Source organism: Mustelus asterias, chromosome 5 (genome assembly GCF_964213995.1).
Source record: "Mustelus asterias chromosome 5, sMusAst1.hap1.1, whole genome shotgun sequence".
In the NCBI taxonomy this organism is placed as follows: Eukaryota; Metazoa; Chordata; class Chondrichthyes; order Carcharhiniformes; family Triakidae; genus Mustelus; species Mustelus asterias.
The window spans coordinates 103695062-104271777 of NC_135805.1; the positions used below are offsets into that span (position 1 = coordinate 103695062).

A 576716-nucleotide genomic window follows, 5' to 3' on the forward strand; every position below is an offset into this window, starting at 1 on the left:
TCTGGGTCACTCTCTGGTGAGCACGACACATCTGATAATGTACATCCGGTGGAAGAGGGAACGTCCGAGGCCTCTGGCGTGCGGGGGCCTGCGGAAGTGAGGACTCAGCTGGCCCCAGGCTACATGCTGGGCCTCTGAGATCACTTCTCCCTCAGCTGCTGGAGATGCAGCAACAGAGACAGGGAATGCAGGAGGGGCTGACGGCCACACTGGACTGACTGCGAGGCTGTTGGGAAGAGTCCCCAAAGCTTTCAGCCGGACCAGCTATTGCCTGTCTTGCGTGGTTCTCAGGCCAACACTGCAAGGGTGACAGTCTGTGGTGAAAGCCTGGGTCAGGGGATCCTCACCATGAGTGGCAGGGTCCAAGTGATGGCCGAGTCACAAAAGTCACGGTGGAGTCCCAGAGGACCACGGCTGAGTCACAGCGGGCCACAGCTGGGGGCCTCAACAGGCTTCTCGAGATCCTGTGGCCCATGGTTGAGAGGCTCAAGAGCTTGCAGGAGACCCAGCGGGACAGTGCTGAGACACAGCAGGTGATGGCTACAGCCTTTGAGAACATGGCCCAGTCACAGAGGGTCATGTCTGAGAGGTTGCATGGCAAGAACGGAGATGGTCCTCCAGGACTGGCAGGGCCAGGTAATCACAGTAAGAGTTTTAACAACATCAGGTTAAAGTCCAACAGGTCTAAATATATAGGTCACGGGCATTCAGCCTCTGATCTTCGGGTAAGCGTTCTCCAAGGCGGCCTTCACGACACACGACAGCACAGAGTCGCTGAGCAGAAACTGATAGCCAAGTTCTGCACACATGAGGACAGCCTAAACCGGGATCTTGGGTTCATGTCACACTATCAGTAACCCCCACAGCTTGCCCCCTGGACTTGCAGAATCTCACTGGCTGTCCTGTCTGGAGACAATACACATCTCTTTAACCTGTGCTTAATGCTCCCTCCACTCACATTGTCTGTATCTTTAAAACCTAGTTGGCTGTAGAGATTCGCATTCTAATCAGTATTCTGTAACTTGATTTTGTGTCTCTGTGTGCCCTGTTTGAGAGCAGATATCCACTCCATCTGACGAAGGAGCAGCGTTCCAAAAGCTAATGGCATTTGCTACCAAATAAACCTGTTGGACTTTAACCTGGTGTTGTTAAAACTCTTACTGTGTTTACCCCAGCCCAACGCCGGCATCTCCACATCATGAGGGCCAGGTAATGCCAGAGCTTCTGGAGCTCACTGCAGCATCACCGCCGTCCCTTGAAATGACCAAGTGGGGCGGCATGGTGGCACAGTGGTTAGCACTGCTACCTCACAGCGCCAGGGACCCAGGTTCGATTTCCAGCTTGGGTCACTGTCTGTGTGGAGTTCGCACGTTCTCCACGTGTCTGCGTGGGTTTCCTCCAGATGCTCTGGTTTCCTCCCACAGTCCAAAGATGTGCGAGTTAGGTTGATTGGCCATACTAAACTTCCCCTTGGTGTCAGGAGGACTAGCTAGGGTAAATGTATGGGGTTTTGGGGATAGGGTCTGAGTGGGATTGTGGTCAGTACAGACTTGATGGGCCAAATGGCCTCCTTCTGCACTGTAGGGATTCCGTGATTCTATGATTCTATGACCCTGGGGCTCACAGAAACCTCGAGGAAGGAGCAACACAGGCCCCTCGTGACCAAAGCGCTTGGTGATCAGGGCTTCCCTCGCCTCCCGCTCATACCTGACCCTTGCTGCCACCAGTTCTCCAGCACCTGGGTGGTATTGCTCATCGTCATCCTCCTTCACCTCCTCTTCCTCTTCTTCCTCCTTCTGCTGGGTGGCCTCCTCCTCAGCATTGCCCGCCTGGTCGGCCTCCATGTTCTCCACCTCCATAAGGTCTGCTCGCTGCTGTGCCAGGTTGTGTAAGGCACAGCACACCACCACAGTGCAGGACGATATCAGGGGCTATATTGGAGGGCCCTGCCAGAGCGGTCCAGGCACCAGAACCGCATTTTGAGGAGCCCTATATATCGCTCCACTATTGAATGGGTGACAATGTGGGCCTTATTATATCGAGTCGTCAACTCAGTCACAGGCTTCCTCACAGGAATCATCAGCCATGTTGGAAGCAGGTACCCCATGTCCCCCACAAGCCATCCCTGCACCCTGGGCTCCTCCTCAAAGACCTCCAGGACATTGGAACTCCTCAATATAAAATTGTCATGCACGCTGCCGGGATGTTTGGCACAGACATGCATAATGTTCAGCTCATGGTCACACACCAACTGCACATTTATGGAAGCCCTGGATTCTTCACCGGGGCCTTGAGGGTAACAGGAGTACAGTCTGTAGCTCCCTGCACAATTGGCATCCCCGCGATGGCTGTGAATCCTGCAGCCCAGGCTTCCTGCTGGGCCTTGGTCCAGGTCAAATTTAATACACTGGCCAGCCAAGGTGTACAGGGTATCTGTGACCTCCTTCACACATTGTGGACGGATGGTTGGGAAATGCCACAAAGGTCTCCACTGTTGGTCTGGAAGGACCCGGTGGCATGAAGGTTTAAGGTGACCGTCTCTTCCACAGCTACCTGGAATGGGTGCCCCCCTGTGTCCCAAGATGTCAGGACCTGCAACAAATGACACAGGTGTCGCACTGTCTCCTTTGGGAGCCGGAACCGTCGGCAGCACGCAATGTCCGACAGTTTGTCAAAGGACACTCACGTATGGAACTGGCGGGGTCTCGACTCCCTCCTTCTCCTGCCTCCGCCCCCCACCTCCCCCCCCCCCCCCCCCCCCCCCCCCACCCCCCGCGCCACCCTTGGGGCAAATGGCAGCCACGCCCTGCCTGCAGTGGCCGTCTCCCTCTACTCCTGCAAGTGGTAAGGCCTGGGCCTCCTGTGCCCGCAATTCATCCTCCTGCTCCTCCTCCTCGACTCCAACAGCAACCAAAAGAACAGCAAGATCAATGAATTGCATCGCAAAAGCCACCTCGTCAATCTAAAGAGCTGGTGGAGGGGAGTTTGGGGAAGGGGAGCGACAGATGGAGAGATTAAAGAACTCTGCTTGCCCCAGGCCAGAAACACACACACCCCATACACCCCCACAGCCCCCCACCAACACACACTCCCCATACACCCCCACAGCCCCCCACCAACACACACTCTCCATACACCCCCACAGCAACACACACTTCCCATAACCCCCCCACAGACCCCACCAACACACACTCCACACACCCCCTACAGACCCCCACCAACACACACTTCCCATACACCCCCACACATTCCACACACTCTCCATACCCCACCCCCTGCAGCCTCCAGAATGGCAACACAGCCCTCCTCCCTCCTCCTCCTCCCATTCACAAACACACACCCAGAACCCATGCAGTAGAGGCCACAGACAGTGCTGCTTGACAAACCCTGACGCAGCACTTCCACTTCAGAGAGTTTCCAGCCCATCCCCCACCAGCAACAGTGCTTGCTGCTGCCAGCACTAGGACCCAGAGTCAGCGCTAAGCCCTGAGGTCAGCGCTGTGACCCGGGCTGTCCTGAGAGGCCGAATTCGGACCCCGTGAACAACAGCAGCCCCCCACCTCCCACATGGTCGCAGGGCCCCCCCACCTGAAACACAACATGGCCACCATGAAACAACCCACCCCATCAGCAGCAGGGAGCAGTTTGAAAGCAGAGACTTACCTCCTCACTCACCCTCTCTGCTCAGGCGCCTGAAGGCGACTTTTATACTTGAGGTGTTTTTCAGACTGATCCAGCTGCAGTGAACGAGGTCGTTGCGTTAAGGCCGGTGAGTTGGGACGATTGGGAGTGAAGCTCACTAATGATATTGTGATGAATGCAAAAAAATGCAAATTGATGTTTCACCCATTTTGGGCGGGGTCCCGATTGTGACGATTTTTTTTTTCTTGGTAAAATGGGAATTGGCGCAAAAACAGGCGCCATTCCCGCTAGTCATTTCACCCCTGATTTTATAACTTTTTCCCACCACAAAACGATGTGCGATGGGGTCATAAAATTCCACCCAGTGTCTTGCTCAATGGGAACATAGATCAGAAAATTGGTCGGTATCGTGATTTTCCAGTTGTTGATTTTGATGTTTCGGAAAATCGGGACCAATCTGAATCATGGTTGAATCATCAATCCTTTCACCTTATTCTTTCAATCTGCTTCTACTAAAATGTACCCATTGATGTTAATGAATAAAAGGGGTGATTTTAACTCCTCACTGGGAAGCTGATGAAGTATACAGGCCACCCACCCGAGAACAACAGTGGGAGGTCTGCTCGATGATGTTAATGACTGGGCCTCATTATTGCACCAGCCAACTTCCCTCCCAAAACAAATGTGCGGAAGCAACCTTCAAGAATTAAGCCAACAAACCTTAGGCAGTCCAAGTGTTGCCAAGTCAGCCTGGCCTTTTGCAGAAAGCTGTGCAAATACACTACTGAAAAATGATGGTGCTGTTGTAATTTTTAAAGCGGCACAGTCATTTAAAAGGAAAGCGGCTACATGTGGCCGGGAGTTAGGTGAAAGATCTTACAGCCTTTGAAAAGCTTCAATAAATATTTGAAGCACAAGCAAGGCTGAAGATGAAGGAAGGAGAAATAAAAAGAAAAAGAAAAAAAATGGAAGTAAACCAATGTATTAGAACAATATAAAGTTTGGATCATCTCAACACCTGACTCCTGCTTCATGACTTGCATGTTTGATATTATATGCAGTAAGAAGTTTAACAACACCAGGTTAAAGTCCAACAGGTTTATTTGGTAGCAAAAGCCACACAAGCTTTCGGAGCTCTGAGCCCCTTCTTCAGGTGAAGAAGGGGCTCAGAGCTCCGAAAGCTTGTGTGGCTTTTGCTACCAAATAAACCTGTTGGACTTTAACCTGGTGTTGTTAAACTTCTTACTGTGTTTACCCCAGTCCAACGCCGGCATCTCCACATCATGATATTATATGCACAGTGGCAGACGGACTGGCCCCTTTAACGCTTCACGGTCCTCTCCCTGAAGTAAAGTTAAAGTTTATTTGTTAGTCACAAGTAGGCTTACATTAACACTGCAATGAAGTTACTGTGAAATTCCCCTAGTCGCCACACTTCGGCGCCTGTTCGTGTGCACTAAGGGAGAATTTAACATGGCCCAATGCTACCCAGCACATCTTTCGGACTGTGGGAGGAAATCGGAGCACCCGGAGGAAACCCAACAGACATGCCGTGAATGTGAATGTCCACACAGACAGTTACCCAAGCCGGGAATCGAACCTGGATCCCTGGCGCTGCGAGGCAGCAGTGCTAATCACAGCCATTGTGCTGCCCAAAGTCCAAGTTAAGAAGGGTGTGGGCTAAACTGACCTTCACATCCACTGGCAATATTGCTACTCATGATGTGGAGATGCCAGTGTTGGACTGGGGTAAAAACAGTAAGAGTTTTAACATCACCCGGTTAAAGTCCAACAGGTTTATTTGGTAGCAAATGCCATTAGCTTTTGGAGCGCTGCTCCTTCGTCAGATGGAGTGGATATCTGCTCTCAAACAGGGCAATACAGAGACACAAAATCAAGTTACAGAATACTGATTAGAATGCGAATCTCTACAGCCAACCAGGTCTTAAAGATACGGACCATGTGAGTGGAGGGAGCATTAAGCACAGGTTAAAGAGATGTATATTGTCTCCAGACAGGACAGCCAGTGAGATTCTGCAAGTCCAGGGGGCAAGCTGTGGGGGTTACTGATAGTGTGACATAAACCCAAGATCCCGGTTTAGGCCGTCCTCATGTGTGCGGAACTTGGCTATCAGTTTCTGCTCAGCGACTCTGCGCTGTCGTGTGTCGTGAAGGCCGCCTTGGAGAACGCTTACCCAAAGATCAGAGGCTGAATGCCCATGACCGTTGAAGTGCTCCCCCACAGGAAGACAACAGTCTTGCCTGGTGATTGTCGAGCGGTGTTCATTCATCCGTTGTCGTAGCGTCTGCATGGTTTCCCCAGTGTACCATGCCTCGGGACATCCTTTCCTGCAACGTATCAGGTAGACAACGTTGGCCGAGTTGCAAGAGTATGTACCGTGTACCTGGTGGATGGTGTTCTCACGTGAGATGATGGCACCTGTGTCGATGATCCGGCACGGCTTGCAGAGGTTGCTGTGGCAGGGCTGTGTGGTGTCGTGGTCACTGTTCTCCTGAAGGCTGGGTAGTTTGCTGCGGACAATGGTCTGTTTGAGGTTGTGCGGTTGTTTGAAGGCAAGAAGTGGGGGTGTGGGGATGGCCTTGGCGAGATGTTCGTCTTCATCAATGACATGTTGAAGGCTCCGGAGGAGATGTCGTAGCTTCTCCGCTCCGGGGAAGTACTGGATGACGAAGGGTACTCTGTCCACCGTGTCCCGTGTTTGTCTTCTGAGGAGGTCGGTGCGGTTTTCGCTGTGGCGCGTCGGAACTGTCGATCGATGAGTCCAGCGCCATATCCTGTTCTTATGAGGGCATCTTTCAGCGTCTGGAGGTGTCTGTTGCGATCCCCCTCATCCGAGCAGAATCTGTGTATACGGAGGGCTTGTCCATAGGGGATGGCTTGTTTAACGTGTTTAGGGTGTAAGCTGGAGCAGTGGAGCATCGTGAGGTTATCCATGGGCTTGCGGTACAGTGAGGTGCTATTCTTGGACGCACGCATCTCCATTAAGGACGGTCACCTCAGCAGAAATCCCACCTGCAACCTATGAACAGCCAACTGACCCTTAAATGACAGCTGGGCAGCTGTTCTTCTCGGGTAAGAGCTCCCCATTAACTATTTAGCCAGGGTGGGGGAGGGAAACAGAGACTTTAGTGCCCCTCCAAAATCCATCCCTTAGTATTATCAAGAGAGCTAGCAAGGCGCTGAGTCGCATTATTTTTTGCATCTGAGAAGATACCTTCTGATCAAGTTAAAGCCAACCTCATTGCCTTCCTGCTAGTGTACAATTTTACTTTCAATACATTAAATTGTTAGCTGATAATTCAGCCGTCTGAAGAGTACAACAAACTACAAAATATAGAAAAACAATTTGTGACAACTCCAGCCAGGTATTTCTAGAAACAAGGATATTTTGTTCAACATACAGACAATACAACATTGTCAGACATCAGGAATATTGGATCAAAGGGAGTGAGTAATGGGGGTGCACTTTGACACTGAACATGAGAGAACTTACCTGGTCAAACCGGTAAATCATATGATAATACTGTGAAACACACTGTAGAAATATTAAAAAATGGAAGAAAGATTGGCTATAAAGAACATGTAGGTTATCAATTAGTAATGACCACTGTACAGAATGGACATGATGTGGAAATGCCTGTGTTGAACTGGGGTGAGAGGTCACACCACTGGGTTATAGTCCAACAGGTTTATTTGAAACCACAAGCTTTCGGATCTCTGCTCTTTCATTAGGTGAAGTCAGATTGCAAGAATAGATTCCAAATATGCAGAACTTACATAATTGCAGATTATGAAATATTATTAGAACTTCAACAGGTGGCTATTTTGAATGAAATGGAAGTAGCCATGACATTAACATTTAGGGTATGTGAATGAACACTTTAATGGTCCTTTGCTTTGGGACATACTTTTGCTTGTACATGAACTAGTCTACATTTCATAAATTCTTTCCTAAATTTCAATAAAATTCTATGGTACAGATTTGGCTGCAGTACAGCATCTAAACATAACTGCTATTAATTAGGTTTGTCCAGGGATATTTCAGCTCAAAACAAATGTGTGCATGAAGCTGCTGGAGGTGTGAACTCATAATGACGCAGCAAAGGAAGCAGACATCTGGGACCTGAGCGAACAGGGAAACTAAAGCATGGACAGAGCTTCACACAGCCTGGCATGGTGGGAAACGTGGAAGCCATACACCCACTTAATTCTTGGATGGTGGTGGATGTGGGGGGATGTAGGAAACATGCGTAATCGCAGCAGGATGTCAATTAGGCTGATTAATGAGCCGATGGACGCCGATTATTCTTGTAGCTACCCAAATTTAGGTCGGTAAAATACAAATCTCTCTGATGGCAAATCAGTCAGCAAAGCCTCAGCTGAAAAGGAAGCAGGACAGCGTCTCAGCTAAACAGCACAACATTGGAGTCTCAAAAACAACTATTCAACTGCTGAAGCCACTGGAATCATGAATCTCAAACAGCCTTTCACCATCGACTCCTCACGGACAAGCCAAAGACTGATTCGTATCTCCTTTTTAAACTTATTTTTGGACCCGAATCTCATTACTAATTTCTGTGCATGCATGTTGTGTTTTACTGTTTTTCTCATGTTTATTAGCTAATAAACTCACCCTGTGCTGTCAAATGCCGGAAAACCAGAAAAATACATCCCTAATGAAGACTTATTTAAATTGGCTGCCCACCCCTGTTCAGCGGGCAGTGATCCACATTCCGATTGCCTCTGGGAAACTTTCCTGGCGCGATTGTTTCAGGGAGCCATCCAGATGTGACCCTCCACAGTGCTCCCAATTCTTTACCCCAGCTGGTAGAATCACACGAGAGCCGAGAAATCAGGATCGCGCCCGATTTCACGGCTCTCGCGATCTTACGAGAGCCAGATTCCCAGCGCGGTCCGCCTCTCACCGAAAATGGGGGAGAGGCTGAATAAATTATTTAAATTTTTAACAATGTTAATTTACATGGCATTAGCGAGCCTGGCGTTCAAGTGTCCAGGCTCACTTGTCTCACTTGCCGGAAGAGGTTCTCTCCGGCGAGGAAAACACCTGCTCCCCATGTCCGGGGAACAGTCGTGTTGGCCTCACCATTAGAACTGGAGGTCATTGAGCCCCCCCCACCACCCCCCCCCGAGAAGCTGAGGGCAAGGGGGGTGCCCCTTGGGTTGTGCCAGCCTGGCAGTGCCAACCTGGCATCTTGGTCATGCCTACTGGGCAGTGCCAGGTGGTGGGGCCTGTGGATGAGGCTTATAGGGGTGGGGCCTATGGGGACAGGGCCTATGGGAGTGGGGTCTATGGGGGTGGGACTTATAGAGATGGGGCTTAAATGGGGCAGGGTTTGAAGGGGCGGCCTAATCGAGGAGGTAGGGGGTGCCGCTGCCACTCTGCAGGTGATCGGCAGGGGAGAGTGAGGGGGCCCGCTCTGCATTGCGATCATTGCAGTGGGGGGGGACATTCGGTCTGCGCAGCAGTGCGGAGGTGGGGGGGCTGCATTTCGAGTGGTGTGGGGATTGTGATTGGCCGTGGCCACCTGTGATTGCTGGGGTTGGAGTTTGTTGAGGCTGCCTGCAGCAGCAAGGGTCTGGCAGCCCTCTCTCTGTCTGTCAGACCTCTGCTGCTGCTGTTATTGTGCATGTGCTGAATCAGAGGTCTGCACATGTGCAATAGCTCCTTCTGCAGTTGCTATTGCACATATGCAGGCGTAGAGGTCTATGCATGTGCAATAGCTCCCTCTGCAGGCTGGCTGGTGAACTAAGCCCAACCCACTGCCTGCAGCAGCTAGAAACAGCCTAGACCATTTTTCCATGCACTATGTGCACAAGATTGGGCATGAATACTCGCCCAAAAAAAGGATCTGCTACTCTCCCATTTTCATGCTAGCTGGATGCTTAGAATCATTCTTGTAAACCTCTGTCTAATGGGTGCGATCTTGTGCTGGCAAGATCTTAGTTTGGGATCTTCCCTGCCTGCTGCTGGTGACGTGATCAGTTTCACTCCCAGTGAGGGCTTGAACTTGATTACTGTGAGTTTACAAAAACTTTAATATAATTAAAGGGCTTGACATTGTAGTGTCTGCCCATGTCGTATTCTTCTTCTGTCACCTCTCACCGCTCCCCCTAGTGACGTGATATCATGCTGGTGCGAATCACTGCTGGTTTTCAAAAACGAAAGTTGTGGTGACCATGCCAAGGGTGCTGAGGTCCCTGGAGGCTGGGGGCCAAGGCTGGCATTTTCCCCTGGACCCTTGGGAGTGGGGCACTGTCAAGTGGGCATTGCCCCAGGCAGTGTCCAGGGGTCTCTGGCAGGGGGAGTAACCCTCCTCCGTTGGGGAGGTGTCCCCTTATGTGTGAAGGGAGGGGGAGGGGAGAGCCAGCCCTGATGGCTGCAAGGGCAGTTGCCCCGATGTTGGCGTTGTGGTGGGGGGAGTGGGAGGATCCCTTAAATGTAACATTGAGATCACGGTGCCATTTAAAAATGGCTCATTGATCTCTGAATCGTGGTGTTGCTGGCCTAGTTCTCTTGAACTTATCCCAATGCCCTGCTATACCTTCTTCAATAATAGCTTCAAACCCTACAACAGATGTTAAGTCTATAGTTTCCCACTTTCTTTCACCCTCCATTTTTGAATAATACATTTGTTATCTTCCAATCTAATGGGACCTTCCCTGAATCTAAGGAGTTTTGGAAACTTAAATCAATGCATCAACTATCTCACTACACATTTCTTTTAAGACCCTAGGATGATGCCCATCAAGACCCGAGCTCTTGTCAACCCACTGCTCCAACAATTTATTTAGTATTACTTCTCTGGTGACTGTAATTTTCCTGAATGCCTCCCTCCATTCTAATTCCTGGTTTATAGCTGTATGTGAGATGCTACTGGTGAAAACTGATGCAAACTATCTGTTCAATTCATCCACCATTCCCTTGTTTTCCATCATCAATGCTCCAGACTCACTTTCTATAGGACAAATACTCACTTTGTTAAACTCTTTTTAAAGACTCTTATTATCTTTTTTAAAATTTCTGGCTATGTTGCGTACAAATAAGTTAACCCCTTGAGTTCATCCAATCTTGAGTTTGCTATGGGGTTATTAATAGAAATTGGATCGCACACCAAAACTGAGAGATTGGGAAATATGCCACTGCTTATAAAGGGGGGTGGGGGGTGGGTGGGGGGAGCGGGGGGGGGTAGAATCACAATACCTTTCCGCTTAGGGAGGGGTGGTGGGAGGTGAAATTAGTGCTGTTTAAATTAACCCCCCTCCTGTCCGTAACAAGGCAGTATTATTATGAAAGATTCATGGCCAGTCAGCTTCAGTGAGCAATTTGATTATAATGCCACCACACTACGGAAGGTAAATGGAGGTAAATTAGCTCAGGTAGGATTGTGCAACACCATCGCCTCTGGGAGTGGCTCGGTGAGACCATTGAAAATAAAGGAAGGGTTGTTTTCCTAAATCCTCACACTGAAGTGGTGGAGGCGGACACACTGGGAACGTTTAAGACTTATCTAGACAGCTATATGAACGGAGTGGGAATGGAGGGATACAAAAGAGTGGTCTAGTTTGGACCAGGGAGCGGCGCGGGCTAATTGTTCCTTGTTTCTCGTTTCAAGGCTTCATTCTATGATCATCTTGCTGGTGCCAGTACAGAGCGAGACTGCGGATAGTTGGGAACCTGTCTCGGGGGCAGGGAATTCATATGGTGTTCGTGGAAGTGGAAATGACTAGGGTTGGGAAGCATTTTCCGATCAGGGCCATTGTGATCTCCTGGACTCGTTTCGATCGCCTCAGGGGGTCGGAGAGGAATTTCCCAGATTTTTTTTTCCCCATATTGGCCCTGGGGTTTTTCACTCTGGGTTTTCGCCTCTCCCTGGAGATCACATGGTCTGGAATGGGGGGGTGGGGGTGAGTTAATAGGTTGTAATGAACAAAGCATCGTAGCTGTGAGGGACAGCTCGGTGGATAGGATATTGGTATGTAGATAGGCTGGAAAATTGGGCGGGGATCCTGGATTCAGGATTCAATCCTGGACCGGGGAGCGGCGCGGGCTTGGAGGGCCGAAGGGCCTGTTCCTGTGCTGTATTGTTCTTTGTTCTTTGTTCTTTGTTCTTTGAATGCAATCCCATGGATCACAACTAACTGAGCTAACTAACTCAGACAAGAAGGAAACGGATAGGTAAAATGGAACCACAGCAATGAAAAGGATTTGAAGACAGATTGAGGGTAAAACTCACCTTGAATGATTGTGTAATTATGAGTACTCTTGAATGAGTGCTAACAAATCAATAGCTCATTTTACACATCACCTGATTTCAATGGAAAAGTTCATCGGACACGGTATAAAACAGATTGCTGAGTCACTCTCGCTCATTCGGCCCAGGACAAACTTCAGGCCCAGTTACAGATATTTTTACAATTTAGACAGAAAATATTCTTGGATCACAGAATGAATAGTAACCAGTAAATCGAAGTGTGTTTACCATTATATTCAGGTGGACGCATTTAAATATTGTTTCATGTTTTGCAATAATCTCAATATTGGCTAACTACAATTAGTGTTTAGTTGAAGCCTGTTACGTTACAGGTGTTAATGTGCATTTTTAATCCCTTATCTTACTCACTTCAAAAGAATGGATTAATTATTAGTAATTTTGTATTATGTTCCAGTTATTCCTTCACTGTGGATTTCATCTTGAGTCAATAATAAGGAATGTCATGGGCATAGGTGTTCTTTGATCACTCAATGGCAGGCATTATAAAGTGAATTAAAACTGCCCACCATAGTGTTCATTAGTTTAAAAATGATAGGTGACATTGGAGTGATTTAAAAGATGTTCCTGAATAAAATATCATTTGTGGAAAGAAGATTCTGTGTGAAAATATTCACTCAGCAGTCACTATAAAATTTCATGCTTTTTCTTGGAAGCCACTACAAAGCGCAGCAAACCCTGGACAACTAAATGTAATGATTCCTAATAAAAATTAATTGGCTTAGCTAACAACAACGCAAAAGACCTCTTCGAATTTTCTACTCATGTTGACCATCTAGCATGCAATAAAGTATGTTAAGGGAAAGCTAGCTAAGTACATATGGGTAAAAGGAATGAGTGATTATGCTGATGGAATTAGGTAACGTAGTGTGGGAAGAGGCACATGTAGAACATATACACCAGCATAGCCTTATTGGGCCAAATGACAGGTTTCTGTGCTGCAAACTCCATGTGTATCATGAATGAACAGGTCTGTCAAGATCAATTTGATTTATGTTTCTTTAATGTTTTGGGTTTCTGAATTTTAGTAATAGTGAATGGAATATTGACCTGCTTTCTGCTAAGATGATTAGTTTTTAATCGGAAGTAGTAATGCATGTATTGGCAGGTTGTGTCATCACCGTTTCATCTCAGCAATTTCAACATTTGGCAATTATTTTTGATTTTATTTTGGCAGCGGTGAGTGTGGATGTGTCTGATATTTGGGTGCATTTCACAGCCAAACATATACATTCCAATGAGGCATAAACCTGACTGCAAGCAAGGTGTGTGAATAATGTCCATCGCATCCATAACATGCTGAGCCATGAGTATTCCTCAGGATTAATACCATTTGAAAAGTGTGAGCAATCTTTCAGTGTGTAGAGTGGCTTTGACTAGTGGCTCACTCATGGACGGCTGATTAATCGCGTACTCCAGCAAGCACGTCAAGTGACAAGCAAAAACAATCTGCAAGCTGTAAAAATGCCGGAGAGCACCTCATTCTTAATTGAAATATTCTGGTAGAAAATGAGGACCTTTTTAGTACTGGGGCTGCTAGAAAGAGCAGCCCATGAGGAACAGTACCAGGATGCCTCGAGGGTGAATATTATTAGAGACAATGTGGTGTTATGCCTTATGGTTCCCAGAAGTATGAAATAATCACACTTTCAGACACAAAATGCTGGAGGTCTCTTCAAACATATTTCTCCGATCACACCATGTGGCACGTTGTTGCTTGGCAGCTGACTGTAGTGCAGTGGTTAGTGATGTGGTATTCTGGATATATACGTGCATAACAATATAGTTCCTAACTTTTTATGAATAATATAAGACAACATTTGATTTTCTTTTTTAAAAAGCCTCGTTATATCAATGTAGCTGTTGCAACCATTAATGGTGTCTAAATGAAAGAAGGTAGCATTTTATAATTAAATTGAATACTTTAAGAGTTTGTTAACACTTGTTTTCTTTTCTCAGAAACATTATTGCTGGTGTTGCTTGGGTGTTAGGAAGTTGTGCCTCCATCCTGTAGATTTGGCATTCATTGCTCTCACTGATGAGTTGGCATCTTATACTGACTATGTTGTGCCTGGTGTTGTTAGGAGTTGTGCAGGCTGCTGATGATGTTGTGTCACTTGCTAGTGATGTTGTTGATGCACTATATGTGCTGATGCTGTTAATGTTGTCTCGTTTGTTACTCACATCGTTGGTGTTGTTGACAAGCTTTTCCAGCTTGGGTACAGGTTGAATATGGATTCTGTTCCTCTTCACTTGCTCACTGCTTTCAGTCTTGATGATGCTAGCCAGAATAGAAATGCATGGCTTGAAGCAGGGTGCAGGAGGGAGGGCTTCTGGGAACTGGGACCAATTCTAGGGCAAGAGGCACCTATTAAAAAGGGACGGATTGCACCCCAGCAGGACTGGGACAAATGTCCTCGCAGGGAAGTTCACTAGTGAGATTGGGAAGGATTTAAACTAAATTGGGAGGGGGATGGATGCCAGCGCATAGAAATAGAAAAGAAAAATAAGGTGAATAATATGAGAGTGTTGGACAGTTAGACATGGGAGTAGTTTCATATTGGATAGGAGTGGACTCAGAAAGATTACGAGGTATACAAAGACAGCACATGCATATAAATGCACAAAGTGTGGTGAACAATGTTGATGAGTTACAAGCACAAGTAGCATGTGTGGGAATAAGGTTTAGCAGCAATAATGGAAATATGGTTTTAAATGGTGAGGATCAGGGCTTAATGTATGAATATAAAGGCCTGGATTTTCAGTCCCAAGGCAGGTATGTAAAGTCAGGAAATGTCCCAACTCGCCGCATCCACCTTAGAAAAATTTCCCCTCTATTAATAGGGTTTTCAATGAAAATTTCCCTTCAATTAATATCTAAGAGATGGTTTTTTGGAGCAGCTTGTGACAGAGCCTATTAGGGAACAGGCAATTCTGGTTTTGGTGATGTGTAATGAGGCAGACTTGATTAGGGAACTTAAGGTGAAGGAACCCTTAGGGAGCAGTGACCACAACGTTTTTGATTAGGGAACTTAAGGTGAAGGAACCCTTAGGGAGCAGTGACCACAACGTTTTAGAATTAACCCTGCAGTTTGAGAGGGAGAAGCTGGAATTAGATGTAATGCTTTTACAATTAAATAAAGGTAACTACAAAGACATAGGAAGGAGTTGGCTGGAGTTGATTGGGAAGGGAGCCTAGCAGGGCAGACAGTGGAGCAGCAATGGCAGGAGTTTTGGGGGGTTATTCGGGAGGCACAACAGAAATTCATCCCAAGGAGGAGGAAACATGCTAAGGGGAGAATGAGGCATCCATGGTTGACGAGGGAAGTCAAGGACAGCATAAAAGCAAAAGAAAAAGCATACAAAGTGGCGAGGATTAGTGGGAAGTCAGATGATTGGGAAGCCTTTAAAAGTGAGCAGAGGACAACTAAAAAAGCAATAAGAGGGGAGAAGATGAAATATGAGTGTAAGCCAGCTAGTAATATGAAAGATGATAGGAAGAGTTTTTTTCAATATATAAAAGATAAGAGAGAGGCAAAAATAGACTTGGATCATTGGAAAATGAGGCTGGAGAAGTAATAATAGGAAACAAAGAAATGATAGAGAAATGGAATAGTTACTTTGCATCAGTCTTCATGGTGGAAGACACCAGTGGGATGCCAGAGCTCCAGGAGAATCAGGGGACACAGGCAAGTGTAGTGGCCATTACTAAGGAGAAGGTTCTGGGGAAACTGAAAGGTCTGAAGGATGGACTACACCCCAGGGTTCTAAAAGAGATAGCTGAGGAAATTGTGGAGGCATGGGGGTTATCTTTCAGGAATCACAGGAGGCAGGGTGTATCCCAGAGGACTGGAAAGTAGCTAATGTAACGCCGCTGTTTAAGAAGGGAGGGAGGCAGTAGATGGGAAATTATAGGCTGGCTAGCCTGACTTCGGTCATTGGCAAGATTTTAGAGTCCATTATTAAAGATGAGATTGCAAGGTACTTGGAAATGCATGATAAAGTAGGACTGAGTCAGCACGGCTTTGTCAAGGGGAGGTCATGTCTGACAAATCTGTTAGAGTTCTTTGAGGAGGTAACAAGGAAGTTAGATAAACAGCGAACCAGTGGACGTGATTTATTTTTTAGATTTCCAGAAGGCCTTTGACAAGGTGCCACATGGGAGACTGTTAAATAAGTTAAGTGCCCATTGTGTTAAAGATAAGATCCTGGCATGGATAGAGGATTGGCTGACTGACAGAAGGCAGAGAGTGGGGATAAAGGGGTCTTTTTCAGGATGGCAGCAGGTGACTAGTGGTGTGCCTCAGGGGTCAGTGCTGGGACCACAAATTTTCACAATATGCATTAACGATTTGGAGGAAGGAACTGAAGGCACTGTTGCTAAGTTTGCAGATGATACAAAGATATGTAGAGGGACAGGTAGTATTGAGGAAGCAGGGGGGCTGCAGAAGGACTTGGACAGGTTAGGAGAGTGGGCAAAGAAGTGGCAGATGGAATACAATGTGGAAACGTGTAAGGTTATGCACTTTGGAGGAAGGAATGGGGGCATAGACTATTTTCAAAATGGGGAAATGCTTAGGAAATTAGAAGCACAAAGGGACTTGGGAGTCCTTGTTCAAGATTCTCTTAAGGTTAATGTGCAGGTTCAGTCAGCAGTTAGGAAGGCAAATGCAATGTTCACATTTATGTTGAGAGGGCTAGAATACAAGGGCAGGGATGTTCTTCTGAGGCTGTATAAGGCTCTGGTCAGACCCCATTTGGAGTATTGTGAGCAGTTTTGGGCCCCATATCTAAGGGTGGATGTGCTGGCCTTGGAAAGGGTCCAGAGGAGGTTCACAAGAATGATCCCTGGAATGAAGAGCTTGTTGTATGAGGAACAGCTGAGGACTCTGGTCTGTACTCGTTGGAGTTTAGAAAGATATGGGGGGATCTTATTGAAACTTACAGAATACTGCGAGGCCTGGATAGAGTGGACATGGAAAGGATATTTCCACTAGTAGGAAAAACTAGAACCAGAAGGCACAACCTCAGGCGGAAGGAACGATCCTTTAAAACAGAGTTGAGGAGGAATTTCTTCAGCTAGAGATGGTGAAACTGTGGAACTCTTTGCCGCAGAAGGCTGTGGAGGCCAGGTCATTGAGTGTCTTTAAGACAAAGATAGATAGGTTCTTGATTAATAAGGGGATCAGGGGTTATGGGGAAAAGCAGGAGAATGGGGATGAGAAAAATATCAGCCATTATTGAATGGAGGAGCAGACCCAATGGGCCGAGTGGCCTAATTCTGCTCCTATGTCTTATGTTCTTATTTTCATTCTGCTAGGTTGGTGGAAGCAAAAATAATTATTGATTTCAAAGGAAATTGGATGGGCACCTACAAAAATAAACATGCTGGGCTATAGGGAATGGGCGGGGGTTAGGATTGACTAGATTGCTACGCAGAGAGCTGCAAACTCAATCCGCCTCCTTCTGTGCTGTAAATGACTCTATGACACGATACATGACTTTGGAGTCTCAGCTTCACCAACAACTTTCCTGGGATCCAGGTTTTCATGATTGGATCCTATACATGTCCAGTCAGTCCTCTCTACAATTCATGCAACTCAGGGATTTGGCCTGTTTATTGAAGTGTTGACCTCCTTCTACTTATGCATCAGCCATTTGTTACATAGAGTCCTACAGTGCAGAAGGAGGCCATTTGGCCCATCAAGTCTGCACTGACCACAATCCGCATGACTCCATGCATTTACCTTAGCTAGTTCCCCTGACACTAAGGGGCAATTTAGCATGGCCAATCCACCTAACCCATACATCTTTGGACTGTGGGAGGAAATTGGAGCACCTGGAGGAAACCCACGTCGACACGGGGAGAATGTGCAAACTCCACACAGACAGTGACTCAAGCCAGGAATGGAACCCAGGTCCCTGGCGCTGTGAGGCAGCAGCGCTAACCACTGTGCCGCCCCGTTCTTGTTGCCTTACTTCCTCCTGGTCATTTGGATGGTGTATCTTGCTTGGCAAAAGTTGTCTTGCACTTTCTGCCACTGAGTAACTCTGCAGGCAATTTCATGTCAGCCATGAGCGATGGAGGTTGGAGTGACATTACATAAAAGTTTAGGTCTTTCTTTATCTCTCGGCCTTCCATGAGAGCTCTCTTGACCACCTGGGCATGTCTTCCTATAAACCCACATCCTCTTGGATAATGTTGTAATGAGGTGATGATATTGAACCTATACTGTTCAGCAATTTCCTTAAAAGAGAAGGTGAATCATACTTCTTCATTATATCTTACTCTTCCAGGAATCCCTTGCTCAGCAAACAGAACTTGCAGTGTGAGATGATTGCTGTAGCTCCCAAATCTTTCACTATTCTGATAAAGAGGAACTTTGGGTAGTAATCTATCATCAGGGGGTTGCATTCACTCAGTGATGGATCCTCATACCTAGACTTTTTCTCTCATGCGTCTCCGGGGTGATAACTGAGATAGTACATCTGCCAGCATAATTTCTCTCCCTGGTGTGTACTTCAGAGTGGAACATAATTCTGAAGTCTCAAGATTAACCTCTGCAGTCTTGCTGATGTTCTACACAGGTTTTGCTTGGAGATCTGCTCCAGTAGACGATGGTCACTCTCCACTGTGAACTTTCTCCCACAGAGATATGTCTGAGATTTCTCACATACACGCCTGTCAAAAGTTCTCTATGTTGGCATATCTGGTCTCAGTTGGTGTTAGGGATTTGGATGTGAATGCTATCAGCTTTTCACCTTGCACCAAAACCGCTCTCAGTCCTTTTGCAGAAGCATTGCGCAGAGCGACAGGTTTCTTTCTGCTGTAGTATAGCAGACTTGCCTCCTGGCACACTAATTCTTTGAACTTACTGAAACTCCTCTCATGTGACTCTGAGCACTGAAACCCAATATCCTCTCTCATCAGCTCTTGTCGGTTTGTGTGTTTTGACATGTGAGGTATGAAAGAACTCATGTACTAGATCAAGTAAACTTCTTATCACTTGCTGGTCTCTTGGAGCTTCTACTTCAGAGATAGATATACCTTATCAGGACTCAGCTAGACTCCATCAGGTGTGCACACCATTCTAAAGAACGGACTTTCTGTCATCTTCAAAATGCATAATGCATTAGTTTGCGTTTAGCTTGATCCAGCTTCCCTTGTTCTCCCTATGGCTTTGTGTAGATGGTAATTACGATCTTTTTCATCCACACCACAGCTCTGGATATTATTAGCTATGATGACTGCTCCTTTACATTCTCTATATGTCTCACCCGCTATCTGCTGGAACACATCCTGGCTCACTTTAAGATCAGGACATGGATGCAGTAATTTGTGTCATCCAACATTAATGTTGTCAACAACAACAGTTCCTCATCAAGCTTTTCATTCCACTAGCCATTTCTGGCACCAAGCTCACTTACCAGTGCTGGCATGATCGCTTTTAGTGTTGACTTCTCTCTCACCATGATGACATTTACCCAATCTGTCGGCTTTATGAGTGTGGTGATCATTTTCTTTTCTTCTATCTCTTTGGAGCTCTCATTCAAGCTTTCCTTTCAGTTCTACAGTACTTTATGTGGAGGGTAAATCACTAGTTTTTTCTCTGGATCAATGGTAATGTGATACACTCTGGATACATTCAGACCAGATACTCCTTGCTTCTGATTGGGTGGCATTTCCAATGAGTGCACTATCTTTAACCCCTGGTAATGCCTCCTTCATCTCATGATTTACTAAGACCAGCTACAGTGTTTCACAATGCTCAACTCCAGGATAGCAGGACCACCTGTTTCTGTGAGGTAGAGCATGCCTTTCCTTTGAGTGTCTTTCTTATTTGGGTTGTTCCTAGCTGTCGACTCAGTTCCTCCATGTGCCATTAGCATGGAGTTGTTTGGTTTCCAGGTGCCTTTCCTTGAGGAACCATGTTCTTTCATATTTTCATGAAAGATCCTTTGGTACTGTCTGAGTGGGGTGATGCTGCTCTGTGCTCAACAAAGCTTCAACTTTCGCATTATGGTAGTGGGCTGATTCCTCACCCTCTTCCTGATCCAAATGGCTTTGTGAATTTCTTTTCTCTGGCAACTATCACATCCAGACATTTCACGCAGTTGTATGGTTCCATCCTACCTGAGGCTGCGCACCATTAATGCCAGTGACACCTACCCCATCTACACAAATATCCTTTACCCTGGAAAATAGGACAAGATCACAGGTGCAACCAACCACTGGATGGTTAGAGCTTGTGGTCTATCCGCACTCCATCCCAAAAGACTTCTTACAGATATTCAGTCCAATTTACTAATCTGTGAGCGTGTGGAAATCACCTTCAGAACAATCAAATTTAATTAAAGCTGAAATGTGTTTCTACATTGGTTTGGCTTCCTAACATTCAATTTCGAACCACCAAAAATCACAAGAACCTGCTTTAGCCAAGGGCCAAAATACAAATCTCCACTAATTAGATATAAGCGCTAATCTGGTTCTTTTTTTACATCACAATTTGATTAGTGTAGTGTGCAATATAATTAAGGAATATAAATCAGTTATTTTTGCTCTCCAATTATCGAGAAAGTTTGTTGATATTGCCAACAACATTCGTCAGCTGCAGTCAGGCCACATTCAGAACGCTCGGAAAGGAATGAGGAAATATATAAAATTTCCTTTTGGAGGTGTGTGAACATAGGATTAACAATGATCTGTTGTTCCCAGCGTTTATGTATTATGACAAAGGTTGTTGCTCCACCCTCAAGAATGTTGAGAAGTGATTCATTAAAAATATCTGTCGCTTATCTGAGATGAAAGGTCATTTTTGTTGGCCATACCATGTGCAAATATTAAAGAAATGGTTGCCAGATGTAGGTATTATTTACAGGAATGCCTTGGATAAGTGCATATTTTCCATTGTTGAACTTAAAAGCAAAAAGGTTCGCTGTGATTATCAGTATGATAACTTGTCCAATCCTGGCTATTCATCACAGAGTTCTGCAACCAATTAGAATGGGATGAGATTAACACTATGCATTCAGTTTAGTGAGGCAACTTAGTTTGGTATGTATCCATTGTGGATATTTTTTCCATGCATTGAATGGGCCTGGCTCAAAATCTTCAGAATATTATGTTTGTGTCAATGTAAAGTTGGCCTGTAGCATGGTGATAAAAGTTCAGCAGTACAGACTCAAAGAAACCAATAATTTTGCTAAATAAACCTGTTTACAGTTGTTCTATACATAGTTAAGGGAAAATAAATGACAGATACATCATCAAATGTGTACCTTTAGGAAATTGTTGAATTGAATTTAATCACCTGTGTAAAATAGCAAATCAAGCAAATGTGACTGTTCAACACTTGATAAACGACATTCTCCATTTGGCTGGGATGCCACAATATCTGCGTCATTTTTGCTATTATTTAATCCTTATCCCACCAAGTAAGTAGGAACTCCAGAGTCCTAGCACAATACAAGATATATTAGATGAAAAATAGAAATCCATGTATTATTGTGAAGGTCAATCAAGCCTGCTGTCAGAATCATAGAATCCATACAGTGCAGAAGAGGCCATTCAGCCCACTGAGTCTGTAATGTCTCTTTAACAGAGTATCTTAGAAGCAGTACGGTGGCACAGTGGTTAGCACTGCTGCCTCACAGCGCCAGAGACCTGGGTTTGATTCCTGGCTTGGGTCAGTGTCTGTGTGGAGTTTGCACATGCTCCCTGTGTCTGCGTGGGTTCCCTTTGGATGCTCTGATTTTCTCCCACAGTTTGAAAGATATGCTGGTTAGGTGCATTGACACAAACAGGCGCTGGAATGTGGTGACTAGGAGACTTTCGCAGTAACTTCATTGTAGAGTTAATGTAAGCCTTACTTATGACTAATAAATAAACTTTACTTTTACCCAGACCCTCTGTCCCCACCCTCTGCCCCACCCTACCCCTGTAACCCCACACATTTACCATGGCTAATTGTTATGGTTCAAGTCAGAACCTCCAAAGTGTTTTAGGAGCCAGCCTGGATCATAAGTTTTGTATCTTCAATTTGGCTAGGATAAGCATGATAGGTTTCACTTCAGGCATGATTCAAATGATCCACTAAGGAACTTTTATCAAACAAAGTTTATTTAAAAATATAATTAACATGTATAGTAAGAAAATTGGCAAAAACTCTTATCAATTACAAACAAGAAACAAAACAACCACTACAATGTATAACCCTTAACAAATATATCTATTGTGTTCCAATCAAACCAATCCCATAGACAAAAGACCCTTTTGTCTAACACAGGTTTAACACAGCAAAATCTAATGCTCATGTGACACTGGACTTGAGACTTTTGGATGAAGTCTGCAGTTTTCTGGACAGACTCAGAACAATTTGAAGTCAGAACAGCTTCCGAGAACACCAGGGACTTTAGGCAAGCTGCCAACAGCTGACTCCTCCCTTCAGAAAGGCAAGACCTTCCTTTCAGCTAACCCGCAGAATTTCCAAAACCAGGGACAGAGGGAGACTTCTTTTCAGCTTGATGCCCCTTCTAAAACTAAAACTCAAACCTGCACCTCCAAACTAAAAATGAAAAAAAACTCCTATCGCCTGACTTGCCAACCAGTTTTTCTCCTAACAATGAAAGTCATAAACAGCCCAGTAAAAATAAACAAACCCCCGTTTAAGCAGCAATATAAAGATTCTCGTAGACAGCCCAACAACAATGAGAAAAACAAACTGAAAAAGTTTGCTTACAACTGCAGAGTAAATGATTTTAGAGAAACACTTCTTAAAGGTACATTAACATCACACTAATCCATCTAACCTGCACATCTTTGAACTTCACTTACATATAGACTAGCTTGGCCTTTGCCACAGCCTGCTCTGGAAACCGCATTGTCTTTTCTGCAAGGCTGTTAAATACCCATGTCTCAGAGTGCAGAACTTCCTGAAAACAAGATTGACAAACATTGTAAGCATCTGGCACCTCTTCTCAAGATGTGGGCTCCCCGAGTGTATTGTTTTCAATGGCTGCAGACAAATGCTTACTAGTGCATTCCTTGTCTCCCTCAGTGGCCTCAGAAATGGTGATGGTCTGTGAAATACACGGAGTGGATCTCAATTTTGGCAGTTTACCTGTGAAGACAAAAGGATCCAAAACTATTTGCTCTATTCACAAGGAACTGTAAACAAATAGCTGCAGATAGTATTTTAAGAGACTTGCAAGTGCTGCGCAATCATGGAGCTTGGTGCATAGCACTGCAGTCAAACATATTACGTATATAAAACTTGCATACTTACTACAATTTAGAGCAGTGTGGCAGCTCATTGAGATCAGTGCTGGTGCTTATGCTGGGGCACAGCTCCACACAAGTCTTCTTTCACCTTACATAATCTAACCCTAACTACATATCCTCTATTTCGCTCTCATTTACTTACCGAACTGTCCCTTAAGCATGTCCAAGCTATTTGTGTCAATTACTTCATTTGATACTTCACTTGGGGTGGCACGGTGGCACAGTGGTATAGTGGTTAGCACTGCTGCCTCACAGCGCCAGGGACCCAAGTTCAATTCCGGCCTCAGGTCACTGTCTGTGTGAAGTTTTCATGTTCTCCCCACGTCTGCATGGATTTCCCTTGGGTGCTCATGTTTCCTTCCACAGTCCAAAAGACATGCTGGTTTAGGTGCATTGGCCATGCTAAATTCTCCCTCAGTGTACCTAAACAGATGCTGGAGTGTGGCGACTAGGGGATTTTCACAGGCACGGTAGCACAGTGGTTAGCACTGCTGCTTCACAGCTCCAGGGACCTGGGTTCGATTCCCGGCTTGGGTCACTGTCTGTGTGGAGTTTGCACATTCTCCTCGTGTCTGCGTGGGTTTCCTCCGGGTGCTCCAGTTTCCTCCCACAGTCCAAAGATGTGCGGGTTAGGTTGATTGGCCAGGTTAAAAATTGCCCCTCAGAGTCCTGAGATGCATAGGTTAGAGGGATTAGCGGGTAAATATGTGGGGGTAGGGCCTGGGTGGGATTGTGATCGGTGCAGACTCGATGGGCCGAATGGCCTCCTTCTGCACTGTAGGGTTTCTATGATTTCTATGATTTCTAACTTCATTGCAGTGTTAATGTAAGTCTACTTGTGACACTAATAAATAAAACTTTGAAGGCAGTTAATGCTGAATATTTTCATTAATTTATGAGTATTTCCAACCACTTTTACTAAAAAACTGATGTTTCCCCAAACCACATACTCATACCTTTAGCAGCATTACCATCCATTATAGAGGTTTTAGGCCATGCAGTGGGAATATATATTCCAAAATCTTTAAACTGATGCCGTGTAAGATTGTATAAACAGCTCTCCAGTATTGCGGTAGAAATACCAAAACTCTACGGTGATCCAATCGATTATTTTCTAGTGAAATTAACTCAAATTAACTGCAGTTCAGAGAGGTTTTTTTCTGATGATATAAATTAGTGGTGTGGTTTTCTTCATATTAAATATTAACGCAGCGTGTAAAATTCTCCATTTAGCAGTGAACTCAAGTGGTGAACTCTAGATTAAATAAAGGAGCAGAGTAGGATCACCGTCTGGGTATAAAAACCAAACATAAATCTTACTCTTGAAAAGAGTGAAAATAACTAGGAAAGCTTAAACACCCAAAACCTCTCAAACAAGTCTTTAGGCAACAGCAAATTCTGTGGAATTATGGAAGGCTTGTACTCAAAGGCAGTTCCAACAGATGTAATGTCATTCTCCTCTCACTGATTAACTGCTCAAGGATCGAAATGAGGTGCTCAAACATTCTGAATCTAGCTCCCGGCAGAAACAAAACTGGCTTTAATTTGGATGATTGTTTAAACAATGCCATTCATACAACTGCTCCATGGATTGAGGTGACATGGGACCATAAATCCAATTGTTGTACATTGGTTTGCAGTGCTGCGGTTAGTATGAGCAAGCACTAATGCTTAATCCAGTCACGTTGCTGTATTTTAATCTGGATGGAACTCAAATATGTCCTCAGGCTGAATTTAACTTCCACAACACCAGGTTAAAGTCCAACAGGTTTATTTGGAATCATGAGCTTTCGGAGAGCTGCTCCTTCATCAGGTGAATTTCCTGATGAAGAAGTAGTGCTCTGAAAGCTCGTGAATCCAAATAAACTTGTTGGACTTTAACCTGGTGTTGTGATACCTCTTACTGTGCCCACCCCAGTTCAACACCGGCATCTCCACATCATGAATTTAACTTGCAATGGCAGGAAACAAGTATTAGCAGATTTATCGTTTATTATGAGAAAATGATGCGAGATACATAATGGAGGCTGAGCCGTTACTGCTGGTTCTTACTGAAAACCATTGCGTTCCTTTACTTTTAGTCAATTTTTACAGATAGCAAAATAAATAATTGGGACGTGAAGCTGGGATTAGGGTAGAAACTACTTTTAAAAATGTTGAATTTTTATCAGAATGGAGAAATTTGACATTACACAAATTGAAAACTAGTTTTCAGTGCTAGAGATGTTTTTCAGCAGTAGTTATGATCATAGTACATCACTAAAGACGCAGTTATACCTCACTCAACAAGGTATAACTTTTTCAAGAATTTTTGCAGTGACACTATAGCATAAAAGAGCAAGTTTGTAGCAGTTCAGTGATTTCTACTTGATTGCAATCTAGGTGAACTTCAATATTCAATTGATTCTATGCAGAATCATAGAATCAATTACAGCACTTCTTGGATCTCCATGTTTAACTCCACATGTGCAGACTCCAGACGTTGCTGTTAGCTTCAGAGAAGTAATAACAGCAAACACTGACAGATTCACCATCATTACTGCTGCAACATCTGGACCAATGTTTCACAAGAACAAAATCATGCTAATGGTGATAATCTGAATTTTAAACAAAAATGCTGGAAGCATTCATCAGATCATGGCGCGGCTGTAGAGAGACAAATAGAGTAATGTATAATGAGGTAAAGTCGCCATAGTCCCAGATGACAATAGGCTGCTCTCCCCTTTAACGGGAGACAAGACTGGTGGTGATTTAACCTGAGGATCACCACACCTCAGGCAAGGGGCAAGGTTGAGAAGGCAGACCTTCATGAATAACCTCAGCCGGTATGGGATTTGAACCCATGCTGTAGACATCATTCTGCATCAGCTCAGGTTTAGCTCAGTTGGCTGACCAGCTGGCTAGTGATGCAGGGTGATGCTAACAACATGAGCTCAATTCCTGTTCAGGTTGAGGTTATTCAAGAAGGCTCAACCTTGCCCCTTGCCTGAGGCGTGGTGATCCTCAGGTTAAATCACCACCAGTCATCTCTCCCCATCAATGGGGGAGAGAAGCCTATGATCATCTGGGACTATGATGACTTTATCTAATGAATTTTGTTTAACATTTGTGCTACTATTTATCAATTGCAATAAAAGAAGAAAATTGGGCAAGGTGTAAAATGATTGCTGATTTACTGTTAGTTGTAGACTGAAGATCACTTTCACCCATGCTTTGAAAGATGTGCATGTCCCGACTTTGGTACTTTAGGATTGTGATTTCACTTTGGCTTTGAGTTTTGCTCTATATGAAACAAATTCAAAGGTGCCCCCTCTATATGGAATTCTCTCACTCAGATCCTTGCTCCCCAACTTAAATGAGAATGCAGAACCATAGAATCCCTACAGTGCAGAAGGAGACCATTCGGCCTCCAATAGAGCATCTTAACCAGGCCCACCCCCTGCCCTATCCCTGTAACTCCGTGCATTTACCATGGCTAATCCTCCTAACCTACACATCTTTGGACACTAAGGGACAATTTAGCATGGTCAATCCACTTAACCTGCACATCTTTGGACTGTGGGAAGAAACTATGAAGACACAGGGAGAAGGTGCAAATTCCACACAGATATTCACCCAAGGCCAGAATCAAACCCAGGACCCTGGTGTTGTGAGGCAGCAGTGCTAACTGCTGAGCCACCCTAGTGATCACTATTTCATCAATGCACATCCGAAACCCCTATTTTGTCAATGTAATATACACTTCAGCTACAGTATAGCATTATGAAAATGAGCAGAATGCTCCGCAGATTAATTGTTAAACCAGTCATCACACTCAAGTCTTGAATAATTGAAACATAGGAAATAGGAGCAGAAGTAGGCCATTCAGCCCATTGAGCCTGCTCTACCATTCAATGTGATCATGGCTAATTCTCAGATATATCGAAACACCATACTCCTGCTGTCTCCCCCTAGCCCTTGATGTCTTCAGAGTCTAGAAATGTATCTCTTTCTTAATTACATCCAATCATTTGGTCTCCACAGCTTTTTGTGGCAAAGAGTTCCACAGGTTCACCACCCTGAGTGAAGCAGTTTCTGCTCATCTCAGTCCTAACCCGTATTCTAAGACCGTGATCCATTGTTCTAGACCCCTCCCCCAACCTGGGGAAGCATCATCCTTGCATCCAGTCTCTCCAATCCTGTCAGGATTTTATACATATCAATGAAATTCCCTCTCATTCTTCTAAACTCAAGTGAATATAGTCTTAGTCGACTGAATCTCTCCTCATACAACAATCCTGTCACCTCAGGAATAAGTCTGGTGATCCTTCGCTGCATTCCTTCTATGGAAAATATATATTTTCTTACGTAAGGAGATCAATACTGCACACACAATGCTCCAGGTCTCAACAAGGCCCTGTACAGCTGCAGTAAGATATCTTTGCTCCTGTATTCAAATTCTCGTGTAATGAAGGCCAACATGCCTTCCTAACTGCTTGCTGTACCTGCATGCTTGCTTTCAGTGACTAGTGTACAAGGGCACCCATCTCCCTTTATACATCAACATTCCTAATCTATCATTATTTAAATAATACTCTGCCACTCTGTTTTTCCAATCGCAGTGGATAACTTCACACTTAACCACATTATACTGCATCTGCCATGTACTTGTCCCTCACTCAACTTCTCTAAATCATCTTCAAGCCTCTTTAATTCCTCCTCACCACTCACAATTCCACCTAGTTTAATATCGACAGCAAACTAGGAAATATTGCATTTGATTCCCTCAACCAAATCATTGATGTATATTATGAATATCTGGGGCCAAGCACTGACCTTGTGGTACCCCAGTAGTCACCGCCTCCACTCTCGCTTTTCCCTGTTTGCTAACCAATTTTCAATCCATGCCAATGTATTACCCCCACTCCCATATACTTTAATTTTGTACAATAAACTCTTACATGGGACTTCATTAAAAGCTTTCTGAAAATCCAAACATACTAGTTCCATTGGTTCTCCCTTAACTATTCGACTAGTTATGTTCTCAAAAAACTCCTGTAGGTTATGATTTCCCTTTAATTAATCCATGTTGACTTTCTCTAATCCTGTGGTATTTTCTAAGTATCCTGTTATCGCATAACAGCCTCTAGCATTTTCCCTCCTACTGATGTTAGGCTACCCAGTCTGCAATTCCCTACTTTCCCCCTTCTTCATTTCTTAAATATTGGGTTTACAGTTTCCACTCTCCAATCTGCCAAAACTGTTCCAGAATCTACAGGATTTTGGAAGGTGACAGCCAACACATCCGCCATTTCCATGACCACCTCCTTTCGTACCTATTAATTTCTCCAGCACTGTTTTTTTATTCGTACTGATTTCCTTCAATTCCTTCTTCTCACTTGCTTCCCTGGCATTACTGGAAAGTTATTGGTGTCTCCTTCTGTGAAGACAGAACATGGCATGTCCGCTACAACTCTCATCAGCTTTTACAGAAGCACCATAGAAAGCATTCTTTCCGGTTGCATCACAGCTAGGTATGGCTCCTGCTCTGCCCAAGACTGCAAAAAACTACAAAGGGTCATGAACAAAATCCAGTCCATCACGCAAACCAGCCTCCCATCCATTGACTCTGTCTACACTTCACGCTGCCTCGGAAATGCAGCCAGCATAAATAATCAAGGGCTCCACACACTCAGGACATACTCTCTTCCACCTTTTTCCATCAGGAAAAATATACAAAAGTCTGAGGACACATGCCAACCGACTCAAAAAGAGCTCCTTCCCTGCTGCCATCAGACTTTTGAATGGACCTACCTTGCACTACGTTGATCTTTCTCTACACCCTAGCTATGACTGCAACAGTACATTCTGCATCCTCTCCTTTCCTTCTCTATGTACGATATGCTTTGTCTGTGTGGCGTGCAAGAAACAATACTTTTCACTGTATACTAATACATGTGACAATAATAAATCAAATCAAATCAAACTAATGTAATTGTTTAATTCCTCCACCATTTCCTTGTTCTCCATGATCAATTCTCCCATTTTGGTTTGTAAGGGACCTACAGTTGTCTTCACTAATCTTTTTATTTTTCTATATTTATAAAAGCTTTTACAATCCACTACTATGTTCCTTGCAAGTTTACTCTCATTGTCTATTTTTCTCCTCTTAACCAATCTCTTTGCCCTACTTTACAGAATTCTGAACTGCTCCCAATCCTCAGGCTTGGAAGTTTCTCCAACAACTTTATCTGACTTCTCTTTGCATCTTATTCTAACTAGCCTTAATTTATTTTGTTAGCTGTGGTTAGGTCACTTTGCCTGTTGTGTTTTTGCACCAGGAATGCATAATGCATGATTGTTGTAATGCATACATTTGTTGTTAAATATTAGCCATTGTCTATCCATCGCCATGCGTTTCCAAGCCATCACAGCCAACTCATCCCTCATATTTTTGTAGTTTCCTTTGTTTAGATTTAAGACCCTAGTTTCAGGTTGGGCTACTTCACTTTCTATCCCAATGAAGAATTCTATCATGTTATGATCACGCTTACCTAGAGGACACCGCACAACAAAATTATTGATCAATCCCTTCTCATTGCACAACACCAAATCAAGGATAGCCTCTTCCCTAGTTGTTTCCTCAGCACATAGGTCTAAATAAACATCCTGTACACACTCAAGGAATTCATCCGCCACAGAATTATTGAATATGTGGTTTGCCCAGTTCATATATAGATTAAAGTCATCCATGATTACTATAGTACCCTTGTCATATGCCCCTCTAATTTCCTGTTTAATGTCAAACCTTACCATACCACCTATGTTTGGAGACCTACAGACAACTCCCACTAATGATTTCCACCCCTTGTTACTTCTTAGCTCCAACCAGACTGATTCTACATCAAGGGGATCAGGGGTTATGGAGAAAAGGCAGGAGAATGGGGATGAGAAAAATATCAGCCATGATTGAATGGCGGAGCAGACTCAATGGGCCATGTGGCCTAATTCTGCTCCTATGTCTTATGGTCTAAAATCCCTACAGTACAGAAGGAGGCCATTCGGCCCATCGAGTCTGCACCAACCACAATCCCACCCAGGTCCTATCCCTGTAACCCCACATATTTACTCTGCTAATCCCCTGACACTAGGGTCAATTTAGCATGGCCAATCAACCTAATCCGCACATCTTTGGACTGTGGGAGGCAACCGGAGCAAACCCACACAGACACAGGGAGAGCGTGTAAACTCCACACAGACAGTGATCCGAGGCCAGAATTGAACCTGGATCCCTGTTGCTGTGAGGCAGCAGTGCTAACCACTGTGCCATTGTGCAGTCTAAGAGTTTCTGAGCCAATATCTTTTCTCATTATTAAACGGATTTCATCCTTTACTAACAATGCCACCCATTCTCATTTTCCTTTTTGCCTAACCTTCCTAAATATTGAATACCCTTGGATATTTAGTTCCCAGCCCTGGTCACCTTGCAGCTATGTCTTTGTTATCACAATTATATTTTACCCATTTACAACTTGCACTTTTAATCCTTCTACCTTATTGCAAATGCCTCATACATTCAGATACACGACCTTTCGATTTGTCTTTGAAACATTACTACACATCTTATTTTGTATTACAGCTCTGTTTGCTGCTAGCCCTTATTTCCTCGATTCCACTTTTGCTTTCTACTTTTCTACCTTTCATTCCTATCTTTGAGAATATAAAACTTACGTTTGGAATGCCAACAGCGCTATTAAAAATTGGCCTAATATATACGCTCAGGAAAGCAACATCATCTCTTTCTGCTTGCCCATTCATTTTGCAAGAAGTAATTAATTACCTTGTTAATTGAAAATCTTTATCATAGTTCTTCATCAAAATTAATGTACCTTTCTTTTTTAATTATTGGCTATTAAAGGGCATGTTCGTTTAACATGAATAATGTAATTTAATCTTTAATGTGAAATAACTCAACAGAACACTTTCAAGCAAGAATAAAAATGCATTTTATGTCCTTTATGGATATTATGACCTTCGTCTCAAGTTGATATAACAATTCTTAAGAAACTGACATGAAACAATTTGTTTTAGGTGGCATTCTTGGGCAATATTTCATTGCCATAGAGGTTTCAGAGATCGATTCTGGGACAAGAATTATTTCCACCCAGATTGGCAGTTATGTAAATTCTGATCATGCTTGGGTATTAGTACATTCATTAACTGACTCTGCGGGGACCATGCTGGGGTTGAAACAATGGATGTAATTTCACACAGAGCCAGTGGCCCCAACTCCCAGGGCAGCACAGTGACACAGTTAGCACTGCTGCCTTACAGCGCCAGAGACCCGGGTTCAATTCCAGCCTCGGGTGACTGTCTGTGTGGAGTTTGCACATTCTCCCTGTGTCCGCGTGGGTTTCCTCCAGGTGCTCCGGTTTCCTCCCACAGTCCAAAGATATGCAGGTTAGGTTGACTGGCCATGCTAAATTGCCCTTTAGTGTCAGGGGGATTAGGACTGTAAATATGTGGTGTTGCGGGGATGGGACCTGGATGGGATTGTGGTCGGTGCAGGCTCAATGACTGAATGGCCTCCTTCTGCACTGTTGATCCTATGATAACTCCCTGACTGAAAAGTCAGGGGTGGACCCGCCTCCCATGGTCAGGTTGCCCAGCTGTGATTTGACGGCCACAGGGTCATTAGTTGGCCCAGGACAAGATTTCCCCCCCCCCCGCCGCCTTCTAGAAGGAAGTCCCTCCTCAGGGAGCTGCTGACCAATCAACTGGCTGGCAGGATCTCTGTTCCCAGCAACACAACCGGTCTATTGTCGAGGGTGTCGGACACCTGGCCCCTGAAAGGAGTGACGGGATGGCAGGGGCCTGGGTTCAGGAGGACTGGAGTGGGGGAACAACAAACTGGGCAAGGAAATTCTGTGTAGTGGAGCTCCCCACTGGGCACATGGTGCCCAAACAGAAGGGATAACCCCAGCCCCCAACAAGTTCATCAGGTTGTTTTCACACTCCCGCCCCCTTCCCCCCAACCCAAAATAGCTGCGATAGTGGGAGGAGGCCCTTAAGTGGCCATTAATTGGTTACTTAAAGGCTTCAATTGAACCAAGAGTGGGCAGGCTACCCAATGCCTCACCTGCTGCTGGGAAAATACCAGTGGAGGTGAGGTGGTCATAGGCAGGGTGCCCCCATCAACCCATTTGACCCGATGACACCTTCGCCTGCCAGCCTGTCCTGGGGTGAGGGGTGGGGAGGGTAATAAAATTCCACCCAATATGAATGAAGTGCATCTGTTGTCAGTGTCAGCTGAGACCCGAGGAATTGCTTCACTTTGAAGCCAGGAGCCTGATTGCTGGAGTTACAGAAGTACTTTTAAAGTGTTTTATCTCTTGCTTTGAACCTGAATAAAGCTGAACATATCCCAGTGCTCTCTGAGGGAGACAGCAGCATAGTGGTAATAATACTGGACTAATAATCCAGTGACACCCTATAATGCTCCGGGAACACGAGCTCACATCCCAAAGCAACTGGAGGAATTTAAATCTAATTAATAAATACATATGGAAGAGAATGTGAGTCTCACTAATAATGAGCCTGAAATTACTGGATTATGGGTATAACCCAATCTGGTTCACTACTGTCCTTCAGGATAAGGAATGCACTGCTCTTACCTGATTTGAATGCAGTATCGCTACCAACTGTCCTCTCTTTCTTCAGTAGAACAACTCAATTCTCCAATCTGTCCATGCACCTGAAATCCCTCATACCTGGAACCATTCTCATGAATCTTTTCTGCACCCTATCTAAAGTCTTTACATCCTCCATATCGTGCAGTGCCCAGAATCAGACATAATACTCCAGTTGAAGCAGTGTTTCACAAAGGTTCATCATAAGTTCTATGAGCCAATTTTTTGCAAGGTGGGATGATTCTGGAGGACTTTAAAAATGGTGGGCGTGACCTGATCTCAGGATTACAGCTCCCATTTCTTTAATTAAATAAAAATGCGAAAGGAAAGATACTGATCACTATCTCCAACTGCTTTCCTTCACATATATCAGTTTCCCCAAAACCTAGCTGATGGCATAGCCTGAACATGAGGTAAGGAGGCGAGCGACACCTCTATCATTCGTACATTGCGCCTTGAGGTCATTGAACTTCCTCCTGCTTTATGTGACAGAGATTGACAACAACTTGCCTCCATATGGAGTGAGAGGCCTTTCCCTTCAAGCCCTAAACTTCAGCTAGTGCAATGCCGATCGATGGATTTGAGATACAGTGAGCCATTCCATCCATTGATGTCCCCACTCCTGAGATGGGCGGCACGGTAGCACAGTGGCTAGCACTGCTGCTTCACAGCTCCAGGGACCTGGGGTCGATTCCTGGTTCGGGTCACCGTCTGTGTGGAGTTTGCACATTCTCCTCGTGTCTGCGTTGGTTTCCTCCGGGTGCTCTGGTTTCCTCCCACAGTCCAAAGCTGTGCGGGTTAGGTTGATTGGCCATGCTAAAGTTGCCCCTTAGTGTCCTAAGATGTGTAGGTTAGAGGGATTAGTGGGTAAAATATGTAGGGATATGGGGGTAGGGTCTGGGTGGGATTGTGGCTGGTGCAGACTCGATGGGCCGAATGGCCTCTTTCTGCACTGTAGGGTTCTATGATTCTAATCATCTAACAACATTCATTCTTCAGAGGATGGTGGGCCTTCTGGACCTCACTCCAACTGCTCCTCTATCCCATGGTGGACCACCAGGCCCGTTGGGCACACAAAGGGATGAGGATTATCTGGTGCACAGCCCAAGGCCTTTCACCCAGGAGACCCTGGCGGTGTCCAGCCTATCTAAGTCCCTCCTTCCTGTAAGCGGCACATCTCCTGCCCCACATACCAATGAGGGCAGCACTGCAATACCCTGCCCGAAAGCTGGCCAGGCCCTCAAGGTCCAGGACCCCCAGGGAGTGCCTGCCAAGGTCATCCCTGGCAACAGGGAATGGAAGTCAGCAGGCCTCTTCAACCTCAGCTGTGGATCCTGGGAAAGCACCTAGACTTAGTGGGAGGGTGAGGAAGAGTAAGAAGTGATGGACAACTAGTTGGTATGGGTGAAAGAAGACACTAGTATCGAGAGGTCACCGCCGTATATAGTTACAAATAATAACTCACTCTGTCCACTCTCAGAGCCTCCACCCTGTCATTTTGTGCCGCCAAGCTCAGCAGACCCATGCACACCCAGCGCTTCATTGCTGTGGAGAGTGAGAATGGCTGTGATATGTCTCTCCCACACCGAGGACCGGGTAAAGAAGCCCTGCTGCAGAAAACTCCGCCTCCCCAACCCTCGGCCAGCCTTCCCGGAAGGAGAAAAACCCCTCCCACCCATCCATCAGGACTACAGCAGTTTAGTTTTGCAGCTCTTCACCTGAGCGGGGGAGGCCAAGGGACCCTCGAGGTGCTGATTCCCTGTCCACCTCGGGTGTAAGGTGAATGTGAAAATCTGGCCAAGTTCTTTGAGGGGCCTGCAGTGCCTGAGGTGACTTATTCCAGCTTTGCTGAACCCCATGATGTTCCCGTTCATTGGCAGGGCCCATGCAGCTCCCTGTTAGGCAGGAGTCAGACGTATCGCTGAGGATGAGAGAAGCAGCACTTTGTCCTCGCTGCAAAGTCACCATCATTTTCCTTCAGAGTCCGGCCAATGGCCACCATCCCCTGCCATTGAAATGTGCAGCCTGATGGTGAGATAATGGTGGCATTACACAATTGGTTTGACCTTACACCCACGTGGGAGACCTCATCACCTGCTGCTCCTGCTCCTCCCTGAAACATGAGGCAATCAGGGCAGCCCTTGCTTGACGCCCAATTCTGGCCCTGTCCACTGCCCAGTGAGATTTCTCCTTCTCCTCAGCATCGTCAGGCCCACCAACCTCCTCAACATCCTCCTCATCTGAGGATATCTGGCACTGGCCCATCTCCTCCAGGTTTAGGTTGTCTCCCCTCTGAAGCACTAGGTTGTGGAGAGCACAGCAGACCACTTATAATGTGGGAGACTGTCTGTGTGGAGTTTGCACATTCTCCTCGTGTCTGCGTGGGTTTCCTCCGGGTGCTCCGGTTTCCTCCCACAGTCCAAAGATGTGCGGGTTAGGTTGATTGGCCAGGTTAAAAATTTCCCCTTAGAGTCCTGAGATGCGTAGGTTAGAGGGATTAGCAGGTAAATATGTGGGGGTAGGGCCTGGGTGGGATTGTGGTCGGTGCAGACTCGATGGGCCGAATGGCCTCCTTCTGCACTGTAGGGTTTCTATGATTTCTATGATTTCTATGAGACCCTCTGGGGGCTGTATTGTGGGGCACTCCCCGATCCATCCAGGCACCGGACCTCATTTTCAACAATCTGATCGCCTCTCCACTGACACGCACGTGAGCCTCATCGTAACGGTTCTCTGCTGGTGTTTGTGGCCTCCACACTGGCATCATCTGCCACCTTCTGAGTTGGTACCCTTTGTCCCCAAGGAGCCATCCCTCCAGCCGCCACTCTCCCTCAAAGACAACTTGGATAATCAGTGGCCCATGATGTAACTGTCAAAGACGCCACCTGGGATACGGGCACACACCTGTATGACGTGCATTGTGTGGTCGCAGACGAGTTGGATGTTGAGGGAATGGAATCCCTTGCGGTTCCTGAATGTCGCCGCATGCCGCCATGGTGTTTTAAGAGCCACGTGATGGAATCTATCAGGGGCATCCCTGCTGGGTGGGCAAAGCCCATGGCCCTGGTGTCGTGGCTCACCTGGTCCCAGTCCAAGTTGATAAATATTTCAGCCCTGGCATAAAGGGTATCTGTCATCTCCCTAATACATTTGTGAGTGGTAGACTGGGAGATGCCACAGACTGTGCTGCCCTGGAATGTACCGTTAGCATAAATGTTCAGAGCGGCTGTAACTTTAAAGGCCAGAAGCATTGGGTGTCCTCTGGTTCCATGGGGTTGCCAGCTCATGCAGTATGTGACAGAGGTAGTCCACTGTCTCCCAAGAAGGTGCAGTCTTCTCCAGCACTGCAGCCTGGACAACTGAAGGTAGGAACATGGATGTAAGAACATCGACACGGCCGGTAATATCTCCGACATTGTTCCTCCAGGTGCTCCCTGAGTAGATGCAGGCGGCTGTACTATAGGAAAAGAAAGGGCAAAGGGATGTAGTCAGAATGTACACAAAGTTTAAATTGAGATGCAGCTGACTTACTCTGTTTAAACAGCATACAGAGCTATGGGCTGGAATTCTCCGACCTCACCTGTGGCTGGGATTCTCCAGTCCCGCTGCAGCGAATGGAGTTTTGACTGAGAGCCAAATTCTCTGTTCTCGCCGGCAGCGGTGGTGGGGTGAACGAGATCGGAGAATCCCGGCTGCGCTTTCATGATTCAGGTGTACCCGAACCGGAGAAGAAAGCCATAAAAATTCATCCCGCAGTTGGGAATGAAGGTCTACACAGGCTTGACATGTCAGGATTAACAGCAGAGGTGTTAAAGAATCCCCAAAAGATATGGATGACATTGGAATACCGGTTCAGAATCAAGGCAAACCCCTGCATTCATTGACAAGAGCTCATGTCATTTTGACAACAACCTACAGAATCCATAGACAAGACCAAAATGTACAGCAGCAAAGAGCTACTCAGGGATGGATGTAAGTACAGAGCGATCCCCACAGGTCAATGAAGTTTATAGGTCCCAAGTACAACCCCAGTTGTTGATGCACTTACTAAAACATCCAAATTGAGCAAGTCATGTGGAAGGTGTGACCTCCTGCAGGCACCAAGGAAATTCCCAGCTTCCCACCGATTCTGCAAGACATGTGGCTAAAAGGGCCATTGGCAGTAGCAGTGCAATAGAGCAAAGGCTGACACAGCTACAAAGAGCTTTCTACCTTTGTATGCAGGATCCCATGTGCCCATTCTAAATATAGGAACCCGCAACATGTTTACAGAATCTATTATGAGCAATCCGTATTTATATCATCACAACAACATGACACTAGATGTCACCCCCGGTGATTCATTCAGTAAATATGTGGCCAAGGTGGGGCAGAGCAATACAGTCTAGAAAAGTCTAGTACTTGCAGCCTGTACTACGTTAGCTGTTCTCAGTCTAGCAGAACTTGTTGGTGTTGCAATCAAACAGCACCCATTGAAACACAGAAATAGTATGGGTGGGATTTTATGGCCTCGCTCATCCTGAAACCGTAAAATCCCGGCGGAGGTCAACGGACCTTCCCATTGTCCGCCCCTCACCCGCCCCGATTCCCGTGGCAGGCGGGGTGGTAAAATTCCGATGTGTGAGTTAGCACCTTTAGGAAATGAGGATATAAATTTGGAAAGGCAAATCAATTAATTCCTGGAACGGTCTTCCTTTTCTTGTTTGTTAACTTACTTACTCTTTCTGTAGTTCAGAAATTTTTATAAAGTAGGAATGTGGAATTTGAGGCTGTTCAGCACTGGGCACAAGATGATTTGTTTTTGCTCCATAGCTGAGGCTTTAGATCTTCTTATATTGTTGGACCTTCTCAGGAAACTTTTATCTTCCCAGGCCAATATTCTCGAAATTAGTTCAATATGGTTATTGCACTGCTAACAGTGCACTGCTATTGTTGTTCCGCAAGAGTGAATGAGTCATACTGAGGTCTTTCTCAGGAGTGCAAGTACAATGGAAATGCACCATCACTGATGTGGTATTTTGGTTTGGCTCTGGTTAAGTTAATTCTCAAGCCATTTAATAATGAAAAGAACAATGCAATGGGATAAATAATATTTCATAATGTTGTTCAGATATGGAGGACAGTTTGGTTCTTTTAGACTGTGCTGGAAATCTCTTTTAATTCCAATCTTCAAAAATCTCCTGTATTGCAACACAAATTCTAATTTATAATAACAAGATCATTGGCAGATAAATTCCCTCGAGGTGAATTGGTTGTAAGCAAGTGCCTCCTGTCTCAAGGCAGCCAGCTAGTTCACCATTCCATTTCCTGCATTTCTGCTTTTACTACCTGCCCTCCCTCTCAGAGCCATGATGGTCTTCCCCTTTTTCTCACACTCCAAGGTACCATATTTACACTTCCATATTTACTCTCCATCACCTCCAATGCCATGCCAAACACATATTCCCATCCCTTTCAGCATTCTGTAGGATCATTCCCTCCACAACACTCTGATCCACTCCTCCATCACCTCCAACACAACACAACACAACTCCCCCACCTCCCTGCCAACTCCCTGTACAGTAAGAAGTTTAACAACACCAGGTTAAAGTCCAACAGGTTTATTTGGTAGCAAAAGCCACACAAGCTTTCGGAGCACCAAGCCCCTTCTTCAGGTGAGTGGGGATTCTGTTCACAAACAGGGCATATAAAGACACAGACTCAATTTACATGAATAATGGTTGGAATGCGAATACTTACAACTAATCAAGCCTTTAAGATACAGACAACATGAGTGGAGAGAGCATCAAGACAGGCTAAAAAGATGTGTATTGTCTCCAGACAAGACAGCCAGTGAAACTCTGCAGCTCCAGGCAAGCTGTGGGGGTTACAAATAGTGTGACATGAACCCAATATCCCGGTTGAGGCCGTCCTCGTGTGTGCGGAACTTGGCTATCAGTTTCTGCTCAGCAATTCTGCGCCATCATGTGTCGTGAAGGCCGCCTTGGAGAACGCTTACCCGAATATCAGAGGCCGAATGCTGCAGGAAAGGATGTCCCGAGGCATGATACATTGGGGAAACTATGCAGACGTTGCGACAACGGATGAATGAACACCGCTCGACAATCACCAGGCAAGACTGTTCTCTTCCTGTTGGGGAGCACTTCAGCGGTCACGGGCATTCGGCCTCTGATATTCGGGTAAGCGTTCTCCAAGGCAGCCTTCATGACACACGACGGCGCAGAGTCGCTGAGCAGAAACTGATAGCCAAGTTCCGCACACACGAGGACGGCCTCAACCGGGATATTGGGTTCATGTCACACTATTTATAACCCCCACAGCTTGCCTGGACCTGCAGAGTTTCACTGGCTGTCTTGTCTGGAGATAATACACATCTTTTTAGCCTGTCTTGATGCTCTCTCCACTCACGTTGCTTGTATCTTAAAGACTTGATTCGCTGTAGGTATTCGCATTCCAACCATTATTCATGTAAATTGAGTTTGTGTCTTTATATGCTCTGTTTGTGAACAGAATTCCCACTCACCTGAAGAAGGGGCTAGGAGCTCCGAAAGCTTGTGTGGCTTTTGCTACCAAATAAACCTGTTGGACTTTAACCTGGTGTTGTTAAACTTCTTACTGTGTTCACCCCAGTCCAACGCCGGCATCGCCACATCATAACTCCCTGTACAAGCAAAGGAGAGACCACACATCTCACTTTCCACCCAGGACCCCAAACACTTCGTCCAAGTGAAACAGTGACCTCCTTGTACTTCTTTCAAGGTAATATATTGTATTCACTGCTCATAATGCAGCCTCCTTTACATTGAGGAGAGCAAATGCAGGTTGAGTGATGCATTGCGGAACAGTCCACAAGCAATATCCTGAGATTCTGATTGGCTGTAATTTTAATTCTCACCGCCTCACCCACTGGAATCCCTCTGCTTGTGTCCTGAGTGTCCCAACATAAATTCATGGAGCAACTTCTCATTTTTTACAATTAGGCAACTTAAAGCCTTCTGGACTCAACACTAATAGAAATCATAGAAACCCTACAGTACAGAAAGAGGCCATTTGGCCCATCGAGTCTGCACCGACCACAATCCCACCCAGGCCCTATCCCCATATCCCTACATATTTTACCCACGAATCCCTCTAACCTACACATGTCAGGACACTAAGGGGCAATTTAATCATGGCCAATCAACCTAACCCGCACATCTTTGGACTGTGGGAGGAAACCGGAGCACCCGGAGGAAACCCACGCAGACACGAGGAGAATGTGCAAACTCCACACAGACAGTGACCTAAGCCGGGAATCGAACCCAGGTCCCTGGAGCTGTGAAGCAGCAGTGCTAACCACTGTGCTACCGTGCCGCCCCTCAATAACTTCAATAACTTCCAATCATTACCCCTTCCCCCACCAGAGAGCAGCTGTCAGTAATGATTTTACTATTGCCATTTACACCTCCTCTAGACCCATCTTTTGTTGTTTTACTTGTAGAGTACAATCCCTGTTTGTCTTGCAGCATCAACTCTTTTGTCATTTATTCTCTCCTGTTTATCACTGATGTTCCGTTCTGCTTTCCACCTCCCACACATCACCCCCCCCCCTCCCTCCCGCCCCCCGCCAAACACTTCCTGCCTCTATTCTTGCTGAAATTCTGTCACATCTCTAACTTTTTCCCAGTCATGGCAAATCATCAACCTGAAACACTAACTTTGTTTCACCCTCCGCGGACGCTGTGAGGCTTGTAATTTCCTGTTTTTGACTTCTGTCATCCCTTTCTACTTTCACTACCGATTTACTTCAGTCATCTAAAAGCAATGTCTGCATTCCTACGCACTTTTATTGATAGATCATAGAAGCCCTACAGTGCAGAAGGAGGTCATTCGGCCCATTGAGTCTGCACCGACTCTTACCCAGGCCCTATCCCCATAACCATGCATATTTTACCTGGCTTACCCCGCCCCCCCCAACTTATATGTATCTTGAGGGAGAATTTAGCATGGCCAATCCACCTAACCAGCTCGCCTTTCAAACTGTGGGAGGAATCCAGAGCACCCGGAGGAAACCCACACAGAAACAAGGAGATCGTGCAAACTCCACACAGACTGGCATCTAAGGCAGTAATTGAACCCGGGTCCCCGGCGCTGCGAGGCAGCAGTGCTAACCACTGTGCCACCGTGCCGCCTTTCCACCAAACAAAATCCACTTCAAACTTTCCACTAACTGATATCTTTCAATCTTCCCCTAATCTATGACCTTTGACTTTTATAAATGCTCTTCCATGTTGTTTAATCAGAGACATCCATGACCACTGGTTTTATAGCCTAGCTGATTGCCACCATCTACTCCGCGTAGTCCTGGCATCCTGGCCCTTTCAAATCAGAACACTTCCAGTTGAGAGGAGCAGTAGGCTGCAATGCAAGGTAAGAAAGGGAAAAGATGCTTCAAGATGGCGGTGCTCTTTCCCCAATTCTTTATGATCAATTTTTTTTTTAATTAAGCAGCCAGTGCCACCACAGCGGGGAGTGGGCAGGTCACCTCTACAGGGCGGTCTGTAACTACTCCTGCATGCTGGTGGCTGGGGGGGCACTAATGAATTTCAGTAAGCCTCAGTTAGGCTCTTAAAGAGCTCACCAGCACCTTCGGGCAGGTACCCTCCTGATACGCCACCACAACAAGGCTCAGAAATGGGATGGCACGAGGGAACAGCACGTGGCACAGTGGTTAGCACTGCTGCCTCATGACGCCAGGGACCCGTGTTCGATTCCCAGCTGGGTCATTGTCTGTGTGGTTTTCCTCCGGGTGCCCTGGTTTCCTCCCACAGTCCGAAAGTCGTGCTGGTTAGGTGCATTGGCCATGTTAAATTCTCCCTCAGTGTACCCGAACAGGTGCGGGAATGTGGCGACTAAGGGATTTTCACCTTAACTTCATTGCAGTGTTAATGTAAGCCTACTTGAAACACTAATAAATAACCTTTACCTGGCATGCCAGCTAATGGGGCTGTTTTTAGCTTCCAATCTCAGCCCTGGAAGGGCTTAAATTCCAACGGTCACTATCACCAGATTGGTATGTTTCAAGTCATCACCTGATCAGCTCTGACCATCAAAGTGTGCTGATGGTGGAGCAATATAAAGGAGGAATTAAGCAGAACTAAGGGAGACTCAGTTAAAGGCCCAACTATTTTTCGACCTTTTGTTAGACAGCAAATGCTGGGATATTCAATGATGCTTCATTTTTCTTTTAAAAAAGTGTTTTTTAAGTAAGAGATCAAAATGATCATATCTAAAGAATCATCCATCAAAACAGCAAATCAAATTGAACTGCTTTCTTATCCTTACTTTCTCTCTGTGCAATCCTGGTGTCCTTGGATGAACCTCTGTATTGAAGCAATTGTCACACTTGCTCCAGTTCTTTTGTAGAAAAGATGCCATTTGCATTCTGGAAGCAATCCTATTCCTTAGGCTTTTGAAATAAGATGAAAGCCTTGAATTGGTTTGTGATGCTGTGGCACATTTATTGTTTGTGAATTTTCTCTGCAGATTTTCATATGGCCAAATTCGTTCTAATCTTTAACTGGGCAAAACATGATCAAATCAGAGCCACCATTTCATTGGTGTGGTTTTGTTGCATATCATTTCCAGAGAGGACACTTTAGCTGTGGGCATCTGCCCAAGAGATGGGAACAGGGGATGCAGAACTGAATGTCAAGCATCAAAAGTATTGGAACGTCTTAAGATATTTTTGGCGGGTTTTATTGTTTTGTTCCAAACTTCCAAAGCATTTTGGAAAGAAAAAGTACAACAATGAAGTGAGCCTGCCCTCACTGAGGACCCCAGTCAACTAACATTTTTTCTGCTAAAAGACTAAGTGGTTAGCACTGCTGTCTCACACCACCAGGGACTCGGGTTCGATTCCCGGCTTGGGTCATTGTGTGGAGTTTGCATGTTCTCTCCGGGTACTCTGATTTCCTCCTACAGTCCAAAGATGTGCGGGGTTAGGTGAATTGGCCATGCTAAATTGCCCCTTAGTGTCAGGGGAACTAGCTAAGTTAAATGTATGAGGTTATGGGGATAGGGTCTGGGTGGGATTGTCGGTGCAGACTTGATGTACCGAATGGCCTCCTTCTGCACTGTAGGATTCTATGATTCTATGATTCTATAATACTAATGAAAGAATATCGGGGAGAAAATGGGAACAGGATATTGAATTTGATGATCAGCCATGATCAAATTAAATGGCAGAGCAGGCTCAAAGGGCCGAATGGCCTACTCCTGCTTCTAAATTACTATGTTTCTATGAATCTTTCAGCTTTCAATGCTGAATTTCATGTGAAGTATGCAGTTCTTTACGAAGCACCTCAGTGTCAATTTTGCAACATGATGAAGATGGCATGTTTTCTTCATTTTGAATGTATGTTGAAAACATTATCCTTGTTCAATAAAGTCACTGAGGGCCCACTCCTTTTCTGTGATGAATGAACCATTCACTATCAAGAAGAATAGACTATTGCAAAAAGAGAAGTTTTATTTTCCCTCTTGAAAAGAAATGCTGGGATGACACACGGCAAACCTAAATGTTTTTTTCAGAACATCCTGAGATCTAACCAAACCACAGGATATTACGGACCTCGGGGAAAGTGAGCAACTCCTCTGTGGAAAGTCACTGGATTGCTTCCAGCATCCTCAAGGCAGCCAGGCATAAAATTCCTCACACAGCCACAAAAGGCTGCAGAGGAAGCAAAGTCCTATATGATAACGGGGGGAGGACTCGGCAACCACGGGAGCCAAACAAACGAAGCCAAGGACCTGCCAAGTGATGCAATATATGGAAGAAGGGGTAAAGAAAACATTGCTTCCAAGTGGAAGCATTCATCATTCACCCTGACCTTCCAGGAATGTGCTGACAGATGCAAAGTGTTTTGCATGACATTCTCTCAGTGAACCAGAACTATTTATTCAACGTGACAGCTTCCTGTCAAAATAGCACCACCTGCAGTATTTCAAATTAAAAGGAGAAAAGTTATCTGGCATGAATGAATTGGTTTTGAACACTCAATAATGTTTAAGACCTATTCAGGTTGAGTGACTCGAAGGGGTATGTTTGGGGGAAGGGAGGAGGGGCGGTGGATTGGGTGGGGGCGTGGCAGGGGTGATGGCAGGGAGGGTGAAGTTGGGCATGAAAAATAGCTGGTGCCAAAAAAAAAATCATCAAGACTTAACAAGCGTAGCTGGATAAAAGAATATTGCTGCCAAAAGTGAAAATGGTGTTGTCATGACCTTCAACCACAGGGGGTAAAGTGAGTTACTAAGCATATCTTCAGTGAAAAGATATTTATTTTTAAACCTCTACTGAAACAATTATTTTCTAACCTCAATGAAGATGATTGTGTTCTGTTCTCTCAAGAAAAAAAATTTAATTTATTGAAGAAAAATTGAATTGGTTGCAATTTCATTCACTGGGCTGCCACCTGGCCATTAAGATTAAAGCGGAAATCAAAATGGTCTGGGAGCTGGGCAAAATCATCAATGTGGTTTTGCCTGGACAGGAGAGGCCCAGGGCAGCACCATGGCATCGTGCTTAGCTCTGCTGCCTCACACAGCCAGGGACCGAGATTAAATTCCAGACTCGGGCCACTGTCTGTGTGGAGTTTGCACATTCTCTGCGTGTCTGCGCGGGTTTCCCCCGGGTGCTCCGGCTTCCTCCCACAGTCCAAAGATGTGCGGATTAGGTGAATTGGCCATGCTAAGTTGACCCTCGTATCAGGGGGATCAGCAGGGTAATTGAGGGTTACAGGAATAGAGCCTTGATGGGATTGTGGTCGGTACAGACTTGATGGGCCGAATGGCCGCCTCCTGTACTGTAGAGATTCAATGAAAGCAGCCCGTCTAACAGTAGTTTTGTTAAAAGGATGTTACTAACTCTGTACTAACCCTGCAGTGGAAATGGAGACTGAATATGGGGTGCATTTACCATACAACTGAACTGATGCTGGAGAGTAACAAAATGAAGCTCCTTTTAAGTAAACATCTCACTAAGCTCAGCCTCAGGGATTGTTCGGCCTTTACACCTGATTTACGCTTCCTGGGTGGAATTTACTGTAATTGAGGCTGGTCCAGACCACCGGTTCTCCAGGTGGTGGGAAACCCCAGGCCGTTTCTGAAGGGGAAGCCATACTGAATTATAAATGGCCAGTGTGGGAGTTCGCCAGGATTTAGGATCCTGGGGCGGAGGTCCCGCCCACCGAGAGCTGCTGGACAGTCAGAGGCTGGCATCTTCCCATTGCTGGCAGCGCCACCGAGAGAGGTGGCTGTTGCCAGTAATGCTGCAGGGTCTTCACCAGGGATCATCGTACATTCAGGTGAGTGAGAGAGGATGAGAGTCATGGGAGAGGAGGGACCAAAGGGGTCGGGCAAGTGCAGGGGATGATTTTCAATGGCTACCCTTCTTCCTTATTCCATGTCCCCCCGATTAGGCACAGAGTGCCTTTAGAAGAGTGGACTCCCCAGAAGGCTGCAGGCAAGCCCATTTGCCTGGTGACCTTTTGGAGGTACGGGAAAGCCATGCCAACTCAAATTTAATGCCCAAATTCCAGCTGGCTCGGGGATAATTGACGACAATTGACTCAATAATGAGCATAATTGACAGCTTACTGCTAGCGGACACATTTCCTCCAAGGTCCCTTCCGTCCTTAACTGTGAAGGTTTTACCCCCTCTGGAAGAATGACATTAAGCTTCTCCCTCAATTAAATGGGCCCGGCTGCCCTTGTTACCCACCAAGGCAGGCTGCATTAAATCCATCTCACAATTTTAGTATTGGTGGTAAGGTGGCACAGTGGTTAGCACTGCTGCCTCACTGCACCAAGGAGCCGGGTTCAATTCCAGCCTCGGGTGACTGTGTGGAGTTTGTACATTCTCCCCCTGTCTACGTGGGTTTCCTCCGGGTGCTCCGGTTTCCTCCCACAGTTCAAAAATGCACTGGTTAAGCTGATTGGCCATACTAAATTGCCCCTTAGTGCCAAAGGGACTAGCAGGGTAAATATCTGGGGTTACGGGAATAGGGCCTGGGTGAGATTGTTGTCGGTGCAGGCTCGATGGGCCAAATGGCCTCCATCTGCACTGTAGGGATTCTATGGTTCTAATGTCCGTCATGGTACTTTATAAACTCATAAACAGATATTATTGATGCAAGGAGATGTACTTCAAAACAAAATGTGCCAGATTTATATGTGAAGTGGCAACGGAAAACCTATTATTGAGGAGAGATCAAGCAGATGTGGAATGCAGTCTTTTGAATTTGACTTACTTATTATTGTCACATGTATTAGTATCCAGTGAAAAGTATTGTTTCTTGCACGCTTTACAGAGAAAGCATACTGTTCATAGAGTACACAGGAGAGAAGGAAAGGAGAGAGTGCAGAACAGAATTTATTCTCAGCTTTGACCTTCAAGTTTCTCCTTCATTTGTTTGCATGAGCCTCCCTAACATTTTGCTGTTCCATAAGAAACTCATTCAACCTCAATGACTCTTAGACTTAGCTCATCACATTGAAAGCAGCATGAGAGTCTGCTTGATGAACAGTTGGCCACAGCTGCATGGTTAAGGAGGTTTACAACTTTAAGCATCAGAGCGAGGAAACTCAAAGACAGGGTGGGATGACAGGGAACTCATCATTAAATTTTTGAGGGTGTTTTTCTGAATGCACACTGGCAATAGGCAAAGTCCACCATCACCAGCATGTACTGGAAACATTTAGGCCAGCGTCTACATCAGTAGTTGTTATTACTCTAATTAGAGTCAGAAAAAATATCTAGGGGTAAATGAACCAAACTGGGAAATAAGAATTCATGGGGTAATGATTCACAGGTGGCCAATAAACCAGAAAACATGAAAAGAATAAAACCTCATTTATATCTGCAAGATAAATGCTGTCTCCCGCGAAGTTTGCTGCCAGTTTGACGCTGAGCAGGAATTTATTGGAAATTTTAAAGTAAATTACAAGTTTGATATGAATTATAATGCAGCTGCCAAGAAAACTGCTGCAGGTGGTGTTCATAAACTTTTCAAATTGTGGACACTGAGTTTGATATCTTTCAGCCCCTACGAGTTCCCTTCAGCTTCTCAATGGCCAACAATGACAAAACCCATTTATTTGATGGAACAATAATTTTATGTTTTAAATGAATCACTATAAGTGATTCCCTGGCACCAGGGAGGCAACGTATCATCCTGGAGTCACATCCACACCCACAGGGTGGAATGGTGGCACGGTGGGTTAGCGCTGCTGCCTCACAGCACCAGGGACCTGGGTTCGATTCCCAGTTTGGGTCACTGTCCGTGCAGAGTCTGCATGTTCTCCCCATGTCTGCGTGGGTTTCCTCCGGGTGCTCCGGTTTCCTCCCACAGTCAGAAAGATGTGCTGGTTAGGTGCATTGGCCATGCTAAATTCTCCGTCAGTGTACAGGCACCAGAGTGTGGTGATTAGTGGATTTTCACAGTAACTTCATTGCAGTGTTAATGTAAACCTACTTGTGAACACTAATAAATAAACTTAAAAATATCTGAATGTTCTTATGACTAATAAATCCCCTATCACTAGCGTTCTTTTTCCTCCCCTCCTGTACAACCGAGTCACTTGTGGCACCACAAACCTGCCCCTGACTGTACTCCTCTAATGAAGCAGCTTCCAAAATGAAAAACCGATTTCTGAGTGGGACTTCAGAGGTCTCCTGCACTACCTGCCTGGTTCTCTTGGGCAGCTTGGCAGTCACCTACTCTGTCTCTGCCTCCAGGCCCTTAAAGCTGGGGTGTGATCACCTCTCTGAATGTGCTATCCACATAGCTCTCAGCTTTGCAGATACACTACTGTTACTCCAGCCACCCACCTGAGCTCTGAAACCCAGAGCTCAGGTTTCTGCAGCTGGCAGCATTTCCTGCACATATGATCATCTAGAACATTGGTAGTGTCCATGACTTTGCACATATTACAGGACAGGACTCCACTTGACCGAGCTGCCCTGTCATGTCTTATTTTTACTTCTCTTGCATTAACTCTACTCTATTTTGGATTACTTGTATTACCCTACTGGGTAGGCCCTAGCAGTCCCTTATTTCAGACGCTAGTTTTTCACACACTGAGTACTTACCAGCCGACCAACTTAACAGTTTCCTGTGACGTTACGCTTGTGTGTTTTTTTTCCTTTTTTTTCCCTACTGCTTCCTCACAGCAGCTGAAATACTTACCAAATAACTAGCTTCTACTCCTGTAACAGGGCATTCAGGACTAATTAGGGGCAGCACAGTAGCACAGTGGTTAGCACTGCTGCTTCACAGCTCCAGGGTCCCGGGTTCGATTCCCAGCTCGGGTCACTGTCTGTGTGGAGTTTGCACATTCTCCTCGTGTCTGCGTGGGTTTCCTCCGGGTGCTCCGGTTTCCTCCCACAGTCCAAAGATATGCGGGTTAGGTTGATTGGCCAGGTTAAAAATCTCCCCTTAGAGTCCTGAGATGCGTAGGTTAGAGGGATTAGCAGGTAAATATGTGGGGGTAGGGCCTGGGTGGGATTGTGGTCGGTGCAGACTCGATGGGCCGAATGGCCTCCTTTTGCACTGTAGGGTTTCTATGATTCTATGACTAGAAAATTCACCCATCTATTGAGAATTAATTCTTTTTAGCAATTGCTTTTATTAAATATTTCACATTTTTGTACAATTTTTTTTTCAATAACTACTTCCAATGTATATTCAATATATTAGCACTGCTGCCTCACAGGGCCAGGGACCCGGGTTCGATTCCAGCCTCAGGTGACTGTCCGTGTGGAGTTTGCACGTTCTCCCCGTGTCTGCTTGGGTTTCCTCCCACACTCCAAAAATGTGCAGGTCAGATGGATTGGCCATGTTAGATTGCCTCTTAGTGTCACAAGATGTGTAGGTTGGGGGATTAGTGGGGTAAATGCAAGGGGTCAAGGGGATAGGGCCTGGGTAAGATGCTCTGTCGAAGAGTCAGTGCAGACTCGATGGGCTGAATGGACTCCTTCTACAAGGTAGATTCTATGATATTTTAGTCAGTCAATATTTAAAACTCCAGCATGTTGCTCTCTAGCTCGTGGTGCTTTCCATCTATTTATAGGTATAACGTTCATGAGGAAGAAGAGTGTGTAGTTTATGAGGTTCTCAGCTCTGCTGAGAGATTTCTGTGTTGTGGGGTGTAGTCTCAATTCTTACAAGATCTATGTGTATATGTGGGAGGTTCGGTCTTATCTTTCTGGCTCAACTCTGTAATATTGAGGTAACCTTAGGAATTGTGTTAGGAGAAACGTTGAAGCTTTATAAGACAGGAAGGTTTTTGCATTCCCCAGAAGTTTCTTTCGAAATTAACTTTGTGACTGCGAACTACTGACCAAAAGAACAGAAATGTTAGTGGGCAGGATAGTAATAAATTGAGAAGATTCACTAAAAAGATTAGCGTTGCAGGAAGTTAGTAAGAAATATAGTTCAAATAGAATGCATTATAGTTTATGGATGGAAGCAAAGACAGACATAAGTTACGGCCAAGTGAGAAGGGTATTTACTCAAGGTCCATACTTAATTATTTATGTGCTCGTCGCAAAGAAACTAGTCTGGCAGAGTTTCTTGAGTTTTAAATATAAAGGAGTTCATTTTTATTGAGATAAACTGTAATAGAGATAAGACTTTAACTTGGGAGAGAAGGAAAGAACAGGAGTGTTACTGCTCACACAAAAACAGAAAATGCTGGAGAAACTCAGCAGGTCTGACAGCATCTGTGGAGAGAGAATAGAGTCAACGTTTCAAGTCTGGATGGCCCTTCGTCAGAGCTCTGCTTAGCAGCTTGCACGCTGTAATAAAAGACATTCAGAAAATGGTTCATTCTGTCACATGACCTCTTTGCCCATAAGGATTTCAGAAGGTATTTGCTTGGCTAATGTCTGAACTAACCATGGCTGTTGTCCTATCATCTACAACATCCAAACAATTCGCTTCTTAATGAGACAAACACCTTTCCTTACTGCAAGTGTGCAATATGGAGGCAGATGCAGAAATCTGATTGGAGGATTTCAAACATGGAATTTCAGGAAAGATAGGCACGAATTTGAGAGGCAACAACATGTTCAAGGACTTTGGAGAAGAAAGGACAGCTGGAGATAGAATTATAGAATCTGAGAACCCTACAGTACAGAAGGAGGCCATTAGGCTGATCGATTCTGTACCAATGGCAATCCCACCCTATTCCTGCAACACCACACATTTACTCTGTTAATCTCCCTGACACTAAGGTCAATTTAGCATGGCCAATCAACCTAACCCGCACATCTTTGGACTGTGGGAGGAAACCGAAGCACTCAGAGGAAATCCACTTAGACACGGGGAGAATGTGCAACCTCCACACAGACAGTGACCCAAGCCGGAATTGAACCTGGGTCCCTGGTGCTGTGAGGCCCACCGTGCCCACCATGGGGCAATATTTTGCAAGGACAGTGGAGTCTGGGTTTTTTTATGCAAAGGGGGGGATAACAGCAGATTTAAAGGAAGGTAGGAACAGCCCTGATGACAGCAAACAATATCAGCTAACACGGGGACCAAGAGGGGAAATTGGATGTTCATTCGCGAAAATAGGGTCAAGGGAACAGGAAGTGGGCATTATGGACAAGATGAGCTTGGATAGCACATGACAGGAGATGGAAGAGAAACTGGAGATTCACAAGTTCAGGGCTTGGGTGGGCAGGGCTTCAGAGGATGCTTGGCCTGGTAACCTCACGGCAGGGATAGAAGTGGCAGAGGCAGATGGTTGAATGGTCTCAATTTTAGTGACAAAGATGTCCTCACACTTGTTGGAAGTAAGGGTGATAGAGACAGGAAAGAAAGATTCAGAAAATGGATTGCAGTTGAGAAAAGAATCTAGGGTTATCTTTGCATTCCTGGATGATCCTGGAATAGTGAGCAGTTTTAGCAGACAAGGGCAGGACCCAATAGTCCTTTATGTGCGCCAACAAAATCTAGCAGTGAATGGTTAAGCCAGTTGTGTGCCATATCTGTTCAAGTCTCCCTCCCTTGGACTTTCAGGAGTGAAGATGAGGGCCATACCAAGAGGAACGACCAGGCTGAGGAACAATTGGGAGCATCAAGTGACCGACCATTATAACATTTTTAATCCCCTCAATTTCAGCCTGAAGCACCTATTCTCTTCCAATTTGAGACAACTCTGTTCCACACATTGATTGTTCCCTGAATTCTTTTTCGAGTCATTAACAACCATGAAAAAGCAGAAGCAGTTACCTGCTGGGCAGTAAAATTATTAGTTTACCAACTGAAAATAACTGTTTGCCAATGTCGTCACCATTTGGACAGCAGTCCAGTGTGGGGGAAGATTGAAATGTGTTTCATTAAGTTGAAGTCAAAGTTTTGGATTACGTTTTGGGTCAAAATCCTGGATTTCCCTCCCTAACAGCATTTGTGGGTCAACCCACAGTACGTGGACTGCAGCGATTCAAGAAGACAACTCACCACCACCTACTCAAGAGCAACTAAGGATGGGCAATAAATGCTGGCCAGCCAGCGACGCCCATATCCTACGAATGAATAAAAAAAAGTTTAAGTTAGGATACGTTTCTATCAGCACAAAGTGCATGTTGAATAACACAAAATGAAACAAGTCACGGTGAAAGTTAACTACAGAGAGCAAAAGAAAGCATTTTGGGCACAAACTGGGATGGAATGACAGAGAGGCCAGAAAGTGGAAGGAAGGACATTCTTCCTAAGCATGTACAATAATCTGGAGAAAGGGGGGGTTGATGTGGCTTGGGTAACATCTGTTGAATGTCGAATAAATGAACACTCAATCAATCGTTGGTATGAATTCCAGATGGCAAGGAAGAAAGGGGCCAAGTTAAACTCTATTGGCACCACATTGCAGAAACAGGCCGCAAGGAAATTAAAACGCCCCGAAGGAGGAAAAAGGAAGTGCTGAGTACTAGAGGATACAAATAAAAGTAGCTTCTTTGTATTTGACCACAGAGAATTTGAGTCTACAGCAGTTGGAAATAATGCATGGAATCTGTGATTTGCTTTAGTGAAACAAATTTGAAATTGTTGAATATATAGAAAATCTATATATATACACACAAAGGAAAAATCAATTACTAATATTTACTGTAGGTTTGTTGAAGTAAATATTCTAATATTTGAGATTCTATCATTTTATTAAAGTTGCAGCAATTCTCATTTGCCTGCCAATCAATTCGATATATTCAAACCAACCAGCCAGCTGTTTATCAGGCTGATTTAGCAGCAGGGTCATTATTATAGTGATTAATAAGGTGATATCCTGTTATAATGCTTACAGAAAATAATAAACACAAAATCCTTTCTCTTTTGTCCAATTGTACTTTGGATTTCCACAACCTGGGGATAATTTTATCGACAAAATGAGTGAGTCAACAAATTGTCCATTGGACATTCTGCCAATTTTGTTTTCCATCTCTGTTATTGTGGGTTTATTACAATTTTTTTTCATTCGTTCATGGCCGTCGCTGTCTGTCCAGAACTTATTGCCCATCCCTAGTTGCCCAAGGACAGCTGAGAGTCAACCACGTTGCTGTGGCTTTGGAGTTACATGTAGGCCAGACCAGATAAGGACGGTAGATTCCCTTCCCTAAAGGACGTTAGTGAACTAAATGGCTTTTTCCGACAATCAACAATGGTTTCATGGTCATCGATAGATTCTTAATTCCAGATATTTTTATTGAATTCAAATTTCACCATCTGCCGCGGTGGGATTCAAACCCAGGTCCCCAGAACATTAGTTGAGTTTCTGGATTAATAGTCTAACGATAATGCCACTAGGCCATCATCTCCCATTTTAGAAGAGACCTTGCTGGGGACAATGGTCTTTTGTTCAAAAGCATTTATCTACATGTTACAAAGATTGAACAAGACCAAGACATAGTTGCAGCTTCTCTCTGAGGTAGTTCACATTCATCTCCCAGTGACTGACATCATTGTGACATACCTCCTCATGCACATGCTCAGTAGCTATCATTACCTTTATTCCACACCATTGAGTGGGTGTGAAACAGGCAGTTCTTGCCATTTTCACCTGGCATTGAAAGGTATAATTTCCCCCCCACCACACACAATTAATTATTCATGTCCCTCTCTACCTCTCCTTCTGACTTTCAGTTTGTTTTCAACTCTTTTTTTCTTTGCCAGCCTGTTGCTCTCACCATTGTAGCTCTAATTCTGTTTGTCCACATCTCCTGTTTTTACTCTTTATTTGATCCCATTCACTCAATCTTACTTCTCTTCTGTGTTTCTAATCTTTCTGAATGTATGTTGCACATCTCCTTTCTTTGCATATCTCTCTCCCTGTCTACTTTCCCCTTTCTGTTTGTATTTCATTTCACTGCTTCACATCCACCCCCACCCACCAACTCTCTCCACCATCCTTTCTCTCTCGATCTCTCTCTCAATCACTCCCACTTTCTGCCTCCCTTGTTCTTTCAATATTTCTCTTAGACTTTGTTTTTCCTGCAGAGTAAAGGGTTAATGTTGGAGATCATGTGGGACAATGGGTAGTGTCCCTGCCTCTGAGCTCTGGTTTCAAGTCCCACCCCAGGACTCAATGGCCAAGGAAGGTGCATTCATAACGTGGTCAGACAGGTTGTGTGTGTGTCAATCTGCAAATCCTTCCAACATGCCAATGTCTGGCAGTGAGTGGGAGAGACTCCTGGTCAGCACACTTGATGTGGAGTGTTGCCCGTCAACTATAAGCCTCTGGCGACAGACTGGCAACCTATTGCAGGGATAGCTAACTATGGAAACAGACAAAAACCTGCCTTAGTGCAACATTAGGTGCAGGAAGAGAACTGAAATGGGAAAGGTTAATGACTATGTTAATTACACAATGATGTTAATGATGATCAAGACATAACATCAGGAACCAAGAGAACAAGACACAGAATAGTCCATGTCCATGGAAACAAGTATTTAAGATGAATATGTTATAAATAAATAGTTTCAAGAAAACATATATACCAACTATCTCCAATCACTCATGGGCCAGAACCTTCCAGCCCTTCACTCAGGCAGAATATTCTGGTCCTGCCAATATAACAGAGATTCCAATGGCTCACTGGCAGCTGGAATATTCCGGCCAGAGAGTGAGACCTCATCAAAACATTTCCTTTCACCAAATATGTCTTGTCTCTCCATGAGAGAAGCATGGGTCATCCTGCTGAGCTTGTATGTATGTTCTATATCATGGAGACATGGCAACTGCAGTCCAGTCCATCCCAGTTCACAGACTATTCCATGCTGGAACTGTCGGCTAAATGGAGGGTAAGCTTGAATGAGTGAGTAGGAAGAAAGCAGGAGTTTCAGAGCTGGGAAAATCTGCATTGTGGAGGAGGGAAAGAACAGAGAAGTCAGGGCTCATCCTGGGCCAGGAGGGACTAAGTGGAAGAGCTGGCTTCCACGTGCAACTTCAAGGATGGACAGGCTCAGAGGGAGCCAGAAGAGAATAAGCAAGTTCATAAGTTCATAAGATATAGGAGCAGAATTAGGCCATTCGGCCCATCGAGTCTGCTCCGCTGTTCAATCATGGCTGCTATGCTCCTCATCCCCATTTTCCTGCCTTCTCCTCATAACCCTTCAACCCATTACCAATTAAAAATCTGTCTAACTCCTCCTTAAATTTACTCACTGTTCCAGCATCCATCGCACTTTGGGGTAGCGAATTCCACAGATTCACAACCTTTTGGGAGAAGTAGTTTCTCCTCAACTCTGTTTTAAATTTGCTACCCCTTACCTTAAGACTGTGACCTCTCGTCCTAGAATGCCCTACAAGAGGAAGCATCCGTTCCATGTCTACTTTATCCATATCTTTTATCATCTTATATACCTCAACTTGATCTCCCCCTCATTCTTCTAAATTCCAGAGAGTATAGGACTAAACTGTTCAATCTCTCTTCATACGACAAGCCCCTCATCTCTGGAATCAATCTAGTGAACTGCCTCTGAACTGCCTCCAATGCCACTACATCCTTCCCCAAATAAGGGACCAAAACTGTGCACAATACTCCAGCAAGGAGACTAAGAATGAGAAAAGTTGAATGAATGCTGTGATAGCAGTTAAGCATCTTTCTCTTTCATGCATGGAACCCACACAAAATCCACACGGGCACTTTAAAGAGATGAAACTGTTCTTTGGCAAGAGTGTGAAATGGGTTAATGATGCATCAACTGCCTCTTTCACATCACCGCCATGTCTTTCTGCCAATTGGAATCATGCTTTTTCTTCTAGCGACTCTAACTGAAATATAACCAGCAGCATCTTAATTTTTAGCATTAACCTGTGGCTGCTTCTCTCAGCAGATTTCCAAACTGATCTCGAACGTGTGGCTGTTCCTTCTTTTGTTGTCAATATTTACAGGAGGAACTTTTCCTGTCCAGGGGTTCATCAGTGGAACTGCCAAATCAATTGGCCACCACCATCGCACGAGTGGGTTTCTGCCAATGAGTCCCATGCTGTCTGCACAGAAGGAGCTTTTCCCAGCACCTCATGTGCTATTAGTGCCTTTGGGAGGCATGTGGAATGAGATAACAAACCTATTATTCCACATCATTATGGGTGAGAATTTCAATGAATGGCTCATTAACCCTCGGGTGAGCTCATTAACTTTCAATTTGTCTCAGTGGCATCAGTCTGTTTCTCACCACTGAGATGACAGAGGGAGTGCTGGAAGTTTGAGTACTAACTCATAAAAAGTGGCAGCAGTCTTCTGTAGACCACAAGGTCATTAAGTGAGAACCAAGACGCAATATAGCTGATTGCCTCATGTCTCATTCTTCCTCCAGAAATGACCTGCCTTCCCCACTGCTGTAAAACAGCTTTCTCATCACCAGAACACTAGGACACCATAGCTATGGCTACTAACATGAACTTTGATTTTAAACAATCCTGAATACTGTACAGCATTCATGCCTCAGGCTGATTCATAACATAATTGAAATTCAGCCCATGTCAACTTGAATGTGTTACCAAGGGTGCAAAACATCAAGTTCAGCAAGTAAGTAATATTACTGAATCATAGTACTAAACGTATTAGTTATTAATGTCAGTCTAAGACAGAGCTGTTTGCCTTTGAGATATCCACCAGGCTGAAATTAACATCTGTTTAAAGCAGAATGGGAGAAATGTGCCCAGAAGCGTAAATGTAGGAAAATGTAACTTTAGATGATGATAAAAGTCGGGTGTTAGCCTATGGAATTCTCTTCCCACATAGAGCAGTGGAGGCTGGATCAGTCAATTTATTCAAGGCTGAGTTAGACAGATTTTTGATGGATAAGGGAGTCATGGGTTATGGCGGGGCGGCGGGGGGGGGGGGGGGGGGGGGGGGGGGGCAGACAGGAAGGTGGAGCTAAGTCCACAACCAGATCAGTCATGGCTCTATGGAATGGCAGAGCAGATTCAAAGGACCAGATGGCCTACTCTTGCTCCTAGGTCCTATGTTCCTATTTCAGATCAGCCATATAAATGTAACGAGAAATCAAGGCAGCTATTTAGTGAGCAGCCAATTCAATATTGATTGTTTTATAACATTACCTCAGGTTCAAATTGCACCCATTGCTTTTGCTTTGGTTTTAGGAGAATTAATATCTCTATTTTCAGGTCAGCTAACAGTGATATACTTCCATATGAAAACCCTACAATCCATTTTCGACCTTTCATAATTTTGATGTGAATATTAAAGTGGAAATCTGTCCAATCGTAACTCACATTTTTGAACTGATTCCTGTAACACTTGGTGGAGTTACGTCAAGGCTACCATGACTGGAAACCACCAACTTATAGAAGCAGGATTTTCCACCCTCTTTATAGTGCGGTTATGACAGTGGGAGTGGGAGCAGCTGGGAGGAAGTTGCCAGCCACAAAGAAAGATCATTTCCTGAGCAGGTTTCTGTGCATACTTGTAGATGAGCCTCCTTTTAGGTGTGCAGGAGTTAACGTCATACATCAGGCCATACATCAGGGAGGCAAAATTGGTCCAGGTGGCAACCATTTTACCAGGATTAATAAGGGCAGCACGGTGGCAGCACCGTGGTTAGCACTGCTGCCTCACAGCACTGGGGAACCAGGTTTGATTCCGACCTTGGATGACTGCCTGCGTGGATTTCCTCTGGGGGCTTCGGTTTCATCCCACAGTCCATAGATGTGTAGGTTAGGTGGATTACGAGATAGAGCGGAGGGGAGGACCTGGGTGAGATGCTCTTGGTGCAGACTCAGTTGGCCTCTTTCTGCAGTGTGGGGATTCTATGAGTTAATTTTCACAACATGTCTGATATCATATTGCTTCAAGCCCTGTAAGGGAGGCCCTAGTGTAAGCCTTAACAGCGACCCGGACCTAAAAAGGGGCTGAGCGCCTGTTGCAGAGACCATTCACAAATTGGTCAGAAGACTAGGCAGAGATTGTCAAGTACAAGTGTTGACTCGTTTTTTGCAGTTAATGGCATTGCCAGCAATCACGGGAGGAACCATACTAGAGGCCACCAAAGAAGAGATATATTTATGGCTTTAAAATTCTTTAAACTTAGCTCAGTGTGGAGACTAAAGGAGCAGGAATATTCCTCCTGTCTCCACAGTAATGTAATGGAACCTCCCTTGATTACCTTGACCGTCTTACCTCACCCTTCTCCAGATTCATTGAATCACCCAACATTTATCTTTATTTTGCTAGTAAGCTCCGAGAGGATACACCTGTACACATCTACAACTCACCATTCTTATTAAAATGTTCCCTAAACCCATTGCTGATCAGGCCTTAGGCTGGCCTATTCCAAATCACGTCAATCATTTTGTGTACAGGTCCACCTTCTATTTTCCTGACGTGCAATTTCTTAGAAGGTAAATCTTCAGGGTTGGGAAATTCAAATTAAACATATAATTGTAATGCAATCCTGAAGAAAGTCATTCAGATTCAAGGGCTCAAAGGAGAGATGCGTACCATAAATTAATCCATGGGAACTTGCCCCCTCCATCCTGCGGTGGATGGGAGAAATGTGAAATTTCAGGGAAATGATTCATTCCAGGTTCCTGTCCTCCCAACCTCACATTGACTTAACGCTGGGTCAGGAAAGGCCTCAGATGGGAATCCCACCCATGCCCCAATTGAGGCTCTTGAGTGGCCAGGCTGTTTCCCACTCAGCTGCAATATCTAGGGTGGTGGGTGGGATTGAAGCTCCATGGAAGAAACACAAAGATAAAGTCAATCTTGGGTAGAGAATGGGGGGATTCCATCAGAAGCCCCCTTTGTTGTGAGGGCACCCTCCCCTTAACCTCTGGTGACCTCCAGACCTTCCTCTCCACCTCCCAGCCTATCCACTGGAGGCAGAAGTTTATGGTGCAGTTATGCTAACATTTTTGTGTCACTGCGGAGGATCGTCTGTGGTGTAAGACCTCCTCAGTGTGACTGCCAAGCACAGATCAAGCTTTGTGCATCATGGGCTACAATTCCAACATGGTGTAAAGCCAGCTTTGAAAGGTGTTGCTGCCTTCTAAAGCTGAGCAATTTTCTTAATGATTGAAAAGTGTCTAATTTGCCAGTTGGACCTTCTTGCGCATACAAGAGCACAATTTCAGAAAAGCCACACAAATAACATACTGCAACCAGAAGCTAATTTTGTAGCTATCAGTCTCAAACCAGTATGACAGTATAACTCCACGTTTAATGAGACAGAAAGGGTTCTGCATAGTAACACACATTAGTGTTAAATAAATGTTGTTACTAATTAAAACATTAGGCTGCCTGTGTCTGCTCTGCAAACCTCGAGGGATATCAGCATATGCTCATGTTGATGAGTTACTGGTGAGATACAAGACAACAGTGGGTGAGGAGACGAGGCTGATCTCATTGCAACAAACACTAAATAAATATCCAAGTGCAGCAGCTCAAGAGTAGAAGACAGCAGTCGAATGCTGTTCCTGTGTTCATGCTAGCAGCTTCAGAGGGCAGATGTAGCATCTCCTTCCCCTGCTTTTTCACTGCTGCTTGCTGATCAGAATTCAATCTTCTGCCAATCATAAATTGCATTGCATACATAACACTATCACTATTTGTCCACTTGTTCTTGGGGACATACATGATGTAGCCACAAGACACATCAAGGCGTGTTACTGAGGAGAGAGAGTGGAGGAGAATGGGTTTTACAAAGGTACAAAGAGAACACCAAGATTGTACACCAATAGATTGAAGCTGAATTGACAGCCAACAGAAGTAATTTATTTATTTTTTAAAATTCATTTTTACACGATGTGGGCATCGCTAGGCCAGCATTTATTGCCCATTCCTAACTACCCTCCATTTTAGAGGGCATTTAAGAGTCAGCCACATTGTTGTAGGTCTGGAATCATGTGTAGGCCAGACCAGGTAAGGACGGCAGATTTAATTCCCCAAGGACATTGGTGAACCAGATTTTTTTTTCACAAGAATCGAGAATGGTTTCTTGGTCATTGTTAGACTTTTAATTCCAGGTTTGTTTATTGAATTCAAATTTCACCATCTGCCGTGGTGGGATTCGACGGGTCCCCAGAGCATTACCCTGGGTCTCTGGATTGCTAGTCCAGTGATAATTCCACTGTGCCACTGCCTCTCCAGTCAGAACCCGGGGCAGGTAGGTGTTGGCAACTACAGAAGAAGGTGGCATTATCTTGTCAAGTTTTAGTTCAGCCAGAACTCGTTGTGAGACAGGCAGTTGTCTAGTATGGTAACAGCTCTGGAACCATTGTTAGCACAGTAAGAGTTTTAACAACACCAGGTTAAAGTCCAACAGGTTTATTTGGTAGCAAAAGCCACAAGCTTTCGGAACCTTAAGCCCCTTCTTCAGGTGAGTGGGAATTCTGTTCACAAACAGGGCATATAAAGACACAAACTCAATTTACAGAATAATGGTTGGAATGCAAATACTTACAGCTAATCAAGTCTTTAAGGTACAAACAATGTGAGTGGGGAGAGCATTAAGACAGGTTAAAGAGATGTATATTATCTCCAGACAGGACAGCCAGTGAGACTCTGCAGGTCCAGGCAAGCTGTGGGGATTACAGATAGTGTGACATGAACCCAATATCCCGGTTGAGGCCGTCCTCATGTGTGCGGAACTTGGCTATCAGTTTTTGCTCAGCGACTCTGCGCCATCGTGTGTCGTGAAGGCCGCTTTGGAGAACACTTACCCGAATATATCAGATATATTACCCAGATATCAGAAGGACATATTTTACACAGAGGGTCGTGGGGGCCTGGAATGTGTTGCCGGGCAAGGTGGTGGAGGTGGACACACTGGGAACGTTTAAGACTTATCTAGACAGCTATATGAACGGAGTGGGAATGGAGGGATACAAAAGAGTGGTCTAGTTTGGACCGGGGAGCGGCGCGAGCTAATTGTTCTTTGTTTCTCGTTTCAAGGCTTCATTCTATGATCATCTTGCTGGTGCCAGTACAGAGCGAGACTGCGGATAGTTGGGAACCTGTCTCGGGGGCAGGGAATTCAGATGGTGTTTGTAAAGCAGAAGTGGAAATGAAGAGGGTTGGGAAGCATTTTCTGATCAGGGCCAGTGTGATCTCCTGGACTCGTTTCGATCGCCTCAGGGGGTCGGAGAGGAATTTCCCAGATTTTCTTTCCCCATATTGGCCCTGGGGTTTTCACTCTGGGTTTTCGCCTCTCCCTGGAGATCACATGGTCTGGAATGGGGGGGTGGGGGTGAGCTAATAGGTTGTGATGAACAAAGCATCGTAGCTGTGAGGGACAGCTCGGTGGATAGGATATTAGGATGTAGATAGGCCGTAAAATTGGGCGGGGATCCTGGATTCAGGATTCAATCCTGGACCGGGGAGCGGCGCGGGCTTGGGGGGCCGAAGGGCCTGTTCCTGTGCTGTATTGTTCTTTGTTCTTTGTTCTTTGTTTGAATATCAGAGGCCGAATGCCCGTGACCGCTGAAGTGCTCCCCAACTGGAAGAGAACAGTCTTGCCTGGTTCCGACGCGCCACAGCGAAAAACCGCACTGACCTCCTCAGAAGACAAACACGGGACACGATGGACAGAGTACCCTTCGTCGTCCAGTACTTCCCCGGAGTGGAGAAGCTACGGCATCTCCTCCGAAGCCTTCAACATGTCACTGATGAAGACGAATATCTCGCCAAGGCCATCCCCACACCCCCACTTCTTGCCTTCAAACAACCGCACAACCTCAAACAGACGATTGTCCGCAGCAAACTACCCAGCCTTCAGGAGAACAGTGACCACGACACCACACATCCCTGCCACAGCAACCTCTGCAAGACGTGCCGGATCATCGACACAGATGCCATCATCTCACGTGAGAACACCATCCACCAGGTACACGGTACATACTCTTGCAACTCGGCCAACGTTGTCTACCTGATACGCTGCAGGAAAGGATGTCCCGAGGCATGGTACATTGGGGAAACCATGCAGACGCTGAGACAACGGATGAATGAACACTGCTCGACAATCACCAGGCAAGACTGTTCTCTTCCAGTTGGGGAGCACTTCAGCGGTCACGGGCATTCAGCCTCTGATCTTCGGGTAAGCGTTCTCCAAGGCAGCCTTCACGACACACGATGGCGCAGAGTCGCTGAGCAGAAACTGATAGCCAAGTTCCGCACACATGAGGACGGCCTCAACCGGGATATTGGGTTCATGTCACACTATCTGTAATCCCCACAGCTTGCCTGGACTTGCAAAGTCTCACTGGCTGTCCTGTCTGGAGACAATACACATCTCTTTAACCTGTCTTAATGCTCTCTCCACTTACATTGTTTGTACCTTAAAGACTTGATTAGCTGTAAGTATTCGCATTCCAACCATTATTCTGTAAATTGAGTTTGTGTCTTTATATGCCCTGTTTGTGAACAGAATTCCCACTCACCTGAAGAAGGGGCTTAAGGCTCTGAAAGCTTGTGGCTTTTGCTACCAAATAAACCTGTTGGACTTTAACCTGGTGTTGTTAAACTTCTTACTGTGTTTACCCCAGTCCAACGCCGGCATCTCCACATCATGACCATTGTTAGCAGCAGAATGACAGAGTCGAGAATCATAGGTGTAGCATGTCAAAGCTGTCTTAATGCTTATAGGTAGGTCATCAGGAGGTAGCATAAAAATGATGATTAGTAGCAGAGCTCAGAGGCCTGAGACACTTTGAAAGTAATCGTCCAAGCACAGGAAGAGAAGCAATCGGCGAAGATGTACAACAATTGTCAGAGTGGAAGCACCAAGAGTGCAATGCTAAGGAACTCAACCTTGAAGTCGAAGCAGGGGAGAAAATGATCGAATGGCCAACAGAATCAAAGAGAGCTGAACAAAGATGAGGAAGGGCTATGATAGTCACTGGCAACTTTTTGTTATATGCAATTCAGGAATCAGGATGGAAGGACTTGAAGAGAAGTCAGTGGGAAAGTATGCACTCTTAACTGATTTTGTTTATTCCCCAAACAACTAAGCAAATGAGGCAGCAAGTCCAGAAAACCAGGATAAATTACTCTATTTTGCTAATGTCTGCTCCAGTTTGGTTCAGCGCCTTGCTGTGGTTAATGAAAATAAGGGCTTCACCAATACCTATGAAATATGAGCCTCAGACCAACCTAACTTTAGTCTTACCTCATGTAGCCGTTTGTAGTTAGCAACAAGGATATTGATGTCTAGACAGTGTTACCATCCCCTCAGGCCTGCATTAAAACAAACAATGGTGATTTGCTTTAATACCTTGTGCCATCCAACTAGGTGCATGTTGGAAATACATGGATTGCTCTTTTAATGCTACATTGACAGATTAACAAAAATATACTTTGCACAAAAGAATATAGGTTTTATATTTATTTTATAAATACACATCTATATTTTTTTATCTGAAAAACATTATGTAACTATGTAAAAGAGTAATAGTGGATCATTAGCTGTGAATATTTTCCTGTTTGGTATTTTCCTAAATGAGGAAATTACTGATAAACTAGGGGTATGATATAATGATCTCAATAGCATGCCTAGACCTCAAAAGCCCAATAAATCACTGAGAATCAGAAGCAGTCTGACTGCATTTTATAAAATATCCCACGGCAGTGTTTAGAATGGACACTGAGCATGCCTGCAGTAGAATTGATTCTGCGTCATTGGAACTGAGGAGCCAAGCAGTGGAAAACAATTACTCGCTGTCTGTGGCTTTCAGACAAACCAAGTCAAGTATACCCATTTTGAAATAAATGCTTATATATGTGTGGGGTTCTTTGTGGGGCCTCATTACATCCAGAATAATGGATACCTGGGAACAATTACAAGGCTTTGAGAGATTAGATGATAGCATTGGGGATTTTCACAGTGACTTCATTGCAGTGTTAATGTAAGCCTATTTGTGACTAATAAATAAATTTAACTTAAACTGTATGAACAAGATTGGTGTGGTTCATTTGAACCCCACAACAAGATTGCAGACCTGCAATCCCTCCAGAGCATCTATTGTACTTTTAATTTTACAATTTTGCTCACAGCCTTGGATGGACTAGTTCCTGAATACTGGCAGAACATTAATGACATATTTAGCAACCAAAAGAATGACTCATCAAAGTAAAACCAAATATAAGTCAACCTGTTTGCAAATGCTAATGGTTTGGGACACAGGAATTAGTTTGGAAAATATCAATGCATAATGAATTAGCATTTGGACAATAATCAGCAATGTAAACTTTTCATTAAATAGATTACATCAGGAATAAAACAAAATGTAACATATTTTTGAAAAGAACCACAGGGCCCTGAGGATTTGGCACTGGTCTGGGGGATAGTGGTTCCCAATGTGAGGTTGTTTAATGTCTATTTACTGATTTAAATTAGTGTAAAGTTGCTATTTTTAAGCTGCCAATGGAAGCTGGTGTTTTCTATTTAGTCAATGGGGATACGAACGACATGTTGACTCAAGATTAAAAGACTGTGTGCAGGTTTTGGGTGAGGCAGGAGCGAGGTTTTGAGGGGACAGATCAACAACAATTTGCATTTATATAGCATCTTTGATACAGAAAACCATTACAAGGTGTTTCACAAGGCCGTTATTAAACTAATATTGACACCAAGCCACATATGGAGATATTGGCAAGTGTTATCAAAAACTTGGTCAAACGGGTAGGTTTTAAGGAACATCTTACAAGAGGAGAGGCAGAGACACGGAGAGTTGTAGGGAGGGTATTCGAGAGCTTGGAGCTCAGGCAGCTACGGGTCTGGCTGCAATGGTGGAGTAATTAAAATTAAGACACCAGAATTAGAACTGTACAAAGATCTTTGGGAGGGCTGTAGGTCAGGTGGAAAGATGGGTGGACCTGGAACAGAAATGGACAGAATGCAGAGCAGACAGTAGTATCAGCAGGTAGGAATCACAATGTGGGCATTGAGTGTCATCCGTTGGAATGCTTTATAGTACTTTAGTACTGCAGTCCAAAGATGTGCAGGTTAGGTTGATTGGCCATGATAAATTAACCCTAATGTCAGGAGGATTAGCAAGGTAAATACGTGGGGTTACGGGAATAGGGCCTGGGTGGGATTGTGGTCGGTACAGACTCAATGGGCCGAATGGCCTCCTTCTGTACTGTAGGGATTCTATGATTCTTGAGTTGGCAGAGACTGAAGATGAATCGGTGATAAAGTCGATAAAGAACTCCTCCTGCTGGTGCTTGCAAAGCTTTATAAAGCCACATACAGAAGGCCTAAAAGTTTCAACTGTACAGATGCTCCTACCCACGCTCTGTAAGCACCTGAAACTACCCAAGGATAACCTCTACTGGGCAAAATAACAGCAGCTGCCAAACGGTGCAACAAGATATTGCCTAACTAAAGCCGAACCAGTCTCAAATCAGGAATCAGTGATATAAATGCAGCATTTTTGTTTATGAAGTATTCACACTGAAGACTTAACAGTTCTTAGCCGAGAACATCTGCTGCAACTTAATCCCTCTTCAGCAAACATAATGGCAAGACACATGACTTTTAGCAGCAGACTGTGCCTGGAGCTGACCCTGCTTGAAAATCCCCAGATCAAACAACAGCATCTCTTTAGGAAGGACAGTTCCCCAGCTTTCAAAAGGAAAGTAGACTTGCACTGTCGCATGCTCTTAACGTATAAAGATCATAACAAGGCAAGGATCACTTGGCCCATTGAGCTCATCCCCTTTTGTAGAAAATATGCAAGTCAGCATGTTTTTAACTCTGATTAATTTAACAATCTAATCGTTCCAGAAACATACACTCCAATTTCTAATCATTACACAATATTCTAAATGCATTAATTTATCCTTACATCACAATTCCACAATGGTTTATACCGCTCTCCACGAACAAAACTGTTGCTGCAAATAGCAGTTGGAATGTCCTGTGGAGTATTTGATCTTCTAAGGTTATATCCATTGCTTTAGCTTCCAGTCTCATTTCCAACCACATTTTGTCAACTCCTTTTGAAGGATTTCATCAGCTCGGCCTTAACTGTTTTAGCGTAACAACATTTAGCTTAATTCAATGATCTTGACCTATAAATCCATTACAGCTCAGTGAACATACACAGCTATATGCAGACTGCTGCCACCCTCTTCCCCACTACACACCCCGACACTGCAGGAAATGTGCAAGGAAAGAAATGTTTGAGTGCTTAGTTGCAAAAGTGGGGAATAAAGAGATTGATACGATGACCCATGAAAGGGAATGTTCCCTGATTAAATGCAAGCTAAAGTCTAATTGAGATCCCTGGAAACATTAGAATCCCTTTTTATCAGATTATATAGGTGAAGAAAAACACATCAGCACTGTACATTGGAAATCAAAAGTTGAAAAAAATTACCCCTTAAAGAAATGTCCCTATCCATCGTACTTCCATTAACTAATGTCAACTATAACTGCGATTTATCTTCCTTCTTCCATTTCTTTTAAATTAATACCATATTCTGAGAATCTAAATTTTAAAAAAAGAATGAAAATAAAATTGGTCTATATATCGTTTAAAGATGCCAGTATATTCAGGAACAGAGAGGTTCGATTTAAATTTAAAACAAAACCACAGTCTCCGGTCTGGGAAACACAGGATGAGTCACAGGAAGAAGCCATACAGTTGCAGAACTCATTAAAAGTAATGTTAGACAAAATGGATTTCCTGTATCAAAAATAGATTGCTGTCAGTGGAGAGGTCAACTGATATAGGCTTGGGAATTTGCTGCAATGTGAATGAAGAATGAAATGCTGATGAAAAATAAAATGTTGGTGTATTGTTTGTGAATGGAGCACGCAGTTTTAATGCACAACAAAGGAAGTGCCAATAGTTCGACTAATGGATCAGGTATTCTGCACTGCCTGAAGAATCAGAACATCCAATTTATCATGTATCCCCTAATCAAAGGAAGAGAATGTCCTCGTTATTAACACTGCCTCCACAGTGTGGGCACGGGGAACAGGTTCAAGGAGTTTCAATCGTACTGCAAAAACCATTAACGATCTGGTTTATTTGATGATATAAGTTCCAATTTCAGAACAGTAAAACAAAAGATCCACTAAAGGGGAACTGGGCCCTGACAGTGAAATCACAGGTTTCCTTTTATCTCTGCTTAATTACTGGAACCAGAATCACCCTATCACCCGATCCTATTATATAATCACTGCCTTTACATGCCATTGGCATGAAGCCTCTTCAGAATGCCCATTTTATCGGGCAGCAACATTCAATCACCAGACCAGAACCGGGGGGTGGGGAGGCAGGAAAGGAGGCGAATACCTATGGGAAAAGCTTAAGTAGAAGGAAAAGAGAATGTCAGCTTAAATGGACAAGAGTGAGGTCACCATGTGCTGGGAGGAAGAAATAAGAAACATCAAGTGGAGAGGCAAAGGCGAAAGTCAATATGAACTGAAGAGCAAGGAGAAAGAAGAGTGCTGGTGCAAACTAAAGCTTGTACAGAGGTCAGTACAAAGTCAAGTTGAAAGGGAAGTTGGATGATGAGTGCCAGTACAAGCTGAATGAGCATGAGGAGTGCTGTGTTCAAAAGGGGGAGGAGGTAACCAAAAGACCATAAGATGTAGAGCAGAAGTAGGCCATTTGGCCCATCAAGTCTGCTCTGCCATTCATTGAGATCATGACTGATGTGATAAAGTCGATTAGTTTTCAATAAAATAGACTAAATGTCACATTTTAAAGTAAAAGTGAAATGCATATTCCAAAATACTAGAAAATACACTAAAAAAATCTTCGGCCATTTTTCAGGTATAAGGTGGTTCCAGGCCCATGAATTTCAGTCACAACCTTCCAGATCCAAGTTATGGGGGGCAACTTTGAGCCCGCACTCTCTGTCTGCGGGAACGGCAGCACGTGCTCAAAATCCAGAGAGCATGGTTCACGCTGGAAAGTTTCCAAGTTCTGATCTTCCAGGTGCCTCGCTGGTGGAGTGGTGGGAAACACGCCAGGAAACTCATTTGAATACATTAGCATGTCATTAGCGAGCACTCTCTCCGGGACTTTCCCGCCTCCCCCACCCCCTGCCCTCAACAGATGTTCAGCGGGCGCAGAAGTGCCATTTGCTTGTGTTAATTTGGGTCTGGGTGAGTGCCATTTACAACATGTTCACCAAAATGTGAGCCCGTAGTGGGAATCTCCCCAGGATTGGAATGGTAACTGTAGCCCCTGTGGCCTGGCAATGCCCCTAGGTACAGGTTGGCACTGCCAGGTTTTCACTATGCCAACCTGGCAGTGCCAACCTGGCAGTGCCAAGGGGTGGTCCCCAGTGGGAGTCTTGTGGGGGGGGAGGAAGATTTATTCCGATTTGGTTGTGAGCTGGGAGCGATGGAAGAGCTGGTGATGCCGGAGATGGCCATTGTGGAGGTGAGGTGGGGTGGGGTGAGGTGGGGTGAGGTGGGGTGGGGTGAGGTGCGGGGCTGATGATGAACGGGGGGAAGAGAAGTGCCGACTCCAATTGGGAATGGGGACGGAATCCCCTGACACCTTTAGGCTGGGGGAAGGTTTATTCCCGTTATGATCGGCACGCTCTTTAAATATGGTGCCCCGATCTCAGTACAGCGGGTTTTGACAACGTGTCAAGGCACCCCCCCCACCTCTCCCACCAACCGCCCCCCCTCCCCCCCTCCCCCCGCATGACAGTGTGAAGCCTGCCCTCTTGATTTCTTTAGACAGAATGTCATAAGATTTCCCTGGAGAGAAACACGCCGGTTTTCTCGCCGGAAACATTTATTGGTAAGATTCTTTCCATCGTCCTCAAACTTCCTTCCTGATATTTGATTGAGACAGAAGCATGTGAGCAACAGACCCAAATTAACACAAGTCAATTTTAGGACGGTTTGCAGTCCAATTTCAAGTACGCTGTCACCAAGCCTCTATATAATCACTTCTCTACTTTTCAACTCCATTCCTCTCAAAGGAATCCCAATACTTTGAGTTCAGTTCTATCAGTTCAGTTCACTTAAACATATGTTTGCAGTTTCCAGTGTGTGGCACACCACATGGATCAGTGCCAACTGCCTGTTGAAATAGTCCTATTATTACAGGGAGGCTCTTTCGTTTTCATAAGCATTGGTCTCAAGATGCACATATATATATATCTCAGAATAGAGCACCATACTGGACCCATTGACCCCCCTGTGTCACAGTCTCAGATCAGTACTGCTCCTGGAGTTGAGGAGTAAAGGGATTTCCTTCCCCCTGGTGCCACACACCAGTGTCTAGCTGGACAGCACTGTGCTGCAGGACGCATGTAACATAGGTCCAAAGTTCAACCAGAGGTGGAGTGTGAAGTGAGGCAGCGATGAGGCGGTGGCCTGACAAAGACAAGGGGGCCAGTGTGGAAGGAGGGTTTTTCAAGGAGCAGAGGCAAGGGTTCACACGGTGGTGGATGAGGAAGACGGACAACGGAAGACAGTGAGGAGAGAAGCTGGACCCTGAGGAGCTGCATGAAAAACTCACAAATAATGGATTCAAAGGGATCCCACATTGTTTACTGAAAGGAGATGCACAAAGGCTGCAGGTGCGGTTGGTGGAGGTCCAAGTGGGGTCTGGGTGCTCGCAGGTGAAAAAGAAAATCTGGAATTAAAAATCTAACGATAGCCATGAAACCATTGCCAACGTTGTAAAAACCCATCTTTTTTCACTAATGTCCTATAGGGAAGGAAATCTGCCATTGTCATAGACTTTGGGTACAGACAACACTTAAACCCAGACAAGTGAGAACACAACGCAATGCCCAGCATTGCAGGGTGTTCTGCTGATTCATACAGAAAATGCAATAGTTACAGTTAATTACAGCAAATGAGAAATTAACAACTTTCTAACCCTTCATTTGCATACACATCCATCAATCATAGCATAGCCTTTTGCCCTTTCTTATCCAATAGAAAACTGTCTCCTGCCAATCCTTCATTAGCACAATATGTCCCCATATCTTGCTATTTGGTAATTGTCATGGTAACTCATCCTGTGTCCTAGCCTGGAATGCAGTGTTTATGGAACAAGGTTTTAGATTTAGTCACTTATCCTGAGTATGTAAGCACTGGCCTTACTGAAAGCCAGACTGAAGGTCTTATTTGGCTAATAATCATTTTCCATTACTTGACAGAGTTGTTTGTCATAACCTAATTTCCACAATTGTTGTAACTTAAATTTTTCCATACCAGCTTTTGCATTTTGTAACTGCTTTTAACTATAGTTTCACTATATTTATTGCTTTATTTGAAGTGAGCATCCTTAATCTTGCAGAACAAAGTGATTTACGTATTTGGCCGTAGCTGGAATTACAACTTAGTTTCCATACCATCCTTACCTGGTCTGGCCTACATGTGACTCCAAACTCACAGGAGTGTGGTTGACTCCTAACTGTCTTCTGAAAAGGTCAAGTGAGATACTCAGTTCAAGGGCAATTAGGGATGGCAAACAAATGTTGGCCCAGCCAGCAACACCTACATCCCGTGAAAGATTTTTTAAAAAATCAGATTACAGCACAGAGAAACGGCAAATAGATTTCAATAGTTCACTGGTAACTATCCATAATCACTGCCTAATTCTTTCCAAAAATTGCCTTGTTACCTGTGGATGAGAACTGTGGTAATACGCTTTAAATTCTAATTTCACATTTTTCTTTGAGTTGAATCCAGGCTTTTTGGATCTCCGGTTCCATTCACACCATGAGCCAATGATATAGATTACAAAGGTGGCTCGCATGCCTGACAGAGTGCTTCCATTGATTGGATTGGAATGGAAATGAGCAGTTTGCGTCTGGTTGCACATTGAATTGCAGGCTCCCTCTACCAGAGAAGGTTAGGATTTTTGGCAGTAACAACACAGAACATGTCTATCGTAAGAATCAACAGGAAAGCAGTGATCGCCTCAAAGTAACACGGTCTCAGATTAGTTCTGATTTCAGATCTCTGTGTTCGCATTCTTCTGCCATGTGGTATGGGTCACCGTTAAAGGGATCGAAAGGCTTCCAGGCTACTAGACTGTCCTGTTAAACTTGGCATGGTCCAAGGCCTTATTGGATCACAGTTTGAAAAAGAGGTCAAAAGATTTTAAAACATCTTCAGACTTAGCAGATAATTCATCTATGGCTTGCCTGCCAATGATATCATCTGCAATTGGCCCAACTGAATAAAGTAATGCACAAACCTGTTCTGCCACTGACTTTGCATTTAATCCTGCAGCTGCGCTATGTCTGCATAACCTTGTTCTCCAATAGGTCCAATTGTGAGATTGTTCTGGACCACAGATAAGGCAGATTGGTGGTGGCAAAGACAAATTGAAATCCATAGAGTCATAGAGGTTTCCAGCGTGGAAACAGGCCCTTCGGCCCAACTTGTCCATGCCACCATTTTTTTTTAAACCCCTAAGCTAATCCCAATTGCCCGCATTTGGCCCATATCCCTCTATACCTATCTTATCCATGTAACTATCTAAATGCTTTTTAAAAGACAAAATTGTACCCGCTTCTACTACTACCTCTGACAGCTTGTTCCAGACACTCACCATCCTCTGTGTGAAAAAATTGCCCCTCTGGACGCTTTTGTATCTTCCCCTCTCAGCTTAAATCTATGCCCCCTAGTTTTAGACTCCCCTACCTTTGGGAAAAGATATTGACTATCTACCTTATCTATGCCCCTCATTATTTTATAGACCTCTATAAGGTCACCCCTCAGCCCCCTACGCTCCAGAGAAAAAAGTCCCAGTCTATCCAGCCTCTCCTTATAACTCAAAGCATTAAGTCCCGGTAGCATCCTAGTAAATCTTTTCTGCACTCTTTCTAGTTTAATGATATCATTTCTAAAGTAGGGTGACCAGAACTGCACACAGTATTCCAAGTGTAGCCTTAACAATGTGTTGTACAACTTCAACAAGATGTCCCAACTCCTGTATTCAATGTTCTGACCGATGAAACCAAGCAAGCCGAATGCCTTCTTCACCACTCTGTCTACCTGTGACTCCACTTTCAAGGAGCTATGAACATGTACCCTAGATCTCTTTGTTCTGTAATTCTCCCCAACGCCCTACCATTAACTGAGTAAGTCCTGCCCTGGTTCAATCTACCAAAATGCATCACCTCATATTTGTCTAAATTAAACTCCATCTGCCATTCGTCAGCCCACTGGCCCAATTGATCAAGATCCCGTTGCGATCGGAGATAACTTTCTTCACTGTCCACTATGCCACCAATCTTGGTATCATCTACAAACTTACTAACCATGCCTCCTACATTCTCATCCAAGTCATTAATATAAATGACAAATAACAGTGAACCCAGCACTGATCCCTGAGGCACACCACTGGTCACAGGCCTCCAGTTTGAAAAACAACCCTCTACAACCACCCTCTGGCTTCTGTCAAGAAGCCAATTTTGTATCTATTTAGATACTTCACCCTGGATCCCGTGAGATTTAACCTTATGCAACAACCTACCACGTGGCACCTTGTCAAAGGCTTTGCTAAAGTCCATGTAGACAACATCAACTGCACTGCCTTCATCTACCTTCTTGGTTACCCCTTCAAAAAACTCAATCAAATTTGTGAGACATGATTTTCCACTCACAAAGTCATGCAGACTATTCCTAATCAGTCCTTGCGTCTATAAATGCTTTGCATCTCTAAATATTGTGGGTGCCCCTTTAAAAGATCCGAGGATTTCAAAATGGCAACACCAGTATTGCCAATGGGAAGACGATTGTGTGCTTTGGACTATTGGCTCAACTTTTAAAATGTGGCGACAAGTCAGGAATAGGAGGAAGCTGCAAAATAGCCACAGGCCAAGTCGCAACTGTGGGCTAGTGGAATGGTGTCGGCTTGCCACAGATCAGACCCAAGTTCAAAGGGCAGAAGTCTCGCTGACTGGGAGGCCGAGAATGTGGTGAGGCACTGGAGGTTCCATTTAAACAGGGTTTCTGTATGTTCAATGATTCTTTATGTAGCTCTCTGAAGGCAGGGGCCACGTTAATGGAGGGCCGAGCTGGAGGTCAGGTTAGCAATGGGCACACAACTGAATTTTCTAGCAGACTGAAACTACTTCCACAGGGATCCAGTGTTGACCTTAGCTTGAGCTTAATTTCTGTCTTGTTTTCTGCTACCAGAATCTTTTGTTTCTGGAGATTTTCAGATGGGATTTTCTCAGCTTCTTGAGGGAGGTTTTCTCATAGCATAAATTTGTTGCTATGGTCCTTTTCTTGATTTCTTCATTCTATTTGTAGAGGATGTGGATTGTTGTCTCCTGCTGCCACCATGTTTTGTTGGGTTGTCGCTACCGATGGTGTATTGATTAGACAACATTTAAGCAGTCTTGCAGAAGTTACCAAGAAGTCTTTATTAGCATCACTGAACTATGTGCATAGTTACAGAGGGTATTGATATGGAGAGGAAACTGGCATGTCTTTCCATGTTGCTACCGAGCTCTACAGGTGTCTTCTATCACTGATAGGTGGCACTGTACTCAGTCCCAGGTTAACCTTTAATAACCAGATCTTTCTACTACAGTAAGCGCTTGACAATAAGGCCCTAGAAAAATTGTATCTGTGACCTGTTACTTGAGCGATATGATGTGGAGATGCCGGCGTTGGACTGGGGTAAACACAGTAAGAAGTTTAACAACACCAGGTTAAAGTACAACAGGTTTATTTGGTAGCAAAAGCCAAGCCACCTTTTGCTACCAAATAAACCTGTTGGACTTTAACCTGGTGTTGTTAAACTTCTTACTTGAGAGATATGGCAGCATTTTTACTTTAACCGAATCCAATTTGATAAAAGCTCGTTGCATGTGTCTGCACTTGACCTCAGAAAGTATGGTGGGGTTAATGGGCATGTTTGGCTGGTCAGCCACTGGCGGGTTAAAAAACATAAGTTTTCTTAAAGAAATATGTTAGAAGGGCCGTAAAAGAAAATTGTCATCTTCATGTTTTCCCTTTGAAGTTTAACCAAGGTTCCTTGAAAATAGCATTGTCCATCCAGTTTGATTGCTTTAAGCATCAAAGCAACAATGGCATCTTGCTCCTGACAATGACGCTAATCCTTAACCACATTGCACAATGGATCTCAGTTTGTTTAGTGGTTATGGGAACAAAGAGCTATTTGCATCGAGCAGCTAACTTGCCCAGCCCTGCTAAAATTGCTCACACACCAGTCGCACACTTGTCTGGGAAGCTAATCATGTAATTATCGTTTTAAATGGACTTTCTTCTTCAAAGGGAACCTTTAAATCATCTAATTCTGGGGCTCTAATCCAGATAAAGCATTTCTTATTAGCTGTTACTGGGTTCAGAACAGGGCCTGGAATTTATTTTAGGGCTTACCACAATTTTAAAATGTTACATGTGAAAGAGAAATAAATCAGATGAAATGGAAGTACTATTTTCATCTTTTCTAAATTGCTGTGTTCTTAAATAATTGAATTTAAATCAAAATAAAATTAGATGCTATATTGTAACTTTGTGGAGAATTTTGTAATCAACCAACCCATGGGTGAGGTATAGATGCTGGTATCACTGCCAGCTGTGTGGCTGTCATAAACATCATGTGTGTAATTTTTACATTATGCAATGAGTACGTGAAAGATTCGTGAGGCTTCTCTTGATCTCCCACCATAGCTGCCTCAGCACCTTGGCCGAAAGTTCCACCAAACTGGGGTAAATGGCTTTTTATTTTATTTCTCACTAACTTTTCACAATTTTCCACTTAAGTTACATAGGAGTTTGGAAATGTTTGCTGAAGTTCCAGGTGGACAATGCCAGAGGACAGAAGGAACCATATGACCCTCATCATAGGAACACAAGGCTTAGGAACAGGAGTAGGCCATTCAGCCCATTGTGCATGTTCCACATTAACAAAGATATGGCTGATCTGCTTATTGTCTCGACTCCACTTTTCTGTTTGCCTCTCATTGACTTTCAAAAATCTATCCAAATCATCCTTGGATAAATTCAATGATCCGGCATCCACTGCTTTTTAGAGAAGAGAATTTCACATACTAATGGCCCTTGAGGGAAAAAATTTAAAAGGGAGACGTGTTACTCTTAACCTATGTCCCCTTGTACTAGTCTCCCTCACAAGTGGAAAGAGGGAGACTAGAACTACAGGACACAGTCCTCTCAGGATCTTGTATGTTTCAATAAGGTCACCTCTCAATCTTTTAAATTCCAATGGGTACAGGTCCAGGCTTTCCAACCTTTCCATAAAAGATATTCCCTTCATCCTAGAAACCAGTCAAATGAAACTTCTCTGAACTACTTCCAACACACCTACATCCTTTTTCAAATAAGGAGACCAAAACTAAAGTACTCAAGATGTGCTGTCACTAAGGCCCTGTATAGCTGCAGTAAAGCTTCCCTACTTTTATATTCCATTTCACTTACAGTAACTTGCTGCACTTGCATTTTTCTGATTCATGCACAAGGACACCTGATCCCTCTGTCTCTCCGAGTTCTGCAATCTCTCACCATTTCAGTAGAATCTTGCTCTTCTATTCTTCCTGACAAAGTGGACAAATTCACATTTTCCCACATTATACTTCTTGAAAACTTACATTCCTATCTAGATGTCATCAGCACACCACATCTACAGATTCCCCTATATCCACCTGGCTTGTTACTTCTCCAAAGAAAACCTAATAAATAAGTTAAACAGAACTTTCCTTTTATAAAACCATGTTGACTCTGTCTGATCTCATTATAATTTTCTAAGTATCCTGCTAGAACCCGCTTAATAATAGATTCAGGCCATTTTCCTATGACAGTTGTTAGGATAACTGACCTATAATTTCCTGTCTTCTGTCTCCCTCTTTCCTTAAATAAAGATGTTACATTTGCTATTTTGCAATCCACTGGGATTCTTCCAGACTCTAAGGAGTTCTGTAAGATTTGAACCAATACCTACTTTCTCTGTCGTAATTTCCTTTAAGACGCAGGAAGCAAGCCATTCTTGTTCTGGGGACTTGTTAGGCTTTATGTCTAATAATTTTCCCAGCACCTTTCTCCCTGGTGATGGTGACTGTTTTAATTTGCTCCCTGTTTTTCACCTCTTGATTTTCAAGCATTTTGGGAAGTTTTCTAAAGTCTTCTACAGTGAGGACAGAATACCTGTCCCCGCCTCTGCTATTTCCTTGTTTTTTTTCATGATCAATTCTCCAGACTCACTTTCTTGAGGACCAACACTAACTTTAGTTGCTCTTTCCCTATTTAAATACTAGTAGAAACTCTTACTGTTTTTATATTACGACAGTAAGAAGTCTCACAACACCAGGTTAAAGTCCAACAGGTTTATTTGGTAGCAAATACCATAAGCTTTCGAAGCGCTGCTCCTTCGTCAGATGGAGTGGAAATGTGCACATTTCCACTCCATCTGACGAAGGAGCAGTGCTCCGAAAGCTTATGGTATTTGCTACCAAATAAACCTGTTGGACTTTAACCTGGTGTTGTGAGACTTCTTACTGTGTTCACCCCAGTCCAACGCCGGCATCTCCACATCATTTATATTACGAGACAGGTTTCTCTCATACTCTACTTCCTCTCTCTTTATTTTTTTAGTCATTGTTTACTGGTTCTTAAAATCTATTCAGTCTTCCAACCTTTGCAATCTTTCTTTCAATTTGACACAACCCTTAACTTTCTTATTTAGCCACAGGTGAATGGATCTCCAAATTAGGCTTACATCCGGTTAGATCACCACACTGCAATTTGGTGTGGTGTACATATTGGCTTTGGCTGCTTGATACAGGAGGCATTTCATCACATCAACAAGAAGCAGGCAGCGTTAATGAAGGCCCTACCTTCAGTTGGCTGCATTGTATACAGACAGCTGAGTAAAGCTCCATGGGGCAGGTGGAGGCACTGGGGACACAACTAGTGATGCATGTCAACTTCTTTTAACATTGTACTAGTTAGGACCATTCATTACTGATTTAATGTATTGTTTTTGTCCCATCCAAGGTTGTTTTGCTGGTTAAGCCTTATGATTTCTGGTCACGAACATTTGAAGATGATTCTAGAAAGCACATATTGGTTGATTTTATCTGATAAATTGTCCTAAATTTGGGTAAAAATTCCATTTGAACATTAAAATAATTTGAAACTTCAAAACAATAAAACATCCTAAAGAATTCACAGAGGCAAACATGGATATTTAAGAATACTGAAGATTTAGGGAAGGTGACTGAAAAGTTTAAAGTTTATTTATTAGTGTCACAAGTAGTTTACATTAATGCTGTAATTAAGTTACTGTGAAAATGTAATGTGGGAAATGCAGCAGGCAATTTGCACACAGGAAGACCCACAAATCGCAAAGTGATAATGATTAATCTATTTTTTGTAATGTTAGTTGAAGGATAGCGATTGCCCAAGACACCAGGAATCACTCCTCTGCCCTTCTTTCAAAGAGTGGCATGTGGTCTTTTACAAGCAACTAAGCAGGCCTGCTCTTTCACCCACACTATCAGGCCCCTCAAGCCCTTGATGCCAAGCTCTGTCCTTCAACCCACCCTCTCTATCCCCTCATGCCCCCCATGTCAAACTCTGTCTTTCCAACAACGCTTTCATGACTCTCATGGATCCTATGCCAAGCTCTGGCCCTTCTATGCCCATTGACTCACAGTACACTTCCTAGAGCCAGGGAACACCAGAGTGTATGGTGATATGTGTAAACAAAAAGCTTAGAAAAAACATAATCTATTGCTAACTTTCTCCTGCATTTGAAAAAAAGTTTGAACCAAGCTAATAAAAGTGTCAATCATCTGGGCCCTTTGCAGTTTCAAAAAACAGGGAGGACAAATCCCTGAAACCATTTGATGTGTGTCAACAAACATTGTGGAATTGACTGCAGAGATCAGAGAACCTGAGCTATTATTTCCTCAGGGGAGTAGGTGTTGTAGTATTGTAATAGCCTTCTGGGCTCTCAGCTAAGTCTCATTATATTTGCTTGACTGAGTGCCCCTAAAGCTACTAAAATATAAGATTACATTTTTCAAAACCAAAGAGTAGGAGGCGTTGTGGAAGGGCAGAAGTTGGAATAGGGGCCATAAAGGGCCTGACGGGTTAGGTGCAAAAGCTTGGCATAAGGGGCATGAGAGAACATCGGGGGTGGATGGAAGGCATGTGTGGTATGAGTGGGAGATGGGAAATATTTGGAGGTGTAGGCGATTGACAGGCAGTCAAGGAGGTGAGTGAAGAATCAATGCCTACTCCAGGATAGGATACAAGTGATGAAGATTTGGATAATTAGTTGTTTATGCCGGAGGGCACTTTAGTGCATATCATACGGCAAAATTAATGCTCAAATGTTTGTTTGTAAAATATACAGCAATTTATTGATTAAAGTGAAGTCATGTTTAAAATAGCAAAAAAGAGACTACAATGAGTATTTAGCTATTATAGACAGGCTGAACAATTCATATAACAGATGTACAATGTGACCTCGTGATTTATTTTGTCAAGCAGAACACAGATGAAAAACAAAATACTGACAATGGGTAGAAGGTGAATCTCCTCTGAATATCATCATAGAAGCAACTGTTTGTTGTTTTAATGCTGCAAATGCTCACAGATGAAAATTGGCAATGAATTTTCAACTCCTCCTTCATGGTTTTTGCCGATCGATGCTGATAATCCTTGGTTTTTCAGCACTTTATCTTTTTTGGCACCACCTAGTCCACAGATGCCTGCCTGAATCACAGCAATTTGAAGATCAGACACATAAAACCATGAAGCATTTCAGCAAGGAGATTGAAAATTACTACATTCCATCAGTAGCCATGTGGGTCACTAAATATTATCCAACGGGAGTTCCGATGTCTGGTTTAAATGCAAAATAAATGAATCCATTGATATTAATTGGATGTACTATGCTTCTGATTTGCCTCATGGATTTAAGTGAAAGCACTGTAAACTCATTGATGCCTCTTAGTCCTTCCGCATTCCTGTGCTTTAAGCTTTTTAAACTGTTGGCTACAAGAATCCTGGGAATTAGCATTTTATGCTGAGTCCCCTCTCAATCAGATCATTAAACTGGTTGAAATGTTTACAGCTAACTGTCTGACTACACAATGCCACCGAAAAGGGGATTGTGCACAGATGTTAGCTTTCATGTTGCTTCTAACCAGCAATTTAAAACATAAAACTTAGGAATAAGGTATGATTGAGAGGCTCCATTAAGTACAACAGTGAGGATTGTGCAGCAATTTTCCTTTGCACGAGAAGAGTTTTCAAACAGCAGGATTTAGTGTGTCAGTCCTGCAACATTGCTTTACTGCTTAAAACCTTTCCAGTCGCAACACAAAACGCATGACCCAGTTACAGCGGTTGCTCTCATATATGTGCAGTGAATTTCAAGATGTCAGATGCTGTTCTTCAGTCAGTTATTATCTGTCAAGGGTGAGCAGAGTTTATTAACCTTTGGAGATTTTGAAGCCTCCAGGCATAAAGCCAGTAGCATTAGGAAACACCGGCATCTGCGTTTTCAGACAGGATAAACTCTTGCATGAAAACACTTCCATATGCAAACATGTGATTGATGCACGACAATCGAGCACGAGACACAAGGCTTCAGTAATTGAAGGCTTTTATTGTCTAACAATGGAACTATTTAAACACGAGTACACCATTCCAGACTGGAGGGGTCCCGCCTGAGCAGAGGGTCTTATACCTCTCCCAGGAGGCGGGGCCCGACTGGGATGTGCCATAACAGCATCCACCACAGGTATATTAATCCCACAGTGTAAACACCCTAGCCCAACAACAACATTATAACAACCCCACAGTGTAAACACCCTAGCCCAACAACAACATTAGAACAACCCCACAGTATGAACACCCTAGCCCAACAACAACATTAGAATAACCCCACAGTGGTAACCAACGATGGTTCACCACATTCACCCCTCTTTTGAGAACAAAGGCCGGCAGGGTGCGAAAACAGACTACATATATACAAAAAAAATCTACAAGTCCAGACGGTCTGGAGGACCGCACCGTCGTTGTGACCTCCTCAATACCGGCTGTGACACCGGAGCAGGTGCTTGCGGTGGCGTTCTCTCCAAAACAGCGTCCGGCTGTCCCCTCGAGGACTCACGGGCTGGTTGACCCTGATGAAGCGGTAGTGCAGGGGATCCCGGTACCTTCTGCGATGGCGCCGATCTCCGAGTCTCAGGCAAGCTGTACAGTGGAGTATAACTGTTATGCACTGGTCCCGGTGCTGACCGCGCCACGTCCGGGGGAGAAATAAGAGATAGGGGATTCGTGACTGGGGGTATGGGAGCGACAGGAGTTGCTACGTCCCCTGCGGGCGCCAGGTCTCGGATCGAGACTGTGTCCTCTCGCCCATCAGGATATGCCACATAGGCATACTGAGGGTTGGCGTGGAGGAGGTGGACCGGTTCGACCAAGGGGTCGGACTTGCGGGCCCTTACATGTCGCCGCAGAAGGACGGGTCCTGGGTACGTCAACCAGGCTGGTAAAGATATCCCCGAGGACGACTTCCGAGGGAATGTGAACATCCTCTCGTGGGGAGTAGCATTGGTTGCCGTACACAGGAGGGAGCGAATGGAGTGAAGCGCATTTGGGAGGACCTCCTGCCAATGGGAGACTGGAAGGCCTTTGGAATTCAGCGCCAATAGGACAGCCTTCCAGACTGTAGCATTCTCTCTCTCCACCTGTCCGTTGCCCCTAGGGTTGTAACTCGTGGTTCTACTAGAGGCAATCCCGTATGAGAGCAGGAATTGCCTCAAGTCGTTACTCATGAACGACGAGCCCCTGTCGCTATGTATATAGCAGGGGTACCCGAACAGGGTAAAAAGATCACGGAATGCCTTGATCACCGTGGCAGTCGACGTGTCCGCACAGGGGACAACAAACGGGAACCGGGAGTACTCGTCTATGATGTTAAGAAAGTACACGTTCCGGTCTGTTGAGGGAAGGGGGCCCTTAAAATCCACACTCAGCCTCTCGAAGGGGCGAGTGGCCTTGACCAAATGTGCCCGGTCAGGTCGGTAAAAGTGCGGTTTGCATTCCGCGCAAATCCGACAGCTCCTTGTTACTGACCTGACATCCTCCACCGAGTAGGGCAGGTTGCGGGCTTTGATGAAGTGGTAGAGCCGAGTGACCCCAGGATGGCACAGGTCATTATGGAGGGCGTTCAAGCGGTCCTCCTGCATAGTAGCACATGTTCCGCGCGAGAGGGCATCCAAGGGCTCATTGAGTTTCCCTGGACGATACATAATATCATAATTATAGGTGGAGAGCTCAATTCTCCACCGCAAGATCTTGTCATTCTTGATCTTGCCCCTCTGCGTATTATTGAACATAAACGCCACGGACCGCTGGTCCGTGATCAGGGTGAACCGCTTCCCCGCCAGGTAATGGCGCCAGTGCCTGACGGCCTCCGCAATAGCCTGGGCCTCCTTTTCCACCGCTGAATGCCGAATTTCGGGACCTTGAAGGGTGCGGGAAAAAAACGCGACGGGCCTGCCTGCCTGGTTTAGTGTGGCGGCCAGGGCGAAATCAGATGCATCACTTTCCACCTGAAAAGGGATGGATTCATCCACCGCGTGCATCGTGGCTTTCGCAATGTCGCTTTTCAATGCCTTGAAGGCCAATTGGGCCTCTGGCGTGAGTGGAAAAGTCGTGGACTTAATAAGCGGACGGGCTTTGTCCGCGTAGTTGGGGACCCACTGCGCATAATAGGAGAAGAAGCCTAGGCATCTCCTCAGTGCTTTTGCGCTAGCGGGCAAAGGAAGTTCAGCAAGGGGGCGCATATGGTCGGGATCGGGGCCAATGACCCCGTTTTCCACTACGTATCCCAGGATGGCTAACCGGCGCGTACGGAATACACACTTCTCCCTGTTGTAGGTCAGATTCAGGCGAGATGCAGTGCGCAAAAAGTTCTGGAGATTTGTGTCATGGTCCTGCTGATCATGGCCGCAGATGGTGACATTATCCAGGTACAGGAAGGTAGCCCGCAGCCCGTTCTGGTCCACCATTCGGTCCATAGCACGCTGGAAGACCGAGACCCCATTGGTGACACCAAATGGAACCCTAAGAAACTGATACAGACGACCATCCGCCTCAAAGGCCATGTAATGTCGGTCCTCTGTGCGGATGGGGAGTTGGTGGTAGGCGGACTTAAGGTCTATGGTGGAGAACACCCGGTACTGCGCAATCTGATTGACCATATCAGATATGCGCGGGAGAGGATACGCATCCAGCTGCGTATATCGATTAATGGTCTGACTGTAGTCAATGACCATCCGGGGTTTGTTCCCGCTCTTAACCACCACGACCTGTGCTCTCCACGGACTAATGCTAGGCTGTATGATCCCTTCCTTGAGGAGCCGCTGAACCTCAGATCTGATGAAGATCCGATCTTCAGCACTGTAACGCCTACTTTTAGTAGCGATGGGCTTGCAGCCTGGTACCAGATTCTTAAATAAGGAGGGAGTGGTGATCTTTAGTGTGGAAAGATTGCATGCAGGGCGCTTTGGACAATTTGGAGGCTGCGGCTGATCCCCTACTGTCAGCGAAGGGAGTGGCCCACCGTACTGTAGGATCACACTCTTCATGTGGACCATAAAGTTTAGTCCGAGGAGAATTGGCGCGCAAAGATGCGGCAACACAAGGAGCCTATATCGCTCGTAAATTGTGCCCTGCACTTCTAGAGTTACCACACAACGTCCTTGGATTGGTACAGACCGGGACCGTGATGCCATAGAAATTGTCTGTTTGGCAGGTAGAACACGGAGTCCACACCTCTTTGCAGTGTCAGGGTGAATAAAGCTCTGTGCTCCCGCTGTCAAACAGACAATAAACAGTACGACCATTTACCTTAATGTTCATCATTGAACAGTCAAGCCTGTGGTGCTTAGCCTGGTCCAGGGTGATCGACGCCACCGTTGGCCCTTGGACGTCACTGCAGGCAGCCGAGGTTGATGCTGAGGACCCCTGCTGGTCGCTCCTGGTCGTCGTCGACCAAGATGGCCGCCCCCATGAATCGCACATGGTTGAGGGCGCCAAGCGTAGCGACTCCTGGTGGTCATCCTCCTCCGACTCCGCCAACCACAATGGCGTCGTCCTGGGCTCGCACGTGGACGGACCTCGTGGGTACTGCGACGTCGATGGAGGTGATCTCCGTTCTGGAGGGTCACAGGCTGCACTGCCGTTCTTGGGCTTCGATCTGCAGACTTTCGCGTAGTGCCCCTTTTTACCGCATTGATTGCAGACCACCGCTTTAGCAGGACACTGTTGCCGTGGATGCTTGGCTCCTCCGCAGAAATAGCACCGCGGGCCGCCTGGGGCTGCCGCCGTCGTCGGGTTGATATGGGAGCGCGAGCCCGTGGGGCGAGGAGGGATTTGTGACTGCTCCTGCCACGTTGTCTCCACATGGTCCTCCGGATACAGGGCCAAGCTCTTCGACGCCGCCTCCAGCATTTCAGCCATCTCCATAGCTTGGGTCAGGTTGAGATTCCCCTTCTCCAACAGCTTGAGCCGGATGTACGAAGACCCTACCCCTGCCACAAATGCATCTCGGGCGAGGTCGTACATGTACTGCTCAGCCGACACAGCTTTGCAGTCGCAGCCCCTGGCAAGCTGCAAGAGCTCATTGGCGTAATCCTCCATGGTTTCGCCCGACTGCCGACGTCGTGTAGCGAGGAGGTAACGAGCGTGGATCTCGTTGGGAGGTCTCGTGTAGCGCTTTTTCAAAAGCTCGAGGGCCCTCGGGTAAGTGGTGGCCGCACGAATCGCGAGGTAGACAGTGTCGCTTACCCTCGCATGGAGGACCTGGAGTCTGTCGTTATCCGTGGTGACTGCTGCAGAGGCTGCCAGGTAGTCCTCAAAACACTTCAGCCAGTGGTCGAAGGTGTTAGAGGCGCCGACTGCACGTGGATCCAGCGTCAGACGCTCTGGCTTTAGCATTTGTTCCATACTCTCCTTTCTGTCGAGAGTTTCGTGTTAGACAATAAAATTGATGCACGACAATCGAGCACGAAACACAAGGCTTCAGTAATTGAAGGCTTTTATTGTCTAACAATGGAACTATTTAAACACGAGTACACCATTCCAGACTGGAGGGGTCCCGCCCGAGCAGAGGGTCTTATACCTCTCCCAGGAGGCGGGGCCCGACTGGGATGTGCCACAACAGCAACCACCACAGGTATATTAATCCCACAGTGTAAACACCCTAGCCCAACAACAACATTATAACAACCCCACAGTATGAACACCCTAGCCCAACAACAACATTAGAATAACCCCACAGTGGTAACCAACGATGGTTCACCACAGTGATAATGTCACTTCCATATTTCCTTCAGTGCAGTAAGATTCATACTAGAACTCGGTTCAGTTAGAAGAGTGGCACTTTTAGTTTTAGTCTCATCTAAATTTGTTTGATTTAATTTTTTTTTTTAAAAGACACACGGTATTGTACTCTCTGTCTTTGTCCTGTTTGAAAATTCAAATCGGGGTGAAGTGGTAGAAACATCACATCTGTTCCAATTACATATGTTGCCATAGAAATGGTTCAGTCTAAATGCATGGTTGCATTTCCCTTGTTCGAATGCTTCTAAAATGGCTGCTTCACAAATGGAAGCAAAGCATCCCTTTCTCAGTAACATCACGGTAGAAATTGGAAGCACTAACCAAATTATTTGTACTAATTATGTACTCTTCAACATACTAAAAATGGGCATTTTATTTAAAGATTATTTTCAGCCAGTCTATGATGAATATGAATTATTCTGTGGTTAAATATATGTTCAAATACATTGCAGCCAACTTTTCAAGGGTAATATGTAGGGCCTGTATGTATGGAGAAATGCCTCTGCACAGGCCACTTATACTCAGCATACACTATTACTATACTGACACATACATGCCTACCCCATTTCCTTTTGTTTGCATATTGCAGTGGGGCAAAAATATCTTTTAGTTTTGCATGGTGTATTCAAATATTCTTACCTATATCTCAAATTTGAACATGAGTCAGAGGATTAACACGGCAACCCTAGTTTGCCCAGAGATCTTCTTTGATCATCGTTCCTTGCATTTTACTTTGTTGCCTGGTTCACTGCTCTTTAGAATTTATTGTAACAAAGTTAGTTAGTATGAGGTGTCATTTGTATAATTGGCATTAGAAATTATAACAGCATGACGACCTTAAAAATAATCACCATGTTCTTTCTTGGTGCGCATGCCTGATTTTAATGTTTGATTCTGGAAAGCCACTTTAGCATCTTTAGGCACTTTAACCTGTCATTTCTACCCAAGTCCTTGGCTTCAGGCGATATTGGGTTTTCTTGACCGTTTTGCATTGAGATAAGGACTGTTATTATTAAAGTCCCTGACTGAAAATGGACCAATGCACTTTCTGAACAACATACATCACTTTCTGTGGAATCTGCTGCAGCAGTTGGAGGACATCAATGTCATCTTTGTAGCAGACTGTGAAGACACGTGAGCCTACACAATTGGGGGCATACAAACTATGTTGGAACTGGAAACATAATTTCACATGTAATGTAGTTTGACTTCAAATGATCCATGAAAAAATTCCATTGTTGCCCCTTTCGCTACTTCATCTGTTTCTAACCCTTCATTTCTTTCTTCATCCATTTGTTGCTATTGCTGTATTGCATTTCACATTTACTCATATTTATTGTCATATATCATGCCAGGTAAAAGCATGTCCTATCTGTAACTTCAAACAGGGGCTGTATTCATGACTGTATTGTGCTTAGAATTGCCTTTGCTTCTTAAAATGGATACTAAAAGCCTGCTAAATGGTAACTGAGGTGGCTTTTGCAATTTCTTCATAAATACCAAAGTATCTCACATCTCCATAAAGTTCCTACTTGAAAGTAATAAGACTACAAACAACTAACTTTGTGACCTACTAAAAAATTCACCTCTTTGAGGGAAGCCTTCAACAACTTTGATATATGGCTTTGGATATTGAACTTTCAAGCTACACTTCAATAAGCCTGCACTAAAATGGGCTAATCACATGACTTACTCACCATTCTTTTGATTGAAACTTAGAATTTAAGTTTTCATTTTTATTAGTGTCACAAGTAGGCTTACATTAACACTGCAATGAAGTTACTGTGAATATCTCCTAGTCGCCACATTCCGGCGCCTGTTCGGGTACACTGTGGGAGAATTTAGCATGGTCAATGCTAACCAGCACCGTCTTTCGGACTGTGGGAGGAAACCGGAGCACCCAGAGGAAACCCACACAGACACAGAGAGAACGTGCAGACTCCACACAGACAGTCACCCAAGCTGGGAATCGAACCAGGATCCCTGGCGTTGTGAAGCAGCAGTGCTAATCAGCGTGCCACTGTAGTGCACTTACAGAAGTGCACTATCCTCTTTAATTTTATTTAAATTCATTTACGGGATGTGGGCAATCCTGGCCAGGCCAGCATTTATTGCCCATCCCTAAGTATCGTGTGAAGGTAGTAGTAGTAAGCTACCTTCTTGAACCACTGCAATCCCTGTGGTGTAACTATTTTCTGAGTATGCGAGTGGTGAGCAAGTGACTTGGTATTAGATAATCCTTTTTATTTAGACCCACAAAAAGCATGCTGCTGGTATTCAAATTGACCATTGGCACAGGAATTTAGAAACGCACACATCTTCCTTTTCAGAAACATGCTGATTACGGATAATGTGGGCAGGGAATAGGAGTTTCAGTTCACTCTCATCCCTGTCTGAAACATATAACAACTTGCATTTATAAAGCGCCGTTAGCATAATAAAACTTTTCTGGGCACTTCTCAGGAGAGTTACAAAGCAAACTTTGATAGCGAACCACATAAGGACATATTAGGACAGATGAGAAGTATCTTAAAAGAAGAAATAAAGCTAGAGAGGTGTTGAGGTTTAGGAAGGGATTTCCAAAGCTTAGGTTCATGATAGCGAGAGGCATGGCCTCCAATGATGGACAAATTAAAATTGGGGCTATTTGGGAGGCTGGTAGTGGAGCACGGATATCTTGGAAATTTGTCAGATGGAAGAGATTTCAGGAATAGGGAGGGGCAGGGCAGTATTGCAATTTAAAAACAAAGGCGAATTTTTTAAAACCAAAGTATTGCTTAACAGGGAACCAATCTAGTCTGTGAGCACAGGAGTGATGGTTGTACAGAATAGTGCAAGTTAGGATACAGGGAACATTTGTGCATCATAAGTTGTCCATTGAAATAAAAGCAAAATGCTGTGGATACTGCAAATCTGAAATAAAAACAAGAAATGCGAGGAAAGCATAGCAGGTTTGGCAGCATCAGTGGAGAGAAACAGAGTTAATATTTCCAGTCAAATATGGCTCCTCTCCAGAATTGAAGAGAAGCAGAAATGTGATGGGTTTTACGCTGTTGAAAGGGGATGGGGAGCAGATACAAAAGGGAAGGTCTCGCATAGGGTAGAGGGAGGAAGAGATTAAATAGCAACGGTGTCATGTAACAAAAGGCAAAGAGAATGGTAACATTGGTAGTAAAGAACCTAAGCATTGGTTGAGAGTTAGTATTAATGGCCGAATAATGAGCACCATCTCGTCTTCTAAAGAAGGGAACTTGTGTGAAGATGCAGAAGCTTTGCGAAGAGTCTTAAATGAATTGTTTTGTCTCTGTATTCACAAAGGAAAGGGATGATGAGTAATCCAAGATGAGCAGCATTATTTGTTGGATAAAAGAATCATAATGGGGAAGTGTTAGAGGAGTTGGAATCCTTGAAAGTGGAAAAGTTGCCAGGGCCGGATGGATTGTTCCCTAGGATGTTGAAGGAGGTCAGGGAGGAAATAGTAGATGCTCTGAAGTTTATTTTAGGATCTCCAATAGACACGAGTGAGGTGCCGGAGGACTGAAGAAATGCAAATGTGGTTCTGCTGTTTAAAAAAGGTATGAAGGAAATGGCAAACAGTTAGAGGCCAGTTCGTATTACTTTGGTGGTAGGCAAATTGTTAGAATCAATCATGAGAGATTGGATGAACTGTCACTTAGAAAAACATGGAATAGTCAGGGATAGCCAGCATGGCTTTGTTAAAGGAAGGTCATGCCTTATAAATTTGATTGAATTCTTTGAGGAAGTGACAAGGAGGATTGATGAGGGTGGTGCGGTGGATGTTGTCCACATGGATTTTAGTAAGGTATTTGACAAGGTCCCACATAGCAGACTGGTCAAAAAGGTAAAGGCCCTTGTGATACAGGGTAATGTAGCGAATTGGATCCAAAGTTGGCTAGTAACAGGAAACAAAGGGTAATGGTCAATGGCTGTCCTTGCGAATGGAAGGTTGTTTCAAGTGGTGTTCTGCAGGGCTCAGTATTGAGACCCCTGCTGTTTGTTTTAACAATCTGGACTTGAACATGGGCGGCATTAGGAAACTTGCAGATGACACAAAAAGTGGCTGTGTGGTGGATAGTGTAGAGGATAGCTGTGAGCTCCAAAATGATATAGATAGGTTGGTGGAGTGGGCAGGAAAGTGGCAGATGGAGTTCAACTCTGATAAGTATGATGTAAAGCATTTAGGGAAGTTAAACAGTAAAAGGGAATACACAGTAAACGGGAATATACTGAGAGGGGTAGATGAAGTGAGAGATCTTGGCGTGCAAGTGCGCAGGTTCCTGAAGATAGCAGTACAGGTAGATAGCGTTGTAAAGAAGATACGTGGAATACTCGCCTTCATGGGCAGAGGTATAGAATATAAATGTAGTTATATAATGATGAAACTGTACAAGACACTGGTGAGGCACAACTAGAGTATTGTGTGCAGTTCAGGTCACCACATTACAGGAAGGATGTAATTGCTCTGGGAAAAGTGCAGAGAATCTTTACTAGAATATCACCAGGGCTAGAAATTGTAGCTATCAGGAGAGATTGGAGAGGTTTGGATTGTTTTCCTTGGAACAGAAAAGGCTGAGGGGTGACATGATTGAGGTAGACAAAATTGAGAGGGATAAGGAGAGAGCAGACAGGAGAAACCTGCTTCCCTTGGCAGAGAGTTCATAAACCAGGGGTCATAGGTTCAAGATAAGTGGCAGAAGGATTAGAGGGGACATGAGGCAAAGATTTTTTATGCAGAGGGTGGTGGGTGTCTGGCTTTCTGGTTGTATCACAGCTTGGTATGGCTCCTGCTCTGCCCAAGACTGCAAGGATCTACAAAAAGTCATGAATGTAGCCTAATCTATCACTCAAACCAGCCTCCCATCCATTGACTCTGTTTACACTTCCCGCTGCCTCGGCAAAGCAGGCAGCATAATTAAGGACCCCACGTACCCCGGACATTCTCTCTTCCACCTTCTTCCTTCGGGAAAAAGATACAAAAGTCTGAGGTCACGTACCAACCGACTCAACAACAGCTTCTTCCTTGCTGCTGTCAGACTTTTGAATGGACTTGCCTTGCATTAAGTTGATCTTTCTCTACACCTTAGCTATGACTGTAACACTACATTCTGCACTCTCTCACTTCCTTACCTATGAACGGTATGTTTTGTCTGTACAGTGCGCAAGAAACAATACTTTTCATTGTATGATAACACGTGACAATAATAAATCAAATCAAAATCAAAAAAATTCACTGCCTGAGTTGGCGGTGGAGGCAGAGACCCTAAACTCATTTAAAGAGTACCTGGACCTGCACCTTCAGTGTTGTAGGTTGCAGGGCTATGGGCCATGTGCAGGAAGATGGGATTAGAAAGGGCACCTGGGTGTCATTGGGCCAGCATGAACAAGGTGGGCGGAATGACCTCCTTCTATGCTGTACCATTTCTATGGTTCTGATTAGGCACTTAACAGCCTTCTGGACTCAAATTCAATAAATTCAGACTATAAACTCTATTTCATTTTATTTCTTTTCCTTTTGCCAAGTGCCGGTCTGGATCTTGTTTCATGTTCTTGCTTTCAGATGGCAGCATGGCGGCACATTGGTTAACACTATTGCCTCACAATGCCAGGGACCCCCGGGTTCGATTCTGGCCTTGGGTGACTGTCTTGTGGAGTTTGCATGTTCTCTCTGTGTCTGCATAGGTTCCCTTCGGATGCTCTGGTTTTCTTTCGCAGTCCAAAGATGTGCAGGTTAGATGAATTGGTTATGCCTAAATTGCCCCTTCGTGTCCAACGATGTGTAGGCTAGGTGGATTAGGCAGGATTACAGGCATGGTGCAGAGGGGTGGCCCTGGGTGGTATGCTCTTTCGGAGAGTTGATTCAGACTCGATGGGCCGAATGGCCTCCTTCTGCACTGTAGGGATTCTATGGTTCAGACCCAGGGTGGGATTGTTCTGCCGTGCTCTCCCCAAAAACGTAAAATCCCACCCGAGGTCAACGGAGTTTTACATGGGTCACCCTGATTCCCATGGCAGGTGGGATGGGAAAATTCTCCCCCTAGTGTATAATCACACTGTACAGCACTCTATGGAACCCAGTAGAGACCCAATGTGTAATCGCGTTCAGACAGTTGTTCATTATTCTGCCTTTAATACTCACCGAGTTCTGGCACTCAGAAATTACCTCATACCCACCTGGTTGGAAGGTCTCTGATCCAGTTTGACTACAAATAGAAGTTAGAACATAGATACAGGCACTATAGGGCTAGTTTCAGCTTTAATGGTGAGAAAAACCCAGCAGGGTATAAAGCATGACACTAATCCATACTTACCAGCTTTCCGCTGGGAGTGTTTGGTCAACATTATCCCAGTAAGCCAGGTCTTTGTACAGAAAGTTATGGGACAGTCACATCTTGCCAATATGAAGAAAAATAGAAATGCTGGGGTGGCAGGGGAGCCATTCAGTGCCATGTTGATTAGGCTTTGTTTGAATGACCACTGATGTGAGGTACTCTGGTGTACTTGTTTTTTATACTTTATACTAGGTTGAACAAGGTGAATTCAACCTTAACAGCTCTACATGTTCACATTACTGTGAAATTGAGCTACTTACTGATTTGTATCTGGTTGTATTTTACTATCAACCCTTTATGCTCATTAAAATAAAGGTTATTGATGTAATTCTTTTGAAAAATATTTGAATTACTTTATTATAGGTAAAAATTCTGCAAAGCTGACACTGCAACTAATTGCCACTAACCACTCATTGATAGGTGCTTAAAGTAGACTGTCAAAGCACTACCAAGAATCTTAATGGTGAATAAAGCGGGTTCATTCATGGATGTTCTTAATCTTTAAATATCTATTACACTGAGTGAGTGAGGATGAAATTTGAATTATTCATCATAATACTGCAATGCAATAGTGTAATGTTTGCTTTATGTACTGTTGCATTAAACAATTGGGATCAGATTTTATTCAAAGGGTTAGACATCTTGCTTGCTAAGCTGATATGAAATGTTGGCTTTTTTTGTAAAATTGAGATATTTGTCAATTCAGAAACTAAGTTCTCTAATTAGTCACCTGCATGGGCTCCTAAACAAAATGATATAGTGTAGCAATTATTATTTTATTTAAATGATTAAAATTATTTATATTTAATATCACCTTCTGAAGTGAAACTCTCAATGGATAAATATTTAGGTTTATTCAGACTCAAACGTGGCTAATGTTCTAGGCATTTACATTATTTCGAGCACATAGATCAGTAAAGACATAAGAACATAAGAAATAGGAGCAGAAGTAAGCCATCTGGCCCTTCGAGCCTGCCCCGCCATTCAACAAGATCATGGCTGATCTGAAGCGAATCAGTTCCACTTACCCGCCTGCTCCCCATAACCCCTAATTCCCTTATCGATCAGAAAACTATCTACCCGTGATTTAAACATAGTTCTGGTTTCCCTTCTAAGTGGAAAGAATCTCTCCACCTCTACCCTATCCAGCCCCTTCATTATCTTATATGTCTCTATAAGATCACCCCTCATCCTTCTAAACTCCAACGAGTACAGACCCAATCTGTTTAATCTCTCCTCATAAGCTACACCCCTCATCTCCGGTATCAACCTGGTGAACCTTCTCTGCACTCCCTCCAAGGCCAATATATCCTTTCGCAAATAAGGGGACCAGAACTGTACACAGTACTCCAGTTGCGGCCTCACCAGTGCCTTGTACAGTTGCAGCAAGACCTCCCTGCTTTTATATTCTATTCCCCTCGCGATAAAGGCCAACATTCCATTCGCCTTCTTGATCACCTGCTGCACCTGCAGACTGAGTTTTTGCGATTCGTGCACAAGGACCCCCAGGTCCCTCTGCACAGTCGCACGATGTAATTTTTCTCCATTTAAATAATATTCCAATTTACTATTATTTCTTCCAAAGTGGATAACCTCACATTTGCTAACGTTATATTCCATCTGCCAGATCCTCACCCACTCGCTCAGCCTATCCAAATCTCTCTGCAGACTTTCCGCGTCCTCCACGCAATTCGCTTTCCCACTCACCTTCGTGTCATCAGCAAACTTGAATACCCTACATTCAGTCCCCTCCTCCAGATCATCTATGTAAATGGTAAACAATTGAGGCCCCAGCACCGATCCCTGCGGCACGCCACTGGTCACCAACTGCCAACCAGAAAAGCACCCATTTATCCCAACTCTCTGCTTCCTGTTAGATAGCCAATCCCCAATCCACGCCAACACCTTACCCCTAACTCCGTGTACCCCAATCTTCTGCAGCAACCTTTTGTGAGGCACCTTATCGAACGCCTTCTGGAAATCCAAAAACACCACATCCACCGGTTCCCCTCTGTCAACCGCACTAGTGACATCTTCATAAAAGTCCAGTAGATTCGTCAAACACGACTTTCCCTTCATGAATCCATGCTGCGTCTGCTTGATCGAACCATTCTTATTCAGGTGCTCTGTTATTTCCTCTTTAATAATGGACTCTAGCATCTTCCCAACTACGGACGTTAAGCTAACCGGCCTGTAGTTACCCGCCTTTTGTCTACTTCCTTTTTTAAACAGCGGCGTAACAGTAGCTGTTTTCCAGTCAGCCGGCACTACCCCAGAGTCCAGCGAATTTTGATAAATTACTACTAACGCATCTGCTATTACCTCAGCCATTTCTTTCAGTACCCTGGGATGCATTCCATCCGGGCCCGAGGACTTGTCTACCTTCAGTCCTATTAGTCTACCAAGCACCACCTCCTTAGTAACAGTAATTGTATTCAGGACCTCCCCTCCCACCAACTCTCGATCTCTAATATTCGGCAAACTATTTGTGTCTTCCACCGTGAAGACCGACACAAAGAACTTATTTAAAGTCTCAGCCATTTCCTCGTTTTCCACTATTAAATCCCCCCTCTCATCTTCCAAGGGTCCAACATTCACTCTAGCCACTCTATTCCTTTTTATATACTTGTAAAAACTTTTACTATCATTTTTTATATTTTGAGCTAGTTTAGTTTCATAATCTATCTTTCCTTTCTTAATCGCTTTCTTAGTCGTTCTTTGTTTTTCTTTAAAGCTTTCCCAATCCACTAATTCTCCACTATTTTTGGCCACTCTGTACACATCTGATTTTATTTTAATACTCTCCTTTGTTTCCTTCATTATCCACGTCCGGTTATCCTTTTTCGTACAGTCCTTCTTTATCACCGGAATATATTTTTGCTGAGTACTTTTAAAAATCTCCTTAAAAATCCTCCACTGTTCCTCAGCTGTCCTACCTACCCGTCTGCTCGCCCAGTCTACATTAGCCAATTCCACCCTCATCCTATCGTACTCCCCTCTGTTCAAGCAGAGGACACTGGTTTGGGATCCTACTTTCTCACCCTCCATCTGTATAGAAATTCCACCATATTATGATCACTCATCCCAAGAGGATCCTTCACAAGAAGATCCTTAATCCTACCCGTCTCATTGCACAGAACCAGATCCAAGATAGCTCGCTCTCTCGTAGGTTCTGTAACATACTGTTCAATGAAACAATCCCGACAGCATTCCAAGAATTCTTCCTCAAGCCCTCCACGTCCAATTTGAGTCGACCAATCAATATGTAGGTTAAAATCTCCCATGATTATTGCCGTTCCACTTTTGCACGCATCCATTATTTGCTTGTTTATAGCCCTCCCCACCTCTAAGTTATTATTTGGGGGCCTATAGACCAGGCCTACCAGTGTCTTTCTCCCCCTACTATTCCTTATCTCCACCCACAACGATTCCACGTTTTGCTCCTTAGAGCCTATGTCGTCTCTCACTACCGTCCTGATATTATCCTTTATTAACAAAGCTACCCCACCTCCTTTTTCTACCTGTCTATCCTTCCTAAATGCCTGATAACCCTGTATATTCAGTTCCCAGTCCCTGTCACCCTGCAACCACGTTTCTGTGATGGACACTAGATCATATTCATTTGTATGGATTTGTGCCATCAACTCATTTACTTTGTTTCGAATGCTTCGTGCATTCAGGCAAAGTGTCTTTATGCCAGCCTTTATCTGGACCCGGTTTGTTGAAGCACTACTAACATCTCCCAAGCCCTCTCCTCCTTTAGCTAGTTGTTTATTCACTATACTCCTGGCATTAGAGTAGACACATCTCAATCCTATGGTCTGACCTCTCCCCTTCTCTGTTCCCAGTCCACCTGCCCTCTTGCACTGCCTATAACCCTTCTCTGTTTGCGAGCTACCTTCCTCACTCTCAGTCACGTCACTTTGATCCCCTCCCCCCAACCTATCTAGTTTAAACTCTCCCCAGTAGCCTTAGCCAACCTTCCTGCCAGGATATTGGTCCCCCTGGGATTCAAGTGCCACCCGTTTTTAGTATACAGGTCACACCTGCCCCTAAAGAGGTCCCAATGGTCCAGGAACCTGAATCCCTGCCCCCTGCACCATTCCCTCAGCCACACATTCATCCTCCACCTCACTCCATTCCTTTCCTCACCTTCCCGTGGCACAGGCAGCAATCCCAAGATTACTACCTTTGCTTTCCTCCTTCTCAGCTGTCTCCCTAATTCCCTATACTCTTTTTTCATGTTCCCTTCCCCCTTCTTACCCAGATCAGCGGTACCAATATGTACCGCTACCTCCGGCTCCTCTCCCTCCCACCTCAGGATTTCTGGGCGACATCCTGGATCCCAGCCCCAGGGAGGCAGACCACCATGCGAGACTCCCACCTGCCTCCGCAAAATCGCCTGTCCGTCCCCCTGACTGTCGAGTCCCCGATTAATACCGCCTTCCTCCTCCTTTCCTTAGCCCTCTGAGTTACCGGGCCGGACTCCACCCCGGAGACACGGCCACTGCTGCTTCCCCCAGATGGGCTGTCCCCCCCAACAGTACTCAGACAGGAGTACTTGTTATGTAGGGGCACTTCCACCGGGGTGCTCTCAATCACCCGTGTTTTACCCTTCCTGGCTGTCACCCACTTGGCCTCCTCCCGTGGCCCTGGTGTGACCACCTGATGATAGCTCTTGTCTATCACCTCCTCATTCTCCCTCACCCGCCTAAGATCATCAAGCTGCAGTTCCAGCTCCCTAACACGGGCCCTCAGGAACCGCAGCTCGACACACCCCTCACAGATGTGGATGTCCGGGAGACCAGGTGCCTCCAGGACCTCCCACATACTGCACTGCGAGCAACACACTGGCTTAACACTCATATTTCACCCTTTCTTCCAAGGTACACAGAGAAAAGTAAATTATAAATTAAAAAAAAAGAAACTCACCCCTGCTCGCCCTTTCTGCCTAAGCCCGATGAGCCAAAGCCCCTCAGTTCTCACTCAGCTCCCTCTCACTCCGCTGCCCGCTCCCAACGCTGCCCGTTAGATAGTGGGGCCTGCCTTTTAAACCTCCCGTGCACTAAAAAAAACTCAAAAGACCCTTCCCAGTAAACCCCGCGGCCACTGCCGGTTTCGCGCCAAAATTTAAAAATAATTAAATAAATAAATAACACCCGCGAAAAAGTACTTTAAATTGGCAAATGTATGCAATTGGCTTATCCCATGGTACACTAATGTTTGCTTGCATAATCATTTATCGCTAAACTACCAAGAAGTAGATTCTTCACATTATGCTATCAACAATGGGATTTAGCGAGTTGGATGCCATTTCTTACTGAAATGTTTAAACTGTAACTTCTTACCAGTGATTTTTGATGATAGGAAATGTATATGTTTTTTATTTATTCATAGGCCTTGGGATGTCACTGCATTTATTTCTCATCCTTAATTACCTGAGTAGGTGATGATGGTGAACCATCTTCTTGAACCATTGCATTCCTGGTGATGGAGGCACGCCAACAATGTTGTTAAGAGGAAGTTCCAGGATTCTGACCAAGCCCACAATGAAGAAACAGCAACATATTTCCAAGGCAGAATAGGAAGGGAGCTTGGAGGTTACGGTGCTCCCATGCACCGGTTGTCCTACCTTACTGTCGTGGACAGTGCAATGTGGACTCCATTCCAACTTTCTCAGCAAGCTAGCCTAAAAGGCAGTTTGTCCTAAAAAATGCTAGCTGGTAGACACCCTGGGTTTAAAAGGTGCTGTCAGGGAAATCTTAGAGAGTTGCTGCAGTGCATCTTGTAGATGGTACACGGTGCTGCAAATGTGCCCCAGTGCTGGAGGATTGCTTGCGTAAGGTGGTAATTGAGGTGCCAATCAAGTGGGCTGCTTTGCCCCGGATGGCATTGAGCTACTTGTGCATTGTTGAAGCAGCACCCATTCATAGAAACATAGAAAATAAGAGCATGAGGCAGCCATTCAGCCCGCTTCACCATTCATTATCATGGTTGATCATCCAACTCAGTAGTCTGATCACACCTTCCCCCATATCCTTTGATCCCCTTCGCCCCAAGTTCAGGCAAGTGAAGGGTATTCCTGACATGTGCCTTGTTGATAATGACATTGAGAGGTCAGGTGGTGAATTAGTCACTATGGAAATCCCAGCATTTGACCCGGTCTTGCAGCCAAAGTATTTATCTGGCTGGTCCAGTTAAGTTTCTGGTCAATGTTATAATATTCTTGGTCTCTGCGTTAATACAGAGTCTGCTGAGTTAAGGCAAACACTACATTTATTAACAGACGGTGACTTCATCTTGCTATGAAGTTCTAGGAGAGCAAGATCACGTGATGTTACATCACTTGATTTGTACAGTGTCTCATTAGCATATCACAGTTAGAATGAATCTCTTATACTACAATAGTACTGCCCAGGATTTTGATGGTAAAGAATTTGACTATGGAAATGTTGTTGAATGGCAAGGGGTTATGATTAGACTCTCACTGGTGTGACATGAATGTAACAAGCCACTTAGCCCATGTCTAAATGCTGCCCAGGACTGGCTGCATGCAGGCACACATTGCTTCAACAGGTGAGCACACATTGTTTCAATAGGGTTGTTAAGAAGGTGTACAGTGTGTTAGCTTTTATTGGTAGAGGGATTGAGTTTCGGAGCCAGGAGGTCATGTTGCAACTGTACAAAACTCTGGTGCGGTCGCACTTGGAGTATTGCGTACAGTTCTGGTCGCCGCATTATAGGAAGGATGGGGAAGTGTTGGAAAGGGTGCAGAGGAGATTTACCAGGATGTTGCCTGGTATGGTGGGAAAATCGTATGAGGAAAGGCTGAGGGGCTTGAGGTTGTTTTCATTAGAGAGAAGAAGGTTAAGAGGAGACTTAATAGAGGCATATAAGATGATCAGAGGATTAGATAGGGTGGATAGTGAGAGCCTTTTTCCTCGGATGGTGATGTCTAACACGAGGGGACATAGCTTTAAATTGAGGGGTGATAGATATAGGACAGATGTTAGAGGTAGGTTCTTTACTCAGAGTAGTAAGGGCGTGGAATGCCCTGCCTGCAGCAGTAGTGGACTCGTCAACATTAAGAGCATTCAAATGGTTATTGGATAAACGTATGGATGATATTGGAATAGTGTAGGTTAGATGGGCTTTAGATTGGTTTCACTGGTCGGCGCAACATCGAGAGCCGAAGGGCCTGTACTGCGCTGTAATGTTCCATGTTCTATGTGAACAGTTGTTAACTGAACACGATACAAACATCAAATATTGGCACATCTGGTTTATGATAGAGGAAAGGTTGATGAAGCAGCTGAAGAATGGGCCCAGAATACTGTCCTGAGGAATGCCTACAGCAATTTCCTGCGCTGAAATGATTGGCTTTGAACGATCACAATTATCTTCCTTTGTGCAAAGTATCACTCCTACTAGCACATATCTATGGGCGCAAGCTGGAGCTATGATCTTATTGAATGGAGAAGTAGGCTCAAGGGACCAAATGCCTTACTCCTGCTCCTAATTCTTATGATCTTATAAAGCATAAATCAGAAGTGTGATGGAATACACTTTCCTTGATGAGTGCAGTTCCGACAATATTTAAGAAGTTTGACACTATCCAGGAAAAGCATCCCTCTGGAATGGCATCCCATGACTACCTTCACTTCCTCCAGTGGCAGAAATGTGTACCATCTACAAGTAGCACTGCAGCAAACTGCTAAGGCTCTTTCACCCACATCTTCTATATCAATCTCTACCACCTAGAATGGGCGGCAGAAATATGGGAACACTACCACCTGCAAGTTTCAAACAGAAAGAACCACAGAAACAGCCAGAAAAAAATTACCAGCAGCAAACCTGTCATTTGTTGATGATCTCTTTAAGTAACATTGGTGCGACGTTCTTTCCTACTGTTGGTCAAAGGAGAAAGTGTCAATGAAGAGCTGGGTGCCCATTTTCAAACTGGATTTTACATAGAGGGTGGTCTGACACTGGGCGGAACTAATAACCCCAGGGTCACCTGATCCATACCCTTAAAGGGGAAGTCTATACCCCAAACCACAACTACACATATGTACATGTATCTCACTAGACCAGGTCTGGTCTTGCCTTGAAGTTGACTTTCCACAGTTAATTATCCTTTTTCTGGTGTCCCCCTATTGACATGTGACCCACTCATTCCAAGAAGCAGGTCCAGCAGTGCCTCCTTTTTTATAGGATCATTACAGTGCAAAAGGAGACCATTCGGCTCATTGAGCCCACACGGACAACAATCCCAGGCCTTATTCCCGTAACCCCATGTATTTACCCTGCTGATCCCCTGACACTAAGGGGCAATTTAGCATGGCCAATCCACCTAACCAGCATGTCTTTCGGACTATGGGAAGAAACTGGAGCACCCGGAGGAAACCCATATAGACAGGGGGAGAATGTGCAAATTCCACACAGTGACCAGAGGCCAAAATTGAACCTGGGTCCCTAGCGCTTTGAGGCAGCAGTGCTAACCACTGTGCCACCACGTTTCATTGGACAGGAAACATATCGTTGTACAAAATTCTCCTGAACACTCAAGAAACTGTTACTCTTCTCTCCATTTTACACTGCTATTGCAGTTTCTATTATGAAAGTATAAGGTTCCCCATGATAACTATATAATTCTTACACTTTTTGGTAATTTCCTTGCACGTTTGTTCCCCTACATCTTTCCCACTAGTTGGTGGCCTATAGACTACATCAAGCAATGAATTTGCACCTTTTTAGTCCAATTACTCACTATTCTATTGTTGTTTAAATACAGGGAAGTTAATTGAAATGAATTACTTCTTATTTCCTCGCAACTTAAGGTAACATCCTAAAATTGCAGGAACATAAACAAAGGTACAAAATTCACAAATCAACTCACCGCTTTCTTGGGATGTCAAAATTTGATTTTCTACTCTCATCTCAGTGATCCCAATATGCCCCGCACTTGTCCTGGTCTGTTTCACAGTGATCCCAATCTCCTGCACATTTCTCCCAGTCAGCTTCAGTTATTTCAAACTACTGCACCCTCCTCCCGGTCTGCTTCACAGTGATGCTGAGCTGCTGCCAATCTCCTTTGATCAATTTGTGACACTGTCAGGGCATTTGGTCAACATCGAATCTGAAAAGAAGATAATTTTGCCCCAGGTATAAACATTGGAAAACAACAGAACTACCATCTTGGAACACAACCCAAGACCCCTTAACCACTTGCATTGACTCCATCACGTTGCTGACTGGTATCTCTTTCTGAACCAAAGTTAGTGCTTTGGTCATCACTGCCCCCCCGCTCCCCAGCCCCCCAACAGTTACGCCAGAGCTCTCCAGCTGACTGCCCAACCTTCAAATTGCATGACCTTCAGCCTAAAATTATTTGGCCTGTATCCTATCCAGCACCAATTCCTACTCAGCAATCATTCAACTTCTTACTGATCTACATTGGCTGCCGGTTAAATTAATTCAAGTCCTCACTCTCTGCTATTTTTGTCATCTTCCCCAGCCATTTAACCCATCCTGACCTCTCCATTCATCAAATTTAGCTTCATGCACGTTTCCCTTGCCCTTTGCTCATTTTTGGAACCCTAATCCAAAGGAATTCCTTGAGCTTTCCACCACCTTCGCCCTTGAAGACACTCCTTAAAATGCATACCTTTGACTATTGATCAACCCTTCTAATCAATGGCTCAAGGTCCAGGACATTTTTCTACTCACAAGTGCTATCGTTGAATAAAGGCAAACTGTAGAACCAGTGATAGGACACAGTCTTATATGTTGCATAATATTTGGCTTTTATTGATTGTGTAACATCATTTTACCTACAGTAACATTGCAATTCATTACACAGTGGTTGTGCGACGATAGCTGTAATAATTGTAACAAAAGCTAAGATTTGAAAACAAAACCTCAATTTTTTAATCTTTCATAGAAAGAAAATACTCTTTACATTACGCTCTGGGCCCGATTTTCCTCCATTTTAGTTACAGCTAAAGAGAAACAGGCATGCATCGCAATAATGGCACCTTCCAAATTTGTGGCCAGGCCATCAGAAAATGAGATAAAATACAAAATAATTCAATTATGGATGTATTGTACTTGTGCTTTCGAGGTGTCACTTATGTTGACGCATTTTATATCTCCCCAATTCAATTGGTTGAGATAGTACCACTGAATGAAACTTTAAAGGGCTCAGAAATAATACATTTAAGTGAAAGGAACTCTGTCTAATGAAGTACAATGTATAAGATTTTCCTTTCTAGGTAAATAAAATCTTAAAAAGTGTTTCTTTGCACACAGTTGAAGCCATGTCCAGATTTGTGAAATTTCCATTTGATTGTTGGATTTACAATAGACGCAGATGGTTGGAGGAGTTTGATGCAGTTCACCCACCAACCAAATGTCACATTGCAGTTGTTGGCACGGGTCAGGGAACACAAACACCACTTGCAAAGGGCAGTATTATAATTGGCTGCGACAAGCCTACAATCCAATTGCATTGATATAAACGGCATCAGCAAACCCAACATCAAAGGAAAAATATAATTCGTAAAAACAGAAAACACAGGAAATATTCAGAGGCTCTAGCAGCATCCGAGGAGGGAGAGACGTTGTTTCAGATTAATGACCTTTAATCAGAACTCAGTCTGAAGTTAACCTTGTTCCTCCCTCCACAGATGTCACCCGACCTGCTGAGCTTTTCCAACATTTTCTATTTTCATTCCAAATTTCCAGCCTCCGCAGTATTTTGCTTTTGGAAATTGCAAACCTCCATTTCAACTATCAAAAACTTTTGCAAGTTGTTAATGGGAAAAACATTTCAGAATTTATATCAGCAAGATGCTTTAATTTTTGCGAGAATAGATGGTAAATTAGCTCAGTTATTAGGATATGCAATAATTGGATTCATAAATTATAAATAAAAAACCTGCCCCCTCAGAGCAACACTTCGGTCAAATAATTGTTTACAGTCTTAATAATTCATCAGTAATCTCTTAATAGATTAATGAGCAAATGCACAGGCCAGAGAGGTCCCAGGTTCAATGTGTGTACACCGTTTTGAACCAGGGTGAAGCTGGTGCACAACAATTCAGTGTTCTTCAGCTACAGAACATTATTCAAGATTTTCATCGTCAACCATTGTCCCTGCTGAGATGCAAAGGCGGAGATGGTGTCCATGCAAATAGCAGCCACAGAACTATAGCCCAGTAGGAGTCACCGCCCTTGGAAGGAAAAAAAAGGGGTGGGAGGAAAGCACTGGGCGGAGACAAATGATTAAGCCTTTGAAAATGTACTGTTTACTTTAGGTGCAAGCTGCATCGCAATTTGGAGTTAAGCTAATTAATCTAGCACACATACTATAAATAATTCATTTGAAAATTAATAAATCTGTTTGATCACAAATGAGTGCTTAGGAGTAGACAGTGATTTTAAAGTAACAGTGGAACTTGGAACACATGCACAGAAAACGTGAACAACCGAAGTTATTTTTTTCACAAGAAATCTAGTGCTTAAAACATAACACACCTCTAAGTGACTACACTCTTAACCCTGTAACAAAATCCTTACACAAGGACAGTTAATGGGATAAAATGCTCAGCAACAGGATCACAGTTTTCGTACTGCATTCACTTTCAACTTAATACCAATGTGAGCAGTGGCTGATAGCACTTAAAAGGAATAAAAATCATTTTGCAATGTGCAGTAATGTTTAATCCTGGGATTCTTTCAGGTCCTGGTTTTCCACAGTTGGCAGTTGCTCTCTCCAGAATGTGAACTGGCTGTAGGTATCTGAGCAAGGGAAGTCGGAGGAACGCTCTCGCTTTAGCAGAGGGAACACATGATCAACTATTTCACTCAGCCTCACGTAACTGGAAAAGGAAACAGAATTGTTTTACACAAGAAACGGAATACATCATATTAACATAGGCTGTGTAAGCAAATAATTTACTGGTTTGTTTCTCTATGCATGCTTCTGGAAAATATTATGTATCAGTTTTATGTAGTATGCCTCTGTCCTGAGGAAATTCTGGGTATTGGGTAATGAAAGGGCAAGTATAAATGACAAACAGTCAAGGTTTTCCTTCGTGGTGCATTTTATTTGTCTATCCCATCTCCTGACAGCTCCAATATCATGTACAAGTCTGATCCCAACAGGAACATTAGTCCCAACCCTTGCAAGTCTAGTTGTGGAGAATGCAGTTTTAAGTTGGCAATAACATTGCATCCTACATTTTTTCTGATCCACTGGAGACCCTGTCAACCAATGTTTTACAGTAAGAAGTTTAACAACACCAGGTTAAAGTCCAACAGGTTTATTTGGTAGCCTGTTGGACTTTAACCTGGTGTTGTTAAACTTCTTACTGTGTTTACCCCAGTCCAACGCCGGCATCTCCACATCATGACAAACAATGTTTTATCCAGAAGAGAGTATTAGACTGATTGATGTTCATAGGGGATGGAGTGTCAAAATCCAGAATCAAAAGCTTGCTTCTCATGTGCTGCCTCAAATGTGAAGTGTAAACGTAATTACAGTAGAATGAATATTTGTTAAGGACACAAGTTGACTTATACTATTTATTTCTGATGACTATTAGTTAAAAACATGTGTTCATTGAATTTTTAGAAATGTTTTACCCACTGTGAACTTTAGGAATATCTAGAAATAAAAGACTTATCATCCAGTCATAAGTGGAGGCTAGGCGTCAGGATCATGCAGCTGGAAGATCAGACTATAATGGGATGACCAACAATAACTGAAGGTATATTAAGAATATTACTTCTATAAAATGTCCTGGATGTACCTTCATCCCATACTTTGCCTCCACAAAGAAATTGGTCATTTGGTTCAATTGAAGTGTGCCACTGTTTATGTCCATAAGCCTCTTTCCTAGCCCTTCATCTAACCTCATCACCATAACCTTCTTTCCCTTGATACTTTACTGTAAAAGCCTCATTTCAACCTTTTTCAAAAAAAATCCAATTCCTATAACTCTTGTACAGGCCATAAAGTTGTTCTCACCAGGAAGCATTGACTGATTGCATCATAAGATTTAGCCAAATGTACAATTACTTTGTGGTTAAAAAAACTTCCCCATTCACTGGTCAGAATGACTTGGTTCTGGGACAATTTGAGGTGAAGCAAATTGCAACTTCAGAAATCATTTTAAAATACGGCAACCATGACTTAAAACAAGCTGCAAGTATGTTGCTGCTTGTACTTCATTTGGCTGATGCCATTTTACCCAGAAATCATCTCTTTTACAGTCCAACTACATCTATACCTCCGCCTTCAGAAGAAAGAGTGGGATAATCTGGGCTGTAGATTTGCCCCATATCAACAGACATAGATGTTTGTAGCAGTGTAAATTAAGTCTAAATTCTGGTGTTTTTGCTGGTAAATCCCTTTTCTCGCTGAGAATCTTGATATTTAAAGGGCTCAGCAAAGCTTACCTATGGAAGATAATGGAGCATAAATACAGTAGAAATTTGGCTTGGGCCCATTATATGAAAGCTCAAATCTGATCATTACGTACTTTAAAAAAAATTGTATCAGGACATATGGTTTTGGACTATTTACATTTTAAACAACATTTGTATTGCCCATGAGTGGAGTCATGATCACAGATTCCATCGAAATAGGAGTCGTCCATTTAGCCTTTTTATCATAGAATTATTACGATGCAGGAGGCCATGCGGCCCATCAGGTCTGCACCAACACCTACCGTATTCCCATAACCCCATGTTTTTACCCCACTAATTCCCCTAATCTACGCACCTTGGAACACTAGGGGGCAATTTAGCAGGACCAATCCACCTAACCTGTACTTCTTTGGACTGTTGGAGGAAACCGGAGCACCCGGAGGAACCCCACACAGACACAGGGAGAATGTACAAGACTGTTTCCTCTAATAGCTCATGGCTCATTTGGACCTTGGCTCTATTTTGGCAGTGCACGCCTTGCTTCACATCTCGTTGCTTGAGAAATAGCAACAATTAGGTCTTAATAATCATTGGAGAGGGTGCAAAAGTCTTAATTTTGTGAGCTTGGCATAATGCCCGCCAGTGTCACGCTGCCAAAATAGCAATGCAATTGGGTATTTAAAAGTTAAGCGAATTAAATGAGGGAGGTGGTGGAAGCAGATACGATAGTGACTTTTAAGGGGCATCTTGACAAATACATGAATAGGATGGGAATAGAGGGATATGGTCCCCAGAAGGGTAGGGGGTTTTAGTTCAGTCGGGCAGCATGGTCGGTGCAGGCTTGGAGGGCCAAAGGACCTGTTCCTGTGCTGCAATTTTCTTTGTTCTAAATTATTTGAACAGGGGGTCAGCCTGGATTATATGCTTTGCTTTGGACTCAAGATAATGTGAGTGCTACAATTGAGCCACAGATGACATATAACCATATACAAGATTTTGTTTTTCTTGTTTAAGGGGAATGTTTAATGTTTCAGATTTATTTTGCTGGCAGCCAGTGTGTCTGGAAAACATTTAGCTCAATGGTGTGAAAGTTAACTCATTTTCAGCTAGGAATTTGTTACTTAGAGCTAATGGACTTTTGTTAATACGAGAAGTTCCTCTGGGATTTCAGATTCAAGTTGATTGACAGGGTCTTGTGATAAACTGAGTCTGGAGCAGAGAGAAAGGAGGTTTTGCCGTTTTAGAGGTGCAGTCCTAGTTGGGAGTCTGCTGAAGACAGAGGTGTATAAACTGCTCTAAAACTCAGTTTCTCTCTGAAAGCTTCAAGATTGTCAACAATTTATAGCAAGTATATGCATGGTTGCTGACTATATTTAAAGTGGCATTCAAGTCTCCAAGAGGTATGTTGCTTATTTGGAATTGAAACAGTCATAAGTCAGAAGGTAAAATTGTTTCTTTTCAATTTTAAATATTGTTCAACTGTTAATAGTTAAGCTGCTTTATTTGTTAGAGTTATATTCAAACTGTTATTAAATAAAGTTTGCTTTATATAAAAGATACCAAGTTTGTCAGTGGAATCATTCCTGGAATACCAAAATAGAAAAGTTGTTGGGCTCTAATCTGGCGTCCTGATATAACTTGTGATTCTGGTCCAGCACCCTAACATTACATATGAATAAAAACAAAGCAAATGAATTGAAAATTATGAACTTTTGTGCTGAAATGTTTCAATATTACAAAAGGGAATTCAAGTTAAATGAATGCGAACGTTAATGGATATGTATTTAGAGAATAACTAGTGTGTGTGGGGAATGTATACTCACAACAAGGAATGTGGACTATTTTGTACACATATAAAAAGATTTGTTTACTCTTTGTACAGATTGTGTGCTGAGATGGAAGGAAGGGTTGTATTTAATATTGGTGTGTGTTTTAATAGTATGAGCATCAGGAGAAGTATTTGGAAGATATGCTTTCTTATCCAGGGAATGGATTATTTTAGAGTTTGCCACAACAAGCGTTGTGCGAGTGTCAAGCTTAATGTGCATGGGTAATATGGAGAGGATTGACAAGTCTGAATTAAATGGTGAAACAGTAGAAGTATTATTACAGGTGCAGATAGGTTTGTGGTAGTGAGTGGGCAAGAAATTAGTGACGATAAGTGAGAGTTTGCAGGTTTAAATGGCATAAATGATGAAAGGTCAGTGATAAAGAAGAAGGGGCAGTAGAGAATTGCAAAATTTAATGCTAGCATGAAAAGAGATTGGTGGCCTGAAGTGAGGGTGGCAACAGGAGAATCAGGATGCTAAAGAAAGAAAATGGCGAAAGGGAAAGGAGAGGGGATTCCACACCTCCACCCCCGGGTTGCAGTAGGCTAGAGATTACAGAGCATACTAGAGATGGAAATGTGCTGCTAGGATGTATAAGTAGTAACAGATATTTGGAGTGGTTTCACGATATGGGGAGGGGGAAAGGAGGGGGGCAGGTTTGGGGAGGGCTGGTTGCACCTGCGTGCGGGCTTGGTTGCACCATGATAAAGTTGTTCAAGCATTGGGGCTCAGATTTCCACTGATTCAGAAGGACTCGGGAACCATTTAAAAATGCAATTGCAGGATTCCCATTTTTCGCTGGTACAGGATAAGGATGAGAGTGGTGAACCGACACCCAGCATCCCCAAGCTGGCCAGCTCCAGTGCAGAGGTAGGCATCTCCCAGCCTCCAACCACTTCAATTAGTAGAGTCAGCTTCTCCTATTTGTGGTTCATGGATCTCTGCGTTGTCGTGAAACATAGTCTGGAATCAGAAACCTTTTGAATAGTATGTTCAAAAGATTTTAACCATACCACGTCTCGATGTTTACTTACCCAAGATTAAGAGGTGTGAAATGATTAAAGCTCCTCTTTTGGGGCTTTTAATGGTCCGTTTGACAAATGTAGAAGGTTATAGGAGCATCAGTAGTTTTACCAATTAAGATTGAGGAGAATGGACGTACTTTTAAACAGTTCCACACGTCATTGTTACTTCAGGGTTCAATGTGTATACTAGATAAATGAGTATGCAAGAGCTATGATTTGGCATGGGGTGTTGGTAGAAAGGGCATGGAAGCTGGCATGAGTTGGCATGAAGACAGCATGGTGAGTTGTTGGGCCTGTGAGGAGATGTGTAGGCATGGGCTAGAGGGCCTAAAATGTCACAATACAACTGGGATGATGTCCATGAGCACCAGGGTACGCATTTTAATCAGCCTACTTCAGCACCTGGCTACCCTGGGTCACCTAACCTCTGCTACTGGGGTGGCGATCCCGACTCTCTCTCATACCTTCCCACAACCTCCCCATCACTGGAGCTAAGACTGCATCATTCAGAGGCCTATGTACTCAGGCAGGGACAGCTAGCTGGGAAAGTTCCCCAACTTGAGCTACCTGCTTCAAAAGCAAAAATATGGGCCTGGGCATTGGAGTATGGGGCTACAGGGAATGAGAGTGCTTGGAAAAGAGGATTCAGGGTGTTTGAACTAGGAGGGTAGTCCTGGAAAGTTGGAGGAATAAGGAGGAGTGCAAACATTTGTAAGTATAGTCAAAGAGAAATAGGAGGGGTTTATTGGCATTTTTGGGTGTAGGGGCAGAGTCAAAGTGCAAGAGGGATCTTGGTTAATGAGAACACTGCAATTGCAGTGATACAGATATCATGAGGCAGGCTTTTAAAGTTTGGAAGTAGTGTGTTGGAGTGTGGCAGCGATAGGTAGATGATGCTGGGTTGTGATATTCAGATACGGCACAACTGGACATGAGGTCCTGAGATGTAGTGAAACTGGGAACAGGGTTCACATGATCTACCAGCATTGACTTAGATATAATAGTCAGAATGAATTAGGAGAATAGTAACAGGCAATATTTCAGGAAGGGAGCAGGATACTCAGGGTCCTTGTTGTGGAGGAACTGGCCTAACAATTGGCGGTTTTGTGAAGGACTTTTGATTTTGTGTAACTGGTGAGCAGTGAAGAGCAGAGGCAGCAAAACCCAGCAAGAGGAAATGGAAGGGTTGACGTACTATTGTTTGGAATAGAGAGCATCAACCTGTGGCAAGAATGAGCATGGAGTGAAAAGCAGGCCAGCTGGCACAGGAGTTATGACAAATGGCAGGGAGGGAGAAAAGGCAATGTTACCCAGGGTGGCAAGAGACAGGAATAGTGGTTGGGGATGGCACAGATGTGGAGTAGTAAAACACAGGAGGAGAGATTTGAGAAAGGCTTGCTGTTTAGTAGGTCTATCAAGACATGTAGAAACAACAACTTGTGAAAATATAGGCAAAATATATTCAAGCACCAGGAAATACAGTTACGGACATAAATGCAAAATATTCAACATCATCAATAATTTATTTAAGACACAATTCGCCGCTAATAAATGAGAGAAATGAATGTTCACTCACGATGAGACATTGGTCTTTGCATGCTCCTGTATCAATTCACCTTTGGGATTGACTGTAAAAATTCTATTTATTGGTACACCAACTTGTTTATAAGAGTAAACATCCTGTGGAGGGAGAAAAAGTATTAAGCGTTTACGATCTTGGGTCAAATTCACCGCTGATGCAGTTCTATCATTGCAGATTTAAATGTTTCTGATGATTTGTAACACTTGGAAATTGAATAATTCAGAACACAGTGGGGGAGGAGGGAAGGAAATTATAATACCAAATGGATAATTAAATCAACATCAAAAACTGGGGTTGAAATAATTAAGGCAGTAAGGCTTGATGAACACCAGAAATATATTAAAACAGCCCCAACCATTTTTTTACCACGAGGAGTTGAGAGAATTTCCTCAGAATTGGGAACAGACAGCCACAGAGGAGCTCTCTCGAATGTAAGAGACAAGTCAAGAAAGCTCCCAATTTCCTGCAATGGCAGCTGTTCCGACTCTTGTTGGAGCTCTCCTGTGTTCCTGCTGTGACATTCGTTCTCCAAGAGGAAGCCAGGGCTAATAGTGACAAGTCGATCCTAAACTGCCTGGCACACCCACACACTGAACACCACTTCTGCCTCAGCCGGGCCACTACCCTAATTATATATATTTTTTAAAAACACAGGCAAACAACATTCCTCACAGGCATCAATCTCACCCACTAAGTATTTAAGAGAAAAAAAAAGCAACTGTATTTTGAGCAGCTGGGATTTCCTAAAGAGTGCTGCAAAAAAAAAGTTGATTTCAAGTGGCTAATTTTATATGTGGTTAACAAATGTGAAATTGTTTTTAAACTTGCAAAGGAAGCTGCAAAATTGCTGCAGCCAGATGATATTAATTTAACACCATCTTGCAACATGAAAGAGCTTGTCGGTACTGAATATTCTTCATTACAAGCAAAATATTTATATGGGATTTAAAGAGTCTATTCCAAAACCATGTTGGAAAAGGCACCAAGGAAAAGGGGGTCAGATTTTCAATGTGGGGGTTTGCAGAAGGGGAGTCGGAGCAGCTGGGGGAAGACGGGTATCCATAGAAATTAAACATTATATTTCCAGCACAATATTTACAAAGTTTTCAAAGCCACCACTTGCGGGTTAGCAAAAGCAAACAGACACCTTCAACTTTAACTCAAATTCAAAACAGAAAAATTTAAATTACTTCTTTAAATAGACAATGAAAATAGCCATTGGCCGGGATCTTCCGGCCCAGCCGAAGACAATGGCCATTTGCATTGCTTGCTGGTTAATGGTGACCCATGAAAACCCACCATGGGGTGGGGGGGGGGGGGGGGGGGGTGAAATCCTGGCCATTGTTTTAAGAACAAAAACAGGAGAGATAAAACATGGCACATAAACCAGTAAGTGTCATGGTGGAATGCCAGCGGTTACACTGGATCATTCAGTGCCCTCCAGTTTACAGGAGGGCAGCTCATTTGCATTTCACTAGCAGCTAGGAAATTACTTCTTTAGCAACAAGGTAGCTGGGCAACAACTCTGGGATAGGAATCCAACATTATTTGGACTCCACTTCAAGGGAGAGTAGGGAGGAGAAAAACCCAGTATCTGCCATTGCCAAAGGGAACATGTAATTGGGAAGAAAATTGCAAGACATCTCGGAGAGATTGACATTTTTATGATATAGAAGCTGAGTGGAGGATTAGAGGTGGGGAAGGAGGAATTTCACATTTTCATCGGCTTTTTGTCTTATGGGGACTTAATGAGGGAGATGGCTGTATGGAGATGCATTTATTTAAGAGGATGAGGTTGAGGGATAAGAGTTGGGTAGATTACAAAAAGAGATGGGCGATGACAGATACTATCACATACTCAGTTTATCATTAAACATGGTTTCCTCAGCAATGGACGAGCTGCAGCCTAGGCTCTACCCGTCTTCCTCCTAACACATTCCCATGCTTCAGGACCATTCTCTTTTCTAGATTTTCTGAGCTTCCCTCACCCTTTGCCATTCAGCTGCTACCATTCACAACCCGTCTGTCTACACATTGTGTCGCATACTCATCATTATCACCCCCTTTGCCCTTGCACAATTTCACTTTTGCCCATTTAAATCACTCCCAATCTTCCCATCACCTGACCTCTTCTTTGACATCCCTTGCCCCACTATTCCCCGAACTCAAATGAAAGCAAAATACTGTGGATGCTAGAATCTGAAACAAAAACAGAAAATGCTGGAAAATCTCAGCAGGTCTGGCAGCATCTGTGGGGAGAGAATAGAGCCAACATTTCAAGCCTGGATGACCCTTTGTCAGAGCGGAGAACAAATGAGGAAGGAAATATGGCTGTGAAATTCCCCCAACTCTATTTGCTTAAAAATGGCTCAAACATTTTCCAGCTGTGATGCAAGTGCACTGGCTTGGATCGGTAACTCCATCGCTCTCTCCACATATGCTGTCTGAATTGCTGAGTGTTTCCAAGATTTTGTGTCTCTCTTTCACCATTTCATTTCCATTTATTCTATGCCATACAATTCACCACTTCGAACCCACAGAAAGGGATATCATGCATCATATAAAACTAAATTTGAATGGATGATTATTCGAATGCCTCACATTTCCCTCACCAAAAATTCCACTTCTAACATAACACATTTCAGGAGACATTTGAATTTTTTGCATGCAAGCTTACAATCTCATGCAATATTGAGAACAGTCATTTTGTATAACTCATTCCTCTAAATTAGTGAGCCAAGAACCAGAATCACAGGAGTAGAGTCAGAATAACTGGCAAACACAATGCAAGAAAGAGCGCTATCTAAATATCTTTGAAATATCATATACACACACAATTTCTCCCAAGTTAACCAGTCTTAGTACTGTGTTTACATGAAATATTGCACCTTTAATTTGAATGGCTGTTCTATTTGGTTACAGCTGTGCATTCTGACATGCTTCATTGTGTTTGTGTTTCAGTGGATGGAGGTTTGACTTACATTGGAGCGGTTTCCAAAAGCTGCATAGAAGGGTTCTTTATTTGGGTAAAAGAGGTTCCTGATGTCTGTTAGGCACTGGATCTTAAACTTTTCTGGCTTCTTTTCAATCACCTCTCTGAAATGAAAAATGATCAAGGAATAAACTAGGGATGATAATTTGGGAAAATACTTGAAATGACTTAAAGTTTATTTATTAGTGTCACAAGTAGGCTTACATTAACACTGCAATAAAGTTACTGTGAAAATCCCCTCGTCGCCACACTCCGGCGCCTCTTCGGGTACACCGAGGGAGAATTTACTATGGCCAATGCACCTAACTAGCCCATCTTTCGGACTGTGGGAGGAAACCGGAGCAAACACGTGCAGACTCCGCACCGACAAGCCGGGAATTGAACCTAGATCCCTGGTGCTGTGTGACAGCAATGCTAACCACTGTGCCACTGTGAGTGGCATCATAATTGTGAAGGATCAAAGTGGAAACTTGACCATTAAAAGTTGGTTTTAGACAAAATAAGCTTACACCAAGCGTCAAAAGGTTGCACTGAATTATCTCGTCCATTTTAATGTCTGGCTTCTGTACTACAGTAGAATTTTAATGAATTAATGCATCAAATTCAACCATTTACAGGTTAACAAACATAAATCTGTTCCACACTAGCAATCAGACTTCTAACGCTCAAATTAAATTTGAAAGGGGAGGGTAATCTGTTCAGTCTAAGCTGATATTATTAGCAGCAATATCAACATCCACTTGCAATCTTATGAACACTATTTAGGAAGAGGTTAAACGTGGTCTTCTCCTGGGAGTTTGATTTTCTACATCGTCACACCAACTGCTAAAAAGATCCATTCACCTTAAGAACGCAACTGAAAAACAAGACGTTAATAAAAGCAATAAGAGAAACCTTACCTGTGCAATGCTGAGAACACACTACTGGGACACAGTAACAAAGGGCCTTTTGGCAACACTGTTCCCTTTTCATTAACCCAGTGCAAATATCCGCGAGTCATGTGAGCCATTCCAATAGCACGTGCTGAGCAATACAGGAACTTGTACCCATTTCTGCAAGTAGAATTCAAATATTTATAGCACTCAATGATTATATAGTCAGCCATTGTGTTTTCTTAAACTTCATTCATGGCCTGGGAAACTAAGGAATTTGATAGAGGAAAGGGAAAGCAAGAGGACATGATCTTAAAATGAGAAGATCTTATAGAAGCGAAAATCAGAAGCAATTTATGACAGAAAGACTGGTGGAAATCAGGAATTTTCTCACCTAAAAGGCTTGGATGTTGGGTCAACTAATTTTTTTAAAAGTAAGATCGTTAAGATGTTTGTTCATATTAAAGGTGGGTAGATGGAGTTAGGGAGTAGGTAACTTGGGGGAAATATCCCTGGTGTTCTGGCCAATATTTATCCCTCAATCGACATCACGAATAAAACGGAATTGGATCACTGTTTTTGGGAGCTTACTACGATCGGCGATCGTGTTTCCTACACGGACATCAGTGGCACAGTGGTTAGCACTACTGCCACATAGCTCGAGGGACCAGGGTTCAATTCCAGCCTCAGGTCAGTGTGTGTGTGTGTGGAGTTTGCACGTTCTCTCTGTGGGTTTCCTCCGGGTGCTCCGGTTTCCTCCCACAGTCCAAAGATGTGCGAGTTAGGTCGATTGACCATGATAAATTGCCCCTTAGTGTGAGGGGATTAGTTAGGTTATGGGGATAGGGCTTGGGTGGGATTGTGGTCGGTGCAGACTCGATGGGCTGAATGGCCTCTTACTGCACTGTAGGATTTTATGATTCTAAGTTAGGCGCATTGGCCATGCTAAATTGCCCCTTCATGTGTAGGGTAGATGGATTAGCCATGGGAAATGTGTGGGGTTATGACCCGGGTAAGGTGCTCTGTCAGAGAGTCGGTGCTGACTCGATGGGCTGAATGGCCTCTTGTGCGCGGTAGGGATTCTATGATTACAACAGTGACTACACATTAAAGTTTTTCACTGGCTGTAATGCCCAATGTTTCTGAAAGTCATTGTAAGGAGGTAAGTCTCCCTTTCATCTTTTGGAATTCTGTTTTGTGAAACGCCTGCAAAACTTCAACTCAATTCTGAAGATTGCTCATGTCCCAAACTGAAAATGTGCACTCCAATTGCCCCTTGTTTGGCAAAATCATATTAGAGCAGACATTGATCGTTTAGGAGATTAAAAATTCACAAGAACATGGCAATGTTCGTGAGGCTGGGTTTTCAGCCTGTTTCATACCTACGTGTACAATGTTTCATCTCAAGAATTGCTCTCCAACAGTTTAATTAATTGCACCAAGATATACGATTGTAACTTAATACATGGAATGTGCACTTTCGAGCCAGTCCCATGTGTAATGCGGTGCGAATGTCACTAAACTTCTGTCATTATAATTTATCCTCTACATAAGGCTATGGTAGGGAAGTTTTGATCTACTGAAACTATTCACATTATTTATGAGACCAAAATACAAAGTTTGAATAACATCTTAGCCCAAGGTCACCACAAATAAATGGTCTTCTTCATTCCTCACCTAGACCCCCACAAACCATTCTAATTTCCTGTTCTGATGTTTTGAGACTAGAGAATGTCCATCTTGAGAGAATTTAATACGGATAATACAAAATGCAATTAAATGTTTTATTTTCCAGTACTTCCATCAGTCACCGTGAGGAATTCAAAAACAGAAAAGCTATTGTTTTAACAGATAGAATAAAAAGTTACTTTATTAGGGCGGCATAGTGGTCGGCACTACTGCCTCACCGCTCCAGGGACCTGGGTTCGATTCCTGGCTTGGGTCACTGTCTGTGTGGAGTTTGCACATTCGCCTCGTGTCTGCGTGGGTTTCCTCCGGTTTCCTCCCACACTCCAAAGATGTGCGGGTTAGGTGCATTGGCCATGCTAAATTGCCCCTTAGTGTCCCGGGATGCACAGGTTAGAGGGATTAGCAGGGTAAATGTGTGGGATTACAGGGATAGGGCCTGGGTGGGATTGTTGTCGGTGCAGACTCAATGGGCCAAATGGCCTCCTTGTGCACTGTAGGGTATCTATGATTTCTACTGTATGAACACTTGCATTCTAGTGTATTAATGTAGCATTATTACAGAACTCTTTCTTGCTCTCACCAATCACAGGAGATGCAGATAATTGAACAGACATCGCAGGCCTCCTATACATGGCTTTTCTTCATGAGCATGCTTAGGCCAAGTCGAGAGGCTAGGGGCACAACATTATTCCACTGTACAGAGTATCACAACTAAGCCTAGACCCACCCATACCACATCCAGCAGGGATCCCAAGTAATTTTCATGAACTTAGGAAAGCAGGATAGAATAGCAACATAATTATGTCCCTGATTTTTCTGCGCATTAGCAAAGCAATTCTTAACTCCCAGAAACAACAATGAGAGCTGATTTTGTTTCCTTTTCAGTGCTTAGGGGCATAGAAGCAAATTGTGGTGGCCGCTGGGTACCCTGGAGGGTAAAGTTCAACTGTACCAAGCATCAAAGATGTCAGCTCCCTAGCCTATATGGCCAACAGCAGACAGTAGTTTCAATGCAGCCATCTTGGGAAGAATATTGTGGATTTTAAATCAAATGATTAGAAGAATTGCTGGAATATTTTTTTTTTAAAGAGTTGATGGAAAAATACTTCCATCATCGACTTATTACCATTTCTCAACCTCTAAATTTGTGAACCGATGCCATGTCCACAGGTTAAGATCTGAAGTGCTCGCCTCATCCAGTGGTTCGCAATTTGCCTAAAGCAATAGCTTATTGTAACAAGCCCCATTTTAGGGACTTGAGCACACAATCTTCAGTGAATACTGAGTCAGTGCTGCATTGTCAGAGATTGTGTCTTTCAGATAACAATATGTCAAAACAAGGTCCGATCTGCCTATACAGGCGAAGTTAAGGAATCCCATAGACCTATTTAAAGTAGGGGAATTCTGCCAATGTCACAACCAACACCACAGAACAGACTCTCTGATGCCATTTGAGAGTCATTACTGGGTGTAAGCAGATTGCTGCATCTTTCTACACAACAATGCCTACATTTTAAGATAGTTCATTGGCTATGTAGGCAATGGAATGTTCTGAAAACAGTACTTTCATGTTGCCATGAAGATAGAATCCAGAGAATCATAGAATGGAGACGGCACAGACGGAGGCCTTTTGGCCCAATGTGTCCATGCCATCCCTCTGCAAGAGCAACTCAGGTAGTCCCATTCCCTCACTTTTTCCCCCATAGTGCTGCAATTCCTCTGTCTTTGAATAATTATCCAAATCTCTTTTGAAAGCCATGATTCACTCTCAGGTAGTGCCTCACAGAACTTAAACTACTCGTTGTGTACACAATTATTTTTCTCATGTTGCCTGTGGCTCTTTTTCCCCTCCAATCTTGCCCACTGGTTCTCAGCCCTACTGTTGATGGGAACAGTTTCTCCTTAATTACTCTGCCCAGATCCCTCAAGATCTTGAACATCAGTCAAATCTCCTTTCAACCTCCTCTTCACCAAGGAAAACAGCCCCAGCTTCTCCAATCTATCCACATAACTGAAGTTTCTCATTCCTGGAATCATTCTCCTTCCCAGAATTGGACACAATACTTCAGTGTAGGCCAAATCAGTGTTTTATAAAGGTTCGCTTAACCTTCCGAATTTTGTACTCTAAGCCTCTAGTTAGAGAAGCCAGGGTCCTATATGTCTCATTACCACTTTCTTAACCTACTCTGCACAGGTAGCTCCAGTTTCCTTTGCTCCTACTTTCCCTTTCGAATTGTATCCTTTATTTTATATTCCCCTTCATCATTCTTCCTCCCAAAATGTATCAGTCCACACAACCCTACCTTACATTTCACCTGTCATGTGTCCAACCATTCCACCCACCTATGTTTTCTTGAAGTCTCTCTCAATCCTCCTCACAGTTCACAATGCATCCACTTTATGTCATCTGCAAATTTTGAAACTATGTCCTCTACTCCCATCCCTAGGTCATTAATATAGATGAAAAAAAAAGCAGCGAGTGCTTCAATACTCAGTGCTGGTATTTTCTGTGGTAGCCTGCATGAATTCAAACAGATAAAAAAAAAGCAAATATATCCAAGGTATAATTTATCAGAATGAGTGCAGACTTCTGCAAAAGTACCCACAAGACTTACTGGCTAACTTTGTGGTAGAGTTTTGCTATGCCTTGATGCGTCCAATCCTTACCAAGTGTTGGTAAAATATGACCCAAGGCATCAGATCTGTACGAGTATAAAGGAAAACATTGTTCAGAATCCTATTGTCTGTATTTGGAAAATAAATGCTCCTTACTTTAAACACATCTAATAACTACTTGGAAGCACGTACCTTGTAATTGTTCCATCAATATCAGAAATAACAATTTTGTCATTCCAATTCCAGAGGTAGATGGTACCTTCACAACGACACGTGCCCTGGTATTGCGTCGTGACACTAAACACAACATCATTCGGACCTTCCTTTAGTTGGAGACTCTTCTGTTAATTCAGAAAATAGGCTTTAATAACTTGGTGTCAGGTGGCTTTGTTTCCTGGGATCTCTTAAAATCACCAGTTTGTGCACTATGATTTTATCAATTCTCATCATATACAACAAAGGGGAGTGAAATTAACTGCAGCAACAAAGAAAAGTGCCTCAGTTTAAATCTAGTGGCAGAATTCATACTGGTCCAGGCAAAGTGGTATAGCAGAATAGAGGGGCGCCTAATATGGTGATTATATCACACCTGTCAGAAGGATGTTCAATACAAGATACAATGAGAAAGCAGAACAGAATTATGACAGCCACCAGGAAGATTTTTCTTTTAAAAACAGACGTGCTGGAGGCAGCGTAATATTTCTCAGCTCATGAGAATAAAGAGTTGGCAAAGAAAAGATGGAGATACATCGTACTGCACAGGGAGTTGTATGCTAGAGCTTTTAGAATGGGCCAGATGTATCACAACTCTTGCATGCTCGATGCACTTTTACAACGACATGCACATAAAACAGTTTTGTGTGGCAATACAACTGCACCCCAGAAAGTATTTAAAATAGCACTGTGATTAACACTGCTGCCTCAATGCCAGGGACCCGGGTCCAATTCCGGCCTCAGGTCACTGTCTGTGTGGAGTTTACGCATTCTCCCTGTGTCTGCCTGGGTTTCCTCCAGGTGCTCCAGTTTCCTCCCACAGTCCAAAGATGTGCGGGTTAAGTTGATTGGCCATGCTAAATTGATCCTAGTGTCAGGGGGATTAGCAGGGTAAATGTGTGGGGTTACAGGAATAGGGCCTGGGTGGGATCATGGTTGGTACAGACTTGATGGACCAAATGGCCTCTTTCTGTACCGTAGAAATTCTATTCTATTCTAAAATAAGCCAATAATAAAGCATTATCTTTTAGCATTTCTTCAACAGACATGTTTTTGCAATTGTATGAGGTATTATGTAGAAATAACTCAAACAAACTGTGGAGCTCATCAGTTCATATTGGTATTTAGTCTCTACATGAGCTTCAGTCCTCAGTCCATATGCTTACCCTGTTGCCATATTCCTTGCACCGCCTTTCTTAAAGCTGGCACGAACTCTGCTTCAATCCCTCACTCCTGTATTGCATTCCACAACTTCAAATTCCTTTGGAAAAATCACTCTCCTGCTCGCTGCCCTAAATCCTTCACATTTAATTTTGTATCCGTCTCCCTCAATCTAAACCGTACAATTCCTGGGGGTAATCTGTTTCAGTTTACTTTGCCTCATCATAATATTAAGCAACACTACTAAATCACTCCTTAATCTCCTTGTTCTAATGAAAACAGTCCCAGATTTTCAGGTCTTTCCTCATATTGGTACTTCCTTTTACCCAATTATCCTCCAACAACTCACTGGTCTCTTCTCTCAGGATTCCACCTTATAATTAACAATTCTCTTCCTACCCATATATTTGTAGAATACTTCAGTTTGTTAATATTATTTGGAGATTCTCTTCTCATACTCTATCCTTTCCTTAACATCTTTCTTCATTTTCTTGTATTCTTACATCCATATTTAAAGATTACCTATAAAACCAAATCTCCACATTTGCCCCCTTCCTCCGGTTTAGCTTGTTTCTAACCTCCATTTACCCACAACATTTCAAACTTGAAGTCGTTTCCTTTTAGGAAAGACTAGAAGATATGAAAATGATCTCAACGGTGCAGTTCACAATTTTCAGGTCACAGTAAGAGCAGATCACGGAATTGGTCAGTTGTACCAGATGAGTACTTATATCTCGTCAGTATTAACAAATTTGTTTTTTTAAACAAAGCAAGTTCAGAATGCGAGAAAACTGGATGCCTTTTGCTCAGAAAGATGGCAGTAACTTTCAAATAGCTATGACCCAGAACCTATCCTGCAGTTATGGGTGTCTATGTTAGTCTTTATTTCCATATTCTAGTCAACATAACATTTTAGTTAGTCCAAAACATAATAATTAGAACTCTTTTGCATTTGGTGCATTTTTAAATATTTCTAATACCCCAAATAACAATGATAGGAAGTTATTTCGTACTCTGTGGCCCATTGTTACAAGGCCATATTGTACAGCCTGCCTAGGATGGAGCACCAGGGACCTTGGTTCAATCATAGCTTTGGGTGACCATCTGCACGGAGTTTGTTGAAAGTTTTTGTAATAGTGTTACAAGTAGGCTTACATTAACACTGCAATGAAGTTACTGTGAAAATCCCTGTGTCAGCATGGGTTTCCTTCAGGTGCTCCCCTTTCCTCCCACAGTCAAAAGATGTTCAGGTTAGGTTGATTGGCCATGGTAAATTCTCCCTTAGTGTCCCAATATGTGTAGGGAATTAGTAGGGTAAAATTCATGGCGTTGCAGGGTTAGGGCCTGGGTAAGCTGCTCTGTCAGAGAGTCAGTACAGACTCAACGGACTAAATGGCCTCCTCCTGCACTGTAGGATTTGAATCAGAACAGGTTTTTGAGTTATTTGATTCAAGCCAAGTAGCACTAGAAATTCAAGTTAAATGCTAAACATTACCAAAAAAAAACTATTTTACCATAAAGTAGTGAGTAAAACTGACCCTTTGATAAGTAGATCTTAAAAACAAATACATGATGGTAGACCTCTGGTTCAACAATTAGAAGGTAGCAACCTATATCACTAACCATATGATATTAATACGGATCATGAGAAACTATATCCAAAAAAGTATTTTGTACTTACAAGCTGATCAGAGCCGAGTCGAAGGGATTTCACATATGAAACATACGATAAAGCTGACAGATTGTGATCTTGCTGGCTTGCGCTACAATTTTGGTTGATCATCCGAACATCTTCATCACTTGATGATGATTCATCTTCTAACCTAACAAAGGTTCAAGAACAGTACAGTACCGAATAGCTACAGCATCATTCACTTTCTTTAAAGGAAAGCAAGTTGAACTATACACATCATCATCCTATGGAAACTAAGGTTAAGCCTTAGGTCGGACACCTACACCATCGCTTTGTGAATTGTTTTTAATTTATTGGCGACCATCAGCTTTCATAGGACCACATTTTAAATCTGCCTCCCCAATTTACAGAAGGTAAATGCCTCAAGGTATTACATCAGAAATAATAATTAGTTAATTTGTAAGCTGCAAGGAACATTTTCATAGAATCACAGAACCCTAATAGTGCGGGAGGCAGCCATTCAACCCATCGAGGCAGCACTGACAACAATTCCATACTGCCCTATCCCTGCAACCCCATATATTTACCCTGCCACTCGGGGGTAATTTGACATGGCAAATCCACCAAAACCACACATCTTTTGGACTGTGGGAGGAAGCCGGGGTACCCAGGAGGAAACCCACGTAGATACAGGGAGAATGTGCAAACTCCACACAGCCACCCAAGGTCGGAATTGAACCCGGATCCCTGGTGCTGTGAGGCAGCAGTGTTAACCACTGTGCCACCCAATTTTGTCCCAGATAAGACACTGAAACGTGTGGACCTGTTCTCTTAATAGAAAAGATGGCTGACAGTTCCCCTGATGTGGAGATGCCGGCATTGGACTGGGGTAAGCACAGTAAGAACTTACTGTGACAGTTCCCCACCAGTGACAGAAAGACAAAATTCAGGAATGTAGGTCAGAGTAAGAATCAGGTCAGAATCTCTACAGTTTATTACCTGCTTCCAGGGTGTGCAGACTGCTGTCTTGCATCCTGGCCAATTTGAGTCTGTTCAATTTCTGGTTCCTTTAAAATGGAGCAATGCAGATAGTTTAGACTTATGCTTCATCTTTCACAGTGGTAACATTACCTTTCCTGTATGACCTCCATTACAAATAAAAGTATCATATCTCTGTTGCGTTAGTACCACATTCTTCCAAGAAGCAGTTTGAAGGAATCGGTCCTCAGAAATTTCCTGATGAAAACAGTTTTTAAAAAATGAATCTACTACTTTGCCAATTATGAAGAGTGGTCATAATGAGCAGTACATCTCAGTCAGTGTCATGTATAGTGTGTGATAAACAATGCAATACCCAGAAATATCACCAGGTTATGCAAAGATTTTTAACCAGCTCTCCATTCACATAGTTAATGATCATAGCCAGCATAATTATAGTTGAATGCAGTTGAAAACAGGAATTATATCCAAGATCCATGAATATCAATGAGATTGTGCGTTTTTGCTAAATAAAAGGACATTCAAATGAACAAGTATTTGAAGGAACATTTAATAAGATGTACCCGATATCTGAATATTTATTTAAAATGTTCCCTTTCTCCATTGCACGCCTATTATTGTTCATGATGAGTCAGAGAATAATGATTGTACAGATAGCTGTAACACAGATCATGAAGGAGCTGGCGAGTTTCAGAGTCGATACTTAATCTCACAGGAGCTTGCAACAGATGTTTATTGCAAGACTTTGCAGCTGTGTGTTTAAGGCTGCAAAGGCTGGAAACTAACGTAGATTCTAATCATAGTGTTTTTGCTTGTGCACACTCAACACCAATCCATTTGCTAACAAACACCAGTTAACGTTTGCCTCCAACAATGTCTATCAACTGCTCACTTAGTACCACTCCCAACGTGATTCAGGAGAAAATTCCAGAGAAAATGTTTGGTGCATTTTCTATTGTTCTCCAATATGGTGGCACAGCTGTTAGCACTGCTGCCTCACAGCTCCAAGGACCCGAGCTTGATTCCCAGCTTGGATCACTGTCTGTGCAGAGTCTGCACATTCTCCGTGTGCTTGTTCCGGTTTCCTCCCACAGTCTGAAAGACGGTGCTGGTTAGGTGCATTGGCCACGCTAAATTCTCCCTCAGGTGTACCCGAACAGGCACCAGAGTGTGGCGACTAGGGGGTTTTCACAGTAACTTCATTGCAGTGTTAATATAAACCTACTTGTGACACTAATAAATAGACTTTTAAAAAATCAAAGAAGCTTCTTTTAAATAGTAAATATATGTAGTATTCTTGAATACCCACGTGTACAGAAAATTAATCAAGTGAAATTAGACCTAATTAAGGGGCCCAAGTTTATAACTTGGAAATTTGTTATGATACATTTCCCACCACCATCTTGCTGCTTTTGCTAATCACAAAACATGAAGGTACCAATATTCAGATCATAAAGGGAGAAAAACCTTTCAAGCTGTTCCTCAAAAAGTAGCTCGCTTGCACCATCTGGTGTCCATGGCCTACTAAGCAGCTCAATTTTCCTTTATTCATGACGATCGATTGTGACATCTCAAATATTAGTTTTAAGTGACTTGTAATTCACCTGGTGAACGTCAACACAAATCCCAAGCATTTTTTCCCCCCACAGATGAAGATTTATTGAATGAATGACACTTTTCAGGATGCACGGCTGAAGTAGGTTGGCAGTTACTGATACAAAAACAGAAAATGCTGGAAAATCTCAGCAGGCTCTGTGGAGAGGGAATGGAGCCAATGTTTCGAGTCTGGATTACCCTTTTGATGAAGGGTCATCCAGACTCAAAATGTTGGCTCTACTCTGTCTCCACAGATGCTGTCAGACGTGCTGAGATTTTTCAGCATTTTCTGTTTTTGTTTCAGATTCCAGCATCTGCAGTATTTTGCCTTTATCCGGTAGTTACTGACGTTAGTTATCTTTAATAAAGTAAAGATGCAGTGTAGGGGAATCCAGCAGATAATCTCCCTCCAAAAATATACACAGAGATAAATTGAGAATTCTACATGGAACCATTAAAACTACATTTATTTAAATTGTGTTCATTTTGTCAAAATCCAATAGAAATTTTGTTGAACACATTTTTTAAAAATCCATTAAAAAAAAGTTCAAAAACTACTTCCAATGCTTTGACCTTCCATACTGCTTGGCATTTGAGAGATATGTTCAAACATCCAGTGCCAGCAAATAGATTTCTTGACGATCCTGATCGTGAGTTATGGCAGTGGTTTCTATATCATGCTTAAGTAGTGAAAATTAGAGCAAAAATCAACCTGCAATTTTATCATAGAATCATAGAAAATCATAGAAAACAAAATCACATCAGGTCAAACATTTAAACAGAAAATCAGCAAGGGCATAAAGAGACATCAGCATGTTCAGATCTCGATGTTCACGGAAGAAAGAATTGGCTGGGGGGTTTCTATAAAAAGGATGGCTGAACTTCAATGTTAGCGCTATGATCCCATTAGGGACAATTAACGTTTTGAGAAGAAATCCAAATACAGAACTATGCTACAAAATTTCAAGTTTTAAACAAAACAAAATTATTTTTGATATGCAAGAAAAGCAAGAGAGGTTTATGAAGACTAGTACTATAAACTGAGTTCTCCTCTCTATTTCCCTTATCTTATGAAACTTTAAGGTTCACTCACTTCCTGGGACCAACCCAAAAGGTACACCACAGCTGTTCGGAATTTGGAAGTTAACGAGGTTAATTGAACGGGAGATGAAAACAAAATAACAAAGGAGTAACAGGATTAGCAGATGTCAAGAGGAATACGGACATCGGATTTGCCCAGTAACAAGATTGGCAGGCGTCTAGAAAAATTCAGGTATGATTTGCCATATCGGAAACACTTTACCAGAAATCAGTGGGGCTATACAAGAGGATAACCTCTAAAGGCAAGACATTTGAGATAGACAGCTGAATCCACACAGTGGGATATCAAAGCAGCTGAACCGTACAACTTCTAGCACCCTCTTTGGGGAAGGAGGCTAGTTTTCCGTCCAACAGTTAGACAGGCCAAAATCTTGAGAGGCCAATTTCATCTATAATCAGAGCCATGGAGGCCTGTTCCATTTAACATTTAGAGCCATGAGATTGTAGATATTCTCCTCCAAAAGGCCATTTTGAACCTTCCCTGAAACAGCAAAATACATTTTTCCAGACTTGATCATCCAAGCTCTATTGTACGGTAACTATGAGCTGGATTTGACTTAGAGTTACTAAAGTGGGTGCTGTATGAGGGGGATATCTTAGTGAGTTCAGGAACATGGGTATATATTGAACAATGGGTAATTTCAGATAAAACGGTGCGGTTAGTTATTCATACACTTGAGTAACAGCGTTTTGTCTTTGTCATGTTTTTTTTAACTTTAATAAATACTATTAATTGTTCACACAATGACAGGACTGGTGCCTCACTGGGTTGTACGTTGTTCCTCACATTATTCTAAACAAATATACACCACTAGCAACCATTTTTCTTTATCCTTCAGAGTTTTCAGACACTCTCCCATCCAACATCAGAGAGGTTCTTAATACAGCTCTCTGGGAATCTCAGATTTCTCCTTGAAGAGATTCCCTCTTTTCACCAATTTCTTTACCAACCTCAAGATTCTGGATTCCGCAATCCAGCCTGGGCCTCTACGCGACTCTTGTCCGGTGGCTTAAAACATTAGAAAACACCCTTGGTTTATAACTGCCCACTATTCTGGTTTCAAACTGCAACCAAGCTGATTACTTCCAGAACTCCAATTGCAACAGATTAACTAACTACCTTTCATCGAGAGGATTACTGTAGATTTCCTCCAGCAGCTAAACAAGTCGTCTAGTCATTTTACCCCTTTCCAACTTTATCTGATATAGAATGCCAGTTCCCAATCACAGGCTGCATCACGGACAATAAATCCACTAATTACCCTACCTCATGTGTAGATCTGGTTTATCGTGAGACTTTCAAGGAGCTACAAGCTACTCAAGACACAAAGTTGACAGCCTCTCTGCCGCTTTCCTCTACCAGTCTTGCCTGCTGACTAGAGCCGAACTGGATTTACAAATATAAACTCAAAGCAAAGAATCTGCTTAAGATACACCCATCCCCATGGCAACGTGACACACACAGAATGTTCCCAGGTACAAAGGCAAATTAACCATCTTTTAATTCCAAAGCTTTTCCTTATTCGTGTGGTTTACCAGAATTACTTATCCTTTTTACTGGAATAACTGAGGAAGTCAAGTCTCTACTTCTTTAAGTGTGCTTACCTGCCATTTTATGACTCACCCTTTCACTGACATTACCCAATAAACACAAGTTACCTTTTGAACTGTAATTATTTTGAATCTGTGTGGTTCGTCAGCCTCTAGATGCTTACTAGGGTCCATCCGTTCACACCCTCCCCCCCCAAACTAGACTTGAATTTAAAATTCAAATTCAAAAGCTATATCTCCAAAACATATGAACTATAACGTCTGGCAAACTGAACTATAGTCTTACGCGCAGGTCAGAAGATGATTAAAATGCAAAGAGTCAATCTCAATCAAATTAGTGGAGACCTACATTTAGAGGCAAATATGAGCAAGTACTGAACAAACAAGAAGTTAAAAATCATCTATTTTATAAGCTATGTGTCTCAATTTGCTCCATCACCTTTACTAAGACCGGCAACTAGCAGCCAGCTTCTGTACATTACATCTTTGTTCTTTCAATGAAGGTGCTAATTAGTGCTGTGGTCATATCCATCAAGAGGCATAAAGTCATTTCCATGCTGAACTGACACCGAACATTGATATGCATTGAACAACACCAAGTTATTTTTGTGATATTAAAGCACTGCTCAATCCCCGTCGTTTATGCATTGCAGGTTATTCTCCAAGCATATTGATTCAGTCTATTTGCAGAAACTGGACTTGTGCCAGTATTGATCATAAGTAAATTCAACAGGAAAAATGGCCACTTTGTTTTGATGCACAAGAGATTCAGGCCTCACCCAGGCGGAAATGATGCCAGTCCATTAACTGACATGGAACACATTTTCATTGAAGAAAAGACTGGGCTCGGCTAGAACATGATCCAAATCTAATCAAGATATCTGGATAATGTAGTCAGAAAAGATAGCTTGCTTGGATTTTGAATCCAGAACTGCCAGTCGCAAATAGAAAAATCAGAATTCTGTTCAGTTTAATACAATGACTTCAGACTTTATACGATGTGGAGGTTAAATTGGATAATCCCAGAAAAGCCATAATTAACACTTGACAGTTTCTGGTCCCACTGGTATCTATGGCGTTCTGTGTAGCTCTCCCATCTTGCCACCGGGGAACCCACTGCAGGGAATCACCTTCTGTGGGACCGGAAGATCCCACTGACGGGAAGGGCTGGAAAATCCCGTCCATTGAATACAACTGCACTGAAGCCAGAGTGGGGGGAAAAAGGGGTAGTGCAAGTGTCAACCCGCCAGAAGGCAATGTTGCTCAGAGGTCAGCTGAGGACTCTGATGGACCAATCTACAGAAGATCTGTAGAAGGATCACTGACCTGAAATGTTAACTGTGTTTCTTCTCTCCACAGATGCTGCATGACCTACTGGGCATTTCCAGAATGCTTTTGTTTTTATTACAGAAAGGTGGTCGGTCAGCATACACAACTAAATACTTACTCCTTTGGAAAGCCTGAGCACAATGTCAAGTATCAACTTGGGTGTCAGGCAGAGAGCAGATTTTGGAGCCTACTCTCTCCATATGGAGTAGGTGCCCATTCCATCAACACACCCAGTATAATGGATGCGGCTGATGATGGATGTCACAGCTTCCACGCAGCACAAGCTCCTTCCGTCAATGGCGGAACCGTGCTCAGACTGCTGCCACCATGGCTGTGGATACCAAGAGGCTCCCAGCACATCAATCTACTCTCCAACAGGTTAGCAGGATTGTTGCGGCACTACTCCAGGGGAACAGCAGTGATTCCATAGAACACAGATCCCTTGTGGTCTCTCAAGATGACAGCATCCCTCTTATCCCTTCATAAGTTGCTTTGCTTTTCCGTCAGCCAGCCAGCCAGTGGTGGGACAGTCTGAAGCTGAGCTCTGCGGGTTCAGAGCTGCTAGTGTTCATCCTCCATCTGCGGTCTTTCCCCTTAAACATCAGCAGCCTTCCGCCACTGTGGTAGCTACGTGGAAACAGGTGTCTAAAGCACAACATGATCCCATCATTATAATTTTATATGACCTCTGAAAAAGTGAAGAGTTTGTACTTGATATTAGCTTCACTCGAATAATTTACACAAAATGTAGGCAGGATCAAACTCTCAGCCTTTAATTCCACCTAAAGTCAATGAGGCAAGGCGAACAATACTCTGCCCCGGTAACTATTGTCAAGCTGCGCAAGTCAGGCAGAGTCGTCCAGAATTCTGGTGAAAACAAACACCAGATCTCTCCTCAAAACCTGCTGATCTACACACATGGCTGTGCTGGACAGAATGGCTGCCTGTTTAAACGTGGACCCTGATATTAGAGCGGGTAAAGCCAAGGGAACAGGAAATGCATTCCTAGAATTCCCTTGCCCTGACACCTCTACTGCTAACCCTATTCGGAACCTAAATAGGGAATGGAGATCACCAACATCCATTCCACAATGATCCAGGCAGCGGACCAGAGCAAAGGGAATTCAACCCTAAAATGCAAGGTGATGGCGATGTATCTTTCTCTATCCTAGTTTCAATGGTAGGCCACAGTAACTACCTGTGAAAAATGCAGACTTAAAACAGAACACCCAGCCATCCATTTCTGCTCCAGTCCTCTTCCCCTTATCACAAATAATATCCCCCATTGATATTCCTCACGTCCCTGCTGTCCTCTTGTGTACACACCTTCTCCTTAAAGTCACTCTATGCTGCCCACTACGTCGAAAAGCAAGGAGGAATTAACGAATGCAGGATGGCTGGTGTGGAAATTTCCACGTACCTCAGACAAGGAAGATTTCGTAGACTCCTCCAGTGCTGAATGAGGCCATTCGGCCCATCGAGTCTGCACCGACCACAATCCCACCCAGACCCTATCCCCATAACCCCATGCATTTAATCTAGCTAGTCCCCCTAACACTAAGGGGCAATTTAGCATGGCCAATCCACCTAACCCGCACATCTTTGCACTGTGGGAAGAAACTGGAGCACCCAGAGGAAGCCCATGCAGACATGGGGAGAATGTGCAAATTCCACACAGACCGTGACCTCAGCTGGGAATTGAACCCAGATCCTTGGCAACAGTGCTAACCACTGCCGCTGATTATGATACTAATCTGGAAGGACAGGGATTCAGAAACCAGTCGGGAGAAAGATTCAGGGCATGATGATACTGTGCTAGCTATTTTGATATCTTTTGTGTCTATGGGGTGGGGTTATTTAAGATGCATTATTTTCCTACAGAGTCAGTTTATCTGGTAGGAATGCAGCAGATGCTGAGAAAGCAAGATAATTATTCATTTTAGTCATGCAAGTGCTTATTTAGCAGGCAACTTAATGGGGTGCTTCTGATTAAAGAAATGTTTGGTATACAGGGACAGAGTCAGGTGACACTCGAAATGGGAGGAGTTAGGCTTGTAGTTAGCAAAAAAGGAGATTCATTTTCATTTTAAAGGGCAGTTGCTGACTCAGCTGGTTAAAGGCAGAAGCCCGGATGCTCTCTCTCTCTGAAAGCTCCAAGGCGGTTACCCAAGGAGAAGTTTATTTATTAGTGTCATAAGTAAGCTTATGTTAACACTGCAAAGAAGGTACTGTGAAAATCCCCCTAATCACCACACTCCAGTACCTGGTCAGGTACATTGAGGGAGAATTTAGCATGGTTAATCCGAAAAACCAGCATGTCTTTCAGACTGTGGGAGGGAACTAGAGCACCGGAGGAAACCCATGCAGTCACAGGGAGAATTTGCAGTCTCCGCACAGACAGTGACCCAAGCTAGGAATTGAAGCCAAGTCCCTGGCGCTGAGGTAGCAGTGCTAACCACTGTGCCCCCAAGTATGCCTGAATCAGCTAACTAATTTTAGAGTGGGGTTTAAGTTGATTGATAGAAATATTGCTTAATTGGAACTGAATACTGATAAGTCAGTAGTTAAAAGTTGTTTCTTTTCATACTTAAAGATCATTCAACAGTTAAGAGTTAACCTGTTTCATTTTGTTAGAGGTACATTTAAACTGTTATGAATAAAGCTTGTTTTGATTTTTTTTTTTTAAATCCCTAGTTTTTCAGTGGAATCACTCCTGGAGTAAAACATCCTTTCCCCACATTTATGCCAAAAAGAGGAAAATTGTTCGGGTCTAGTCTAGCTTGGGGTTTCTGATCTGACACCCAAAAAAGGAAGGTGTATCACCAATAAGGTGTGTATTACAAGACAGAAATGTGGGAAGAATTTCATACACAAGTGTTAAAACCGACTGATTTCTCAACGTCAGCTAATCACAAAATGAATTCCCTTCTTCGAATATGTCATCCAAATAAACATATGTTGCAAATGGGCTGGAGGGATATCACATTCAATTCCATAGCACATTAGTGATATTATACCCTGTTTACACAATAATATTATGAGGAGGTTATTATTTACGTACCACTTTCACTTTGTTGCTCCTTCCACGCCATGAGAACCACCATCTGCCACCTTTCTTGGGCATCTTTTCCTTAATTAGGTTATCCACAGCTACCTGTTGTAAATGTACAAAAGTAACTAATGGAATAAAAAAAAGCTGAACCTAAACATTTGCACAAGATGCTGTTTTCCAGGTGAAAGAAGCAATAATAAAACATACTGTGGGCACAAAACTAATCTTCGCAAACCAAAATGCTGCAATGTCGAATAGCGAATGGAGGAAACTGAGGCATGAGTACTTGAATGGTTTTTAAAACAAATTCAAATCGTCGCAAATGAAAAATAAAAAAAATAGGGAAAGAGAAAAAAGTTGGTTTAGAAATACATAAACAGGCTTTTATACATCAGATATGAGAAATAGAATTTGACAAGGAATTTGTGCAGACATTTTTAAAAAAAAAATCTAACTCTACCTAAAGCTTCTAAATAATAGAACATAATAAAGCTTGAATGTTATCTCACACAAGTTAATATTTTCAATGGGAATTTATTTTCTCCTCAAGGCCACCTCCTGTGCTGCAAGGGCTCCATGACTTTCCTTTCGCTAACGTGTATGCAAGTAACCTTGTATAACCCATGCACATGTTTACTGTGTGCATCGGTTTATGTAACCGGTTAATGTATTGGTCTAGATTTTGTCACTGGAGATCCAGTTTGGCAACAGTTACCATCACATGGGAGTGCACCAGCAAGAAGGTTAGAAGTCCTAACAAGCTGGCACATTAGCTCCACGTCACCAGCACTGGCATGAAGTAGCTACCAGAAGGGCTGGAGAGGACGCATTGGATTTAGGCGCAGAAGTAGGCAAATTCAACCCTTCGAGCCTGCACTGCCATTCAATCAGATCATGGCTGATCTCTCCCTGGTCTCAAATCCACCTCCCCACCTGTTCCTCATATCCCTCTTTTTATTAGAAATGTGTTTATATCCTCGTGAAACCATTCAACGATTCAGACTCCACCGCATTGAGATAGCAAGTTCCACAAATTCACCACCCTCTGCGAGAAGTAGTTCCTCCTCATCTCAGTTTTAAATCTACTGTCTCACAACCTATACCGTGACCTCTTGTTCTAGATTGGTCCATTAGAGGCAAAGCAAGATGCTTCCAGTTCTGATGCAATGTCAGCCTGAAACATTAATTCTATTTTCCACCTCTCCACAGATGCTGCTCAGGCTGTTTTTATAACACCTTTGCATTCTATTCTTGGAATAGAAAATGGAGATCAATCTTTAAATTCTCTCTACTCCATTCTTAATATTCAAATCTAACCAGCAGAAGTGTGGCTCACATGAAGGTCCAGCCCTGGGATTAGGGCTTGATCCCACACGACTTTGCTAACTAAACATAGGCTCACCTAATCCCACCACCACCTGGGCTGTTAGTGGTAGCAACCCTGCGGGAAGCTGACCTATGCTGCAATTCCTGCCGTTTCCTCTTCTATGCTCCTTCTGTTTGCTACCTATTAAACACCTGTAGATGCACAAGTCTCTACCATAGGAATGCAGATCAGGGAATTTCCATTCAATTCTGGAAGGTCTAGCAGCATTTGCAGTGGCCAACACTCATTGCAGATCTCCTAATTACATATTTTCAGCCCCCCTGCATCCTGAAGACTAGGGGATGGATTAAATCATTGGATAGCCGATCTCTACAACCCAAATTTCAAAATTTCATAGAGCTACTGAAATCTGCATTTCACAGAACATGCTGTCTCGCACATTCAGCTTGCTTTCTCCCAGCCAGCCATAGAGCGCTGGTGATATGGCCAATTAAATTTAAACATGCCAAGTATGTGTACAACTCAGAATAATTGCCACGTTATGAAGTTAGCACATAACATGTGACATATTATATTGCCCATTGTGCAAAACCAGCCCAGCATATTTGAATAAAATTGAATATTACTTTTTCAAATTTAAATCCCCTATGTATTAGACAATCATGATCCCTTTGCCAAACCATTTGCCATTTAAATGTTAACTCACCTTTGGCAATGGTTTCTGGAATGTCTGCACAGCTAGAAGCATAGGAGCAGCTGTTGACCAGTTATAGTACCTAGATTTTGCCAAGAGATGAAAACTGCATTAATATCACAGCAAGTTGATTAATCTTCAATATACTTGTGTTCAATTTGAAACATGTGGAATGTCTTACTGCATTACAGCTGCTACATAAATACAACTTAGTGTCATATGTCTTCCAATAAACAAAGTATATGGCTGAATCATAAGATGCAATTATACGTGCAATACTATGAAGTCAATTAGCATGCCTGTTTGCTGTTAAAATGTCTAACATCCAGATGATAAAGTAGGAAATCTAATGCCAATCTTTTATTTAACACTAAATTTATTTACAGAGTACATTAGGTGCAGCACTGTTGCGAGCCCTGCTGCCTCACCAGGGACCCGGGTTTGATTCCCAGCTTGGGTCACTGTCTGTGCAGAGTGTGCATGGTCTCCCCGTGTCTGCGTGGGTTTCCTCTGGCTGCTCTGGTTTCCTCCCATAGTCTGAAAGACGTGCTGGTAAGGTGCTTTGGCCATGCTAATTTCTCCCTCACTGTACGCGAACAGGCACCAGAGTGTGGCGACTAGGAGATTTTCACAATAACTTCATTGCAGTGTTAATGTAACTCCACTTGTGACAATAATAAAAAGAAAATCTGCCTCCTCCCAAACCAACACCCAGTGTCCCAGCAGTCTTTGTTTACGTTCTTTTGATAGCTTTCATTATACACTTTCGGCGGGCCTGAATTTTTCAGGATCACATCCCCACCAACTCCCCGCAGCCATTTCACACTCGAATGGACAGCAACCAACTGCAACCAGGACTTCTGCCCCTCACACAAGAGCAAGTCCCACCTCAAGAGAGCTGGTGGCCAATTCCCCACCCCTAACTGGGGAGCATGAAATTCAGGCCAAAGAACTTGACCAATGCCTTCCACCTGTATGTCCTTAACCTTAATACAATTAACATATCGTTAGCATTCAGCACCAGCATATTAAAAATTCCTTTACAGGATATATAACAGAATCAAGTTACTGCATTGTTTTGCTAAAGTTAAAATATGAACTAAATGTGGGGTTTTATCAGAAAGCAGCACAAGGCACAGCAGATGAGAGATCAGAGAAACTACACACTTTAGAACACTGATCTAACTATCTCTCTGGTTTGTGAATTAAAAATATACAGATTAAAAACACAAGTTAAAAACACAAGCTGTATAAAGTGCTAATCATTGGGCAAAAATACAATCAACTGATTCTTTTTTCAGTGTCCCTTTCGAATTGAAATGGGGGCACTGCGGTCAGCACTGCTGCCTCAGAGCCAGGGACACGGATTCAATTCCTGCCGTGGGTCACTGTCTGTGTGGAGTTTGCACGTTCTCCCCATGTCTGCATGGATTTCCTCTGGGTGCTCCGCTTTCCTCCCACAGTCCAAAGATGTGCTGGTTAGGTGGATTGGTAAATGCGTAGCGTTAGGACACGGGAGGGGGCTGGGTAAGATACTCTATCAGAAAGTCAGTGCGTTAGACTCGATGTGCCAAATGGCCTCCTTCTGCATTGTAGGGATTCTATGATGAATCTCTTGCAAAGTATTTGCCCATGATGTTGGCATAGTAAAGAATCCATACAAATATTAAACATGGAAATCTTCTTCCAATTAATCACGAAACTTGAAACTGCTACAGAATCCATTTACAAACGATAATATAGTTACAAATTCTCCACTTGGTTTCTCAAACGGTCCATTATAGTGCACTTACTTGCTTCCAATCTTCACAACTAGATTGGGGTCATCAATGATTCCTGGATTCTCTGCAAACTGTTGATACGTGACCGATTGCTGCACAAATTGTTCTGCAAGAATAGAAATCAAAATATGAAGGCCATTCAGCCCATATTTGGTCACCTATCCAGGAAGATCCCTTGTTTCACCCAGTGCAACTTTCTATTGTTTCTTTAAACAATTCCAAAGTTCTGCATTGATTAACTCCATTTGGGAATTGATGCGCGTTATCACACACGAGGCTTGAGATGCTCAAGGAAATAAAGGCTTTTATTTACTATTACAACGAAGCTGCCATGTATAGTACACGATCCCAGACTGAGGGGTCCCAGACAGAGAACAAAGAACAAAGAACAGTACAGCACAGGAAACAGGCCCTTCGGCCCTCCAAGCCTGTGCCGCTCCTTGGTCCAACTAGACCAATCGTTTGTATCCCTCCATTCCCAGGCTGCTCATGTGACTATCCAGGTAAGTCTTAAACGATGTCAGCGTGCCTGCCTCCACCACCCTACTTGGCAGCGCATTCCAGGCCCCCACCACCCTCTGTGTAAAAAACGTCCCTCTGATGTCTGAGTTATACTTCGCCCCTCTCAGCTTGAGCCCGTGACCCCTCGTGATCGTCACCTCCGACCTGGGAAAAAGCTTCCCACTGTTCACCCTATCTATACCCTTCATAATCTTGTATACCTCTATTAGATCTCCCCTCATTCTCCGTCTTTCCAAGGAGAACAACCCCAGTCTACCCAATCTCTCCTCATAGCTAAGACCCTCCATACCAGGCAACATCCTGGTAAACCTTCTCTGCACTCTCTCCAATGCCTCCACGTCCTTCTGGTAGTGCGGCGACCAGAACTGGACGCAGTACTCCAAATGTGGCCAAACCAGCGTTCTATACAGCTGCATCATCAGACTCCAGCTTTTATACTCTATACCCCGTCCTATAAAGGCAAGCATACCATATGCCTTCTTCACCACCTTCTCCACCTGTGTTGCCACCTTCAAGGATTTGTGGACTTGCACACCTAGGTCCCTCTGTGTTTCTATACTCCTGATGACTCTGCCATTTATTGTATAACTCCTCCCTACATTATTTCTTCCAAAATGCATCACTTCGCATTTATCCGGATTAAATTCCATCTGCCACCTCTCCGCCCAATTTTCCAGCCTATCTATATCCTGCTGTATTGCCCGACAATGCTCTTCGCTATCCGCAATTCCAGCCATCTTCGTGTCATCCGCAAACTTGCTGATTACACCAGTTACACCTTCTTCCAAATCATTTATATATATCACAAATAGCAGAGGTCCCAGTACAGAGCCCTGCGGAACACCACTGGTCACAGACCTCCAGCCGGAAAAAGACCCTTCGACCACTACCCTCTGTCTCCTATGGCCAAGCCAGTTCTCCACCCATCGAGCCACTTCTCCTTGTATCCCATGAGCCTTAACCTTCTTAACCAACCTGCCATGTGGGACTTTGTCAAATGCCTTACTGAAATCCAGTGACCTTTATACCTCTCCCAGGAGGCGGAGCCCGACTGGGATGTACCATAATAACTACAATACAGGTGTAACAGCCCAACCCTAACCCCAACAGCAACAAGTAGAACAACCCAACCCTAACCCCAACAGCAACATATATACATACTTGTAGTACTGGCCAGACCCTGGCTCAGTACTACCTAGTGGGAACCAACGATGGTTCACCACAGGAATCTAATCCAAGTGTCCAGAACATACTGAAAGAACTTCCTGATACAAGCTGTAAACTGATATCTAACTAGTTCGAGTCCATTAATGCTTTTCCTAGTCACATATTTACAGTAATTTTCAAATTTACTCGAACTGTACAATTTTCAATGTAAATCTCAAAGACCAGCTTTGCAAAACTGAAAAAACATCAAAATTCTCCCATCTGTGCTCATAGCTCTCACCTCTAACATCAGGAATCAGCCCCCAAGTCATCTCAGCTCTTCCTCTCACACTTGGATTCCTCCCTTATCCATTTGTGATTGCCAAAATACAAGTCATCAGGGGTGGCCTGACAAAGTACAGGCTGAACAGGACTTGCTCCAAATCATAGACTCCCTACATTATAGAAGGCGGCCACTCGGCCCATCAAGTCTGTACCAAGCACAATCCCACCCAGGCCCTATTCCCGTAACCCTCATTTACCCTGCTAATCCTCCTGACACTAGGATCAGTTTAGCATGGCCAATCAACCTAACCCACACATCTTTGGACTATGAGGTAGCATAATCGTATACGTTACTATTTCAGTTGTATATTTTACTGACTTTATCAATTGGCATTCAACATTTGTTGGACATGCTGCACAACAAACTCACTAAGATTCACAGGTTTCATTCCGTTTCATCCTTAGCTCTTTCAATATCCTTTGTAGATTGTGTGATGCCAACCTTCCTACACCCTGTACTTCATATTCGTTCACAGTGAATTTAATCTCATTGCTCTGCCCACTTGCAATCTGTGTCAGCTTCGCTAAAACCATCGTTTGTCCTAGTTTGGCATCATCTTCAAATTTGCATGGAGTCACTGACATAAATTGAGAACATCAGTGATCTCACAAGTGATCTCCGTTCTCCTGCCGTATTTTAACAGTTAAAATTCATTTGTATGAAACCAAATTTATAAGAAATAGAAAATTGCCAAATAATAGTGCAAAAGAAATTAAAACCTTTAAAGGGAGATGCTATCAATTTGAATACAAAATTGTCAAGGAAAGGCAGAATTCTCAAAATAATTTTTTTGTACCATAATTTATTCAACTTTTTTTAAAAAAACAATACATTTGTAGAATTTTCCATCAATGAACTAAAGCATTGTTTCTTTTTTTTTTAAATGTAGGTTTCAGCATCATCAAATCATAGGTTACATGAGTTTAATGCAGAAGGAAGCTCCCTCTAGTCTGTCATGATCATGGAAAATAATCCCCTATTGCATCTGTGTACTGCTTTCATTTCCACAGTGGTCATCTCTCTGGTTTCCCCTAGCAGATCTTCTTTGTAATTCATAACAGTTAGTTCTGAATTTTGCACAACATGCTATTGTGGATTTGATCTCATCAGGTCTAGGCTGAGCTCATCAAACTCACTAAAAAATAAATGTACCATTTCCTCCCCATTAAGAGGTAAAACCTCATTCTCCCCATGGAACAAGAAAATACTAATTTGACTTGTCACACCTCTCATCACAAGCTGACTTCTATTGCATTGAAAATTGCACTGTGTATTTTGACAACTTAGGGCCACCATATACATGTACCGGCAGATGGGAGTCTAGATGGAGAATAAAGGAATCCATGTTTTCACAGCATATGCAGTTCCAATCGGAATTAATCTTGCTGAATCATACTGTTCCTTCCTAGAAAAGTTTACTTAATTTCTTGAGGGAGGTGAATAATGACATCTAAAACCCACAAGGTAAATCTCCAAAATATTTTCTTGTTCTCTTAAAGCAATTAGTGAAATCGCCAATCCAATAATCTAATTGTACGAACTACACTCTCCAAATTTAATCAGATGCAGTCCACAGATGTTTTTGTAATCCCATCTGCTTAACACCCATCATATATCATTCATCACCACATATCATTAATGTCTAAAGGTATTGTTTATAACTTTAAGCATGCTCTTTACTGGATATGTCTCTAGCTCTCCCAAAGGAGTTAACATTTATGCAGCATTAACTACTTTTAATGGGAGTCTCTTCCACACATCCTCTGCAACTGTTCAATTGCCTCCAGCAAAAGAGAATTGATACAGATCATGACCTGTTTACTAGGAGTTAAGTTAATGAAATGCATCCAAACTAAACTAGAAAAATGCCTGATTGTACTTAGGTGTTTTCATTTATTAGACATAAAAGCAAATTAAATGGTGAATGATGTGTCTTAGATGCTGGTGACAAGTCACGCCTATATCACAAGCATGGATTGATGGACATCCATCCATTAACAGATTTAACACAGTTATTCTAAAATTAACTTACAACTGGCATAACAATTAGAAAAAGTCATTGGCTGTTGTGGTATATGTGCAATTGAATAGATTGGGGCTTGCTCTGTGTCTACTTTTGTGACAAGCACAGATACAGAATTTTTACCTTTTGTTATTTCTTTGTAGTCATTAAGCCCACCACAGAGTGAAATGGCAATGGTTGGGAGGTCCCCAATAGTGTCAGAGAAGGTGTCGACTCCGCTGTCCATTCCAGAGCTGCTTACGGTCTGTGGTGACTGATTTTCAGAATGTGCTCCATTTTCAGACCAATTCCGACTAGCTGTGCCGTTTTCACTGTAGAAGAAACAATGTCAGAACTGTTAGTGCGTCGGGATACTTTCTAGTTTACTGTTTGCCACTAGCAGAGCTTCAGATGAAAATCTACAACCTCACGGAAATTACCATTTTGGAAAATAAAGTGCTGCAACTTCAGGATTCATCTCAGTGATATCGTCAAGGTAGACGCCATCCGTGCCCAGATGACGACTGCGTTTATCTGGAGAATGCAAAAAGGAATAAAAACTTGAAGATTTATTCTGGACTACAGCATCGTCATTTCCATTTTACCAATAGATTGGCACACGTAAAGACATGGCAGGACTGTCTCAATCCTCAGGTAATGCCCCAGTTAACCACCGATTATGCTAACCTGCTTCACTTACTCTACAGACCCACCAGGCTGATTCCAGGGATGGTGGGACTGATGTACGAGAGATTGACTAGGTTAGGATTGTTTTTGCTGGAGTTCAGATGATTGAGGGGGGGAAATGTCATGGAGACTTATAAAATTCCAACAGGACTGGACAGGTAGATGCAGGAATGATGTTCCCAATGGTGGAGTTGTCCAGAACTAGGGGTCACAGTCTGAGGATATAGGGTAGGCCATTTAGGACAGAGTGGTGGCCTGTGGAATCATTACCACAGGAAGTAGTTGATGCCAAAACATTGAATGTATTCAAGAGGCAGCTAGATATAGCACTTGGGGTGAACGGGATCAAAAGGTCGTGGCAAGAAAGCAGGATTAGGCGACTGAGTTGGACGATCAGCCATGATCATGATGAATGGCGGAGCAGGCTCAAAGGGCCGAATGGCCTCCTCCTATCTTCTATATTTCTTTGTCTAAACAAGAGGCAGTTCACCGAGGAACGCATTGCAATTTGGATGCATGAGAAAAAAAGAAACTTAGGGAACAGCACGAGAAAGATGACGGGAAATTGTACCGAGGAAAGAAGCTACTCATTAGGTCGGGAAATATACAATAGAAACAAATGTGTTTTAGGAGTTGCAAAAGTACAAAAAATACTCGCAATTGAATGTAGGAAAGTTTAAAAGGGCGAGAGGCCTGGTTTTTAAAAGGCCTGCAAGGGAATACAGTTAGTGAGCGAACACGCAGCCTCAAATTTTTGCTGCATATTTTGAGAGGGGCTTTGACATGGCTCCAGTTTTTTTTTCTGGCTGGTTATTCTGGGCTTTGCTTGGTCAGGTTTCTGTGAATGAACCGTTAGTCCAGCTGCTGACAGCATTAGCCACATTTCACAGTTCTGGCAGCTTATTTTATGTTTCATCTGCTATTCAATGTGTCCCCATGTAGGGGGAGCTGCAGAGGAGAACCCACTTTGAGGCTCTTGAGAAGAAATATCTTGCAAATGTGCACTCAGGATTCAGTGAATATTAGCCCCAATGCTCTTTAGGCAGAACTACTAAAATCTGATGCAAAGGATTCAGATCTTGGGCTTACCCGTGGATTTTCAATATTTCTAGCACCAGGGTGAAACATATGTATACTCATTTCTAATGCGGCACTCGAGAGTCACGTTTTTCAGTTGGTTTGGAAGATTTCAGGACCACTCAATGTATTCAACATTTATAAACAATAAATATCAACAGTATAAAATTACATTTCTATCCGTCCTCAGGTCTGAAGAAGTGTCATATGGACTCGAAACGTTAGCTGTTTCTCTCTCCACAGATGCTACCAGATCGAGAGGTTTTCCAGCATTTTCTGTTTTTATTTCAGATTTCCCGCATCCCCAGAATTTTATTCAACATTTATATGTGTCCCCTTCACAGAGTATTTTTATTCTCTCATGAAAAATTAAGCTGTACAATCATGCTATCCGTAGCACTCAGCGATGCCACTTCAGAAACTCTTACCTTTCCTCTTGCTTGGGGAATCGGTTTTGCTGACTTGCTTGATTGGATTGCCAGAATGGTTCAATTCTCCAGTTTCTGTCACCAACGGAGCCACTAAGGGTTCAAAGTTTTCTGCACTATGTGTAAAATTGCTGAGAGATTGAGATGCAATCTCTTTTACTGCTAAAGGCTCGGGTTTCACTAGTGGAGGGGGAGTCAATGAACCATCATGACAGCTTACAATGGGAGCACTCTCAATCACTCTGAAGTGAGTGCTTCCTGATGGAGTGATGTTCATTGATGGAGTGACGTTCACCCTGTTAAATTCTTCCGTTTTTGGATGAGTAACAAGCTGGAAAAAAGATTGGGGATGATTAACATTTGTTGCACTTATCCATATCAAAACATTACTAAAATTGTCCAATGTCCAATAAGTGTTTAATAAGAGAACTTCACAAAGATGAGGAACACTACATATGGCTGCATGAAAACACATTCAAATCTCAAAGTTGAAGATTAAACATGTAATAACGTATGGATGGCAGAATGAGGATACTTCAGAGGAAATTAAGCCTAGTCAGTTCAGGAAAGAGGAGTTTAGTTGGGAGGATGTGAGGCGAGCAAGAGTAGTCACCCCGATACCAGGAAGAGTTACTGCTTGAAGAATTGCATAATGCCCATCGGGGCGTGTCAAAGATGAGCATGCTAGCAAGATGCTATATTTGGTGGCCTGGCACAGATGCTGATATTGAAAAAGTTGTGAAGCAATGTGACCAGTGTCAGCTACAGTCCCCTTGCACCCCTGGGAAGGACCAGGTTAGCCCTGGGTGAAAGTTCACGTAGATTATGAGCACGATCTCACTTTTGTGAAGGGACACCCATTTGAAATGGACGGAGGGATTTAAACGAAGTCCACAACTTCATACACCACGGTTGAGAAACCACGCCAATGTTTTACCACCCACGGTGTATCAAAGTACTTATCTCAGACAATGGAACGGATGCCGAATTCCAGAAATGCAAAACATTTAATGGAATAAAGCATATCTGAACTGCACCTTATCATCCCTCATCCAATGGGCTGGCTGAGCGTGCAGTTCAAACTTGAGGCTGGAACAAAAAAACAATCACCTGTGTCACAAGAAATCAAGAGTACAGTTCCTGTGAGCCGAAAGAACCAGCCCGTATACCACTACGAGGAGCAGCTCCTGCTGATGGATCGATGCTCAAGAACCAGGGCGAGTTTGGTGGTTCCAAATTTGGCGGGTAGGATGGGGCATACTTACCAGTAAAGGTACCACGATTTCTCAAAAAGGTGGAAAGATGATTTGAGATAGACAATCCAGTTTTTGTAAGCGGACCATGTCAGCCCAAGAATTGTGCTCAGGACAGGGTCACTGTCCTATGAAGTGTGAGTGCAGTACAGATTTTTGAAGAAATACAGATCATTTATGGAGACAAGAGCCATTCCAAAAGCCAGAGGTACTACTGGATCCTACTGTGCCTGCAAATAGTGCTGTTCATAGAATCCCTACAGTGCAGAAGGAGGCCATTCAGCCCATCAAGTCTGCACCAACCACAACACCACCCAGGCCTTATTTGCATAACTCCACATATTTACCCTGCTAATACCCCAAAAAAAATAGGGTCAATTTAGCATGGCCGATCAACCTAACCAGCACATCTTTGAACTGTGGGAGGAAATCGGAGCACCCGGGGGTGCAGACTCCACATGGACAGACACCCAAGCTGGGAATTAAAACCCGGGTCTCTGGCACCGTGAGGCAGCATTTCAAACAGATTAAAATGTGACATTTGAAATATATGATGGGTGGTTAGCTCACCCCCACCCGGGTGTCCTGGCAGCCCCATCCACCATTTAAAAGTAAAATAGGCAATTTAAGTTTGCTAATGAGCCAACTGATGCAAATAACACACTGCCACATTATAAAACAGTGGGCAAGGAGGCAAGGTTCACAAGGACAGCTTTAAATAACTTTGGGGAGGAAAAGGCAGGAAGGAATGGAGGTGTTTATTCTGGGGGGTGGGCTGAGTCAGGAAAACACTTGTTTCTCCCAGCCTGGCCCCTCAAGATCTGCCACCCCATCCTTCTCCCCAAGCTGCCAGATCCTTTCACACCATAAAAGCCCAGCACTTACTTTAAGATCCATCAGTCTTCTCTGTGGGCCTCCTTGCAGCCCTGGCAGTGCCCGCTACTGAGCTCTGGTGCTGCTTGCTGATCAAATTGACTGCCAGCTCTCGAGGGGTTTGGAAGTCTGATGATCACCTGCTTAAGGCAAGCTTCAGCGTGGTATTGCCCGCAGGACAGCCTTGTTGAGCATACATCATTGTGGCACCCACTTTACTCCAGGGAGGCAAGGAATTCCCTCCCCCACTTAAGATTCAGTCCCATGATTCTACAACAGTATATAGTGTACACAGTATCTATTAGATCAGATGTCGAATGGCCTCTTGTCATTTGATACTGGCGTTTTTATGTTCTTAGGAATTAAATATAATTTGTGTGTATTCATAATGCTATTATTTAACACCTTTGTAGATACCTTGCCAGTTTGAGGGAGTTCTCCCCATGCCCAGTGCATTTCTGTGTTTAATCTGTTCATGCCTCGTTCTGATGGCTTACTGACCAACTCGGAGTCACTGTTCGGAGTAGGAGGGCGGGATCTTGAGACACTGTAAAACATGGAGTAAATCTTCAATAGGTGTAACAACTTGTCAACTCACTATTAGCCATTCTGAGCTAAGCTATACTGTCAAGATCTACCTCTTTGCATTTTCCTTTCGGTAGATGGAAGATTCCAGGGGAATTCTTCCATGGTGGGAGAGAAAAGAATTTGATGGGTCAAAAGTTGGATTTATACCAGCATGAATTTCCACAGGATCTTCCACTGGCACACACCAAGGCGAACCAAGAAACCCACTGAAGGCCATCACGAGACTGATTAGCATTGGAGATGGGGGGTACAGACTCCACATGGACAGACACCCAAGCCGGGAATCAAACCCGGGTCTCTGGCACCGTTGATGAAATGCAGAAGACGACCCGATCACCCGTGCCCAATTCTCTGCAGCGCTAGCGGGAAAACATAGCAGTGGAAAACATGTCTGAAACAACATGGTGTGCAGATATCAAGACTCACCTGAATGATGCCCAATGGCCACTCTGAATCCCAGAACACCACAGAACTGAACGAGGGGGGTGGCGGAAGCAGATGCACCTTTGAATTCAGTCTCCTGGACAGGGTCCATCTTCCAGCCTCAGAATTTTTGTAGAGATCCACGATCTTTCTCAGGAGTTTCATCTTCCAGAATGCACATCTGGAGATCAATTTTCAGAAGGTCCACCTTTGTTCTTCAATAATGGGTCAGTGACGCTGGATGTCTTTTTGATATGGTACCCAAATAGGATGATGGATTACGCAACATCAAACCCACCCACCACAGAATATGGCACAAAATCCCCAGTTGTGTAATTAATAAGGTTGGGACCAGAAAATATGGCGTGTTTTCCCAGCAGCCTCTGCAGATGGGAACACTCCACATTCCCATCCCAGCCAGATGGGAGAATTCCAAGCCCAGTGACAGGGGTGGGAACGTGGAGTGTTTCCCCACTGCAGAAGCTAGTAGGAAAACACGCCAAATCTTCCAGATCCAACCTCATGAATTAAGCAACCAGGTGTTTTGTACCATATTCTGCAGCGGGGCAGGCCCAATGGCACATAGTCCGCCAACCTATCTGGATGCCATATTGAAAAGGCTCCAAACATCACTGACCAATTATTGGAGGAGGAAGATGGTTCCCCAGGAACACTGAGGCTGGAAGTTGGACTCCTTCCAGGGCACAAATCTGGAAAGTCCACCTGCAGACGCTGTTACCACCCACTGCTGTGTTGCTGGGTGCCCAGGGGTGCCATTGGCCTCCATTTTGAACTCTGGAGGCATCTCCAAGCGAGTCCCAATATTTGCACACTACATTGTTCCAGACGTGTTTCGCACCTGTGTGTGTTTTCCGGCTGGTGCCACGGAGAATCAGGCATGGGTGATTGAGCCTTCATCTTCATCCCTTAATGAGATGCAAATGAGTTTCACACCGGCCTCCAGCAGATTTCCCGATCCACCGTGGTGGGCACCAATGGAAGATCTGCAGAATTTCACACTGAGTAAAAACAATTTTTGGCCCTCACACGGAATTCTTCCCTCACCTGCCACTGAATGGGTAGCAGGGACATAGAAGATTTCCATCCTTTGTCCACAGATGGGAGAACACCGTTGTCAGCTTTTAACATTTTTAAAATTATATCACAGTTTCTTTCTCATGATTCTCTATAATTTGTATCAATTTTCTTTAAATCTTTCACTAGTATATTAAATACTGACATTCATCATGAGAACACCATTTGGAAGAAAATGGACTAGTCAGTGACAGGCAGTGTGGTTTTGTATGGGGAAGATCATTGCCTAACAACTTGATTGAGTTTTTTGAAGAGGTGACAAAGATAATTGATGAGGGAAGGACAGTGGATGTATTTTATATGAATTTTAGTAAGGCATTTGACAAGGTCCCACATGGCAGATTGGTACAAAAACTAAAATCACATGGGGCTCGGGATGGGCTGGCTAGATGGATACAGAACTGGCTTGGTTATAGAAGACAGTAGTGGTGGAAGGGTATTTTTCTGAATGGAGATCTGTAGCTAGTGATGTTCCACAGGGATCAGTGCCGGGACCTCTTGTTTGTAGTAGATATAAATGATCTGGAGGAAAATGCAGGGGATCTGATTCGTAAGTTTGCAGATGACACGAAGATTGGTGGAGTTGCTGATTGTCAGAGGATGCAACAGGATATAGATAGATTGGAAACTTGGGCACTGAAATGACAGATGGAGTTTATTCTGGACAAATGCAAGGTGATGCATTGAGGAATCAAATTTAGATGTGAATTGTACTGTAAATGAACATTAACATACCGAGGGATCTGGGCGTGCAGGTCCACAGTTCCCCAAAAGTGGCAACACAGGTGGCCAAGATGACTAAGGCAGTATATAGTATGCTTGCCTTCATCAGCCAGGGCATTGAGTACAAGAGTTGGGAAATCATGATCCAGCTATACAAACTTTTAGTTAGGCCACATTTGAAGTGTTGTGCAGCTCTAGTCGCCACACTATCAGAAGGACAGGGAAGCTTTGGAGAGAGAGTGCAAAGTAGATTCACCAGGATGTTGGTGATGAGGAAAGGCTGAATAAACTAGGATTGTTTTCACTGGAAAGATGGAGGCTGAGGGGAGACCCGATAGAGGTCTACAAAACAATGAGAGGCATAGACAGGGTGGATAGTCAGAGGCTTTTTCCCTTGGGTGAAAGTGTCAATTACAAGGGGGCACAGGTTCAAGGTGAGGTGGGGGGGAGGAGGAGTTTAAGGGAGATGTGCGGGGGACGTTTCTCCACACGGAGTGGTCCAGAGGAGAAAACAGGCACATTAGCAACATTTAAGAGGCATCTGGATTCCCTCATGAATTGAGAGGGAATAGAGGGATACACACCGTGTAAATTTAGTTAGGGCATCATGATCTGTACAAGCTTAGAGGGCCAAAGGGCCCATTCCTGTGCTGTACATTTTGTTCTTTAATAGCTAACTGTATTGCAATATATATATATATATATATATATATATATATATATATATATATATATATATTCACACACTTCATTGTCTGTTAAAAAGGATGAATTAGTTAGTTATTAGTACCTGGATGAAAACACAGTATAGGTGGCAAAAGAGACATTAAGCTGCTCTTTGAATGCGTAATTGTCAATATAGGTTAGAAAACATATTCACTTCATAATGATAAGTTTCTAAAATACCCATCCCAATAGACTGAAGTATATGTATTAATAAATCAGAGAACCAAAAACATTTGCCCAGGAACTATGTTTGTTATAGCTCAATAATGTAGGTTCTCTCATGAAGTAAATTCTACTTTTGCCTTAGGTGACTGGTTTGGAAGTCAGTCATTTTAATTCCATTGGCTATTAATGAAGCATGGAAAGTGGTAAAGTAGGCACAAAATTGGCTCAGTGATGGAAAGCAAAGGGTAATGGTGGTAATTATTGTGACTGGAAGGCTGTTTCCAGGAGTTTCACAGGGCTCGATAGCTGCTGGAGAGAGGGAATCAGGTAACGAGAATCTAACTGAGTTTTGAGAGACTGTTTCTCTCCAGGCCACAGAACAGGAGAGACTTGCCAAAGGAACAGGACCCAGAGTGGGTTCTCTCCATCTCTTTCTCTATCCTTCCTGGCAGTGCTTGACCACCCACATGCCATAGGCAGAGTTTTAAGGATCAATGCAGGAGCTGCTGCCTCCATAAATTGTCATTCAATCTCTCTAATTTGTCTCGATGCTGAATCCAGAAAGACCATCGAGCCCACTCCAAAACCATCCAAATCATCAATCTACATGATCTGTGTACGACTGATTTATTGAAATTTAGACAACATAATCTATAGTTGTTTGACAGTACAGAACTTGGGTATTGCTGAAAAAGGAGAGATATGCCATCTAAGCTTTTCATCTTGTAATCTTTAGAACAGTAAAGGGAACAACAATTTGTACTGCATGAGAATGCTGATTGGTTGGCAAGTAAACTCTAATTGGTAGAAGTGCTGCCATGTAGAATGCAGCAGCAAATAGTTAACTGCCAAGCTATTGTTCAAATTCAAACCAGGCAGGTCAACTCTGATTGATTAAAGAATTGCCAAGGGGAGTGAAACAGGAAAATGGCTGTTCCCCAGTCTTTTGATTAGTTGACTAAGGTGCAATGCATGGACATGCTCCATCTGTCTGCAAGGATGGGGCCATTTAGGTGGATAGATGTGGCTTCTAGCATGTGTAAAGTAAGCCATGCAGCAAGCCTGATTGATAATCTTAAAGATAGTAAACTGGTCCCTAGTGTGTTCTCCATAGCAACAGCTGTACTAATCAAAGCCCACTTGTCAACCAAACGGCACTCTCTTCTCATGCAGTACAAATTGGTGTTGTCTTTACTGTCATCTGTCCTGATGATGCAAGATTCCTACAGTGCAGGAGGTGACCATTCGGCCCATCAAGTCTGCACCGACCCACAATCCCACCCAAGCTCTATCCCCATGCATTTACCCTAGCTAGTCCCCTGACACTAAGGGGCAATTTAGGATGGCCAATCAACCCAACTTGCACATCTTTGGGCTGTGGGAGGAAACTGGAGCACCCGAAGGAAACCCACGCAGACACTAGGAGAATGTGCAAACTCCACACAGACAGTGACCCAAGCCGGAAATCAAACCCAGGTCCCTGGCGCTGTGAGGCAGCAGTGCTAACCACTGTGCCGTGTGTATATCTCTTTTCTCAGCACCACAATCTATCCTCTTCTCACTGTGTAACTTGTGTCCTTGTGCACGTGAACTTTTGAATACATATGAGAGTCAGTGTTATTATTTTTATTTAAAAATAGTGTTAAGTACAATACTTTTTTTTTCAGAAACTTAAGAAAACCTGTGTGTCCTTTAAAGTCACACTATTTTAAATAGTGAAACATCCATTGAATTAGCAAGCATATATTCTTTATTTAAAAGACTGTTGTGATCAAGCGAGGTGTGGGGAGGGAAGCCATCCCCCCCAACCACATAACTATAACAACACGCAAAATAAACTCCCGCCTTCAATTCCAGTATTTAACCTAAACAATGGTAATTCTACAAGTCAGAGTTGCTGCATCATTAGCTTATTAAATCTAATAATTGATAAGTTACATAACCCTTGCTTTATTTCACCCATATTAGATTTTAAATGTAAAATCTGGGTGTGATAATGTTGCTGCACCCTCTGTTTTCCAGTTGCTTTATTACTAATACAGCATAATTGAGATATTCCCCATTTATCAAGTTTCAAATGGTCAAGAAATGAAACAAGATTTTCTATCATTTCAGATTGAGTGACAAGTTTATTGTTTAGCTTCATGCTCACTAAATATTTTTAATTTTCTTCAAATCCAGTGGTAATGACATCAAACTTCCTGGAACGCATCACTTAACTTTGGTGCCATCACATTTTTTTTCCCCCCCAGGAAATTTGCGTACAACTGATTTAACATTGCACTGGGAAAATTTCCAGCTTCATTTTTTGCATGCCTTACAATTTACATCCGTCAAAACCATCTGCTCCTCATTTACACTGCTTTGCTGCAATAGAACACAAACATTTTCACAACTGATGCACTACCATTGATTTAAGTCCAGAGGTTCAACTGCAACATTATCCAAGTCATTTGATATCAGCGTAACTGAGATGCTGACAATCTTTGATTTCTTTTCCTTAATTTTTTTTTATTAGATCCAAGCTAAAAATTCAAAGTTAAGAACTGCATTGCGCACACTCAGAGTGGCTTTACAATGAGCATACCACCACGCTGCGTAACAATGGTACAGAGAGAACTGCAGCAGAGGTAAGAGGGCCTGAGAGTGTGTGTGAGTGAGGCACCATGCTGGAAGTCAGCAAGGTCACTAGCAGCCCTAATGATGTTGCTTGATCCATCCATTCATTGGAGCAAACTGCGAGATAATCTGTGGTCTGTAGAATCTGTTTTATTATTGGGAATAACCATGACTCTCTTGAAAATTATTAACTTGTCATTGTATTGATGGATTCTTCACTTGTGTTGATTCTCTATTATTTTCATAATGCTGATAACATTTAAGCAGGTTACTGAGTGTGGTGTAAGGAAACGAGGAGGAGAAAAGGCATTCCCACCCTGCAAAGTCCTTCTCATTAACCTCTGGGTGTCAAGGTTGAGGGAGCTGTCCCTCAGAACATTTAAGCAACAGCCTTACATGACCACAACTATCAGCCCATATCCAAAATATCTCCATCATCCTTGTGATTTGCCCCACCAGTGGGACCCAAAAGTGGATGCACAGTGGAATATGATCAGGTGGGAGTGTTGCTGGCAGTTCTGCTAGGACTCCAAGTGGCATAATACATGTACCAGATCACAAGAATGCAATGGGGAAAGGCCACTGCCTGGAACTTTCAGCCATGGTACTGTGAGGGGCTAGAAACTGGGTAGAACCCCTCTGGCTTTATGAATGACATGCAATGTACACTGTGAATATCAAGAGTCTTCAAATTGTAGAGGCACCCCAGAATGAAACATGATGTACTGCAGTGTAAAATTCAATTTGAAATGTACTTATGATTTTTTGGGGAAAAAAAGGAACAAGTATCAGGTCAAACATGGGCAGGAATATCTTTGTGTTCTCAGCTGATGAACGTGCACTGATTCATTGTTAAATATTTGGATGCCCATCATGGAGAGTGGCTCAGTAGTACCACCAGTAACCAAATCAATCTAGTAGCTCAAATAGGGGCACTTACGAGACTCTATATACCAACAGAAACAGAATCAAATTCCACCACAATCTAACTTCATGGCTCAGCAAGTCAATCACTATCTATCGCCAAAAGAGCAAATTCAACTGGAAGTGCCGAGCCGGTGATCCTTCTCTGCCTCTCCCAAAAGGTTGCGACCATCATTCAAAGCGATTCATTCACCAGGATATCAAGAAACGGCGGAGTGCACTGAATACAGCAAAAGCAACAGAACCCACCAAAATCTTAGCTTGTGGGGAATTCGGGTGCTCCAGGGTGAAACTCACACTAACTAAGTTGTTCCAGCACAGCTAAAAGAGTAATGTCTACCTGATCATGTATACATCCTGTTCATGAAAAGCAGGATAGATGCATCCAACTACTGTTCAATTAGCCGACATGATGGAAGGGGTCATTGGCAGTGCTTTCAAGCAGCGCATTCTCAATAACCCGCTCACTCACAGAAAAGCAATGACTGCGGATTCTGGAATCCGAAACAAAAACAGAAAATGCTGGAAAATCTCAGCAGGTCTGACATCTGTGGAGAGAGAACAGAGCCAACGTTTCGAATCTGGATGACTCTTCGTCAGAACTCAAATACTCACCAATGATCAGTTTGGGTCCTACTACAGCTACCTTGTCCCACACCTCATTACAACCTTAGCTCAAACATGGACATGAACAGAGCGGGGGGTGGGGGTTCGAATGAGTGCCCTAGACTAGCTCTTAGCTTCTTTTATAGTACCTGGCTGCTTCACCAAACAAACAATGCAGGTCCTTTTTGCAGAGCTAGCACAAGCAGCAACTTAACAGTTCAACTTGTGTATGGTCTGTGTGGAAACTTTCGAATTGCTGCACAGTTTACAGGGATCATTGCCCTCTGCATTGTCAAGCCAATATTCAACAGGTGTGACACCAAATACCTCAGTAAAGGGCTCTTCACTGATCACTGCAGAGTGTTTAGCTTCATTAGCAATTCCTCAAGTAACACAGGCATGGACTTCAGCATTCAGGTTGGTGCAATTAATGTTTGTCCCTAGCAGTAACCATCTCCACCTTTCAAGGCATTATCAGCACCAAAATCCCAACCAAGATCTGGACCAAACCATGGACTAGAAACTCAATAGGACCAACTACGGCTAAAGAGGTCAGAGGCACTCACGGTGATCGACTCTTCTTCTGACTAGCCATATTTTTTCTACCACCTACAAGATACAAGTCAGAAGTGCCACAGAATACTCTCCACTTGAACGTTATTACAGCCGCACCCATCCAGGGCAAAGGTGGTCTCACTGACCAGCAACCCATCCATCAGCACAAATATCCACTCCTCTCATCACTACCTCCAGCAGTGTTTACTGTTTATAGATGCACTGCAGCAAGTCATCAACACTTCCTAAACCTGCAGCCTCTACCTGGCAGGAGGAAAAGGGCAATAGGGGCATGGAAACACCATCACCTCCATCCTTTTCTCCAAGTCACACAACATTCTGATTTAGATGTGTATCAGCTCAAGGTGGTACACCACTGGCTCCTTTAAGGGAACCAGTGATGGTCAATAAATACTGGTCTTAGCAGTGATACTCAGGCCCAAATCACAATCTCCATTTTGAGATTTATACAAGATGGATTTCAATTACTGACTGAGGGCTGTCCCAAAATTTAAAACAAAATCATTGTTTTGTTCAGCAAATCCTGTAAGCCGAGCAGACAATACGTTTTTCCACTCGTCGTTATTTTCTTTCTCCTGTTCATTCTGAATGAAGTTTAATGGATAACCTGTTGCCAGTGTTAGACTTAATCCAGAGACTAATGTGTGTACAGAAGCGGGTCAGAGAGAGTTCATGATCCAATTTATCTTGCACAGAAAGTGCCTCACTTCTATTTAGTTTTTTTTTAAAAAAACAGTTTAAAGCCCGTCGTACAGATCATCACCAAGGTTAAAAAATAAAAATTGTTCGTGAGAAGACAAGTAAATAAAGTAGTTACTGGATAGTATCAAGATTGGATGTCACCATATTACATAATAGCACAGCCAAGATCAGGGCCTTTAATTTTATAATGCTCAACAACAGAAATATGCAGAAAATAATTCTTCTTCAGTGTAAGAATGATACTAAACTATCTCACATCAACAAAAGATGTCGTCTGGGGAGTAAAATCATTAACCTGACTAAAACAAAGCACTAAGTTTCAAGTCCCTTTATTTGGGTGGATCACTCCAGCCATGAGACTTCAAAAATGTTAAAATGTTAAAGGTACTCCCCCACTTGCACACTGGAAACGTTGGAAGGTTGACGCTTGTGGAGTGAGACTCTCTGGCATGCATGCTGGTGCACATTCGTAAAGAGCTCACTCGTACCAATGTTCAGTGCCAAGATCCAGGAAAGCAGGACATTGTGGAGCTGGCTTAATCATCCGTCACAATTTACAACGACTGGCCCGAGAGAAGTCATAATGTTAACGCATCAGCAATACAAATACATCTTAATAGTTTCAAATGACAGTGTTCAGATGATTAAACTGTCCCTTGGCAAATATTTAAATAAACTGTATGAAACACACACCAGTCAGTGACACATTATAAACTCAAATTTGATGTTTTGTTTCCATCAGGATGGACGAGAGCATCTGAGGAAATATCCACCCAGCCTTTGAAGGTAGACAGTGCAGGAATCTTTGTGCATGATGGTTGACAGAACACAGTCTGAATAAGGTGAATGTGGCTAGAATATAAAAATCAACTTCATCCACAAATCACAGGCATTCCAAACCTAAATGGAATCCAAGAGCAAAAGTCAAATCTGATGGATACAAGGCAAATCTGTGTGCGTGTTTAGGTCTTTAGAATTGTATTCCCTTTAAAATGCTCCAATTAAAAAAAACAAACAGCGACAATAAAACAAAGGAAAATTGTGTCATCATAATAAACTTCGAATTTAAAATTGAAAACATAACACTGAGGTCTAAGAATGAACAAACATCAAAACTTTAGGTTAATTAAAAACAGATTTAAATTATTACACATCCTGAATGGTTAATATATTAGCAGCATCACTAAGTGGGCACTGCAGCAACATTCTTATACCTGAGCATAGATGGAAAAAGTGATGATGGCTGTGGACAAGAACTAGACAAGCCTCCAGCAACAGGAGCCAAAAGATGTGAAGTACGTTGCTCGATTTCTACAGGCGGACTGGAGTTTTGCAATGCAGCAAAAAAAGCAGAATTAATTAGGTCGCTGGGCTCTTGCTGAAATATCTGAGCACAGAGTGTACAAATGACAAATAAAACAAGCAAGCCGGCTGTTACAGCATGCTGTACTGACAATGTGTTTTACTTAATCAGGACACGCATTTGAGCTGAACAAGCAGTGCGGTTTCCATCCGAAAATGGAATAGTATTTTTAAAAACATACATATGGTATAATTGGACAACATACATACAAAATTGATCTCAGTAAAGAATCATGTCTAAAACAGTGTAGGATATCACCATTTATGCATCATTTGAAGAGACAAAAAGAGAGAAGTCTTCAAATTTTAAAAAAATCTCGAGATGGTCATTGACCAGTCAAATCCAAGGCTTTATATTTTATTTCCATTCTCTGGGATTTGCCAAAAGACTGTATTGTCAACAATTTATGGTGATGAATTCAGGAACTAATTTTGGAATTTCCTGGTCACCTGCTGAAGCACGACGACTAATATCAGCCACAAATAATAATCTAGCAGTTATTTAGTAACAAAACAGGCCATTTTCTGTCCAATCAGAATGAACATTATCAATATTATTATATGACAATGGATCTCCCAGTTCTGGTGATGGTTAAATCGCTGTACAGCAGCCCCACTGCTTTGATGTCGCACAATCCTACTAACCAATCTTTAAAGGAGCGTTAATCTAATAGAAGCGTTTTTACATTCGTGTGGAAATGTGCAATCTTCAAGCATTTTCGCCACATTGCTTGTGCCTAAACCACAGTGACAACGTGATGCAGTCATTACCCATCTAGTAATCATATCTTCAATTTTTTTCAATCAAAATATCATAGAATCCTTACAGTAGAGAAGGCAGCCATTTGGCCCATCAAGTCTGCACTGACTCTTCAACAGAACATTCTTAGCCAAGTCCACTCCCCACCCTACTCCTGTAACCCCACACATTTACCCCACTAATCCACCTAACCTACCCATCCTGGGACACTGAGGAGCAACTTAGCTTGGCCAATCCACACATCTTTAGACTGTGGAAGAAACCAGAGGACTGGGAGGAAACATACACAGACACAGGAAGATGTAAACTCCACACAGTGACCCAAGGTCGGAATCAAACCCAGGTCCCTGGCATGTGGAAGGCAGCAGTGCTAACCATTGTGCCACCATGCCTCTCACTTGAGGTTTGTAACCAAAATGTAATGTCATCAACAATTTAACCATATGCAATTGCAGATGCTTTCAGAATGTTTGACAAATTAAACTTCAAGCTACACTCAACACCAAAACCGCTGCCAGAGCTTCCATTTTGCAAGTGTTCACTACATAAAAACCATTACATTGTGATAATGAGCCACTTTAATTATCTATCCTAAATACCAGGAAAACAGAAGCAATCTACCCAGCCCCCCACTCCAATTAAAGTTTATTATTTGTGGCTTGTCATTACACGTACATTGATTGGACAAAAAGCAAATGGAACACCACAATATCTAATAATGCAGGAATGAGTCAAAAACATTGGCAAAAAGACCACTTACTTATATCTGGATGAACATTCGCTGTCTGATAGGGGATGCACCGAAGAGTGGGTGAAGTTAACTGAGGAACTGACCTGTTTATCACTGTATGTATTTGTCAAGTTCCTTAAGGAGGAAAACAATGCAGTAATTAGTGGGAAGCTTCAAATGGCAAATTGTAATTGTTATTAAAAAAACACATTATGAATAATGGTATTGCACAGAATCCCACTTGGGTATAAAAAAGACACAAGAACAGTTGGAAGCTTTTTCCCAGGGCAGAAATGACAATTACAAGGGGGCACAAGTTCAAGGTAAGGTGGGGGAAGCTTCAGTAGAGATGTGCAGGGGGAAAGTTTTTTTTTTTTACAGAGGGTGGTGGGGGCCTGGAATGCACTGCCAAGTGAGGTGGTTGAAGCAGACACGTTAGTGATATTTAAGACTTATCTGAATAGACACATGAACAGGCAGCAATAGAGGGATGCAGGCAGTTGGTCTAGATCAAACAACGTGATTGGCACAGCGCAGGCTTGGTGGGCCGTAGGGCCTGTTCCTCTGCTGGACTGTTCTTTGTTCTAAAAAGCCATTTGGCTTCCCCACTATTATTAGAAATTAAAGCGAGAAGCAAAAATGCTGCACTGCGAAGGCTGCTTTTAGAATTGATCTACAATCAAAACATCACACGCAAGTTGACATTGCAAAGAGATGGAATGGAATTTTTAACTTGCCCAACTCTTGGACTAAAAAAAATTACAAACCTCATTTTTGACTTCTTTAGCACAGATGAGATTTATTGCCTATGCCTGTTTAATATTCTAACATTTTGAGAGCTGGGAGTGATGGTGGCAATTGCAACATGCTGTTAAATCCAGCTGCCTATTTTCAGTGTAAGTGGGTGTGAAAAGCTCACATACTGCTCCACTAAAGTTGTATCTAATCAGTAGCTGAGTGTTAAACTGCCAGCTTTCTTCTGCCATAAATGTAAACGTACCTGGAGATAATGCAACAATTCAGACCAAACTGCATGCTAACAGGAGATTTTCAAACAAGCACATCTTATTAGGACAGCACCAATTTAGTATGTTTTTGCCCTTTGGCTGAAATAACCCCCATGACTACCATTACGGTGAGACACACAATTTAAGTTAAATTATACATTCGTTGCTGCAAGTGGTTTGTAGAATACAAATTCAAGGAAGTGACACAAATATTTTGGGAAGCAGTAAACCATTAGAAAAGGTGCAGTAAAAGATCAACAGAAATTATAATAAGCAATATCTTTATAATGACTCCATAAATCTTATGAAGTCAGATCATTAAAAAAAATTGCTGGAGAAACCCAGCAGGTCAGACAGCACCTGCAGAGAGAGAAACAAAATTAACATTTCGGGTTGAGATTACTTTATTAGAATGGAAGAAAGATACAAATGTAAGAGTTTTTAAGCCAGTGGAGGAGCAGGGGAAAACAAAAGGAGAAGGTTTCTGATGGGGTCGAGGCCAGGGAAATAACAAGTTTATTAGTCACAAGTAAGGCTTTACATTAATACTGCAATGAAGCTACTGTGAAATTCCCCTAGTCGCCACATTCCGGCACCTGTTCAGGTCAATGCACCTAACCAGCACGTCTTTCACACTGTGGGAGGAAACCGGAGCACCCGGAGAACGTGCAGACTCCATCCACACAGATATGATGCAAGCCAGGGATCGAACCCGGGTCCCTGGCACTGAGGCAGCAGTGCTAACCACTGTGCCACCCCAAATATTTCTTGATGCAAAAGCTAAAGACAATTGTAATGGATCTTGTTAAGAAACTAACTGTGTCCAAACAAGGTGTGAATGGCTACTTAAACACCATCAGAATGCAATATGAAGGCATAAAAGGAAGAAACAAGATGGGCCTAGCAAATAAGTTTATAAAAATAAAACACAGAATAAGATGGAACAAAAATAGAAAAATCTCAGCAGGTCTGACAGCATCTGAGAGAGTGTAGAGCCAACATTGGCTCTAGAGCTGCTCTGACGAAGGGTCATCTAGACTCGAAATGTTGGCTCTATTCTCTCTCCACAGATGCTGTCAGACCTGCTGAGATTTTTCAGCAATTTTCTGTTTCAGATTCCAGCAACTGCAGTATTTTGCAATTTTTCTTAGAACGAGAGGGAAGCAGAGGTCATGATTTAAAGGCGTTACACAAGGTTGACTCCAAAAGGATGGGGAGTGCCGAGTGGAAAGATGTACTGTTCCCCGAGCTTGATTGGAAAACTAGAAACGCCATGGACAGGAAGGTCAGATTGGGAGCAAGGTGGCGAATTAAAACAACAAGCAACCTGAAGCTCAGGGCTTTATTTGCAGACTGAATGGAGGTGTTCTGCAAAGCGGTCACCTAGTCTGTGTTTGGTCTCCCCCAATGTGGAGACAACATCATGAGCAGTGAATACAGTATACCAAATTGAAAAAAGTACATGTAAATCACTGTTTCACTTAAGGAGCATTTTGGACACTGGACAGTAAGGGAGGTGGTGAAAGAACCTAGCCTGCGAAGGCTGCCTTCTCTGTTCTTCTTTCAGATTTCCAACATTCACAGTATTTTGCTTGTGACATGAAGTAAAATTGATTCTACTTAACAAAGGTCAATAAAATGAGGCAAACCCCATTTCTTTTTAAATAATTAGGATGATTGATCAGATAGAGAGATGTTTATGCAAAAACAAACTGAAATAAACAGTGAACATGAAAGCTAAAGTAGTCTTAGACTATATGTCACCATCAAAACAGTACAGGAAATCCAAACTCAGCTTATTCAGAACAAAATAGAATTAGTTTCCGATTCAACGAAGAATAGGTGGTACAGATGAAGGCAAAAAGTGAAACTTGGACCAAGTTGTGGAAAAGGTCTTGGTAATGGTTGGGTTGGGCATGTGCACATTTAACTTTATGGTCCAGATTTTACTGTGGTAACCAGGATGAAATTTTCACTACTCATTCCATCAAAATCAACAGCAACTTCTGGAGTCAGATATGCAAAAAGAATAAAAGAAATTCAGAAGCTGCTGTCAGTGATTTTACACCTCCCCAGAGGGTGCATTTTTGAGACACCCACTGACTGCAATCAAAGAGAAATCAGTTTAAATCGATGGGAACTTCTACTCTTATGCTGTTAGTCTCGGTATAAAAATGCCTGCAAAACTTTTATACCTTATTGAATGAGGTGCAACTGGGCTTTTAAATGGTGTGCTAACTCAATTACTGCAAACCCCAAGGTTCACAGGCCCCAAATGGCGCATGTCAAATCCCCCCATATTATCAAAGAATGCACATATCTTTTTTTTTTAATGTTTAGTATCTGTGCATCTTCATTTTCCACCTTAAATAAATGATTTATGTTCCCATTTGAAAACTTAAAAGTGTTAATATTTGGTTGAATTTTCTGGTTTGCTTCAATATGACTGACTGACTGTTTACCTGTCTGCTGACAGCAGCGATGCTTCATGGCAAGTTATCCCCTTGACTTAGCACCAGTTTTAGACCACACTAAACTTTAGTGGGCAGCTTTCTTTGCGGTTAGCAGTGACGGCACACCCCCCCTCCCCACTTTTATTTATGACAAGACATTGCAGCTCTGACCAATATTTTCACTTGATTACCAAAGTGGCTTCGGGCTGAACGTAGGTTCAGCGTAGCTTCCTGACATTTGTATTCTATGCCTCCAAAAACAATTGTGCCCATGCACATTAAATAAAAACAGCACACACAGATGTCTCTGGGTGCCTAATATATAACTATTGAGGTTTAATGTAATGGCAGGACACTAGGAAGCTCAGAGGAACAGATGGATCTTGGGATACTTATTCATAGACTCCTGAAGGTGGAAGAACCGGTGAATAGGGTAGTTAAGAAAACATATAGGACATTTTCTGTTATCAGTCGTGCCATACAGTATAAGCACAAGGAGGTTATGCTGGAGCACTATGTGCAGTACTGATCACCTCATTTTAGGAAGGATGTGATTTCACTATAGGGGATACAAAGGAGATTCACCAGGATGTTTCCTGGGATGGAGCATTTGAGCTATAGGCTAGACTGGATAGGCTTGGAATGTTTTCTTTAGGAGCAGAGAAGGCTGAGGGGGTGCATGATTGAGATGTATAAGATTATGAGGAGTCTGGACAGGGTGAATAGTAAGTAGCTTTATAATTGGGGGAGGGGTAATTATGATGCGATTAGGAAAGAATTAGAGAGCATAAGATGGGAACAGAAACTGTCAGGGAAAGGCACAAATGAAAAGTGGAGCTTGTTCAAGGAACAAATACTGCGTGTCCTTGATAGGTATGTCCCTGTCAGGCAGGGAGGAAATGGCCGAGTGAGGGAACCATGGTTCACAAAAGAGGTTGAATGTCTTGTCAAGAGGAAGGAGGAAACGTATGTAAGGATGAGAAAACAAGGTTCAGTTGGGTCCATTGAGGGTTACAAGTTAGCAAGGAATGAGCTGAAAAAAGGGATTAGGAGAGCTAGGAGGGGGCATGAGAAGTCCTTGGCGGGTCGGATCAAGGAAAACCCCAAGGCTTTTTACTCTTATGTAAGGAATAAAAGAATGACCAGTGTGAGGTTAGGGCCGGTCAAGGACAGTAGTGGGAACTTGTGCATGGAGTCAGAAGAGATAGGAGAGGCGATGAATGAATACTTTTCTTCAGTATTCACCAAGGAAAGGGGCCATGTTTTTGAGGATGAGAGTGTGATATAGGCTGATAGGCTGGAGGAGGCAGATATTCTGAGGGAAGGTGTATTAGCAATTTTGAAAAACCTGAAGGTCGATAAGTCCCCTGGGCCTGATGAAATATATCCTAGGATTCTTTGGGAGGCAAGGGATGAGATTGCAGAGCCTTTGGCTTTGATCTTTGGGTCCTCACTGTCCACGGGGATAGTGCCAGAGGACTGGAGAGTGGCAAATGTTCCTCTGTTCAAGAAAGGAAATAGGAATGACCCTGGTAATTATAGGCCAGTTAGTCTTACTTCGGTGGTTGATAAGTTAATGGAAAAGGTCCTGAGGGATAGGATTTACGACCATTTAGAAAGATGCAGCTTAATCCGGGATAGTTAACACGGATTTGTGAAGGGCAAGTCTTGCCTCACAAATTTGATTGAATTTTTTGAGGAGGTAACTAAGTGTGTCGATGAAGTTAGAGCAGTTGATGTCATATACATGGATTTTAGTAAGGCGTTTGATAAGGTCCCCCATGGTTGGCTCAAGATGAAAGTAAGGAAGTGTGGGATACAGGGAACTTTGGCCAATTGGATAAGTAACTGGCTATCTCATAGAAGCCATGATGTGGAGATGCCGGCGTTTGACTGGGGTGAACACAGTAAGAAGTCTCACAACACCAGGTTAAAGTCCAACAGGTTTATTTGGTAGCAAAAGCCACTAGCTTTCGGAGCGCTGCTCCTTCGTCAGATGGAGTGGAAATTTGGAATATTGTGTGCAGTTCTGGTCACCTCACTATAAGGATGTGGAAGCACTGGAGAGAGTGCAAAGGAGATTTACCAGGATGCTGCCTGGTTTGGAGGGTAGGTCTTATGAGGAAAAGTTGATGGAGCTAAGGCTTTTCTCTTTAGAGCGGAGGAGGTCGAGAGGCGACTTGATAGAGGTTTATAACTGATGAGGGGGATAGATAGAGTGGACGTTCAGAGACTATTCCTCGGGTGGATGTAGCTGTTACTAGGGGGCATAACTAAGGTTCATGGTGGGAGATATAGGAGGGATTTCCGAGGTAGATTCTTTACTCAGATTGGGTAACTACTGGTTGGGGTGTGGAATGGACTGCCTGCTGTGATAGTGGAGTCAGACACTTTAGGAACTTTCAAGCGGTTATTGGATAGGCACATGGAGCACACTAGAATGATAGGGAGTGGGATAGCTTGATCTTGGTTTCAGACAAAGCTCGGCACAACATCGTGGCTGAAGGGCCTGTGCTGTACTGTTCTATGTTTCTATTTAGCTATTCTCCTTAATTGAGGGGTCAATCACGAGGGGGATATAGTTTTAGGGTGAGGGGCAGGAGATTCGAGAAACACCTTTTTCACTCAGAGGGAAATCTGGAATGCACTGCCTGGGAAGGTAGTGGAGGCCAGAAACCTTACAACCTTTAAAATGTATTTGGATGAGCACTTGAAAGATTATAACATTCAAGAATATGGGACAAGAGCTGGAGAATTAGATTAGCATGCTTTTACCGATAGTTATTGTCGGTGCAGACTCGATGGGGCCTTTACTGTGTTGTATGACTACTTGAGATTTTCCAATCATGGACTTTCTGCAGTGATATGCATCAGTCACTAAGTGGCGCTGTAGTCAAGTGTTTCCATTATTTAACCTCATGGATAAAATTGGAAGATTTCTCTGTTAGTCACCAACAAGTCATTTTCAGACAAATGGAAAAATCCAGAACGTCCGCTCATGATTAACCAATAAAATCCTACCACTCAAACTTTTCTATCACATCAAATTGGTAGTCATTATGTGCAACGCAAATATGAACAAATATGAACTTCTCTCCTCATCCTGTCAAACTACCAGTCATTAACACAGGACAAGTTTTATTTTTGTTGGTGTAAAGAAGGTTTGCCATGATTTGGTTAAAAAGTACAACTGATTGAAGAGTGTTGAGGCCAGCAATATGATGATCTACAAAAGACAGTTCACGGTTTCAATGCACATTACGTGACATACGAAAGAGAAAGCTGACACCAGATATAGCTGCTACCTGATCTTTAGTACATTCAGTGCGTAGGCAATGATCTAGAAAATAAATAACAAATGTAATTTGGATAGAGTTCACTACTATAATTAGTCACTGGCACTCACGAGGAATGAAACTATCACACTTGTTCAGCAGCATGCAGCGTAAACTTGGTAAAATAGGTCAGCTGTTATGGAAATATGACACTGGAGAAGACCATTCAGCCCAACCAGTCTGCTCCTGCTCTTCCGAAGAGCAATCCCATTAGTCTCACTCTGACTATGGTTTTCTTTTTCAAGTATTTATCCAATTCCTCTTTGAAAAGCTACCAATGAGTCATCTTCCAACATCTTTGTCCAGCAGCGCGGTCCAAATCCCAACCACTGACTGCATGAACTATTTTTATGTATGTAGCCTCTCTTTTTGTCAATCACCAGAAGTTTGTTCCCTCTGACTGTTGAATCTTTAGCCATTTGAATCAGTTTCTTTTTTATTTATTCTATCTGAACCCTTCAGGATTTTAAACAATTCTACTCCAGCACTTTTTTTTCTTGTGTGCTCTCAGGAAAGCAACTCCAGCTTCTCTAGCCTAAATCACATAGTTGTAATTCTTCAACCCTGCTATCATTCCAAGTCAATCTCATCCGCAGCCTCTCCAAAGCCTTCATATCCCCCCTAAAATGCAGCGCCCAGAATTGGACACAGTACCTCAAGCTGTGATTGAACTCGTGTTTCAAAGTTTATTTATTAGTGTCACAAATAGGCTTACATTAACACTTCAATGAAGTTACTGCAAAAATACCATAGTTGCCACACACTGTGTACCCAAACAGGTACAGAGGGAGAATTTAACACGGCCAATGCACCTAACCAGCATGTCTTTCGGATTGTGGGAGGAAACTGGAGCACCCGGAGGAAACCCACGCAGACACAGGGAGAACATGCAAACTCCATACAGTCACCCAAGCCAGCAATCGAACCCGGGTCTCTGGTGCTGTGAGACAGCAGTGCTAACCGCTGTGCCACCGTGCTTCAGCAAAACTTCCTGACGTTGTGTTCTGTGCCTCTAATTATAAAGCCCAGTATTCCAAATGCTTTCTTAATCTGTCCTGGAACTTCCAATGATTTGAGCAAACACTCCCAGGTTTCTCTATTTTTTTCCACTCACTCCCTTTGAAGTTGTTCTATTTAGTTGGTATTTTCTTTTCAGCAGCTTGCTCACATCTCATTGAAACCAATCATAATTTCCCTCACTGTTAACCACACTTCCAAGTTTCATATTATCTGCAAATTTCAGAGTTGTGCCCTATACCCACAGGTCCAAATCAACGTACATCAAAAGTAGCCCCCCACCGGGGTAGCATGGTGGCTCGCACTGCTGCCCCACTGCACCAGGGACTCTGGTTCCCCCCTCCCCCGCCGTGGGTTTCCTCCCACACTCCAAAGATATGTAGGCTAGATGGATTAGCCATGGTAAATGAGAGGGGATACGGCGATAGGGCAGGGAAAGAGGGCCTGGGTAGGATACTTAGTGCAAATTCGATGGGCCAAATGGCCTTCTTCTGCACAGTAGGGATTCTATGATACTAGTACCCAAACCTGGTGAACACCATATTCCCCTCTGCTTGAAGTCATTCATCACAATTCACCACTACTATCTCTTAGTCAATTTTGTATCTATACGACTACGACTACTCTAACATATCATTGTTAGCATTTCCACAACTCTACAAAAGATGAAGAGAAGCAAACGTTTTTCATGGGGTGCTTCATTTCTGCCTACATTCTATTTTGCCCAGTCCCCCTGCTCCTGTAAATCTACCACAACAGCCTCTGACTCAGTTGTCAATCTCCCTTTTCAAAACATTTTGGAAGGAACACAAACTCATTTATCTTTAATATAAAGTGCCTGCAAGGTTATAAACATCTCGAGGCACTTCACGTGGCAACGGACGTCAAACAACAGGGGGAAAGATATTTAGGAAGGTCACTAAATTATTAAATAAAGATATGTTTTCGGAGAGGCATTTGAAGGAGCTGGTACCAAGATGTAAGGGTTTAAAAGGAGAGGATAAGGTCAAGAAAATTGAATGTTCTGCGATTGTAGGCAGGATGGAAGGAGTAGTCTATTACATAGAATAAATGCAGAAACAGATTATTTGGCTCTCTTCCTGGTGTTGATACGCCACTTTGGCATATCTTCGTTTCATTTTCTCTTACATACTTGCCTAGTTTCCTTGAAAGCATCCAAGATATTTGCCTCAGCCAATTGCTCTGGTATTGAGTTTCACATTCTAACCACTCTTCCGAGAGGATTTATGAATAACTATCTTCCCACATGTGGAAACATGGTGAGATTTTAACTACTTCAAAGCCCATCTACCTGCATAATTAAAATAGAGCTAATTTTCTCCAGAACTACCCTGTCCGACCCATGACTTCTATCAGGTCATCTCTAATTCTCCTATTTTCTGTAGGGAAAGTCCTCCAGCCTGTTCCATCTTTCACAATAACTGTAGTTTCCCTCTCCCAATATTGCTCCAGTATTGCTGTCATTTTTATAGCATGAAAACTAGACCTGTGCACAGAAGTAGGACCTGACTAGGGTCCTTGACAAGTAACACAACTTCACTAATTTTCAAATCCATGCTACAAGAAATACAATTGCTAGCATTTTAATTTGCTATGTTGTAATTTGAATGATTTATCATCTGGATTACCAAATCCCGTTGCTCTTATTCATTTTCTTATTTTCTAAACTGTAGGTGATATTTCTATCTTTCCTAATGTACATCACCCTAATTTTCTACAGTATGTTAGAATGGGTTCCTTACCCCATTTCCAATGTTTGTCCTGATGTGATTTTGCCAAGTCCTCTCATGTGTCATCATGCTTCCATTTCCTCCAGTGTGATTATTTCTATATTTATTGTGCCCCTTGATGAACATTTAAAATAACATTTCCTTACTTTGCACCAAATGTTCATTCCCACTGTGCAGCAAGCCATTCCATTTATCAGATCTTCCAGCTCTAGAGAGTTTTCCGTGATTCCCACGGATTTCAATTTTGCTGGGGCTTCTTGATGCCACAATGGGTCAAATGCCATCTTGATGTCAAGGATCGTCAGTCACCCTCACAACATGTCTACAATTCAGTTCCTTTCCCCATGCTTGGGTCATGGCTGTATTAAACTGGAACTGAGTGGTTCTGGCAGAATCCAAATGGAGCAGATTATTGCTGAGCAAACGCTATTCGATAGCACTTGGTTGATGATAGAGCGCAAACTGATGGGGAAATAACTGGCTGGATTGGATTGATCCTACTTCTTGTAAACCAGATAATGCCTGGGCAACTTTCCACATTGTCAGGTACAAAGAACAAAGCAGCACAGGAACGGGCCCTTCGGCCCTCCAAGCCCGCGCTGCTCCCTGGTCCAAACTAGACCATTCTTTTGTATCCCTCCATTCCCACTCCGTTCGTGTGGCTATCTAGATAAGTCTTAAACGTTCCCAGTGTGTCCGCCTCCACCACCTTGCCCAGCAGCGCATTCCAGGCCCCCACCACCCTGTGTAAAATACGTCTTTCTGATATCCGTGTTAAAACCACCCCCCCCCCCCGCCCTCACCTTGAACCTATGACCCCTCGATCACCACCGATCTGGGAAAAAGCTCCCCACCATTCACCCTATCTATGCCTTTCATAATTCTATACACCTATTAGGTCACCCCTCATCCTCCGTCTTTCCAGTGAGAACAACCCCAGTTTACTCAATCTCTCCTCATAACTAAGCCCTTCCATACCAGGCAACATCCTGGTAAACCTCCTCTGCACTCTCTCTCTAAAGCCTCCACGTCCTTCTGGTAGGCGACCAGAACTGGGCGCAGTATTCCAAATGCGTACGAACCAACCGAACCGTCGGTAGGTGCTAGCGTTGCTGGATATGGGTGACAGAGGTTTGAAGAAGTTGGAGCTTATGTCGCATAGACTCAGGGGAACCAGTAAAAAGACTGGACATGTCAAACCAGGTAAATACAAACATGCAGGGTGTTCATCAAATCCATTCTATCCAAAGTCATTGTCTGGTTATTCCACCATAGACATCCCTCCCATATCACTTGCTGATGTTTTTGGGGATAGTGATCATAACTCTATCTCCTTTACACTAGCATTGGAGAGAGATAGGATCAGCCGAGCTAGGAAAGTGTTTATCTGGAGTAAGGGCAACTATGATGCTATTAGGCAGGAAATTAGAGGCATAAATTGGAAGGAGGTTTTCTCAGGGAAATATACGGAAGAAACGTGGCAAATTTTCAAGAAAAATTTGTCTGGAGCTCTGCACGGCAATGTTCTGGTGCGACAGGGGAGTTATGGTAGGTTACAGGAACCATGGTGCACGAAAGCTGTTACGGATTTAGTCAGGAAGAAAAGAAAAGCCTACAAAAGGTTCAGGGAGCTAGGTAATGTTAGAAATCTAGAAGAGTATACGACTAGTAGGAAGGAACTAAAGAGGGAAATTAGAAGTGCCAGGAGGAGACATGAGAAGGCCTTGGCAGACAGGATAAAGGAAAACCCCAAGGGTTAGGGTTCACAAGTATGTGAAGAGCAAGAGAATAAGATGTGAAGGAGTAGGACCTATCAAATGTGACGGTGGGAAAGTCTGTATTGAACCGGTTGAAATAGCAGAGGCACTCAATGAATACTTTGCTTCAGTATTCACAGTGGAAAAGGATCTTGGTAGTTGCAGTGCAGACTTGCAGTGGACTGAGAAGATTGAGCATGTGGGCATTAGGAAAGAGGATGTGTTGGAGCTGTTGAAAAGCATCAAGTTAGATAAGTCGCTGGGACCGGATGGGATGTACCCCAGGTTACTGTGGGAGGCGAGGGAAGAGATTGCTGATCCTCTGGCGATGATTTTTACATAGTCAATGGAGACAGGAGAGGTTCTGGAGGATTGGAGGATGACGGATGTGCTTCCGTTATTCAAGAAAGGGAGAAGAGGTAGCCCAGGAAATTATAGACCGGCGAGTCTAACCTCAGTGGTAGGTAAGTTGATGGAGAAAATCCTGAGAGGCAGGATTTATGAACATTTGGAAAGGAATAGTATGATCAGAAGTAGCCAGCACGGCTTTGTCTGAGGCAGATCATGTCTTACAAGTCTGATTGAGTTTTTAGAAGATGTGACTAGACACTTAGACGGGGGGGAAGAGCAGATGTGGTTTATATGGATTTCAGTAAGGCGTTTGATAAGGTGCCCCATGCAAGGCTTATGGAGAAAGTGAAGGGGCATGGGATACAAGGGGACGTTGCTTTGTAGATTCAGAACTAGCTTGCCCACAGAAGGCAAAGAGTGGTTGTAGATGGGTCTTTTTCAGAGTGGAGGTCGGTCACCAGTGGGGTGCCCTAGGGATCTGTTCTGGGACCCTTGCTCTTTGTGATTTTTATAAATGACCTGGATGAGGAAGTAGAAGGATGGGTTGGCAAGTTTGCTGATGACACAAAGGTTGGAGGTGTTGTGGCTAGTATAGAGGGATGTCAGCAGTTGCAACGAGACATAGATAAGATGCAAGACTGGGCGGAGAAGTGGCAGATGGACTTCAACCCAGATAAGTGTGTGGTGGTTCATTTTGGCAGGTCGAATAGGATGAAAGAATATAATATTAAGGGTAAGACGCTTGGCAGTGTGGAAGAACAGAGGGATCTTGGGGTCCGGGTTCATAGGACGCTCAAAATGGCGTCGCAGCTGTGGCTGTGGTTAAGAAGGCGTATGGAATATTGGCTGTGGTTAAGAAGGCGTATGGAATATTGGCCTTCATCAATAGAGGAATTGAGTTTAAAAATCAGGAGATAATGCTGCAGCTGTATAGGACCCTGGTCAGACCCCATCTGGAGTACTGTGCCCAGTTCTGGTCACCTCATTACAGAAAGGATGTGGAAGCCATAGAACGGGTGCAGAGGAGATTTACGAGGATGTTGCCGGGATTAAGTGGTATGCCTTATGAGGATAGGTTGAGAGAGCTAGGTCTATTCTCCTTGGAGAGGCGAAGGATGAGAGGTGACCTGATAGAGGTGTATAAGATGTTGAGAGGTATTGATAGAGTGGATTCTCAGAGGCTTTTACCCAGGGCTGAAATGGTTGTCACGAGAGGCCACAGGTTTAGGGTGCTGGGGAATAGGCAGAGGAGATGTTAGGGGTAAGTTTTTCACTCAGAGGGTGGTGGGTGCATGGAATCGGTTGCCGGTAGTGGTGGAGGAAGTGGATTCGATTGAGTCTTTTAAGAGACTTTTGGATAGGTTCATGGATGTTAGTAAGATAGAGGGTTATAGGTAAGCCTAGTAGGTAGGGACATGTTCGGCACAACTTGTGGGCCGAAGGGTCTGTTTGTGCTGTAGCTTTTCTATGTTCGACATTCTCTATGTTCTTCTATTGGAGAAGAACTGAAACAAAGATCATTGTTTATTTTAAGGCAAGTGTATAACATTAAAGGTAAAAAGTTATTGGACGACAGAGGGAGGAAGGAAATTATTATTTTTGGATTGTTCTAGCAGAAAGTAAATATAGAAGGAGAAGGAGCTTTTGTGCTGTAAACCTCTAATTCATAGAATCCCGACAGAGCAGGAGGCCATTTGGCCATCGAACCTGCACCAACAGGAATCCCACCCAGGCCCTATCCTTGTAACCCCACTAATCCACAAACACTAAGGGGCAATTAAGCATGGCCAATCCAGCACATCTTTGTATCAGTTTTAATGATGCTTTTTGTTTACTTAAGTTTCCTCACTGAAATAATGCTGTAATCCAACAACATCCTGTTTTTCCCTCAAGCATACTGCAGAGGCAGTCAATCTTCCAATAATTGGAGTTCCTGGTGTTTTTCTTCACCCCACTTCCCCATTTTAACTGACTCGATTGTGCTCATCTTTACAGAACTGATGAAGGGTTCTACCCCAAAGTGTAAGCTTCCTCCTCTCCCCACAGCTCTATCTTGCTGTGTACTTTTGCACATACCACACTTTATTTGGTAATTTCTCCAGATACCAAAGATCCAAAAAGATAAATGCTAACAGAGATCCACAACTTCCCATTCACCTCACAAAACTAACTGACTGAAGTTAGCTGCAGTTAAATTGTGCATTTCCATCCCGATTTCTCAGAAACCAACAATAAAAGACAGATTTGGACAAGCAATTCCAATACTTTGCCCATTTCTGCAGATGTCTAGCATTAGCTGGATCTGTAATAAATAGCTAGACAGATTCTCCAAGAGAATGAGAAAACAAAGTTATATTTTTTCCCCGTGTTTCTTTTCCTTGGTGTATTCATACAGCCAAACATGTAGGAAAATAGAACGGAAATTCAGAAGGAGTGTAATGCACAGAAAGACTGAATGGAAATAGGGACCCTGTAAATTATGGGATTATTAAAAAGTGATTTAACTAGTTTCTGATGAAGGGTTCTGAAGTGGGGCGGCACGGTAGCACAGTGGTTAGCACTGCTGCTTCACAGCTCCCGGGTTCGATTCCCGGCTTGGGTCACTGTCTGTGTGGAGTTTGCACATTCTCCTCGTGTCTGCGTGGGTTTCCTCCGAGTGCTCCGGTTTCTTCCCACAGTCCAAAGATGTGCGGGTTAGGTTGATTGGCCAGGTTAAAAATTGCCCCATAGAGTCCTGAGATGCGTAGGTTAGTGGGATTAGCGGGTAAATATGTGGGGGGTAAGGCCTGGGTGGGATTGTGGTCGGTGCAGACTCGATGGGCCGAATGGCCTCCTTCTGCACTGTAGGGTTTCTATGATTCTGACAAGCGAAACAATTATTTCAATTTTGCAGCTTCAGCTTAGCTTGTGATTTGGCAATGAGCAATGGTTTGTCAGTGGAGTGGACAATAGATAGACCAATTAGATCAAACAGATTAACAACCTTTTAAATTCTCATGTCAAGCTAATGCATATGCAAAAATAGTCAAAAGCTACATACAACAAACAAAAAAAAAAATTGGTTCATGTACCAGAATAGCCACAGTGAGTCTGAAAAGGCTGTTAATTAATTTAAGGGAATCTGCATAAATAAGCAAAAAACTCAATCCCAAAAGCAAACAAAGGAGCAAATTCCCTATGAACGAATACAATAGTTTTTCTGGTTTTACTGCACAGTTGGTGAATATTTTTGTACTTACCTTATACTTTCAGTGAATTCCATCTCTTCTTCAGAGCTGATTTCAATCGGAAACATGTCTTCATTCTCTGAAGTATCCCCATTATCATCTCTTTTCACACTGTCCACTCTTGACTTACGTCTCCTTTTTCGTCTTTTCTTTACAGAGCTGCTGCTCAACTGGTTCTCTGGAGAGGCCTGTGTAACATGAACAGCTATGGACGTTTGCATGGATCCACAAGATTCAAAATTTCTCTGTCGATCAAGAAAGCCTCTTACCACGGTTCCTTCTTTTAGTGCAGCACCTTCTGATACAAGAATAGGTGAAGTGGCCAGGTGTAAAGGAACATTTGCCTAAAAACAAAATGAATAGAATGTTTCAATTGCACCTTATCTGGATCAATTTAGCAGTAAAGACGACAAACGTGTGTCTTTTGTCGTTAACATACTATACTGAATGATTTTGGATATCTTGGGCATTAAAGAATCAAATGCAGAGACAAAAGATGTCCTGTTAAACTTATCTAGGAACTGCAAGTAGGACACATTTATAGTGAATTTTGTTTACTAAGGTACTGAAAAACATTTCACTAAACAGCTACTAGTTTATAGTTGCAGATTAATAGGCATCTGTCGAGTTAGAAAGGTTATTTCTTCATTCTTGTGGACATCGCTGACTAGACCAGCATTTATTGCCCTCCCCTTGAAAAGGTGCTGGTGAGCTGCCTTCTTGAACCATTAGTCCATGTGACGTGAGGAAGGGAAGGTTGTGGGTTTAAGTACCATTCCAGGACTTAAGTACAAAAAGTAAAAGGCCAACACTCCAGTACATCACAGAGAACGCTGCACTCGATCAGATGTGCTATTTTCAAATGAGGCATTAAACCAAGGTCTGGCCTGCCCTCTCAGGGAATCCCATGGCACTTTATCAAAGAAGAGCAAGGGAGTTATTCCCCAGTGTCCTGCCAATGTTTGTCCCTCAATCAACAATCACAAGAGATTATCTGGTGGCCATTCTCACATGGTACTTCACTGGGCGAGAAGTGTTTTGGAACATCCAGTGGTCATGATAGATGCAAACTTTTTTTAAAAATTTGTTTTCCTTAACAGAGAGAAGCAAATGTACCTTGATGATCCTTTACTCCAATTAGACCAAGCTTCTTGGGGGCAGCAGCAGTCTATTTGCCTCCAAAACCTACAGTGCTAACACCCAGACTGCGAAACACTATAGGTACCTGTTTTATGTATAAACAACAGATTCTTCTTTCCAAGTTTCAACAAAAACAGGGAGAGCAGGGAGCATGATCTTGGTGCATTCTCCCAAATGCCAACCAGCGGGTTTAATGATGGACATGGGGGAGGGGTATGGCAGGAGGCGCAGAAATTAGTGTCATGCCAGTGTGAATTAACAGCCAGAGCTTCCACTGGGGTCCACAATGGCGGACGGGAAACCTGCTGGAGACTAGTGTGAAACTCCACTAATAGGATGCAGATGAAGTCTCAACCATCCATGTCCAATTCTCCATGACGCCAGCCAAAAAACACGCCAGTGCAAAACACTTTGGAATGGCACGGTGGCACAGTGGTTAGCACTGCTGCCTCACAGTTTCAGGGACCCAGGTTCAATTCGGCCTAGGGTGACTGTGTGGAGTTTGCACATTCTCCCTGTGTCTGCATGAGTTTCCTCCAAGTGCTCCGGTTACCTCCCACAGTCAAAGCAAAGCAATGTGTAGGTTAGGTTGATTGGCCATGCTAAATTGCCCCTTAGGTTATATAGATTAGCTATGGGAAAGGTGTGATGTTACAGGGATAGGGCAGGGGAAGAGGGCCTGATACTCTGCCTGAAAGTTGGTGCACTCGATGGGCCAAAAGGCCTCTTCTGCACTGCAGGTATTCTGTGAACATGACATGCAAACGATGGGAACTCATTTGAACCATGCCTGGTGCTGCCTCGGAGTTCAGGATGGAGACTGCCTGCAATCCTGGACCCCGGATCATCACTAAATGTAAATATAGCTCTGGCTATGATATTACAGATACTCAAATATATGAATATTGGGTGGGTGGGGGCGCATCTACAGGTGGACTTTCCAGATTCAGTGTCCTGGAGGAACCCCATCTTCCAGCATCAGAGTGCTCCTGGTGATCCAACTGCATTTTTAGGAGGTCCATCTTCTTTCCTCAATAGTGGTCAATGATGTTGGGCACCTTTCCAATATGGTGCGTTTTTAGAACGACAGACTATGTGCCACCAGGCCTGCCTCACTGTGGAGTGCAAAACACCCAGTTGCATAATTAATGTCAGGACTGGAGGTTTCGGTGTTTCTCTCACTGGTCTCCGCAGCAGGAAACACCCCACGCTCCCGCCCCCACCATAGGACTAGGTCCTCCGACGGGACAACTCTACCCTAAATCTTTTATCAATGGGAATACTCCGACCATTAAATTGGACTTGCTGATTAATAGCGAACATACTGCCTACTCTGACACAAAATACACTGCATTTCAGGGCATCAAGACAGCTCCAATTGATCTATGTAACTAAATAGAAAACATCCAGAGGGGAGAGGAGGAGCCATTGTATCTTTAAATTATTTACAATAAATGTAGCACTTGAAAATGAATTGCAAATATACTTGGAGGAAAACCTAAAAAGGGCTGTGAAAATAAAGAGCGAGACTAATTAGATAGCTTTCAAAAGGACTAACAATCTTGGCCTGCTTCTGTATTGTACAATTTTAAACTCCAGCACACAGCCACCTTTTAGGATGAACCCCAGCGGAGTTGTAGCAAATTAGTGAAACCCATGTCTCTGCAGAGGTACGTTTCACACAAAAGACAGAGGCTGGAATCCTGTGGCTGTGCACGCTGGGACGTTCCCATCCCGCTGCAATGCACGGCGATTTGACTGGCTGACAAATTCTCCGACCTCACAGCAGCAGGAGCGTGGCATGAACAGCCGGCAAGATCAGCCCATAATATAACATCGATGTTCATTTCAGACAACCCTGACAGCCAGAGACAGAAAACACGCGTCTTAAATCAAGTTTGCTTCTGTGGCTCAATGTATAATATAGAGTACTAAACTTATAGTCCTCATTTTACACCATTAGCAAATCAAAACTTTCGAGGAAAATTCAATTGCTTCACTGCAATGCTCATGCTACTGCACAACTTCATAACCATGACTTGCAACAACTGCCACTGTAGCCTATCAGATGACAGGCCTTCCAACAGTTTATTATACTAATTCCTCATGGAAAATAATAGACACAGCTATGCTGAGTGTTACAATTAAGAGCTTATAAGATTATGTTCTAGGATTGTACGATTATGGAAGCATAGGGTATATAATAAATATAGGGTAGATGAAAGGAATCATGTGACCCTATACCACAGGCTGCCCCATAGTAAGTGTGTTTTAATAGTTAGAGAACTGAGGAAGACACGTGGTTTTATTGAGGGGGCGGTGCAAGGTATTTATGCTTGGGGACAATAACAGCCATTTCCAAATCCAGAATGAGTAGACCCAGAGCGAGTGTCTTAAAAGGTGCATAAAACAGTAAGTTGTATGCAAATTGTACTGTAAATGTTACTTCAGATGAAAGGAGGCTAGGATCAGGAATAATTAATTACGATTTAGATACAAAATTGATGTATTTCCCATTGTCATGGGGGGGTGGGGCGGTGAAGGGGAAGGAGGCAGAGGAAGCTATTTTGATCAGTTTCCAAACTTCCCTTTAAATACTGAAATATTACGAGAGATATGACACTATTGCAGTTTGGCCTTTAGCCAACGGAGAAGGTAGCGAATAAGAGACTGAATCAATCAGGCTGCACATTAAGCAGAAGAAAGCTGACTCTATCCTTTAAACATGCAGAATGCAGGAGTTTGCGCTCAGGTTGAAGACCAAGGATGGGATTCTCCAATCTCACCCATGCCCGTTCCGCTGACAGCGAGAACTGAGAATTTGGTGCTCTGCCAAAACTCAAGTCACTGCAACGGCATCAGAGAATCCCAGGTGCGGACGAGGTTTTCGGTGCAAGTTTCTGTGAAGTTTAAGGAGGGAATACCTGCTGAGCTTCAAACTAGGGGAAGTCTACAATATAACCACCACAGTGAGAGATAGCTCAGTTATTAGAGTTTATCCGGGTGGGAAATAAAAAGAAAACAACCCATGGAAGCACCTGTAAGAACTCTAATTCTGAGAGAGTGCAACGCACAAGTAAAAAGCAACAGTGAATTTCTGTAGTTAAAAATGAGTTGCAACAAAAACAAATAGTCAATGGTATCATCAGCCATTTAATGCAGTATGTTTTGAAACATGAAATCTTGGCATGTTATTCTTTCAGACATTAACTAAAAGTTTGAATTTCTCTACAAAGGTTATTGGTCTCTATGGAGATTGCAGTTTGAGAGAGCAGAGGAACCAGTTATAAGTGTAAGAATAATCAATGATTTTACATTCGTCTTTGGTAGAAACAAAAATGGATAGTAATGTAGGGTGAACTGATTTAAATCATGTTCTCAAAAAGCATGAGAGAAAGGAATTTCAGAACTAAGGGCACTGTACGGTAAGGAAAGATACATACACATAAATAAACTAGATGCAGAAATATTGATCAAGGTTTTTAAGCATAGATGATTCATCACAGCAGGGATAGTCTGCGATCAAGAAATTGCTGCAACATAAAAGACAGTGTTGCTGTTGCAAATGGGTGTATATAAATAAGCAATGATAAATAACAGAATGGTGTGAAAAGCATCACAACTCTTTGACAATTGGTTTGAACAATTAAACTGTCACAAAACATCTGTATCCAAAAGAGATGCCGTTTCATTAAGAGATGTCTTATTGCCTTTAGACCTAATAGTACAAATAGGCTTAGAGAAGCCACCTTCATGGGGTCCGGATTCTTGGGGATTTGAGGTTACAGATCAGCTGTGATCATAAAATGGCGAAGCAAGCTTGAGGGGCCGAATAGTCTACTCCTGCTCCTTATTCTGTGCAGCCCTTAAATGCTGATGATTGGGCCCTTGAAGGCAACTCAGTCCAATTTGCAGTTCTTATTTCCTGGTACAAGCCGTTTAAACATCATGTGCCTGGAGATTTCATGAGGGTTGTTTGGATATTCCTGTTTGATTAATGCTTTAACCCCAAATTAGAACAGCAATCTGAACATTGAAACCTGGGAGTTAAATTTTATACTTGGCCTCGAGGCTCTGTCTATGCTACCCACGAGGTCAAATCGTTGGAAATCTCTCATTACAGGACCACTATCTTTAGATGCAGAGAAATGTTTCATCCCATTAATCAAGGTTGGACCTGAATCCGGGTCCTAGAAAGATCAGCATCAAGCCCATTGTACTGTCCATCCACTGTTAACATTTCTTATATTTAGCATCCTTGGGACAAAACGATTAAAAGCTATTCACAAATGCAATAGTCAGGTGAAAGTGGCTAAATAGTCCTCACAATGAGAAACCTGTATTCTAGACCTTTAACATTTCCTTAGGCGAGTAGGAAAGATCAGGTAATTAAGAAATGTTGAGGCTACACTTAAATTCTGTTTTTAAAATCTGTACAGAACAGGTGAAGGAGAAAAAGAGTTCCGATTTTTATTTGCAGGAGGAGGGCTGTATTTTTACCTGAACAACAAGATTCCAAACCACTTGGAAAGAGAATATCATTCAACAGCTGATAACCTTCCAATTGTACTGTTCCCTGACATTCACATCGTTGAAAATTATAGCCCTTAACCTCACTTTTGCTGAAGTATGACAACATCGTGCGGCTGCATAGGAGCAAATTGCATTCAAGTAACAAGCCGAGAATAATTTTTTGTGCTATTTTCTTCCATCAACTGTGTTGACATCCACTCTCTCAATCATGTGGTGTGTCAGTATATCCTCCGGGGTCAGGTGCTATCTGGGTGGATTTCAAATCACGTGACAAGTGTAGAGCCGTTAGAGCACAGAAGGAGGCCATTTGGCCTAATGAGTCCATACTGGCTCACTGTAGAACAATCCATTCAGTCCCATCCCCCATTCTATGGACTACAGCGGTTCATGCAGGTAGCTCACCACCACCACCAAGGGTAATTAGGGATGGGCAATAAATGCTCGCCTAGGCAGCAATGTCCACATCCCATGAACGAATAAAAATTCCCCTTAGCTCTGCAAGTTTATTTCCTACAACCATCTATCCAATTTCATTGTATCAACTACTTCCAATCTTGCAGGTAACAAATTCCAGTCATTATTACTCATTGTGAAAATTAGTTCCTCTTCACATCCTCCCTCCTTCAATTTTTCTTGTCCGAAATCTAATTGTGCTAGAAAGCAGATCAAATCATCTTTTTTAAAAAAAGAGAAATCACTTGTATCTGAAGTTATATTTAGTGAAAATTAAACTCCTTCAACCAATGCCAATTATTGCTCTACCTCTTGTTGGGTGAAGGAAGCCAACTATTTGTTCTGCCATGAAGGTGTCTACATGAACCACTGCACGTACTGAAGCTCAAAAATGTCTCTTCCTTGGCCTCCCACAAAAATTGGAGTCAATTGTTCAACTGTTTGACACCCCACGTGTTTTCCAGCATCGGAGGCAGCTTGCCATTAATCAGCAGCGAGATCTTCCAGTCCCACCTATGCATACGGCTTTTTGCATTGTTCGCTGGCCACGCCGCAGGAGGAACAGTCATTGGGAGGGACAGGTGGGGGGAGGAGAAGAGTGCCATTGAGACCAGAAGACCTTGTTGGTGCAATGGGCTAGAAATTCTAACCCAATATCTTTATACATCTTTGTTTGCAGTATCAGGTCCTGGTAGAGATTTCAAGCTATTTAGGCTTGTCAAGTTTTGACTAAGAATAAAATTGATGTGAGTTATAGTAAGCAAGAGATTTTAGTCAGCCAATTCACATTTTTAAATGTGAAGTTAGTGGTGTACATTTCTCCCTGCACTCCATATATGTAGAGCAAGAAAACAATTCAGCACCAACTCAGTAATCGTAGCCCAATTTTTCATTTATCACCCTACATAATGCGGTTATTAAGCGTCTTTACACAGCATAATTTGGGAATTATGCTGGATAAAAATGATATATTTATGTGGTATGTAACAGAAAAGCATGCACACATGTGCACGCACAGTGAACCAGAACAAACAAATGTTGTTCCTTGCCTTTCTACATTCCTCTTGTTCAACTCCAGTTTCTGGAAATGGTTTGCGAACAATGAAGTATAACCACACATACATTTATAAAAACATCTTGAGTTTTATACACAAGGCAAGTCACAGAATACCAACTGATTTAATTGAATGGTAACAAGCCAGGTCTGGGATTTCTGGATAATGGAAAACATGATCTTGGCACTGCAGTAAAACATTTGACAAAATTTCTTGATAACTCCTCACACCTAAACAGCCTCTAATTGAGCGAGCAGCGGATGTCGGATTAAGAAGAAAACAATGAGGCAAAGGCTTTTCCTTCCCTTTAAAATGTTACTGCAGCTTGCTTAATATCAAAACTTCTGCAATCAGACAGCACGGAGGCAAAGGAGTGGCCCTACTCATGTTTCTACCTGACTGACTTTAGAGCTGGATAATCACTTGTCAAATCATACGCCAAAGGCTATGTAGCTTCACAGATGTGCAAGAAAATTTTCAAGAGCTCTATTTACACACATGAACTAGGAGAAGGTCACTCTGCCCTTTAGAGCCTGCTTCACCACCCAATAAGATCATGGCTGATTTGACCGTTAGCTCAACCCCATTCCTGCCTACCCCTGATAACCTTTCACACCGCCCGTCCTCCCCCATTAAACAAGAATCTATCTAGCTCCGCCCTAAAAATATTCTGCTTCCACTGCCTTTTGTGGAAAAAAGAGCTCCAAAGACTCTCAGAAGACATTTTGCCTCATCGTGGTCTTAAATGGGCAACCCCTTATTTTTAAAACAGTGACCCCCCAAGTTCTAGATTCTCCCACAAGAGGAAACATCCTCTTCACATCCACCCTATCAAGACCCTTCAGGATCTGAAAGGCTCCAATCAAATCACCTCTTATTCTCCTAAACTCCAGTGGATACAAGCCTAGCCTGTCCAATCTTTCCTCATAAGACAACCCATCCATTCCTGGTATTAGTCCAGTAAACCTTCTCCGAACTGCTAACACATTTCCTTCCTTAAAGAAAGGAAACGAATACTGCAAATACTACTCCAGATGCAGCATCACCAATACCTATACAACTGAAGCATTAAATTCCCTACTTTTGTATTCAATTTCCTTCACAACAAACAGTACCATTCAATTAGCTTTCCTAATTACTTGCTTACCTGCACGCTAGCCTTTTGTGATTCATGCACCAGGACACCCAGATTCCACTGCATCTCAGGGCTCTGCAGATTCCTATCATTTAGATAATATGTTTCTATTTTTTCTACCAAAGGGAAAATTTCATATTTACCAATGTTGTATTCCATTTGCCAGGTCTTTGCCCAGTCACTTAATCTATGTCCCTTCGTGGTCTCCTGATGTCCTCTTCACAATTGCTTTCCTACCTATGTGTCATCAGCAAATTTAGCAATCATACTTCAGTCCCTTTATCCAAGTCATTTATATAAATCCCTGTGGCACACCACTTGTTACATCCTGCCAACTGGAAAAGACCCATTTATGCCTATTTCCCTTTAGCCAGCCAATCTTCTATCCATACCAACATATTACCCCCTACACAAACTTGTATTTTCCACAATAATTTATGCAGCACCTTATCAATGCCTTCTGGAAACGTACAACACATTCAATGGTTCTCCTATATCCACAGTACATACGACTCCTTCAAAAGAACTCCAATAAAATAAGCATGATTTCCTTTTCATAAAAGCAAGCAGATTCACATTGAATTTATCTATTTGCCCTGCTATAACAGCTTTAATAATGGCTTCTAACATTTTCCCTATAACAGGATGTTAAGCTATCTGGCCAGTAATTCTGATGAAGAGTCATCCAGACTGGAAATGTTGGCTCTGTTCTCTATCCACAGATGGTGTTAGGCCTGCTGACATTTTCCAGCATTTTCTGTTTCCGACTCCAGCATCAACAGTAATTTGCTTTTATATTATAGCAAGTAATTTCCTACTTTGTCTCCCTCCATTTTTAAATGAAGGAGTTATATTCACTATTTTCCAATCTAATGGAACCTTCCCCAAATATAGGGAATTTTTGGAAAATGCATCAACTATCTCACCAACCACTTCTTTAAAAAGCCTTGGATGAACTCCCATCAGGATTCAGTGACCTGCCAACCTGCAGCACTAATAATTTCCTCAGGACCGCTTCCCTGGTGATTGTAATTTTTTTAGTTCCTCCCTCCTTTCCATTTCCTGATTTACAGCTATTTCTGGGATGTTACTTGTATCCTCTATAGTGAAGTTGAATGCAAAATACTGCTTATTTCATCTGCCAGTTCACTTGCTAGCTCTGCTTTCATGCCCTCATAATTGCTCCTATTTAAGTTTAAAGTACAAGTTTTGGACCCATTGCACTCCCCCTCAAACAAGGTAAAATTCAATCATATTATGTTCGCTGTTACCCAAGGCTGCCTTCACGATGAAGTTATCAATTAATCCTAACTTGTTACACAATATCAGGTCTGTATAGCCTGTGCTCTGGTTGGCCCCAGAACATGCTGTTCGAAGAACGTATTTTGAAAACAATGAATTCCTCATCTATGCTATCTTTGCCTATCTGATTTTTCCAAACTATAGTAGATTAAAATCCCCCATGATTATCACTGTACCTTTTTGACAAGCTCCCATTATCTCTTCCTTTATACTCTGTCCTACCCTGTAATTATTAGGGGGCCAATACGCCTCATCCGCAATTTACTTCTTGCCCACACAGCACGATGGCACAGTGGTTAGCACTGCTGCCTCTCAGCACCAGGAACCCGGGTTCAATTCCAGCCTCCGGTGACTGTGGAGTTTGCACATTCTCCCCATGTCTGCATGGGTTTCCTCCAGATGGTCTAGTTTCCTCCCACAGTCCAAAGATGTGCGGGTTACGTGGATTGGCCATGCTAAATTGCCCCTTAGTGTCTGGGGGAGAAGTAGGGTAAATACAGGAGTTGCAGGGAAAGGGGCTGGGTGGGATTGTTGTCGGTGCAGGCTCGATGGGCTGAATGGCCGCCTTCTGCACAGGAGAGATTCTATGATTCTCAACCTAACCAGCTTCTACATCCTGGTTTCCTGAACTTGGTTCATCTCTCTCTATTGTACTGACACCATCACTAAATTAACAGGGCCACCCCTCTACTTTTTCCTAACTGCCTGTCCTTCCTAAATGCTGCGTACTGTTAAATATTCAGATCTCAATCTGTGTCATCCTGTAGCCATGTTTCTGCAATGGCTAAGAGATCATATTCATTAATTTCTATTTCCACGATCAGTTAATATGTTTTGTTTCAAATGCTAGGTACATTTAGAGCCTTTACTTCATCCTTTTTTTAAAAAAAATGTGCCTGAGGTATAGGTGAATCATCTAATACAACACAAGTTGCAAATGACCCACCATTGTGGTTTCCGTGACTAGTCCAGGCTTGCATATTCAGTTTGGGGAATTATCTAGAGATATTTTCTTGTTTGTTTGCTTCTCCACCCCTTATATATCATGAGTATTTACTTCCATTTTAGTATGATTGTTCATTGCTGCCCAAAAGAAATATCTACACCATTGTCAATGGACTCAAATTTCTGAATGTCACTCTTACCTACTATCCACTCGCATCCCACCACAAACTCAAATGTCTTACAATATCAATGAGCCATGTCCTAATCTAACCTGCTCATCATCCACCCTTGCCATCCTGGTTTCCTATCAATTCCGGATGACTGATAGTTTTGTCAAAGGAACTCAGTAGTTCAGCCATGCAAAATAGCCCTCTAAAAAAAATGCTGAAAGTAAAAAATTTGCAAAGAGGAAAAGTAATGTACACGAGGACTGCTAGAACTCACTTTCCAAAGACAATCTTGCGTCTACTCTGAACAATTCCATCTAAAGCTGAGACTTTTACATTCCAGACTACTACTCAGCTGAAAAATCAAATGCACAGGAGCCAATGACTACTGTATTTGCTAACCATGGATGTAAGAATACCTTGATTAAGGAAGGATTACATTAAATCCAGTTCTACAGCGAACTCCGCCTGCAGAATACTAAACTCAGGGTATTTGGCAAATTAGGAAACTTGAAGGGTTAAGAATGTAGTTCAATTTGCAAAAACGTGCGCACGAGAACCTCCTTAACCAGTACGTTCTTGATCCGGCCAGGAAAGAGGCATATTTGATCTGGTGCTGAGGTTGGTCAAGTCAACCTGGCTGTGGGAGAACACTTGGGGAAGTGTGATATATTCAGATCACAAGGTATTAGTAATGGAATGCTATTCAAACACCTGATGCTGTTGTTTTAACAGTGGAAGGATAAGGGATGGTGTCAAAAGGCTCTCAGGGAGCAAGTTTGCCTGGTCTCATGAAACATGGCAGGTTAAAAAGGAGGCTAGATGATCAAGTAGGCATTACTTCTGGTGAAGTAATACTGTTGTTGAACATGGATAATCTTTGATACAAAAAATATATGGATCTTGCCCCAGACTCTCCCTATAGAAATATACAATGCAGTGAATTACAATACCAGCGAGCTGAAGGAAAGGGAATGGGCAACATTTGGGGGAAAAAAAACGCATGAATTTATGGTCTACAGCCCACATACCTTCTCTAGTTTATTAAAGGGCAGATACAGATAAACATAACAGCAAACTGGCTCATTCCAGTAACTGTAACATTTATTCATGGTCTTGATTTTCAAATTTTGATTTGGATCTGTACTTTAAAACTAATATCGAACTTACCTTCTTATCTGTTGCCTCTTGAACAAAAAATGCCTCCCCATTGTCTCCAAGCTTCATCTGCAGTTGCACAGGCTCTCCATTGATTTCTATATCCACCTAAAAATTGTTAAATATTCATTATGTATATTTCAAACTTACGAGTTGCAAATGGTGCTTTCAAAATGGAAGATTCCTATACATTTTACTGTTTGAACACACATTACTGCACCCCTAAAATGCATATATCTGAACCACAGTTACTGTACTTCATAGCGCTCCACATTCAATCCATTAGATAGGTTATCTGGTATTGCCATATTTCAAATTGTAGAAATCAATGTTCAGTTTTATGCACTAACACAATATTGTTTCTTTAAAGATACTAAGAAAAACATTGTTTTGCTTATTGCTCCAGTTGGTAGCCATACTAGTGCGGAATTCTAATGTACATTTTTTGATCAGAGTTCATAATTTGCAATTGATTGATGAGATCTCTAATTAGGTCTTAAAATTTTTTTTTAAGACTGCATTCTATTGGAATGGTTAAAAATTGCTAGACTCAATAAGCAAATAACTTAAACGTAACTAGCAGATCTGGTTTCAGTTGATATGTTGGATAGACAATCCATTGATACAAGACATTAGTGCACTGCACCTTGGAAAAAAAAAATCCAAATCAAGTATAGAATGGCACAGCCTGGTCCCAAAATTTCACTTTGATCCCCAACTTCAGAACAGCAACCCTTTTCTGCACATCTACACCAGCGCTCTTTGTGGTCTCTTGCGAGGCGCTGCCAACTCCGCACCATTTCATATTGAACGGTCTATTGCTGACAACCTCAATCAATTCTGGGTATCATTTAAATTGGAGATTCATAGCCATCAGAGAGGAGAATAATCAGGGAAATAATTCCATTCAATTCTACCAAGACTAAACTCAGGAATTAAAAACTGAAAGTGCAATATGTTAACCCACTTTGATATCCAGTCCTCAAGCAACCATGGTTTGTTAATTCTTCAGCATGAACATACTACCGCCTGTAACTTCCATCTAAAAATTTGCTTGTAGTGCTGAATACTAGTTATAGATCTCTTTCCAAGAAAGCAATCAATTTTAAAAGAATTCTGCTGTAGCTTCATGTTCTCAAATAGCTAAATACAGCTGAGCAGCCAAACAGTTTAGATTACTCCAACATTAAATCAACATTCACCTGCTCACTTAACCCTTGGTTCCAGTCCACTGAAAATTCAAGCATATACTACAAGCACAGCTCCAAAGTAGCCATGAATTCTGCACCCATTAATCTTTTTTTTTTAAATGTTAAGAATGCCCCACTTCATCCAAATCAAGTTCAACATTATCAGTTCATTACAATAGATAATGCCATTAGCTACTGACGATTTTAAAGAGTCAGATGGCATGACAATTGTAAAGGTTGTGGGAAACCAATAAAAACTAAACTTTGTGGAGAATTGTGCAAATATATCCCTTCTCTGTTTTAAGAGTCCATCATTTAATCCATATTATGACCAATTTATTCAACAAATTTTCTAACTTTTTTCACTCCCAAAGTGCTTTCCCCACCAGGATTAGACATTGGAAAATTAGTCACAAATCCAGACTTCCATGTCCCCATCGATTTCAGAAAGTACACTTAAAAAATTGCAGTCAGCACCCAATTCTAGGACATCTACCTCCATTCCCAGCAATTGTATCATTAAAGCAGGCTGAACAGATGGCCAGGTATTTGTTTTGTCAGATTGTCTCATTATGAATGCTTGGTTGAGCTCCAAGAGTGACTAACAGACTCATCCCAGTAGCAGTTTGTTTCCACAGCTGCAAAGAGGACTGCTAGCTTGTTTGTTTGACAGCATTATACCTTCCTTGAAATGGCTTTTCAACACTTGTGTTTATTTGGACAAAATTAAGAGGTGCATATTTCATTTAAACTTTATATCACAGGGAAAAGGGTAATGTTTTTTCTCTTGGATCTTGGAATGGCTCTTTTATTTCATGAGCATTTCAAAGACTTCAATGTTCATTGGGCGTGCACGGAGTACATACTGTGTAAGTGAGCATGGAGGGAATGAGGGCCAATGCACCATGAGCAATTGCCCCTCCTAGAATTATCCCTGCAATCTCAGATTACCAATTTTGTGTGCGTGTGTGGCTACTGCAAATTCGATTGCGATGCTCAAACTCATTTCATTGGACTCGATTCTAAACTTCAGGAGCAAAAGGACAGTTTGATAATCTACTCCAACTGTTACTCATGTACCTACAAGGCAATTTCTTGTCTTAACCTGTAATAAATTAAAAGGCTGTTGCTTACTTACCACTTTTTCCCTGGAGCGGAGCACACCTAGTTTTCCAAAGCGAACATGGAACGGGGAGCACTGGAGACTTCCATCTGGCTGTTGAACAACAATGATATCGATGCAGCCAGACAAAGTGGCAGGATTTAGTCCTTTGTATAGCTCTTTCACTGTGACAAATACCTGCCCGGCCAATTGCCCAACGTAATTCATGGTCTGTGTCTTTAAAACAGAAAGAAATATTTATTTACAATACTGTCCCATTATAAGACCATAAGACCATAAGACATAGGAGCGGAAGTAAGGCCATTCGGCCCATCGAGTCCACTCCACCATTCAATCATGGTTGATTTCAACTCCATTTACCCGCTCTCTCCCCATAGCCCTTAATTCCTCGAGAAATCAAGAATTTATCAATTTCTGTCTTGAAGACGCTCAACGTCTCGGCCTCCACAGCCCTCTGTGGCAATGAATTCCACAGACCCACCACTCTCTGGCTGAAGAAATTTCTCCTCATCTCTGTTCTAAAGTGACTCCCTTTTATTCTAAGGCTGTGCCCCCGCGTCCTAGTCTCCCCTGTTAATGGAAACAACTTCCCTACGTCCATCCTATCTAAGCCGTTCATTATCTTGTAAGTTTCTATCAGATCTCCCCTCAACCTCCTAAACTCCAATGAATATAATCCCATGATCCTCAGACGTTCATCGTATGTCAGGCCTACCATTCCTGGGATCATCCGTGTGAATCTCCGCTGGACCCGCTCCAGTGCCAGTATGTCCTTCCTGAGGTGTGGGGCCCAAAATTGCTCACAGTACTCCAAATGGGGCCTAACCAGTGCTTTATAAAGCCTCAGAAGTACATCCCTGCTTTTGTATTCCAAGCCTCTTGAGATAAATGACAACATTACATTTGCTTTCCTAATTACGGACTCAACCTGCAAGTTTACCTTTAGAGAATCCTGGACTAGGACTCCCAAGTCCCTTTGCACTTTAGCATTATGAATTTTGTCACCGTTTAGAAAATAGTCCATGCCTCTATTCTTTTTTCCAAAGTGTACGACCTCGCACTTGCCCACGTTGAATTTCATCAGCCACTTCTTGGACCACTCTCCTAAACTGTCTAAATCTTTCTGCAGCCTCCCCACCTCCTCAATACTACCTGCCCCTCCACCTATCTTTGTATCATCGGCAAACTTGGCCAGAATGCTCCCAGTCCCGTCATCTAGATCGTTAATATATAAAGAGAACAGCTGTGGCCCCAACACTGAACCCTGCGGGACACCACTTGTCACCGGTTGCCATTCTGAGAAAGAACCTTTTATCCCAACTCTCTGCCTTCTGTCTGACAGCCAATCGTCAATCCATGTTAGTACCTTGCCTCGAATACCATGGGCCCTTATTTTACTCAGCAGTCTCCCGTGAGGCACCTTGTCAAAGGCCTTTTGGAAGTCAAGATAGATAACATCCATTGGCTCTCCTTGGTCTAACCTATTTGTTATCTCTTCAAAGAACTCTAACAGGTTTGTCAGGCACGACCTCCCCTTACTAAATCCATGCTGACTTGTCTTAATCCGACCCTGCACTTCCAAGAATTTAGAAATCTCATCCTTAACGATGGATTCTAGAATTTTGCCAACAACTGAGGTTAGGCTAATTGGCCTATAATTTTCCATCTTTTTTCTTGTTCCCTTCTTGAACAGTGGGGTTACAACAGCGATTTTCCAATCCTCTGGGACTTTCCCTGACTCCAGTGACTTTTGAAAGATCATAACTAACGCCTCCACTATTTCTTCAGCTATCTCCTTTAGAACTCTAGGATGTAGCCCATCTGGGCCCGGAGATTTATCAATTTTCAGACCTTTTAGTTTCTCTAGCACTTTCTCCTTTGTGATGGCAACCATATTCAACTCTGCCCCCTGACTTTCCTGAATTGTTGGGATATTACTCATGTCTTCTACTGTGAAGACTGACGCAAAGTACTTATTAAGTTCCTCAGCTATTTCCTTGTCTCCCATCACTAGATTACCAGCGTCATTTTGGAGCGGCCCAATGTCTACTTTTGCCTCCCGTTTGTTTTTAATGTATTTAAAGAAACTTTTACTATCATTCCTAATGTTACTGGCTAGCCTACCTTCATATTTGATCCTCTCCTTCCTTATTTCTCTCTTTGTTATCCTCTGTTTGTTTTTATAGCCTTCCCAATCTTCTGACTTCCCACTACTCTTTGCCACATTATAGGCTCTCTCTTTTGCCTTGATGCATTCCCTGACTTCCTTTGTCAGCCATGGCTGCCTAATCCCCCCTCTGATAACCTTTCTTTTGTTTGGGATGAACCTCTGCACTGTGTCCTCAATTACTCCCAGAAACCCCTGCCATTGCTGTTCTACTGTCTTTCCCACTAGGCTCTGCTTCCAGTCGATTTTTGTCAGTTCCTCCCTCATGCGCCTGTAATTACCTTTATTTAACTGTAGAACCTTCACATCTGATTCTGCCTTCCTTCTTTCAAATTGCAGACTGAATTCTACCATATTATGATCACTGCTTCCTAAGTGTTCCCTTACTTTAAGATCTTTTATCACGTCTGGCTCATTACATAACACTAAGTCCAGAATAGCCTGTTCCCTCGTGGGCTCCATCACAAGCTGTTCCAAAAAGCCGTCCTGTAAACATTCAATGAATTCCCTTTCTTTGGGTCCACTGGCAACATTATTTACCCAGTCCACCTGCATATTGAAATCCCCCATGATCACTGTGACCTTGCCTTTCTGACATGCCCTAATATACGAGAGCACCATTTAAGAAGAAAAGATCACAATAATGTCAAATGTATTGAGATGAGAAAATGGGACAGAGGGTGGAAGAGAAATGGAAAATAAAATGCAAATTAAATGTTTTGAAATGAGACCTTGAATGTTTTAAACATGATATTAGAATGAGATGCAACCTCTTGAATCTCCTGCAGAGACATGTTGTATTTTTCATTGATAATGCACCTTACGATAATTACTGTGTTGAACCTCTGGTGAATCTAAAGATATTGGCTTCTCCAGCATGCCTGTCAGTTCAACTGTAAAAGGAAACAGGATCACAATACTAGAAATACTTACAGGAAGTAAATATGAATTGACAATTTGAGTCAAATGATTTGCTTACTGTTTGGAGATGGATTAGTTTTCTGAGTAATCCAATATCATGCATGATATTTATCAAACAATTGTCAAGCAAACATTGACAAAATGATTTCATCCAGTTAATATTTCTTTCATTCATATGTCACCAAGTTTTAAACTCCAATGGCTAAGTGTATTAAAAATAGAAAATGCTGGAAACACCCAACAGGAAGGCATCATGAAATTTTGCTTTCGGGAACCGCCAGAATTTTACTGAACAATAGGGTAATAGAACTATATACAGCAAGTAAAATGTCAACATTGGCATCTATAGAGAGAGAAACAAATAAATATGTCATGGGATAAGGAAAGTCCAGTGGAGCTGGGGAGGGTCGAAGGGCTGAATGGCCTACTCCTGCTCCCATTTGCCATGTTTCTATGCCCATAATAAAAGCAACATTGCAAATGCTGGAAATCTGAATTAAAAAACAAAGTATTCAGCAGGTCAGGGAGCATCTGTGGAGAGGAACACAGCTAACAGACCTAATCTATGCCCTCCACTGTGGGGAGTTCAGGTGTAGAGAAGGCTCATGGATGGCCTTCCTGCCCTGCTACCAACTGTTGCTGTTAATGCCCACCTAAGGACCTCATCCTGCTATCACTGGTATTAATCCAGCAGTGGATGGGGTGCTTGCCATACAGGGGGCACGATAAGCAAATCCTTGCATGTTTGCTTGTGAGTTCCCTGGTGGGTGGGGTCCCTTGTTTAAGGACACTCAGTGCCTCAAAGGACACAGCATCAGGGTAGGTGAGCCACTGAAAGCCAACCCCTCTCCTTATTCGCAACCCCCTTTCAACTTCCTCTCCTATAGCCCCAACTCCACAAACCGTCTGCCTTGCCTGTGCCTGGGTCCTTCCTTGATCGAGGCCTAGGGTGAGTGTTGTACCAGCAGCGTCCAGTGCTGGTGCTCCAGAGTGCAGAAGAGCTGCCGGCTTCTGATAAGCCAAGAACTTCCAATGAGCAGAGTATGTTTGTCACTGCCTGTTCTGTGGCTGAATCGGGCCTTCTCAAAAGGAGACACAAGGTCTCGCCGCTCTCCAGCCAGCAACTGAGACCTCCAATCACCTCCACAATATTCGGCCCCATATTTCAGGCTTTTGACCCTTCATCAGAATATCTTCATTTGATTGTTTTCCTCATCAGCCTGTTCTCTGTTGCCCATCTCAATATTTTCCTCCTCCTATTTGGCTCTCTTTTCAGCACCGTTTGCCTGTCCTAAATGGGTTATTCCAGAAGATGAGCAAAAACCTGATTTTGCTATGATGGAATTTGATCATGTTTTGACTGATACTCTTTGAACCATCTGTATATCAGATTTTACTTGCCAATCACTGATGGAACGCTTTTGAAAACTGATCTTGGGCTCAAAGCCCAAATCTCAGATTCAAAAACCTACACGCAGAAACTTGTTGCAAGACAAGAAATTAGAATCATGTTTCTACTGAAAACTAGATTGAAAAAGATCAGTGTTTTGTTTTGACTAAGCATATATTTCACATTTCCCTGAACAAGCATACCAATATTTAATAGATTTTAATTGATTTTTCTTTCCACAGAATTATATTTCTTGACAGACTGAAAATCTTCTACCTCACTAATGATTACTAAAGTGCTCTCCATTAGGAGCACAGTATGAGGTAAATACACATGTACACATAAGGAAGGGGAGGCCATTTGGCCCCTCGAACCTGCTCCACGATTCAATCAGATCGTGGCTGATCGGACTGTAGCCTCAACTCCACATTCCCACCTACCCCAAGGAACCTTTGACCCCTTTGTCAGTCAGGGATCTATCTACCTCGCCTTAAAAAATATTCAATGACCCTGCCTCCACCACTCCCTGGGGATGAGAGTTCCAAAAGATGCAAGATTCTCTTCATCCCAGTCTTAAATGGAAACCCCTCATCCTTGCAGCATCCCCTCCTCTATGTGTCAATAAGATCACCTCATGAACTAGTGCACTGCGCACCTTCAGGCTTATCACATAGCATCAAATCATGGGTAATTCTTCATAATTAAAATCAGAACGTTGTCCAAAGCATTGGCAGCAGATATGTAGCACAAGGCAATTTTCAGCACGCGCACACCCTATATTTCAAATCACCATCAGATGTATAACTCACATCATTTCAAAGGATACAATTTCACAGGTTTATTTTAGGCTCTATGGCATTATATCCCTCTACATCATAATAAAGAGACTGGAGTTTAATTCTTCCTCAACACTTGTCTATGGTGTACATTCCGGATTTGTTTTGTTGTACTATGAAACAGCCTGGTGTGCACGTGTACATTCACATGGTGATGGATAGAGGGCACATGCAAGAGAGGCACTTTCCTGGCTCGAGCTCAATGTACCACACAAATGTGATATTGCACTGAATGAATTCAAGGTGAAATGAGAAAGTTTTATTCTGAAAAAAAAAACCAAGTTAGCCTTTGCAGACAGAAAAGGCCAGCATAACATTCCAAATCTGAGAATGCCCTTTGGAGTACGATAGTCTCTCCGTCCTTTGCATGAGACTGCAGTCATATTGTAAACATAACACACATTAACTCGCTAAAATGTGACATTGATCGTTCCTCAATAGACTTAGCATAGTAACACGCTATGACAAGGAAACTGGCCATAATACTTGCAGTAACAGGAAATTTACAGCTGATGACTTTGTGGCCAATGTGTTATTCGACAATATTTTTTTAAAAAGGTTCAATCCCAGGTATTTGCTGAGTTAACTAACAGGACAGTTAGAGGCACCACAAAAAGCCTTGTGAGCCAAGAAAGGAAGGAAGGAATCAGGCAGGCTTTCCATTCCAGATCAGTCTCTAATGAGTAATGTGGGTTCATGGAAGTTAGCTGAGAATTGGATTGAGTTCCTCTGCAAATAGCCTATTAATGTTCACAATCCAGGAATGGTCACTTTGACAAGAATGGCCAGACAACACACAGTGCTCACATAACTAAACTTAGCAAGAGTCACAGCATTCAAAAGAAGAGGGAGACCATCATGGATCATCAGCATTTCAATTCAGGGCAATCCGGGGTTGGTGAACAATCTCTTGGGATTCCACAAGTTTTATGGAAATGTATAATTTGATGCATTTCTAAATCAGGTGGTCTTGCTTCTAAATTTAGATATGGTGAGGTTGCTTGTGAGAGAGCAGTCAGGTCATTAATACAGAAGGTAATATTCAGCATTATACTGTCATGGATTTGCCCAGCAACAAGCAGTAGCCAGCATTCAAAGGGGATGATGGAAGACGCTACCTTTCCCAGGTTTGGGATTAGCAGACAGAATCAGGTGCAAATAGCTACCAGGAAACAGCTTACCCAGATGAGTAAGAGATCAGTGGCAGTATGCAGATGCTAACTTTGAAACTCAGATAGCCCAAATACACAGAGGGGAGAATTAAAGCAGAACCAGGATATAATTGCTAGCACTTGGCCATTTTCACATCTAAGACGTCTTAAGAGCTAAGGCAGTGCAGGAACCTTTGCAAAAGTCATTTAAGTATCTTAATAAAAGCAAATTACTACAGATGCTGGAATCTGAAAACAAAAAGAGAAAATGCTGGAAAATCTCAGCAGGTCTGGCAGCATCCATAAGGAGAGAAAAGGGCTGACGTTTCAAGCCCAGATGGCCCTTTGTCAAAGTTTTGCTGAGATTTTCCAGCATTTTCTCTCTTGGTTTTGTTTAAATATCTTCGCTGGACCAGGAAATTCTCCAAACTCAATTTTCAAGTTTGCTGATGACACCATCATTGTGGGTCGGATCTCAAACAATGACGAGGCAGAATACAGGAAAGGGATAGGAAATCTGATGAACTAGTGCAACGACAATAATCTCTCTCTCTCAATGTCAACAAAACGAAGGAGATAGTCATCAACTACAGGAAGCGTAGTGGAGGACATGCTCCTGTCTACGTCAATGGGGACAAAGTAGAAATGGTCGAGAGCTTCAAGTTTTTAGGTGTCCAGATCACCAACAATCTGTCCTGATCCCTCAATGCTGACACTATAGTTAAGAAAACCCAGCAATGCCTTTACTTTCTCAGGAGACTAAGGAAATCTGGCATGCTGCAACTCTCACCAACTTCTACAGATGCACCATAGAAAGCATTCTTTCCAGTTGTATCACAGCTTGGTACGGCTCCTGCTCTGTCCAAGGCCACAAGAAACTACAAAGGGTCGTGAATGAAGTCCAGTCCATCACTCAAACCAGGCTCCCATCCATTGACTCAGTCTACACTTCCTGCTGCCTTAGAAAAGCAGCCAGCATAATCAAGGACCCCATGCACCCCGGACATTCTCTCTTCCACCTTATTTTGTCAGGAAAAAGATACAAAAATTTGAGATCACGTTGACTTCCAGTTCCCCAGCCCAAACCACCTCCTCACCATGGATGTCCAATCCCTCTACACCTCCATTCCCCACCAGGATGGCCACAAAGCACTTTGTTTCTTCCTCGAACAGAGGTTTGAACAATCCCCATCCACCACCACTCTCCGCCGTCTGGCTGAACTGGTTCTCTCTCTACAATTTCTCCTTTAACTCGTCTCACTTCCTCCAAATAAAAAAAAGGTGTGGCTATGGGCACCTGCATGGGTCCCAGTTATGCCTGTCTCTTTAAGGGTTACGTGGAGCATTCCCTGTACCAGTTCTACTCCAGCCCCCTCCCACAACTCCTTTAAAATTGGTACCAGCTTTGATGAAGGGTTATCTAGTCTCTAAATGTTGGCTCCATTCTCTCCCCATAGGTGCTGTCAGACCTGCTGGGATTTTCCAGCATTTTCTGTTTCGGTTGTCTTCACATAGTATGGGTGCGACCAGGAATTCTGGATAAACAGGCTTGTAGCAAGGCTGAAAATCAGGGGGAAAAAACGTAATCAAGTACATCAAACAACAGGGCATTAACCCCTGTTGAAGAGACAGTGTGGTAGCATGGCAATAGAACACAGAAAATGCAGCAAAACAAAAATCATAGAAACCCTACAGTACAGAAAGAGGCCATTCGGCCCATCGAGTCTGCACCAACCACAATCCCATCCAGGCCCTACCCCCATATCCATCCACTAATCCCTCTAACCTACGCATCTCAGGACACCAAGGGCAATTTTTTAACATGGTCAATCAACCTAACCTGCCCATCTTTGGACTGTGGGAGGAAACCGGAGCACCCGGAGGAAACCCACGCAGACACAAGGAGAATGTGCAAACTCCACACAGACAGTGACCCAAGCCGGGGATCGAACCCAGGTCCCTGGAGCTGTGAAGCAGCAGTGCTAACCACTGTGCTACCGTGCCGCCTAATACTGCAGATGTTGGAAATCTGAAATAAATAGCAAATGCTGGAAATATTCGGTGTCAGGCAGGGGTTCTGATGAAAGGTTATTAACCTGAAACGATAGGTGGAATTTTCCCATGCCCCTGCCAGGTTCAATGATGGAGGGGCAAGTGCCAGCTGGAGCATTGCTGAAACGCTCCAGCCCAGACAACTTTCTGGCGAATCTATTCTACACCCTATGAGAAAATAAACAAACAATTTAAGAGAGAATTGAGGAGAGGGCAGAGGCAATCCATTTCCCAAAGTGAGCACAGGAAAACTGCACCCCTACGCTGGGAAACTCTTAAACTGTGTGCAGTTGTTTTTAAACTCACTTTGACTGTGGTTTGGATACATCCTCCTTCTCTCGGGTCTGATGCAGGACGTAGAGATGAGGAGTTAAATATCCCCGACCTCCCTCCCCCCAAATTGAGAAAAGAAAGTTGCTGTTGAATCTTTACAAATCGGTTTGGCGACATTAGATTTAAGTTCCTTAATGCAACAGGAAATCTTACTTCTCCTTTTCCCCTCGAGCAAATAAAATAAGCTGAGCAAAAACAACAAAATTCAATTCCATCATTTATAATCGGATATTTTTCTAAGTGCAAAACACTTCTTTAAAGGAAAGCTGGTTGAATATAAGCAAGGAGGTTTCCATATCTGGTTGGAATCATTGTGATCTATTACTGCAGAGACTGCAGAGCTCCCGGCCTGTCGCCAGCACAGCCCAAGACTTGAACAACAAAACACTTCACAGTGCAATTTCCTCTCTATACTAAACAATTGCGCCTTTATTTATGCAAACCCCGTTGAGCAACAGAACCACACACTGCCAGGTCCCTTACCTCTCGTTCTCTCCCAGGCTTCAGTGTAAACAATTAAGTCACAACAACCTATTCATGTGATGTGGCACTGGAGGCTGAATCTGCTTTTATGACTCTTAAAGCCGAAACCTTTGCAGCAGCAGCAGCAGGAAGCAGCTGACATCATTCCAGAGCGAAGCTCCAATAAACTCACAGAGCACCGTGACGCACCTCAGTGTAAAACCACACCAGCATGTCCTGAGCTTTCGATGCTGTGTGATATGCTTCATAGTTAAGGCCACCCAATTTGTGCAAGAGTGTATTTGCACGTAGAGATCCCTCCACCCCCCACTCAAAATCAGTTTTAAAATGATTGTGGGAAAGATGCCAGGTTTTGCCACAGACACTGAAGGAAGCAAAAGAACAGGGATTTCCAACATTCCCCCTATTCTAACTGGGATGTGGTGATCTCTTTGATCTCAAGCCAAGCAGAGTAGGGGGACTCGGGGTCTGCAGGTGGATGGCTATTGAAGGGCATTGAACCCTTGCCTGGTTTTGTGACTTGGATGGAAATTCCCCGCGATCTCTTGCGGTGTTCCTGGTTCTGTGATACAATCATTAACCCTGCTGACTGATTCATCAGGCGATGGCAGCTCGCTGAGGTGATCGGCTCAGCCAATGGAAGCACACACCAGCACACGGCTGCTGTAAGGCTTGCTGACTTATCCTATTTGCATACAGACAACCGAAATTGTCATTTCACGGAAACTCTTATTGGCTTAACAGCCAGTTGTTTATGTTTGAATGGAATCAACTCGGGGGAGGAAACGTTTAACAAGTTAATCCATGGCTGGGTTTCAAAATTAATATTAAAGTTATGAAGAGGTTCCAAATGATAATGACACCTATTACATTTTTACTCAGTCTTAGATTTACTTGTAGTAAGACGTTACAAATATATTTAGTTTCTAACTCTACATTTCACCACTAATGTCAATAAGTTCTTATATATATTCTTAAAAAGAACCATAGAATCCTACAGTGTAGAAGGAGGCCAGTCAGCCCATCAAGTCTGTACTGACCACAATCCCACCCCAGGCCCTATCCCACAACTCCACACATTTACCTCCCCTAATCTCTCTAACCTACACATCCCAGGGGAATTTACCATGGCCAATCAACCTAACCTGCACATCTTTGGACTGTGGGAGGAAGCTGGAGCACCCGGAGCAAACCCACGCAGACACGGGGAGAATATGCAAACTCCACACACACAGTGACCGAAGTCAGGTTCCTGGAGCTGTGAGGCAGCAGTGCTAACCACTGTGCCACCGTGCCGCCCTCAACTATAAGCAAACAAACTATCCCTCGAGAGGATATAGGTTAGTTGTAATTAAAAATAATCTTCAAAAGGAAACTTATCAAATTAAAATAATATTCCAGCAGTCAATGATGCAGTCCAAACTCTGTAAGTGTACCAGTGGACACTGTGTACTCCCTCTCCAGGGCCACCTGGACACAGACGTACAACAGAAGAGGTATCACACTTACTGGGCAGGATTTTCCAGTCACTCGTGCCCCAAAACTGGAAAATCCTGCCTGAGGCCAACAGACCTTTGCATGGTACCACCTCCCCACCACCCCCACCCCCTCCCCCAGCCCCTCCGCCTGCTACGATTACTGTGGTTGACAGGACAGGAAAATTCCCCTCATTATTCTCACTCAATTCAGTTAACATTGCTGACTTTTCAAGAGGAAGGCAATGTGATATTCTGATTGCCTCCACGTTTTAACTTATTCAAGTGGAAGTTGCACGATTGAGACCTTTCCTTCAATTCAAGCACTTAAGATTAACCTTCATTTGTTTTATCCTCGCCACTTCAGATGAACTTTGGAGTATTTTTGCCTCAGCTGAAACTGCTGATGGCATCAAGTTACTCTGGGGTGTGGAGGACTTGAATTAACGTACAAAGCTGCTCTGTATTGTGTCACAACAGCAAGATGAAAGAGAACACAATTAGGATAGAGCGCTCCCTGAATCTCTTGCTGCAAAAAAGCTGCATGATGGAGCAGCGCCAATTTGAAAGCCAAGCGAGACGAGTTGGAACAATATTGTTGCAGCAGGAATGGGGGTGAACAAAATTTAATGTGAGATGGTTTCTCCTGCAATGTCTCCACAAATTATTCCTCTCCATCCCAGGTCATCTGACTCTTGTTCTGTCTTTTTTGCTCTATCCCAGACTATTCCAGTTAGCTGCGGCTTCTCATCACTGTGGCCCGACTTCTCTCTGATATGTGCTCTCAGTTCGGTTTTTTTCCAAAAGTTGTGATTTTTTATTGGTAACAATTTGTCTTTGATAAATTGAGTCCCAGAAGTGTAAGAGCATATCCCAGGACAGTGCCCTTGACTCCATGGGAGGGGATTCCTACTGTTGTCTCAGATTGACAACATACCTGCTCCCCTGCCAGACACTCTTGTCAGTGCCACACAGCCCAGACTGCAGGAACCTGCACACAGTGGGCCCACTATACTGAAGGTGGCTTGCCTCAAGCAGCCCCAAGAGTCCTGAATGGAAGCTCAACCGCCTCTTGGCTGAGCAGCATGGTGGCACAGTGGTTAGCACTGTTGTCTCACAGTGCCAGGGACCTGGGTTCGATTCCCAGCTTGGGTCACGGTCTGTGTGGAGTCTGCACCTTCTGCCCATGTCTGCGTGGGTTTCCTCCGGGTGCTCCAGTTTCTTCCCACAGTCCAAAAGACATGCTGGCTAGGTACATTGGCCATGCTAAATTCTCCCTCAGTGTACCCGGATAGGCACCAGAATGTGGCAACTAGGGGATTTTCACGGTAACTTCATTGCAGTGTTAATGTAAGCCTACTGGTGACACTGACAAATAAACTTTAAACTTCTCACCATCCATTCTGTAGCCAATGGGGAAGCATGAAGTACCAGAAAAAGTAAACAAGAATATGACACAGACACTAAAGGCTTGCCCAAAGTGATTGGTCATTTCTTTTATCAATGATGTTGAAACATATTTTGATAAATGTATTTTTATGGATTTGGTGCTGATTATTGTCTATGTGGTGAAATGAGAAGACCCATAGTTCAGGGTGAAGGAAGGAGATCTGATGGTGAATGGGGAATGGACGGCTGATTTAATTGTCCTGCTCTCCAATGAGCTTGTTCAGGCAGGTACATTGTCTGCCACTCCTGCTCCTCCTTCCTCTTCCTACGACATCACCATCACGTGACTACTCAACTTCCCTTTGTGCTGTCTTTTTCTCTCGTGTGTTTGCGTGTGTAAAAAAAACTATTTTTTTTGTTTTATATATTTACTAAACTGTTGCTACTTATGCCTACTTATGCCTTCTCCTTTAAAGAGATAACAGCACATGGTGGTATCGGTGGCAGCGATTTTTAATAAGCAAATGAGATCAAGCCTTGGAGGAGGAGCTATGCCTACTCCAATCAGCTTGGATCATGTAGATCAAGACAGGAGGTCAGGAGGTCTTGTCAGCTTGGATCGGAAATGTCTCAACCTGTTGAGACTCTGAAGTGGACTTGATTTGATTGAATTGGAATTAAAACAAAAAAAACTTTCACTTTTAGGTAGATATATTGGTCGCCTAAATGATTTTAAAAGTTACTCAAATTATAGCATTGTATAATGGTGTCAGGATATGTTCTACCATCATTTCTGGCTCTGATATTCTTGATCCAAAAGCCGCAGAAAAATGGAAGAGGTTCAGGTGTGCCTGAAAATACAATTTTCCTGCAACAAAATTAAATTCTTTAGGTGCATTAGGTAGGTGTATTGGCCATGCTAAATTGCCCCTTAGTGTCCCGGGATGCATAGGTTAGTGGGATTAGCAGGGTAAATATGTGGGGTCACAGGGATAGGGCCTAGATTGTTGGTGCAGATTTGATGGGCTGAATGGCCTCCTTCTGCACATAGGGATTCTATTCAATGAAAACACAGCCAGCAAGTGGAACCAGTGGCAATATTTCTCACAGTAATCAGGCAAGAGGCACATGAGGACTACCTCGGAATGTCAAACTTGTCAAAAATGGAGACAGAGACCAGATGAAGCCACTGCTGATAAAGTTCTTTCAGTACTACCAACAATAGCACTGGAGGAGATACAGAGGAGGTTGACCAGGGTGTTGCCTGGGATGGAGCATTTGAGCTATAAGGAAAGACTAGATAGGCTTGGATTGTTTTCTTTAGAGCACAGAAGGCTAAGTGTATAAGATTACGAGTGGAATGGACAGGGTGGCCAGCTGTTCCCCTTGGTTGAGGGGTCAATCACGAGAGGGTATACTTTTAGAGTAAGGGGCAGGGGATTCAGAGGGGATTTGAGAAAAAGCTTTTTCACTCAGAGGATGGTGGGAATCTGGAATGCATTGCCAGGGAAGGTAGTAGAGGCAGGAAACCTTAAAACCTTTAAAAATATTTGGATGAGCACTTGAAATATCACAATATTCAAGGATTTTTTAAAATACTTTTCCAATTCAATCAAATCAAGTCCAATTCAGAGTCTCAACAAGTTGAGACATTCCCGATCCAAGCTGACAAGACAGGGTCTGCAACCCCTGTCTTGGGCCTGATCTACATGTGCCAAGCTGATTGGAGGAGGAGCGCAAGCCTTCCTCCTCCAAGGCTTGATCTCATTTGCATCTTAGCCAAAAGGCCGAGATGCCACTTTTAAAAATTGCTTCATATGAAAATGAAGCTTAAATGCAACCCAATGACCTCAACCAAGTGCAGCATCCGCACAACCACACTCGATCCTAGCCAAAAGGCCGAGAAGCGATAGCATAATATTCAAGGATATGGGACAAATTCAGGAAAATGGGATTAGCGTGACTTTAATGGTAAATATTGTCAGTGCAGACTTGATAGGCCATCGGCCCTTTTCTGCACTGTCTGTGACTCTGTAACAGCACAAGAATATTTATTTTGTCAAGATCGCTTCTCGGCCTTTTGGCTAAGATCAAGTGTAGTATGGTCGGCCGCACTTGGTTGAGGTCATTAGGTTGCACTGAAGCTTCATATGTTTCATATGAAGCAATTTTTTAAAGCAGCGTCTCAGCCTTTTGGCTAAGATGCAAATGAGCTCAAGTCTTGGAGGAGGAACCTCCTCCTTCTCCAATCAGCTTGGTTCATGTAGATCAGGCCCAGGACAGGGTGGTTTGGTCGCTCGCCCTGTCTTGTCAGCCTGGATCTGAAATGTCTCAACTTGTTGAGACTCTGAATTGGATTTGGTTTGATTGAATTGGAAAAGTATTTTTAAAAATTTATTTTGTCAAGCTTCTTGGCCTTTTGGCTAAGATCAAGTGTAGTATGGACAGGCTGCGCTTGGTTGAGTTCATTAGGTTACATTTAAGCTTCATTTGAAGCAATTTTTAAAAGCGGCATCTCGGCCTTTTGGCTAAGATGCAAATGAGATCAAGCCTTGGAGGAGGTGAGTCTGCACCTACTCCAATCAGCTTGGCTCATGTAGATCAGGCCCAAGACAGGAGTGTAAGCCCTGTCTTGTCAGCTTGGATTGGAAATGTCTCAACTTGTTGAGACTCTGAATTGGACTTGATTTGATTGAATTGGAAAAGTATAAAAAAATTTATTTTGTCAGGTAGAAGTTCAACAGGAAAATGCAAGAGACAGATGAAATACAAGACCAAGTACTGCACAGACGGCCAATGGGTGCAATTTCTGTTCTACAACACTGGAAGAGGCGTTCTGAGGCTCGATTTTGTGATTGTGGGCACAATAGTGTGAGAAACACCACTTCAAGAGGCTACTCTGACCTTGTTGAAGATGGGTGAAATTAGACACTTATTTAAAGGCATAGGAACAGGAGTGGACAGAATATGAAAGCCAAGGCGACCCCAAGGATGACAGAGGCAAAGATTTGTCAGTTCGGGAACTGCAGGAAGAGACACCATAGAGAACCGTGTTTTGCTTTTGGGAAACATACAACAGTTGTGTGGGGGGGAAAAAACAACCACTTTGCAGTTAAATACTGTGGAAATAGATAAACAATTAGGGAAATAGATGATGAACCAAAGGAAAAACAAGTCTTTGTCATCTGTGAGGTCAGTTTGCATGGCCTGCAGGATGGCACACTTCATCTGGAGTCAGGTAGCTACCTAGAACTTCATGTAGACAGGGGTGCAAATTGCAATGTGATTCTGTTGCACCTAATCAAAATGCAACAATAAGTTTTAAGCTGAAAAGGTTTCAACTATTTAAGACTTTAGCTTGAGGCAATTCAAGGCTGTCCATTAAAGGGCAAATACAAATTCTGTTCCAGGTGGCAGGTGGACTGCAAACTCTATCACTAGAATGGAGCTGGGGGAACTAAGAATACAGATAATGTTGAAATTAACAGAACACCCTCTACTGGTTTATGTGGTCAACACCCACAACTAACAAACCACTGACCATGTTGTGTTTAATACTGAAACGCTGAGTATTCTGTGGATAATTTGAGGTAGAGAGCTTGCCGAATCAGGATTGTCAAGACAATAAATCCAGTCAGTCCAATATGTACCTCATAAGTACCAGTGGCTATAAGGAATAAGCCGAAAGGAACTTTGGGTGATCTGGTCAGACAGAATATCATAGTTCCTGTAATAATGTCAACTTCCTGGATCAGGTTGATGCTAGTCGTGCCTCACATAGATCATGCTCTGCAACTGCTTAGATCTTCTTCTTCTGAAGGCAGGTTCAACCCACAGCACTGTGATCTCCACATTGAGTAGGGCAAAGACAGGTCCAGAATCCATCCGAACTGGAACAGGGATGAAACCCCATGCTGTTGGCATCAATCTGATCCACACCAGCCATCCAGCTAACCAACTCTCCAAGGGATCCGAGATACTGTGGCAGCATGGACTTTTACATGCATATTGTTGTCGCCTGGAGCTATGATAGAGACGGCAATTTTTTTTCCATCACTTGGCCGACCCAGGAATCTCTCCTGCTTGCCATTGGTATATGTTGGAAAGAACTATAAGCTGATACTCAAACTATTTGGTCACATTATGAATGCACCTTCCTTGACCAAAAAGGCCTGGAGTGATATTTGAACCCAGAGCTTCTGGCTCTGAGACAGGGACACTACCCACTGTGCCTCATAACTGCATAGAAAATAAATAACAACTTATTCAAGGCCACAAGCAAGAGCATTAATGTCTGTGGACGATTGAAGATGTAGCTACATGCCTACATAATGCTGAAGTCTTCACAATTCTTCTGCAGTGGCTTTTGCAATTAAGTTGCAATGGACGAGCATCAGCCCTAACCACATTCCACATACCTTTCGATCGATACTGCTGGAAGTATATGTCCTTTGGGACAAGCTCAGCCGTAAAGATCTTCCAGCACAACATGTATAAGCTGATTGAAGGGCTGCAAGGAACAGTGGTCATTGCGGATGCTTTTATAATGGTTGTCCCTTGATACAGCCTGAAAGAAGCAAGTGGCACAAAAATCGAGTGTGCCAGCAACCTCGACAATCACAGACAGTGCTATCCATTCCCTGGTTTGAGGCTGCTGCAGTTGCAGCAGGTGACATAGCCCAGTGACAGCCTCCTTGATGAAGCGAAGGTGCCTCATTCAGAATTGTATCTCCGTAAAATTGATGTAGAATGAAGTAGCTCCTGAGGACTCTGTGGATATGATCTTCCATTCAGTCTTCTTCTCCCGTTTGTCCTCCCTCTTATGGCAGTTTCTACTGCACTGTGCTAGCCACCTCCTCCTCCATCCCCAAAGGTGGCACAGTGGTTAGCACTGTTGCCTCACAGCGCCTGGGTTCAATTCCCGGCTTGGGTCACTATCTGTGGAGTTTGCATGTTCTCCCCATTTCTGCGTGGGTTTCCTCCAGGTGCTCCAGATTCCTCCCACAGTCCAAAGATGTGCGGTTTAGGTGGATTGATTTAGCTAAATTGACCTTTAGTGCCAGGAGGACGAGCTAGAGTAAATGCATGGGATTATGGGGATGGGGCCTTGGTGGGATTGTGGTCGGTGCAGACTCGATGGGCCGAATGGCCTTCTTCTGCACTATAGGATTTTATGATTCTATGGTAGGCCTATGAGTTAATCCTTATCTGCAGCCAGACTGTATCGTCGTTAAGCAGTAACAATTGCGCAAGAGCAGCAAGATCTATCTGTATAAACAGCTGAGTTGTGCAACACAATAAAAACACCCAAAAGTCAAGCAGTGACCAGGAATAATAAACCAGCAGGTAACCTATAAACTATGGTCACTGTGAATAGCATTGGTGAAGGGGCCTTCTTGCTATGTGCAGCCACATCATTCTGTGGAGTGCTGTGGCACGCCAAATGGAAAATGGATCGTACAAGAAGCGCAGAATCCTAACCTACACACATTATTCAGAGCTTGTAATGTTGACAGCCTACATTTCTGCCATCTCTTCTACCAATATAACAGCAGAATTTTGGGTGTACTTCCTTGGTGGTTTATTAGACCATTCAGCAGCCTAATATTTTTCCCGCTCACAGTTTACTAAATTCACATCATCGTTTTGCATTTTTTTTACAGTCTATGTTTTTGAAAGATTCTAGCATGCACATGTCGAAGATAATCAGTGATTAGAACCATTACAATGTCTAAATAATATGGTTGAATTTTAAATCAGTTTGTTGAATAAACTCTGGTTAGACACCATCCAGAGCACTGAACTCCATTCTGTGCACTGCACCTCAGGAAGGCCCTCAGGATTAAGATCCAGGGTGGGATCCTGGAAAATGTGAACTATTTTCAACCTTGAGAGATTCCTTGCAACGAAGGAGACATAGGCTGGAATTCTCCGATCTCGCATGCCCCGCTACCACTGCCAGCGAGAACAGGGAATTTGGCAGTCAATCAAATCCCCATTCACTGCAGCAGGACCAGGGAATCCCAGCTGTGGGTGAAATCAGAGATTTTCGGCCATCGACAATGAAATTCATCATCACCTCCAATGTGCCAGTTCAGTCTTTGCCTGACTGAGGAAAGGAATATTTGAGGACCAGGATCTCAAACCTCCACAAGATCCTCTAAATCTGGGGCAAGAAAGGCGATCCAATAGCAGTGTCCTCTCCCAGCCCAATAAGTCCCGCATTGAGGCACCAATCACTCAAAATCTGCTGGATAGCACATGACATTCATATGGCTGACACCAGACTCCCAAATCAACTGCTCCATCCAGAACCTGGTTGTGGCAGGAGATTCCCAGGAGGACAGCGGAAATGCTTTTGGGATGTCCTTAACGTATCCCCGAAGTGGTGAAACATACCCATCAGGAGACCCTGGCTTGTGACTGACCAAAATGGAGACTGCTCATTTGGGAAAGCACTGAACACATCAAGAGACTTTGTTGGAAATATGTAGGGGCGAAGTCTCAAAGTTGGAGGGGACATGCAAACCTCCACCCAACCCTTCAAGCAGCACCTCCCCAGGTGTGGCAGAGTGGGTAGGTCCTGCTTATCAGCCTTCTCACAATGCACTGAACGAAAGGGGAAGCAATTCCAAGGGATTGCCTAAGAGGAGAGAGAATGGGCTTAGGACAGATTGCACAGGGCTAGATCTCTACTATATTGAACATATACCTTTTACTACATTAAAGGCTATATAAGGCTATATCAACCCAGATAAATGCGTAGTGGTCCATTTTGGCAGATCAAATGGGATGAAGGAGTACAATATAAAGGGAAAGACTCTTAGTACTGTAGAGGATCAGAAAGACCTTGGGGTCCAGGTCCATAGGACTCTAAAATCAGCCCCGCAGGTGGAGGAGGTGGTTAAGAAGGCGTATGGTGTGCTGGCCTTTATCAATCGAGGGATTGAGTTTAGGAGTCCGGGGATAATGATGCAGCTATATAAGACCCTCGTCAGACCCCACTTGGAGTACTGTGCTCAGTTCTGGTCGCCTCATTACAGGAAGGATGTGGAAAAGATTGAAAGGGTGCAGAGGAGATTTACAAGGATGTTGCCTGGATTGAGTGGCATGCCTTATGAGGATAGGCTGAGGGAGCTCGGTCTTTTCTCCTTGGAGAGACGTAGGGTGAGAGGAGACCTATTAGAGGTATATAAGGTGTTGAGAGGCATAGATCGGGTGGACTCTCAGAGGCTTTTTCCCAGTGTGGAAATGGCTGCTACAAGAGGACACAGGTTTAAGGTGCTGGGGGGTAGGTACAGGGAGACGTTAGGGGGAAGTTTTTCACACAGTGGGTGGTGGGCGAGTGGAATCGGCTGCCGTCAGTGGTGGTGGAGGCAAACTCAATAGGGTCTTTTAAGAGACTCCTGGATGAGTACATGGGACTTAATAGGATGGAGGGTTATAGGTAGGCCTAAAAGGTAGGGATATGTTCAGCACAACTTGTGGGGCCGAAGGGCCTGTTTTGTGCTGTAGTTTTTCTATGTTTCTATGTTTCTATAAGTGCACGTTGTTGTGATCCAGTTGTTTTTCAGATGACTTATAGGCTTTGATAGAGTGGTGGTGTATTACAGTTCACTTGAGAAGTAGGGTTACAGTGATTGGGCTTAGGTGGGATTGTTGTCGGTGCAGGTTCGATGGGCCGAATGACCTCCTTCTGCACTGTAGAGATTCTATGATTCCAAGTCCAAGTTGCTGCAGCACTTTTATATGCATGTTGTAGTCTGGTGCTATGGATAGCAATGGTAAAGGCTCCAACTTGCCACCATGCAGCTAACTGGGAATCTCTCCTGCTTTTATTGCCTGTGTTGGCTTGTGTTGGAAGGATTTGAAGGTTGGTAATCAACCTGTTTGGCTGTGTTATCAATGCACTATCCTTGACCATCAAGTCTTGGGGTGAGACTCAAACCTGGAGACTCAGAAGCAGGGGTGCTACACAAGTCCTTCATTTGAGTGGATAGAGGAAAATGGGCTCAAGAACAAGGGGACATAACTTTAAGAGTTAGAGCTAGGCCATTCAGGGTGATATTAGAAATCACTTCTTTACACATAGGGTAATGAAAATCAGGAACAACCCCCCCTCCCCCCCACAATGCTGTTGAGGCTAGATTAATAGAAAGTTTCAAAATGGAGAGTTACAGATTTTTGTTAGACATTGCTATAAAGTGATATGGAACCAAGGTAAATGGATTTATGATACAGGTCAATCATGATCTAATTGAACAATTCCTGTCCCTATGTTCATACACTATCACTTAGACAAACTTAAAGTTCTTTAAACTTTATTTATTAGTGTCACAAATAGGCTCACATTAAAAGTACACTGAAGTTACTGTGAAAATCCCCTAGTCGCCACACTCCGGCACCTGTTAGGGTACACAGAGGGAGAATTCAGCATGGTTAATGCACCTAACCAGCCCGTCTTTCGGACTGTGGGAGGAAACCAGAGCATCTGGAGGAAACCCATGGAGACACGGGGAGAACATGCAGACTCCACACAGACAGTGACCCGAGCTGGGAATCGAACCCAGATCTCTGCGCTGTAAGGCAGCAGCACTAACCACTGTGCCGCTCCACATTGTGCCACCTTCAAATAAGAGTATACACAGGGCACATTTACATTCAGTTAAATAAAAACACACATCAACCTTCATATCACTGAACTTCCACACAAAATACATACAACTTCTCTGCACAGCCCACATCTTCAGTTAAAAAAAATACATGAATAAATACAGGAAGCTTTATGATTCAGCAAACACAGATACAGACCAATTTGCCGTTCCATCTTTGGTAAGAGCTGAAATCTGCTGAATTGACTTGGTATTTTAGGGAATATAATAACTGGGGAATAATTCCCATAATGTCTTCTTTCTTCCCACATTCGGGTCAGAGTTCCTTAATATCGGTGAAAACATGTGTGCACAAAATCACACTGCTACTGCTAGCTTACTGCACAGTCTAATTAATGGGATGGCTTTTGACATACAAGCTTATGCACCCTAACACATGATTGCAGCAGAGTGATCTTTTCAATGAGGGTTTCACACTATGTAAATTCTAGTAACTGCATGTCAAAGCTCAATCCAACATCACTGGCTACTATGATACAATTGTAACCAGAATTTTCATATCAATCGTAAGCCAATTAACACTACTTTGACAGATTGTATCTGGCCATTGTTTTACATATACCATCAATTACTGGATTGTGAAGTTAAAGCTCTGTTTGCAGTGCAGCAGTAAAATTAGAGCAATAACATTTTGCTTTACACCAGCATTACTCTGGAGGATCAGGTTGGATCATTCTGTATTTAAACCACAGCATTTTAGTTGTTCGTGAGAAACAAAGCTGCTTTTGTTAATAACTAGTCTGCATTATATTTTCTCCCTTGCTACTAGATTTTCTTCTTGGTGACTATTTTGCATGTTCTATTCATTGCGCTCCCAGTTTTGCATTATGCTGCTTTGCGAAATAAGAACTTTAGAAATAGGAGCAGGAATAGGCCACAGAACGGCATTCTCCGATGGCCTCGGGCGGGATCTTACATTCTCGCTTAGAGAAACTTAACTTTTTTTGATACAGCTCTTTTTCTTTTATTCATTTATGGGACATGGGCATCACTGGCTGGGCCAACATTTAGTCCATCTCTAGTCACCATTGAATTGAGTGGCTTGCTAGGCTATTTCAGAGGGCATTTGAAAGTCAACCACATTGCTATGGCTCTGGAGTCACATGTACAAAGAACAGTACAGCACAGGAACAGACCTTTCGACCCACCGAGTCTATACCGATCAAGTTGCCCTACCTGTATCCCTCTACACCCCACCTGTTCATGTGCCTACCCAGACCAGGGTAAAGACGGCAGATTTCCTTCCCCAAAGGACATTCGTGAACCAGATGGGTTTTTCTGACAATTGACAATGGTTTCATGGTCGTCAGTAGATTCTTAATTCCAGATACATTTTATTGAATTCACATTCTGCCGTGCTGGGATTCGAACCCCAGAACATTAGCTGAGTCTCAGTCATTCAATAAACCGTGACTGATCTGATTGTGGTCTGAACTCCTTTTTCCCATCTGCCTCCATAATCCTTGACTCCCTTGTCAATCAAAAAAAACAGTCTAACTCAGCACCCTGCTTGAAGGAAAAGAGATTTCTAGACACCAGCGGCATTCTGGGAGAAGAAATCCGTCCTCATCCCCATTTTAAATGGTGATCTTATTTTTAAACTGTTCATCCTAGTTCTAGCTTCCCCCATAAGAGGAAACATCGAGCATCTATCCCGTCAAAAGCCCCCTCAGAATCTTATATATTTCAATGAGACCACTTCTCATTCTTCAATGAGTAGAGGCCCAACCTGCTCAACTTTCCTCATAAGACAACCCTTCATCCCAGGAATCAGCCTAGTGAACCTTTTCTAAGCTGCAACGCAAGTATGTCCCTCCTTAAGTAAGGTAACCAAACCTTTATGCAGTACTCTAGGTGTGGTTTTACCAATGCCCTAATATCAAACCAAACAATGGCATTTTTACACAGGAATGATAAAACTCCCATTAAATGACCAGGGCTAATAGTCAGGGCTGTCAACACAGGACAACTCTTAGGCCAGGGCGTGGAGGCAGGTACGTTGTGTGGAAGTTGTTGAAGCATTTAGGCTGCCAGGGGTCATGACACACTTTGGCCCGACTTGGCTGTTCATGAGGCTGCTATATCTCCTACTTGTTTATCAGATAATTGGTTAACCTAGCAGAGATGACTGAGAAGAGATAGCGTTACATTGGCAATCGTAGACATGGGATATAATATAAAGACACTTGATGGAGTCTCCATCAAAATGGTAAATGTAAGATTTACCTCCATAGTGAAGGTATTAAATTACAATTGCAAATAGAGGATATGAAATCTCTCGATGTGGGTGTGTTGGTAAGTCTGCCAATAAACAGCAAAATGCATCGGAAACCAATCTGTCAGACATAGAAATTCATTTCTCTATAATTGAGTTTTCAATTGAGGCCCATGTGTACGGAGGTTAGAGAAGTCAACCAGCACACTATACTACTCAAATAAGAAACCTTAATGAATCAGTTTGAGGCGAGGAAATGGAGCACACAGAGTTCCATTTCCCAGTGGAATACAGCAAAATACTTATAACATGAACTAATATGCAAGTACTCAGAACTAATGAACAATATTCTTGTTACTTCTAATCTTCAACAGTACATTGAAACATAACTCAGAGTATTAAAAAAGTGTACATGTATGGGTTCCGGATAACTTCATACTTGCTTCTGGTTGGTAAAGTAACGATTTGTATTTGGGGAACATCAGCAATTCCGGTTGGTGGAGAATTCCGGTTGGTGGAGAATTCTGGTTGATGGAGTGTTGGATAACACAAAGTTTACTGTACAAATATTAAATAACATCAGGCATTTTCTTCAAATTGAATCAAAATAAAGAGATCAGGGACAAGACAGTAAACCATTAATGAAACAATAAATTAAAAGACTTATGGGGTGATCTTACCGGTTTGTCATGCTGGTCAGTCAGCATGGCGAGTCAGTAAGATCGGGCAAGGCAAAAGATTGGGTTTGCGCTATTACCGGCCCCGTTCTGCCAGCAAAATCAGCTTCGCATCCAAAAGGAATGTGAAGCCGATTTCAATATTTAAAACACAATTTAAATATCATTACTGAATCCCGGACGCTATCGTCCAGGCTCACTTGTACTTACCGCTTCGCCTGTTGAGGTCCTCACCAGCGAGGATCACATATGGTTCCCAACAAGGAGGACCTGCCATGATGGCCTCACCAGTCAGACCGAAGGTCATTGAAGCTCCCCCGGGTGGTTGGGGCAGTGCCAGCCTGGCACCCTGGCACTGGGCAATGCCAAAGGTCCGGGGCTTGAAGGTGAGGCCATAACGGGGAGGGAAGGGGAGAGCTCTACATCGGCTGAGGCACCAATCGGGAGGACGGGGCAGAGGATCAGCCAGGCTGACAATTAGGGTGGAGTGGCAGGGGGGCAGGTGCACTGGGAGATCAGGGCACCTGCACAATGACGCCGCTAGAACTTAGCAGCTGTCTTCTTGGTGAAATTAGGCCCCACCCACTTCCCCTGCTGGTGAGAATCACATCTGGGCTCTTTTTTACTAAGTGTTGTATGATCTGGAAGCTTGCCCAAAAATATGGGTGGGATTTTCTCTCGTTTTCACACTCATTCGGCACTTAGAATGTCCTTGGTAATATCGCCCCCTTATTCTCTCAAAGCTGAGGAATAAGTTCCAAAATATTTGGTGCAATAAGACTTAAAACAGTTATTTATTTTAAAATCTGTACTGTTTAAGTAACTAGGTAAGAAGTTTAACAACACCAGGTTAAAGTCCAACAGGTTTATTTGGTAGCAAAAGCCACACAAGCTTTCGGAGCTCTAAGCCCCTTCTTCAGGTGTGGCTTTTGCTACCAAATAAACCTGTTGGACTTTAACCTGGTGTTGTTAAACTTCTTACTGTGTTCACCCCAGTCCAACGCCGGCATCTCCACATCATAAGTAACTAGGCTCATTGGAGATTTACACCTGGAGTTAGAGCTGGAAAACTATTGATAGTTCTTGAGGAACATAAATTAATTAAATAAAAACATAAGAATGGAATAAGGGATGACCATTCGGTCTATCCAGCTTGCATGTCACCTTGGTCTTCTTTGAAGCTACATCAACTAGCTTTGCCTTATTCTTATTCTGGTACCATAATATTTATAATCCTAAAATATTTATGAGGAATGCATTAAGACCTTGGTCTTGAGACATTTTTGCACTTGCATCAAATGAGCAGTAAAATGCCTGTTCCGAGGTGTCAGTCCAAAGCAACGTGAAATATTTTGGTCTAATAAGATCCATCCAAGATTATGGTGTGATTTTGGGAGTGGTGACAAGTAGCTGGCACAACCATACCATAACATTGTGTGTGTCATGAAGCCTTATGGTGAGTTTCTGAATCCTCAGGACAGTCACTAGTGTGGCAGTTCAGGTCTGCTGGTCTCACGCAGGGTGCACCAGTTTCCTCAGAAACTAACCATGCTCATGTTGTATCCAACTATGTGCAGTGAGGATGGCCCGGACACCACAAATTACTCATTGGACTGGATCTACTGAGAAGTGGCAATCACCATTGGATTGCCACTCCCCTCCTATTTTCTCACTCTGATCTGGAGCTCAGCATTTGTCACCCAGATATCCAAACCAGAAATGCCTATTCTCAGAGTCCTTCCTCATAGTACAGGATCATTCAGGAAGTGGAGCCACACCAACTTTTTACAGCACTCGTTGCCATATTCCAGCAAATCTAAAGGTCTCTAAGCTACTTTGAGAAGCTACAGAAAGAAGGTAAGTGTTTAAGGTAAGTGGATGATGGTGGGTGAGGGGGTAGTGTAGCAGATGGGTGGATGTGGTCAGGCAGTTAGGAAGTCGGAGGGTAGTTGGGTTGTCAGGAGGATAGTCAAAGGATCCACTAGGATCTTGCAGGGATCAGTAATATCGTAATCCTGCAGATAGAACTGGTTTTAATTCTTCTAACCCTTCCTGGATAACTATTCTGATAAGTGAGCAAGAACCATCCGAAGTCTCTAACACTGTCCCAGCATTGCGGAGGGTTCTAGACACAGGAAAATTGCCCATCAGAAGTCCAAACTTCCCAGTAATTTCCATGTAGTCAGTGCATCAGGACTACCGAGGGGGCTCCCATAGTGCATCTTGGGAGGTAATTCTGGGTATGACCATCGGAGATCAGAAATTCTGGGTCATTATTTAATCATCTTAGTCACACCCCAGCAGGGCTGTTAAATTAAAGGCAACAGAAATAATTCTCTAGGTTTGTAACTGATGCCCAGATTATAGGAAAGGAATTTGTTTTCATTTTTAATACCTTTTCCTTAGGTCCTTAACATTTCATGAGGCGTTGAGTGTTTGTCTACACAGCAGCGAAACAATGTTTGATTTCTTCCTTTTTCTTTATCATGCATTTGGGTCAGATAATGCTTGCAACTATAAATTTGATTACTCCTCCATTATCTGTTACTTGAAAAGTAGATTCAACCCATTTGAGTTTTTGTCCATTTTTTTTCTTGTGAAAGAGAAGACTTTTATTTCTGATATGCAAATAATTCTACATTACTTGACAGATGTGTGAGTGCAATCAGTTGATGTGAGGTCTCTGAACCAAATATTCCTCAATGCATATTGTTTAATACATCAGTGCAAATTCTTTTAAAGTGATTGTTTTTATGCAGGTTAATCTGAGATCTCAGTCAACTGCTTAGTCAACAATGCTTTGACAAGCTCTGAAGAATAATCAAACAGAAATCCCTTGATGTGGCTTTTTCATTTCATTATCTGTTCCTGGCTCCTTGCTGGTGCAAATTGCCAGTGTAGCAAAACAAAGTAATTGTATTTATATAAAACCACACAAGACATCAGGATGTCCCAAACTATTCCACAACCAAAGAAGTACTTTTTGATATGTAATTACTATCACACTGTAGGAAACTGCAACAACCAATTTACACAGCATGATCCAAAATATAGCGATGAGATAAATGACCAGATTATCTGTTAATGGTGTCCATTGATTCTGTCTACACTTCCTGCTGCCTCGGAAAAGCAGCCAGCATTATTAAGGACCCCACACATCCTGGACATACCCTCTTCCACCTTCTCCCATCAGGAAAAAGATACAAAAGTCCGAGGTCACGTACCAACTGACTCAAAAACAGCTTCTTCCCTGCTGCCTGCAGACTTTTGAATGGACCTACCTCGCACTAAATTAATCTTTCTCTACACCCTAGCTATGACTGCAACACTACACTCTGCACTCTCTCCTTTCCTTCTCTATGAACTGTATGCTTTATCTGTATAGCATGCGAGAAACAATACTTTTCACTGTATACTAATACATGTGACAATAATAAATCAAATCAAATCAAAATCAGGATAAAAGCAAATTACTGCGGATGCTGGAATCTGAAACCAAAAGAGAAAATGCTGGAAAATCCCAGCAGGTCTTTCAGCATCTGTAAGGAGAGAAAAGAACTGACGTTTCAAGTCCAGATGAACCTTTGTCAAAGCTTTTGACAAAGTGTCATTGGGACTTGAAATGTTCCCTGGCCTATTTGTGATTCCAGACTCACAACAATGTGGTTAACTCTTCAGATGCCCTAACCCAGCACAGTGACACAGTGCTTTGCACTGCTGTCTCCCAGCACCAGATTCCCGGCTTAGGTCACTGTCTGTGTGGAGTCCGTACATTCTCCCTGTGTCTGCGTGGGTTTCCTCTGGGTGCTCCGGTTTCCTCCCACAGTCCGAAAGATGTGCTGGTTAGGTGCTATTGACCATGCTAAATTCTTCCTCAGTGCACCTGAGCAGGCACTGGAGTGTGGCAACTAGGAAATTTTCAAAATAACTTAATTGCAGTAAGCCTACTTGTGACACTAATAAATAAGCTTTTAAATTTAAGGGTAATTAGGGATGAGTAATAAATGTTGGCCCAGCCAGTGATGCTCACATCCCATAAATGGTTTTTTTAAAATTGCTTTTGCATTGTGAAGAAAATTGGTATTTGCAGCCCAATCAGTCTTAGGCAAAACAACCTTGGCACTTTGACAGCTTTCTTAAAAATGATAAGATCCCATTTATATGTTCTCCCACGTAACCAAATGTTTTTCCTTGCAAGTCATTTCATAGTCGTATGCTCAAAACAATAATAAATACTGTTTGAAGAATTGAGTGATGATTTGCAATACCATTGAAATATATATAATACAGTACTCCTTAAGATGCTAAATAAGCAACAAGCTTGCAGCTTGTAATCTTATTTAAAATAGCATAAATATTTATGAGCGCATTGCATCTATGTCGGCAAGATACACTGCTTGGGAGAAGATATATAAACGTCCATAATGAATGAATATTTTCCCCAATGTTTATGGTTCCATAGATTGATAGTGTGTTTACTAACCATTGATGTTCTCATGCAACTTAACACCCACACTGCATTTTATTGTATGCAGTCTTACTTCAGTCTAGCAGAGGCAGAAGCAACCTTCACCAGCAGAAAGCTCCCACTTTTGAGGGCAATGTTTCAGTGTAGATCGTGCCAGTTGAACGGGGGTGTTTCCTTCTCCCTCATCGCCAGTTGATATAAACTCTACTTCATTTCATGCTAATTATATTTGTTTGGCATGGATGGGAGCAGTTTGTTTCTGCAGAGTCCAAAACCCGACACTTCATCATCACAAGCTGCAGTGGAGCAGTTATTGGCAGGCTGAGGTGGAAATGAAATTTGGATGAGGTGCAAAAACACTCTGCAGAAAATTTATGCATTCTTGGGATGTGAGAACCACTGGCAAGGCCAACATGTATTGCCCAACTATGATTACCCTTGAGAAGGTGGCCGTAGCTGCCTTCTTGAATAGCTGCATTTTATGTGGTGCCGGTAAACCCATGGCAGCGTTACAGAGGGAGTTCAAGCATCTTGACTCAGCAACGGTGAAGGAACGGCGATATAGTTCCAAGTCAGGCTGGTGTGCATCTCGGAGGGGAACTTGTAGTTTGTGGCGTTCCCGTGCATCTGCTGCCATTGTGGTCGAGGTTTATCTATGTGGATTTGAAAGTTGCTGAGAAAGGAGCCTTGGTAAATCGCTGCACTGCACCTTACAGATTGTAAACACTGCTGCCACTGGATGCTGGTAATGGAGGGAATGAATGTTTAAGGTAGACAGTGGTATATCAAATGGAATCTCATCTGGGATGGAGTCAACATTCCTGAGTTCTTGGAGCTGCAGTCATGCAGGCAAATGGAGAGTTTTCTATCACACTCCTGAAGTGCACTTTGTCGATAGTGAGCAGGCTTTACAGAGTCAGGAGGTGAGTTATTTACCCTCGAAATCCCAGCGTCTGACCTGGTCTTGTAGCCAATTATTTATACGCCTGGTCCAATTGTGAGGAACTCAGTGACCTTAATGTAAGACTCCTTGGATCCATACATCATGTATTCTTGATGATTATTAAAAACTGCGAACGCCAACAGCCTACTGTGTGCAAATTGATAAACACCTTCCAGGGCCCAGAGAGTGCAGACAAAATAACTGGATGCCAAGATTATCATTTGGCCAGGCATCAGCATATTGGAATGTTTATGACCTGATAGGTGGGAAGCCAAGGAGCTTGGGAATTTCACCTGGCCTAGTTGGCCGATGACATCTTTTGTAATGGGGCCTTTTAAATAATAGAGATAATGGCTGCAATTTGACTGACACGCCCGCCCCGATTCTGGACGTGGGCGAGGCTCGGAGAACAGCATTCTCTGTTGGCCTCGGGTGGGATCATACAAATTCTGGGCAGATGTGCAGGTAAAATTCCGCCCAATGGGCTGGATTTTCTAGCTCTGCAAATCGCACTGGGGCCACATTGGGGTCAGAAAATTGCAGGGGAGGGGCCTAGCACATTTAGGGCTGGCTAGAAACCCCTTTGCGAGTGTGGGAATCAGATTCGCATATTTAAATCTCCAGTTAAATATGCTGCATCAATTTCAAGCTGGATGCATCCTGCACCCTTCCAGGACTCTCAGGGGTAATAGGAACCCACCGTGAACCACAACTGGTCTCCACAAACAGAGAACAGTCGTGATGGCTACACCAAGCACCACAGGGACCATTGAAGCCCCTGGATGTCTGGGAAATGGCAGCATAATGCCCTGACTCTGCCCTGGGCACCCTGGCTGTGCCCAACTGCTAGGTTGGCAGTGCCAGAGTGCCAGGTTGGCTGTGTGCAGGGTTGGCAGTGCCAAAGGACAGATCTGAAGAAGGGACAAGGGGGTTTTCGCAAGAGGGGAGGCCATGGAGGAATTCCTGGAGGGCACCTTTGGCAACCCCATTGTGGGGTGTCGCACATTTGGTGAGAGAGGGTGCTAGTACGAGCAAGTGGCGGGGGTGGGGGGGGGGGGGGGTAGAGATGATGCCAGAAAGTGAAGGGGAGGGTCATCGCTGGCAAGTGAGAGGTGGGTGTGTGTAGGTTTGACTGCAGAACAGGCTGCCCTTTAAAAATGGCATCGTAATCTCTGAGGGGCCGGTCTTGCCAGAGTCTTTAGGTCCCCATTCCAAAATAAATCCTAAGTATGGGAAAATTCAGTGAGGATCTCTCCAGGCTGCGTAAAAGTTTCTAAGGGCACGATCTTACTGGCCGTTCATGCCATGGTCTCGCTGTAGCGCGGTTGGAGAATTTGGTGCCCAATCAAATCTCTGTTCACTGCAGCGGAATGGGAAAATCCCACCGGCATGAACGGTTGGTAACATTCCAGCCTAAGTGTGACTGGATTGCACCAATCCTCCCAACGGGAATCTCATTGGTTTCCCACTGGGGACAACACTTGGAAATTGTTTTGGGAGAATTCCACCCAATGATTGGTTTACGTTGGTCTACATAACCTTTGCTGTGAAAAAAAGGCATAAAACGGGATCCCCTTGGCTGGAAGGGAGAGAGTTTTGGCCAGAGGAAGTTTGGAACCATCACACAGTTAAAGTTAAAGTTTATTTATTAGTCACAAGTAAGGTTTACATTCACACTGCGATGAAGTTACTGTGAAATTCCCCTAGCCGCCACAGTCTGGCGCCTGTTCAAATCAATGCACCTAACCAGCACGTCTTTCAGAATGTGGGAGGAAACCAGAGCACCTGAAGGGAACCCACACAAACACAGGGAGATCGTGCAAACTCCACACAGTCACCCAAGCTGGGAACTGAACCCGGGTCCCTGGCACTGTGAGGCAGCAGTGCTAACCACTGTGCTACCATGCTGCCCATATGGACTATCACAGAAGAATAGAAAACATTGACAGTGAGTATGTGGAGCTCACACTTGTACCCTGAGCATAATGGTAATGCTGTTGCATCTTTATACTCTGCTCAGATATTAACATGTATCACATCCTACTTATACCGAATAAATTTGAATCATTTCAGAATTTGAGATAAGGAGGTTAAGGGTTAATTGACTCTGATACACTTGAATTCCAACAAAATTCTCCCTTGTTGGAGATAAGACCATAAGGCCATAAGACATAGGAGCAGAATTAGGCCACTTGGCCCATCGAGTCTGCTCCACCATTCAATCATGGTTGATATTTTTCTCATCCCCATTCTCCTGCATTTTCCCCATAACCTTGACCCCCTTATTAATTAAGAGCCTATCTATCTCTGTCTTAAAGATACTCAATGACCTGGCCTCCACAGCCTTCTGTGGCAAAGAGTTCCACAGATTCACCACTCTCTGGCTGAAGAAATTCCTCCTCATCTCTGTTTTAAAGGATCATCCCTTTAGCCTGAGGTTGTGCCCTCTGGTTTTAGTTTTTCCTACTAGTGGAAACATCCTCTCCACGTCCACTCTATCCAGGCCTCGCAGTATCCTGTAAATTTCAATAAGATCCCTCCTCATCCTTCTAAACTCCAATGAGTACAGACCCAGAGTCCTCAACCGTTCCTCATACGACAAGTTCTTCATTCCAGGGATCATTCTTGTGAACCTCCTCTGGAGCCTTTCCAAGGCCAGCACATCCTTCCTTAGATATGGGGCCCAAAACTGCTCACAATATTCCAAATGGGGTCTGACCAGAGCCTTATACAGCCTCAGAAATACATCCCTGCTCTTGTATTCGAGCCCTCTCGACATGAATGCTAACATTGCATTTGTCTTCCTAACTGCCGACTGAACCTGCATGTTAATCGTAACAGAATCTTGAACAATGACTCCCAAGTCCCTTTGTGTTTCTGATTTCCTAAGCATTTCCCCATTTAGAAAATAGTCTATGCCTCCATTCCTCCTTCCAAAGTGCATAACCTTACACTCTTCCACATTGTATTCCATCGGCCACTTCTTTGCCCACTCTCCTAACCTGTCCAAGTCCTTCTGCAGCCCCCCTGCTTCCTCAATACTACCTGTACCTCTACAGATCTTTGTATCATCTGCAAACTTAGCAACAGTGCCTTCAATCCCTTCTTCCAAATTGTTAATGTATATTGTGAAAAGTTGTGGTCGTAGCATTGACCCCTGAGGCACATCACTAGTCACCGGCTGCCATCCTGAAAAAGACCCCTTTATTCCCACTCTCTGCCTTCTGCCAGTCAGCCAGCTGCCTGGCACTTAGGCCCAAGCCTGAGTGTTCTCCAAGTCTTGCTGCATGCGAGCACAGTTCGCTTCAGTGTCTGAGGAATTGCAAATTGCACTGAACACTGTGCAATCATCAGTGAACAAGGATTTGGTGTGCTTTCGTCATGCTTCAAGTATCTCACTTTGTCATGTATGTATTTTGCTTGAAATGAGTATGCATAAAAAATAAAGCCAATAATTTCCTAGTGGCTTTTTCTGACCTCTAATTGCCCGAGAACAGTAAGTGCCAATTCACCTTTCACAGTAATATAACAGTGCGTTCTCCTCATTGCCATGTGCAACACTACAGTGGATCAGCTCATTTCACAGTCTTTAAGATTGTCAGCCTGCCAATTTTAAACATGTAAATGAATAGGCAGAAAATTATGGGCTGCCAAACAGTTAAGTGGAAAACTCCTGCCCCGACTGTATTTTATTCTAGCACATAAATTAAAATATAGAAGAGGCAGGGTGACTTTCTGTGGTGCTGTTACTTACTATAAGTAACATTTCTGCCATTCAAATGCGTAGCTAGCAATTTTTGACATTTTCAATCCAACATCCTGGCTTCCGGCCTAACTCTGCTCAATCCTCATCTCACTAATGGGTTAAAGTCCACCTCCACAGCTAGTGCAGTATTGACTCTATGTACTCAGCAGTATGAGCTAGGAGCTGCTTTTCCACAGCTCATTCACATCACTGTGAGAGAGAAGGCAAAAGCTCACACCCGTACAAACATGTGGACAGCAGGTTACCAATCTAATTTCCATAGAGATATTTACTCATTGAGAGCCGCTGAAAGTGATTCTTCATCATCACCTAAACATGCATGGCAATATAGCAAGCATTGAAACTTGTTTTTAAATCTAATCATTTACATCTTTGTAACACAGCCGCAAAGCTCATCATTAAAGTTTATAGTTTATTTTATTAGTGTCACAAGTAGGCTTACATTAACACTGCAATGAAGTTACTGTGAAAATCCCCTAGTCACCACATTCCGGCGCCTGTTTGGGTACACGGAGAGAATTTAGCATGGCCAATGCACCTAACCAGCATGCCTTTTGGACTGTGGGAGCAAACCCACGCAGACATGGGGAGAATGTGCAGACTCCACACAGTGACCCAAGCTGAGAACCAAACCATGGTCCCTGGTGCTGTAAGGCAGCAGTGCTAACCACTGTGTCACATTATTAGAATGAGACAGTCTCACCCAGGTGTTCTTACAACCAACTGACAGATAGCCCACGGTGCTACTCAATAAAAAGCAGAGGATCCAGTACTCTAGCCAATGTATATCCATCAAACCAGTGCCACAAAAAGAAACAGCTTCGCTGGTCATTTATTTGACTGCTGTTTGTGGGACTTGGCTGTATAAAAGTTGGTTACCATGTTTGCCTACATTATAACCACACTTCAAAAAAGGTACAGCATTGACTGTGAAGTGCATTGGAATGTTATAGAAAGCGCTAGGGAAATGCAAAAGATTTAGTTTGCTGAATACAATTGCTGTTTTTAGTACCAGGTTAGCAGTGAAAGGAATCTTGAACTAAGACTAAAAATACAGTAATAAATCAATGTTGTACATTAAAATCACTCCCCTTTTTTAAGAGTACCTTTGTTACCATAATTGACATTTTTTTGGATTAGCTACATTGCTAAAAATAATTAGCCTGCTATCAAAATCTTGTAAAAGCATCACCATTTAGGTAACGATGATACACTCCTGTTACATTATCTTTGTATTTAATTTAGCTTGTAATCAAAGAAGCAATTGTGTCATTAGTGGTTGAGATAATTGTTCACTCCAGTTCACATGTTATGGGGTCAATTTGCCCCCAAAAATTCTAACTGTTGAATTCATGTGAAAACTGGAGTAAATCATGCTTTTTTTTCAGCAGGAGTTTCAAAATGAATCTCCCAGACTCTGTTGAAAATCAGTGGGTCTATTCCCGCTGGAGAGGCCGGCAACATAGCGCTGAGGGGGCCACTGCGCATGCGCTGATCTGTCATAGTGGAGATCGGCATATGCGCAGTAGCCCTGCACTGCCGGCCTCCCACATCGCTGGCCCGACCCCCTCGATGTGTCTGGGCAAGCCTTGCTCACCCCCCCCCCCCCCCCCCCCCCCCCGTCCCCAGCCCGCCTCAATCTCCACCCCCATCCCCCGTAGCCCTGATCTCCAGACCCACTCCCACTGGCAGCCCCAAACCCTCCTGCAGCCCCGACAACTCCCAGCAGGCTGAACCCCCCTCCCCCCGCTCCATCCCGATAGCCAGCTCCCTCTGTCCCTCAGCCCAAATGCAGAGTGGCAGTGGGACAGCCCCACCCTGACCAATCGCCCCCCAAGGCCGCACCCCATTAGGTCCCGTCTCCTTGGCACTGCCCTATGCCCAGTGGGCAGTGCCAAGGTTCTCCCTAGTCATTGGTACTTTGGCCCCTTGGGACCCAGGCTGGCACTGCCATGGTGGCAATGCACAGGGGGCACCCCCACCCCAGAGCCCGACTCTCTGGAGGGCCCCGATTGCCCCCCCCCCCTTCACTCCAGCAGGATTGGGCCGCTAGCTCCCCGCAAGTGGGGAGCTATACTAAACCCTGCTGGAGTGAACCACCCCTGGTGGAGGAGGGTGGGGGATGGGGGGGGAGGGTGGGGGGGAGTTGCTAGTGGGCTCAGAGGTTTCAGTCCCGGGCCCGCTAATGCAATTTAAAATATATACAAATGATCATTACCATAAGTTATTCAGATCTGCGCTAATTTCCTGCACGGAGCTGACCGTGCCGGAAATCCACTGCCAGAGACTCGCGGAGGCCATGGCGCCCAGTGGGGAGCTCCAGAAACGGTCTCCGCTCGAGTCTCCCATCCCGCTGCGCTACAAAGGCAACGCAGCAGGCTGGGAGAAAAGCCCCTAATATTTTTACTTTTCCACTCATGTGTTTAACAGTAACACCACTCAGGAGACAGGAAGAAGTCTCACAACACCAGGTTAAAGTCCAACAGATTTATTTGGCAGCACGAGCTTTTGGAGCACTGTCCCTTCATCAAGTGAGTGGTGAGTTGGGTTCATAAACAGGACAGATATCGACACAGACTCAATTGCAAGATAATGGTTGGAATGCGACCAGAAACTGGCCAAGTTCCACATACATGAGGACGGCCTCACCCGGGATCTTGGGTTCATACCACACTACCTGTAACCCCCAACATTTGGCCTGGGTTGCAAAATCTTACTAACTGTCCTAGCTTGAGACAATTTACACCTCTTTAACCTATGCTCATCCCTCTCTCCACTCGCATTGTCTGCACCTGTAAAAACTTGATTACCTGTTAAGACTCGCATTGTTGGCGTTGCGTTGTTAAGCACAACGCAACGCCATCCGCACTCTCAAGACATACCGCAACATTGTCATAAAACCAACAGACAAAGGAGCGGTCACCATCGTACTGAACAGAGCGGATTACTGCAAAGAAGTGTACCGACAACTGAACAACCAGGAACACTAGAGACAGTTACCCGCAGATCCGACCAAAGAACACACCCATCAACTCAACAGACTGATTAAGATCTTTGACCTGGACCTTCAGAGCACCCTCCTGGCTCTCATCCCATGTACTCCCTGCGTTGGAGATCTCTACTGCTCCCGAAGATACACAAGGCCAACACACCCAGCCGTCCCACTGTATCAGGCAAATGAGACCTTGTGTGAGAACCTTTCTGGCTATGTCGAGGGCATCCTGAAACCCATTGTACAAGGAACCCCCAGCTTCTGTCGCAACACTACAGACTTCTTACAGAAACTCAGCACACATAGAGCAGTTGAACCAGGAACACTCCACATCACAATGCACATCCCGGCACTCTACACCAGCATCCCTCACGACGACAGCATTGCTGCAACTGCCTCAGTACTCAAGGCCGACAACTGCCAATCTCCAGATACAATTCTACAACTTATCTGCATCATCCTGGACCACAACATCTTCACCTTCAACAACCAATTCTTCATCCAGACACACGGAACAGCCATGGGGACAAAATTCGCACCTCAATATGCCAACATCTTCATGCACAGGTTCGAACAAGACCTCTTCACGTCACAGGACCTTCAACCGACGATATACACTCGATACACCAATGACATTTTCTTCCTTTGGACTCAAGGCGAATAATCACTGAAACAACTACATGATAACTTCAACAAGTTCCATCCCACCATCAGACTCACCATGGACTACTCTCCAGAGTCAGTTCTTTTCTTGGACACACACATCTCCATCAAGGATGGTCACCTCAGCATTTCACTGTACCGCAAGCCCACAGATAACCTCACGATGCTTCACTTCTCCAGCTTCCATCCTAAACACGCTAAAAAAGCCATCCCCTACGGACAAGTCCTCCGTATTTACAGGATCTGCTCAGATGAGGAGGAACGCAACAGACACCTACAGATGCTGAAAGATGCCCTCGTAAGAAGAGGATATGGCGTTCAACTCATCGAGCAACAGTTCTGATGCACAACAGCGAAAAACCGTACCGACCTCCTCAGAAGACAAACATGGGACATGGCCGACAGAGTATCCTTCGTTGTCCAGTACTTCCCTGGAGTGGAGAAGCTACGACATCTTCTTCGGAGCCTTCAACGTGTCATCGATGAAGACAAACATCTCGCCAAGGCCATCCCCACACCCCCACTACTTGCCTTCAAACAACCACGCAACCTCAAACAGACCATTATCCGCAGCAAACTACCCGGCCTTCACGACACCACACAACCCTGCCCCAGCAACCGCTGCAAGACATGCCGGATCATCGACACGGATGCCATCATCTCATGTGAGAACACCATCCACCTGGTACGCAGTACATACTCATGCAACTCGGCCAACATCTACCTGATACGCTGCAGGAAAGGATGTCCCGAGGCTTGGTACATCGGCAAAACCATGCAGAAACTACAACAATGGGTGAATGGACATCACTCGACAATCACCAGGCAGGAGTGTTACCTTCCTGTTGGGGAACACTTCAGCAGTCAAGGGCATTCAGCCTCCAATCTTTGGTTAAGCATTCTCCAATGTGGCCTTCACGACACACGACAATGCAGAGTCGCTGAGCAGAGACTGATAGCCAAGTTCCACACACATGAGGACGGCCTCAACCAGGATCTTGGGTTCGTGTCACACTACCTGTAACCCCTACAATTTGCCTGGGCTTGCAAAATCTCACTAACTGTCCTGGCTTGAGACAATTCACACCTCTTTAATCTGTTCTTAACACTCTCTCCATTTGTCTGTACCTGTAAAGACTTGATTACCTGTTAAGACTCGCATTCCAACCATTATCTTGTAATTGAGTCTGTGTCTATACATGCCCTGTTTGTGAACCCAACTCTCCACTCACCTGATGAAGGAGCAGTGCTCCAAAAGCTCGTGCTACCAAATAAACCTGTTGGACTTTAACCTGGTGTTGTGAGGCTTCTTACTGTGCCCATCCCAGTCCAACGCCGGCATCTCCACATCATGACCACTCAGGAGAGTTTGCCAATAGAAACATGACATTCTTATTTTTGTTGCTGTCACAATCCAGGATTTAATAATCATTCTTCCACAATTAGGAACAATAGCAAAATCACTGACCTCAATTAATCGTCAGCTAATAAACCTGGGTAACAGTCGCAATGTTTGTCTTTAATATACATTCTGCAAAAGGCTGCAGCCTGTGGTCTTCCGTTTATTCGTTTATGGGATGTGGGTGTCGCTGGCTGGGCCAGCATTTATTGCCCATCCCTAATTGCTGTTGAGAAGGTGATGGTGAATGGTCTTAATAAACTGCTGTAGTCCACTTGGCGTAGGTAACATAGAAACATAGAAACATAGGAACCCTACAGTGCAGAAGGAGGCCATTCGGCCCATCGAGTCTGCACCGACCACAATCCCACCCAGGCCCTACCCCCACATATTTACCCGCTAATCCCTCTAACCTATGCATCCCAGGACTCTAAGGGGCAAATTTTAACCTGGCCAATCAACCTAACCCGCACATCTTTGGACTGTGGGAGGAAACCGGAGCACCCGGAGGAAACCCACGCAGACACGAGGAGAATGTACAAACTCCACACAGACAGTGAACCAAGCCGGGAATCGAACCCGGGACCCTGGAGCTGTGAAGCAGCAGTGCTAACCACTGTGCTACCGTGTTACCGTGACCCACTTAAACATTCACTCCATCCACCACAAGTACACAGTGACAGTAGTGTGTAGCATCTATAAGGTGCAGTGCACCAACTCACCAAGGCTCCTTGGACATAACCTTCCAAACCCACAACCTCTACTGTCAAGAAGGATAAGGGCAGCAGATGCATGAGAACGCTTGGTACACCCACAGTGCTGTTCAGAAGCGAGTTCTAGGATTCTGACCCAGCGACAGTGGAGGAATAGCAATGGAGTTCCAAGCCAAGAATATGAATGGCTTGGAGTAGAATTTATTTGTGGCAGCGTTCTCATGCATCTGCTGCTCTTATCCTTCTTGACAGTAGAGGTTGTGGGTTTGGAAGGTTATGTCCAAGGAGCCTTGGTGAGTTGGTGCACTGCACCTTATAAATGCTGCACACTACTGTCACTGTGTACTTGTGGTGGATGGAGTGAATGTTTAAGTGGGTCAATAGGGTGCCATTCAATTTGTCCTGGATGGTGTTGAGCTTCTTGAATGTTGTTGGAGCTGCACCCATCCAGGAAAGTGGAGAGTATTCCACCACACTCCTGATTGTGTCTTGTAGATGGTGGGCAGACAAGAAGCAAGGTACATGCTGCAAATTGCCCAACCTCTGATTTGCTCCTACAGTTTAATTTAAACCAATGCAAATCCACTGGCTAAATCTTACCAAAATGAGAGAGTGTTGTTGCTGGCGAGAAAGTCAGTGTGTTTGTCTCCAGAGAAACACACCGGTTTTCTCTCCAAATCTTACCACACGGTCACAAAAAAAATCAAGAGGACAGGGTCTCAACATGCCGACAAACCCTGGCTTCACAGAGATCGGGGTGCCATCTTTAAAGGGCATCCCAATCATAATGTGAGTAAAATCTGAGTAAACCTCCCCTGTAGCCCACCACAGAGGACTCAGGGGCACCCATCCCTATCGCCAATCGGAATCGGCACCTCTTTCCCCCCACTCCCCGATCATCGGCCCCGTCTCCTCACCATCCCCCATTCACTCTGAGTCACTCCCCCACCCCCATGGCCATCACCGGCACTTCCTGCTCCTCTGACTGCTCCTGGCCAGCACCACATCTAAATGAATCCACCCTCCCAAGCCATGAGGCCTCCACTGGGCCCCATCCCTTTGCACATGTTGGCACTGCCAGGTTGGCAAGGGAATGGTGCCAATCTGGGCCAAGGGATAGGGCCAGGAGGCATTGTCAGGCCACTGTCTGGCCATGTCCCTCTCCCCCGGGGGCTATACTTACCTTTGTGCCCCCACAACAGGTTCACATGTGTGAACCTGTCGTAAACCATGTCACATGCCATCACATCGGTGCGGTGTCCCTATAGGGCAGGGGGGTCAATATCAGGCAAAGGGCGGGTTAAAAACATCCAAATACATTTAAATTCATGTAAAGCCAGAGATCCAAAAATTGCAAACTTGCCGGTGAGAATTGCGACTTCTGGATCTTGAGCCCCGGCAGGCATTCGCACGGACGGTGAGCATGGGCTCAAGATCACCCCCCTTTTTAACAAAACTCACCAATTTAAAGTAACTCTTATGATCCAAATTTCTGCTATGGAAGAGCCATCAAAATGATCTGAAGTACAAGAAGTGTACGGGCTGCATTTAACGGGCTGTCCCCTGTCCTTGCCCTCACACAAGCTAAGAAGCTTGCTGCTGCTGACAACCTCCCCTAGCCATTGATCACCATCAACAATATTAAATAATTGGTGGTGGAAACTCCATCCCTATTTGTGGAGAAAGCCCCACCTCAGAGAGCTGCTGGCCAATCAGACTACTGGCAGCATTGTAGTCTCCGCAGCGCCACCAGGAAGCCACTGCTGGGACTGCAACCAGTCCACACAAACAGGATTCCAGACTCAGAGATAAGTCTTTCCTGGGCCAGGTTGATGGTTCTCGGTGGGGGCAGTGTCAGCAGAGGGGACAGGGATGGTGAATGGGGTCAGGGAGCCAGGTTCGAGAGACAAGGAATTGTGTAAAGGCAAGAAATTACCTCGGGGTTGCTCTCAAGGGATTCAGGAAGCCTGCAGAGGTGATGTTTCCTCCTACTTTCCCAATACCAGCCTGTGAACCTAAAGCTGCTGGGCTTCCCAGATGGTATGGGCCTTCCCCGACCATGGGCATAATACCCATGGCAGTAGGGCGAGGCCCTTAAGTGGCAACTAATTGGCAGACAAGCTGTCTGATAGCTTCCCCCATTCCACATATAATTGCGGACAGGGCAGGATGCAGCATGTAGGCAGCAGGAACAGCGCCCACTGGATTTCCCCGCTGGCAGGGGAATGTAAAATCCAGCCCTATATTTCTGTCTTTTGCACATCCACAATCTCCCCAGAGGCAGAGAGCTCATGAAAGCAGCAGGTTTCTGCATTAGTTTGTTGGACATTATTTGAACAAAATTGTAAGCATATTCTCTACAATTGTAGCAAAGTTTTGGGGCAGCTACAACTTCATTTCATGTCCAGCCCAGGATCCCTGGGAGTGTGTTAATAATTGCAGGAAGCTTTTGATGCACAAAGATTTGAAAGATGCCAACATACAGGGAAAAAAACAGCTTTTAACTGAAATGGGAAGATTTCCACTGCACTCCACAATCTGAATCATAAACCCTTTTACAAAGAACTATTTTATGTCACAAGTCACAAAAGGAAAGCTTCCCCTAATGTCATTATATTCACTTTGCAACACATCAAAGTGCAGAAAATGTGAATAGCTTTGCAAGGGGCAGGTGAAAAAGAGATTTAACGCTTTTGTACATTTTCATTTGGATGGAAGAAACTTTTAAGGAACTTTTCCTTCAGCTTTGAACTCAGCTAATATTTCAGCTCTGGTATCCTCAGTGCAGGTATGTATAGACAAAGTACATGTCTAAAACTGTCTTGGTGCACGTCTAATTTCCACCCTACCCACAAAGCATGCTGTGAAGCAGCTGACAAATTCAGTCACCATGCATTTAACCCAAGTCCCAGAGCTGCTGACTGAGAAGCAGTTTCCACTGTGGGCTCCCTCTCATAATGCTGAGAATGCTCAAACTCATTTCACTTCTGACATTTAAAGAGGCTTGGTCCCATCCTGCTGGGGAGAATAAAGTGCAGCACAATTAATTTTACCACGAGAACAGCCTAAGTGTTCTAAGTTGACTAACAACCTAAGTTGTTCTCATTGCAGTTGCTCTATTACAAAACCATTTGGGATGGCAGTGCATCTATCAGTGTGGCTACTACATAGAAAACATAGAAATTATCAGCAGGAGTAGGCCATTCGGCCCTTCGAGCCTGCTCCACCATTCATTATGATCATGGCTGATCATCAAATTCAATATCCTGATCCCCCTTTCGCCCCATATCCCTAGATTTAGTACCATTTAGTAGGACAGATCACCTTCATATGCCAGTGTGTATTTGCATATCAGTATTTTATGCTTTGGTGCAGTTGGAAGCCCTGTCTATAGATAACTCTGTGGTGGTATAAAGATCGTACTGACATATTTACAAGCAGACTTTTCAAATGAAATTCTCAGAGAGCCTGATCCTTTGGCAGAGCCTTGTATGCCGAGTGCAACATGCAGTGAAATCACTGGCAACGCAAATTATATTTTCCAGCAAGCTGGATAAGATACCCTGCTAGCAGAGGAGATCGTGGGGGATTGAGTGCTGCACATAGGTCTTGCAATATGTCACACTTCAAAGCTTCATGGATTCCTTTAAGAGATGAAAAACTGGTGCAGTGGAAGAATAATGTTAATGGCTCAATGGACCTCGATGTCCCTGGAAGTAGAGAGAGAAAATATATTCTAAAAATCTGTCAAAGTTCATATTTTGGACTGCTTACAAATAATGCCTACTGACAAGATTATTTTATTCATTCATGGGACGTGGGTGTAGTTGGCTGGCCAGCATTTATTGCCCATCCCTCTTTGCCCTTGAACTGATGGCATTTAAGAGTCAACCACGTTGCTGTGGATCTGGAGTCACATGTAGCTCCCTCTGCACCCAATATAGGTGCTGCTCCATTTCAGCCAAAATGCTGACTAACACAATAAATCACCTCTAATTGTCGCCATAGTTACTTCAGTTGACTACAAGCCTCCATTGAGTGGGCAGCTGATTCACATCCTGCTCTTCCCCCCCTCCCCTATAACTTCCCCAGCAGTGGGAATATGCATCGGGGGAACCTTTCTGAAGCAATTCTCTACTATTTCTCCGGCCGAGCACCAGGAAAACTCAGCCCAAAGTCCGAACATTGAATGAAAAAATGAGGGGGGGTGGTGGGGAGAATGGTGAAGAGTTTGCCTCTGGGAACACAAGCTGTGGGGGGGGAAATGGAAATTTATCTATAAATTTCTCAATGCAATTTACTGACCAATTAATACATTCAGGGTAATGTTCAGTTAATGTACGATATTGCCAAAATGTCAATCCCTTCACCCCCAAGCCAGCCAGCATCCTTAATTGAATGCATATTGATGTTGTTTCTTCAGTGTTTCTGGGTCGCTGCCTAAGCGCACTGAGATTAGCTTCATCACAGAGACCCCACTGGTTTAAAATGGAACATGATGTGGAGATACTGGCGTTGGACTGGGGTAAACACAGTAAGAAGTCTCACAACACCAGGTTAAAGTTCAACAGGTTTATTTGGTAGCAAAAGCCTTCGACAGAACTCCCATTTACCTGACGAAGGAGCAGCGAGTGCTCCGAAAGCTAGTGGCTTTTGCTACCAAATAAACCTGTTGAACTTTAACCTGGTGTTGTGAGACTTCTTAAAATGGAACAGCAGACATCTTCTCAAGAGCAACTGGGGAGAGGCAAGATGTGCTGGTCTTGCTATCCTTAGAATGAATAAAATCAAAAATCGTTGCGACTTCATACAGAATTCTTGTGATGTTTAAAACTCGGAAAAGTGAACCGATATTTATGCTTATTGATAAATATCAGAAATGTATTTTCCACGTCGTTGACATTTAATTCCAGTTCTCTTCCCGCACCTTGTGGTGCACTAGGGCAGACCTCTGCCTGATTCCATAGCGAATCATTCCCGAAACAGGCTCATCTGTCACCAGAGCCTTACAACCACTCCACATCAAATGTGGCTGATCAGGAATCTCTCCTGCTCTTACCACCAGCCACAGGTATGTTTGGAGGGATTTTACAGGTTGACACACTCAATCTCATGTGCAATTCAGCAGTAGGACTGTTTTTATTAACTCCACCCCCCTCTCATGTTCATCCAGACCATGCGCTGTATTTGGCATCCTGTTTCATTCTGATCTGAGTTTGAAATCTCATTTCCTATCCATCACCATGGTGGCCTATTTCCAGCTTTATAATCTGGCCTTCACTCTTATCTAAGGCTCTCTTCCACTGAAATCCTAACACCTGAAAATTTCAGTACTCCAATACTGTCCTTCCAAATCTCCCAGAAGATCCAACTTGTTCTATACTCTGCTACCTATACCCTGTTCTTCACCACTTCCCACTAGCCAACACCCGACTTTTCCAAATAAAATTGTTCCCAGTCCTAACACATTAAGATTAAAATTCTTCTCCTTGTTTTCAAGACTTTCCAAAGCTTCACTCCAGCCTCAATCTGCAATTCCTTCTGGAACTATGGCCAAAAATTTCACATACAAAGTTTAGGCACGCCAACCATGACACCCAAACCCTGCCCCTCTTACTCCCCATATAAACTCAACCCATGCCCCCACTCACCACATGCTCTTCATACCCTCCTTACCAACTCAAAGCCAAGGAGCTGAATGAAGGCACAGTGGTTATCATTGCTGCCTCACAATCCCAGGGACCCAGGTTCGATTCTCGCCTTGAGTGAGATCAGTGACTGGAGTATCAGTATAGATCTGTCTGTGTGGACTTTGTCTGCGTGAGTTTCCTCCGGGTTCTCCGGTTTCCTCCCACAGTCCAAAGATGTGCAGGTTCGGTTGATTGGCCATGTTAAATTGACCTTAGTGTCAGGGGATTAGCGGGGTAAATATGTGGGGTTACAGGGTTAGGGCCTGGGTGGGATTGTGGTTGGTGCAGACTTGATGGGCTGAATGGCCTCCTTCTGCATTATAGGGATTCTATGTTTCTATGATTTCATGATTGTCAGTGAAGAATTTGCACGTTCTTCCAGTGTCTGCTTGGGTTTCCTCCCACAGTCCATAGATGTGCAAGTTAGTTGGATTGGCCGTGCTAAATTGCCCCTTAGTATACAAGGATGAGTAGGTTATAGAAATAGAGGGGAGGGACCAGGTGGGATGCGCTTTTGAAGTGTTAGTGACGACTCAATGGGCCAAGTTTCTACATTGTAGGGATTCTATGAAATTCTGTAACTAATGCACCCCATCCACCTCCTATGACCTTCACACCCTATGCCAACCCAATGCCAATTCATGGGCCACCCTCACCCACCCATGCCACCTCTATAGCCACTCACCCCATATCCACTATGAGCAGACCTGAGGAGTCATGTAGAGATGGGGCAGAAATTTGAATAATTTTATACAGCTCTCACTCCCACATAATTGACAGTAAAAAAAATCTCTCATTCATAAAGCCCAATCGAAAGGTTTTAAATCTCAAGTGATTAATCTCTTATTAATCTCCATTTCACTAACCACATCCTAGGCAACTAATTCTCTTTTAGCCTCTTAAAACTGTCAATAAAAAATGAACTCAGCCCCCTGCTGAGATAAGTGCTTTTGGACCTTTTGGAAATTTTGCTAAGCATTCATAATGGGCACATCTGTAATAACACTCTTTGGGAAATGTCAAAAATGAAGTCTATTGAAACTGCAGGAACAGATGACTAATGTTTTTTTCTAAGCTATACCAAATGGCCTGCCAATCAACACACTCCGGCAACTGATGTCTGCTTTTTTACTCTAACTGACAGCTGCTGCCTGTTTTTATTTATTTCTAAAATGCTGGGCTTTTAAATAATTTTGCATCATGATTCTTAATCAGATCTTATCCACCCTTCATGAGCATTTTTAAGAATATAAGAACTAGGAGGCTCTGCCATTCAATACAATCATGGCTGATCCTATCTCAGCCTCAACTCAACTTTCCTGTCCCTTCTCCACAATCCCTCAACCCATTACTAATTAAAAATCTGTCTATCTCCTCTTTAAATTTACTCAATGTCCTGGCATCCACCATACTATGGGGTAATGAATTCCACAGATTCATGACCCTTTGAGAGAAGCAGTTTCTCCTCGTCTCTGTTTTAAATCTGCCACCCTTATCCTAAAACTATGATCTTTTGTTCTGAATTGTCCCACAAGAGGAAGCATTTGCTCTACATCTATTTTGTCCAAATCTTTTATCATCTTACATACTTCAATTAGATTTCCTCTCATTCTTCTGAATGCTAGACAGTATAGGTCTAAACTACTCAATCTCTCTTCATAAGACAACCCCTCATCCCTGCATTCAATCTAGTGAACCTCCTCTGAACTGTCTCTAATGCCATTACATCCTTCCTCAAATAAAGGGACCAAAACGTTACACAGTGCTCCAGGTGCGGCCTCACCAAAGTTGCAGCAACACTTCCTTACTTTTATATTCTATTCCTGTAACTATAAATGCCAAAATTCCATTTGCCTTTCTTATTACCTGCTGTACCTGCATACCAGTGTTCTGCAACTCATGCACGAGAACATCAATGTCTCTCTTCATTGAAGTACCCAAAGTTTCTCTCCATTTAGATAAAAAGTTGCCTTTCCATTTTTCCAACCATAATAAATAACATAGAACATAGAACATAGAAAGCCACAGCACAAACAGGCCCTTCGGCCCACAAGTTGCGCCGATCACATCCCCACCTCTAGGCCTATCTATAGCCCTCAATCCCATTAAATCCCATGTACTCATCCAGAAGTCTCTTAAAAGACCCCAACGAGTTTGCCTCCACCACCACCGACGTCAGCCGATTCCACTCACCCACCACCCTCTGAGTGAAAAACCTCACACTTATCCACAGTAAACTCCATCCCACTCACCGAACCTGTCTATATCCATTTGTATACTTCTTCATTGCAACTTACTATCCCACCTATTTTAGCAAATTTGCCAATAGTCCCTCGTTAAATGCCTCCTCCATAAAAGGATAAACCTCTTGAAACAGCAAATGTTTGAACCCAGTGCTAATTTCAAATGGCCCGGTTGAATATGGGCATCTCTCTGTTTAATTCATGCCAGGCAAAAATGGGGTCTGCCAGAAATGCAAGATGTTTGCACCCGGGACCCACCCACAATTTTAAAGGCCTTCAGAACCTGCCCGACTCCTTGAAAATCTGAACCTTGGCGTCAAATCAGATACAGAAAGAGAAATAAAGGGAGTGATAGAAATAGTGGATTAGGTGAGAGTGCCAATGGAAAGGAAAAGAAAAGAAATCATTTTTCAATTTGAAATTTTCAAAATTTCTAAGTGGTTTATTAGATGTCAGGAGTTGTTTAAATCGTTCGACCCATTGGGCTGGAGTGATTGATTCTCATTTTATTAGTAATGGTGAAGACAACAAAAGCAAATTACAATAAAAGCAAAATACTGCGGATGCTGGAATCTGAAACAAAAACAGAAAATGCTAGAAAATCCCAGCAAGTCTGGCAGCGTCTGTGGAGAGAGAATGGAGCCAAAGTTTCGAGTCTGGATGACCCTTCGTCAAAGCTAAGAGCAAAGAGAATCAGAAAAGATTTATACAATGAGGGTGGGCGGGGGACAAAGGGAATGTAAATGAGGATGAAAAAGTGGAGAGAGGTGCTAAAAAGGTCCACTCAGTGATCAGAATGAGTGAATGGTAGAACAGAGGTTAAGGCAGTAGGCTTGAAATGTGGGGGTGGGGGGGGGGGGGGGGGGGTGGCGGTGGCAAGAGGGAGAGTGGGAATGGAGATGTGGAAAAATGGAAGTGAGAAAGAAGGATGACAAAAATGGATGAATGAGATGAAAAGAAGAAACAGAATGAAAAAAACACAAATGGAAATGGGCTGAAGGTCAAGGAGAGCGTTCACCCTCTGAAGCTGTTGAACTCAATGTTCAGTCCGGAAGGCTGTAAAGTGGCCGTTCAGAAGATGAGGCGCTGTTCCTCCAGGTTGTGTTAGGGTTCACTAGGACATTGCAAAAGGCCAAGGACGGACATGTGGACAGCAGCGTAGGGTAGTGTGTTGAAGTGGCAAGTGATAAGAAGGTTTGGGTCCTGCTTGCAGACGGACCAAAGGTGTTCAGCAAAGCGGGTCACTCAGTCTACGTTTGGTCTCTCCAATGTAGAGTAGACCGCATTGGGAACAACGAATGCAATAGACCAGGTTAAAGGAGATGTACGTGAAGCCTGCTTCACCTGAAAGGGGTGTTTAGGACCTGGGACGGCGAGCAGGGAGGAGGTAAAGGGCAGGTGTTGCACCTTCTACGATTGCATGGGAAGATGCCGTGGGCAGGCGGTGAGGCGTTGGGTGGGATGGAGGAGTGGATCAGGGTGTCCCGGAGAAGACGGTCCCTGTGGAATGATGGTGGGGGGGTCAGGAGAAGATGTGTTGAGTGGTGACATCATGCTGGAGTTGACAAATTAAAGGCAAATTATGCTGTTAATTGTGAACAATGTAAGAGTTTTAGCAACACCAGGTTACACATCAATTGTGAATAATGGCATTCTGCACCAAGTTTAAAGGACAATTAATGTACAAATCTGGCAAGTTCTTAAAAGTAACAGGGAGGCCAAGGGTGATTTCCCATTTGTCTGAACCAAATAACAGACACATTTAAATCAACAACTTCACAACTTAATGCACCCTTCTTTCCTTTGCCCATTATACCTACTTTCATTCTGGTATCTAAAACATGCTAGCACTGCACTAAAACAGATTAGTAAATAACAAATGTCAAGGGCAGCATGCAAGCCAAAACTCGATACCTTACACACCAGTGCTGTGACAGGAAGCAGCTGCTCTCTGCTGTAGAGAAACTATATTACATTACTTCAAAAGGAATGGAAAGGAAGAATAACAAATGTAGATTTATTGAGGTCAATCTTAACTTGGATCAATGTGTGGGGGGGCCTATAATGAACGGCGTATTTGTGAGTCATCAAGGAAGCTAAGCCTGGCCAATTTTAACAGCTGAACCTCAAGTGACATCAGGGTCAATTGACAAAAACAGGACTTGGGACTGAAGCTCATGCCTCTGGTGATGGAGAAACTCAACAGGCCTGACAGCATCCGTGGAGAGAGATTAGAGCCCCCCATTTATTCTCCCTTTTCTATTTTCTCTCCGCAGATGCTATCTGCGTTTTCTATTTTTGTTTCAGATTCCAGCATCCGCAGTATTTTGCCTTCATACTGAAATGATATAAGAAAGTTGCTGAGCCTATACACGCTAGAAGAGGATGGAGAAAGGCTAGGGCACAGGAGGCCCAACGGGTTCCATGTGGATCCAGGGCAGCACTCTTGCTACTCTTGACACATGAGTACGGCATGGTGGCATAGTGGTTAGCACAGCTGCCTCACAGCGCCAGGGACCCAGGTTCAATTCTGGCCTCGGGTCACTGCCTGTGTGGAGTTTGCATGTTCTCCCCACGTCTGTGTGGTTTCCTCCGGGTGCTCCGTTTCCTCCCACACTCCAAAGACGTGTGGGTTAGGTTGATTGGCCATGCTAAATTGACCCTAGTGTCAGGGGATTAGCAGGGCAAATATGTTGGGTTAGGGGAATAGGGCCTGGGTGGGATTGTGGTCGATGCAGACTCGATAGGCCGAATGGCCTCCTTCTGCACTGTCGGGATTCTATGAAGATGCCGTACATGAGTAATGTCTTTTTCACAAAACTCACCCGTTTCTGGCCACTCCTCAACCCTGGTCTTCGTTTGATTAGCAGAGTTGGCGCTGTGCTGGCCTCCTGAATGCCAGAGAAAGTTAATGTTGCAGCCCCAATGATGTCAATGGGTGGTGACTTCTAGATTTAAATAAGGTCCATGATGCCTAGCTGGAGGTGCAGGCAACTTTAAAGTCAGTGAAGATCAAATATCAGCACAAGGGAGCCCTGCAACCTTGGGCTGGTGAGTGGTCTCAGATGTGAACCCCTCCATACAACCTTTCTTAAAGATGGGGACAGTGGTTTAGATCAACCTCATGACCGTAATATGTCACTGCTTGTTCTGCAGCAGATCTGGGTCTGAAAGTTTGTGCATATATTATACACATACATATGTGGAAATGCAATTTAAAATTTTAATTAAAAAAAAAATTTAAAAATTGACAAAGCCTTCCTGAAAAGCGTAGAATATTCTCTCATTTACAATACATGGACGAAACACCTGTCCATTCTGGGTGTGTCCTTTGATGTCAAACCTCATCAACATTTTCTAATGCATGGTACAATCATTAAAAGATCATCAAAATTTGTATAATGCAATATATAAAACTTTAATATTGCACCGAGGCCTCTTGTGCCATTGTTAACAGAGCATAAAACAGTTTGTGTGCATTAATCAAGAATAATTTGCTTTGCCACCTAGGGGCAGCACAATGGCACAGTGGTTAGCACTGCTGCCTCACAGTACCAGGGTTCAATTCCAGCCTTGGCTGACTGTCTGTGTGGAGTTTGCACATTCTCCTCATGTCTGCGTGGGTTTCCTCCGGGTGCTCCGCTTTCCTCCCACAGTCCAAAGATGTGCAGGTTAGGTAGATTGATCATGCTAAATTGCCCCTTAGTGTCCCAGGATGTGTGGGTTCGGGGAATTAGCAGGAGAAATACATGGGGTTACGGGGATAGGGCCTGGGTAGAATGCTCTGTCAGAGAATCAGTGTGGACGTGATGGGCTAAATGGTCTCCTTCCGCACTATTAGGAGTCTGAAAATTCCAGACATAAAAGGAAACTTCATGCTCCCATGCAGCCAGAATTGAGCCACATGCAAATGAAGTGTGAGCTGAAGGGAAGCCTTCAACATTGTATTTGTCAGACTATGAGACATACATCCCTTCTATCTGACTGTTGTTTTAATAGCATATTAATCGTTTTCAATGTTTGTTTAATCCAGCAACTATTCTTTTCAATAAACTTAAAAATGCTCTGAAGTGCTTGTGCCATTTATCAAATTCTTAAATAAAAATAAAATACTGCAGATGCTGGAAATCTGAAATAGAAACAGTAAATGCTGGATAAACCCAGCAGATCGTCAGCATCTGTGGAGAGAAACAGAGTTAACATTTTGAGTACAAATGACCATGCTACAGTTTTGGTTTTACATCTTGGATGTGGCACCTTATCAAATGCCTTCTGAAAATCTAAATACACTACATCCACCAGTTCCCCTTTATCTATCACACCTGTTACTTCTTCAAAGAATTCCAATAAATTTGTTAGACATGATTTCCCTCTTGCAAAACTATATTGACTCTGCCTCGAGTTTATCGAAGTGCCCTGATATAACATCTTTAGTAACATCTTAGAATATTTTCCCACTGGCAGATGTTATGCTAAATGACCTATAGTTTCCTGCTTTCTGTCTTCCTCCCTTTTTGAATAAAGAATTTACATTTGCTTTTTCCAATCTAACGGAACATTCCCCGAATCATGGGTATTTTGTAAAATTAAAACAAAAGCATCAACTATCTCACGTGTTATTTCTTTCAAGACCCTTGGATGAAGTCCATCAGGACCTGGGGACGTCTCAGCCTGCAGCTCGAACAATTTGCTCCAGACCACTTCACTGGTGATTATAATTCTTTTGATTTCCTCTTTCCCTTCCATTTCCTGATTTACAGATATCTCTGGGATGTTACTTGTATCTCTGTAGTGACAACTAGTGCGAAATACCTGTTTAATTATTCTGTCATCTCCTTATTTTACATTATTAATTCCCCAAACTCATTTTCTATAGACTAATGTTCACTTTGTTAACTTTTTCCTTATTTAAATATTTATAGGAACACATACTATCTGTCTTTATATTTCTAGCCAGCTTTCTCTTGTCATTTTTTGCGGTTTTCATATTCTGTCCAACCATCTGATCCATCTTTGCGCAATTATATGCTTTTTCTTTAAGTTTGATACAGGGGAGGATTTTCTGGTCCTTTCCACCACGGAATCCTCTGCCTCCCCCAAAGGCAACCCCCCACGCCGAGACTCTGGTGGAGGGACAGGTGAGTAACATAAAACATGGCAGACATCGGCAGGACTGGAAGATCTCGCTGGCAGCCAATGGCAAACTACCTCTGCCTATGGAAACCTTGTAAGAAGTCTCACAACACCAGGTTAAAGTCCAACAGGTTTATTTGGTAGCACAAGCTTTCGAAGTGCTGCTCCTTCATCAGGAAACCTTGCCTTGGGGTGGGGGAGGGAGGGAGGAATCCTTCCCACTGTCTGTAATTTTTAAGTTAACCACAAATAATGGGTCCTCCCCTTGGAATTTTTCTTTTTCATTGGAATGTATCTATTCTGTGTAATCTGAAATATCCCTTTAAATGTTTGTCCTTTGCATCTCTATTGACCCATATCTTAACCTAAATTGTCAGTTTACTTTAGCCAGCTCTGCTTTCATGCCCTCATAATTGCGCTATTTAAGTTTAAAGTATAAGTTTTGGAGCCACTCTTCTTTCCCTCAAACTGAATGTAAAATTCAATCTTATTATGACCACTGTTACTTAGAGGGCATTTTCCACCATGAGATTATTAATTAATCCTATCTCATTGCACAATACCAGGTCTAGCATAGTCTGCTCTCTGATTGACTCCAGAATATGCTGCTATAAGAAACAATCCCGAAAACATTCTATGAATATTTTAGGATATCTTTGTGCATCTGATTTTTCTAGGCTATATGTAAATAAAAATATCCTATCATTATCACTGAACATTTTTGACAAGCTCCCACCATTTCTTCCTTTCTACTATCTCCTGCCATGTGGGTAATATTAGGGAGCTTGAAACCACTCCCACAAGTGACTTCTTGTCTTGATCATTTCTCAGTTCTGCCCAAACAGCTCCTACATCCTATAGTCTGAACTTATGTCATCCATCCCTATTGTGCTAATGCAATCATTAATTAACAGAGCCACCCTTCCAGTTTTTCCACAAGAAACTATAAAAGGTTGTGAATAAAGCCCAGTCCATCAGGCAAACTAACCTCCCATCCATTGACTCTGTCTACACTTCCCGCTGCCTCGGAAAAGCTGACTGTAACACTACATTCTGCACTCTTTCCTTTCCTTCTCTAAGAACGGTATGCTTTGTCTGTATAGCATGCAAGAAACAATACTTTTCACTGTATACTAATACATGTGACAATAATAAATCAAATCAAATCAAATTAAATCCTAATTTCCTCTCTTTCCTAAATGTCATGTACCCTTCAATCTTCAGGTACCAATCTATCTCATCCAGTACCCATGTTTCAGTAATGGCTATCATGTCATACTTATTTATTTCTATTAGTTCATTGGTTTTGTATAGAAAGCTACATGAGTTCAGATACAGGTGTAAACCATCCCAGCAGTATAGCCCCACTTTCCCTAGCAATGTGCTAGTACCCCATAAATGGAACCCAATTCTACCCCACCAGTCTTTGAGTCATGCATTTGTTTCCCTAATCTCATTTGCGCTATGCTAATTTGCACAGAACTCAGATAATAATCCAGAGATGATTACCTTTGAGACTCTGCTTCTTAATTTGGTGCTGAATGCCTCATACCGACTATGCAGAACTTCTTTCTTTGTTCTGTCATTGGTGCCTACATGGACCACAAACCCTGGATCCTCCCTAACCCACTGCAAGTTCCTCTCCTGTCCTGAGCCGATATTCCAAATCCTGCCACTGCGCAAGCAAGAGAGTCTTCTGGACTCATGCTTAATTATTGCAGAGAACAGTATCAATCCCCATCACAATATGGTCCTCTACTACCATTATTTTCATTTGTGCTCCTCTCTTCAATGGCTTCCTGTACCACAGTGCCATGGTCAGTCAGCTCATCCATCCTGCAGCCCCCAAACAAGCCGAAAGAACCTCAAACCTGTTGGGCAATTGCAAAGGCTGAGGCGCCTGCACTCCTGCCCTCTGAACCCCCTTACCTGCAGACCTGTAGTATCAAGGAGCTCCCATATGCTGCAGCCATGTCAAATTAACTGTCCTGCCATCCTTAATGTATTTTAATTAACTACTTAATTCTCTTATTCAATCCATGATTTTTCTTTTTAAAATATTTTATTAACCGTACCACCAGTTCACGTGCTATTTTAATCCTTAGATATAATAGACTTGAACCACTTCACAGATGCTCACCAAACAGTTAGCTTCTTCTCCTGCAGTAGAGTAAGACCCAATTCCAAAGAATGAAAATGTTCGAAAAAGCATCGGAGCGCTTCCTTTCCCTTTTCACCTCACTCCCTCACTCACCCAACTTTCAACACTCTGTTCAAAGCCAAACTCAGTTTCAAATTCTTGCTGATGACACATTTCAGAAACCCGAGGAATGAGTTCCAGGAACTAATGCCTATGGAATACCAAAAAAAAAATCAACACATGTGCAATTGAAAAAGCTGCCAACATGAAGAAAATGCACTTGTGGTGTCTAAACAAATGCTCTTCAGTACACAGCAGCCAGGGTTTCCAGAATGGTCGCAATGTGCTGTTCCCTGCACAACATTGCGAGGGTAGAGAGGTTAGGAGGAGCAAGGCACAGGGCCTTATCATCCATTGAGAGGATGGATGATGAAGCTCAGCATCCATTTTGAGGATGAGCTGGATGGAAGGTGATATGGACAATGCAGCCACACATTGCTGCCTGTGATACCCTCATTATTATCAGGTTCTCTTCCCCTGCTGCACTCGTTTATCAATCATCTGCAAAAGCCATTTTTGCCCCACTCCCCCAATACCACAAACACAAAGCAGGCCTGAAAACAACCAAGCCTTCCTTTCAATCCCCCCAACTGCTTCGAATCAATTCATGGTTTTTCTTTTATCATCACACAATTGAAGAGGCCACTTGCCAGCCTGCAGTCAAGAATGGGCAAGCTGAGAAAATGATGTAAAATATTACTATTTATGCAGTACATATACAAGATAAAGATTACACAGTATAACAATGTGCAACACACCCATGTGTATTATACCCTGGGGCAAATACAGATTTTTTCTTTTTCTTTGTAAACCTTTGTGGTGCCATCCCTATGGTTTCACAGAGGTAGAGGCAGGCTGCTCTGATGCTCAGATCCCAGCCCTGACAGTTTTTACTGACGTCCACTGGATTTTGGAGCTTGTAACAGGCTCTCCAAAAACTGTTCCACCTGCATCTGTACAGAGGTACATTTAGCCAACGGGAAACAGAGTAGCTAATCAGATACTGACCATGGGAGGAAGGTAGGGTTAACGGGTAAGGACTGGAACCACTGAGCTGAGCCCCCACCCCCATGCCACATTTCACCACCATCCCTCTCGTGATCTAAGCACCCCTCTCTGGTAGCAATGGCATGATCAATGGGGTGATGAACAGTCAAATCTAAGATGCCATTCATCCTGCTTAAGGTGTTACTCAGAGTCTGCTAGCCATCCTTGAAGGCTTGCATGCACCTAATAAATTTGCTCCATGTAGATGGCCACTCTTTCTATGGAAGAATGCATCTTTACAAAGGCTTGCAGCATCATGGCATTGATGCTTGAGACGGACTCTAGCAATCTCTCTGAAAGCACAGTACGCCTGGAATACTTGCTGCCAATGCACCGTATGTTCTTTGCTGCTGCTCAATGGCCTCTGGAATACACCATCTGCCATCAACTAACCCTGCAACCAGGACTCTCCACTTCTGTCCCTGTCACCACCAGCTGTTCAGTCATGAGGTGCAAGTCACCAAGTGAAAACCCAGCTATCTCTCTAACTTGTCCACAGAAGCGTGATTATCAGAGTTGGTGCAGCGTTTGCACAGGTCCAGTGAAGGCATACCCTCAGTGAGCTATTTTAGAGGAGTTGATATTATCATAGCTGATCCACTGGGGACATGAAAACCCTTTGGGAGGCATGAGTGAGTACTCAAGGTAAGAATGCTTGAAGTTCTAATTAGTTAAATGATCATATTTCAGTTGCTGACATCAAGTCAACATGACGGAGCATTGAATGTCATTTAGCATCTGATACTTAATGCTGTCACCAGTCACCATCTCCATTGGGCAGGAATGTCAAGATTCCCCGGATCTCTAATGCCTCTTTCTGCGTAGCCATTACTTGAGAGCCCACTTCCAATCACTGCCTCTCCTTGGTGAACTCTGCTCTCTTCTCTTGCAAGGAGGGAAAGAAGAAGCTGTGAGTGACAGTAATGTCATGTTCTCACCTGGTGGATGGAGAGTGGGGTCTATGAGGGTGAGGCATGACCGTGCGTAAGGATGAGGGTGAGTTGGATGGATAGATGGGGGTGTGAGGAAGTGCTTAGACAGAGAGAGGTGGGTATACCTGCATGGTAAGTTGGTGTGAGGAGTGAGTTGCTGGAGTAGGCTTAGGAAGGCAGTGTGTAGGGCTTAGGGAGATTTGGACATCAGCAATGTGCCACTGATCTTACCTTTCTTGCCCTGCTGTGGTTACTGAATTTTTTCCTGCATTGGATCCCAGGAGTTAGCATGACATTCCTGCTGCTGACCTCCTGGACAACATCCAATCACTGCTTCTGACTCAGCTGTAATTTCTTCCTGAAAGCACGAGGAGTGTATCCGTCCGTGACCTTACAGCCTCCAACAGTGTATCCCAGGCACATGAGCTTTTCCCATCTTGACTCCACTGTAGTAAGAGGTCTGTGGTTTGAGATTACAGCTCCAAACTCCTTCACATTTGGATTGTTCTTTTGGAGTTGAAATAGTGTCATTTTGTGTCATAATACCCACTGACGCGAGCTGGACAAGAAACTGATAATGATAATAAGTGACTCAATTAAAAAGTCAATGAGAGATATAGTACCCTGACCTTCCCGTTGCTTGCCATTTTAACACACGATCCTGCTCCCATGCTCACATGTCTGTCCTTGGCCTGCTGCAATGTTCCAGTGAAGCTCAACGCAAACTGGAGGAACAGCATCTCATCTTCCAGCTAGGCATGTTACAGCCTTCCGGTCTCAACATCGAATTCAACAACTTCAGATGATTAGCTCTACCCCACCTCGACCCCTTTGTTTTCATTTCATTTAATTTTTAACTGTTCTCTACCTTTTATTTCTTTATTATCTTTCTTTATTTTTCCTTTCCCCCGCTCTTTCCCCCTTGTTTACCCCCTTTTCTTACCTTTTCTCCCCCTTTTCTTCCCTTTCCCCCCTTTTTCGCAATTTTACCTCTCTTCCCCCATCTCCTCTCTCCCCCCACATCTTCATCTGTCACAGCTCACCCTTTGATTTTAGCTTCTCTGCCATTTGGCCATTCACAACGTCTATTCTCTCTATGGACTCCCATTAGCATCTCTTCGCCTTTCCCCTTGTTTTTGTGGCTGTGATTCATCTTTCATTCCTTCACCCTATACTATAAATATCTCCCACTTTCTATGCCTTTTAGCTTTGACAAAGGGTCATCTGGACTCGAAACGTCAGCTCTTTTCTCTCCTTACAGATGCTGCCAGACCTGCTGAGATTTCCCTCTTTTGGAGGGATATAGTATGTTTAATTTCAAATTGCCCAAGTGCTATTGGGAATCCCACTCCCAGTGTATCTGTGCATTGAAATCAGGCTCACAGGTCTGTTATTTTGATACTAGCAATCCTATTCTGTAGCTTTTTTTTATTGGAACTCATTCATTTATAGTTAATTAATAGTATAACTTAAGAGGGAAGAAACTGAAGGAAACTTTGACATCATATGTTAAAGGAAAAGTGATGCTGGTTTAGATTTCAATATTAAATACTTCCTTGCTGAAGTGGCAATAAAATTCATAATGAAAAGAAAATCAGTTAACTTTGGCTGGCATCATGTAGCAGACCCTTGTGTAAGGGGACCCCAGAACTAAGTTATGAACTAATGATTAAATTAAGATTATGTTTTTTGAGTGAGATTTGTCTTCACTATTTGGTACCATTTGTTGGTGGAGTACTTTATACTGAAGGTGCAACACCCACACTATTTTCAATTTCTTGAACCAGAAACTGGATAGAATATGGGAATTTGCTCCCATACGGAGTAATTGAGTCAAATACAATGGATGCATTTAAGAGGAAGCTAGATAAGTATCAGAGGCTACTATATGTTATAATGAGGTAGTTATTTCCAAGTTAACACTTGTTTATAGATTCATAGACTCATAGAAGATAGAAACAGGAGGAGGCCATTCGGCCCTTCGAGCCTGCTTCGCCATTCATTACGATCATGGCTGATAGTCCAATCCTTGCCTAATCCTGCTTTCTCCCCATAACCTTTGATTCCATCCACAGGCTCACCACTCTTTGGGTGAAGAAATGTCTCCTCATCTCTGTCCTAAATGGTCTACACAAATCTTCAGACTGTGACCCCTGGTTCCGGACTCCCCCACTATCGGGAATATCCTCCCTGCATTTACCCTGTCTAGTTCTGTTAGAATTTTATAAGTCTCTATGAGATCCCCCCTCATTCATCTGAACTCCAGCGAAAATAACCTTAACCTAGTCAATCTCTCCTCATACATTAGTCCCGCCATCCCTGGAATCAGCCTGGTAAAGTGTTGCTGCACTCCCTCGAGAGCAAGAACACCCTTCTTCAGAAAAGGAGACCAAAACTGCATGCAATATTCTAGGTGTGGCCTCACCAAGGCTCTGTATAATTGCAACAACACATCCCTGCTCCTGTACTCAAAACCTCTCGCAATGAAGGACAACATACCATTTGCCTTCTTTACCGCCTGTTGGACCTGCATGCTTACCTTCAGTGACTGGTGCACAAGGACACCCTAGTCCACTGCACACTCCCCTTTCTCAATTTACAGCCATTCAGGTAGTAATCTGCTTTCTTGTTTTTGCTTCCAAAGTGAATAACCTCACATCTATCCAAACTATACTGTATCTGCCATTGATTTGCCCACTCACCCAACCAGTCCATATCATGATGAAGGATCTCTGCATCCTCGTCACAGTTCACCCTCCCCCCCCCCAACTTGGTATCATCTGCAAACTTTGAGATGTTGCATTTTGTTCCTTCATCCAAATCATTAACATATATTGTAAATAGCTGGAGCCCCAGCACCGATCCCCAGCATCCCACTAGCTACTGCCTGCCAATGTGAAAAGAACCCATCTTATTCTTTCTTATCGTTAATAGATAAGAAATGTATTTGTTAACAATGTGAAATCAAAGTCATTGAATGAATCTTACTCTTCTCAGTGACTTGATATCGGTTTTTTATGATGAGCTGATAATAATATTTTTGTTTACATCTTATCATATTGAAAGCACTTTTCAAAATGAATTCCCCAAAGCAAATGACAGTTGTTATGTAAGCAAACATGGTGGTCACATACCACAAAAGGAAGTATTGCTAGAGGTTGGAGTGATGACCAAGATAATAGGAGGACTACCTCTTGTTCTCTGACTGGTGGAATGGCACCTTTACCCTTTTGAATCACCAGCAAGCAAATCAGCCTTCTGTTTAACATTCCATCACATCTGAAGGATTGAAATTTCCACAAGAAAGCTCCTTTGGTACTGCATTGGAATGCGACCCTTTCACATCCACAGTACAGCCAGGACCACCTTATGTCCCATGCTGATCAATAACCAGTGGAATCATAGAAGCCCTACAGTGCAGAAGGTGCCCATTTGGCTCATTAAGCCTGCACCGACAACAATCCCACCAGGCCCTAACCCTGTAACCCCACTTATTTACTTTGATTTGATTTTTTTAAATTTGATTTATTATTGTCACATGTATTAACATACAGTGAAAAGTATTGTTCCTTGCGTGCAAAACAGACAGAGCATACTGTTCATAGAGAAGGAAATGAGAGAGTGCAGAATGTAGTGTTACACTCATAGCTAGGGTGTAGAGAAAGATCTACTTAATGCAAGGTAAGTTCATTCAAAAGTCTGACAGCAGCAGGGAAGAAGCTGTTCTTGAGTCGGTTGGTATGTGACCTCAGACTTTTGTGTCTTTTTCCTGATGGAAGAAGGTGAAAGAGAGAATGTCCGGGGTGCGTGGGGTCCTTAATTATGCTGGCTGCTTTGCTGAGGCAGCGGGAAGTGTAGACAGAGTCAATGGATGGGAGGCTGGTTTGCGTGATGGATTGGGCCACATTCACGACCTTTTGTAGTTCCTTGCGGTCTTGGGCAGAGCAGGCTGTGATACAACCAGAAAGAATGCTTTCTTAGGTGCATCTGTAAAAGTTGGTGACATGCCAAATTTCCTTAGTCTTCTGAGAAAGTAGAGGCATTGGTGGGCTTTCTTAACTATAACGTCAGCATGGGAGGACCAGGACAGGTTGTTGGTGATCTGGACACCTAAAAACTTGAAGCTCTCGACCTTTTCTACTTTGTCCCCATTGATGTAGACAGGGGCATGTTCTCCTTTACGCTTCTTGAAGTCAATGACAATCTCCTTCATTTTGTTGACATTGAGGGAGAGATTATTGTTGCCGCACCAGTTCACCAGATTCTCTATCTCATTCCTGTACTCTGTCTCATAATTGTTTGAGAACATTGTTAATCCCCCTGACACTAACGGGCAACTTATCCTGGACAATCCACCTAACCCGCACATCTTTGGACTGTGGGAGGAAACTAGAGCACCTGGAGGAAACCCATGCAGACAGGGGGAGAATGTACAAACTCCACACAGACAGTGACCCGAGGCTGGAATTGAACCCAGGTCCCTGGCGCTGTGAGGCAGTAGTGCTAACCACTGTGCCACAATGTCTACAGAAAAAGGCTAGAATTCTGCACAGTCCTGAAAAACACAATCAACATTAACACCCAAAACATTGACACTAAGCTGAGCCTTTCCATGGGGCATTACTTTCATGAAAAAATGTTGAAAAAAGCTTTTGCCAGTTGCTCACAAGAACACATTACTATAATGTATAGAGGTCATTTTAAACTATCAACATGATCGCATTGACACTATTTTACACTCTTCAGTGACATAATTTTCTATTGATTTTCGATCCTATTCTTGGCTGGGTAAGTTTGATTAAAATTACCCCTACATCTTTGCATTCTACAACATTAAGTCACTTGAACGTGAGGGTTCCATAATACCCAACTGTCTGGTGCTCTCACTCTAACCAACAGAACATATTGGGATCAATATTAATCCTTCCTCCTCTAAGAGCAATAGGAGGGTGCTAGGCCAAGGATTAAAGGTTAAAATTGCAAGATGTGACCATAACCCACAACATCAGCATTTGTTACCATTTTTACAGTAATGTTTTGCATAGTCTGTCTGTATTCCATCTTGCAGAGATGGGACACTGTCTGAATCAGGCTCTCATAGAGTGCCGTTGCAAACCTGATATAAATTTAACAGCTGCTGGCCATGTTTCACAGTGCTCAAGAAATTCATCAGCTAAACAGAGTTGGGATTTGTTGGTTCCAGAAGGCAAGTGTTTTTTTTAGGGAACGGCTTGTGAGCCAGTAGCAGAAAGACTGCTCTTCAGAGCTCCCCCAGCAAACCTTCAGCCAGTCGCCGCCTCTCCTTGCTGCTGCAATCAAACAATATCCTCCAAACCCCGAGGCTTGTTAGCCCACAATCCCACTCCCGCACCCCCCCCCCCCCCCTCACAGCCTTTGCTCCTAATTTCCAGCCCAACACCACCCTTTGCATCTCACTGCTTTTCCCATTGAGCAGACGACCGGATTGACAGAGTGAGAAATGGAATGAAAAGATAATAATGAGGTTTACATTCTGCATGATGCCCATATGCCTGGGATTTCCCGGTTTCTCCCCATTATCATATTGCCCCGCTTCCTCCCTGCAAATACTGGCAGCATGGAGTTTTTTCAATAAGACAGTTCACCTTCAAATATGCGTTGGAGATACCAGTGGGTCACTATACATGTTGTGCCAATGATTCATTAGAAGCTGCAGCATAGAGTCTTCAAATCACAACTTGGTTGGAAAGAAACTGACATTCATGCTTGGGTTCCCTTTTCTTAAGAGTTTATAATCACCATGGATCGAAAATGCATTGGGGAAATGGAATACCCATCGAAGGCACGGAACCATCCCTCCCCATAGGCCGATCACGGAGGCCATTTACAAAAGCTGAAATCTGCTTAATATCTGAAGCAACTCACTGATGTACTAAACAGTCAAGGAATATTTAACCAACTCAAGTACCAACAGCAACAGAAAAATATTTTGTGCTATATTGCTTCAGTCCTCTTGATAGTTATCAAAAAAACAGAGTTTGTTAGCTTAGGTTGGCTGAATTATTGGGTAATTATTTACCAGGTACCTGCAATCATCGATTCACACATACATACTAGCATATCAGAACAGTTCACTTAAAGAATCTTGTTTATCTGATTATCAGATTGAAATCATTAAAGCACAGATTTTACCCATGACCATGTGGACTCTGTTGGGCTCCCAATATAGTTAATTTCTTCTTCGTTTTCTTCGTCTGTCATTCTCCTTTCATATTTTCCCCGTGTGGTTTGCAAATCCAAGTTAAATACAGGTCCTGACTCCTACTCTCGGGTAGAGGAGTGTGATTTCTGAGGAAATCTTGGGTACTGACTATCTAGCAGGTTACTGATCATGTTTATGTGCTAATTTTACATGACCATCCAAGCAGAAATCTGAGCAGGGAGTCAGACTGCAGTCAATACTGCTCCTGACCCCTAAGATATTCCAGTGTCACAAAGCAACAAGTTAAGCTGTATTTTAATGGAAGGTCGATAGATTGGTAAACAAGCTACCAAAAAAAGCCTGAAAAATAGTTCAAGTTTGATTAAATATTACTACTTGATAATGTCATGAGACACTCGAAGCAATAACAGCTGTTTCTAATTCGGAATTTTGGGGAAAGAAATCAAAGGAAATAAAACATGAAGGACTGAATAAAAAGAACACAAATTATTTTGAGATTTAATTTTCATGATTGTTTGATTGCATCAGAATGTTGCAATAGCTGCAAACGACGTCATAAAAGTGATATCATTTAGATCTCCTTTAAGGCAATTGTGCCTATTGGTTAACGTAATAAAGCCAAGTGAAAGGGCTCATTCACAACTCAAAGAACAAAAACAAGGTCGGAGACCAAAACATCCTAATTCAAGTGAAACAACACAAAGGAGGCATCACATGTCCAATATGCGAGTCTAATCCAATGCTGCTTTGAGATTCTGCTGATAGTATTGCAGCTGCTATTAAGTGTACATTATTGACACAAGTTCTGTTTTATTCTGGCTGTGTTGTGTTGCATTTGAATCACTCTCGTTACATGAGAGATGAAGAGGGTGAATCCCACACAGCTCCTCTGGTTCCGGCATCATAACTTCAACAGAAGTTCTGCACCAAGCTTGTTTACAGATTTTTAGGTTGGGAAGTGGGAGAAGGTCCTGAGAAAATTTCACTTGTGGCGTTGATGTAAACATGGAGTCAGGTTGAGAGAGTGCGAGAGAGCACAAAAGCGAGTGAGAGCAAGAATAGCTTTCCAATTGCTACTCAGCAAAATAATAAATGCATTCTTTATAATACACACATCCTAATTCACTATATATACTGAACAAAGGAAAGTTCCTGTCACATACAACATGAGGCTAGTTAATGACCACCTGAGGAGCTGTCATTTAGGATAAATTATGCCTTTTAAAATCTGACGATGGCTTTAACAATATTCTGTATTCAATGAAGTAACGTACTATTCGGACCAGCAAAGGAGTTGAACATTTGATTGTAGTTACAGCAAATCTTTCCCCTCTCAGTCAGCTCAGCACGTTGAGCTGACCAAGAAGGCGGAATTTTATGCCCCCTCTCTTGGTCTGTTTAAAGGTGGGGAGGGCACTTAATCAGGAGGAGGGTGACATGCAAGCACCCCACCTCCGCCATGGCTGGTAAGCCCATGGTCAACCTTTCCAGCCTGCCTCCAATTGAGACCATTCAGTGAATATAGTGGGGGATTCTTTAATGGTGGCCTGATTTCTTAAAACTTAAAGAATCTTTTAAAATTAAACTCACAGAAGTAAGAAGTCTCAGTTCAAGACGTATTAAAAATTTATCTAAAATATAAAATAATCAAACAAGACAAACAGAACCGTAACCTATGGCAGAGGGGAGGCCTCTGGATGGCCAGGCGGCACAGACGAGTGCAACAAAACCTCTCCAAAGATCTGAGGCATTGAGTCAAATTACAATACAATTATACTTTCTGCTTATCCCAGATTCTCCTGCGAATTAGCTTAATTCCATTTCATTTCATATGTCAGTCCAAACCATGACAGATTACTTCAGACAATTGTGGTATGCTACCTGACATAATGATATTCTACTTGCCCATTTCCAATACAGGAACTCTACCCTCTCATATGATCCACTTCCTTGTTGCTATGTCTCTAAGGACTCCACCACCCAACTACTTCCCCAGCGGCATATTGCCAAGACAAAGATAGCATTAGTCTTGGGCCCTAAGGCTGATACATTTTCATGCCTGGACAATAGAAGCCTCATTTTTCGAACATAATTCTGTTTTAGCATCTGTCCCCAAAACCTGAAACTATTGTATTTCTGCTGGCTCAGCTATGAACTTCTATTATTATTCCTACAATATTCGCATTTTGATTGAGGTGAGTAAGTATATTAAAAATACTTTATAATATGTTAAAATACACCATTTAGTATTTAAATATAATGATAATTAAGTTAAAATCATATTACATTCGTATCACTCTTGTTAATGCATTCACATAGGAGTAAACCGTCAACAGGTCTTATTAGGGATGAATCACTTTAACTCTTTCCTCCCCAGCTGTTGCTAAACTGAAGAATCTGCCTGTGGTTCTGCTGGCCAACTCCGAATCCCCTTGCACAATGAGCAATTAATAACCACTTAAGGGCTTTAATCTGCTGCTTCGTTATTAACCCAGCTTTGGGTGGTGGGGAGAAGAGGATACCACAATGTGGGGAGCGTGACAAGCAAACCTGTGCAGGTTGCCTGTGGTGTCCCAGAGGGGGACCCTCATTCAAAGGTGTTCAGTGTCTCTGTGAGAGAGCTGATACCCACCCACTGATCTCAAGCTGCAATGTCCAAGTAAGCAAGCAAAATTCAACTCTTACACAGTTGGAACAGAACATTTTTAGGTGCATTGGTTGACAGGCTTGGGGCTAGGTCTGTGTCCAATATTCCAAACATCTGTCAATGGCCACCCTTGTGACAATCTGTCTAATGACCACAGCTTTCTTGATGCTAATAATAAGGGAGAACCAATTACAGACAACCCATGAGTCTTTGTAGCAGAGTTTCCATCCTGGTGACTAGCACAATACCATCAGTATAGACGGACGGGTTCACTGATCAAGGCCTGCTATATTTTTACTGTCTCTTTTGATCTGGACAGAATTCTTTTCTTTATTTTTTCATGGGATGTGGGAGTCACTGGAAAGGCCAGCATTTTTTGCCCATCCCTAATTGCCCTTGAACTGAGTGGCTTGTTAGGCCATTTCAGAGGACAGTTCAGAGTCAACCACATTGCTGTGGGTCTGGAGTGACACGTAGGCCACACCGGGTAAGGATGACAAATTTCCTTCCCTAAAGGACATTGGTGAACCAGATGGGTTTTTACAACCATCAATGATAGTTGTCATGGCCATCATTACTGAGACTGGCTTTATATTCCAGATTTATTCATTAAATTTAAATTACACTAGCTGCCATAGTGGGATTTGAACCCAGATCTTTGGAGGATTGGCCTGGGTCTACCAGTGACATTACCACTAGGCAACCATCTCCCCCTAGATTGTAAAAATTGATGCCTTATCTTCATGGAAGGCAAAGGTCAATAGGAACATTAGAACAGGAGTAGGCCATTCAGCCCATCGAGCCTTTCTCCACCTTTCAATGATCATCCTCAATGCCACCTTCCGGCACAATCTCCACATCCCTTGATGTCATTAATCTCCAGAAATCTATCGAAATCTATCCATTTCTGTCTTGAACCTGGAGTATTGTATATAGTTTTGGGCCCCTTATTCAAGAAGAGATCTACTCGCCATAGAGGGAGTGTAGCAGAGGTTCTGTTATGAGGAAAGAATGAGGGAATTGGATCTGTGTTTCTTGGGGTTTTGAAGAATGAGGCGTGACCTCACTGAAACTCACAAAATTCTTACAGGGCAATCATTGAGTTTCCACAGCTTTCTGGGATAGAGAATTCCTAAGATTCACCACCCTCTGAGTGAAGAAATTCCTACTCATCTCAGTCTTAAATGGCCTACCACATATCCTGAGATTATGTCCCCTGGTTTTAGACTCACCAGTCAGGGAAAATGTTTCATCTTATCTACATCCACCATGATCATATGAATGGTAGAGCAGGTTTAATGGGCTGAATGGCCTACTCCAGCCCCTATGTTCCTATGGTCCTATCCTGTCACGTCCTGTAAGAATCACCTGTATCCGTGCTATCCAGTGGATGAATTTAAGTGGGTGGAAATGATGATGTGCCAGTACATACTTCTCTGCATTAACTGAATCATTAAAACTCACAGCTTCTTCTTTTCCTGTTTTTGGGAAAATCTTTTAGCACGGCACAAAACATTTCAAAAAATGCTTACAGTTTTGTAATGGTTTTGGCACCAACGTAACAGTATAAAAAGTTTAATGGGTCACCAACCTGAAATGTTAACCTTGTCTTTCTCTCTCCTCCGATATAGCCTGATCTGCTCAGTATTTCCACCATTTTCTGTTTTTAATTAACATTTTGAAGGTTTTATGATGTGGATGTTAAAGTTCTACACCTGGTCACATTGGGCCGCATGAAATATTAAAATTTCTCCTTCTCATTGATTGGGCTGACGATACAGCTGGGTGTACTGGAAATGCTTTCACCAATCAGGTGACATGGAAAGAAGCGGTTTGGAAACAAGGTTCTGCAGCATTCTTGCTAACTTGCAACTAAGCTGTACTTTTTGTCCCACGGAATACGGTCATCAAGGATTTGAAAATCCTGAGGCATTGAAATTGTTGAGTGTGCATGATGCAGATGTCAATTTGGCTCAGTTAGATGAATCATGCCAAAAATCTATAATTCAAGCCCCACAGCACATAGAGTTCATTTTAATTTATTTTTGTCCACCAGATGTTTCAATATTGCCCATTCTGGCCCAACCCCCACCCCACTCCACCCCTCAGACCTTCCTGCTACTGTGCTGACCCGAAGCTGACAGCTGCAAGTTCATGGTGTGCAGCTTGCCAGCAACTTAGTGATGAGGCCCGGCCCTCCAATTAGACCCGGGGCTGAGCTGAAATGAATCGAATGGCTGGTCACCCAAAGTTAAAAGCTATCCTTAGGTTTTAGGTTCTTTTGGTGTCAGCTTTATTCATTGTCAACACATACTGTTCACATCTGCTCAGGAATTTGTCCTGTGCACTTTGTACATGTCTTAATGAAGTAACTATCTAGACATGGTGTTCTTCCATTACAGACAGCACATGATATGTTCATGTCATTCTGCCAGGCTTCACGTACATTTGGTGTGTGACTAGATGGCTGTCAAAAGTGAAACTTTCTGTCTTCTCGTAATCCATCTGCACATTTTGCATGCATGTTTATTTGTAGGAAGAATACAACTTACGTTAGAAAAAGACCTCGAAGGACAATGATGCTCCATGTGCAAAACAACAGGATGGGAATATCAGTTAATGTGACATTGGCTGCTGGCAATTATTCGAACCTGAGATACTTCTGCTGACAAGTGGAACGAGAAGGTGGTAAAACTGAGCTGACGGACATTTAAAGCTGGCAGATTGTCAGGCTGTCCTGAAAGCTGTGTGTGACTGTGTTGCTGAGCCACCTCTTTCAGTTTTGCATATGTATATGTGAACCATGTCACTTCACCCTACTTTAAAATATTCACGGTCGCTTCTCGGCCTTTTGGCTAAGATCAAGTGTAGTATGGATTGGATGCTGCACTTGGTTGAGGTCATTAGGTTACATTGAAGCTTCATATGTTTCATATGAAGCAATTTTTAAAAGCGGTATCTCGGCCTTTTGGCTAAGATGCAAATGAGCTCAAGTCTTGGAGGAGGTGTTGCTTTGCTCCTCCAATCAGCTTGGCTCATGTAGATCAGGCCCAGGACAGGGCAATTTGGTCGCTTGCCCTGTCTTGTCAGCCTGGATCGGAAATGTCTCAACTTGTTGAGACTCTGAATTGGATTTGATTTGATTGAATTGGAAATGTACAAAAAGAATATTCACGGCCTTTTGGCTAAGATCAGGTGTAGTTTTGCTGTCCTGTACTTGGTTGCAGTCATGAGGTTACACTGAAGCTTCATTTGAAGTAATTTTTTAAAGTGGTATCTAAGCCTTTTGGCTAAGATGCAAATGAGGTCAAGCCTTGGAGGAGGTGCAATGCCTGCTCCAAGCAGCTTGGATCATGTAGATCAAGCCCAAGACAGGAAGTGAGAGGTCTGTCTTTGTCAGGTTGGATCGGGAATGACTCACTTGTTGAGACTTTGAATTGGACTTTGATTGGATTGAATTGGATATAAACAAAAAAAATATTCGGGGCCTTTTGGCTAAGATCAGGTGTATTTTGCTGATCCTTGACAGAAGTCAATGAGGTTACACTGAGGCTTCATTTGAAACAATTTTTAAAATGCCATCTAGGCCTTTTGGGTAAGAAGGAGCTCAGATCTAGCACTGGAGGGGGTACAATACCTGCTCCTATCAGCTTGGATCTGGTTGATTGAGCCTAAGACAGGAAAAGAGGGGCCTGTCTTGTCAGCTTGGAATTGTAATGTGTCTCTTGTAGGAATTTTGATTGGACCAATTTAGCTCTGATTGGATATAAGTTTAAAAAAATGAATTCAAAATAATCGCTTCTCGACCTTTTGGCTAAGATCAAGTGTATATCCGGTCATGCACTTGGTCGAAGCCAATGAGGTTACACTGTGGCTTCACTTGAAGCAATTTTTTAAAAAGCCATCTCGGCCTTTTGGCTAAGATGAAGCTCAGATCAAGGCAACAAGGGGGTGTAATGCCTCATCCTATCAGCTTGGATCTGGTTTGATTGATCCCAAGACAGGAGTATGGACTGTCTTGTCAGCTTGGATCTGTAATTGCTCTCATGTCGGGACTCTGATTGGGACAAATTGGATTTTTGATTGGGAATAAAGTACCAAAAGGTACAAACAAATATGAACTCAAAATAACCGTTTACTTTTTCTGAAAAATTACCAACCTTGTACTTTTGTAGTTAACATTGGGAAAGCATTTCCCAGAAGCATTTAGGATACAAAGGATTTAATTTTGTCAGAATTTTCCATTCTGGAAGTGTAGTGGCTCATTATGCGTGACCTTCTGCTTTTTAGTTACTTAATTATGCATCATCAAGGATCTCAGCAAATCTCATAACAGGGCAGGCAGGGATTTGTCCACCTCGTCATCACCTCATGGGGTCGAAGGTCCTGGCATCCTTTTTAAATGTCACCTGGATGGCACAGTAGTTAGCATTGCTGTCTCACAGCAGCAGAGACACAGGTTCAATTCCAGCCTTGGGTCACTGTCTGTGTGGAGTTTGCACATTCTCCCCATGTCTGGGTGGGTTTCCTCCGGGTGTTGCGGTTTCCTCTCACAGTCCAAAGATGTGCGAGTTAGATGGATTGGCCATGATAACTGCTCGGGATTATGGGGATAGGGTGGGGGGCCTGGGTAAGGTGCTCTTTTGGAGAGTTGGTGCAGACTTGATGGCTGAATAACCTCCTTCTGGGCTGTAGACATTCTATGAAAAGGACAGACTTTCACTCGCTGCAGCCCAGCTGTTGTGCAGAATAATGTAATGGCAAAGCAAAGAAGTTAACCCTCTGCCTCACATTCAGTGAGGCCTCACTGGGGATTCTCCATTCGGCCATCCAGGAAAGAGAAGGTTCCCAACCTTTTCAGTAGAATCTATAGTTCAGAAGGAGACCATTTGCCCATCGGGTCTGCACCTGCAACAATCCAACCCATGTCCTGATCTAACCCCACATATTTACCCTCCTAATCCCCCTGACATTAAGGGGCAATTTATCATGGCCAACCAACCTAACCTGCACATGTTCGCACTGTGGGAGGAAACCAGAGTACCCGGAGGAAACCCACGCAGACACGGGGAGAATGTGCAAACTCCACACAGGGCATATCGTGCACCTCAATTCAGCAATCCGCAACAAAGTGTTTCCTCATTGCTCGGCCATTCATTCTGTGTGCGCAGTTATAATCAGCATTCGGACTGAACTTCAATTATATTCAGTGCAATAATAATTCCAGTTAAAATGCTAATAGGTATTAGACATGAAGATATACCAATCGATGCCAAACAGAAAGCATTTTGTTACACTTGAATATAACCATCCCATTTAGAAGCCTGGCAGCTCTCACTTTCAGCATCAGCATTTCCCACATCCAACACTAACGCTATTCCAGAGACCGTTCCCTTGGGACTCTGGCAACCTTGACCCCCACCCAGGTTCCTGCTTCTGCCTAACAGTTTTGAGCAGAAGGTCCTGTCAAATGCTAATGATACCAGGGAGTTAAAATGGCTTGGGGTGGAGAATGGGGAAATAATGGATAGTTGGGGGGGAGGGGGAGTCCTTACCACTCTGTATTCTGCCCATCCTACGTCCTGTCCAACCCATTTCCAAGGGAGGCTCAGCAGAGACACCAGGCATACATGCTTCTGAACTGCTGATTCATCCATAGTTCTCATAGTTAATCCATCTCTCTTGCTCTGACGAAGAGTCATCCAGACTTTGAAACGTTGGTTCTGTTCTCTCTCCAGATATGGTGCTGGAATTTTACCGCCTCGCCTGCCCGAGGCCAATGGAGAATACCGTTCTGCCAGCCTCGCCCGCCCCGATTCTGGAGTGGGCAAGGCAGTAAAATTCCAGCCATGCTGTCAGATCTGTTGAGATTTTCCAGCATTTTCTGTTTTTGTTTCAGACTCCAGCATCCGCGATAATTTGCTTTTGTCTTTATGCCGGGCAAGATCTCACATAACTAAGGGGAAGGAGCCAAGGCTGACAGGGGAATGCTGAAGTTGTGGGCCCTCTCAGGGCATGAGGAACAGGCCATAAAGCTGGCTGCTGAGTGCAGGGATCATTCCTGGGTGGAAGGCAATGTTGGCCTCCCCCCAACAAACCACTGAGGGCGCATCCAGTTTACATCAACAAGATGTGACCAATGACTGAGTGATCTTTAATATATGCGCCTGCTCAGTCAATTAGTAATTCTCTCTTCTCTCTATTCCTGGTACCATCAAGAAAAAGGGGGAGGATACTCTCCACCAGAACACTCATCCCGGTCCTCTGACCACATCTGAGGAAGACGCAGACACGCTCTCAGATAAAGAACCAGCACAACATTCACCTCCACCCTTGACCAACAGATACATGCACCTTGGCGGGACCCAGTTCTAGAGTAGGCTTGGGTTCATAATCACCTCACAGATACACATTCATTTGGAATATGAACAGCACTTAATTGGGCCAAGTAGCATGTTTTTCTGTTGTAAATATTCCAAGGTGCTTCATGGAGAAGTAGCCAGTTGGCAAGTTATCAATGTCCCAGAAAAAGACGCAAATTTAATATCAGAGTAGGACTGGAAAGAAGGTTGTCCAGTATATCCTTACATATAGGAATAACTAAAACTCACATGGATTTCCAGAAAAACACCATTTATTTGGAGAAAGTGAATGATGTTAAAAGAATTGCTGTTTATTTAAAACATGTTCAGCTGAGCACGTAAGTATAGAGGAAGGGAGACGGGTTGGGCTGCTGTTCAAGGAAGGTGACACAATCTGCAGGTTACCCTGATGATGGTAAAGAGAACAGGAGATGGTTGAAGCTTGGGAACTGGAATTTGTTAAAGTGGTAAATAGTGTTGAAGTATCTTAGACACATGCTTTACTTAAGGATGGAGCAGACGGTTTGTGAATTTTGAAGAGAAAGTATAATTGGCCTGTGCAGCTATGAAGTTCAAGGCCATGGACGGAAGCTCTCTGGAACAGATGAAGCCTGTGAGGTCAGCGTAGTGTTCAGGAGGTGGGGTCAGAATCCACAGAATGGAAGGAGAAATTAGATGAAGGACCTTCTGCCAAATAACAACAGTACCAGCAGATTTGATGATGTCAGGTTTGAAACCCGTCAAACCTCTTGTTGAAACCTCTTGTCTCCCACGAATAACCCACCTGTTTGTGAAAATGCACCAGTGGGCGACTGCATTGCTGCAAGTGCAAATGATCTCTTTCCTGGTCTTGAAGGGGATAGAAGTAAAAATAAAATTAGGAGAATATCTTCGCTGTGAGCGGCAAAACCACCCTTAGTGTGTAAGCTTACTTCAGCAGAAAGCACTGATCTGTCCCTGAAACCCCTTGTGATATAACACGAGTTGTTAGGATTGGGACTTTTATTGGGAAGGATAAATGGTTACATTTTAAAACTGCTTCTTGTAGCCTTGATGGGTCAATAAGGCTGTCTTTGAATTTCCTACATGCTACTAATATTTTTTTCTGTATATTGTTACCTCCGTAATAATCATTTGCTTCTACAGTATTAGGAAAAGATGCTTTGAAATATAAAGTAAAAATTCATTCCCAAATGACAAAGAGAAGGTAGTTTGTATTAAGTTGGGCAAATGTTCTTTTCTTACACAAAATGAATAAAATTGCAATGTGTTTTACTGACACGAAAATGCTGAATACTTGAGGTTCAAAAGTTCAAAATTTTCTGTCACACATCGTAGAATTATTACGGTGCAGAGGCCATTTGGCCCATCGTGCCTCCACCAGCTCACCAAACGAGCTTCATGACTTAGTGCCATTCCCCTACACATTGTTTCTACTCAAGTATTCATCTAATGCTCTCCTGAATGCCTCAGTTGAACCTGCTTCCACCAGACTTCCAAGCCATGCATTCCAGACCCGATCCACTCCTTATTATGTGAAAATGTTTTCTCTCACATTGCCTTTGCTTATTTTGCAAATCACTTTAAATCTGTACCCTCTCGTTCGCGATCCTTTTACGAGCGGGAAGTTTCTCTCTTCTCTATCCAGCCCCCTCATCATGACTTTGAACATTTCTAGAAAATCTCTTCTCTCCAAGAACAGTCACAACCTCTCCAATCTATCCTCATAACCGAATGATGTACTCTCATTGTAAACACTTACTGCCATATGTCATAAGCATCACTGATCAACATTTCAGAGTTACTAGTTTTATTTGGGTGCTGCCAGAGCAAGTTTCAAAGATGTTGGGAACCTTTTGCTAATTTTCCTCTTTTGACTTGTGCGAAGTTACAATTAGGGTGTCTAACCTAACAGAAAATAATTACACAAACTTCCACACGGTACAGAAACCTTGGTATTTTCTCCCATTTAAATAAACATTAAATCAGCAAGAACCACCTTGTCTGCATCAATGGGGACGAAGTGGAAATGATCAAGAGCTTCAAGCTTTTAGGTGTCCAGATCACCAACAACCTGTCCTGGTCTCCCCATATCAAAACTATAGTGAAGAAAACCCACCAATGCCTCTACTTTCTCAGAAGACTAAGGAAATTTGGCATGTCAGCTACGATTCTCACGAACTTTTACAGATGCACCAAAGAAAGCATTCTTTCTGGTTGCATTACAGCTTGGTATGGTTCCTGCTCTGCCCAAGACCTCAAGAAAGTACAAAAGGTCGTGAATGTAGCCCAATCCATCACGCAAACCAGCTTCCTATCCATTGATTCTGTCTATACTTCCTGCTCCCTCGGAAAAGCAGCCAGCATAATTAAGGACCCCACGCACCCCGGACATTCTCTCATCCACCTTCTTCCATCGGGAGAAAGATACAAAAGTCTGCGGTCACGTATCAACCAACTCAATAACAGCTTCTTCCCTGCTGCCATCAGACTTTTGAATGGACCTACCTTGCATTAAGTTGATCTTTCTCTACACCCTAGCTATGATTCTAACACAACATTCTGCACTCTCTCCTTTCCTTCTCTATGAAAAGTATGCTTAGTCTGTATAGTGCGCAAGAAACAATATTTTTCACTGTATGCTAATACATATGACAATGATAAATCAAATCACAAACCAGAATCTTTTTCAGAGCTGGGTTTAAGATGACATGTCAGGAGTTGGACGTCTTGTTGAAGTTGTACAAGACATTGGTAAGGCCACACTTGGAATATGTGTACAGTTCTGGTCACCCTATTATAGAAAGGATATTATTAAACTAGAAAGAGTGCAGAAGAGATTTACTAGGATGCTACCTGGACTTGATGGTTTGAGTTATGAGAGGCTGGATAGACTGGGACTTTTTTCTCTGGAGCGTAGAAGGCTGAAGGGTGATCTTATAGAAGTCTATAAAATAATGAGGGGCATAGATCAGCTAGATCGTCAATATCTTTTCCCAAAGGTAGGGGAGTCTAAAACTAGAGGGCATAGGTTTAAGGTGAGAGGGGAGAGATACAAAAGGGTCCAGAGGGACAATTTTTTCACACAGAGGGTGGTGAGTGTCTGGAACAAGCTGCCAGAAGTAGTAGTAGAGGCGGGTACGATTTTGTCTTTTAAAAAGCGTTTAGACAGTTACATGGGTAAGATGGGTATAGAGGGATATGGGCCAAATGCGGGCAATTGAGATTAGCTTAGGGGTTTAAAAAAAAGGGCGCATGGACAAGTTGGGCCGAGCGGCCTGTTTCCATGCTCTAAACCTCTATGACTCTATGCTGTTTCATTTTCCAATGTGGGCGACAATTGAAAAAAAATCACTCCAACAGGTTTCTCATACAGTTTTGCTTTTAATATTCAAGAATTGCCGAACATGTTGCAGTTTCTTTTACCACATTTTTGTACAAGTATACTGAGAAACCATGCAGTGAAGGTAAATTCCAGGCAAAGTACAGTCATTTTTAATTATGTACCAACCCCGATGAAACCACAGAAACTCAAATAATTTTATTCATTCACAACAAAATTTCAAAAAAACATTAATTACAAACAATACAGTTCATTTGCACACTTAAGATTCCAAAATTACAACGTATGGACTTTTGCACATACCCAAAGAGCTGGAAACTGTAAACGCAATAAAAGAAATTTCAAGCTTTTGTCCATAATGTGAAAACAAAGAAGAATTTTCCAAAGATCTGACTATTTTCTCATTGCTGTGATGGCTTGTATTCTTATTAATTAAAAACAACTTAGTAGAAGATCCGCACAAGATTTTGTTCAGTTGATCTGGGTTATGAAAAGCTCTGGCATAGAGGAAAACATACTTCTTGTTTAATTATGCGCACGGACAAGATTATTTCAATTCGCTGTAAACTGGCAATTTATTTTTCCCGTCCTCTTGTCTCCAGGCTGATTAGCTTTAATGTGATTTCCAGCTAACTGGTGAACAGTTAGTTTGCTGCCACACATCTCATTCAAAGGATTAGGAATCACATCCTAACAAAGAATTGCCTTTTTGCAACCTCGAGCTGAATACTACTTTAACCACTGACCTACAAAACACATTTGTCCTAAGATTTTATTTCAATATCTATGTTCCCTTTAGTTGGCGATTTCAGTAGTTGGCTATTTCATGGTTATGGCTACTTCAATGTTGCAATGATAATATAGCTGAACCTTTGGAAGCCAACAATTATCTTCCTGTACTTTGTTATGAAGTTGAATTTGTTTTTTGTCTGTAACACAGCTAGAAAAGGCTCTCAGTAAATCAGCTCGATTTTCTTTTCCATTTAAGTCGATTGTGTCCATTTTAGAAATATATTTTCTATACTTTAGAAATGACGTCAAGGCCATTTATCATTTAACAGAGGTGGGACCTTCCCTCAGGGCAGCCCGGTGGCACAGTGGTTAGGACTGCTGCCGCACAGTGCCAGGGACCAGTGCCAGCTTTCTGCTTTGTTCAGAATTAGTACTTTACAGATTTTGTATAGATAGATAATTTCAATTACTTCCATACAAGCACATATAATTTCCGATTAAAGTACAAACACAAAACAAGCTTCTCAAATACATCAATTCCAGTGTCATATGTAGAAGTACCAAGGAGCGCAAGATCCATTTTAATGTCTGAAAATCCTAACAAAGGAAATAATCGCATAAATAATGAAGAACAAAAAGTTTCTACTCTAATATTTAGTAAAAGATTATGAAACCCTGGAAAAAAATAATTTTAGGCTATATTGGAAAACACCAACAATCTTTTATTCTGCCTGCAGGACCTGGGTTCAATTCCAGCCTTGGTTGTCTGTGTGGAGTTTGCACGTTCTCTCCGTGTCTATGTGAATTTCTTCCGGGTGCTCCGGTTTCCTCCACAGTCCAAAAATGTGTGGGTTAGGTTGATTGGCTAAATTGGTCGTTAGTGTCAGGGGGACTAGCAGGGTGAATATGTGGGATTCTGTGGATAGGGTGGGATTGTTGTTGGTGCAAGTTTGATGGGCTGAGTGGCCTCCTTCTGCACTGTAGGGATTCTATGATTATGTGGGGAGATGAGAGAGAAGCTGGATTGTTCTCCTTCAATGTGAAAATGAGGAGCTTTGACCTCACTACTGAGATATGGTTAGAACATAGAACAGTACAGCACAGAACAGGCCCTTCGGCCCACGATGTTGTGCCGAGCTTTATCTGAAACCAAGATCAAGCTATCCAACTCCCTATCATCCTGGTGTGCTCCATGTGCCTATCCAATAACCGCTTAAATGTTCCTAAAGTGTCTGACTCCACTATCACTGTAGGCAGTCCATTCCACACCCCAACCACTCTCTGCGTAAAGAACCTAATAGAAAAGGTTGAAAAGGAAACTTTTGCAGGGTTCATGGGAAACAGCAGGGGCTAATTATCTCTCAAAGATGGGGTGAACGGCCTCCTTTGCTGCAAGATTCTATGAAAAGAAAATCGAACAGCCTCTCAGTAAGTTTGCTGCATAACTTAGCAATCTGCAATTACATTTTACTTAAAATCATCTAAATTTAGTTTAACAGTTTGTATGTGTTAACCAATCTGAAATATGCATTAGATTACTTTGACCAAATATTTCAGCATTATACGTTGGCAGTTACTTATCACCAGCTTTCTGCTTTGTTCAGAATCAGTACTTTACAGACTTTGTATAGATAGATAATTTCAATTACTTCCATACAAGCACACATAATTTCCAATTAAAGTACAAACACAAAACAAGCTTCTCAAATACATCAATTCCAGTGTCATATGTAGAAGTACCAAGGAGCGCAAGATCCATTTTAATGTCTGAAAATCCTAACAAAGGAAATAATCGCATAATGAAGAACAAAAAGTTTCTACTCTAATATTTAGTAAAAGATTATGAAACCCTGGAAAAAAATAATTTTAGGCTATATTGGAAAACACCATCTTTCATTCTGCCTGCAGTACAAAAATAGACATTGTGAACCTGTTCAGACAGAATATCGCACCATAAAAGAGAACCTGCCAAATAAAACACCACTAAATCTGGTCCTTGGAGGTGAGAGTGTAGTTTTGCAATGCGTCTTCATAACTCAGTTGAAAAAATAAAATGCGTGAAAAGATATTCAAAGTGTTTCAAGAGGATCTTGATTCAGATAAAATGGGTAGAAACTGATTGCTCAATACAAAGTATAGGATGTCATTCAAGCAACGTAAAATTAAATAAGCTTAATTAAAATAGAAAACCCTTCACACTCTGCGCATCAAAAACAGTGGTGAAATGGGATCAGACCTCTTCTTTGTGCTTCAAAAAGATGGATTAGGTGCAGAGCCTGTGGGGATGGGCAAAGAGAAAATCTGAAGATTTAAGCCTTTTAGTCCTCATGCTTCTCGTCTGGGGATTTGATTTAATGAGCACCTTGGGGGTGCTTTAAAGCCACTGAACCTGGCTGGGATGAAACAGGACTACCTGCAAATCACGGTGCACTCATGTTGCTATATTTTCACCCACTGTCCTTTTCCCGAGGTCTCCACCCAGGTGCTGACCCATTTTAGGATGGAGTGTCAGTCAACTTTGCTAATCAGGATCTTATGATATACATTGGATCCAAACACAATTACATATCAATATTTGCAGTGTGCATCACACATGCTTCACCAACTGGTACCAGCTTTTGAACGAGCTAGCCATTAAGGGGATTAACCTTGAACTTAACAGGGGTTGCTGCAGGAGGCTTGGAATGTTTTTATTACTTTTGTGGGACCAGGTGGAGTGCAGTGGTTTTCAAAACCTTCTAATTCACTGCCACTAACTTAAAGATTAAAATTAGGCTCAGAGGTGCTCAGAAATTCCCTCCTCTTGCAGTTCAGCAATTAAAAGTTAATGGTGGCCAAGGTGGCTTGGGCCATTTAACGGGTACTTTGATCACATGGCACGCACTCCTTACTACTCACCTGAGAAGCACAAAGTTAATTTTTGTGACAATATAAGCAATATTAGAACTATACCCTTAAATATATGTAAGTTTTAATTAATAGTCATTTGATAGTACAGAACTTGGATATTGCTGAAGAGACATATTGAAGTTTTTCATCCTGCATTCATCAGGACCTTCTGCAAGAATACCAGTAGAAGGGGAAAACAACAGTTACACAGTACAAGAAAAGAATGCTGATCGTTTGATTAAGATTGTCAGTCAGGCTTGCGGTGTGCTGCATTTGCAATTACTGGAAGTTACATACATTAATGCACAGGCCCTGTTCTTTGCAGACAGGAAGGATACATACACCTGCTTAAAAAAAAACCTGCTTAAAAAAAAAATGGTAAGAAGTATTTGCTACCAAATAAACCTGTTGGACTTTAACCTGGTGTTGTGAGACTTCTTACCGTGTTCACCCCAGTCCAACGCCAGCATCTCCACATCATAAAAAAAAAATGACAGCCAATCTCCAATTCATTCCCCAGGGCAATGCCTCGATCAAACCAGAGTCAAACTGCCTGGTTTAAATTTCAAACAATGGTTGGCAGTTACCTATGAATTACCATCAACTGGTGCATTCTCCATAGCAATGCTTCTACCAATCAGAGTCAACTTACCACATGGCAATATACTAGAAGAACGATCTAAGAAAATAGTCAGTAGGGAGAGAGAGGCAAAGAGAGGGGAAGGTCAGATCCTACAGGACTCACTCTCAGTGGCACAGTACAGAATTTCTGGCACACAGAGATTTTTCATTCAAAGGATTAGGAATCAACTTTTATTTCATACCATAAAGTAATACTAACTTGTAGGCATACATGCCAGATTCTATTTCAAAGTTTGCATTCTCTTCGCATAGAGTACAAATTGGAGTTTGCCCTTTATACTGGAATTCTTGCAAAGTGTCCAGATGAGTGCAAGACAAAAAACTTCGATGTATTTCTTTTTTTCAATACTCAGCTGGTACTATAATCTCAAAGTATCAGTAATAACAATACAAACATGTTCAAACATTCAAGAAGTGTCAGTTATAATTAAGACCTCTGTTCCTCTGCATGAGAGAGGGTAAAGTGGCTGGAGGCGGAGGGATGCGAGATGGAGAGATGGAAATGGTGAGAAGGGAGAAACAGGAGGGAAATGGAACTAGGAAAGAGGGAAAAGGAAGGGAATGGGAGGAAGTGTGGGAGGAGATGAGAGCAGGGATATTGACCAGGCTGGTAATCTCTCTCAAGATTTGTTCTCTAAGTCTGAGTGTTGAGGGACATATTTATAGTCTATGAATGTGAGTATACCTGTGGAATTTGCTCACAGTCTTGTTGTTAAAAAAAGCATAATCAGATGGGATAAAACAGCAGTCCGGATTAAAGTCAGCAAGATCACATGGCATCAATGACGCAGGAAACCATTGATTGTGATGATACAAAATAATAATATAACCACATTATAGTAAGATTATTTCAGAACCAAATCTGCTGCACTGTTATACACTAACCAGGATAAGGCTAAAATTCATTTGATTTTCTCTTAGAAGTTTGCTGTTTGTATTCTGTGTTGCATGGTATAAAGAGGTTTGTGATATTGTGCAGCTCAATAGAAGCAAAATAAAAGGATTATATTATTTTAAAAATAGCAGCCTGTGCACATATATCATAGGGCTTTGAAATTAGTCTGTGATTTCTAAATTTCCTCAACAAAGGAATGGAATCCCACATGAAATCAGGTCATAGTGTATGGCAAGAATATTGGAGAAAAGCTGAAAAAGTAAGAACTGTGCCTCTTTTTTTTTCCTATCCTAATCTGATGCAGTCAACCATGTCCAATGTGTAAAAATTTGTTAAATGGTTAAAATATTTATTTACTCATAATTAATGTTCATTCCATTAGCTACAATATTGTATAATGGATCCTACACAGGGACACCATGCCTAGTCATGTGAGAGAAAGAGAGACTTTGATTCTGCTGGAGAAAATCCAGAGGATAATGTGAAAATTTAGGACCCTTATCCTGTGTATGTTTTGCTATGCACCATTATGACTTAATAGAGGCATACAAGATGATCGGAGGATTAGATAGGGTGGATAGTGAGAGCCTTTTTCTTCGGATGGTGATGGCTAGCACGAGGGGACATAGCTTTAAATTGAGGGGTGAGAGATATCAGACAGATGTTCGAGGTAGGTTCTTTACTCAGAGAGGAGTAAGGACGTGGAATGCCCTGCCTGCAGCAGTAGTGGACTCGTCAACATTAAGAGCATTCAAATGGTTATTGGATAAACATATGGATGATAGTGGAATAGTGTAGATTAGGGGGGCTTTAGATTGGTTCCACTGGTCGGCGCAACATCGAGGGCCGAAGGGCCTGTACTGCGCTGTTATGTTCTATGTTCTAAAAGCTTTTATTTGAACAGTCTTGTCTCCCGGTGTTGAATATGAAGAGTCAAGAACTAAGAAAAGATTGGAGGACAAGGAGAGTACTTTGATCAAAGCAAGGAAAGTGGAGGAGAAGGGAGAGAAGATACTAGGTTTAAAGAGGAAAGGGGGGGGCGGAAAGAGAGGATGTGAGGAGCATGAAGAGAGGAGGAAGAGGAGGAAAGAATGGAGGAGTGAACAGGAAAAGAGGAAGAGGAGCAAGGAGGAGGGAAAGGAAGGGAGAAAGGAATTATTTGAGATGAAGAAGAGTAGCAGGGGGAAGGAAGGAGGATGTGGGAGGTGGGAACAGGGGTCGGAAGGATGAGAGGAATGATGGAGAATTGTTGGAAAAATAAGGGCTACGAGAGAATGTAGGCCAGGAAAAGAAAGGAGGAAGGGGAATAGAGGGGGAAATGGGGTAGTGGACAAGTATGAGGAGAAGGAGAAGTAGTGATAAAGGAGAAGAATGGAAGACGTGAGAGGAGAAGGTGAGGAGGAGTGAGGGAAGTAGAGGAAAGGGACAAGCAGGGAAAAGGAGGAAAGAAATTGGCACAAGAGAAATTAATGGGGAAGTGGCTGGGATATGTTGGAACAGTAAAGAATGGGTTTTAGGGGTCACAATATACTAGAAGAACAATGTAAAGAAAGAATCTGCTGCTAGTCAGGAGAGAGAGGCAAAGAGAGGGAAAGGTCAGATCCTACTGGACTCACTCTCAGTGGCACAGTACAGAATTTCTGGCACACAGAGATTTATCATTCAAAGGATTAGGAATCAGCTTTTCTTTCACACCATCGGGTGATACTAATTTGTGGGCATACATGCCAGATTCCACTTCGGGTTTTCACCCTCGTTGGATACAAAGATGGCACAAGAAGACCAAGTTGGCATAAGCAGGACAGTATAGAGCTAAACAATCTGGGAGACACCATAACAAACCAAATGTGTGCCAGTACTGGAGCCAGATTGGAATCTGGGATTAAAGGATGGAATCTGGATATCGCAATCTGGCCATTCTGGGATGGAAACTGAGGAGTTGCAATTACAGGGGACTTGCTTATTAAATCGGCTGAGAATTACAATTGAAGGTGAGTGAATTTGATTTCTACTTAAGTATTGTGTTACTGCTCAACAAGAAGCAAAAAAAAAGAACTCTCATTTCCACATTGATAGGGTTGCTTTACAACATTCCTATGCTGCCACCTAGAGACTTTATACTGGAACTGCATGCCCACTCCAGAACCCCAGGATACAGCAACATTCAGAAGCTTTGCAACTCACGCTGCATGACAGGATTTCAACACACTAAATACCAATCGCAGCAACACCAACTGGCATTGCAGCTAAATGTTTTAGTTTGAATGGGTTTTCCTCTTGTCATAGACACGGGAGTATTCAATGTATTTCAAAAGTATGTGTTGTGACGCACTCGGCAGAGAGCAACACATTCACACTTGTTTTTGAGAGTGGTGTTCATGTAAACTTGTGAATGTGAGTGTTTCTACTTTCAAATTTTACCCTATATTTTAAAGGGCTCTTGATTATGAAGGCAGTGATTCTTTTCCTTGCAGTACATTGAAGTGCTTTTTATTTAACGCCATAAGTGTGTTGAGGCATTAGGCTCCAAAAAGCATGTTCTTATCACATTACAAAAGCAAAATACTATGATGGAAAATAAAAGTAAACATTTCTAGAAATACTCAACCAGTTTGGGGACATCGCATGGTGGCACAGTGGTTGACACTGCTGCCTCACAGCACCAGGGATCTGGATTTGATTCCCAGCTTGAGTCAGTGTGTGGAGTTTGCACGTTCTCCCCGTGTCTGCGTGGGTTTCCTCCGGGTGCCCCGGTTTCCTCCTACAGTCCGAAAGACGTGTTGGGTAGCTGCATTGGCCATGCTAAATTCTCCCTCAGTGTACCCGAACAGGCACCGGATGTGGTGACTGGGGGATTTTCACAGTAACTTCATTGCAGCGTTGATGTAAGCCTACTTGCGACACTAATAAATAAACTTAAAACTCTTAACATCTGCAGGATGAGAAAAACATATATGATGCCTCTGGTCTGTGAACTTTCATCAGCTTTGATAGAAGATCAGCAGCTTGAAGCGCCGTATCTGTTTTTCTCTCTCCATAAGTGCTGCCTGACATGCTGAGTATTTTCAGCATTTTCAAATCCTAACAACTATCCATCATCCACTACAAATCACTAGTCTCCAACTATCATGCAAGGACAGCACTGGGCTTGCCTGCAAATACCTCAAAAGTTAAATAGCCTGCCAAAATCTCTGAATAGCGTACGAAAAAGGACTACTCTACTTGAATAAAATACCAGACGGCTGTGGCATCCTTGAAACCAATCCCCGCCAACAGCTAGTATTTCAGAAAAGGAACGGAGGAAATTAATCAAGGAAATTGGAAATAAAATCTATATCAAACATCAAACTGAGATGCGATCCATTTAAGAAAGTTAATAAAGGCCAAGGGCTCATATAGGAAGCAAATGTTTGCATCTGTGCCTCCTTTATTATCAGCCAGTAATCCAATGCCAGCATTAGCGAACATTTATATTTCTAATTCAAATGTATGGCATGGAAATAGTTCTAAGCCAGTGGAGTGATGTCAAACCAAAACTGAAAAAGCGTTGCATGGAAATTCCATTGAGTGCTGTTATGTTCATGTTCCTCACAGAGATTTCACAGATATAACACTTCACATTTCTTTAGAATTCATGATGTAAGTGGTTAAAATGCAGTCAATGGCCTGGAATGCAAAGAATTGCAGACATAGGAGAAATACACTGGAGATTTACACATTCAAGGACAATTGTCATTTCACTGAGACCTCAAGCATGAAAAGCCACAAAATGCTATCAAAGCTGAGGAGAAAGAGGAAAGCCCCGGTTAAAGGTTTCCATGTGGAACTCAGAAGAGCATTCCTGCCCTATCTATCCCCAGAGGGAAACGAAGAAAAAAATACTTAGTGTTCTTGGCTGATTCCGTTCCCAGCTTTGCTTGCTGGCACAGTGCTGGCCAAGACAGCTACAACTTAGTTAAAAAATTGCACGGGGTCCTAATTCAGTCACAAGACCTCAATTCTAACATCAACACAAAGTGCCCACCTATTTATGGTGGGCACCTTAGCCACTTTGGAAAGACGTGACATTAAAATGGCTGCAATCTGGTATGTGTAGGTACATACTCTACAGCTATTTTAACCACTTGCCTGTTCTGTTCCAGTCAGGTGGACAGGATTAAAATCATGACTTATATTTGTCCTATATTTTATGCATTAAATTGACCTTTGAGCAATACAGACCATCTAACCATTCACTAGCACTTAGTATTTATACTCCTCAGCACATACTTTAATATTCTGATAATTACTGGCTTGGATATAAAATAAGATAAATTGATGTTCAACCTCTATGGAATGACACTAGTTCTTCCAAAGTTGATCTGAAAACTGATATTCAAATCTTGCACACAAAGGTCAGAAAGCTTTCAGTGTGTGTACAAGTTGCCCTTCAGGCAATGACAGAATTGCACGCAAGAAATTGTGCAAAATGTTCCTAAACAGTGATTTAACCCTTTACCATGAAAAAACATTTATTTTATTTTCAATTTTTCCCAATATTGGTATATTAGAAAATCTCTCTGTCAGCTTTTCATAGAATCCCCACAGTGCAGAAGAAAACATTCAGCCCATCGAGTCTGCACCGACTCTCTGACTGCACATCTTACCCAGGCCCCCTCCTCTGTCCTACCCCTGTAATTCCACTCAGTTCTCATGACTAATTCATCTAAACTACACATTTTAGGTCACCAAGGGGCAATTTAGCATGGTCAATCCACCTAACTTGCACATCTTTGGACTGTAGGAGGAAATCAGAGCACTCGGCGGAAACCCACGCAGACACAGAAAGAACGTGCAAACTCCACACAGTCACCAAAGACCAGAATCAAACCTGGGTCCCTGGAGCTGTGAGACAGTAGTGCTAACCACTGTGTCATTGTGCAACCCTTGTACCAGGGGAACACGTGTTGATCAATCAGGCTTTGCATCCAGACCATCCAATTATTTTTGGCTTAACTGGGATCATGGAAAAATAAGAAAAACAAACAGGAACAATTGGAGATATAATTCCAACAATGCGATCCTCTGCCAACCTCCACCTCCAATCATTTTAAGGAACAATTCTTAGACTGTATAAGCACAATTTGATATTCCACCCTCCTAGACTAATAGCCCCACTCCAAGGCCAGTATTGAATCGCTGGCACACATCATCTAAGTATGCAAAAAAATGTGCCAACAAACTCAATGTATCAAAGTAAAATCCTAACAGGACCATGAAACCAGGATGCAATGGATTAACCAAATATGCCAGTGCATATAAACTGATAAGCTTTTATAACTACAGTCCTTAATCCAAAAGAAAGAAACAGAAAGAGCCTTTCAGTCCTTGAAGGGTTTAAAGCCTATTGCTATTCACCATTTCAACAGTTTCATAATGCCTGATTATGAATCAATCCATTACCTGCAGGGGCTACTTAAGAGTTGAGTCCCTCATTATACTTCTCACAGTTAAAGGTTCTAAAGTGCAGATTTTCCACCAACTACCACAGGATCTAATGAGGAGGGCACCTTTCCTGATTTCTTTCAAAACAGCAGAGCAGTGATGCAAACTAGGACATTTAAAAGTGGATCAATTTCAAAATCATTTAGTCTAAAACTACACAAAACATTAACGCGCACAGTTCGATTATTCAGGCAAGTAAAATTCTATTTTTAAAATATATGTTAAGGCAGTGCATAAAATTGATGAATGTTTACAGGAACTTGTTCTTGATGCATATCAGTCTTTACAGTTGATTAATTTTGTACCATTCTATTCTGTTTTTTTTAAAAACACTGTTAAAACTTTAATATGCTCATGGCTCAAAGGAAAATTCTGCGTTACTTGTGGAGTGCTCATTTTTGCAGTCTGTGGGTTACTGGGAGATTTTCATGCCTTAGACGTGTCGTCCAGTCAGAAAAAAGAGTGGCTTGTCCTCTTGGGAATTAGCTGTCTGGAATTCATCTCGTAACCTGAACTGCCACTCATCTTCCAGCTCCAATCTTACAACAGTCTGGCGAAGAGAGCTACGATCTTGACAAATTACACACAACGTGGCACCTAAACAAATGAATTTGTAAAGTCAATATAGGCAATCTTTTAAAAATGTGTTGCTTGGAAAATATCTCATTGCCTGAGGTGATGTCTATTATAATGACACTGGAGAATGTCCCTTCATCAGGTGAATGCCTGATGAACCTGTTGGACTTTCACCTGGTGTTGTGAGACTTCTTGCTGTGCCCACCCGAGTCCGCCGACATTTCCACATCAAGACTGGAGAATTAAATACACTTAAAATGTTTCAAGAAATGCAAAACATCACAACATGATGTTTCACGCACAATATATCAATACATATTTTTCAAAGACAACACTACATTTCAATATTTTAAACTTGCGATGTCTTAATAAAATTAAACATTTATTGCATCTAAATATTGGAAATTATGTCCAAGTGGTTCATTTTTGTTATTAGATTATTAGACCTCATTACCAACAATGATCTCTATTACAATCCTGTTATCTGTACATGAGACAAACACTTAGTTGTAAGGCCCTTTGTTGCTCAAGGTAACATGTATTGGGACTCAGCCAGATCTTCTATGTAACCCTGGTCCGTTCTAAGCTAGCTAGTCTCAGCACATGCACCTAAAAGGTACAACAATTGGCTTCAGACTCCTGAGCAAAGGAAGGAGGCACCTTATGTCACATGTGACAAAGTCAGATAATGGTTGTGAAAAGATTCTGCTGGCGCTGGGCAGTGCTAACCAGGTGGGATTCAAATACTCTTTGATTGCAAAAAAATCTCCAACATGAAACACTCTGACAAGCCCGGTTTCATAGAGATTGGGGCATGCTTTTTCAAGGGTGCCCCAATCTCAGTACAGCGCCAGGCCTCCTCCCTCCCCCAACACACCCTTCACCAGAGAGGACAACCTCCCCCGACCACTAAATGTTCAGGTCACACCGCACTACCCCCCCACCCCACCATGCAGGGTCACCCCACACCTCCACAGTCCAAGATCTCATCCTCAGCCACCCCCTCCCCCCCCCAGAGAAATACTCTGATATGGGGGTAAAGGTCCAGCCCCCTTCCCTCCCCCCACCCACCCACTGTCACTAACAGGGTGTTACTGCCAGGTTGGTGCCGCCAGGGTGGCATTAGCAGGGTGGTAGATAAGGGAACTGTCCAGCCATGTTCCTGACCACCCAGGGTCTCCAAAAGCCTCCAAGCCCCCTGCCGTGGTCATAATGTCAATCCAGAGAAATAACCAGTAGCAAATAGAAGGCCCTCTGAGTTGTTGCAGCTTCAGCTATGGCTGAAAACAACCTCCAATAACAGGCATGCTGTTCCAGCATAGGAGGTTGAAAAAGACCCACTAAGAAAAAAGTGCAATCAGACTGTGCAACTGGTCTTTCTCGGAAGGACTTTAGATCAATGAGAAAGTCTGTTTAAAATAAATCAGGTAAATCTATTCATTGGGCATGGATCAGGTTTCACTGGTTTTCATGGTGTATCCTCTATTTACCTTCAACAGCATGAGTTAAGGTAGAGCAGAAAGCAAGTCGAAACCTAATAAAGTTATGAGTACTTGTTTGAAATTGCGTATCATAAGCATGTATATTTATTTAGTAATGACATTTGGATTTTTTTTTCTATTTCCTCACTGATATTATCAGACATCATGGGCGGGATTTTACAGCCTTGCTCGAGTGAGACTGGAAAATCCCGCACGAGGACAACAGACATTTCCATTGTCTGCCCTCGCCCGCTCCAATTCCATGGCGGGAGGCGGGATAAAATTCCAGAACATGAGGGCAAACTAGTGCATGACAGCATGAAAGAAATGTATGGACTATGAATTATTTGCAATACAATAGTCATAAATCATCTCGTATGTTTAGGGCGGGAACAGAGGAATCGCTGCAGACCTTCTGCATAAGAATCAGCACTAAATAGGACTACCAAAACTTCTTGCATTCAGATAATTTTTACCTGCAGGTTAATAATGTCAGCTGATCTCTGTTGTCACAAACATGTAATTATGACATTATAGATTTTAAGGACAACAGTTTTAAAGGAAAATTTCTGTTTGAAAGCCTATACATTGAGTTTAAAAGCCTTTTTCATAGAAACCCTCATAGAAACCCTACAGTGCAGAAGGAGGCCATTCGGCCCATCGAGTCTGCACCGACCACAATCCCACCCCGGCCCTACCCCCACATATTTACCCACTAATCCCTCTAACCTACGCATCCCAGGACTCTAAGGGGCAATTTTTAACCTGGCCAATCAACCTAACCCGCACATCTTTAGACTGTGGGAGGAAACCGGAGCACCCGGAGGAAACCCACGCAGACACGAGGAGAATGTGCAAACTCCACACAGACAGTGACCCGAGCCAGGAATCGAACCCAGGACCCTGGAGCTGTGAAGCAGCAGTGCTAACCACTGTGCTACCGTGCCGCCCCCTTCAAAGTAGAAGTATGGACAGAAAACATAACATCTTTCTGCGTTAATTCAAACGTTGTCAGACTCGATTATTTCTAGAGATTGTTATGGAGAATCATTAAAACACAAAACTCCCTCCCGGGACATTCACTGAGTTTTCTAAAAGATGTGAAATACTCCTTTTACTTCTAAGGAAATAGGAGACAGGAAGGGACTTCAAAAGAACAAAATATTATTAACTTCTCTGCCCGATGAAACAATGACTCCTTGACATAGCAGGCATTTTTGTGTTTTTTTGTGTGTAGTAAGGAGGCTGTAAGAAGCCATCTTGAATGGCAGGGTGAGAGATATTAGCAGCACACAACTCTCAACTGAAACAGCCAGGAAATCCCAGGAAATACTCTGAGACATGTCGTCAATGAGGTTTCAAAATTCTCTTAATTAAATTTATCTTTGGAATCAAAGAGGTATTAATCAACTGCTGTTCTGCTGGAAAAGTCCAGGCAACCTTCAAGTGTCATAGCTTCAGACAGAGCTAGTGAGGAATAAGAAACCTTCTCTTTCTCCCAGAACCTGCTTGTCCTGCTGAGTCCACCTGAAAAAAGCAAACAGTTAACTGCAGAAGCACTGTGGCACAGTGGCACAGTGGTTAGCACTGCTTTCTCACAGCGCCAATGACCCGGATTCAATTCCGACCTCGAGTTACTGTCTGTGTGGTGTTTGCACGTTCTCCCCGTGTCTGTGTGAGTTTCCTCCGGGTGCTCCGGTTTGCTCCCACAGTCTAAAGATGTGTGGGTTAGGTTGATTGGCAATGCTAAATTGACCCTAGTGTCAGGGGGATTAGCAGGTTAAATATGTGGGGTTACGGGAATACGGCCGGGGTGGGATTGTGGTCAGTGCAGACTCGGTGGGCCGAATGACCTCCTTCTGCATTGTAGGTATTCTATGAAGCCATCACCACTGTTTAACCGAAGCTCAGCTTTCTACCTCGGAAAGAAGGTATTCAAGCAACGGGCCCACATATTTATTTCACAGAGAATGATTTGAACTCTCATTTTCTTTTCCTTTATCTGCTTTTTGATTTTGTATCTGCATTTTAATTAATAACTTTATCACTTTTTTATTTAAGTAACTTGCAGCGGTAGTTTCATAATAAATGACCATTTATCTTGTTTAAAAATAAACCTTCACTGCTGGGTTATTTTTTAATTGAATCACTCAGAAATTAAAACAGGGTTATTTACACATACTCAGGTTCTTAACTCATGGACCACTTTAAGGTAATACCTTTTATGTGGTTGCGATATGCATGTGCAAAAACTCAAATGTAATATTATTAATCAGTTGTTGAAACAACATTGCTGCAGTCTTGTCCCTGTAGCTTGCCCATTCTGCCTCCACGCAATGTTTACATGTCTTTAGGCAGGTAGCACATTACTGGGTGACCGGCGATGTCTAAACCTTGGGGCAAAGGAGGTGCAGGTTCTGATTCTCACTGACGGGAGGTGCTGACAGTCGTCAGTCTAAGGGAACAGTCTGAGCGCAGAAGGGGAGTCAAATGAGAGACAGGGAAGCTTGGCAAAGGGCGGCACGGTAGCACAGTGGTTAGCACCGCTGCTTCACAGCTCCAGGGTCCTGGGTTCGATTCCCGGCTCGGGTCACTGTCTGTGTGGAGTTTGCACATTCTCCTTGTGTCTGTGTGGGTTTCCTCCGGGTGCTCCGGTTTCCTCCCACAGTCCAAAGATGTGCGGGTTAGGTTAATTGGCCAGGTTAAAAATTGCCCCTTAGAGTCCTGGGATGCGTAGATTAGAGAGATTAGTGGGTAAATATGTGGGGGTGGGGCCTGGATGGGATTGTGGTCGGTGCAGACTCGATGGGCCGAGTGGCCTCCTTCTGCACTGTAGGGTTTCTATGTTTCTATGCTCCTTCTGGCTGACAAACAGTGAGGACACAAAGCAATCTCCATCTCTACCTGTCGGGTTTTCTAAGAACCAGGAAATCCAGCCAGTTAAGAGTTAAACTTGGAAGATGGGCTAAATACGCAGCCTCAGTATCATATTTAAATGACCAACCTGCCTCCTGGGATTGGGCGAGTCACTTTTCCTCCATTCCACAGCCCATCATTAAAATGGAACTGGATGTGGCTTTGAGCTATTTAAAATGTTACCATCCACCTAACCTCAAACCACTCATAATTTGTGGTTAAAATGACCCCCAGTGTCTCTGAAAACCCATTTAAGAAATGAACATAAAAAAATTAAAGAGCAGAACAGGAAAGTTTAATAAAACACAGCCTTACCTTTCAGAAAGTGGAATTGTTTCAAAATACTAGATGTGACAAATGAGTCACAGAGATACAGAAGGAGTCCACTAAAAGTAAGGCCAGATGTGTTTATATTTAAAGAATGAGGACGCGAACTCACAAAGCAAACGGTAATCTGAAACATTTCAAAAAAGGAGATGGTAAATGTCACAACATCCTGAAATCTTTCACTTAATGTTTTAATATAAAATAACGGATTGAAATAACAAGATGGGAGCGAATACAATTCTGAACACCGCAGACGTCTTCTTTTGTCTCACAACCAAACTGAGGGTGAAACTGGATTTAAAAACATATATATTTTCACTCTATTCTTACATCCTGCTGCCTCGGGAAAGCAGCCAGCATAATCAAGGACCCCACACACCCCAGACGTTCTCTCTTCCACCTTCTTCTATCAGGAAAAAGCTACAAGTGTTTGAGATCACATACCAACCGACTCATGAACAGCTTCTTCCCTGCTGCCATCAGACCTTTGAATGGACCTACCTTATATTAAGTTGATCTTTCTCTACACCCGAGCTATGACTGTAACACTACATTCTGCACCCTCTCCTTTCCTTCTCCCCTATGTACTCTATGTTTTGTCTGTATAGCACGCAAGAAACAATACTTTTCACTGTATCCCAATACATGTGACAATAATAAATCAAATCAAATCAAAAGTTACAAAGCCAATGCACAGAATGGACAGGGCAAACCCAAATCCATTCCTTGCTTGCTCCGAAAACCAAATTCAAATCGAATTCAATTCATGGTCCCTTCTAGAGAGTCCAATAAGATCCAAGCTGACAAGATAATGCACCCCATCTTGGGCATGATCTTTCGCTTGATCTTAGCCAAAACGCTGATTTTAGCAAGATTTGGGGAATGATATCCGCCCCCAAAAGGGTGAGCCTGAGGAACGCTGAGTGTTGGATCTTCAGCCTCATTCAGAGGCTGTGCATTCAGCAGACAGCTCACTGGAATGGCAGCTTTAAGTTTTCTGACTCCACTGCACTGACAGCAGTCCTCAGGCTGGTCCTAGAAGGAAGGTGATGCCACTTGAAAATGAGGGCATTGGGGAGGTGGTCAGCATAGGAGGTACTCCTGTTCCTCCTCACTCCACATTCAGCTATGCTTCTTGTAAATATAATTCTTTTAGTGCCAATCTCCAGCAGTCCCTGCCAGGGCCACTAATTAGACTGCATGTAAACTTAATTTGAGATGACAAAATGTTAACTGATCGTACTGCAACAAGTGTTTTCCTTTGCACTATTATAGTAATTATGGACACAATATAGTGTTAAAACATCTATTTTCTTCTGAAAGTACTTTATTGTAGCATCCATCACTGCCTCCTTATAGGGAGCCTTTTGGCAAATATCCAATTCAGCATCTCCTTCCCATTCCACTCACCCTATCCTTGACAGCAGCACGGTGGCACAGTGGTTAGCACTGCTGTCGCACAGCGCCAGGGACCTGGGCTCGATTCCTGGCTTGGGTCATTGTGCAAACTCTGCACAGACATTCTCCCCATGTCTGTGTGGGTTTACTCCGGGTGTTCCGGTTTCTTCCCACAGTCTGAAAGACATGCTGGTTAAATGCATTGGCCATGCTAAATTCTTCCTCAGTGTACCTGAACAGGTGCCGGAGTGTGACGACTAGGGGATTTTCAGTGCAGTGTTAATGCAAGCCTACTCGTGACTCTAATAAATAAACTTTTTAAAAACTTTAAACGCTGTTGTTCAGATCCTGTCAATGTATCAAGGAGCACCACCCCCTCCACATTTTCCTCATGAATACCTGCTCACTTCAAACAGGCTCCTAGATAGCAACGACTTTATTGTGAATGGCTGCACTATCATCCTGGCTTTGACTGAACCTTAGCTCACCGATGGTGACTTACTGAAGCCTGCCTGCCTCACTACACTGCCCACCATCAGTCCTATCCAAACTGGCAAATTAGCTCTTATCACCGGTCACACTTTGGTCTCTTCCACCAATTCTCTAAAACATTCTCCTCCAAGTCCACCACAACCTGTTTCACCTCTCCTATCGCTCTTTCAAAATATATTTTGTTTAATAATACCCTGTGTTACCCAATAAAGATATCCTGCTTCCTTTCCTCCTTCAGCCTTTGCATGAAGCAAAGACTCTATCAGGTGATTTCAATGTACATCTCAGCTCTGCTTTCCTTTTTTGTACTCTCTAAACTCCATCCTCCATCGAACCGAGGCAGTGGCAGAGGTATTGTCGCTGGATTAGTAATCAGGGTTATGCTCTGCGGACCTGGGTTCGAATCCCACCGTGGCAGATGGTGAAATTTGAATTCAATAAAAATCTGGAATTAAAAGTCTAATATGACCACAAAACCATTGTCGATTGTCATAAAAACCCATCTTGTTCACTAATGTCCTTTAGGGAAGAAAATCTACCGTTGTTGCCTGGGTCTGGCCTACATGTGACTCCAGACCCACAGTAATGTGATTGACTCTTTACTGCCCTGAGAGATGGGCAATAAATGCTGGCTCAGTCAGCCACACCCACATCTCATGAATGAATAAAAGAACTACCCAGGTTCAGGTTCACAGATTCAGCCTTGCCATCTCTTTATTCTCATGGTCTCAATTACTAAGAAGGCCATCTCTCTCCTTGTAATCCCCATCTGCTCCATCCCACCAACCTTGCCGAACCCCACTTCTTTCTGTTTTTTTATCCTTGGAATAATGTCTTCACAAAATCTCTAGCAATGCAATTTCATATGCCCAACTGCTGCCCACCATTTTCAACAATACTTCCGTTCCCATCAAATTTTGCAATCATTCCCTTACTGTAGTGTTTCTTGCTCTCTCCCATTTTAAGTGTCCATCCACCCTGGTATGTCCCCATTTTCAGTCCCTCAAGTCCAAGGGATGTGGACTTGAGCAAATCTGATACTCAATTGGTACTCAAATCTGGTACTCAATTGTTTCTAAGATTTCTAAGATTCTAAGAATGGCTTAGGCATCTATCACCAGATTTTCCTGGACCAGGGAACATCTCCTCTGTCCACTACTCCAGGATCACCTTGAAGAGCAAAGGTAACCTATGGCTTCTTTCCCACATTACCAACCATTCCCTTAAACCCCCTCCATGAGGCTCACCTCTTGCTCTCTTGGCTGCTGGACTGCTCCCCTAGACCCCACCAAAAAAACCCTTGAACCTCCCCTGATTTGAACTTTCAAATCATACTTATGACAATTGGTGTCGAGATTTTATAATATTATCACCATACCTCTTGTCCTAGGTTGAGATAACAATCTACTGACAGCACTGGATGACTGTAGTTCCTTACAGACAATGGAAAAAGGTGGTTGCTTGTGTGCTGCAGATACTTTTCAAGCAGTAATTGGGCTGGTGCAGCTAAAAATGTATGCTTGCTGTCTGGAGCACAAATATACTGAGAAGGGGAAATGGACATTGATACATCAGGGACCTGAAACAAATACAAATATATTCAGTGTCATCATCAAAGGACAGCACGCTTGAGTGTTTTTCCTTCACAAGGTTTCTAGACAACGTATGTGAAAAAGAACAGCATGACAGGAATTCTATTTTTTGAATTAGATACTAAAATAAGGAATTGATGTGGTACTGATCCGAATTCTGACTGTCAAGCGAATAATGGAAATGTGAAATAACATGAATGGGACTGGCAGGGGCAGTGGGCTAGCACACTATCTGCATCTGGAATAACAAGATTAAATGAAAGAAGAGTCATAATGGACTCAAAATGTTTCCCTGTCCACAGATGTTGCCAGACTTGCCCAGCTTTTTCCAGCATTTTCTGTTTTTATTTCAGGTTTCCAGCATCACAATGTTTTACTTTTATTTGTATCTGAATCCTGGGCTTCAGCGCAATTCTGACTGAGAGACCCCCTACATTGTAGGCTGTAAACCGAGAGATGTTTGGACAGACTCCATCCACTTTCTAACATTCACAAGTGTTAACAAAACTTATGGGGTCCACTTGAGTTTCATGGTGTGGCATGGAGCTGATGCTCTTTTGACACTGCACACACATGTATTGCAGAAAGCTGGCCTCATGCAATAATGCAAGGTCATTTTTGGATCTGATTCATGTTCGTAATACATGGTTTAGCCCAGTTGGTTGGATGGCTGGTGTGTGATGCAGAGTGACGCCAACAGCAGGGGTTCAATTCTCATACCAGCTGAGGTTATTCATGAAGACCTGATTTCTCAACGTTGGCCCTTGCCCAAGGTGTCATGACTCTCAGGTTAAATCACCACCAGTCAGCTCTCCCCTTTTTAAGGGGGAGAGCAGCCAATGGTCATCTTGGCGACTTTATCTTTACACAATGCATCTATTGTGGGGCAGGTGGGGAGATAGGGAAGAGGAGCAGAATCCAACAGTCATTATAGGGCTCCTGGTCATTGTAAATATGCTTCATTTCTGCAGTGTTGGGAGAAATCTGGGCTGCATAATTATACCAATGAACAAATCAGCTTTAGAACACTGTTTAATGATTTTGGAGCTAAGGGTTTCCCTCCAGTGAAGGACATTCTAAAAGAGTGTAGCTGCATGGAGCTGAAATAATAATTGTCATCTTTCACGTTGACCAAACCTGGGAGCAATTGTGGGGAGGGGGTGTTGGGGGGAGGGATGTCCTTGCCTCAGAAAGGTAACCAAGTAAGTGTGCTTATATTTTAAGTTATTCTAAATAACTGCAGCACTGAAACCCATGAAATAAACTTGCTGGGTCTGGTCTCATACTGAGTGCAAATGACCAAGCTGACTCTCGTTAAGGAACAACATTGAGGATAGTTGCAATTGCACAGACGGATCATCCAATGCCTGGTTTATAGGGAGTAAAGGCGTCATTAATGTTTAAAGTTCCCTGAGGCACTGATAAGCATTGCATATGTCAGATTTGCAAGCCCTCAGCAGCAAAAGCAATTGACCAATATATTATGCTGCAATATGATGCATAGCAGGCTGCAATGTCTAATTAAATAAATAATTGGACCTAATGCACCACCTCACCATAGGTGCCAAGTATCATATCATTGACCCCATAGTTCATACTAATTGGCATTAAATTAAGCATTTTGCACAAGTCACAAGGACAAATTGTATCAATTTTTCAATCAAAGGGCCTTGATCTTTGTCTAATCTTTTATATATTATTTGGAAGATTTTGATGTCAACGTTGAGAACAAAAATAGAAATTGTTCGACTCCTAACCTTCTTAATGGGAGCACAAAACTACTAACCTTATTAATGGGAGCACAAAATTTATCCATTGGTTCAGTAGCAAAAAAACATAATTACAGAACACAATAATTCATGTATTGCCATCATCTCATCTGGCACTACCAAATTTTCAAGTTTGGACAATTCACAAAGTTGTGCAGAACAGCACTTTCGTCGTGTTCTCTTAACAGTACCTTTGACTTGATAAGGAAAGTTCTGTGCCCCCCAATGGCAATTTGTTTCTTCATAACACTGAAGTGATTAAAACGACAGATTAGAAGACCAGCACTATGGACCCGAAGGTTGAAATCCACATCATCACAGGTAAATCTGAAAGAAGGCATGAACACAATTTTTTTTGCAGAATGGTTATAACAAACACTCTTCCATGAACTTTAAGCCAACTGGCTCCAGGTTGCTATATTTTCGACTGCAGTAAACAAAGAAAACACCAGAGTACAAACTGAGATCTGGCGGAATGCGGTGTTCACGTACCAACTAACTTTGTTAGTGTGCACATGTGTGTTATACATTTCCCTTTGTGATTCCCCAGTGAGAAGCTCCGTGTGCTATAGGGGACACAGTGGCAATGGTGCAAGAGGATGAAGGTCTGAGACAGTAAAATTATCTTTTAAAAATGAGGGATAGGTGACAATTCACTATTTGAAACTTGCACAGGTCCAATGTCAATGTCAATGATCACTTCCATAAGTAGATCTGGCATTCCCATGATTTAGAGAGTGTCTTTACTTGGCCAATGTCTCAGTAAACAATCATGAGATCCATGGATTAACAGATAATGCTTTGCTAGATGCACATGCCATGAACCCGGCTGATGTTAACAGCGAGGGTGTCCCAACTTGGAAACACTGGTCCGTGGTGGTGTATAGTTTTGTCTGCATAGGAATGGTGTAAGGGGCCACGTGTGATACCCAGTGAGAACAGTAACCAGCCTAGTTGTAGCATAACACTTATTAAAGACTATTTATTACAATGAAGAAAAGACACACATACACGAACAGGACTACCATGATCTAAGACAGTTATGTACAAGAGTACTAAACACACCCACACAGTTTAAGTAGGAATGCTGATCCAAAGTACATTTACAGAATCTGAACTCTTTCAGGACTTCCCTCTGCCCAAACAACATCCAACTCAGTACATCTATAAGTAAAGCCTAGCTTATAGTTATCACACTTTATATGATTGAATGGTTATTCTGGAGAAAGGCTCTTCTTGCTTCAGCAAAGATATGGGTTTTAACTATCTCCATGAAAGGTACTCTGCACTCTTGCTTCTGGTCTGCCAACCAGCACCAGCATATAGGCTGCTAGCTGAACTCTGCCCCTTAGGCTTCTAGGTGGATACTACCTCACTGCTTCCACAAAATTGTTGCCAACTATATCATTGTTTCCCTTTGAAGATACTCTCTGTATAATTGGTTATCTATCCCCTTGGCTTCTGTTAGCTCTGACATTAGCATATGTATGTCTTTCCTGAATTGTATTATCGTCTAACCCAAAGTATTTCTTATCAACAGGATGATGTATTTCTTTTTAGTCTGTCTACAACTGCTAATCTCCTTATTGGGATTCCCATTCTGTGGAAGCATACTGGAATGTATTACATGGTTGCGATAAGATTCTCTCTTTGGAGGGATTATGCATTGGATCAGAACAAGACTGAGGCTATAAACAAATACATTTTTTAAAGTAGGTAAGTGAACACTGTGTATTATAAACATTGCTATCTTTCAAAATACTTCAAACCAATAAAGGTGTCTCTCCCTGAGCTACTTTGTTAAATATATTGAACTATGAAAATGGCTGAACATAATTTAGATTTTAATTAACATATGGCCAACACTGTTGTCTGGAGTCTCAGAACTGAAACATACACAGCTTAGACGCTAGCTCCAAACAGTTGTCCCAATCCATCCCTTCAGCTTCAGGCCAGTTTGACCCACAGGCAGCACCAGTCACAAAAAAGGCAGGAAGCTGGGAAAGAGGAGGGGAACCTGGGATGCTAACAGATAACACTATTCATTTGGAGACTGGAAGCGATCTCCGTCACCTCTGGGCCCCAGAGAAATAATTTTATCAATTGCCTTTGTGGACCCCTTTCACTGTTTTGGAAGGTTTTATTGAGTAGGCACTGCATCCAGTAGCCAACTACAATGGAGTCTAACAGGTGTCACAGGGTTGGTGAGCACATTAGCCACTTTGTGAAAGGTCCCAGAAAATGTGGTGATGGAGCAGGAATCTGCTGCATTCCTTCCATTGATGCTAGGAAGTTAAAATGTCCTTCCTTGTGTGATGACCAAGTGCCAGTGAACTAAACATCCCCTCTTCTCATTGTAAATTGAGCAATACATACTCATTGCGAATGTTATATGTTCATTATAAAGCCAAAGTACTGTATTTTTCATAACTAAATGACATAACTATTATTTGACAATAATGTAGCACATTTGTTCCCAGTTGAACCGAGAGAATTAAAGAGCTACCAAAGATACAAAAAAATACCTCAGCAGTCAATCCAGACAAGTATATTAAAAGTACCATCTGTTTTAACAGAAACAAGCACATGATCTTACGATCTCATCTCACCCGTCGTTCAGTGAGGTGGTATGATCAGGTGAGAGTTGAAAAATCAAAAACACGCCCAGTTTCTCACCTCCCCCAAATATACACGGTGGCACAGTGGTTAGCACTGCTGCTTCACAGCGCCAGGGACCCAGGTTCGATTCCCAGCTTGGGTCACTGTCTGTGCGGAGTCTGCACATTCGCCCTACGTCTGCGTGGGTTTCCTCCGGGTGCTCCGGTTTCCTCCCACAGTCCAAAACACGTGCTGGTTAGGTGCATTGGCCAGGCTAAATTCCCCCTCAGTCTATCCGAACAGGCGCCAGGGTGAGGCGACTAGGGGATTTTCACAGTAACTTCAATGCAGTGTTAATGTTAGCCTACTTACGACACTAATAAATAAACTTAAAACTACTGGCCTTGTTTTGCTGCTGACTTCAATATTAATGACATGCTTTGCAAGACTTGTCTTTGACAAGACTGCCATGCTTCACTTTCTGCAGCTCTAACAGGATGTCAGGAAACATATGGATAAATACTGCCTCGCCAGAGTAGACAGGTTATGGTTTTCCAATGTACTCAGCAGGGACTACTTGCTTCAGATTCTGTGGATTCACCTGTGGTTCCCAATTATAGATACAGAAGATATCCTAGAAGGGTGGCTCCCAGGCTAAGAAACTTATTACCAATGAGATGTGATGTACATGTTTTGATTTAAATAGAACAAAAGTGCATTCCAAAATCTGCTGTAAATACAAATGGAATTAATTTCACTAGTGCTTAGATTAGTTTTGATCACCAATGAATGTCACAGAATTTGTCATTTTTGCAACATTAGTTTTATGCGCAATATTACCTGCATGTACATTCTGTAAGCACCATCAAGAATGTCTTAATTGGCTGACATGCCTTTTCTTTTCCAACTTTCAATGTAGCAATGAAATGGTGTTGTTGACTTTTCTTATAACACCAAATTATGATGTGACAAAAGTGATCCCTTTGACATTAATACGTTGAGAACATTTGCCTTTGATCGTAAGGTACAATATTTAGAGAATAAATTTGTGTTAATGTCTCACAAAACAAATGTGCCAACATTAGTCGACTTACCTGTTCTGATTGTATTGAACATTTTGTGTCAAGTCTACATTTAGCATCAAAAAATCATGTAGATGACAGCGGGAGAAAGGCTCTGCAAGGTACGGACTGTGTACTTTACTGGACCACTTGCGGACTCCACAAAGGGCATAGTGTGGAATTTGAGCAGTTGTCTCAATATGCTGAAGTACATGCTTCAAAGAAACATTCCTCTCTAAGATATTTTGTTCAGCAGGCACACTGGACAATAAAGAAAGACAAATCAGAAATTCAATCAGTTCCTCTACTTATAATGAGGGTAACCAGTCAAGGAGGACAGGAGGCAAGAAAGAGTTACAGCATGTACATAAAACTGATTTTACGGAAGAAAATGGCGGGATGTCACCACCGTTCACGTTAGCAGAATTTTCCCATCCCACTGCAGTGAACGGGCATTTGGCTGGCCACCAAATTCTCCGATCATGCCACAGGAATGTGGCGTGAACGACCAGTAAGATCACTCCCCACATTTCTGTTACAATTTTTTATGTTTATACAGTCAGCTGTTTATAATAATTTGTTCAAATTAGCAGACACCTTTATTGTATCGAATTAAATAACTGGCACTATATTTTTCTCTAATCATTTCATAATCAGGTCATTAACTCTCACACAAATCCCCAAGTTGTTTGTTGCTTGATCTTGAACATGACTTGAATTTTGCAAAATCCAAGATTTCCCCATTATGAAATCTGTTACATTTAATCTCAAGTTAAAGACTCAAATCCCACTCCAGACACAAGAGCACATAACCTAGCCTCACCCTTCAGTGCAGCATTTTGGGAAGTTGCATTCTCATGGGGTGGCTTTTTCAGATGAGAAATTATCTGGTTGTTTATTTGACTGTTGTCTTTGTGACCTTGCCATACACAAATTGGCTGCTGTGTTCCATACATTGAATAAACTATATTTTAATCCCTTGACTGGAATAAATTAACGTTTAATACCAAATGCTGAAATGTTTAAGTTTTTATTGATTACATTAGTATTTTGTATAAGTGATCTCTAAATTAAGTATTGAAATGCACATCACTTAATTTGCATTCACATTCCAGCAATTTAAACATGAAAGGAAGTTTCTTAAGGCAAAACGCTGTGAGCTGCAGAAAAAAGTTGTGATTATTTTAATTTTCACTAACTTGTCATATTTACCTAATTGTACGATAAGTATAGTAACATTGACAGGAGAAATGGCTATTCTCAGCGTTTTTTGAAATGAATAATAATTGGAGCCAATTTTATTTGCTAAAAAATGTAAGTTGCATTATAGATGTATGAACATTTATTATATTACAGCGCATCAGAAATACCTCAGTTGGTTTGTAATTTTGTTGCGTTCTCAACAGCAGCGGGATGACCGATTTCGAAGTGCGAATACCTTGCTTACCTAGTAGAGATTTTAGAGACTTCAGCATTAAGACTGTTCCACATCACGCAAGAGTCATCGGCAATGACAATAAATGGCCACACATCTTGGGGTTTAGATCCAAGCTCTTCTTGGCGATTACGTTCCAGTTCCAAATTATGATAGGACAGCTCTTTGATCAGAAAATGAGCTGCACCTAAAACACACGTAACAAAATTGCTAATCAGATGGATGAATCTGATATGATACGTGTCTGCAATTCAGTTTTAAGAAAACAATTATACAAGTTTGAATTGCACTCTGGTTAGATTTATTGAATTCACCACCTCTGAGCTATTAGTCCCTTTACAAATAGCCAGTAGGTTATTGTCAGCAATGCTGCATAAAAATAAAATTTCAAACATATAGTGGAAGTTGAGTTTGTATTACAAATAAATTTCTTTAAAGTGTTTTATGTTTCTGTAAGATAATAAGGAGGGGGATATATTAGAACATTTAAATCATGATCCTATATTGGTTGTCGGACTCTGACAGACATACTCATGTACCAATGGGCAGAGAGTGTGCCTTGCATTACATGCATTAAGTGATCTAAACAACTATCCTTAAAGGGAACACTGGAGATGTTTGTAACAGGAGACCCAAAAGATTTTTTTGCAGTGACTTTTGTGAGATGAAGAGTAGTTTCAAACACACTGACAGACACTCAGTAATGGCCACTGCCACCCTCACCACGGTATTGCCTTCCTTGAGCTCTTAACTCTGACTCGGCTGCACAGGAGAGCCAGAATATTCGCATATGATTGTGAATTATACATTTAATTATAATAACAATCAACCATGAATGAAGATAATAATTTCTATTGAGCATGCATTAGTGAAATTTAAGCACAGCATATTGTTTAATCATCATTCATACCTTGACCTCTAAATATAAAATGTACACATGGGGCTGCATTTAGTCCTACTGTTGTGGCACCCGCTGATGAACCCTAACATTGTCGGGGATCTGGTGCAGGTAGGTGGCAGTCAGTTGGTGGTGGGTATACTCATGAATGCGGCCAAACGACAAGTTTCCAATTTTGCTACCTTCCTGCCATTGACTTAATCATTTACAGTCTTTCCATCCACCGCCAGTAGTCTTAGTTGCGGGGCCTCCCATGCAACTTTCAGTGCCCACCCATCATCTTGCCCACTCCAGCGAGCTCCACAAAATCCAGTGCATGATGTATATCTGCTACTAAATGCTAGGAATTTACAAGTCTCTCAAAGACTTACATTATACATGCAACTTACATTTGTTATCAACCTTCCTTCCAACAAAATGTTACAAAATAGGAACAGAGCATTCAACCTATACAGTTGGGCATTTCATCTAATCATAATTCAGCCCTGTTGTAACAAGATCTTGGTTATGACTGGCCAAAAGGTGACATTCACAGTGCAGCCACTAGAGGATGATATTCCTAACAGTCATTGAAGGATAGTATTTAAGTCTAGACACAGCTGACAACTGTCAATGGTTGTGCTCAATGGGCAGTGGGATAATGCTGTTCAAGGGCAACATAACATGAAAGTTAAATCTTACAAAACATCTTTTTAAAACTGTTTTTCCCTTCCTTCAATATTTTTTAACTTGCCAGCATTTAACACACAGACTGACTAATAAAACACTTCCTCCATTAACTTTAAAAGTAGCTTTTTTTTAAAGAGGTGCTGATCTTCAAACATTAATTATAATTCAATCCATTCTAACATGGATATAGTTTGGCTGAGTGTATTTTCCAAGGCAAAGGGTTATTTTGTGAGATTGGCCATCCCATACCAGGCTGTTCATAATCCTCATTTAACCTTTCAGGTCTTAATTTGGAAAATTGTTTAAAGTTTATTTATTAGTGTCACAAGTAGGCTTAAACACTGCAATGAAGTTACTGTGAAAATCCCCTAGTCGCCACATTCCGATGCCTGTTCGGGTACACTGAGGGAGAATTTAGCATGACCAATGCACTTAACCAGCACGTCTTTCGGACTGTGGGAGGAAACCAAAGCACCCAGAGGAAACCCACGCAGACACGGGGAGAACATGCAAACTCAGCACAGACAGTGACCCACGCCAGGAATCGAACCCGGGTCCCTGGCGCTGTGAGGTAGCAGTGCTAACCACTGTGCCACCCTTATTCACAAGGATACTAAAAACAAATATTTAATATTTAGTACTTCGACACAAGTAGAGTGAAGGGACCTTTGAAAATTTCTCAAAAGTTAATTTAAAATAAAAAAGTTAATATTGATTGCCAATGATTATTATTAACAGGATTGTTTGATGTTTCTCAAGTTGGATTTTAAATGATAAAATATACAACATGATATAAACAGTTGAAGAGGTTTTATTAACTTAATTTTATTTTGTTGTCTGAAACAAATTGATAAGAGGTTTGACTGAAAGGCTGTTTTGCCAGCTGTGATTTTGCAAAAATGTCGAGTTAATACAGTTGAAATGGACTTGAATTATTCTTGAAACATACCAACTCCAGAGTTGTTGAAGATGCTGGGCAGGACTAGCATGATGTGATTTGGCCAATATTTCTTGTACACTGCCATTTCATACTCCTTGATAACTAGCACATGCAAATGGCTAGCACCATCCATAGTGTGATATAGATTGAAGAGGCCGTGTTCATGACGCCCAGTCGTGGGTGTAAAGATGGGACTCTTTATGCAGTCTGGATTCTGGGACAAAACAGATGTTTGAAAGTGTCATGCCGTGGTTCAATAAATGTATTTGCAGGAGTATTAAACTGGAACTTGGCAAGAAATATTAATTAGTGTTTTAAAGCAGTAAAGGATTTGTTTAAGCTTTTCTTTACTCTGGACATCAGTAGGGTCAAGAAGTAAAGATTCTGCTGAATTCATCTTCACCATGCAAACCCAGAAAGCTTCTGGAGTTTTTTCTCACATCTGTCCTCACCTCATCAGGCATAAGGAATCAGCCTCACTGCTGCACCTTTCAGAGATGAGGCAGAAACATATTACAAGACCAATCGATCCACCAAGCAGTGGGGATGATGTCCAAATACTTTAAAACTCCTTCCAATTAGGTTACAATCATTTCCCCCATGAAATACCATCAGAGACTCATTTCCTTCTCAAAACATCCAATGATCCCAGATCAGAAACTCCAAGATATCTTATGGAGTTAACCTAGACCTCAACCTTTCTTGATTTTTGCATTAGGGCGAGCATAAGGTGTTTCGCTCCAGATATGATTCAACTGACCCACAATGAAGCTTTCACTAAAACAAACTTTACTTTTAACAACACAGGTAAAATATAACAACAAGAATTAGCATAACTTTTATCAATTGGATATCCATAAACATGACAAGTTATAATATTTAACTAGCAATCTCTATAGTTCCAATGTAAGCCGTACCCCATAGACATAAATCCCTTTTTAAAATTAGCCCCAAAAAATATGCTCACATGGATGCTAGATTTCCAGCCTTTTAAAACCGTCTGGACAAATCCAAAAAGAACATCTGCCTTCTGACTCTTATATAGCAGTTTCCAGAGAAGCATATATCCTCAAACAACAGAACTTCAGAGAAATATTCATAGTCTCTGGCACATCCCAGATTCCAGACTTAGAGAGATCAGAATTGTTTCTTCATTTAACAGTTTCCAAAAAGCAACTGAGCTGAGAGTGTCTCTCTGAGAGCCTAGTCTTGGCCAGTCACCTGATATTACTGTCAATCAACCCAATCAATCCCTACTCTGCAAAACCGTAAGGCAAAACACTAAAAACAGAAGAACAGCATTGGTCCAGATTAAAACAAACGTTCTAGCAATTAGGAGAAATTATGCTGCTGTAGTAACAATACAGGGCTGCCGGATACAGACCCAACAACACCAGTGTTAGGACAGACTGTTAAAAAAAATCCTGCACAGAAACATGACTAAAATACATTTCTTAAAGGCACAGCGCAGTCACAGAATGGACCACTGAACTGACCATCAACATTACAAGACAGATAAACTAAAGTCAAGTATGTTCCCACTCCGCATTCACATTTATCTATCAAGAAATAGATTTTTTTCACTCCTCCCTTCCTTCAAGTTCATATGTATGCTAGTCCCGACCATTTCAACTAGAGCCTGGCCAAAAGCAATGCATGCTATCTGCAATGTTGTGAAATTGACAATGAAGCTGGTCAAATGATGGCATGCATCCGCAAAGAGATTTTTCTCTCCCTTCTGAGGCATTGGAGTTCTAATCTTTAACCCAAACCAAAAGTTGAATGAAAGTCAGGTATTTTCAAATGAACACAGATAAAAACTATCCATTTCAGGTTTGGCATTTAGGTTGGGTCACACATGAATCAAAAACAGAAGTGAATAAGAGCAGAGGGTTTTTACCTGCCACAGGAAGGGTCTAATTCATTCTTATACTTAAAAACCTCATTGTGTCGATTGTTCAATTTGTATGAGCAAGGGGGTAAAGGGATGGAAATGTAAGCAATTGCCCAGAAAGAGTGAAAGAAGGGCAAATGTCTTGCGGTAATGATATTAGCTGCTCCCATGTATTTTCAACAGGAGGAACAGAAACAATTTTGATGGAAATTATCTTTAACGACATAGATCATTTCCCCCATCTAAAGGTCCTTTTCTTCCAAAGCTTCTGTTCCCACTCTTGTTCTTTGCTCGTCCATCCTGAAATAACTCCTCAGAGGCCCGCCTCCCTTCACCAAACTTAGATTTATTTACATAGTCAGTAACACTCTGATAGGTACTTGCTCGACAGAGTATAAACCCGGGGTGTCAGTGACCCTGACACTCCACATTATATACACAAGCAGGGCCCGCCCCCTGATAGGCCACCTCATTACTGCCTTAATCAAGGCGCTCATATTCTAAGAGGGCCACCTCGTGGGCCTTGTTAAAGTCAATACACATCCCTTCTCCACGTGCCACTTCATCCTTGATATTTGCGGAAAACTAGAGATAAAACCAACAATCTGAGAGAAAGCATTGTTAAAACTGCCACAGAACCAAACTACATGTATCTGTTCCATAGGGAGATAGCATCTGTCTCAACCTAATAGTGGAAACCAAAGCCTTTAGCACTTTACATTTCAGGTATTCGACAAAAAACATTGCCTAATTCACCTCAATCCACAATAATTATTCTCAGTTGCCTCTCCAGAAGCTAGAATATAAATATTCAACTTCCTGCAAATATTAGTAAAAGGTAATAAATAAACTGTCAAAGTGTCTAAGTATTCCTGTTGGGTCAGCCATCCCCTCATTATAAGCACAACAAATGGAAAATAAATTGCAGTTCTATGTGAAGATCCCATGATAATTTCTCACCTTGTCAGTAACGAGTGGCAACCTCATACTTTCCAACTGGCCTCCAGGTTGACTGAAAATAAAATTATGTTCCTTGGATTTGGGAATAATAAAGTGAAGCTGGACTTCCTCTGCCAGCATTGAGCAGGAAAAGGTGAAGGCATGGAGTGTGGAATCATATGGCTAACAGAAAACAAACAGAATAGTGAAATTAGTTCTCAAATACATTTTGCCCTGAAGAAGAGATAATTCTTTACTGTACTTTATATCTGTCTTTCTGAAACCAAAGGTAATGATATGCCAGATCCTGTGCTTCACCGGACTGAGTCCTGGGATGGTAAGAGTGTCCTGTGAGGAGAGATTGAGGATTTAGAAGAATGAGTTGCAATCTCATTGAATCATGCTAAATGCTTGCAGGGCTCAACAGGGTAGAAGCAGGAAGTTTGTTTCCCCTGGCTGCACGGGGCAGGGGGAAGGGGGCGGCGGTGTTATTCTGGAACCAGGCGAACCAGTCTCAGAATAAGAGGTCGGCCATTTATAGGACTGAGGCGAGGAGAAATTTCTTCACTCTAGAGGGTGGTGATTTTTTACAATTCTCTACCCCAGAGGGCTGTGAAGGCTCAGTCATTGAGTATATTCATGACAGAGACTAATAGATTGCTAGACATTACAGATATTGAAATAGTGCAGGAAAATAACATTGAGGTAGAAAATCAGCAATTATCCCGTTGAATGGCAGGATGGCCGAATGGTCTTGTCCAGCACTCATGCTCCTATCTGCATTTTAAGAATCAAAAATTGGTGATTTATTTAGTATACGGATGTTTACACAATGCACAGTACCAGGTTACATGACAATGTACACTGTCGTTTATATTGCTAGTAATGAGCACATGTCATTACTAGCAATATAAGATGTGAAGGCATAGGACCCTTAAAAGGTGAAGGGGGAAAAGTTTGTGCGGAACCGTTAGAAATGGCGGAGCTGCTTAATGAATACTTTACCTCGGTATTCACGGTGGAAAGGGATCTGGGTGGTTGTACTGCTGGTTTGCGGTGGACAGAAAGGATCGAGCATGTGGACATAAAGAAAGAGGATGTGTTGGAACTATTGAATGGCATCAAGGTTGGTAAGTCGCCGGGATCGGATGGGATGTACCCCAGGTTACTGTGGGAGGCGAGGGAGGAGATTGCGGAGCCTTTGGCGATGATCTTTGCATCGTCGATGGAGACGGGAGAGGTTCCGGAGGATTGCAGATGTGGTCCCTATATTCAAGAAAAGGAACAGGGACAGCCCGGGAAATTACCGACCGGTGAGTCTAACCTCAGTGGTTGGTAAGTTGATGGAGAGGATCCTGAGAGACAGGATTTATGATCATCTAGAGAAGTTTAGTATGATCAAAAGTAGTCAGCACGGCTTTGTCAAGGGCAGGTCGTGCCTTACGAGCCTGGTTGAGTTCTTTGAAAATGTGACCAAACACATTGACAAAGGAAGAGCGGTGGATGTGGTCTATATGGACTTCAGCAAGGCGTTCGATAAGGTCCCCCATGCAAGACTTCTTGAGAAAGTGAGAGGGCATGGGATCCAAGGGGCTGTTGCCTTGTGGATCCAGAACTGGCTTGCCTGCAGAAGGCAGAGAGTGGCTGTGGAGGGGTCTTTCTCTGCATGGAGGTCAGTGACCAGTGGAGTGCCCCAGGGATCTGTTCTGGGACCCTTGCTGTTTGTCATTTTCATAAATGACCTGGATGAGGAAGTGGAGGGATGGGTTGGTAAGTTTGCTGACGACACCAAGGTAGGTGGTGTTGTGGATAGTTTGGAGGGATGTCAGAAGTTGCAGCGAGACATAGATAGAATGCAAGACTGGGCGGAGAAGTGGCAGATGGACTTCAACCCGGATAAGTGTGTGGTGATCCATTTTGGCAGATCCAATGGGATGAAGCAGCAGTATAATATGAAGGGTACCATTCTTAGCAGTGTAGAGGATCAGAAGGACCTTGGGGTCCGGGTCCATAGGACTCTTAAATCGGCCTCGCAGGTGGGGGATGCGGTCAAGAAGGCGTACGGCGTACTGGCCTTCATTAATCGAGGGATTGAGTTTAGGAGTCGGGAGATAATGCTGCAGCTTTATAGGACCCTGGTTAGACCCCACTTGGAGTACTGCGCGCAGTTCTGGTCACCTCATTACAGGAAAGATGTTGAAGCCATTGAAAGGGTGCAGAGGAGATTTACAAGGATGTTGCCTGGATTGGGGGGCATGCCTTATGAGGATAGGTTGAGGGAGCTTGGTCTCTTCTCCCTGGAGAGACGAAGGATGAGAGGTGACCTGATAGAGGTTTACAAGATGTTGAGAGGTCTGGATAGGGTAGACTCTCAGAGGCTATTTCCAAGGGCTGAAATGGTTGCTACGAGAGGACACAGGTTTAAGGTGCTGGGGGGTAGGTACAGAGGAGATGTCAGGGGTAAGTTTTTCACTCAGAGGGTGGTGGGTGAGTGGAATCGGCTGACGTCGGTGGTGGTGGAGGCAAACTCGTTGGGGTCTTTTAAGAGACTTCTGGATGAGTACATGGGATTTAATGGGATTGAGGGCTATAGATAGGCCTAGAGGTGGGGATGTGATCGGCGCAACTTGTGGGCCGAAGGGCCTGTTTGTGCTGTGGCTTTCTATGTTCTATGTTCTATGTCATCTCACGATAAGTTCTCAAGCAATTTGAGTGGGATATGATGCAATCTGGAAGGTTATAGTTGCCTGAGCTGACTTGAACTAATTCAGTGAATTTAAAAATGTATAAAGTATGTGTATAATATATAATTGTGCGTATATTTTTCCTTACCAGGGTGTCCCCATAATATTCCACCCATTAACAGATCAGTATCAGAAACATGCAGAGCATGAAGCAGAATACTTACAAATTAAAATCTGATACCTTCTAACTCAAATTTATTTATAATGTCACTGAATTATGTTGCATTGTAACGTCTGAAAATGTAAACTTGAAAATGAGAATAAATTACAATCTTTAAAATGTAAATACCAATATTCAACTGAGAACTGTCAGTCACATAACATAACCTCCGGTCACATAGCATGTACCTCCGGTCACATAGCATGTACCTCCGGTCACATAGCATGTACCTCCGGTCACATAGCATGTACCTCCGGTCACATAGCATGTACCTCCAGAGAAGGGCCAAGACAGGGGTGAGTAACATAGCAAAAATGTAATTTTTGTCCATAGCTTCTTGTTTTACATCATGTCTCAGTTTAAATTAGTTTTACAATATCATGTTTAATATGGAAAATTTCCTTTCATTTAAAAATCAATATCTGCTGGAAAAAACCCCACAGTCATTGTGCCTTTAATATGTGCAGGTTGTGTGGACTGTGACTGTGGATAACTTTAATCCCAGACTTTCCTTCAAATCAGAAGCTGTTTTTTTGTGAAGAGTTATTTTATAGATATTGAAGCCCCACAGGTCGACCTGGATTTAATCTGGAATCTGCCAGTGGGTATGGAAGAAGTCAGGAATCTGCTGTTGGAAGGATGCGGCTGCATGAATCCCATTGTGGTGTGAGCTGGCCACTGGACCACCTGCCAGGCCAGCTCAGACATCAGGAAGCCCACTTCATCTGCTCCTCATTCAGGGGGAGGTACCATGTCGAAAAGGCAGAAAGCTCTTGGTAACAGCTCAAGTTCTGCCTGCAGGCTCTCTCAGGAAGCAAGGAGCATTCCAACTGAACCCGATGGCATCACCAGATATTTGAATATCACGACTAAAAATATGTGAAGGTCCAGGTAGAAGGAATCTCTTTGTTACTAAAAGCTCAGTCATTGGTATTGGCTTCACCAGAGTACAGAGTCCATCCCCTCCATTCCCCGAGGGTGAAGGACTACAGGATGAATGATCCCTATTGTGCTACACCTTCTCCCTTCCTTTGAAGGTAACCTCCAAAGAGCCCTTCCCCTTAGGGGTTCTAAAGTGTAATGCCACTTTAATGAGTGGCCCCTCTGTCTCGAGACTATGGACTGCCCTTTTAATTCTTTTGAACCAACATGTGGCTTAATATGTTCCTACCTCAGTCAGTGTGTTCAAACTTGGTAGCCTGATACTCTGAGAGGAGACAGCGCAGATCCCTGTGACTCACTCTCCTGCAAGTCAAAAGAGCTCTCGCAGTGTGGGGAGACACATTTAATTCCCCAGCTAGTTGGGGTCAGTTTCATTTAATCAGGGTGGCTGAATTAAAGCATGATTCATTCCATAGAAATTGCCTGCAAGTAAGTGGTTGATTTCAAAAATGTCTGAGGTTCCCACTGCTAACAGGCGAGTTTCCTGCTTACTTATCCTCCTGCCATCGGGAATCTGGTGCACAGCCTCCCGCGCAGTCCATCTGCTCCAGTGGGTTCCACAAAATCCAGCCCATTATGTGTATCAGTTACTTTTGTCTGGTGATTTTGCACACAAACAACTCAATAAATCCTGCTATGACTGTAATGTTGACTCTTTGAGGGATCAGGCTCTGAAAGTGACTTGCTTTATCCTCAAAGGTGGATTTCAAAAGATTTTGTTTGACCAGCTTGTTTGATTAAACCTTTGTGAACTGACTTCAGGCCACTATCCTAACTGATTCAACAACTTGTTTGTACGACTGCCCCTTTAAATGATAGATCACAAACAAACCTTTCCGATAACACTGCTTGCTGCAGAAAATGCTACTTTCAAAGTAACATATGACATAGTGGAAACCTCATGAACTATCGAGTAGCAATGAGACACACTCTGCTAATTTATCTGTGGTTCATGCCGAGCAAGAGCTTGTTTTTATAGAACCAGACTTTTTGCTCTGGGAATAAATAGTGGCCGGAATCTTACCGCTGTTCACACTGGCAGGATTTTCCCATCCCGCTGCAATGAACGGAGATTTGGCCGGTAAGATCATGTCCAGTATGTTCGTAGGATAAGTTCAGCTCAGCTCATGACTAGTGTCTTTTTTCTTTGGATTTCTGAACAACCTGCTATGTAAGTTATCCATACCTGGCATCTGGGACTGAAACCCATGTATTCATAGCACTGCTCACAGTGATGGTACGTATTGTAGGCAGCATACTTGGACAATCTCATTCGTGTTGTATGGCGTCGCAGATAGATGTCATCTTCTTTCTTATTCGCTTTACATCCTGTTAAGTTAGATAACTTTGGTAAGCAGCAGGCAGAAACATAGGAAGATTGGTTTCCCTCATTTGTTCCCCCAGTATGAAGCTTAATATGGTGGGAGTGCACACTTCCATCTATTCACTTAATAAAAAGAAAATCCCACTGACCCAAATACTGGACCCTGCCAAGAAAGTTCCACTCTGGGAATGCAAATTTCTGGAAAAACATAACTTGATGAGGAAAATAAGATCCCGATGAAAATCAGCGCGAAGAGGATGCTTTAGCCATGTAGTTTTAGTTCTACAATTCTGGATTCACTAGTTCACAATTAAGCACCAGCGAACATGTTAGTCTCATAAAATTAAATGCATGTTACTACCACTTCTCAGAGCTATGAGAAGTTGTGATAGGTCCCAGGAAGTGATGGTAACAGTACTATGGTGCCCCAAGGAGACAAAGCAATCCAGTTATGTAACTGAACAGAGAACACAAACTCCAACCTCCTCATCATCTCATCCTGCCCCACACCCCAACCCAGAATGTAACTTGCCTTGTGGCAAGTCCAAGTCAGTGCCGGTGACCCACAATGAACTGCAATTTATTTCTGAACTCGCGTGCTAAGCCACCTTCCTTCAAACTATATTTTCAACAAGTTAACTGTAAAGAAATAAAATTGTCCCAGCAGAGTGTCAGCTCTGATTCCCAGTGCTACGCTCATTTAACATCATAGGAATTACAGTCCAGGATTTAACGTCCTCTCCTTTACATGTGCTGTGTTGGGGCGGCACGGTGGCACAGTGGTTAGCACTGCTGCCTCACAGCACCAGAGATCCGTGTTCGATTCCCGGCTTGGGTCATTGGGCGGGATTTTCCGGCCACGCTCACCCTAAAACCGGAAAATCCCGCCCAAGGTCAATGGACCTTTGCATGGTTCACCCTTGCTTGCTACGATTCCCATGGCAAGCGGAATGTAAGAACTCCCCCCCACCCCCCCACATTGTCTGTGCAGAGTCGCCCTGTCTGCATGGGGTTCCTCTGGGTGCTCCGGTTTCCTCCCACAGTCTAAAAGACGTGTTGGTTAGGTGCATTGGCCATGCTAAGTTCTCCCTCAGTGTACCCGAACAGGCGCTGGAGTGTGGCGACTAGGTTATTTTCACAGTAACTTCATTGCAGTGTTAATTTAAGCCTACTTGTGACATTAATAAATAAACTTTAAAAAAATCTGAAGCATAACATCCTTGTCACCCGCTAGTGAGCTTCCATCCCACCTCTAACAACTCCGTTTGGAACTATATGTTACTGGTTAAGCACTGGTGAAATTTAAAATAATGAAACGATTGACCTTTGTTGTTTGCAAGGTCCCTCGAATAAACTGGGCTTGCATCTTCATACTTTGGATCATGAACAGTGCAGTCAAATAATAATTCACTGAAATTCTCCAAATCAGGCCACAGCGAGCTCTCTTTCTGCTGCAGGGCAGAATCTTCTTTGGCTTCTAAAAGATAAAATGGAAACAAGGAATAACATTTTACATATATCCGTTCAATTCTGCTTCTCTGCATTTCCAGTCACCAAGAATTAGTCTTCATTCCTTTTAATGTCCAGTACCATAATGCTTTTGGAAAATTCAGCATTTCTAAATATCGGAAAAGGAGGAATGTGCGGGTGTGTGGGGAGAGTGTGGGGTAGTGATAGTGCGTGAATTGTTCCTTAGGAGAGCTGGCACAGACATGATGGGCTGATAAGTCATCTTCTGTGTTGTAACCATTCTATTACTGTGATTCCCTCCATGCATTATAAAATAAACAATAGCCATATTATCTACTGAAAAGTTGATAACTGATTATGGACAACCTGACTGGTTGTCTCCTCCCTTCCTCATCCTCTTCAGCTGCTCACTCTATACCTGGCTGTGCCCTCATGATGGAGAGCTTGTGCACAGTGAATCAGACCATGATGAACTGTGATACTCCACTGAGTACAGCAGGCTTTTCCAAAGTGATACACGCAGTTGACGCATTGCGTAAGCACCCCAATGGTCTGCTCAATGACATTTTGTGAGGCAGCAGAGCTGGCATCACACAAATGCTAACTCGCATGTGAGCTGCAAAGCAGCATCATTAGCCAAATGGTTGGCCTTTATCACTCAGTAGCCACCCTCTAATTTCTCAGTTTGGTTCAAATGCAGATTATACAGCTGGTGCAGAAAAAAGGCACAATGCCTTCTGCCAGGATGCTGGTCATTGACTTGCATGATGTCCGGAGTAAGGTCATGAAGCAGTCGGAAACTGAGGGGGTGTAACCCTTTGCAATCATGGTACATTTGCAGTCATGGTACATTTCTGAATTTGATTGGGAGGGGTTGAGGGCAGAAGGGGTGTGGGGGTAGGGGCATCAGCAGCCAGGGCAAGAAGTTTGTAAGTATGTCAAGATGCACTGTCAGAGATTCCATTAGTGAACACAAAAAGGATTTATTGATCAGAATTGTTCAGCAACCACATGGCTGCAGGTAGGCCCTACATGTCTCTTTTGCCTAAGAGAGCTCCATCCGCTGGGGTGATTCCCCACTGGATGAGTTCCAATTGGTCCCCCAGGCAATTTGATCTGATACATTGTCCTTAAAGGGACAATCACCACAAAGTAGCTCTTAAGTGGCCATTGATTTGTTGGCCGAGGCCTTGCCCACTACACAGAAAATCATGGCGAGATTGGGGGGCAGCAGCCGGGCAACAAGGAAATTACCCACAGAATTTTACGGGCCTCCCTCCCTGCTCCTTGCAAACCCGCCTGCGGGGTGTTGTGAAATTCTGCCCCATGTAATACAGGTGTACTATTCTGCTTCTAATGTGAAACCTGAATTTCTGTTTCTTTAAAGATGTGAATGCTAAGGTCACCGAGAGGATGTGGGCGTTCTTGCTTGTATCAAATAACTGCCTTTGTTTCTTTATATGTATTTTGCAAAGTGACAGTTTGAAACAGTAACTGTGACAGACAAGAAATGCATGCCATTAGTACCATTTTCTAATCTTAAAGTTACATGTGCAAAGATCCTGCCAGGGTCTACACTGAGGATAAAAGAAGCACTTACTCAGGTTAATCTCTTCTTCATCATAAACATCTACTTCCATCAATCGGATTAACATCCTCGATAAAATACTAAGGAACTGCAGATAAGCTCCTGTCTTCCCCACCTAAGAACAAAGATGTACATCAAAGGTTCAAAGCAAATTTACAAAAAAGACGTCAAAAAAAGAATCCTCCACTGCCAATGAAGAATAATGTGCCTGGGAAAATTTCACGCCGACATGAACCTTCGAGGCATGTTACAGAGGGCTGTGGGCACCCAAAGGTGACTGTGGTGCAGCTCGCCAGTGACAAAAACAGATGGTTGTGAGTTGAATCTCTCCCCCACAGAAATGCATAATTTTACAACACAGGAATCAGCCACTGACCCCACTGCACCTTCTTCAGTTCTCTGAAAGACTGATCTACTTTGATCCATTTCCTTGACTGTGACCATAACCTCTCAAATTCTTTTTCGCAACATATTCCAGAAATCCTACAGCTCAATTAGTATCTCCTGCTTTGGAGTCAGAACGTTGTGTTCAAAGTCCCACTCCAACAACTTGAGCACAAACGTCTGGACTAATACCTCAGCGCAGTGCTGAGACCATACTGTAATATTGCTGCCGCCATCCTTCAGAGAAGATATTAAATCAAGACCCCATTGTCCTCTCAGTTGGATGTAAAAGATCCCAGGGTATTATATTGAAGAAGAGCATGGGAGTTATCTCACAACCGATTAACTAAAAACAGCTTATCTAGTCATTATTGTTTGTGGGATCTTGCTGTGTGTTAGTCAGCTACTTTTTCTCATACATTGCAACAGTGATTACCTGCATTGGCTGGAAAATGCTTTGGGCCATTCTGAGGTTGTAAGAGGCACTATATAACTGCAAGTCTTTCTTTTGTTTCACACAAAATTCACACAAAGTAGCTAACCTTTCCTTTTAATTATTTTGTTAATCTTAAATTTATGCCCCCTTCATTATTAGCATTATAAAAGACCAAAGTCAGCTTTAACACAAAACGTTACCTGACAATAACATAATGTATAATGAAGTGTATTTTACCAGTTATCAAAAATCTGTGTTTCTTCTATTGTTCTGAAGTCCATAACCATCTTCCAGCGAGTCGTGGTTAATTTTTTTCATACCTCTTATTAACAGACTAACTGTGTATCCGAATTGACTCCCCAGAACGTGCTTCCATATCTGGTCTCCATTGGGAAGGAACTTGTCTTAAACTTCCTCAAACATTAAGAAATACATTGACCAAGTGCGTCAGCCATGGCTCAGTTTGTAGCACTCGCACCTGAGTCAGAAGGTTCAGGATTCCATTCCTCTTCCAAGACTTGAGCGCGAATATCTAAGCCAACACTCCAATACAGGATTGGGGGAGTGCTGCATTGCCAGTGGTGCTGTCTTTCAGATGAGACATTAAACCAAGGCCCCTTCTGTCCACTCAGGTGGGCACAAAAGATCACATGACATTATTTCAAAGAAGAGCTGAGGATATATCCCCAGTGTCCTGGTCAGTCTTTAATCAACATCTCAAAAAGAGATGATCTGATAATTATCACATTGCTGTTTACTTGAGTTTGTTGTGCATGTACATGGTATATACACTGGATATGAATGGAAACATCTGAGTTAAAGTTAAAGTTTATTTATTAGTCACAAGTAAGGCTCACATTAACACTACAATGAAGTTACTGTGAAATTCCCCTAGTCGCCACAGTCCGGCGCCTGTTCAGGTCAATGCAGCTAACCAGCACATCTTTCAGAGTGTGGGAGGAAACCAGAGCACCCGGAGGAAACCCACGCAGACAAGGGGAGAACGTGCAAACTCCACACAGACAGTGATCCAAGCCAGAAATCGAACCCGGGTCCCTGGCGCTGTGAGGCAGCAGTGCTAACCACTGTGAGGGCCCCAAATATTGGGCCCAAGACCTCACTTGAATAGGAACATACTGCAGAAGAAACCCAATAAAGCAACTGATGAAAGATTGGGCCACGGTTAGTGCTGCAGTATCCCATTGCTAACTGCGGTGGGGGATCACAGACCTTCCTTGGCAGGGGTGAGAAGTTCTTGGGGGAAGCATCAGTAAGATACTCAGTGAGAAGCATTCAGAACCAGAACTGCTCATGCTTTTAAACATGGATACTGTACGAGAGGAGAACACCAGGTATCACGAGCTTCTACAGGAATCAGGATGGCAGCAACAGCTTACAGTGGTCCATGGAATCAGGGCTTATTGGTGGCATACCTGATCCTCCTGGCTCCACATGCAGAGATAACTACGCACCTTTTTGACTGTGTGTCTGTAGGATTGGTTTCCCTGGGATAGTGCCAGCTGCCTCAGGACAAACTAATCTTGCAGCAGGAACTTCAGGCTGGTATAAGCTTCCTTATTGGCATATTCAAAGGGTCTAATCGTTCCTTCAGACACTGCTTAAGGACTCCTTTCATTTTTCCTGACACAATATCGCAGGCAGCACAATTCTGGTAGGATGTGTGCAGCCCTTTCTTGCCCACCATACTGGAGACAAAATGTCAATATACCATCCGAAGAAGCATTGCTGAATGGCCTAATTAAAAGCCCACCATGTTTATCAATGATTTGGGTATAAGCCAAGTTTCAAAATAGGAGTTAATTCTTTAGGAGACCGAGAGAAGCTGCAAAGGGGTATTAATTAAGTTGGGTGAGAAGGAATAAAATATGGCAGATGGAATTGGCTGTCGGTAAGTGTGACATGTAATTGAAAAACAATAACTGGAAAAAGCAAACATCTACAACTGCTGGAAACAGATAACAGGTCCGTCAGCATCAGTCAAAGAGAAAGGACAATGTAACATTTTGGGTATAACCCTCTATTAGAACTGTAACAAAATGAACAGCACTTCAGATAGAAAAAAAATAATGAAAAGTGGGAGGCAGGGGAAAAAAACACCCACACTAGGAAGGAAGTGGGTATAAAAGCCAAACTGGGGTTGGTTCGGTGGCTCAGTGATATTAACAGGAGATGATAGGAAGAAGCATAATAAAAGGAATCCATGACACAAGAGAGACAAAGAATGTGAGAATAGAAGGGGGAGGTAAGTCACATTGAAACAAGAGGAACTGACAAAGTTGCATAGGTTTCAGTGATCTAAGGAGAAGAAAAGCAGACCGACACTGACAATGTCGTCTATCCTTTTTCCTTCAATCCCCTTTCCTTTTTAAATCCCCTTTGTTTTGTTCTCGTTCAAACAAAGAAGTGCACCCCAAAAATTAACCCAACTGCATTCTCCAGGGTAACTTTGGGAAAATCAAATAGAAGAAATAGAACAAGCAGTTTCTTAATTATGGGAGATGAACCTACCTGTGGGAACCCTCCCAAAACCACTTGAAGGGAACAAGTAATATCAATTGTTAGAATGTAACCGGTGACAACTTTGCATTGGATGTAATGTGACCAATGGGAACAAGATGACCCAGTAAACCATGGAACAAATTACAGAGTGATGTAATAGTCAACCGACCAGCTGATTCACTATAAATAAGGAACTATGTAGAATTGTGGTGAGCTTGGAGAGGCCCAGGGCGAGGCCCCAAGTTTGGAGTAATTATGTTTCTTTATTAAACCTTTTCTTTGATTTATAAGTTGGAGTAAGTTTTGTTGTATTTTCATTAGCTGCATTTTGAAGAGTTCCTTCTGAAGAAACATCAATCGCCATTTTAAAGCACATTTTATTTCATATAGTCAAGTTCCATATGACCTCCTTTGGTATTACCCGAATTCTTTGTTTATCCATTACTTTCCATGTGCTTTTTGAACTGTCATATTATACACCTAATTGTATAGGGGGTGTCCGTGGGACTGGTTAACAAAAACAAAAGTACCAAAATTTATCGACTGTTTTGATAAGCTGGGAGCTTAGAAACAAGGTGCTGACAATTTTATGTAGTAAGAAGATAGAACATAGAATAGAACATAGAACATTACAGCGCAGTACAGGCCCTTCGGCCCTCGATGTTGCGCCGACCTGTGAAACCAATCTAAAGCCCATCTAACCTACACTATTCCAATATCATCCATATGTTTATCCAATGACCATTTAAATGCCCTTAATGTTGGCGAGTCCAGTACTGCTGCAGGCAGGGCATTCCACGCCCTTACTACTCTCTGAGTAAAGAACCTACCTCTGACATCTGTCCTATATCTATCACCCCTCAATTTAAAGCTATGTCCCCTCGTGCTAGCCATCACCATCCGAGGAAAAAGGCTCTCACTGTCCGCCCTATCTAATCCTCTGATCATCTTGTATGCCTCTATTAAGTCACCTCTTAACCTTCTTCTCTCTAACGAAAACAGCCTCAAGTCCCTCAGCCTTTCCTCATAAGACCTTCCCACCATACCAGGCAACACCCTGGTAAATCTCCTCTGCACCCTTTCTAATGCTCCCACATCCTTCCTATAATGCGGTGACCAGAACTGTACGCAATACTTCAAGTGCGGCCGCACCAGAGTTTTGTACAGCTGCAACATGATCCCATGGCTCTGAAACTTAATCCCTCTACCAATAAAAGCTAACACACCGTACGCCTTCTTAACAACCCTATCAACCTGGGTGCCAACTTTCAGGGATCTATGCACATGGACACTGAGATCTCTCTGCTCATCCACACTACCAAGTAACTTACCATTAGCCCAGTACTCTGTATTCCTGTTACTCCTTCCAAAGTGAATCATCTCACACTTTTCCGCATTAAACTCCATTTGCCACCTCTCAGCCCAGCTCTGCAGCTTATCTATGTCCCTCTGTAACCTGCAACATCCTTCCGCACTGTCCACAACTCCACCGACTTTAGTGTCATCTGCAAATTTACTAACCCATCCTTCTACGCCCGCATCCAGGTCATTTATAAAAATGACAAACAGCAGTGGCCCCAAAACAGATCCTTGCAGTACACCACTCGTAACTGAACTCCAGGATGAACATTTCCCATCAACCACCACCCTCTGTCTTCTTACAGCTAGCCAATTTCTGATCCAAACCGCTAAATTACCCTCAATCCCATGCGTCCGTATTTTCTGCAATAGCTTACCATGGGGAACCTTATCAAACGCTTTACTGAAATCCATATACACCACATCAGCCGCTTTACCCTCATCCACCTCTTTGGTCACCTTCTCAAAGAACTCAATAAGGCTTGTGAGGCACGACCTACCCTTCACAAAACCATGTTGACTATCCCTAATCAAATTATTCCTTTCTAGATGCTTATAAATCCTATCTCTTATAATCCTTTCCAAAACTTTGCCCACAACAGAAGTAAGGCTCACTGGTCTATAATTACCAGGGTTGTCTCTACTCCCCTTCTTGAACAAGGGGACAACATTTGCTATCCTCCAGTCTTCTGGCACTATTCCTGTAGACAATGACGACATAAAGATCAAAGCCAAAGGCTCTGAAATCTCCTCCCTAGCCTCCCAGAGAATCCTAGGATAAATCCCATCCGGCCCAGGGTACTTATCTATTTTCACACTTTCCAGAATTGCTAACACCTCCTCCTTATTAACCTCAATCCCATCTAGTCCAATAGCCTGTATCTCAGTATTCTCCTCGACAACATTGTCTTTTTCCTGTGTGAATACTGACGAAAAATATTCATTTAGCGCCTCTCCTATCTCTTCGACTCCACGCACAACTTCCCACTACTGTCCTTGACTGGCCCTAATCTTACCCTACTCATTCTTTTATTCCTGACATACCTATAGAAAGCTTTAGGGTTTTCCTTGATCTTACCTGCCAAAGACTTCTCATGTCCCCTCCTGGCTCTTCTTAACTCTCTCTTTAGGTCCTTCCTGGCTAACTTGTAATTCTCAAGTGCCCTAACTGAGCCTTCACGTCTCATCTTTACATAAGTCTCGTTCTTCCTCTTCACAAGAGATTCAACTTCTTTAGTAAACCACGGTTCCCTCGCTCGACCACTTCCTCCTTGCCCGACAGGTACATACTTATCAAGGACACGCAGTAGCTGTTCCTTGAACAAGCTCCACATTTCAATAGTGCCCATCCTCTGCAGTTTCCTTCCCCATCCTATGCATCCTAAATCTTGCCTAATCGCATCAGAATTTCCTTTCCCCCAGCTATAACTCTTGCCCTGCGGTATATACCTAGCCTTTTCCATCGCTATAGTAAACGTAACCGAATTGTGGTCACTATCACCAAAGTGCTCACCTACCTCCAAATCTAACACCTGGCCTGGTTCATTACCCAGTACCAAATCCAATGTGGCCTCGCCTCTTGTTGGCCCATCTACATACTGTGTCAGGAAACCCTCCTGCACACATTGGACAAAAACTGACCCATCTAAAGTACTCGAACTATAGCGTTTCCAGTCAATATTTGTAAAGTTAAAGTCCCCCATAACAACTACCCTGTTACTTTCGCTCCTATCCAGAATCATCTTTGCAATCCTTTCCTCTACATCTCTGGGACTTTTCAGAGGCCTATAGAAAACTCCCAACAGGGTGACCTCTCCTTTCCTGTTTCTAACCTCAGCCCATACTACCCCAGTAGACAAGTCCTCATCAAACGTCCTTTCTGCCACCGTAATACTGTCCTTGACTAACAATGCCACACCTCCCCCTCTTTTACCACCTTCCCTGATCTTACTGAAACATCTAAACCCCGGAACCTGCAACAACCATTCCTGTCCCTGCTCTCTCCATGTCTCCGAAATGGCCACAACATCGGAGTCCCAGGTACCAACCCATGCTGCAAGTTCACCCACCTTATTCCGGATGCTCCTGGCATTGAAGTAGACACACTTCAAACCACCTTCCTGCCTGCCAGTACACACCTGCAACCTTGAAACCTTATTCGTGACCTCACTACTCTCAACCTCCTGTACACTGGAGCAACAATTCAGGTTCCCATCCCCCTGCTGAATTAGTTTAAACCCTCCCGAAGAGCATTAGCAAATTTCCCCCCCAGGATATTGGTACCCCTCAGGTTCAGGCGTAGACCATCCTGTTTGTAGAGGTCCCACCTACCTCAGAATGAGCCCCAATTGTCCAGGTATCTGAATCCCTCCCTCCTGCACCATCCCTGTAGCCACGTGTTCAATTGCTCTCTCTCCCTATTCCTCTCCTCACTATCACATGGCACGGGTAACAAACCAGAGATAACAACTCTGTTTGTTCTAGCTCTAAGCTTCCACCCTAACTCCCTGAATTTCTGCCTCACATCCCCATCTCTTTTCCCACCTATGTCTTGGGTGCCTATGTGAACCACGACTTGGGGCTGGTCCCCCTCCCCCTTAAGGATCCCGAAAACACGGTCCGAGACATCATGGACCCTGGCACCTGGGAGGCAACACACCTGCTGCGAGTCCCTCTCGTTCCCACAGAATTTCCTATCTATCCCCCTAACTATGAAGTCTCACAACAAGAGGTTAAAGTCCAACAGGTTTATTTGGCAGCACTAGCTTTCAGAGTCTCAGGCTCCTTCATCAGGTGAAGGAGCCTGATGAACCTGATGAAGGAGCCTGAGACTCCGAAAGCGTGTGCTGCCAAATAAACCTGTTGAACTTTAACCTGGTGTTGTGAGACTTCTTACTGTGCTTACCCCAGTCCAACGCCGGCATCTCCACATCATGACAATTTTATGAACAGGATCTGCAGGTTTCACTTGCACAGGGCTTCCACTCCATAACAGCAGTATTATCATTTCAATCATAATCAGGGGCCTTCCACGTGTGCACTTGCCAAAGCTACCAGGAGCTGATAATAATATATTAAAATTCAAATGGCCAGGGCCCATGAATTGTGCTCCTGTGAACAAAGAGTAATTTACAGTGAGCCAAAGGACCAGCACAAGTGCTTTAGGTTGGAACCTGCAGATCGGAGTTACAAAACACCCATTCGCCTTGCACTTGGTTAGAGCTGGATTTGCCTCAAACAGCTAGAGAGCTCACAAGACCATGGGGATATTTTTGCCCCTGACAACCCACCCCACCCTACCCCAGAGGGTAGTTTCTGAGTTTCAATCACAAGAATCCAAATGACCGCTTCCTTGTTTGCAATTGGAATGGAAGGAGAAACAGGGCAGACAAAAGGTGGGCAAAGCCTTTGAGGAGGACATCAAGCATGAGGTTTAGCACCGCCATCAGTGTGCCAACGCAGTCTTTGGTTACCGGAGAAAGAGAATATTTGAAGACCAGTCCCTCGGACCCAGCACCAAGCTCATGGTCTACAGAGCAACAGTGATATTCACTCTCCAATATGGTTTAAAGTTTTTAAAGTTTATTTATTAGTCACAAGTAAGGCTTACATTAACACTGCAATGAAGTTACTGTGAAATTCCCCTAGCCACACTCCGGCGCCTGTTCAGGTCAATTCACCTAACCAGCACGTCTTTCGGATTGTGGGAGGCAACCGGAGCACCTGAAGGAAATCCACGCAGACACGGGGAGAATATCCAAACTCCACACAGACGGTGACCCGAGCTGGGAATCGAATCTGGGTCCCTGGCGCTGTCAGACAACAGTGCTAACCACTGTGCCGCCCACAGTTTAGAGACATGGATTATGTACAGCAGGCACCTCAAAACCCTGGAGAAGTACCACCAGCGCTGCCTCTGCAAGATCCTGTAAATCCATTGGCAGGATAGGCGCACCAACGGCGCTGTTCACACTCAGGCCAAAATCCCTAGCATCAAAGCATTGACCACGTTCAACCAGCTCTGCTGGGCAGGCCACATCGCCCACATGCCTGACGTGAGACTCCCGAAACAAACACTCTACTCATAGCTTCAGCATGGCAAGTGATCTCCAGGAGGGCAGAGGAAATGCTTCAAGAACACACTCAAAAACCTCCTTGAAAAGATGCAACACGGCACAACTTCTTTGCACCAAGTGAGGAAATCGGAGCACCCACAGGAAACTCACGCAGACACAGAGATAACGTGCAAACTCCATACAGACAGTCACCCATGACCGGAATCAAACCTGGGTCCATGGCGCTGTGAGGCAGTAGAGCGGCACAATGGCATAGTAGTTAGCACTGTTGCCTCACAGTGCCAGGGACCTGGGTTCAATTCCCGGCTCGGGTCACTGTGTGAAGTTTGCATGTTCTCCCCGCGTCTGCGTGGGCTTCCTCCGGGAGCTCCGGTTTCCTCCCACAGTCTGAAAGACATGCTGGTTAGGTGGATTGGCCATGCTAAATTGCCGTTAGGGTCAGGAGGACTAGGGTAAATGGGGTTATGGGGATAGGACTTGGGTGGGATAGTGGCTGGTACAGACTTGATGGGCCAAATGGCCTCCTTCTGCACTGAAGGGATTCTATGAACATCCCCACCAATACCTGGGAATGCCTTACCCGAGACTGCCTGAAGCGGAGGAAGAGCATCTGGGAAAGAGCTGAACACCTTGAGTCTCATCGCCGAGAGAAGCTGAAGCCAAGCATCAACAGTGAAAGGAGAGCGTGGCAACCCGGGCACCCCACCCACCCATCCCTCCAACCACCATCTGTCTCATCCGTGATAGAGACTGTAGGTCGCACATTGGGCTCCTTAGCTACTGAGAACCCATTTTTAGTGTAAAAGCAAATCATCCTCGACTCTGAGGGACTGCGTAAGAAGAAGATTATCATGGCTTCTCCAAAGTGCAGAGTACAATAATTTATAAGCAAGTAGTAGAATGTGAGCAACAAGGAATAACCCCCTCAACTTCCATATTAGGAAGTGGAAACCACTGAATGTCTAGACAGATGCAAAAAATCTTTCAAGGGACTATAGTAGTGCAGAGGTTACGTTAGTGCAGTGGTTATGTTAGTGCAGTGGTTATGTTAGTGTAATGGTTATGTCAGTGCAGTGGTTATGTCAGTGTCGTGGTTATGTCAGTGTAGTGGTTATGTTAGTGCAGTGGTTATGTCAGTGTAGTGGTTATGTCAGTGTGGTGGTTACGTTAGTGTGGTGGTTATGTTAGTGTAGTGGTTATGTCAGTGTAGTGGTTATGTCAGTGTGGTGGTTACGTTAGTGTGGTGGTTATGTTAGTGTAGTGGTTATGTTAGTGTAGTGGTTATGTTAGTGCAGTAGTTATGTCAGTGTAGTGGTTATGTCAGTGTGGTGGTTACGTTAGTGTGGTGGTTACGTCAGTGTAGTGGTTATGTCAGTGTGGTGGTTACGTTAGTGTGGTGGTTACGTTAGTGTGGTGGTTATGTCAGTGTGGTGGTTACGTTAGTGTGGTGGTTACGTTAGTGTGGTGGTTATGTCAGTGTAGTGGTTATGTCAGTGTAGTGGTTATGTCAGTGTAGTGGTTATGTTACCAGATTAGTAATCTCAAGAATGCTAATTCAAATCCAATCATGGCATTTCAAGAAGTTAAATTCAGCTTTCAAAAAACAAGGGGCAAATAGCTCATGCGCCATACAAGATAAATTCTAATCACATTAGCTTTGAGGGAAATGTCAGAAGTAGTATCAGGCTGTTCATTTGGCCCATCAAGTCTGCACCGACTCTCCAACAGAACATCTTACCCAGGCTCACCCCTGCCCTATCCCCACTGCCCCATGTATTTACCCCACTAATCCACCCAACCTACACATCTTTGGACACTAAGGGAAAATTTAGCATGGCCAATCCACCTAACCTGCACATCTTTGGACTATGTGAAGAAACCAGAACACCCACAGGAAACTCACGCAGACACAGGGATAACATGCGAACTCCACACAGACAGTCACCCATGACCGGAATTGAACCCAGGTTTGTGGCGCTGTGAGGCAGTAGTGCTAAGCACTGTGCCACCGTGCCAATATAACAAATCTGCTGGATCACCCCGTTAAATGAATGAAGACATTTCAAGGTTCTGCATTCAAATAGTTGCTGTTGGGAGAGATGAAATAAGATTCCAAGTTAGTCTCCCTCTAACCTTTGTAACATATTCTTTCATGGGATGTTGGCATCACTGACGAGGCCAGCATTTGTTGCCCATCCCTAATTACCCTTGAACTGAATAGTTTGCTTGGCCATTGCAGAGAGCAGTTAGGAATCAACCACAGTTGATTCCCGTCTTGGGTCACTGTCTGTGTGCAGTCTGCATGTTCTCCCCGTGTCTGCATGGGTTTCTTCCAGTTTCCTCCCACAGTGTGAAAGACGTGCGAGTTAGCTGCATTGGCCATGCTAAGTTCTCCCTCAGTGCACCCAAACAGGCGCCGAAGTGTGGCGACTAGGGGATTTTCACAGTAACTTCATTATGGTGTTAATGCAAGTCTACTTGTGACGCTAATAAATAAACTTTAAACAGTGCTGTGAGGCCTAGAGTCGCTTCTTGGCCAGATCAGGAAAGGACGGCAGATTTCCTTCCCTAAAGGACATTAGTGAACCAGATGGGTTTTTATGATAATCGATGATAGTTTCATGGTCACTCACTGAGACTCGCTTTATATTCCAGATTTATTAACTGAATTAAAATTTCACCAACTGTTGTGGTGGGATTTGAATCCAGAGAATTAGCCAGTGCCTCAGAGTCTTAGTCCAATGACATTACCACTAGGCCACCATCAACCATGATGCAGGATAAGGGTTACTTGCGCAGTCATAATTTTAGTGCAGGAACCATACATTGGTGCCCAAAGACAAAAAGGCAGAATGGCCAGTTCATTCCCTCTTTCCCTCATATCTGTTCCTTCAACTTTTTCCAGCATTGGTGTGTGATTCCAGAGAGGTGAGACAGATGGCATTCAGTCCCACTGCGAGTTCCCTCCCATGTGGAACACAAGACAATTTTTTGCAGTTTCCTCTTTCAGGTATTCAGCATTCAGTCTCGCTCTCTCTTTCACTCTCCATTGCTGCATCTCATTCAGAAGCATTTGGAGGCCAGCCTCATTTAAACATTGTGGTCTTCTTCCAATACCTTTCTCCCTTTATTGCGTGTTTCTGTCAGGTCTTTCATTTGGAGACATGTTTTTAAAAGTGTTACGAATTGTTACAAGCCATATACTATCTGACAAGTGCTCAGTCTGGCAGCAACAACTTGCATTTACACCGTGCCTTTAACAGAGAACAGCCCAGAGCGTTCGCTGCTTACTGCAGCATTTTGTAAGCTCCAGCCACCTGCCTACAAATTCCATTTCAAAACAGCAATATGTTCACATGTTACACTTGGTTAAACTCAGCCAACGCTGAAGGATGGACCAAATGAGTAGACTCCATGATTAACAGTGAATTCAGTGACGCTGGGGCACATCACTGACGTAATTGGGCCTGTGGATGTCTGTGGTCAAATTTGAGAGGGGACATGAGTAATTTTTTGAATTCAGATCTATAAGGAGATTTTTTTTTTAATGGGAATCTGCCATTCTGTAATTCCACCCCTAACGTTTTAAACCTTCAGCCATAAAACATTTCACAACCTATTGATATACACCCCTGTCTCTCACCTGCGGTGGACCATTCAGCAACAGTCTGCGTGGGTGAAATATCTCGGTTCTATTCTGTGTTTTGTTGAAATCCATATGGTTTTGTTTAGCCACTGTCCACTGGCGATAATACAGGGATTGCTCCGTGGAAGTCATCATTTTGGCCAACGGAGGATGAAAGGAGGTTATCCAATGAACAGTGTGGTGAGGAAGGAAGGATGATAATTTAGCCACTCCAGCGCTGTCCATCTTAGTAACAATCTCATAGATCAATTTTGGGAGAAACACAGTTGGTGGTTGGCTTGCTGCCTTTGTCCTTGGGCACTGGGATGACATCTGTCCCAAAATGGGAGTCTGAGTAGAGGAAGAGCTTGAAGAAAACACTTTTGCACATCTTCTTGAGCTTCTGCTGTTGTCGATTTTATCTACGTTTTTTCTCTGCTTTTCTGAATATTGAGTCTCATTCATGGGCTTCTGCTGCGTGTTGTCTGCTTTTAGTTTAGGCTTCTCATTGGTCACGCTGCCATCCTCAATATTAACAGATTCAGCACTCAGTGGATGTCTTGCAGAATCCTCTACTCCAGAGCTTAAGAAAGGATCACTGTCGCAAAGTAAGCCTAATGTTGTCATAGAAAAATAAAGACTTGTGTCAAATGAAAAATTTCAGTATATTTGAATAATCTTTCAGTAACAAATTAAAAACAGAAAATGCTAGAAATATTCAGGCAGCAACTGTGAAGAGAGAAAATCAAAGTTAACATTTCACGTCATCAGAAATGGAAGAGGGCAGAGATGGAAGAGGCTTTAAGCAATAACAGAGGTGGAGAAAGTGGGGAGTGCAATAAGGTATAAAAGAGACGGTCCCTCACAGAGTGGAAGGCAGGAGCCAAAAGAGAAAATGCTGGAAAATCTCAGCTGTAAGGAAAGAAAAGAGCTGACGTTTCAAGTCCAGATGACCCTTTGTCAAAGCTAAAAGACATAGAAAGTGGGAGATATTTATACTGCAGGGTGAGGGAATGAAAGATGAATCATAGCCACAAAAACAAGGGATAAGGCTAAGAGGTGCTAATGGCAGTCCATAGAAAGAAAGAAGATGTGAATGGTCAAACGGCAGAGAAGCTGAAATCAGATGGTAAACTGTGACAGATGAAGATGGAGGGAGGACATGGGTGGGAGAGAGGTAAAATTGAGAAAAGGGGGGGAAAAGGGGGATAAAATAGGGGGAAAGAGTGGGGGGAAGAAAAATAAAGACAATAAAGAAATAAAAGGTAGAGAATGGTTAAAAATTAAATGAAATGAAAACAAAGGGGTCGAGGTGGGATAGAGCTAATCATCTGAAGTTATTAAATTCGATGTTGAGAAAAGAAGGCTGTAACGTGCCTAGCTGGAAGATGAGATGCTGTTCCTCCAGTTTGTGTTGAGCTTCACTGGAACATTGCAGTAAGCCAAGGACAGACATGTGGGCATGGGAGCAGGATCGTGTGTTAAAATGGCAAGCAACGGGAAGGTCAGGGTCTTGATTGCACACAGATGCTGGAGACACAGAAAGGCAGGAGGTTTGGAAAGAGGGACTTGGTTAGAAGAAAGTGAAGGAGATGAAGATTCCAGCATCCCATCAACTCCAAGCGCTGCTGAAGCTTGTGATTGTCGACATTGAATAAGAGTAAAAGTTTTTTGCTAAAACACCAGATGGAGTGGAGGCTGAAATAGAACTGTGGAGCAAGGATATGTTTGAAATAGAGTGAGTCATGTTTCCCTGAAGAGGAAGATTGAGGCAGACATGTGACTCACGAGGCTTTGAGCATGGATCTCAAAATGTGACAAGAGTAGTAGTTCAAAAAATATTTAGGCGTTATTATTAATCATGGATGGATCTGTAACATGACAGGTGAATTTTAGTTGAAATCCGCATGGAATAACTAGGAGACAGACAGTTGCTGAGGAGAACTTTGAGGCTGTGAAAGCAAGTTTTGGTCTATACATAATCGCACATGAGAAGGGGAACAGACATTGTAACAATAGTGAGCATGGAAAATGTAAAGATGCATGTTAATAGACTTCATTAATGAACACAAAAGGTATTTTTTAATAAGAATTGTTTAACAGCCTCCTGGCTGCAGCTTGCTCCCTACATGTCTCCTTGCATCAGAGGACTCCACCCTGGGGTAATTACCAATTCTGAGTCCCAGTTGGTCTCCCAAGCCAGGTGACCCTTACTTTGACAATCACCACATCCCTCCCTCTTTAACTCCTTTATACAATCTTCAATAACTAAGTTATTCAATCCTAAATCCTAACTGAACATTACATACATGAGTTGGACAATTATGTATCGAGTCTATCAAGGTTTTTTTCTGTTTCTTATAAAGCAGAGTATTCTGTACTCTGAGAAGCTTCCACAGGATCCACATTAACAGGAACTGCAGTACTGGGTACCGCTTCAGGTACAGGCAGTCCGTTACTAATTGATTCCATGGAGGCATCAGTAATGTCTATAACAGGCTGACCAAGTACTTCAGTGTTTATGGGTTCAAAAACATTTCTCGATGGCATCACTGATCACTGCAGCATCTCTCTACTCCTCAAGTAGTCCATGTGTTTAAGAATGATCTGTCCTTCCGCTTGGTATGACAGGGATCCGATCTCAGAGGCAATAATTATGGGGATCCAACTTGATCCACTACCAAAGTTTCATATTAGGTACAAAAACAGAAAATGCTGGAAAATCACAGCAGGTCTGATAGCATTTGTAGAGAGAGAACAGAGCTAATGTTCTGGATGACTCTTTGTCAGAGCTAAAGCAAACTGGAAATGGGATGATATTTATATTGTTGTGGGGATGGAGAGGAGCAGTAGGGATTGGATAGAGACTAGAGAGAGATTGACAAAGATGTTGCGGACAAAAAGACAAAGGGAATGCAAATGGTGGTGATCATGGCTAGGAAGGGTGCTGATGTCGGCACATCAAGAAATCTGAATGTGTTAATGGCAGAACAAAGGTACACAATATGACAAAGGACAATGTGGAACAGACAACAGATGGTTCTCATGGAGTGGGGAGACAGTGGTAAGGGGAAAAAGCCATCACCACTGTAAAATAAGGAATCCATATTATGTACTTAATATGAAAATTATTATTATTATTTATATCCATTTATTTTCATTTTTTTTCTCATTGATTAATTTTTCCATCCCCTATTTCATCCCGCTGCCACTCTGCATAGCATTTGGTGGGGGGGACGGAGTGGGGGACTCTAATTGTGAATGGTCGGGGTGGTGGGGGAGGGTTTCGATTGCTCCAGCCAGCCATAGCACCAGAGGCTGTGTGACAGGTCTCTACTGCTCTCAGAGCAGAGAACTGCACATGCACAATAATGGCCTCTGCTGCTATCAGCTGGCTTTCTGGTGATTAAGGCCCGCCCACTCCCCTCGCAGTCGGAAAACAGATTTCAGATTTTCCATGCACCAAATGCATAAGATTCGACATTTGGACTCGCTGATAAAATGAATCTGAAAGTCTCCCGTTTTCATTCTGACTCTGGACTTAGAATGTTTTCATAAGATCAGTCTCTTTAAGGGTATTGCCGCTTTAAGACCGTGCCGTAATCTTTTTTCCCCCTCACAGGTTGTAGTTGCTTGTATATAGTTGGCTTCATCTTTGCAGGTGTATATTACAACAAATGTATTAATGCAGGTACAGACTGTCTTGCTCAGGCTGCTTCTTCCTTGTTTATCCTTAGAACTGTAGCACTGCTTTCTGGTGCCAGCGGCTTTTTTTTAAGCATTGAAACTTTTTAACTGTATCAATTTTTTACCTTTTATTCAAACTCCTTCTTTTAAAATTTACAGCCACAGCTCTCCTAAGCTGCCAGCTCCATATCACCATCTTCTCTTTTTCTCTGTACATTTCTTTTTAGCTCTGCCGCCCAGTTTTACAGGTTTACTTTTCTGTCTTTCAGTTTCTTTAATGCACTGAACTACCCATCTTTACTGATTCTACATTCCCCAGGGTCTCGCAGTATCTCAGATGGGTCTATTCACTCAGAGAGAGACATTCTAGTGAGTACTGTTTTCAGACTTCCATTGAAACAGGACACTCACAGGTGCCAGGCCAGCGGCAGTGTCAGAATAATTTAGCCTTGTTGCCAGATGTAGAGATGCATTTTCACAGACTTCATTCACGAACACAAAGGTATTTATTCGTAATTGTTCAGCAGCCTCATGCCTGCAGTGTGCTCCCTACATGTTTCCTTGCCTAAGAGGACTTCATGCCCCCCCGGGGTGATTGTCCACTTTGAGTCCAAATTGATCCCCCAAGTCAGATGACCCTTACTCTGCTGTGCTGCCTTTAAAGGGACAATCAGTACAGTAAAAGAGTCAAATGGATATCCAGTTGGAGAGAAGGTTAGAACTTCAAGGTGAGCATTTCTGGAAAGAGAAGTGGTGGTGAATTAAACACTAATTGAAAGAAAACTAAATACTGTGGATTCTGGAAATCTGATACAAGAACAGAAAATGCTGGGAATACTCAGCATTCCCTTTTGTACAGTCCTCCCCCCAGCCACCCCCACTTCTGCACTTGTCTAAAAACCTGTAATAACTTTAACCTCTTCCAACTGTGATTAAAGATCATCAATCTGAAATGTTCCTTTCTCTCTCTCTCCATAGGTGCTCCCAGACCCGCTGAGCATTTCCAACATTTCCAGTATTTTCCATTTTTATTTCAGATTTCCAACATCTGCAATATTGTGCTTTTGAGTAACTCACATTCTGGTCTTCAAAACTCAAGAGTATTTTTCTTACTTGAAGTTTTTGACGATCTGGATGAAGCTGAGTGACTGGAATATGAGCGCTGTCTCTTATTATTACCTTTCTTTCCCGAGTCTGCAACGGCTGTCACTGAAACAAGGGGGACAAATAAAAAGTCACAGCCTGACGTGAATCATTGGAACACATTCATAATACATTTCAAATATATAATGGTGACGCTTTATCTTGCCTGCATTTCTGATCCCTCACCATTGATCCTTCCATGTCAATGGGGCAATGTCTAATCAGGAAGGTGAACAAGTGACCTGCTCCCAAGTGTCTTCCAAAGCCTCTGCAAACTGCTGGGTAGAGCAAAATCCCCTTCATGATGGTGCAGATGGTGACGAACCTAACCCCCTACTGAATCCATTTTATATTGCGTTTGGCTGCAATTAGAATATTATGTTTTGGGCACCCTGCTTTTGGATTCATGTCAAGGCCATGGAGAGGGTGCAGAGGAGATTCACTATGATGTCAGGGATGAGACAATTCTGTTGTAAGAAAAGATTAGAGAAACCAAAGTCCTTTCCATTACAGTGGAGCAGATTAAATAATTCTGAGAGAAGTATTCAAAATGATGAAGTATTTTGAGAGGTAAGTAAGGAAAAAAAAACTACCACTCACTGAGTTGGTAAGTGGCAGGCATAAATTTGAAAGTTAAAGTTTATTTATTAGTGTCACACGTCGGCTTACATCAACACTGCAAGGAAGTTACTGTGAAAATCCCCTAGTCGCCACACTCCAGCGTTGATTCAGGTACACTGAGGGAGAATTTAGCATGGCCAATGCACCTAACAGCACGTCTTTCAGACTGTGGGAGGAAACCGGAGCACCCGATGATTGTAAGAACAAGTGGAGAGATTAGTATTTTTATAAAACGCTGTTAGGATATGGAATGCCTTTACCAGAAACATTAGAATAAACACATCCCATGTAGACTTTAAAAAGAGAAGTAGATAAATATCTGTGGAGAAAGGATCTGGTAAAGGACAGATGAATGGAATTCAAGTGTTCTTTCAAGGAGCCAGCAGAAACATGCCCTGTTTCTGCTCTGTTAAATCAATGTCATTTCAACACTTCCTGACTCTACCTTTGAGTTCAGACTGCTAATTTTGTACCATTAGGACTGAGCCATACAGACTGTGCTTTGGACCTCTGGAAGATAGTTTGAGCAGGACCAATTTTCAGAGAGTGAAGGCTGCCATGAAATCAAATGGGATGGGTTTGAACCGAAAGATGAAAGGTCAATGTATCCCAACCTCTTTGCTGTACATCGTTTGTTGCCCTCTTTTTAGGTCAAACCAAATAAACAAACTCAGATTAAGACATATGTCAAAAGCAATAGTGTGTTCAACAACACAATTCTACAGGATCCGAGCAGGCTCCTGCTTCATTGGTCTGGTTGCGGTCCTCATGTTTGAGTCTAGACAGTAAATGTAGGCAGGCTTTTAAACTAAACTGCATCACAGCCAAACATGCACATCACAGAAACATTGAAAATAGGAATAGTAGGTCATTTGGCACTTCGTGCCTGCTCCACCATTTAACATGATCATAGCTGATCCTCTCTCTCAATGCCATACGCACTCTCCCCACTCCCCGATTCCTTCTGAAATATATTCAGTGACTTGGCCTTCACAGCTTTCTGTGGTGGAGAATTGCACTGGTTCACCACTCTCTTCATCTCAATCCTAAATGGCCTATCCCATATCCTGAGACTTTGACACCTTGTTCTAGACCCCCCAGCCAGATGAAACAACAACCTTGCATCGAGTTTGTCCAGGCCTGACAGAATTTTCAATGAGTTCCTTTCTCATTCTTCTAAACTCCAATATATACAGACCCAGTTGACTCAATCCCTCCTCATCCAACAATCCCGCCATCCCAGGAAGCAGTCTGCTGAACCTTCGCTGTACTCCCTCTCTGGCAAGTGTATTCTTTCTTAGGTAAGGGGACCAAAACTGCACACAATATTCTAGGTGTGCTCCTGTACAGCTGCAGTAAGACATCCTTGCTCCTGTACTCAAGTCCTCTTGTAATCAAGGCCAAATTACCATTTGCGTTAACTGCTTGCTGTACCGACATGTTTGCTCTCGGATCAGCAGGTGGCACTAATCTTCAGGAGCAGAAAGCTTGGCTGGTGTTTCATTTATTTTCTATTTGTGGCAGCCCTCAACATTGTCCTGCTTATACCAGCTAATTCTGCATTGGAGAAGGATCAAAGCTGGAATTTTCTTGCCTTGTGTGGCTCAGTTCAATGGTGTGTAGTTAATTAAAACATTAAGTCACCAGGACCTGCCGTATTCTATTGGTTTTCAATCTGCCGGCCTCAGAAATGTACACAGTCATTTGTGTCAACTTGCTTGTTTCAAAATAACTTACCTTCAACTGCAACACTGTCCTCATCATCGTCAGTGCTGCCTGGCTTATCCAGGTCACTCTCGGAGAGATCATTCACTATCACCGTCTGCCTGGGGACGTCAAGAACTACGTAGCAGGCTGCAAGACCCAGTTCTTGCTCCAAAGCAGTTCGCAAAAGACAGGTTGAGTTTATTAAACGTAAATCATAGTACTTTGCAGATCTGTGTGGGGAAGAAAGCAGAAAACTAGTTACAGCAATGCCAAGCAAACTGTCAGATTAACTAATTCACTTCAACAGCAAAGTAAGAACAACTCAGAACAGTTCCAACACAATGGGTTGTCAACCTGAAATGCGGAGCTGAATTTTCCGACACCCCAACATTGGGACTGGATCCAGATCCAGCTCCCATTGAAGGTAGGATGGGACACAAGCGTTTTGTGGGAGGTGACATCTCCACGATATCCATTCAATTACCAACAGCAGGAAAGTGGGAAACAGAGGTGGCCGGCCCCATTTAGAAAGCATCTGTCTGCTTTCAAAATGGACGCAGCCAGGAGAGTGTCAGATCTGAGGGAACAGTCTATCAGAGCAGTAACATGGCAGTCTGTCATGGTGGGGTGACCCCAAGGTTCACCGAAAAATCCCTTGCAAGTGATGTGAGATAAGAGTGCAAATCTGGAAGTACATTTTATTTCTGTACAGTGGCAGAAGGCAGCCTGCCAAGCAAATAAAGGAGGCATAGCTGGAGGTCTCCAGAGAGGTCAGCAACCACAGTGTGGGTAGCAGCACTTGGGTCCGGTGCAGGAAGCACTTAATGGCCTTGTGCATTCTGACAAGTTGAGTAAACTAGGAGGGCATTAAAGGGAGAGCACATCTCTGAGCGTGAGGACCTCCAGAGAGGAAATGCATGGATTCATTAAAGAGATGTGTGCACAGCGTCAACTCTCACTCAGGGGAAGAGATCAAAGCTATGTATACTTGGGAGGTTGGTAATTTAAGCCCTGGACCGAGGCAATGCTAGGATCATTATTTCTGATTGTGGATCATAATTGGCAACTGGGAAGATTAACTGTAGCTGAACTCTTCATCTTCACATTACACGAGGAAAGATCACACAACATCCAACAAAGGAGTCAGAGGATAGTGTGGCCAAAGTGGTAGCATTGACGCTCACGAAGGAAGTGGTCCTTGGCATTCCAAGGGTGGCATTTGTGCAGGCAATTAGAGACAGTGAGATGGTGTGTGTGAGAGAGGGTGAGAGCTGATTTGCAGCAGCTTCCAACTTTATGAACTTGTTTGCTGCAGATACCACTTGACGGGCTGAGAGATATATGATGAAGCATCTGCTGAGGAGGAGGATTGTGAGTGACTGCTTTTCTCTTTTATACAGAGCTGCAGCAGGAGGATCAGCAGCAGCTGACTGTGGAGACAAAGGCTGCCACAAGGGAGGACTTGCACTTGAAGGAACCGAGTCACTTGAACTGCCACAGGAACCAAGCACACCCTCCACCAGTGCAGGTACAAGCAGTGGGGCCTGAGGCAACTTTAGAATGGGTGGCACGTGAGCACCGGCAGATGACAAGAGGCAGGGGCAGCTGTGGGCAGACCCCTCAGAGGATTAGGTAGCTGCGGGCAGTCTCCCTCAGAGGTCAGAGGACCTGTGGGCTGTCCGCCTCGGAGGTCAGAGGTACCTGTGGGCAGTCCCCCTTGGAGGTCAGAGGACCTGTGGGCAGTCCCCCTCGGAGGACGGGAGATGCTGAGCCTTGGGCACCACCGATAAAGTGGTTGCTTAGGGAGCAGCAAAGGGAGATGTGTGGCCGACTGTCAAAAATTCCCTTATGCTGAAAATTGGCGAGACCATCCGTTACAAAAGCACTGTTCTGCCAACCTCGTGGAGAGACATACGAGGTAGTCCATTGAATAGATGCCAAGTGGCATGTGCAGAATGTCTGATGGATTCTATAGCTGACTGATCTGTTCCTGTGATGGTGTCTGGATGCATGCAGCTCTGTCAGGTCTTCTCACATTCCCAGTAAGGATGTGCAGAATGGCCATGAAAGGACTGAGGCAGGAAGGGGTAATGTTCATGGTGCCACTATTCAAGGGATCCTGTCTTCTGAAACTGACCCCTCCACCCCATGACTGCAATACACCCAAAGCTTCATGTCCACATGAACAAGGCTGTCCCTGCACTATTGCATAATCTGTTGCAGTGCCTTCTTGTGCACCCTGATACTGAGGAAATGTCTCAGCTGCTGGGACATCCTCTCAAAGAGCCTGCCTACACAGCTGCTCCAGCCACAGAGCTCTCACAGGAGGACTGTGAAGTTTTAAAGTTTTAAAAGCTTATTTATTAGTGTCACAAGTAGGCTTACATCAACACTGCAATTAAGTTACTGTGAAGACCCCCTAGTCGCCACACTCTGGTGCCTGTTTAGGTACACTGAGGGAGATTTTAACATGGCCAATGCAACTAACCTAAACCTAAATTGTGGTAGCATCACTTTGCGTTTTACCTGGGTGCAGTATAAGGTGCATATTTTCATGTGTGTAAAATGGCTGTGGTTGAAAACTAACATTTCTTAATTCATTTATTCGGGAAACTGTGACGTGGCCACCCTTGTCCTGTCTGTACGTGAGGTTATGTGTGGTGTCATGTGTGCTCACCAAAAGCTCAATGCATCATGGGTGCTAAACCCCTTGAAAAGTGGGATCTGTTTTTCTACTCTTGATATGGGCCACTATGTATAAAATGTCAGTTCTGGTTAGACACATTCATTCAAGTGCGAATTACATCCAGTGCAAATCAAGTTTGCACAACCTTTTATGCTAATTTATAAACATAACACCAAAAGCCAGCCCCAACCAAAATCTGATTCCATCCCTAGTTTGAATGAATCACCTTTGGCAGGTTTCACTAATCGAGCCTGTTCGCAGGCTGTGAGGATGCTTTTAAAAATTAAATTGTATTTTTGGGGTGCATGGACATTAAAACATGTTCAGCAGCTTTTGAACATTATTTTTAAATTACAAAGATACTCTTGGCTGCAAAAACATGTACTAATTATACTGGAGTAAAATCATTTTGTAATTTAAAATCAGATTTCTCACAGGTAGTGGATTAGATACTGCTTAAAACTGCAATTTTTGTGATTAAGTCCATTTTTAACTGCATTAATCAAAATGCACCAAGTTACCTTATTGTAAGATATATATCTTAAGGAACATTTTCTGAAGCCACGATCTATTTAAAATCAAGTTATATTGTAAAACACTGCCTAATTGCATGAGAAGGAAAAAATAGTGCAACTTTAGTTTGCCAATTGTATCCACAGCAGAAATTTTAACCCAATTAAATAATAGCAACTCTAACAGCTTTCAAGTGTTCAGTTGGTGGAGATCAGCTTCTTTTGGTTGTCCACATTCAACATAAACGTGCACAATTTTTAATGTTTGAACAGATCCAGAAATGGGAAAAACAACGCATTTATATCAGACATTTTCATACCGTAAAAGGGACAATTTTGCTTTTCAAACTGGGAGTGTGCTGTAGGATATTGTGGACTTACATTAAAATGAATGCACAGATATTTCCCATGATCTTCATTCCCCATGGGCATAAATTGATTCCCAGAGGTTATCTGTATCTCCCATCTATCTTATTAATTTCTTTGTTTTTAATTTGCTCTCAGGATGTGAGTAATGTCAAATTTATTGCCCATTCCCAGATGGTTTCTGAGGTTGTTCAGGGCAACAGAAGTGAATGAGTGCGTTTTATTCCTGAGTCAAGTTGACTGAGGCCAGATGTGTAAGGTTCGCTCCCCTGAACCAGTTGGATTTTTACATGTGGTGATGAATTAATAAGGAAGAGGCAGAAAGCTGGAATCCCAATTCGAGCGGTACAGAAATATTACCAGTGAAAATGAAGGAGAAAATGTGTGAACTGGATTTTTAAAAGAGATAAGGAAGGCTATTGCAGCAATCAAACTTTATCTATTCAGAGACGCCCCATTGAAGCAAAGGTTTTACTCCCACCACTCTATGTGGAAGTGCAACAGGAGGGTTCAGCACACTTCATGGGAGGAACTTCCTGATGTCTGTCCGATACTTTCCTCTAACAAATTTGAACCTTGTTCTCCACATGTAATTGAACTTGAAGTAATATTCTGGACTTATCATTTCCATTCCCATGACTATTTTGTTTCTGCAAGATCACCTCTCGAGCAACCAGATTCCAGGATGTAAAGTTCAATTTTCTCCAGTTTTGTTTATAACGAAGGGGACGATTCTCCGATCCCACTGCGCTGCTTGTGACGCATGGGGCCGGAAGGCTCAAGCGGAGGCCGTCACGTGGGTTCCCCGCTGGGCGCCACAGCCTCCGAGCGCTGGATTTCTGGCGCCATCAGCTCCACGCCAGAAATCAGCGCAGAGCTGCATAATGTATGTTAATCCTAATTTTAATATCATTTAAATCCCATTAGCGGGCCCGGGACTGAAATCTCCGGGCCTGCTTGTGTCTCCACCCCGCCAGGAGTGGTTCACAACAGCAGGGTTTAGTATAGCTCCCCACATGCAGTGAGCTGGTGGCCCGAACCTGCTGGAGTAAAGGGGGGGCAGTCGAGACCCCCAGAGGGTCGGGCGGGGTGGCCTTGGCCCCTGGCACTGCCCAAGGGGCAATGTGCCAATGCCCAGGGGTCATCTTGGCACTGCCCACTGGGCAGTTCCATGGGGGGTGGGCCTAATGGGGGTGGGGCTTGATGGGGGCAAGGACTCTGGGGAGGATGGGGGGGTCCCGCTGCCACTCTGCATTTGGGCTGAGTGACAAAGGGAGGGAGGGAGGCCAGCGATTGGGGCTGCTGGGGCGGTGGGGCAGTCGGAGGGGCGGAGGCCAGGGAAAGGTGGTAGATTGAGGCAGGCTGGGGGTGGCTCAAGTCTGGGTGGGGGGGTTGGTCAAGGCTGGCTGGGGCATGTTCGGGGGGCTAGCGATTGTGCTGTGGGGGGGAGGGGGGGTTGGGGGATCGCATGGCCAGCCATGCGGGGTTGCGGGGCAGACCATCGATCGAGCTGGCCAACGAGTAGGAGGCCAGCAATGCAGGGCTACTGTGCATGCACCGATTGTGGCGCTGACAGATTGGCGCATGCGCAGTGGCCCGCTCGCGCTATGTTGCCGGCCTCTCCAGTGGGAACAGGCCCTGCCTGCTGATTTTTGGACTAGTGCACCCTGCAGTACACAGAGTGTGGGAGATTCACTTTGAAAATCCCGCTGAAAGAACCAGTGGGACTTACTCCAGTTTTTACATAAATTTGACACATAGAATTTTTTTGGGAGAATCACCCCCAAAATGTTTTACTCTTGGGATCAGTGTTGTGGGTCATGCCTACACTATCTTTAGTGCTTGAATATCTGACTTGTTTTTTAATGGCCACTGGAACTGGCAGCAGAATTCGGGGCGTGATCTGACAAGATGATGGAATTTTGATCCCCTTGTGTTCTATTTTGCAAACAGAAAAAAAGAACTGCCAGGCAATTTGCGTCAAGAGAATGACTCCAAAGAAAAACTGATTCTTGGCTTAGAGTAACCTCAGCAAAGCTTCTTAAAGGGAACATTGCATGCCACCCAAAAAGGCAAGCAAAAAGTTTTCAACTAACTCTTGTGGAGTCAAAAGGAGTTGTAATCTTAATCCAACCACTTCCTCCCCACAATGTGCGACCCTCAGTGGCCTTGTCTTATCTACCTGGGCTGTTATGCTCATTTCTTGCGAGAGATAACACACAAGTGAATTTGCCTGATTCGGTGGAAAGGGATGGGTTACAAAGGATCACCACACATTTTGCAATTCGATTGCATTTCCGAAGAGAGGAAGAACAGGGCTGAGTGTATGAAAATAAGAGAGTAAAGACCTGTGCACAAGTTTCTGATATCCGTGTGTGCAGAGTGTTCAGTCATATTCACACACATGAATAATAGGTGTCCATGGGTACTCAGGAACAGGCTGTATACATAGTTTCTTTGAAAGGGAATAGTAAAAACATTAAAGACAGTTTGACGGCCATTCCCATGCTATTTATTTTTCTTTCTGATGTCACTTATGGGGGGACTCCCCACCCCCCATCCCCTACCCCCACAGTTTGCAGGAAGCAGGGGACAAAAAATTAAGGAGCTCCAGGTGGTTAGCATGATACATAGGGCTAGAACAGTTAGTGTCAGGTCCAAAGTCTATTTTCATCTCCATCCTTCCAGGAATGATCCACAGGGATGGTGCCTTCTAAGGGCAAGCAACACTGCCACATCATCTCCAGCTTAACAGCCGAAGCAGGAGCTGTTGCTGGGCTGTCTGCAAACTAATTCCTACATATTGCCTTTCTCTCCCGTGCACTCTTCCCTGTCAACTTTTGGCATATTCTGCCAATGGGTTGATAGTTTTCTACAGCTGTGCATGTGAATGCAGCATGTTGCTCCCCTAGTGCCCCTGGTCAAAGATGTCACTGAGCAGCTACAGAGCACTCTGCGGAGAGAGGGAGTACAGCAAAAGGTCATGGCCCATATCGGTACCAAATAATCTGGCAAAAAGACACGGTCTTGTGGGCAGATAATAGAGCGAGGGAGAATAGCAAACAGGATCTGAAAAGATAATCCCTCTATCATGCACTCACAATCAGGTTGATAATACAAGTGACAATCTGGCTGAATATGGAAAGATCAGAAGGGAAGTGGGAAAGGCAAAAATAAGAGAGGCAAAGCAAGAGTATAAGACTGACAACTAACATAACAGGGAATCCAAAAGACTCCTATAGGCATATAAATAGTAAAAGGATGGCAAGAAGAGGAGTGGGTCCAATTAGGGAATAAAAAGGGGATCTATGCATGGAGGCAGGAGGCATAGCTGAGGTACTAAGTGAATACTTTGCATCAGTCTTTACCAGAGAAGAAGTTGCTGCTGAAACCATACTGAAAGAGGAGGCAGTTGACATTGGGCGGACTAAGTGAAAAAGATAAATTTTTAGAAAGGCTAGTTGTATTTAAAAATTGTTAAGTCACCAGGACTGGTTCAGATGATGCTGAGAAGTGAGGGTGGGAATTATGGAGATACTGACCACAATCCTCCAATTCTCCTTCAGAGTTGTCCCAGAGAACTGGAGAATTACAAATGTTACACCCGTGCTCAAAAAAGAGTGCAAGGATTAAACCCAGCACCTACAGGTTTGTTTAAACTCAATGGTGGGGAAGATTTTTGAAATGATAATGCCAGTACAAATTGTCACTTGAGAAAGTGTGGATTAATTAAGGAAAATCAGCATGGATTTGTTAAAGACAAGTCATGTTTAACTAGGAATTGAGTTTTTGATTAAGCAAGAGGTAATTTTCCACTTAAGGACCTCAACTGACAGCGGGTTTGGAAGGCCATCCACAGGACTTAATCAGGTCGAGGCACCACCTATTTAAATGCCTCTCTGCCACCAAATACGCCATGGGACAGGGCAAGATTCTGCTCACAAATAGAGGCATAGACCACAAAGGTAAGGAAGTTAGGATAAAACTTCACAAGATATTGGTACAGCCTCAACTGAAGTATTGTGTCAAATTCTGGGCACTTTATTTTAAAAGGATGTGGCGGCTTCAGAGGAGGTACAGTAAGGTTTATCAAAATGGTTCCTGGGTGTGGGATTTCAGTTACATATATATAGAAGTTGGGATTGTTCTCCTGAGAGAAGAAGGTCGAGAGATGATTTTGAACATCTCTATCAAATCTCAAGGAAGCTAAAAAAAAGGCGACATAGAGAAATATTCTCATTAGCAGATGGGTCAAAAACCAGGTGATTGGCAAAAAGAACCAATGTCGATTTGAGGATATGTTTTATGCAGCAAGTTGTTGGGATCCGGAATGACTCTGCTTGAGAGCCTGAAGGAGGCAGATGTGATCGTGTCTTTCGAAGGGGAATTGGATAATCTCCAAAGGCAAAGAACTGCAGGATTATGGAAAAAGGGCGGGGAAGTGGGACTTGCTGAGTTGCTCCTGCAGAGAGCTGGCAGAGAAACATTGGGCCAAATTGCCTCTTTCTGGGCTATGACCATTCCATGATTTTTATCCATTAATCACACATGCTAGCCATGCTTCCCACGCCTGGAAAGAATTAACTAAAATAGTCAATTTAACAGGAGAGGGAAATTGCGAGTCTGTTAGGGTTAAAATAATTTCAACAAGTCTAAAAATGGTCAAAGGGAACAGAAATGAGAGATTGTGGCGTGAGTCCTGATCTTTGCATTGCCAATAATGAAGTCATTCAAAATCTTAACCAATGCACAGCAATGGCTGGGAAATTTAGTTCTGCCTTACTGTCCTCTTTAAATCCTTACAACTTTCTTGCAGAAAGTTACGATACTCAGCCAGAAATCGTGAGGTCTGGACTTAATATTCCCACCAGGGTGGTTCAATAATTTGAATTGATTTATGAATTTAATAAATAAATCTTGAATCAGTAAACTTAGAGATTGTCATAAAATCCTAATCTGATCATTAATGTCTTTTGGGGAAGGAAAACTGCTGCTGTACCCTATTTCCACACCAATGTGATTAAGCCTTAATAGCCCTCTTAGGTGGCCTAACATGCAATTGCCTCAAACTGTTACAGGGAATAGAAAGATCCATGTCTCAGCTATTGTCGGATGCTTACAAAAGAACAGTTTTCGCAATTGAATGTTGGATTTTATAAACTTTAAACTATTGCTAGGTTATAAACTTAAATTATGATAATTCTGAATGTTTTTATCACCATAGTGTGCACTTGGAGTGGCACAGTATTTAGCACTGCTGCCTCGCATGCCAGGGACCCGGGTTCGATTCCCGGCTCGGGTCGCTGTCTGTGCGGAGTCTGCACGTTCTCCCCATGTCTGCGTGGGTTTCCTCCAGGTGCTCTGGTTTCCTCCCACAGTCCAAAAAACATGCTGGTTAGGTGCATTGAACATTCTAAATTCTCCTTCAGTACCTGAACAGGCGCCAGAGTGTGGTGATTAGGGGATTTTCACAGTACCTTCATCGCAGTGTTAATGTAAGCTTGCTTGTGACACTAATAAATAAACTTTAAAATTTAAAACATCTAACAGTCCAAATATAATTTGGTAGAGTAGTAATTTTGAAATTGTTAATTGTCTACTTGGGGTATTTATGCTCAAAAGAGGAGGCATCTCAACTTGAAGCTGAAATCTAGAAACTGTGCCAAATTTGGAAAGGTGAAATTCAGCCTGGACTGATAAGATATGGATCACTCAGCCTGAACTGATAGATATGGATCACTCAGACTGGACTGATAGATATGGATCACTCAGCCTGAACTGATAGATATGGATCACTCAGACTGGACTGATAGATATGGATCACTCAGACTGGACTGATAGATATGGATCACTCAGCCTGAACTGATAGATATGGATCACTCAGACTGGACTGATAGATATGGATCACTCAGCCTGAACTGATAGATATGGATCACTCAGACTGGACTGATAGATATGGATCACTCAGACTGGACTGATAGATATGGATCACTCAGCCTGAACTGATAGATATGGATCACTCAGACTGGACTGATAGATATGGATCACTCAGCCTGAACTGATAGATATGGATCACTCAACCTGGACTGATAGATATGGATCATTCAGCCTGAACTGATAGATATGGATCATTCAGCCTGGACCGATAGGTATGGATCATTCAGCCTGAACTGATAGGTATGGATCACTCAGACCAGACTGATAGATATGGATCATTCAGCCTGAACTGATAGATATGGATCACTCAGACCAGACTGATAGATATGGATCATTCAGCCTGGACTGATAGATATGGATCATTCAGTTCCTACCCCAATGGATAATCTGATTGCCACTGGAATTTACTTTTTCTTAAAATAACAAGTAGTCATACACATAACTTACAACCACAGTGATTGGAAATCACCATCAATCCTCAGGTTTCCCCTTCCTAGAACAGAAAGGAATTTCAGCAGGTAATCTAAGAAATAAAATCTTTTTTAAAAAATGTAGTCTCTACCTGGGAAAAGACTCTCCATAAGGATCGGTACCAGATAGGATAAGTATACATGGCAGGTCTTCCAGATCCAAGTAGGTTTGAGGTGTCCAATTAGGGTCCTCTATCTTTTGCCAAACCTTTCAAAATAAGAGATTTATATCAATCAGATGGCAGTACACACAAACACTCGTTGAGTACATGGCCTATGTTATTATTGACCTCTTCAGTAGATCAAATACTCTTAAAAGCCCATAAATCAAATGAATTATCATGAGGTCTGACAATGAAAAATGTCTGTGATCCTATTATTTAGTCACTTGCGCTCAACCACAGCTTTTTAAACAGCCTTTTGTTCTGTTGACAACATACCATAGGTATCTACGTCATATGTTTACTAATTAGTAATTAACTAAGGCTCATAACAGTTTAATTAAAAAGTTAACAATTTGTCAAACTACGTGGATTAAAGTGTTAGTTATAAATCAGAAGTTCATAGCACTGAAATAAGCCATTCAGTGCAGTCTAGCTCTTTGCAAAAGCAGTTTAAACTAATCCCACTGGCTCACTCTCTTTCCTATATCCCTATATTCTCTGTTTTAATTCTTTTATCTATTTGTCCCTTAAATTATTCCATGATCTCAACCTCAACCACTCTTTGTGGCGAAGGATTTTGTGCTTTAGTAACTTTTTACATAAATACATTTTTCCTTCCCGTTCTTTATGGTCAAAATCATGATTTCAAATTCATGATTTCTCATTCATTTCTCAACCAGATCATAGAATCACTATAGTGCAGAAGGAGGCCGTTCGGCCCATCGAATCTACACTGACTCTCCAACAGAGCATTTTACCCAGGCCCTATCCCCGTCATCCCACATATTTACCCCGCTAATTCCCCTAAACTATACCCGGGTAATTTAGCATGGCCTAACCTAACCTGCACATCTTTGGACTGTGGGAAGAAACCAGAGTACCTGGAGGAAACCCACGCAGACAGAGGGGGAATGTGTAAACTCCACACAGACAATCAACCAAGGCCAGAATTGAACCCAGGTCCTTGGCACTGTGAGGTACCAGCTAACCACTGTGCCGCCCGAATCGCTTTATCAAACACTTCATAATTTTACAAATCTTTGTTAAATTATCTCTTAGCTTCTCTGCTCCAGTGGAAATAGTCACATTATCTTGAATTTTCTCATAACCATTGTTTCTCAGTCCCTGTTACCAATCTGATAAATTTACACTGTGCACTCTCAATGGCTTTAATGTCATTTCTATGATGAAGCATCAACAGACAATCTAATCATTGTCTTGTATGAAACTTATTGTGATTAATGTAGACAATCTTTAAGGCCAATAAGACAGTGTATTCTTTTGAATACTAGTATGCAACAGAGAAAGAATGTGTCTCGAGATGGTGGCTTTCATAACCTCAGGATGTCTCAAATACTTCATAGCCAATTAAGTACTTTTTGAAGTGTGCTCACAATTTTTGCGCTGGCAATAATTTTCAATTCCCTCTGGCCGTAGGAGAGGTCACAGTAAGAAGTCTCACAACACCAGGTTAAAGTCCAACAGGTTTATTTGGTAGCAAATACCATAAGCTTTTGGAGCACTGCTCCTTCGTCAGATGGAGTGGATATCCAATGACAGCCAATGTGGTATCATTATTCACGAAGGGATGAAGGGATAAACCAGTAACCTACAGGCCTGTCAGTCTAACCTCAGTGGTGGGGAAACTACTGGAAGTAATTCTGAGAAACAGAATTAATCTGTATTTGGAGGGGCAGGGATTAATCAAGAACAGTCAGCATGGTTTTGTTAAGGGGAAGTCATTTTGACCAACTTGATTGAATTTTTCAAAGAGGTGACCAGCTGTGTAGATGTGGGTAATGCATTTGACATAGTCTACTTAGATTTCAGCAAGGCGTTTGAATAAGGTTCCACATGGGAGACTGATAGCGCAGATAAGAACCTCATGGGATCCAAGAAAATTGGGCAAATAGGATCCAGAATTGACTGAGTGGCAGGAAACAGAGAGTGATGGTTGAGGGTTTTTTTCTGACTGGAAGTCTGTGTCCAGTGGGGTCTCACAACACCAGGTTAAAGTCCAACAGGTTTATTTGGTAGCAAATACCATAAGCTTTCGGAGCACTGCTCCTTCGTCAGTGCTCCGAAAGCTTATGGTATCTGCTACCAAATAAACCTGTTGGACTTTAACCTAGTGTTGTGAGACTTCTTACTGTGTTCACCCCAGTCCAATGCCGGCATCTCCACATCACCAGTGGGGTCCCGCAGGGATCAGTGTTGGCGCAGTTGCTGTTTGTGGAGTATTTAAATGATTTAGACTTGAACGTAGGAGGGTTGATCAGTAAATTTGCGGATGGCACGAAAATTGGTAGGATGGTAAATTATGAGGATTACAAGAGGATGTAGACTGGCTGCTTAGATGGGCTAATCAGTGGCAAATGGAATTCAATCCGGATGTGTGAGGTGATGCACTTGGACAGGACGAACAAGGCAAGGGAATACATGATAAATGACAGGACCCTGGGAAGTACCAAGGATCAGAAGGACCTTGGAGTGCGTGCACACAGGTCTCTTAAGATAGCAGGACAGGTGGATGAATTGGTTAAGAATGCATATGGTATACATGCATTTTAGCCGAAGCATGGAGTTTAAGAGCAACTTCATAAAATGTTGGTTAAGCCACAGCCTGAGTATTGTGTGCATTTTCTGGAATCCACATTATAGAAGGGATGTGATAGCAATGGAAAGGGTGCAAAGGAGATTTGCCAGGATGTTGCCTGGGCTGGAGAATTTTAGTTATGTAGAGAGATTGGATAGACTGGGGTTGTTTTCCTTGGAGCAGAAGAGGCTGATGGGGAGACATGATTGAGATGGATAAAATTATGAGGGGCAGAGATAGACAGGAAGAAACCTTTCCCCTTGGTGGAGGGATCAATGACAAGGGGGCATAAATTTAAGGAAAGGGGCAGGAAGTTTAGAGGGGATGTGAGGAAAAGCTTTTTCACACACAGGGTGGTCTGGAACTCACTGCCTGAAAGGGTGGTGGAGGCAGAGACCCTCATAACATTTAAGAAGTATTTAGATGTGCACTTGCGATGCCAAGGCACACAAGGCTATGGGTCAAGTGCTGAAAAATGGGATTAGTTTGGTGGTTAGAATAGTTTGGTGGTTTGTCTTTGACTGGCGCAGCTTTTTTTTGTGCTGTACACTTCTGTGACTCCACAATGCAGGAAAAAGCAGCATCTATTTTTTCGCACAGAATGGATTCAAAAGCCACAATAAGTTAAGTGATAATCTGGAGGCAATCTGAATGATAATTTGATGCACAGTGCTGATCAAAGCCTTTGAAGATGTTCAAGTCAATGGTGAATTAATCACGAGAGGGTTCAAGAGCAAAACACTGGAGGTGCATAACATTGGCATGAATATCAACAATAGTATGTCATCGGGGAAAATAAATTAGCAATCCTAAATTAGGTCAGAATCTTTCAGGCGAGGGCTAACCTGAGTTTACAAGAGCTTTCATGCCTTTAGAAACTTTTGATACCAGGAAAATAGCATGTGAGTATCTAGATTAAAAAGGGCAATCTTTTCAAGGAAGGTATCAGAAATTTCCCACGGCAAAGAAAAGAACAATAAGAGAGAATAAAGTGATAGCATAGGTTAGGGGAATTACCAATGAGAAATAAAAGAATCAGAGGTCACAGTGGAATCCAGGATCTTACAAATGTTGCGGGGGCAAAACTTTGTGACAGTCTTAATGGTGGAACAGAATGAAGCAATGTGAAGGAAGCAAAGTCTTGTTTTCGTTCAAGAACCTCTGTGTTATATATTCCTCATTTGAAATTTCAAATTGGCCAAAATATTATGGAATTAAAATTAAACGCTTATCTACTTTCTGAAAGAATGTAATTGTTTTTGAGTGGGAGTAAAGGGAGTCAGGCAATATATGAATGTTATCCTTGGGTCAAGATACCACAAAATATATTTTTATACCTTATAATCATTATTAATTGCATCAGAAATTTTTCAACATTGAAATTCTGGATCAATGTGAATTTTGCAGAAAAATGATGATCACAAAGGATTGTTCTTAGCACCGAACTGCTTGAAATGCAATGAAACAGAAACGTTCTTTTATTTCATTGTTTGTGAGTTTGGTTTTTTGATTGGATTTGATTTATTGTCACATGTATTTGTATACAGTGAAAAGTATTGTTTCTTGTGCGCTATACGGACAAAGCATACCGTACATAAAGAAGGAGAGAGTGCAGAATGTAGTGTTACAGTCATAGCTAGGGTGTAGAGAAAGATCAACATAATGCGAGGTAGGTCCATTCAAAAGTCTGACAGCAGCAGGGAAAAAGCTGTTCTTGAATCGGTTGGTACGTGACCTCAGACTTTTGTATCTTTTTCCTGACGGGAGAACGTGGAAGAGAGTATGTCCAGGATGTGTGGGGTCTTTAATTATGCTGACTATTTTTCCGAGGCAGTGGAAGTGTAGGCAGAGCTGGCGAGTCCAGCATTTATTTTCCATCTCTAATTGCGCTTAATTTGGTGGTGAGCTGTCTTCTTTTTTTTCATGCTTTCATGGGACGTGTGCGTCACTGGCTGGTCTCACATTTATTGCCCAAGCTTAATTGCCCTTGAAAAGGTAGTGGCGAACTGCCTTCTCCGACCACTGCAGTCCAAGTTTAGTCGGTACACCCGCAGTACTGTTAGGAAGAGTGATCCGGGAGTTTGTCCCAGCGCCAGTGAAGGAACAATGTGATGATGCCAAAGTATAACAAGAGAGTCTTTCCCAAGATATTACAGCTGAAGGAGGAACATATGGAGGATTCACAGAAGACTCAAGAGACAGGAAACAGTTCGTTATTAGTGTTTGAAATCTTCTGTGATCTCTCAAAAGGAGTTAAGCAGGCGAAGGCTGCAAAATGGACAAACCACTGTGATTATATGCAAACTGAAGTTGGGCTGCAGCATGGTTATATCAAAGCACATAACCATGGGGTTATTATATCAAATATCTTTCATCATTTTCTCTGTTCTGTATGTTGTGCCTACCATGAAATAATGCAGTTTATGAAACGGAACAAATGTCATCCCTTGTAGTGTTAATCCGATCTACCTTCAAAGCAATTGAAGACACACACATTTATAAGACATGGAGATCCAGCCTGGAACAAAAGGTACTTTTATTGCTGCACCCTCCCAATCTCAAACTGTGCTAGTCGATATGAACCAGTGGATGTGAGCTTTCTCAAAAACCAGGCAACCGGATTGCTTTAGAAAATAACCAGAAACTAATTAGGTAAGTGTGGTAGACTTGGATTCATATTTTGACAAAGGATCAGAAGGAATTACTCGAGAGAACTGCAGACATCAGATAACGCTGCTTTTCAAAAGTTACATTAGCAGCTGTTGTGCTGGATTCACAGCAATTACAAGCAAGAGATAACATTCACAGGAGAACTCCAGGAATTTTTATGGGAGACAGGAATCATAGCGGGCAACAGAGGAAGAACAGGAAAAGAAACTTCCAAAAGCAGCAGTTAGAACAAAGAAAGTCAAATCCATCCGGCTGAGTTATGCTATCAATGTCAAATAAAACGGATTTCATTCACGGAATGAGATTTTCCAGAGTACACCAAAGGAGGCAATTAGGAGATAAATTATTCTACAAGCATCCAGATTATAATCCAGGTCTTATTTGATATGGGATAGAGTTATTGTAAATACAAACCAGTCAGTTACCTTCAGTTGTGTCAGAAAGTGCTGGCTAATATTAATTTTTGTGTTTGGAGACCCAAGGATGATTTCGAATCTATGCTGCAAGCCCAGACGATACCTAACTTGACACAATCGTTCATACGCCAGTGCAGCTAGTGAAATGGAGGGAATCCTGAGCAAAACCATGTAACCATGACTGCTTGGACAGCTTCCCGTAGAACTTGTGAGGCTCTGAATAATCTCTAGTGTTTCCACAGAAGAGTAGTTCTTCATCTGTGAGTGCCCTGCAGTTACCATCATGGCTGCTGAGTAATGCTGGATTAAAATGTATGTCCAGATCACAGCACTGTGCATCTTGGGAAACCTTAAGCCAAAAATAAAAATGAATTAAAAATGTTCTTTGAAAAAAAAATCAACTTTCTCAAAGGGATAACCAACAATAAAATGTAAAGCTACATTTGTCCATAAATTAATTGACTTGGCTCCTACCAAAGTTACCGGTAATATTAATTCATAGCCCTGTCGATATTCAAAACTAATAACTGCACAGAGCTTTTCAACGCTTTGAATCCATCACTGTTGTACAGACACAATTTTTACATTGTTGATTACAAAGTCATGAAAAACTATTTTGCGCTACCTCTTGAACTATTTCTTGTTTCACCGGTTTGACAGTCAGGAGAAATGGGATTGGGTTAATGGGAATAAACTTCCAAATTAGAGTCATAGAGGTTTACAGCATGGAAACAGGCCCTTCGGCCCAACTTGTCCACGCTGCCCTTTTTTTTAAACCCCTAAGCTAATCCCAATTGCCTGCATTTGGCCCATATCCCTCTATACCCATCTTATCCATGTAACTATCTATAGTCATAGAGGCTTACAGCATGGAAAAACTGGGAAAAGGATTTCTGGATCATCTGGTATAAACGGAGCAAAGTCTCATGCCACCTAATTTATGTTATTTTTGGGGTGGCACGGTGGTTAGCACTGCTGCCCCACAGTGTCAGGGATCCGGGTTCAATTCCGGCCTCGGGTAACTGTGTGGAGTTTGCACGTTCTCCCCATGTCTGCGTGGGTTTCCTTCGGGTGCTCCAGTTAGGTTGATTGGCCATGCTAAATTGCCCCTAGTGTCAGGGGTATTAGCAAGGTAAATACATGGGGTTACAGGAATAGGGCCTGGGTGAGATTGTAGCCAGTGCAGACTCGATGGGCCGAATGGCCTCCTTCTGCACTGTGTGGATTCTATGATTCCATAGAGTCTTGAGCTCTTCTAATCTAATATATGTGTTCGCAAAAAACAGGTGCGCTCACAAAAAGGTTTATTCGCATGTATAATGATTGGTAGTGGGTTGAAAATCAAAGACAGAGGGCATAAAAGGATAGAAAAATGGGAAGCAGCAGAGGTGAAAAAATAGGAAGGTGAGGAAATAATAGTCAACATAGTGTATTATTTCCCTATAACTGAATGGCTTAGATATTACTTGTTCACTGTGGTGCTTAGAAATGACCATGAGATGGTGCTGTAACAGTTCTAAAATTAAACTCTGGGTATCATTAATTCGAGTCAGGCAGAAAGCAATGCAAATCTTTTCCCCAGTTAAGGTTGAAGTTTGAATAAAGTTTGAACAAAGGTCCAACTAAAAGGTGATATTAGTGGGCAGAAAAATAAAGCACACGAGGTGCAACTGTAATTGCTTGCAATGGTTTGATTTTGTTCAAGGGTCCAGATCATAAATCAAAACCTCTGGTTTTAAAATAAATAGAATAATGGCAGGTTGGGACATCTAGGATGGATCTTTAATTACCCCTCAATTTTGCCTATAATTGGCATCTCATTTATAATGAATAGCTAGGTGTCCGAATTCTCTTTTCAATACTCTTTTTAATTCTCAACACTCAAAATACTCTCCAATAATCAACAAAACGTTATGTCCCGTTATACTGAGTGTGACAGCACCTCATGAACACTCCAATCTCAGGGTACTCTATCCACCCTAGCTGAGCCGCACTGATGATTCCAATTTGAGGTTTTGTCAGAGGTAGCTTGCCATTTGTCCAGGCCAGGAATCATCTTCGGCATTACCAGAAGATCCTGCTAGCTGAAAGGGCTGGAAAATCCCGGCCAGTAACCTTTTTCCTCCACAAATGCTGCCTGACCTGATGAGTATTTCCAGCATTTTACAAACATATAAAATAGGAGCAGAAAGAGGCCATTCGGCCCCCTTGGGCCTGCTCACTCTGCTGTTTGTGTTTCCAGTTCTACATTCCCATCTACCCCCAATAACTTTTAATTCCCTTACTTAACAAGAATCTATCTACCTCCATCTTTAAAATAGGCGCCTCCACCGCCTTGTGAGGCAAAGAATTCCAAAGTCGTACAATCTCAGAGATAGAAATTCTCCTCATCTCTGTCCTAAAAGGGCGAGCCCTAAAAACAATGCCCCCTTGATCTGGACTCACCCACAAGAGGAAACATTCTTTCCATGTCAAACTTGTCAAGAATATTCAGAATCTTATATACTTCAATCAATTTTCTATTTTTATTAAAAGAGGTTTAAGGAGAGGTGGTCAAAAGCTTGGACAAGTAGATTTTAAGAAGCATCTTTAAAGGGTGAAAGAGAAATGCAAAGTTTTTTTTTAAAATGTGGGAATCCCAAAGAGTAGGCTATAGGTAGCTGAAGTACAACCACTGACAGAGGAACATTGAAAGTTAGAGAATTGAAGGAGTGCAGAGTTCTCAGAGAGTTGTAGTTGTGGAGAAGGATACCTGAGTATATTTTATCCATTCCAGAGTAGTGCCATAAGCTGAACTCTCCAATCTGAGCATGCTCCATCTACCCCAGTTAATCGTAGATCGTCACAGCACAGAAAGCCATTTGGCCCATCAGCTCTCCTAAGGAGCAATTCATGTACTGCCACATCCTCTCCCCACATCCCTGCACATTCCTCCTTTTCTGATATAGAAAATATAGGAAAACGTACGGCACAGAAGGCGGCCATATTCCATATGCAATGTATTCCAGTGCATCACCATACATTAACAACAACAATTTGCATTTGGACAGCACCTTTAAAATAACAAAACGTCCCAGGGCAGATTTATGAGTGTTGAACACAATTTGGCATTCCACATAAAGAGGTATTTATGACAGTTAACCAAATGTTTGATCAAATATGTTTTAAAGAGTTTTAAATGAGAGGTAGAGAGACAGAATGATTCAGGGAAGAAATTCCAGAGCTTAGCTAGTTATTGGGTGGCACAGTGGCAAGCACTAGGGACCTGGGTTCGATTCCCAGCTTAGGTCACTGTCTGTGCGAAGTCTGCAGATTCTCCCCGTGTCTGCATGGGTTTCCTCCGGGTGCTCCTGTTTCCTCCCACTGTCCGAAAGATGCGCAGGTTAAGTGGATTGGTCATGCTAAATTCTCCCTCAATGTACCCGAACAGGTGCCGGAGTGTGGCGACTAGGGGATTCTCACAGTAACTTCATTGCAGTGTGAATGTAAGCCTACTTGTAACACTAATAAATAAACTTAATTTAATCAGGCAGGATGGTGCCTTCTTCCTGCCTCCACCCTGATTATATCTGTGGTGAAAATGCTTGTGGTTGGCCTTCCCGTCCTGCCCTCAATTGAGGACCTCATGTGGCCTCATTCTGCCACTGCTGGTGTTCACCCAACAGGGGGCGGTGGTTCCCCAAGCAGGAAGTATGCGGGCTCTCAGGGGCAGCCTTTTGTTCAAAGATACTCAATGCGTGGCCAAGAGTCCCGGGATCAGGACTGGGGAACCGCTGGGAGCCAGCCCACTCTCCTTGTTGCTTGCTCTCCCCCTTCCTCCCATGTTATCCCCACCCTGCAACCACCCCGCACCTGCATTGTCCACCTGTGGCCTGGGATGCAGCAATGATCCTAGGCCTCGAGTGGGTGTCATACTGGCAGCTGCCACTGCTTCCCCAGTGGTGGCAACTCTCGGCAGGAAGGACATCTGGCCTGGGGTCCTTTTTTCTGAGGAAGGCCTGCCACTGCCCAGTTAAGTGCCTGAGTGGCACTTAATGAAGCCAAACCTCCCTAAAAGAGGTGACATAGGGCTCTGGCTGGCTCTCCAGCGGGTGGTCGAGACCCTTGTTAACTCCATTAAATCCAACCCACTGACTGAAGGTAGAATTGGGCTGTGTTGCTTCATTTCCTAAAGTCTCATAATTGCACTGAAAGTATAACAGAGTCACAGCTCACTTTGTGGTACCTATTCCTTAACAAAAAGGGAGATAAAACCACACCAAGCTGAGTTGACCTCTGCCGTTAAAGCTTGTCATGTCGATCATATTTCTGTGTAAATCACCCACCTTTCTTCTACTGCAGTAACCATTGCTTCAAATGAACTGTCGTATCTCAACAATGGAAGCTTGTGCCCAGAGTAAGTGGAATCAATGAAGTCTGAAAGCCCAAAGTACTTATTGTTTTCATGGTACAAGTTCATTCCCTAATGAGATGCAAAGAACAGAATAAAGGACAGCAATATCAGTTGAATACAATGTAATCCTCAAAAAATTAAATATACCACTCACCTCTTAACAGCGGGTGGAATATTGTACCCCCATCAGCAAGTTTGGAGGCTTTTAATCGGGAGGGAGAGGTGGGCTGAAGGACTCTGCCACCTTCCTGTCTCTGCCTGATTAAACTGGGAAGGTTGCCTGCTAGGATGCTAGTTAGGCCCTTAAATGGGCAAGTATCCCAAGTAAAGCCTTCTTAAGGGCCTCAGGCCACTGGTTGAGTGCCAATGGCTCACAGGTTGTCACACCACAGGAAACCTGAAAAGCAAACTCAAGGCAGGCTCCTGAGGCCTCTTTCATTCAAAGGCATTTCAATGTCTGAGCTAACCCCCTCCCTCCCCTACCCTATCCCTAAGCTAGTGTTCCCCTCCCCCACAACTCCGGTCCGGCTCTCACTCACTTGTGGCCTGGGTCTCATGACAATCCTAGGCCTCTGGTGGGTGCATCACCAGCAGCTATCACCACTCACAGTGCTGCTGCTGTAATGGGGAGCCGCCAGCCTCTGATTGACCGGCAGCTCTTGTGCGACAGCATCTCTGCTCCGGGGGTCCTAAATCCTGAGGAATGCCTGCCGCTGGTCATTTAAGTGCCCGAATACTCTGGACCTTCCCCAACAGAGTTGACAAGGGGTTCCCGCAGGCTCCCCAGCCAACGGGCAAGACTTCTGTCACCTGGATTAAATTCCACTTAGTCTGTCATGCAAATTACAAAGGAATGAGCGAGATATTTCAAATAACTTTCATCTTTGAAAATTTGTACAAGGAATGAAAATCATACAAGAGAAGGGCATCTATTGACATCAGGCAAAGATCTACGGTTACGCCACTTTTAAATCTGTGCCATCAGTTGCACTACATAGATTTTGATGGCAAAAGAATGGCATCACATAGTGTCAACAGTAAAACAGTTCTCCGATTTCTACTGAATGTTTGCTAATGGGAAAGCAACTGTTGCTAATATTACTGAAAACGCATGCCAAGTCTGAGGTATCAGTATCAATATCTTTTTCCATCCATTTCAGATAGCAATAATTAATAGATTCGTTCCTGAAAACATTTTTTCTGTTACAGTTTTTCTTTCAATCTAACAATTCACACACATGCATACAATATAACACTACAATGGAGTGCAGAGGCTGGAAGACAGGTGAAGGGAAAGTAAAGTTTGAGAGAGTAAATGAATGTGTTTATCAGCAGAGGTTAACTTTGGAAAGCACAATCTTTTGTGTGCAAGTTCATTTCTCGATTGGAAATAAAATAAAAATTACATTAAATGGTTGTTTACAGATAATTATCAAGATATAAATGAAGCTGGGCAAGGCTGTAAACACTGGCTAAGGTTTATAGGCAGACTGCCTCTTCACCTTTTTGGTTAGAGAATGGATGTGCAGTGTAGGGACCCTGAAAAATCCAAAATAATAGAATGTAGTCGAGAGGTTAAACCCATCTTTGTATATTCTGGTACTTTTGCAACCAATTTAGGTCACCTTCACCTTCAGGAGGTATGATTTTGAGAATTAACAGCACTTTCTGATAATAAGCAGCAATGTTTGACAAGTTCAGCCATTTTCACTCCACCAATCAAGTGATTATTTATCACTTGTGAATGGCTATGCATTGCCTGGAGAACACACAAGCCCAGCCATGGTTTCATCTACACCTTCATTAATGCTCACTGGATGATAATATGAATGAGGTCTGAGCTAATTTTGCCCTCTCTGATCCTCGGTGGTACTTTCTGCTGCCTAGCAAATTTAGGAAGGAAAGACAGATTACTTTATTTTTCCTGAATTGTTTTATTAATCCTTTTAACTTCTGCATCAGCAAAAAGGATGCTAGTTTCTTATTATACTATCACTCCATTGTAGCAACACGGCAGAGTAGCTCAATATTAGGAATGACAAACACGTTGGTAGCATTTACATTGTTGCAGGACGACGGCCAATGGATCTCATTATAAGGGCTGATATAGGTCTGCTGTGTTTGAAGAGCAAAGGGGAAGGATGTAACTTGGAGTGTTAACACATTCAGTGCTTCTTTCATTTCTTTGCAGTTTACGATTCTATCAGCCAGACCCAGAAATGGTTCACTTTGTGGAAAAGCTCCACCACTAAAGTCAAGACAAAAATACAACAGAGAGAGCCCATGAGATCATTCAGAAAATGCATAAATACAGGCACTGAGAACTGCTCTCGGAATACAACACAACATCATTTTATACAAATTAATCGCAAACAGAAGATGTAAATGTTGGCTCATTGCTTAAAGAGTTAAATGCATTGGAATTAAAAGAGTTAACTTAGCTCGAAGTGTCACATGCATTGCATCTCTGTTGACTGTACACCCAATCTGATAAATCCCTTTTTCTTTTGTTATAATCAAATCCCAAGTGCTTGTGTGGTAGCAGTAGAATGCAGAAAGATGAAGCCTTCTCTTACCATGGCTTATTAGCACTGTTACTGCATCAACACATGTCACACTCATCGATCAAGTTTCCCCAGAAATAGAAATCAGTTCAAACAGGGAATGGCTGAGTGACCCCTGGCAGCTGAAATTCTGCACCTTCCCTCCCTTGGCCCTTAGGCAATGAAGTTGGCAAACGTGAGCAACATATGATGTGACTTCACTTATTCTTTGTACTGATGCGCAAGCAAAGATATATAGCAATTATCACACACCTTAGCACATGAGCAGATCAATAAGCAGCAGTTTTATTGTCTGTTCTGCTCAGCCAACATTTCTTTTTACTATTTTTTCATTGTAGGGTTAATCCATGGCTTGACCACTTGAGGATTTTGAAACTGCTTGTTGAGAACTTTTAAAAAATTGTTTATCCAACTCTTAACACAATCTTAAAATGAAAAGGCCACTTAATTTCTGGTACAAACTGTCAACTGACAAACTGACAGATCTGATAAAAGGAAAATCACAGCAATTTTGATTTATTAAAGCCAGATCTCTGCCTTTACATGTATTTCCTAGAAAGCAAATATTAGCCCTTCCTACCTGTTCATCTCACTACTGCGCTGTTTTAAAAATCATTCTCATTGATACAAACCCATTCACTACATCTAAATTCCTTCAATCTTAATCCCTTATCCTTTCAAACATAATCTCACATAACACAAAGCATTCATATTCATAGTTCAATTTCATGAGATTATGAGAACTTAGAGCTATCAATCAAGCTGCGAACTGACAAGGCACCCAACAAGTATAGACTAAAAAAAAAGTCATGCAGCACTAATCCTATAGAATCGTAGAATTCCTACAGTGCAGAAGCAGGCCATTTGGCCCATTGAGTCTGCACTTTTTAAAAAACTTGTGAAGGACAGGAGTTCGAAACACCTTGACATCTTCCTTAGCAGTTCCAATGGGTTTATCCACTTTATATGCACCTTTGCATCTTATTTTAACAACCCTAAAGGGCATGTGACCTCTCTGAAAGGACGCTTGTTCTCTCCCAAAGGTACCCATAACCATATCCAAAAGGGTAACACACCTCTGTTTTGTTCGTATTTTGGACATTCCACTGTCAAAAATTATATCTGATTAAAGGCAGCTGCACTTTAATGTGTGCAGTTGCCTCCATGAACCATGGATGTGCAAAGTGCAACCAGTGCCCGTTCCCTCCCATCCTATGAAAGTGGTGAGATCGGACTTTGGGCGGGAGCTCTGACACCATTTTGGTTAACCAGGGACCCTCTCTGTTTGTGCAAAAATGCAGGCCTAAGTGTTTTGAGGATTGGTCTCTTTCTCAAATCTAGTCAAGTTTTGCACTTGGCATTCAACTTAACTTTAACCTTAACTTGTAGTTTCTTTCATTGTGTGACACAGTGATAAACAAGCTGTCTGCTAATAGCAGCTGCATAGTTAAGATTCATTAGAGTTAGTTACCTGGTCAGCAGGAGCTACCTCAGATCTTTGGAATTCCTGCGAGTCTGAAAACAGGAGGCCTTTGCAAATGCATAGAATAAGTAGCATGCAAGCCAATTAGACACAGTACTTAACATGAGAATTCAGTTAGTGAGGAAGTTTAATGTGGCGATGGAAGAGCTGCTATTCTAATCTTTTACAAGATAGGAAGGTTGATAGAAGTAGAGAGCGTTCTCAAATAAACCTCGATGAGCAGTGACTTTGTAGAATCAGGTCAAAGAACTGGTTAGAAAACATTAGCAACTTTAAAATTCCACATTAGTTGAGTATTCTTCAATACCAGCTCTTTCTTTGTATTAATTCACGGGATTATGGGCATAGGTGACTAGGCCAGTACTTATTGCCCATCCCTAATTGTCACTGAGGGGAGGTGGTGAGCTGTATTCTTGAACTGCTGCAGTCCATGTTGTGTAGGTATAGCCACAGTGCTGTTAGGGAGGGAGTTCCAGGATTTTGACCCAGCAACAGTGAAGGGACAGCGATATATTTCCAAGTCAGGATGGTGATTGACTTGGAGGGGAACCTCCAGGTGGTGGCGTTCCCATGCATCTGCTACCCTTGACCTTCTAGGTCAGTGACGGGCAATCTAGGCTAGTGAGTGGGCCACATGAGTAACTCTCCTTCATTTCAGTAGTCCACAAGATTGAAATCAAACTTGTTCACTAACCATGAAACCATGAATAAGATTAAATACATTTAATACATGCCAAATATTTCATAGCGAGTTATAGAAAATGCTTAATCATTCATATATTAATAGAACCATCAAATTCAAATGGTAAAAACAAAATAAATATTTACACTGTGGATCCAGAGGAAGTGCATGACTCTCACAGTCGATGTGTGTATTCAAAATGCGCTTCACTTCACATACTCTTGCTTCACGTGCGTATCACTGCCTTGGCACGGTGGCACAGTGGTTAGCACTGCTGCCTCACAGCGCCAGGGACCCGGGTTCGATTCCCAGCTTGGGTCACTGTCTGTGTGGAGTTTGCACGTTCTCGCCGTGTCTGCATGGGTTTCCTCCGGGTGCTCCAGTTTCCTCTCACAGTCCGAAAGACGTGCTGGTTAGGTGTGTTGGCCATGCTAAGTTCTCCCTCAGTGTACCCGAACAGGCACCGGAGTGTGGCGACTAGGGGATTTTCACAGTGACTTCATTGCAATGTTAGTGTAAGTCTACTTGCGACACTAATAAATAAACTTACTCAAATAAACTTAAACTTCAGTCATATTGGTAGAGAAAAAATTATGTGAGCGGAAATCAGCAAAAAGTGGCAACCTTAAGCATGGGCAATGGTCAACAAGCTGTCTCACGGGCCGCACTCAGAACCCAGATGAGCAGCATGTGGCCCCCAGGCTGCAGGTTGCCCACCACCATTCTAGATGGTAGTGGTTGTGGGTTTGGAAGGTGCTGTCTGAGGAGCCTCGGTGAGTTCCTGTTGTGAATCTTGTAGATGGTACACATTGATGCCATTGTTTATGCCTTCCAACCAGCAGCCTAAACAGAGCAGAGCCTCACCATCCACAGCTCCTGTTGACATGAGTTCTTAAGCTTCAGAACTATAATGTTGCATTTACACAAAACTGCTGAAACTTTAAAGCTAAAGTTTTGCATACCAGGTCAAAGACATTTGTATGATGAGTAAGGGAAAGGTAGGGAAGACTGCAGACTATAATCATTTGGATGTTTAGTAATCATTATTAAAGAAGGAATTATTATGTTCAAAGGGAAGCACGTCCAGTGCTGTAAAATTGCTAGTGAAACATTAAAGAACACTGATGAAGTGGCAATGATGGTTGATGAAGGGAATGCAGTGGCTATCAATATGGATTTTAAGAAAGCATTTGACAAGGTACCACATAAAGGGTGGGATTTGCTGGCCACATGTGCCCCAAGACCGGATATCTTCGCCCAAGCCCAGCGGACTTTTAAATGATCTGCCAAATCTTTTGTCTCGCTCACTACGATTCCCGTGGCGGGCAGGACGAGAAATATTTGGCCAAAATGTTATTGAACAAAACTTAGTGCATCAGGAAGTATGAGGGCCAGTGTCACTTTAGCTTTAGGTCAGTGTCACTTTAGGAACAAAAATAAACAGACCTTGGTGAACAGTTTTTTCTCAGACAGGAGAATGATAGATAATGGTTTTCCCAAGAGTCACCGCTGGGACCACTGCTTTTTTGACAGATGATACTGCTATAGAGTAAAATTTGCTGGTGATACTAAACTTGGAGGCTTAGCAAACAGTGAGGATGATACCAATCAACTGCAACAGAATATATAGACAGACTAGCAGAACGGGCAGACAACTTGCACGTGGAATTTAACAGAAGGGTCAGTGTTGCATTTTGAAGAAGGGATAGGGAGTGGCAATATATAATTATTGGCACAATTCTAAATAGTCTGCAAGGACAGAGGGACCATTCGTATGCAATAGATCTTTGAGAGTGTAGTTAACAGAGGATGTGGAATCTTCAGCTTCATAAATAAAGACATTGAGTACAAAAACAGGCAAGGTCTGCTGAACGTGATTAGGCTGCAACTAAAGTATTGCATCCAGTTCAGGTCACCACATTTCAGGAAGCATATGGAGATCCTGGAGAGGATGCACAGCTGAGTTAGCAGAATGGTTCCAGGAATGAGGGATTTTAGCGAGGATAGGTTTGAGAAACTGGGGTTGCTCTCCTTGGAACAAAGGCAATTGAGGGGAGATTTGATAGAGGCGCACAAGATTATGAAAGATTTAGATGAGGTAGGGAGTTGGCTAAATGGCTGGCATGTAGATCAGAATAACGCCAACAGCATGGGATTCAATCCCCATTCCGGTTGATGTAGACTTGGGACCTGTCTCTTCACCTTGTCCTGTGATAAAATCATAGCATAAGATGTTCAACAGCCTTCAAAATCGAAAATGTTACTTAGAAGAAGAAGATAAAATAGAAAAATAAAAGCTATTCCCATTAGATGATGGTACAAGGACCAGGGGACACTGATTTAAGGTTTTGGGGAAGAGAAACATGAGGGATATTAGGAAGAACTCTTTACACATTGAATGATAATGCCCTGGAACATACTGCCTACAAGGATGGCGGAAGCGGAGGCTATCAATGATTTCAAGAAGAACTTAGATGGGTATTTGAGGAAAATAAACTTGCCAGGTTACAGGGAGAGGGAGAAATCTACAGAGAGCAGGCATGGACTCTATTAGCCAAGTGATCTCCTGCTATGAGATCAGCCATGACTGCCAGCTCCAGAAGAGGCAAAGTTTTGTTTGAAAAAAAGGAAGAAGTTGTCAGCTTTGATTCACTGGTAGCAGTCTCACTTCTGAATTAGCCACTCCAGAGATTTTGTTCTGAGGGAGCGTGGCAGTGCAGCCCTCAGGATGAGATGCTAATCTGAGTTGCCACCTTCCCTCTCAGGCAGATGTAAAAGATACCATGGAACTATTCAAAGAAGATCAGGGCAGTACTCCTGATGGCTTCGCCAATATTTTGCCAACATCATCACAAAAAGAAAACCTATTAATGTAATTATTTTCTACATGAAGGACTTGGCCAACATGTTTCCCTTCCTTACAACAACAGTTACATGTCAGAAGCACTTAAATGGTTATGAAGATATTTGAATGTCCCAAGGCCATGAAAGATGCCATATAAATGAAAGTTTTCTCTTTCCCTCCCAGTATCTTGGTCAACATTCCTCACTAGACTAACACCCACCAAAACAGAATCACTGGTCATTCATCTCAATTCTCTATGAGAAATTTGCCCTTGCACAAATAAATTGCCACATTTTTCTACATGACAAGAGTCACTGTGGTGAATAATATGTGAAGTATTCTAAGTTATTTCTACCAGACAAAGAACATGCTTTCTTTTTAGTATGAATGGCGCAACTGTTACTCTTCTTTTACTCATTGTTATAAAGTTGCCTTTGGGATTAAGCTGGTGCAACACTGACTCTCGATTAACAATATTCTTGCTTATTCTGGCCTTGTTTCTCCTTTGGGCTTAATTGCACTAACGTAGCAATAAGACAGTGGAAGCCACAACTGCTGAACTACCCTTCACAATATCCACTAGTTTAGTGGAAATTATATTCTGTTGCTGAACAGCAAAAAAGTAACAATTGGCTCAATTTTGAACAATGGCATGTAAATTTTCTGAACCAGGTTTTAACTTGTTAAAAAAATCATGAAAATAGGACTACATTTTAAATTCTAGATATCTTACATGGACGTAATGAATCATACAGATGAAACATAGGATATATCCAGCCTTTAAAGAATAAAAGAGATTTCAGAGTTTCACCTGGTCAGATCCCAGTGAGCATGGTCATGGATCAGTATGAACAGTGTGTAAGGATTCTTTAATGCTCTTTGCTGAAAGGCTTCAAACTTGCTCTGAGCTTCTGTTGTAAGCTTCATTACATACTGCTCTGCGTACTGATTTGCAGACGATTCTGCTTCCAGTCCAAGTTCTACCAAGATCCCTGCAAAAAAAAAACAGATAAAGCCGGGAGTTCATACTTTGCTGAATCCCAACAAACTGTTTTATTTATAAAGGCTGCTTTGGGTGCTTAAAGATATTCTAGGGAAGCATGACTGTCAAAGAATATCCTCTATGAATACGCTATTGAGCTGCTGACGTGTTTTTCTCCCCCAAACAAAAAAATTAAGTTAAAAGCCAGGTGCAACATCCTGACTGGTGGAAAGATCCAGATGATTACAAAGACATTGAGATTTTCATGGAGGGTCCAGGTATCCACCAGTAATAAACACAATCCCCCTCTAATCCTTAGCATTGAGAATCCCTATGACTTGCAACTGACTTTTCTCCATATGGAGAACGTATTGGTAATGGCTATTAGAGAGGCAGTGGCATAGTGGCATTGCCACTGGGCTAGTAATCCAGAGATCCAGGGTAATGCTCAGGGGACCTGGGTTCGAATCCTGCTATGGCAGATGGTGAAATTTGATTTCAATAAAAATCTGGAATTAAAAGTCGACTGATGAACATGAAGCCGTTGTCAATTGTCGTAAAAATCCATCTGGTTCACTAATATCCTTTAGGGAAGGAAATCTGTCGACCTTACCTGGTCTAGCCTACATGTGACTCCAGAGCCAAAGCAATGTGCTTGACTCTCAAATGCCCTCAGGGAGGGGCGATAAAATGCTGGCCCAGCCAGCGACGCCACATCCCATGAACAAAGGGCGGCACGGTAGCACAGTGGTTAGCACTGCTGCTTCACAGCTCCAGGGACCTGGGTTCGATTCCCAGCTTAGGTCACTGTCTGTGTGGAGTTTGCACATTCTCCTCGTGTCTGTGTGGGTTTCCTCCGGGTGCTCCGGTTTCCTCCCACAGTCCAAAGATGTGCGGGTTAGGTTGATTGGCCATGCTAAAAATTGCCATTAGTGTCCTGAGATGCATAGGTTAGAGGGATTAGTCGGTAAATATGTAGGGATATGGGAGTAGGCCCTGGGTGGGATTGTGGTCGGTGCAGACTCGATGGGCCGAATGGCCTCTTTCTGTACTGTAGGGTTTCTATGATTTCTATGAAATATGAAAAATAGGAAGTATGCAATAGATATTTAATTATGGAGCATAGTGCTTTTCTAATGGAAATGTATAAACATTTGGTAAATGTCATCATTATTTTTTAAACGTACAATATTCATCACATCCATTGGTGTGCTTTTAGTGTTTAGAATCAGCTTTCTTTTAGCACACTGGAGACAATTCTGCTCATGTCAAGGAGCTTTACCCACTATGAAAACTTACCTGGAATTTGGGTGTGGAGGTCACTTAGGCCCACAAACTGGATCATCGAATCATCTTAATGAATGGGAAGCTTTGGGGATTTGGCTGATCTCCTAACCTAAATACTCAAATATGCTTTTAAAACTAAAGCTTGTGCCAGACAGAGATATTCAATTGATTACCACCTTCCAGTGTGGACCTAACTGCTACTGTGGCTACCAGTAACTGATAGCACTTCCAACAGAATGTTGCTGATTAGGGTCTCTGAGTGGGAAACCCGTCAATGTCATTAATGACATGCTGTAGAGTTAAAATTCTTCTTCTTTGGCAGTGCCTCAGGATTGAGGATGACTTGCTTCCAGGGAGGTGGGCTCTGTGGTGGCTGAATAGTCCAATCCTGGAGCTGCAGGTTTGGTGGGCGGTGTTTGATGAGGTGGGTGGGATGCTCTGGATTCTGCGCTCTCCTTCCGCTGTTTATGCTTGGGCTCCGTGTGCTCCACCTGGTGACGCTTGAGGTGATAGGCGCCTTCACGGATGCTTCTTCTCTAGTTTGTGCATTCTAAGGCAAGTGATTCCCACGTGTCAATGGGGATGTTATATTTATTTAGGGAGGCTTTCAGTGTCCTTGTAGCATCTCCTCTGACCTCCCAGTGATCGCTCCCCATTGTGGAGTTCGGAGTAGAGAACGGTGGCACAGTGGTTAGCGCTGCTGCCTCACAGCGCCAGGGACCCGGGTTCGATTCCCAACTTGGGTCACTGTCTGTGCGGAGTCTGCATGTTCTCCCCCGTGTCTGTGTGGGTTTCCTTCGGGTGCTACGGTTTCCACCCACAGTCCGAAAGATGTGCTGGTTAGGTGCATTGGTCATGCTAAATTCTCCCTCAGTGTACCTGAACAGGTGCCAGAGTGTGGCGACTAGGGATTTTCACGGTAACTTCATTGCAGTGTTAATGTAAGCCTACTTGTGACACTAATAAATAAACTTCAACTTTGTTTCGCGAGTCTTGTGTCGGGCATGCGGACAAGGTGGCCTGCCCATCACAGCTGGTCGAGCGGGACCAGTGCCTCGATGCTGGGCATATCAGCCTGGGAGGGGACGCTCACATCAGTACGCCTATCCTGTCACTGGATTTGCAGGATTTTGTTGAGGCAACATTGATGATATCTCTCCAGAGATTTGATGTGTCTGCTGTACATTGTCCATGTTTCTGATGCATACAGGAGGGTGGGGACCACGGCTGCTCTGGAGACCATGAGCTTGAGGGTTTGAGGTCTCAGTCTTCAAATACTCTGTTCTTCAGGCGTCCAAAGGCTGCACTGGCGCATCGGAGTCGATGCAAGATTTCATCGTTGAAATCTGCCCGCACCAGGAGGAGGCTCCCGAGGTATGTGAAATGATCCACGTTGGCCAGGGGCTCACCGTGGACCTTGATGGTTGGGGGACAGTTTTGTGTGGCAGGAGAAGGCTGGTAGAGAATCTTTGCTTTCTGGGTGTTTAATTTGAGACCCATTCTCTCATATGCCTAGGTGGATGCGTCGACGATGGTTAGTAGCACCTCTGAGTGTTCACACACACAGGCGTCATCTGCGTACTGCAGCTCAATGACAGAAGTTGGGGTGGTCTTGGTTCTGGCCTAGAGATGTTGGAGGTTGAACACTTTCCCCCTGTCCAGTTTCCCCCTGTCCAGCAGGGAGCTTCAGGGTGATGGGTGGAGTATTGCTGCGAGAAAGATGGAGAAGAGCGTTGATATTCAGAGTCATATTGGGTCTGTGGTGGTGGCTTCATTGGTGAGGATCATGGATTGCATGTCATCATGGATGGCTTTTTTTGACCTCATGATGAGTTGGGGTTGCAATGAGATTCTGGTGGGGAGCATGTTGCGGGATGATGTTGAGGGCACTTGCGTTCAAGGCTCGTCTTGGTTGAGGAGGTTCTTGAAGTGCTCTCTCCAGCATCTAGTTTTGATGTGTGCCTCTCCATTTTTGGCCCTCAGTAGGTGGGTCCTTGAGTACTCGGACCATAGATGGTTTTAATTGCTCAGAAGAAGCCGTGCACATCATGATTCTCGGCCAGTTGCTGAGTCTCCTGTGCGCTTTCCACCATCATCTGTTCTTTAGGGCACAGGTTCTTTGTTGCACTTCAACTTTCAGTTGCCTGTAGGCCTGTTTCCTCTCACTCAAGTTTTGATGGAGCTGCCAGTTCGTGAACGCCTTGCGTTTGTGGTCAAGAAGATCCAGGATCTCCTGATCATTCGCATCGAACTAGTATCGAACATTGATGTATCCTGGTCGAGAGCCCAACCGTCACCTCGTAGGTGCTGACTATAGCGGCTTTTAAGGTGGACCAAGTGCTTTGGCCACTCTGCGGCTCTGGCTCGTTGGTCATCGCCAGGTTAGTTGTGAGGCACCAACTGTATAGCTCTTTCTTCTCAGGGTTTTTTAGTCCAGCAACATTGAGTCTCCTGCGTTGGAGCTTTACCTGCCTCTGCTGGTTTGCAGTCAGGGTGATGGAGATGGAGATGCAGATTAATCGGTGGTCAGTCCAGCAGTCATTAGCTCCAGTCATGGAGCGGGTGATGTGGACATCTTTGCAGTCCGTTACTTGGACAATGATATAGTCTATGAGGTGCCAGTGCTTGGAGCACGGGTGTCGCCATGAGGTTTTCGGTTTGTTCCTCTGACAGAACAGGGTGTTCATAAAGGCCAGCTCATGGTGGAGTACTGTGTACAGTTTTGGTCACCTTACTTGAGAAAGGATATACTGGCACTGGAGGGGGTGCAGAGGAGATTCACTAGGTTGATTCTGGAGTTGAGAGGGTTGGCTTATGAGGAGACTGAGTAGAGTGAGGCTATACTCATTGGTATTCAGACGAATGAGGGGAGATCTTATAGAAACGTATAAGATTATGAAGGGAATAGATAAGATAGAAGCAGGGAAGCTGTTTTCACTGGCAGGTAAAACTAGAACGAGGGGGCATAGCCTCAAAATAAGGGGAAGCAGATTTAGGACTGAGTTGAGGAGGAACTTCTTCACACAAAGGGTTGTGAATCTGTGGAATTCCCTGCCCAGTGAAGCAGTTGAGGCTACCTCATTGAATGATTTTAAGGCAAGGATAGATAAATTTTTGGACAGTAAAGGAATTAAGGGTTATGGTGAGCGGGCAGGTAAGTGGAGCTGAGTCCACAAAAAGATCAGCCATGATCTTATTGAATGGCGGAGCAGGTTCGAGGGGCCAGATGGCCCACTCCTGCTCCTAGTTCTTATGTTCTTATATTCTAGGCATTTTGTCAGGTGGAGGTCTCCAGTGGCATTTATTTTCCCCATGCCTTCTCTGCCCAATATGCCTTTCCATAGGTTTCATCCCTCCTAACTCTAGCATTGAAGTTGCCGAGGAGAATCAGCTTGTCTCCCTTTGGGATGCGGGACAACGATTGGTCAAGGCTGGTGTCGAATGCTTCTTGTCTCTCCGCTGCATCTGGGGTTGGGGCGTAGGCGCTGACGGTTGTGATGTGCTGCTTCTGGGGCAGGGTGAGCAGGAGGGTCATGAGGCATTCACTCACCCCATGGGGAGGTTCAATGACACACCTGACCAATTATGGTGAAGCTGACCCCGTAGAGACAATTTTTTTCTTTTGGTTTCTTTTCCAGGAGAAGGTGTATCTGCCCCCTTGTTCTTTAAGCTGGTCTTTTCCTGCCAGTCACGTCTCGCTCAGGGTAACAATGTGGGTCAGAGTTCCTAGGCTATGATGACAGGGTGATGTTCAGGTCTGTTGCTGTTGGAGCTGTCCATAAATGTCCTGACGTTTCAGGTAAAATCCATTTGTGTGTCTGGGGTGGAGTGAGGTGGAAGATACTTGCACTTGGATTCTGTTAATGTTGGGTAGTTGTTGCACACCAACCAGCACAGTCTCAGCGGAGCGAGGTCTTGGTCCACTGGCCACAACTGGAGACCAGGCTCTGCTATAGGACGTGGATTAACAAATACTCATCATTCAACGATCTGTCTGCCAGTCCCTGCTCTCGCTGCTCCTCTCGTCCAGCCACCCCCTCCCCCCCAACCGCTGCTGAGCAGTAAGGCAAGAGGGGCAGCAGCGGGGGCGAGAGGGGCAGCAGCGGGGGCGAGAGGGGCAGCAGCGGGGGCGAGAGGGGCAGCAGCGGGGGCGAGAGGGGCAGCAGCGGGGGCGAGAGGGGCAGCGGGGGCGAGAGGGGCAGCAGCGGGGGCGAGAGGGGCAGCAGCGGGGGCGAGAAGGGCAGCAGCGGGGGCGAGAGGGGTAGCAGAGGGGGCGAGAGGGGCAACAGCGGGGGCGAGAGGGGCAACAGCGGGGGCGAGAGGGGCAGCAGCGGGGGCGAGAGGGGCAGCAGCGGGGGCGAGAGGGGCAGCAGCGGGGGCGAGAGGGGCAGCAGCGGGGGCGAGAGGGGCAGCAGCGGGGGCGAGAGGGGCAGCAGCGGGGGCGAGAGGGGCAGCAGCGGGGGCGAGAGGGGCAGCAGAGGGGGCGAGAGGGGCAGCAGAGGGGGCGAGAGGGGCAGCAGCGGGGGCGAGAGGGGCAGCAGCGGGGGCGAGAGGGGCAGCAGCGGGGGCGAGAGGGGCAACAGCGGGGGCGAGAGGGGCAGCAGCGGGGGCGAGAGGGGCAGCAGCGGGGGCGAGAGGGGCAGCAGCGGGGGCGAGAGGGGCAGCAGCGGGGGCGAGAGGGGCAACAGCGGGGGCGAGAGGGGCAGCAGCGGGGGCGAGAGGGGCAGCAGCGGGGGCGAGAGGGGCAGCAGCGGGGGCGAGAGGGGCAGCAGCGGGGGGGGAGAGGGGCAGCAGCGGGGGCGAGAGGGGCAGCAGCGGGGGCGAGAGGGGCAACAGCGGGGGCGAGAGGGGCAGCAGCGGGGGCGAGAGGGGCAGCAGCGCGGGCGAGAGGGGCAGCAGCGGGGGGGAGAGGGGCAGCAGCGGGGGCGAGAGGGGCAGCAGCAGGGCGGGTGGGCGGGGAGAGGGGCAGTGCAGACAGGGGTGAGAGGAGTTAAAGCTCTGGTGTCTGGGGGAATCCCAAATTGCCGGTTTCCCTGGCTTTCAGATCACTCCTTGTGGGTCAGCTCAGTGGAAGTTCTATCTCATGGTCTAACTGTCCACACAAGACATTGATTTGCATCATTAATATTCCATTTTGTTAGTCAACTCTCAAAGTGATAAGAATCATTTTTAAATGATGAGGAAGTTATACTTTTAAGAGATTAGTTACAAAAGGTCAATTTATGCCAGGAGAATTTCTTGTCACTCTGAGTTCCAATTAAACAGACTGGAACAGTGGTTTAAACTCATCAGAACATAAATAAAGTAAAAATATATAGTTGCTTGATTAGACCTGGTAAAATAAAATGTACAACTATTAAACTCCTTGCCAGTGACTTCCTGTCTCAACAACTAATTTAGATATTTTTAGCACACAATTTCTCTTAGCAGCTCGTCCTCCTTACCTGACTGCCTGACACGCAGCACAGTCTGCTGGTAGGCCACTTCCGATGGAGGCACCAAAATAAGGAAGTCAACTTTCTCAAAGGAGCCCAAATCCAGATTTTGCGTGCTGGAATCAGCAATAGCACAGACGTGGGACAGTAACTTGCGAGCTACTGCAAGCTGAACGGGGTGTATCTGACAGGTTTCTTTGTTTGAAACTGTGGAGCACAAATAGACATTGAAAGGACAAAATCCCACAAATTCATCACTATTTTTAAACTTATAGTTTGTCAAATTTATGAATCAGACTGAATAAATTGACAGCAGGTTGTACGGAATTGACTTCATTCCCGCAATCATCTTGACCAAAGCATACAGTCCACCACAGAACTGTAATTTATTCATTAACATTATTTTAAAAATAATGATTACTGAACGAATATTTATGTCTGTTTGTCATTGATCACATACTTTAATCCTCTTCTCTCATTCCTCACCCAACTGCCACTCCAGCCCTTGGTTGGGGGGGCGGCACGGTGGCACAGTGGTTAGCACTGCTGCCTCACAGCGCCATGGAACCTGGTTCAATTCCTGGCTTGGGTGACTGTCTGTGTGGAGTTTGCACATTCTCCCCGTGTCCGCGTGGGTTTCCTCAGGGTGCTCCGGTTTTCTTCCCACAGTCCAAAGATGTGTGTGTTAGCTGGATTGGCCATGCTAAATTGCCCCTGAGTGTCATGGGGACTAGCTAGGGTAAATGCATGGGGTTGTGGGGATAAGGCCTGGGTGGGATTGTGGTCGGTGCAGACTTGATAGAACAAAGAACAGTACAGCACAGGAAACAGGCCCTTCGGCCCTCCAAGCCTGTGCCGCTCCTTGGTCCAACTAGACCAATCGTTTGTATCCCTCCATTCCCAGGCTGCTCATGTGACTATCCAGGTAAGTCTTAAACGATGTCAGCGTGCCTGCCTCCACCACCCTACTTGGCAGCGCATTCCAGGCCCCCACCACCCTCTGTGTAAAAAACGTCCCTCTGATATCCGAGTTATACTTCGCCCCTCTCAGCTTGAGCCCGTGACCCCTCGTGATCGTCACCTCCGACCTGGGAAAAAGCTTCCCACTGTTCACCCTATCTATACCCTTCATAATCTTGTACACCTCTATTAGATCTCCCCTCATTCTCCGTCTTTCCAAGGAGAACAACCCCAGTCTACCCAATCTCTCCTCATAGCTAAGACCCTCCATACCAGGCAACATCCTGGTAAACCTTCTCTGCACTCTCTCTAACGCCTCCACGTCCTTCTGGTAGTGCGACGACCAGAACTGGACGCAGTACTCCAAATGTGGCCTAACCAGCGTTCTAAACAGCTGCATCATCAGACTCCAGCTTTTATACTCTATACCCCGTCCTATAAAGGCAAGCATACCATATGCCTTCTTCAGCACCTTCTCCACCTGTGTTGCCACCTTCAAGGATTTGTGGACTTGCACACCTAGGTCCCTCTGTGTTTCTATACTCCTGATGACTCTGCCATTTATTGTATAACTCCTCCCTACATTATTTCTTCCAAAATGCATCACTTCGCATTTATCCGGATTAAACTCCATCTGCCACCTCTCCGCCCAATTTTCCAGCCTATCTATATCCTGCTGTATTGCCCGACAATGCTCTTTGCTATCCGCAAGTCCAGCCATCTTCGTGTCATCCGCAAACTTGCTGATTACACCAGTTACACCTTCTTCCAAATCATTTATATATATCACAAATAGCAGAGGTCCCAGTACAGAGCCACCACTGGTCACAGACCTCCAGCCGGAAAAAGACCCTTCGACCACTACCCTCTGTCTCCTATGGCCAAGCCAGTTCTCCACCCATCTAGCCACTTCTCCTTGTATCCCATGAGCCTTAACCTTCTTAACCAACCTGCCATGTGGGACTTTGTCAAATGCCTTACTGAAATCCATATAGACGACATCCACGGCCCTTCCTTCATCAACCGTTTTTGTCACTTCCTCAAAAAACTCCACCAAATTTGTAAGGCACGACCTCCCTCTTACAAAATCATGCTGTCTGTCACTAATGCGATTGTTCCGTTCTAAATGCACATACATCCTGTCTCTAAGAATCCTCTCCAACAACTTCCCTACCACGGACGTCAAGCCTTCTGCACTGTAGGATTCTATAATTGCAGTCTCTGGGACTGCAAATTGGAGACACCCCCATGTGGAGGTAGGCAGCTGTACCCCAGGGCAGGATGATGCTGGCAGCTCCAGGGCTGACATCCAATTGGGAATGACAACTTGCCTCTCAGAGCTGCTGGCTCAAGCAGAGGGCTGCTTGCACCAGGGAGAGGGCACCTCATGGCGAGGACCCCTGAAGACCAGGTACATTTATTCTGGCAAGCTGGCCCTCAGCAGGAGTCGAGGGAGGGTACATCAAGCAACTGTCTCCATTCTTCTCACTCAGATAGTGAGCGGGATTCTCCAATCTCATCCATTACCACCACACTGCCAGCGAGAACGGAGGATCTGACACTCAGCCAAAACTCCATTCGCAGCAGTGGGACATGAGAATCCCAGCCATGGACAAGTTCGAAGTTTCCGGCGAATGTGTCCACATGTTTACTTACCATTGAGCCAATCACATTCCTCCACTGAACAAAGGACCAAAGGGATTTTTTTTTACATATTCAAAATATTTTATATTTTTATAAATTTTTTGATATTCATTCATGGGACATGGGCGTCACTGGCTGGCCAGCATTTATTGCCCATCCCTAGTTGTCCTTGAAAAGGTGGTGGTAAGCTGCCTTCTTGAATCGCTGCAGTCCACAATGCTGTTAGGGAGGGAATTCCAGGATTTTGACCCAGCGACTGCAAAAGAACAGGCGATATTTTTCAAAGTCAGGATAGTGAGTGGTTTGGAGGGGGACTTGCAGGTGATGGTGTTCCCATTTATCTGCTGCCCTCGTCCTTCTAGATGGAAGTGGTCGTGGGTTTGGAAGATGCTGTCCAAGGATCTTTGGTGAATTGCTGCAATGCATCTTGTAGATCATACACACTGCTGCTAAATGTTGCTGAATAGTAACTAATGACCTTAAATATTTCTTACCACATGTAACCTGCAAAGTAATTAGTCTTGTTGCTTACCTGAACAAATAGTGGGTTTCTGAATTGTGGTATCATCAAATTTCTTTAACGAAGCAGTGACAGAAGTGCCTTGCCCATTCTTTACCAGACTACACTTTTCTAAAAGTGCATCGATATCTCCTTCTAATCAAAATAAGAACAGAAAGCTTTTATTTTCATTTATGTGGATGTGGGTGTTGCTGGTGAGGCCAGCATTTATTGCCCATCCCTAATTGCCCTTCAGTAGGTGGTGGTGAGCTGGCTTCTTAACCACTGCAGTCCATGTGGTGTATGTAGGTACATCCACAGTGCTGTTAGGGAGGATGACACTAAGAGTCTACAGAGAGACATAGACAGATAGGTTGCAAAAGTTAGCAAATGGAATATAATGTAGGAAAACGTGAAGTTATGCACTTTGGTAGGAAGAATAAAGGAGCTGAATATTATTTAAATGGAGAAACACTGCAGAAAGCTGCAGCACAGAGGCATTTGGGGGTCCTCGTGCATAAATCACAAAAAGCTAGCATGCAAGTTCAGCAGGTAATATGGAAGGCAAATGGAATGTTCCCTATATTTCAAAGGAAATGAAGGATAAAAATCGGGAAGTCTTGCCAAAACCATACAAGGCACAAGTTAGACCACACCTAGAATGTTGTGAACAGTTTTGATCCCCTTATCCAAAGAAAAATATACCGGCATTGAAAGGAGACCAGAGAAAGTTCACTAGATTGATCCCGGGTATGGAGGGATTTTCTTATGAGGAGAGGTTGAGTAGGTTGGGCCTGTTCTCATTGGAGAGTAGAAGGATGAGAGGCGACCTGATTGAGACATAAGATTCTCAGGGGGCTTGACAGGGTAGATGCTGAGAGGTTGTTTGCCCTTGTGGGAGAGTCTAGGACCAGAGGGCATAATCTCAGAATAAGGACAGAGATGAGGAGGAATTCCTTCTCTTAGAAACAGCGGAATTCTTTACCGCAGAGGGCTACAGAGGCTGTTAAGTATGTTCAAGGCTGAGATAGACATATTTCTAATCAGTTAAGGGAATTAAGGGCTATGGGGAGGAGGCAGGAAAGTGGAGTTGAGGATTTTATCAGTTCAGTTGATCTCATTGAATGGCAGAGCAGACTCGATGGGCCAAATGGCCTACTTTGGCTCCTAGGTCTTATGGTCTTATAGGGAGGGAGTTCTCGGGTTTTGGCCCAGTGAGAGTGAAGGAATGGCAATATATTTCCAAATCAAGGTGGTGTGTGGTTTGGAGGGGAACCTCCAGATGGTGGTGCTCCCATTGGTCTGTTGCCCTTGTCCTTCTAGACAGTAGCAGTCATGCATTTGGAAGCTGCTGCCTGAGGAGCCATGCTCAGTTCCTGCAGTGCATCTCGTCAGTGGCAGAGGGAGTGAATGGAATGTGGATTTGTGGATGGGATGCCAATCAAATGAGCTACTTTGTCCTGGATGGTATCGAGCTTTGTCAGTGTTGTTGGAGCTGCAGTCCACTCCAGGCAGGTGGAAGGTATTTCATCAGATTCATGACCTGTGCCGTGTCGAAGCTGGATAGGCTTAGGGGAGTCAGGAACTGAATGGCTTGCCACAGCATTCCTTGCCTTTTACCTGCCCTTGTAGCCACAGTATTTATGTGGTTAGTCCAACTTAGTCGCTGGTCAATGGTAAGCCCCAGGATGTTGGTAGTGGGGGATTCAGCGATGGAAGTACCATTGAATGTCAAGGGGCAACGTTTAGGTTCTCTCCTTTTGGAGATGGTCATTGCCTGGCACCTGTGTGGCACAAATGTTACTTGCCGCTTGTCAGCCCAAGCTTGGATATTGTCCAGGTCTAGCTGCATTTGGACATGGACTGCTTCAGTACCTGAGGAGTCGTGAATGGTACTGAACATTGTGCAATCATCGGCAAACATCCTCATTTCTGACCTTATGATGGAAGGAAGGTCATGGATGAAGCAGCTGAAGATGGCTGGGCCTAGGACACTACCCTGAGGAAATCCTGCAGTGATGTCCTGGAGGTGAAATGATTGATCTCCAACCATCACAACCATCTTCCTTTGTGACAGATATGATCCAACCAGTGGTGAGTTCTCCCCCGATTCCCATTGGCTCCAGCTTTGCAAGGGCTCCTTGATGCCATACTAGGTCAAATGTTGCATTGATGTCAAAAGCTGTCACTCTCACCTCAACTCTGAAGTTCATCTTTTTTGATGTGGAGATGCCGGCGTTGGACTGGGGTAAACACAGTAAGGAGTCTAACAACACCAGGTTAAAGTCCAACAGGTTTATTTGGTAGCAAACGCCACGAGCTTTCAGAGCGCTGCTCCTTCGTCAGGTCGGTGGGAGATCTGCTCATACCCTGTTTGCTGTTTATGAGCAGATCTCCCATTCACCTGACAAAGGAGCAGCGCTCCGAAAGCGAGTGGCGTTTGCTACCAAATCAACCTGTTGGACTTTAACCTGGTGTTGTTAGACTCCTTGCTGTGTTCATCTTTTTTGTCAGTGTTTGAACCAAGGCTTAATGAGATCAGGAGCTGAGTGACCCTAGCAGAACCCAAAATGAGTGTCAGTGAGCAGGTTATTGCTGAACAGCTGCTGCTTGATAACGCTGTTGATGACTTCTTCCATCACTTTACTCATGATGCAGAGTGACTGACTGGACAATAATTAGCTGGGTTGGATTTGTCTTGCTTTTTGTATACAGAAAATGCCTGTGCAATTTTCCACATTGCCCAATAGATGCCAGTGTAGTAGCTGTATTGGAACAACTTGGCTTGGGGTGTGGCAAGTTCTGGAGCACAAATCTTCACTACTACTGCTAGAATATTGTCAAGGTCCATAGCATTTACAGTATCCAGTGCCTCCGACAGTTTCTTGATGTAACGTGGAGTGAATCAGATTGTGATGCCGAAGGAGGCTGAGGTGGATCACCCACTCAGTACTTCCAGCTGAAGATTTTTGCAAGTACCTTATCTTTTGCAGTGATCTGCTGGGCTCCTTCATCACTGAGGATGGGGATATTTGTGGAGCCTCCTCTCTCCAGTCAGTTGTTTAATTGTCCACCAACATTCATGACTGGTTGTGGCACGACTGCAGAGCTTTTGATCTGTTGACTGTGGAATCATTTAGTTCTGCCTATCAATGCTGCAGAAAGAAGCCATTTGGCCCATCAAGTCTGCATTGACTCTTGGAAAGAGCAGCTCACCCAGCCCCCCCCCCCCACCCTATCCCCATAACTCCACGCATCAGGTCTACCTGATCCTGGCATGCTCTCCTCCACTCATCACTGAACAAGGCTTGATCCCCTGGCTTGGTGATAATGGTGCAGTGGGAGAGATGCCGGGCCATGAGGTTACAGATTGTGGTCGAGTACAACTCTGTTATTGCTAATGACCCACAGTGCCTCATGGCTATGCAGTTTTAAGTAAGAGTTTTAACAACACCAGGTTAAAGTCCAACGGGTTTATTTGGTAGCAAATAAGTTGCCAGATCTGTTCAAAATCTATTCCATTTAGCACGCTGAGAGGTAGCGTCACACAACATACTGGAGGGTATCCTCAATGTGAAGATGAGACTTGGTCTCCACAAAGTGGTCAATCCTACCAACAATGTCATGGACAGATGCATCTGTGGCAGGCAGATTTGTGAGGATGTGCTCAACTATATTTTTCCCTATTGTTGGTTCCCTTACCATCTCTTGCAGACCCAGTCTAGGAGCTATGTCCTTTAGGACTCAGCCAGCCTGGTCTGTAGTGTTGCGACCAAGCACTCTTGGTGATGGACATTTAAGTCTCCCTTCCAGAGTAGATTTACACCATCGGTGCTTCTTCCGAGTTGAACACATGGAGGAGTACTGATTCATCAGCTGGGGTTTCTACACGGTAATCAGAGATTTCCTTGCCCATGTTTAACTTGATGACATGAGATTTCATGGGGTGCATAATTGATAAATAAGTTACATATATATTCATTACCATTGCGTTTCAATCTGATTTCTTCAGCTCAATTTCTCCAGTCAGTAATCAATCTTGAATACTGGTGAGAGTATTAGTTCATCTGGAAGTGCAGTGCGAACCAGCTCCTTGGCACTATGGCTGGCCTAGCTGTACGGATGAGTGGGTGCAAAACAAGGAAAGCAACAGTGGAAGGGCATTCTTTAGCTTGGGGAACAGACAAGACATTTCAAGGGCCAGAGACCTGAATCCAGGATGGTATGTTGCCTTCCTGGGGCCAGGGTCAAAGATGAGAGAGATAGAGATTATGATGAAACATATGATGCAAGTCAGGTTAATTCTTCAAGTGAGAAGGAGGTCAAACACAAGAGATCAAGGGGGGGAGCGAACAGGAAAATATGACTGGCAAAGAGAGCATGAGAATAAAAGGACCATCAACATAAAAGGGAACCCACAAATCTCCAACCAGCATGTAAATAAGAAGCAGGTAATAAGAAGTGGAATGAGCCCTATAAGGGACAAAGAAAGTGATGCATGTTTAGAAGCATAGGGTAAGGCTAGAATACTTTCTGAGCATTTTTGTATCCATGTCTACAAAGGAAGAGTAATCTGACAAAATATCAGTTGAATTAGAAATAGCAGAAGCAGTAGATATAGTGAAAATTGAGAGAGAGGAGACACAGGAAAGGCTGACTAAATTTAGGGTAGGTAAGTCACCTGGTCCAGGGGGCTTGCATTCCAGATTGCAAATGGAAGTGGTGGTGGACATAGCAGAAGGGGTTAGAGAGTCATTAAGTCATACAGCATAGAACCAGACTCTTTGGCCCACCATATCTATGCTGACCATTAAATACCAAACTATACTAATTCTATATGAATCCCATTTAACAGCACTTGGACCATAACCTACTATGCCTTAGATAAGGTGTTCCTGGAGGTCCATCTTCTCTCTTCAAGAGGTCCATCTTCTTTTTTCAAAGGCGGGTGAGTGATGTTGGGCACCTTTTATATATGGCACCTGAATATGGTCGGTTGTCATGATTTTCCAATCTTCCCTATACATGAAGGAGGTGCCAGAGGATTGGAGAGTGGCAAATGTAGCACCATTATTCAAGAAAGAATGTAAGGTCAGTCCTGGCAACTATAGATTAGTTAGTTCAACATCAATAGTGTTTCAGGCTTTAGAAACAATTATGAAATGCTGGTCAACACAGTTCTGAAGAACAGAAATATTGGCCTCAAAACATTAACTCTGCTTCTCTCTCCACAGATGCTGCCAGACCTGCTGAGTTTATCCAGCATTTTATACCTGAATGACAGGCTCAGCTCCAATTAGACAGGCGGTGATTCAGATGGAGATTACTGGGCGGTGTGTGAGGTGCACAACAGAGTGATTTGGAGGATTGCGAAGGTGATCAAAAGGGGTCAGAGTAAGATCAAAGAGGGGGGTGGAGGAAGGCCAAAAATGCTTGGGGTGGGTCACAGTGGTTCAGTTGGTGGGCTGTGGGCAAGGTGGAAAAACTTGTGTTCCTTTTGTCCCACAAGCAGAGTGTTGCAGTCCCCTCAGCTGCCAGCTCCCTGTAGCCAATGTTGTCCTTTTCCCCCCTGATCAGATTCCCCAGCTTTTGCAGACAAGGTTTTTGTGAGAAGCACACAATTCTGGGAGCAATATTTTACCTGGACAAAGGCTGCTGAAGAAAGCTCCCAGTGCCCCGACTTTTCCAGTGACAAGCTCGTAGTTGATTTCTTTCAGATGCTCTTTGGGACTGAGCATTCTTTCTGCTAGAAATCCGGCTTGCCGTTTTCCTGGAGAAAAGAAATAAGCATAAATTGGTAGCTGGACATTGGTCAAAACAAATTAGATAGCCAAAACACCTCGATCATTCAATTTCAAAAGATACTTCTCACAGCGAATCAGGATTGAATGACAAAAATTGGACTTCTAGCAATCTCAACTGGAAACAAATCGATTCAAGGAGAAATGAAACAAAAGCATAATTAATCTTGGATCACTACAGTTTATTAGCAGAAAAATATTGATAATTTAATTTAAAACAGGATGAAAAGAATTTCAAAAAATTGCTGATTAAAAAATATTCACAGACAACTTTCAGACAAATAATATTTCAAAAGTATTTATTCTTACACTAAATTTTCTTCATCAAGGACTCTTCATTAAAGCCAACTTCCTTTAACTCAATAGATTTATTAGTGCATTTAGCATAGTACCAATTTAGCATTTCTGCTCAGTGAACAGCCATATCCTTGGCCTGTCTCAGTATAAAGACACCTTCAAAAGAATTAGTGAACTAAGCTGAATTAAACAATGCCTGATTCCCCATCCCTGGAGAGGGCTCCCAACGGTCCAGGCAACATGTTAAGGATGGGCTCCCCGACCAACCCATGCAGGCAAACCTGCTAGGCTGGCCGTTTGGGTGTTGGTCCCTCCCATCACTACTGGTTGAATCCCGGTGGCAGCAGGTGAAGCCCTTAAGCAGGAAGTAGTGACAGCCAAGCTACCTGACACCAAGCCTGCACTGGTATAATTACAGGCAGGTTGCCCACTGCATTTAACAAGTCCTCTGCTTTGAAAGCCGCCAGAAGGGGAGTGTAAAATCCAGCTCATTCAGAGAGTTTAATCAGTGATGGCAATAGTGCTATGACAAACTGAAGGCAACAATGATGTTAGCAACGTAAAGAGGGAGGTGTCCATTTCCTGCACTAGCTGGCGAACAGCATAGTAAGAAGTCTCACAACACCAGGTTAAAGTCCAACAACTTTATTTGGCAGCACTAGCTTTCGGAGTCTCAGGCTCCTTCTTCAGGTGAGTGAAGGAGCCTGAGACTCCGAAAGCTTCTGCTGCCACATAAACCTGTTGGACTTTAACCTGGTGTTGTGAGACTTCTTACTGTGCTTACCCCAGTCCAATGCCGGCATCTCCACATCATGGTGAACAGCATCATAGCACTCTACTGGCTAGAAGGGGCTGCATCGCAGTCACTCCCAGACATTTTTCAAGCAATTCCCTGGATTCAGAACTAAATGGACAATAATAAGAAAGTAAGACTGGGGCTGGGTAGAGATGGGAGATGGAGACTGATATGGGGGTCTGGTCAGAATTTGGGGCTGTGGGGAACACTCCTGTTCTTTGCAGCCACAAGCTTGCAGCCTCTGTGAATGAGAATGTCACCTCTCGACCCGGGTTCGATTCCCGGCTTGGGTCACTATCTGTGGGGAGTTTGCACATTCGCCATGTGTCTGCGTGGGTTTCCTCTGGATGATCCGGTTTCCTCCCACTGTCCAAAGACGTGCTGGTTAGGTGCATTGGCCATGCTAAATTCTCTCTCAGTGTACCTGAACAGGCGCCAGAGTGTGGCGACTAGGAGATGTTCACAGTAACTTCATTACAGTGTTAATGTAAGACTACTTGTGAGTAATAAATAAATAAATAAACTTCATCGGTTATGTATTTGGCTGTGAAGAACTTTAGGATGTCCCAAGGTTGTGAAAGGTATTATATAAATGCATGTCCTTTCCTTATCTGCTATGTGATCATACTTAGTCAGATACTGCATCCCGACTCCAGCATTTACCTGGAGATGTACTTTACAAATTTGCATTTTAGTTTCAGTAAACAGTCCGGGCCATATTGGTGTCTATGCTTGGATCCACATGCAACTGCCCTGACGTGCTAATTTTGAAAATCTATACCACTGAGGCAGCGTGAAACAATAGCAACCTGTAGAAGCTGTAACAAACATTGTTTTTCCCAGAAGCTGTATCAAACAGAATTTGGCACAGAGCCACATTAAGACATAATATGACAGGATTGATCTTTAAGGAACTCCAAAAGTAGCAAGGCCTGATTAACAGAAGCCACTGCGGTGATCCTCTGGCTATGATTGATGGTTATGCATGAAGCCAAATAAGGACAATCCCACTCACCTGGACAGCTGAGGAGGAATATTGGAGCAGAAAGGCATAGTCAACCATGTTAAAGGCTGCAAAGAAACTTCAAACAGTTGAAGTGGGATAGCTTACCTTGGCTACAGACACACAGGCCAGAATTTTACCGCCTTGCCCACCACGGGAATCAGACCGGGCGAGGGGCGGGCAATGGGAAGGTCCGTTGACATCCGGTGGGATTTTACAGTTTCGGGATAAGCGAGGTCGTAAAATCCCACCCACAGGATTGTTACTTTAATGACAGCTGTGGTGGGACAGGAAACCTGAGTGGAAGACTTCAAAAATGACGTTGCGAGATAAATGGATATGGATTGGGAGGTGACAGCACATTCACATAATGAAGCAAGACATTAAAGAATGCTCAAATCATGCAAGAAAATTATTCTGTCTGCAGATAAGCAACTTTTACACTTCAAATACTGACCTGTTATCACCACACATGACTCAGTGCTTTGGTTCTTAGTGGTGCATATGATCACCACAAAGTTCTTTCCCTGCAATTTCCCCTCACTGAGAAGCTTAAATGTTTCTGTGAGGCCTTCCGCCAATGAGTTGGACGAATCCAGGATTTTGACAACATTCTTGCAGGAGCTAGCCGCTAACTTAGCCAACCAAGTAAGTTGCTTTGGGGTGACAGTCAAGGTCGGTGGTGACACATACGGTACTGACGGAGAAACAGCTTGTTGGTATTGTTTGGTTTCGGTAAGGTTAGATTCCTGCCATGCTCTCACCAATATATGTTCCAAATCCTCAATCAAAGGCACCTGATCTGGGGCTAGGATTCAAGAAAACAAATAAATAAGGTTTCAATTAGTATATCACTGCATTCTGACATGATAATAGGTGAAAAGGGATAATATGAGGTTATATTAAGGGGCGAAACTGGGTGAAATTGGATGAATTCATACTGATAAGACAGTGTCAGGCTTACAAATACCTGGGCTTCACTCTTTGGCTTGGGAAATAATTTTCCAGTTTGGCAACATACTCTGCACCAACAATCAGTAATATTGACAGGAAAAGCCTTTTGAAAAATGTATTTTAGGAGAGGTGACATGGAGTCAATAAGGCTCTGATAAAAGCAAAATACTGCGGCTGCTGGAATCTGAAACAAAAACAAAAAATGCTGGAAATTTCAGCAGGTCTGACAGCATCTGTTGGGAGAGAATAGAGCCAATGTTTCGAGTCCAGATGACCCTTCATCAGAGCTCAGAGCAAAGAAAATCAGCAGAGGTTTATATTACAAAGGTGAGGGGGAAAGTGTAATTGGACAACGGAATGTTACCAAGAATGAAGAAGGCTGAGAAAGGTGCTAAAAGTATTGTTTCAATAAGGCCCTGTATTTATGAGAAAATGCAATCTCCTGGGTTTGTGAGGACAGTGGAGACTGTTTCCTACATCTCATCAGACATCCACAAACACCCATATCCTGTTGATGTTTAAAAGTTCTGAGGTGAATGCAAGACATGACTATTTCCCTTCCTGGGAATATACAGGCAAAATGGATTAAAAACTGGCTGGTGATTAGTGAGAAAGAGAAGAACAAACAAACAGTAAGGACCTCTCCCTTTTACTGCAGGTAAGTATGTAAACAGGATAACCTCTTCAGTTAATCCTGCAGAGACAACCAGGTCATCTTTCCCTCTTGGACAAGCCAGCATGTGTCTCCAAAAGACTACAAATCTGCCAAAGTTAGCTCTACCAAAATCTCCAACTTAACAGCCACAATGTATCACCATCAATGTCTCACCGACAAGCCAAGGGCTGATTTGTAATTTTATTTCACTTTTATTTGGACTCTTAACTTCTCATTTCTAACCAGCGTGTCCATCACATCTCTGTCATCTTCCTCGGCTTTTAGTGACTAATAAACTTACTCTTTCTTTGACCTAGTAAATTTGCCTCCCTATAAAAAGTAAATGCATTTGGATTGGGAAAAGGTATCCACAGGAAAGGACTTTAAACAAATCTTTGATGTGGTCAACTGGAGGAGGTTGGGGAAAAAAAATAGGAGTCATCTTATTTCTCCTCATCCAGTCATAACACAAGGAATAAACTATGGGCAGGATTTTACAGCCTTGCTCGAGCGAGACCGGAAATTCCCGCCCGAGGTCAATGGACATTTCCATTGTCCGCCCCTCGCCCGCTCTGGTCCCATGGCGGGCAAGGCGATATAATTCCGACGAATAAATGATAAGTTTCTGAGAATTCTTTCACATGAAATAGGAGGATCAATTTCAGCATAAGGACAGAATAATTGGGCAGAGAAGTGGCAGATGAAATTTCATGGAGGGAAGTGTGGTGTGTCTGCAGAAGGAATTGGAAGAGGTCATTTATACTTAATGACTCCGTTCTAAGGTGTGCAGGGACAGAGGGACGAGGGGATTTGTGTGTATGGATCTTTGAAGGTGGCAGGGCATATTGAGAAAGTAATTAGCAAAGAATGTGGGATCTTGGCCTTCATAAATAGAACTATTGAGCACAAAAGCAGTGAAATTATGCTCTGTCTTTGTACTGCTCTTGTTGGGCCACAGCTAGAGTATTGTATCCAGTTTTCATCACCACACAGAAGGATACGAGGGTTCTTGAGACAGTGCAGCGGAGATTTATCAGAATGGTTCCAGGGATGAGGGAAGTTAGTTCCAAGGTTAGTTTAGAGAAGCTGGGATTGTTCTCCTTAAAGCAAAGGAGAATGAGGGGATAGAGGTGTACAGGATTATGATGGATTTAGGTAAGATGAACAAAGAAAAGTTGTTCCCTTCAGTTGATGGTACAAGAACTAGGTAACACAAGATGTGAAGTTTTGGGCAACTGATACAAAGGGGATATGAGGGATGTTTTATCATGCAGCAAGTGGTAATGGCCAGGAACTCGCTGGCTACGAGGGTGGTTGAAGCGGAGACAGCCAATGGCTTCAAAAGGAAATTGGATCGGCACCTAAATGTTGTGTAAAACAAGAAAATAACCTTGCAGAGCTACCAGGATAGAATGAAGGAATGGAACTGACTGGATTGCTCTACAGAAAGCCAGCATTGACACGATCGGCCAAATGGCCTCCTTCTATGCCATAATGACTCCATGACATGCTGGATTCAGAGGAACAGAGAACCTTGGAGCATATGTCCACAGATTCCTGAAGCTGGAAAGATCAGTGGATAAAGGTGGTTAACAAGGCATATGTGATCCTTTCCTTTAATAGCTGTGTCTACAGTATACACTAGCTGTTCTGTCTGGAGACAATACACATTTCTTTAACCTGTGTTTCATGTTCCCTCCACCCACATTGTCTGTACCTTTAAGACCTGGCTGGCTGTAGGATTCGCATTCTAAAACTTGATTTTGTCTGTTTGCACTGTTTGAGAGCACATTTCCACTCCATCTGACGAAGGAGCAGTGCTCCGAAAGCTTATGGTATTTGCTACCAAATAAACCTGTTGGACTTTAACCTGGTGTTGTGAGACTTCTTACCGTGTTCACCCCAGTCCAACGCCGGCATCTCCACATCATGTCTATAGTATAAGGGCAGGGATGGTATGCTAGAACTGCATTAAACACTAATTAGACTACAGCTAGAGCACGGCATTGAGTTTTGGTCACCAAATTACAAGGAGGATCTGATCACACTGGAGAATTTCACAAGGATGTTGCAAGAAATTGAGAATTTGAGTTATGAGGAAAGGTTAGTGAGGCTAAGTTTACTTTATTTGGACAGAGGAGGATCTGGAAATCTGAAATTATTGAAAACTTCATAAAACTATAAATAATTGGTATTCCTGGGTCCCGGTTTTCACCTTGATGGATAGGCTCTCCATCTTTGCAAATATCCCAGAAATGGTCAAAAGTTCTAAGTCCCGCCCCTGAATCAGACATTTTCCATCTTCCAGGGTTGGGACTGGAGGAGGGCTGGGGTTCATGCATGAGTGATTCATTTAAATCACTGGCTGGCTCCACTGAAGTGATATTTTGGAAGGCGAAGAGTGTGAAACCTGGTTTATGCAGATTGGAACAGCTAAGCAAATAGTTTGAACTGGTCAATTAGTTTGGATAGCCAAGGTACCCCTCTGGAAAGGTAAGATACTCCTTCTGATAGGGTCTCAGGACACTTTTGAAGTGACAAGGCACCCTATGGGAGAAATAAAACACCCTTTGGGACTGTTAAAAGTGAACATGATTATGCACTTTTTACACATTAACTCACTGGAACTGTCAAACTGTCAAGGAACTATCCAGCTGTCAAGGAACTGTTAAAGAGCTTTGGAAGAATTGTCCAGCTGTCAAAGTTGTCCAGGAATTACCAAAACTGTTAACAAAATGTCCACAATTCTAGATGAGTTGGCATGGAAGGGGTAAGTAAAAAAGAGTGGAAGGGGCCATGGGTTGGTTTGAGTTAACACTGTTGGCATGAGGGGGTGCTAGAGAGGCACTAAGTTGGTCAAGGGGGTATGGGAGTTGGGTGGAGCCATGGGCTACCACAGGTACATGAAGGGCCATGGGAAGTAGATGGCAGTCAGGGGTTGCCATGAATGTGGCATAAGGAGTGTGATTTGGGGAGGTGGGGAGGGGGGGGGCGGGGTTGGTTGCTGGAGGGATGGCTTTATTTTTTAAATTTATTTAAACATAGTATCGGAGTATGTAGACAGTTAATGCGCCCAGCCCGCCTGCACACCCGGCAGCCGCTGCACTCATTCCAGGGTTGCCTGTCCCGACTCCGATTTCAGCCTGCACCTCCCCCATCCCACCCGTGACCAAAATTCTGACCTGCAGGCAATCATTTTTCAAGCTCCGGTTCACCAAGCTGGAAAATCCCCCCGAATCTGCCAGCCCCACCCAAGGATGAAAATCTGGCCCTTGATCTTTTGCAACACCTTGCCTGTATACAGCACCTTTATATTTAAAAAACTTCCAAGGTGCTTCACAGGAACATGATCAAACATTGAGCCACTTATATGTGTACAGAAAGGCAGAGCCTGCTCAAAAGAGGTGGGCTTTAAGGTGCAAGTTAAATAAAGAGGGAAAGAAATTGAGTCAGAGAGGTTTAGGAACAGAATGAGCTTCAGTGCTCATTAGATTTATTGTGCCAAAATAATAAAGCTTTGGTTAAAATAATGAAAGTCCACCATGTAAACATTTGCAGAGTCTAGAACAATAATTCATAATTTATGAATCAGAAAACCTCAGTTAGCACTTACCAAGTTGGGCTAGGTAGTACACCGTCAGTAAGACTTGCATCTCTACGGACAATACAGTAGTCACAGATGTACTGTGTTGTTCATATACTCGGGGGAAAGACTGAGTGTTTCTGTAGCAGTTCTGCAGCAGTGGGTTGACCACTATATCATTCAGATTACCACAAAGGTGAGGAAGGTTGCCATGGCCTATAACATGAAATTGCTGGATTTATCCTCTCTCTCGCAACCATTAGTTATCTCATTTTGATTCATTATTCACAGACATTTGCAGGTAGATTTAGCAACATTTACAGTTAAAATGTATTTCTTTATAATTACAAGCAAACAATTCTTTGCAAAGTTCCAGTTCCAGTAAATAAGCGAAGTAACATCTCTGCTGTTTGGCTAAGAAGACAGGAAGATGATGAGCGCAAAGCAAATTATAGACTGAACCTTGTGATTTTATGGGCTCAACTTTACTCAGCCCTCCTCCAGCTAGAGACAGGAAGGAGAAGTTAAAATCTTGAAAATCAAAATCCTGCCTCCAACCTATCGCATTCCCAAGTGCAGTAACAAGGGCGGCACGGTGACACAGTGGTTAACACTGCTGCTTCACAGCACCAGGGAGCCAGGTTCAATTACGGCCTTGGGTGACTGCCTGTGTGGAGTCTGCATGTTCTCCCCATGTCTGCGTGGGTTTTCTCCGGGTGCTCCGGTTTCCTCCCAAAGTCCAGAGGTGTGCGGGTTAGGTTGATTAGCCATTCTAAATTGCCTCTTGGTGTCAGGGGCGGCTAGCAGGGTGAATGCATGGGGTTACAGGGATAGGGCCTGGGTGGGATTGTTGTTGGTGCAGGTTCGATGGGCCGAATGGCCTCCTTCTGCACTGTAGAGATTTTATGATTAACTACTGTAATTCAGGCTACACAAGGGGCAATCACTAAAAGGAGCTTCAGATCCACTGGAGGTGTAGAAGTCGCAGCCTGATGACATTATTAGCACCATAGCATCATATTTTTGTGAAGTTAGGAAGTATTGTCTATGACAAGGAACAGGAAAGGTGGAGCCAATTGCCTCGAAGAGGTTACGCTCAAAGAAATTGTCCATCTCTTTGAACTCATGCTTTCCTCAGGCCCTCAGGAGGTTCTTAGGTCTTACCAAACCAGCCTCCCAATGTCATGCCAAGCGAAAGAAGCCTATTTCTCCCCAGGTTCACTCATAGTGCCATAGATCACCTCCTTCCGCTCGCTGACTGTCGGGCAGTGTTCTCATGGGTCACTGGCTATGGTCAACTGCAGACAAATTCCCTCTTTTGCCTCACTCCCCTGAGCTAGTTAACACATCTGGCCAGGAGAGGGCAGGAGTCCAGGTTGTTTTATTGAATTGTTAAGTTCGACAGGGCCTCCAATTCCCCAACTTGTGTCCGTGCACCTGCTGCTTTCAGGCTTACACACAACTTACTTTACCCCGATACTCCTCCCATCCGAGGATAAAAACCGACGCCTAAATGACGAAGCCAAGTTAGTTTACCTTTAAAAATTACAGGTCTGGTCCTGCAGATTTTAAGTAAATTGTCAGGTACAACGACAGGCTCCTCTGAGGTAGTAAGTGGTGAAGGAATTGGTCCCAAAAGGCTGGATTGTGTCATGCAAGCTAATTCCACAGTGTCTGCAACCAGCAAAAGGAGACGATGAGTTTCATGAGCCATTATTGAAAAATGGGCAATTCAGTATGCAATGCAAACCCTTTCTGAATTGGCTTTGGACTGCTATGCACCTAAATAAACTAACAAAATAACCGCCGTGTGACCAGGTACGTATATTTCAGTCATGTAAAAATTCGGGTGACCAATTTTCAATGCCACTGCTTACATATGCAGTCTGGGGAGGGACAAGTGATGTGTGTTATAAAGTTTTAAAATGAAATGTACAGGATCACATCACAAATGAAGTGGGAGCTAACCCCATTGCACACCCCTCTCCCCATGGCCCCACTAAACAAAACTCTCTCCCACATTACTCCCCAGTGGAGAGGGTCGCTCCAGAGCCTCCCCAGTGGCTCTGGTGAGTGCAAGAGTTGCCAGCCTCTGATTGACTGGCAGCTCTCAGCTGGCGAGACCTCTGCCCCCGGGGTGTGTGTCTGTGTGGGGGGGGGGGGGGGGGCGTTCTTGTTTCCAGTGGAAGGGATGCCATACATCCCAAAAACCCAATAAAAACTGTTATCGCATTTCACACTTGAAAGGTTTAGCCTTTGTTGTACATCCCAAATACAAACAAGAACAGGCAAAATACAGGTCACACATGCACCCAACTAACTGAAATGTCAAATTAATAAAAACAGCAACCGATCTTAAACAAACAATTAAACAATACGTATGGGCAGATATAAAAGCTATCAATCAATACAATCAGTATTCAGCAGTCAACAAGCTCATCATTAAGTAGCAAAACCACAAATAAAGCTACTCAAAATATTTTTTATTCATGATCTCACTTTGTCAGTCACCTGAGAACATGACAGAAAAACCAGGGTGGGATTTTCCAGTCCCACCGCTATCTATTGGGTTTCCCGTTGTCATATCCTCCACTGCCAGGGAATCCATGACAGGGGTGGTGGGGGGTGTGGTTTCTGCAGGAGAAATTCTGCATTTGGAAATCTTTCCAATCTCCCTGGAGGTCTGTACCTTTCCCCACAACGATCACACTATGTCAGAAACTCTGACGAGAATGTTCTAAAAGATACCAGATTGCAACTCCATAAATGCACCCGTCGCCCTGTGCCAGCACCCTGCACTTAAAAATTGCCTAAATGTGATTTAACACAAAAACATTTTGTAGCGCATGTCCTGAACTTCTTGAGAGCAACAGAAATTCTACGTGAATTGTTAGTATTTATTGATTTATTATTTTGCTTGCTTACACTGCGGTGAATAGCTTGACTTTTCTTTGAAATATTATAAGCAAGAAAAAGATAATGGGGGCGAATCTTACCAAAGAAATTCCAAGTGCTGAGCGAGCGTGAAAACGGGAGAGTTTCAGACCCATTTTATCAGTGAGAGAAAAGTTCAAATCTTATCACACTTTAGAGGTAAAAAATGAAGTAAAGTGTGATTCTTACCAGTAGGGGAAGTGAACGGAGTCTATTCACGCTGGGAAGCTGGCTGCTGACAGTTAAAGGGAGCCAGATGCACTAACTGTGTACAAGAGTACACAATCAATGCACTGGGAGATTGTCACTCACCCGGACATCATCTCCTCCACCCCCCCACTCTGGTCCCACCAGTGAGGCCATCATATCTGGTCCCCGTTGCTGAGATCATCGCCGGTGAGGACCTCCACTGATGAGGCCGTTAAGACAAGTGAGTCCGGGCAATTGCGTCTCAGGCTCACAAATAATATTATAATTCTACTTTAAATATTTAATTCAGCCTTGTGCCTGCTGATTACTCTGGCAATTCAGGGCTGGTAAGATCACGAGAGGCGAGAAACTGGGTGTGAACCCGGTTTTGCGCCTCTCTCGCGTTCTTACCGGCTCGCCACACCGAGCAACCAGCATGATGAGCCAGTAAGAACAACCCCAACGTTTCTTAATTAAAGCTCATGAATGATATAAAGAGAGTTTTTTGCATGTTCCATCTGTTGCAAGGATTTGAAATGGGCACAAGTTCAAGGCTCAGTCGCACGCTCACACCGCACAATATGTACAACAAAAGAGGAATTGCAAATTCACAGGTTGATGTTACACCCATGGCAAATTGGAGTCCAAATCCTGACCAATGTCTCAAGACTTAAAAATGACATATGTATGATGTCCTTGGTGGGACAAGTCTATCAGGTTTTAACCATTGATAATTTATGTGTAATAAATAGAAACACTTCAAACCCCATCACGGGTGCATAAAATTTGAGTCCAGCAGTGCAATACATAATTTGAGAAATATTGATGCAAATACATTTGAACAAATTATGATATGAACCAGCTTAATAAGTGATACAATTACACACACAAGCATTTGCAAAGAGTGAGGAGGAAAAGCCCCTGGCAGTTTTGCATCTGGAGAAAAAAGGTATGAAACATAATCCACGCCAAAATTTGGAAGATCTTGCCCAACACTCAAACCCCACCTTGTGAATCTGAATACCTCACCAGAATAAGAATACGAATTGCATGTAGTAATTCCTCACTTAACGTTGGTAGCTATGTTCTGAAACAATTTTAAGTGAATCAGGTTTTCCCATTAAAATGGGTTCCATTTTATGCCTACATCCACCACCGGGCATGTTTTCAGCAGGCAGGCCGTGAAATCTAATGGATGGCTAACCGACCACCTTCCCACACATTCCCAACCCCAAAAATCTTTAGGCGGACAGGTGCCAAAACCAATAGTGCGCCTGTCATTTTGGATGAAATCATTAACAGGCAATGAGCTGTGAATGAGCTCATTAACAAGTGAATTGACCCGAATATTACTCTGCTGATGCCATATTATAACTGGCACGGGCAGGCAGGGGGATGTTGAAAGGTCATTTCTAAAATGAAACTGGCTGATAGATGAAAAGGAAGGGGAGGAGTGGGGGTTCCATCCTTCATGTGCCCTTCCCGCCTGGCCACCAAAATCTCTGTACAGGCTCCTGGGTCCTGCCCCATCCAAAAGCAAGGGTTTACTTCTTTCTGGAGTCCATGTTGTCTTCACCCCGGGGCTGACTTGCAGAGCCCAGTACTGGGCTCTGGCACTGCTGCGACTGCTAAAACTTCTTCCTTGCAATTAAAGATGATGCTGCCCCTCCGGCCTCTCGCACTCAGCTCCAGAGCCCTCACGTACAGCAAGCGTTCAGGAGAGGGAAGAGGCAGCCATGAGGTTCGGGTGGAAGGTTCGGCAAGAGAAAGGATCGGCAAGCGGGAGGGTCAAGACCCAAGGCAACAACACCTCCTCCACGATCATCCTCAACACCGGTGCCCCACAAGGCTGTATTCTCAGGTCCCTACTATACTCCTTATACACCTATGACTGTGTGGCCAAATTCCCCTCCAATTTGATTTCCAAGTTTGCTGACGCCACCACAGTAGTGGGTCAGATCTCAAACAATGACGAGACAGAGTACAGGAATGAGATAGAGAATCTAGTGAACTGGTGCGGCAACAGTAATCTCTCCCTCAATGTCAACAAAACAAAAGAGATTGTCATTGACTTCAGGAAGTGTAAAGGAGAACATGCCCCTGTCTCCATCAATGGGGATGAAGTAGAAAGGGTCGAGAGCTTCAAGTTTTTAGGTGTCCAGATCACCACCAACCTGTCCTAGTCCACCCATGCCAACACTATAGTTAAGAAAGTCCACCAATGCCTCTACTTTCTCAGAAGACTAAGGAAATTTGGCATGTCAGTTACGACTCTCACCAACTTTTACAGATGCACAATAGAAAGCATTCTTTCTGGTTGTATCACAGCTTGGTATGGCTCCTGCTCTGTCCAGACTGCAAGAAACTACAAAAGGTCATGAATGTAGCCCAATCCATCACGCAAACCAGCCTCCCATCCATTGACTCTGTCTACACTTCCCGCTGCCTCGGCAAAGCAGCCAGCATAATTAAGGACCCCATGCACCCCGGACATTCTCTCTTCCACATTCTTCTGTTGGGAAAAAGATACAAAAGTCTGAGGTCACGTACCAACTGACTCAAGAACAGCTTCTTCCCTGCGGCCATCAGATTTTTGAATGGACCTAACTTGCATTAAGTTGATCTTTCTCTACACCCTAGCTATGACTGTAACACTACATTTTGCACTCTCTCATTTCCTTCTCTATGAACGGTATGCTTTGTCTGTATAGTGCGCAAGAAACAATACTTTTCACTATATGTTAATACATATGACAATAATAAATCAAATCAAATCAAATCAAGAAGCTGCGCTCACACCTGGAGGGCAAGCAGCAAGGGGTGGGTTAAGGAGCAGGAGTGGCCTCAAGCCCAGAGAGTCATTAGCGAAAAGGAGGATTAGGGAGTGGCCAAGATGGCTCCAATCATAAGAACTAGGAGCAGGAGTAGGCCATCTGGCCCCTCGAGCCTGCTCCGCCATTCAATAAGATCATGGCTGATCTTTTTGTGGACTCAGCTCCACTTACCTGCCCGCTCACCATAACTCTTAATTCCTTTACTGTTCAAAAATTTATCTATCCTTGCCTTAAAAACATTCAATGAGGTAGCCTCAACTGCTTCACTGGGCAGGGAATTCCACAAATTCACAACCCTTTGTGTGAAGAAGTTCCTCCTCAACTCATCCTAAATCTGCTCCCCCTTATTTTGAGGCTATGCCCCCTAGTTCTAGTTTCACCCACTAGTGGAAACAACTTCCCTGTTTCTATCTTATCTATTCCCTTCATAATCTTATATGTTTCTATAAGATCTCCCCTCATTCTTCTGAATTCCAATGAGTATAGCCCCAGTCTACTCAGTCTGTCCTCATAAACCAACCCTCTCAAATCTGGAATCAACCTCGTGAATCTCCTCTGCACCCCCTCCAGTGCCAGTATATCCTTTCTCAAGTAAGGAGACCAAAACTGTACACAGTAGTCCAGGTGTGGCCTCACCAGCACCTTATACAGCTGCAACATAACCTCGCTGTCTTTAAACTCCATCCCTCTAGCGATGAAGGACAAAATTCCATTTGCCTTCTTAATTACCTGCTGCACCTGCAAACCAATTCCTTGAGATTCCTGCACAAGGACACCCAGGTCCCTCTGCACAGCAGCATGCTGCAATTTTTTACCATTTAAATAATAGTCCATTTTGCTGTTATTCCTACCAAAATGGATGACCTCACGTTTAACAACATTGTACTCCATCTGCCAGAGCTTCGCCCATTCACTTAGATTATCTATATCCCTTTGCAGACTTTCAGCATCCTCTGCACACTTTGCTCTTCCACCCATCTTAGTGTCATCTGCGAATTTTGACACACTACACTTGGTCCCCAACTCCTAATCATCTATGTAAATCGTAAATAATTGCAGTCCCAACACTGATCCCTGAGGCACACCACTAGTCACTGATCGCCAACCAGAAAAACACCCATTCACCCCCACTCTTTGCTTTCTGTTAGTTAACCATGTGATGTGCCTCTACGTCAGATCGACGCGAAACAAGAATACAGTCTACATTAAATGATTAATGTTAAAGCAAAACAACTTAAAACAGGATAACATTTCAGGGACCTAGTGCATATAAACTTCGAAAAGCACTGTAAATAAATTTCATGTGTATCAGATCATTGTGCAATAAATAAATTAACAGTCAATGATGTAGCAAAAAGAAAAACAGAAACTGGATGAAGAGTATGTCTTACCAGCTTTGCTTCCTGAATTTGGAGCTGGTAGGTTGCTATGAATAGAGTTTGTTTCTGTTGCTGATGATGCATCTGGTGACCAACCCCTGTGCCGTTTCTTTGGAGGACCTGAATTAGCTAAGTTGCCTGTTCAAGAGTGTAAAAGATATCAGTAATTATAATAACAGCATGCACACACAAGGACCAGAATTTCATGCTTGCAACTGTGCATACTCTAAAGAATTTTCTTTAAAGTTGGACCTGATTTTACCATTGCGTCGCGCCCGAAAACGAGCGCGAAAACGTGGTAAAGTCGGGTGTGAGGCCATTAACGCGATCCGCATCCGCGCAGATTGCCATTTTACCAAAACCCGGGAATGGCGGTGATTCGATTCGTGCCCAAAACGGGCGCAACAGCAATTTAAATGCATTTGCATGCATTTAAGTTGAATTAATGAACTGCCCGCCCAACTTTATCAGCATTTCCCCCTTTACCACCGCGTTTGCCAATCCGGAACCGCGCTGTAATGGACCTGCTGAATAAAAGTCTGAATCGGGCGCTCCAGCTGCTGAAGAGCGCGTTCAGCGCTTCCAACGGCTCTCTGACTCAGATCAGTGGTGGAGGGGGAGGAGAGAGGCAGGTCAGATGTATCTCTGGTTGGGGGGGGGGGGGGGAGAGGCCCAAACGCTCACTGTTGGGGTGGAAGGGAGCAGGTCCACTGCCACTCTGCGGGCAATCGGTGGGGGGGGAAGGGGAGCAGGGGTGGCGATCAGTTTGGGTAGTGGGGGGGGTGGATAAGGGGTAAAGTGATGTGTGTGGGTAGTGGTGGGGTGGGTAAGGGGGACAGTGATGTGTGTGGGTAGTGGGGGGGGTGGATACGGGGTAAAGTGATGTGTGTGGGTAGTGGTGGGGTCGGTAAGGGGGACAGTGATTTCTGTGGGTAGTGGGGGGTGGATAAGGGGGACAGTGATGTGTGTGGGTAGTGGGGGGGTGGATAAGGGGGACAGTGATGTGTGTGGGTAGTGGGGGGGATAAGGGGGACAGTGATGTGTGTGGGTAGTGGGGGCGTGGATAAGGGGGAAAGTGATGTGTGTGGGTAGTGGGGGAGTGGATAAGGGGGACAGTGATGTGTGTGGGTAGTGGGGCGTGGATAAGGGGGAAAGTGATGTGTGTGGGTAGTGGGGGAGTGGATAAGGGGGACAGTGATGTGTGTGGGTAGTGGGGGAGTGGATAAGGGGGACAGTGATGTGTGTGGGTAGTGGGGGCGTGGATAAGGGGGACAGTGATGTGTGTGGGTAGTGGGGGGGTGGATAAGGGGGACAGTGATGTGTGTGGGTAGTGGGGGAGTGGATAAGGAGGACAGTGATGTGTGTGGGTAGTGGGGGAGTGGATAAGGAGGACAGTGATGTGTGTGGGTAGTGGGGGGGTGGATAAGGGGGACAGTGATGTGTGTGGGTAGTGGGGGGGTGGATAAGGGGGACAGTGATGTGTGTGGGTAGTGGGGGCGTGGTTAAGGGGGACAGTGATGTGTGTGGGTAGTGGGGGAGTGGATAAGGAGGACAGTGATGTGTGTGGGTAGTGGGGGGGGTGGATAAGGGGGACAGTGATGTGTGTGGGTAGTGGCTGGGTGGATAAGGGGACAGTGATGTGTGTGGGTAGTGGGGGGGGTGGATAAGGGGGACAGTAATGTGTGTGGGTAGTGGGGGGGTGGATAAGGGGGACAGTGATGTGTGTGGGTAGTGGCTGGGTGGATAAGGGGACAGTGATGTGTGTGGGTAGTGGGGGGGGTGGATAAGGGGGACAGTGATGTGTGTGGGTAGTGGGGGGGTTGAATAAGGGGGACAGTGATGTGTGTGGGTAGTGGGGGGGGATAAGGGGGACAGTGTTGTGTGTGGGTAGTGGCTGGGTGGATAAGGGGGACAGTGATGTGTGTGGGTAGTGGGGGGGTGGATAAGGGTGACAGTGATGTGTGTGGGTAGTGGGGGGGTGGATAAGGGTGACAGTGATGTGTGTGGGTAGTGGGGGGGGCGGATAAGGGGGGACAGTGATGTGTGTGGGTAGTGGGGGGGGATAAGGGGGACAGTGTTGTGTGTGGGTAGTGGCTGGGTGGATAAGGGGGACAGTGATGTGTGTGGGTAGTGGGGGGTGGATAAGGGTGACAGTGATGTGTGTGGGTAGTGGGGGGTTGATAAGGGGAACAGTGATGCGTGTGGGTAGTGGGGGGTTGATAAGGGGGACAGTGATGTGTGTGGGTAGTGGGGGGGGGTGGATAAGGGGGACAGTGATGTGTGTGGGGAGAGCGGGGGGTGGATAAGGGGGACAGTGATGTGTGTGGGTAGTGGGGGGTTGATAAGGGGGACAGTGATGCGTGTGGGTAGTGGGGGGTTGATAAGGGGGACAGTGATGTGTGTGGGTAGTGGGTGGTTGATAAGGGGGACAGTGATGCGTGTGGGTAGTGGGGGGTTGATAAGGGGGACAGTGATGTGTGTGGGTAGTGGGGGGTGGGTGGATAAGGGGGACAGTGATGTGTGTGGGTAGTGGGGGGGTGGATAAGGGGGACAGTGATGTGTGTGGGGAGAGCGGGGGGTGGATAAGGGGGCCAGTGATGTGTGTGGGTAGTGGGGGGTTGATAAGGGGGACAGTGATGTGTGTGGGTAGTGGGTGGTTGATAAGGGGGACGGTGATGCGTGTGGGTAGTGGGGGGTTGATAAGGGGGACAGTGATGTGTGTGGGTAGTGGGGGGGGGGTGGATAAGGGGGACAGTGATGTGTGTGGGTAGTGGGGGGGTGGATAAGGGGGACAGTGATGTGTGTGGGGAGAGCGGGGGGTGGATAAGGGGGACAGTGATGTGTGTGGGTAGTGGGGGATTGATAAGGGGGACAGTGATGTGTGTGGGTAGTGGGGGGGGAGTGGATAAGGGGGACAGTGATGTGTGTGTGTGTGCACCCTCGCTCCCGCTTGTCACTCCCGGGACGCTTTCTCCGCTTCCTGCGGCCCGGGAGCGATCTGACACGGGCGCGATTGTTCAAATTTTTTTCCAACTGCGCATGCGCAGTTCAGAGCTCCGATCGTTTCGGCCGCACTAAGCCCCGCCCACAGCGCGAATGGGACTGGAGATGTTTTTTTCAGGCTGAGTGTGTATGGGGGCTCCTGAAAACAGATTTCTAAGTCGGATCTGAATTACACCCAGATTCAGCACTTAGAATGAAAATGGTAAAATCAGGCCCGCTGTTTCCCACAATCAAATGAGTACCTTTTAAAAATAAAACCAGTTATTTTCAAAGCATGAACTTGGAATCATTCCACTGCACACTGAATTTTATTGCAAGGCTTTGAAATTTACACAAATCCAGGAATCCTGCTCAACCCATAGAACAGGAATAGGCCATTCAGTCCCTCAAGCCTGTTCTGCCATTTTACTAACTCATGGCTGATCATTTCAATTTAGCTGCTGTTATTCTATCTCCCGTGATACCCTTTCCCAACAAAAGTCTATCCATCTCAGTCTTCAAATTTTTCAGTTGACCAGCATCTACAACCTTTCTGCAACAGGGAGTTCCAGATGACAGCTATCCCGTGTGTGAGAGAAAGTGCTTCCGGCAAATACGATAGTGACTTTTAAGGGGCGTCTTGATAAATACATGAATAGGATTGGGAATAGAGGGATATGGTCCCCAGAAGTGTAGGAGGCTTTAGTTCAGATGGACAGCATGGTCTTACAGGCTTGGAGGGCTGAAGGGCCTGTTCCTGTGCTGTAATTTTCTTTATTCGTTTCTTTGATTTCAGTTCTAACTAGCTAGCTCTAGTTTCATAATTACGCCTCACTGCTGACTTGCCTTAGCGGCCTCGCCGGTAAAGGTGCTCACCTGCGAGGATCATGTATGGTCCCCATCAACAGGGACCTCTCGTGTTGGCCTTGCCAGTAGGACCGGAGGCCATTGAGGCCACAGCGGGAGGTTGGGGGCAGGGAGGTGCCCCTTGGGCAGTGATAGCCCGGCACTGCCAACCCAGCACATTGGTAATGTGCACCAGGCCGTGCAGAGGAGGAAGGGCCTGAGGGGGGCGGGCCATACTGGGAGGGGGTGGGGCCCGAAGGAAGGCTGGGCATAAGGCGGAGGCAAGCACTGCGCACTCTGAAACTAAGAATGTGGGGCGGGGATATTGGCATGGCCAAGTGGGAAGAGATCTGCGCATGCGCAGTGGTGCCCTCTGCTACAATCTGCCGACTTTCAGCCTGCTAATACCCTGCCCCCTCCCCCTGCTGCCGGGAAACAGGTCTTACTTCATTTTCTTTCCTCAGAGTGAAGTAAGATTCGATTGTTTAATTGCCCAAAAAGGTGTGTTTCTCTCCCATTTTCATGTTTGTTCGGCACTTAAAACTTTTTTGGTAGGATCACCCCCTTTATATCAGATGAGCATTCCCTAGGCCAATAAGTTTTAAAGTTTATTTATTAGTGTCACAAGTAGGCTCACATTAACATTGCAATGAAGTTACTGTGAAAATCCCCTAGTCGCCACACTCCAGTGCCTGTTTGGGTACACGGAGTGAGAATTTAGCATGGCCAATGCACCTAACCAGCACGTCTTTCAGACTGAGGCAGTGGAGGTGGTAGAGATGGATGTTGTCGGTTTGTGTGTGCATTTCTACTGTATTGGTTCTGGACAGAATCCCTCGAATGACTGAACTTCACTGCTTAAAGCAACCCTAATGTCTGCTGGCTTGGAAATTTATATTGATGGCAGACATGAAGAAATTAGTATTTCAGACCATCCTGCTTCTTGGTTGGAATGATGATTGTGGTTCCCGATGGTGGACAGTTGCAGGATGTGGAAGATTGCAAGATCTTTTCAATGAGTCCTGGTAATATAGGAACACGCTACCATTTCTAGCTGCTCATCTTATCTGCTCAGTCTCTTAGCCAAATGTCATCTGCACGTCCCTTGTTTATTAAAAAGTGAGGACTGTTTCTGTTGATCACGGTTTCAGCTTTATAAGACAGTGGTTCTACACAGCAGCTTTAAGTCAAGATTTATTGCAATAAAAGTGAACTTGCACCTTAAATTGTAATGTGATTGAAAAAGAGAAAGCTAATGTCCACTTGGAAAACTTGACAAAAGTGGACAAGCACTCCATACACGCGGGACTCGAAACGGAGCTGGGCAGGGGATTCAAGTAGTTGCACTGGCTGATGTGCTGCTTTCCTGTTGCCATTCCCACCCCTAGGCTGGGGACAGGCCTGTCCTGAGAACTCCAATTCACTGGTGAGGTTATTAAAGAGCTCATTTGGACCACATTGAAATTTAGGTAAGGGTGGACAGACAACACGCAAGGTCAAGAGCAAATCAGGGCCACGTAAGTGGCAGCACAGCAGGCAGCCAGTCATGGCCACCCCCCAGGGAATCAGGTAGGCCCATTAGAAGGGGGAATGGCACAGAGGTGATCTCAGCCACCGGCACAAAGGTACCATCGGATGACAGGTTGTGGGGAGAGAGTTAACTGCGTGCTCAGGCAGTGAGGGAGTCATCAGCCTCCTGGCAATGCAGGGGCATGAGGAGGAAGGGAGACTTCCAGGCACAACTGGGTGGCCATCTGAGCACAGGGAAGGCAACGACTGGGAAGGGAAACGTGACCCTCAGACTCAGGGTCCAGTAACGATGAGGAGCAGCATCTTCTGCAGGGAAGGCACAACCTTAAACATAAGGAGGGCAGAGGAGAGGGACAAGGGGCAAGAAGGACCTGGAGGCTATACCTGAAAATGGAGTTATCTAGACTTATCAGAGAAACAGTGATACAGTCCCAGGATAAGGGGCAGAACATTTAGCAATGAGGTGGGCAGTTATTTCTTTGAATCTTTGAGTTTCCTTATCCAAGTGAGTGTGGATCATTGATATATTCAAGACTGGAACACACAGATTTTTGATCTCTCAGGAAAGCAAGAGCTACAGAGAACATTGAGAAAGTGGAGTTGAGGTAGAAGATTGCACTGAATGAGAGTGCAGGCTCGAAGGGTTGTGTGGCCTACACCTGCTCCTGTTCCTTATGTTCTTGCAGGCAGGATGCAGAAGTCAATTCAAATTTTCAAGCTTCCAAATGGATGACAATTGAAAGTCTTTTCAGAAACATTTTCAAATGCCATGACAATAAGTTTTGCAAAGAAGCATTCAACCTACTGCTGTCACTCGCAAATTAATGAATGCATGCAGCAAAATTTTACAACTACATTTTTGAAGTAAATCAGTGAGAATGAACCTATTATCCAAAATGCGCTGTGAATCCTGATTAACATCACTGCAGAAAGAAAAAAAATAGAAAGTCTTGCATTGGGGAGCACTCTCACAGGATTCCCAAAACATTTTACAGCCGACGAAATATTTTTGAAGTGTGATTATTGTTGAAATGTGGAAAATATGGTAGCCAATCAGTATCCGGCAAACTCCTACAAATAGCAATGTGAGCACGAGCAGAATATCTGTTTCTTTACTGAGGTTGACTGAAAGATAAATAAATATCGGCCAGGGCACAGGGATAACTCCTTTATTCGTCTCTGAAGTAATGCCATGGGCTCTATTGGGCCCGCAGTGGGTGGCATGATGACACAGCAGTGAGCACTGCTGCCTCATAGTGCCAGGGACCCAGTTTAAATTCCAGCCTTGGGTGACTGTCCATGTGGAGTCATGATGTGGAGATGCCGGCGTTGGACGGGGGTAAACACAGTAAGGAGTCTCACAACACCAGGTTAAAGTCCAACAGGTTTATTTGGTAGCAAAAGCCACTAGCTTTCAGAGCACTGCCCCTTCGTCGGGGCAGCGCTCCGACAGCTTTTAGAAACATAGAAAAACTGCAGCACAAAACAGGCCCTTCGACCCCACAAGTTGTGCCGAACATATCCCTACCTTTTAGGCCTACCTATAACCCTCCATCCTATTAAGTCCCATATACTCATCCAAGAGTCTCTTAAAAGACCCTATTGAGTTTGCCTCCACCACCACTGACGGCAGCCGATTCCACTCGCCCACCACCCTCTGTGTGAAAAACTTCCCCCTAACATTTCCCCTGTACCTACCCCCAGCACCTTAAACCTGTGTCCTCTTTGCTACCAAATAAACCTGTTGGACTTTAACCTGATGCTGTGAGACTTCTTACTGTGTGGAGTCTGCACATTGTCCCTGTGTCTGCGCGGGTTTCCTCCGGTTTCCTCCAACGGTCTAAAGATGTGCAAGTTAGGTGGATTGGCCATGCTAAATTGCCCCTTAGATGCTTATGTTAGGAGGGATTAGTGAGGTAAATACGTGGGGTTACAGGAACAGTGCAGGGTTAAGATACTCTGTTGGACAGTGGGTGCAGACTCAATGGGCCGAATGGCTTCCTTCTGCACTGTAGGGATTTTATGATTCTCTTTAATGTCCATTTGAGAGAGCAAACATGGCCAAGGTTTAACATCTCAATTGAAGGATGCACCCCTTTACACCAATTGAGTTACCAACTGAGCCACGGTTTACATTGGAAGACCAGACAAACAGGTACTGTACCTATCACTGAAGGCCTTGACATATTTTGACAGGAAAAGTTGTTGGCCTTCACTGGGTTTTGGTGCCTGGATGAATCTCTGTTGTTATGAGTTGCAGAAATCCCTGTAACAGTCCGAGAAAGAGCCTGGTCTGCCGCTGCTCCTGCAAACACAAACAAGTCTAGTCAAGGGCAGTGCTGTTCAGAGAAAAAAAAACAGATTTTTAGCAGACATGAGTACAAGGAGACATCACATTCTTAATAACATTGTTCCCATATTTTTCAAAATTCAACAACTTGAAGTGCACAGTAAAATGTTAATTAATAGTCAGTGAGAAAATGAGGAAACAATTCTCAGACAAGCACAGAAGTGCTGAGGTACATAAACTCTCCTGTACAGGCATACTATCTTCTTGTTCCTGGGAAGATTGCCACCAGTATCACAGAACTTCCCTTCCTTTTCCCCTTGAGGAATAGAGGACAAGAACATTAACCTTCCACTTTGTCATCAATTCCAATAAGACACATTCTCATCTTCCAAAATATAACAATATGTTCTCCAGATACACAGAAGCTCTCCACTATCCTGCCACCATTTTATAAAACTATAGGTAACCTTCAAAGGTAATTCTTTCTAAAAATCCATTCAATGTAAAGAAAAAATACTTTTTGAACACAATTGTTTACAATGTAGCAGACAATAAAAGTGCAACATATAAATACAACTTCCAATCTAACATATCAAAACATGAATAAGGAAGAAAGATTTGCAATAATTGTGGGGCTGTGGGAAAATGGCACAGAAAAGGAGTTGAGGTCGGCATTGATCAGCTATGACCGTATTGATTGGTGGGGCAGACTCGAAGGGCTCCTGCTTCTATGTCTTGTGTTTTTGCAAAGATAGCCCAAAGTGCTTGAAAACCAGTGAAGTACTTTTCAAGTATAGTCACTGCTGTAATAAACAACACACAGCAGCCAATTTCCACAGAGTAAACTACTACATACAGCCAAGTGCGAATGACCAAATCTCTTTTAAGTGATGGTGATTGAGGGATAAATATTGAATAGGACTTCCTTACTCTTCTGCAAAATAGTGTCGTGAGATCTTTTACGTTCACCTGAGACAGTCGCTTTAATGATTCTTCCAAAAGATGACTCTGACAATATAGCACACCCCAGCACTGCGCTATTGTGCTGACCTAGATTTCTGTGGTCAGGTCTCCAGATGACTTGAACTGACCAACTTCTGATTCAGAGACTATGCACTGAGCCACAGCTGACTGGAGTCATGAAAATGCACGTAAAAATATCCAAACAAATAAATTCACTCAATTAATATAATTGCCTCACAATCTCAAAGATCTGCAGAGTTAGCTAAATCCAAATCTCCTTGGCTTCTCTTGTTCTCTAGCTATCTGGTTTATTCATTTCACCTCCCGAATAGAGCTGCCTGCGTAGACACAAAACAGTTGAATGGTTGTCTGCACTCCATCCCAATTAATCCTCCAAACAAAATCATACATCACAGCTTTAAAAAGCACAAAAATGAAAATCATTACAAAATGCAAAACCTGTGAGAACCTTAATATAAACAGAAAACATTGAACTCAATGACATTAATTGAAATGAGGGTAGTCAAATGAACTTGTGGACTTGGTGTGGAGCCAAGGGGAGGTGGGGTGGGGAAATGGGAAGATCGGCATGTGCCCAAATTCGTGGCAGGAAAGACTCCTCATGAAGATTATGGAGACATAAAATCACCCCTAACTGCTTCATTTATGCTATTCAGACAAGTCCAGTTATTACATAAATGGCATATTAAGTGGAGGCAGCATGGGGTGAAATTCAATTTTGTCTAAGCCGCGGAAGAAATATTAGCAGAATAACTGCCCCCAATGCCATCACTGACCCTCAGACTATTTCCCTCTTCACTGACATAGATAGAAAGCAAACTCAGGCAGGACATTTAAGGGATGGCTGATCCAATACTGCCTCTTTCGTGCCCCTGCCAAAATTTCAGTTCACCACCCCTGCTCCCTCTAATTGGTGCTTATAAATTTTAAGATTTAAATTAAAAAATGAAAGACCTATTGGAAAGAATACTGATTAATTTTAAGAGATAGACTGGAGCACCTGCTTGCTGGAATCCAGTTAATGCATTCTGATTAGTTCCAGAAATGCTCTCTGCTGATGCTACCGTGGTGGATGAGGCTGGACTCTCAGGAGGTTGTGAGGGAATGCTCGAAGTGGAACTGGAGGATGACTGCTGTGTCCTGCCCTCTGTTAAAACAAAAATGGAATTTTCACCATCGCAGCCAGTTTGAATTCTTCAATCTTCCAAACAAGCTATGCTTGAGATCGCTCGGAGATTTCACCAGCACATCTGCAGCAGCAACAACTTGCTTTGATATGGTGGTTGTAATGTAGGAAAGTACTCCAAGATGCTTTACAAAAGCAGAATCAAACAAAGACTGACAGCGAGCCAATGAAGGTGACATGAGGACATACTGGTCAAAAGAGTTGTTTTTTTTTTAAGGAGCATCTTAAAAATAAAAAGGTGGAGAGGTTTGGGGAGGGAACTCCCAAGCTGAAGGTCTCGATGAAAGCATGGTCACCAATGGTGCAGCAATCGAGTGAAGATGAGCAAAAGTCCAGAATTGGAGGAGCACAGGGCTTTTGTATACAGCGTTGGAGAAGGCCACGAAGATAGGGAGGATCAAAGTCATGGATGAATTTGAACATGGGATGTCAATTTTAAAATTGAGGAATTGGAGAGACATTTATCATTTTGTTCCTTGCTTTCTCAAACATAACATAGGAGTGTGAAATATTCTTGATGATAGTAGCTTATCAGTCCCCAGAATCAACTGAAATCAGTTTCACTGATCTGTGCCAATTTGTTTTCAACAGAACCTGGTTAATAGATTTCTTAGGTTTGATGTCTTGTTCTCAATATTTTCCCCCCCACAAGTTTCACAATCCAGCTCTCACCTGTGCCTTTCCAACAGATTAAGGGTCCTTTAGTAAGACTGCCCTGTGCATTCCTAATCAGATAACACTTCAGGTGCTTTTGTTTCTTGGGCTGGGTGATCAGTTTCAGGTTGATGTGATTGGAAAACTCAGTGAAATAACGAAATCCTTTTTCGCCGCAGCCAACACAATTGCCAGAGAAACCTACAAAACATTGAGGACAAATGCAGTTAACAGGAATAAAGATTTGGTGCACCACTTTCTTAAATAAAAATATTCAAGCTCATTTTGCACAGGGCCCTTGCAATTGGTCAAAGGTTTCCAGCTCCTCAGTCTTGGCGGCACGGAGATCCAGGTAGCAGAGGTGAAAGGACACCATGGTGATCTACTATCTTAATGGTCCCTATTTGTAACTGGCAGATTGACTTAAATACATTCAAATCCTTCAGTTCTTTTTGGAAGGCAAGTTTTAAATTTAGTTTAATATTTGTACATTTAGATTGACATCATCAGATTACTATTGATAAAAATAAACTGTATTTTCTCCTGAAGCACAAGTCTGACACCCTCAAGAATTGGATAAAATCTGCAATGGAAAGTAAAAGTGCATCATCCATAATGGTCTGATACATAGCACAATGAACACTATGGTGACAGGCCCATAGGATGGCACATATATACTAGTTAAAGTCCCCTCCCAGTGGACAGTGACTCTTCAAAAGCCTTAATTCAAAGGGATTTTCAGTTAAATTTAGAAGAGTGCCCATCCGCCTACTTTGGTTGACTGCAACATGTAACACAAGTTGTTCATAGACTCCAAGACAGTTTGTCTTGCAAAGCTGATATGGATAAACTATTTCCTCTGGTGGGAAATATAGTCATGAAGTGGAGATGCCGGCGTTGGACTGGGGTAAACACAGTAAGAGTTTTAACAACACCAGGTTAAAGTCCAACAGGTTTATTTGGTAGCAAATGCCATTAGCTTTCGGAGCCCTGCTCCTTCATCAGATGGAGTGGAAGTCTGCTCTCAAACAGGGCATACAGAGACACAAAATCAAGTTACAGAATACTGATTAGGATGCGAATCTCTACAGCCAACCAGGTCTTAAAGATACAGACAATGTGAGTGGAGGGAGCATTAAGCACAGGTTAAAGAGATAGAAACATAGAAAAACTACAGCACAAACAGGCCCTTCGGCCCACAAGTTGTGCCGAACACATCCCTACCTTCTAGACCTACCTATAACCCTCCATCCTATTAAGCTCCATGTACTCATCCAGGAGTCTCTTAAAAGACCCTATTGAGTTCGCCTCCACCACCCCTGATGGCAGCCGATTCCACTCGCCCACCACCCTCTGTGTGAAAAACTTACCCCTAACATCTCCCCTGTACCTACCCCCCAGCACCTTAAACCCGTGTCCTCTCGTAGCAGACATTTCCACCCTGGGAAAAAGCCTCTGAGAGTCCACCCGATCTATGCCTCTCAACATCTTATACACCTCTATTAGGTCTCCTCTCATCCTTTGTCTCTCCAAGGAGAAAAGACCGAGCTCCCTCAGCCTATCCTCATAAGGCATGCCACTCAATCCAGGCAACATCCTTGTAAATCTCCACTGCACCCTTTCAATCTTTTCCACATCCTTCCTATAGTGAGGCGACCAGAATTGAGCACAGTACTCCGAGTGGGGTCTGACGAGATGTGTATTGTCTCCAGACAGGACAGCCAGTGAGATTCTGCAAGTCCAGGAGGGAAGCTGTGGGGGTTACTGATAGTGTGACATAAACCCAAGATCCCGGTTTAGGCCATCCTCATGTGTGCGGAACTTGGCTATCAGTTTCTGCTCAGCGACTTTGCGCTATCGTGTGTCGTGAAGGCCAGCTTGGAGAATGTTTACCCGAAGATCAGAGGCTGAATGCCCGTGACCGCTGAAGTGCCCCCCCACAGGAAGAGAACAGTCTTGCCTGGTGATTGTCGAGCGATGTTCATTCATCCGTTGTCATAGCGTCTGCATGGTTTCCCCAATGTACCATGCCTCGGGACATCCTTTCCTGCAGCGTATCAGGTAGACAACGTCGGCCGACAGGACCCTCAACCGATGCTATACACTAGACACACATGGAGCAGTTGAACCAGGAGCACTCCTCGTCACAATGGATGTCTCGGCACTCTACACCAGCAACCCCCACGATGATGGCATTGCTGCAACGGCCTCAGTACTCAACGCCAACAACTGCCAGTTTCCAGATGCAATTTTACAACTCATCCACTTCATCCTGGACCACAATGTCTTCACCTTCAACAACCAGTTCTTCAGCCAGACACACGGAACAGCCATGGGGACCAAATTCGCACCTCAATATGCCAACATCTTCATGCACAGCTTCGAACAAGGCTTCTTCACTGCACAGGACCTTCAACCGATACTATACACTAGATACATCGATGACGTTTTCTTCCTTTGGACTCATGGAGAACAATCACTGAAACAACTATATGATGACATCAACAAGTTCCATCCCACCATCAGACTCACCGTGGACTACTCTCCGGAATCGGTTGCATTCTTGGACACAAGCATCTCCATTAAGGACGGTCACCTCAGCACCTCACTGTACCGCAAGCCCACGGATAACCTCACGATGCTCCACTTCTCCAGCTTCCACCCTAAACACGTTAAAGAAGCCATCCCCTACGGACAAGCCCTCCGTATACACAGGATCTGCTCGGATGAGGAGGATTGCAACAGACACCTCCAGACGCTGAAAGATGCCCTCATAAGAACAGGATATGGCGCTCCACTCATTGATCGACAGTTCCGACGCGCCACAGCGAAAAACCGCACCGACCTCCTCAGAAGACAAACACGGGACACGGTGGACAGAGTACCCTTCGTCGTCCAGTACTTCCCCGGAGCAGAGAAGCTATGGCATCTCCTCCGGAGCCTTCAACATGTCATTGATGAAGACAAACATCTCGCCAAGGCCATCCCCACACCCCCACTTCTTGCCTTCAAACAACCGCACAACCTCAAACAGACCATTGTTCGCAGCAAACTACCCAGCCTTCAGGAGAACAGTGACCACAGCACCACACAACCCTGCCACCTCTGCAAGACGTGCCGGATCATCGACACGGATGCCATCATCTCACATGAGAACACCATCTACCAGGTACACAGTACCTACTCTTGCAACTCGGCCAACGTTGTCCACCTGATACGCTGCAGGAAAGGATGTCCCGAGGCATGGTACATTGGGGAAACCATGCAGACGCTATGACAACGGATGAATGAACACTGCTTGACAATCACCAGGCAAGACTGTTCTCTTCCTGTGGGGGGGCACTTCAGCGGTCACGGGCATTCAGCCTCTGATCTTCGGGTAAGCGTTCTCCAAGGTGGCCTTCACGACACACGACAGCGCAAAGTCGCTGAGCAGAAACTGATAGCCAAGTTCCGCACACATGAGGATGGCCTAAACCGGGATCTTGGGTTTATGTCACACTATCAGTAACCCCCACAGTTTGCCTCCTGGACTTGCAGAATCTCATGGCTGTCCTGTCTGGAGACAATACACATCTCTTTAACCTGTGCTTAATGCTCCCTCCACTCACATTGTCTGTATCTTTGAGACATGGTTGGCTGTAGAGATTCGCATTCTAATCAGTATTCTGTAACTTGATTTTGTGTCTCTGTATGCCCTGTTTGACACAGTAAGAGTTTTAACAACACCAGGTTAAAGTCCAACAGGTTTATTTGGTAGCAAATGCCATTAGCTTTCGGAGCGCTGCCACTCCATCTGACAAAGGAGCAGCGCTCCGAAAGCTAATGGCATTTGCTACCAAATAAACCTGTTGGACTTTAACCTGGTGTTGTTAAAACTCTTACTGGAGAAATATAGGACAGAACCTTAAAATTAAAGTTCGGCCATATAGGAGTGAAATTTCTGTAAGTTTGCCTCAAGATCAAGCAGCATTCCTTAATACTATGGAAGTAGTCTCAGAGCATTGGTGCAGGAGTTCTTCATGCTAATGGCTCTAACCCAAACCATTTTCTGTTGCTTTATCAATGACACTCCTTCAGTCCTAAGGTCACAAATAGGACTACTCTTGGGAGAATCTACAGTGTGAAAATCTTTATATAGCACAGCAACTTTCTGAACAAGCTATCTACCTCAATCAGGAATGTTCCAACTATCCTAGCATTCATAGCCTTTTGGAGGAGAGTTCCAAATTTCTGAGCCTTTCCTGTGAAAGCAGTGGTTCCTTATTTCACTCTTGTAGGGCCTAATTTTCCTTTTAAGATTCTGTTCTATATTTCCCCACCAGAGAAAACAGTCTATCCATATCAACTCCTTTAAATCTGTTTTTACATTCTAAACACTTCGATCAGATCACCCTCACGCTGGAATTTTACCACCCTGCCCGCCACAGGAATCGGAGTGGGTGAGGGGCAAACAATGGGAAGATCCGTTGACCTCAGGATATTATGGTTTCGGGACGAGTGAGGTCGTAATATCCCACCCTCAATCTCCTATACACAAAGGACTGTAGACTGGTCAAGGTTCTATACTACTGAACCATACTTCCTCTCCTATGTGTATCAGGGCTTTTGAGATAAAGGCCACTTTCCATTAGCCTTTTCGACAATCGTTTTGAACCTGTCCGCCAGCTTTGATAATCAAGCAGGGCCTCAGCAACTTCAAGATTTGGGCTAAAAACTGGCAGATAATATTTTCACCGCATAAATACCAAGCTCTGACCATTGCCTACAAGAAAAATATAAGCTAACTCCCAGACCTAAAATGGTATTACTATTGTCAGGTCCATCGTAATTACCATCCTTGGTGGTCACCACTGACCAGCTTAACTGGATTAAACATCAACCATAACCATGAGAGCAGGACAGCAGCTCAGAACTCCTTAACAAGTGTCTTATCTCCTGACCCCCCTCATTACCTACAAACCGCAAGCCTCGGAATCACTCAAAATGTTTGGCGCAATCAAGTTCAGAGAGAAATCCACTTTATCAGCACTGTGGTCACTGATCCAATATTCACCTCCACCACCAGACTGTAACTGGAGTATTTCTCATCTATCAGATGTGACAACTCAAACTTGCTTCAACTGCACCTCTTGGCCCATGACCTCACAAAAGATACGAGCAACGAGATCATGTAAACATCTTCACCGCCATGATCTTCTCTGTTGGTTTATTTTGGTCTCACTGTATTTCATGAAGTAGAATCGCTGGCAAAGCCAGCATCTATTAATCAACCCTCGGTGCCCTAAGAAAGTGGGATGGTGCTTCTTGAACCAATGTAGTCTGTGTTTGCAACAGTCCAATGCAACTGAGTGAGTGTCCGTTGCAGAAAGCAATTAAGAGCCTGATATGTTGCTTTGGAATTAGATTCACATCTAGACCAGACCAAATAAAGAGGGCAAATCATCCTCCCTAAACAGCAAAACGAACCAGTTGGCTTTAATCACAAGGTTTATGTCACGTTTTCTGTTTATTTTATTCTCAAGTTTTATAAGCTGAATTGAAGATCTCAGACTGCTGTAATGGGATTTGGATTTGCATTCTTTGTATTATTTGCCATGCTTCTTAATTACAAAGCCGGGAACTATGCTATCATATCAACAGCTACTGAAGTTTATGTCACATCTTAGACCACAAGACATAGGAGCAGAAGCCATTCAGCCCATCGAGTTTACTCCAGCATTCAATGGGATCGTGACTGATCTGATAATCTTCAACTCCCCTTTCCCGCTTTATCCCCATAGCCCTTATCTTGAATGTAGAAATAATTCCGAAAGTGCTGTTCAGAGACATTACGAAGAAAGGACATGAACCAAAGGAGGTGATATTTTTAAAAATTTGGCAAGAGACTGAAGTTTTAAGCTATGCCTTCATGAAGGTGGGGAGGTCAAAAGCAGCTAGAATTATAGCCATTAATGGTGGGCTAAGAGAGGAACATCATGGGGAGGAATTTTCAGTGCCCCTACCCACACCGCCCCCCTCTCCGGGCATGTTTCGTGGTGGTGGAGGTGGCCTGCCATTGGCTGGTGGTGGGATCTTGTGAACCAGGAAACCCACATTAGGGGTTCACCATTAGCGGACCAGAAGATCCTGCCTGCAAGAATGGCCTACAAATTCTAGCATTGGATCTGAAAGTTCCCAACAGCAGGGATAATGAGTCAAGTGGGCATGGAAGAGACTGCTGCCCCTAAAGGTGATGCAGAATCAGTTTTTCCAGCACTGCTTCCTCACACCACAAATTGGTGCTGATGCCCCAGGAAGTAGCAGAAGCAATTTCATGGTTATTTAAGAAGCATCATGAAGAGTCACAGGGTCACCTCCCCATGCACTCCAGCAAGTAACCATTGCTCGAATGTCTTCCAAGGGGAGTCAGTTAAAAGGTACATATAATATGCAAACAGTAAGGGAAACTGTACCAAAGTATGGCACATCAGGCACACCTGACACAAAATAGGGAAATAAATTGACTGCACTTTTGTTCATGCAGCTTCCCTAAAATGATGAAAAGTAAGACATCAAAATATGGATATGAGTCAAGGTAATTCAGGGAGCCAGGTAGGAGGAGAACAGTGTTATTGAGCTATTTGAATGCATGCGGACAGATCATTCAAGTGGAAGATTAAGAAATTAGTGTGTCCCATGTGAACAGTTGGTGCAAAAGCACTGGTTGCAAAACTGAAAGCAGCATAACAAGTAAAGCTTGTCAAGAGGTTGTGGGGTGAGGTCTATTCTGATACTTGAACCCGTGTCAGTGTGGGTTTCCTCCGGGTGCTCTGGTTTCCTCTCACAGTCCAAAGATGTGCATGTTAGGTGGATTGGCCATGCTAAATTGCCCCTTAGTATCAGGGGGATTAGTTAAGGTAAATGTATGGGGTTGTGGGGATAGGGCCTGGGTGGGATTGTGGTCGGTGCAGACTTGATGGGCCGAATAGCCTTCTTCTGCACTGAAGGATTCCATGATTCTATGATTTTGAGTGCACACTCAGCCAGCACTTCAGTGCTAGACAAGTATAAGATTGGAGTATAAACGCAAAATGAGATTGGACTGCTCTCTTTTGGACAAAATGTAAACTTGGGTACCACCCACCTGGATATTAAAGATGCCATGGCAGCATTTCTGTCTAACATTTATCCCTCAGCGAACACCACCAGGAACAAAGTAAACTGTTCAATTATCTCACTGCTGTTTGTGGGATATTACATAGAACAGTACAGCACAGAACAGGCCCTTCGGCCCACGATGTTGTGCCAAGCTTTATCTGAAACCAAGATCAAGCTATCCCACTCCCTATCATCCTGGTGTGCTCCATGTGCCGATCCAATAACCGCTCAAATGTTCCTAAAGTGTCTGACTCCACTATCACTGCAGGCAGTCCATTCCACACCCCAACCACTCTCTGCGTAAAGAACCTACCTCTGATATCCTTCCTATATCTCCCACCATGAACCCTGTAGTTATGCCCCCTTGTAATAGCTCCATCCACCCGAGGAAATAGTCTTTGAATGTTCACTCTATCTATCCCCTTCATCATTTTATAAACCTCTATTAAGTCTCCCCTCAGCCTCCTCCGCTCCAGAGAGAACAGCCCTAGCTCCCTCAACTTTTCCTCATAAGACCGACCCTCCAAACTAGGCAGCATCCTGGTAAAGCTCCTCTGCACTCTTTCCAGCGCTTCCACATCCTTCTTATAGTGAGGTGACCAGAACTGCACACAATATTCCAAATGTGGTCTCACCAAGGTCCTATACAGTTGCAGCATAACCCCACGGCTCTTAAACTCAAACCCCCTGTTAATAAAAGCTAACAGACTATAGGCCTTCTTCACAGCTCTATCCACTTGAGTAGCAACCTTTAGAGATCTGTGGATATGGACCCCAAGATCTCTCTGTTCCTCCACAGTCTTCAGAACCCTACCTTTGACCCTGTAATCCACATTTAAATTAGTCCTACCAAAATGAATCACCTCGCATTTATCAGGGTTAAACACCTTTTGCCATTTTTCAGCCCAGCTTTGCATCCTATCTATGTCTCTTTGCAGCCTACAACAGCCCTCCACCTCATCCACTACTCCACCAATCTTGGTGTCATCAGCAAATTTACTGATTCTGCCCTTTGAGATTCAGTATTGTATGCAAATAGGCTCTTTGTGTTTGCCTGTGAAAAAGCAAACAGTTACATCCTTAAAAGTAATTAACTGGCTGTGAAGCAGTTTGGAATGTGCGGAGAACATCTGGAATGCTAAATATCTGGAGGCGGTTTCCCTTGGTCAAGATCTGAAGAGTCATACGGAGTTGAAATGTTAACTCTTGTTTCCCTCTCTACAGATGCTGCCAGACCTGCTGAATTTTGTTCCAGCGGATCCTGTTTATATTTCAAATTTCCAGCATCCGCAGTATTTTGCTTTCATTCCCTTGGTCTGTTCGGTGGTGCGGGAACTGTAGATACAGTTTGTGGCATATGGTTGTGGCTCAGAGGTAGTCCGGAGCTAGTGGCAGGTAATCTCCTTAGCCGTGCCATGTTGGGTCTTCTTCATCTTTAAACATTCAAATCTATTGAAGGGTTTCTGTGAAAAAATCTTGTAATTTTCAAGTAGAATTGTCATCATAAAAAAATAACTATCTACAAGAACCCGCGTCAAGGATAAGAATACAGCTTGCCATCTATGGCCACTTTGAACACTCGGCAACATGTTAAACAGAAACGCTAGAAAATGGAACACGTTAAATATTAATGCCATTAATTAAATAAATTAAGCATGCAAAACAACGCTCTTGCACATTTTGTACAAGATCTGTATCCACCAAAGGGAAACATGACTCAGAAAACATTGCTGAGCTCATACAAAACAGAGGGCTGTGTAAGGTCATGGCAGAACAACTTCTAGTTCCTGCTTTCAGCATCGTGCCATTGGGATTGAATCATAAACTGCAGATGTTTATAGCATAGAAAGAAGCTATTCAGCCCATCATGTATATGCCGGGTCCCGGCCAGTGTAATTCTAAACTAATTGCACGCTTTCACAAAAGTCTTGCACCTTCTTGCATCTTGCAGCACGGTGGCACAGCGGTTAGCATTGCGGCCTCACAGTGCCAGGGAGCCGGGTTCAATTTCCGGCTCGGGTCACTGTCTGTGTGGAATTTGCACGTTCTCCCCGTGTCTGCGTGGGTTTCCTCCGGGTGCTCCGGTTTCCTCCCACATTCTGAAAGACGTGCTGGTTAGGTGCATTGGCCCGAACAGGCACCGGACTGTGGCAACTAGGGGAATTTCACAGTAACTTCATTGCAATGGTAATGTAAACCTTATTTGTGACCAATAAATAAAACTTCTAACTTTTTCCTCTGGTTCAAATACTTATCCACTTTTCCCTTGAAGGGTGCTGTGACTTCTGCCTTAATTATTACATTTGCCAAATCAGCCCATGTTCCAACATGCTTCAAGGAAAAGGATTTTCAACTATTCTCTCTCATCACTTGACAAAATTAAGTGTTGACTCTTCATTGTAGACTTTCCAACCAGAAAAGAAATAGTCTATTCCGCCATCAAAATGCTTCATTGTTTGGATCAATGGAATGATTACTATATTCAATGTCGATATTCAAACTGTAGGCTCTGATACTGAAGTGGGGGGAGTGGGGCTGCAGTTTAGTGGACAGGAAATCTGGAAGAATGGGCTTCCTTCAGATCTGCCAAACTTAACAGCAAGACAGGGTTACCATTTTGGGCTCAGTTTTCCCGACTAAGTGGCTGACATGCCCTCAGCACCAGGCTGCAGCCAGGAAGCAGAGAGAAGGGAGGTAGAGGCTGATAGGTTTGCTTGAAAAATCAGGAAGGAGCTTGCCTTCCTCCCACTCTTCCGAATAAAGGTTACATTGGACTCAAAACTTTGGACTGAAATTTTCCATCCTTGTTCATGGCTGGGATTTTCCAGTGCTGCTGAAAGTGAATGAAATTTTGGACGGAACACCAAATTTTCCATTCTCACTCACAATGGATTCTGCCATGGACAAGAGTGTGGAATCCCATCCGTTGGCTCTGTTTCGCTCCAACAGGTGTTGCCAGACCCGCTGGGTTTTCCAGCACTTTCTGTTTTTATCTTCCGACTGGAAGCAAGTAGACTCAAAGTGTGGGTTTTTTTCCACATTTTTGCATCACATTCAGCCAAACACACCAATTCTGGGGATTAAAGTTATCCCATAGTTTCTTAGCCCTAACAAATACTTGGAGAAACCAAACAGAACATGCTTTAATAAGTGATTCATTTTGCTTGGAAGAGCACAGAGAGACAATTCTAAAGGGAGTGCAGAAGTAGAGGGACCCAGGTGTATATGTGCATAAGTCATTGTAGGTGCCAGGGCAGATTGAGAGTGGTTAATAAAGAATACAGCATCTTGAACTTTATCAATAGGGGTGTAGAGCACAAAAGAAAGGAAGTTATCTTAAACCTGTATAAAACACTGGTTTGGCCTCAGTTCTGGCGACCACACTTTCAGAAAGAAGTGATGGCATCATAGGGGATGCAGAAAAGATGGATGAGGAACATCAGTCATGTATATAGATCGGAGAAGTTGGGACTGTTCTCCCTGGGGTAAGAGAAGGGAGAGAGGGGTCTGGACAAAATAGATGGGGAAAAACTGTTCCCATTGGCAGAAGGGAACCAGGGGGAACAGATTTAAGGTAATGGCAAAAGAAGAAATGGGAAAATGAGCAAAAACATTTTTTATACAGCAAGTGGTTAAGATCTGGAATACACTGCCTGGAAGTGTGATGGAAGCAGGTTCAATTGAAGCATTTAGAAGAAAACTGGATTAATACCTGAAAAGGAAGAATGTGCAGGGCCATGAGGAAAAGGCAGCTGAGTAGCTTTAAGTAAATTGCTCCTTAAGACATCATGGGCTAAATAGCCTTCTCCTATGCTGCATCCTATATAATTGTCCATTCAATAACAAGATGTCCAAAACTGCACAGAGTGCCCAAAACAACAATCAGTATAAACTTATTGCCTCTTTATTCCTGTGCCAATTGTGGTTCAATTGGTAGCACAGTCATCTCTGAAACACGTGGTTTAAGCCTCACGCCAGGGGTTGGAGCACAAAAATCAAAGCCGATATTCCAAGACAATATTGCAGTGTTAGAGGTCCCGTGTTTCAGAAGAGACATTAAATAGAGGCTCCTTCTGCTCTCAGATGGATGTAAAACATCCCACAGGACTATGCTGAAAAAAGCAAGTGAGTTATCACCAGTGTCCTTGCAAATATTCAATCAAGTTCACACAAAAGGATGACACGGTGGCACAGTGGTTAGCACTGCTGTCTCACTGCGCCAGGGACCCGGGTTCGAGTCCAGCCTTGGGAGACTGTGTGGAGTTTTCACGTTCTCCCTGTGTCTGCGTGGGTTTCCTCCGGGCGCTCTGGTTTCCTCCCACAGTCCAAAGATGTGTGGGTTAGATGGATTGGCCATGGTAAATGTGTACGGTTCTATGGATAGGGGAGGGGAGAGGGCCTAAGTAAGATATTTTGGCAGAGAGTCAATGCAGATTCAATGGGCTGAATGGCCTCCTTCTGCACTGTAGGGATTCTATTCTATGAAAACAGATTATTTGGTCATCATCACATTGCTGTTTGTGGCAACTAGCTGAGTACAAAGTAACTGCTGTGCTTCCTACATTACAGCAATGGCTACACTTCAAAATGGACTTCATCGGTTGTCGAATGCTTTGAGGTGTTTAGTGATTGTGAGAAGTGCCACATAGATTCAAGTCTTTCTATCTTTGTGTGCACCATGCGCCTATTCATGAAACCTAAAATACTATAACTCCTGCCGCCGACTGGAAAAGCATCAGGTGCAGTTGCAAGTGCACGCTTGACCCACATTGCGGCCGCCAGGGGCATGGCGACTGTTTGTCGTTTGGAACAAGCACAATGTGATTGGCATCCTTTTCACTGCAACAAACAACTGAGAGGAAAGAGAAACATAATTTTCCAGCAGCAATTCATTCCAGTCCCTAATCTGTACTGGGATCTCAGTTACAAGAGAGTGTTACCTCCTCACATTAGGCCCAGTGTGTTCATGCTCTATGCAAGAAGCCCCTGGGTAGGTAGTGGGAATCTTAATCCCAGGGTCTTTGTTTTGGGTCACATATTGAGTAGTAATTTTTTCTTGAATAGTCTATTCACATTCTTTTTTTTCTAAAACATTGGAAGTTGAGGATTTAATTAAAATTCCTGATTATCTATCTTCACCATTAACTGAATTGTCTGGAGCATGTTTTAAGAGGGAGCGGGTGATAAATCAGAGGTAGTAGTCGATACAAGAAATTTCAATTGATTAAAGACTGCACAGACGTGAAAAAGGGTAACTTGAACTTTGTTGTTAGTTTAGTCTGTATCAAGTCAACTTGTTCGCTTTAACCCTGCTAGCTTGTGCAGGAAGTGCTTCCCCCTAGTGATGCGGCAAAAATGAACACTGCCAACCAAAAATGCTTTGGCCATTTGTATGGCTTTATCCCGCTTTCAGGGCATTATTTATCTGAACTGCTAGTTCTCTCTCTTTAGCCATGCCTAACAGAGTTTTGTCACCATATACGCGATCCTTTCTTTGACTTTCCTCCCCGGACATATAACTCCACACTTCTCTATTTGCCACTTCTCAGTTCATTCTGTAAATTTATGCCATCCTTTTTTAACAAGTAGGACTCACTCCAAAACATCCTACTTTAATGCTACAAGTAAACCTGGAGATTATATTCACTAGTCAAACTAATTTGCAGATTACTAAACATAATGTCTACCACAACAATATATATATATGTCTATAGTACCTTTATAGTGATACAAAATCCCAAGATGCTACACAGAAGCATTGTGAAACAAAATATGACACTGAGCTACCTAAGAAAATATGAGTTCAGATGATTGAAAGTTTGGCCAAAGAAGTAGGTTTTAAGCAATGCCTTAATGGAAGAAAGAGAGGTGGACAGCTGTAAGAAGGTATTCCAGAGCTGAGGGCCCAACAAGCCTGAGGCTGAAGACACGGCCACCAGTGATGGAACAATTAAAAGCTGCCTTGAATCAGTGCCATTGGGCAGAGTTATTAGAACATAATCTTATAAATTTTTAATCAGTCCCACAAAAGCAAAATATTGCAGATAAAATAAAATCAAGAAATGCTGGAAATACTCAGCAGGTCTGGCAGTATCTATAAAGAGAAAAAAAAGAGTTAATGCACATGACCAGTCCCAACCTAATGAATTGACCTGGTTGTAATAAGCCTTTCAGGAATAGCAGCATGCCCTCATGAGAAGGGAAGTGTATCATGTGACCCGATCTCAATTTTGCCTTGTTTGTAAGCAGGACAGAGCACACACAGCTCTGCTGATGTCTTCAAGCTTTTTACCTTTGCATATCTGTTCTCATGTGCTTAAATCTCAATAAATAAACCCAAAATATATTTAGCCAATCCTGTATGAGTGTCTTTGGAAAGAATAGACATCAAGTGTAGAATCTTGTTGAGGCTTTGGGGGATTCGCCTGTCAGATGGAAAACTGATGGGAGACCCAGGCTGTCTGTTCTCAGGAAGGCCCACTGAAGCACAAGCCAATCAGGAAATGGTGAGCCAGCACCAGGCCTTCCCCTGTAACTAACACCCTGGGGGTGAAAGTCCCACTCTCGAATGCTGCCAGTCAGCACAGACTAGCTCAGATGAGACGCCTTATATGAACTTTTCATGCGATGCATCTTATGTAGCTTTTTTCTGCTTACAAGACTTCAGAATAGCTTGCATTATCCAGACGTGTCTCATTGCTGAAGAGAATTGGATTGATGGGAGCAAAATAAATTCTCACCTACGCTTCATAAATACAAGTAGTGTCAACGTTAAAGTTTAGACAAGATCACACACAGAACAGTCAAGCAAGAGGCAGAAGTGCACGATAAATACTTGTTGATACAGTCCCGTACAAATAAAGTTAGAGCTGGGGCCTCGTTAAAAGTCATTCAGATGTCTCGAGTGCCTCTTAAAGTAAGCCAGCACCTGTTAAAAATCGAGGAGCACTCTGTCTACAAATAATATAGAAATATGATTCTTTTCATTCATCCTGGGTGGCACGAGCTAACCAGCATTTATTTTCCTTCCCTAATTACCCTTGAACCAGTGCAGTCCACCAGGTGTAGCTACACCCAGCTTTTCTTTAAATCCAATTCAATCAAATCAAGTCCAATTCAGAGTCTCAGCAAGTGAGACATTCCCGATCCAAGCTGACAAGACAGGGCTCACCTCCTGTCTTGGGCTTGATCTACATGATCCAAGCTGATTGGAGCAGGCATTGCACCTCCTCCAAGGCTTGATCTCATTTGCATCTTAGCCAAAAGGCCGAGATGCCGCTTTTAAAAATTGCTTCAAATGAAGCTAAAATGTAACCTAATGACTTCAATCAAGTACAGCATGTCGATACTACACTTGATCTTAGCCAAAAGGCCAAGTAGCTATACCCAGCTTTTTTTAAATACTTTTCCAATTCAATCAAATCAAATCCAATTCAAAGTCCCAACAAGTTGAGACATTTCAGATCCAGGCTGACAAGACAGGGCAAGCGACCAAATCACCCTGTCCTGGGCCTGATCTACATGAGCCAAGTCGATTGGAGGAGCAAAGCAACACCTCCTCCAAGACTTGAGCTCATTTGCATCTTAGCCAAAAGGCCGAGATGCCGCTTTTAAAAATTGCTTCATATGAAACATATGAAGCTTCAATGTAACCCAATGACCTCAACCAAGTGCAGCATCCAATCCATACTACACTTGATCTTAGCCAAAAGGCCGAGAAGCAACCCAGCTTTGCTGTTAAGGAGGGAGTTCCAGGATTTTGACTGGACAACAATAGTTCCAAGTCAGGATGCTGTGTGACTTGCAGGGTAACTTTCAGGTGATGGTGTTCCCAGGAGTCTGCTGTGCATATTCTTCCATATGGTAGAGGTCACAGATTAGGAAGATGCTGTGGAAGGAGTCTTGGTGAGTTGCTGCCGTGCACCTTGCACATGGTCCACACTGCTGCCGTGTGCACTGGTGGTGGCGGTGGGAGTGACCATTTAACATGGTGGACAGGGTGCTGCTCAAGCAGATGTTAGTCCCACTGGTAAACCTATGGAGCCTACATGTAGGTATTTGATCACCATAAAACATACGTTAGGGGCCTCATGCCTGTTAAAGAATCCCTTTAGAAAAGTACTATTCAGGCACATTGACTTGAATGTTGTTGGAGCTCCATTCATCAAGGCAAGTGAGAACATCCCATTATACTCCTTACATATGCTTTGTAGATACAAAGGTACACAAGTCTTTGGGACATCAGATTGACAGTTACTTGCCACAGAATTTCCAGCCTCTGGCCTGTTCTTATAACCACAGGGGGTGATTCTGCCATCCAATAGCGTGATCCGCGGCTGGGTGTCCAGCCCCAAGCGCCCCTCACCTCTTCGCCAGAAATAGGCGCGGAGCTGCATTACATATTCAACAGGGCATTTAAATATAATTAGCGGGCCCGGGACTGAAGTCTCCTGGTCCGCTAGCCTCTCCCACGCTGCTAGGAGTATTTCACTCCAGCGGGACTTACAATAGGTTCCCACTTTTGGGGAGTTGGCTGGATAGACAGGGGGGGGGGGGGAAATCAGGACCCCCCAGAGGGTTGGGCAGTCAGATGGATGGGGTGGGGGACTGAGGGCCAACGTTGCAGGGGTCGCTGGCCAGCAATTAGGAGGTCGGCAGCGCAGAGTCACTGAGCATGCACCAATCTCAGCACTGACAGGTCGGCACATGTGCAGTGGCCCCCTCAGGGCTATGCTGCCAGCCTCTCCAGCGGAAATAGGCCCCACAGCTTTTCTGCACGATTTATGCTAGCGCACTCAGCAGTGCACAGAGTGTGGGAGATTCATTTTGAAACTCCCATTGAAAAAACCAGCATGATTTACACCAGTTTTCATGCAAATTCGACACTTGGAAATGTTTTGGGAGAATCGCCCCCACAGCATTTATATGACTAGTCCAGTTAAGTTTCTGGTCAGCGGTAATCGCAAGGGTGTTGACAGAGGGGGATTCAGCAGTGGTAATGCCATTGGTTAGAGTCTCTCTTGCTACAAATAGTCATTAGCCTTGCACTTCTCTGGCATGAATGCTACGCATCAGTCCAAGCCTGAATGTTGGCCAACTCTTGCTGCATGTGGACACAAACTGCAACCTAATGTATCCTAATGATTGAAGTTTCTTGGTATCTAAATGCAATGGCCTCATAGCAAAATGACAGGGAAACAGGGATGAACATAAAATATAAACACAGTGGACCCACAAAATTCAACAAGTGTCAATGCACCACAGCAAGGACCTTATTTAAATGGGAAAATGGTGTATCAAAAGCTTAAGAGCTGTCAGTGTTCCGCAAGAATTGTGAATATGTACTTATCATTATGATGTGGAGATGCCGATGTTGGGCTGGAGTGGACAAGATGAGAGGTCACATGATTCCAGGTTATAATCCAACAGGTTTATTTGAAATCACAAGTTTTCGGAGCGCTGCTCCTTCGTCAAGCGAAGTGATGAAGGAGCAGCACTCCGAAAGCTTGTGATTTCAAATGAACCCTTGGACTATGACCTGATATCGTGTGACGTACTCATCATTGGCAATGTGATAACTGCTCAATAGCAAAATCTTTTGCATTTTCAGTATTTTATTAAAATGGCACAACAACATATGAGCAACGAGAGTGTTCCTTATTTACTGTCTCAAAATCAGCTTGTCTTCAAACTAGGGGAAGTCAAAATTTTCTCTTCACTGGGAAAATGTTACTGGGCTATGGTGCCATACTCCATCTGATAGATCAGTTTTGAGCTGACTTAGCTGAACTCCTGCAGTGAATAAATAATTACGCTCAAAAGTAAAACAGAAGAAAATGAGGAACTTGTGTTGCTGAACGACATGCTCTGCTGTATCTTTTAGTTTCTCAGAAGAGCAAGAGAAAATCCAAATCTGTCAGCTGCTGTTAGTTCTAGAGCTTGTGAACAACACGGGCAATTTCAATTCCCCCCTCTAGCACATAGGGCTAAAATCACCATTTGTAATGTCTGGAAAATGAAATTTTCAATGAAAATTAATGAAAATAATGAAAATTAAATGCATTGCTTGGAAAAATATGAAGCAATGCAATTTCTTTCTTCGAGGCTTCAAATAAATATGGGGTTGAATTTTACCCTGGGGGCTGTGGCCTGAAGTGAAAGTCTAGGATAAGCCTGGCCATCAGGCCTATTATTGGTTTGAGGTGGGTCTTATGCCACAGTGGGAATTGGCCCCTAAGTGACCATTCAGCAACACCTCTCACATAGCAACTAAAGTATCAACAGAGGCAGCAGTCATTTGTTAGGTGACAAGAATTTTACAGTTTCATACACCTGCCATCCCACCCCCAGTGGAAGCATCAAATTCTGACCATGGAATTTTCAAGTCCTGATGGTGAACACGAACATAGTTTCTCTCATTTCAGGCTTTTTGAAAATTTTGATCCTTGGAAAAACAGATTGTGCAAATTTGCATTTTATTTTCTTCCGAATGCTTAAAATGAGGTAATCTAAACTCTGCTGCCCATGGTATAATTCGCACAAAAACTTGGTCACCCTCCTCTCTGCTTTGGCTTCTGATTAAGCAAACCTCACTTTTAGCATTTTCATCCTTGCTTTCAAATTCTTCGATGGCCACACCCCTCCATATCTCTGTAATTTCTTCCAGCCCTACAACCTTCTTGAGATATCTGCACTCCTCTTAATCCTGGCTTCTTGAGCATCCCTAATTTTGATCACTCCACCAATGGCTCCCTTGCCTTCAGCCGTCAAGCTATTGGGTTCCATCGCTAAATCACTTCACCTCTGTTTCCATTTTTAAGTCACTCTGCAAAATCTACCTCTGTATCCAAGCTTTTGGTCATCTGCCCTTATGTGGTTTACAGTCATATATTGTTCAGCAATCGGTTCTACCAAAGGAGCTGTGTAAATGCAAATTGATGTCGTTATAGCAAAATGCTCGAATCATAATTACTTATTAAATTTAAAAGGCTTATGTATTTGCTTTCAATTGAAAACCATTTTAAAAAGGTTAATCAACTCTTCAAATGCTGCAGTTTGTTAAGAGTTCAACCAGATAAACTGATATGCACAAACAATTTGGCCAAATGTACATTTTATTGAACATACTTTTAAAAAATCACTTTTAGATTGAATAAGGTGGTTTATTATTTAACTTTATTCCCGGAAGGTACAGGCTTGAAAGTTCCATTTTTAGCCATTCAGCTGACAATTTCATAGAATCCCTACAGCGCAGAAAGAGGCTATTTGGCTCATCGAGCCTGCACCGACAATAGTCCCACCCAGGCCCTATCTCTGTAACCCCACATATTTACCCTGCTAATTTCCCTGACACTGAGGGACAATTTAAAACAGCCAATCAACCTAACCCGCACATCTTTGGACTGTGGGAGGAAACCGGAGCACTCGGAGGAAACCCACGGAGACAAGGAGAGAATGTACAAACTCCACACAAACACTCACCCAAGGCTGGGTTTGAACCTGGGTCTCCTGGCGCTGTGAGGCAGCAGTGCTAACCACTGTGCCACCGTGCCGTCCATATTATTGCACTTGGGAATGGGATAGGTTGAAGGCGGGATTTTGATTTTGCAGAGCCCCATTGAATTTCTGTTACTAAATGATCAAACTGAACGCAAAGTTTGCACCCCAACAATTTTATTTAAAAACTGGCAAAGATAAGTTTGGCCTGAGCTGAGCTAACCATGAATTGGGGCTACATCTTGACGTAGCCTCACGTAAACAATAACTTCTTTGTATTTTATTGTTCCGAAGAAGAATATGAAAGATATTGTGACAAAGAAGAAGACTCTTACCCAATAGAGCATTTCGGCCATTATCGTCTGGTAAAAATCGTTTGTCCACAGCACAGACTAAAAGGTGCTCAGGAAGGTTGGGAGACTTGGCACCGATTAGTAGGAATCCTGACGGCACCTCAATCTGCTCATTCGAAACAGAAACAAGTCGCAAGTCCTTTCCTGACTGACAGAAGCCTAAAACAAAACATTGTAAGCATCAGACTAAAACAATATCATTTTCTTTCCTCAGGCCTGAAAAGAAGCAAAAACAGAAAATGCTGGAAAATCTCAGCTGGTCTGACAGCATCTGTGGAGAGAGAATAGAGCCAACGTTTCGGGTCTGGATGACCCTTCATCAGAGCTGAAGCAGGAAGAATTGCAAGCAGCGGAACTGTAAGTCCCTGAATTTTGGCATTTATAAACTAACTGGTCTGCATGTTTCAAACAATCTCATTCATACAGTGAGCATGGTCAACTACAAAAAATTGTACCTGTTTGAAAATTAAAGTTAATCTTTAAATAAGCAGCACAAATTCATAACTATAGACAGAACAAGTAGTTTGTGTCTTCACAGAAAAGAGATGAATATATCTTGTCCTGCATTTAATATTGTTTTATACATCAATTCATTTTATCATAAGTGTGATTTTTTAAAAATCAGAATTACTCATTTTTATCCTGTCCAGGTTCTTAAACTTTTCTGCACTGTGAATAGGTAAGCTTTCCCTGTACAGGCCAGTTGTTGTTGTTGTTATGGCAACTCATCCAGCCCAAATGCAGAGTTTGGCATCAGAAAATCGGGCGGCATGGTGGCACAGTGGTTAACACTGCTGCCTCACAGCGCCAGGGACCCAGGTTCAATTCCCAGCTTGGATCACTGTCTGTGCGGAGTCTTCACGTTCTCCCCGTGTCTGCGTGTGTTTCCTCTGGGTGTTCCCGTTTCCTCCCACAAAGATGTGCTGGTTAGGTGTATTGGCCATGCTAAATTCTCCCTCAGTGTACCTGAACAGGCGCCAGAGTGTGGCGACTAGGGGAGTTTCACAGTAAGTAACTTCATTGCCGTGTTAATGTAAGCCTACTTATGACAAAAATAAATAAAATAAACTTTTAAACTTAAATCATGGTAAAAGTTGGCCTGATTACACGCTTGTGGTGCATCCAGGTGAACCTTTGAACATGTAGGCCCAACCCTGAATATGTGAAACAGCATTAAAGATAGATTTTTGGCCAATTACTTGATTTATTCCAGTGGAAACAGGTATGTAAGTAGTTTTAAAGCTTTTGTACAAACAGAACAATGAAGATGCTGACTTTGTTTATATCAATGGGGTGAAATGTGAATGAAATCAAGGCAAAGGTTTTCTGAAGGGAAGAAGTAAAAATGATAATAATAAATATCTGCCAGATCAACTGCATATTCCTCCAAGTAGTTTCATAAGGAGTAGACCTACCCATTCTCTGCAGACGGATGTGATATATCAGGCAAAAGAAAGAGGGAAAATAACTGAAAAAGATGATAACCAAGATCTCCTTCTTACTTAAAGTTTATTTATTAGTGTCACAAGTAGGCTTACATTAAGACTACAATGAAGTTACTGTGAAAATCCCCTAGTCGCCACACTCCGGCGCCTGTTCGGCGATACCGAGGGAGAATTTAGCATGGCCAAAGCATGTAACCAGCACATCTTTCGGACTGTGGTAGGAAACCTGAGTTCCCGGAGGAAACCCATGCAGGCACAGCAAGAACGTGCAGACTCCGCATAGACAGTGATCCAAGCCGGGAATTGAATCCGGGTGCCTGGGGCTGTGAAGCAGCAGTGCTAACCACTGTACCACTGTGCTGTCCCTCTTGTGCTAAAAACAGTTCAATATTTATTGTTACTTGTGGTTTAATTTTATACCAGGAATATCTGTTAAATTGATAACCCACTCACCAAACAGAGACTAACTTATTAGAAGCATTATTTTAACTAGAAGCATAACTATTGCTCTATGTCCCCCAGATAGCAAAGAGAAGTAAATGTTAGGCACTAGCTGAAAGGCTGCTACGTGGAAATGATCATATTACAATGAATGCATGCTGGAACTTGGAGGAAGTCTGAACCTTGGGCAGATTAATTTATGGAATAATAACCTGGCAGTTGTGAATTTTCAGACCTCCGATGCTTGTGAATAGTATGCAGACCTGAATATTTATCTAAGATGTAATGGAATTTCTCAGGTGGCAAAGACAAAACTAGTTATCAATTGAGTAGTTCCTTCTTGAGGAAAAACAGAAAAATGCTGGAAAATCCCAGCAGACCTGACAGCATCTGTGGAGAGAGAGTAGAGCCAAAGTTTCCAGTCTAGATGACCCTTCGTCAGTTCAGGTCAGAAACTCCTAAGTGTTTGATAGAGCCCGCCTGGATCATAAGTTTTGAATTTGGCTAGGATAAGCATGATATGGTTCACCTCACGTATGATTCAAATAGCCCACCAGGGAACTTTTATCAAACAAAGTTTATGTAAGAATATAGTTAACAGGTATGGAAAGAAAACTAGCAATGACTTTTATCAATTACAAACAAAAACAAAACAACCACAATACTGTATAACCCTTAACAAAGATATCTAAGATGTTCTAATTAAACCAATCTCATTAACAAAAACTTCCACAAGTTTAACATAGCCTGTTCACGTGATACTGGAACGGAGTCCTTTCGATGAACGCTACAGTTCTCCTGATACATTCAGAACGGTTTGAAGTTAGAACAGCTTCACAGAACACCAGGGAGACTCTCTGGTCAAGCCACCAACAGCAGACTTCCTAATCCAGGAAGACTTTTAGCTAGCCAGCAGAATTTCCCAAAACTAGGGAGAGAGAGAGACTTCTTTCCAGCCTGATGTCCCTTCTAAAACTGCAGCTCAGAACAGAAAATGGAAGAGCTCCTGTCACCTGACCTGCAAACATTCTTCCTTCTGACAATGCAGTGTCATAAAACTAATTCCCAAAGCAAAAAACTCCCATTTAAGCCACTTCAGGGACTTCTCATAAACAACTTGGTGCCACAATGAGAGCTGAGAGCTACAGAGAAAATTATTTTAAAATACTCTTAAGGTACATTAACGTCACACAATAATAAATCAAATTAAATCAAATCAAAGATAGGGACAGCGTAGGCAGGTGTTGGCAACTCCTGAGATGGCTAGGTGAAATGTGGAGTTGGAGGTGGGAGGGGTGTGCAAGGGGATCCAGAGCGAAACTGGAGGTCTTACTCTGGCTGAACGAAGAATATCAATCATTTTCTTCCAAAGCTGCTGTGCCTTCCTCTTTCAGCACGAGCTGGCACTCACAAGGGCTGCCACAGCATCCCAGGTGGGGGCGGTGACCCTGCCAGAAGGTCTTCTTCTGGACCGAGGGGTAGTGTAAATGCCACTTCTGCTGCACACCATCCATCAGTCTGGTGAAGGCTCTCTTCAAAAAGCAAAGCGCAGACTTCCTTACTACCATCCCCTGGACTCGTTCTGGAACAAGTGCTGGGAAGCCATTTATATGGATCTTCCCAGTGACTGCAACAATTAAGGAGGGGGGGGGACAAATCAGAGGGAGCATGTTGCATAAAACATTTCCTAATGGGGCATAAGATTCAGTCAGAATCACTCGGTTTATCATGCCGAAACTGACTCTGCCAAATTCTAGTAAGATTCCGCCCAAGATGACTCACTCACCACTCACAGACACATACAAGAGGAAAATACAGCTCATGGTTATGGGGCACTTTTACAAGTTACAAAGAAATGAAGACAGTTTGTAAGACCCGTGACTGGCTCATCTCGGTGCGGGCCTGTTGAAGAAGGACTTCTTTTCCTTTCTTAGCTAGGTGAACTCAATAATCAAAGTTTGATATCAGAGTCATCGCAGGACTCCCTTGAAGAGGTGGATCTTCAGCAGATCACAAAGCTAGTTACTTGTAGTCTTGTTACTGAGAGGTCGATTTTCTGTACCGGTGAACTTGAAAAAGAACAAACTTAGATACCTTCTGATGTTGCTGCCTCTTGTTTTAAGACACTAAGAAGTCTCACAACGACAGGTTAAAGTCCAACATGTTTATTTGTAGTAAGCGCCATGAGCTTGCTACATATAAACCTGTTGGACTTTAACCTTGTGTTGTGAGACTTCTTACTGTGTTTACCCCAGTCCAACACTGGCATCTCCACATCTTGTTTTAAGACACAGATGTTACTGCTGTTGTTATATATTGCAACCCTGTTTGCAAACTGACTGGTCCTCTCTGGTGCTTGGAATAAGCAGATTCAGATTGATTATCTGAAGACAGTTTCGATAAGGTGACCACATGATCAAAATACTTCTATTATCCACCCAGCATGATCCGAAGTTCAAAGCCATTACTACACAATGAAGGATGGATGCTGGACATTCATGCCTACCTATGATGAACTGATTTATCTACAGCCCTCTGTTGTTTTGAGCTGGGAACAGGGAATCCGGAGCCCATAAATTTTGCATTTTGGGTAAATCCACAAACAATAGGAGGTGTGAATTTCACAATTGGATTTATCCTGATACGTCCATTCATGAGAAACACTCCACCCATGATCATTAAATAAGGGATTTTATAGAGGCTTGAGGAAATTGCAATGATCACCTGACCCTTGGCAGCCAAAGCAGCAGAGTTTGCATGCCCCTTTTTAAAAGAAAAGGCAGTTCTAGAAAATTCTATACTTAATACAGTCTGTGCTTATAGTTATGAATATATGTCTTTACTGGGCATGAAACAACAGATATAAGGATGAAAAGTAGCTCAGATACATTGTTAAAAAATATATAAAAAAGACAAACTGCATAAAATACACAAGCGTACAATACCAACTTATTTGCTTGTTCAGCTTTTGTTTAACACATTTGCTTTATGCTTTCAAAATTAAAATCAAGTCTGAATGTATAACACTCCAAACATCAAACTGGGTTTTGTTATCCCAAGACATTTGATCACAAGCTTACCAATGATCGTCATTCTCAAAGGAGTTGGGACTCAGCTATGATCGTCATTCTCAAAGGAGTTGGGACTCAGCTATGATCGTCATTCTCAAAGGAGTTGGGACTCAGCCTTGAGTGATCGTAGATTATACAGTCAAAATAATTGACAATAAAATCAGTTTGAAAAAAACAACAAAGTCTCTATCACATCTCATTCCATCCATGACACAGTTAACATCTGAATAACCGTAAGGGCAAGTGGAAGTAGGATCAATGCAATTTTGAAACAACACTGGAAACATTAGAAGTACCAATAAAGTATTCTCAAATATCATTCAGTGCCATAAAAGCAGTGTTAAATGTTGGAACAAGTTCAGTACCATTCTCCCCAGTGTGTGCCTTAATGTGAGAGAAACCAGTAAGATAGGGGAGAGAGGGAAATAAAATTCGAAGGATATCGTATATATGTAATTAGACAAGAGAAAGATGGGATGATTTGATGTCATGTACTTTTTTTAAAAGGAGGGGAAAAAGTCATAATGCTCATTCAATCCCTGTGACAGCTCTTGTTCCACCTCAGTTATTTCCTATATTTCCCAAGTAAAGAATTTATTATAGCCAGGTTCATTGCACTCAATTATCAGTCACTCCTGATAACACCAAATTCCACAGAAAACCAGAATCCTTTCAGTGAGAGCTTTCTCTACTTACCATCAGTGGTACAGCATCCTTCAGGCGGAGGCTTCATTTGATATGGAATGAGAGGGCTACTGGACTCTGATCCATCATCCTCCTCCTCCTCCTCGTTTCCTGTTCTTTTGCAAGCTGTGTTAGGTAGAAAGCCATCTGTATTACCAGTACAAAAATTCAATTCTGCCCGACTTTCAAAATTCATGACCAGATAATCTGACTAAATTTCACTTTCATAGAATCCCTACCGTGCAGAAGGAGGCCATTCGGCCCATCGAGTCTGCACCGGCAACAATCCTGCCCACGTACTATCCCCATAGCCCCATATATTTACCCTGCTAATCCCCCTGACACTAAGGGGCAATTTGACATGGTCAATCCACCTAACCTGTATATCTTTGGAGTGTGGGAGGAAACCCATGCAGACACTGTGGGAACGTGCAAACTCCACACAGTCACCCAAGACCGGAATTGAACCGGGTCCCTGGCACTGTGAGACAGCAATGCTAACCATTGTGCCACCATGCCGCCATTAGTTCTTGTTGAATTCTTAAAAACAGAATATTTGTAATGGGGTAAATGCTCCTTACATGCCATTTACGTCAGGACGCGCTGAGAACTAAACTTTAATCTTTATGGACAGCACATAATTAATATATTTTCCCAAATTATATGTTCATATGTTCATTATCATACTCCAACATGCAGATCTTGATCTGTGCCTGCAGAGGATGAAGACCATAAGGAACCATACTAATAAGACAGGATGTGATGTTCCTTAACTCTGCTTATGTTGGAAATACATCCAGGAGTACTCAGGAATGTTTAGCACTGTGGCCCAGCTCTGAGTCACCACAGGCCAGAAGCAGCTTTTTCATTTTGGTATAAACTCTGTAAGTTTATACTTCATTCAGCCAGAACATCCGATCACCCAGGTCAGAGAAGTAGGACAGCTGCAGGCTGCCCCTGGGAGATTCAAATTGTCCGGGATTGGAAGTAGGGGCTATCCCAGAGCTGGACGGATGCGGCAGATTTCAGGCCCTTTAGCACATGGAGTCAGAGGAGGCTCAGGAAAATCAGTCTCACTTTAGTGGTATTAAGCTCCAGTCAGTTTGGTTAGCTTATTTACTGAAAGCAGTTTTCAGGGCAACACTGTTAACTAATGATACATCACTCGAGGTTATTCAAGAGAGCAATTATAAAGGGCAAGGCACACCTTGTAGTGTGGATGACCACATGTGCAGGAAGTACCACCATTCGACCAGCTTGAGAGCTGGGATTCAGAGCTTGAGCGTCAGCTGGACGCATAGTGATGCATCTGCGAGGCTGAAAGGTTCGAGAATAGTTAGCACAGTTTTAGACGTGGTCACTCCACAGCTTAAGGAAGTGCAGTCAGAGAGGGAATGGGTGACCATCAATGAGAAGAAGGGAGGCAGGCAGGTAGTCAGGAAAGCCCCTGAGTGCATCTCATTCAAGAACTGTTTCTTTGTGTTGGAAAATGGTGAGGGTAACAGTTCCTCTGGGGAATGCAGCCAGAGCCAGGTTCACGGCCCTATGGGTGGCTAACCATTGTGGGTGGCTAACCCTGGGGGTGCCACAAGGGCAGAGGAGTAAGAGTGGAAGAGGTGTAGGGGATTCAGCAGTGAGGGGAGCAGACAGGCATTTTTGTGGCCAGGATGGTGTAGAAATCATAGAATCCCTACAGTACAGAAAGAGGCCATTCGGCCCATCGAGTCTGCACCGACCACAATCCCACCCAGGCCCTACCCCCATATCCCTACATATTTTACCCGCCAGTCGCTCTAATCTACGCATCCCAGGACACTAAGGGGCAATTTTAGCATGGCCAATCAACCTAACCCGCATATCTTTGGACTGTGGGAGGAAACCGGAGCACCCAGAGGAAACCCACGCAGACACGAGGAGAATGTGCAAACTCCACACAGACAGTGACCCAAGCCGGGAATCGAACCCAGGTCCCTGGAGCTGTGAAGCAGCAGTGCTAACCACTGTGCTAACCACTGTGTGTTGCCTCCCTGGTGCCAAGGGCAAGAATGTCACTGAGTGGCTGCAGGACATTCTGAAAGATGAAGGTGAGCAGTCAGAGGTCATGGCTCACATTGGTACCAACAACATTGATAGAAAGAGGGATCAGGTCCTCTAATAGGCATTTAGAAAGCTAGGTAACAGATTGAAAAGCAGGATCTCAAAGATTGTAATCTCTAGGTTACTACCAGTGCCACGTGCTAGTGAGTATAGGAAAAGGAGGATAGAGCAGAGGAATGTGTGGCTAAAGAGATGTTGCAAGAGAGTGACTTTAGTTCCCTGGATTACTGAGTCTCTTTTTGGAGAAGGTGAGACCTGTACAAGTCGGACAGGTTGCACCTGAACCGGAACGGGACCAACAGCTTTGCAGGGAGATTTGCTATTGCTGTTGCGTTTGTGGCAGATACAGGGGGCTCAAAACAGTGGATGCCTTGGAGGATTATAGAAAGGTGGGTACTTGCAAAAGAAATTAGGAGAGCCAAGAGGAGGCATGAAAAAAACACTGGCGAGCAAAATAAAGGAAAATCCCAAGGTATTTGATAGTTATTCTAAAGGCAATAGGGTAACCAGGGAAAGAGTAGGGTCCATAAGGGACCAACTTTGCAATCTGTGCGTGGAGCTGAAAGATGTAGGTGAGGTGTTGAATGAGCATTTTGTATAGGTTCATTATTGAAAATTACATTGGAGGTACAGAAATCAGGGAGGGGGGATATAATTGAATTAACATTGAGAGGGAGGAGGCATTAGCAGTTTTAGCAAGCTAAAAGTAGATAAATCCTCAGACTCAGGTGAGATCCATCCTAGGCTGTTGTGTGAGGCAAGGAAGGAAACTACAGGGGCTCCGATGCTAATTTTCAAGTCCTCAGGCCACAGGAGAGGTGCCAGAAGACTGGAGGACATTTAATGTGGTACCATTACTGAAGAAGGGAAGTAGGGAAAAAACAGGTAATTACAGGCCAGTTAGTGTAACTTCATTGGTATGGAAATTATTGGACAAAATTCTGAGGGACAGAATCAATCTCCACTTAGAGAGGCAAGGGTTAATCAAGGATAGTCATCATCGTTTTGTCAGGGGGAAATCATGTCTAAAAAATTTGATTGAATTTTTGAGGAAGTGACTCGGTGTATAACGGTAGTGTAGTTGATGTCGTCTATATGGACTTCAGTAAGACTTTTGACAAGGTCCTACACGGGAGACAGATCAAGAAGCTAAGAGCCTGTGTCCAGTGGTGCACCGCAGGGATCGGTGCTGGAAAATGGGATTAGATGCTTAATGTCTGGTGCAGACACAATGGGCCGAAGGGCCTCTTTCTGCTCTAAAAATGCTGATCCTTCAGCATCTGAATCACTACAAAATCAAATGCACATAAGCAGCAAAAGCACAAAATGAATGAGTTGCTTAATCGTTAACAATTGTCTGCATCTGCTACAATAGATTAAGTAAGAAGTTTAACAACACCAGGTTAAAGTCCAACAGGTTTATTTGGTAGCAAAAGCCACACAAGCTTTCGAGAAAAGCTTGTGTGGCTTTTGCTACCAAATAAACCTGTTGGACTTTAACCTGGTGTTGTTAAACTTCTTACTGTGTTTACCCCAGTCCAACGCCGGCATCTCCACATCATGACAATAGATTAATCCAGACCAGCAATGGAAGCATTGTCCCTGTATACATTAAATTTAAAGCGGATACCCTCATGTGCAAGAGGAGCCTTGTTGCTACAACTGAAAAATTAATTTATCTCAATACAGTCCACATCTAAGTTTGTACGAAATATTTGATTAATTCCATTTTAGTTCAGATATATAGAATACAGCAAAGTGACAATTTGCGTAATTATATAATTTGAATTTGGTGATCTTGAATTAAGAGTTGGCTAGTGTTCTACACTTTGCTTTGTGTCCTGTTTATGTTTCTTTTGTCTGTAAGAACCATCCAACAATAAATGCAAGGTTTATTTAATCATTCTTTTACACTCTGGGATGGAAATTTACTTTGCTCCTTTTTTTGGCTTCAAATAGGCAGAATGCTGTCAGCATGTGCCAAAATGCCCACAGTTCACCTGAAATTGGTACTAGGATCTCAACAACATGCTGCCAGCGAGCTGCAGATGCCCATTGGGTATTGAGAGGTAGTTCACCTATTCCACAAGGGTGAAGTTGGGTCACTGGTATCGGTCCTGGCAGTGGCTATTAATTATATGTGGGTTGTGAGGGTGGGAGAATGGGGTGAAGAGGGTGAACAGCCAGGGCAATCAGAAGGAGGGGGGATGGGCAAACAGAAGAGCAGCAATTGGGAGGGTGCTGGCGACAATCTTCAGGGCTCTTGTGGAACTGGAAGGAGCATCCTGGCTACTCCCAACTCCACATGCAGAAAAGGTCCTTTTTTAATTTACTTTTTGGTGGCAGCCTCCAGCTGGCCTTTTAAGGACTGCTAGTTAGGTTGCATATAAACTTAGGTTAACCTGCTCACAATGGGCAAAATAGCAGCTGTATTCACGGCAGCTCATTTTGGGAGGTCTTGCTCAAAGAGTTGTTCAACGCCCCACCACCCACTACTTGCATATGCAAAAAACCTAACAACTGATTTCAGTGCAGGCCCTGAATGCCTGCAGTAAAGTGTTTACCAAATGACATGCAAATAATTCTGGCAAGGAATATCACACACAACACCCTCATTTTTTGACTGTATGGGTGCCCATTTGACACATGTAAAATAGGCCCAGTGTTAACAAATTTCCCAGCTTTAAAATTTAAATGTAAAATAATGTAGAGGGGGAAAATCCTGCACTGCTTGCAATATACAAGTGAATAATTTTAGAGGCTGTATTACAGACTATTTCTGAAATTTCTCTTTCCACAACCAATTGTGATGTTAGATAAGGACCAATAATGACAACCAAACTGGTCAGAAAATGGAGCAAGACAAAACTGCACATTTAAAGGTCTTCAAACAACGCATGGTAACATAGGGCCTGATTTTACCATTTTCATTCTAAGTGCTGAATCTGGGCGTAATGCAGATTCGACTTAGAAATCTGCTTTCAGGCGCCTCCATACACTCTCAGCCATCTCCAGTCCCATTCGCGCTGTGGGCGGGGCTTAGCACGGCCAAAAGGATCGGAGCTCTGAACTGTGCATGCGCAGTTAGAAATAAATTTGAACAATCACGCCCGTGTCAGATCGCTCCCGGGCCGCAGAAAGCGGAGAAAGCGGCCTGGGAGTGAAAAGTGGGAGCGAGGGTGCACACACACACACACATCACTGTCCCCCTTATCCACCCCCCCCACTACCCACACACATCACTGTCCCCCTTATCCACCCCCCCCACTACCCACACACATCACTGTCCCCCTTATCCACCCCCCCACTACCCACACACATCACTGTCCCCCTTATCCACCCCCCCACTACCCACACACATCACTGTCCCCCTTATCCACCTCCCCGCTACCCAGACCGATCGCCACCCCTGCCCCCTTTCCCACCGATCGCCCACAGAGTGGCAGTGGACCCCCCTGCCCCCACACCAGAGATCCATCTGGCCCCCCCCCACCAGAGATCCATCTGCCCCCCCCACCAGAGATCCACCTGCCCCCCCACCAGAGATCCATCTGCCCCCCCACCACCAGAGATCCATCTGCCCCCCACCAGAAATCTATCTGCCCCCCCACCACGAGATCCATCTGCCCCCCCCCCACCAGAGATCCATCTGTCCCCCCCCACCAGAGATCCATCTGCCACCCCACCAGATATCCATCTGCCCCCCCCCCCCCCCCACCAGTGAGCGATCGGGCCTCCCCCCCCCCTGCCTCACTCCCCCGCCATCCCCCACCCCCCCAGAGAATGGTCTGGCCTCACCCACCCCCCTCAGCATGGTTTTGTGAGAGGGAGGTCATGCCTCACTAACCTGGTGGAGCTTTTTGAAGAAGTGACCAGAATGGTTGACGAGGGAAGGGCCGTGGATGTTGTCTATATGGACTTTAGTAAAGCGTTTGACAAAGTCCCTCATGGTAGGCTGGTGAAAAAGGTTGGATCTCATGGGATAAAGGGGGAGGTGGCTGGATGGGTAGAGAACTGGTTTGGTCACAGAAGACAGAGGGGGGTAGTGGAAGGGTCTTTTTCCGGCTGGAGGCCTGTGACTAGCGGTGTTCCGCAGGGCTCTGTATTGGGACCTCTGCTGTTTGTGATTTATATAAACGTTCTGGAAGAAGGTGTAACTGGGGTGATCAGTAAGTTTGCGGACGACACAAAACTGGCAGGACTTGCAGATAGTGAGGAGCATTGTCAGAGGCTACAGAAGGATATAGATAGGCTGGAAATTTGGGCAAAAAATGGCAAATGGAGTTCAATCCTGATAAATGCGAAGTGATGCATTTTGGTAGAAATAATGTAGGGAGGAGCTATACGATAAATGGCAGAACCATAAAGGGTGTAGATACGCAGAGGGACCTGGGTGTGCAAGTCCACAGATCCTTGAAGGTGACGTCACAGGTGGAGAAGGTGGTGAAGAAGGCATATGGCATGCTTGCCTTTATAGGACGGGGCATAGAGTATAAAAGTTGGGGTCTAATGTTGCAGATGTATAGAACGTTGGTTCGGCCGCATTTGGAATACTGCGTCCAGTTCTGGTTGCCACACTACCAGAAGGATGTGGAGGCTTTGGAGAGAGTACAGAGGAGGTTTACCAGGATGTTGCCTGGTATGGCGGGGCTTAGTTATGAGGAGAGATTGGGTAAACTGGGGTTGTTCTCCCTGGAAAGACGGAGGATGAGGGAAGACTTAATAGAGGTGTATAAAATTATGAAAGGCATAGATAGGGTGAACGGTGGGAAGCTTTTCCCCAGGTCGGTTGTGACGTTCACGAGGGGTCATAGGTTCAAGGTGAAGGGGGGGAGGTTTAACACAGATATCAGAAGGACATATTTTACACAGAGGGTGGTGGGGGCCTGGAATACGCTGCCAGGCAAGGTGGTGGAGGCGGACACACTGGGAACGTTTAAGACTTATCTAGATAGCCATATGAACGGAGTGGGAATGGAGGGATACAAAAGAATGGTCTAGTTTGGACCAGGGAGCGGCACGGGCTTGGAGGGCCGAAGGGCCTGTTCCTGTGCTGTATTGTTCTTTGTTCTCCCCACCTTACAACGATCTGGCCTCACTCTTCCCCCCCCCCCCCCCCCCCCCCCCCCCCACCCAGAGAATGGTCAGGCCTCAAACCCCCTCCCCTCCAGAGGAACATCTGACCTCCCTCCTCCTCCCTCCCCACCAGAGAACGATCAGCCCTCCCCCCCACCACCAGACAACGGTCGGCCCTCTCGCCCCCACCCCCCCCCGAGATAGATCTGACCCGCCTCCTCCTCCTTCCCCCCCCAACCAGACAACGATCTGACCTCACTCCCCTCCTCCCCAACCAGAGAATGATCTGACCTGCCTCCCTCCTCCCCCCCACCACTGATCTGAGCCAGAGAGCCGTTGGAAGCTCGGAACGCGCTCTTCAGAAGCTGGAGCGTCCATTTCAGACTTTTATTTAGTAGGTCCATTACGGCGCGGTTCCCGATTGGCAACCACGGTGGTAAAGGGGGAAATGCTGATAAAGTTGGGCGGGCAGTTCATTAATTCAATTTAAATGCATGCAAATACATGTAAAGTGGCAATCTGCGCAGACGCGGGTGCGGATCGCGTTAATGGCCTCTCACCTGACTTTACCACATTTACGTGCCTGTCAATGTTAAAATAGGGCCCATAGAATTAATTTGAGCCACGAGTGTGCTACCTATCTGAAAATTGGAAACCAAGCAGCCTTTGCTCTTTGAAAAAGGAGTATGTGTGAATTCCATAGTTGGTCTTAGGCTTATAGAGGTACTAGTGTCATTTTTAACAAAAAACAACCATGATCTTACCTTCTAAATTAGCGATCAACTGGTGCTCAGCCTCCAGATATAACTGGGAAAAGACAGGCCTGGGGATCAAGTTGTTTGAACGCAGGGAGGCTTCAATAGAATTGTGCAGAACTTCTTCAAAACGCGTTGTCTTCAGTTGCCCGGCATATGAGTTTCCCATCTTTATAAAAACAGAAACAACGAAAAGCTCAGAAGCCCCTTACTAAATGAACTGAACACAGAGAGCAGGGGTAAAAGTTCGAAACCAATTTAAACTATTCAAAGAGACATTATAATTTTCCTTCAACATTTTCTTAACCACGCTCAGTAAAGCAGGACTCCAAGAACTCCCTGCTGGTAAATTACAGGAAACCCTGTACTCAACAGCCCAGGGCAAAGGGACTGCGGAGCTTAACACCATTTTTATGGAAGTTATTGACATCTAATGTTACAGATTAATGAGGCATGCAGCAGTAGAGTGCACACATTTTTAAAGCAGCAATAAACTCTGTCTACAAGACGATCTCATTGTCCCATGTAAAAGGCAGCAACAACCACTCAAATCTAAATATCTCTAAAGCCGAGGGTACATGTTTGTTTTGTCACATGGATTAGTCTAGACTGGGACCTGAACACTTTAGATTTACTTTATGGACTATTGCTAATTACTTACCTTACTTATTTTCTCGGACTGGTTGTTTGGTTGCAGGCAGTTTATATTGAACATTTAAGGCACCAATTGGTCTGAATTTACAAACCTTAAAAAAATTATTAAGAACATGATGGTTTGTATTTGTATTCTTTTAACAAAGCTAAAGAACACAACACAAAGTGGTATAAATGGCGATATCTAATAAGGACAGACGTTGCAAAGATATTATATCAAAAAACAGCTTCACTGAATGATGCGATTTGAGTGTTCCCAGATGACTGTCTGCCTTCCTATTTTCCCTTGGTAACTGTTCTGTCTATTGTCCCATTAAGTCATAAGATTAAGAGCACCATCACCCTTGGAAGCAACCACAGACATTGTGATCCAGGGTTACTTTGTACCGTTCATGGGAGTGGAATACAACTAGTGGCTTATTACTGACAGCTTATAATATTATCCGAATCTTTTCCCATCATTAGTGCAGCCACAGTCGAGGAAAAAATCTGAATACTTTTCAGAATTTTAAATAAAACTGTTAGAAATATTTCCACTCCTTTGGAGGAGTGGAATGCAGTAAATAATACAACTTATGCTGACAGTGGTCAGAGACGTAAAAGAGGTTCCTATATTTCACAGAAAAACTTAATCATCAACTGATATAAAAAACAACATTGATGAGTTTTTCCCGAGGCATCTTCTTTTCCTAACCATGTCTATGCTAGTAAAAAACATACAAAAGTCTGGGGTCACGTACCAACCGACTCAAGAACAGCTTCTTCCCTGCTGCTGCCAGAATTTTGAATGGACCTGCCTCGCACTAAGTTGATCTTTCTCTACACCCTAGCTATGACACCCTCTGCACTCTCTCCTTTCCTTTGCTATGAATGGTTTGCTTTGCCTGTTAAGCGCACAAGAAACAATACTTTTCACTATACACCAATACATGTGACAATAATAAATCAAATCAAATGGTGAAATGACAGCCATAAAAGGTGAATTTGTTTCAAACAACAAACAAAAGAACAACAAAGAACAATACAGCACAGGAACAGGCCCTTCGGCCCTCCAAGCCCGCGCCACTCCCCGGTCCAGGATTGAATCCTGAATCCAGGATCCCCGCCCAATTTTCCAGCCTATCTACATCCTAATATCCTATCCACCGAGCTGTCCCTCACAGCTACGATGCTTTGTTCATCACAACCTATTAACTCACCCCCACCCCCCCATTCCAGACCATGTGATCTCCAGGGAGAGGCGAAAACCCAGAGTGAAAACCCCAGGGCCAATATGGGGAAAAAAAAATCTGGGAAATCTGGGAAATTCCTCTCCGACCCCCTGAGGCGATCGAAACGAGTCCAGGAGGTCACACTGGCCCTGATCAGAAAAGTGCTTCCCAACCCTACCGTGTACCTGGTGGATGGTATGTACACGGTACATACTCTTGCAATTCGGCCAACGTTGTCTACCTGATACGCTGCAAGAAAGGATGTCCCGAGGCATGGTACATTGGGGAAACTATGCAGACGCTGCGACAACGGATGAATGAACACCGCTCGACAATCACCAGGCAAGACTGTTCTCTTCCTGTTGGGGAGCACTTCAGCGGTCACGGGCATTCGGCCTCTGATATTCGGGTAAGCGTTCTCCAAGGCGGCCTTCGCGACACACCACAGCGCAGAGTCGCTGAGCAGAAACTGATAGCCAAGTTCCGCACACACGAGGACGGCCTCAACCGGGATATTGGGTTCATGTCACACTATTTGTAACTCCCACAGTTGCGTGGACCTGCAGAGTTTCACTGGCTGTCTTGTCTGGAGACAATACACATCTTTTTAGCCTGTCTTGATGCTCTCTCCACTCACATTGTTTTGTTTCTTAAAGACTTGATTAGTTGTAAGTATTCGCATTCCAACCATTATTCATGTAAATTGAGTCTGTGTCTTTATAAGCTCTGTTTGTGAACAGAATTCCCACTCACCTGAAGAAGGGGCTTAGAGCTCCGAAAGCTTGTGTGGCTTTTGCTACCAAATAAACCTGTTGGACTTTAACCTGGTGTTGTTAAACTTCTTACTGTGTAGACTGGGAGACAGAGTCAGATATTTCCTTCTTACAGCAGCTTGTTGTACCTGCCCCAGAAACACGACAGCGCAAAAACTATTACGAAGGTGGCACCAATCTGACAGCCAAGTGCATTCCCTGTAACGACGGCAACGTTTTAAGGTTCAACCAGAAATTGGAGGATGAAAATAAAGCTGGCAAAAACAGTTGCCAGAGTTTTTGATAGGTTAATGCCTGAAGAACATTTCCACAAAATCCATGACGGAGTCCGTCTACCTTCCCTGTGGCCACCACCTGCAAGTTAACGTTTACGTTTGTGAAGACAGAAGGAAGAGAAATTCTCCCCTCGAATATGTAGGTGAGGCTCTGGGAATGAATTGCTGGTGATCCTCGGGACTCCTGGCTCATTTACAGACTAATTTCAAATTACACAAATAGAATGGAGTTGACGAATATGAATCTGGTAACAAGCAATTATCCATAATTATACTTCTATGCAAATTGTGCTGAATGTGTTGAAGTTTGAACTTGTTATAGACTTCAACTTCACTGGAAATCAAATCTTGGCTCATTAGCTTTCTTGACCTGTCCCTTCCACAACATAAACATCAAATTGCACTTCAATGCTACACATATTGGCTGGTAATTTGCGGTCAGTCAAAGACAAAGTAAAGGTAATCACTTATGACCTTGGAGAAAGCTGTCCTGAGAGATCTTGTGATAACTGTGGTGAGATGATTACCCCTCTTGCCATGCAACTGATTATAGTACGGTTTGTAAGAGATTTCCAGAGGCAGGTTGCACTGATCCAGTCAGGCTGTTGAATTTGTCAATCACAGAAAAGAATTTTCAAAAACAACAAACAAGAAAATAATAAGCACAACAACTTGTATTTATACAGCACTTTAATGTTATAAAATGTCCCACAGCACTTCTTAGAAGCATTACAAAGCAAAAATTGGCATTGTACCACAGAGGGCAATATTCGGGTAGATGGCCAAAAGTTTGGCCACAGAAGTGGGTTTTAAGGAGTGTCCGAAAAGGAGAGATAGAAAGGTGGAATTCAAGTTTAGGGTTCAAGCAGCTGAAGGCATGGCCACCAATGTTTTTTTAAATTCATTTGCGGGACATGGGCGTCGCTGGCTGGCCAGCATTTATTGTCTATCCGTAGTTGCCCTTGAGAAGGTGGTGGTGAGCTGCCTTCTTGAGCTAGCTTCTTGAACTGCTGCAGTCTACGTGCTGTGGGTTGACCCACAATGCTGTTAGGGAGAGAATTCCAAGATTTTGACCCAGCGACTGCGAAGGAACGGTGATATATTTCCAAGTCAGAATGATGAGTGGCTTGGAGGGGAACTTGCAGGTGGTGGTGTTCCCATTTATCTGCTGCCCTCATCCTTCTAGATGGAAGTGGTATGGGTTTGGAAGGTGCTGTCTAAGGATCTTTGGTGAATGGTGGAGCAATTAAAATGGGGGATGCTCAAGAGGCCAGCATAATAGGGAGGGTTGAGACCATGGAGGAATTTTATGACTGAGGCATCACTTAACTTGCAGCCAAAGTAGGTCAGTGAGCACACTGATGATGAGGGACCAGAATTGGTGCAAGTAAGGGCAAAGGCAGCAGAGTTTGGATGGCCTCAAGTTTACGGAGAGTAAAATGAGGGAGGGAGCCAGGAATATATTGGAATAGTCAAGCATAGTAGTAGCAAAGGCCTGGGTGAGGATCCAACTGTAGACGAGCTGAGACAGGAAAGAGGTCAGATGAAATTAGAGGTGAAAATAAGTGGTCTTGATGTTAGTACAGAAACGTGGTCAGAAGCTCGAAGCTCAACCCAGGAGTCAAATGACACCAAGGCTCCAAAATCCTCAGAGTTACAAGAAAGAAGGACGGAGGTTCGTAGTTAAGAACTGAAGACAGTAGCTGTGGTCATCCCAATAATTCCTTGGAAGAAAATTCTGCTCATCCATTACTGGCCATTAGATAAGCAGTCTGATAATTTAGTGACACTGGTGGCGGTGTGGTTGAGCTGCCTGTCATGGGAGAATAGACAGACTGCCTGAATAATCAATCCACTTTTCAAAAACTTTACAGGGAGCAAAAGAAACTGGGACATATAAATGGGGTTAAAGTAGAAGCTGAAACATCAGGAAGAAGCATGAGAGAAGCGCATTATTTTAAAAACTTAGAGGGAAAAAAATCAAAAAATTGATCATAATGAAGAAAGTAAATAACATCCCTCTAAGTTTTCAAGGTCAGATTGGTCATTCAGTTGACTATTCATCGTTAAAAACCAAGTTACACCTCATTGAACAAGGCTTAACTTTTTTATGGGGTTTCTAACAGTGACATGAGAGTGGAAAAAGATTTTTAAGACAGTCAGCTCTGAGGGGTGAAGAGTGGGGGGCAGGGGAGGGCGATGTGATTCTAGCGAGAATTTGGGGGATGTGATTCTAGCAAGTATTGGGGGGATGTGATTCTAGTGAGTATTGGGGGGATGTGATTCTAGTGAGTATTGGGGGGGATGTGATTCTAGCGAGTATTTGGGGGGGATGTGATTCTAGCGAGTATTTGAGGGGTGGGATGTGATTCTAGCGAGTATTTGAGGGGGATGTGATTCTAGCGAGTATTTGAGGGGTGGGATGTGATTCTAGCGAGTATTTGGGGGGGATGTGATTCTAGTGAGTATTTGGGGGGGATGTGATTCTAGCGAGTATTTGGGGGGGATGTGATTCTAGCGAGTATTTGGGAGGATGTGACTCTAGCGAGTATTTGGGGGGGGATGTGATTCTAGCGAGTATTTGGGAGGATGTGATTCTAGCGAGTATTTGGGGGGGGATGTGATTCTAGTGAGTATTTGGGGGGGATGTGATTCTAGTGAGTATTTGGGGGGGATGTGATTCTAGTGAGTATTTGGGGGGATGTGATTCTAGTGAGTATTTGGGGGGATGTGATTCTAGTGAGTATTTGGGGGGGATGTGATTCTAGTGAATATTTGAGGGGGATGTGATTCTAGTGAGTATTTGCGGGGATGTGATTCTAGTGAGTATTGCGGGGATGTGATTCTAGCGAGTATTTGGGGGGGGGGATGTGATTCTAGTGAGTATTTGAGGGGGATGTGATTCTAGTGAGTATTTGAGGGGGGATGTGATTCTAGCGAGTATTTGGGAGGATGTGATTCTAGCGAGTATTTGGGGGGGGATGTGATTCTAGTGAGTATTTGGGGGTGGGATGTGATTCTAGCGAGTATTTGGGGGGGGATGTGATTCTAGCGAGTATTTGAGGGGGATGTGATTCTAGTGAATATTTGGGGAGGATGTGATTCTAGTGAGTATTTGAGGGGAGATGTGATTCTTGCGAGTATTGAGGGGATGTGATTCTTGTGAGTATTTGGGGGATGTGATTCTAGCGAGTATTGGGGGGATGTGATTCTAGTGAGTATTGGGGGGATGTGATTCTAGTGAGTATTGGGGGGATGTGATTCTAGCGAGTATTTGAGGGGTGGGATGTGATTCTAGCGAGTATTTGAGGGGGGATGTGATTCTAGTGAGTATTTGAGGGGGATGTGATTCTAGCGAGTATTTGGGGGGGGATGTGATTCTAGCGGGTATTTGAGGGGGATGTGATTCTAGCGAGTATTTGAGGGGGATGTGATTCTAGCGAGGATTTGGGGAGGATGTGATTCTAGTGAATATTTGAGGGGGATGTGATTCTAGCGAGGATTTGGGGAGGATGTGATTCTAGTGAATATTTGGGGGGGGTGTGATTCTAGCGAGTATTTGGGGGGGGGATGTGATTCTCGCGAGCATTTGGGGGGGATGTGATTCTAGCGAGTATTTGGGGGGGATGTGATTCTAGCGAGTATTTGGGGGGGATGTGATTCTAGCGAGTATTTGGGGGGAATGTGATTCTAGCGAGTATTTGAGGGGTGGGATGTGATTCTAGCAAGTATTTGGGAGGATGTGATTCTTGCGAGTATTTGGGGGGGGATGTGATTCTAGTGAGTATTTGGGAGGATGTGATTCCAGCGAGTATTTGGGGGGGGATGTGATTCTAGCGAGTATTTGGGAGGATGTGATTCTAGCGAGTATTTGGGGGGGGATGTGATTCTAGCGAGTATTTGGGAGGATGTGATTCTAGCGAGTATTTGGGGGGGGATGTGATTCTAGTGAGTATTTGAGGGGGGATGTGATTCTAGTGAGTATTTGAGGGGCATGTGATTCTAGCGAGTATTTGGGGGGGGGATGTGATTCTAGCAAGTATTTGAGGGGGGATGTGATTCTAGTGAGTATTTGAGGGGCATGTGATTCTAGCGAGTATTTGGGGGGGGATGTGATTCTAGCGAGTATTTGGGAGGATGTGATTCTAGCGTGTATTTGGGGGGGATGTGATTCTAGCGAGTATTTGGGGGGGGATGCGATTCTAGCGAGTATTTGAGGGGGATGTGATTCTAGTGAGTATTTGGGGGGGGGATGTGATTCTAGTGAGTATTTGGGGGGGGATGTGATTTTAGTGAGTATTTGAGGGGCATGTGATTCTAGTGAGTATTTGGGGGGGATGTGATTCTAGTGAGTATTTGGGGGGGATGTGATTCTAGTGAGTATTTGGGGGGGATGTGATTCTAGTAAATATTTGAGGGGGATGTGATTCTAGTGAGTATTTGCGGGGATGTGATTCTAGCGAGTATTTGCGGGGATGTGATTCTAGTGAGTATTGCGGGGATGTGATTCTAGTGAGTATTTGGGGGGGGATGTGATTCTAGTGAGTATTTGCGGGGATGTGATTCTAGTGAGTATTTGGGGGGGGATGTGATTCTAGTGAGTATTTGAGGGGGATGTGATTCTAGTGAATATTTGGGGGGGATGTTATTCTAGTGAGTATTTGAGGGGGGATGTGATTCTAGCGAGTATTTGGGGGGGGATGTGATTCTAGTGAGGATTTGGGGGGATGTGATTCTAGTGAGTATTTGGGAGGATGTGATTCAAGCGAGTATTTGGGGGGGGATGTGATTCTAGTGAGGATTTGGGGGGGATGTGATTCTAGCGAGTATTTGGGGGGGGATGTGATTCTAGTGAGTATTTGGGAGGATGTGATTCTAGCGAGTATTTGGGGGTGGGATGTGATTCTAGCGAGTATTTGGGGGGTGATGTGATTCTAGCGAGTATTTGAGGGGGATGTGATTCTAGTGAATATTTGGGGGGGATGTGATTCTCACGAGTATTTGGGGAGGATGTGATTCTAGTGAGTATTTGAGGGGAGATGTGATTCTTGCGAGTATTTGGGGGATGTGATTCTAGCGAGTATTTGGGGGATGTGATTCTAGCGAGTATTTGGGGGATGTGATTCTCGCGAGTATTTGAGGGGGATGTGATTCTCACGAGTATTTGCGGGGATGTGATTCTAGTGAGTATTTGGGGGGGATGTGATTCTCGCGAGTATTTGGGGGATGTGATTCTCGCGAGTATTTGCGGGGATGTGATTCTAGTGAGGATTTGGGGGGGATGCTAATTACAAGATTGTAATTACTTCATACCTGTCACATGATGATGCATTTCCCCCGTTCTTGTGATACCAAATATTTGCAACATTCCTTGTTCCGATAATTCTGTGATTAACATTAATCTTGCTTTGTGGATGTAGCTGGGTGGACCACTATTCGGAGGCTTTAAGCAATATTTTTAAACAATTATTTTTTAATTAACTGTTGCAAATTCTCCACTCTGTATACCAACAGCAGATTTACAATCGGTAATGCAATTTCACCATTCCAAAAAGGATTTCAAAAGCATTTGACCTCACCTGAATCTCTAGACAGGGTTACAGTCTGGCAATTCGCTCCCTATTGCCTATTATTTTATATGTCACTGTTCAACAGAAAGATAGAGCACATTCTTGATAAATTAAATAAAGCAGCAGTGGACCTTTATCAGTATTGGATAAAAGTGAATTTGAAATCATTCAGTGTAGAGATTTTTTTGACTGAAATCTTGTTAAAGAGAAGCCGATTCATCCTCTATTCACAAGAGTGCTCCAATGCTTCTGGGTGAAGTAAATGCTACATCTACTATTGCTACATTTTGATTCCCACAATTTCTCAAGTTCTTTTCACTTTCAACCTGTTTTTGTTAAGGTTTTCCCAGAAGAAAGACTTGATTTTTTTGCAGCACCTTCAAGTACACGGGCGGCACGGTGGCACAGTGGTTAGCACTGCTGCCTCACAGCGCCAAGGACCCGAGTTCGATTCCTGGCTTGGGTCACTGTCTGTGTGGAGTCTGCACATTCTCGCCGTGTCCGTATGGGTTTCCTCCGGGTGCTCCGGTTTCCTCCCACAGTCCAAAAATGTGTGGGTTAGGTGGATTGGCCATGATAAATTGCCCCTTCGTGTAAGGGGGACGAGCTAGGATAAATGCATGGGGTTACGGGGATAGGGCCCGGGTGGGATTGTGGTCAGTGCAGACTCGATGGGCCGAATGGCCCCCTTCTGTACTGTAATATTCTATGAATCTATGATTCTATCTGATTCTAGCGAGTATTTGGGAGGATGTGATTCCAGCGAGTATTGAGGGGATGTGATTCTAGCGAGTATTGAGGGGATGTGATTCTAGCGAGTAATTGGAAGGATGTGATTCTAGCGAGTATTGAGGGGATGTGATTCCAGCGAGTATTAGGGGGATGTAATTCTAGTGAATATTTGGGGGGATGTGATTCTAGCGAGTATTTGGGGGGATGTGATTCTAGTGAATATTTGGGGGGATGTGATTCTAGCGAGTATTTGGGGGGATGTGATTCTAGTGAGTATTTGGGGGGATGTGATTCTAGCGAGTATTTGGGGGGGATGTGATTCTAGTGAGTATTTGGGCAGATGTGATTCTAGCGAGTATTTGAGGGGATGTGATTCTAGCGAGTATTTAAGGGGGATGTGATTCTTGTGAGTATTGGGGAGATGTGGTTCTAGTGAATATTTGGGGGGGATGTGATTCTAGCGAGGATTTGGGGGGGATGTGATTCTAACTCGTATTTGGGGGGGAATGTGATTCTAGCGAGTATTTGAGGGGATGTAACTGAGATGCATGCACAGTTGGAGAGTGCCCGTCTTGTGCATTGGCACTACCAAAGTAACACAAGGTTAAGTAACAATCTTGACTCAGCTACACATGACATGAATGTGAGGCATTGACATACAGTGAAGATTGCAACATTTGTTGCAGAGACCAAAACATCAAGATTGCCTTGGTACTCTGCAGCTTTTTCCATTCTGACAGCCTATCAGTTTAAAGAAAACACTAAGCTAACAGGAACCTGTCAAATTTGAATTTGCTGTTGCTGTCAACCTCAGACCAATCCAGGTACAGGGAGTGTAAACAGGAACTCAACTGCATGCGTGCAGTTCAGTAGAGTTCAACTGAGAGCCAGCCAGAACAGAAAGACATCTGTAGAGCGGCTCTCCAATCTGCCAGCTAAAGAAATACCTCGTAAGAGAATTCTCCATCTCTCTCACAAAAGGGTATCAAGTCGGAAAGACTTTACAGACCAAGAAGTCAACAGGAAAAACTCCAAAAGCTTCCGAAAGCAATTAGACTTGGTTGTATATTTTTTTGAAAGTGACTAAAATTCTATTATTTCTATTTTGGTACTGAATGGTCCTTGTATTTATTTGAACAGCATTACAGTCGAATCTTCTTTTAATTAATATGTTACTTGTTTAATTAAAGTTCCGGTTGGTTAAATAAATCACTTATTAATTATTCACTTAAAGCGATTGTCAGGTCTTTATGTTAAATGAACCTCCAAATGTTAATGTAGAACAGTTAACACCTTCCCAACACTTTTACCAGATTACAAAGTGAGGTAAAGGGGATTAACTTCTGCGTCGTAACATTACTTTATCTGTTAATATTTTGCCCATTCACTTAAAAAATTTACAAACGAATAGTTTATGTTCCTCTTGCAATTTATTTTCCTACTTATCTATTATAAGGGGCAGCAGATTTAGAGGGGATTTGAGGAAAAACATTATTACCCAGAGGGTGGTGAGAATCGGGAACTTGCTACCTGAAAGGATGCTAGAGGCTGGAACCCTCAGAACATTTAAGAAGCACTTAGAAGAGCACTTGAAATGCCATAATATACAAGGCTATGGACCAAGTGTTGGAAAATGGGATTGGGATAGCTGCTTGATGGTCTGTGTGGACACAATGAGCCAAAGGGTCTTTTGTTGTGGTGTAAAACCAATAATCAATAACTATAGGGAGAATTATCCCGTCACGCCTGCCACGGGAATCGTAGCAGGCGGGGGGGGGGGGGTGGGGGGGGGGGGGGGTGGGGGGTGGGGGGGGGGGGGGTGGGGGGGGGGGTGGACCATGCAAAGGTCCGTTGACCTCAGGCAGGAATTTCCAGTTTTGGGGCAAGCGCAGCTGGAAAATCTCACCCAATGACTTTGGGTCATATGTAAATTTAGCAACCATGGATCCCTTCATCCAGGTCATTTACATGGTCTGCAAATAGTTGAGGCCCCAGCACTGATCCTTGTGACACCGTACTGGTTAGTCTGCCAACCTGAAAATTACCCATTTATCCTTACTCTCTGCTTCCATTTGCCACAAATCCTCTATCCATTCTAGTATGTTACCCCTCTCTACCATGTGCTCTTATCTAATGTAGTAATCTTTTCAGAAATCAAAGTCTACTATATCTACAGGTTTACCTTTATCCAGATTACTTATTAATTACTCAAAGAATTCTAATAAATTAGTCAAATATGATTTTCCTTTCATAAAGCCATGTTGACTCCACCTAACTGTTCCCTGTTATAACCTCCTTATCGATAGATTTTAACATTTTTCCTATGACAGATGTTAGGTTAACTGGTCTGCAGTTACTTGCTTTCTGTGTCCTTGAATCGAAGAGTTACCTTGGCTGTTTTCCAATCTGGTGGGACCTTTACAGAATCAAGGGGATTTTGGAAAATTGAAACCAATACATTTATTATCTCCATAGCTACTTCTTTGAGAATGCAGTCCATCAGGTCCTGATGACCTGTCTTTCAGTTTTCTCAGTACACATTCCCTGTGATTGCAATTGTCTTAAGTTCCTCCCTCTAATTCATCTCTTGATTTACAAAGTATTTATTGGATGTTATTTGTCTCTTCTACAGTGAAGGCAGACATATCTGTACAAATGCTTCCACGATTTTCTTATTTCCCATTATTAATTCCCCAGACTTACTCTCTGGAGGACCCACACTCACTTTAGTCATTCTTTTTCTTTCAAAATACTTGCAGAAACTCTTGCCATCTGTTTTTATATTCCTCGCTAGTTTTCTCTCATACTCAATTTTTTTCCTTCTTGTTAACGTTTTTATTCTTTGCTTTTTTGAATTACTGTCAAATCTTCAGACCTGCCATTAACCTTCACAGAATTGAATGCTTTTTCTTTCAATTTGATACTTCCTTTAACTCCTTTCCTTCAACCATCAACTTAATTTATTCTTGAATGTTGGCATGGTACCTGCTTTAATCCTTGGCTCTGGTGGAAAATCCCACATTCTTCTAAAAGAAAATCCCTGCTCTCAGTCCTAAATCTCTCTCAATTAACCGTAAATCTATGTACCCCCACACCTACCTCAGCCCCAATTGAGATACCCAAATCATTGGAAGCCAATTGTTTATTATGGCCCACCTCTTGGTAATTTCAAATAGTTCCATTAAAGAACCCCACAATTTCATCTCTTCAAGCAGACAATGGCCGGAATTTTACCACCCCGCCTGCCACGGAATCGGAGCAGGCGAAGGGGTGGACAATGGAAATGTCCGTTGACCTCGAACGGGATTTTATGGTTTTGGGATGAGCGAGGCTGTAAAATCCCACCCATAGACTCTGTGACTGGAAAATCCCGCCTAAGGTCAATGGACCTTTGCATGGCCAACTCCCCTCCCGCTACGATTCCCATGGTGGGAAGGATGGGAAAATTTTCCCCTAATTTAACCTGGAGGTGTCCATGCAATGAAGTTAGTTTGTGATGGAAGGATAATGGGACAAACTTGACATGTCTCTAGGACGTGTTCTTTTTACTCCAACAGAGCAGTCAGGTTGTGAAATGGACTTCCAATTAAAATCAGTGTATATTATGGCCAAACAACTCATTTTGCGAAAACATGTGAAATAAATACATTGCTAAATTGGTGCTAATAAATAAAAGGAAAACTCTTGATTATCAAATATCCTAGAATCTAAGGAATACTATGGTTGCAACCTTTTGAGACCATGTGAGGGTTATCTGTAAGATGTAAGATGAATAAGCCTAGTTTATAACATTAGGTTAATAACCATAGTTTCCTCTCAAATACTCCTGGGTGTTGTGAATAAATTTCATTATTCTAACTTCTTGGATGTTTTGTCTCCTCCAGGACATTAAATATATTGGGGAGAATCCAGGATAGTACAAATTGTACATGGTCTAAGGGATGAAACAGACAGCTAAAGACCCTTTATACTTATGAGCTGTTACCATTTTAGCTTTCTGTGTGTTCTTTTGATGATTTTGTATCGTCTTACCTAAATTATCTTTTACGTCATGTAGTATCAATTAAGCAGCTTATTCCACCCACTTTGGTGGGGAGGGGGGGTTTCTCTCCTTCTCATTTTCCCATCCCTGTTAAAATATTTGTGGTCTTTCAGTTTTAATAAAAGGTTATGGATGAAATAATAAGTTTTTTAAACCAGCATTTTTGGTTTTAGTTTCCCTCATAGTTCGCTGCATGAAAACATACAAGATCCTGAAAGTTCTTGACAGGGTGGATGTGGAGAGGATGTTTCTTCTTGTGGGAGAACCTAGAACTAGGGGTCACTGTTTAAAAATAAGGGGACACCCATTAAAAACAGAGATGAGGTGAAATTCTCTCTCAGGTGATCTTGAGTCTTCAGAATCCTCATCCTGAAAAGGCGATGGAAGCAGAGTCTTTGAATATTTTTAACAGAGATGGATAGATGCTTGGCAAGCAAGGCAGTGATAGGTTATCGGGGGTAGGTGGGATGTAGATTTGAGGTTATCAGATTAGTCATGATTCTATTAAAAGGCAGAGCAGGCTCAAAGGAGGTGAGTGGCTGACTCCTGCTCCTTGTTCATATGTTTGTATTAACCAAAAGCTGTGCAAAAAAAATGTGCAAATGAAGAGTGGACAAAATAGACACTGCAGTGGTGGCATGGTGGCACAGTGTTCAGCACAGCTGATTCACAGTGCCAGGGTCTTGGGTCATTGTCTGTGAGGAGTTTGCACGTTCGCCCCATGTCTACGTGGGTTTCCTCCGGGTGCTCCGGTTTCCTCCCATAGTCCGAAAGATGTGCTGGTTAGGTGCATTGGCCATGTTAAATTCTCCCTCAGTGTACCCGAACAGGCGCCGGAGTGTGGTGACTAGGGGATTTTCACAGTAACTTCATTGCAGTGTTAATGTAAGCCTACTTGTGACGAATAAATAAATAAACTTCAAAAAAACTGTGTTTAGTACTTCCCCCAAAAGTTACTGGCAGGCACCCTCAGGTTACTCTTGCTCAGGGTTATGCCAGTATCATTATACAGCCAGTTACTGATTTATTTGAACATTGTTCCTGGTGAATCATCCTCCAATTTTCCATCTTGCGCTCTCTGGAAAACTCCATTTTGTAAGACAATAGTTTGCATTATAAAGCAGCTTTAATATCCTATAATATCCCAAAGTGCTTCATCGGAGTATAATCAGAAGAAAAAACTGACGCCAAGTCAAAGGAGGCCAATGTTAGGATAGATTAATTGTTTTTAATCAGGTTTTTGCCAGGTTTTATGGAACCTCTCAAACAAAAGAAAAAAAACAGTAGAAAGGTTTAGGGAAAGAATTTCAGTCCTTGGGAAAACTGGACCTAATATTGATTAGATCCAATCAGTGCAGTACCTCCACAGCAGATCTGAGCAGGGCAAACTACTGTGCTTCTCCATAACATATCAAAATAGACACTGCAGTGGTGGCATGGCGGTACAGTGTTCAGCACAGCTGCTTCACAGTGCCAGGGTCTTGGGTCATTATACTCCGATGAAGCGCTTCTCCATATCAGATCAATGGATTATTATTGAGCATCACAGAGTGTAGACCGGGAAGTTTAACCTATAATTGGTAATTAAATGTCAAATCATTTACATAAAGTAACAGCAAGAGGGGAAAAAGATGTGAATAAGAGGTAGGTACATATGACACAAAGTAAAGAAAACTTTTAAAAAATTATATATGAAGGAATTAGACTCCACGCTCATAAAAGTTAATTTTCAGTGCCAAAGAGGTTGCTTAGCAGTAATGAAGACTTACCGAGTCATTAAAATTCATTATACGGGACGAGGTCAACCCCAACTCATTCTGGCATGTTTAGTGTGTATTCATTATGTAGGAACTGCAACTTCATACGACTTCATGCCTTTTAATATCAAGTCACTCAGTGAGATGCCATTATAGTGAAGCTTCTGAAGAAACAGGGAAACTCGGGCAGCAACTTCTAGATTACCACCGTAAGTTGTCTAATTTGTATTTCAATAACAGTGAGACAGACTCACCGTTATTTTTGTTGCTGTAAGATAATTGAGAGGGGGAATGTAAGGCAGAAAAGGCCTTCTGACATCACTTTAAGCTTGACATTCAATCAGAATGCCAAGGGAAGCTAGGAAAGTAGTGATGAAGAGATGCCCATTTGTCAGTCTTTTAAAATTGCTGAACTTACCCTCTTACTGAGAGACCAAAACAAATGCCATCAGGGAAACAACAAAGATAATACAGCCCAGAGAAAGACACTGGTGGTTTAGTTATTAAAACTAGGCCTTGAATTGAAATAAGGTAATACACAATGTTACAGAAAAATATAAGCATCTTTTACTAGAAAATTGATCATAAGGGGCTTCACAGAAAGGAAAATTGCTGGAGGAAGGAAGCAAAAGAAAGGTGAACAATTTTTTAAGTGGATTCAAATCATGGTTTAAACAAAGGCTGCAGAATATAGTTGGATATTGTACTTCCAAAAGAAGCTTCATCTGATAAACTAGCCCCATCCCCTTGAAAAAATGGATAGAAGATTGACAGAGAGAGATAGGTTCTTGATCAATAAGGGAATCAAGGGTTACGGGGAAAAAGCAGGCGAATAGGGATGAGAATCAGATTAGCCATGATTGAATAGTGGAGCAGACTCAATGGGCTGAATGGCCTATTCCACTCCTATATCTCATGGTCTTATCAGAAACCTGTATTGCAGTTGGAGAAAGAAGTTCCCTTAAAGTGATAGAAAGAGATCTCAAATAGAAGAGAGACTTATCATTGGGAGAAGAGTCTATAACCCATAGGAGCCAACCATTTGGGATGTCTGTATGGCCAGAATTGGGCTAGTGTCAGTGAGTATTGATTTGCTTGGAGTAAAGTAACAAGACAGCTGCTATGTTTTGTTTCATTACCTTTTCTCTTCTCAATCTGCAAATCTGTAATCAGTTTTTGTAACCATTTTAATTTTCCTGTAAACATTTCAAATTGTGCTTATGTAAATCTGTAATCATGGGTGCAAATAAACTAACGCTATTAAGCATTACAGCCTTTTGAGTGAGCTATTAATTTGTTCTCTTGTAATTTGCAAGTCAAAAGAACTATAAATTGAGGGTTTTTTACAAAAGTACTATCCTTTTTAAATGAGGCATTTTTATCTACAGTATCATTTAATAGCAAGTTAGAAGTTTCCATTGTCTGGATGTCAGACACATGACAGTTGGTGGAATGATTCAAATGTTCTTTGCAGCAGAGCTGAGAGGCGAGTGAAGGAGGTAACAAGGATCGTTATTGCAGAAGGTGTTTTGTAACACTTCAGAAGAATGAGCAGGTCAATGAAAGGTACTGAAAATCTAATCTGCAAAGTGTTGTACTGGCACTCTTTCTTTTGCTCCTTCCTTGCTTTCATCCAAGTTTAGCTTGTTAGATTTGGAGTGTTCCTTCCCCCATATGCAAAGCTTTTTGGATTATGAGGTTGTGCAACATGTAGCAGAAGACCAAATCTGTGAAACTCTATGGACTATACTGAAGTGAGTTGTTCAAGCATTTAAACCATTGATTGATCCCATGGTTCTAGTTTTAACTTATTTGTGTTCATACTACTGGGGCGGCATGGTGGCACAGCGGTTAGCACTGCTGCCTCTCAGCACCAGGGACCCAGGTTCAATTTCCGGCTTGGTTCACTGTCTGTGTGGAGTTTGCACGTTCTCCCTGTGTCTGCGTGGATTTCTTCCGGGTGCTCTGGTTTCCTCCCACAGCCTGAAAGACTTGCTGGTTAGGGGATTTTCACAGTAACTTCATTGCAGTGTTATTGTAAGCCTACTTGTGACACTAATAAATAAACTTTAAAAACTTTATTGGAGTTGTTTTTGGCTGGGCTGCAATTGTAGATGTAGCACTTGTCCCTGGTGCCTTTATCAATAACAAACTGAGAGTATTGTGTAAAGTTTCCAAAGAGGTTATGGTGATTTGTACTGCCATATGTAAACCACAAGACCTGAATTAGCAGGCAGTAGGTCATCTTGAAAGCGGATTGTAGACTTATGGAGGGGATAGGTCTTCTATGAGTAGCTATCGCCCTTCTAAAGGCAGACTGCTGCTTCTTGTGGCAGGGCAGCTTCTTGCTGCTGCTGCTCCCTCCCTCTCCTCCTCAGGCAATCAAATCAAAATAACCAAAATGGCAAACATCATAAGATATGTGTTTACCGATAGAAGGAAAGAAAGGGATATGGAGGTAGGGCCTTGGTGGGATTGTGGTCGGTGCAGACTTGATGGGCCAGATGGCCTCTTTCTGCACTGTAGGGTTTCTATGATTCTATGAAAAGAATGAAATGAAAACTGACATTAAAGTAAAGAAAAGAAAGGCTTGCATTGCTATAGCACCTTTCATGACCTCAACACTTTGCAGCCATAAAGTACTTGGTGTTGTCACTGTTGGAGTATAGGAAACTCAGCAGCTAGTTTGCTGTTTGTGGTTTCTTAATGTGCACAGCTAATGTAATCAGGTAATCCACTTCAGAGATGTTGAACGAACGATAAATATCCACCAGGCCACACAGAGAATTTTGCTACTTTTCTTGGAATAGTGCCATGGGATCCTTTATGTATACCTGAGAGGACAGACTGGTTCTCAGTTCAAGTCTGGGGCAAACTTTCCCATGCGCAATAACTCAGGAAGCTCAACTGGAAAAGAACATAGTTTATTACAAAATGCAAAGTTAATCCAGTAGCGTGTGTACGCACTCTACTGCCTGGGACTAGAGTTCAGTAGACCCAGTCTTGGGCCTGCCTTATAAAAGGCTCAGGTAATGAGTTCCAGCTGGGCAGGCCACTGCCTGTTACCAGGGGAACACATACTCAAAGAATCCCACAGGGAGATCAATCAGTGATTCCTCATAGACCTCGTGAGTGTTATCACAGCATAAAAATCCAAAATAAACACAATAATGAACAGATACTTATTATGTAACTGTTTGTAGGTGAGTGTGCCTTTAAAGATGGCTTTCAATGGCAATGGTCACAAATCCTGCCAGGTTCTACTCAGCGGGTTCAAATCTGGATAGACTTACATTTTGCAACATTAAACCACATTGGGTTTGCGCTTACATAATGACACACAAATTTGCATATATTCATGAGGTACATCAGACACCATAAAAAAGGTACGGTTAATATGCTAGTGGATTGGAACCGAGCAGGAATTGGGCAATAGACCTCCTACAGAGTTTTATCTCTGTCATGACCGAATTCCTGTCAGGAGGAGGACTTAAAATTATGAACATATATACAAACATATAAAATACGAACAGAATTCCCCCTTTGGTTTCAGAAGACTATGTTATGAGGACAGGTTAGAAAACCGGGACTCTTCAGCTTTGAAGGGAAGTCTTTGAGAGAGGATGATAAGAGGAATACGAGTGGAACAGAAAAGATTGATCCTGAGCACTATTTCAAGTAACAACAGGGCTTGATGACACAAAGCGAAACCGGTTAAAGATCAATTTAGGACTCAGGTCAGGAAGCCCTTATACAGAGTAATTACAGAATTGATTCAGTAAACAGCTGGATACTATGACTAGAGATAAAGATGGGGAAGGGACAAGAATTAAACTTGAGCTAGGTCGGTTGAATGGTTTCCATCATGAGTCCATCAGAGGCCGCAGTTGTGAGTTGCTCAGCACTGCCACCAGGGAAGTGCCGGTTGCTGCTGGCAATACATCCACCTGAGACACATGATCACTCTCCAAGGAACATCAGCCACAGGTGGCTGTCGGCAGGGTGTGTGTATGTGGAATGGTTGTTGCATGGGGGGGCCCCTTCCCGATGGTGGGTCATTCAGTCAGGCACTAAGTGCCTTTGAATAAGGGAGCCCCTCACAAATCCCAGCAGTAACGTTGACAGGGTTTGTTCTTCGGGCTTCCCGCATGACATGTGGCATTAATTGCAGACTTAATGGCCTCAATTGGTGACTGGATGGGATGGTCACCCATGAGCCTTACTGCCCTAGACTTATCAGGGAAGAGCTGGAAAGCTGGTGGGGTCCTCACTCGCCACCCTCACACTTGACTATCTGCATTGAGTTCTGCCTACAAGTTTCTGTCAATTTCAGAGGAGTGATGACAGCAAAGAAAGAGTTTTGCTGACATTATTATGCAAATTTTGTGCTAATATTTTGGAAGTTACCTAGAGTGTACCACGTGATTGTGAAATTAGTGCATAGGTCTAATAAGCTTATTTTAACTATTAACAAATAGTAACTTAAAAATGATTTCAAAGTATAAAAATTAGGTAAATTAAGGTAGCTATTACCTTGGATGCTATTTGTTGTGTTTTAAAATGTCTACCATCATTATTTACTTGCATTACTTTGTAAAACATTTGTTTTAAAATGGCACTGTCAAAGTCAACCTGTCCTAAGAACAACCTACCATGGTTAGCCTTCAAAGATTGAACCAGTCCTAAATGATACCCAATCCTAATTCAAATGAGAGACAGATTGTGGTCAATTTCTGCTCGTTCAACTGTGCATTGCTGCTGACATCAGAATAAGTACTTAGCCTAGTTTTCTTTAGCAATACCCTGCATTATACCCGAATGATAATTTGTTAATTAAATCAGTCACTTGCCAACAGTTATAACTATAGTCCTGTCCTATAAAACTAAACACCTCACTTTGAGTGTTAAAATAAATTACTGTATTATCTTTTGTTTCGACCTAATGTTAGTAGGTTACTATTGCACAACACTTCTGGTGGCATTGTTAATTCAGCCAATAGCTGGCTTACCTTGAAATAAAACCTGGAACTATTTTAGTAGCAGCTACATACCCCTTACAATTCTTCTGTTACTGTGCCAGCATGCCCAGTGATGTTGCCAAGGGCCTTGGCTGTGTCACCCGAGTGTACAAAACCTTTGGGCCTTTCAGCGTGACCTAAAAGGCCCAAATCATCCTAAAATCACAGAAGATGCAAGGAATTTTGCCTGTCAAAGGGTTCTTTTCTTTCCGATCTTTGGGCAGATTTTGCTCCAGCTAGGCTCATATGTATTTTCTCATGCAAAGTGATTGTTTCTCATCCCCAGTCTTTTCCCCTTTCCAGCTAAAAATACCAACATATTGTTAAGTACTTCACCTAAATGCATATTCTTAATGTGTGAGCATGAACAATGAGAATTAGCAGTTCTCAGGTTCTGGCTTCACCCTCGCACCCACAATGCACACACTACACACACCATACACATACACAATTTAAACTGGGAATCTTGCACAATTTTTCTTTCCCTTGGCAAACACTCTGGAGCTACACATTGCATTCAGACTCCAGCCTTGACCTGGACCACAAAGCATGAATCAGATCAAATCTATGACCTCTGAACCGTATAGTTTATTACCACCATGGGTACATTTATCCACTAAGGCACTGGACAGGCAAAGGCAAATGCTTTAAGAATTAAATCATTTTACAAGTTATGTGGTTAAAAGAGTTGCATGACTACTCTATTGTAAGGCTATAGAGATAATTGCCAACAATATCCCAAGCTTGACTTAATTAATTCTGTTGCCGAGTGCAAGGACTTGCAGCCAATTGAGGACTTGCAACCAATCTTGTTTATCCTTTAGATGGCTGCCATAGAACCATAGAAAATTACAGCTCAGAAACAGGCCTTTTGGCCCTTCTTGTCTGTGCCGAACCATTTTTTGCCTAGTCCCACTGACCTACACTTGGAACATATCCCTCTCATCCATGAACCCGTCCAAGTTTTTCTTAAATGTTAAAAGTGACCCCGCATTTACCACTTTATCCGGCAGCGCATTCCACACTCCCACCACTCTCTGCGTGAAGCAGCCCCCCCTAATATTCCCTTTAAACTTTTCTCCTTTCACCCTTAACCCATGCCCTCTGGTTTTTTTCTCCCCTAGCCTCAGCGGAAAAAGCCTGCTTGCATTCACTCTATCTATACCCATCAAAATCTTATACACCTCTATCAAATCTCCCCTCAATCTTCTACGCTCCAGGGAATAAAGTCCCAACCTATTCAATCTCTCTCTGTAACTCAGCTTCTCAAGTCCCGGCAACATCCTTGTGAACCTTCTCTGCACTCTTTCAACCTTATTTACATCCTTCCTGTAACTAGGTGACCAAAACTGTACACAATACTCCAAATTCGGCCTCACCAATGCCTTATATAACCTTACCATAACACTCCAACTTTTATACTCGATACTCCGATTTATAAAGGCCAATGTACCAAAGGGACTCTTTACGACCCTATCCACCTGTGACGTCACTTTTAGGGAATTCTGTACCTGTATTCCCAGATCCCTCTGTTCAACAAATTATAGCCATATTCTGCCTGAAATCTGTTTCTAATGGCCAATATGTACCAAGAGGTTGCGAACATGATTTCTGTTTGCTCACAATGGACCAAGTTATTATTTATGGCAGTTCAGGCACACAATGCATACACATTATATTTGGTTTCAATGAGTTAATCGTGAACATGTAACCCCTAACTTACATATAAAAGCTCTAACCAGCACAGTGCCAAGTTTAAAGGCAATACTTTGGATCAATAACTCATGGTTAATTAACTTCATTACATGATTTTGTATTGTTAAACAAAAAGACCTGAGTTTGACATCACTGGTTATCAGTCCCATCAAGGAGTTTTGAAGATAAAAGAAAAAAATGCCCAGGTATCTTGAATCTGGTGTGATTTTGTCAGCTGAGTTTTCAAATAGAGAAAAATGGACTTGCATATGTATAGTGCTTCATCATAACGCTCAGAAATTACCCCAGGCACAATTTATGCTCTGCAAGTTGTCAGTTGCCTTAACTATTAATACAATTCCTTAACAATGCTGCCACAAATGAAATACTGAAAAAATAAAACACAAAAGTATATTTGCCATGCAGAGTAAACGGCATCAACCAAAGAATACCAGGACATCTTAGCACAGTAACTCAATCTGCCAAAGCCAATGGATTCCTAATCTGAATGTTGATTCATGCTGTTTTCATATTTTATTCCCGTCATCAACATTAAATGGAACAACTTAATCAGCCATGAGTAAAATCCTAGATGGTACAAGAATCCTCTGCATACTCCTCCATAGGAACTTGGCAATTTCTCAAAACAAGGTATCTTCACTGGATTTGGAGTGCAATTCAGCCATATCTAGAAATTTTTCTCTGGTTCCAAATGTTGTAATTCTGTTGAGGCAGAATCTTCAGAGTCTTGGTTCCTGAATAATAAAACCTGTTCGCAAATTTCATCCAGGAGTTGGTTTATTTTGTCTATGTTCCCACAACTTCCAAATAGCAACATTGAAAGCCTTTCAACTGCTAAAATCCAATGGTTGTTAGACATATTGGTCCAGATTATCACAGATGCTTCCAGAGTCATTTAAAAATGATGTGGGTGACCAGATTCTGGGATCCCTGCCCCCATTGCTCCTAATTTTTGCTGGAAAAGGATAAGGGTGTGGGTAGCAAGGCCTACACCCTGACCCAGCCAGCTCCATTGCAGGTATTAGCATTTCCTAGAGCCCCATAATTCCCAATGTTTGTTCAATTGGATGACTCGTGATTCACAGCCCCTTAGAGGGGTCATGAATCATCATCTGAATTTGGGAACCTTTTGAAAGATAAAGTTCAAAAAGGTCTCACCCATGCCCTACATGCCTCTTCTAAGCCACTATGCTGCTTCCATTCTAACTCAGTGCCAATTTATGCCCTCCCTCCTTTTAGTCACCGTGTTAACTCATGCCAACTCATGACCCCTACCACCCCCATGGGCCCTCTTACCCACCAAGCCGACTCCTAGTCCTTGTGTCCATTCGCCAAATATAAACAATGAGCCATGTAATAATAATGGCATCTGTGCATCGGCTTAGAACAAAAATGCACAAATCTCCTTTTGAAAAAAAATGCTGTTCCTACAAATATACGAAAGTGCCAATCACGTAGGCCATTAACCCACAGATGAGGTTTCAAACACTTGACATTTATGCAAAAAAATTGAGACACTCACAAGAGATCATTGAAAGTGCAATTTATTATAACCACCTAATGATGTCAATCAAGCAAAGTCAACAGTTTTCTCCAGTAATCAAAACACAATGCCCTGCTGAGATAAGGACTAGAGGACCTAACAAACTGTAGTGCAATTGGGACAAAGACCCAGAGAATCGAAGACCACCGTTTAAGCAGCCTGCCTTGGCACTCAGCCACCTAAGCTCTGCTTCTGGAATTGGCAGATCTGATTCTATCCCACGCTCACCCACCTGCAGTGAAGACACAACATTCAAAAGCCTTTCTACCAGGGCAGGACCGGTGAATTAGGAAATTTCTCGACTCGAACTGCCCACCACAGCAGCAAAAATCAGCCCCCAGTGTTGACCTTGATAGCAGAGGCCAAGATCAACCATCAAGAGTCCACAATATAGGTTCTCAGATTTCTAAAAACATGAGCTTTACTTCAACATCAATTCTGTTGGTTATTTTCCTACCTCCACCATGTCTATTTCAACAAAAGATGATTAAAATATTATTTTTCAATGGATCAGCCTGATTGCAACAAAACATGTTCATTTTGCTTGAAAATTTGCCACGACCTTCGGATTCCAAGACATCTACCATTTAATACCAATCTTTAAAGTTTAAAGTTAAAGTTTATTTATTAGTGTCACAAGTAGGTTTACATTAACATTGCAGCAAAGTTACTGTGAAAATCCCCGAGTCGCCACACTCTGGCGCCTGTTCGGGTACACTGAGGGAGAATTTAGCATGGCCAATGCACCTAACCAGCATGTGTTTCAGACTATGGGAGGAAATTGGACCATCCGGAGTAAACCCATGCAGACATGGTGAGAACGTGCAGACTCTGCACAGACAGTGACTCAAGCCGAGAATCAAACCCGGGTCCCTGGCACTGTGAGGCAGCAATGCTAACCACTGTGCCACCATGTGTAGATTTTGGTCTTTTTTCATTCATTTGCAGGATGTGGAGATCGCTGACTGGGTCAGCATTTATTGCCCATCCCTAATTGCTCTTGAGAGAGTGGTGGTGAGCTGCCCCTTCCTGAACTGCTGCAGTCTGTGGGGTGTAGGTACACCCACAGTGCTGTTAGAGAGTACCCACCAACAACAATCTGTTAATTTGTTCAGTGACACTGATCAAGAAGTGGTAACTCGACAGAAGGAGACCCCTCCTGCTCTTCTTGTATGTACATGCGAAGAGACAGACAGATCCTCAATTTATCACCTCACTCAAGAGGGAAATTTCACCTTCCATGAAAAATGATGCACAGTCAGCTGTGTGGTCTGGAAGTCTACTCAAAGCAACTGTTTAGAGGCTGAAACAATTTTCAGGCCCTTCATTTGAATTCAGCTTGCAAGGCACAATGCTCTAAATCACTCTTCATAATTTATAGATTAAGTAGTTGGTCAGTTCCTTACTTTTTATTCTTGATTCCATTTGCCCTGCTCTTTAGCTGTATTAAAGAATTTGGAAAAGCGCTTTGGTGTACCGTACTGATCAATAGGAAGAGGAAGATCATTTAATCTGGTCACGCTGACCGTACACACTGAACTCTCCAATTTAAAATGTGCAGCAAGTAGGTTTAAAATGCAATTGTACAAGCTGCAGAACTAATATATCCTCCCACTTCCAAATGTTCCACAAACTCCACATAATTGCCATTAGCATCTCACAGCTACGTACCCATTTGACGCAGAGAGGAAAACACAGACTACAAACCCTTCTTTTCAAATGCCAGCCTTTCACTTGTGATAGCAGAAATATTTGCTAGGTCATGTTGCCCTAACTCGAAACAACAGTGAGCTGTAATGGTAGCCTAATTCTGGAAAAGCGAAATCAGATAATACTCAGAAATCCAAATTGTAGAAATGTGTAATATCTCACTGCAAATCTACTGTTCAATAACAAGGTCAAAATATCTCATTAACATCGTTAACTCTTATTTTTCCAACAGTTTGATGTGCCTGCCAAATTCACAGCAATTAATATTGCTGAAAATCAACAAACAAGGTGACTACAAGACATATATCAGACTGCTTCAGGTTTCTGAAAGATTTCTCTCACAAAGGAAAGTCAACTTTTTTATGAAATTTAGCTCGAAAGGGGCAAGACAATATAGTTTATGAACCCCGACGAGCAACATCGTTGTAATGCAAGACTGACTTTGCAACAATTATACTAGGAACGAATGTCATGACTGCCTGCTATCAACATAGCTCTCTGTCACAGCTTGGAATTTCTTCCAAGTGCTCACCAACTAAAGTGCTTTTCTTTGTCAGGGGAAAAGTGCCACCAAAGGGCCAATTTTGATCAGGTGCTTCCACCAGCAGCAGCAGCAGAATCTGTAGGGAGTATTGATCATGAAATTATGGGCTGCAGGTCAATGATTTCCCAACCTGCACTCCCCTGCTCTTTCTGGGTGTGCGTGTTCAGTGTAAGGTCAGCCCTTATCAGCTAGCTCAGTGAAACATAATAGTAACTCCTACCAACTGCTATGGTGAGCAGTTGCGGAAGATTTGTTCTCATTAATTAAGCCCTGAGAAGGAGTATTTTTAGCAAGTGTTTGATTTGGATTTAGTGTCAGGTCAGAGGTAAAAGAGTACTGTTAATCTCCGCTGCACCATTCGCTTCCCTCTCCTATTGTGATCTGAAAGCAAATATAACTTAATAAATAAGCATGTTTGATTTTGGCCATTTTCACAGAGAAATAAAAACTGGAATTTGTATTTTTACTCCAGTAGATTTCAAGGTTGTGTAACAGTGAAACAATTAGCTTCATGATAATTAATCCTGTTGAATCATTGTCTGGCGTCACAGTATTGTAATCCACTCCCTTTCATACAATAACATACAGCAAGGCTTGCTGGTAATAATGGCAGCAGAAAGGGTTCAATTGCAAAATCCAAATGAAAATATGTGAAAAATGCTTATAATAGTTATAGATTCTTGAACTCCAATTAATGTTTCAGTTTGGTTCAAGATGCAAAATCTTCAATGACATTTCTAAACATCCTGCTCTGTACAAAACAACATTTGAAATGGACTAACAATTTAACAGACAGAAACTCAACACTACAACACCAACTTTCCAAACAGTCATTTGCAACTTGAATAGCCTTGATGTTTTCTTTCTAATAGCTAATGAGATAAATTTCAAACAGTTCATCATGATTCAAATAATTCCCAATATCAATTTTATATTTACATTCTATTAATTTTGACTTCACCCTCTGGTTCGAGTGTCCTGGCTTGGAAGTAATACACTGAATGACTTAGCCAATACCATTTAATAGTTTAGTGCAGCATTTCCCAAACTTTTCCAGCCACTGAATCCTTTTGACCTCCCAAGAGTATTGACAGAAACCCTAAGAAACATTCATATTATGTTGAAGAGGTAAACCGCAAAAGATTGTTCTTGTGCAATACATACAAAAACACATTTATAGAAGTATTTTCTATTTCTTATACATGTATATTTATTATAATTAAGATCTCTTATTCAACAATTTACTTGAGTCTTATCTTTTAGTTAATTTTAATGGGAAAAGTGATGCTGCTTCTTTTGCTCACAAATTTGTGTAATATTTGGAGTTCCGCTGGAGAGTTGGATTTTCATATCATACGCACACAAATGCGCACACTTCTCTTTCTTTGACATACACTCTCAGACAAATACAGCCCTCTCCCCAACATGCCCTCACCTCACACACATACCTCCCTCTGTCACACACACAAACCCTCTCTCACCTTCACTCCATGACCATTTTCTCCCTCACTCCATGGCTGCACTCCCTCCTCTTCCATTGCCCACTGCCTCCATCACCGCTTCCCCTCCCGCCTCATACCCTCTGCCTATCTTGTTCCATGGCCACTGCCTACCTCACTCCACTGTCTGTTCTTTCCCTCACTCTTGCCCTGGCCTAGATATTGGAGGACATACTTTCCTGCTGTTTCCAGCTTGTCCAAAAGGCTGGTTTCTCACTATGTTGGCTGCTCATGGGCTCATTAGTGACTGGACAAGCAGCTTCAGAGCATTTTTCAAACCTTGTACATCAACTTGGCTGACTGCCGAACCCCTGGGTGTATCCAACGAAACTCTAAGGTTCTGTGGAACCCAGAGATTTTGTAAACTTTCTAAACTTTTGTAGACAAGATCAGTACATGAATCTTAATTATGCCAAGTTACACAATTCAAGTGACAAAAACAGAAAATGCTGGAATATCTCAGTAGGTCTGGCCGCATCCATGGAGAGAGAATAGAGCCAACGTTTTGAATCTAGATGACCCTTCATCAGAGTTCATCTAGACTTGAAAGTTGGCTCTATTCTCTCCCCACAGATGCTATCAGACCTGCTGAGATTTTCCAGCATTTTCTATTTTTGTCTCAGATTGCAGCATCCACAGTATTTTGCTTTTATACAATTCTAGTGGCCTATGATTTAATGTAATATATTGCACAATGTTGTTTATTAATTTAATATAAACTTGAGTATTGCTGAAGCTTTTTGTCTTGCACTCATCAGGACACTTTGCAGAATACCCGTATAAGAGGCAAACAACAATTTATACTATATGAGAAGAGAATTCTGATTGGTTAGCAAGTGGACTCTGATTGGGAAAGGCATTGCCATGGAGAATGCACCAGTTGATGGCGAATGACAAATTGATATTAATCAAGGCAGTGGTGCACTTGCAGCACTGGAAGCTACATATATTGATGCACAAAGCCCTGTTCTTTGCAGACAGAAAGAACATGTAAACACATTGCACTGAGTTCAGCTAAACAAAATGAGTATCAGCCATTTGTTTATTCATTCCTCAGGCAATGCCTTGACCAATCAGGATCAAGTTCCCTGGTTTAAATTTCAAACAATGTTTGGCAGTCATCTGTCAGTAACGAGCAAGTGCAACTTGAGCTGCTGGAGTACATTGGACACTCCAGTTATGCTGCACATTTTGTTCCAACCAGTTAAAATAATAGCTGAGAAAGTTAGACACAGTGCACACCAGAACCTCTGACTGTGCCCCTCCTTGGGGATGCTTAAATCAAATTATTCTTAAGTAGTAATGCAGGCAACTCACAACATTTTCAAAAGCTGAACTGAAAACTTCCATTCAACACTACAAGCCTTGTGACAGTGAAACAGTCATCCAGTCAGCATCTATTCATATAGGAACAAAAGAAAAACAGCAGTTCTTTCCTGACACTGAAACTGGGCTATGGAAAGAGGAGGTTTAAGTTATAACTTTGCCATGTCTAATATGAGAACCACACATCATGGGCAGAATTTGACATTCGACTGAGGTTTCCAATCCCACTATAGGAAGGATATGATTGCACTGGAGAGGGTGCAGAAATTCACCAAGATATTGCCTGGAATGGATCATTTGAGCTTTGAAGAGAGGCTGGATAGGCTTGGATTGTTTTCTTTAGAGCAGAGAAGACTGTGGGGGGGGAATCTTATTGAGGTGTAGAAGATCACAAAGGGTATGGGCAGGGTGGATAGGAAGCAGCTGTTCCACTTAGTTGAAGAGCCAATAACAAAGGGGCATAATTTTAAGGTGTCGGGCAGGTGGTTTAGAGGGGATTTAAGGAAAATCTTTCTCACCTAGAGGGTGGTAGGAGTCTGGAATGAACTATCTGAGAGGATAGTAGAAGCAGGAAAACTCACAACCTTTAAAGAGTACATGGATGAAGACTTCAAAAGTCATAACATCCACGGATGTGGGCATAACCTTAGCAGTTTAGTGTGATCATTATCTTTGAGTTTTCCATTGTCCAGTTTGTCTTTGGATGCCTCCTCCTCCCCACCTACCTTACCCTTTCCCATCCTCTTGTTACAATTACTTGCTGACAGTTCAAGACATTTATATATTTCCTGTCCAATGAATTTGTATGCTATTACTGTGATGTGAACAAGCAAGTCAATCAATCTGTCCACAGCAAGGTCCCACCAATGGTAAATAAGATCAAGGACCAGTTAATTTTGTTGATGGTTCAAAGAGAGGTGATGGTTAGTTTTTAAATTAAAATTTTACTTCAATTGTAGTTTTCATAACATCCATTTTTAAAATCACAGCTTTTGCAATGATTATGTTTAAGCGAAAAGCAAAGCGAGCGAAGCTTTCATTTTTAAATGAAAAGGGAACCTTGCTCTATCTGAATGTTGTGGGATTTTTGTTGTTTCATATGAGTACTGGCTTCATACTTTGTTGAATTTTTATATCTTCCAATCACGAATTAATTGTGATCTCGGGAATCAACGGAAAACAAAATACATTGTTTCCTTTACCCCAAACGTTCCTGTTCCTCTTGTTTCGCCTGTATCCTTCTAGTTTAATGATAGCTCGGAATGATTACAGAGAGACATTTACCAAGATGATCAAATATTATAGACCAGGAAAGCAAACTTGAGGAACAACTTGGACCACAATTTCAGTATAGAAGGAATGGTTCATAAAAACAGAAGAGGCAGAAAATTGCACTGTTTAAGAAGACAGGACTGCACATATTCATAAAAACCTACCCGGAGCTTTTCTTGAACCTTGTTCCTCTGATTAATCATATTCTAGATATTCAAATTTGCTGTGAACTTGCAGCATAATCATAATAAATGCACCGAGTTAATTAATCTGATCAGCCCTCAGAAAACACATGTAATTGCTACAGATGTGTGTGCGCATAATTTTCTGAGACTTACATTAAATGGCTGTTCATCTGATCTGAAATGCATTTTTTCTAAAAGAGAAAAAGCACAGGGATATCAGAATGCATTCCTCCTACAGAGAAGCAACTTGTAGATTGTGTTTCTGCACAAACCCTGGAAAAATCATTTTCAGTTTGGGTCATTCTGACCAGCACGCTAATCTCCAGAGTATAAACAGGGACATTGATGGCTTTGAATTTACTGCATGATCTGTTCTATCAGCACAAAGCTGACTAAATACTTCACACCAAAAATTGCTTCTCAGCCTTTTGGCTAAAATCAAGTGTAGTATCGACATGCTGCGCTTGGTTGAAGTCATTAGGTTACATTTTAGCTTCACTTGAAGCAATTTTTAAAAGCGGCATCTCGGCCTTTTGGCTGAGATGCAAATGAGATCAAGCCTTGGAGGAGGTGCAATGCCTGCTCCAATCAGCTTGGATCATGTAGATCAAGCCCAAGACAGGAGGTGAGAGCCCTGTCTCGTCAGCTTGGATCGGGAATGTCTCAACTTGTTGAGACTCTGAATTGGACTTGATTTGATTGAATTTAAAAAAATATACTTCACACCAAAAAATTAAACTCACTTGAACCACTGCTGTAGATACCCTGAACTTGTTAGCAAAAATGGTGCAAATTAAAAACCAAATAAAAAAACAAAGGAAGACATTTTCTGGCTCAGATTGCTGCCATCATGACTGCACTCACCAGTATTCATAGAGGCTTTACAGGGCCCTACAGCCCTGTGATCTCTCCTCTAATGTACTGCTAAGGTTGCTGAGGCACTCACCCCAGGAGGGAGGCATTGGCTCAGTGGAACGTAAACGTGCTGTCCTCTCTCAGGATAACAGCAACTGTTCTCCCACATCTGCTGCTACTGCTGCTGCTTGCAATAGCCAGCCCAGACTGCTAGCACCCACACAATGTGGTGAAATCCAAAGCTGTGTTTTCAAGGTCCAGAGCTCCTCTGAAGCACCCTGCAAGGCCATCTCTCTGTCACTGAAAGTCCACAGCCTTCCACTAGCCATGCTGAAGCCATTAGAGAGCCCTGTCTTGTCAGACAGGGCTCTCACCTCCTGTCTTGGGCTTGATCTACATGATCCAAGCTGATTGGAGCAGGCATTGCACCTCCACCAAGGCTTGATCTCATTTGCATCTAAGCCAAAAGGCCGAGATGCCGCTTTTAAAAATTGCTTCAAATGAAGCTAAAATGTAACCTAATGACTCACTGAAGGACCTAAAGAAAAAGTTAAGAAGAGCCAGGAGGGGACATGTGAAGTCTTTGGCATCTAGGATCAAGGAAAACCCTAAAGCTTTCTATAGGTATGTCAGGAGTAAAAGAATGACTCGGGTAAGATTAGGGCCAGTCAAGGACAGTAGGGGGAAGTTGTGCGTGGAGTCTGAAGAGATGGGAGAGACACTAAATGAATATTTTTTGTTGATATTCACACAGGAGAGGGACAGTGTTATCGAGGGGAGTACTGAGATGCAGGCTGTTGGACTGGGCAGGATTGAGGTTCATAAGGAGGAGGTGTTAGCAATTCTGGAAAGGGTAAAAATAGATAAGTCCCCTGGGCCGGATGGGATTCATCCTAGGATTCTCTGGGAGGCTGGAGAGGAGATTGCAGAGCCTTTGGCTTTGATCTTTGTGTCATCATTGTCTACAGGAACAGTGCCAGAAGACTGGAGGATAGCAAATGTTGTCCCCTTGTTCAAGAAGGGGAGTAGGGACAACCCTGGTAATTATAGACCGGTGAGCCTTACTTCTGTTGTGGGCAAAGTTTTGGAAAGGATTATAAGAGATAGGATTTATAATTTCTAGAAAGGAATAATTTGATTAGGGACAGTCAGCACCGTTTTGTGAAGGGTAGCTCGTGCCTCACAAACCTTATTGAGTTCTTTGAGAAGATGACCAAAGAGGTGGATGAGGGTAAAGCGGCTGATGTGGTGTATATGGATTTCAGCAAAGCGTTTGATAAGGTTCCCCATGGTAAGCTTTTGCAGAAAATACGGACACATGGGATTGAGGGTGATTTAGTGGTTTGGATCAGGAATTGGCGAGCTGTAAGAAAACAGAGGGTGGTGGTTGATGGGAAATGTTCATCCTGGAGTTCAGTTACTAGTGGTGTACCACAAGGATCTGTTTTGGGGCCACTGCTGTTTGTCATTTTTATAAATGACCTGGATGAGGGCGTAGAAGGATGGATTAGTAAACTTGCGGATGACACTAAAGTCGGTGGAGTTGTAGACAGTGCGGAGGGAAGTGGCAGGTTACAGAGGGACATAGATAAGCTGCAGAGCTGGGCTAAGAGGTGGCAAATGGAGTTCAATGCGGAAAAGTGTGAGGTGATTCACTTTGGAAGGAGTAACAGGAATACAGAGTACTGGGCTAATGGTAAGATACTTGGTAGTGTGGATGAACAGAGGGATCTAGGTGTCCATGTGCATAGATCCCTGAAAGTTGGCACCCAGGTTGATAGGGTTGTTAAGAAGGCATACGGTGTGTTAGCTTTTATTGGTAGAGGGATTGAATTTCGGAGCCATGAGGTCATGCTGCAAACGTACAAAACTCTGGTGCGGCTGCACTTGGAGTATTGCGTACAGTTCTGGTCGCCGCATTATAGGAAAGATGTGGAAGCGTTGGAAAGGGTGCAGAGGAGATTTACCAGGACATTGCCTGGTATGGTGGGACGATCGTATGAAGAAAGGCTGAGGGACTTGAGGTTGTTTTCGTTAGAGAGAAGAAGGTTAAGAGGTGACTTAATAGAGGCATACAAGATGATCAGAGGATTAGATAGGGTGGATGGTGGGAGCCTTTTTCCTCGGATGGTGATGGCTAACATGAGGGGACATAGCTTTAAATTGAGGAGTGAGAGATATAGGACAGATGTCAGAGGTAGGTTCTTTACTCAGAGAGTAGTAAGGGCGTGGAATGCCCTGCCTGCAGCAGGAGTGGACTCGTCAACAGTAAGAGCATTCAAATGGTTATTGGATAAACATATGGATGATATTGGAATAGTGTAGATTAGAGGGGCTTTAGATTGGTTTCACTGGTAGGCGCAACATCGAGGGCCGAAGGGCCTGTACTGCGCTGTAATGTTCTATGTTCTATTGGGGCAGTATTGCTTGGGAGCACTAAGGCAGACAAAGATACGTGGCAGACAGGCACTAAGAGAATGTACAAAAGGTGATCACTTGACTTCAATTTGGAATATTGGATGTTTTGATTGATAAAATGATTTTGTAGCATTAATTTTGTGGTGGTTTTTATATCAGCATTGAAAGCGGGAGGATGCTGTGATGCTCGGTACCAGAGAGATGGGGAGGTATATGACTCTTAGTGAACAAGAGAGGACAGCAAGAAACCACAAAAGGTTGTAAATGTAGCCCAATCCATCACACAAACCAGTCTCCCATCCATTGACTCTGATTACACTGCCCTGGCAAAACAGCCAGCATAATTAAGGACCCCACGCATCCCGGACATTCTCTCTTCCACCTTCTTCTGTTGGGAAAAAGATACAAAAGTCTGAGGTCACATACCAACCAACTCAAGAACAGCTTCTTCTCTGCTGCTGTCAGACTTTTGAATGGACTTACCTTGCATTAAGTTGATCTTTCTCTGCACCCTAGCTATGACTGTAACACTACATTCTGCACTCTTTCGTTTCCTTCTCAATGAACAATATGCTTTGTCTGTATAGCGCGCAAGAAACAAAACTTTTCACTGTATACTAATACATGTGACAATAATAAGTCAAATCAAATCAAAAGGTTTACATTCCACTGAGCCACTGCCTCCTTCCTGGGGTGGGTGCCTCAACAATCTTAGCAACACATTGGAGGACAGATTACTGGGCTGCTGTAAGGACCTGTAAATCTTCTTCAAACACTGGTGAGTACAGTTATGATGGTCACGTTCATTGGCACCTCTGTCAAAAGTGTTGATCAGCCATTTGGGGACTGTGCTGGTTGTGTTCCCCCTTCTTTCTCCTCATCCTGCTCCTCTTCTAAATAGCCAGTGACAAGGGCTGTGCGCTCAGGATGGTCAGGTTGTGCAGCATGCAACAGACCACCATCAATCTTGACAAGCGCTCTTCTAAGAACCGGATGGTTCCTGCAGAGTAGTCCAGGCAACAGAAGATGGTTAGAACATCCCAATGGCCCGCTCAATCACATTTGTATGCCTTTCCTTAAATGCATGTGGCCCAAGTCTATGTGGACTGTGCAGTGTCATGAACCACGCACTCAAACAGCCTTTGTTGCCTAGTAGTCACCCTCTGGTTTGTCATGGTGACTCAAATGCAGATAGCATGACAGACAGCTATGACAGAATGAAGGAGATATGATTGCCCCCAAGATGCCAGGCATTGACCTGCATGATTACTGTGTATATTTATACAACAGCTGGGCATTGAGGGAATGGAATCCCTCTTGGTTGCATCACACGGTGTAACTGATATGCAGTTCACATAGTCGTGTGCATCCAGTCAATGGCACCCAACTTCATGGGGAAGCCTGCAATTCGAGAGAAGCTGCATGCTCTCTCAGACTGCTTCATTCTGGCAAAGATGAATGAAATGTATTCAGCTCTCTTAGGGTACAGAATCTCAGTGACCTCTCTTATGCAACAGTGAATGGCAAATGGGTGGCACGGTGGCACAGTGGTTAGCACTGCTGCCTCATGGCGCCAGAGACTTGGGGTCGATTCCCAGCTTGAGACACTGTCTGTGCAGAGTCTGCACGTTCTCCCTGTGTCTGCGTGGGTTTTCTCCGGGTACTCCGGTTTCCTCCCACAGTCCAAAGATGTGCGGGTTAGATGCATTGGCCGTGCTAAATTCTCCCTCAGTGTACTCGAACAGGAGTGTGGCGACTAGGGGATTTTCACAGTACATAGAGAACATAGAACAGTACAGCACAGAACAGGCCCTTCGGCCCACGATGTTGTGCCGAGCTTTATCTAAAACCAAGATCAAGCTATCCCACTCCCTATCATCCTGGTGTGCTCCATGTGCCTATCCAATAACCGCTTAAATGTTCCTAAAGTGTCTGACTCCACTATCACTGCAGGCAGTCCATTCCACACCCCAACCACTCTCTGCGTAAAGAACCTACCTCTGATATCCTTCCTGTATCTCCCACCACGAACCCTATAGTTATGCCCCCTTGTAATAGCTCCATCCACCCGAGGAAGTAGTCTTTGAACGTTCACTCGATCTATCCCCTTCATCATTTTATAAACCTCTATTAAGTCTCCCCTCAGCCTCCTCCGCTCCAGAGAGAACAGCCCAAGCTCCCTCAACCTTTCCTCATAAGACCGACCCTCCAAACCAGGCAGCATCCTGGTAAATCTCCTCTGCACTCTTTCCAGCGCTTCCACATCCTTCTTATAGTGAGGTGACCAGAACTGCACACAATATTCCAAATGTGGTCTCACCAAGGTCCTGTACAGTTGCAGCATAACCCCACGGCTCTTAAACTCAAACCCCCTGTTAATAAAAGCTAACACACTATAGGCCTTCTTCACAGCTCTATCCACTTGAGTGGCAACCTTTAGAGATCTGTGGATATGGACCCCAAGATCTCTCTGTTCCTCCACAGTCTTCAGAACCCTACCTTTGACCCTGTAATCCACATTTAAATTAGTCCTACCAAAATGAATCACCTCACATTTATCAGGGTTAAACTCCATTTGCCATTTTTCAGCCCAGCTTTGCATTCTATCTATGTCTCTTTGCAGCCTACAACAGCCCTCCACCTCATCCACTACTCCACCAATCTTGGTGTCATCAGCAAATTTACTGATCCACCCTTCAGCCCCCTCCTCTAAGTCATTAATAAAAATCACAAAGAGCAGAGGACCAAGCACTGATCCCTGCGGCACTCCGCTAGCAACCTGCCTCCAATCTGAAAATTTTCCATCCACCACCACCCTCTGTCTTCGATCAGACAGCCAGTTACCTATCCAATCGGCCAACTTTCCCTCTATCCCACACCTCCTCACTTTCATCATAAGCCGACCATGGGGGACCATATCAAACGCCTTACTAAAATCCATGTATATGACATCAACTGCCCTACCTTCATCAACACACTTCGTTACCTCCTCAAAAAATTCTATCAAATTTGTGAGGCACGACTTGCCCTTCACGAATCCGTGCTGACTATCCCGGATTAATCTGCATCTTTCTAAATGGTCGTAAATCCCATCTCTCAGGACCTTTTCCATCAATTTACCAACCACCGAAGTAAGACTAACCAGTCTATAATTACCAGGGTCATTTCTATTCCCTTTCTTAAACAGAGGAACAACATTCGCCATTCTCCAGTCCTCTGGCACCATCCCCGTGGACAGTGAGGACCCAAAGATCTGCAATCTCATCCCTTGCCTCCCAAAGAATCCTAGGATACATTTCATCAGGCCCAGGGGACTTATCGACCTTCAGTTTATTCAAAACTGCCAGGACATCCTCCCTCCGAACATCTATTTCCTCCAGCCTATTAGCCTGTAACACCTTCTCTTCCTCAAACTTCATTGCAATGATAATGAAAGCCTACTTGTGGCACTAATAAATAAACTTTAAACTGGGAAACATTGTCTGTATTATGCCTGTTCCTTCACCCTGTCAGAAACTACTGAACCCATATCTGGGAGGAAGTGCAAAATCCCTGAAATCAGGACAAATAATAACAACTTAGTGCCTTTAACAAAATGTGCCAGGTGCTTCACAGAGGCATTGTGAGGAAATGTTGGTACTGTGGTAACGTCACTGGACTAGTAATCCATAGGGCAAATGCCCTGAGGACACAGGTTCAAATTCTCAAACTATGACCTCTCGCTCTGGACTCCCCACCATTGGGAACATTCTTTCTGAATCTGTCTTGTCTAATTCTGTTAGAATTTTACACGTTTCTATGAGATTCCCTCTGAAACTCCAATGAATATAATCCTAACTACTTAGTCTCTCCGCATATGACCTGCCATCCCAGGAATCCACCTGGTCTGGCTACAGATCCCCTGTAATGTGGTTGACTCTTAGCTGATCCCTGAAATGGCCGACCAAGTGACTCCGTTCAATGGAAATTAGGGATGGGCAACAAATGCTGGCCTTGCCAGTAACACCCACAGCCCAAGAAATAATAAATTAATATGACAATGGGCAACAGAAGGAGATATGAGAAAGGTCTGGTCAAAGAGGTAGGTTTCAGGAGCGTCTTAAAGGAGAAAAGCAAGATAGAGAGGCAGAAGGGGCCAAGGCAAAGCTGAGAGCATTGCCACCAATTGTGGAATAATAAAATCAGGAAACAAAGTTAGAGGAGCACATATGCCTCGAAGGCTTGTAGCGCTGGAGAAGATTACAGTGATAGAGAGGGAGAGGCATGGAGGGATTTGGAAGCGTGGGTGAGAATTTTGAAATGGAGCTATTGTTTAAACAGGAGCTTCAAGGAGCACAGAGCAGGACTGGGGCAGCAGAGTTCTGGGTGACCTTTGAAGTTCCAGGATTTTGACCCAGCGACAGTGAAGAAACAGCAATATCGTTTAAAGTGTGTGGCTTGGAGGAGAAGTTCCAGGTGGCGAGAGTACTAGTTTTATTTGGGCAAGGCACCAAAGGTGAAGGTGAGGGTGTGGTCGATCAGAACGGTAGTTGCAGAAATGGTTGTGGTGAATGGAAAGCCAGAGGCTGGATAATTAAGAGCTTTAAAAAGAAAGGTCAGCATTTATATAGTGCTTTTTACAAGTGTGCTTTTATAAGTAAATCGAGGAAATCTTCCCTCTTTAGCTGCATGACTGCACTGCAACCCAACGTCCCACTGCAAGTTACACACCAGTCAGTCTCTTTAAATTACTGCATATTTGCGAGCATACAAAGTAAACTTAAAGGGGCCACCCACTTAAACAACTTGTCCATGAACTCCAAAAGAAATCAGTGGGAATTGGGGGAGAATTTCTTCCCCCAGAGATGGCTACAGAAAGAAATAAGAGTTTGGAAGGGGAAATGGGATGTAGGTGGAGCGTGATACAAGGAAGTGATCATAGGTGACCTTATCTATGATAGATACAATGGGGTAGCAAAGCCAAGTCGGATGACAAGATCAAGGAGGTGGCCGTGAATATGGGCTGAGGGTATTACATGGAGAGCGAGATCAAGGGAAGATTAGATCGCAGTGAACTCAGGGAAGAGAGGGAGAACATAATGTATTAAAATGGGGGTTAAAATCCCCAGGGATGAGAAACCACTGAGTGCAGAAAAGGTGGGAAGCCTCAAAAATAACTCATTGCAAAAATGGCATGGTAATTGGGTGGGTGGTGGAGAGCCAGGATTTTAATGAGATGTAAGAGAATTGGAACAGCATAAGCTTCTCAAAGGAGGAGAAAATGCCAGAGTAGCAAGAGGACAGACCAAGATGAGCTTTAGTTATCAGAGCAACACCATCAGCAACATGATGGTCTGGGCTCCAGTGAAAGAGAAAAATGTGTGCACCTTTCAGCCAGGTTTCCCTCAAGACCACAATGTCAATGCAATTATCCACAATCCGTTCGTGAATGATTAAGGGCCTTGGTCACAATTAAATGGACATTCTAGAAAGCGATGCAAAGTGAGGCAGTGAGAGTTGAACCACTGGCAGCATACACAGGGTTAACACTGAGAGGGTTATGACACAGAGGAGATTGGCAAGATCAGCTCTCGGTCAGAGCGCTGGGCAGGAAGGTCAATGGGAGAACATGATGAGGCAATTGGGATTGCTGCTCGTGAAGAGGAAGAGTTGAGCGTCTTAATGGGGCTTTTGGAAAATCCCAAGGGAGGCACAGTGGGAAACTGCAGGGGGGCAAGCTGGTGACGGTAGCATGAGAGTCATAGGCTAAGGAGTGCTCAAGAATTCAGGTAAGAATTTGGGAATCAGAGCACCTAAGAAGGGAGAAAGGAGGCATAAGAATAGGAGAGAAGGGTCGAAGCGGGATAAAGAGAAAAGTAAAAATAACGAGGGTGATAATAACATGGAAATGAAGCAATGGGCTCAGATCTGGAGAGGCAGCTCAGGTGCACACAATAAAAGGACACGAGGACAACTTAGGCCTGGTTACATAGCATGAATTAGGTTGCATGTATCCTAGTAATAAATGGGGAAAGGAGAGGAGCCAATAAGCGAGAATCTATGGTTAAAGTCCCATAGTGGACTACAGAAGTCCTGAGTTGGTAGGTAGGTGGAGTGGACTTGAAGCACTGATGAACTGTTGTTCACATTCAGAGAAAGTGTGGCAAGTTGAGTAACGTCCAGCAGCAGAGGGTGCAATGTACGTGCCACACCACTCCCTATGGATTTCAGCAATGTGAAAAGTGCTGGAAAACACCCACAGCAAGGATCATGGTCAGCAGTGAGAGGTTAAGCAAAGGCATCAGCTGGAGTATTAAGCTTCAGAATGGCAATACTGGCCCATCACAATCTGTCTAATTTGCATAATTTGCATGTCTGCTAACCCCCTCAACAAAATGATGCAGGCAGAACACACCTACAAAGCAACCAACGTCTTTAAAGGGAAAGGTTGACCAAATTGATTTTCAGGAAGAACGTGCATGTTTAAGAATAGACACAAATCATGTTAAGACATATCTTTCTGTTCCTGCTATCATCAGAGGAAAAAGTAGATGTAAATAAATTGTGGTAACAGAAATGGATGGAAAACTCCAAAACGTTATACCTCCATATTTATCACTGTATGAATGGAGAATCCTGAGAGGTGTAGAGGAAATGAGGGATCTTGGAGCAAATGTCCACAGATTCCTGAATGTAGCAGGACAAGTTGGTGAGGTGGTTAAGAATACATAAGGAATCCTTTCCTTTATTAGCCAAGGTGTAGGATACAAGACCAGGAAGATTATGCTGGAACTTTATAAATCATCACTGTGTCTCCTGCCAACACAAGATGTTCGCCGATTCCCACCTGTACATGTGCAGACCAGTGGGCATGTGCAGAAAACCAATGCCGTCGCTGCTGGAGCCTACAGCTCGGAATAGTGTTCGACTATATTGTCTCATCTTAACATTCACAGCAACCTACAATCCACTTACTTTGCTGGGATCATGAGACACTTACCAACATGACTGCAATAAAATATCCCACAAGAGAAAGATTTTAGCTTCCCATCTGCAAATCCTTCCCTTCTAACTCCCTATAAAAGGGGTTTTAAAAATCCATTAGTCAGTCCAGGGTAGAAATTCACAACATTCTCTCCTTCTGCTGTTAGGGCCAGTAATGACTGCGTATACGCCTTGCTACACATTGCCCCAGCTCAATATGATGGCTGTTGTCATAATAAAACTGCGCATGCATGGCATTGGCAGCAAATGCAGCCATAAAACATCAGTTAGGACACAATTCGAGTGCTTTGTGCAGTTCTGGTCACCTCATTACAGAAAGGATGGAATTGCACAAGAGAGGGTACAAAAGAGATTTAGGAGAATGTTGCCAGGACTGGAAAATTGCAGTTATGAGAAAAAATTCAATGTGTCAGCATTGATCCCCTTGCAACAGAGGAAGTAGAGGGGAGATTTATTTGCAAAGTACAAAACTGTGAAGAACCTGGATGGAGTGGACAGAAAGGGTCTATTTACCTCAGCAGAGAGGTCAGTGACGAGGCAGCATAGATTTAAAGTGCATAGATTGATCAAAAGATTCGAGAGGTGATGAAGAGAATTTATTTCACTCCAAGGGTAGAAGGGATCTGGAACTCACTGCCTGAAAGGATAGAACAAAGAACAAAGAAAATTACAGCACAAGAACAGGCCCTCCAAGCCCGCACCAACCATGCTGCCCGACTTAACTAAAACTCCCTACCCTTCCAGTGAACATATCCCTCTATTCCCATCCTATTCATGTATTTGTCAAGACGCCCCTTAAAAGTCACTACCGTATCCGCTTCCTCTATCTCCCCCAGCAATGGGTTCCAGGTACCCACAACTCTCTGTGTAAAACATCTGCATCTACCGTATCCGCTTCCTCTACCTCCCCCAGCAATGGGTTCCAGGTACCCACAACTCTCTGTGTAAAACATCTGCATCGTACATCTCCTTTAAGCCTTGCCCCTCGCACCTTAAACCTGTGCCCCCAAAGTAATTGACTCTTCCACCCTGGGAAAAAGCTTCTGACTATCCACTCTGTCCATGCCTCTTATAATCTTGTAGACTTCTATCAGATCGCCCCTCAACCTCCATCATTTCAGTGAGAACAAACCAAGTTTCTCCAACCTCTCCTCATAGCTAATGCCCTCCATACCAGGCAACATCCTGCTAAATCTTTTCTGCACCCTCTCCAAAGCCTCCACATCCTTCTGGTAGTGTGGCGACCAGAATTGAACACTATATTCCAAGTGCGGCCTAACTAATGTTCTATAAAGCTGCAACATGACTTGCCAATTTTTAAACTCAATGCCCCGGCCGATGTAGGCAAGCATGCCGTATGCCTTCTTGACTATCTTCTCCACCTACTTTGCCACTTTCAGTGACCTGTGTACCTGTACACCCAACATGACTCAACTATCTACACATCCTTTCCCAGACTCATCATCCACCAAGTCCTTCTCTTTGGTGAATACTGACGCAAAGTACTCATTTAATACCTCGCCCATTTCCTCTGGCTCCACACATATATTCCCTCCCTTGCCCTTGAGTGGGCCAACCCTCTCCCTGGCTACACTCTTGCTCTTTATATATGTATAAAAAGCCTTGGGATTTTCCTTAATCCTGCTGGCCAACGCTTACTCCTTGCTTAAGTTTAGTAGAGGCAGAAACACTCAACTCATTTAAAAAGTGGTTTGACATGCAACACAAGTGCTGTAAATGCTGGCCAGCCAGCGACGCCCATGTCCCACGAATAAATCTCGATCCAGAACTTTTGTTTCTGGAAAAAGAACTTGAACCACAACCTGTGACTCAGAGCAAGCGCAGCATGGTGGCACAGTGGTTTTAAAAAAAGAACTTCAAATCAAATGCTTGAAAGCAGGGTTAAACTGGGTGGTTAGTTTTTTTGGCTACACAGACATGATGGGCCATGTGACCTCTTTTTGTGCAGTAACTTTATTTGATTGTGAGAATTCTCCATACTTGTTTATAATCATTAGCAAACATTAAGATTTTTTATTTTTTATTTATTAATGCTTTACTCAAGGCCAGTCGCAAAGAATTTCACTCCAAGGGTAGAAGGGATCTGGAACTCACTGCCTGAAAGGATAGAACAAAGAACAAAGAAAATTACAGCACAGGAACAGGCCCTCCAAGCCCGCACCAACTTACTTTATAGCACTCCGGCGCCTGTTCGGGTACACTGAGGGAGAGTTTAGCATGGCCAATGCACCTAATCAGCACATCTTTCAGACTGTGGGAGGAAACCGGAGCATCCAGAGGAAATCCATACAGACATGGGGAGAACATGTAGACTCCACAGAGTGACCCAAGCCAAGAATCAAACCCAGGTTCCTGGCGCGGTGAGGCAGCAATACTGTGCCACCATGCTGCAAAAACACAAGAAATAGAAGTCGGAATAGGCCACTAGGCCCTTCAAGGCTGCTCCGCCATTCAATACGATCATGGCTGATCTATGCCGCCCTCAACTCCTTTTCTGTGACATTTCCTCATAGCTCTCTATTCCGTCTCGATCTACAAATATTTATCCACCTCCACTTTCAATACTTCTAATGACCCAACCTCCACTACCCTTTGGGGCAGAGACTTCCAGAGAATTATGTCCAAACAATGCTAGTACCAATGGCAATAAAATAATACAGCTCATGATTTAGAAAGTTCTTGTGATGCACATATGCACTATTCTGCATCAATGGTCCAAAATATATTGTACACTCCAGCTTCTCCTGAAATTCCACATGTTAAACATTGCAAATTCAAACTGGCTTCCATTTACTGCTTTCTATAAAAGGTCCCCATTGCTTGTGCGTGCTGTATGGGCAAGGTGTGTGCTTAAGAGTGTGTCAAAAGATATATGGAGTCACAGAGGCATTATAGCCCATCAAGTGCATACTGGCTGTTTCCAAAGCAATTCAGTCCCATCCCCTGCTCTATGCCTCTTGCTCTGCAAGTTTATTTCTCTCAGGTGCCCATCCAAATTCCTTTTGAAATCATTTATCGCGTTTACTTCCACTACCCTCATAGGCAGTGTTCCAGGCAATCGCCACACGCTGCATTCAGAAACATTCCTTCTTTCTCACACCCCCACAGTGGATCCCTCCCTTGAATCTCTTGCCCAAAATTTTAAATGTGTTTGTTAATATTTTCTTAGAAAATGAATGGTAAACAAGATGAACTTCTTGTAAAATTCTTGACTACTTTAGATGCCATTTTGAAACAAATCTAACATTGATAGTGAGATAATGTGCATTGCTTTGATGAGTTACACTGTTACCAGTATAAAAAAGGAGCATTTCAAAATACTTCCAAAATATCAGCATGTAAAGACCTAGAAACGTCGCGGGGGTTATTTTGCATGCTCATTCTCCCAAAACGTCACCTGAGCCACTGTGAACACATTTTGGGGATGCAGACATATAATCCCCATGATTTTCATAGAAATCATAGAAACCCTATAGTACAGAAAGAGGCCATTTGGCCCATCGAGTCTGCACCGACCACAATCTCACCCAGGCCCTACCCCCATATCCCTACATATTTTACCTGCTAATCCCTCTAATCTATGCATCCCAGGACACTAAGGGGCAATTTTAGCATGGCCAATCAACCTAACCCGCACATCTTTGGACTGTGGGAGGAAACCGGAGCACCCGGAGGAAACCCACGCAGACACGAGGAGAATGTGCAAACTCCACACAGACAGTGACCCAAGCCGGGAATCGAACCCAAGTCCCTGGAGCTGTGAAGCAGCAGTGCTAACCACTGTGCTACCGTGCCGCCCCGATTTTCTGTGCATTAGAATGAACTGATGGGGAATCATGGGGAGCGTATATCCAAAATCCTAACAACCCTGCTCCCAAGCAGTAGTGAACTGCTCTCCAAGAAGGAATAGAGGAAATGTATACTGAAAAGGACAAAAAAAATGTTCAGGCAACGAGATGACAAAGATTTAGAAACAGCTGGCCTGTTTGGTTCCTACATGAACCGATCATGTTCAATCAAACTCGTCCAGTCTCAAACGTTAGATAACTTGCTCTGCCCTGCACTGCATTACTGACAGGGGCTGAATACTAGCTGTGATAGATCAGTAATCCAATAAGTATGACTTCTTCATTTTAAAAAGGCGACAGTTCAAAGATTGATATACACCAAGCACAAGCAAAGAAAAAATGGGAACATCCAATGAATAGTGCAAAATGTAAAGGTAGGTTTGTTACCTTGTAATCCTCATTGTTTGATTGGAAGATCTCCTTCACACACATATGGGTGTTGCCTCCAACAGCATGCCTAAATGGCAGAGAGAAGGGAAATCAGGCATCTGTGAATCTCTTTTATATGCTCAGATTGCAACTTTTCAAAATTCAAGACTTGTGAAATTGTGTCCAGATTTGCAGTATCATTCTTTCATTCCATTTTGCAAATGCTTAACATGTTAACTGTTGCATCCACTGGAGATTCCTGAAAGAAGGGTTTCCCTTGATAATTCAAGCAGTAGATTCCAGATGAGACAGTCCAGTTGCGAGGTCAACATTACAAAACCAGTGCATACCCAAATGGAAAATCCCCTCCAAGCCAATCACCATCCTGACTTAGAAATATATTGCCATCCTTTCACTGTCATTGGGTCAACATCCAGGTGAACATAAAAGATTATGTAGCATCAAAGCACTTGACCAAAGTAATCTCCGATCATTTCAGTGGATTTTAAGGAGAGTTCGAGAAGGGTTCCACGCTGCAGGAGATTAAAGAGTTAGGGAAAGGCATAGCTTCTCAATTTACTTGTTGTGGGATCTTTTACATCCATCTAGATAGGTACACAGAACCTCAGGCCAACCCCTCAACTGAAAAGGTGATGGCAAACTAACCACTTTGGACCTCTCCACTGGTGCTTCCCAATATTCTAAGTATTTGGAGGATGTCATGACATATACATTGGGTAACTGGGAATTTAATTCTGGGCTGCTCCTGTTTATTAGCATACTTGTGCTGTGATTTTTTTGTGTCAAGATACAAATATGCTGGAGCCTTGGGCTGGATCAAAGAGTTAAGGGGGCCACATAAAAGAATGACATTTTTCCAATGGGATCCAAGGGGCTGCTGCCCTGTGGATCCAGAACTGGCTTGCCCAAAGGAGGCAGAGAGTGGGTATAGATGGGTCTTTTTCTAATTGGAGGTCGGTCACCAGTGGTGTGCCCCAGGGATCTGTTCTGGGACCCTTGCTGTTTGTCATTTTCATAAATGACCTGGATGAGGAAGTGGAGGGATGGGTTGGTAAGTTTGCCGACGACACGAAGGTTGGTGGGGTTGTGGATAGTCTGGAGGGATGTCAGAAGTTACAGAGGGACATAGATAGGATGCAAGACTGGGCGGAGAAGTGGCAGATGGATTTCAACCCAGATAAATGCATAGTGGTCCATTTTGGCAGGTCAAATGAGATGAAGGAGTACAATATAAAGGGAAAGACTCTTAGTACTGCAGAGGATCAGAAGGACCTTGGGGTCCGGGTCCATAGGACTCTAAAATCAGCCCCGCAGGTGGAGTAGGTGGTTAAGAAGGCGTATGGTGTGCTGGCCTTTATCAATCGAGGGATTGAGTTTAGGAGTCCGGGGATAATGATGCAGCTATATAAGACCCTCGTCAGACCCCACTTGGAGTACTGTGCTCAGTTCTGGTCGCCTCATTACAGGAAGGATGTGGAAAAGATTGAAAGGGTGCAGAGGAGATTTACAAGGATGTTGCCTGGATTGAGTGGCATGCCTTATGAGGATAGGCTGAGGGAGCTCAGTCTTTTCTCCTTGGAGAGACGTAGGATGAGAGGAGACCTAATAGAGGTATATAAGATGTTGAGAGGCATAGATCGGGTGCACTCTCAGAGGCTTTTTCCCAGGGTGGAAATGGCTGCTACGAGAGGACACAGGTTTAAGGTGCTGGGGGGTAGGTACAGGGGAAATGTTAGGGGGAAGTTTTTCACACAGAGGGTGGTGGGTGAGTGGAATCGGCTGCCGTCAGTGGTGGTGGAGGCAAACTCAATAGGTTCTTTTAAGAGACTCCTGGGACTTAATAGGATGAAGGGTTATAGGTAGGCCTAAAAGGTAGGGATAGGAAGGAAGGAAGGAAGGAAGGAAGGAAGGAAGGAAGGAAGGAAGGAAGGAAGGAAGGAGAGGGGCGTGTTAACCGGGAGTGTCTCGGAGGGAGGTGTTGACCCGTTAGAGAAAATCTCCATTACAAGAGAGGAAGTGTTAGGTTTTTTAGGGAACATTAAAACTGACAAAGCCCCAGGGCCTGATGGCATCTATCCTCGACTGCTCAGGGAGACGAGAGATGAAATTGCTGGGCCTCTGACGGAAATCTTTGTCGCTTCTTTGGACACGGGTGAGGTCCCTGAGGATTGGAGGATAGCGAATGTGGTCCCGTTGATTAAGAAGGGTAGCAGGGATAACCCAGGAAATTATAGGCCGGTGAGCTTGACGTCCGTGGTAGGGAAGTTGTTGGAGAGGATTCTTAGAGACAGGATGTATGTGCATTTAGAACGGAACAATCTCATTAGTGACAGACAGCATGGTTTTGTAAGAGGGAGATCGTGCCTTACAAATTTGGTGGAGTTTTTTGAGGAAGTGACAAAAACGGTTGATGAAGGAAGGGCCGTGGATGTCGTCTATATGGATTTCAGTAAGGCATTTGACAAAGCCCCACATGGCAGGTTGGTTAAGAAGGTTAAGGCTCATGGGATACAAGGGGAAGTGGCTAGATGGGTGGAGAATTGGCTTGGCCATAGGAGACAGAGGGTAGTGGTCGAAGGGTCTTTTTCCAGCTGGAGGTCTGTGACCAGTGGTGTTCCGCAGGGCTCTGTACTGGAACCTCTGCTATTTGTGATATATATAAATGATTTGGAAGAAGGTGTAACTGGTGTAATCAGCAAGTTTGCGGATGACACGAAGATGGCTAGAATTGCGGATAGCGAAGAGCATTGTCGGGCAATACAGCAGGATATAGATAGGCTGGAAAATTGGGCGGAGAGGTGGCAGATGGAGTTTAATCCGGATAAATGCGAAGTGATGCATTTTGGAAGAAATAATGTAGGGAGGAGTTATACAATAAATGGCAGAGTCATCAGGAGTATAGAAACACAGAGGGACCTAGGTGTGCAAGTCCACAAATCCTTGAAGGTGGCAACACAGGTGGAGAAGGTGGTGAAGAAGGCATATGGTATGCTTGCCTTTATAGGACGGGGTATAGAGTATAAAAGCTGGAGTCTGATGATGCAGCTGTATAGAACACTGGTTAGGCCACATTTGGAGTACTGCGTCCAGTTCTGGTTGCCGCACTACCAGAAGGACGTGGAGGCATTGGAGAGAGTGCAGAGAAGGTTTACCAGGATGTTGCCTGGTATGGAGGGTCTTAGCTATGAGGAGAGATTGGGTAGACTGGGGTTGTTCTCCTTGGAAAGACGGAGAATGAGGGGAGATCTAATAGAGGTATACAAGATTATGAAGGGTATAGATAGGGTGAACAGTGGGAAGCTTTTTCCCAGGTCGGAGGTGACGATCACGAGGGGTCACGGGCTCAAGCTGAGAGGGGCGAAGTATAACTCAGACATCAGAGGGACGTTTTTTACACAGAGGGTGGTGGGGGCCTGGAATGCGCTGCCAAGTAGGGTGGTGGAGGCAGGCACGTTGACATCGTTTAAGACTTACCTGGATAGTCACATGAGCAGCCTGGGAATGGAGGGATACAAACGATTGGTCTAGTTGGACCAAGGAGCGGCACAGGCTTGGAGGGCCGAAGGGCCTGTTTCCTGTGCTGTACTGTTCTTTGTTCTTTGTTAGGCACAACTTGTGGGGCCGAAGGGCCTGTTTTGTGCTGTAGTTTTTCTATGTTTCTTTCTATGTTTCTAATGACTCAAATATCTAGGGATCTCTATTGCATCAGTTGTATGGGTTGCTTATATTAATTGCTGCTGAAATGTGCAAAAGCTACAAGTCAGTATTTAATGCCGTTTTAGTGAGGTAAAATCTCTCTTCAGGCATTCTAAGGAGACCCTGCTGCCAGAAAATACAAAACTTTCCTATCTTGAATATGAACTAAAACAATGTATTTAAATTTATTTAATTTCTTTCCACTTCTATGAGTAAACCTGAGTGGCTCTTTTCATTACATTTCAATTCACTAAACCACAGCAACTCTTGCAACTCACTTCAGTCCCTATTTAATATACAAGTCTCTTGTGCCCATTACAAGAATTTAGAAATTCTGTGCTGGTTAAATCTTAAATGTTTTTGTTGATATCTACTTAGCTCTCAGATTTATACAAATTTCAGTCTCTGAGAAGTCAGTTAGTTCAAAAACGTCATGCCAAAAAACTGCAAATTTAGAATTCAACTTAATCCTCTGTTGCTCTTAGTGACCAGATACCTGAGCCAAACTGATTTGCAATACTCCTAGGTACTGTTTATCATTAATCAAACTGCCTGGTCAATGGGACCTGGAGGGATAGACCTGGCACTGAGCTTAGAAATTCTTCCCAATTAGTCTTAGATAACTTAACAAGCCAATGCCCTAATGGGTAAGCAGTCCAGCTTGGACAAACGGCAGGACGATTACGTGTGCTAGTAAACTATAGTTCAGCTGGATAATTCCAAGAGCATTTCTGTGCACACTTGGGGGGTGTCCAAGCCTTGGCTTTTGCCAACCCGAATCTAAGCTCCCTGGTAAGTAAGAGATAGGATCATAGGATCTTAAAGCACAGAAATAGATCATTAAGAAATCATTCAGTCTACATGAAGAAATTTATCCTCATTCACCCCTCGGGTTAATTTGCCAATTGTGTTAAATATGTGACTTCTGGTGACTGACCCACTTACCATTGGAAACAGTTCTTCCTTATGTGTTCCACCAAAACCCCTCAATTTTGAATACATTTGTTAGGTCTCCCTTTAACATTCTCTACTCTCAGGCGAACAATCACAAATCTCTCCACATAACTTAAGTCCTTGAAATCATTCGGGTAAACCTCTCTACCCTCTCCAAGGTCTTCACATTGTTGATAAAATGTGATGCCCGTATTGTACACAATGCTCCAGTTGGGGCCTAACCAGAGATTTGAAAGGTTTAGCATGAACTCATTGTTTTTGTATTCAATGATTCTGTTTACAAAGCCAAGAATCCCATATGCTTTCTTAACTGGCTTATCAACTTGCCCTGCCACATTGACTCTGCCAAATCATATTATGATTTAAGTGCCCTTTAACCACTTCCTCAATAATGGTTCCCAGTATTTTCTCGACAACGAATATCAGGTTCTAACTGGCCTTCGGTTAGTTTCCTGTTTTCTCTCTCCCTCCTTTCTTGGCGGGTGTAATATTTGCTTCCTTCTAATCCACTGGGATTTGGATCATCTCAAAAAACATTTCATAAGATTTAATCAAACATTCTTTTAGCATAAAACGTTTTTGAGAGGATGCATTATGTTGAAGAACAGGATGTTTTATTAAATGGGATAAACTATTCTGTCAAAAGGATTTTGAAGAATCATGTGTTTGGAAGCACATGATCAAGACAGTCTGAAAGGACTGTAGTAATCTCAAGTTAAGTTTGATTGCGAAACAAAAGACAAATCCTTTCAAACAGACTTTCGTCCAGCTTCAGTTTCCAGCATTGATCAATGCTTACATTCGAATTTTTGTAAAATCAATCAATAAATTGTTTGATTCAAACAGTCAACACCAATACTGAACTTACTGAGATCTAGGACCAATCCAGTGTGTTTAATGGGCAAGGTTAAGAATATCATTGATTCGGTAACTGTGAACGGAGTTCTCTCATCTGGAACTAATCCCATGAGGGGAGCAAGAAGAGGGAGTGTTTCGCACTGTGGGGGTGGGTGGAAAACCACATCATATCCTCCAGCCCTCACCTCATTCATTATGCATCTGGGGGTTTTGCGCCATTTTGCGTGGCAGAGCGGGCATGTTGGCATGCATCCCACCATTATATCTGGGGGACAAATTGAAAAGGGGACGAACATCACTGACCCACCATTGAAGAAAGGAGATGGACCTCCTAAAACTGAAGCTGGATCTCCAGGAACACCTTGAGGCTGGAAAATCAACCCCCTCAATGACATGGAATCTGGAAGATCCACCCATAGATGCTTTCCGCCCCCCCACCCCCCCCTCCCCCCCCGACCCCACTACTGAAGAAAAGCTGACCTTTGTGGGAAACAGGCACAAGTAGGACTTTACTCCCTTTGCAACTCCTCTTCCCATGTGCATATAAAATATTCCACATGACCACTGGAAGGAGAGCAGCAGAGTCCTCTCTGGCTACCTGGCCAACATTCATCTTCAACCAGCATCACTAAAACAGGTTAACTGGTCATTGGCACATTGTTGAATGTGGGAGTTTGCTGTGTGCAAGTTGACTGATGTGCTCCCTACATTATAACACTGACTTCGCTTGAAAAAAGAAATTCATCGGCTGTAAAGTGCTTTAGGAAATCTCGGGGCACAATCTCACCGGCTGTTCACGCCACGCCCCCGCTGCAGTGAGATCGGAGAATTTGGTGGCCAGCCCAAATCTCCATTCACTGCAGCAGGATGGGAAAATGCCGCTGGCGTGAGCAGTGGTAAGATTCCAGCCTTGGGGTTGTGAAAAACACCACATTAACTTAAGGTGTTTCTTCTTTCTACTCGTGCGGAACCTTATTGAACCTTATCTACTGCATTGCTCTTGTCCATTCTTATTCCTTCAAAGTTGTATCATGCATTTTTTTCCATTACATTCCCCTCTCTATGGGCTGAATTTTCGCAGTGTTGAGGAGACTCCGTGAACCTTTAAAATGGCTAAAAGGAGTAGATTCCAGGATTTCCGCACCTATTCCCTGTGCTCCTGATCTCTATTGGTGCAGGAAAAAGGTGGAGACTCCCAAACTGGCTAGCTCCATTGAGCGGGCAGGCATCACCTAGCCCCATGCGATGTTTGTGGAGTTGGACCAACTTCTCAAGGGCGTGTGGTTCACGGTCCCTCAGAGGTATCATAATTCTTAGTCTGCATGAGGGAATCATTTGAAAATTAACTTCAAAACATTCTCACCCATGCCCTCCTCATGTCCAGCATCCACCCCAAATGGCCACTAATACCCTCCATGTCAACCTTTGCCCCCGAACAATCCCCATAGCCTCTGATCGACATTATGCCAACTTAGTACCAACTCATGACAACCCACGTCCTCCACTCAAACCCAATGGCCCCTTATACCCTCCAGGACAACTCATAGCACTTCCATGCCCATTCAGTAAACATTATGTGCCAAACCAATGAATCCTATGGTAACAATGGCATGTGTGGAAAAGTTTAGAAAACAGCCATTCATAACTTTATTTTTAAAAACCGCTGTTACTACAACCTTATAAAAGTGTCAATCGACCAGACCTTTAAAGTATCAATCGCAGAAACTGTAAACACCTCTTTATCTTGTGAAGGAAACATTGAGCCATTGACAAAATAGATCTAAAACTAACAAACATTGTTTTCCTTTGTGTGTTATTCCAACAAACTAACGACATTTTGGGTTCTGATGATATTTTAAAGGTCTTGTTGATTGACACATTTATAGGATAGCAGTAACAGCAGTTTTGTTAAAAACTTACAAAGTTTGTTACATTTTCTATACATGCTATTGTTACTGCATGATTCATTGGTTCTGTACAGAGTGCCTAATGGGTGAATGGACATAGGAGTGAGTTAGCATGGAGGGTATGAGGGCCATTGGAGGTGGGTGGAGGGGCAATGCTTAACATGAGTTGGCACTCTGTTAGCATAGAGGCTATGGGACCATGGAGTTGTGGAGGGGCAAGAACTGGCATGGATGGGAGTGAGGGGATGAGGGCTGGGAGGGCCATAGCACTGAGGCAGGCCTTTTAACCAGATGCCTTAGCACTCAACAGCCCACAACCATATCCATATGTTTCCGGGGACAGCAGTCCCAACCCAAACACACACCCGCCCCACTGGAATGAAAATCATGCCTTTCCAGGCACTTTCCCTTGAGATAAACATGCCAAGACACAAGATTACCCACTTCAAACATGAAAATCCAACTCTATTTTTTTTATTTAATGTCATCATTTAACAAAAATTCTAACATTTTCATTTCTAAAGGGTCTATGGCTCCTTAGATTTCATCTAATACCCACTTTCCGCAGAAAGGGATTAGATTTGCTGTCTGCCAGTCCTCTGACCTATTCCCATTTCAATTGAATTTTTAAATATGGATTCAAGTATCTCTGTTAATTCTTCCCACGTGTCTTCTGGCAAAATCTACGTGTCCTTAAATAAGAAAGAACAAATTGTCTAATGTGTAATTATCTCATGATCTCTCGAGTAACTGCAGTAAATCCAATAGATAGCATATTAAAAATATGATTAACGCAGCATCAGCAACTATTTATACACTTAAAAGTCCTTCCAATTTCTCCATTTAGATTTCTGTTATTCCTGGATAAATAGCACTGGTTATCAACTCGGTCATGAATGGAAATGATCCTGCAATGTTTGCATTCTACTTCAATTCCTCATAATCTGTATGTTCCAATGAATGCTGTACTAATTTTTAAAGAATTACTTTTTAAACTTTAGAAATGCTTTCGCAGCAGGATTTAAATAAATTTGTTAACAACTCTATTAAAATAACTAAGAAAAGGCAGATCACACAAATGCAATAAGCATTCTTCTCTAATAATCAACAGCAATAATATCTCAGCTAATCTCCCTGATCTGTAAAATAATTAGGTGAATCTATGCACCATTTTGATAAGTCAAGTCTACATTAGGTCTGTCATATGAGGAGAGACTAAATCGGTTAGGATTATGTTCACTGGAGTTTAGAAGAGTGAGAGGGGATCTTATAGAAATTTATAAAATTCTAACAGGGTTGGACAGGGTAGATTCAGAAAGAATGTTCCCAATGGTGGGGGAGTCCAGAACTAGGGGCTTGGGGATGAGGGATAAACCTTTTAGGACTGAAGTGAGGAGAAATTTCTTCACACAGAGGATGGTGAATGTGTGGAATTTACTCCCACAGAATGTAGTTCAGGCCATAACGTTGTCTAATTTTAAAAAGAAATTAGATATAGCTCTAGGGGCTAAAGGGATCAAGGATATGGGGGAGGGAGGGGGGGGGGTATTGAATTTGATGATCAGCCATAATCAAAATGAATGGCGGAGCAGGCTCGAAGGGCCGAATGGCCTACTCCTGCTTCTAGTTTCTATGTTTCTATAGCTCTAACCTCCTGTCAACTGCCATGTCAAGCATAATCTGCTCTTTACAAATTGAAGTTGGCTCTTTCTGATGGACCCAGACCATTTGAGAGTGCACTGATAAAAGATCAATAAGTACATTTCTGCGTCCATCCACACAGAACCATTTTCCACTGCTTGGCTTCTGCCTGAAACTTAAAGGCCGGGATTGAATTTTCCAGCCCTATCACGCCCTATCGCCGCTGCAAGTGAGGACACAGAATTTGGCAAAATTCAGCCCCAAGTGTTTTGTTTAGAAACTGTACATGATACACATTGCTATGACATGAAAGTCAGAAATGGAAAATGTTTGGAGAACATCATGCCTTTAAAACGTTAAATTAGGGTGAGGCGGCTTACCTGAGCACTTTGGAAACTAGGTTCGACACCACCCTGAATCGACACTTCATCCAGTATCAAACTAAAGTCATGCCCCTGCACTCCTCGACCCTCCCTCCACCCCGCTCCCCCGCAACAGATTCTACCTGGATAAAAGCAAAGTGCTGCAGATGCTGAAATCTGAAACAAAAACAGGAACGCTGGAAAATCTCAGCAGATCTTTGGGGCACATAGTGGCACTGTGGTTAGCACTGCTGCCTCATATCACCAGGGACCAGGGTTCAATTCCCAGCTTGGGTCACTGTCTGTGTGGAGTCTGCACGTTCTCCCCGTGTCTGCGTGGGTTTCCTCCGGGTGCTCCGGTTTCCTCCCACAGTCCAAAGATGTGCGGGTTAGGTGGATCAGCCGTGCTAAATTGTCCCTTTGTGTCAGGGGGACTAGCTAGGCTAAATACATGGGGTTATGGGAATAGGGTCTGGGTGGGATTGTGGTCGGTGCAGACTCGATGGGCAGAATGGCCTCCTTCTGCACTGTAGGATTCTATGATTCTATGACAAAGAGTCATCCAGACAGTCCACAGACCTGCTGAGATTTTCCAGTATTTACTGCTTTTGTTTCAGGTTCTATCAGGAGTTGGTACAAATCTGAATTGGAAGCACAACATTTGTGTGAAGCTCAGATCACTTCGTAATGGCACTGAAATTTCAGAGTAAATGAACTTCAAGTATTAATTTTTATCTCTAGCAATTTTTAAAAATTCCCTAATGCTTCTACTTGAAACAGGAGAATGTGAGCCAATCTTAATACATTCCTCACTATTCAGTGAAAACATTGCAAATTCTTCATATGATAACTGAACTTCATTATATGGGGCATTTTTTTCAGCTAAGTCATAGGAAGTAAACAAGGTGAACAGGTTTTTGTGGCAAATGTCAAGGACTTGACAGTTCTACATCTGGAATAAACAGCAACAGTAAAGACAATTTTTTATATTTGGCAAAATCAAAGTGAATTGTCTACCATAGTCTGCTTGTGTGTTTCCAAGGTTGCAGAGAAGAAACAGCAGGAGTATTTCTATCTGACTGATAAATTGGACAGCTGTTTGGACGGTCTTAAGACTTGTCACTTACATTAGGCAACCAAAATGTAATTGCAAGCCACCTTTTCAGTTTTTAAGAAAATCAGTAAGTTCTCCATGTAACTTAAAGAACATTTTTGGTTTGGGAACCTCAAGTTTTTAGACATAATCACCACACATTTTGCTAGTTCCTTAAAATAACTGAGTTTTCAAAACCTCACTTTCTGGACAATCTGATAGCATATATGTTTCTCAATTGTTTAAAACAGCTCTATGTATTTTTATTGCAACTATACGAAGTCCGTTTGAAGTCACAGGAAGATTACCTCAAACGAAATCTCATGCCAAATTCATTTGGCCTTCAGTTCTATGTGTATTGGCAACTGTGAAAACAGCACCATTTGTTTTCTGTGTCAAATCTTTGTACTTCATTTTGTACTGGTGAGCAGTCAGCAAAGTAAGAAGTCTCACAACACCAGGTTAAAGTCCAACAGGTTTATCTGGTAGCACAAGCCACAAGCTTTCAGAGCGCTGCTCCTTCATCAGGTGAGTGGGAGTTCTGTTCACAAACAGGGCATATAAAGACACAAACTCAATTTACAAAATAATGGGTGGAATGCGAAGTCTTTACAGGTAATCAAGTCTTAAAGGTACAGACAATGTGAATGGAGAGAGGGTTAAGCACAGGTTAAAGAGATGTACATTGTCTCCAGCCAGGACAGTTAGTGAGATTTTGCAAGCCCAGGCAAGTCGTGGGGGTTACAGATAGTGTGACATGAACCCAAGATCTCGGTTGAGGCCATCCTCATGTGTGTGGAACTTGACTATCAGTTTCTGGTCAGCGATTCTGCGTTGTCTGCGATGTTACTTCATCATGTTCTGCGATGTTGCTTCATCCGTGTCCACAATGTCTTCACCTTCAACAACTTGTTCTTCATCCAGACATACGGAACAGCCATGGGGACCAATTTCGCACCTCAATATGCCAACATCTTCATGCACAGGTTCGAACAAGACCTCTTCACCACACAGGACCTTCAACCGACGCTATACACTAGATACATCGATGACATTTTCTTCCTTTGGACTCATGGTGAACAATCACTGAAACAACTATATGATGACATCAACAAGTTCCATCCCACCATCAGACTCACCATGGACTACTCTCTGGAATTGGTTGCATTCTTCGACACATGCATCTCCATCAAGGACGGTCACCTCAGCACTTCACTGTACCGCAAGCCCACGGATAACCTCACGATGCTCCACTTCTCCAGCATCCACCCTAAACATGTTAAAGAAGCCATCCCCCATGGACAAGCCCTCCATATACACAGGATCTGCTCAGATGAGGAGAATCGCAACAGACACCTCCAGATGCTGAAAGATGCCCTCATAAGAACAGGATATGGCGCTCGACTTATCGATCGATAGTTCCGATGTGCCACAGCGAAAAACCGCACCAACCTCCTCAGAAGACAAATATGGGACACAGTGGACAGAGTACCCTTCGTCGTCCAGTACTTCCCCGGAGCGGAGAAGCTACGACATCTTCTCCGGAGCCTTCAACATGTCATCGATGAAGACGAACATCTCGCCAAGGCCATCCTCACACCCCCACTTCTTGCTTTCAAACAACCGCTCAACCTCAAACAGACCGTTCTCCGCAGCAAACTACCCAGCCTTCAGGAGAACAGTGACCACGACACCACACAACCCTGCCACAGCAACCTCTGCAAGACGTGCTGGATCATCGACACGGATGCCATCATCTCACATGAGAACACCATCCTTCAGGTACACGGTACATACTCTTGCAACTCGGCCAACATTGTCTACCTGATACGCTGCAGGAAAGGATGTCCCGAGGCATGGTACATTGGGGAGACCATGTAGACGCTGAGACAACGGATGAATGAACACCGCTCGACAATCACCAGGCAAGACTGTTCTCTTCCTGTTGGGGAACTCTTCAGCGGTCACGGGCATTCAGCCTCTGATCTTCGGGTAAGCGTTCTCCAAGGCGGCCTTCACGACACACGACAAAGCAGAATCGCTGAGCAGAAACTGATAGCCAAGTTCCGCACACATGAGGATGGCCTCAACCGGGATCTTGGGTTCATGTCACACTATCTGTAACTCCCACGACTTGCCTGGGCTTGCAAAATCTCACTAACTGTCCTGTCTGGAGACAATGCATATCTCTTTAACCTGTGCTTAATGCTCTCTCCACTCACATTGTCTGTACCTTTAAGACTTGATTACCTGTAAAGACTCGCATTCCAACCATTATTTTGTAAATTGAGTTTGTGTCTTTATATGCCCTGTTTTGTGAACAGAACTCCCACTCACCTGATGAAGGAGCAGCACTCTGAAAGCTTGTGGCTTGTGCTACCAAATAAACCTGTTTGGACTTTAACCTGGTGTTGTGAGACTTCTTATTTTGCTTATCCCAGTCCAACACCGGCATCTCCACATCAGAGCAGTCAGCAACACAGACTACTTTTTTTACACCTTGGCTGCTGACCAGAAGTTTTTTTATGTGTTTTTAGTCCTTAAGAAACACAAGTTTGCAATAAAGAGGTACAGCTGAGACTTAGTTACTCACAATACAGTGTCCACCTTGATTTGAGATCCAAAATAATTATTTTCCATAATGCAAAAGGTTACAGTACCCATCACATGGTGAACAAATAAGTAGGTCAGGGACACAATGCACTCGCACCCCCGATGACATTAGTTGTTGCTTTGCCAATTCAAAGATCAGCATTGATTAGGCCAAAAGCCTATCTTGTTTTTCTTCCGCTGCTCCAACAGATTAAAACAAACATTTTGGTGTAAACCGTTCCAAACTCAGTGGTGCCAGAAGCTTTATAAAGGACACATTAAGTATATGATTGTACTTTCAGCACCTATAAAGTGACGTAGATACATAAATGGAGAAAAATAAATAAATTTAGCTTTCGCAGGGTAAGACTAGGGCAACAAATTAGCAACTGAAAGTCCCTGTCAGTTAGCAGCAGACGCATACCTTAATAACCCTTTGGAAGAAAGCAGAAACACAGCTAATTCTGAAGAAAGACTATTATGGTTTTGCATTGTTTCACATTCAGTTTAAATGTTGATAGCTCTTCAGTTACCATTTAACACAAGCTGAAGGCTGGCCTGCTGGACTTAAAGTGAACCTTTGCTTCCCGCAAGTTTGACAAAGAGGTCATGTGGTCTTCAAGTCCGATAATGATCCACATCTAAAGTAATTGATTAATTGTCACGCTCCCAATATCATCCAGTTTGTATGCACCATAAAAGTGGAAGGCTCATTCTAGGAATATGATGACAGTAAATTGCAATTTCCCTACTGATCCTTGAGGCAGAGGACACAGGTTACGAAACTTGGTGTTATACGAGCAACCTTTTTCTCATTTTGTTAAAAACTAATCCGTTGCAACTTCTGTTAGTTTCTTAGCAACAGCAATTGTTAAAAATTTTAGTGACACAAAATTACGATTTTCTAAAGTAATACAAGCAAGTCAATCATAAGACGAGATAGCAAAGCACGTACAGAATGGGAAAGTGAGGGAGAAAAGTAGACAGAAAGATGGGTGAAAAATATTTTTCCCCACACATACTAGAATCCACATTCTGAGAGGATAGTTTTGCTTGAGCTGCTGGTAGATATTTTGAGAATTATTTTTTGTTTTTGCTTTAAGCTCATTGTTAAGGACTCATTATGTGAATAAACCACTAAAAAACAGAGCAGGCTCTTGTGAAAGCAAAGGAAGTCTTGGCCAAGACTCGCTCACATTGCCACTTTCCAGGAAGGCCTGCTCCATCTTGTGCCAATCAAGCACCGGACAGGCCAGAAGTGGGCCTTCCCTTGGATCAAGGTCCCCTCGGGTGGAAGTCCTGCCCACTGAGAGATGCTGGCCAATCAGAGGCTGACAACTCTTCAGTACTCAACAGCGCCAGCAAGGAGACAGTGGCTGCTGCAGGAACAACATTCGCCTAAGTACTTGGATCACTAAGGGATCCAGGCACAGTTGAGTGATGACAGTCATGGGCTCATTGGTTTTCTCACCACATGTTGAGCTCCCCCACTTGCTTCTGGGTTAATACCCTTAATTTCTCTCTTAAGAGACTCAATTGGTGTGGGGGTGGGGTGGCCATTGGTTGGAGTCATACCGAGCACAAAGGAAGATGGTTGTGGTTGTTGGAGGCCTAACATCTCAAGTCCCAGGGCATCACTGCAGGAGCTCCTCAGGGTAGAGTCCTCGGCCCAATCATTTTCAGCTGCTTCATCAATACCTTTCCTCCACCAGGTGTGAAGTGAAGAAATTCACTGATGACTACATAATGTTCAGGCTTGGGCTGATAAGTAGTAAGCATCACACAAGTGCCAGGCAAAAACCATTTAAAAATTACAGAGTCTAACCATCTCCCCATGATATTCAATGACATTACCATTGCTGAATCTCTTGATCAACATCCTGGGAGCTACCACTGACAAGAAACTGGACTAGCTGCATAAATACTGTGACTACAATAATGGGTCAAAGGCTTGGAATTCTGCAGCAAGTAACTCACCTCTTGACCCCCCAAAGCCTGTCCATCTACAAGACAAAATTCAGGATTGCGATGGAATATTCTTCACTTCCCTGGAGGGTACAGCTCCAAAAACACTCAGTGCTCGACAACATGCCAGACAAAGTAACCTGCTTAATTAACACCGCAGCAGACATCCTAAACATTCACTCTCTGCACATCAATGTTCAGTGCCAGCAGTCTGTACCAAGTACAAGATGCACTATTAAACCAATTCACCAAGACTCCATAGAATCCCGACAGTGCAGAAGGAGGCAATTAAGCCCAGTGAACCTCCACCAACAACAATTCCCACCCAGTAGCCCTATTTATTTACTCTGCTAATCCCCCTGACACTAAGGGGCAATTTAGCATGGCCTTTGCCAACACCTTTCAATCCCACGACCTCGATCATCTAGAAGGACAAGGACAGTTGATGGATGGAAACACCACCAAGTTCCCCTCCAATTCACATGTCATTCTGATTTGGAACTTTTATCACTATTTCTTCACTGTTGTTGGGCCAAAATCCTGGAACTTTCTCCCTAACAACACCGTCGTGTATCTACACAACACAGACTTTTCTTAATTCATTCATGGAATGGAGGCTTCACCGGCTGAGCCAACATTTATTTCCCATCCCGAATTGCCTTTGAACTGAGTGGCTTGCTAGGCCATTTCAACAGGCATTTAAGAGTCAGCCACATTGCAGTGGATCTGGAATCACATGTAGGCCAGGTAAGGATGCCAGATTTCCTTGCCTAAAGGTCATTAATGAACCAGATGCATTTTTACAACAATCGACAATGATTTCATGGTCATCATTCGACTTTTCATTCAAGGTTTTTTTTAATTGAATTCAAATTTCAGCATCTGTCATGGTGGGATTCGAACCTGGGTCCCTAGAAAATTACTCCAGGTGTCTGAATTAAAGGTAAAGTTCCCAGAGTCCCAGGTGACCATAGGCTGCTCTCAACTTTGAGGGGGAAGAGCTAACTGATGGTGATTTTAACCTGAGGATTGCCACACCTCTAGTTGTGAGGCAGACCCACTGTAGTATATTAGATCCAGTTTTAGCTCCGGGTAGGTGGAGGCAGGATCAAATTGGGCCCGAAGTAAATCAGGTGGTCAAGGATGTGAATGAGTACAAAGGCCAGGCTGGTTAGACTGCTTGTCTCAGTTCTCTGTGACTTTGCCCCTTGTTTTAGAAGCTGTTCCACCCTCTAGCCCCTACCCTGCACACCCCTCACCCATGCTTCCTCCAGGCTAATCATGGCCTCCACGTCAGGCCCCCATGGCCACGCCACCTCCATGCCACTGTCTGTGTGGAGTCTGCATGTCCTCCCCATGTCTGCGTGGGTTTTCTCCGGGTGCTCCAGTTTCTTCCCATAGTCCAACAGATATGCTGGTTCGGTGCATTGGCCATGCTAAATTCTCCCTCAATGTCCCCAAACAGGCACCAGAGTGGGGTGGGGTGTTTTTGTGGAGCCTGCAAGAGTGGAAATGTGATATGTAGTGTGACTGAATTAGGCAGGAGCTGAAATTTTGATTTCCTGACGGCGAGCTGAGATACCAAGATGAAGTCAGGCCTCACTATCCTGTGCCAGGGGGGATTTTCACAATAACTTAATTGCGGTGTTCATGTAAATCTACTTGTGACACTAATAAATGAAATAAACCTCAGAAACCGAGTGGATATGAATACTGCTCTCACTCTTACAAACTTGATAGTGAAAAAAGCTCCCATTTAACAAACCTAGTCAAAGCCTTTAAACTCAAGGAATTAATTTCCAATAAAAACAAACTTTTACTTTGACCTCACATCAAAGACAGCTAATCCTTTAACTGCCATTTTAAACATTCAATCAAGTTGTGAAATCAGAACCCCCATACTGAAATAATTATAGCTTTTGAAATTCAGTCAAGCATTCATAACAACATAATACTAATCCTAGAGGAAATTTCAAGAAAGAATTCTATCGAAACTGCTTGAACTGCTGGTAATTCCACTCCACAACCCGCCCCCACCCACTCACACCACTAGCTCACCCATGCAGTCCTAAGTCTTCATGCAAACTCCCTTATGCCACAGGGTTCAACAAGAGAAATCACTGACCTCAGAGACAACTGCACAACGCCAACTGTAGCCTGTCACCTTTAAATGAGAATGAAGGTAGGATATATCTTGAAGGTAGGATATAATTTTAAAAGTTTTATGTTAATGAGTATTTATGACAAGCAAATGTATTACAAGTAGGAACCTGGCACAGGATAGTGAGGCCTGACTTCATCTTGGTATCTCAGCTCGCCGTCAGGAAATCAAAATTTCAGCTCCTGCCTAATTCAGTCACACTACATATCACATTTCCACTCTTGCAGGCTCCACAAAAACACCCCACTGTATTCAATGCATTTCCAAACTGAGGAATAATTAGCTATACACTATTACGATATTAATAAAATATAACTCAAACAGGATTAGTTATTCCTATGTTATTTTATATATTTATTATTAGTCTCTCAAGTAGGCTTACATTAACACTGCAATGAAGTTACTGTGAAAATCCCCTAGTCGCCATACTCCAGCGCCTGTTTAGGTGCACTGAGGGAGAATTTAGTGTGGCCAATGCACCTAATCAGCATGCCTTTCGGACTGTGGGAGCAAACCAGAGCACTCGGAGGAAGCCCACGCAGACACGGGGGGAATGTGCAGACTTGGTACAGACTCTGACCCAAGCCGGGAATCGAACCCGGTTCCTGGCAGTGAGGCAGCAGTACTAACTACTGTGCCACCGGCCAACCATATGTCAGATTGATAAAATAATATTGATATTTGTTCTTACTACAAATGTAACGGCAAATTACAACAGTTGCTATTTTCTATTTAAAAAGACCTCTGCTTCTTATTAATTCAGATTTTGTTTTGGAATTTCATCAGCCCTACAAGCACAGTATTGTGGCATCACTAACAATTACATTGTGTAGATAATAGCTCCTATTCCCTGCTATCAAACAATTACAAAGACAATTCAACCAATACAGACAGGTTAAAAGAAACAGGAAACCAGTTTTTTTTTAAAAATAAATGAATTTTCCAAACGCCTGATTTAGCAATATTCAAGTTAGATGTGACAAATGTTAGGGAAGGAGGAAGGTGCAACAATGTATTACTCAGTTGATGTCTCTTGGGATAGATTTGATTGTTGTGACTTTGAGTGCTAAAAGCCACATGATACGTTTCGATACATTTAAGGGTTTGTAACCAAAAAAAAGTTGATTGTGTGGCAAAGAAAAAAATCAATGGGGCTGTTTTTTGTCAATCTGCATTTGCAGCAGGGAAAATGGAAAACAATTTCTAGCCTTGCTTCCATTAAAAAAAAATCCAATTTTCTGATCATTGAAAATTAAAAATTGATAGCCCCAGATTTTTCTTGGGATGCAGATGAGGAGCAGTAAGTCCACATAAATGGTGCTGGTGGGAGGCCGAGGCCATATTAAACCCTTAACTTAATCTGCAAATTGGATGTCAGACTCCCATCCTAACCCTGTGGGAATAATTTGGTGCTCAATGGCTGGGAACGGGATTTTGTGCAGAATGTGACCACCAGGAATCCAGGTGATCATTGTATTTGGACATCAAGCGGGAGACCTGCTCCTACTGGCAGAAGTAAGGCAACAGAGAAAAAGTTGGCTTACCTTCCTGGCCTTGTCCATGCCCAGAATGCGCTGGCGGATTTGGCACAGTGCATGTCTTGTGCAATTTATAGTTAAAATTGCATCAGGGTCCCCAATTGTGTCATATGGCCCAACTTAAACATAACAACCATACGTGTCTGTGGCCTTCATCCCAATCTGGGATTCTCATAGCTGTCTGTCATTGCCATACCTTCCGGTGCTTCACAAAACCCCAGAGTTCAAAAAGTGGCAGGAGGTGAGAATGGAACAAGAAGTAACTTATTGCACTTTAAATCACCACTCAACCCATTTTCTTTACACCAATGAATCATTGTGATTACACAGAAATTTTGAATAAAACGGAGTGGTGAAAAACAATAGAATATTTTAATGTTGTATGATCAACTTCTGCGCAGAAGTCAAAATCGGGCCCAAATCCAGTACCAAGATTTGGTGTAATCTTCAAATATCTTCATTGTCAATGGAGAAATTTGACTCATAGTCTTAAGGACAGATATTAAAACATAGCTAATGTCGGGGGGAATAGAGAGAATAAAACAAGAGTAAGAATAATAGGACGAGCCAAAAGTTGGGATCTCAAACATATAATTAAACGATCAAATAAAAATTTTTAAAACTCACCAGCAAAGATATTGATAATAAATTTTTATGTTAATTTATATTTGAAAAGATGACTGGTGAAATCAGCTTGGAAAGTATCCTGTTGTGATGCCTGATGATCTTTCTGAAGTCCATGGAAATAAAAAGTACGTGCATTTATCAAATGGCATTCCAAAGAACGTAACTGTTGTGAAGGGTAATCACTGTTCCGTAGACAAACATAGCAGCCAATTTACACACAGCACAAGTTCCTAGAATCACCAATGTGATAAATGACCAGTTATATTGCTGTTGTGGTGTTGGTTGAGGAATGAATGTTGGCCAAGGCCCAGTGAGAACTATTCTGTTCTTATCTGTACAGTGCAAAGTGACCTTTTACATCCGCTTAAACAGACAGAACCAGGCTTTAACATGAGATCCAAAAGACTGTACCTCGAACAACGCAGCACTCCCTCAATATGGCACTGAAATGTTAGTCTAGATCATGTGCGTGAACTGATGACCTTCTGACTCGGGCAAGAACACCGCCACCAAGTCAAGCTGACACCATAATGAAGATGACATTAGTTAAAGAAATTTAAACATGGACCACGAAAGAGGAAGTCATGTGACAAAATATTATCATGCTCTTAAAGGGGCAGACAGCTAATGAAGTTAATCCCCAATGCAATTGGCTATCTTTAAAGGGAATATCCATGTCGTGTAAAAGAAAATCAAATGTGAATTAAGTTGTGTCAGAATTATAAAATTATGTAGATACTGTTTAAAGTACAGAGACATGAATTACACTAAATACATGAAGAACTTTAGGATAAAACTAAAAAGCTACCATCCTTTATTAAAATATAATAAAATATCCATTTTGTCAGGCCTACAAAAAGCAATAGGCAATAACCCTGACATTGATTAAACCCCATTACTTGCAATGTCATCCAATCTCATTTTCTCTTGGCCTGTTTCCTCCCATGAACCCAGATGTTGGCGTCCTAAGAGATAAGCTGAAGTGGGTTCGAAAACAATAATCCAGAGAAAAACTGTTTGTTCCAGGGGAAAAAAGCATTTTTATCTAATATGGGAAAACTGGGATATGAAGAATATATTTAATCCTCACATAATAAAATAGCGCACATCGTGTTCAAGAAAGCTTTCATATTAAAAGACTTGTTTTGTTAAATATTTGTTCAAGACAAAAAGAACAGCAAACATTTTTTTCTGAGAAGCAACAAAATAAAAAGGTTACTGTGACCTGGTGAGTTCATTGGCTCTATTGGGTAATTGCAAGGTCTGAATGGAGCAGCATCAGACATAACATACTACAAAAGACCTCATGTAATTTTTCAGTTGCAATCTAAAAATGGTCAACTCCACTTAAAAGGGAAATGTAGCTCACATGATAATTGACATGTTAAGTACCCCTAGATTTACTTTACTCTCATTTCTTTTTGTCTTTATGAATGTGAAGTGTTTTACTACAAAAGAATTAAACTCTTTTTTATCTTTTCACATCCAAGACTACAATGGAGTCGATTAATACACTTCTAAGAAGAATAAGGCTGTTTTCAAGAAACAGTACATAATTGTGAAACACTTTTACTGAGTAAACCATAATCCATAGAAAATTTAAGTAAGGTTAAAATAAGAAGTCTCTGTCCATAATATATGGATGTGTAATGAAAACAGAAAATGATGGCAACATTCATCAGGTCAGGCATGTATATGTGGAGAGAGATAGAATTAATATTTTGGATTTGTGACCTCTATTCAGATCTGTTGAATGCATGTCTCACCTATATCTGGTGCCTTGTGGATAATACAGAGCAGACACAGAATTCTTCAACTTATTTCTGATCTCGGAGACTGTGAGAGAGATTTTCACAGACATGGAAAAACTCTGGAGACCTCCAAACATGGTGGGCAGGTGCCAACGTCCTACACTCATTTCTGACAGATTTTTTGCCAATAGACAAAAGCGGGTAAGCATAAATCATACAGGAGGAAAATTCAAACTCAGTGAGGTCTTTTGAACTTTGTGCCGTATTAAGTAGACCCAATGTTGGCTATTGCAAGGGCCTTTATCTGCAGTGTCAAAGTCACAAATGTATGGAGTAATCATTAAAGCTCTTGAAAGGTAAATACGGTCCATTTAAGGATCATGGTTTGAAGTTTTTAAATCCCCTGCTCTTTGAACTGTGAAAAAGAACTGGCTACAGCTTTCAGTGATTGTTTAAAAAAAAAGTGGGGGACTGTAGTGATTGTCAGGTCAGCTGGTGTAACATCTTTTTGAGCAGTTTCAATAGAGCTCTTTGTTGACATTTTCCTAAGGTTTAATAATTATGAATACTTGATTGAGTAACAATTATTTCAATGGGGGGGGGTTCAAAGCTCAACTTTGACTGACAATTTAAAGAGGCTATTAAAGGATTAAGGGTATGAATAGGTGTTTTGTTTGTTTTTAATAGGAGATTAACCACAAGAGGAAATATAAACAGTTTGATGCTTTAATGAATGAGAACTTTCTTCATGATCGTATATGTACAGTGAGAGCTGAATTAGATTTTTCAAAGCTTATTTTAATTCATTTCCCCATGACTCCTGAGATCTGCCCATGTGTGAGTGATTATGGATTTGGCATGAAGGCTATGGGGGCCCATGGGAAATGAGTGAGAGCATGAGTTGGCATTGAGCTGACATGGAGAGTACGAGGAGCCAAGTGGGATGGGGAGGTGGTGAAGGGGTGTGAAGGGTGAGGGCTAGAGGGCCACAGCTTCTAAAACAACTGGGAAAAAGTCCCAGAGAATCAAAGCAAGCTCACTTTGCACAGGACCTGCGCAATGAAAGGTGCAGCTGCAGAGATAAGGACAGAGATGAAGCAAAGTACCTGGGGGTGACAGGATCATAAGAAGCCAGATTCACAGGTTTGCAGAGCTGGAGAAAGTTACGAAGTTATGGATGCACAAAACCACAAAAGAGCTTAAACACAAGAGTGAGAATTACATTGAAACAATTGAAAGCCTATAAAATAACAACTGAATGATTCTTAATTTTGACCATTGTTGTATTATTCAGATTCAATTAAATAAATCTGTTATACATTTGACTATTTTGTTGTCTTGTGCCCAGATTGCAGTGTGTCAATTGCAAACTTCATCATTATTTATGAAAATCAAGGTTGTTGGCCAAAATTCAATAAGTCCAAAACCATTTTTCAGGTGCAAGGTATCCAAAATTAGCAACCAAATTGATTCAGACACATTGATAAGAGATAGTCAATAATATTGGATCAGGTTGTTCTGTGGATGTCCAGGGCACGCGAAAACTCGATAAAGCTGTGGAAAAAAATATACAAATTAGACCCCTACACTCCTTTGGTTATTGGCCTGTGCTAGCACCAGACTTGCCACACAACAGAGAATTACCTATAATGGTTTAGTTACCCAATCTCGCATTACTACATCTAGTGGACTGGTAGGGCTGCCTCTCAGCTGGAGGAGGGGGATGCAGCAAAGAAGGCAGAATAGGAGCAGCTCACAGAAGCAGAAGAAAGAGAGCACTGCGCAAAAAGCCAATTGCACAGCAGGTCTGAGCAAAGCACTTCCCCAATATGAACTTCTGAGGATTGACCTGTCAGACATCATTATTTGGTTATCATGCAGAACAAGCCCTTAGAACCATCGGTGCAACAAGAAGTGCAGCAGTAAAGGAGAAAAAAGAAGGGCTGGAGCAGCATTGACCACTCATGCCACACACTGCCAAAGCGGTTCAATTAAGTGGTTTGTGTGAACCATTCCTCCCGTCCCCAATACACTCAAGTGCTGACTTGAGTCCAGTAATCTTAAACACCAATATCTAAACTGCCACCATCCCATTGGCTTCCTTCAATCCAACCTTATAGGTCTTGCCCTGGCTGTACTACAAATGTACAACCAACATCAAATTCATACTGGAAAAGAATTTCTCTAAGAACTCAAGTCCATCTGTATCAAATGTTTATCAGAAATAATTAAGCATCACTCTTGTGCATCTCCGTTGTGTGTTTTACCTCTCCTATGCTCCTACAAAGTGTATCCCCATGGTGATTTGGATTTGGCTTTGGAGGTGAAAGGCTGCCAAGATCTCACTGTTGACATTTCAAAAAGCCATGGTGGGCAACATCAAGCAGCCTGCGGTCTTAGGCGCCCAGCTGCAGACAAACCTCCCAATGCAGGCCAAGGCAGTCTAGTACAACTAGCTGCTTGGTACTAACTGACAAAGCTGGTGGTGGGTGCACCATGTAGTCATTCTGAAATAGGTCAGCAGATGCCTCTGCCTTGGAGCCAAGGTCACTCTCATAGGCTTGTGCTTCATAATTTATACAGTCCTGTGTGAGACCAGAGGGCAAGAGCGATATGACACTCTGGAAACCCTGTGAACACTGTCCCTCCACCCAGCCAGAATGGCAACCATCTGAGCTACAACGGCAGCTGTCAGGAGATGTCACTAGGCCAGACGCTGAACGATGTCAGCCAGCACTGTCCTCTCCACAAAGCTGAGCCCTCCACCGATGCTGGACACCACGGTCTCCACACTGTATGAAGTCCCCACACAAGTAGTAGCCGGACCCTTCCATGCTCTCAAAATCTGCACAGTTCATTGGCAAGCTTCCCAATTTGTCTCGCATTCCTGGTGGCTGCTCATCAGTCATCTATAGCATCTTGGACCCTAAAGATCACCAATTGGGTTGTCATGAACTAAGCTAGCAGGTGATTTTTCCTTCTGAGGAACCAGCGCCCATGACATCCAATCCTCCAGCCCTAGCTCCTGCACACTGATGTGAATTCTACTTTCTGAAGTAGATGTGGCACCAATCTCTGAGCTGATGCTTACTAAGGCCTCAGGTTGAATGCTGCTGTATCCTCAGGAAAGCTAACCTCCTCTTCCTGAAGCGACAGACGGGATTCTACATTATCTGAAAGGTAAAACTGCTTGTTGCAGTTCATTCCACCAATTACAAGGACAGTGGGAAAAAGTTAAGTAAAACTTACAACTGATGCATTGCATAGTGACATCAAAGAACTCGAATAATGCCATTTTTATTGTCTATGAAATACAGACCCATTTGCTGTTCAGGGTATTTTTATTGATTTAGAATTGGCATCAAGCATCTTGTTGATAGCAGAAGAGCTGTATGCTAGCTGTGCATTGCACAATATCCCACTATCTGTGCTTGGTGAGCAGAGTGTCAAGTTATACTTTTATTGGAATTCTGCAATGTCTAAAATGAACAAAAATAATTCCTAAAATCTTTTACCCAGTGGTGCCAGGTGAGCAGCTGATCAAAACAGGATGTCATGTAAATATATCTGTAGCCAAAATTATAAAAGTGTAAAGAATACTTTGTGCACCTACAGGGGCCCGATTTTACCAAAACTTCGTGTCGCGGTAAAGTTGGGCGTCGGGGCCTTTAACGCGGTGCGCACCTGATTCCTAGCACAGCACGGCTTTACCAACACCCGATTCGGGCACGGGCCAGGACCACGCCTGGATCGGGCAGCCCGCCAATTTAAATGCATTTGCATGCATTTAAATCGGCTTAATGAAGCGCGCGCCCAACTCTACCACCAAATCCCACTTTACCACCGTGCGGCCCAATCCTAGTCCGCGTTTTTAACGACCTGGTAAATAAAAGTCGGAAGCCGGCGCTTCCTCAGTGAGGGTTGGCGAGGTGGTAGGCGCGTTGCGTTCGGAGGCTCCCCAGTACTTACATGTGTCTTGAGTCACGGCCATTCCGCTGTCCCGGGTCCGTGGCGTCTCTGCGAGTGGGGGAGGGGGGGATGTTGCTGTGCACGAACTCCGATGTCCGTGTGGCAGCACGGACCTCGGGTCCTGCAGTGCAGCTGAATCCTAGCACTGCAGCTCACTTCAGGCTGAAGGTGTGCACACAGTGCAGATAGCACTGCTGCAGCCTTCCAATGTTACCAGGGGCTGTGACTGTGTGCTGCATGTGGCTGGGGGGGGCTAGGGGGACTGGGGGGCATGGGAGGGGACTGGGGGGCATGGGGGGGTCTGCAACTGGATTGTTGATGCTCAAATGTTCAGAGTCCTGTGGTGAACTTGGAAGAATTGTCCCCGTGGTGGAACTTGGTTGGAAATAAGATTCAAGGAGATTACTACATCTGGGAAACCAACCATAGTGAAAAGAAGCTTGTACAAAGAACAAAGAACAATACAGCACAGGAACAGGCCCTTCGGCCCTCCAAGCCCGCGCCGCTCCCTGGTCCAAACTAGACCACTCTTTTGTATCCCTCCATTCCCACTCCGTTCATGTGGCTATCTAGATAAGTCTTAAACGTTCCCAGTGTGTCCGCCTCCACCACCTTGCCCGGCAGCGCATTCCAGGCCCCCACCACCCTCTGTGTAAAATACGTCTTTCTGATATCCGTGTTAAACCTCCCCCCCTTTACCTTGAACCTATGACCCCTCGTGAACGTCACCACTGACCTGGGAAAAAGCTTCTCACCATTCACCCTATCTATGCCTTTCATAATTTTATACACCTCTATTAGGTCACCCCTCATCCTCCGTCTTTCCAGTGAGAACAACCCCAGTTTATCCAATCTCTCCTCATAACTAAGCCCCGCCATACCAGGCAACATCCTGGTAAACTTCCTCTGTACTCTCTCTAAAGCCTCCACGTCCTTCTGGTAGTGTGGCGACCAGAACTGGGCGCAGTATTCCAAATGCGGCCGAACCAATGTTCTATACAACTGCAACATCAGACCCCAACTTTTATACTCTATGCCCTGTCCTATAAAGGCAAACATGCCATATGCCTTATTCACTACCTTCTCCACCTGTGACGTCACCTTCAAGGATCTGTGGACTTGCACACCCAGGTCCCTCTGCGTATCTACACCTTTATGGTTCTGCCATTTATCGTATAGCTCCTCCCTACATTATTTCTACCAAAATGCATCACTTCGCATTTATCAGGATTGAACTCCATCTGCCATTTCTTTGCCCAAATTTCCAGCCTATCTATATTCTTCTGTAGCCTCTGACAATGTTCTTCATTATCTGCAAGTCCAGCCATTTTCGTGTCGTCCGCAAACTTACTGATCACCCCAGTTACACCTTCTTCCAGATTGGTTATATAAATCACAAACATCAGAGGTTCCAATACAGAGCCCTGTGGAACACCACTAGTCACAGGCATCCACCCGGAAAAAGACCCTTCCACTACCACCCTCTGTCTTCTGTGACCAAGCCAGTTCTCCACCCATCTAGCCACCTCCCCCTTTATCCCATGAGATCCAACCTTTTGCACCAACCTACCATGAGGGACTTTGTCAAACGCTTTACTAAAGTCCATATAGACGACATCCACGGCCCTTCCCTCGTCAACCATTCTAGTCACTTCTTCAAAAAACTCCACCAGGTTAGTGAGGCATGACCTCCCTCTCACAAAACCATGCTGACTATCGTTAATGAGTTTATTCCTTTCTAAATGCGCATACATCCTATCTCTAAGAATCCTCTCCAACAACTTCCCTACCACGGACGTCAAACTCACCGGCCTATAATTTCCCAGGTTATGCTTCCTACCCTTCTTAAATAACGGGACCACATTTGCTATCCTCCAATCCTCTGGGACCTCACCTGTGTCCAGTGACGAGACAAAGATTTGCGTCAGGGGCCCAGCGATTTCATCTCTCGTCTCCCTGAGCAGCCTTGGATAGATTCCATCAGGCCCTGGGGATTTGTCAGTCTTTATATTCCCTAAAAACCCTAACACTTCCTTCCTTGTAATGGAGATTTTCGCTAACGGGTCAACACTCCCCTCCGAGACACTCCCAGTCAACACATCCCTCTCCTTTGTGAATACCGACGCAATGTATTCATTTAGGATCTCCCCTACTTCTTTGGGCTCGAAGCATAATTCCCCACTTTCGCCCCTGAGAGGTCCGATTTTTTCCCTGACAACCCTTTGTATTGGCAACTCTTCTCTCACATGCCATGGCATATGTGCCCCTACTTATGAATGTGATGTGCATGGGCAACTTTGGGAGCAGCTACTCTGCCTCTGGAGCAGCCTTGGATCCTTTGTCATCTTGTTTTCATCTGAACATTGCACAGAATTAGAGGAATCCCCTTTGGAAGATAATGTCAAAGTTATAATTGCAGGGACTAAAAACCTGACAGTCAAAAATCTGGGATAATATTTCAAAATGTATATCCCCCATCCATGTTCTGGAATATTATCCCAGATTTTTGACTGTCAGGTTTTTAGTTCCTGCGATTATAACTTTGACATTATCTTCCAAAGGGGATTCCTCTAATTCTGTGCAATGTTCAAATGAAAACAAGATGACAAAGGATCCAAGGCTGCTCCAGAGGCAGAGTAGCTGCTCCCAAAGTTGCCCATGCAAGTCACATTCATAAGTAGGGGCACATCTGCCATGGCATGTGAGAGAAGAGTTGCCAATACAAGCTTCTTTTCAGTATGGTTGGGTTCCCAGATGTAGTAATCTCCTTGAATCTTATTTCCAACCAAGTTCCACCACGGGGACAATTCTGCCAAGTTCACCACAGGACTCTGAACATTTGAGCATCAACAATCCAGTTACAGACCACAAATGTATTATACAGGTCACTACTTGCTCACTAGGACACTGTAGTTTAATTACCTTTCTCATAGATAATTAGGCAGCATAAAGAGGATGCTACATTATTTGCGGTTTGCAAGATTCTCCCAAGTCCATCCGTCCCCCCCCTCTCTGCTCTCTCTGCTGTTTTGTATTTTGCGCCCGGGCGCGCTGCTTCGGATTTTTTTCGAACTGCGCATGCGCAGTTCACAACTCAGATCGGTCCGCCAGCGCTAAGCACCGCCGACAGCGCGCATCGGGCCAGAGCCGGAAAAACGCGTATGGGCACACTGCAAAGAGGATTCCGGGCTCGGATCTGTATTACGCCTGGATCCCGCCCTCAGGCTCTGATTGGTACAATCGGGCCCCAGGTCTTCAGGCTTTCAATATACAAAATTGGAAGCTTTTGGATAGAGGGGAAATGGAGATAAAATTGAATGTTTAAACAAGGGGAAGGGGAGAATCTAATTCTTTGCCGTAAATGGATGGGAAGGTTTGTTCGCAAAAATTAATAACAGGTTTGAAAACTTAACCCTCCCATCGCACCCTTGTCTCTTTTTAAAGTTTCTTCTTTCTGTAACCTGAGTGTAAAAGCTATAAGACCTTTGGTAATTTAGACTGTATTTGGTAAATGTGCTTCATAAGCTTCAGTAATTCACACAATACATAATGTAATGCACAGAACTGAGTTGAAGTTTTAAGTTTATTTATTAGTGTCACAAGTAGGCTTACATTAACATTGCAAAGAAGTTACAGTGAAAATCCCCCAGTTGCCACACTCTGGCGCCAGTACGGGTACACTGAGGGAGAAATTAGCATGGCCAATGCACCTAACCAGCACATCTTTCGGATTGTGGGAGGAAACCGGAGCACCCGGAGGAAACCCACCCAGACACGGGGGGAGAGTGCAGACTCCGCACAGAGAGTGACCCAAGCCAGGAATCAAAACAAGGTCCCAGGCGCTGTGAGGCAGCTGTGCTAACCACTGTGCAGGAAAAGAACACTCACTGAAATCTTACTATTTTGATATTTGTTTAGCTACTCTAGCATTGTTCACTTCTGGAACAACTTTTGGAATAACTTTGTATTTTGTGACAAACAAATTAGAATCTCAAAAATAAAGAACAAATCCCTGTGTGAGTAAAGGGGAAAAGTTACTTGCTTCAAATAAACTGCACCTGCTGGAAGATGGACAGTCAATTTAAAGCAGCGTTTAAATGATTAGGTGTTGGAAAATTTGAACGAGATAAGCTTGGATAAAGCTAAACGATCTTGTTTTGTGCATAGAGGTGCTTTATTACCCAACTTCATCACAGCTAGATCTGGCCTTTAAATGATGTTCCTTTGGAAAGGCAAAGGCAGGAAGCAAAGAGCAGGGCTATAAAACACTGCCTGGACATTTCTTTGATGTCTCCAGGCATCATCCTCACCAACTAGTCTGTGGAAACAAAAGACTGCTGATGGCCCATCTCGATCACAACTATTATTCTCACCACCTTTGACATCCTTGTACCATGAACTATGCATTTAACACAAAAGCCACATCTTAGGACTAGTCAGCCAAGTCGAAAATTCTATTCAGCAGCAAATCAGTGAGCCTGGGATTTTGTCTCTTTTCTTTTTGTCAGCATATTTCTCAATACCATCTGGGGATTAAGATCAGTGTAGAGACGTATTTCTCCTGACGTATTTCTCCTGGGAATTCTTTTTTTTTAAGTTCCAATGTAAATATAAGTAAAAGTTTGAAATAATATGGCATTTTAACTTGGGCTAGTATCGTAAAAGTCATTCACATGTTGGAAAATTACAGTAGTTAACCAATTCATCAAATATAAAGAATGATGCTTCAATGTGAAGGAATACCATGCCAATGGGAGACATGTTCAGATGGCCGATTCTGATCTCTGCAAGTGACAGTAAAGAGTCTCTGAGCAGCTTCAGACAGTATAATAAAAATCTGAGGGAGAATTGTTATCAGGCTGATGCTGCATGACATTTAGCAACAAGTTTTAAAGGTAAACATCGAGCAAGACCCACACATTTTCTTTTGTGGCCTGTAACAGGTTAAGAAAAAAGTCAAAGCAGTTTCAAACCACGAAGTTCAATACAGTTCAAACACCCATCCACATTTATTCAGAAAACAAAGTGGTACTCAAATAAGTTCTATTAGTTGGGGATTATCAAGTAACATGACAGGTGGTATGCTGTTCTGCCAACAATAGAGATGTTAGAAATATATAAGTTCAAGCAAAGTGTTATTAATTGACAAATCTCCACATTATTATAGATGCCCAAACCTACAAGAAGAATAAACTTGTCAAGGATCTAGAAAGCCTATCAATGAGATTTCTCAAAGTGTCTTGTTTATATAAGTTCTAAAAAAAACAAATGTTTCACTTAGAAAAAATACAAAAAATAGGAGTTAAGATGCATCACATATTGATGTGATGCAATTGGTTTTCAAAGGGGAATAGGATAAATACTCGGAATGGAAAAAGATTTACAGGCAGTCAGAAAAGAACAGGGGAGCAGCTACCAATGAACTGGCATAAACACAATGAAGCAAATCACTTTGTTTTGTGCCGTATTATTGTATGAGAATTCTGAACCTTCCCAGAGTAGTAATCATTATTGTTTATGCTATTGTTATAGCTTTGAGTACAGTATCTTTTCGCATGGGAAGTTTAGGCCTCTCTTAAATGTTCGTTTAATTCTTGTTTAGTGAACACAAAGACAAAAGGAGACATTTACTCTAAGCAGTCAATGGGCCTCATTTTCCCAAAATTGTGTGCAGAGTGTGGATCAGGTGAGAAATTCATCGGTTTCACAGTTAATTAAACAGCATTGTGTGCAGTTTGAAAGTGCTGGTGAAGATCGTACAGCCAGCTGGAGGGGTGGGGCCGAAAGACGCCAGCAACGCCTGGATTCTGAGATCAGAACGTCATTTTTAAAGGGTAAATTTAAGGCTCCCTCTCTCCAAACGGACATCGGACCCACCCCCTGAACATCAGGACACCCCCCTCCCCGCCCACCACAAGGCTTTCAAGGCACCCCCACACCCAACTCTAAGATCAGGTCAGCAATCACCCCCTGCCCCCAACGATGGAAACATTGGGGCACCCTTCCCCCCCTTCCAACCACCTCACTTGCATCGGTGTGGCCCCCCTCCCCGTCAGTGGCATCACCCCCACCACACTTCACAGCCTCCAGCCCAAACACCTTTCCTCTTCCCCCCCGCCCCCCCCCCCCAGATAAGCATCTTGAACTGCTAGGTATTTATTCCAGAAAGAAAGGCTAACACTTATATTGCACCTTTCACAACCCCACTCCATCCCATAGCACTTTACAGCAAATAAAATACTTTAAGCATAGTCAGCCGCAATGTAGAAAACTTTAGCATACTTTTTACCATAGTGATATGATGTCTACAATGATGGTGATTTTAGCAATTTTTAAAATTGCCTTCAGGTTAAATGATTTATGAGCTTTTTTGTATCATGTATGTGTGGCCGCAATAAAAGATCCAATGTCTCATAATAGAGCAAACAAAATGTAATATGTGCCACAGAAAGTCTTTAAAGTGCTCGTGATAGCTCGATAGGTAATTGTACAAATCTGTGGAGTGGTACAATTGATAACAACAGAGGAAAAATAATTCCTTGTACATTGTGAATTTTTCATTACCTGTTACATTGAGCAATGGGGGACAGTGGTGAAATGATTCCTTTATAGATAAAAATAAATTAGCAAAAGATCAAGAACCTTAAACTTTGATCTAATGCATGTGGGATATCATTAGCTTCAAAACAGCAATGAAGGCAAATACATTCAAATTAATTGTCTTGAGCTGACAGTTTCATTTATGCCAGACACAAGATTAAGGGTTGTTGTATATTGGTCATTTGTCACTAAAGGCTTTGCCCTATAGTATTTCTGATGGATAATTAGTGTATAGAGATAATGGAGGTTCAATTACAACAATATTACAGACCAACTAGATCACTTCACAAATAAATATCAATTTGACTCAGCTGATTGCCTGGGAGTCAAAAGGTTGCAGTTTAAAGCCCTGTTTCACAATGTGAATGCAAAAAGCCGACATTCAAGGTGCAGTGCTGTATTGTCAGAGGTACTGGGGGGCGATTCTGCCCCAAAAATTCTAAGTGTCGAATTTGCATGAAAACTGGAGTAAATCACGCCTGTTTTTTTCAGTGGGAGTTTAGAGAAGAATCTCCTATACTCTGTGCACTACTGAGTGCCTCAGCGTGAATCATGTAAAAAATCAGAGGCCAGGGCCTATTTCCGCTGGAGAGGCCAGCACCATAGCGCTGAGCGGGCCATTGTGCATGCGCCGATCTGTCAGTGCCAAGATTGGCGCATGCGCCCCTGTCTGACGGCCTCCCGATTGCTGGCCAGCCCCACAACCCTGCATCGCCAGCCCTCCACCACCCCCCCAACACCCGATCGCTGGTCCCCCCAAGCATGGTAAGAAGTTTAACAACACCAGGTTAAAGTCCAACAGGTTTATTTGGTAGCAAAAGCCACAAGCTTTCTGAGCCTTAAGCCCCTTCTTCAGGTGAGTGGGAATTCTGTTCACAAACAGGGCATATAAAGACACAAACTCAATTTACAGAATTCTGTACCCCCACCCCACCCCTCTCTCACTGCAGTCCCGACCCCCCACCCCCACCAGGCTGCGTCCCTCCCCCCACTCTGATGGCCAGCCCCGATCGCTGGCCTCCCTCCCTCCCTCCCCCACTGATCCCCCAAGTGGGGAACTATCGTAATCTCTGCTGGAGTGAACCACTCCTGGCTGGGGGAGAGGCTAGTGGGCCCGGAGATTTCAGTCCCAGGCCCACTAGTGCCATTTAAAACAGATGCAGATGAAGGCCTGCATATATAATGCAGATCTGCGCCTATTTTCGACACGGAGCTGACGGCTGGAAATCTGGCTCTGGGAGATGCGCTCAGGGCCGGACGCCCAGCGCGGATCACACTAATCCGGTGCCGCCTAAATCTCCCAGCCCGCTGCGCTAAAAAATCAGCGCAGTGGGATGGAAGAATCACCCCCACTGCCTTTTGCATGAAATAATAAACCAAGGACAAGTCTGCCTATTCCAGTGGATATTAAAAATACAATGGCACTTCTCAAAGTCAAGCAGGGGATTGTCCAATTATTCTGTCCAGCACTTTCCCTCAATCAACATCATTGATAGTCAGATGAAGGGACAGCTAAACTAATTATTTTTGGGAGGCTGCCTTGTACAGAAATCACTGCCACATTCACCTACATGTTACGGCATTGCAAATTACGACACAAAACACATTGAGATGTTTCCATGGGGCAGATAAAGGCAAGTTCTTTTCGCAGGCTGGGTGAACTATAAAGGGGGAGGGGTGGTCAGGAAATGGTGTCTGCTCTAAATTGAATTTTCACACTACAATGGTCCAATTTAGGATCTGGTCAGACTGACTTTGGAACCTATAAAAAGTCCTATCCTTGGTAACTAATCGTCGCAGGAAGGAAACAGGAGTTACATAAGATACTCTACAAGGCAGCAGTCACTTCATTATCAGTATCGAAAACCAAATGACCAAAAAAAGGGCGGGATATAAATGAATGAGTTTGAATGAAAACTAAATCGGTGCAGAATTCCTTCCAATTATCTGCTAAAATATTAGTGGTAGATCCAAAGGGATCAACAAGATGGATATACCACCTCTTTGACATTTGTAAATTAACTTCAGCCTAAATTAGTTGATTATCAAGAGTGTTTTGCTTTATGCGAGTGGACCAAAAGAGCTAAATATTTATTCTGTCTCAGAGTGAAGAAAGACTGTGGACTTTCTTATTTAGAAAGGAAAATGAAATATATGCCCAGATCTCTGGTTAAATAAAACTTAAGTCTGGCTGAACAATTGAATCTTTTTACTATCATTACTACTATTACTACCATTAATTACTCGTTGAGGAAGATCTTCACATTCGAGGTTGCTTCAGTCTGACTAGACCCATTGGCCTATAGGATATCAAGGTGCTGGATTGTTTCAAATGACCCACACATTAAGCCGAAAGAGGGTCTGTGAAGAAGCAGAAAAACCCAGGATTCGTTTTATCAATTTTTAAAAATGTACAGATGCCTTTTTGGGGGTGAATTTGGTATTTGCAGCAGTAATCCACCAAAACATATTTTTAAGATGCCAAAAGTGTATTTGGACTTTGAAGTGCCAAGTCCTCATGAAGTCTGCTCGTGGTTAATATGCAGTGATTAATGTTACTTTTAAAATTATGGATAGGCACAACCCTATGAATATTTTGTTCTTGTCCCTTTGGACAAACCATTTGCTTGAATTTGAAAAATGTGGATTAAAAATAAATCCTCCGGGGGGGGGGGGATTTTAAGCTGGCACTCTCCATCTGCATGTTCTCTAAAATCCAGAGAACACGATTCGCACTGACGGGTTTCTGAGTTCCGATCTTCCAGCCGCCTCGCCGGTGGAGTGGCATGAAACACGTTGCGGGACCCCAGGAGGCTCATTTTAATACATTAGCATGTCATTAGCGAGCAGTCTCTCCGGGACATCCCCACTCACTGGATATTCAGTGGGTGCTGGTGTAACGTCACACCGTTGCCATCTACAACAGATCTACATAAGTGTGAACCTGACGCCTTGACCTCAGGGAGCCACATCCTCCGGGGTGTGCATTGCTCAGGGGACACAGATAAGTTTAACTCAGGGCCGGGGGGGGGACCTGGAGGTCCCAGAATCACCATTTTGGGGAGAGGGGTCGGAATGAGTCACTTGCAGGTCTTACTTTCCCTTCATGTTGGGGCACCCATTGCTTTAAAGGAGTGTGAAGGCTGGTCTGCAGGCAGCGTTTCCCGTGTCCTCCATACTGGGTTCATAACGCAGCCCTTCCTTAGTGTGTATGTGTGTGTATTGGGGGGGGGGGGTGCGGGGGACGACTCCACAGGGATGAAGCGCCAGGTGAGCACAGTGATTCCCCCAAGGCTGGTGACAAGAACAGACAGTGTGGGGGCTCTGTGGGTGAGCTGTACTCCTGCCGACTCTCTTCCCTTAGGGTTCCTGGAGGTCCCTGTGCTCCTCCATGGAATGGAGGGGCAGCTGGAGTGAGAGCCAGAAGCCCAGCCATCCTCCAGCACTGACAATCATTGATTCCCACGATGCTCCATGCAGTCGAAGCCCAGCACCACGGTTATTTTATTTATTTGTCACAAGTAGGCTTACATTAACACTGTCATGAAGTTACTATGAAAATCCCCCAGTCCCCACGCTCCGGCGCCTGTTCGGATACTGAGGGAGAATGTAGCATGGCAAAAGCACCTAACAAACTGTGGGAGGAAATCGGAGCACCTGGAGGAAACCCACGCAGACACTGGGAGAACGTGCAAACTCCACACATACAGTGACCCAAACTGGGAAACGAACCTGGGTCCATGGTGCTGTGAGGCAGCAGTGCTAACCACTGGTCTCCCCACATGGTCTCCTGCCATGGAGTGCACGTCCTGCACCAAGGTCTCCACTGCAGACGCCAACCTTGCAGTGTGGCCGCAGTGCACTGCAGTCATGGCACTATCGCCTCGTAAAGAAGGTGATGGGACTCCTCCAATCGGCCTCACACTCTGTGGAGGGATGCTGTCATCCCTTCCTGATACTAACAACTCTTCCTTTACAGTTCCAGCAGCTGTGGGATGACCGGACCAAGGGGCACTTCATCGGCAAGGGACTTAGCAGAGACCTGGACTCCGGCATCCCTCCAAGTGTTGGTTCCCGGGAAGTCCCTGCCTCCGCCTACTGTGTACCGTCAGTTGTGAGGTGCTCACCAGTGAATGACCCAGAAGCCTGTCTACTTAATGATCCCACCAAGGTGTGAGTATCTGCGTTGGTGCTGGGTGCGGGTGACAGCTGTGATGCCTCTTCAATGGTAGGGTTGGAGGTCCCCCTCTGAACTGCTGGAGTCCGGTGGGTTTAGGGGGAACACGAGGATGATCCGACCTGTTCCACTGGCCAGCCTGCAAAAGGGAGATGGCATCAGTGCATTACAGGGGATATGAAGGGAACATTGATTACCCACTTGAGACTTGAGGAATGATGGCATACGTGTTCAGGATTCTCACGTTTCACTGCTGTCCCCACATCACCAGCAGGGCAGGCATTCTCTTCCTCCTCTGCAGCCAGCTCGAGGGCTCTCTCCTCAAAATATGCGAGGGTTCTCAGCCCTGGCATGACTCCAGCTGGCTACGCCCAGTGATGCCTGTTGTGATTAAGCTTGTACTGCAATGGCACAAAGAGGAAGAGTGCAGGTGGGTGCTGACATTTTAGATGGTGATGAGGTGTGGCAGGTGTGGGGCTCGAGTGGGAGCTGGAGTGTGAGGAGCAGAGCAGCTACTGGAGAACATGGTGATTGTGGGAGGGAGGAGGGATCCTGGTGCCTGGTGTTGGCAAAGGCCAAGGTGGCTGAGTGAGAGAAAGGGTTGGGTTATGAGGGATATGTGAGAGACTGTGGTGGTTCACCTACCCTGACTGAGCAAAGATGATCATTCGTCTTCTTCCGACACTGCCGCCTCATCCTCTTCTGGAGTGTGCTTGCACTCACAAGGGCTGTCGCTGCATCTCAGGCGGGGGGGTGGTGACCCTGCTGGAAGGTCGTCTCCTGGAGCAGGGGTAGAGTGTGTCCCGCCTCTGCTCCACTCCATCCAGCACCCTGGTGAGGACTCCCTCTGTGGAGTGCAGTACAGCTTTCTTGGCTGCCATCCCCTACCATCATTCTGGAACAAGTGCCGGGGAGTGATTGATATGGAGCACCCCAATACTTGCAGCAGTTAAGTCATTGCAGGGTGGGTGAATCATGGGAACACACCGCTGGAGTGACGTGATACTTGTGGGATAGAAATTAAATCGCTAGTGAGGCATAAGATTTGGCCCAAAACACACTGGCGCCGTCAGCAGGAAACACACCATTTTTTACACCAGAACCAACACTGCCATATTTTGTTAAGATTTTGCCCTGTGCGTATGATTGAGAAGAAAAAAATATTTTCATAACTTTGGCACAAACAACGAAAGTGATTAGCTTATCTACAGGAATATTCCACACAATGCTTTTTATAAGCCTGCTGTATAAGCCTGGCACTAAGAATCAATACTGGATCCAAGTGCTTACTTGAGAAACAGGAGGAAGATAAATAATGAAACTCTGCATATTTACACAAATAGCAAGAGGAATAATTCTCCTCGTGGTTGGGGTGGGGTAGGAATAGCAAATAATTAAAGTCCAGCAAAAATGAAGCAAACTGAACCAAAATGCAAAATTATTTTGGTGTAACCTCAGAGATTTTTGAATTACTCAAAGTTATTTTCCTGCTCAATGTAGCAGGAGCAGAAATGTTCTTTCACCGGCAGTGACACAGGCCAGTGAGAGCAGCAAAGGTGGATCTGCACATCATGTGGCATGCTTGCAATGGCTTTCTTTATTACACAAGACAGGCTCTCAAGAGTAGTTACATTATATTTTCCATCAAAATTATCTCAGGTAGAGTTCTGTGGTTGCTGGTTTATTCTGATAACCTGTAATATTGACTGTTATTAACTTCCCTGCTTTTAAATCCAGTCAGTTATTTTTCATCACCAGACAATTGGAAGGATGTGGGGGGCGAGGCTTACAAAGAGTGAGTTTTGACGCACACTGAATGCCCAGCGCTGCTATTAATCCTGTTGTGCCCCGTTCCAAAATGTCACTTAAATTCAGAAGGGAGACAGCTTTAAGCTGCATTCTGAAAACTGTGCACAGTGACACTGGTGGATTCCAGGAATTGCTGTGTGCTACATAGTTGAGCCTCTTTAATCAGGGTCACTGATCAATGACCTTGTGGTAGCTGTGGGAAGCCTCATGAAGTCCAGTCCCAGCAGCCTGAAAAAGGGCAGCGTCCAAAGGGAAATATTGCTGCAGATATTTCCGATATAAAAAAAGAGATATTGATGGTGATTTTTCGGCCCTGCTCACGGCGGGCACAAACCCTGCTTTCGCCATTAACACTCAGGGGAACTTAGAATAACATGTTGTCTGCCCACTGCCGGCGACACTTTGCTAGTGAGTTGACGGGTGTGTTCTTTGGTCGGATCTGCAGGTAACTGTGGGTAACTGTCTGTAGTGTTCCTCATTGTTCAGTTGTCGGTCACTTCTTTGCAGTAATCCGTTCTGTTCAATATGGCGATGGCCCCTCCTTTGTCTGCTGGTTTGATGACAATGTTGCGGTTGGTCTTGAGAGCGCGGATGGCATTGCATTGTGCTTGGGTGATGTTCGGGGCTGTCTTGTGAGTGCGGCTGATGAATTTGGTGTTGACGCACCTCCTGATGGCTTGGGCATATATGTCAAGTCGAGGGCAGCAGCCTTCCAGAGGAGTCCAATTCGACTTGGACTTGCAAAATCTGATTACCATAGATTAACATACATTTAAATATTCAAAACCAGCGATATGTTCCCCAACGCCCGCCCACCACTGCTGGACGATGTGACGTTACGCCAACTGGAATCACCACTAGTTTCCAAAAAGGGATAATGTAACCCCTGGTGTTCAGAGACACGATGTGAAGATGCCGGCGTTTGACTGGGGTAAACACAGTAAGAAGTCTCACAACACCAGGTTAAAGTCCAACAGGTTTATTTGGTAGCAAACGCCACTCGCTTTCGGAGCGCTGCTCCTTCGTCAGGTGAGTGGAAGTTCTATTCACAAAACAGGGCATATAAAGATACAAACTCAATTTACAGAATAATGATTGGAATGCGAGTCTTTACAGCTAATCAAGTTTTAAAGGTACAGACAATGTGAGTGGAGAGAGCATTAAGCACAGGTTAAAGAGATGTGTATTGTCTCCAGACAGGACAGTTAGTGAGATTTTGCAAGTCCAGGCAAGTCCAAGTCGAATTGGACTCCTCTGGAAGGCTGCTGCCCTCGACTTAACATATATGCCCAAGCCATCAAGAGGTGCGTCAACACCAAATTCATCAGCCGCACTCACAAGACAGCCCCGAACATCACCCAAGCACAACGCAACGCCATCCGCGCTCTCAAGACCAACTGCAACATTGTCATCAAACCAGCAGACAAAGGAGGGGCCATCGTCATAGAACGGATTACTGCAAAGAAGTGTACCGACAACTGAACAACGAGTAACACTACAGACAGTTACCCGCAGATCCGACCAAAGAACACACCCGTCAACTCAACACTCTGATCAAGACATTTGATCCGGACCTTCAGAGCACCCTCCGTGCTCTCATCCCACGTACTCCCCACGTTGGAGATCTCTACTGCCTCCTGAAGATACACAAGGCAAACACACCCGGCCGTCCCATCGTATTGGGCAATGGGACCCTGTGCGAGAACCTCTCCGGCTATGTCGAGGGCATCCTGAAACTCATTGTACAAAGAACCCCCAGCTTTTGTCGCGATACTACAGACTTCCTACAGAAACTCAACGCACATGGGGCAGTTGAACCAGGAGCACTCCTTGTCACAATGGATGTCTCGGCACTCTACACCAGCAACCCCCACGATGATGGCATTGCTGCAACTGCCTCAGTACTCAACGCTGACAACTGCCAGTTTCCAAATGCAATTTTACAACTCATCCGCTTCATCCTGGACCACAATGTCTTCACCTTCAACAACCAGTTCTTCATCCAGACACACGGAACAGCCATGGGGACCAAATTCGCACCTCAATATGCCAACATCTTCATGCACAGGTTCGAACAAGACTTCTTCACCGCACAGGACCGTCAACCGATGCTGTACACTAGGTATATCGATGACATTTTCTTCCTTTGGGCTCATGGTGAACAATCATTGAATGACATATGATGTCATCAACAAGTTCCATCCCACCATCAGACTCACCATGCACTACTCTCCAGAATCGGTTGCATTCTTGGACACACGCATCTCCATTAAGGACGGTCACCTCAGCACCTCACTGTACCGCAAGCCCACGGATAACCTCACGATGCTCCACTTCTCCAGCTTCCACCCTAAACACGTTAAAGAAGCCATCCCCTACGGACAAGCCCTCCGTATACACAGGATCTGCTCGGATGAGGAGGATCGCAACAGACACCTCCAGACGCTGAAAGATGCCCTCATAAGAACAGGATATGCTGCTTGACTCATCGATCAACAGTTCCGACGCGCCACAGCAAAAAACCGCACCGACCTCCTCAGAAGACAAACACAAGACACAGTGGACAGAGTACCCTTCGTCGTCCAGTACTTCCCCGGAGCAGAGAAGCTACGACATCTCCTCCGGAGCCTTCAACATGTCATTGATGAAGATGAACATCTCGCCAAGGCCATCCCCACACCCCCACTTCTTGCCTTCAAACAACCGCACAACCTCAAACAAACCATTGTCCACAGCAAACTACCCAGCCTTCAGGAGAACAGTGACCACGACACCACACAACCCTGCCACAGCAACCTCAGCAAGACGTGCCGGATCATCAACACGGATGCCATCACCTCACGTGAGAACACCATCCACCAGGTACACGGTACAGACTCTTGCAACTCGGCCAACGTTGTCTACCTGATACGCTGCAGGAAAGGATGTCCCGAGGCATGGTACGTTGGGGAAACCATGCAGACGCTGAGACAACGGATGAATGATCACCGCTCGACAATCACCAGGCAAGACTGTTCTCTTCCTGTTGGGGAACACTTCAGCGGTCACGGGCATTCGGCCTCTGATCTTCGGGGAAGCGTTCTCCAAGGCTACCTTCACGACACATGACAACGCAGAGTCGCTGAGCAGAAACTGATAGCCAAGTTCCGCACACATGAGGACGGCCGCAAACGGGATCTTGGGTTCATTTCACACTGTCTGTAACCCCCACGACTTGCCTGGACTTGCAAAATCTCACTAACTGTCCTGTCTGGAGACAATACACATCTCTTTAACCTGTGCTTAATGCTCCCTCCACTCACACTGTCTGTACCTTTAAGACTTGATTAGCTGTAAAGACTCGCATTCCAATCATTATTCTGTAAATTGAGTTTGTGTCTTTATATGCCCTGTTTGTGAACAGAACTCCCACTCACCTGATGAAGGAGCAGCGCTCCGAAAGCCAGTGGCGTTTGCTACCAAATAAACCTGTTGGACTTTAACCTGGTGTTGTGAGACTTCTTACTGTGTTCGGAGACATGACAAGACAATGCCCTGGCACCCTGGCAGTGCCAACCTGGCCTATGGGTGGGGCCTATGGGGTGAAGCCTGAAAGGGTGGAGCCTATAGGCAACCCCATAGAAGGTGTCCACTTCATGTGGCTGTGGTGGGGGGGTGGGGGGGTGGTCGAGAACCCAATGCTAGCAATTGGGGGGGTGAGGGTGTTATGAAGGGCTAATGTCCTGAAGACACAATGTCAGCAAATGAGGAGGGGAGAGGGCATCTTTACCGATAATGTGAGATCAGAGCGCCCTTTATAAAGGGCGCCCTCATCTTTGTGGAGGCGATCTTGCTGCACCTTTAGGCGCTGCCCCTCAGAATGAGAGCACACAACACACCCCTGTGCTTTGAAACAGCAAAGTGTCATCAGATCTGGAAAGAAAACTTGCCTGTTTCTTTCGGGAGAAGCACAGGTTCAATCAGAACCTGACACTTTGGTCAGGATTTTCTGACCTCGCCTGTGGCTGGGATTCTCCAGTCCCGCCGCTGTGAATGGAGATTTGGCTGAGCGCCAAATTCTCGTTGGCAGTGGCAGCGAGGCTTGTGGGACTGGAGAATTCCGGCCTTTGCCATTTTTGGGGAAAATTCCTCTCATTATATGAATGGGTTTAGTGAATTACATAAGTTACAACCCTGATAACTGACATTTATATAGCAAGGATGTCCCAAAGTAATTCAGCACTTTTAAAGAATAGTCATTGCTGTTTTGTGCACAAAGTTGACAGCAAATTTGTGCACAGAAAGATCCCAAAAATAATTTGATGAATGACAAGATAATCTGTTTTTGGTGGCATTAGTTGAACATGTAATCTTCTGAGAGTTCTAGCATTGACCAAAGCTGACAACCTTTGAATGCTAAATTCTCAAATTATAAGATGGCAGCAGAGCAGGTTTTGAAAAGAAAACTGAATGTTTGCATTAGTTGTTTCCTCCGTCCGGGCAATTTGTTTTATTGACAGCTGTCTGTTGACAACTAACTCTTAATTGATAGTTTCTGTACCTCTTCGATACCATCCTGGGAATCAGGTACTCCTGGATGAGTTTATCATTCTCATTTGCTATTTAGGTTCCTTACTTGTGTGATTGTAATTATTTTTACGAATATGATGATTCAATTAAACACAGTCATAATAGTGAGTACATGTGACACATTTAAGTGTGTTAGATGCATGCAAAACTTCTGTATTTCTGTAATAATTTTGCCAAAGCCATCGCCAAAAACCCTTTAACGATCACGCAAGAAAGAGCTGTACCCACAGCTTACAGCATGCAAGTCAATACCCGAGGAACAACAGAATACTGATCTGGATTGAAGCAACGGATTTTAACCCTCCCTCACTGCTCACTTCCCATTCGGCAAGACACTTTCCTGAGCACCTGAAGTGCCAGCAGTTTTCCTGGACCAAAGTGCACCTCAAAGTCCTGAAAGAGCTGAAGTGGAAGAATAGGGAAGACTGTTTAAATCCTTTGGAAGCTTGGTAAATACAGATGGTGTATCTGAGGAATGGGAGGCAGCTTGACAAGTTACTCAAGCATCTATAGTAAGTTCAAGGGTTTTTTTTTTACAGAAAATTCAATCTTCAAGAGAAAAAAACAGAATGTTCCAGTGTTTTAGAATAATAACTCCTTGCCTCCAGCCACTGGTGGATCTAATTATTCTCGAAATTTAAAGGCAACCCAAAGGCTGGGATATACTTGGATTTTCTGAGGCTTTCAAAATCTTTTCCTGCCTCAAATTTTCTCAGGAACACAAAAGCTGCAAGCATATGATGTCAGCTGTGGCTCAGTACTCACACTTTTACCTCCAAGCTGGCAGCTTGTGGGGTTCTTCTCCCAGGTCAGAAACTTGAACACAAAGTCTCAATCGACACTTCAATGCAGAACTGAAAGAATGCTACTCTGGCAGATCCATGCTTCAGATGAGACATCAAACCATGGCTCCCTGTGCCCTCTCAGCTGGGTGTGAATGATCTCATGGGCCTGATTTTGAAGGAGGGCGAGGGAGCTCATGAAAGGCGGCACGGTAGCACAGTGGTTAGCACTGCTGCTTCACAGCTCCAGGGACCTGGGTTCGATTCCCGGCTTGGGTCACTGTCTGTGTGGAGTTTGCACATTCTCCTCGTGTCTGCGTGGATTTCCTCCGGGTGCTCCGGTTTCCTCCCACAGTCCAAAGATGTGTGGGTTAGGTTGATTGGCCATGCTAAAAATTGCCCCTTAGAGTCCTGAGATGCATAGGCGAGAGGGATTAGTGGGTAAATATGTAGGGATATGGGGGTAGGGCCTGGGTAGGATTGTGGTTGGTGCAGACTCGATGGGCCAAATGGCCTTTTTCTGCACTGTAGGGTTTCTATGATTCTGTATGATTCTATGAAATGCAACATTTTTAAAATCTTCTATCAGCGTTAGTCAATTACTAATCATGTGGCAGAACATCTGTTTGAATTATTTCATCTCTCAAAAGTCAACCAATATGCGCCATAACAACATTTAAAGCCAATTTGTCATGACAATGTAATTTTCTCTAACCTCCAAAATTGAAAATGAAGCCAAAAGAAACAAACGAGAATGAAAGTAAAATATCTTCTTATTTCACACAATGTATTCTTTTAATGTTGCTGTTCTTTTCTTTTTTACATGTAGAGCTATGGGTTAGTGATTAGATTAGTAGGACCATGATGGTGTTAATGACAGAGGAGTGATATCAGCGCCGGGATTCTAACACCCCACCCGCCACGGGCGAGGGGCGGACAATAGAAAGGTCCGTTGACCTCGGGCAGGATTTTCCGGTCTCGGCTCAAGCGAGGCTGTAAAATCCCATCCCTGGAGTCAGATGAAAGGTACAAAACAACTTCGGGGTTACAAGGGAAAACTCAGAAATATCAAGTCTGTACACATTTTTCTTTCATCGAATCTGGGCATCGCTGGCAGGGCCAGCATCTATTTCCCATCCTTAAATTGCCTTTGAACTGAGTGGCTCGCTAGGGCATTTAGTAGGCAGTTAAAAGTCAACCTAATTGACTTTTGAGTCTGGATTCACATGCAGCTCAGATCATGTAAGGAGGGCAGATTTCCGACCTTAAAGTCTTGAAAACAATCAATGATAGTTTCATGGTCACCATTACTGAGACTAGCTTTTTTACACTTTCCAGATTTTCCAGAATTTAAATTTCATTTGCTGCCCTGGTAGGATTTAAACCCGAGTCCCCAGAACATTAACCTTGGCCTCTCTATTAGGAATCCACTGACATTATCACTCCACCACCATCTGCCCATTTATATGCTATTGGAACCATAGCTGATGAAGTGGTTGCACAGCAAGATAGTGTGGAAGCCTCAGGATCATACAATTTGGTTATGCAGGTCTTTGAAAAATATTTCAGCCTCAAAAATAATTTGGTTACAGAAAGAGCAAAATTTTTCGAATTTGGTGTCTGCCCATCACCAATACTGTGGGGAGAGCTCAGGATGGTGGGAAAGGTGCTAATCTCATTTTACGTGCCTCTCCCCCACCCCCCCCCCACCCCCCTCCCCCCCCCCCACCCCCCAATCCCCAGATATAAGACCATAAGACCATAAGACATAGGAGCGGAAGTAAGGCCATTCGGCCCATCGAGTCCACTCCACCATTCAATCATGGTTGATTTCAACTCCATTTACCCGCTCTCTCCCCATAGCCCTTAATTCCTCGAGAAATCAAGAATTTATCAATTTCTGTCTTGAAGACGCTCAACGTCTCGGCCTCCACAGCCCTGTGTGGCAATGAATTCCACAGACCCACCACTCTCTGGCTGAAGAAATTTCTCCTCATCTCTGTTCTAAAGTGACTCCCTTTTATTCTAAGGCTGTGCCCCCGCGTCCTAGTCTCCCCTGTTAATGGAAACAACTTCCCTACGTCCATCCTATCTAAGCCGTTCATTATCTTGTAAGTTTCTATCAGATCTCCCCTCAACCTCCTAAACTCCAATGAATATAATCCCACGATCCTCAGACGTTCATCGTATGTCAGGCCTACCATTCCTGGGATCATCCGTGTGAATCTCCTGCCAGTGGCACGTAAGATTCAGCCCCAAGTTAGCAAAACAAGTGCAAGGTCAGTCAGAATAATTGCTTGATGTCAAAGAACGAAGAACAAAGAAAAGTACAGCACAGGAACAGACCCTTCTCCAAGAATTCTCCTTGACCCTGTTTGAGAAAGACATTTCATGAACCCTTTTAGCCCTCGTAATTCCATGTTTAAACTCCTTCCTACTTTCACTATACTCCTCGAGGACTTTGTCAGTTTTTAGATGCTTAGACCTATCATATGCTTCCTTTTTCCTTTTGACTAAGCTTATAATTTCCATGTCATGGTTCCCGAATCCTGCCACTTCTATCCTTCATTTTTGCGGGGACGTATCTGTCCCGCACTTCAATCAACTGGCCTTTAAAAACCTCCCATATACCAGATATGGATTTGCCCTCAAATAGCTGCTCCCAACCCACATTCCCCAGTTCCTGTCTAATTTGGATGTAATTGGCCCTCACCCAATTAAGCGCCTTCAACCGAGGCCTACTCTTATCCTTATCCATGACTACCCGAAACCTAATGGAATTGTGGTCGCTAAGCCCAAAATGCTCCCCCACTGAAACATCGATCACCTAGCCCGGCTCACTCTCCAATACCAAGTCAAGTATGGCTCCCTCCCTGGTTGGATTATCAGCATACTGTATAAAAAATTGCTCTCCATCTGAGTAAGGGAGTCCCAGTCAATATGGGGGAAGTTAAAGTCACCCACCACAACTACCTTGCTTTTTTCACACTGTTTCAGGACTGCACAGCTGCTCCTCTGTCTCCTATGGGCTGTTGGGAGGTTTATAGTACACTCCCAACATTGTGATTTCACCCTTCTTACTCCTAAACTCCATCCATAATGCATCATTACAAGAGCCCTCCAATGTCTCCTCCCTGAACACAGCTGTGATGTGCTCCCTAATCAGCAATGCAACTTCCCCACCCCTTTTGTTTCCCCTTCCGTTCCGTCTAAAACAACATATCTCGGAATGTTAAGCTGCTAGTCCTGTCCCTCTTTTAACCATGTCGCCGTAATTGCAGTAACATTATAATTTCATGCAATAATCCAGGTTCTCATGACGCAAGCTCTTCTAATGCTTCCAGCGTACATCTGGCTCAACTGTGCGAGGGCCCTTCACCACATGGAACAAACCAACACCATATTAGGGCATCAGAGCTTACGTGGTGCGATGAGCAATGGAGCAATGGAGGCTAATATTGTGGTCAAGGAGCTGAAAATACACAGCATGTCCAACAACATCAATGAAAGGGAAAATACAGGTTGATGAGCTCTGATTGAAAAAAAGATTTTTATCCAAAATATTTGCCTCTCTTGCCTTTTCATATGCTAATCGACCTGATTCATATTCCCAGCATTCCTCTTTTACCTAAACTGCCTTGGCCAACATAAGCATCTTTTAGGATGTTGGAATATAAAGCAGGGTGGAAATGTGAATGTTGCAAAAAAAAGTTTTTTGATTTCTCTCCCGTACTTAAGACTCCTCCAAGTGTCTGCTAATATAGAAACATAGAAATTAGAAGCAGGAGGAGGCCATTCGGCCCTTCGAGCCTGCTGCGCCATTCATTTTGATCATGGCTGATCATTGAATTCAATATCCTGATCTCCCATTACCCCGCCATATCCCTTGATCCTTTTAGTCCCGAGAGCTACATCTAATATAGACATGGAGTTGTGAGTTGAAACCTCGGAGTGAGAAAATTGATCCCACAGTGTTGAAGTTAGACTGCTGCAGTTCAGCACCTCTTGGCTGCTATGATTCACTTTGTTCCACAGAGAGTAAACTTTCTCAGATTGTTCATCGGTAAAAAAATAGTTGGTAATTTAAGTGTGGATAATGCAAAACTTGCACCATTATGTTTTAGACTGATCACAGCCACAATACAGGCCAGATTCCCTACCAGCAACACTGGCAGGCATCATTGCCTGGTGTTGTTAAACTTCTTACTAAGGCATCATTGCAGGCAGGATGGGAAAATTTGGGAGAGTCGTTTAAAGTTAACGCTCTCCAAATGTTCCCGTCCCTCCCACAATGACGCCTGCTGGTGTCGAGTTTTGTTCGTGTAAATTTGTCACTGATTATGGCTACCTGGCTGCTGGTAGGTTTCTGTCTTGTCTGAACACCTGCGGAATGCCTCTTTGAAAATGACTGAGTCGTTGGGCATCGTACTGTAATCTCACCAAGTAATTTTGGATCCATGCATGAAGTTTATCCTCTCTCTTTTCAGATAAATTTTACATTTTTAAATGTCAAAATCTGAGGTTTTTAATATCAACATGAAATTTCCAATTCTACACTTTAAATGTGAATTTAGGACTTTCTTTTCATGATCTTTTCTCCTTTACTAGCTCATGAAACTCCTCGCCATCATTTCTAGATGAGTGTAAGAAGCTAACACAATGGAGTGAATCTTACAAAGAAACGACAGTGTTGTTTCCAGTAAGAAAACCGCTGTCTCTCTCTCCAGAAAAACACACCAGTTTTCTCTCCAGATTCTACCACACTGCCAAAAAAAAATCAAGGGGTCACGTTTCACGTCATCATTCAGGGGGGCGGGGCCTCAACACGCCACTAAAGTGCAGCTGCAGAGATTGAGATGCCCTCTTTAAAGTGCACCTCGATAAGAACAGCAACACAACACCACCCCCCAAGCCCACCATGGAGGTCTTATGGGCACCCATCCCCACCCCCGATCGGAATCGCCACTTCTCCCCCTGAATCCACTGCCCCCGATCATTGGCCCCTTCCACCCCTCCCCCCAATCATCGGCCCCTTCCCCCCTCCTCCCCCCAGTTAGAGCCTGCACCCACCCCCACCCACCCCTCCAACCACCACCATCGCCAAATGACCAGTGGCGCCACCCCTTGCTCCTCTATCTGCTCCCGGCCATCACCCCATTCAAATGGAACCGTGGAAGAGGGATATCCACTCCTTGCTGAAGTCCAGGGCTGAGGCATTCAAGCCAGGCGACCCTGACCTATACAAGAAAGCCAGGTATGATCTAAGGAGATCCATCAAAGATGCCAAAAGACAGCACCGGACCAAGCTAGAGTCCCAGGCTAGCCACACCGACCCCCGCCGACTATGGCAAGGTCTGAAAGACATAACTGGCTACAAGATGAAGGCATGTAAAATCACTGGCTCCAACGCATCCCTCCCTGGTGAGCTCAATGTAGTCTATGCCCGTTTTGAGTAAAAGGTCAGCGAGAGTACACCCTCCACCCTGGAAGCCCTGGATGAACCTGTATCCGAGGTCACCATGCAGACGTCAAAGCAGCCTTCTCAAAGGTCAAACCACGGAAAACGACTGACCCGGATGGGGTACCCGGACAAGCACTCAGATCTTGTGCGGACCAGCTGGCGGGGGTATTCGCAGACATCTTTAACCTCTCTTTACAACAATCTGAGGTTCAAGAAGACAACCATCATCCCGGTACAAAGAAAAGCCAAGCAGCGTGCCTTAATAATTATCATCTGGTGGCTCTGACATCCATCATTATGAAGTGCTTCGAAAGGTTAGTCATGGCACGAATCAATTTTGCCCTCCCAGATTGCTTGGATCTACTACAGCTCACCTACTGCCGCACAGGTCCACAACTCCCTGGTCCTGCATTCAACCCTCTAGCACCTAGATAACAAGGACACCTATGTCAAACTCCTACTTATCGACTACAGCTCAGCCTTCAACACAATTATTCCTACGAAACTCATCTCCAAACTCCATGGCCTGGGGCTCGGCTCCTCCTTCTGCAACTGGATCCTTAACTTCTTAACCCACAGACCGCAATCAGTAAGGATTGGCAACAACACCTGCTCCACGATCATCCTCAACACCGGTGCCCCACAAAGCTGTGTCCTCAACCCTTTATTATACTCCTTATACACCTATGACTGTGTGGCCAAATTCCCCTCCAACTCTATTTTCAAGTTTGCGATGACACCACCGTGGTGGGTCGGATCTCAAACAATGATGAGACAGAGTACAGGAATGAGATAGAGAATCTGGTGAACTGGTGCAACGACAATAATCTCTCCCTCAATGTCAACAAAATGAAGGAGATAGTCATTGACTTCAGGAAGCGAAGTGGAGGACATGTCCCTGCCTACATCAATGTGGATGAAGTAGAAATGGTCGAGAGCTTCATGCTTTTAGGTGTCCAGATCACCAACAACCTGTCCTGGTCCCCCCATGCAGACACTATAGTTAAGAAAGCCCACCAATGCCTCTACTTTCTCAGGAGATGAATGAAATTTGGCATGTCCGCTATGACTCTCACCAACGTTTACAGATGCACCACAGAAAGCATTCTTTCTGGTTGTATCACAGCTTGGTATGGCTCCTGCTCTGTCCAAGACCACAAGAAATTACCAAGGGTCATGAAAGAAGCCCAGTCCATCACCCAAACCAGCCTCCAACTCATTGACTTGACACTGTCTACACTTTCCACTGCCTCGGAAAAGCAGCCAGTATAATTAAGGACCCCACACAACACGGACATTCTCTTCCTCCTTCTTCTGTCAGGAAAAAGATACAAAAGTCTGAATACACGTACCAACCGACTCAAGAACAGCTTCTTCCCTGTTGCCATCAGACTTTTGAATGGACCTACCTCACATTTAGTTGACCTTCTTCTACACCCTAGCTATGACTGTAACACTACATTCTGCACTCTTTCCTTTCCTTCCCTATGTACTGAATGCTTTGTCTATATGGTGCTCAAGAAACAATACCTTTCACTGTATACTATAAATCAATAACAGATCACATCAAAATCAAAATCACCCCAACTATCTCTCACTCTGGGGCATGCTGCCAAATTGGCTCACCTCGAAAAGATCTGTATTTTATATTGTACATAACATGAAAATTAATAAGAACGGACCACACAAATTAAAAAAGGAATTGAATTATCGAAATGCTTTGATCAAGTGAGTTCTCACCCACCTCACCAGAAGACTAAAATAATAATAGAAGACGCTGGAAATACTTAGCACATCTGGCAGCATCAACAGACAGAGAAATGGAGTTAACATGGCATTTCACCTGAAGACTAGATCCAGATGAGTGCAATCACAGACCCATTCTATTTAGAGAACCTAACTTCTTATTGTCATAATTTCATCATCAATTCTTTTGATGACATTTAGTGGAAACTGCCTGTGTGCAATTGTCATGTTGGAATTACAATTCACACCAGCATCTCTATTCCGCATCTCCAAGTTTGTACTGTAAATAAATCCTCATGCTTCAGCCAGCTCAGCTCCTTTGCTTCCCAAAAAGATTTATTAACTTTGAATAAAATCAGGTAAAATACACGGATCAAGTGTATGATTCTATAAAGTGAGTCTCAAACTTTCTCATCCATGCAACATTTAGATGGGCAAAAAGACTACAGGCGGTCCTATCTCACTCACTTAAGATCAGAATTAATGGGAAGAATGGCATCATTGTTGATGAGACACCAATCGGGTGATGTCTGAAGAGCTTCAGGAAAATGTCAGGCTCTGTGTTCAGCTGGTTCCTCTGTTATCAACCCCACAGGTGTTGAAAACCTGATCATAATTGTATGTTGTAATTGTAATATAAATCTAAATTTTTATTTCTTCAGACAACTTGTGCCACACGCATGGAGGTCAGTCTGGTTGTGTTACATTGTGCAAATGGTTGGGATGAGGGTTCTGGCTTACTCGTATGGCCTCAGGGGCGGGATAGCACATCAGTGTCTTGCATTTTAGATCAACCAGAAGACCACACATTGAGAACCACTGCTTTAAAATGGTGGCATTATCTCTGTACGTCCTCGTCCAAATAGCCATTGCCCTTTCACTTCTCCACTTAAAGACTGTGCCATATTTGAAATCTATATATATTTATTTACATATATAAATATATATGTTCGGTAGCACAGAACGTGAGTATTGCTGAAAATAAACATTATGTCAAAGCTTTTCATCCTGCAGTCATCAGGACAATCACAAGAATAGTAATGTCAGAGGAAACAACAACTTTACACTGCATGAGAGTGCTGATTGGTTGACAAGTGAACTCTAATTGATAGAGGTTTGCCATAGAGCATGCACCAGGTGGTGCATGACAATGGTGGCTGACAGTTAACTGCCAAGAAGTTTTTGAAAATTCAAACCAGGTAGCTTGACTCTGATTGGTCAAGGCATTGCCCCAAGGAATGAACCAGTGAATGGCTATCACTTATTTTGTTTTGCTGTTACGTCTGTCCGCAAAAAACAAGGCATTGTGTCTTAATGTATGTAACATCTCATCCATGCAAACGGGCCACACTGCAAGCTGCATAAACAATTTTAAATTGGTTGTCTGCTTATTTTTTTTCAGGATATTGAGGATTATTTAATAAACATTGTTCAATCACAGACTCACATCTAATTTTGGACATTTTGTTTTTAGTTTTGCAAGCATGGGCTGGATGAGTACGGTTTGTGTATTGCCTGTTGCGAACCCTGGAAGGAACATGATATTTGATATGATCTGTCAATCTTTGTGACGTATGGCATACATAAGTAGCATCACACTCGCACTGAAATTCATACAGCACCATACTCATTTGTGCAATAGAGAACATCCTGATGGCTTGACAGCAGTAATCTGTTAATGGCGAATACCACTTGTGTTGTAGCTGCAAAGTAGAAGCATGAAACGGCTAGCTTCAACTGCTGCTCAAACCTTACAGCCTCTCTTATCTATGACCAGTTCTGCACAGCATGAATTGGCCAAAGGATTAGTGTATTGTTACAACCAGTTTCGAACAGGTTTTCCAGATACACAGTGAAGCATTCCTTCACATTTGCAAAGACGACACAGGACTTGATTGCGATAGCAATGCAGGGTGGAATTCTCCCATGTCCCTGCCAGTGAGATCAATGGCAGGCGAGGGGCGAAGAATTCAGCAAGAAGCTAAAAATCAGTTTCACCCTGACATGAAATTACAGTGAGGTCTTCCACTGATGCCCACCATAGTGGAGTGGGAATCCTGCTGGTGGCCAGCATGAAACCGATTTACATCTCGCTAAATGTATGTAGCTGAAGGCCTGACCAGAACCTTCCTTCCACACCTAATTCTCCACTACGCCAATGGAAAAGCATGTCAGTCCAGAATATGTCTGAATCAATGTGGCATGCAAAAGTTGGGACTTACCAAACGAATGTCTGGGGTTGCCTTCAGAGTTCAGGATGAAGGCATCCTGTGATCCTGGACTGTGGGACACTAAGGCAGTGGGTGAGGGCAGCATTTATCAGGTGCTTCTTCCAGCTTCAGTGTCTTCGAGATGGTCTATCTTCCAGCCTCAGAGTGTAACTGGAGGCCCATTTTCTTTCTTCAGCAAGTCCAACTTATTTTTTGAACAGTGGGTCAATGATGTTGGGCGCCTTTAAACTATGGCACCCAGATATGACACAGGATGCATGTCATCAAGCTTGACCCACCACAGGATCATAAAACCCCCTGATGCATAATTAATAACACCAGGGATGGAAGAAATGCTGTGGTTTCCTATTGTCCTTAACAGCGGGATATAGTCCCCTTCCCTGCCAAAGAACTTAATCCCAAATGGAATAATTCTGCCATTGTGCCCATGTGTTCATTTGACATAGCTAGTCTATTCACTGATATTCCACTTCCATTCCAATTCTCTTCCCGCATTTTGTGGTGCACTAAGGCAGACATTCCTCTGTTTCCATAGCTAGTAATTCCTGGAGCAGGTCACTAGTCTGTCGCCATGGGCTTACAACTTGAGGGGCGCCATTCTACATCAAGTGTGGCTGAGCAGGAATCTCTCCCACTCTTACTGCCAGCCATTGGCAGGTTGACACACTAAAGCTGTTTGACTGTCTTATGAACACACCTTCCTTGACCATCAAGTCCTGGGGTGGGACTTGAACCGGGAACTTATGACTCAGAGGAAGGGACACTACCCACTGCACCACAAGACCGCCACAGAATTCCACTTATGGAAGCCATGTAACTTCATTACAGTGTTAATGTAAGCCGACTTGTGACACTAACAAATAAACTTTAAACTTTATGTTTGCAGTGCAGCACTATATCAAAGTAATCTTTGATATAGTGCTTTGATATAGATAGGCGGCACGGTAGCACAGTGGTTAGCACTGCAGCTTCACAGCTCCAGGGACCTGGGTTCGATTCCCAGCTTGGGTCACTGTCTGTGTGGAGTTTGCACATTCTCCTCGTGTCTGCGTGGATTTCCTCCGGGTGCTCCGGTTTCCTCCCACAGTCCAAAGATGTGTGGGTTAGGTTTATTGGCCATGCTAAAAATTGCCCCTTAGAGTCCTGAGATGCATAGGCGAGAGGGATTAGTGGGTAAATATGTAGGGATATGGGGTAGGGCCTGGGTGTGATCAGTGCAGACTCGATGGGCCAGATGGCCTCTTTCTGCACTGTAGGGTTTCTATGATTCTAATCGAGACACATCAACATTGCATGAATGAGTATTCATTGAACTCAGCAACTCACGCAGTTGAGTTCAGCTTCAACAACACCATGTATGCCCAATAGATGGTGTTGCCATGGGATCTGTTCTAGGCCCCTTTTGCCCTGGAGCTCCTCCACCAGTCTGAAAATTAGGCTGAGTGGGAAATGGCCCGTAAGTCATCATTATTTGGACAACTTAGGGTCTCAGCCTCACCTACCCACCGTCAAAATTGTGGAGATGTTTGGGTGGGCATGAGCCAGTGGAGAGAACATCCCAAGAATTTTACCGCCATCCCTCCCACCTACAAACCAACCGGCAGAGGAACGTAAAATTCTGACCATATATATGTGGTTGCTTGTCAGTAACTATACAAAGCACCAACTCAGAGGCTACATGGTCAGTCTCATTATCTCAATTAGACATGGAATGCAAGCTGCTGCAGCATCAGCGACACGTTGTTAGGCCTCCTCACCCCAAAACTACAACAAGCAAGGCTCTGCATTAGAAGCAGGCTTCCACAAATTCTGCCCATACATTGAAATTCTCTTTTTTAATCCAGAATCAGTTAAACTTCAACAAGATTATAGATTAAACCTATGAAAAACATTCAAGAAGTACATCATTTTCCTGTTGCATAATTAATAGATTACTCTTTCTGTTTTCCTTCAAGTTGACATTAAACTAGAAGTTGACAATGCTAGGCTCACAGGGGTAGAAATTCATCTTGAACATTAGCACAAAACAGCTGAGAAGGAACAGGCCATCGATTTTACTTTTCTTTTCAGTTGCAATGTACTTTTATAAATGTTCACATAGATGTAATAAAAAGAACCAAGACTGTATCAATAGCAAACAGTACCCTAAACAATATGGAAGAATTTTATTGTCCGACTGAAGGGTTGTGAATAAAATTTGATCTTTTCAAGACTAAATGCATTGGGTTGGGTAAATAACTTTATTTTATATGGCAGCTTATCACATATACAAATTTTTTCCAATGAATTGCAAGTCACTTCATGCATTATTTTTTGTTTACAGCAAGGCACCAAAGAGACGGATAACCATTTATTTGTTAAATGGTGTTGTCTGAGGTAGGAAACCTGGCTGAGACTCCTTCATCGATTTGTCTGTTATCTGGAGACTCAACCACTCAAATTTAATTTGGTTTGATTTATTATTGTCACATGTATTAGTATACAGTGAAAAGTATTGTTTCTTGCACGCTATACAGACAACGCATACCATACATAGAGAATGAAACGAGAGAGTGAAGAATGTAGTCTTACAGTCATAGCTAGGGTGCTGAGAAAGAGAAACTTAATGCGAGGTAGGTCCATTCAGAAGTCTGATGGTAGTGGGGAAGAAGCCGTTCTTGAATTGGTTGGTGCGTGTCCTCAGACTTTTGTATCTTTTTCCCAACAGAAGAAAGTGGAAAAGAGCATGTCTGGGATGCGTGGGGTCCTTAATTATGCTGGCTGCTTTTCCAAGGCAGTGGGACAGTGTCAATGGATGGGAGGCTGGTTTGAGTGATGGACTGGGCTTCGTTCACAACCCTTTGTAATTTCTTGCAGTCTTGGACAGAGCAGGAACCATACCAAGCTGTGATACAACCAGAAAGAATGCTTTCAACGGTGCATCTGTAAAAGTTGGTGAGAGTCGGAGTGAGCATGCCAAATTTCCTTAGTCTCCTGAGAAAGTAGAGGCATTGGTGGCCTTTCTTAACTATAGCATCGGCATGGGGGGATCAGGGTTAGGGTTGTTGGTGATCTGGACACCTAAGAACTTGAAGCTCTCAATCATTTCTACTTTGTCCCCATTGATGTAGACAGGGGCATGCCCTCCACTATGCTTCCTGAAGTTAATGACTATTTCCTTCATTTTGCTGACATTGAGGGAGAGATTATTATCATTGCACCAGTTCACCAGATTCTCTATCTCTTTCCTGTACTCTGTCTCGTCATTGGTTGAGATCCGACGCACTACGGTGGTGTCATCAGCAAACTTGAAAATTGAGTTGATGGGGAATTTGGCCATGCTTTCTTGGCAAGACTCCTATTGGTTAATCCCACATGACTTTCAGCTCATCTAGACCTCGCTGCCTGTATCCTCAACTGCATCAAATCCCACTCACGCATCAATAATTTATATTTTCTCTGCAAACCCCAGCACTTGGTGTTTAAATCCCTTCATGGCTTTGTCCTTCCCTTTCTCTGTCATCCCCCCAGTCCTATAATCCGTATCCCTGAACACTCTGTCCTCTGGCTCAGATCTTTTATTGATCTCCCATCTCAGCCAATCAGTGGCAGCCATATCTACAGCCTTCAAGGCCATATGCTTTGAATTTGCACCCTAAACCCTCTCCCTCTCTTCCTTAATCCTCATCTTTTTGATCAAGTTTTTGGTCACCGTCCTCCTCCCCATCTCTCTCTGAAAATTTGCATCATAGACTTGGCATCCATTCTCATCCAACATGTTGGGGCTCACCATTGACCAGAAACTGAACTGGACTGGCCACATAAATACTGTGGCTACAAGAGCAGGTCAGAGGCTCAGAATTCTGCAGAGGGTAACTTCATCTCCCAAATCCCCAAAGCCTGTCCACCATCTACAAGACACAAGTCAAGAAGCTCAGCACCTTCCAGGACAAAGCAACCTACTTTAGTGACACACCATCCACAACCTTCAACATTCACTCCCTCCACCACTGACACACAGTGGTAGCAGATACATTGCAACAAGTCACCAAGGCTCTTTTGATAGCATCTTCCAAACCCACAACCTCTTTCATTAAGAAGGAACCAGCTACCTGCAAGTTCCCTCCAAACCACACATCCTGACGAGGAACTACATTGCTGTTCCTTCAATGTCAATGGGTAAAATTCTGGAACTCCCTCCCTAACAGCACTGTGGGTGATCCAACAAAACAGGAACTACAGTGATTCAACAAGGTAATTCACCTCCACCTTGTCTCAAGGCCAATTGGGGCTGGGCAAAAGGCAATAAATACTGGCCTAACCAGCGATGCTCACATTCCATGAACAAATAAGAAAGAATGTCTCAGTGAGGCACCTTAAAATGTTTCTTTACTCTGAATGTACAAATGCCAAATTGATGTGATAGGCACTATTGAATGTTGAAAAAAAAATTTCAGGTCTGAAACTAAATGTTCTTCCTCAGGCAAAGTGTGGTCAACACGCAGCATAGACACCCAACATGGAGAAAAAGATGCAAAAATCCTAGAAACATTTCAAAACAAATTGGATGCTGCAATAGAGGGATTTAGGGGTCATTCTGCATGAATTAACTCACGGGTCAAATGGTCTTGCTCCTTTCATCAATACAATGGAGCGGCCACAAAGCAATTAATCGGTCCATCAATATTCAGGAAAATCCCCTAATTATCATAAATTTAGGCTGTAGTTATTAATGCCAATCACAGATTTTCCTTGGATGCATTTGCAGAGATTCACTGCTGAGCGCAAAAATAAAATCAGTGACAGGCAAATTACTAAAGATAGTTCAACATTTATTTCAGGGCAGTTAGAAGTCAGGCCTGCTGAAATTCCTGATTCACAGTCACTTTTACATTGGTACCAATAAGACCAATGGGGGTGCACCAGAGTGTTTGTGTAACTGCAGCTTAACAATACAAGCAGACATCCATTGTCCTTTGAATTAGTATTTGAACGTACACTTGCATTGCTCAAAATATATTACTCAAACTTCAAATTAACTGTGCACCCAAATGTCTAAGCCGACTTGACAGACCTGTTATTTTGGGGAACCTTGTCAGACCTGGGACAAACCAACTAATTACTCATGAATTGTTCTTTGTAGATGTTAAGGACATGCAAAAATATGAACTATGACAAAATTCTGCTTTTACTATTGCAAAAAAATAAGACTTCCACGTTATTTTGCTGAATCAAACATATTGAACTCAAATTACACTGGAAATAACTGCTAACCCAAAGAAGCACACACGTAAACTGGTTAGCCAAACTGGCATATAAGATTTACTTTGAAATTCTATAAATTGAACGAAATCCCTTGAATCTCACAAGCTAAAACAACAGTACATCACCTCTTAGCCTAGTTACTACCTTCTGTCGCCAGCTAACATTCCTATACAAAAGTTTCTCTCCATCCATTTTATGGTCACTGTTGGATGAGAACTGGTTGAATTACCTTGACGTTTTACTTTTTAAGAAGACACTTAACCGTGTCTGCATATATGAAATATATATTTCAAGCTTCTCGAGGTTCTGGAACCTAATGAATCCACCACTCGATACTCGAGGTAACACAAATAATTTCAGGCAAAACCGTCCCAATATCATCACAACTGCTTCGAACTGCTATGCTGCCATATATCAGATGCAAATCTTCTAAAATCACCAGGTTTAGCCTTATTTCTGTTGATTCTAATTCTAATTATCAACCCAGGCTAAAAATTTGAAACAAATGCAATATTAGTCAAAGGCATTTGAACACCCTAACTGATAGTTCAATACTACTTACTGTATTGCTACATTCTCAAATTATTTTGCCTCTAATATTATTTTTAAGTTGAACAGATCTAAAATCTCAGATAAATTACTTTTATTTGCTAGTCAAATGTTATACAAAACAAAAATAGTGTCAACAGAATTTTTTAGCATAAAACCTAATCACATTATCAACCCTTATTTTCTCAATTCTATGGTTACCTGAGCCAAAAAGACAGTCAGCCTGCACCCAATCTTCCAATCATGCTTCATTGCACTGACTACTAGAAGTTGTGGAGGTGTGTTTAAAACTTTTCTCATTTGACTGTCTACATTTTCAACCAGGCTTCAACTATGGTACAAATAGAAAACTGCTCAGAGATAATATGAACACAAAGAATACAGGTAGCTTCATAACATACTCACTGCTTAATTGTTTAGTCACAAAGTGGTCATCTTTATCTAAACTCATAAGGTGAGAAAATAATTTAGTGCAAGAAATGCATTCCTTTTCAGACTCTCATTTAATAAATCATAGAAACCCTACAGTGCAGAAAGAAGCCATCTGGCCCATCGAGTCTGCACCGACCACAATCCCACCCAGGCCCTACTCCCATATCCCTACATATTTACCCGCTAATCCCTCTAACCTACGCATCTCAGGACACTAAGGGGCAATTTTAGCATGGCCAATCAACCTAACCCGCACATCTTTGGACTGTGGGAGGAAACCGGTGCACCCGGAGGAAACCCACGCAGACACAAGAAGAATGTGCAAACTCCACACAGACTGTGACCCAAGCCGGGAATTGAACCCAGGTCCCTGGAGCTGTGAAGCAGCAGTGCTAACCACTGTGGTACCGTGCCGCCCTGTAAAGAAGCTGTAAATTAAATGAACGATTGAAAGACCAACAAGTAACATTCATAATAGAATAGCTTCAACCCAATATACAAAATGGCTAAACTTATGGTCCATGTGATAGATTACTGTGTCCAATATCCACAGCAACAGTAATGTTGTTAAAGCTATTTTCTAAGTGTCAGGATACAAGAGAGAACAACAATGAAACTATTCTATTTATTTTTGCCTTCTCAGGTTGCCTTCTCAGTTACAAAATGCTTTATATCCAGCAGATTGGTTGGAAATGCAGATTGCCAAACAGGCAAAAACAGCAAACATGTTGACAAGTTGATCCTACAAACCATGATAAGATGAATGACCATTGTTATGGACAAGGAGAGACGTGGAATAATGTTCCCCCCTTCATACTTGTCAGCTTACCACAATAAGATGTATTTTTGAGGAGAGTTTAACCCTTTGAGTGCTGTGACAGACACGATTAGGTTTTCTTGTAAACTTAAGTCATAAGAAAGGATGAACGTTTATTTCCACAATATTCAAAATGTAACTGCAACCTACACCTACACCCTAAACGTGTAGACATACACACAAGATGATTTCTGGAGATGTAACATGCACTCTGATTGTCAACAAAATAACAAGAAATGAGTCAGTTGTTTTCAGTCCTTAAGATGGTGATTACAAGGAAGGAATCACTCCTGGTTCCTTGAGGATAAATGGAGGTTGGAAGTTTTGCAGCGCGGCATGTTGAGATTGGTGGTTAGTGCTGCTGCCTCACTGCTCCAGGGACCCAGGTTCAATTCCGGCCTCGGGTCACTGTCTGTGTGGAGTCTGCACATTCTCCCAGAGTCTGCGCAGGTTTCCTCCGGGTGCTCCGGTTTTCTCCCACAGTCCAAAGATGTGCAGCATAGATGGATTGGCCATGCTAAATTAACCCTAGCGTCCCAGGATATGTTGGTTAGACACACAAAACAGACACATAAAATAACATAAGTAATATGAGCAGGCCAGACAGTCCCTCAAGCCCACTCCAGACTCCACTATTCAAATAAATTATGACATCAACTCTACTCTTCCACCCAGTCCCTATAACCCTCTCAAGGCCTTAAATTGTCCAAAGTTCTCGCTCTGAATATCTCCAATGACAGAACATCATTGGACCTCTGGGATAAAGAATTATGGGGCAGCACTGTGGCACAGTGGTTCGCACTGTTGACTTACAGCGCCAGGGACCCGGGTTCGATTCCCGGCTTGGGTCACTGTCTGTGTGGCGTTTGCACGTTCTCCCCGTGTCTGCTTGGGTTTCCTCCGGGTGCTCCGGTTTCCTCCCATAGTTTGAAAGACGTGCTGGTTAGGTGCATTGACCCGAACAGGTGTTGGAGTGTGGCGACTAGGGGAATTTCACAGCAACTTCATTGCAGTGTTAATGTAAGCCTTACTTGTGACTAATAAATAAACTTTTCCTTTTATAGAAATTCGCTAACTTCAGCAAATTAACTTATTCTCATCTCAGCCCATAATGGCTGACCCCTTACCCCTGAGACGATGCAGCCTCCGGTGGACTCTGCAGCCAGGGAAAAGCAGCCTCTCATTAAGTCAAGGTTAAGCTGATAATTTCTGAAGCCAGTAATGCAAAAATCAGAAAAGGAGTTTCGGGTAGAAAATCAGGTTCAGGGCCACCGGTGCACCCCTTCAGAGCCACACTTTCATGCTGAAAATGGAGCTGAGTATTATTATACTGCTTTGAAAGAAGCAGTGCAACGTTGCTTCCACTTGGAAAGAGACTGGGCATTCATTTCTCCAATCTGGAATCGGCTAAAGAAAAGCTCCCTCTCTGAGACAGTACAGCTCTTGAAAAAAGTCAGGATTTAAAAAATATTTTTTTTTAAATCCACATATAAGCGCACATTTCCATACTGGCTCAGCTGAAAAAAGAAATGCAAAGGAGTTCTTCCAGTACAAATGCAGCTAAGATATCAAGGTGTCCAAAGATGAGCTCCTTTGCAGCAGACAAGTTACAATTAACTACAAGGGATGGCTTTGAAATCTACAGTTTTCATGGTTGAGATGGCATGAGATGAATGAAAATATGTTTGGAGGCTCGGTGAGCACCGAAGCAAATCTGTCCACACCTATCATGATGCCATTTTATGAGTAAACGTATCTACCAGCAATAAATGTGAACTCCCTGCTCCTTAGGCTGTGGTCAACATGGTGTCAGTTGCAGATCTGTGATATTGGCTACATGGCCAACAGCAGCCAACCTACAACATCTAGCCAACATCGTTGTCAGTGGTAATCCAAGTCACCTCCTTTCTCAGTATTTTTTAAACCTCTGCCTCATTTTGTACCAGATAGAACCATTTGTATCAGCTAACTGCCTATGCAAATAGATAGTGAAAGCACCGGCCAACCCTTGACTACCTTCCATCTCATGAGATGATGGTTTGTACCTTGGTTATCAATATTGCTTGAGCATCATTGTGTGTGCCTCAGGATCCCCACTCTGCTGTGACTTTCTCTGCCACATTTGCTGCAAAGGTTTTTGTTGAATTCACTGGCCTCTGTTTTCTCTTCTCCCTCTTCTCGGTTAGCTGAGCTTTCCCTTTCTCCTCACCCCTTCCAATAACCCTAAAAACAGTCCAGAGATCATGGTCATTTGCAACTGTCTCCCATTTGTCTGTGCCAATCATAGAATCCCTACAGTGCAGAAAAAGGCCATTTGGCCCTTCAAGTCTGCACTGACACTCTGACAGAGACTTTTAAAAGCCTTCTCCAACCTGTTTTGAACAAGTCTGCTTGTAAGGAATTGGACCTCAGATTATAACAGCCATTAAGACCTGTATACACAGCTTTACTTTGAACAATTAATTTGCGTTTGACCCCAGCCATCTGGCCTTACTTAAACTTCAATTCCAGAATGGGAAATGCTCCGTCCTTCACTGGACTCTCCAAGACAAGTGAACTGCTAAATATTCTGGTATTGACATTTATCAAAGTGCACTACTGACTTTAATTGTACCTTTCTTAAGCATGTGTTGAAAGCTTGACCGAACGATTGACCTTTCTGGGGTGAGTGTGTGAATGAATGATACTCCTTGTTTCAATCCATGAAAGTCTGCTGCTGGTTACTTTTAAACTAACAGGGGATTTGGGAACATACATCATGGCACGGTGGCAGTGGTCAGGTGGTCAGCACTGTTGCCTCACAGCACCAGGGACCCAGGTTTAGTTCCTGGCTTGGGTCACTGTGCTGAGTCTGCGTGTTCTCCCCGTGTGTGGTTGGGTTTCCTCTGTGTACTCCAGTTTCCTCCCACTGTCTGAAAGACGTGCTGGTTAGGTGCATTGGTCATGCTAAATTCTCCCTCGGTGTACCTGAACAGGTGCCGGAGTGTGGCGACTAGGGGATTTTCACAGTAACTTCACTGCAGTGTTAATGTAAGCCTACTTGTGACGCTAGTAAATAAAATTTGAAAACCGATCAGCCTTTTGAAAATTAAACTACACTATTTACTTACAGAAGGGAAAGGGAATTGGGGATATCAGCTCTCTCCTGTCTGTAACAATAGGAAAGTAGCAATTTTGGGAGCGATTCTCCCAGCCTGCAGCGGGCTGGGAAACTAGAACGGAGGCCGTGTAGCAGGCTTCCCGCTGGGAACCATGGCCTCTGCATGTGTCCGGCCGCCATATTTCCAGCATCATCATCTTCGCACCAGAAATCCGTACAGAGCTGAATAAATTCTTTAAATGTTCATTGTAATATCATTAGCGGGCCCAGGACTGAAGTCTCCGGGCCCGCTGGCGTCAACACCCCCTCCCACCAGGGGTGTTTCACTCCAATGGGGTTTACAACAGCTCCCCACGGGTCCGGGAGGCCAGCGATCGGGTGGTGAGGAGCGGAGAGGTTGCACAGCCAGCGATGCGGGGTCACAGGGCTGGCCAGCAATCGGAAGACCGGCAATGTGGGCTAGTGCACATGCGCCAATCTCCACGCTGAAAGAGCGCTGCATGCACAGTGGCCTGCTCAGCGCTACACTGCCGGCCTCTTCAACAGGAAAAGGCCATGCCCCCTGATTTTTAATAAGATTCACACTAGGGCATTCTGCAGTGCACAGAGTGTGGAAGATACATTTTGAAAATCCCATGGGAAACAACAGCAGAATTTACTTCAGTTTTTACACGATTTCGGCACTTGGAATCTTTTGGGAGAATTCCACCTTATATCTCATCTCCTATTCAACAGCAACATGTCACAGCTGTCCAATATCACCACACAACTGCCAAAAGTAGAAGAATATTTGACAAGTTAGAAAACTATTCTGCATGAGTGTACATCTTGCATAGGTTGCATTGTAAGGGTATTGATTGTGAAGATCCATGAAGATATGGGTATGTTAAAGATTGAAAACAGTAATTTGAAAGTGTGGCTTAATGGAGAACGGACATGCGTGAAAAGCAGTGTCATGAGCCAGCAGTAAACATGGAACAGTTGACAGGCAACCCCACGCAGCACTGGAATCTTGGGCCTTGAACCTGATAAATGATTGTGTGGGTAGGTGTGACACTTCAGCATTGCAATCATCCACTCGTTACCAGATATCACTAAGTGTTAACCCTGAGCACCACATGCTGCCAGATATGCTACACTGCTCTGAGGAGGGTGCCTAACTGTATCATTCTGGGAAATGGCGCATGAGAATCTTGTGACACCTGACTCATGATTGTTTAAAGATGGCATTCACCCCTCGACTTTGCGCAGTTATGACTAAGGTCAGCAGTTTTCCATGTTGAACTCTGCAGCACAAGGTGAAGGGAAGTGCAGTGGATGTGAGGGGAGGTGGACTGAAGTTTATGTTCCAGTGTAGAGAGGTGATGCAGCAATTAGCCTCAAGAACAATGCTAATTACTTTCAACCATAGTAAATTGTTAATTTTCTATTTGTATAAAATGCAAGGTGACGTTCGGCAGGTCAAAGCAGGGACTGAATGATGGACCTAAAACGCAAGGTCAATTCTATCAATTGTGGGGTCCTGAGAGTCAAACTGACGGTGCTGAATGGCAAAGGGAACTGTAAAACCGGGGAGCTGTATCTGGTTTACCGGCAGCTCCAAGGTCTTATAGGGTGAAGCACCAGAGTTGACAAAGGCACTGAGGATGAAAACAGGACGATTCAGGGTCACTGTGGGAATTGGATGGTCTCACACAGATACACTGTACCAAGAACAGCCTAGAGGTACACAGACATCCATTTATCAGCCTGACTTGCCCAATTATTTTGATCCAGCAGCATCGTTTGAGTGCTCTGAATGCAACTGCACCTGTCTCACTTATACCCACAAAGAGTTGTGGGCCAATATCCTCGACAGTGCATAGACTGGGGATGAGGGGAGAGAGGAGTGGAGCTGGTGGGAGCAGATTACTTGCATTTTAAGCCATGTTCTATTAAATGATTATCACTGATGTGACAGTTCACTTGACTATTCAATAAAGAATGAAAGAATATACAACACATCTCATTCAGGACTAATGTTAGTGCCCTTACCTCTCCTCTAGCCATCATAGTGTGAGAAATATGGGGTTTGCCATGACCATTTTGTCTGATACGATGAGAGGCCCCCAGCAATTTTCAATAATTACAAATAACTACAGAAAATAAATTACATTGTGCGTGTTTTATCACATCAAAAAGACATGGCAAAATCATCAATCCTACCCCACGCTCATATTTTTCTTTCAAGTTTTGTTTTCTACCACTTTGCCTAAGTGCAGCTCTGACACCAGCAGCTGAAATGGAAGTAGTCTGCTCAGTGCCATGCCCATTGCCTTGGATGGTCTGTGGCAGGTGTCCTTTGAAAGTATGAGGCCTTGAGGCTCCAGTGTAATACACGTTCCCCCTCTGCCTCACCTCCTGGAAGTGTTGAAATCAAAGATGAAAAGATGACGCCAACCGTGGGGACGTTCTGAGACAAATGTCCCAGGATTGCAGGCATGCATTCCTCCTCCATTTGAGAACGTGAAGACACCTCCCTGACAGGAAGTGGATCCTGAAGGAAGATTCAGCAACCTCACGCTCTCTTATCTAGCCACTGCTGCACAGAGCCCATGGCTAGAGTAGTGGAAAACAGTAAGGGCACACTTGGTTCCAATATTCTACCTGGCTTTCCACAACAGTTGTCATCTTCTACACGGATGAAGCCATGCAGTCAAATGCCTGAGATGTGGCAGAACTCACGGCTTGGATGGATTCCATCATACCCTGTGCAAAGTTGCATATGATCCCAGGGATCTTTGCCATATCTTCTCCTCGCCTGTTCTGCAGGCCCAGCAGGTTTCTTGCGGCCATGACCAGAGGCTCATCATCAGCATGGACCTCTGCACTTTTCAGGGGTACACAGTAAGAAGTCTCACAACACCAGGTTAAAGTCCAACAGGTTTATTTGTAGCAAACGCCACTAGCTTTCGGAACTGGCTGTTCCTTCGTCAGGTGGGTGGGAGTTCTGATCACAAACAGGGCATACAAAGACACAAATTCAATTTACATGAATAATGATTGGAATGTGAGTCTTTACAGCTAATCAAGTCTTAAAGGTACAGACAATGTGAGTGGAGAGAGCATTAAGCACAGGTTAAAGACATGTGTATTGTCTCCAGGCAGGAAAGTGAGTGAGATTTTGCAAGTCCAGGCAAGTTGTGGGGGTTACAGATAGTGTGACATGAACCCAAGATCCCGGTTGAGGCTGTCCTCATGTGTGTGGAACTTGGCTATCAGTCTCTGCTCAGCGACTCTGCGCTGTCGTGTGTCGTGAAGGCCGCCTTGGGAGAACGCTTACCTGAAGATCAGAGGCCAAATGCCCGTGACCGCTGAAGTGTTCCCCAACAGGAAGAGAACAGTCTTGCCTGGTGATTGTCGAACGGTGTTCATTCATCCGTTGTCGTAGCGTCTGCATGGTCTCCCCAATTTACCATTCCTCAGGACATCCTTTCCTGCAGCGTATCAGGTGGACAACATTGGCTGAGTTGCAAGAGTATGTACCGTGAACCTGGTGGATGGTGTTCTCACGTGAGTTGATGGCATCCGTTTCGATGATCCGGCACGTCTTGCAGAGGTTGCTGTGGCAGGGTTGTGTGGTGCTGTGGTCACTGTTCTCCTGAAGGCTGGGTAGTTTGCTGCGGACAATGGTTTGTTTGAGGTTGTGCGGTTGTTTGAAGGCAAGAAGTGGGGTATGGGGATGGCCTTGGTGAATGTTCATCTTCATCATGCCTGCCGAAGATACACAAGGCAAACACACCCGGCCGTCCCATCGTATCAGGCAATGGGACCCTGTGCGAGAACCTCTCCGGCTACGTCGAGGGCATCCTGAAATCCATTGTACAAAGAACCCCCAGCTTTTGTCACAACACTACGGACCTCCTACAAAAACTCAGCACACATGGAGCAGTTGAACCAGGAACACTCCTCGTCACAATGGATGTCTTGGCACTCTACACCAGCATCCCCCACGTCAATTGCGTTGCTGCAACTGCCTCAGTACTCAACACCGACAACTGCCAGTTTCCAGGTACAATTTTACAACTCATCCGCTTCATCCTGGACCACAATGTCTTCACCTTCAACAACCAGTTCTTCATCCAGACACACGGAACAGCCATGGGGACCAAATTCGCACCTCAATATGCCAACATCTTCATGCACAGGTTCGAACAAGACTTCTTCACCGCACAGGACCGTCAACCGATGCTATACACGAGATACATTGATGACATTTTCTTCCTTTGGAGTCATGGTGAACAATCACTGAAACAACTATATGATGACATCAACAAGTTGCATCCCACCATCAGACTCGCCATGGACTACTCTCCGGAATCGGTTGCATTCTTGGACACACGCATCTCCATTAAGGACGGTCACCTCAGCACCTCACTGTACCGCAAACCCACGGATAACCTCACGATGCTCCACTTCTCCAGCTTCCACCCTAAACACGTTAAAGAAGCCATCCCCTACGGACAAGCCCTCCATATACACAGGATCTGCTCAGATGAGGAGGATCGCAACAGACACCTCCAGACACTGAAAGATGCCCTCAGAAGAACAGGAAATGTCGCTCGACCCATCGATCGACAGTTCCGACGCGCCACAGCCAAAAACCGCACCGACCTCCTCAGAAGACAAACACGGGACACGGTGCACAGAGTACCCTTCGTTGTCCAGTACTTCCCCGGAGCGGAGAGGCCATGACATCTTCTCCAGAGCCTTCAACATGTCATTGATGAAGATGAACATTTCGCCAAGACCATCCCCACAGCCCACTTCTTGCCTTCAAACAACCGCACAACCTCAAACAAACCATTGTCCGCAGCAAACTACCCAGCCTTCAGGAGAAGGCACCACACAACCCTGCCACAGCAACCTCTGCAAGACGTGCCGGATCATCGAAACGGATGCCATCATCTCACGTGAGAACACCATCCACCAAGTACATGGTACCTACTCTTGCAACTCGGCCAACGTTGTCTACCTGATACGCTCCAGGAAAGGATGTCCCGAGGCATGGTACATTGGGGAGACCATGCAGACGCTACGACAACGGATGAATGAACACAGCTCGATAATCACCAGGCAAGACTGTTCTCTTCCTGTTGGGGAACCCTTCAGCGGTCACGGGCATTCGGCCTCTGATCTTTAGGTAAGCGTTCTCCCAAGGCGGCCTTCACAACACACGACAGCGCAGAGTCGCTGAGCAGAGACTGATAGCCAAGTTCCGCACACATAAGGACGGCCTCAACCAGGATCTTGGGTTCATGACACACTATCTGTAACCCCCACAACTTGCCTGGACTTGCAAAATCTCACTCACTTTCCTGTCTGGAGACAATACACATGTCTTTAACCTGTGCTTAATGCTCTTTCCACTCACATTGTCTGTACCTTTAAGACTTGATTAGCTGTAAAGACTCACATTCCAATCATTATTCATGTAAATTGAATTTGTGTCTTTGTATGCCCTGTTTGTGATCAGAACTCCCACCCACCTGACGAAGGAACAGCCAGTTCCGAAAGCTAGTGGCGTTCGCTACAAATAAACCTGTTGGACTTTAACCTGGTGTTGTGAGACTTCTTACTGTGTTTACCCCAGTCCAACGCCGGCATCTCCACATCATGACTTTTCAGGGGACCCAGGTGTCACATCTCCCTCAGCTGCTGGGATGTGTGTCTGGTGTACTCAGTAGATTGTGCCAAATCTGTGTGTGACCCCACCAGTGACCATGGGTGTGTAACTGTGCTGGTGGATCTGGATGATGGAGAAGTGACAGTGCATCCTTTGGGGCACTGGCTGTTTTGTCCCCCAAGGTGGAACCTTCTGGCTCCTGCCTTGGCTGCAGTCTGCTCTTTGAATAGGGTTACCTATAGGGGAGAACAGAAAGAATCATCACTGTTTCAATGCTTCCCATTTCATCACATCTATCCTGCGTGCCCATATGCCACCACCAGGATGGTTGCCTCACCTTCTTACTCATGGCCAGTCCAGCCTTGCCATCTGCGAGTGATCATGCTTCCTAATCCCCAGTAATCTCCATCACCATCAGAGGCACATGACATGCATAAGCAGCTGGGATCAAGCGAATCCCTTGAAGAGTATAGGAGGTGTCGGAGTAGAGTTAAGAGAGAAATCAGGAGGACAAAAAGGGGACACGAGATTGTTCTGGCAGATAAGGCAAAGGAGAATCCAAAGAGCTTCTACAAATACATAAAGGGCAAAAGAGTAACAAGGGAGAGAGTAGGGTCTCTCAAGGATCAACAAGGTCATCTATGCGCAGATCCACAAGAGATGCGTGAGATCCTAAATAAATATTTCTCATCAGTATTTACTGTTGAGAAAAGCATGGATGCAGGAACAGTTTCTTTCCTTCTGCCATCAGACTTTTGAATGGACTTACCTTGCATTAAGTTGATCTTTCTCTACACTCTGGCTGTGGCACTGCATTCTGCGCTCTCTCCTTTCCTTCTCTGTGTGTGGTGTGCTTTGTCTGTGTAGCGCGCAGGAAACAGTGCTTTTCATTGTGTGCTAATACATGTGACAATCGTGAATCAAATCAAATCAAGATCATGTGGGTGCGGGGTGGTTTGAGGTTATGAAAGGCACTATATAAATGCACATCGTTCCTTCTGTATCTTTCATCCCTGCTTACTGATTCCCATATTTGTATGCCAGTTCTGCTCTGCTTATCACACTTTCACCCCTGGATCAGTGGGTTTGAGATCTACACCAGCACTTCAGTATGTAAGCTAGGCCTCGCCATGACAACGCTGAATTGGGGGGGGAAGTGCTATCCCTCAGCTCAAACACTGAGCTCATGTCCCTTTCATCTCTTGCAATGTTCCAAGTTGGTTTTGAGATGCGGTGGCCCTTTTTCCAGTGCAGGAAGGTACTTGGGCCTACAGGCATGCCCTGACCGATTCTTCACAGCAACAGCCGAGTGTCAAGTATCTGATGGCTGTCTATGAAATGTTGCTGGCTGCCATGTTTGCTGATAAAACAACCATTACATCTGAACATGGAATTGATTGTGGTGTGGTTTTACAGTGATAACATACTGTATTAGCATTGTACTAGTATTATATCACTGCCTAAGGCATGACTGTGCTCCATTAAGTAATAGATTTGGGGGAGGCCTACTGATATTATCGCTGGACAATTGGTCCGGGGGCTCGGCTGGTGTTCTGGAGACCCGGGTTCGGGTCCCACCACGGCAGATGGTGGAGTTTGAGTTCAGTAAAAGAAATTCTGGAGTTGGGAGTCTACTGGTGGCTGTAGGGCCGTTGTCGATTGTCGGGGGGGCCCATCAGGTTCACTGGTGTCCTTTGGCGGGGGGGTCTGCCGTCCTTGCCTGGTCTGGCCTCTGTGTGGCTCCGGAGCCGCAGCGGTGTGGTTGACTCTCAGCTGCCCGCCGGGGGCAACTAGGGATGGGCAATGGGTGCTGGCCAACCAGCGATGCCCATGTCCCACGAAGGAATAATAAAAAGATTATTAAATCTATATTTTTGAAGATGTAACTAGACACATAGATGAGGGAAGAGCGGTAGATGTAGTTTATGTGGATTTCAGCAAGGCGTTTGATAAGGTGCCCCATGCAAGGCTTATTGAGAAAGTGAAGGGGCATGGGATACAAGGGGACATTGCTTTGTGGATTCAGAACTGGCTTGCCCACAGAACGCAAAGAGTGGTTGTAGATGGGTCTTTTTCAGCATGGAGGTCGGTCAACAGTGGAGTGCCCCAGGGATCTGTTCTGGGACCCTTGCTCTTTGTGATTTTTATCAATGACCTGGATGAGGAAGTGGAAGGATGGGTTGGCAAGTTTGCTGATGACACAAAGGGTGGTGGTGTTGTTGATAGTGTAGAGGGATGTCAGCAGTTGCAATGAGACATAGATAAGATGCAAGACTGGGCAGAGAAGTGGCAGATGGACTTCAACCCAGATAAGTGTGTGGTGGTTCATTTTGGCAGGTCAAATAGGATGAAAGAATATAATATTAAGGGTAAGACGCTTGGCAGTGTGGAAGATCAGAAGGATCTTGGAGTCCGGGTTCATAGGAAGCTCAAAGCAGCGTCACAGGTAGAGGCTGTGGTTGAGAAGGCGTATAGAATGCTGGCCTTCATCAATAGAGGAATTGAGTTTAGAAATCGGGAGATAATGCTGCAGCTGTATAGGACCCTGGTCAGACCCCACCTGGAGTATTGTGCCCAGTTCTGGTCGCCTCATTACAGAAAGGATGTGGAAGCCATAGAAAGGGTGCAGAGGAGATTTGCAAGGATGTTGCCTGGATTAGGTGGCATGCCTAATGAGGATAGGTTGAGAGAGTTAGGTCTTTTCCCCTTGGAGAGGTGAAGGATGAGAGGTGACCTGATAGAGGTGTATAAGATGTTGAGAGGCATTGATAGAGAGGATTCTCAGAGACTTTTACCCAGGGCTGAAATGGTTGCCACAAGAGGTCACAGGTTTAGAGTGCTGGGGAGTAGGTACAGAGGAGATGTTAGGGGTAAGTTTTTCACTCAGAGGGTGGTGGGTGCGTGGAATCGGCTGCCGGTAGTGGTGGTGGAGGCGGATTCGATAGGGTCTTTTAAGAGACTTTTGGATAAGTTCATGGAAGTTAGTAAGATAGAGGGTTATATGTAAGCCTAGTAGGTGGGGACATGTTCGGCGCAACTTGTGGGCCGAAGGGCCTGTTTGTGCTGTAGCTTTTCTATGTTCTATGTTAGGGAACTTGGGGAAATGAATAGTGATGTATTGAGGATTGTACATATAACAGAGAAGGAGGTGCTGGAAGTCTTAAAGCGCATCAAGATAAATAAATCCCTGGGACCTGATGAAGTGTATCCCAGGACACTGTGGGAGGCTAGGGAGGAAATTGCGGGTCCTCTAGCCGAGATATTTGAATCATCGATAGTCACGGGTGAGGTGCCTGAAGATTGGAGAATGGCAAATATTGTGCCTTTTTTAAAAAGGGCTGCAGGGAAAAGCCTGCGAACTAAAGGCCAATGAGCCTCACATCTGTGGTGGGTAAATTGTTGGAAGGTATTTTGAGAGACAGGATTTACAGGCATTTAGAGACGCAAGGACTGATTAGGGACAGTCAGCATGGCTTTGTGAGTGGAAAATCATGTCTCACAAATTTGATTAGGTTTTTAGAAGGGGTAACCAAGAAGGTAGATGAGGGCAGTGCAGTTGATATTGTCTACATGGACTTTAGCAAGGCCTTTGACAAGGTACCGCATGGTAGGTTGTTGCATAAGGTTAAATCTCACGGGATTCAGGGTGAGGTATCTAAATGGATACAAAATTGGCTTCTTGGTGGTTGTAGAGAGTTGTTTTTCAAGCTTGAGGCCTGTGGCCAGCAGTGTGCCTCAGGGATCAGTGCTGGGTCCACTGTTATTTGTCATTGATATTAATGACTTGGATGAGAATATTGGAGGCATGGTTAGTAAGTTTGCAGATGACACTAAGATTGGTGGCATAGTGGATAGTGAAGAAAGTTATCTCCAATTGCAACGGGATCTTTATCAATTGGGCCAGTGGGCTGATGAATGGCAGATGGAGTTTAATTTAGACAAATGCGAGGTGATGCATTTTGGTAGATTGAACCAGGGCAGGACTTACTCAGTTAATGGTAGGGCATTGGGGAGAGTTACAGAACAAAGAGATCTAGGGGTACATGTTCATAGCTCCTTGAAAGTGGAGTCACAGGTGGACAGAGTGGTGAAGAAGGCATTCGGCATGCTTGGTTTCATCAGTCAGAACATTGAATACAGGAGTTGGGACATCTTGTTGAAGTTGTACAACACATTGTTAAGGCTACACTTGGAATACTGTGTGCAGTTCTGGTCACCCTATTATAGAAAGGATATCATTAAACTAGAAAGAGTGCAGAAAAGATTTACTAGGATGCTACCGGGACTTAATGCTTTGAGTTATAAGGAGAGGCTGGATAGACTGGGACTTTTTTCTCTGGAGCGTAGGAGGCTGAGGGGTGACCTTATAGAGCTCTATAAAATAATGAGGGGCATAGATAAGGTAGATAGTCAATATATTTTCCCAAAGGTAGGGGAGTCTAAAACTAGGGAGCATAGATTTAAGCTGAGAGGGGAGAGATACAAAAGCGTCCAGAGGGGCAATTCTTTCACACAGAGGATGGTGAGTGTCTGGAACAAGCTGCCAGAGGTAGTAGTAGAAGCGGGTACAATTTTGTCTTTTAAAAAGCATTAGATAGTTACATGGATAAGATAGGTATAGAGGGATATGGGCCAAATGTGGGCAATTGGGATTAGCTTAGGGTTTTTTAAAAAAATGGCGGCATGGACAAGTTGGGCCGAAGGGCCTGTTTCCACGCTGGAAACCTCTATGACAATATGGATTTTAATTGGTCTTTGCCACCACCAATCTGCCTTATCTATGGTCCAGAACAATCTCACAATTGGACCTATTGGAGAACAAGGTTATGCAGACATAGCGCAGCTGCAGGGTTAAATGCAAAGTCAGTGGCAGAACAAGTTTGTGCATTACTTTATTCAATTGGGCCAATTGCAGATGATATCATTGGCAGGCAAGCCATAGATGAATTATCTGCTAAGTCTGAAGATGTTTTAAAATCTTTTGACCTCTTTTTCAAACTGTGATCCAATAAGGTCTTGGACCATACCAAGTTTAACAGGACAGTCCAGTAGCCTGGAAGCCTTTCGATTCCTTTAACGGTGACCCATACCACATGGCAGAAGAATGCGAATACAGAGATCTGAAATCAGAACTAATCTGAGACCGTGTTACTTCGAGGCGATCGCTGCTTTCCTGTTGATTCTTACAATAGACATGTTCTGTGTTGTTACTGCCAAAAATCCAATTGGGATTAGTTTACGGGTTTAAAAAAAAGGGCAGCATGGACAAGTTGGGCCGAAGGGCCTGTTTCCATGCTGTAAACCTCTATGACCTCTTCCTCAGTTGCTGTGGCAAGCCTCAAGATCTGGAGTTCCTACTCCTGTGCACCTCCACTCATTATGGGTCTGCTTGTCCTGCAGGACACGGTGCAGAGTTAGAGGCATGTCAAGTGGTACCTAACCCCTTGTCTGCATGTATTCCCATCACACATACATGTCTTTCACACATTGCAGCCATGTGCACAGAAAAGGAAAACTGCAGGAGACAGACAATCTGGAAACTCCATGGCTTTTAGGAGTTGAGGCTCATCGTTAAACAATGGGATGTATGAATTCCACAGATGACAGTGAGGTAGCCTTATCGATGTCTCTATTTAATCAGAGACTTGATACAGTCTGCAATTCAAATATCAAAAGTCACATGATTTGAAGCAGCCATCTTAACAACTTGTTTGTTTAAAATCATTGAGTGAAAGTTCAAAATATGACATGTCTTTATAGGCATGAAAGCAATGATGAAAATGTGACATTATTGAGATCTTAGAATGTCGGTATGAAGTGGTAACAAAACTGGTTTCCATTTTTTTATCTGCATAAATGAAGGTTGTAGTCAAAGATCTAAATAATTCACTTCTATTTTTAAGGTCAAAGTAAATTGTCAGACGTAATTTCTGCGAGTTCCCAAATTTACCAAGGTGGTGTGATGCAACATGGCTTCAGTCCAAAGCTCTCTCAAAATCAGCTGATTAGAAACATTCATGGAGGTCCGAGAATGAATGATAATATAGGGAGCGACTAATAAATTAGTGCAGCAAGCCGGGAGATTCCAGCGGGGCCGGATTAGCACGATCCGCGCTGGGCGTCTGGCCCCGAGTGCCTCTCCCAGTGCCAGATTTATGGCACCGGCAGCTGCACGCCGGAAGTAGGCGTGAAGCTGCAGGGGGGATTTTAATGTTATTTAAATGTGATTCGCGGGCCTGGGTCTGAAGTCTCTGGGCCCGCTAGCATCTCCTCCCCTGCCAGAGTGTTTCACTCCAGCAGGGTTTAGAGTAGCATCCCACTTTCGGGGAGCTAGCGACCCGACTCCGCTGGAGTGAAGAGGGGGCAATCAGGACCTCCCCCAAAGTGTCAGGAGGTGGGGGGGGTGCCCCCTGGGCATTTGCACCCTGGCAATGCCAGCCTGTGCCCCTAGCACTGCCCAAGGGTCAAAGTGCGAATGCCCAGGGGCACCTTGGCACTGCCCATCAGGCATGGGGCAGTGCCAAGGGGGTGGGGCATATGGGGCAGGGACTAGGAGACGTAGCCTAGGGGGCGATTGGTGGGATGGGGGTGTCCTGCTGCCAATCTGCATAGGGATTGGTGAGGGAAAGAGGGGGGCCAGCAATTGTTTCCCCTGGAAAAAAAAATCGGCGGCGGGCTGGAAGGTGGAGGGTCAGAGCTCGGCCCAGGAATGGTGGAGGTCCAGTGATCGGGCCGTGGGGAAGCGGAGAGTGGCGTTGCAGTGTTGCAGGGCTGGCCAGCGATCGGGAGGCCATCAGTGCGGGGCCATTGCACATGCGCCGATCTCAGCAGTGACAGATCGGCATCTGCACGATGGCCCCGCTCAGCGCGCTGATTTCAGTCTTTCTGGTGGGAATAGGCCCCACCCCCTGGTTTTTAATGATATTCACGCTGGTGGCCTCTGCAGGGCACAGAATGTGGGAGATTCTTCTCCGAACTCCCACTGAAAAAAACAGCGTGAATTACTCCAGATTTCACACAAATTCGACACTGAATTTTTTTGGAAGAATTACGGCCATTGTGTCGGAGCCTACAATATATCTTTCCCAAATCACAGATTGCATTATTCAGAGCATGCCTGTAAGATTTCCTATCTTTTTCTCACATGTTATCCATTCTATAGCAGGAATGTGTAACCTTTTGAAGTTGGGAAATGGACTCACCCATTATAAAAGTGAATTTGCCAGACTTTTTGTATAGTAAATTCGTAATAAATAAAAAGGAACAGTTTGCAAATATGATTGCTGCCAAATTATTTTGAAAGGAATTGCAAATAATTTGGGGCAGGCAGGATATAACAGGGAGGGATGTGTTTGATGGTGGAAAGTCATGGACACTAAGAATGGACAGTACAGAACTAGACTAGAAAGATTCCAGGGAGAGTTGTAGGAACATAGCCTGGAGGCAATTGAGCATTTCAAACAGCACTTCTGCTGATTAAAGCACAGTTTTGAGAATGCAGCACACTGGTTGGCACTGCTGCCTCACAGCTCCAGCTCCAGGACCCGGCATTGTGTGACTGTGTGGAGTTTGCACATTTTCCCCACCCTCTAGGTGCTCCGGTTTCCTCCCACAGTCAAAAGATATGCAGGTTAGGTGGACTGGACGTGCCAGATTGTCCCTTCATGTTCCAAGGTGTGTAGGTTAGATGGATTAGCCATGGTAAATGTGTGGGGTTACAGGGATAAGGCAGGGGAGAGGGCCTGGGTAAGATACTCTGTCAGAGAATTGGTGCAGACCTAATGGGCAAAATGGCCTCTTCTGCACTGTAGGAATTCTATGATAAGTTAAAGTGACTTCGAAGCTAGATCAGCAGTTATAGTATTCTTGTCAGCCAACATGGAAGAAGCTGTGTATAAAATCTCAGGCTTTTGCAATCACACCTAATTCATTGGCAAGGCTGTTGATGGGCTCCACTTCACAATAGTTTTGAACATTTAGCATGCTAGAGTCCTCGGGTGATTTTAACTCCATGCAAGTGGGCATGTTAGAAGTAGGTTCCTCATGTTCACCAATACAGGTTCTACGAAAGGACTTACAGTAAAATGCATAGAGCCCTCGAATTTTGGCCAGTTTTCTGATTCTCCTGGGACCATTTCATGTAGAAATCTTTAACGTCCAGACTTCTTCTTCTAAGCTAAAGAGGTCAAAAAAATCACCAGAAGGGTCCTCACTTTGGATATTTTTGAACTACAGAAGTTATTTTTGTTTTGGCAAAATATTTCAGCAAGGAATTGGCCTTAACATTCGACCTTGCAACATCATAACTTATGCACTGTCAGTCTCTTCTTAAGAATTAAATTTCCAATTTCTTTCCAATTCTGTCCAACAGCTCATTTTCAATGGCTATCCTTGGCTTTGGTTCTGAGTAAACTATTTTTTCACTTCTATTTGCTTTACTCAGATTAATCTTTCAAGCATCTTTCATCAGGATCCTGATTACTTCTTTTTGCATTCAATCATAAGCTTTCTTTAGTGACTGCAATTTATTCCGTTTCATTCGTGCATCTGAGGTTATCAATTTTCTATGGATCTTGAACTCAATTCGAAAATTATTCAAACACTCATACCAAAAATTACTGTCGTCATTCCCTTCCCCCTTGTTGCATCCCTGGTTTTCTGAGGTTCACCAATCATGGTTCAATGAAGCCATGGTATCACAATGGGCGAAGAACTAACTCATCTTCTACAGGGACTGAACATGTACCATCAGCATTATTGAACGTCACACTAACTCATTATTCCTCTGAAACAAGCAGCAGTTTCTGGAGTCTGTACATGTGTCGTTAAACATAGAAATTTGGACATCGCTGTCAGTGATTCATGATAGGTGCACTGTTAAATTCACCCTAGACTGCAATCAGGAAGAAATTACTGAACTGATGACAGTTTTTAATAATATTTAATAATCTTGCTGTGAAAACCCTTGAAAAAGTTATACTTTGTTCAATACTGCTTAATTGGGTTTTTGAACTTTGTGCTACATTCAAAATTACTGCTGTAAACCTTCTCTGGCCCTGTAAAGTTAATTTTATGTTTTTGGAATATCAAATTTCTCCTTTATCAATTAAAATATTATCATGGGTGGGATTTTCCAGGCACGCTCGCCCCAAAACCAGAAAATCCCAACCGGGGTCAACGGAACTTTGCATGGTCCACCGTGCCCGCACCCCCCGGCTATGATTCCCATGGTGGGCGGGATGGGAAAATTCCCTCTTATAGCTTCCACTTTATTTGATGCTCTGTAAAATTTAATTAAAACTGCAGGATAATCAAAGAATTTTACTTTCTGGTCTACGGTCTGTGAGAATACTTAAATATGATTGACTTCCTCTGTTTGATGCCATCATTGTTGCCGGACGCCTGGAGATTCTTTTGACTTGTACCAGATTCCATCTGACCTCAAGAAAGGGGAAATCTACATCACAGAGATTGCTAGATTTTTTTGGGTAGTATTCTAGGAGGGCAATAGTATGTGCTATTGCTTCGCTGCTGATGGTAAAATCTGGATCTATTTGTTCAGATGATAACACATTGTTGTCTCACTTTTTCAGACCTTTCCAACTTTGATCTACAAACTAATTTGATTGGTGTGGCGCCAAAATCACATTCATGGGTTCTTGAAGTAACTCTAAATGAAGGCCAAGGATATTTATATAATGCAGCAAATGAACCTTGGGATTGAACTGGATGCTCTACCGTAACAAATGATTCTCACATTGAAAACAAATGAAGTATAAACAAGAACGGCTGAAGAAAACTACAGATTGAGTGGGAATAAAAGTCAACTTAAATCAGTGAGGTCAACATGCTTAGAAACTACTGTAACTTCAAAGCAATTAACTAGCTAAGGAAGCAAATACAAGAAAATATTAAACTAAAATATACTGAAGAAGAGTAGTCAAAAGACCATATGAACACAATTTTAATTTACAAAAGTAACAAGAATGGTATACTGAATTTCAAATAAATGTCAAAACTGTAAATACTTAACATCATGATGCAACCACTAAATAAAACACATTACTCAGAACACCAGCGGTAATTCATTTTCTTTCTCCTTTTGGTTTTCCTACCCCATTTTTCAACTAAGCAGGCAATGACATGAATGGTAATGGTATGCAACAACTGCAAGGCCAAATATGAGTGCTGGGTTGGAAATTCTAGCTCCATATAGTATTAAACATTGCTTCATTGATGCCTGACACAATAATATCATCCTAGCCTTAATTTTGTTTTGCATTAAGACATGACCCACTTCTTAGGGTAGGGAACTGTGACGACATGGTTAAGGTTATTTATTCATGTAAGTCACACAACCATTCCTCGACAAAAAGTATGCTTATTTTAAGATATCCAAGGATTAACAATTATGTTTTGACAATTTCTTTCCCTCTTCTGGAACAGCACTCCATGTGGGAAGCACATCTGGAGTAATAAAAAGGAGACCTTTCATTTAATAAACAACAGAAGAGATGTGAAATGGAAAATAATAACTACCAATGCAAAAGGACTTCAGTAAACATCCACATTGTAATTGCAATCTTGGTAATGACCAGCAGCAGAATTATAGGTAACTGCAACAATGAGTAATGTCACAAAAACTGATCGTAATTGTGATTAACAGTAAAGTCGCTGTCAGGTAACATCACATTAATCTAAAACACAAGGATACAAGGTGGTAATTACATCACCATCAGGGGTATTACTATTCAGAGCAGTTGTGTTTTCTTTTCTCATCTCATGATCTCCTGTGCATTATAGCCCAGAGATATCTCTAATTTCCAAACAGCAGGGACTATAGTGGGAAGACAATGGGAAAGTCATAGATTTCATTGATTTTAAAAGGACCTTCCAGCAACCAATGATTAATCTTATTTTATAAAAAGTCTGATTCACAGAGAAAGAACCATGAAAATTAGAAATCCTTATCAAAACAATCACAGCCACATTCATAAAATTGACCCCATTGATTTGATCTTCTCTGAACTGACAGTAATTCTGAGCAGACTTTTCTCTCAGTGCAGTTAACCTTTGTATTAAAGTGGTGCCATCAGCAAAGGAAACAATGGTATTTGTAATTGCATGCACCAAGTCATCAATGAAATGCAGATACAAATGCTCCTCCCCTTGTTTTATGAAACAAAGATCCTCTTCCCCTAATTACATTGTTGCATCCTGTTAAAATCTCAACAACTACAGCTTCAGAAGCATGCTTCTCTGTAAAGTAAAAATGTTGCAACCTGCCAAATGCTCCATAAAATGTAATTGGCTGCTATTTTAATTTAAGAAGCTGCTCGCTCCATTTCTGGACAATTTGATGAGCATTTTGTTTCAACTGTTCATTGCTTTGGAGCCTAACCAGTGACCAATCTAGAGTTACAGCTGAGATTTGGTGCAATTTCTCATTTAGTATTTGTTTCTAGTAACCCCAAAGTGCATGACAGAAGGGTGGTATTTGTCGGCAATTGCTGGTTTGTCTTTGTTTTCCAATAAGACATGATAACGTCACTAGAAAGACAGTTATAATAAATGAGACATGGAATCAACTTGTTCTTCCAATAGGACTCAGAACACGAGCATCCACATCAATAAGAACATTAATTTTTGGGGGGAACAAGGTTTTTGAGCAACATTCTTAATTTTGGGCTCGATCTTAATTAGACTGGCTAGATTGCTGCACCTCAATGGAATTTTAACTTCAGGCTGTTGCTTTCCTATATTGACACAATTGCTTTTTTTTTATTCATTCATAGGATGTAGACGTTGTTTGACTAGGCCAGCATTTATTGCCAATCCTTAATTATCCTTGAGAAGCTAATGGCAAACCACCTTCTTAACAACCAAGTGGCTTTTCAGGCAGTCTCAAAGTGAGTAAAGAGTCAATTGCATTCCTGAGAGTCTGAAGTCACATATAAGCCCAGGTAAGGCAGTAGATTTCCTTCCCCAAAAATGTATTAGTGAACATGTTATGACAATCTGGTAGTTTCATGGTCACCATTTCTGAAACTAGCTTTTTCATCCATATTTATTTAAATAATTTAATTTCAATTTCCCTGCTGTCATTATAGAAATAGATTTCATCTCTCCAGGTACTTAGCCTCAGCCTCTGGATTACTTGCCCAGTAACAAAACACTGTGCGTCAATGCAGCAAAAAGCAAAGGTCTGATGCAGATTTATTTTCCTTCCTAACCTAACATTGATACCAACCATAGTCCTCCATTGCTACCTCAGCTGCCATCTCTGCAAAGGCCAGAATGTGGTGGTCTATTTGGTTCTGTACAACATATACAGTCCTATTACTAACTCATCATTCACGAAATAATTTATAACAAGCAAGAGTTTCAAAATTGTATGTTCATTGTCCAATGTGGCACATGGCATGTCCAATGCAATCTTATCATTGAGGATATTGAAGTGTTCAAAAAAATGCGGTTTAGCTAGAAACTTATGACAAAAGCTATGTTGAGTAACGTGATGTATAAATTGTCAGGTGTTATAATTTGTTGCATAAACATTAACTATCATTTGTCAATGATTTAGCAAACAAGTAATTCAGTAGTGAGCTTCCAGCTTAGCCTCACAATGGCTATACTGAGTAAGATCATTTCAAACTGGTATTGGCCAGATTCTTGGTGAATTTAGTTTACTCTGGTGATTAGCAGCTAACTCTGCCATAGATCGGCTTTGGAGTATCACATGAACAGGCTCAGTTGTGATGTTCAATACTTGTGGACACTCATGAAGATTCACATAGCTAATGAGCACTTGGGTGAGGTACAAGAAGTCAAGTGAGACTTGGGAATATATTCCAGAAAAGAGTCAGTATTTTCACAAGAGAAAGGACAGGAAAACATTGGCAGGAAAAGCTGTAAAAAAATCTCAAGTTGTTGAAAATTGTACTTAAAGATCACATTTAAAATATTTAAAAATCATGAATTCTTATTCCATTGAAGATAGAACTTGATGTTAATATTCTCACATAAACAATGAGGTGCCAATAACTAAGCATTATAACAAATAGCAATTTATTCCCATTCAACAAAAATATTAAATGTGGGCACTTAACACCAATACAAAGCGATATCATATTCAGTGAGTCAGTCACTGTTGCTATGGTGCACTGCTAAGTACCAAGCGACCCAATGATATACCAGGTCACAGGCATTTTTACATGGCATCTTCTTCTTTTATAATCATCTTACTCACTTTTGCTTCATTGTGATGTTTATTGAAAAAAACGAAATCTTAGAATAGAAATTATTTGGACTGGAGAATCCATCTTAATAGGATATGCACATCAAAAATATTCTTGCTTGGAAAAAGAAAATGAAAACTTGTCTTCCAATATGTGTTTGACAACTCGAGATGCTGGGATTATTTTCAATGGAGCAAAGAAAGCTAAGTGGGGATTTTTTTTAAAAATGAGAGTTTTGATGGTGAGTAGGAAAAGACTGCTGTTGAGGGGAATGAACTCTCTGGGGGAAGCAGCAGCAGCCAAATTCATTGCACCATGGTTGGTTCTGCTGCAGAGGGGAGGGGTAAAAAGTGTGCCAGTGCAATAGTTATAGGGGATTCAATTGTAAGGGGAATAGATAGGCGTTTCTGTGGCCACAAATGAGACTCCAGAATGGTACGTTGCCTCCCTGATGCTAGGTCAAGGATGTCTCGGAGAGGCTGCAGGACATTCTGAAGGGGGAGGGCAAAGTGATTGTAGTACACATTGCTACAAGCGACATAAAATGGTAAAAAAGGGGATGAGGTCCTAAAAGCAGAATACAGAGAGCTAGGAAGAAAGTTAAGAAATCGGACCTCAAAGGTAGTGATCTCAGGATTACCGGTGCCACGTGCTAGTCAGACTAGAAATGACAGGATATAACGGATAAATACGTGACTGAAGAGATGGTGCCAGGAGGAGGGTTTCAGATTCCTGGGACATTGGGACCGGTTCTGGGGGAGGTGGGACCTGTACAAATTGGATGGGTTACACTTGGGTAGGACTGGGACTGATGTCCTAGGGGGAGTGTTTGCTAGAGCGGTTGGGGAGGGTTTAACTAATATGTTGCGGGGATGGGAACCTATGTAAGGAGTCAGAGAAGGAGGGAGCAAGGACAAAAACAAAAGGTAGAAACAGGAATAAGAAAAGTGATAGGCAGAGAAACCAAGGACAAAGTTCAAACAGGGATATAGAGAAAAATACTGAGATCAAGACAAACAATGTTAAAAAGACAAGCTTAAAGGCTCTGTACCTTAATGCGTGGAGCATTTGCAATAAAGTGAATGAACTCATCGCGCAGATAGATATAAACGGATACAATATAATTGGGATTATGGAGACATGGCTGCAAGGTGACCAGGGATGGAATTGAATGTCCCAGGGCATTTTAGGAAAAGGTGGTGGAGTGGCATTGCTGGTTAAAGAGGAAATTAACACAATAGTGAGAAAGGATATTGGCTCTGACAATGCGGAGTCTGTATGTAGAGTTGAGAAATACCAAGGGGCAAAAAACATTAGTGGGTGTCATATATAGACCCCCAAACTGCAGTGGTGATGTTGGGAATGGCATTAAACATGAAATTAATGATGCATGTGATAAGGAAATATCGATGATCATGGGTAATTTTAATCTGCACATAGATTGGGCAAATCAAATTCGCCACAATGCCGTAGAGGAGGAATTCTTGGGAGTGTATATGAGATAGTTTTCTTGACCAATACATGGAGGAACCAACTAGAGAGCAGGCTATCTTAGACTGGGTACTGTGTAATGAGAAGGGAATCATTGCCAATCTAGCCAATCTAGCTGTATGAGACTCCTTGGGGATGAGTGACCATAACATGATAGAATTTTTTATCAAGATGGAGAGTGAAGTTGTTGATTCGGAGACTAGGGTGCTGAATCTTCATAAAGGAAACCATGACGATATGAGGCGTGAGTTGGCCTTGATAGATTGGGGAGAGTTACTTAAAGGGATGACAGTGGATAGACAATGGCAAACATTCAAGGAATGCATGGGGGAACTGCAGCAACTGTTTATTCCTGTCTGGCACAAAAGCAAAATGGGTAAGAGGGCCAATCCATGGCTTACAAAGGAAAGTAGAGAGAGTATCCAATCTAAGGAAGAAGCATACAAATTGGTCAAGAAAAATAATAGGTCTGAGGATTGGAAGCAGTTTAGAATTCAGCAAAGAAGGACCAAGGGATTGATTAAGAAGGGGAAAATACAGTACAAAAGTAAGCTTGCAGGAAACATAAAGACTGACACTAAGAGTTTCTATAGATACGTGAAGAGAAAGAGATTGGTGAAGACAAATGTAGGTCCCCTACAGACAGAAACGGGGGAATGTATAATAGGGGACAAAGAAATGGTTGAGCAACTGAATACACACTTTGGTTCTGTCTTCACAAAAGAGGACACAAATCAAATGCCAGATATGTTGGAGAATGCAAGATTTAGTGAGATGGAAGAACTGAGGGAGATCAATATTAGTAGAGAAATTGTATTGGGAAAGTTGATGGGATTGAAGGCGGATAAATCCCCAGGGTCTGATAATCTACATTCCAGAGTACTTAAGGAAGTGGCTCTCGAAATAGTGGATTCTATAGACTCTGGAACAGACCCTGTAGATTGGAGGGTAGCGAATGTCACTCCAATATTCAAAAAGGGAGGTAGAAAGAAAACAGGGAATTATAGAACAGTAAGCTTAACATCGGTAGTGGGGAAAATTCTCGAATCTATTATCAAGGACTTTATAGCAGAGCATTTAGAAAGCAGTGGCAGGGTCAGACAGAGTCAGCCTGGGTTTATGAAGGGGAAGTCATGCTCGACAAATCTGTTGGAATTATTTGAAGACGTAACTAGTAGAGTTGACAAGGGGGAACCAGTAGATGTGGTATATTTGGACTTTCAGAAAGCGTTTGACAAAGTCCTGCACAACTGATTATCGTGCAAGATTAAAGCGCATGGAATTGGAGGAAGTGTATTGAGATGGATAGAAAACTGGTTGGCAGAGAGGAAACAAAGAGTAGGAATTAATGGGTGCTCTTCAAATTGGCAGGCAGTAACTAGTGGGGTGCCACAAGGATCGGTTCTAGGATCCCAGCTATTCACAATATATATTAATGATTTGGATGAGGGAACAAAATGTAACATCTCGAAGTTTGCAGATGATACCAAGTTGGGTGGGAGAGTGAACTGTGACAAGGATGCAGAGATCCTTCAGAATGATCTGGACACATTGGGTGAATGGGCTAATCAATGGCAGATGCAGTATAATTTGGATAAGTGTGAGGTTATTCACTTTGGAAGCAAAAACAAGGCAGATTACTACCTGAATGGCTGTAAATTGGGAGAGGGGAGTGTGCAGCGGGACCTGGGTGCCCTTGTGCACCAGTCACTGAAGGTAAGCATGCAGCAACAGCAGGTGGTAAAGAAGGCAAATGGCATGTTGGCCTTCATTGTGGGAGGTTTTGAGTACAGGAGCAGAGATGTGTTGTTGCAACTATACAGGGCCTTGGAAAGACCACACCTAGAGTATTGTGTGCAGTTTTGGTCTTCTTTTCTGAGGGAGGATGTTCTTGCTCTCGAGGGAGTGCAGTGAAAGTTTACCAGGCTGATTCCAGGGATGGCAGGATGATGTATGAGGAGAGATTGACTAGGTTAGGATTGTTTGTTTTCGCTGGAGTTCAGACAAATGAGTGGGGATCTCATAGAAACTTACAAAATTCTAACAGGTCTAGACAGGATAGATGCAGGGAGGATGTTCCCGATGGTGGGGGAGTCCAAAACCAGCAGTCACAGTTTGAGGATTCAGAGTAGACCATTTATGACGGAGGTGAGGAAACATTTCTTCACCCAAAGAGTGGTGAGCCTGTGGAATTCATTACCACAGGAAGTAGTTGATGCCAAAATACTGAATGCATTCAAGAGGCAGCTGGATATGGCACTTGGGGCAAATGGGATCAAAGGTTATGGGGGAAAAAGCAGAATTAGGCTATTGAGTTGGATGATCAACCATGATCTTAATGAATGGCGGAGCAGGTTCGAAGGGCCAAATGGCCGCCTGCTGCTCCTATCTTCTATGTTTCTATGTTTCAATGACTATTTCCTTTGCTAGGTAGTCTGAGGATAGATCATCAATTAAAAAATGTCATGAAGAGTGAGCAGAGAGATTTTTTAAAATTACCTTCAGATGGCTGTTGGTGCAGGGGTGCATTGCATGGGCAACATTGAAACCAAGATCATTGCACTTTTCAAAGAAAAATGAGTAAATATTTGAAGCAGAACAATATGGAGTTAAAGGTGGGAGGGCAGTTCAGTAAGATTTCTCTACCTAAGCAAAGACAGAGACATAATTGACTATACCACTGTTGTTGATACATTTCAAACCCATTCATTTGAGCTAAACTGTTTATAATAACTTACTGAGTGCCCACATAGGGTGCACTGTTTGCTCAAAATATTTAAAGAATCAAAGAAGAAAATATATTTTAATGTAAATAATTGGTTTCTACTAAAAAAACACTTGTAACCTGTTCAATAATAGCTTTAATTTTAAAGTAATACGTTTAAAAGGCGCTAACTAAAATTCTAGGATATACATTTAAATGGTGCAAACTAAAATTCAAGGATATACATTTAAATGGTGCAAACTAAAATTCTAGGATATACATTTAAATGGTGCAAACTAAAATTCTAGGATATACATTTAAATGGTGCAAACTAAAATTCAAGGATATACATTTAAATGGTGCAAACTAAAATTCAGTTGCACTTGTCAACATTCCTCAGATCATACAGGCGATATTAGCCAGGTAATATTGTCAAATTACTGTACTTAAAATCCTCCAAAATATTCATCAGAACGTTTGCAGTCAGTATCTTCTTTCATGTCACCATGAAATTCAAATGTTACCACAAAGAAGAAGACAATAGCTGTGCTTCTCAGGACATTAATTGCCATTCCGGGAAATGGGGCAAGTTTGGCAAAACCAAGCACGTGGAAGAAATGTGTTGCCAAAAATCAATCTAGGAATGATTTTGCAAGTTCTATTCCAATTTATAAGGGGGATTAGTGCTTCAGACGTTGTAAAATAAATCAACGCCTGAAGGTGCTTCGCTCCAAAAGTTTGCCAAGAATGCTCGAAATTCTCCAGTCTGTTAGAAGTCAGCAGAAACAATGCCAATAGAGAGCTTTATTTTCTCCACAATCTTCGACAAAGCATTATCACTTGCAACTTGAAATATTATGCCCATTGCTGATGTGCTGGTCATGAGTATATGTGACAATTTTTATTTACAAATCACGGATTAGAATGACTAACAACATTTCGGGGTCGGTATGAACATTTGTAGATAACAAAAAAATTAAATCGGAAACTCGTGTACCAAATAAGTTTGCATGTTATGGGATTCACTCCTTTAAACTGGTGAAAAGGTACTCGACTCCGAGTATTTTAGGTTGCAAAGTGTACTCACATAGCTTCAGACAAGATGTAGAAAGGTTATTTAATTCAAGAGGTATCAAGAGAGTTCCTGAAAAGAGAATCGATCGGGGGTTTAAATGTTCCCAATCTCGAGGTTATTTTGTTCATTCAAGGAGGAGAGGGATGGGTAGGGAGAGATCCACCAGTAAATGCCTCATCAACACATCGCTTCCAAACTGTGAATCAGCCATCTCGCCCGTCTGGTACCGCGAATAGATTCCACATTTAACATAAATTACAATAATAGCCTTTCAATCCTGAATATCCCACAATAAAACCTTGGCCAATACCGGCCCAAATGAATGCTTTACTTTTTTTTGTCTTTGAGTGGTCAGAAACTTATAAAACAAATAAAGCACAAAATCTTACCGCAAAAACCAAAGAGATGGGAAAATGCAGCAGCTTATTCTGGTGGCACAAATCTCCGGTTTGGCTCCAATCCGGCTTGTCCCGAGTTGTTATTATTTTAGTTTGGAAAACACCAAGCGGGGAGCGATGGACAACAGGCTCACATCGCGCGGCCCGGCGTTGCCTAACTAACTCCCTTCAAACAAACCCAAACGGCACTCGCACTGCCCTGACCCCCTTCCCCACCCCCACAAATACACGTGGTAGAGCCGACGTCGCTCCCTCAAGAGAGCGAATGGGAAAGGGCATTGTTTGGGGGAGGGGGGTTGCTGGCACTTCTTCATTACTGAGTTTTTTTTTGACCCTACGGCTCTTCATTATACCCACACGTTTTAACAATCTGCTTAACACAGTATACAAAGCACAAGGCAGATTGAAATACCGGCTCCCTTTCAAGATTTCGCTGCAATTTATTAGAATATGTCCAAATGATCTGAACATTCTGTGTAAATGTGTTTGAGAAATTGAACGCGAGAAGTAGGGGTTAATGTTAAGGTTGAGTTTTACAGTTTAATAGACTGGGAGATGTGATTGCCTGTGCCTGGAGCTGTGCGAGTCGCCCTCTGCAAAGGACACTCGCGCCCTCTTCCTACAGCCCAGCATCATTGTTGCAATACAAAACTTTGCTCTTCTCAGTATGGGCCCAACTAAAGGAAGAACACACTAACTTTTTTATATATAGTGAGTGCCTTTTATAACCACCGGATGTTCCAAAGCCCTTCACAGCCAATAAAGTGTTTTTTTTAGTACAGTCACTGTTGTAATGCTGGAAAATCTGACAATTTACCCACAGTAAGATCCCCCACAGCAGCATTCAGATGATGATAAGACCATCTGGGTTTTTTTTGATGATTGAGGGATAGATGTTAGCAAGGACAGAGGGGATCTCCCAGATCAACCTCAAATCGGGCTACCATATAATTATGTTCACTTGAGAGACCAATTGGCTTAACATCTCAGCAAAGTACATCACTCCTGGTGTCCTGTACTGAAAGGTTAGTCTAGACTACAGACTCAAGTCTCTAAATTTGGGATTGAACCCTCAATCTTCTGCCACAAGAGGTAAGAATGCTCCTACTTGGCTGGCATCCGATAAATAATGGGACAGGAAAATCTCATTTCACCAACATGGGCATTGAACTGAATCCTAGAAAGGGTGTAGTAGAGATTCATTTATTCGATGTAATGCAGGCAGCACACCAACTTCATGCTGCCTTCTCAGTATTATGAGTGTTCCCTGCAGCCAAGCATTTCCTGCACTGTTCCTTGGTTGCACACTCCAGCAGGGAGCCCAATAGCCTGAGTGGTTAGCAGAACTTAAAGCTAGCCTGCACCTTGAAAAGTCAATGTGCATTGTGACTGGAATGAGGTGGGGCGAAAGTGACTGCCCTTGACATCAAGGCAGCATTTGACCAAGTGTGACATCAAGGAGACTAATAAAATTGAAGTCAGTGAAATCAGAGGGAAAGTTCTCCTGAGGTGATTGCCGCAGGAGTTCCTTAGGGCAGTTCCCTAGGACCAACGATCTTTGGCTGCTCTGTCATAAAATCAGAAGTGGGAATTTTCACAAATTTCACAGTTTTGAGTTCCATCGCGACGCCTCAGATAATGAAGTGGTCCATGCCTACATGTAGCCAGAACCTGGACAACATTTAGGCTTGGGATGGTTAGTGGTAGGTAACATTCACTTCAATCAAGAGTGAGATGATCACCATCTCCAACAAATGGAAATCTAACTATCTCCTCTTGACATTCAAAAGCATTATCATCACATGTTTGAGGGTTACCACTGACCAGAAATGCAACCGAACAGCCACGTATATACGTGGCTACAAGAACAGATCAAAGGCTGGGTATTCCGTGGGAGGTGACTCACTTCTTGACCCTCCAAAACCTTTCCCCCATCTACAAAGCACACTTCAGGAATTTGAAGGAACAAATCTCCACGCACTTGGATGAATTTGGTTCCAATAACATTCAAGAGGTTGGACACTATCCAGGACAAAGCAGCCCACTTAATTGCTATCTCATCCACATCATAACTATTCATCCCCTCCACCACCAGTGTACAGTGACCACAGTATCTACAAGATGCACTGCAGCAACTCACCACAGCTTCTTTGGCAGCATCTCCCAGTTACACAATCTCTACAATTTAAAAAAAACAAGGTCAGCTGGTGCACAGGAACACCATCACCTCCAAGTTCTCCTCCAAGTCAGATACCACTCCGACTAAATATATTGCTGTTATTTCTTCATTATTGGGTCAAAATATTGGATCCCCCTCCCTAATGGTGAGGCAGTGGTGCAGTGATATTGTAACTGGATAATGCTCTGGGGACCTGGTTCAAATCCCATCATGGCAAATGGTGGAATTTAAACTCAATAAAACTCAAAGTAAAGTCTCGTGATAACCTTGAAACCACTGTCAATTGTTGTAAAAAACCCAACTAATGCCCTTTAGGGAAGGAAACCTCTCATTCTTACCTGGTCTGGTCTACATGTGATTTCAGACCCACAGAAATGTGGTCTGCTACAAATGAAACCACATGCACCAGGTGGTATCAACCAAGGCACCAGGAAAAACAATGGCAAACCCAACCCTGTTGACCCTGCAAAGTCCTCCTCACGAATGTCAGGGGCTTGTGCTAAAATTGGGAAAGCTGTCTCATAGATTAGTCAAACAACAGCCTGACATAATCATACTCACTAAATCATACTTTACAGGTTATGTCCCAGTCCTGGCCAGACCCAGCAGACATGACAGCACAATAGAATCATAGAATCGTAGAATGCCTACAGTGCAGAAGGAGGCCATTCGGCCCATCGAGTCTGCACCAACCACAATCCCACCCAGGCCCTATTCCCATAACCCTACATATTTACCCTGCTAATCCCCTGACACTGGGGTCAATTTAGCATGGCCAATTCAGCCTAACCCGCGCATCTTTGGACTGTGGGAGGAAACCCACGCAGACACGGGGAGAACATGCAAACTTCTCACAGACAGTGACCCAAGGCTGGAATCGAACCCAGGTCACTGGAGCTATGAGGCAGCGGTGCTAACCACTGCACCACCTTGCCGCCCAACAGTCAGGACGGAATTGCCCTGGAGTTCTCAACATCAACTCTGGACCTCATGAATTCTCATGGCACAAGTTCAAATATGGGCAGGGAAATCTCCTGCTGATTGCCATGTACCATCGCTCTTTAGCTGACAGGATCCTCCATGTTGAACACCACTTAGAGGAAGCACTGAGGATGGCAAGGCTGCAGAATGTTCTCTGAATGGGAGACTTCAATGTCCATCTCCAAGAGTGCCTCAGTAGCACCATGACAGACCAAGCTGACTAGGTCTTAAAGTGGAGATGCCGGCGTTGGACTGGGGTGAACACGGTAAGAAGTCTCACAACACCAGGTTAAAGTCCAACAGGTTTATTTGGTAGCAAATACCATAAGCTTTCGGAGCACTGCTCCTTCGTCAGATGGAGTGGAAATGTCATTTCCACTCCATCTGACAAAGGAGCAGTGCTCCGAAAGCTTATGGTATTTGCTACCAAATAAACCTGTTGGACTTTAACCTGGTGTTGTGAGACTTCTTACCTAGGTCTTAAAGGACATAGCTGCTGGACTGGGACTGTAGCAGGTGGTGAGGAAACCAAATATATTTGATGTCACTTCACCAACCTGCCTGCCGCAAATACATCTGTCCACGACAGTATGGATAGGACTGGCTACTGCACAGTCCTTGTGCAAACAAAGTCCCATCTTCACACTGAGGATACCCTCCATTCATGCTGTGTGGCACTACCACCAGGCCAAATGGAACAGACTTCGAATAGATCTAGCAACTCAAGACTGGGCATTCATGAAGCACTGTGGGCTCTCAGCAGTAGAATTGAACTCAACCAATATCTGTAACTCGTGGCCTGCCATATCCCCCATTCTACCATTACCACCAAGCCAGGGGATCAATTACCATCAAGCCAGGGGATCAACACTGATTCAATGAAGAATGCAGGAGGTCATACCAGAAGCAGCACCAGGCATTCCTAAAAATGAGATGTCACCCTGGTGAAGCTACACTACTTGCATGCCAAACAGCATAAGCAGCAAGTGATAAACAGAGCTAAGCAATTCCACTACCAATGGATCAGATCTAAGCTCTGTGGTCCTGCCACATCAAGCCATGAATGGTGGTGAACAATTAAACAACTCACTGGAGGAGGAGGCTCTACAAATATCCCCATCTTGAATAATGGAGGAACCCAGCACATCAGTGCAAAAGATAAGGCTGAAGCATTTGCAACAATGTTCAACAGAAGTGCCGAGTGGATGATCTATCTCAGCATCCTCCGGAGGTCCCCAGCTATAAAGATATTAGCCTTCAGCCAATTTGATTCACTTCACTTGATATCAAGAAATGGCTGAAGCATTGGATACTACAAAGGCCATGAGCCCTGACAATATTCTGGCAATAGTACTGAAGACTTGTGCTCCAGAACTTGGTTCACCCCCTAGCCAAACTCCACTACAGCTGCAACACTGGCATCTACCAGACTTTGTGGAAAATTGCCCAGGTATGTCCTATAAATATGGTGTGGAGATGCCGGCATTGGACTGGGGTAAGCACAGTAAGAAGTCTCACAACTCCAGGTTAAAGTCCAACAGGTTTATTTGGCAGCACTAGCTTTCGAAGTCTCAAGCTCCTTCATCAGGTGAGTCATCTGATGAAGGAGCTTGAGACTCCAAAAGCTAGTGCTGCCAAATAAACCTGTTGGACTTTAACCTGGTGTTGTGAAACTTCTTACTATAAACATGGAACAGGAGAAATCCAACCCGTCCAATTACCACCCAATCAGTCTACTCATGATCATCAGTAAAATGATGGAAGAGGTAATCAAGCAGCATTTACTCAGCAGTAACCTTTTCACTGATGCTGCCTTTGGGTTCTGCCTCAGTTACTCAGCTCCTGACCTCATCACAGTTTCAAATGTGGATAAAAGAGCTGAATGCCAGAGGTGAGGTGAGAGCACCTGCCCTTGACATCAAGACAGCATTTGACCAAGTATGCCATCAACAAAACTGGAATCAATGGGAATCATGGGAAAGATCCTTTGCTGGTTGGAATCATACCTGCCACAAAGGAAGATGATTGTGATGGTTAGAGGGCAATCATATCAGCTCCAGGACTTCACTGCAGGAATTTCTCAGGGTAATGTCCTAGGCTCAACCATCTTCATTATTCCATGATAAGATCAGAAGTGAAGATGTTTGTTGATGAATGCACAATATTCAGCACCAGGCATGACTCCTCAGATACTGAAATAGTCTATGTTCAAATGCAGCAAGATCTGGACAATATCCAGACTTGGGCTGACAAGTGGCAAGTGACATTCATACCACACAAATGCCAGACAATAACCATCTCCAACAAAAGATGACCTAACCGTCACCCCTTGAAGTGCAGAGGGATCTAGGTGTTCTAATGCATGAATAACAAATAGCTAGCAGGCAGGTCCAACAAGTAGTTAAGAAGGAAAACAGTATTTTGGTATTTCTTGCAAAAGGGGTTGGCATTTAAAAATAGGGAGGTATTTTTTGCAATTGCGCAGGGTGTTGGTGAGGCCACACGTGGAATACTGCATACATTTTTGTTCCCCTTACCTTAAAAAAGGATATAGTAACTGTGGTGAACCATTGTTGGTTCCCACCAGGTAGTGCTGAGCCAGGGTCTGGCCAGTACTATGAGTCTGTATATATGTTACTGTTGGGGTTAGGGTTGGGCTGTTCTACATGTTACTGTTGGGGTTAGGGTTGGGCTGTTCTACCTGTAATATAGTTCTTATGGTACATCCCAGTTGGGCTCCGCCTCCTGGGAGAGGTATAAAGGTCACTGCTCTGTCTGGGACCCTTTAGTCTGGGATCGTGTATTATATATGGTAGCTCTATTGTTGTAGTCAATAAAAGCCTTTATTTCCCCGAGTACCTCTAGCCTCGTGAGTTATATCGCACATCAATTTTATTGACTACAATTGAACTCTCTTCGTTGAAAAAAAAACGACACAGAGAACATGGAGCAAATGCTTAAACCCGAACGGCTTACGTTGGACCCACGTGCGGCGGGCGCCTCGAACACCTTCGACCACTGGTTGAAATGCTTTCAGGATTACCTCGAAGCCTCCGCAGCGGTCACCACCGACGCCGACAGACTCCGGGTCCTCCACGCGAGGGTAAGCGACACTGTATATTTAGCGATCCGTGGGGCCACCGACTACAAAGGGGCCCTCAAGCTTCTTAAGAAGCGCTACATTAAACCGCCGAACGAGATGCATGCTCGATATCTCTTAGCCACTCGACAGCGGCAGCCCGGCGAAACGACGGAACAGTACGCGTGCGAGCTCCTACAGCTAGCCAGGGGCTGTAACTGCAAAGCAGTGTCGGCAGACCAGAACATGAACGACCTCGCTCGAGATGCGTTTGTGGCGGGAATCGGCTCGTCTTACATCCGCCTTCGGCTGTTGGAGCAAGGTAATCTCGATCTCACTAAGTCCATAGAGCTAGCGGATGCGCTAGAAACGGCCTCCAAAAGTCTGGCGATGTACCCCGACGACCACGTGGAGACAGCATGGCAGGGGCAGTCACAGACCCCACTTCATTCAGCGGGACCGAAAAACTGCGTGATGGCGTTCCCACCCTCGGGCCTGACGACGGCAGCAGCTCCAGGCGCCCGCGGTGTTACTTCTGTGGGGGAGTGAAGCACCCTCGGCTGCGATGTCCCGCTAAAGCAGTGTTGTGCTCCGCCTGCGGCAAGAAGGGGCATTATTCGAAGGTATGCCGATCCAAACTTCCATCCAGGAACAGCAGTGCGGTGTGTGACTCCCCGGAGCCGGTTTCCTCGTCATCGGCATCGTCAAGGGCTTCTTCCACGTGCGAGGCCAGGACGTCGCCATTCCAGATGACGGAGTCGCAAGAGACGCGCGACCACCAGGGGCCGCTGGTTTTGGCGCCATCGCCCACGTGCGACCTATGGGGGCAGCCATTTTGGTCGGCACCGACCGCGAATGACCAGCAGGGGTCGTCATCATCCATCTCAGCTGCCTGCAGTGGCGCCCACGAACCAACCGTGGCGTCGATCATCCTGGACCAGGCAAAGCCTCACAGACTCGACAAGTCCATGATGGACATACAGGTAAACAAACGCACGATTTATTGTCTGTTTGACAGCGGGAGCACGGAGAGCTTCATTCACCCAGACGCCGTGAAGCGGTGTGGCCTCCGGATTCAGCCTGTCAAGCAGACAATTTCGATGGCGTCAAGGTCCCGGTCTGTCACCGTGCTACGGAGTTGCGTGGTAAATCTGACGGTGCAGGGCACGGTTTACGAGAGCTTCAAGCTCCTGGTGTTACCGCACCTTTGCGCGCCAATACTCCTAGGACTAAATTTCATGGTCCACTTGAAGAGTGTAACCCTTCAGTACGGTGGGCCACTCGCTCCGCTTTCAGTGGGAGACTCACAGCCTCTAAATTGCCCAACGCGCTCCATCTGTAGCCTCTCGACGCTTAAGATTACCACACCCTCTTTATTCCAGAATCCCGTGCCAGGCTGCAAGCCCATCGCGACTAAGAGCAGGCGTTACAGCGCTGAGGATCGGATCTTCATTCGATCTGAGGTTCAGCGGCTCCTCAAGGAAGGGATCATACAACCTAGCGCTAGTCCTTGGAGAGCGCAGGTCGTGGTGGTCAAGAGTGGGAACAAACCCCGGATGGTCATAGACTATAGTCAGACCATTAACAGATACATGCAGCTGGATGCGTATCCCCTCCCGCGCATATCTGACATGGTTAACCAGATTGCGCAGTACCGGGTGTTCTCCACCATCGACCTAAAGTCTGCTTACCACCAGCTCCCCATTCGCCCAGAGGACCGACAATACACAGCTTTTGAGGCGGATGGTCGCTTGTACCATTTTTTAAGGGTTCCTTTTGGTGTCACGAATGGGGTCTCGGTCTTCCAGCGTGCTATGGACCGAATGGTGGACCATAATGGACTGCGGGCTACCTTCCCGTACCTGGATAACGTCACTATCTGCGGCCATGACCAGCAGGACCACGATGCCAACCTTCTTAGATTCCTACGCACTGCATCTCACCTGAATCTGACCTACAACAGGGAGAAGTGTGTATTTCGCACGCACCGCCTAGCTATCCTCGGATACGTGGTGGAAAACGGGGTCATTGGCCCTGATCCAGACCGTATGCGTCCCCTCCTCGAACTTCCCCTGCCCACTAGCGTAAAAGCACTGAGAAGATGCTTAGGCTTCTTCTCTTACTACGCACAGTGGGTTCCCAATTACGCGGACAAAGCCCGTCCGCTCATCAAGTCTACCTCTTTTCCCCTCGCACCAGAGGCTCGTTTGGCCTTTGAAAAACTAAAAGCTGACATCGCGAAAGCCATGATGCACGCTATCGATGAGTCCATCCCCTTCCAGGTGGAGAGTGATGCATCTGATTTCGCCCTGGCCGCCACACTTAACCAGGCGGGCAGGCCCGTCGCCCTTTTCTCTCGCACCCTCCAAGGCCCCGAAATTCGACATTCGGCGGTGGAAAAGGAGGCCCAGGCCATTGTGGAGGCCGTCTGGCATTGGCGCCATTACTTGGTGGGAAAACGGTGCACCCTGCTCACGGACCAGCGGTCCGTGGCGTTCATGTTCAATAACACGTTACGGGGCAAGATCAAGAACGATAAGATCTTGAGGTGGAGAATCGAACTCTCCACCTATAATTACGACATCATGTATCATCCAGGGAAACTCAACGAGCCCTCGGATGCCCTGTCACGTGGAACATGCGCTAGTATGCAGGAGAATCGATTGCAGGCTCTCCACAATGACCTCTGCCATCCAGGGGTCACTCGGCTCTTCCACTTCATAAAAGCCCGGAATCTACCCTACTCGGTGGAGGATGTCAGGTCTATAACCAGAAGCTGCCGGGTATGCGCGGAATGCAAACCGCACTTCTACCGACCTGACAGGGCACAACTCGTTAAGGCCACTCGTCCATTCAAAAGACTGAGTGTAGATTTTAAGGGCCCCCTTCCCTCGACAGATCAGAACGTGTACTTCCTCAATGTGGTTGATGAGTACTCACGATTCCCCTTTGTCATTCCTTGTTCCGATATGACCGCTGCCACGGTTATCAAGGCATTCCGTGATCTTTTCACCCTGTTCGGGTACCCCTGTTACGTCCATAGCGATAGGGGCTCGTCGTTCATGAGCGATGACTTGAGGCAATTCCTGCTCTCATACGGAATTGCCTCTAGTAGAACCACGAGCTACAACCCATGGGGTAACGGACAGGTTGAACGTGAGAATGCTACAGTCTGGAAGGCTGTCTTACTGGCGTTGAAGTCTAAAGGCCTTCCAGTCTCCCGTTGGCAAGAGGTGCTCCCTGATGCGCTCCACTCCATACGCTCACTCCTGTGTACGGCAACCAACGCTACTCCCCATGAGAGACTGTTTTTATTCCCTCGGAAGTCTTCCTCTGAGACCTCATTACCATCTTGGTTGACGTACTCAGGACCTGTCCTCCTGCGGCGACATGTTAGGACCCGCAAGTCCGACCCTTTGGTTGAACAGGTCCATCTCCTCCACGCCAATCCTCAGTATGCCTATGTGGCATACCCTGACGGGCGAGAGGACACGGTCTCGATTCGAGATCTGGCGCCAGCAGGGGGCTTGGAAACCCCTGTCGCTCCCATACCTCCTGTTAGAGACCCCCCAACTATTGTTTCCCCTCCTGACATGGCGCGGGCAGCATCGGGACCATCACTTAACCCTTTTACTCCCGTGTACAGCTTGCCTGAGTCCAGGAGATGGTCGCCACTTCAAGGCGTGCCCAAGTTCAGCGGATTGTCACCACCTCGGGGTCTACCAGCCCGTGAGACATTGGAGGAGCCGTTGGACACCGCCTTGGGGAGAACGCCACCGCGAGTGCCTACACCGGTGTCATCGCCGGTGTTGAGGAGGTCACAACGACGGTGCGGTCCCCCAGACCGTCTGAACTTATAGACTGATGAACAATTGTTCTGTGTTTTGTACCCCGCCGGCCTTTGTTTTCAAAGGAGGGGTGAATGTGGTGAACCATTGTTGGTTCCCACCAGGTAGTGCTGAGCCAGGGTCTGGCCAGTACTATGAGTCTGTATATATGTTACTGTTGGGGTTAGGGTTGGGCTGTTCTACATGTTACTGTTGGGGTTAGGGTTGGGCTGTTCTACCTGTAATATAGTTCTTATGGTACATCCCAGTCGGGCTCCGCCTCCTGGGAGAGGTATAAAGGTCACTGCTCTGTCTGGGACCCTTTAGTCTGGGATCGTGTATTATATATGGTAGCTCTATTGTTGTAGTCAATAAAAGCCTTTATTTCCCCGAGTACCTCTAGCCTCGTGAGTTATATCGCGCATCAGGAACATTGGAGGCAGTCCAAAAGAGATTCACCAGATTAATCCCTGGGATGAGAGGGTTGTCCTATTATATAGTCTGGGTCTGTATTCCTTAGAGTTTAGAAGAGTGAAGAGTGACCTTATTCAAAAATACAAGATCATGAGGGGGCTTGACAGGGTAGATGGTGAAATGTTTTCACTTGTGGGAGGGTCTCAAACAAGGGGACATAGCTAAAGATAAAGGGCCAGTCATTTAAAACTGAGGTACATAGAAATTTCTTCTCGTGGAGGGTGGTGAATCTCTGGAATTCTCTGCCCTAAAGGGTGGTGGAGGCGGGATTGTTAGAAGTATTTAACTTCTTTAAATACTTTAAATACTTCTAACAAATATTTTATAGATTGAGGAGCAGAGAGCTTTGGAAATGACACAGTAAAGGAGTTGAGGCTGGCATAGATCAGCCATGATCGTATTGAATGGTGGGGCAGGTTTGAAGGGGCTGGTGACCTACTCCTGCTTCTATTTCTTGTGTATTCAATGGTATTACCTTCGTTGAATCCCAACTATCAACATCCTGGGGGGTTACCATTGACCAAAAACTGAACTGGACTAGCCACATAAGTACTATGGCTACAAGAGCAGATCAAAAACTAGGAATCCTGTGGCAAGTAACTCAATTCCTAACTCCCCAAAGCTGGTCCACCATCTACAAGGCACAAGTCGGGAGTATAATGGAATATTCTCCACTTGCCTGGATGAGTGCAGCACCAACAACATTCAAGAAGTTCCATACCACCCAGGACAGAGCAGCCCACTTGATTGCTACCCCTTCCACAAAGATCTCTGTACCACCGACAAACAGTGGCAGTATTATGTACCATCTACAAGATGCACTACAGGAACTCACCAAGGTTCCTTAGGCTGCACCTTCCAAACCTATGATTGCTACCATCTAGAAGGACAAAAGCAGCAGATACCAGAGAACACTACAATCTGGAGGTTCGCCTCCAAATCACTCACCATCCTGACTTGGCAATAAATTGCCATGACTTCACTGTCGCTGGGTCAAAATCCTGGAACAGTGTAGGGGCAGGTTGGGGGGGGGGGGGTGTTGGGGGGTGTTGGGAAGTATCAGGGGATGAGGTGTGAGGGGTGGGATGTGGGTGGGCAGTATTTCAGAGGGGTAGGATGTAGGGGGACAGTGTGTGGGAGGGGGACAGTGTGTGAGGTACGAGGTGTGGGTGTAGGGTGGGGGCACATGCAGTAGGACCTCCAGGCATATGGTCAGAAAGAAGTGACAAGAGACAACCATGAAGGTAATGCCAGGCCTATAGCTCCAAGGACCTGGATCTGGATGCAATGCCACAAAAAATTTCAAGAATTCACATGAGTGGTCAATGTTACTGAATGCATTTTCAAATTCCATATCTGATCAACTAATCTCAGGCACTGCTAAGTGCACCACACCCATCACTCACTGACCAGAAATCTCTAACAATCGCAATCCACATGCTTCACCACACCCTCACATATTTGGCACTGCTGCAAATCTCACACCTACATCTCACAGCTTACACACAGTACCAGCTGCTAGACCATGACAGCCACATCACCCAAAAAGGTTGCACAAAGTTCACTGGCATACTTCGCTCTTAAAGGAGAAGGTGGCTTAAAAAGGGAGGCAGTAGTAATTAACAGAAGGGGAACGGTACCTCTTCATGTGCTGACCCCAATGGAGGAGACTTTGTTGGCAATTATGCGAAGGGCCATTGCTCAGGCTATGGCCACCAGTGGTGCTGAAGTTATTGAAACTGAGGATATCTGCATGCCTTCTTCTCTCATCCCACTTCTCCCTAACGTCACAATCCAACAGAAAAGTCATGGTATAAGCATCCACTTCTCACTAAAACACTTGCCCCTTTTTACTGTCATATTTCCAAGAACTGCAACCTACCCAGGCCTGTTAGGAAAAGCAAGAAGAGGGTAATGATGAAGAAACACCATCACTTAATTTTACAGTCGCAGTTACCAGCTCAGATACTGGCATAATCCCACTTAACCAATATGGCACCCAGTCCACCTCCCTTTGGAACACTTAAGGGGCCTCACCAAAAATATGGGTGCCACTAGATTCAATTTCACCCCTGGGTGATATACAATCTGGAGCAGTATCTTCTCTCTGAGCCAGATTGCTCATCAGACATTCCATTTTTTCCACAGCTTTACATTGAAAGGCTTGTGATCTATGTTGTTTGCATAGTAAAATTATTTCCTTTATGTGGACAAGGCATGAGGGTGACTCACAACTCACTACTAGAATAAATGGCTAAATGCAATACAAATACCCCACTAAATGTCAGACTAATATTCAGAGCTGGAGCCCTGGTTTGATGCTCACTGGGGCTTAGAGTAACATATATAAACAAAATGATTGAAATTGATTCCCATTTAAAGATCTCTTGGATCTTGGTGGCATTATTCAAGGTAAATGGGTGATATGATTTTTTTGTGATCGAGCACTATCATTTTGTAGTTCATAGAATAATAGAATCCCTACAGTGCATGTTAACCAATTCAAACGTCACTGATGATTACAAGATTTCTTAATAATATTTGGCTTCACTGCAATCACTCTTCTTGTGGATAGTAGCTAAAGCTGGCCTCTGGAACTGTGGGTCTGCGTGCCTCAAATAGTTTCCTATTCCCCAGGCTTTGTCAGGAAGCTGCAAAGCAAGTTGGTAGCTCATACCGGTAATTTTCAAAATGAATGCTAGTCTTTGCCCTTACCATCTGGAACAAGATTTAGCAATTCAGCATGAAAATTCTCTTCCTTGTTGGCTGGGTGACACAACATTGAGCAGATTTCTTTCCAGTGAACTGGTTCACTAAAGCATGGGACATTTCACTATCTTTTCCAACTTCCATGTAGATGGGCTTTTAATAGTCTATTGGATCAGATACCTATGCAGTATAACACAGTCTCCCATGGTCACACTGTGTGATGTTAAGTTCATCCTATCATATCGCCATGCGAACTGAATTGATAATATCTTTCTTGTGGTTAAATGTCTTTATCCATACACTCTCAGCCAAGAGATTCGTCAGACAGCTCAACTTGGCAGTCCTCTTTAATTGTAACCACAAAGAAGTAAGTGCTACTCTTTGGACATAGAAGATGGTTAGCCGGTGGTATGAGGTTTTGTCAGTAATGTCAAACAATTCAATTGGACTACAAAGAAAGTGGAAAGCTATTCATAAATACATAATGAAATACATAATGAATAAATACATAATGAATTGCTAAGCTGCTCTGAATGCCACGCTGATGCCACCCCTTTCATAAACCGTGGACAGTGTGGAAAGATCTTCATTGTCTTAGGGCTTTCACCAACTTTAAAGCTGGCATATTCCAATCACAGTAAGAAGTCTCACAACACCAGGTTAAAGTCCAACAGGTTTATTTGGTAGCAAAAGCCACTAGCTTTTGGAGCGCTGCTCCTTCGTCAGGCATCTCTACATCATATTTCAATCACCCAGAGATAGAACTAAGAGTCAAAAAAATGCTCTGTAAGGCTGGCCAGGATTTTTACAGTCTTGAGGTTACTCATGAGCCTGGAATTTCTGAAGCAAATACGTGGTCAATGTCCGGACTCATTCAAAAACATCTATACTCAAACTCTTCTAAATTTCTGCTGTTCGTATCCTTTGCTGCATCACGTTCTGCTTGTCCATGACCTTAGGCTCAAAGAACTACATTGGCTTCAAAACTTCTGTGCCTCAAATTTAAAATTCTTGTCCCTATCATTAATTTTGCACATGGCCTTGCCCCTGCCTACGTCTGTAACCTCCACAAGATCCAGATCTTCTCTGAAATTTTGCTGCTTGCCCATTCTCCTTCACTTTCCCCATCATTGGTGGTCACATTTCAGCTGCATAGATAATATTTTCTGGGATTCCTTTATGAAACCTTCTTAAAATGCACTTTTTTAAAAAAAAGCCTTTACTCACCTCTCCAAATCTAACTTTCTCTGGTTCAACATTGATTCTCCTCACCTATTTTTGAAGTTCCCTGTGATGTTTGTATTAAAGGTGTAATACAAATGCAAACTGGTGTTCTCTTTGTGTAGTCTTGTTACTGAGTAGAGAGCTGCCAAGTTTGACTGTCTGATGGATCTCTTGGCTGAGAGTGTATAGATAAAGGCACTTAACCACAAGAAAGATATTATCAATTCAGTCTGCATGGCGATATGATATAACTACTGTTACTGTCCCGGTCAATGATCACTGCTGACCACTAAGCCCAGTTTTGTATCTAGGCCACTCAACTTCCATGTCACCATGGTGATTCGGTAATGGTCTTAGCATCCAGTCATTAGCAGAGCAGGTGTTGAAATAGAAGCCAGGTCTTAGAGACAAGTCCTTACTGTTCCAAAGAGAGAATGCTGAAAGAAAGGATGTTGCGCAATCTATAGCCGAGATGCACACATGACCAAAAGATTCAAGTACTTCATGCGTTTCCCATACCTATTTCATTGTTGGTCTTAGTCAAAATTTCTGGATTTCCACAGGGGAGACGATGACTTAGTGGTATTATTGCTATTAATCCAGTAACTCAGCTAATGTTCTGGGGACCTGGGTTTGAATCCCATGATGTGGAGATGCTGGCGTTGGACTGGGGTAAACACAGTAAGAGTTTTAACAACACCAGGTTAAAGTCCAACAGATTTATTTGGTAGCAAATGCCATTAGCTTTCGGAGCACTGCTCCTTCGTCCTTTGACAAAATACCAAATAAACCTGTTGGACTTTAACCTGGTGTTGTTAAAACTTTTACTTTGAATCCCATCACAGCAGATGGTGGAATTTGAATTCAATAAAAAAAATCTGGAATTAAGAAACTACTGATGAAACCATTGTCGATTGTCGGAAAAACCCATCTGGTTCACTGATGTCCTTTAGGGAAGGAAATCTGCCATCCTTACCTGGTCTGGCCTATATGTGACTCCAGAGCCACAGCAATGTGGTTGACTCTCAACTGCCCTCCAGGCCAAGTAGGGATGGGCAATAAATGCTGGCCAGCCAGTGATGTCCAGGGGCGGCACGGTAGCACAGTGGTTAGCACTGCTGCTTCACAGCTCCAGGGACCTGGGTTTGATTCCCGGCTTGGGTCACTGTCTGTGTGGAGTTTGCACATTCTCCTCGTGTCTGCGTGGGTTTCCTCCGGGTGCTCCGGTTTTCTCTCACAGTCCAAAGATGTGCGAGTTAGGTTGATTGGCCATGCTAAAAAATTGCCCCTTAGTGTCCTGAGATGCGTAGGTTAGAGGGATTAGTGGGTAAAATATGTAGGGATATGGGGATAGGGCCTGGGTGGGATTGTGGTCGGTGCAGACTCGATGGGCCGAATGGACTCTTTCTGTCTCATGAATGAATTAAAAAATACTGAACAATGACAAAGAGCAATAGAATTTGTGCTTAAGTCCCTTTCACTGAGCCTCTTAAGGACATGAGCATGAGATACCTAGCAGTAGAATTGAATTGTCTCATGCTATTCCTCGCAGTGTAATAGTGATCTATTTTTCTTCCCAAGGAGAGGCTGTGTGGGTTGCTACCTACATAGCCCCCAAAACTTTCTTCAATGATATGGGTGGATGAAACAGTGACTGGCTGATGTGATGCCAGGGTTTCAAATTTGGATAATGCAGTATCTGGGTTATTTTTAAAAAGAAATGTAAAACAGCAAGATGGGCCATGAAATTAGGTAATTTATAGAGCCAGGCACCCTGACTGCAAGTGAGTTATATATTTGGGATTTGTCTCAAAGTACTTTTGGAGGTGTTTATTGCATTTGTCACAGAGTCTTGCCATATCCTCACATTGATGTCAGAGGGATGGTGACCTGTCCACACAAATGTGTTGTTTATGTTTATCTAATAATTGTAGAAGGTGATGCAAAGTGGACATGTTTATACTGTTGCTATATTTAAAATGATCCAAATTATCAGATTGGATATATCTATGGAAATTATCTAACAGGAAATAAACTATGGACAGTGTTATGCAACACACTGCTTTCTATAATCAATATGGTAGCTAATTAATCAATAATTTGAGATGGTAAGCAAAGGTGACATAACCAACAAAAGAATAGCAAGAAAATATAACATTCATGTGGCCACAATTAAACCTGCACTTAAAATTCCTGACTAATATTTTGCATTATTTTGAAAGAAAGGGATTACATTTATACAATATAGTAGTTTTCAAAACCACCGGATGTCTAAAAGTATTTTACAGACAATGAAATACTTTTGAAGAGTAGCTACTGTCCTAATGTAAGAAATGCAGTAGCCATACAAAGAGCAATGTAACGACCAGATAATTTATTTGTGTTGATTCAAGGATGAATGTTTGGCAGAACGTTGAGAATAACTCTCTGTTCCTACTCTGTCGTCAGGTGTTGAAGGAGTGTTGTAAAATTCCAGTAGCTGGAAACTAGTGGAAGGACCACAAGAAATCTCATAACTTGGAGAATAGCAGAAACACTGAGGAGAATCAAAGTGAATTCCTGAGAGCTGTGGCACTCTTGGTTTTGTCCCAGCAGAAGTAAATTATCCCTTAAGATTCTGTATAGGGAACTCTTGGGTGGAAATAAAACTAGATGGTGAGTGATCTGTTGAGATTTTTTAAATCTTAAGGTGGAAATGTTTATGGAATATAGTATTAATTCAGTAGTACTTGCATTGTTTACCTCTTGCACACTAATGGTTTAGTTTAAAATGTGAAATCTTGTGGCATAATTTGTTCAGTTAAGAACTGGGAGTTCAATTTTCTTTTTTAGAAAGTACTGGTCTCCACTGGGATCAAAGCAGCTTACAGTGGGACTTGACCTGGAGCCTTGTAACTCAAAGATCACCAAATGAGCCACAGAAATAACAACTGAGATAGGAAAACTTATAAGTACACAATTAATGTATATTTTGAGTACAGCTTCAGAAGGGTTTTATGCCATCTATTGTTGCACACAATCTTGCAAACAATAAACAGTTTGCCTGTGTAAATTATAAATATAAGGGGACATAAAATAAAATTTAATAAAAAAACAATTGTTAAATAAACTTTTGAAGTAGAAAGTACTTCTGTGAATGCTCATTTTAAACTCTTCTCACAGATCCCAAAAGTTCAGTTACCTCATGCTTGTTTCATATAATATAACACAGCATAATTAAAGAACATAGAGGAAAGAGAAAAAAATGCAACATGATGAGACAAAAAATGGACGGAAGGGATGAAGAAGTCTGCGTCCAGCTTAAGTCGCCTTTTCCTTAAATTGCCGTTCCTATCTCAAGATGATTTATAAACTACCTGAAAAAATTGGCTGAGAACACACAATTTAAAAAGTAATGTTGGAAAAAAAGTCTGATGTCAGCCTGGTAAAAGCTGAAGTTGTCACAAGGTTACTCGCATTAGTCCTAAATATAGTCATGAGCGTGCAAAGCGAAACATAATCACAGTTTGATTTAACCAAACTATAGTTAGCTTTCTTTTTATTCATTAGCGCTATATTTAGCACTTAAGCAACTTTGTTGCAAGCTACCATGAGTGGAAAGAAACACTACCATGCCCACTTTAACTCAGCATTTATTAGCTGTGTGACTAAGGGCGCAACAATTTACCCGAATTAATTATTCGGGATTTACTCCCGAAGGAAGTTGGGTTGTGGGCACACGTCTCTGATTTCGTTTCTAAGATTGAGCTGCTTGACAGTTGGCGGCTATTTAGTGATATGGTTTTGGAAAATAATTAGGAAAATAAAAACAAAAAATGCCAGGATTATTTCTGCAGGATGATAATGGCTTCGTGAAGTTTGCACTGAATATTAATGAAGTTTTAATGAAATATCCAGGTCGGAGTCTAGTTTTATTTTATTCCCTTATGATTGTTTGGGTGAGAAGTCCCCGGAATTATCATCAAATAAAACAAAACCAAAGGGGAAAAGCACCATCACCGCCGAGAGAGCCCAATCTTTTTGTTTTAACGATTATGATTCGACTCTGAAAAATAGTATCTGCCCCGCAAATTACAAACTTGCTTAATATGGTTTTATAGTCACACGTTTCCTTTTCTCTAAAGTTTATGATTTCCCACAGAGATTAGTTTTAAACTTCAAAGTAACATCATTACGACTTTTGAGCTGACCTCAGTGCTCCCATGTCAGGATTTAGGAATGCGATACACTTCAGTGTTAAGGTCTCAAAAACCAGAGATTTAAATCACTCCTCCCAGATACATTTAATTGCTATCTATAATTATCCGCAAGGAATAAATGCTGATACGCAGTTGCAAAGACATTCCGATGTAGGAAAAAAAAGCCAGGATGAAAATAAATCGGCCCGACAGATGCTCAATATTTGGTCCTTAGTTCTGTATTCTTTTCCAATTTAAAGTATAGTCTTACAAAATTTAAAAATAGAAGAGCAGGAATGGAAAATGCAAAAGGTAGGGAGCGAATTGGCAATAATATAAGATGAACAAAAGCAAACAGCAGAGTGATTCATGGCCAATTAATTCCCTCTTCAGGTCTTATGTACAACCCGCTTGCATGACTTCATAATTTAATTGCGGCTACATTTGTCACAGAGAAATGAAATGACAGCCAAGGAATCCGATTGCTTGTGACTGCCCATGAAGGGGTTGCAGCAAACACAAGGTCGCTTGTGTTCTCATTGCAGGGACTGCGCTTTGGAAAGTTCACCTGTCCTTTTTGTCCCGATGCCAAGTGAGCCATTGCAACATGACCAATGTTTCAGTTTCAGCGTTCGGATTCATGGCGTTGTCAGCTTCTATCTTTTGAAAAGGCGCCTGTATGAAAGATGGCCGCCCCCAATTCCGCACGACGCTGACGGCTGCCAGCTGCCAGGCAAGGCGGGCTCGCGCGCCTTCCACCATCCCTCAGCGGATGGCTGGAGAAAGAGCGAGGACTCGCGAGCATGCGCACCCAAACGCCCGCCTGGAGTCTCTGTGACGCGCCGGCCGGTCCCTGAGCCCCGCCCCCTCCTCCCGTCAGCCTCCGCGTGCCGAATTCCGATGACGTTCAAGAACGCCTGTGCGGTTGTTTTTGTCATCGGTTCCCGAGTGATCGCCTTGCGGCTTCGGATTCAAATCGGCTCGGCGGCCGTTCGCCTCGCGCCGGGGGGGGAGAGAGAGAGAGAGGGAGAGGGTGGGAGCCGCGAGCAGCAGCAGCAGCCGCAGCCGCCGGTGGCGGCGGGCACGGTGAAGGGGGGGGGAGGGGCCGAGCTGGGCTGGAGCCGCCCCGCTTTTAGCTTATGTCTCTGGCAAAGTTTTCCGTTTGCCTCTCTCTTCCCGAAGGCAGCTGTTGTAGGCCCAGGCTGCCGGGGCCTCTGAGGAGACGGCGGTAGTGGGAAGGGAAGGGGAGGAGCGGCGCGGAGGGGAGGCGTGAGCCCGGCGTCCCCGGCTCCCTCCTCACTCAGAGGAGGAAACTATTCAATCAGAATCGGCAAAAGGATTGCATTCACCTTCGAGATGTCGTTGGAAGATAACCTGAAGACGCGGCTGAAGAAGCTGGAAATCATGATCAGGGACCCGAAGTCGCCGGTGAACGCGGAATGTCTGTTGGTGAGTCCGAAGATCGGAAATGTTTCTCTTTCCTGACACAACTTTTTTTTCTCTCTCGCTCTTCATCCTCTCCCATTTCCACTTGCGGCGAAGCCAGACTGTGTCCCGGCCTCCAAACACACAGGGCGTGTTTAGCGCTTCAGTGCAAGTTTAGTGCTTTTTGTTGTATTGGCGCATACCAGATACATGGGAATGTGAAATCGCGCAACTTTCCGATGTTCAGGACAGACAGACCGACTGTCCATGGGGAGGGATGTTACGGTTGTAAACAACACGGGATAAACTTCATGATTTGTACACTAAACATATATTTGACAATGAATTCCAAGCGCTTGGTGTCTTTGCAATAAGTGTTTAGGTTGTTGATCTGCTCATTGGAGTGGCTAAGTTTTTTGGTTGCGTTGTGGCCAGTAGTGTCACTTTTCTTTACATTAGCAATTGCCTTTCTGGCAGGCTGGGTCAGCATCATTCAGTTGACTGACAGTTGGTTTTATTGACTTGAAAAATCAGAACACTGCAATCAGATCACTTCTTGATTTTGTTTTAAAGCATGCAATTCGTATTACGGCAAATTCTTGTATTTTCTGAAGTCAGAATGGAAGTATGACTGGAAGGTTACAGTACTTGCATTTGTATAGGGACTTTTAAAGTGGTCTGGAAGTGCTTCACAGCCAATGAAGTACTTCTGAGAAGTGTAGTCACTGTTGTAATGTGGGAAACATATTGTAGGAAATATTATGGAAATGATGCATGGTGGTGCTTCAGTTGGCTGACATTTCCATTCAAAAATTCATAAATATTTAAGTTATTGGAGTAGAAATGAGTAATTTGAAAAGAAAAGTTATTCCCATGAACTTTAATTTGGAAATGTCACTCACCTAATACATGTTAATTGTTTTATACTTTGTTTAAAGGCAGTTCAAGTGATCTAATTTGAAAGACAAAGTTTATTAGTTTTTATATGTTTCTTTAAAGATTTAAAAAAACATTTAATAGCATTGTCCATTCAACTTTCATCAGATGAAAGTTTACATGTCTTTCCATGTGTTGCTTTCTGATTTGGGTTGAGGTCCTGACAGATGCTAACCTCTGGGAATGGAAATGCAATGATTGAGTTTAGCTTTCATTACATGCTACAAGGGCTGAGCATTCCATTAAAAAAATCAGATTTATAATACATCTCAACCTGGTAAAGTATTTACTTTGCAACACACTTTAAACATTTCGTAAGTGTGTATGTTGTATTCATGTGCACACTGCTCTTGTCAACTTTTAACTGTATATCTGTAGTATGATTAGTTCTAATGTATATTGCATTACTTCTGACTTGTGCTGAGGGCACAAGTCTCAACTGCTTGTAGCTCCCTATATTTTATCTTTAATTTCATCCCTTGGTTCTACCATGAGCTGTAGAATTGTTCATCAGTTGTTTTTGGGCACTGCGGATGCAAGGAAGTTTAGACCATGCTCTTGAGCATGTTACAACTCCATCCTGATAACCTGTGTCAGGGAAGTTTACAGAATACTTTTTAATGGAAAGTTTAATGTAAAAGATTTTTAAAAACAGATTTACTTATTTCAAAGTATTCCTTACATAAGAATGCTTTCCAGTCCCAGAGACACGCAATGTTTACTCTGAAAACTAACTGAAAGCAGTTTGGCTAATTTTGAGCAAATAGCCCTATAGAATGATACAGATTATTATCTTTCCTAGTTGGGAGTAGGAGCAATTTGTAAGTTGTGTACAAGCTGGACACAGTAATATAGGTGGTGCATATTGATTTTCGTTCCGCTATAAAGTTTATTTTGGTAAGTCAGAGGAGGCTTTCTTGTATAAATTACGAAGGGAAATTCTAAAAATAACTTTCAAGTCATTTGCCATATGTTTCTATTTTTTGAAGGTAGTGTAATAACTTAGATGCTAAGTAAGCATTATTAAAGCTACTGTCTGAGCATTAGAGACTGCCTTTATCATTAGTTATATCATCTGCATTCAGACAAAAGTCATGGCCTGAACATTTGTTTCACTCTCTCCGTGGATGCTGTCTGATCTGCTGAGCATTTCCAGTATTCTCTGTTTTTGGCTTGATTAGCATTTCAAAACACCGTTACTTAAGGAACAAACTTTGAACACATCTATAGGAAACAATTTTGGAATCACATTGACTTCCTTTGTTAGTTTACATTAGCATTGATGTGTAGAAACTTTAGGGAAAATAAGTGCAAAGCAAGCTGATTTTGTTTTCTGAATATAATAAATTGGGAAAAAATGAAGAAGGACACAATAGAATGATTTTCTCCACGGGTGTGTTATAGTTCTGCTTGTGAGAGTGGTCATATCTCTGAAATAGTTATCAGATCTCATGGTTGTCTATGACTTGTTCTATTTGTATATCACACTTAAATAACTTCTTATGCATGTGTCATCAGCAACAATGAAGTTAGGAGCAAAGTTGAAAAGTTTCTGATGAATTTTAAAAAAATAAAAGCTAGTTGCCCTCATTATTCTGTGACTAGGTTTACTTTGTTTTTAAGTAAAAATATCTTACACCAAGTAGCTTAATTTGAGATTTCAACATTATCCCTGCACCTTCCCTTCTGAATTAACTGTCAAAGATGAAGTTAAACCATTTTGATACCTGCAAGTTGAGTTCTGTAGATTTTATAGCAAAATGCTTAATTTTCTCTTAAAATAAATTTCCTACAGTATCACCAGGAATATTTCAAAACTAGAGGTTGGTTTAGAACACTCACTTTATCTCTGGGACCAAGCTTGAAAGATTGCTAGGAGGTACCACTTCTTTTTGTGTTGTAAGTATTTGGGGAAAATAAACTTCAGGTGTTTTAATAGATTAGTAAGGAAAAAAAAATCATGTGTGCAGTATAAGAGTAAATGTAACAGTTGTTGATGGAAATTTACTTGGGCTTGGTGGTAGTTAGTGTTGCATATGATCTACTTTGAGATTTCAACAAACTATTGAAGGAGTGCCGTACTGTCAGAGGAGCTGTCTGTAAAATGTTATGATGTGGAGATGCCGGCGTTGGACTGGGGTAAACACAGTAAGAAGTTTAACAACACCAGGTTAAAGTCCAACAGGTTTATTTGGTAGCAAAAGCCACACAAGCTTTCGAAGCTCTAAGCCCCTTCTTCAGGTGAGTGGGAATTCTGTTCACAAACAGAGCTTATAAAGTCACAGACTCAATTTACATGAATAATGGTTGGAATGCGAATACTTACAACTAATCAAGTCTTTAAGAAACAAAACAATGTGAGTGGAGAGAGCATCAAGACAGGCTAAAAAGATGTGTATTGTCTCCAGACAAGACAGCCAGTGAAACTCTGCAGGTCCACGCAACTGTGGGAGTTACAAATAGTGTGACATGAACCCAATATCCCGGTTGGGATATCAGCAGAAACTGATAGCCAAGTTCTGCACACACGAGGACGGCCTCAACCGGGATATTGGGTTCATGTCACACTATTTGTAACTCCCACAGTTGCGTGGACCTGCAGAGTTTCACTGGCTGTCTTGTCTGGAGACAATACACATCTTTTTAGCCTGTCTTGATGCTCTCTCCACTCCCATTGTTTTGTTTCTTAAAGACTGGATTAGTTGTAAGTATTCGCATTCCAACCATTATTCATGTAAATTGAGTCTGTGACTTTATAAGCTCTGTTTGTGAACAGAATTCCCACTCACCTGAAGAAGGGGCTTAGAGCTTCGAAAGCTTGTGTGGCTTTTGCTACCAAATAAACCTGTTGGACTTTAACCTGGTGTTGTTAAACTTCTTACTGTGTAAAATGTTAAACAGAGGCCCTCTTTGTCCTCATGGATGTAAAAGATCCCATGCAGTAAATAGGAGCAAAAAGTTTATTAGTGTCACACATAGGTTTACATTAACATTGCAATGAAGTTACTGTGAAAATCCCCTAATTACCACACTCCGGCGCCTATTTTAGTATGGCCAATGCACCAATCAGCACGTCTTTCGGACTGTGGTAGGAAACTGGAGCATCTGGAGGAAACCCATGCAGAGAATGTGCAGATTCCGCACAGACAGTGACCCACTTCTCCTGATGTCCTAACCAGTATTTAATCTTCAATTGAAATCACTAAAACAAATAATCTTGTCATGAATCTCACACTCCTGACTTGTGCCTTGCAGATGGTCGATGGGTTTTGGGAAGTCTGGAGGTAGTTACTCACTGCAGAATTTCCAAACTCTGACTTGTTCTTGCAGCCACGATATTTAAACGGTGAGTCCATTTCAGTTTCTGGCCAATGATAATCTCCAGGATGTTGAAAATGGGAGATTTAGCAATGGTAATGCCATTAAATGTCAAGGACAAATAATTGGATATTCTCTTGTTGGTGATGCTCATTGCCAGCACTTCCTAGAATCTCTAGTGTCATTTGGCCCATCAAGTCTGCACTGACTCTCTTGACAGAGTATTTTACCCAGGCCCACTACTCCGCCCTAACCCATGGCTATTACATCTAACCTACACACTGTAGGAAACTAAGGGGCAATTTACGATAACCAGTTGACCCAACCGGCACATCTTTGGACTGTGGGAGGAAACCAGAACACCTGGAGGAAACCCACGCAGAAGAGGAGAACATGCAAAATCCATGACAAATTATAAATAGTATTGAAAATGTGTAATTATCAGCAAATGTCTTCAGTTCTGACTTTTGAAGGGATGTTCATTGATGGAGAAGTTAAATATACTTGAGCGTACAGAACTGGGTGACTAGATTTGGTGCAGTTCACCTTGATGCATTTGTGTTAAAGAGAAGAAAAAGTAGCAAGGATTCCTGCTCTTTAGTCACCCATCTAGGAAATATTGAGCTTTATTTTGAGTTGATTTGTGATCAAGTCATCTGGCGATACTCATTAAGATTGCATGACGAATGACTAGAGAAGGCTCAAGAACATAGTTGGCATCTATGGAGATTTGTTCTTGATTCAGGGGAGAATTAATTTAAAAAAGTTATGGAAATACTTGGTAAATCCTATTTACAGGACTTGGTTTCTGATCATGTGTGAACTGGTGGAATAAAAGGCTCTTCTGCTTTCTAAAAGTCTTTGGAATGAGCTCAGGCAGTTTATTTTGATCGTAGTGAGCGTTTGCACCAAGCGCGGTAGTGACATGCTCAATTATTTTTCTAAAAGATCATTAATGTATGCAAGTAGTAAAATGATGAGACATCTACACTCACTCTTGCTTTTAAAATCATCTTTTGTAATCTAGGGAGGCTTCATTTCAAGAGAGAGCAACATGTTGTGGTAGTGATGAAAAAATACAGTAACTCACTGCATTCTGACTACATTTCAAAGGGTTCCAAAGAATGTGGCTTTACAGTTTTTTTTCCCCCTTCATATGTACATTTACGAATATACTGGGCAGGATTTTACAGCCGTGCTCGTCCCAAAACCATAAAATTCCATCCGAGGTCAACTAACCTGTCCATGCTCCTCCCCTCGCCCGCTCCAATTCCTGTGGCGGGCGGGACAGGACAGGACAATTTGCCCACTGTTTGTCCATGGTATATGCTGCCATGTGCACTTTTCCTTTCTTCTGTTTCCTTTTCTTCTATGCTCTCCTGATGGCAGTGGCTTATACTGGAATTTAATTTTATAGGTTGCAACCTTTATCATATTCATACTGTTTTTGGATGAGCAATAACCACTTGGCTAGTAACTACATAAAAGTCCTGCCTGGCAGTTAATAGGTAACCTTTAATTCTGCGTACCATAACAGAATTTTCTCCCCATCTTCTCTGGTATATCAAGTTAATTTCAGTGCCTCATTACTATCCCAGCTGAGATAAGTTATTTTAGAACATATAGAAGATGGCACATAGGTTGCCTCTAGTTTGTATGGTTAAATTATAGCACCTCTGGTGCTATAATTTTATTTTGCTTTCTCTTTTTTGCCTCTTTAACAGTTATCATTGAAATTGTTTGAAGGATAAGTTACCTTGCACCTTTCTTTAATTTATTGCCACAAGTTGCAAGATAATGTATACTTTTAGTCTCAACAAACAAACTGAATTTGCTTTTTTGTTTGCCATTTCAGCTCGACAACCATAAGAGTTGAGTTCTTGAACCTACTTGAGAATTTTAGTTTTAAGATTTTCCGCTTCTCTCAATGCAGTCCTTAATGTGAACCAGAAACACCATGCAACATGGTCCTAAGAATTCTAGGTACATTGTTAAAGAATTTGCAATAATTTCAAAAAAAGTAAAATTTGTTTCACTGTTTAGGAGATTTCAGAATTCAAGGGGTGGTGGGGATAGTATAAAAAGAAGCACAAGGACCAAGTTGGAATAAGAGACTGGCGCTGCATAGAATTGCAGTTGATGACGATACTTCAGATTAGGTGGGACTCTGACCGGGGCTCTGATTATAATCAACTTCCACTCTATTCAGTAAGGAGAGAAAGGAGCTGACGTTTCGAGTCCAGATGACCCGCTTTTTTTTCTCTCCTTACGGATGCTGAGATTTTCCAGCATTTTCTTTTTTGGTTTCAGATTCCAGCATTTGCAGTAATTTGTTTTTGTCACTCTATTCAGTGCTGGTCTTCTGCTCCATTGTTTTACGATAATTTTTAAATATAGGTTATCTCGTTGGTGAGTAAATACCTGAACCTGGTGAATATTTGTGCCACTGTAATGGCACATCTGTGGCAAATGACATAATGCTGTAAAAATTCAAAGAAATTATGGTATGAGAGACTGATGCCATTACTTTTTGTGCTGCTCCATAGGCTCCATAGGAAAAAGGATTCTTTCTCCAACAACACCTGTCACTTATGCTCACGCATGCAGTATTAAAATGAATGTCTATTTGCAGAGCTGCTGCTCTTAAGCTGATGTTCATGCTGCCTCTACATTTTAACAGATAGTGGTACTAGAGACCTGCCAGCAATAAGATTGCCATCTTTATTCAATAGTGCTGCTCTGGTGCCTTTATTATTCACTCTTAGTGCTCTCAAGTTCAACTGAAAAATAAATCCCAAATCCATTTCTTGTGAAATTCAAAGCACAGTCAGCTGTTTGAGAGACTCCATAAGGACTAA

At 43.6% G+C, this 576716-nt stretch overlaps 3 protein-coding genes, 1 long non-coding RNA gene, 1 other non-coding gene and 3 pseudogenes across 23 annotated transcripts in view; 4 read left to right on the forward strand and 4 right to left on the reverse strand.

Moving 5' to 3' along the window:
• Nucleotides 1–99896: 99896 nt before the first annotated feature.
• Nucleotides 99897–244317, reverse strand: lpin1a (lipin 1a). Of its 9 annotated transcripts, none has more exons than XM_078213119.1 (22): nucleotides 244142–244317; nucleotides 182036–182236; nucleotides 179720–179815; nucleotides 168089–168163; nucleotides 167832–168007; nucleotides 152952–153056; nucleotides 151284–151391; nucleotides 141340–141469; nucleotides 138797–139127; nucleotides 137045–137138; nucleotides 136749–136936; nucleotides 132601–132694; nucleotides 130820–130889; nucleotides 128796–128888; nucleotides 120158–120225; nucleotides 119207–119348; nucleotides 116344–116492; nucleotides 116151–116237; nucleotides 111874–112026; nucleotides 110964–111078; nucleotides 107977–108080; nucleotides 99897–101994 (listed from the first exon to the last, which is right to left on the reverse strand). In XM_078213119.1, exons 1-22 carry the CDS (start codon nucleotides 244208–244210, stop codon nucleotides 101835–101837), a joined length of 2808 nt encoding a protein of 935 aa, XP_078069245.1. In that variant the 5' UTR covers nucleotides 244211–244317; the 3' UTR covers nucleotides 99897–101834. The 9 variants fall into 9 exon arrangements, with proteins under 9 accessions (XP_078069245.1, XP_078069247.1, XP_078069249.1 ...); XM_078213121.1 differs by lacking the exon at nucleotides 244142–244317 and adding an exon at nucleotides 191354–191473; XM_078213123.1 differs by lacking the exons at nucleotides 151284–151391; nucleotides 244142–244317 and adding exons at nucleotides 189886–190045; nucleotides 191354–191414.
• On the forward strand, nucleotides 196282–196485 carry LOC144494517 (U2 spliceosomal RNA; annotated as a pseudogene).
• A 5337-nt stretch (nucleotides 244318–249654) lies between the features above and the next one.
• Nucleotides 249655–249857, forward strand: LOC144494527 (U2 spliceosomal RNA; annotated as a pseudogene).
• A 6697-nt stretch (nucleotides 249858–256554) lies between these two features.
• greb1 (growth regulating estrogen receptor binding 1) lies at nucleotides 256555–418152 on the reverse strand. The gene is made up of 33 exons (XM_078213125.1): nucleotides 417993–418152; nucleotides 410068–410181; nucleotides 404397–404573; nucleotides 385444–385626; nucleotides 384586–384732; nucleotides 382476–382616; nucleotides 374966–375091; nucleotides 369154–369291; nucleotides 367648–367833; nucleotides 362883–363233; nucleotides 360170–360298; nucleotides 354562–354684; nucleotides 351435–351632; nucleotides 344533–344713; nucleotides 338209–338395; nucleotides 336080–336216; nucleotides 331764–332103; nucleotides 326001–326116; nucleotides 315968–316167; nucleotides 313580–313675; nucleotides 308798–309393; nucleotides 296392–296494; nucleotides 294646–294798; nucleotides 293184–293326; nucleotides 288173–288334; nucleotides 285328–285532; nucleotides 282824–282998; nucleotides 281410–281637; nucleotides 277909–278044; nucleotides 275735–275935; nucleotides 272455–272593; nucleotides 267548–267763; nucleotides 256555–259032 (listed from the first exon to the last, which is right to left on the reverse strand). Exons 1-32 carry the CDS (start codon nucleotides 418150–418152, stop codon nucleotides 267600–267602), a joined length of 5835 nt encoding a protein of 1944 aa, XP_078069251.1. The 3' UTR covers nucleotides 256555–259032; nucleotides 267548–267599.
• LOC144494533 (U2 spliceosomal RNA) lies at nucleotides 400087–400290 on the reverse strand (annotated as a pseudogene).
• Nucleotides 418153–448222: 30070 nt separating the features above from the next.
• On the forward strand, nucleotides 448223–448421 carry LOC144494554 (U2 spliceosomal RNA). Its single transcript, XR_013498100.1, has one exon. It is a non-coding gene; the product is annotated as a U2 spliceosomal RNA (small nuclear RNA).
• Nucleotides 448422–454575: 6154 nt separating this feature from the next.
• On the reverse strand, nucleotides 454576–549670 carry LOC144494150 (uncharacterized). Its single transcript, XR_013497825.1, has 3 exons — nucleotides 549520–549670; nucleotides 462324–462393; nucleotides 454576–454635 (listed from the first exon to the last, which is right to left on the reverse strand). It is a non-coding gene; the product is annotated as an uncharacterized LOC144494150 (long non-coding RNA).
• Nucleotides 549671–569064: 19394 nt separating this feature from the next.
• The window catches only part of rock2a (rho-associated, coiled-coil containing protein kinase 2a), a 193398-nt gene continuing 185746 nt past the window's right edge, over nucleotides 569065–576716 (forward strand). For 8 of the 11 annotated variants that reach the window (XR_013497786.1, XR_013497787.1, XM_078213128.1 and 5 more), the window contains exon 1: nucleotides 569065–569628. Coding sequence is in view for 7 of the 11 variants with exons in the window: in XM_078213128.1 (XP_078069254.1) it covers nucleotides 569536–569628 (93 nt within the window). In the remaining 4 variants the exon portion in view is untranslated. Of the gene's footprint in view, nucleotides 569629–573795; nucleotides 573887–576716 lie in introns of all 11 variants that reach the window. The other 3 variants (XM_078213132.1, XM_078213137.1, XM_078213130.1) reach the window with 3 other exon arrangements.

Bases quoted from the DNA above. Each gene is read 5' to 3' on its own strand.
- greb1 (XM_078213125.1), bottom strand. From the start codon at position 418,152: ATGGGAAACTCATATGCCGGGCAACTGAAGACAACGCGTTTTGAAGAA. The intron at 332,104-336,079 runs GTGGGTGATTTA...TTTTGGCTTAAG, and splicing joins GTTACTGCAGTAGAAGAAAG to GTTTCCCAAGATGCACAGTG. The intron at 285,533-288,172 runs GTGAGAAATTAT...GTTTTGTCCCAG, and splicing joins TGCCACTCGTTACTGACAAG to AATCCAGACTGCATAAAGAG.
- lpin1a (XM_078213115.1), bottom strand. From the start codon at position 244,210: ATGACAGACGAAGAAAACGAAGAAGAAATTAACTATATTGGGAGCCCA. The intron at 128,889-130,819 runs GTGAGTTAACAT...CATTTACAACAG, and splicing joins TCCAGAAACCATTGCCAAAG to GTAGCTGTGGATAACCTAAT. The intron at 120,226-128,795 runs GTACGTAAATAA...TCCATTTTAAAG, and splicing joins GGAGCAACAAAGTGAAAGTG to GAACCAGAAATTGAACAGAC.